This window comes from Hypanus sabinus, chromosome 27 (assembly GCF_030144855.1).
Source record: "Hypanus sabinus isolate sHypSab1 chromosome 27, sHypSab1.hap1, whole genome shotgun sequence".
In the NCBI taxonomy this organism is placed as follows: Eukaryota; Metazoa; Chordata; class Chondrichthyes; order Myliobatiformes; family Dasyatidae; genus Hypanus; species Hypanus sabinus.
Genome location: NC_082732.1, coordinates 18,837,250 through 19,413,965, shown reverse-complemented (window position 1 = coordinate 19,413,965; position 576,716 = coordinate 18,837,250). Strand labels below are relative to the sequence as shown.

The 576,716-nt window shown below is 42.4% G+C and overlaps 2 protein-coding genes and 2 long non-coding RNA genes across 5 annotated transcripts; 3 read left to right on the top strand and 1 right to left on the bottom strand.

Moving 5' to 3' along the window:
* The first annotated feature begins 4,291 nt into the window (after positions 1–4,291).
* On the top strand, positions 4,292–107,952 carry LOC132382033 (uncharacterized). Its single transcript, XM_059951851.1, has 2 exons — positions 4,292–5,079; positions 107,869–107,952. The coding sequence occupies exons 1-2, from the start codon at positions 4,466–4,468 to the stop codon at positions 107,885–107,887; spliced, it is 633 nt and encodes a 210-aa protein (XP_059807834.1). The 5' UTR covers positions 4,292–4,465; the 3' UTR covers positions 107,888–107,952.
* On the top strand, positions 7,680–24,648 carry LOC132382035 (uncharacterized). The gene is made up of 2 exons (XR_009508184.1): positions 7,680–8,346; positions 21,579–24,648. It is a non-coding gene; the product is annotated as an uncharacterized LOC132382035 (long non-coding RNA).
* A 22,084-nt stretch (positions 107,953–130,036) lies between the features above and the next one.
* Positions 130,037–535,410, bottom strand: LOC132382031 (immunoglobulin superfamily member 21-like). 2 transcript variants are annotated; one of them, XM_059951850.1, is made up of 10 exons: positions 534,352–535,410; positions 504,909–505,021; positions 409,338–409,459; positions 350,250–350,368; positions 266,435–266,550; positions 264,907–265,369; positions 151,742–151,788; positions 132,421–132,613; positions 131,462–131,500; positions 130,037–130,302 (listed from the first exon to the last, which is right to left on the bottom strand). In XM_059951850.1, the coding sequence occupies exons 1-10, from the start codon at positions 534,413–534,415 to the stop codon at positions 130,229–130,231; spliced, it is 1,350 nt and encodes a 449-aa protein (XP_059807833.1). In that variant the 5' UTR covers positions 534,416–535,410; the 3' UTR covers positions 130,037–130,228. The 2 variants fall into 2 exon arrangements, with proteins under 2 accessions (XP_059807833.1, XP_059807832.1); XM_059951849.1 differs by having other exon boundaries at positions 130,038–130,302; positions 151,703–151,788; positions 534,352–535,393.
* On the top strand, positions 209,350–230,808 carry LOC132382034 (uncharacterized). Its single transcript, XR_009508183.1, has 3 exons — positions 209,350–209,572; positions 210,626–210,794; positions 230,297–230,808. It is a non-coding gene; the product is annotated as an uncharacterized LOC132382034 (long non-coding RNA).
* Positions 535,411–576,716: the final 41,306 nt, after the last annotated feature.

Genomic DNA, 576,716 nt, shown 5'->3' with positions numbered 1-576,716 from the left:
ACCTGAACTCTATTAATCTTTCTGAAAGTATCTTAAAATTGGATCTCTTTTCCATTGTTTAGTTTAATCAGGTGATCACTAATTCTAGTTATTCATTACACATGCCAAACTTGTAACTTAAAAGCTCTTTCAAGGCACTGTGTTAAGAATAAGGGGCAGGCCATTTAGAACAGAGATGCGGAAAAACTTTTTCACCCAGAGAGCGGTGGATATGTGGAATGCTTTGCCCCAGAAGGCAGTGGAGGCCAAGCCTCTGGATGCATTCAAGAGAGAGTTAGATAGAGCTCTCATAGATAGCGGGGTCAAGGGATATGGGGAGAGGGCAGGAACGGGGTACTGATTGTGTATGATCAGCCATGATCACAGTGAATGGCGGTGCTGGCTAGAAGGGCCGAATGGCCTACTCCTGCACCTACTGTCTATTGTCTATAAATATCCTTTCAAAGGATTTACAATACCTTTGTGAGACGCACCATCCATTGTCTGTGATGCTAGAAAATTGGGAAATGTTTCATGTGTCTCGGATATGATAATAAAAATAAAAATGCCTTCCTCTTGTTCCAGGTGTTCTGTACTCTATTCCCTCCCAGGATCATAACTATGTCAATTGTCCACACACAGGAACATCTCTTCTTGTTTCAAGTGCACAGCAAATAATAAACTTTATACTTTTGAAACTTCCAACATTATCTGCCATCACTCTGCCAAGTGTTTCACTCTCTGTTTCACTCTCTTAAGTAGCAACAGTACAAACTTGCTGAAGGGTTCTTTAGTGTTTCAGTAGAACTATGTACGTTGATGCAGACTTCTTAGGTGACTTTAGATGCTTCACCTCCCTTCTTTGGAATGTTGCAGAGTGCATGGAGGTAAATATGGTGTCTTGGCAAAGTTAAGTCCTCCGCATTGAGAGCAAGGGAGCAACCAGAAAACTGGGCCCAGCTGTGTTGCGAGGGGTGGGAATGGTAGTTGGTTGAGACTGGAGCTCTGTGGTAAGATCCTGAAGATCAGGATGGCCGCCAAGGTGGGTAGTGGCCAGAGAGTAAATGTGGCAAGATAGGCCATGGAATTCGATACGGGCATGTCAGGGTTTTCAGTGAATAGCTATAGCTGGGAGTGTTATGAGTGATGAACAGACCTGATGGACAATGGGGTACAGAGTTAACCATCCCCCTCCTGAGAAACACAAACTATTACTGTTGCTATGTTGACCATGAGAAAGAGAGACAAAAAACAGGCAAGAACATCTGCGACAGATAAGAGAGAGGGGGAAATTGCTGATTAACTGTATTGTGACTCCTTTTTTAATTATTTGCTGTTTCACTGCAAGGGCAATAATTTGCTCAATAACATTCCTCAATGGACTGAAGGAGGGCCTGATTTGATGGACACAGTTATTCAAAATTGATTGATAGCTGAGACCCGGCGAGTGGGGATAAAAGACAGGTCTGGAGAGACACCCTCCAGACACAGCAGTGGACATTGATTGAGTGTTTGGAACCCACAAGAAAGGTGGGGGCTTCGAAGACTGAACCAGGAGATCGGTCATTAAGGCTATCAGTGTAAAAGCAGGGCCAGTGGAGACTTGTGTGTCTGTCCACTCATGCCAGTGATGAGTCCACCACAGAAGAATGGTCTAGCAGAAGGACGGAGAGGTCATAACTAAATGACCACAAAGATATGACGGATTAAGAAAGCAAAGGAAGGTTTGGCTGCTGTAGCTGTTACCTCTCGCTCGCTCTCTCTCTCTCTCCAATGATTGCAATACAACAACCATAACTACATCAGCACTCATGAACTGAACTGAACTTTATACTTTTCTACGACAATTTATTTACCCCTAGACATTGATAGAGCTTGTTTATTATTGATTATTATTATTCCTACACTTTTAGGTTTATTACTGCTAACTTGTTTTATATGCATATTGGCATTATTGGTATGGTTTTGCTTATTTTTATTAATAAACACCTTTAGTTTGGTACCACCAGACTCCAACGGATTCTTCTTTCTCTGCTGGTTAGACATCCAGTTACGGGGTACGTAACAAATTGTGGCCTCGTCCGGGATTTGATTACCAAATTAGGGGGCCGGTGAATCGGGATAAAAGTCCCTTATCTGATCTGGTTGTGAGATTAACCAGAACAGGATGGACATTGTCAAATTTTTAAAAGACCCGACTGCGGGGGCATTAGAGGTTGCCAGGAAAGCTGAATTGGTGAATGTTGCAAAATGATTAGAGCTCCCAGAGGTGAAATCGTCGATGAGAAAGGTGGATCTACAGAGAGAAATAGCTATGCATGATGTATCCAAGGGTGTGTTCACACCAGATGTATCGGACCTGTTCCCTGAGAGAAAACCAGCCGAGGGGGAGGTTCAGCTAGAGATAGAAAAATTAAGGTTGGTTGAGAAGGAGAAGAAGAGGCAGCATGAACTTCAGATGAGGCAACTGGAAGCAGAGAGAGAAGCTGCAGGATGAAGAGAGGATGCTGAAAGGAGGAAAGAGGAAGCTGAAAGGCAGATGGAGGAAAGGGAGAAAGAGAGGCAGCATGCGCTGGAAATAGAGAAGTTAAAGGTACAGCAGGGAAGAGACAGGGCGGCAGACCCAAATGAGGGGTTCAAGATTGGTCGGGAGATCCAGTTGGTACCTCCATTGGAGGCGATGGATGTTGATAAGTTCTTCCTCCATTTTGAGAAAGTGGCTGTGAATCAGAACTGGCCTGAGAGAAAGCGGGCTGTTCTGGTACAGAGCGTACTTAGGGGGAAGGCTCAGTAAGTGTATTCGACATTGTCTATGGATGAGTCTAAGAATTATGAGGAAGTAAAAAGGGCTGTACTGAGGAGTTACGAGTTGGTGCCAGAGGCATACCGGCAGAAGTTCCGGAACTTGAGAAAGCTGTGGAACCACACGTATTTAGAGTTTGCCCATGAGATTCAAATATATTGTGAGCATTGGTGCGCCTCAAAAGGGGTTGATGAAGAGTATGATAACCTGTTACAGTTAATACTGATGGAGCAATTTAAAAGTTGTATCCCTGAGAGTATGACGACGTACTTGGATGAGAAGGAGACAGAGACTCAGTCTGTGACTGCCAAGTTAGCAGACGAATATGCCTTAACCCACAAGTCAAAGTTTTCCTCAAATAAGAGCTACCAGAGAGGCAGTAGGGATGGTAGAGAAAGCCCACTGACTATGGCAGAGAATAAGCCAGGAGCTAATGGAAAAGGTGAGGAGGAGGAAAAGCAGGCTGGCAGGAAGCTTTACCTGTTATAATTGTGGGAAAGCTGGTCATATAGCATCTAAGTGCTTTGTTCCGTAGAAGGAGACAGGAAAAGGGAAAACAGCAATCCCTACAGTTTGCATTGAGTCGGTCAGCAGACCGATGAGGAAGGCAAAGGTAGATAGAGCACAAAAGGGGCGTGAGAAGTTTATCTCGGAAGGGACGGTGTTTGTGAAGGAAGGAGAAACCCCAGTTCTAGTGTTGATCTGGAGAGATACTGGGGCTGGTCAGTCATTGATTTTAAGGAAGGTATTAGATTTTTGGTTCTGAGACCCAGACTGGGGAGGCTGTGTTAAGAGGTATCGGAAAAGGGATAGAGGCCGTACCTTTGCACAGGATGTTTCTGAAATGTGACCTGGTATCTGGACCAGTCGAAATAGGGGTGAGGTTGAAACTACTGATGGACGGCGTGGACATCCTACTTGGTAACGATCTGGCTGGTGGTGACGTGTGTTCAGCAGTGAAGCTGACAAGCAAGCCTGTGAGTGCTGAGCACCAGTCCATAGATTCCAAGATTTATCCCGCATGCGTAATCACTCGCAGCATGTCTAGAAAGGCGGCTGAGAAAGGAACCAGTTTAAATGAGTCCAGTGTTAATTTAGCAGCGACATTTTTGCCGACCTTGTGTGAAAAGGGGTTACTGGATGAGAGGGAAAAGGATAGTAGATCTAAAGAGAGTAAAGGAAAGGAGGTAGATCCACCCTTAGTCAGGAGGGAATTTATAGCGGTACGGAGTAAAGATGAGAAACAGATATGGCAGTTAGAAGGTCCAGGGTTGGACATGGATGATCTGTCTGGCTTGACGGAACTGTTTGCAGTTGAAGAATTTAAATGTGTTCCTGATAATGATGTAAGGGCTGTCCGAGATGAAAAGGATGCCGCTACCTTGGGGGAGTCTGCTGGGTTAGCAGACGAGGTTGTTTTAACCCGCAGGGTTGAGTTTACTCCAGATGTGAGTTGCCCAGAGAGTAACTGGGAGGATCAGGGGAACTTAGAATCTAGAAATTAGAAAGGGGACTGGTATTGAAAGCCTGGAAGAGGTAGATCTCTCGTTTGCGTGTGTTCAGGGTGTTCAGGGTGTGGATGCACAGGGTACTGAACCTAGTATTGAATCTCAGGAAAAGTCTGAGGTATCTGACTTAGTTGAAAAGGAATGCAGTTCTTTTAGGTCAGATGGACTTGGTTCAATGAAGAAAGGGTTAACCTTGGTACCAGTGGAAAGTGAGAATTCTCAGTTGTTTGTGTTAGAAGGTGTGTTAAAAATTAATGATGAGATGAAAGCTGGTGATGTGAATATTATTGAAGGAGAAGGAAAAGGTATTGTTCCTAAATTGAATAAAGAACATTTAAAGTCGAGTGTGGTGTCAGAACTGTTGACCAAAGGGAAGGGACCATTAACTGAACAGTGGTTTGTTAACAAGGTGCCTGTGAATCAATTACAGTTTGTTTGGAAATTTAAAGATAAACGACTTGCTGATGTTATTCAAGTACGTGATTTGGAGAGGCAGAACTTGAAATGTTGTTTTGACCAAGAGGGATCATCTGCTGCTGTTAAACTGAAAACAAATAGAATGAAAGATCCTGAAGATAAAGTTAATGACTTGCTTAAAATTAACGAATTGTGTGGAAGTTCAGCAAATGGGCTTAGTTTGGAAAACATTGGTGATAAGATAGCTCCTGTGAAAGGAGTCTGTGATGGCCTATTCCACACTGGTGAGCAAGCTAACCACGTGAGAGTTAAGTGGAAAAGGGGACAAAGGTTGACCAAATGCCACTTTGAACAACAGGATCTGGTTTTGAGGTAATTTGACAAAGCATGTGAAAGATAAAAAAAAACACCATGAAAGATTGACTGTTTTTTGCACAAATTTCTGTAATGTACTACATTATATCACACATGTATTGGTTCACACTTTGTAATATACACCTAAGCTAAGAACACAGCCCCTTTAGTATTTTTTTGCTAACATGAAAAATAAAAAGTAGGCAGTTATTAAATTGGAGTCTGTTGTTACAGGAATTCGATATAAAAATACAACATGTAAAAGGGAGTGATAATGTTATTGCTGATTGTTTATCTAGATGTTAATTTGAACATGTATCTGTATTATTCTTGACGTTAAGACAACTTCTGTATTTTGTTAAACTCTGTAATTCAGTCATGTGCTTTATTAGTTAATTATCCCCCTGGTGAAAATTCCCAGAAGGATGGGAGTGTTATGAGTGATGAACAGACCTGATGGACAACGGGGTACAGAGTTAACCATCCCCCTCCTGAGAAACACGAACTATTACTGTTGCTATGTTGACCATGAGAAAGAGAGACAAAAAACAGGCAAGAACATCTGCGACACATAAGAGAGAGGGGGAAATTGCTGATTAATGATATTGTGACACCTTTTTGAATTATTTGCTGTTTCGCTGCAAGGACAATAGTTTGCTCAATAACATTCCTCAGTGGACTGAGGAAGGAGTGGCCTGATTTGATGGACACAGTTATTCAAAATTGATTGATAGCTGAGACCCTGTGAGTAGGGATAAAAGACAGGTCTGGAGAGACACCCTCCAGACATGCCAGTGGACACTGATTGAGTGTTTGGAACCCACAAGAAAGGTGGGGGCTTTGAAGACCAAACCAGGAGGTCAGTCATTAAGGCTATCAGTGTAAAAGCAGGGCCGGTGGGCACTTGTGTGTGTGTCCACTCATGCCAGTGACGAGTCCACCACAGAAGAACGGTCTAGCAGCAGGACGGAGAGGTCATAACTGAATGACCACAAAGATATGACGGATTAAGAAAGCAAAGGAAGGTTTGGCTGCTGTAGCTGTTACCTCTCGCTCGCTCTCTCTCTCTCTCCAATGATTGCAATACAACAACCATAACTACATCAGCACTCATGAACTGAACTTTATACTTTTCTATGACAACTTATTTACCCCTAGACGTCGATAGAGCTTGTTTATTATTGATTATTATTATTCCTACACTTTTAGGTTTATTACTGCTAACTTGTTTTATATGCATATTTGCATTATTGGTATGGTTTTGCTTATTTTTATTAATAAACACCTTTAGTTTGGTACCACCAGACTCCAACGGATTCTTCTTTCTCTGCTGGTTAGACATCCAGTTACGGGGTATGTAACAGGAGAGAAACCCCAGAGGAGAAGAGGAAGGTAACTATGGAAATTATCTGAATGAGGCTCTAGCCCTGAGTAGTGCTCTACAAAGCTGAGTTAGGTTTGCCCAGTAACAACCAGAGGTCATGGCTTAATGGTAAAAGATGAGAAGGTTAACAGGAACATGAGGGGAAACTTCTTCACTTAGAGGGTCATGGGAGTGTGGAATGAGCTGCCAGTGCAAGTGGTTCATTTAAGAGAAATTTGGATATGGATATGGAGGGTTATGGTCCTTGTAGGTCAGTATAGGTCATTGGGAGTAGGCAGTTTAAATGCTTTTGGCATGGACTAGATGGGCCAAAGGGCCTGCTTCTGGGTGTTCTTCTCTATGACTCTAACTCTTTCAACAGTTGGTTCCAACTTCTTCAACCAAAGTTGTAGGAAAAAATGCTGTACAAGTTCCCTGGTTAGGTTGTAGTGGGGAAGCAATGAAAATTTCAGTATTAGTTCATGACAGTGGCTGTGAGCAGATGACCTTAATATTTAGCTATTTAGCTCTTCAGCCTGCCTTACCACGTGCATAGTTAAGGTTGATTTGCATCTCAGTTTCCCAGTTCTTGATGCTTCTACCAACTTCAATCTCAAATACTCCAGTTGGTTCTCAAGGACTACCAGGGCTAGAAAAGCATTATAAGGTCACTTGTCTGATTTGCAAAGAACCCGAGTGGGCTGCAAACATCAGAGGTGTTTCGAGATTATGTTGAGGCAGTTTTATGTTATTGTCTGTCTGACTGGGAGGTTGCAGTTTCCATCACATTGTTATTCACCTCGTGTGATGGAGGATTAATTCATTCCACTTGTACACAAGTGATAAGGTACGATATTCTGTAACAGATGTCACAGGCCAAGGGTTGTAGAATCCAATATCTATTTGACGCTGTATGGAGAACTGTCTCAGAGCCACAGTGGAGGAAAGCTGTTCAGTCATTCAATACACTCTGCTTGTACTTTTCTCATCAGGTGTCAGGAAACTTAGGGAGGTCGACAGCAGAATCAGGTTTATTATCACTGGCATGTGTTGTGAAATTTTTTAACTTAGCGGCAGCAGTACAATGCAATACATGATAATATAGAAAGAGAAAAACAAGTAAACCAATTGTAGTAACTATATATATATATATGTGTATATTAAATAGTTACATTAAAAATAGTGCACAACAGAAATAAAATATATTTTAAAAAGTGAGGTGGCATTCATGGGTTCAATGTCCATTTAGGAATCGGATGGCAGAGGGGAAGAAGCTGTTCCTGAATCACTGAGTGTGTGCCTTCAGGCTTCTGTACCTCTTTCCTGATGGTAACAATGAGAAGAGGGCATGTTCTGGGTGATGGGGTCCTTAATAATGGATGGCACCACTGCTTGAAGATGTCTTGGATACCACGGAGGCTAGTACCCGAGATGGAGCTGAATAATTTTACAACTTCCTGAAGCTTCTTTCAATGTTGTGCAGTATTCACCCACCTCCACCTCCCATACCAGAGAGTGATGCAGCCCGTCAGTATTCTCTCCACGGTACATCTATAGAAGTTTTCAAGAGTCTTAGGGACAAACCAAATCTCTTCAAACTCCAAATGAACTATAGCTGCTGTCTTGTCTTCTTCATTGTTGCATTGATATGTTGGGACCAGGTTAGATCCTCAGAGATCTCGACACCCAGGAACATAAAATTTTGCTCACTCTCTCCACTTTTGATCCCTCGATGAGGATTGGTTCGTGTTCCTTCATCTTACTCTTCCTGAATTCCACAATCAGCTCTTTCATCTTACCGGCAATGAGTACAAGGTTGTTCCTGCAACACCACTCAACTAGCTAGTATATCTCGCTCCCTGTATGTCCTCTCATCTCCATCTGAGCTTCGGCCAACACTGGCTGTATCGTCAGAGAGTCAGGTAACTATCAGGAGGTCCAGGTATTTATTAGGAAGCAAGTACAGTGCCTTTGTACTTCCAAAGATGGTTTATCTGGCAACTTTCTGCCCATCTTCCAACATTTGGCTACATGAGGTGGAGTAATTTTTGCAATTTCCCAGCAGGTTATTTACATTTCAGTTAATTGAGTCAGCTTAAATTTATCTGTACTTATGTGTTTATTAGTGTTGTGTGTTAATTTAGTTCATTTAAAGTTATTTGTACTAATACGTTTATTATTGCTGTAAACTTTTACACATCTTTTGAAAAAACATTTTAGGAAGTGTAGTGGTATGATTCATTTTTAATAACGTTTAAATAACTGCAAATGTCAGAGGCACACAAATGTTCAAACTTGCTGAAACTTGGTAAGCAAGCGGTGTGACTTGGACAGCTATTGAAGTCTGACTGTGGGCAGGGCTTTCTGTCCACTAAGGGAACATTCTGTGCTGGCTCTTACCAACCAGACCTGTGATTCCTGTCAGAGATCTGCTCAAATAAGTACAAATTAAACTGCTCAGGGAATGATGTGTATGATAGACAGACAGACACACTTTATTGATCCCCAGGGAAATTGGGTTTCATTACAGCCGCACCACGAATAGTGAAGAAATGTAGCAATATAAAGCCATAAATAATTAAATAATAATGTTAATCATGCCAAGTGGAAATAAGTCCAGGACCAGCCTATTGGCTCAGGTGTCTGACACTCTGAGGGGGGAGTTGTAAAGTTTGATGGCCACAGGTAGGAATGGCTTCCTATGACGCTCAGTGTTACATCTCGGTGGAATGAGTCTCTGGCTGAATGTACTCCTGTGCCTAATCTGTACATTATGGAGTGGATGGGAGACATTGTCCAAGATGACATGCAACTTGGACAGCATCCTCTTTTCAGACGCCACAGTCAGAGAGTCCAGTTCCACCCCCACAACATCACTGGCCTTACGAATGAGTTTGTTGATTCTGTTGGTTTCTGCTACCCTCAGCCTGCTGCCCCAGCACACAACAGCAAACATGATAGCACTGGCCACCATGGACTCGTAGAACCTGAGAGACTGATCATTCCAGGAGGTTTTAATATTGTCCCAGTGGTTTAGCATAACAAAGTAGATTTTATGCAATTGTAAAAGGTAATTAAAAGATAGCCATTGCTGATGGCTTGGAGCAACATAGAGACCAGCCTGCGTAAGTGTAGCAGATTTTTATTCCTTAAATGACAATAACAAACCAGATGGATTTTTACAACAATCTGGTAGTTTCATGGGCATCATTACTGATACCAGAGTTTTAATTCCAGACTTCATAAATTCCCCAGCTGCTTTGGTGGGATTTAAACTCATATATCAGGGTCTTTAGATCAGGCGTCTGGATTGCTAATAGAACAGCTTAAACATTATACAGTCGTTCCCTGCAGACTTCCCTCCTAATTTACTGAAAACTAGCTGAGTTTCAATTAGTGATGGATCAGCTGATGGGTGGGAATCCTTCAAATATAATATGTCCCCCTGACAAACATAAAGAATATATTTGTGAGAGTGCAGTTAAAGAGCAGAGAAAATAACAAACAAGCAATGAAATATTGAAGAAATAAATCTGAAAGTTGAATATAAAAGCTGACCCTGTGGGAAGGCATGGAGGTGAATGAAACATCATCAATAATATAGTGTGCCTTACAATATTCCTGACAAGTTGAATAATCAAATGGCTCAAACTTCAAGTTTATCTCCTTTAATTGTACAATCTCATATCTGCTGGATATGTCAGTTCACATTATTGGGTAATTTTCATTAAACTGAATGATTGTATAGTATTTGGAATCATTTTTATGTTCTCCTGAGGTAAACTAGTCTGTCACAAAATTTGTAGTGATTCCCTTTCACTCTGCAATAGTTTAACTTGACAGAAAAAAATCCTTGTGCTCTTCAGTCTACCATTTATTTATAACTAATCACTCAGTAGGAGACTTCTAGAACTCATTAAATATTCATTTTTCCTTTAAATTTATTCTTCACCCTCTTAAGTTCCCTCATGTTACAGAACGTAAATACGAAAAAGTAGTGATATATATATACGTACTTGGAGTCTTGGGGTCTTGGCTCCCTTTGAGGTGCTATGCCCAGTCTTTGGCTCCTAGTCTAGTCACATGACAACTTACAATGACCAATTAACCTCTTAAACAGTATGTCTTTGGAATGTGGAAGGAAACCAGAGCTCCAGGGTTTTATGATCCTTGGTTCTCTGTTACGAGTGCTATAGTGGCATTGCAGTTAGCATGACATTATTACAGCTTGTGGTGTTCCAGAGTTCAGAGTTCAGAGTTCAACTCCGGCACCATTCCGTAAGGATTCTCTGTATGTCCTCCCCATGGAATGCACGGATTTTTCCCTGGGTGCTCCGGTTTCATTCCACAGTCCAAGCATGTACTGAGTAGGCTAATTGATCACCGTAAATTGTCCGATGATTAGGTTCCGGTTAATCAGCGCTGCGGAGCTGCTGGGGCAGCTTGACTTCAAGGGCCGGAGGGCTGACTCCGCACGGTATCAATAAAGATTTGTTCAATCTGTTTAGTGCCGTTGTGATGTTTACTCGGTGTGACAGTGGTTTCTGTAATAGTATGTGAATTGAGTTAGTTGTTGAAGTCTTATCCCATTGTCATGCTTGTGGAGGATTGTTGTGTTGATGCGTTTTTAGCCATCAGGTTTCTACAGGGCTGCCAATCAGACAACAAAATGTCAAACAGAATCATCTTTTCCTTCCCATGTTATCAAATGCCACTTTGTGAAGCACAAAATCCGGCAATGAGGGATTTTTTTTTTGAAAAATATTATGTTTTCATCTGGGTGAGGGGTGACAAACTAAATGATGGAACATGTCTAACATTTGACCCTTTGATGCTAGAGAGAATACTAGATTCAGAGTAAAACACTTCCATTTCCACTGTGTCTAAGTGAAGGGTCAGCGCCCTTGCCCCTAAACGCACGAGCTTTTCACAACTCCATAGGCCACTTCCATGGAACGCAATTGTCAGGTTACCATTAACATGGATGAGATGGAATCTTCAAAACCCAAAGTAAATTTTATTATCAACACACATATATGTCACGACATACAACTCTGAGATTCATTTTCTTCTGTCAGACTCAAAAAATCTATACAGTAACAACTATAATAGGATCCGAATCAGGTTTATTATCACCGGCATGTGCTGTGAAATTTGTTAACTTAGCAGCAGCAGTTCAATGCAATACATAATCTAGAAGAAAAACAATAAAATAATAATAATAAATAAGTAAATCAATTACAGTATCTGTATGTTGAATAGATTAAAAATCGTGCAAAAACCAGAAATAACTATATTAAAAAAGTGAGGTAGTGCTCACGGGTTCAATGTCCATTTAGGAAACGGATGGCAGAGGGGAAGAAGCTGTTCCTGAATCGCTGAGTGTGCGCCTTCAGGCTTCCGTACCTCCTACCTGATGGTAACAATGAGAAAAGGGTATGCCCTGGGTGCTGGAGGTCCTTAATAATGGACGCTGCCTTTCTGAGACGCTGCTCCTTGAAGGTGTCCTGGGTACTTTGTAGGCTAGTGCCCAAGAAGCAGCCAACTAGATTTACAACCTTCTGCGGCTTCTTTCAGTCCTGTGCAGTAACCCCCTCCCCCTTGCAGCCTGTCAGAATGCTCTCCACGGAATCAATGAATGACCAGAAAACTAGGGTGTCCAACCAGAGGGGAGAAAACAACAAACTCTGGAACGCAAAAAGAAAAAAACCCAGTAATATAAATAAATAAACAATAAATATTGAGAACATGAGATGAAGAGACCTTGATTGTAACTCCATTGGTTGTGGGTACATTTCAATGATGGGGCAAGTGAAGTTACAAGAGCCTGATGGTTGAAGGTTAACAACTGCTTCTAACCTGGTGGTGTGAGTTCTGAGGCTCTTGTACATTCTTCCTGTTGGCTGCAGCAAGAAGAGAGCATGTCCTGGGTGGTGGGTGTCCCTGATGGGTGATGGATGTTGCTTTCCTGCGGCAGCGTTTCATGTAGATGTGCTCAATGACCTGTATTTATGAAGCCTCAAATAACTTGCTCACAGCAGATGATCATTTTGAAGTGCAGCCACAGTGTTCTGCAGGTTCACAGTGTATTGTCTGATATTGTTTACAGTAAGATTCCACAAACTGCAGTTCAGTGTGCAATCAAGTCACTTGATTTGTGCACATGCTTATTGGGGGAGGACGATTGTTCAAAATGCTTAGAAAACTTCACTCTGATCTTTAAATGGAGCCAAGGCTTTTTAATATTTACCCAAAATGACAAACATGATTAGAATGAAGGGGATGCGCTTTCAACAACGTGGCATTCAAGAAAGCAGACTGCAGTGTGAGAATTCTGTGTGGATATTCACGGAGAATTCTGTTTGTTCTTCATATTCACTTTGAGGTGAGGAAACGATTGATACTCCGCCACATTTGCCGGATGACAGAAAAGCTTCTAAGCTAGGTGTGACTGTGCCTAAAATATGTTATAGGACATTTTGTTTTCGTTTTGTTACATTTAGTGCAGCTAACTCATCTTCTAAATGTATTCATTCTGGTGTATTTTACCATTCCTATGGAGCATTCTTTGACAACATAATGAAGCCATTATATCAATAATCTGTTATGCAAATTACTGTTATAAAACAACATCAGAATTGACAACATTGCTTTAAGTGTCTCATCCATCCGTGTGTGTGTGTGTGAGAGCTCTGTGTTAAAGGGGAAATGTGTCTCTCAGAATTCAGGATTTGCTTATTCACAAAACTACACCAGAAGTCCATGACGATTTACAAAACAGTAAATACAAAGCCTTCTCCAAGAGGATCAGAACCTGGTCGTGGTTTGGAGGCTTGCTTGCCTCAGTGACCTGGAGATCTATGCTGGCTGGAGTCAAGGCCAAACAGGTCAAATAGGTTAACTACCAAACAGGTCAAAGGGTAGAACCAGAGTAAGAGTGGTCCAGTGGTCTTCCAGGTTCAAGGGTTCAGCTCAATGCTGACAACCGTGACTGGGAAAACAAAATTGTTATGGAAACAGCAATGAAGAATCCTTCTACATCTGAATGTGACGGTATTCCCGAGTCTCCACCCAGGACCTGTATGACTGAGAAGCTCCAGACACCAAAAAGGAAGTTCTGAACTCTGCCAGAGATGGAGGACCTTCATTGCTGCCCTAAACACCCGTGGTGTAACAGGCAGTAGGTAAGGCTGGACCCCACAAAGGAAGCTTCGTGGTGCTTATTATGACTTTTGGGTAGGTAACTAATGGATTGCAATAATAGGCTGTCCAGTTATTGGATTTCAGACTCTTGCCATGTTTAAAGCAGTGAAAAATAGCTCATTGAATCAAAGTTGCAAAATTAGAAGGCAGAGACCAAAAGGGCAATTGCAGGGTAACTCGCAATTGTGCAGGGTGGTTGTTTTAGAGGAGCAAAGCCACCAACAAAGCTATATGGATAACTTTATACTCTACTTACCATTGACTGGCCTTTTCATCATCTTTGTTTACATACAGTAACACAAATTCCTATAAATGCCAACCTGAAATGGCAAGTGGTGCTCCATTTTACCCCATTGAACACAAACTTCTTGAAAATGCTTTAGATTTTCCCTCCTTCTACCATAAGCACAACTTGGCCACAGTCTGTTCACTCCAGCTAGTTGTCCAGGTTACTCCAACAGGATCTCCTAAAACCTTGACCTTTACTCCAGGAAAGACAAAGGCAAGAGTAGCTAGAGCTCCCCTTTCACTCACACTACCTTAGAATCCTATCATCACCGGGTTTCAATCTGTCCTTCCCACGGTCAGAATCAGGTTTATTATCACCGGCAGGTAACGTGAAATTTGTTAACTTAGCAGCAGCAGTTCAATGCAATGCATAATATAGAAGAAAAACAAACAAACAAACAAACAAACAAACAAACAAATAAATAAATAAATAAATAAATAAATAAATCGATTATAGTATACATATATTGAATAGGTTAAAAATCGTGCAAAAACAGAAATCATATATATTTAAAAAAGTGAGGTAGTGCTCATGGGTTCAATGTTCACTTAGGAATCGGATGGCAGAGGGCAAGAAGCTGTTCCTGAATCACTGAGTGTGTGCCTTCAGGCTTCTGTACCTCCTACCTGATGGTAACAGTGAGAAAAGGGCATGCCCTGGGTGCTGGAGGTCCTTAATAATGGGTGCTGCCTTTCTGAGACACCGCTCTTGAAGATGCCTGGGGTAGGATTTGTAGGCTAGTACCCAAGATGGAGCTAACTAAATTTACGACCCTCTGAAGCTTTTCTCGGTCCTGTGCAGTACCCCCCCCCCCCCCCCCCCAATACCAGACAGTGATGCAGCCTGTCAGAATGCTCTCCTCGGTACATCTATAGAAGTTTTTGAGTGTTTTTGTTGACATACCAAATCCCTTCAAACTCCTAATGAAGGATAATCACTCTCTTGTTTCTTTATAGCTGCATTGATAAATTGGGACCAGATTAGGTCCTCAGAGATCTTGACAGTCAGGAACTTGAAACTGCTCACTCTCTCCACTTCTGATCCCTTATGAGGATTGGTATGTGTTCCTTCGTCTTACCCTTCCTGAAGTCCACAATCAGCTCTTTGGTCTTACTGACATTAAGTACATGGTTGTTGTTGTGACACCACTCGATTTGGCATATTTTGTTCCTGTACGCCCTCTCATCTCCATCTGAGATTCTACCAACAATGGATGTATCATCAGCAAATTTATAGATGGTATTTGAGTTATGCCTAGCTACTCAGTCATGGGTATAGAGAGAGTAGAGCAGTGGGCTAAGCACACACCCCTGAGCTGCACCAGTGTTGATTGTCAGTGAGGAGGAGCTTTTATCATAGTACTCTTCCGGTTAGACAGTCGAGGATCCAATTTCAGAGGGAGGTACAGAGGCCCAAGTTCTGTTCCTTATCTATCAGGATTGTGGGAATGATGATGTTAAATGCTGAGCTGTAGTCGATGAACAGCATCCTGACCTACGTGTTTGTATTGTTCAAGGCTGTGTGAAGAGTCATTGAGATTGTGTCTGCCATTGACCTATTGTGACTATAGGCAAATTGCAATGGGTCCAGGTCTTTGCTGTGGCAGGAGTTCGGTCTAGACATGACCAACCTCTCAAAGCACTTCATCACTGTAGGTGTGAGTGCTGCTGGGCAATAGTCATTGAGGCAACTCACATTGTTCTTCTGAGGCACTGGTATAATTGTTGCCTTTTTGAAGCAAGTGGGAACTTCCATCCATAGCAGTGAGAGGTTGAAAATGTCCTTGAATACTCCTGCCAGTTGGTTGGCACAGGTTTTCAGAGCCTTACCAGGTACTCCATCAGGACCTTCCACCTTGTGAGGGTTCACTCTCTTTAAAGACAGCCTAACATCGGTCTCTGAGACAGAGATCACAGGGTCATTAGGTGTAGTGGGGATCTTCACAGCTACAGTTATATTCTCCCCTTCAGAGTGAGCATAGAAGGTGTTGAGTTCATCCGGTAGTGAAGCATCACTGCCATTCATGCTATTGGGTTTCACTTTGTAGGAAGTAATGTCTTGCAAACTTTGCCAGAGATGTCGTACATCCGATGTTGCCTCCAACCTTATTCAAAATGATCTCTTTGCCCTTGAAGTAGCCCTCCGCAAGTCGTACCTGGTTTTCTGGTGCAGACCTGGGTCACCAGATTTGAATGCCACAGATCTAGCCTCCAGCAGACGACATACCTCCTGATTCATCCACGGCTTTTGATTCGGGAATGTACAGTAAGTCTTTGTAGGCACACATTCATCCACACAGGTTTTAATGAAGCCAGTAGCAACTGCAACGTTCTCATCCAGATTCGAAGATGAATCCCTGAATACAGTCCAGACCACTGATTCAAAGTGGATAGAACGTCAAGAGTTTGGCTCCATCACCGCCATTTCAAGGGAAATCAGAGATGGGCAACGAATACTGGCCTTGCCAGTGAGGTCCATATTTCAATAGATGAAAAGGAAAACAAACGAACACATGGGAGAGTTAGATTCAGATTGGACGTGTCTGTATTAGTGGAGTTAATCAGGCTGTTAGACTGTTGACATTCCTGTCCTCATCCATCAAGCACAGTAAGTGTGTGGGCAGGTGCAACAATTAATTCGGATGGCAAGGGGATGGAGTGTAGAATTAAATAAATTTTGCTATAACTGTGCAGATTGTAGGTGAGAATGCATCTGGAGTACTGATGCATTTTTCACTTTAAGATGTATATTTACATTATATTTGCAATTCAGGTAAGGTTCACTGAGAGGGCATCTCACATGGAAAAGCTCAATAGATTGGATCCATGTTGAAGTCTGGAAGAATGAGAAGTGACCTTATTGAAATGTATAGATTTCTAAGGCACCTTGACAAAGTATTCATATGCCAAAATATTCATATGAACATCTGAATTTCACGCATGGTTGAAATCTGGGTCTAGATGATGTAGTTTCAGAATAAGTGGTTACTTGTTTAATAGATAGATGTGGAAGTTCTTCTTGCAGATGCTTGTGAATGTTTGGAATTCTGAGCATTTGAAAACTATAATGGCTGATGCATCTTCAAAGAGCCAGGCCTCAAAATGACGGCATCCATTATTAAGGACCTCCCATCACCTAGGACTAGTCCTCTTCTGATTGCTGCCAACAGGGAAGAGGTACAGGAGCCTAAAGGTAGGTACTCAATGATTTAGGAATAGCTCGTTCACCTCTGCCATCATATTTCTGAATGGACATTGAACCCATGAATACTATCTCACTACTTCTTTCCCTCTTTTTTGCCTTACTTAATTAGTTTAACTTGATATGTATATATACTGTAATTCATAGATTTTTATTATTATGTATTGCAATGTACTACTGCTACAAAACAACAAATTTCACTACATATGCTGGTGATGTTAATCCTGAGTCTGATTCTGGTGTACAGGACAGTTAAAGGTTCTGAGGAACAGGCAGGAGAAGAACGTTGGGTCTGAAATCAGTTCAACCACAATTTTATTGAAAGGCAAAGCATGCTCCAAGGCCTGCGTGGCCTAACCCTCCTCCCTACATATCAAATTTATTGTCAGAGTACATACGTGTCACCATATACAACCCTGAGGCTACATCCACACTACACCGGATAAATCCGTAACCAAAGCTTTTTCTCTTTGTTTTTACCCTCCGTCCACACTAAAACGGCATTTTTGTCCCCCAAAACCGGAGCTTTTCAGAAACGCTTTCCTAGGTGGATATTTTTGAAAACACTGCTCGGGCAGATCAGTGTGGATGGGGTAACCGGAGACTTCTGAAAACGCTATCAGACAGCAGCGCGCTATTTCATTGTTTTCTTGAACGCAACCTAACAATTTCAGAACAGACAGCAACGAGGCTGAAGCCAGAAGAGTTAGAAATGTACTCACCAAATACTTTGACCCATACTTACTAAATAAATAAGTGTACTGTACTCACTTTGCCCTGTTTTCTGTCCTTGCTTGTATGAAGGTGGTTTACCTATTTATGTAAGTACTTCTCTGACAATAGACGTGTAACAGCCTAATGGAACATTGTATGGAATTACAAGATAACACTGATGCAGACATGTTTTATACATTTAACAAGGGGCTTTATTAATGCAACAGAGTTAGTCAGTTTTTCAATGTTTGTCATCAGCCGGGTCAATCTGTCCGTAAACTCCCTGTCGGTTGCCGCTGTATGCTCCAGTATTTGTTTTTTTTTAGTTTTAAGTTCTCCTGCGTAAGAGCCAACAGCTGTCCGTTGTTTTAAGTGTTTCTAGTCTGAAACTACACAAACGTGCACTTTTACAGCGAGATTTGACACCAAACATGTCACTTGTTTTCGGTAGATGAGTCCTGCGCATGCACAGGAGGAGGAGATTCGCTGAAATCTCCATTTCAGTGTGGATAGAGATATTTTCAAAAATGCATAGTGTGGACGTCTATCGTTTTTACACGAAACTGGAGTTTTCAAAATTATCCAGTCTAGTGTGGATGTAGCCTGAGATTCCTTTTCCGCAGCATACTTAGCAAATCAATAGAACAGTAACTATACACTGTAAACAATCTTTGAAAATGCAGATATAAATAAATAGCAATAAATAACAAGATAAAAAAGTGATTAAATGAGTGAAATCTTATCCCCTTTTGTTCAAGAGCCTGATGGTTTGGGCTAGTAACTCTTCTTGAACCTGGTGGTGCAAGTCTTGAGGCTCTTGTACCTTCTATTGATGACAGCAGTGAGATAAGAGCATGGCCTGGGTGGTGAGGATCTTTGATGATGGATGCTGCTTTTCTACGGTAGATGTGCTCAATGGTTGGGAGGTTTTGACCCGTGATGTACTGGGCTGAATCCACTGCCTGCTGTAGGGTTTTCTGCTCAAAGGCATTGGTGGTCCCATACCAGGCCGTGTCAAGCAGATACAGGCCAAGCCTGTGAAAATCGAATTCAAGGCTCAGTTTTTCTGTTCACTTTGATGGCAAAGATGACAGGTCTTTTCGGAGCAGAGCATGGAGTTCTAGTGATGATCGGGTAGTCATTTCAAATTGCAGCGGACTGCACATGAAGCAAATTGTTCAATTTTCCCTCCCATTTGTTGTTTGTGGAAGGCTGCTCTGTAATGAGTGGCTGCTTTGGTTTAGTAGGAAAGTCACAATTACTTCAAAAGATTACCATGTGAAGGCTGTTGGGACTGCCTTGAGGTGGTGATGAGGTTACATATAAATGCAACCTTTTCTTTACAAGAATTTCCTTCTCTTCTAATTAAGAGACACGAACCATACTTATTCTGTATAAACATGCTTGTCAGTTAGCAGCATAATCAATGTTATCTTCTCCAGAAAAAGTCTGCTACAGTAATGTCACAGATCTCAGTGCCTCTATTCATGAAAGGTTGTGTAGCCCATTACTCAGTGGAATACATTCTAATACTTCAATATAATAAAAGTTATTGCTAATCCTTAATTGGCCAATTAAATACGTTAAGAAAATGAACATTTATTGAGATTGTTCATACACATGACAAGCCACCTTACAGTGCCTAGTTAAGCATGGAAAAATTCTATTCCATACTCATTATTTCAGTTTTCCTCTCTCTATTACATTGGCTGATTCTGGCTAAAGAAAGGTTCTGGAGAGAGCAACATGGCACAGAAGATTTACTCCTGTGATGCAGGGAGAGTCTGGCCCAGAGTCATCCCACAGTGCCCAGAACCTCCAAGCACCAGAAACTCCTACTCCAGACAGAGTAGCAGAACTCTGCTGGGTTCAGTAGACTCCAGCAAGCCATCGGATGAAGTGGCTGCAGTTTGAGACATAGTGCTCACTGTGCAGAACCTATTCCCTCCCTGGCATTACAGGAGCTGCAAAGAAAAGCGCCACTAGGACCGTCGCAGAGGCTTCTGGATGAGCCTCCAGATGGCCATGGATCAAGAGGTATGACCTGTGGACCAAAGCTGCTGGGGCACAAGCCAGGGCCTGATCATCCCTGGCTGGGTTGCCTGGGTGACCATGTCTGATGTTGATAGACACAAAGCACCCAGTGATCCCAGGTTACATCACTGATGATGTGTCCCAGCGCATCCCAAGATGTATCTCAGCATCATAACAGCCGGACAATGCATGTAGGTGTGGGGAACATTGTTTGACAACAACAGTTGTATTTCTATTACACCTAAAACATACTAAAACTTCCCAAAGTGCTTTACTTAAGATTTGACATTAGTTTGACATCAAGCCATAGAAGACAATATTAGGAAGGATAATCAAAAATTTGCTCAGTCATTTCAATGATCATGAAAATAAATTCAAGGAAATCAGATCTTATTGTTATTCGATCTTCATGCGCTGATACAACATTCTTTTATTTACCTCTACCTCTATCTTTAATTGGGAACAGCCCAGGTACTAACAGGAGGGGAACAGGAAACAATATAAATAAAATAAATTTTAAAAAAGCAATGTTGTGGGACAGAAAACATGAACAGAAATTAGTTGAACGTCTGGGTTTTACAGAGGTACTGAGGCTGAATGGAGCAGTAGGAAAAATAGAGGGATTAAAGAAGAAAGGGAAGGCTAGTCCCAGCTAATTAATGAGTTTGGCACTGATGGTGGCAGTTTGTAGGAGGAGAGTGGAAAATCTATTATATTTGGAGGATTGAATGGTGAGGAAAAGATAAAACACTGGGCAGCCTGATAAGTTGTGGCTCGTGTAATGATTTACAGTGCCAGTGACTCGGGTTCAATCCCCACTACTGCTTTCTCTGGGTGCTCCAGTTTCCTTTCACATTCTAAAGACATACTCTCGGTAAGGTGTGGGCAAGTTATGTTGGTAAAAGAAGCACATCCTCAGACTGCAATTGGTTATTGACTCAAACGGCACATTTCACAATATATCTCGATGGACGTGTGACAATTTTAAAAAATGATTTTTATCTTTAAGAATGCTGGAATAAAATGCAGAAGTAGTTTGGGACATGGGATAGGGATAAGAAGCCAAGGATAAAGGTTCAATACAATGGAGAAAGGGATAGTTTTACTGAACAGGAACAATATGGACTGGTAAAAGTTAATTCAGCATAGGGTAATTACAGATTTTGCTCTGGGAAATTATACATCCTTCAGCTCTACCTTTTGGTTTTTTTTTTGTAGAGTATGTTGGGCTTTCTTTGTTAGGGAGTATTCTGGAGCTATGTGAATATAGCAGGTATTAATTCAAACAATAACCAAGCTTTAGTTCTGTAAATGTATATAAGTTCAGGAAGCTTGCAATTAGCTTTCAGTTTTTTTTTATATAAATTGCAGGCAGTAATTTCAAGTTAAAAGCACAGATTGTTCTACAAACGAAGAAAGTGCATACACAAGAGCCAAAAGTTAAAATAATGGAATTGTGTTAATGGGCTTGCATGGCTAAGTTATTTGCACCATTGTGACTTGAGTGCGTGCAAATTACCAGACCAGATGGATGTTGTCACTCAGCATATCAGACATGGTCACAGGAATAGGCAATCAATAGTTTTGTGTTATTATCATATTTGTGTACTCAAAAACAGCCCAGACAACATTACATTTGGGTGTCTGGCTCTCTGTCATTAAAAAGTTTTAGAGTATTTTAGAACACAAATTTAGAATAATTGTGTTAATTAGTTTCTCCCAAAGCTGCTTGGACCTTCAGAGATGTCTTACCAATTACAACACACACTGGAGCCACTCAGCAGGTCAGGCAGCATCTATGGAAATGAATAAACAGTTGACATTTCAAGCCAAGATCTTTCTTCAAGACCGCAGAAGAAGGAGGATGACGCCAGAATAAAAAGGTGGGGTATGAGAAGGATATCGAGAAGGTGATCAGTGAAGCCAGGTGGGTAGAAAAGATAAAGGGCTGGAGAGAAAGCAAGCTGATAGGAGAGGAGAGTGGACCATAGGAGAAAGGGAAGGAGGAGGGGAGCCAGAGGAGGTGAGAGGCAGGTGAGATGAGGTAAGAGGCCAGAGTGAGGAATAGAAGAAGAGTGGAGGAGATATCGATATTCATGCCATTAGTTTGGAGGTGCCCAGAAAGACTATAAAGTGTTGCTCCTCCATCCTGAGGGTGGCCTCATCGGGGCACAAGAAGAGGGGATGGATCAATATGTCATAATGGGAATGGGAATCGACGAAATGGTCCCCCAGTGTACGACAGGTCTCACCAATGCAGGGGAATCTGTATCGGGAGCGCTGTTCAGAAAGGATGGCCCCTGCAGATTCGTAGGTGAAGTGTTGCCTCAGGAGTCCTAAATGGAGTCGAGGAAGGAGGTGATTGGGCGGGGGGAGCACTGGGCTGGTTGCAGGATTAAGTGCCAGGAGGGAGATTAGTGGGGAAGGATGAATAGACAGGGAAGTCATGGAGGAAGAAACAGGAGGTAAAGATGTGTTTGGTGGTAGGATCCTTTTGGAAATAGCAGAAGTTGGGGGCGAGTGATGTGTTGGATGCAGAGGCTCATGGGGTGGTAGGTAAGGACGAGAGGTACTCTATCACTGTTAAGGTGATGGGAAGAAGTACTGAGTGGGGATGTTGGGGAAATGGAAGAGATGCGGGTGAGGCAGCATTAATGGTGGAGGAAGGGAAGCCCCATTTGTTCATGAAGGAGAACATCTGGAAAGGAAAGCTGTATCCTGGGAATAGATGCGGCAGACAAAGGAACTGAGAAAAGGAAATAAATGTATCCAAAGTATTGAGTGAACAATGTTATTGCAACTATTGAAATTGAATTGCCTTTGATCTTAAGAGTATAATTATGGTGTACTTATGGGTTTGTGAGCCTCGACCGAGCGTGTCTCCAGAATGACGCCTGCTTGTTGTGCTGAATAAAGACTTTTATGTCACCAGTTTCAGTGTCTCTCCATCACATTCTGGAAGCTCATCCAGGATCCATTCGTGATCCACTCTCTTAAGGAGACTAAGGGGTGAGTATTTCCAAGTGTAGCACCCATGCTTAGATCTGTTCAGGTCAACGACAATGGGATCACAAAGTATCAGCGAACATGTTGGAGAGCTGAACTGAAGGGTGAAAGAGTAATGCTTGCACATGCGTGTTTGTGTAAGGACTGGCTATCAGACAGTTTTGGGCAGCTTGGTGAAGCACGGCCACCAGTTGTGAAAAGTGATTACTGACCATTTGGGATGCCAGAGGGGTATGTGTAACTATATGTGGGGCATACTTGTTTCAGAGTGGGCTTGGGTGTTTTAAGGATAAGTTTGAAACTTCAGGGTAACAGCCCTTTGTATGGAAAGAAATACAATAGGCACCTTGAGTTCAGTTGCATATAAGCAGCCGATTGCAGAATACATACTCTGTAGTTTTAAGTATGCACTGTTTAATTTTTATCTATCCTTTATATTTTGCTTAGTGTGGAGATATTTGAGGGGGAGGTTATACCCAGGTATCTCTGTTGGGATGGCTCCTATTGAGGTTAGACAATGTCAGGTCGAGAATCTTGATGAACTGAGTCAGGCTTAACTAACATTTACAAGCCCCTCACCCCCAGGGAGAAGCAGAGCATTTTGTCTAAGCTGCCCTCACTTAGGGTTGCTCATGGGACTTCAGAGCTCAAGGAGATGATAAAGTTCACCGAATTGCACATGTGTTGGTTAAAGAAAAACGCCCAAGGAATATGTGGGGTAGGATGGCCCAGGGAGTGCAGAATGGTACCTGGGCAACTAGCGGGAATGCCAGTGAGGAGGAGAGACATTGCTCTGGGAAAGACACACTGAGTAAGGCAGGTGTTCACATAAATTCAGGAAAGGGAAAAATAACACGGACAAGACAAAGACAGTGAACATGTGTGTCCTTCTGGTCAAGATGGTGCCTGTGTATAACACTCCTTCGCTCGAAGTCTTCTGGATAGATCATGAAACCATACCTTTCACTTCTTTAATGCCTTTTTCATTTGTGTTTTGTCTTGGATGTGATTCTGCAACTGTTGGAGCCTGTGATTTGCTGTTTGGAAATCGATCGGGTGTTCCAGCGCCTTGCAGCCTCCGAGAGGATTCCGGGAGACAGAGGCAGTGAGCAGGCTGCAGGAAGGGGCACGAGCTGACGTTCGACTCCATTTTGCCAATTAGAGCTTTCATTGTCTGCTGATTAAAGCACGAGGAAGATTGAAACATCAAGGCGAAAGCGGAAGTTTGGAGATTGTTTGGGCGCTCCAGCGCTCTGCAGACTCTGCAAAGGGAGACAGGCAGTGTCCACGAACCTCGTGGCAACCAGGCTGTGGAACAGGGTGGAAGTCAATGTCCAACATCATTTTACCGCTTGAAGCTCCCATTGTGCGCTGATTAAATCAAGGAGGGAGATTGAATAATCGAGGCAAATGCAGAAGATGAACGCCAGTTGCCTGCTTTTTGTTCGCTCTGCTATTGGAAAGCCTCCACTGTGCCCGGAGAATTTTTACCCAGCTTTTCTGTGTTTTGGATGTGGACTTGGGCTATAGACTTTTCCCAGTCTTATAGTTTTTAATATTCTGTGTTTTTCGTCTGATCTTTTCTTTTTGGTGTGGGGGTGGGGGATTTGGGGATCAAAGTGCCTGTTCTGTTTAGTTCTTTTTTTGTACGGGGAGGGGGATTTGGGAGTCGATGATCGTGCTGCCTTTCTTCCTTTTCTTTCTTGTTTTCATGGCTGCCCGCAGACGAAGAATTTCAGAGTTGTATACTGTGATAATAAATGAATCTTTGAACCTTTGTAACTTTGATCCCCAGAGAAGACAACATGCCTCGCAGAGAGGCGGCAGCCTCAAGCAGGGATAGGAGACAGGCAACGTGTCAGGAGGGTCCCATGGGTAGGGGCTCACCAGAGATAAGGACTGTAAGAAGCATTGCAGCTGCCTGCAGAGGTTAAATTAAATTCCCACCAGAAAGAGAAGAGAAAGGAGGAGACTGGGAGTAAGTGTGCAAATCACAGGGCAACGAGAACAACGGACGAACATAAGACAGCAGAATCTGAGAACTAGCAGGAAGAAACTACTGGAGCCAATTTAGTAAGATGATACAGTGTGGGAGAGTGAAGGGCCATCATAACCAGGGTAACCTACTGTGGGACAGAACAAAACAGCAGCAACCTATTGCTAAGCAACACACACACAAAATGCTGGAGGAACTCAGCAGGTCAGGTAGCATATACAGAAATGAATGAACAGTCGACATTTCGGGCCGAGACCCTTCTTCAGGACTGTAAAGGAAGAGGGAAGACACTAGAATAAAAAGGTGGGGGGAGGGGAGGGGAAAGAGGCCAGCTGTAAGGAGATAGGTGAAATCAGGCATTTCGGAAAGGTAAAGGAGAGTGGAGCACAGGAGAATAGGACGAAGAAACGGACCCAGGGGAAATGAATGGCAGGTGAGAAGAGGTAAAAGACCAGAGAGGGGAATACAAGAAGATGGGAGGCCATGGACCAACTTGTCGGGATGGAAATGGGAAAGGGAATTGAAATGTTTGGCCACTGGGAAGTTCGGCTCTTGGCAGATGGCGCAGAAGTGCTCGACAAAGCGATCCACCAGTTTATGAGGGGTCTTATCGAGAGCACCAGATTCAATAGATGACCCTAGCAGATTCACAGGTGGAAGGACTGTTTGGCGTCCTGAATGGAGGCGAGGGAGGAGGTGAATGGTCCTGAATCGAGGTGAGGGAGACTGATTAGAGAGAAAGAAGGAAGACCTCACGCAGACAGGTGACTAAGTCACGGTAAGGGAGCTCTCTGAGAAGACAGATTTCAATCCCGGGTGGTGCTCTAGGCAAATGACACCTGTGTTGTATACAGACCCGGTGAGGCAGCCACTGGATTTAGATTAAACTGTACGACTCACCTTCTTGTTGCCCTCAGAAACAGAACTAGGGTTCAAGTCAACCCATTAAGTGTCATTACAGTGAATCTAAGTGATGAACACCAGCCTGTTGCATCACATCTGACCATTTCTGATGGACATGGCCCCTCGGATGAAAGAGAACGGAAATGCAAATTCAGAAGACAGCAAACCATGAATAATGTTAAAGTTTAATGGTAACTATGCATTGTATTGAAGGCTGGTTCCTGGAGGTAGATGATTAGTTGCACAGATCAGGATAGAAATATATTGGGGAAAACAGATGGGAGGGGATTGAAGTTGGGGCAGAGACATCAAGTTCCACAACCCTGATAGCAAGGCACACTGCGAAAGAGAGAAGAATTCACACTCAGCGTCCGAAGGCAGCAACACCAACTGAATGGGGAGGGAAGACAAATAAGCAGGGCTCTTTCAGTAGTTGGGCCAGTGATCGCGGGGACAGCATGGGAGAGGGTGCCACTGGGGCAAGGTCCTTGCAGCTATCTGAATAGATACCACCACAAGCCCTCCTGTAGGTCAATCAAAAAGACTAGTTATCAAGATCATTCCAATAATCTTCTGTCATGGCATGGAATGCGAACTATTGCCTGTGGACTTGAAACAAAGTTAGCTTGCTGTGACCCTGCCCAAGGAATAACTACTGACAGCTTTACCTATCAGATTGAAGGGCGAAGAGGATGTGATCAAATTTCTGGAACATTTTATTGCCATCTCTGCATAGTCTTGTAGATAGCTAATTAGGGATATTAGTGCAGATGTAGGTACACACAGGTTAGTAACTGGGGAAGAGATCCAAAGTGAGGAATATTTTCACTGTTCTGCTTAATCGGATCCTCCTTAACATTTGGTAGTCCTGAGATAGATTTCTGTTCAGGGACTGAGAGGAGAGTATGTTAGGGAGTATTCTGGAGATATGTGAATATAGCAGATATTAATTCAACTAGGAACCATGCTTAGATCTGTTCAGGTCCCCTTTCTAGATCTTTCTGTTTCTATCTCTGGAAACAGCCTATCCACCGACGTCTACTACAAACCTACTAACTCCCACAGCTACCTAGACTATTCCTCCTCCCACCCTGTCTCCTGCAAAAATGCTATCCCTTTCTCTCAATTCCTCTGCCTCCGCTGCATCTGCTCTCAGGATGAGGCCTTTCACTCTAGGACAAAGGAGATGTCTTCCTTTTTTAAAGAAAGGGGCTTCCCTTCATCCACTATCAACTCTGCCTTCCATCGCATCTCCCATATTTCACACACCTCTGCCCTCACCCCATCCCCCTGCCAGCTCACCAGGGATAGAGTCCCCCTGGTCCTCACCTATCACCCTACCGGCCTACAGATCCAATGTATAATCTTCCGTAACTTCCGCCACCTCCTACGTGATCCCACCACCAACCACATCTTCCCCTTCCCCCCACTCTCGACTTTCCACAGGGATCGCTCCCTACATGACTCCCTTGTCCATTCATCCCTGCCCCCCCCCAATTCCTCCCTAAGGACCTCCCTCCGGTACTCATCCCTGCAAACGGAAGAAGTTCTATACCTGCCCCCACACTTCTTCCCTCACCACCATCCTAGGCCCCAGACAGTCCTTTCAGGTGAGGCACCACTTCACCTGCGAGTCAACTGGGGTGATATACTGTATCCGGTGCTTCCGATGTGGCCATTTATACATTGGGGAGACCCGCCGCAGACTGGGAGACCGTTTCGCTGAACACTGGCGCTCGGTCCTCCAGCAGTGGCGGGATCTCCCTGTGGCCACACACTTCAATTCCACAGACCACTCCCACTCTGACATGTCTGTCCATGGCCTCCTCTACCGTCAAGATGAGGCCGCATGCAAGTCGATGGAGCAATACCTTATCTCCTGCCTAGGTAGCCTCCTTCCTGCCGGCATGAACATTCAACTCACTGACCTCCGTTGATACCCCTGCCCCTCATCCTTACCCCATCCCTATTTATTATTTTAGTCTGGTTCTCTTTCTCTCTCTTTTTCCCCTCTCACTATAATCTCTCCCTCCAGCCCTACCTGTCTTTCTCTTTTATTTCCCATAATTCTCCACCTCCCCCCCCACCAGCCCATTTCCCTCCAGCCTATCACTTCCCAGCTCTCTACTTTACCCCTCCCCCCACTCCTTATCCCCCCTCGACCATCCCATGTTACTTCACTCCTGATGAAGGGTTTCGGCCCAAAACATTGTTATTACCTCCTCCCATAGATGCTGTCTGGCCTGCTGAGTTCTGCCAGCATTTTGTGTTTTTTATTTATTTCCAGCATCTGCAGATTCACTCGTGTTGCCGTTAAAATAATGAAATTGTGTTAATGGGCTTGCATGGCTAAGTTATTAGCACCATTGTGACTTGAGTGCAAGCTAGCAGACCAGATGGATGTTGTCACTTAGCGTATCAAACGTGGTCACAGGAATAGGGAATCAATAGTTTTTGTGTACTTACCATATTCAGACACAGACCTGACAACATTAATTTTGGGTGTCTGGTTCTGTGTCAACAAAAGGTTTTAGAATACTTGTGTTAATTAGTTTCTCCCAAAGGCACTTGGACCTCCAGAGGTGTCTTATCAATTACAATGTTCATCCACTAGTATCTCAAAGGACCATTTGTCAATCCAAAGTATAAAAGTAAACAATGTCATTGTAACTGTTGAAATTGTATTGAATCATCTATTGTTGCCTTTGATCTTAAGGGTATAATTGTGATGTACCTTTGGGTTTGTGAGCCTCTGCTGAGAGTGTCTCCAGAATGATGCCTGTTTGTTGTGCTGAATAAAGACTTCAATAGCACCGGTGTCTTTCCAATGACTTCAAACACAGTCACATTATTCATTCTGTTTTCTACCGATGCAGAAATGACTGTGTCAGAAAGCTACAGGATTAACTTTGCTTTGAGTTTCCATTCCTTCTTTACCATTACTTGATCCACGTCTGTTTTCCCCATGACTTCCCAAATTTCTCCATTTCTATTACTTGGGATGGGCTGGCCATGGGTATCCATCAGAAATCCATTAATTCATACAAAATTAGATTATTTTATAGACACAATAGGTACTGCAGATGCTGAAAATCGAGAGCAATACACTCATGGGAATAAACAGTCAACGTTTCAAGCTGAGATCCTCCATGAAGACTAGCGAGGAAGGGAGAAGAGGTCAGAATAAGAAGGTTAGGGAAGAGGAGGAAGAAGTACGAGGTGGCAGGTGATAGGCGAAACCAGGAGGTGGGAGGGGGTGAAGGAAAGAGCTGGAAAGTTGATTGGTGGAAAGAGATAAAGGGCTGGAGAAGGGGGAATCTGATAGGAGAGGACAGAAGACCATGGATGAGGAGCACCAGAGGGACGTGATGAGTGGGTAAGGAGATAGATGTGAAAGGGAAACAGGAATGGGGAATGATGAAGTGGGGGGGGGGGGTCGTGGAATTACCAGAAGTTCGAGAAATTGATGTTCATGCCATCAGGTTGAAGGCTATCCAGATGGAATATAAGGTGTTGCTCCTCTAATCCAAGTGTGGCTTCAACGTAGCAGTAGAGGAGGTCATGGATTGACATCTCAGAATGGGAATGGGAAGTACCATTGAAATGGGTGGCCACCAGGAGATCCTACTTTTTGTGGCAGATGAGGATGCTCAGCAAAGTGATCTCCCAATCTACCTCAGGTCTCACTGATATACAGGCCACATAGGATACGGTAGAAAACATCAAAAGGCTCACTGGTCAAGTGTTGCCTCACCCGGAAGGACTATTTGGTAGTGAGGGAGGAGGTGTTGCATTTATTCCACTTGTAAGGATAAGTACCAGGATCGGGACGAGCGGACAAGGGAGTCACATAGGAAGCAATCCCTGCGGAAAGTTGGGGGAGGGCAGTGTTGATTGAGGAGGAAGAGAAGCCCCTTTCTTCGAAGAAGGAGGACATTTCAGTTGTTCTGGAATGAAAAGCATCCTGAGAGCATATGCGGGGGAGATGACGGAACTATGAGAAGTGGATGGCATTTTTACAAGTAACAGGGTGGGAAGAGCTATGATCCAGATAGCTGGAAGAGTCAGTGGATTTATAAAAGATATCATTAGATAGAATGCCTCTTAGAGATGGAGACAGAATGATTGATGAAGTGGGGGAGAGGAGTCAGAAATGGACCAAGTAAATTTGAGGGCAAGGTGAAAGTTAGAGACAAAGTTGATGAAGCAGCACCAATGCAATTGTTGACGTAGCATAGGAAGAATTGGGGAGTGTAGCCAATGAAAAGGCATGTATTGCTGAGACCCATGCGAGTGCCAATGGCTACATCTTTGGTTTGAAGGAAGTGGGAGGAGATGAGGGAGAAATTATCGAGGGTGAGGACCAATTCTGCCAGATGGAGGGGAGTGGTGGTGGAGGGGATCTGGTTGGGTCTGTTGTCTAGAAAGAAGCAGAAAGCTTTAAGGCTTTCCTGATGGAGAGATAGACCCAACCAGTTCCCCTCCACCAAATCTCTACTCTGTCTGGCTGAACTAGTCCTCATCCTCATCAATTTCTCGTTTGGCTCCTCCCACTTCCTTCAAACCCAAGGTGTGACCTTGGGCACTCACATGGGTCTCAGCTGTACCTGTCTTCTCATCGGCTATGTCCATGTTCCAAATCTACACCGATATTGCTCCCCAACTTTTCCTACGCTGCATTGACGACTGCATTGGTGCTGCTTCCTGCACCCATGCTGAGCTCATCAATTTCACCTATCACCTGCCACCCTTTGTCCTCCCACCCTCACCTTCTTATTCTGACTTCTCCCCCTTCCTCTCTAGTCCTGATGAAGGGTCTCAGGCTGAAACATTGACTGCTTGCTCCCATCTGTCGATTGCCTGACCTGTTGATCTCCTCTATCACATTGTGTAGACTAACTTATAGTTGAAAACAACAGGGTGCAATGAATTTAATTTTTTGCATGAAACTCACAGAGTAACTGCTACATAATACAACCACTCTTTGGCTTCTGTGGGCAAGCCAATTCTGGAGCACAAAGCAAAATCCCTTTGGATCCCATGCCTCCTTACTTTCTCAATAAGGGGTACCTTATCAAATGCCTTGCTGAAATCTATATACACTACATCTACTGCTCTTCCTTCATCATTGTGCTTAGTCACATCCTCAAAAAATTCAATCAGGCTCGTAAGACGCGGCCTGCCTTTGACAAAGCCATGCTGACTATTCCTAATCATACTATGACTCTCCTAATGTTCATAAATCCTGCCTCTCAGGATCCTCTTCATCAACTTACCAACCACTGAAGTAAGACTCACTGGTCTATAATTTCCAGGACTATCTCTACTCCCTTTCTTGAAGAAGGGAACATAATCTGTAACCCTCCAATCCTCCAAAACCTCTCCTGTCCTCATTGATGATGCAGATCTCATTGCCAGAATCTCAGCAATCTCTTCCCTCGCCTCCCACAGTAGCCTGGGTACATCTTGTCTGGTCCCAGTGACTTATCCAACTTGATATTTTCCAAAAGCTCCAGCACATCCTCTTTCTTAATGTCTATAGCTTAAGCTTTTCAGTCCACTATTAGTCATCCCTACAATCACCAAGGTCCTTTACTGTAGTGAATACTGAAACAAAGTATTCATTAAGTACCTCCGCTACCTCCTCTAGTTCCGTACACACTTTTCCACTGTCACACTTGGTTGGTCCTATTCTCTCACATCTTATCCTCTTGCTCTTCACATATTTGTAGAATGCTTTGGGATTTTCCTTAATCCTGTCCGCCAAGGCCTTCTCATGGCCCCTTCTGGCTCTCCTGATGTCATTCTTAATCTCCTTCTTGCTAGCCTTATAATTTTCTAGATCTCTATCATTACTCAGATTTTTGAACCTTTTGTTAGCTTTTCTTCTTGACTAGATTTTCAACAGCCTTTGTACAGCACTATTCCTGTAACCTACAATCCTTTCCCTGTCTCATTGGGACGTAACTATGCAGAATGCCATGCAAATATCCCCTGAACATTTGCCACATTTCTTCTGTACATTTCTCTGAGAACATCTGTTCCCAATTTATGCTTCCAAATTCCTGCCTGATAGCTTCATATTTCCGCTTACTCCAATTAAGCATTTTCATAACTTGTCTGCTCCTATCCCTCTCCAATGTTATGGTAAAGGAGATAAAATTGTGATCACAATCTCTAAAATGCTTTCCCACTGAGAGACCTGACACCTGACCAGGTTCATTTCCCAATACCAGATCAAGTACAGCCTCTCCTCTTGTAGGCTTATCTACATATTGTGTCAGGAAACCTTCCTGAACACACATAACAAACTCCACCCCATCTAAATCCCTTGCTCTAGGGAGATGCCAATTAATATTTGGGAAATTAAAATCTCCCACCACAACTCCCCATTATTATTACACCTTTCCAAAATCTGTCTCCCTATCTGCTCCCTGGTGTCCCTGTTACTATTGGGTGGGTATAAAAACACCCAGTAGAGTTATTGACCACCTTTCTGTTTCTAACTGCCACCCACAGAGACTCAGTAGACAATCTCTCCATGACTTCCTCCTTTTCTACAACCGTGACACTATCTCTGATCGGCAGTGCCACGCTCCCACCTCTTTTTCCGAAACACCTAAAGCCTGGCACTGTATGTAGCCATTCCTGCCCATGAACCATCCAAGTCTCTGAAATGGCCACAGCATCGTAGCTCCAAGTATTGATCCATGCTCTAAGCTCATCTGCTTTGTTCATGATACTTCGTGCATTAAAATAAACATATCTCAAACCATCAGTCTGAGTGCATCCCTTCTCTATCACCTGCCTATCCTCCCTCTTGCACTGTCTACAAGCTTTCTTGATTTGTGAACCAACCGCCTCTTCCTCCGTCTCTTCAGTTCAGTTCCCACCCCCCAGCAATTCTAGTTTAAACTCTCCCCAACAGTCTTAGTAAACCTTCCTCCCAAGACATTGGTCCCCCTTGGATTCAAGTGCAACCCATCCTTATTGTATGGGTCACGCATACCCCAAAAGGGGGCCTAGTGATCCAGAAATTTGAATCCCTGCTCCTTGCTCCAATTTCTCAGCCACTCATTTATTCACCACCTCTCTCTATTCCTAAACTGATTGTTGCATGGCACAGTTAGTAATCCCGAGATGACTACCGTTATGGTCCTGCTTCTCAGCTTCTTTCCTAACTCCCTGTAGTCTGTTTTCAGGACCTCCTCCCTTTTCCTACCAATGATATGGGTACCAATATGTGCCACAACCTCTTATCTTTTATTATTAAGATAATTTTGCTCTTCTGCCTGCTGTTGAAGCTTGGATGTCATGGGAGATGTTCAGAGTGAGTACATTGCCCACTGACTTGGTTACTATTCATTGAACCTGGGTATCTCCCTCCTGAGTCTTGGAAAAAGCCACCTTCAACCCTGCCTCTTTATTTCATGAAGGTCTGACTTCTGTGTGCATTTCACACTTCAATTATCACAAAAGCTTCTTCAAAATAATGCCTGATGATCAATTCTGTGATCAAATACCAGAATACAACTTCCAATTAAGTTGTGATCAATATCTTGAGCGGTTCTCAAAGAACTTCACAGATCTCGAACTCTCCCTGTTCCTGACTTATTCAAATTGAAAACACTCTTCTATTCTGCACGTCACCCTTTACTGCTCTATTTCACTTCTCTCTGTAACTTGTTGCTCATTTAAGTTTGGCTACGTTTTCCATTACGATTCACAGAAGTTCAGCTGCTGGGAATGTGACGTTGATCACAGCCTGACACCATAATGGTCACAGAGTTAAAGGAGAGGTGGAACTGTGTGTTACAGGTATAGATCTGACATTATGCCTGCAGGTGATATAACAAGGAAGATGAAAGGGTGGGAGGTCCTGTACAGGTCTTTGATGGAATTTAGAGATGTTAATGCTCAGGCAATGCCCTCCCACCATTGAGCACATCCATAAGCAGTGCTCCCAAATGAAAGCAGCAGCCATCATTAAGGATGATCAACCCCACCATCTCACTTTCAAGGATTCTATGTCTCATGTTCCCAGCATTGAATAGTTATTTACTTATTTGCCTATTTATTTATGTATTTGTTTGTTTGTATTTACAAATCTTTTTCGTTAGTGTTTGTGTGTAGTTTTTCATTGATTGTATTATGTCTCTGTTCTACTGGGAATGCTTGCAAGAAAATGAATCTCTGGTGATACACGCACGCAGTAAGTATTTTGATAAAAATTTACTTCGAATTTTGATATTTGGAAGATCAGCTGATGCTGGAAACGTGTTGGTTCTGGTCAGACTGGCTGGGGTGGAAATATGGAAATGCAGCAGAGAAGGAGGGACAGAGGAAGGTGAGATTATTAAATTGCGAGGGCTGGAGAAAGACAATCCTCAGAAATGTCACGTTTAAGGTCACTGCACTTACTTTCCAGGGAGAGGACTGAGAAACAGAATGATCTTCACTCCCCATTCCTGTGGAGCTGAGATTACCACCTATCCTCCACCTCTGTTGCAACAGGGGGCTAATCCTATGGCTACCCAACTGACCCATCAAGGAAGCTTAACACTTTTGGTAAAGAATTTTTAGCATTTTGTGTCTGTGCTTGCAGCTCCGGTGGAAATAGGGGAAAAAAACGTTATACTCTCGTACATATTTGTTCGATTACGGATTACAGAACCAAATTTCTTACTGAACAATTAATCACTCACGAACTGCACCTGGTAAATTTGCCTACGTTTTATAACTATCAAGAATAGAGAATTTGTTCTGATAAACTTTTCTTGTACATCTTTTAATCCTTTTAAAAATATACTTTGTACTGTTCCATGCATCAACAGTGGTGCACTTGGTAGCCCAGGTGTCCAGCTGTTCAAAGGAGATTCTCAAGCCAAACAATTGTCATATACAGTTCTGTGCAAAAGTCATAGGCACATTTATATAGCTAGAGTGCCTAAGACTTTTGCACAGTAGTGTAATTTCACAGTGTGTTATGCTGCTGCAAAAAACAAATTTCACAATGTATGCGAGTGATGATAAACCTGATTTTGATATGGGTCTCTACTGTGGAATGAGAGTGGGATGTGTTACGAATGTGCCACAACTCTGAGGGGCCGAAGGGTACAAAGTAGCCCCCTCCTTTGTGAGAATCACAAGATCGCTATTAATTCGGGTCTGGGACCCAGGAAATGAGAGAGAGACATGCAGAATCCACAAGGGTTTGGAATGTGTCCTGGCCTCAGCAAGACGGAACCATTGATAACGGCTATTGTCTCTTGGAGACGGAATTGTGTATTGAGTACTGTAGGATGCATCGAAGCCCCCAGGCAATGAACCGAGGGGGAGCTTGGAGGAGGGATTGCATCATCCCAACCTGATTGACATCTGAGACCCTGTGAGTCAGGATAAAAGAGGGTCTGGGGAACAACCCCTTTAGACGCACCAGGAGAAACGCTAGAAATGCCGTGACAGCATTTAATGGCGACAGCCGGTGGGGGGTGTGGTGAACTATATAAAAGCCGATATCTCGCCTACGTCTCAGTGTGAGTTATTGATGGTGCATCAGGGGGCCCACATGCATCCTTTTCCCTTGTATGGGAATTGGCGGGCTCGGAAGAACAGCTTTAGCTAAAGGAGAGGCCACACCAATGGAACTTTTGAAGGATCGAAATCATAAAAAGGAAAAGTGGCAAGTTTCTAAAAATCTCTCTCTTGACTCTAACCAAAGGCTGCAGCCTGAATGAAATGAGTGACTTTTATATTTCCATCGGACAATACATTATCCCCTAGACAATGATAGAGCTTATTCTTATTGATTATTATTATACCCACACTTTTAGAGTTAGTATTGATGATGTATTTTATCTGTATGTTTGCATTGATATTATTTTTGTGTATTTATACCAATAAATACTGTTAAAAATAGTACCATCAGACTTCAACGGACCTCTCTATCTTTGCTGGTAAGTGACCCAGTTATGGGGTTCGTAACAGATGGGGGCCTGAGAGAGGGGAATCTTGGTTGGGAAAAGGGAAAGGGAGAGGGGAGGGAGCAGGAAGCACCAAAGAGGCACATTCTGTAATGAGCAGTAAGCCAATTGTTTGGAATCAAATGGCAGTGCCCGGTGCCTCAGGTCTGGGTGCGTCTGTCACCACGCCACCCCTACCCCTGGCACTCCTTCTCTGCCACCTGTCCCATACCCCTCCCGTGGCACTCCATCCTCGCTATTCCCAGCATCCTTTGCTCCTGCCAGATTTATAAGCTCGCTTTCTGATCCATGTTAACAAGTACAGTACTGTGCACAAGTCTTAGGCTCCCTAGATATATACTGTATATGTGCCTGAGACTTTTGCACAGCTTTGTATAAGATGGGCTGTTTCTCAATCTGTATGACTCACCATACATGAAATAAAAAGAGAAAAACCTCATTTCAGTTTCCTTGTTTTTCAGCTTCCCTCCATGAAAGGCTGCGGCTGTTTGTGAATATCAGTTTGCAATTCAATAAGCAGACACTTTTCTCCACTTCCATCTTTTCAATTATCTCTTTAGTTTCATGTTAATAACATGATAGAAATAAAAGATCCTACTCCATGCCTCTGGGCTAAGGAGATAAAATCAATATGCCACAAAATCGGTCTGCTTTGGTCACCTCATTTCATTTTACTGTATGTCAGAGCGTGAGTCAAGTGGTCCCTGTTCGGTGGGATTACAGTATTTTCCCCTGACCCAGTCACGTTCCCAGAAATGATTTTCGCATAAATTGCTCATCAGGCAGGTTCTCGAGGCTGCCCTAAGATCTAGAATGGTAATCGGAAATTTGTTCGGAGCTTCTATTGACTTACTGTGAATTTTATTGCTTTTGCTGTAGGATAGCATAGAGCAACCATATAAGCCTTCCCAGTAGGCAGTGCTTAAACAAGAGAAATGTAGACCCAGCCCAAGGTATCATCTTGGATGTGCTGCTTCAGAGCAATTGAATTTCAGAGCAGACTTCCTTGTGCTTCTCTTGATTCACTATAAGTTTAGTGTTTACAAGAAATGTCAATTTTCTACCCAGGTGATTTGCATGATTGCCTCTGGGATGCAGTAAGGCCTTGAATAGAATTTAAAATGTGCTTTTTGAACTCATGATCAATTCTGTTTAAGAGTAGTAAGAGAGGTAAATTGGCTGAGTTGTGTGAGCTGTGGCTGGTGTTTAAAACAGAAATGGTGATGTCGAGCAGCTTCTGGTTACGGACAGCCCATCCTGAGTAATGAAGGCGTTCTGCTTCCACAGATGTTCCTTGGTCAATTTTGTCCATAAGTTGGAAAATATACTAAAGTCACTTCATACGGTAACCATGCATCCACATTGTTATAATGAATAGCATCAAAAGCAAATAAAGCTGATTAAAATGAACAATTACAAGTGGGGAAGGAGAGTGAGAGAGTGGAAGCTGGTTCTACCACTTTTGGCAACATGCAACATGTAACAAACTTCTGAATTTAATATCACTATCGATACCATCTGGGTAATAACAGCTTAAATTCCATCTGGGTACACTCCAACCTGATGGCATTAATATTCTTCTGGCAAACAAATTCCTACCCCTGTTCCCCCCCTCCTTTCCCTATTTCCCATTCTTACCTTATACTTCTGCTCACCTGTCTATCTCTTCTCCCCGAGTCCCTTCCTCCTTCCCTTTCTCTTTGCTTCACCCTCCTCTCCTATCAGATTCCTTCTTTTCCAGCCCTTGACCTTTCCCAACCACCTGCCTTCACCTTTCACCTTCCAGCTAGCCTCTTCCTTCCACAGCACCTTTTCATTCTTGTGTCTTCCCCTGTCCTTCTCAGTCCTGAAGAAAGATCTTAGCCTGCAACATTGACCATTTCTTCTTTTCCATAGATGATGACTGGCCTGCAGAGTTCCTCCAGTATTTTGTGTGTGTTGCTGGTGTTATGGGTGTTTGCTTATTATGTAGGGGCGTCCACAGATCAGGGATTCGTAACCTGAATGATCCATTGTATCTGGGGTTTGAGGAATGACATCCTGCCCCCTCATAGGAGCACATGTCTTAAGTGGTGGTGGTGGTGGCATCCATTGGTCTTGAGAGACCATGGATCTGTGCCTGGAGTTTCCAGGGCGCAGGCCTGGGCAGGGTTGTATGGGAGACCGACAGTTGCCCAAGCTGCAGGCCTCCCCCTCTCCACGCCACCGATGTTGTCCAAGGGAAGGGCACTTGGCACCAGTGACGTCGCAGAGCAATGTGTGGTTAAGTGCCTTGCTCAAGGACACAAACACGCTGCCTCAGCTGAGGCTCGAACCAGTGACCTTCAGGTTACTAGTCTGATGCCTTGCCCACTAGGCCACGCGCCAACAAGTATTAAGTATTGTCTTAAGTATTGTGGCACTAGTTGGTCAGGAACATACACAAGGCTTGCATGAATGTGAGGAATGCATCACCTCACAACCTACCTGCCTGCAATGTTTTCAACCAACACCTGCCTCTATGGAAGAGTCTGCAGTTCCCACCAATCACTTCAGAGCACTAAAAAGCAGAGCAGGAGTAAGCCATCCTTGATGCCAGAGCGCCATCAAGGAAGGAGGAGTAGTCCAAGTCCTAGTGATACCCCAGCAGTTCGAAGCAGACAATGCTTCTCTAACCTTTCATAGTTGGGACTGGGATACAATCAGAATTACTACTGATAGGGTACTTCAGACTTGGAAATGGGTTACACGCCATGAAATTTTCTTTGATACATTTAATTGTTTCTCAGTATTTCACTGTGATATTAATTCATTTTAATTGTATTTTTGTAAAAGAATACTTGTTTCCTTTAAGTTACTTTAATTAATGATTTGCCACTCTCAACATCTAATTAATTATTTCCAATCAATTACTCAGCTGAATAACAAAGACATTTAGGTGTAGTTACAAACCCTTGATGGCTTTGACAGGAGGCACAACTCCACCTGGGGTTGCTCAGAGGACATCACTATGTTCCGGGGATGCCCAAGAACTATTTGCGCCTGAAGCCTTGCTACTATATCTTGCTAGTTGGTTCCAGAGAGCCCCCTTGATCACCCATTAGTACTTGGACTAAATAAATTAGGATATATTCTGGAATTAGTGCATGCCACAAGCATAAATTCAGCAACCAACCTTTAGACCTGAGTGTGGATTGTAGATTAAATTTAAAATGCAGCTCTAGACTATAGTTTGCTGGAGCTGTGGACATCAGTTAAGTGGAAACTAGACAATGCTGATTAACACTCATTTTGGGTGCCTGGATTGTGGGTGCAAAGACGGAGGTGTGAAAATTATATGGAATTCAAAGGAAGCATTTTAGGCACATTGTAACCACAGAATTGTCCTTGATCTTTAGCATATAAAGTATCATGTAATATTGGGTCAAAGAGGCCTCTTCCTCCAGAAGGTGTCTCACTTTGGTGAAAAAAAGACTACTTCTATATTTACCAGATGCACCTCTCCAGTGACTTTGTCCGTGTTACAACAGGGGAGAGCCGGATGAGGCTGGTGGGGCGTGGGGTTTCCGTAGTGGAGCTTGATTTCGTCCAGCATGATTTAGGGGTACAGCTTGTTACTGGAAGGAAAACATTGAACGGTTGACAAGCTTCTCCACAGTTGGTGCTTTCTTGATTTCACAGGCGTTTCAGTCCACCTAGAACAGCCCCATCGATTGATGATATCGATGGGTATGAGGTTAGTGCGGCCAAGTGGCACCTGTAAAAAGTTAATTGAACAGCGGAATAAACTTGAGTGATCAAATGGCCTGTCCCTGCTTCCGATTTTTATGATATATTCTAAAAGACACCTGAATTTGTAGGTTCTATAATCTGCGTTGAATTTTTAAACTCTAATTGTACTTCCTACAGATTATCATTTAAGATATGTCATTGCTTATATATTATTGAACAAATGATGGAATCTGCAGTCAAACATCATGATGCATAATTCAGGGCCCTTCCACTCTGATAAAGAGAAAGCTTCTTAATCAAACATGGCAGTGGAAATAGGACGAGCTTCTATTTTTTGTTTGTTCGAGTTATCTGATGGGAAAAAAACTGATTTGCATTTCTCACCATTGTTTAGTTTGACTTCAAAGAAAAAATAACTTGGCATCTTTCTGTACTGCTGATCCTTTGGCGTGCATAGGATCCTGTTTGATCTGACTTTTATAAATAGACTGTTTCTGTCTTTGCCTAATGATTCCTCTTGGCTATCCCATTGAATGGCTGAGTTGTGAAGGCCAAGGGAAGAGTAGGTTCACTTGTTGGCCTTTTTAAATTTGGAATCTCTCGATGATTACAAGTGGTGTCGGAGTGTGCATAAGAAATTAGGGCAAAGAGGGTATATGAGAAGGTTCTGACAGGCAAGCTGAGGTATAATCTCAAGAGATTCTTCAGGTATAGTAAGAATAAAAGGGAGGCGAGAGAGGGAGTAAGTATCTTTAAAGACTAGCATGGCCATCTGCATGTGGAAGCAAAGGAAATGAGTGTCTTTTAATAAATATCTCTCTTCAGTTTTTACTCTGGAGAAAATAGTGAAAGCTACAAAATTGGAGAAATGAGTGGTGTTAAATTGGACCACATAGAAATTAGCAGGGAGGAGGTTTTGGAGATCTTGAAGCGCATTAAGACCATAAGGCATGGGAGTAGAATTAGGCCATTCAGCCCATTGAGTCTGTTCTGCCATTCCATCATGGCTGATCCTGGATACATCAACCTTCTTACCATATCCTTTGAAGCCCTTACTGATGAGGAAACAATTAACCTCTGCCTTAAGTACACTCATGGACCTGACCTCCACCATAGTCTGTGGCAGAGCATTTCACAGATTCACCACTGGCTAAAAAAATCCTCTTTACCTCCATTTTAAAAGGTCTCCTCTCAATTTTGAGGCTGTGTCCTTTGGTTCTGGATACCCCCACCATAGGAAACTACCTCTCCATATCCACCCTATCCTTTCAACATTTGTCAAGTTTCAATGAGATCCCCATACATTCTTATAAATTCCAGTGAGTACAGGCCCAAAGCTGCCAAACGCTCCTCATATGTTAACCCCTGCATTCCCAGAATCATCCTCATGCACCTCCTTGGGACTCTCTCCAATGATAATAGACCTTTTCTGAGATATGGGGCCAAAAACTGTTGACAATACTCCAAGTGCAGCCTGACTAGTGTCTTATAAAGCCTCAACATTGCCTTCCTTTTTTTTGATATTCTATTCCCCTTGAATAAATGCTAACATTGCATTTGCTTTCTTTATCACAGACTCTACTTGTAAATTAACCTTCTGGGAGTCTTGTATGATGATTTCCAAGTCCCTCTGCGCCTCTGATGTTTGAACCTTCTCCCATTTGGATAATAGTCTGCACTATTGTTCCTTTTACTATAATGCATTATCGCACATTTCCCAACTGTATTCCATTTGCCAGCTTTTTGTCCATTCTTCCAATTTGTCTAAGTCCTGGTGCAATAAATCCCCAGGGTCTGACCTAGTGCATTCCTATATCACATGGGTAGCTAAAGAAGAATCTACAGAGTTCCTTGCAGAGAGTTTTGCTTCATCTCTTGCCATAGGTAAGGTTCTGGAGGACTGGATAGTGGCTGATGTGGTACCATTCTTTAAAACGGGTGGAAAAATGAAGCCAGGAAATTACAGGCCAGTGAATTTGATATTGGTGAGTAAACTGCTGGAGGGGTTTCTGAGGGACAGAATCCACCATCATTTAGAGAGAGGCAAGGTCTGACTTGGGACAGTAAGCATGGCATTGTGCATAGAAAGTTGTGTCTGGTTAAATCTCTTGGAGTTCTTTGAGGAGGTAACCAAGATGGTAAATGATGGTAGGTCAGTGGATATTGCTATATGGGTTATAACAGGCCTTTAACAAGGTCCCTCATGGCAGGTTAGATTGCATGGGATCCAGGCAGCAACAGCAGATTTGATGCATAACTGGCTCACCTCACACCTAGAGTTAATCACAGCAGGGTAGAAGCGAAGCGTCTTTCTCAGCCTGCAGATCTGTGTCAGTGGTATGCTTCAGGAGTTGGTGCTGGGACCATCGTTTCTAATTTACATAAATGATTTGGATGCAAGTGTACATGGTTAGTAAATTTGCAGATGATTCTAAGACAGGTGGTTTTGCAGCTGCTGCAGAAGATTACGGAAAGTTACAGGATCAGCTAGGTATGTGGGCTGAGGACTGCCACATGACTTTCAAAGCAGATAAATGTGAGGAATTAGGCTAGGGTTAACCAAACCAGGGTAGAACTAATGTGGTGAATGGTGGGGCCCTGTAGTAAGAATCCTAAAATGTCGCCAAAGAGCACAAAGAACAAATACTGGGGTCAAATATGTGACGTGCGGGGGGAAGGGTGACCAAGGTACTGTCTCTGCAGACCTAAGCCTGTAGTGCCCAAGACAATGGTCATGTGATGGGTTGATTTGGACAAAGGATCGACCCAAGTAGTGTCGAGGCAAGAGACTCAGGGTATAAAAGAATGAGCACACTGGTGGTGAGGTCTCTCAGGTTGGGCTCACCACAGATTAGGTGGCAACTGATGCTGTGGACGGACCGGAATGGGGCACAGCAGTTAAACAGGCTCAGATGTGCTTCCGAGATAAGTCTCACTTGTAACTTAGCATTAATGTTCATTGTGTGCAGCATTGAGTGTGCAAGGCTTATTTCTATCAGATCTGCAAACGGTCCTTAACTATTGGCACAACAGGCCCTGGGGGTGCTGTGGATTGGAGGGACCTAGGTGTGCAGTTTGTTGAAAGCAGATACGATGGTGAAGAAGACATTTGGCACTCTGGCCCTCATCAGTCAGGACATTGTATACAGGAGTGGGGAGTTGTTTTACAGTCATACAAGATGTTGGTAAGGCCACATTCAGAGTAGTGTGTAGAATATTGGTTACCATGTTACAGGAAATTATTTATTGAGATACAATGTGAAAAGGGTCCTCCCTGCCCTTCGAGCCATGCCCCCCAGCAACCCCTGATTTAACCCCAGCCTAATCAATTTACAATCACCAATTAACCTATCAACTGCTAGGTCCTTGGACTGTGGGAGGACCTGGAAGAAACCCACAAGGCCATGGGAAGACCATACAAACTCCTGATGGGCAATGTTGGGAATAAGACAGACAGACAGACAGACAGACATACTTTATTGATCCCGAGGGAAATTGGGTTTCGTTACAGTCGCTCCAACCAAGAATAGTGAAGAAATTTAGCAATATAAAACCCTAAATAATTAAATAGATAAATAGATAGATAGATACTTTATTCATCCCCAAGGGGAAATTCAACATTTTTCCAGTGTCCCATACACTTATTGTAGCAAAACTAATTACATACAGTATTTAACTCAGTATAAAAATGATATGCATCTAAAATCACCCTCCCAAAAAGCATTAATAAATAGCTTTTAAAAAGTTCTTAAATAGTTTACTAAAGTGCATTGAGTGGTAACTTAAGCTCAGTCCTAACCCCGGCACTTTAACATGTCTTGCCCCGGTGGTTGAATTGTAGAGCCGAATGGCGTTGGGGAGTAATGATCTCTTCATCCTGTCTGAGGAGCATTGCATTTGCAGCAACCTGCCGCTGAAGCTGCTTCTCTGTCTCTGGATGGTGCTGTGCAGAGGATGTTCAGGGTTTTCCATGATTGACTGTAGCCTACTCAGCGCCCTCCGCTCTGCCACCGATGTCATACTCTCCAGTTCTGTGCCCACGACAGAGCCCGCCTTCCTTACCAGCTTATTAAGACATGAGGCGTCCCTCTTCTTAATGCTGCCTCCCCAGCACGCCACCACAAAGAAGAGGGCGCTCTCCACAACTGACCGATAGAACATCTTCAGCATCTCACTACAAACATTGAATAATAATAAGTTAATCATGCCCAGTGGAAATAAGTCCAGGACCAGCCTATTGGCTCAGGGTGTCTGACACTCCGAGGGAGGAGTTGTAAAGTTTGATGGCCACAGGCAGGAATGACTTCCTGTGACTCTCAGTGTTACATCTCGGTGGAACGAGTCTCTGGCTGAATGTACTCCTGTGCCTGACCAGTACATCGTGGAGTGGATGGGAGTCATTGTCCAAGATGGCATGCAACTTGGACAGCATCCTCTTTTCAGACACCACCATCAGAAAGTCCAGTTCCACCCCCATAACATCGCTGGCCTTATGAATGAGCTTGTTGATTCTGTCGGTGTCTGCTACCCTCAGCCTGCTGGCCCAGCACACAACAGCAAACATGATAGCACTGGCCACCACGGCCTCGTAGAACATCCTCAGCGTCGTCATGTGCGTCAAGTGAAAGAGTGAAAGGGTGAAAGGAGGTCTTTTTCCCAGGGATAGGTTGCTCAAGTCAGTGGTGAGAGATTTAAAAGGGACATCAGGGGCAATGTTCCCTCTAATTTGTAATGACCAGTGTGCACAAAAATCTTATGCTGTGTAATTTTTTGCCCAGTGACAACAACATGTGCGCACTGGAAGTAAACCTGAAGCAATTCTAACGATAATAAACTACCTAGTACAGTTAGTTGTCCATTGTTTAAAAAAAATAAAATAAATGTGAATAAGAACTTAGATCTTGGCTGGGTTTGGTTGTTTTCATCTGCACAAACCATACATTGCTGGCTTGTAGTGGGTAATGAAGGATTCTCTCACCAGAGCTTTTGCGCACCATCCATATGTGATTTGCTTGCTAAATGATGCTTTAAAAAGTCAAGTTTCCAATTATCACTCCACTTCTTTCACTTGCAAATTCTCCAGCAATTTTTGCATCATGACAGTACGCACAGGTAACACCATTTTCTGTATTGTACACAAAGATTTCTTGCAGCTGCATGTTCCTGAGTAGTTCTTTTGCACTTCATGCCCTTTGCTTCCTTGGAATTTGACATAGTGAATCAATAATTTCTTCAGTAAAAACAGTATAGATAAGCCACACACACACAAAGCTGAAGGAGCGCAGCAGGCCACGCAGCACCTATAGGACGAAGTACAGCTGACTTTTGTCAGGACTAACTGAAAGAAAAGATAGTAAGAGATTTGAAACTGGGAGGTGAGGGGGGAGATCTGAAATGATAGAAGAAGACAGGAGGGGGAGGTACGAAGCCAAGAGCTGGAAAGTTGCACGTACAACACGCTGGAGGAACTCAGCAGGTCGGGCAGCATCCGTGGAAATGAGCAGTCAATGTTTTGGGCCGAGACCCTTCGTCAGGTCTTGGCCCGAAACGTCGACTGCTCACTTCCACGGATGCTATCCAACCTGATGAGTTCCTCCAGTGTGTTGTATGTGTTGCTTTGACCACAGCATCTGCAGTGTATTTTATGCTTAGCTGGAAAGTTGATTGGCAAAAGGGATACACAGCAGGAGAAGGAAGAGGATCAAGGGACGGGAGGCTGAGGGTGAAAGAAAGGGAGAGGGGAGCACCAGAGGAAGATGGAAAGCAGGCAAGGAGTGATTGTGAGAGGGACAGAGAGAGAAAAAAGGGAAAAAAATAAATAAGGGATGGGTTAAGAAGGGGAGGAGGGGCATGAACAGATGTTAGAGAAATCAATGTTCATGCCATCAGGTTGGAGACTACCTGGACGGAACATAAGGTGTTGTTCCTCCAACCTGAGTGTGGCTTCATCTTGACAGTAGAGGAGGCCAAGGCCAAAGATAAGCCAGTTCTAAAAGCTGTAGACAAATCATCGCAAACCCCATGTTGCCAACACCATCTGCATAATTAGCCAAAAAATGAAATGTGATTATGTATGATTGTGAAATATACTTAACATGCCAAAGTCATAGAGAGGGACAAGCTTTTGTGTGAAGTTTAAATTCCTTTGTGCGCTAGTAGCAAAATGATGTGCGTGTATGCAAGTGCACACACCTTAGAGGGAACATTGATCAGGGCAGATTCTTCATATGAAAAGTGTACATATGTGGAATAAGCTGCCAGATATAGTGGATGAGGCAGACACATTACCTTTAAAAACCATCTGAATCAGTGGTTCCCTCATTCTTTTATGCCATGCACTAGTAGCATTAAGGCGGTTTGGGAACACCTGATCTAGATGAATACATGGAAAGGAGAGGTTTAGAGGTCTGTGAGCCAAATGCAGGCAGTGTAGTCAGCATGGACTAGTTGGGCCGAAAGGCCTGTTTTCCATATTGTATGATGCTAAACTAACCAGGCTAAAGGTTGCCTTAGCTGCTTTGGTTACTGTTGCTGAGGATGGATCCAGTAAACTGTGGATATCCATGCTGGACAAGGCAGGAAAACAATGGTCACTTCAGAAGCTCCATGCAACGGAATCGCACCCAAAGACAAAAACAACATGCATTGAAGTAATGGGTTTTAGGAAGTGAAATATTCAGCAGAAAGAGCAACATCTATCGAATTTACTTTGGTTTCTATAGTGGCTCTGCCAAGGATTAAAAACTGAACTTCTATTCCAGGGTAATGACAACAAAGACCTCTGCTGATACATAGTACAGTGCTGATGTCAGATGTGTTCTCCTTTCCATGAGCTGTTAAACTATCATATTGACTTACTACACTCAGGCTTGTAAAGAATGTTTTATAGAACATACCAGTGACTGTCCATGAAGAGACATTGAATAAATCATACTACATTGATATCCACATATCAATAAATAGTGTAATAATCTTGGAGGTTGAGAGCCCAATGAGTGTGCATGTATTACAGCTGGTTAATGTGATATGCACTGTCATTGTACAAACCAGAAAGGCCCTCATTTACACTAATCTTTAACAGATGGGCATGGTGTTCCACTTATTGGCCTCAGTGCCCATGTCTTGAGGAAAAGGGTTGTCAATGCCTGCTATGGAGCTGCAGGCCTGAGTTATTACCTTGCTTTGTGTGCTGAGAACATGGGGCTTGGCACCTGGGGGGTAAAAAGTCTAATGTGCTGAGCAATATACTACGGCCCATCATCCGGGTCGACATGAAGAAGGCATCTGATGAGGTTCGGTGGTCACGTACTGTTAACCTAACAACGTAATTGACCAAAGGGAAAAAGATTTAAGGGGACAAATATCTTTCTTCTGCTCCTAATTCATTGTGAGTTCTCCTTTTGTTAGAGCTCTGCTGGAAAGCTAAAACAAAAGCAGGAAATGTTGAAAACACTCAAGAGCTTAGGCAGCTTCTGTGGAGAGAAAAGTCAACGTTTCAGGTCAACAGTCATTGATCGAAACTGATCTAAAATGCTGACTCAGGTTTTCCCTTGAGGATTGCTACTAGACGTCCCGTATGATTCTGGCATTTTCTGTTGACCACCTTGGATCACAGTCACATTTGGACTTTCCTGCTTATCGCTGACCTAAACTACAGTGTAGTATCAGACGCAGTGATGTATATAGCAGTCTCAACAACGTGGGCAAGTCCAGAGTGTTCTCCAGAATAACTAGCGTCAGCAAAACATCATGAATGGGAACCTTGTTTACACTCGAAGCTCTGGTTGCACTCCTTGCTACAGAAGTTGCTGATCTTTGCATTCTCTCTTGATAGAAGAAGCCACATCGTGCAGAATTCACAGCTTACAGACAATAGGAGAGAAATCCGTCTTTGAATGGCAGCACAAAATATGTGAAAGAATGTCAGCCACTCGTCACACTGAGCTCAGCATTTTCAATTCCACTGAACAAGTTTGCATATTATAAAAAAAATGACTTGAATATTTTGCATTAATGCAGAGCTTAATTGCCTAGAAATTCATTTCCATATGGCACAACTGAATATGTTACATCATAAGTTCAGCGTATTTTACTCTCTGTCTGAAATTCATGTTTCACTTCAATAGAATTAATTTCTGAGGCAGATAACATTATGATACAACTACCTGTGTGTTTTTAGTTCTACCAATTATGAATCAATTTCTAGGTTAGCATAGTATTTTAAGGATAATTTCCATTTAACTGTTAAAATATAACAGAGACTTACAAGGAAATACACAAACTATTAACGGGAAATATACGGTTTTTATAAGTGTCATCTACATGGGAGCAGCAACTGGGAGTTATCACTCCTTCCTACAGTACTTCCATAATGATCATTTAGCAGGCTGTGCGTCAGTCCCTAGTTACTGCTCAGAATTCTCTATGTTTGTAACTAAGAAAAGTGAAAGAAGACAACGGAGACACCAAACCCAGTCTTCTCCTGGAGGTCCATCAAGCCTTTCCAACTTTCTCAAGAGTCCACAGGAAGTTCCCAAGCATGCACACAATTTCCCCTATTTTGGGAGCCACCTCCCTGTGAAGACAGACCGAGATGCTGATGTTCACCATCACTTTCGAGATGCCAGCATAGTCTTTGGTTGATTGAGGAAAAGGGTGCATAAAGATCAAGGCTTTAAATCTGGCGTTAAGCTCACGATTTACTGGGCAACAGTTGTCTTTAACCTCGCACGTGCTTCAAGAGCTCAACAATGGGCACAGCAAGGAACGATACCTCGCAGGGACGAATAAGCAAAACAGTAATGGTGTCCTTTCTCTGGTCAATATTCGAAACACTGAGATGCTGACTAGGCCACGCGATTCATGCGCCCAACACCGGATTCCCAACCAGGCACTACATTTCGAATTTCTGTCACGGGAAGAGTTACCAGACAGACAGATGTTTCAACAAAATGCTCCAAGCTTCCTTGGAAAAAATGCAATTCCCTCACGATCTCCTTGAATTCTCTGGTCTGTGATTTCCCATAGCTGTGCCCTTAGGATAGGATTGAGATCTTTGAGTCTGTGCATTTGGGACACGTAGAAGACCAACATAGGCAACGGTAAGAGATTAACCACCTTACAGACTTTGAACTCTCTGACCCCACTGGCCACTTACTACCCTACCCGCAGAAGTATTTGCATTTCTGTTTTGGCCTCAACAATTATCTGAGAACCCACAAAACAAGAGGGAAAACAAATCGCCCTCAATCACAAGGGTCCACCCGAGAAGTTACTGATCTAGATGGTGGATGCATGACCCATACAAAATGTAAAAGGGGCTTCTCTCTGTGCGAGGAATGTGAGTGGTATAACAGGTGAAGGGCAGTAAGTAGAATTATACAAATGAGTTAAAATAATACAGACAGACAGACATGCTTTATTGATCCCGAGGGAAATTGGGTTTCGTTACAGCCGCACCAACCAAGAATAGTGAAGAAATATAGCAATATAAAACCCTAAATAATTAAATAATAATAAGTATATTATTCCAAGTGGAAATAAGTCCAGGACCAGCCTATTGGCTCAGGGTGTCTGACACTCCTAGGGAGGAGTTGTAAAGTTTGATGGCCACAGGTAAGAATGACTTCCCATGATGCTCAGTGTTACATCTTGGTGGAATGAGTCTCTGGCAAAATGTACTCCTGTGCCTGACCAGTACATTATGGAGTGGATGGGAGTCATTGTCCAAGATGGCATGCAACTTGGACAGCATCCTCTTTTCAGACGCCACAGTCAGAGAGTCCAGTTCCACCCCCACAACATCACTGGCCTTACGAATGAGTTTGTTGATTCTGTTGGTGTCTGCTACCCTCAGCCTGCTGCCCCAGCACACCAGCAAACATGATAGCACTGGCCACCATAGCCTCGTAGAACACCCTTAGCATTGTCTGGCAGATGTTAAGGGATGTTAAATGTCCTTCTTTACTGTCCTTGAATCTTATAATGACCACCTGAGAGAACAGATAGGCCCTATTTTAAATAAAGACATCACCTAGCATTCGTACAATGGCACAGGAGAAAGTAATTCAGCCCACTGAGTCCATGCTGACTCCTAGCAGAGTAATCCAGCCAGTGGAATCCTGAATGTTATACCAGTCTATGAAAATATATTTTTTTTGAGTCTGTACGATGTAGATGTCTGCTCAATCTAAATAAAATTTAAACAAATATAGCCCTAAAATGTGCTGTAAGGTTTTAATAATGTAGTTCAATCATTTTAAAATGTTTAAAAATTTATTTCTCATTCTTTTAAGTGTTCTGCAGGTGACAGGTTGATGGAAAGGTAGAGAGCAGATGCTGCAGGCAGTTTAGTGGTGACTGAGCTGGATACCAGTCAAGCAAGAATAGTATGAAGACCTATTCATGAAACTGCAGACAAAATAGGATTATACATACTTAATAGTAAGGTAAATGGCATTGCAGAGGCATGGAGGGCAGTAGGGGAGGGCTGAGCTAAATTTTGTTGTCTTAAATCCGATTGCCCAGAGAGCATTCTTGGCTGAGTATGTATATTGTGGTGATATAGCAAGGTTTAACAGCTGCAGTGTGTTATAAAAGGAGCATTGCAATGATGGTAAATAAGGGTCAAAACATAGAAAGATCTTGCATTTATGAAGAGCCTCTCTTATCGCCAGAGAAGTATTTTAATATAAAGTCACTGATGTAAAATATAATGTGTGGCAAAATATAGCACACCTTTACGATGTTTAAGGTGATAATGACCATTTAAACTCCTCTACGTAACATTGGGTGGGAAGAAGATACTGGCGATAACAGTAAGTATAATTTTAAACATGAGGAAGTCTGCAGGTGCTGGAAATCCAAAGCAACACATACAGAATGCTGGAGAAAATCAGCAGGTCAGGCCACATCGACGGAAATGAATTCTGTGGAATGCTGCTGTCCTGCCGAAGGGTTTCGGCCGGAGATGTTGACTGTAATTCTTTCCATAGATGCTGCCTGGACTGCTGAGTTCCTCCAGCATTTTGTGTGTGTTGCTATGGAAGTTAATGAACAGTTTTAGGCCGAGATGCTTCTTTAGGACTGAGTAGGGAGGGGGCAAGACGCCAGAATCAAAAGGTGGGGTGGGGGGAAGAAAGCTAACAAGAAGGTGATCAGTGTAGCCAGGCAGGTGGGAAAGGTCAGGGGTTGGAGACGAAGGAATCTGACTAGGGGAGAAAGGGAAAGAGGAGGGTAGCAACGAGCAGGTGAGAAGAGGTACAATGTCAGAGTGGGGAATTGAGGAAAAGGGGAAGAGGGATTATAGAAAGTATAATTTCCTTCCTTTCTGCCCTGGACTTTTTAAAATAGTTAGGACCCCAGTTTAAAAAAAAGACATCATTTAACATAAATACAATGACACAGGAGATAGTCATTCAGCTGATTGAGTCCGTGCTGCTTCCCAGCAGAGCAATCCCATCCTTTAGGTAGCTCCTTACCTTAATCCCTGTAGCCCCAGCAACTATTTCCTGCCACTTGCCCAACAACTTTCCTGGATGATTCTTTCCCCACTTGCATTTACCTGGACTAAGGTGTAATCCCCAGCAGGTCTTTGAGATGTGGCTGGAAGCTAGAGCACATGAGGGGAACCCATTTGGTCATGAGGACAATATCCAAAGTCAGGACCGAATCCAGTTTGTTCCTGGAACTGTGATTCAGCTGTATCAATGGTGCAGTAGTTCTTCAGGGCTACATTGGATCATCAGCTTATGTTACTCAGTGTGCCCTCCTGGCTTCCTCTTCCTGAAAATCACTATCAGTTCCTTGGTCCTACTGACGTTGAATGCAAGTCTGTTGTATCACCACTCGGCCAGCTGATCTGCCTCATTCCTGTACGCCTCCTCACTGCTATCAACAACAACGGAGTCATCTGTGACATTGGAATAGTGCTTATCTACAAGTCATGAGTGTTGCGCTGCGGTTCCCAAACTTTTTTATGCTGTGGACTCCTATCATTAACTGAGGGTCCATGGACTCCAGGTTGGGAAGCCCTGATGTAGCGAGAGTAGAGAAGCGGGCTGAGCTCACTTCCTTAAGATGCGCCTGTGTTGATTGTCAGTCAGGAGGACGAGTTATCACCGGTCCGAAATTGTCCCTCTTTGAAAGAGCCAGTTTCAGACTGCAGTGCTTCAGGAATTTATCCTGAAATCATGCACACTTCTTCAACTTTGGGTGTGGGTGTGTATGAGTGGCTACCATTGTTGAACAAGGTCTCTCGAAAGCATCAAAACGTTCTTTTAGAACTGTTCAGTGCTGGTGAGATCGAGTTCAGAAACGAGTCAGTGGTGCTTTGGAAACGTTGGTCGATGTTTTCTCAGAAGGCGCCCCTTCCATCCTATGAAGTGCTCTGGTAAACGTTTATTGCATCTCATCCTTAACAAGTATGTTGCTCCAGAGAAAGCAAGACCAGTGCTGTGTACAGTACTCCAGGGCTGGTCTCAAAGCCCTGGACAATTGAAATTAAATTTCCTTACTTTGTTATTCCACCTCTAACAGTGAAGGCTCTCCTCTTGCTTTCTTTTCACATTGCTTTGCCTTTTCTGCTTGTTAACCTTCAGTGACTCCAGCACAAGGACATCCAAATCACTCTGAGCACTAAGCACTCAAAATGTTACCATTTAAAAAGAACATTCTCCTTTTACCATTCTGTCTACAAAAAAATGAATAATTTACTGTGTGCAATTATTCCCCCAGTGCCATCATCTTGTTCATTCACTCAACCTGATTGTAAATAGCTGAGACCTCCGCCATCGATCACTTTGAGGTCCACTGTATGTTTGAAGTTCACACTGGAAGACGGGGTTGCTGGGGAAGGCTACAGTATTTATGAAGGTCATGTCTCTTGTGGCCTGGCATTTATAAAATGCAGTTTCCAACATATAATGAATCATATCTGAATCAAAACAGTAGTTCTGCAACTTGTTACAATATTTAATAAGCAAAAGGCTGTCCTCATTTGTTTAATAAATAGACATCTTCTTATCAGTCATTTTTCTGAAATCAACTGACCCCAAAAGATAAATTGTGTTGGCTTCTTAATCCCTTTGTCCCAAACTACCCACTATTGTTCTCTGATTTTATCTGGACAGAAAGCTGACTATTAGGCACTGAGCATCCCACAGCTCTCCGTGTGAAGGGAGTAGCCAGTTGAGTTGTCTATCAGCCAGACTGATGCCACTGGAGGAGTGAGTCATTCACAGTGTGGTGAACTACATATACCTGTCTGGACACGCCCCCTGCTGACTGCTCCTGTGGCTCCTCCCACAGACCCCTGTATAAAGGCGATTGAGGCCTGAGCCCGGCCTCTCAGTCTCCAGGATGTAGTATGGTGGTCACTCACTGCTTGTTCCTTCTTCCAGTCAATAAAAGCCGATATCTCGCCTTACATCTCAGAGTGAGTTATCGATGGTGCATCACACAGACAATTGCATTGTTAGCCCTTCAAGCTACCACACATGAATGATTCTTAAAAGGGTGGATTTTGATAATGAAGCAGCAATTCTAAGAGTAACTAGAGGTGGGGTATAGAGGTTTTGCTGTTGGCTCACTGTGCAGAACCTACTCTAACCTTGGCACCAAGGCAACGTTCTAGAAGATTATCAGTTGAATCCAACTTCTGGCTTCTGCCTTCTTCCTTTCCAGTCCTGACGAAGTCTATGAGGATTTTGTACTGAAACACTGCCTGTTTATTCCTCTCCATAGAAGCTGCCTGGCTTGCTGAGTTTTTCTAGTAATTTGTGTATGTTGCCCAAAATTCCTGCTGAATCTCTTTTTTTAAAATCTTTATTTCTTCCTTGTTCTGATTAAACACAAAATGTGTTTTTCTTTTCTCAGGTGCTGTTTGTCTGCTGAGAGTTCTCAATGTTTTCAGGTTCTGTTTTAGACTTCCAGCTTCCTCAGAATTGCACTTCTGATCGGGGAGCTTGGCTGGCCCAGTTAGGAGCCTAACAGCCTTTCAATCTGACGCTCTAGGGTTCATTTCCATGACTGGGTGCTAGCTTGGGCGCCATGGTAGCACAGCAGTCGTGCAACGCTATTACAGCTCGGGGTGTTACAGAGTTCAGAGTTCAGTTCTGTCGCCATTCTATAAGAAGTCTCTGTGTGTCCTCTCCATGGAATGAAAAAGGTACCTCTGGGTCCTCTGGTCCCTCCCACTGTCCAAAGATGTACTGGGTAGGTTAGTTGGTGATTGTAAATTGTCCTGTGATTAGGTAAGGGGTTAATTAACTTTGTCAAGGGTTGCTGGGGCTGTCTAGCTCAAAGGGCTGGAAAGGCCTACTCTGCACTGTACTGTTAAGTTAAAAAAAAAGTAATTTGCAGCAGTGAGGTCCTTCAACTCCCCCACGCCTCGCTAGCTATCAGCTGTGATTTTGTATGTATTTGTACTAATCCTGTTTTCGAACATTTAGTGGGTAACCTTCTATGCCATGGAATTTCAACCGGTCATTTAAATACTTCATAAATGTTGTGAGAATATCTGCCTCCCTCCCCCCACCAACACCACTTCTTCAGACTCTGGATGAAAAAATACCCCCTCAAATCTCTTCTAACTTCTCCATGCTTTCTCTAAAGTTATTGCCACCTCCTTTGAGAGGAAGTGTTCCTCATGATTTACCTTCATTTTATGCCCCTCATAATTTAATATATATTAGACAGGCCCCAGAATCTGTGGCTGTTTTATTACTCTCTAGCCAACCCACAAAGAAACTTACCGTTCTGTCTGCATGGCTGACTTTCTGTTCCTTTCCATTTAAAATAAAACAGCACTGGACTTTAGAAAATCAACTATTTTCATATCAAAAACATGAGAAAGTCTGCAGATGCTGGAAATCCAAAGCAAGGAACTCAACAGGTCAGGCAGCGTCTATGGAAATAAATAAATAGTTGACGTTTCGGGCCGAGATCCTTCTTCAAGACTGAGAAGGAAGGGGGAAGACGCCAGAATAAATGGTGGGGGGAATGGAAGGATAGCTAGAAGGAGACAGGTGAAGCCAGGTGGGTGGGAAAGGTCAAGGGCTGGAGAAGAAGGAATCTAATCGGAGAGAAGAGTGGACCATAGGAGAAAGGGAAGGAGGAGGGGATCCAAGGAGGGTGATAAGGTGAGAAGATGTAAGAGGCTAGAGTGTGGGACAGAAGATTAGAGAAAGAGGGAATTTTATTTTACTGGGAGGACAAATCGATAGTCATACCATCAGGTTGGAGGCCACCCAGACGGAACATAAGGTGTGCTCCTCCACCCTGAGATTTGCCTCATCTTGGCAAAAGAGGAGGCTATGGGCCAGCACATCAGAGTGGGAATGGGAGTCAGAATTAAAATGATTGGCCCCCAGGAAGTTCAGCTTGCTGGTGTTTTCATATCAAAAACTGATTTATAGCTTATGCCAAAAATCCTTCTGGATAAATAGTTAATGATTATGAGGAACAGCTTTGCATAACTGTCAGAATTTTCTGCAGTTTGAAAACTGCCTTTATGGCTTATGAACACACATGCCCCTTGTCACAGTTGGCCTAGGAGAAATCTTGGATTAGTTGATAGTAAGACGATGCTAGCAATTTAACAGCGGTTTAGGAGATTAAATACACAGAACACACAAACTCTTGGGAAAGTGGATTAAATTCAGAAGAGGTGTTGGGAGAGATGGCTCCCATGTCCTAAGTCTGCCTGAAGAAAAGTGAAATATTTCATTAGCATTCACATAGATTGGATTGTTTTGAACCTACATGTGTGGTGAGAGAGGGGATTTGAGGGTTGACCCGCCAATCACTGGGTGAATCTGGGCTTCTTATTCAGTTGGTGATTTTAGAGCAGATCCCATGCCTTGGATCCAGCTCTCATATCCTTTGATCCGTAATCTATCCATTCCAGTCTTGAACGTACTCAAAGCCTGAACACTGGTAATACCCCTCTATAGTGTTGAAAATGCCAAACATTTATTGACTGTGTTGAAAAAAATTCTTCTGCATCTTGGACCTAAATGACAGGCACCTTATCTCAAGGCTGCACTCCCTTGCTCGAAACACTACAGCTAGAAGAAACAGCCTTTGGGTCAGACCATAAGATCATGAGATAGAGGAGCAGAATTGGGCCATTTGGGATGTCGAGTCTGTTCCGCCATTTCATCATGGATGATCCATTTTCCCTTTCAGCTCCAATCTGCCTTCTCCCTGTACCCGTATCTCTTCATGCCCCAACTAATCAAGAGTGTATCATCCTTTGCTTCAGATACACCCAATAACTTGGGCTCCACATCCACCTGTGGCAGAGAATTCCGGTTTCACCTCTCTGGCTAAAGGAATTCTTTCTCATCTCCGTTCTATAAGGGTTGTCCTCTATTCTGAGGCTGTGTCCTGTGGTCTTAGACTCCCTCACCATAGGAAGCATCCTCTCCACATCCACTCCAACAAATCCTTTCAACATTCGATTCCGGAACCATTTTTGTGAACCTCTTTTGAACCCTCTCCAATGTCAGCGCATCATTTATTGGATAAGGGGCCAACACCTGCTCACAATGCTCTAAGTGACTGAACCTTCTCGACAAGCAGTTGGGGAACGGGTATAGAAGTTGGGCAGATATGCTGCAGACAGGCCACACTTGTAGAATTGTGTGCAATTCTGTTCACCCCATTAATGAAAGATAGGGAGACCTGCGAGAAGGCGCATAAATGGTTCACCAGGATGTTACCTGGACCGGGGTGTTTTAGTCCAAAGGAAAGTTAGGACAAACTTGTTTTCAATGGAATGGTGAAGGCTGACGAATGACATAATAGAATTATATAATAAAATAGAGTAGTATATACATCAATGAGCAGTATGGATATAGTAGATAGTCAAGGTCTATTTGCCAGGGTGGAACCCTCAGTACTAGAGGACATACAGTAGGCAAAGGAGAGTACAGGAGATAAAGGAGAGAGGGGCAAAGTTTAAAGGAGATTTATGAGGCAAAATTGTTTCAACAGAGAATGCTGGCACAACTCTAAGAATCATTCTGATTGCCAATCCTATTATCACCTAATTAGACCACCATACTATTACATCTGCTGGGGGAAGAATCCATTAACTTATTGGATGGATCAAGGCTCTATACTTTACAATATTTCAGTAACATCTGGTAATAGTGATACTTGTTTGATCTATACCTCAGGAATTAGAAACAGAAAGAAAAGCAATAGCAAAACTACAGCCTTCAAAGATACTTCTCCCTCACATACCCCAGTCCAAGAAACAATCATTCACCACAGCTCTTTCTGTCCATTAGCCAGCTTGCAACCTTTGCTGATGTATTCTCTTTAATATTAAGTGCTTTTGCACCAGGGTTTCAATATGGCACTTTATCAAACGCCTTTTAAAAATCCATTTACACAACATGCATTGTATTTTCTATATCAGTACATTTCATTGTTCCCCCTATAAGCTTCTTAAAATAGTCAGACTTGGCTTGTGTAGAAGGAAAAATCTGTTTCAACCATCCTTAACTAACTTTAATAAGAAAGTAGAATACTTTAAAGCAGGGGTTCCCAACTTGAGGTCTATGGACCCCTTGGTAATTGGTAAGGCACCATGGCAAAATGAAAAGTTGAGAACCTCTGCTAAAGCTTGGAAATCAAAATAACAATACTTTTAAACATATTAATACTATGTAGACCATATTAAAGTGTAAGCTAAGAAATAGGAACGTTAATAAACATTATTTATCAGACAAATGCAATTGGTATTCCTAGCAGACTTTGGACGGCTAAGAGCTGAATGGATTGCCATTGTCATGACATGGCACTCCATTGACCAACAGCAAGGGACACGCACGATGTAGTAACAACACTAAACTTTAAACCGGCCAGTTCTGCTGAAGTGTGCCTGAAGGAAACAAAACACTTGTGATAATATGCTTGAAGGAAATGATGAAAGTAGAGTGAAAACAACATGCACAAAATGCTGGAGGAACTCAGCAGGCCAGGCAGCATCTAGGAAACGAGTACAGTTGACGTTTTGGGCCAAAGCCCTTTGGCAGGACTCGGAGTGATAGCTTATTTATATGTGGCAATTTCTACTCCATTTTGTTAGGACATTACCTTGGGAAGTGGCATCTAAAAATGTTGACTCTGAACAGATTTGACTGGCCAAGCATGAGGACTCTGGCAGCTTGAGCTGTCCTTCTTGGTTAATATATGCACTGTATATGTGGTAAAATATTCAGCGCAAGGGTGTGATATTGGACAAGAAGTTGCAACTTGCAGGAAAACGGGCACTGAAATGGTGCTGGGTGGAGGGCTCTTATACATCTGTCAGTTTAACCTGGAGCAACAAATGAGTAATTAATTATAAACACAAGTTGATGTGACTGTGAATGAAGCCACTCAGCTGGTAGATATAAGTCTTTATTTGGCACACACAAGATGACAACCTTTGGAGTCACGAGAGGTAGAAGCTCCCTGACCCAATATTACAACATATTTTTATATGTTAAAGAGCAAAGAGAACAACAGGACAAATTATATAGTTACAATGCATTCATAATGCTTCTTTGGGCTACATATAATTTTTCAGACACCTAAATCTTCACACCAACACAACCCAAATGAGTGCCAATAACTGCTGTCTCTGAGCTGTATTCATGCATATGCAGATATCTCAGTGAAAGGGGTGTTTCCTGGTTTGCAATTGCCCCCTGCCTGCAGCTCCAGGAAGACCATTGTTCTGAGCTGCATTTTAAATTCAATCTGCAATCCACATTCAGATCACAAGAGTGGTTGCTGTGGAAATTAGTACTTTCTATATACCATATCTCCTGAATTTGCTGTGACAAAGTGATTCTGCAGATGCTGGAAATCCAGAGCAATGCACACAAAAAGCTGAAGGAACCTCCGCAAGTCTGACAGCCACAATGCAGGGGAATAGGCAGTCAGTGTTATAGGCCGTGACCCTTCACCAGGACTAGAAAGGAAGGTGGCAGAAGGTAGAGTAGGGAGGTGAGGGAAAGGAAGGAGTATAATCTTGGTGAGTGATAGCAAGAGCAGATAAAGGGAAGGTAATTGGGCAAGTGACAGAGGGGCAATGGAGTGAGAAGCTGGGAGGTGATAGGTGGAAGAGGGAATCTGATAGGAGAGGAGAATAGACCATGGGAGAAAGGGAAGGAGGAAAGTATCAGAAGGGAGGTGATAAGTAGGTGAAGTGAAGAGGAGGGGTATGAGGAGAACCAGAATGGGGAATGCAAGAAGAGTGAAGGGGGAGGGGAGCAGAATTATTGGAAGCTCGAGCTCTTGTCTACAAGATATCTTACTCATATGGATTACAATCCTTGTGCACCTGGTGTGGTGTTGCACAAAAATAAACGGAATTTAACAAGGATCCCAAGGCAAACCATGAACCTACCTGTCCCACAGGAGTTCTTGAAGCTTTGATGGTCAGCTGCAATCGTGGGATTGCTATGGTATAACGATACCAGGATGGATATGGGAATGGGAACCAGGTTATTTTGGCGGCAGATTTGATATTTAGGCAGCAAAGATGCATTACCCAATGTGAGGGGAGGATTAGATAGAGCAGTTGAGAGCTCCCCTTGAAGAAAAGTAGGCCTCACCCGCAAAATGTTGTATGCATCAGCCAAGAACGCATTGTTTTTTTGTCATGCTCTAACCAACACTGGTAAATTTTGTCCCTGAGCCTACCCTCTTCTGTTAAGATCTGCTTTCTGGTTGAGCCCCAGGCTGTTCGACAGTTAGATATTTATGTTCCAGTGTTACAACAGCAAAGTCAGACATGTAGTGAATGCCAACAGATTTTCACTGCTGTGTGTCCAGCTGCCTTTGTGCATAAACCTATTATATGCATGGAAACACACAATTCAGAGTCTCATCATGTGCTGCATCCATTAGGAAATGCCCACTGCCGTTCACTGTGCATTTTCCTTTTTAGCTCTGTTCCACTTGTAGAACATAGGTTACATGATTGAATTTCTAGACCAATACGTTTCTGCTAAAGCTGTTTAAGGTCCAAGAGGACACTTCAATATCCACTGTTGGAGGTACAAATTTATAATTTTCGCATTGCTTTACAAAATACAGTGATTAGCTTTCATTTCAGCAATACTTTTCGAGAGTGATATTAATTGTGTTCCATATTACGACTAAGCACTCTTAAACATGACCAAATTTATGCTGATTATCACCGCATTCTTTTCTTGTAAACTAAACGTAGAACCTGGAAGAGGACAGCTTAGGAACAGGCCATTCAGCCCACAATGTTGTGCCAAACCAGCTGAAAAGCAAATCAAAATCACCCAAACTGAATCAGAATCAGGTTTATTATCACCAGCATGTGTCGTGAAATTTGTTAATACAGCAGCAGCAGTTCAATGCAGTACATGATAAATATAGAAAGGAAAAAATTAATATGCAAATCAATTACTGTAAGTATATATATGTATATTGAATAGATTAACAATAGTGCAAAAACAGAAATAATATATATATTTAAAAAAGAGAGTTAATATTCATGGGTTCAATGTCCATTTAGGAATTGGATAGCAGAGGGACGAAGCTGTTTCTGAATCGCTGAGTGTGTGCCTTCAGGCTTCTGTACCTCCTTTCTGATGGTAACAATGAGAAGAGGACATGCCCTGGGAAATGGGGGTCCTTAGTAATGGTTGTCGCCTTTCTGAGGCACTGCTCCTTGAAGGTGTCTTGGGTACTATGGAGGCTAGTCAGCTGCTGTCTTACCTTCCTTATAGCTGCATCCATATGTTGGGACCAGGTTAGGTCCTCGGAGATCTTGACACCCAGGAGTTTGAAATTGCTCACTCATTCCAATCCACTTCTGATCCCTCTAAGATGATTGGATCATGTTCCTTTGTCATACCCTTCTTGAAGCCCACAGTCAGCTCTTTCAACTTACTAACATCGAGTGCAAGGTTGTTACTGCAACAGCACTCAATTAGCTATCACACCTTGCTCTTGTGCGCTTTCTCATCTTCATCTGAGATTCTGCCAAAGATGGTAGTATCATCAGCAGATTTAAAGATGGCATTTGAGCTATGCCCAGCCGTATAGTCATAAGTATAGAGAGTAGAGCAGTGGGCTCCACACCCTTGAGTGTGGAGTGTTGAACATCAGCAAGGAGATATGTTACACTGGACAACCAATTTTTTCAAAAGTGTTGCTTCCTCAGTATCTTTTTTTGTTTATGATAGACTGCTTGAAGATGAGCACAAATATAATTTCAGAATACTTGTATCACATAGGAATATGGAGAAACAACAAATTAACTTTTATTGAATATAATGTGTTTAATTGCATAATGGTGCTAATGCTTTGCAATAGATCAACTAAGTTAAAAATATTTTGTTAATGATTTTCATTTGTACTCAGTGTCTGAGGCTTCTCGCTTAAGTGTCCAACAATAATTCACCAGCATTGATGGATTCCAATTGCCCTGGTATCTCTTCTCCATGACCGCAATGTCCTGGTGAAACCTTTCACCATGCTCGTCACTAACAGCACCAAGATTTGCAGGGAAGAAGTCTAAATGGGAATGCAGAAAATGTATCTTTAGTGACATGTTGCACTTCATGGTTTTATATGCTTGAAGCATGCTTTCAACCAGCTGCATGTAGTTTGGTGCTCTGTAGAGAAAAAATTCAACAAATTCCTTGAATGCCTTCCATGTGATTTTCTCCGGTCCCACTAGAAATTCTTCAAGTTGCCTGTCATTGATGACCTGTTTATTTGTGGACCAACAAAAATGCTTTCCTTAATCTTGGCATCAGTTATTCTGGGAAGCATCTGTCTCAAATATCAAAAGCCTTCATAGAAATTTTTGTGCCTGGTGATAGCAAATTCCATTCTTACAGTCCTAAACCCAGTAATTATTATTAAAACCTGTCCTGCCATGCAGCAGCCGCGCATGCCTGGACAAGATAGGAAACTTTCCAGCTTACATTGTAGGCAACATTTTAATTGACTTGAATTATGAATAGTAATAATAAATGAGTTTATTAAAAATGGTGCTTGATAGGGAAATTTCACCATGACTTTCATGATCAGTAGCCCAAAATTCATAAGGTACACTTAACGGTATTCAGGAAGCAAAATCCTTGATGTTCAGTGGATCACCAATCCTCACAGATTGAGGTCTTTTAGTTAGGAAGTTGAGGATCAACCAAGCAAAGGGAGGTACAGAGGCAAAGGTTCTGCAACTTCTCAATCAGGATTGTAGGAATGATGGTATTAAATGCTGAGCTATAGTCCATGAACAGCATCCTGACATAGATGTTTGTGTTGTCCAGGAGGTCTAAGGCTGTGCGAAGAGCCATTGAAATTGCACCTGTCATAGACCTATTGTGGCGATAAGCAAAGTGCAGTGGGTCCAGGTCCTTGCTAAGGCAGGAGTTCAGTCTAGTCATGTCCAACCTCTCAAAGCATTTCATCACTGTAGATGTGAGTGCTACTGAACAATAGTCATTAAGGCAGCTCACACTACTCTTCTTAGGCACTGGCATAATTGTTGCTTCTTTAAAGCAGGTGGGATCTTCCAACTGTAGCAGTGAGAGGTAGAAAATATCTTTCAGTACTCCCGCTAGTTGGTTGACACAAATTTCAGTGCCTTACCACATACTCCACCAGGGCCTGCTGCCTAAACCCGACTGATGAAGGGTCTCAGCCCAAAGCATTGAATATGTTTACTCCTTGCCATAAATGCTGCCTGCTGAGCTCTTCCTCCATTTTGTGTGTGTTGCTATATATATGTGCAACTTGGTCTACACTGCATATCTCAAATCTTAGCCAATAACATCAAATCCTGGTCCATCGGGCAATTTTAAGTTGCAAGCCACACACAAGAAATGCTGCAGGAACCCAGCAGGCCAGGCAGTATCGATGGAAAAAAGTACGATCGATGTTTCGGTCTAAAACCACAGATGTTGTCTGGCCTTCTGTGTTCCTCCAGTATTTTGTATGTGTTGCTTGGGCTTCCAACTTACTTTTCTCTCGTTTGTGATTTAAGTTGTAAGTTCTTAATTACAATTATTTTGTTTGACTATTTTATTTTCTTATACTTTGTTTCTGCTTTTGATTGAGGAAATAATAAAACATGTTTGCAGCATTCTTAGCATTCCTTCTTACATAATAAATAACTTTTCCTTTCCTCTTATCAGATCTACCTTTGTTTTAAACACGTGTTAACTAAACCTCTGCTATTTCCTGTTATGTTCCCCCATCTGTCTTTTCTAACATGTCCTCTCCTATCCTTATTTCCCACACTCTCTCTGATGTTAATAGTCCAAGATATGTCATGTGGCTCTTACTCATTTTAATTTCTCTAGCCATCCATGGAGGACCAGTTTTTGCTGCCTCTTTATTTCTTGTGGTAATATGGCTGGTTTGCACAATTTAAATGTGTTAACACACACATTAAATTAATGGAGAGAAAAATTGATATGAATGCATTAAATATTCTCCCTGTAAGTTCTTCACTAATAGAAAAGAGCATGTCAATCATTTTTATTGAACTGTGTAACACAAAACAAACCTTGTCAAAATCTGACGATGAGCCTCCAGAATATTAGATCTGTTGTATCTGATATGATCATAGTGGCAGTGACAATAATCAACATGGCAGTTTTGCAATCCAACCATAAAGAATTCCTTTAAGACTGACCCTTGGCATTCTTTAGCTTTTCATTGTGATTCTTTTAATGAAATAGTTTCATCATCATTAGGAGCCTTGTTAAATTCAGCTAGTAATAAAGACGATAAATTAAAAACCACACTCTCTGCATTCTTCTGCTAGCTGCGAGTTTCTGCACAGGGCTGTATGTGGGAGCTGAATTAACATTAGTAGATTTGTGATTATTAATTCAGAGTGCTTCAGCAAGCTTGCCATTTCTACCATGTCTGTTAATCCAGCTCTGTCACGCTGCTAGCCTCATTAACTGCAATAAGCTTCCTTGAACATAATCACTAGAACTGCCTGCTTAAATAAAGATATTCTTTTACAAAAAAGATAGAAAGCCAAGAATAAAATAATTATTTTTTTTTGCAGGAGCCAAATGAGAGTTTAATATATTATATGACTGACTGACTAACCTATATTTCATTCTTCCAGTTGCAGTGAATTCAATCATTGATTCCAAATTTATTTAGGAAGTAAATCATCTCAACATTTCAAATCTTCAAAACTTCACTGGCTGTTATTTTCTGAAAATAATAAGATTTGAGATTTGGTTAACAAACCAGCCAAATTCAAGGACATAAGGCAACTCGGAGTGCCTTGCAAGTGATTAAGAGCAAATCATAATCGCAAGACATGCTGCAGATGCTGGAAATCCAAAACCACACACAGAAAATGCTGGAGGAATTCAGTATGTCTGGCAAGAAATAAAGAGAGGACTAAATAGTCGATGTTTAGGGCCTAGATCACTCATCAGGTCTGTAAAGGAAGGGGTCAGAAACCAGAATAAGAATTTGGGAGGGTGAGGGGAATGAAAGTTGGCTGCTGATTGGTGAAACCAATTGAGGGAGAAAGTGGATGGGGGGGGAGCAATGAAGTGAGAAGGTGGGAGGTGATAGGTGGAAGGGGGGTGAAGGAGGAATCTGATAGGGGAGTACAGGTGAACAATGGAAGAAAGGGAAAGAGAAGGGACACCGGAGGGAGGTGAGGAATAGGGAAGGAGAGACAGAGGAGCAACAATGGGAAGTGGGAAAAGAGAGAAGGGGAAAGGGGAGAAACTCCTGGAAGCTAGAGAAATTGATGTTCATGCCATCAGGTGGGAGCCATAATAAATGACATAGATACCACATAAACATAAATGCCGTAGCTACAAAAACACATTAAAGGCTATGATACCTGGTGAAAGAAAATGAAGTAAAAGAAGTATGGAAGAACTTAATTATTAAAACAAAAGGACATGAGAAATATAGGCAGCAGTAAGCCAACTGGCCCTTTTTGACCAGTGGTCTTTTATTGTACTATTCAGCTCCTCACCTTTTTAATTCCCATATTATAGAAACACACACACACAATACAGCACAATACAGGCTCGTTGACCCACAATGCTGTGCTGGAACATGTACTTACTTTAAGTAAGTTACCTAGGGTTACCCATTGCCCTCTATTTTTCTAAGCTCCATGTACCTTAAAAATTATCTTTAAAAATCTGACGTTCTCTTTCTTGAAGCTACTCTGACAGAATACCCATGGCCTTCTTGGGTAAAGGCAGGCAAATGTTACTACCTGCTGAATGAAGAAATTCTTCTTATCTCCATCCTGACTTGATGACCTCTTATTTTGAGATGGGATCTCCCATCCTCATTCCTTATCTCAAGGATACTTCAACTGCCAACCTTGTCTAACTTCATAGTGAGAATCAGTGAGGTCACTTTTAATTCTTCTAAACTGTAATGCATTTATTTAATTTAGTGTTTCAGACTATATTTATCAATTAGTCTATTGCACAGCACTTTAATCAATGGTGTTTTTTATTCTTTCTTGTCAATAAAATGGAGTTACCATTTTATTTTCTTATTTGGATAAGAAAGAAACCTATGTCAGACATCTACTTATTTACTAAGTGATGCACCATCAATAACTCTCGGAGATGGGAGGTGAATGATAGGGTTTTATTAGCTGCAAGAGACCACGATTAGCAGCAAGAAACCACCACACAACATCCTGGAGACTGAGGGGGGGAGCAGTGCCTCCAATCGCCTTTATACAGGGATCTGTGGGTGGAGCCACAGGAGCAATCAGCAGATGGGCGTGTCAAGACAGGTATATGTAGTTCACCACACTAAGCTTTGCTTTCAATACCATATTTACAAACAAACTCTTCTCCAAACTCCTAAACCAGGGACTTAGCACATCCCTTTGTAACTATTCTCAACTTCTGGACTAACAGATTGCAGTCAGTAAGAATAGGTAACAACACCTCTTCTATGATTCTCCTTAACATTGATATCCCACAAACTGTGTCCTCAGCAGTTGAGTTAATTTTCTATAAATTCACAAATGTGTTGTCTGAATCTGCTCCAAGAGAAATTGCAAGTTCACTGTAGTGGGCTGGATCTTAAACAATGACAAGGCAGAGAACAGGAAGGAGATAAAGAGACAGTGCTATGGTGTCAGGGCAGGCACCCATCCCTCAATGTCAGCTAGACAAAACGTTTGAGAGCTTTAGGTTCCTAGTTGTATAAGTCAACAATGACTTGTCATATTCCAACCACACAGACTCTGTGGCAATGCCTCTACTTCAGCACGGTGCTATTTCCGGAACAAACTTGAATCACAGAAGGATGTGTGACAGCTGCGGAAGGTCTAAAATGCTATCACCACCTACAAAGTAAAACCAAATGGTATGTGTGACAACAAGGCTTCACTCCCAGATGAACGATTTTATGCTCACTTTGACCGACAGAAGATGGAGGCACCTTCACGAACTCCCACAGCCCCCGACAACCTGTGATTTCATTCTGAAGGGCTGTCGTGACAGTATTGTTCAGGATGGAGGACCCACAGAAAGCATCTGGCTGAGTACTGAAGACCTGTGCAAATCAACTGTCTGGAGTATCTACTGATATCTTTAACTATTCATTACAACAGCCTGAGGTTCAAGCAGGCTTCAATTATACCAGTGACTTGGTAATCTGCCTCAATAACTATTGTAAAGTAGCACGTACGTCCACCATGATGAAATGCTTTGAGACGTAGGACATAAAATGTTGCAATTCCTGCCTGAGGAGTGACTTAGATCTGTTCCAATTTGCCTACTCTGACAACAGTTTAACAGCAGATACCATTACATTGGCTCCTCATTCGGCCCTGGACAGTGAAGGTAAATAGATTAGAATGCACTTGATTGACTACAGCTCAGCATTCAGCACTACCATCCCCTCAAAAATCATCACTAAGCTCCTAGGGCTCAGAATCCCTTCTTGCAACTGGACCCTCGTTTCCTCACTTGCAGACCCCAGTCATTTCCTCCACAATCTCCATCAGGTACACCACAAGGCTGTGAGATTAGCCCTCTGCTGACTCACTTTACACTTACGACAGTGAGGCTAAGTATAGCTCCCATGCCATCTTTAAATTTACTGGCGGCACCACTGTTGTTGGCCAAACCAAGATTGTGGTGAATCGACATCGAGGAGGGAGATTGAGAAGCTGGCTGAGTGATCCACAACAACAACCTCTCACTCAATATCAGCAAAATCGAAGAGCTGATTATTGACCACAGGAGGGGAACATTGAAGCTCCATGAGCAGGTCCAAGGCCCATGTCTTAGGTGATAAACCAAATCTCCTCAAACTCCTAAAGAGATATAGTAGCTGTTTTGCCTTCTTTCTAGCTGCATCAATATGTTGGGACCAGGTTAGATCCTCAGAGAATTTGACACCCAGGAACTTGAAATTGGAGATTGCAGGTGGAGAGGATCTTTAACTTTAAATTTCTTGGTGTTATAATTACGGTGGATTTGTCCTGGGACCAGCACATAAATACTATTGCAAAGAAAGCACGGCAGCACCTTTTACTTTTTTTTAGGAATTTGCACAGCTTCAGCATTCATCTAAAACTCTGACAAGCTTCTATAGATGTGTAGTAGAGATTATATCATGGCCTGGTATGGAAACACCAATGCCCATGAAAGGAAAAGCCTACAAGAAGTGAATGATACTGCCTAGTCCATCATGGGTAAAGCCCTTCCCACCATTGAGCATATCTACAAGGAGCACTGCTACAAGAAAGCAGCATCCAGCATCAATGATCCCCACCATCCAGGCAATGTTCTCTTCTCACTGCTGCCATCAATAAGGTACAGGAGCCTTAGGTCCCATACCACCAGGTTCACGAACAGTTACTATTCTTCAATCATCAGGCTCCTAAAGCAGTATGGATAACTTCACTCACGTCAAAACTGAACTGATTCCACAACCTATTGGGCTCACTTACAAAGACTCTACACCTCATGTTATCAGTATTATTTATTGCTCATTTATGTATTAATTATTATTATTATATGTTTTATTTTATTCTTGCATAGTTTGTCTTTTGTATATTGGTTGTTTACATTTGTTTGTGTGGAGTTTTTTGTTGATTCTGTTGTGTTTCTTTGTATCCTCTGTGAATTTCCACAAGAAAATAAATCTCAGGGGTACATATGGTGACATGTACGCACCTTGATAATAAATTTACTTTGAACTTCATCAGAATGCAAAGGGAATTTGCATGTTCTTTTTGGCCTTCACCTATCTTTATGGATGAACTATTACAACATTCTATCTAGGTCAGGCATGGGCAAACTACGGCCCGTTAAGCTTTTTAATCCGGCCCGCAGAACTTGATGAAATTATATTAATAAACCTTGTTAACGTATTTTCCCCACAATTCTGGTTTTTTCCCAATAGATGACGCACTCTATATACATTTGTGGCGACCAATTTCCTGGCACATCCGAACCAGCTCACAATTAGCCAGCGTTCCGGCTAAGGGAGATAGCCTGCAGGGATTTGCGAGCACAGAGCTTTGGAGCCTCTGCGCCACGGGGGGCAGGTTGAGGGAGGCTTAAAAGTGAGGCTGGGGATTTCGAATAAAGTTTTTTTCTTTGACTGCAGTTACCATCTCCGTGTCGTAATTTTAGCTTAATTTTGTCTTAACTTACAATGTACTTTGTTATGGCTTTTGCACCTTACTGTCTATCTGCACTGCACTTTCTCTGTAACTGTGAAGAGTTTACTATATCCTAAGTTATCAAAATCAGAATCAGGTTTATTATCGCCGGCATATGTCATAAAATTTGTTAACTTAGTGGCAGCAGTACAATGCAATACATGATAATATAGGAAAAATCAGTTAATCAATTACAGTAAGTATATAAGACCATAAGACATAGGAGTAGAATTAGGCCATTTGGACCATCAATCTGCTCCGCTATTCAATCATGGCTGATCTATTTTTTCCTCCTCCTCAACCCCATTTCCTGGCCACCTCCCTGTAACCTCTGATGCCATGTCCAATCAAGAACCTATCAAGCTCTGCCTTAAAAACACCCAATGACCTGGCCTCCACAGCTGCATGTGGCAAGAAATTCCGCAAATTCACCACCCTCTGGCTAAAGAAATTTCTCTGCATCTCTGTTTTGAATGGATGCCCCTCTATCCTGAGGCTCTGCCCTCTTGATCTAGACACTCCCACCATGGGAAACATCCTTTCCACATCTACTCTGTCTAGGCCTTCCAACATTCAGAAAGTTTCAATGAGATTTTCCTCTCATCCTTCTAAATTCCAATGAGTACAGACCCCGAGCCATCAAACGTTCCCCGTATGATAACCCTTTCAGTCCTGGAATCATCTTTGTGAATCTCCTCTGGACCCTCTCCAACGCTAGCACGTTTTTTCTATGATGAGAAGCCCAAAACTGTTCACAATACTCAAGGTGAGGCCTCACCAGTGCCTTATAAAGCCTCAGCATCAAATCCCTGCTCTTGTATTCTAGACCTCTTGAAATGAATGCTAACATTGCATTTGCCTTCCTCACAACTGACACAGCCTGCAAGTTAACTGTTAGGGTGTTCTGCACAAGAACTCCCAAGTCCCTTTGCATCTCAGATTTTTGGTTTCTCTCCCCGTTTTGAAAATAATCCACACATTTATTTCTACTACCAAAGTGCATGACCATGCATTTTCCAACATAATATTTCACTTGCCACTTTATTGCCCATTCTCCTGATCTGTCTAAATCCTTCTGCATCCTACCTGTTTCCTCATCACTACCCGCCCCTCTACCAATCTTTATATCATGTGCAAATAAAACATTTGCATATTAAATAGTTAAATTAACAATAGTGCAAAAACAAATAATAAGAGTGAGGTAGTGTTCAAGAGTTCAATGTCGATTTGGAAATCGGATGGCAGAGGGGAAGAAGCCGTTCTGAATCACTGAGTGTGTGCCTTCAGCCTTCTGTACCTTCTTCTTGATGGTAACAATGAGAAGAAGGCATGTGACAGGGTTCCTTAATAATGGACGCTGCCTTTCCGAGACACCACTCCTTGAAGATGTCTTGGAGACTACAAAGGCTAGTACTCATGATGGAACTAACTAATTTTAAAACTTCCTGTAGCTTCTTTCGTTCCTGAACAGTACCTCTCCCCCAATAACAGACAGTGATGCAGCCAATCAGAATACTCTCCATGGTACATCTGTAGAAGTTTTCGAGTGTTTTAGGTGATAAACCAAATCTCCTCAAACTCCTCATGAAATATAGCCGCTATCTTGCCTTCTTTCCAGCTGCATCAATATGTTGGGACCAGGTTAGATCCTCAGAGAATTTGACACCCAGGAACTTGAAATTGCTCACTCTTTCCACTTCTGATCCCTATATGATTGGTTCATGATCTTGCTTCCTACCCTTCCTGAAGTCTATAATCAGTTCTTTGGTCTTACTGAAGTTGAGTGCAAAGTTGTTGCTGCAACACCACTCAACTAGCTGGTATATCTCGCTCCTGTACACCCTCTCAACTCCATCTGTAATTCTACCAACAATGGTTGTGCCATCAGCAAATTTTTTAGATAGCATTTGAGTTATGCCTAGCCACTCAGTCATGGCTTATTGATTTTCCCTTGTCATACCTCAATGTATTTAGTTTTACAAGTCACCAATATGTTTTTTTTTACAATGTATCTCAATAACAAACCAATTCCAATTCTCAAATTCCATTCTGTTCTCCCCAAAATTTGATGGTCTCCAATTTATCAGCTAGGACTTTGCATGCTAAGATCCTTCTTAACTTTGTTACAACATTGCTCTCTAATAGTAATATATTTAAATGTTGCACAGTTGCTTTGGCAACCAAGAAACTTTAAAGTATAGGGGGAATGGGTGGGATTAAGTATTGTTTTCAATAGCAGAGCAGACCTCAAGGTTGTGTAGCCTGGTATTGCTCCATTTCATATATCTTTGAAATTTAATTCAGCATTACTGTATTTCGTGAGTTTCCCCAAAACTTCATAGGAAAATCCAAAGGTCAAAGTCAATTTATTATCAAAATATGTACATGTCACCATATACTACCTTATGATTGATTTTCTTGCAGGCATACACTGTAGAACAGAGAAATACAAGAGAGTCAATGAAAAATTACACACAAAGAATGACAACCAACTTTTCTACAAAAGAAATCAAGCTGTGCAAATAAATAATCCAGAGTTGTAGAATCCTTGAAAGTGAGTGTGCCTGATGTTCCTGAACCTGGTAGTGTGGAATCTGAGGTACCTGCACCTCCTTCCCAATGGCAGCATCAAGAAGTACCCTGACAGTGGGGGTCCTTGATGTTAGATGCTGCTTTCTTGTGGCAGTGCACCTTACCGATGTGCAGAACATTGGGGAAGGGAATGGGGACAGGAAGGAACTTTGTTTGTAATGGATTAACTATGTCCACCACGTTCTGTAGGCTTTTCTGATCTTGGGCCCTGGTGTTTTCACACCAGGCCATAATGCAACCAGCCAGGTTACTCTGCACTGTGCCTCTTTAGAAGTTTGTCAAAGATTTAGATGACATGCCAAATCTGTAGGAAACCTCTAATAAAGTAGAGGCACTGTCGTGCCTTCTTTTTGTTGGCACTTCCATGCTGGCACAAGGACAATTTCTCTGCTATGATAATATCAAGGAATTTAAAGCTACCGACACTTTCCACCTCCGATTGCTGGTTCATGGCTCATGGACCTCTGGTTTCTTCCTCTTGTATTCAGTATTCGTCCCTTTGGTTTTGTTGACGGTGAATGAGAGGTTGTCGTGGCACCATTCATCAAGGTTTTCAATCTCCTGATGAAGGGTCCCGGCCCAAAATGTTGGCTACTCTTTTCTCATGGATGCTGCCTGACCTGCTAAGTTCTTTCAGTGTTGTGTACGTATTCTTTGATCCACAGCATCTGCAGTTGTATTTTTGTGTTTTCAATCTCCCTCCTCTGTGCCGATTCATCACCGCCTTTGATCTGACCATCAATGCTAGTGTTATCAGCAAAATTGAATATGGCATTGGAGCTATGCTTAGCTGCACTGTCACAAGTATGAAGTGTGTAGAGCAGGGGTCTAGGCACACAACTTTGTGCCACACCAGTGCTGTTGGTGATTGGGAAGGAGGTGTTGCCAATCCATACTGACTGGGGAATGGAATTTGGAACTTTACTTTATTGTCACCAAACAATTGATACCAGAGAGTACAATCATCACAGTGACATTTGTTTCTGCGCTTTGCGCTCCCTGAAGTACAAATCGAAGTAAATATAATAAAAATTTAAATTATAAATCATAATTAGAAAGTAGAAAAGGGAAAGTACAGTAGTGCAAGTCAGGTCCAGATATTTGGAAGTTGCGGCCCAGATCCGGGTCAGGATCTGTTCAGCAGTCTTATCACAGTTGGAAAGAAGCTGTTCCCAAATCTGGCCGTATGAGTCTTCATGCTCATGAACCTTCTCCCAGAGGGAAGTGGGACAAAAGGTGTGTTGGCTGGGTGGGACTTATCCTTGATTATCCTGGCAGCACTGCTCCGACAGCGTGTGGTGTAAAGTGAGTCCAAGGATGGAAGATTGGTTTGTGTGATGTGCTGGGCAATGTTCACAATCTTCTGCAGCTTCTTCCAGTCTTGGACAGGATAACTTCCATACCAGGTTGTGATGCACCCTAGAAGAATGCTTTCTACAGAGCACCTATAAAATTTAGTGAGGGTTTTAGGGGACAGGCCAAATTTCTTCAGAATATCTTCTGCAGAATGATAATGCTGAAAGCTGAGTTGTAGTCAATCAGAGCATCTTGATGTTTGCACCTTTACTGTCCAGATGTCCAGAGATGAGTGAAGAGTCAAATAGATAGCTTCTGCAGTTGACCTGTTGTGAAAGTAGGCAAACTGAAGTAGATCCAAATCACTCCTCAGACAAGAATTGATACGCTTCATGATGAACCTCTCAAAGCACTTCATCACAATGGATGTAAGTGCTGTTGGGCGACAGTCATTGAGGCAAATCATTGTCAAAGTGGTCATTTCCTGGTCCTCATGCCTTTTGCCTAATCTTGTGATTAATTTTCTATTAAACCTTGGCTTGTTCAAATTATTGTCAATCCCTCAACAACACCATCGAACGCTCCCTCTAACTCAGTCATGTCTTACTAGTTTAAAACCTTATGAACTTGCTGTTTATCCTTTCCGTTTGTTCATTGGTTCAATCCCATTGGTGTATCTGTGATCTATCTTAATAATGGTGCCAGTGGGGGTTGTCACGTGATGACGTAGGATCGAGACGCTGGAACCCAGCTCTCCCGTAAAAAATCAGTAAATTAATGTTTAAGTGAAGAAAAGTTAGTCAATACTTCCTAAAAGTTACTCATAAACTACTCTGGATTGTTTCAAGTTATGCCTCACAAACAGAAGATGAAGAAAACTACTACTCTGAAGACAACGCAAGTTGGAACAGAATCAAGGCCCACTTCTGCCAGAGAACCATGGGCTCAGGCACGTTATACCTCCGGCGATACAGAACAGGAAACTGCGACAACATCGACCATTTCTAAAGAAAAAGACCAACGAAAACTGCGCAAACTTGAAGGAAGGAGCATACGCAAACGAGAGCAACCTGAACTACAAATCCCAGTTACGATTGAAACCGAAAGTGAAAGTGAATCTGAGGTAGATTCAGATTCTCTGGAAAAATCAGACGAAGATGGAAGTAAAAGTTTTTCTGGAAATATAGAAAAGACTTTGATGTAAATACTGTGTAAATTAGAAAAATTAAACGCATTAAAAGTAATAAAAAATGATAAATATGGAGATTACGTTTGAGAAAATGACAAAAAGACAGGAAAAAATGGAAAAGAGAATTATAGATTTGGAAACTACAATGGAAGACATGGTTGAAAGAATGAATAAAATGGAAGATGATATTACTGCCTGGACATCAGAAAGAAAACAAGCGTTGGAAAAAATTGATAAGCTTGAAAATTTTATTAGATGAAATAATATTAAAATTGTTGGACTTAAAGAAGATATAGAAGGAGAAGATCGAATAAATTTTTTTCAAAAATGGATTCCCGAAAAATTGGAACTGGAAGGAGAAACTTTAATTGAAATTGAAAGGGCTCATAGAGCTTTAAGGTCAAGACCTCAAGCTGATCAAAATCTATGATCAATTTTGATAAAATGCTTAAGATACCAAGATAAAGAAAAGATCCTGAAGGTGGCTGCCCAATGTGCCAAAAAGAGAAATGGGCCATTGATGATAGCAGGGAAGGCAGTTCTTTTCTATCCTGATATAAGTTATAACCTTTTGAAGAGAAAGAAGGAACTTAACCCAGTGAAAAAAGTTTTATTGGAAAAGGGTTATAAATTTAAAATGCATCACCCGGCGACACTGATAATTTTTTTGGAGGAGGGAAAAAACGATTTTTTATTGATTATCGAGAAGCAGAGGAGTTCGCACAAAAACTTCCAACTACTTACTAATTACACATAGAGATTTCCAAGTGTAATGGATTAAAGATGTCTTCGAGACAGTGAATGGAAGTGATGGACATTTAAGGATGACGGGAGAAAATAAAAATTTCAGAAATATTAATTGAGAATAGTATTTTTTTTCTTCTTATATATATATACTTTTTTATGTTGCAGGGGGGTGGGGAGCTTTGGATCGATTACTGTGGGATTCACGTGTGCAATCATGGCGATTGCCATGACCCATACAACAGAGGGGGCTAATGTTGTGTTTTTTTTCCACAACTTTAGTAGGGGGGTATTTTGTTTTTTTCTTTATACTCTATTTTTCTTCTATCTTTTTGCCTGGATGATTGGTGGGGACACACATAGCAACATGGAGAAATTTAGAAAGATTTCCCAAGATACCATGAAAGTTGAAAGATTAGGTATTATTATAGATTGGAGTAACATAATTGAAAATAATGACTAATTTACTGAATTTTTAATGTTAATGGGCTTAATGGACCGGTGAAAAGAAAAAGAATCTTAACATACATTAAAAAATTGAAAACAGATATAGCTTTTTCACAAGAAACACATTTAACAGAGATAGAACATCAGAAATTAAAAAGAGACTGGGTTGGAAATGTTATTGCAGCTTCATTTAATTCAAAGGCGAGAGGAGTTGCAATTTTATAGACAATAGACAATAGACAACAGGTGCAGAAGTAGACCATTTGGCCCTTCGAGTCTGCACCACCATTTTGAGATCATGGCTGATCAACTATAATCAATACCCGGTTCCTGCCTTGTCCCCATATCCCTTGATACCCCTATCCATAAGATACCTATCTAACTCCTTCTTGAAAGCATCCAGAGAATTGGCCTCCACTACCTTCCGAGGCAGTGCATTCCAGACCCCCACAACTCTCTGGGAGAAGAAGTTTTTCCTTAACTCTGTCCTAAATGACCTCCTCCTTATTCTCAAACCATGCCCTCTGGTACTGGACTCTCCCAGCATCTGGAACATATTTCCTGCCTCTATCTTGTCCAATCCCTTAATAATCTTATATGTTGCAATCAGATCCCCTCTCAATCTCCTTAATTCCAGCGTGTACAAGCCCAGTCTCTCTAATCTCTCTGCGTAAGATAGTCCAGACATCCCAGGAATTAACCTCATGAATCTACGCTGCACTTCCTCTACAACCAGGATGTCCTTCCTTAACCCTGGAGACCAAAACTGTACACAATACTCCAGGTGTGGTCTCACCAGGGCTCTGTACAAATGCAAGAGGATTTCCTTGCTCTTGTACTCAATTCCCTTTGTAATAAAGGCCAACATTCCATTAGCCTTCTTCACTGCCTGCTGCACTTGCTCATTCACCTTCAGTGACTGATGAATAAGGACTCACAGATCTCTTTGTATTTCTCCCTTACCTAACTCTACACCGTTCAGATAATAATCTGCCTTCCTGTTCTTACTCACAAAATGGATAACCTCACAGTTATTCACATTAAACGCCATCTGCCAAGTATCTGCCCACTCACCCAGCCTATCCAAATCACCCTGAATTCTCCTAACATCCTCATCACATGTCACACTGCCACCCAGCTTAGTATCATCAGCAAACTTGCTGATGTTATTTTCTATGCCTTCATCCAAATCGTTAACGTAAATGGTAAACAGCTGTGGTCCCAATACCAAGCCCTGTGGCACTCCACTAGTTACCACCTGCCATTCCGAGAAACACCCATTCACCGCTACCCTTTGCTTTCTATCTGCCAACCAGTTTTCTATCCATGTCAATGTCTTCCTCCCGATGCCCTGAGCTTTGATTTTACCCACCGATCTCCTATGTGGGACCTTATCAAATGCCTTCTGAAAATCGAGGTACACTACATCCACTGGATCTCCCCCATCTAACTTCCTGGTTACGTCCTCGAAAAACTCCAACAGATTAGTCAAGCATGATTTACCCTTGGTAAATCCATGCTGGCTCGGCCCAATCCTATCACTGCTATCTAGGTATGCCACTATTTCATCCTTAATAATGGACTCTAGCATCTTCCCCACCACCGATGTCAGGCTGACAGGTCGATAGTTCTCTGTTTTCTCCTTCCCTCCTTTCTTAACAAGTGGGATAACATTAGCCATTCTCCAATCCTCAGGAACTGATCCTGAATCTAAGGAACATTGGAAAATGATTACCAATGCATCTGCAATTTCCAGGGCCACCTCCTTTAGTACCCTAGGATGCAGACCATCTGGACCTGAGGATTTGTCAGCCTTCAGTCCCATCAGTTTTCTCATCACCGTTTCTTTCCTAATGTCAATCTGTTTCATTTCCTCTGTTACCCTATGTCCTTGGCCCATCCATACATCTGGGAGATTGCTTGTGTCTTCCTTAGTGAAAACAGATCTAAAGTACTCATTAAATTCTTCTGCCATTTCTCTATTTCCTATAACAATTTCACCCAATTCATTCTTCAAGGGCCCAACATTGTTCTTAACTATCTTCTTTCTCTTCACATATCTAAAAAAGCTTTTGCTATCTTCCTTTATATTCCTGGCTAGCTTGCGTTCGTACCTCATTTTTTCTCCCCGTATTGTCTTTTTAGTTAAGTTCTGTTGTTCCTTAAAAACTTCCCAATCATCTGTCCTCCCACTCACCTTAGCTCTGTCATATTTCCTTTTTTTTAATGCTATGCAATCTCTGACTTCCTTTGTCAACCACTGTGGCCCCTTTCCCCCCTTTGAATCCTTCCTTCTTTGGGGGATGAACTGATTTTGCACCATGTGCATTATTCCCAAGAATACCTGCCATTGCTGTTCCACTGTTTTTTCTAATTAATAAAAATAATTAATTTTAATGAATTAATTAATTGGTTAATAAACATTTACCAATTAAAATACAAAACATATTAATTGATTCAGCAGGGAGATATGTAATTGTACATTGTCAATTTTTTTCAGAACTATTGACTTATGAATATTTATGCACCAAATGAAAATGATGTAAAATTTATACAAGAGGTCTTTTTGAATTTGGCTAACACACATGACAAAATATTAATAGGTGGAGATTTTAACTTTTGTCTAGATCCAGTTTTAGATAGATCAACAAAGGTTGTCACAAAATCAAAAGTAGCAAAATTAACTCTATCATTGATGAAAGACTTAAATTTGATTGATATATGGAGAAGAATTAACCTAAAAGAAAGAGATTATTCATTTTATTCAAAAAGACATAAAACATATTCAAGGATAGATTTTTTCCTATTATCAATGAATATGCAAGATAGAATGAAAAATATGGAATATAAAGTGAGAATATTGTCAGATCATTCTCCTTTAATAATGATAATGATAATGATAGATAAAGAGGAATCAATTTATAGATGGAGATTTAATTCAATATTACTAAAGCATCAAGATTTTTGTGATTTTATGAAAAAGCAAATTCAGATTTTTAGATACAAATTCACATTCAGTTGATGATAAATTTATATTGTGGGAAGCAAGGAAGGCATATTTGAGAGGTCAGATAATAAGTTATACTTCTAAGATTAAGGAATATATGATAGAAATAGATCAATTGGAAAGAGAGTTTACAAAATTAGAAAATGAATCTCAAAGATATATGACAGAAGAAAAACGAAGACAACTTATTAATAAGAAGTTACAATACAATACACTTCAGACATATCGAACAGTAAAAGCAATTATGAGAACTAAACAGAGATATTATGAACTAGGTGAAAGATCACATAAGGTCCTTGCATGGCAGTTAAAAACAGACCAGACTTCTAAAACGATAAATGCAATTTGAACAAGAGTAAATAAAACTACTTATAAACCTTTAGAAATTAATGAAACTTTCAAGAATTTTTATTCTGCATTGTATAAATCAGAATCACAAAATGATAATGTCAAGATAGAAAGGTTTTTATCACAAATAACTCTTCCAAAATTAAATATGGAAGAACAGAAGGGATTAGATATGCCTTTTACATTAAAAGAGGTTGAAGAAGCTCTAGGATCATTTCAAAGTAATAAATCTCCAGGAGAAGATGGTTTTCCGCCTGAATTTTATAAAAAGTTTAAAGATTTATTAATTCCTCCTTTTATGGAGTTAATACATCAAGCGGAAAGAACGCATAAACTTCCAGAATCTTCTTCGACAGCTATTTTAATAGTATTGCCAAAAAAAGAGAGAGATCTTTTAAAGCCAACATCATACTTCTTTGTTAAACACTGATTATAAAATAATAGCAAAGATCTTATTTAACAGACTATCTAAATACTTACCAAAATTAATACATATGGATCAAACAGGATTATTAAAAGTAGACAATTGGCAGATAATGTAACTCGGTTATTTAGTATAATTCATTTGGCTCAAAAGAGGGAGGAAATGAGTGTGGCAGTTGCTTTAGATGCAGAAAAAGCATTTGATAGATTGGAATAGGATTTTTTATTTAAGGTATTGGAAAAATATGGATTAGGGGTATCTTTTATAAAATGGATTAAAACCCTAAATATTAATCCCAAAGCTAAAGTAGTGACCAATGGTCAAATTTCAACACCATTTCAGTTAACAAGGTCAACTAGGCAAGGTTGTCCATTATCACCTGCTTTATTTGTGTTGGCGATAGAACCATTAGCTGAATTAATTAGAATGGACCCAGATATTAAGGGTTTCAGAGTTAATCAGGAAGAATACAAGATTAACTTATTTGCTGATGATGTTCTGCTTTATTTAACAAACCGATTGCACTCGTTGCATAAATTATCCTATAGATTAGAGGAATATGGGAAAATATCAGGTTACAAAATAAATTGGGATAAAAGTGAAATTTTACCTCTTACTGAAGGAGATTATAGTCAATGTCGATTAATAACTCAATTTAGATGGCTGGCAAATGGTATAAAATATTTAGGTATAAGAGTTGATAATGATATAAAGAACTTATATAAATTAAATTACTTACCATTATTGAAAAGAATTCAAGAAGATCTTGATAAATGGATGATATTACCAATAACATTAGTAGGTAGAGTAAATACCGTAAAAATGAATATATTCCCTAGACTACAATACTTATTTCAATTACTACCAATACTAGAAGTTTTTTCAAGAGTTAAATAAATATGTGAGGAAGTTTCTTTGGAAAGGTAAAGATGTCAAGAATATTGTTGGAAAAATTGACATGGAAATTTGATCTAGGAGGGTTACAACTTCCAAATTTTAAGAATTATTATAAAGCAAATCAACTTAGATTTATTGCATCTTTTTTTGAGAGATAGACCGGCATGGATTAGAATAGGACTAGATAAAATAGGAAAAAATACACCAGAAGATTTTATATATAAATGGGAATCTAAATGGATACGGGAAAAGAAAGAATCTCCTATATTAAAACATTTGATTGACATGGAATAAGATAAATGTTGATAATGAGACAAAGAAAGCTTTATTAGCAAAGAGATCTTTAATTCAAAATAGACTTACTCCTTTTACAATGGATAATCAACTTTTATATAATTGGTTTCAAAAAAGGGATTGGATATATAGGAGATTGTTTTGAAGGAAGTATATTAATGTCATTTGATCAATTAAAGAATAAATATAAAGTATCAAACAACACTCTTTTTGTTACTTCCAATTAAGGGCTTATTTAAGAGAAAAATTAGGTCAAACAATGTTATTGCCAAAATCTAATGAAATAGAAACTTTAATTCAAAAAGGAAAAACTAAAAAATGTATTTCTTGTATGTATAGCTTGATTCAAAAACAGGCAATTAAACAAGGAGTCCATAAGTCAAGACAAAAATGGGAAAGTGACTTGAATATTAAAATTGAAGAAACAAATTGGTCAAGACTATGTTTTGATAGTATGACAAATACAATAAATGTCCGGTTAAGATTAGTGCAATATAATTTTTCACATCAATTATATAGTACACCACAAAAAATAAATAAATTACATCCAAATGTATCTGATCAGTGTTTCCGATGTAACCAAGAAATCAGTACTTTTTTACATTCTACTTGGTCTTGTTCTAAAATTCAACCCTTTTGGACAAATTTAAGAGTTTTATTGGAACAAATTATTGGAACACAACTTCCACATAATCCAATATTATTTTTATTAGGTGATTTTGAAGGGATAAAATCGAAACCCAAATTGAATAAAAATCAGAAAGAATTCATAAAAATTGCACTGGCAGTAGCCAAAAAGGCTATTGCAGTTACTCGGAAATCGGATGCATACTTAAGTATAGATCGTTGGAAGAATGAAATTTCCAGCTGTATTCCACTTGAAAAAATTACTTATAATTTAAGAGATAAATATGGAACATCTTTGAAAATTTGGCGCCCTTATTTACAAAAGACAGGATTAAATATATAGGTGCTCTGAAGATAAAATAATTGGTTATTTGGGGAAAGCAATAAATATATATACTGAAGTTATTACAAACTCTGTGGAGCATGTGGGGATCTCCCGATATCCAGGCACTTTTTCTTTCTTTCTTTCTTTTTTTTCTATAGGGATGTTAGGGGAGGGGCTAAGGGGAGGGGGGAAGGGTATACTTTTTTCTTCTTTCTGTAATTATTTGAAAACTTAATAAAAAAGTTTAAAAAAAATAATAATGGTGCCAGTGTCCCACGAAAAGGGACTGTTTTTTCGCAGCATGCCAAATGCCCTGGTCATTCTATTTACATAAAAAATGCATAATCTTATACACGCAATCTATTAACTAATGATCAATATTCAAAAGAGTACACCTTTGGAACAACTAGATAATCCTTTGCATTTTGTTAAGAATTATTTTGTTGGAGGAAACCCCCCCCCCTTGTTAATCAAAAAATTAACAGATCAACAATTTCCTCATTCTGTCTAACTTTTAACTTTCTAACTGTCTAAGTACTGAACTGATACATTTTCCTCTTCCTTAAATCTCCGTTGTTGAAATCAAGGCTAGTTACCCCTTATAATTCATTCTTTCTTTCTATTGAAAATTTCTAATTACTTCCTTTCTACTGAAATTTTAAATTTAGCTTTTACAAACCCAAGCTTCGAGTTACCTGGTACTTATTTTTAATCTCAAACATATCCTTGGCTTTGGCCATTCTCCTGGAGGCTTCTCAATCTTATGAAATCCACTCTGTTTTGCATAGTGACATTTCAGTGAAGCAATATCTGATCAGCTTTCAGCTTCACAGCATTTTAATTCCAAATTGCACATGACCCATTCTGCTGAGGTCACTGAGCAAACACACTCTGTCAGAACTATTAGATACGGTTTGTCCTTCTCTTGTTAGCTCCTTATTTACTTTGGTAGAATGAGACAACTAGCATGGGATGCATGCTGCAGATTCACTGCCCCTCAATTTGATTTGTGCCCATGTCCAGCTTATTCCCATACTAAAGATCAACACTACTCATAAGTTTCATGAGATTGTTAAAGAAGTGCAAGAGGTAAATGAGATAACGTTTTCCCACCACTGTTTGTACTTTCTCCCCGTGACTGTGTAGATTTCCTCAGGGTGCTCCAATTTCCTCCAAGGTCACACGGGTTAATCTTTCTGCCTTTCTCCCACACTCAGCTGGTCCCAACACCATCTCTGTCATACAGTTTTTCTTTGCCTTTGATTTATCTCAAATATTCCATTTTACTGCTTAGCTTTTCTGTAACTTGTTTTCAAACACTTTCTAGTTCTTCCAAAATATCGACAAATTCAAATGATAATACTGTTTCCATCACCGCATGTAATCTATTATCTGTTGACTTTTTCTATTATCTTGTATTATTTCGGATTTTGAATACCTGTAGCTTTAAGCGTTTTACCTTTAGAATCTTTCTTCTGCACTGTATATCATCCAGTCTAGCATAGACCAAAGATTAAATCAAAAACATTTCTGAATTTGTGCCTTACTTTCAAAAATAAGACAGCATACTTAAAAGCCACTTTGAATTCCTTGAAGAAATGTGTAATTTTCTCTGTTGTTTCCTTAAAGGAACACTTTCACTGTGGCATACTTCCAACCAACAACTGGCTTGGTAGCATCATTATTAACCAACCTGGCTGGTTATCAATAAATAACGCAGTGCACGCAAAATGCTGGAGGAACTCAGCAGGTCAGACAGCATCTATGGAAATGAATAAACAGTTGACATTTCAGGCTGTGACCCTTTATCTGGACTAAGAAAGAATAGTGGAAGATGCCTGAATAAAAAGTTGGGGGGAGGGGAAAGAGAATAGCAGGAAGGTGAAAGGTGAAGCCAGGAGGATGGGAAAGGTCAAGGGCTGGAGAAGAAAGAATCTAATAGGAGAGGAGAGTGGACAGTAGGAGAAAGGGGAGGAGGAGAGGACCCAAGGGATAGTCATAGGCAGTGAGAAGAGGTTAACAGTCAGTGTGGGGAATGGAGAGGAGGTGAGATTTGTTTACTGGAAGGAGACATTGATATTTGTGCCATCAGGTTGGAGGCTAACCAGACGGACTATAAAGTGTTACCCCTCACCCTGAGGATGGCCTCATCTTGGCGCAAGAGGAAGCCATGGACTGACACATTGGAACGGGAATGGGAACTGGAACTAGAACGTCTGGCCCCTGGGAAGACCTGCTTGTGGTGGATAGTGCAGAAGTGCCGAATCTGAAAATAAGATGCCAAAGATAAAGCAGCAAAACATGCATGATAAACAACAAAATCAGTATGCAGATGAGCTAGCAGACCTCACTGCCAGTATAGCCCTTCCACATTACCTGTGATTGATACAGAAACCAGGGGGCAGAGACATCAAGAACAGCACCGTCCTCAACAAGGAGAGTGCCAAAGGCTGACGGAATTGCAGCCAGCCGGAAGTTTAGAACAGGCACTCGATCTCGGCATCCTCCTGGGGCTCCCACTAGCTAATTCACCTCACTCCAAGTGATGTCAACAAGAAGCAGAGGACAAAACCCAAGGAATTAGGTCACAGCTTGACTATTGTGTTCTGGAGTCTTTCCCTGAGGTGTTCATATCCAAGCTACAGGCTTCGGATAGATGGGTAGCCACCAGGAGTAGTAAGGGGAGTAGGTAGCCAGTGCAGGATCCACTCTTGTCAAACCTCTAAGCAACAAGTATGTCCCTTTGGATACTGCCGGGAGGGGCAGTGGTGGGTGATGGGATGACCTATCTACAGCAGCAGCCAGGCCCAGGCAGAGCATTACCGATAGGAGACTCGTTAGTTAGGGGTCAGACGGGAGATTCTGTTCTTGGGGGGGGAGGCGGCAGGCTATAAAAGAGACACTATCTTGGTGTGTTGTCTCCTAGGTAATGGGCTGAGTATGTCTCAGAGCAGCTGCAGAATACTTTCCAGGGGGAAAGCGAGCAGTTGGAGATATGGTCCACTTTGGTAGTAGAGGTAGAAAGGGGGAATAGGTCCTGCACAGTGAGTATGGAGATTTAAGGAAGATACCAAAAAGCAGGATCCCGAGTTTAGTAACATCTGAATTACTCCTCATACCACGCGCAGGATCAGAAAGATAAAGCAGATAAATGGGTGGCTGAGCAACTCGTTCCTGCATCTTTAGAACTGGGGCAAGGGTGACCTAAACAAGTGGGGTGAGTTGCCCTGTAGCTGCAGTGAACCCGTATCTTGGCCAGGAGGTTGGCTAGTTCTACTTGGCAGACTTTAAGCTAGTTTGGCTGTGGGATGGAAATCAGAACATCAGGTCAGACAATGGAGGGATTAAGTGGAAGGTAAGTGTCATGACAAAGAAGAACAGACAGGTGCAAGCTGATAGACACAATAGGATACATGGGTTGAGGTGTGTCTATTTTAATATTAGGAATATTATGAGTAAAGACTTAGAGCATGGATCAGTACGTGGAACTATGATGTTGTGGTACAGCTAAGTAGCTAATATTGTCCCACTATTCAAGAAGGGAAACAGAGATGATCCTGGAATCTATTTAGCATGGCATGTCTCAAATCAGTGGTAGGGATGTTCCTAGAGAGGAATCTTAGGGATAGGGTTTATGAGAAGCTGGCCTAATTAGGGACAGTCAGCACGGTTTTGTGTACAGGGAGTCATGTCTTATTAACTTGATAAGAGTTTTCAAGGTAGTGACAAATGATATTGATTAGAGTAGAGCTGGGGAGTTTGTCCTAGCAAACATTTGACAAGGTTCCTCATAAGAGGCTCACCCGGAAGATGAAGACCAGGAATCTGCACTGACTTGGCATTGAGATTCAGAACTGGTTTGCCCATCGAAGACAATGGGTAGTGGCTGATGGGGCATATTCTGACTGTGATTAGTGGTGTTTTACAGGGATCCATACAGGGACCTCTGCTGTTTGTGATATGTGTAAATGACCTCGAGGAAAATAGGCGGATTAGTAAATATTCAGACAAATACAAAGATTATTGGCATTGTGGATAATGCAGAAGACTGACAGTTGCTAGTGTGATGGGAGAAATGGCATAGGGAGTTTAACCCAGCCATTATCCTTAACAGTATTGATGTCAAAATGGTTGTTGTGACGCGTCTAGTGTGGAAGTTTACTGGGTGGTGCTTGTTGCTCTCCTTTCAGTTTCCACTGCTGGCTAGCAGTCTTACAAAAAGGAGAGCTGAGTGTGTAAGTCTTTCCTGGCCAGTACATAGCTTATCCAACAGCAAGCCTCGTGTAGTGCCTCCTCGCTGGTGACACACGGAAACTGAACACCTTTCGGACTCAGGCTGAGCTACAGAGGATGGAGAGGAGGTCCGGCCCCTGCACATGTAGCACACAGGCCCACCAGTGTGTGACACTGCCTGGAACCAAATCCCCAGCTGTAGGTAAATAGCCCCACTGCCTTGTGGGCAGCCTTAGGAGAGACAAAGGCTATGGGAGTAAACCAAGACAGCAAATCCAGAGTGAAGTCACTAAGGCGGCTGGACTTCATTGAACATCCTTCCGGCAGCTCCTGCAGCCAAGCTGGTGCCAAGCGTACTGCTTCATAAGCTTTCCTTTGGATTGCACCGGTGAGGGCAAGAGGGGGATCTTGACATCTGGGCATCTCAGGATCTCCATACCTTCTGCCTAGGTCTGTGACGATCATCATCATCACTTATTGATCTTTGAGACGGACGGAAGACAACCACCATTGATGTGTAGAAGGATCTTGTAGTCCAAGTCTATAGCTCCTTGAAAGTGACTATACAGGTTGATAGGGTGGTAAAGAAGGCATATCGCATACTTTCGTTTATTAGTTGAAGGACTGAGGTCAAGAGCCAGTAAATTATGTTGCAGCTTTATAGAGCTCTATTTGAGCCACAGCTGGAGTTTTGCTATCAATTCTGGTCACCCTATTATAGAGAGGATGTGGAAACTAAGGAATAATACAGCAGTGATTTATCAGGGTGCTGCCTGCATTCGAGATCACGTACTGTGTGGAAAGCTTGTTTTCTCTGGAGTAGCAGAAAATGAGGGCATGTCTGAAAAAGCTTCATAAGATTATGAGAGGCATAGATAGAGTAGACATAGTGTCTTTTTCTCAGGGTTGAAATATGTATTTGGTTCAAATGGCTCGGAGATGTATACGATATACAATCTGAAATTCTTACTTTTCACAGACATCCACAAAACAAGAAACCCCATAGAATGGAAGATAGAAATGTAATTATCCCAAAGCCCCCTGCCCCTCCCATTGCACAAGCAACAGTGGGAGCTTCGATCCTTCAGCTCCTCCCCCACTTGCACCAGCAGAAGCACTGACCCCCTACACCCCCACCATGCAAGCAATAGCAAAAGGACCCCCAGAGAGACCTAGACCAGGAGTCCATCAAAAACTATAGTCCATAACCCAGCACTTTGGTATCTCAGACAAGTTCTCTCTCCATCAAGGGAGAGAGAAGTTGCTCCTGCAACGAGAGCGGAGACAAACAACTTGATGTTCCGAGGTTACAATCTTTCTCGTAACTTCTCCAAGCCCCTCATCTTGGGAACTAACAGGCTCTAACTCTCCAAGACAGCACTAGAGGGTATGCATTTAAGGTAGGAAAGTATAAGATCAAAGGAGATGTGCGGGACAGGTTGCTTACACAGCGAAGGGTGGGTGTCTGGAAAGTGCTGCTAGGGGTGGAGTTGGAGGCATGTGATAGAGGTGTTGGAAGGGACTGTTAGATAGGCAAGTGATTGTGCAGTGTGCAGAAAGTGGAAGGATATGGACATGGTGTTGGCTGAAGGACTTGGTTTAGTTTGGTTTTTGTTTACTATTGTAGTTACATCAGCACAACATTGTGAGTTGATGGGCCTATTCCTGTGCTGTAATGTTCAATGTTAACTAACCAACAATGTGGAAAATTACTCAGGTATGCCCTGCTTAAAAAAGCAAGCAACAGTTTTAAACCAATTAATTATTGTCCAATCTTCTCTCAACCATCTGGAAAATAATGGAAGAGATCACCAATTGGAACTTACTCATCAAATATATTACATATATATATATTACTGATACTTCAATGCAGAGTCTAAATCTTGTACTCTCAAGCCCAATGAGATTTTTAGGATACCTTTACCAGCAGTTCAAGAATGTGACGAGCCATTACCTTCTCAGGGGTGATTAAGGATGGACAAAAAGCTAGACTTTCATGCAATCAAATTAACAACTTTAGAGGTTCATTGCAGCTTAGCTCACCTGCAATTAACTTAAAAAATATCTTACACTGTGTACGATGTTTCCAATTCAGAGGCTGAAGAATGCCTTTGACTTGACCCATTGCAAATTATTTCTGTCCTGGCGATCATTCTGTATGAGAACCAGAAGCGTCAGCCATTTTATTCCTTGGTGATAGACGGATAAGACACTTAAATGCACTCTGTTTGAGGAAATCTGATATACACTGATGTGAGATAATTGTTACATCAATTAGCTTCAGCTTAATAAAAATCACCATAAAACGACCATCAAATCATTTTTCAAACAGTAATACTGCCTTTTGAATGTTTATAATTGCATTCAGTTTACCCTCTCTAGTGTTATCAGAGCAATTCTCTGTAACTAGGCAACTGCAGCTTGGATTGCCTCTGCCCACCATAACAGACTGACAAATTTTCTATGGTTGTTCTTTAGGTTGTTCCTAAGGTTTCCAAGATAGCTGACTAGATGTTTTGCAAAGAAAGACAGTGACCAACAACCAAGTGTACAGTAAGTAGGGCTACATGACCATTGAAGGTGTCCCTGGTGGAGCATAAAGTTGGACATTGCCTGCTGAATGGCCCATTTCTATGCAATAACATATCAAGTCAAGGCAAATCACTTTTATTGTCATTTCGACCATAACTGCTGGTAAAAATGAGACAACATTTTTCAGGACCATGGTGTTACATGACACAGTACAGAACTAGACTGAACTACACAAAAAAAAACACAGAGAAAAAAAAACACAATAACTACACCAGATTACAGACCTACCCAGGGCTGCATAAAATGCACAAAACAGTGCAGGCATTACAATAAATAATAAACAGGACAATAGGGCAGTAAGGTGTCAGTCCAGGCTCTGGGTATTGAGGAGTCTGATGGCTTGGGGGAAGAAACTGTTACATAGTCTGGTTGTGAGAGCCTGAATGCTTCGGTGCCTTTTCCCAGATGGCAGGAGGGAGAAGAGTTTGTATGAGGGGTGCGTGGGGTCCTTCATAATGCTGATTCCTTTGTGGATGCAGCGTGTAGTGTAAATGTCCATGATGGCGGGAAGAGAGACCCCAATGATCTTCTCAGCTGACCTCACTATCCGCCTTCAGGGTCTTGCGATCCGAGATGGTGTAATTTCCGAACCAGGCAGTGATGCAGCTGCTCAGGATGCTCTCAATACAACCCCTGTAGAATGTGATGAGGATGGGGGGGTGGGAGATGGACTTTCCTCAGCCTTCACAGAAAGTAGAGATGCTGCTGGGCTTTCTTTGCTATGGAGCTGGTGTTGAGGGACCAGGTGAGATTCTCCGCCAGGTGAACACCAAGAAATTCGGTGCTCTTAATAATCTCTACCGAGGAGCCGTCGATATTCAGTGGGGAGTGGTCGCTCTGTGCCCTCCTGAAGTCAACAACCATCTTCTTTGTTTTGTTCACATTCAGAGACAGGTTTTTGGCTCTGCACCAGTCCGTTAGCCACTGCACCTCCTCTCTGTAAGCTGACTCATCATTCTTGCTGATGAGACCCGCCACGGTCGTGTCATCGGCGAACTTGATGATGTGGTTTGAGCTGTGTGATGCAGGACAGTCGTGGGTCAGCAGAGTGAACAGCAGTGGACTGAGCACACAGCCCTGGGGGGCCCCCGTGCTCAGTGTGATGGTGTTGGAGATGCTGCTCCCAATCTGGACTGACTGAGGTTCAGAATTATCATGGCATTTTCTGTGAACCAACCTCAGTTAAAATCCAGGAGATAAATTACCTTTGATTTCTTAAGGTAATGTCCAATAGTGGCACTATTCCTTCAACCACCAACCTCGCCTTCTGCTGTTCTTACAGTCGTGTTATTCCTGTAATGAAATTAACTAAGAAATTTCAGAGAGCTAATTCTGCCTTTACAAAGAAGACACCAGATATCTCCAAGTCAAGCTAGTATAACACACAGATGGGAAATAGGTGGTCCGGAATGTGCCCTGTGCTTATGTGGTTGTCCAAAAGTCAAAAGTACAGCTCCTTATCAAAGGAGCTCTACTACTGGAGATAGTCTGTGGTAACCAAAGCCAAAGGTCATGCTGTAGACTGGATTAGATCTGTACCTGGTAAAGTGTAAGCCTTGCTTGCTATATATTTACCTGGTGGCAGTGCTTGGCATTCCCATGAACTGGATTACTGAGGGGCTCCATTCGTCAGGGTTGACCATGGATGTTGCGTTCCAGCTGTCAACACGATACGCAAGCCAGGGCAGCAGGGTATGGAGAGCAAGCTGTCACTCGTGTAGCAGGCTCCGCCTCTCCATACGGCTGATGAATCCGAAGGAACGGCAGAGGCCGATATAGTTTGGTACCACAGCGCCAGAGGAGTTGCCAATTAGCTTTAAACTCAATGGAGGACTGCCTTAGGGACTCCTGCCCTGGATTTATCCTCGGGGTTGACTCCCGAAGCCTTTCCCATTAGTGGGTATGGCCACAAGGCAGCGGAGGTTTGAGATCAGAGTTTTCCCTCTCCTAGATGAGCTGCCAGCCATGGCTGACAAGCCCCAGCTGCCCAAAGCGACTGGCTTTAACCCACTTTTTCCCCTTCTCCTGTCAGTAGAAATGGTTCTGTTGGGTTTAGTAGCTAAGCCACATGTAAAGGCCAGGACCTGGACTTGGTAGTCAGAGGCTACTTGAGACATACGCCATTGGGAACATTTAATAGGTAGTGGGAGTTATTCCCATTACCAACCCAGATATAACAACCTCAAGGAACCCCTGGAACGCTATGCACTCAGAATCAAATGTTTTTATCAGAGTTCTTTCAGGGTGAAACATTAGGGTAGGTTAACAGTTTATAGTGGCATAAAGATTTCCACATCAATAGTGGAATGATGTTCGTATCAGGGTAGAACCGTTAAGATATTTGCAATTACTATTCACGATTAACATATCCTTTACAATGTCACATTGATTCAGTATTATTGGATACTTGCAAAATTCAGATTTCATCAGTAATTGTCAGGAACTGATTTACCTAACCCCCATTTTAATTTTTTACAACCACAATTGTGTCCTGCTGGCTTTTTGCTCTCCTGCTTAGGCAGTCCCTCAGCATCGATGATTACTTGGTACTGTTGCTTCCTAAAGTGCAGGTGGGGCAATAGGTGCTTGGTGGGTGATAGTTTGGAAGGGGCGGTCCAGCCAGAAACCGTGGCTTGAAGGGCGAGCAAAGGTACCGATCAGGATGAACCTAGAATGATCTAAAAGAGACGAGAAAGGTTTGTTCGAAGGAGGCATTCCTGCTCCTCCAAGGGGTTCATCTTTCTGAGTTGGATGTTTCCATTTATATTTCTAAGTTTTCTGACCTATTGCCTCGTTACTACTAAATTCTACCTGATGGAAATAGGATAGAGATGTGCCCAACGTATCCAAGATGGTTTGAAGGCTCGTTGTATGCTGCTGGGGTGAAAGTAGTGGCAGATATACTGCATATGAACTATTTAGTTATTTTTATCTATTAACCACAGCTGCCTTGTACTTTGTTCCAAGTATTGAGCGCAGTAGGTACTGTGATTCGATTTTCCAGATTGTTTAATTACATTCCCAGTTCACAAGTGTAAAGCAGAATGAAATTATTGTTACTCCAAATCTGATGCAGCACAAAAACGTACTAAGATAAAGAACACAACAATAAAAAAATACAATAAATGTAGATACATAAGATAGCTTAGAAACGTGGATTGATTGTACGTCTGTAAATTAATGGTAAATGCAGAAGTGACTGACAGGAAATGATAAAGTAGTGGTGGTGGGGTGGGTTTATGGATGGAGTGTTGGTCAGCCTTACTGCTTGGGGAAAATACCTGCTTTTGAATCTTGGGGGTCTGGTGATACTGCATAGCCTCCACCCTGACGGGGGTGGGACATCTCACAGCTGGTGGGCAGGGTGGGCGGGATCCTTCGTGATGTTACTGACCCTTCCTGGCGTCTTTCGGCAGATACGCCCTTGGTGACGGGTAGGCTGGTGCTCAGTTTCGACGAGCCGTTGTAGAGCCTGTCCCTTGCAGTGCGGCTTCCGTACCATCCAGCGATGCAGCACGCTGGGGTGTTCTTTACCACACACCTGTGGAAGGACTTGAGTAACAGACGTGCATAGTCCAGCTCTCTTCAGCCTCCTCAGAAAGTCGAGGCTTGTGGTGAGCTTTCCTGAGCGTGTAGGATGTTTTCTAGGATCATGTCTGGGATGTGTCCTCTTTCCATATTCTAAATCCATACATGAATATCATAGCATATCATAAAGCGAATAAAAGTCAAAGTCGAGTTTATTGACTTACCATTATAAATGTATGACTATACAGTGCAAAACTTATTATGCAGCAGACTGACGGGCTGCTCACGTGGTCTTGAAGCCCTGTTCACAGGTTAGAGCACACTGGAAATTGACACTGTGAAGTAAGTGATGTTACATTATTAATATTGTTATCAATGTCTAGTATCCTTGATGCACCATCAATAACTCTCCGAGATGTGAGGTGAGATATCGGCTTTTATTGACTGGAAGAAAGAACAAGCAGCAGTTGACCACCATGCTACATCCTGGAGACTGAGAGGCAGGGCCCAGGCCTCAATCGCCTTTATACCGGGGTCTGTGGGGGGGGGGGGGGCGTGTCCAGACAGGTGTATGTAGTTCACCACAATCCTTTCCCGTGCATCTATTGCTCATGAGTTTGCATTGGAGCAAGTCTTTGTGGCAATGGTGGGATATGCCTTTGTGATGTATTGGATGCAGTCCACAACTCTGCTGTCTCCTGCATTCCCTCACCTTTGAATTACTGTACTGGAGCATGATGCAACTCATCAGGACACTTTCAATGGTACATCTCACACAATATCGTAGTCTCAACTCTGCCTGCTTTACACCTATGACTGACTAAGCACAGCTCCAACACCATGTACAAGTTTGCTGATGACACGACTGTTGTGGGCCGCATCAAATGGTGTGATGAATCAGCACACAAGAAAGAGACTGAAAATTTGGCTGTGTGGTGTAATAACAGCAACCTCTCATTCAATGTCAGCTAGACCAAGGAACTGATTGTAGACTTCAGGTGAGGGAAACCAGAGGTCCATGAGCCAGTCCTTATTGGAGGATCAGAGGTGAAGAGGGTCAGTAACTTTAAATTCCTGGGTGTCACTATCTCAGAAGACCTGTCCTGGACCCATCATGTAAATGTAATTGCAAAGAAAGCACAGCAGTGCCTCTACTTCTTTTGGAGTCTGCAGAGATTCAGCATAACACCAAAAACTTCTATAGATGTATAAATGAGAGTGTATTGACTGGCTGCATTACAGCCGGGTATGGGAACAGCTATGCCTTTGAGCGTTAAATCCTACAAAAGGTAGTGGATTCGACCCAGTACATCACGGGTAAAACCCTCCCAATGATTGTGCACATCTACATGAAACACTGTTGTAGGAAAGTAGCATCTATCTTCAAAGATCCTCACCACCCAGGCCATGCTCTTTTCTCGAGGCTGCCATCAGGTAGAAGGTACAACAGCCTCTGGACTCACACCTCCTGGTTCAAGAACAATTACTACCCCTCAACCATCAGACTCTTGAACAAAAGAGAATAACTTCACTCATCTATTGAAATGTTCTCACAACCAATGATCTCACTTTAAAGACTCATTATCTTGTTATTTCATGCTCTCATTATTTATTGCTATTTACTTACATTTACTTTTGCACAGTTTGTTGTCTTCTATGCTCTACCTGATCTTTCATTGATCCTATTATAGTTACTGTTCTGTAGATTTGCTGAGTATGGCCCCAGGAAAAGGGATCTCAGAGTTGTATGTGGTGATATGTATGTACTCTGATAATAAAATTTAACCATATAACCATATAACAATACAGCATGGAAACAGGCCATCTCAGCCCTTCTAGTCCATGCTGAATGCTTACTCTCACCTAGTTCCACTGACCTGCACTCAACCCTTTCCTGTCCACATACCTGTCCAACTTTACTTTAACTTTGAATATAAACAGGCTTCATATCATTTTGAGTCTTTGCAGCTGATCACAAAAAGAAACACCATCTAATACCTACTCAAAGAAATCAGTTTCTTTGTAATTTGACACAAATAATACTATTTGGGCAATATATTTTTATAATGCCAACTATCCCGTTTGTTTTATGGTATGGCTTTTGAATGAAAGCGCTTTGCATTGGTTAACAACCAATGGACACCAGAGAAGTGTTACACTGGTGGGTGATGTAACTGGATCATGAGAGGGGAGTAAGTGCATCTGGTAATGGGCAACCTGGAACGAGCAAGTAAGTTTTAACTGTTAATAATTTGGTTGCAATATAGTAGAGAAACTAAAAATTGATGTATTTACCAGATCTTTTAAATTACATCTTTTATGTTTTCATGCATTTTAATGAAAATAGCTGATTGTATCACAGGAAACAGCTAAAGAAATACCTTTGAACTTAACCAACATATTCAGACCCCAAATTTATATTACACCGTTTTAGATGCATTTAAGATTTTCCTGTGTTTCAGTGTACTTAAAAAAATAATGATGATGTTGAATTGCAAGTTCAGAAAAAGCAATATAACTTTCCCCAAGACCTCAGTCTTACACTTGGAAATTGTAAAACTACACTTACATTGGTGACTGGTGGCATGCTCACCTTTACTCAATTATTTATGCTCGCACTGAAGTCTATGAGGAGCAGTGTCCTGTGATTAATTGCCCACAAGAAATTGGCTCCAGATGAAATAGACATGGCATGGTCTATTTCATTTGGAGCCAAAACATGATCATGATAGAAAATATTAGCAGAAGTACAGCTTGCAGCAGAGTGTTTAAATGTCCAAAGCCACCTGTTCAGTTATTGAACTGATCCCTGCTGTTTCCCATACCTGGAACATCACAGCATGCTCACCAAACATTGCAAAGTAGAGAGACATCAGAAGCGGAGAGAGTGAGCAGTTTCAAGTTCCTGGGTGTCAAGATCTCTGAGGATCTAACCTGGTCCCAACACATCGATGTAGTTATAAAGAAGGCAAGAGAGTGGCAATAGGAGTTTGAAGAGATTTAGCATGTCAGCAAATACACTCAAAAACTTCTATAGTTGTAACGTGGAGAGCATTCTGACAGGCTGCATCATTGTCTGGTATGGAGGGGCTACTGCACAAGACCGAAAGAAGCTGCAGAGGGTTGTAAATCTGGTCAGCTCCATCTTGGGTACTAGCTTCCAAAGTACCCAGGACATCTACAAGGAGCCGTGTCTCAGAAAAGCAGCATCCATTATTAAGGACTCCCAGCACCCAGGACATGTCATTTTCTTATTGTTACCATCAAGTAGGAGGTACAGAAGCCTGAAGGCACACACTCAGCCATTCAGGAACAGCTTCTTCCCCTCTGACATTTGATTCCTAAATGGACATTGAACCCTTGGACACTACGTCACTTTTTTAAATAAACGGTATTTTTGTTTTTGCATGTTTTTAAAAATCTGTTCAATATATACATACTGTAATTGATTTACTTTAATTATTATTATCTTTATTTTATTTTTTTCTCTGCTATATTATGTATTGCATTGAACTGCTGCTGCTAAGTTAACAAATTTCACGTAACATGTCGGTGATAATAAACCTCATTCTGACTCTGACAATGTCCTCTTTTGTCAGGTCCTACTACAATTTGGAATTTCTGTAGGATTTCTGCTGACCCGTATTTCAACCTAGATTAGAGACATCATATTAGAACACACCTTTTAAAGAATGCTACATTTAAATTGTAAGTTAAGGATGAGCTTTATTTGTCACATGTACATCTAAAAATACAGTGAAATGTCTCATTTGTGCCAATGACAAGCACTGTCCGAGGACATGCTGGGGCAGCCCACAAGTGCCGCCATTATTCAGGCGCCAACATAACATGTCCGCAGATCACTAACCCGAATCCACACGTCCTTGGAATGTGGGAGGAAACCAGAGCACCCAGAGGAAACCCACGCTGTCACGGGAAGAATGTACAGAGTCCAAAAATACAACTGCAGATGCTGTGGATCGAAGAATACGTACACGACGCTGGAAGAACTCAGCAGGTCAGGCAGCATCCGTGAGAAAAGAGTAGACAACGTTTCGGGCTGAGACCCTTCATCAGACTCCTTACTGACAGTGGCAGGGAGAATAGAATACCAGAATCTGACAACATGTGTTAAGTACAGAACAGAGAAACAGGAGGTTTTTATGAAATGCATTAGGAACTGTTAATTATTTTAGAGCAGCTTGCATCCACCTAAACACTTTGAAGGCAATGTCTATCATTATGTTACACCAGCAATTCTGTGTGCAGAATGACCCCAGTAATGGCTGTGTGAATATTGAACTGTTTGCTGTACTTCAGATGTTAGTTGTGGGTTGATAGAGTCACAGGGAAGTACAGCACAGAAACAGGCCCTTTTGCTCATGTAGTCCATGCCAAAGCTATCTAAGTTGTCTCCTCCCATCGACCTACACCTGGACCATAGCCCCCCCATATACCTACTCTCTATGTACCTATCCAAACTTTTCTTAAACGCTAAAATCAAGCTCATATGCATTGGCAGCTCGTTCCACACTCCCTCGGCCCTCTGAGTAAAGAAGATTCCCCTCATGTTTCCCTTAAACTTCTCACCTTCCATCCTAAGGCCATGACCTCCGGTTGCAGTCTCAGTGGGAAAAGTCTGCTTGCAATTACCCTATCTATACCCCCCATAATTTTGTATAACTCTTATCAAGTCTCCTCTCAATCTTCTACATTCTGATGATTACAATTCTAACCTATTCAATCTTTCCTTATAACTCTGGTACATCAGACCCAGCAACATCCTTGTAAATTTTCTCTGCACCCTTCCAATCTTGTTTACAGCTTTCCTGCAGGTAGGTAAAGAAAACTGCACACAAGTCTCCAAACTAAGCCTCATCAACATCTTACACAACTTCAGCATAACATTCCCAGTTTCTGTACCCAGTACATTGATTTATGAGGGCCAATGTGCCTAAAGCTTTCTTTATGACCTTATCTACTGGTGATGCCATTCTCAACGAATTATGTACCTGTATTCCCAGATCCCTTTGTTTTACCACAATCCTCAGTGCCTTACCATTCACTGTGCAAGACCTGCCCTGGTTGTTTCTGCTGAAGTGCAAAACCTTGCACTTGTCTGCATTAAATTTCGTCTGTCAGTTTTCAGCTCATTTTTCCAGCTGGTACAGATTGGTGCAAGCCTTGATTGCCTTCCTCACTGCCAGTCCCCAGTCTTGGTGTCATCGTGCAAATGTGATGATTCAGTTAAACATATTATCATCCGGATCATTTATATAGATGACAAACCACAAAGGACCTAGCAATGATCCCTGCAGTACACCATTAGACACCAGCTTCCAGTCAGAGAGGCAAACCTGTATTATTACTCTCTGGCTTCTCCCACAAAGCCAATGTCTAATCCAGTTTACTATCTCATCCTGAATGCAGAGCAACTGAACCTTTTTGACCAACCTTCCATGCTCGACCTTGCCAAATGCCTTCCTAAAGTCCATGTAAACAACATCCACCTCCTTGTCTTCATCCACTTTCCTGGTAACTTCCTCAAAAAAACTCTATAAGATTGGTTTGACTTGACCTACCACGCACAAAGCCATGCTGACTATCCTTAATCAGTTCTTGTCCATCCAAATACTTATATATCTGGTCCATTAGAATGCCTTCCAATAACCTTCCCACATATGATATCAGACTTACTGGACTATAATTTTCTGGTTTCTGTTTAGAGTCTTTCTTAAGTATTCACTCGCATTTCTTACGCTCCATAAGCACCTCATTTATTCCTACTTGCCTATACTGGCTGTGCACCTCTTTTTTTCTCTTAAGCAGGGCCTCAATATGTCTTGAAGGCCAAGGTTCCCTGCAGATGTTATCTTTACCCTATATTCTGACAGGCACATTGAAGCTTTGTACTCTCAAATTTTCATTTTTGAAGGCCTGCCACTTCCCATGTACACCTTTGCCAGAAAACACTCTGTCCTAATCCACACTTCACAGATCATTTCTGATCCCACCGAAACTGGCCTTTCTCCAAATTAGCATCTCAGCCCACGGACCAGACCTATTTTTTGCATATTTACTTTGAAACTAATGGCATTGTAGTCATTGGATGCAAAGTGTTCGCATACACAAAACTCTGCCATCTGCTCTGTCTCATTCCCTAACAGTAGGTCCAGTATCTCACGCTCTTTTGTTGGGACTTCTACGTACCGATGAAGGAAACTTACCTGAACGCATTTTACAGACTCTATCCCATCTAGTCCTTTTACAGTATAGGACTCCCAGTCAATATGTGGAAAGTTAAAATCACATACTATAGCAGCCTGGTGTTTGTTATTGGCCAGGGTACTTTGGGAACTTGCTCCTGGAATAGCTCATCGAGTAGTCTGTTGTCTCATCTTGGGTCTCTGGCTGCCGATAATAAAATAACTAAAATAACTCAGCCCAGAACACACGCCTGCTTACGCCTCAAGGAGAACAACATGGGCCTCTGTCACCCACACTGTTCTGAAGTCTGAACGAAAATCTGTTATCCTTGTGCGGAATTGGCTTATCAGTTACAGATATCGATCACTGTAAATTGAATAGGTTTGAATTCTTTTATCGCAAGATCAATCATCATTCACAAGAGAGGTGTTAAAGTCAATCAAGACTTCAAGTGGACAGTCTATGATGTTTTGAAGTTAGTGAAGGCAACAAAATCTAGTCGGTGGTGTAGTGGCATCAGTACTGGACCTTGAGGCAAATGGTCCCAGGTTCGAATCTGGTCAGCTCTTTTCCGTCTGTGTTGGGTTGAGTGTTGAGCAAATGCAACAAGGCACGAAAAGGAACAGCAGCATCAACAAAAGGCTTATTTGTTGGGTATGTTTCATATCCTTCCTTTATTCTTATCTCGCCTGTCTCTGGCACCCACTATATTGTAAAGGGACACTGTGTTTTAGAAAAGACCTTTCTGGAAATGTCTCACGAAAGAGGCCTCACTCATCTGCCGCAGTAACCCCAGCCTAACTCACCTGTAGTAAACAGTGGTGTCTCCGGCAATCTCACTTGTCTACAAGAGCTCTCGGCTCTCCTTTCCTGACGTTATCTTTAACACTTGCCTTCAACAATTTCCACAGGCTCAGATCCAACCTCTAATGCTGTCTGTACCGGCTTTGCCTGTTCTCTCCATGGCAGCCTTGGCTTTCTCTGGGTGCAGCATTTCCTCCCAGAAATGGAGCTGGGTTAATAAATTGACCTCTGTAAATTACCCCTATTGTAGGTGGGTGGTGGGACAATTAGCATGGAGGTTATGGTCATCTTGGACAGGAAATAAACTGAAGAATAGGATTTATGGGATTGCCCTTGGAACCAGCAGAGGCTTGATGTGTCAAATTACCTCCTTTTATGTCATGAGAAAAGGTAAGAGCATTACACCTTTAACCACCTGAAAGGTAATGACTGGCAGAATATTGGGGCTAAAACCAGCAATGGCATTGCAGATCATGTACCAAACTCTCAGTCGAAGTAAGCTGCAGGAACTTGTAAGATTAGTCACCTCCATCATAGGGACTAGACTCCACAGTATCCAGGACATCCTCAAGGAGTGATGCCTCAGGAAAGTGGTGTCCAGCGTTAAAGAACCCCACCACCCAGGACATGTCCTCTTGACATTGTAACTGTCGGGAAGGAGGTACAGGAGCCTGAAGGCACGCATTCAGTGATTCAAGGACAGCTTCTTCCCCTCTGCCATCCAATTCCTAAATGGACATTGAACCCCTAAACCTACTTCACTACTTACTTTCTGGTTTTTTTTGCACGACTTATTTCAACCTAACTATTTAATAAACATATATATACTTTCTGTAACTCAGTTTTTTCTCTGTATTTATTTATCATGCATTCCATTATATTGCTGCCATAAAGTTAACACATTTCATGGCATATGCTGGTGAAATGAAACCTGATTCATTCATGCCTGATTTCTATGTTCAAATTCTGAAAGAGAAAATATGAATCTACATCTTTCTGAAATATACAAGTGCCACTAAATAGTTCAAGTGGACATCTGGAACAGAGATCTAAGCTGTTCACTGACAGGGAGGGAGTTCTCCAGCCTTTTTTGTTCAAATAGTTCCAATGATTGAGCTTTCAATTGAAAGTTTTCTCCTAAATGTTGTCTAGCAGTGCTAGGAAAATCTCACAGAAACCCTCAGAGTTCTGTGAGAGAGTTCAGAGCAGGAGAAATCTATGGCCTGTTAAAGGCACATCACCTTTGAAGTTGAAATTGTCACCCTCTCATGATCAAAGCAATTGCAGCGTTTGATATATGGTGGAGGCTGAGGATTTATTAATATCTTCCCCAAGATTAAAACAAAATATAATGAAAAATGCACCATAAAATGTAAATCGTCTGAAGCCTTTACTTGGCTTTACATAATTCTGACTGCAGTGTAGTACTTGCTGATAAATCCCTTCGCCAGGTTAAGACCCTGAAAGCATCAAATAATTCATTTGCAAATATTTTAAAATGCACAGTCTATTTCAAATGAAACTCAGATGTTTGCCAGCTATTTTTCTAGTTTTTCCCTGCATCTCACACCTGAAGATTAAAGACATTCTCTGCTAGCTGACCAGCGAGAAAATATACAGTATTTGGCATACCAAGTTAATATGATCAGCGGACTGCACCTCCAAATCACTTACCCTAAAATGGTAAGCGTGAATATTGGTCCATAGAACACTTGCAGAAGATTTATTCTATCCATCTTTTTGTTCAGTCCCCGCACATTATGGACTAGTAAGGTATGCTCTGATCAATAAGCGTTCTGCTGCTAACACTTCCTTCCTGGTTCTTACATTGTTTCTTATCAAATTTGGGAGTAAGATTATATTTCTCCTTTGGCTTTGTCTTAACCGTATCTAAACAAGATACCAGAACTTAATAGGAGGAATTTCAATTTAAATGAGTTGAGAAGGAAAGGAACTACTGAATCCTGCTGGAGCTATGCTTATCGAAATTGGATAAAAAAGCAAAAGCTCTGGTTAAAAGTTACATAGGTGCTAGCACAGGCTTGGCGGACCAAAGGGCCTTTTGTTTTGTAATTTGGGTATTCTTGATTTATTGAGGTAGAACGTGGTAAAGGCCCTTTGAGGCACCCAGGACAATTTGCAATGACCAAATAGTAGGTCTTTGGACTGTGGGAGGAAACCAGGGCAAACTGGAGCACATGGAGGAAACCTATGTGACAATAGACAATAGACAATAGGTACAGAAGTAGACCATTCGGCCCTTCGAGCCTGCACTGCCATTCTGAGATCATGGCTGATCATCTACTATCAATACCCGGTTCCTGCCTTGTCCCCATATCCCTTGTTTCCCCTATCCATAAGATACCTATCTAGCTCCTTCTTGAAAGCATCCAGAGAATTGGCCTCCACTGCCTTCCGAGGCAGTGCATTCCAGACCCCCACAACTCTCTGGGAGAAGAAGTTTTTCCTTAACTCTGTCCTAAATGACCTACCCCTTATTCTTAAACCATGCCCTCTGGTACTGGACTCTCCCAGCATCTGGAACATATTTCCTGCCTCTATCTTGTCCAATCCCTTAATAATCTTATATGTTGCAATCAGATCCCCTCTCTATCTCCTTAATTCCAGCGTGTACAAGCCCAGTCTCTCTAACCTCTCTGCATAAGACAGTCTGGACATCCCAGGAATTAACCTTGTGAATCTACGCTGCACTTCCTCTACAGCAAGGATGTCCTTCCTTAACCCTGGAGACCAAAACTGTACACAATACTCCAGATGTGGTCTCACCAGGGCCCTGTACAAATGCAAAAGGATTTCCTTGCTCTTGTACTCAATTCCCTCTGTAATAAAGGCCAACATTCCATTAGCCTTCTTCACTGCCTGCTGCATTTGCTCATTCACCTTCAGTGACTAATGAACAAGGACTCCTCGATCTCTTTGCATTTCTCCCTTACCTAACTCTATACCGTTCAGATAATAATCTGCCTTCCTGTTCTTACTCCCAAAGTGGATAACCTCACACTTATTCACATTAAACGTCATCTGCCCAGTATCTGCCGACTCATCCAGCCTATCCAAATCACCCTGAATTCTCCTAACATCCTCATCACATGTCACACTGCCACCCAGCTTAGAATCATCAGCAAACTTGCTGATGTTATTCTCAATGCCTTCATCTAAATCGTTGATGTAAATCGTAAACAGCTGTGGTCCCAATATCGAGCCCTGTGGCACCCCACTAGTCACCACCTGCCATTCCGAGAAACACCCATTCACCGCTACCCTTTGCTTTCTATCTGCCAACCAGTTTTCTATCCATGTCAATGTCTTCCCCCCAATGCCATGAGCTCTGATTTTACCCACCAATCTCCTATGTGGGACCTTATCAAATGCCTTCTGAAAATCGAGGTACACTACATCCACTGGATCTCCCTTGTCTAACCCTTCCTGGTTATATCCTCAAAAAACTCCAATAGATTAGTCAAGCATGATTTGCCCTTGGTAAATCCATGCTGGCTCGGCCCAATCCTATCACCCATGTGGTCATGGGGAGAACATTCCTCACTGTCAGTGACAGGAATTGAACCCGGGCCTCTGGTATTGTAAACCGTTGTGCCAACCGTTATGCTGCTGTGCCGCCCAGCTTGTGCCGAGCCCTGCTGAGGAAAGTGATCTAGGAGCAGAGTGAAACTGTGCTCCAGTCTTTGTCAGTGCCCTTGGGAAGCAAAAGGAACTTCTACAATTCTACATAACTTCTACAATTTTGGGTATCTGTGCTTCAGCTAAGAGACGTTAATATTTTGAAATAAATCTCAAATGTGTAAAACAAGCTGACATATCCAGTACAGAGCTGGTGTTGTAAGCCACACTCTTGTGATTTCTGTCACAAAGACAGGTTGAGAGGAACTTAAGTTTTCTTATTACAGCAAAGAGGGTTAGAGAAGGACAGGATACAAGCATTTAAATTGGCGAAAGGAATTGATAAGATAGAAATGAATACAGTCATTGTGAATTGGACATGGAGAGAATGAACCACAGAGCTTGACAACAGAATTTGGATGAAAAGGTCAAATAATGGAATTAAGTGTCACTTGTTCTCAGAGGGGAGAGATACACAGAATGTGCTGCTGCCTGAAATGGTTAGTGCAGTTACAAACTCTCTTAAAAGAGAGTTGGACAGATTTTCATTACAAATAGTGTTAATGGACTTCTAGCTACATAGCCTGCTGGGGATGAACTAACAAAAGGAGTGGAGTCCGAAGGAAAGCACACGAGAGTTAATACAGCACAGCTGAAAAGGTGGACACACTTCCACTAAGCAAATTTGCTCCAGCATCTTCCACTCTCTGTCCAGATAGGAAATACCAAAAATCAATGGCTAATACTTTACACTGCTCCTTTGACGCTTAGATGGACACTGGGTCACACCAGCAACTCAGCTCTTTACTTCTCAACTAGCTTTTACTCAGTATATACTGAAACAATGAATGTAACAATAAGAACAGGAGGCAAAATAAAAGATTCCAAGATTCCACTCAAACACACACAAACACACACACACACACACACACCAGGTTTCCTCCAGTGTTCTGGCTTCCTCCCACAGTCCAGCAGATTAGTAGATTAAATGATCATTATAACAATTGTCCCGAGATTAGTCTCTGATTAGATCAGATAATTAGGTCCCGTGGCTATACCTCAATAAATAAATAAATGTGTCACAGAACTCTCATTAAAAACTGAAATACTGAAGCTACTTATATTGTATTGAACAAAGACTGAAGCTGGCTCAAGTATCTGAACATTACACTGGTCAACAATCCCTGAGGTTCAAACGCTTCCCTGATTTGTAATTCTTTAAGAACTTTGACCTGGACACTATGAAAATTCATGCAAGATTTAATCACGTAACAAGTGGAATCTTACATGGCAATTAAGCAACCACTGGATTATTCTGTTATGTAAGCAAATGCAGCAGTCTACTGACACATAGCAAAACTGTACACACTGTAGATGAATTAAGGGATATCCTTTCAATGGTAATGATGAGGAGGCAAATGTTGGTCAGGTTTTCCATTTAGGAGGTAACAGATGGTTTTAGTTTTGTCTATCCTGATATTTCACCTAAAACATACTGAGTTACCCCACCCCACTAAATATTCAGTCATGCTGCCAAAACCATCCCCATTCAGTACAAGGCTGTCCACATCTGAGACCCAGACAAAAGGCTAAACAGATTCTCTGGCTGTAACCCGTTGATAAAATAATCAGGATCTATGAGAATGGGCAACGGAACGGCAAAGAAACACCTTCAAAGAATATTTCCAGCACTTTAATTTTTTTCATTATCTTCCATGCAGCTTTTCTTTGAGTTCGTACATTTATAGAACTCTTAGGGAGAAGTCAATCTATTGTAAGTTGATTCTGTGCAAATCGTCATAAAAACATTATTTAAATAAAACCTAATTTGAAATCTCCTTTCATGCTGTGATTCATCCAAGAATACCAGGTACTCAACAGAACTGATAATCGTTGCAATTCCCAATAAATACCAGTACAAATATGAAACGGGCACCACAGTAGTGTAGCGGTCAGTGGGATATGATTACAGTTTGCGTATGGGAGTTTAGAGTTCAATTCTGATGCAGATTGTAAGGGTTTGTATGTTCTCAATGGTCCTTCACTCGACTCTGGAAAACCTGGACAACAAAGATGCATGTGTTAGGATGCTCTTTGAGTACAGTTCGGCATTAAACATTACCAACCCCTCGAAACTCATCACTAAGCTCTAAGACCTGTGTCTTCATGCCTCCTTGCGCAACTGAATCCTCGATTTACTCTCTGGTAGATTCAATAAATACAGATTAGCAAGAAAACCTCCTTTTCGCTCACTACCAGCACAAGTGCACTGCAGGGGTGTGTGCTTATCCCTTCCTCTACTTGCTTTGTGTCGATGAGTGTTTGAATCTGCACAGTTCGTTGTCTTTCACACATTGTTTGCTTTGTCCATCTTGTTGAGTATGGTCTTTCATTGATTCTATTGTGTTTCTTGGATTTAATGGGTGTGCATGCAAGAAAACGAATCTTAGAGCTATATCTGGTGACAAATATGTACTTTGATAATAAACTTATTTTGAACTTTGATACAGATAATAAATTTACCTTGAGATTTTTTCAAAGGCCATTTGATAGATGAGCTCGTCCTGAGATTTGACACCTCCCTTTGCAAATGGGTTCTTGATTTTCTGACCAAAAGGCCACAATCAGTAAGATAAGCAGCATCATCTCTGCCAGGATTGTTCTCCACATTGGTGTATTCCTATTGTACTCCATATCCACTCACGACTGTGTGGCCAGACTCTGCTCTAATCCATCTACAGGTTTGTAGATAGCACCACCACAGTGGGCAAAATCTTAAATAATGATGGCTTGGAGTATAGGAAGGAGATAGAGAGCCCAGTGACATGGTGCGTTGATGGCTACCTTTTCCTCAATGTCAGTAAAACAAGAGACTTCAGTACAGGGGGGTGGGGATTGTTGGTGTACACACTCCTGTTTGCATCAATGGAGTTGAAGTTGATAGGATTGAAGCTTGAACTTCCTTTCTCATTGAAAAGTTCAGAGGTAATTTTGTTCATGCTTTCCACTTTGAATGATCAGATAAAATATTCATTAGGATTATTTAATATTTTGTGCTCACTTTTCTTTTCACCTTTTATCATTTTCATCTCCAATCCAAATGTCTATTTACATTTGTGGTCCTATTTTCTTTTTCTCTCTCACTCTTTCTTCTCTCTCCATCTATCCATCTCAATCTATCTCTCTATCTCAATCTTTCACTGTTTCTCTATCTCAATTTCTATTTCATTCTATCTATCACTCTATCTCTGTCTATTTTCTATTTTACTCTATCTATCTCTCTATCTCTATCGCTCTCTCCTGTCTTTCCTTTCTACATTGAATGTATTCATTTCCAAAGCTCTTCTTCACTGGACAGTAAAGCCAAATAAGACAAGATTTATCAGGGTTAATAAGTACCAGATTAAAACATGGTTCTGGGGCAGGAGTCAGCTGAGGAGGGGGCTTTCCCTTTGTCATTGTTGGGATATACAATGCTAGGAGGGTGGGAAAGAAGTTTGTCTTCCTCTTTACAAGCCACAATTTTGCATTTGCTCTTTGGTGATGTGGAATAGAAAGAGCATTTGAACTAAAAGAAAAACTGTCTTCAGCTAAAATCAATATGCAAATATATTATAAAGAGTCTGATTCGTATCTTGAATTGGAGTGCGTAGCCAGCTAAGCAGCTGCTATGAAGTTAATGACCTGAATAACCAACGAATCACAAGGGTCTCGGCCCGAAACGCCGACTGCACTTTTTTTCCATAGATGCTGCCTGACCTGCTGAGTTCCTCCAGCATTCAGAATGCAGCTTCGATTTCCAGCATCTGCAGATTTTCTCTTGTTTGTTAATAATTCAATCGTGCCTTTGAAATCTGATAAGAAGCAAGCCTCTCATATGTGGCAAGCTATTGGTTCTCAAGGACAAGTTATTAACACACAGACTAGGTTGCCTAATGAAAGACTGGCGAGAGCAAATGAGTTGGCAATTAAGCAGTTAAGGGGAGGACGGTGCAATAATTCACCCACCAGCATCCTGAACAATAGTAATTCTGATTGAAACTCCTGCCATCTTTGACCTTCTTTGTGGCATATAGATTGAAATCCAAAAGAATTCTATAATATTCTGGAACATTCTTCCTTTCACAAATGCTTGCGTGTTTACACATCATAGTCTTCAATGTTCAAAGTACATTATATTATCAAAGTATGTATGAATTATACAACCTTGAAATTCATTTTGCCTACAGGCAGCCACACAAGAAGAAACCTGAAGGAACCCAATTTTTAAAAAAGGACCAACGCCCCATGCGCAGAGAAAAAAAAACCCAAATCAAATCAAGTCATGCAAACAATAAAGCAAGCATCAGCATTCAAAACGAAATTGAGTCCATAAATCTGAAGCCGGGAGCAACCAAATTAGGCCCATGGTGTCAGTCTCAGTCCATCACACAGAGGCAAATTGCCATGAGGACTCTAAAGCCCGGAGCAGCTGGGGCACAATACTGCCTCAAACTCAGTGTCGAGGAGAGTGGACTAAATCGTGGCGGGGCAGAACCATTAAGACAGGACATGATAAACAATAAGGCATTCAACTCTCTGTCCTTGAACCATTCTTGATATTGTACATTTTTTGCTATCCAGAAGCAAGATACTGCAGAAACTGGAAATCTAAACTAAAAACAGAAACATTCGGTGGGACCTGAAAAGTCATCAATGTGAGACATTAACTCTATCTCTCTCCACAGATGCTGTCTGACCTGCAGAATATTTTCAGCAGTTCCTGCTTTTGTTTAGGGATTCGTTACTGCTCTGCTCAATCTTCTTCAGTGTTACAAAGATTATTTTTTTGTGCTTGTGAAAATCTGCAGATGCTGGAAATCCAAAGCAACCCAAGCAAAATGCTGGAGGAACTCGGCAGGTCAGGCATCATCTGTGGAAAAAGGTAAACAGTCCTAATAAAGGATCTTGGTCTTAAACACATTTTTCATAAATACTGTCTGGCCTCCTGAGTCTCTCTAGTATTTTCAGTGTTGTTTGATTAAGCACTCTTGTTCGTTTCAATAACTCTTTACAGGTTATATGTAGAAATAAGTGAACTGCATACGACATCACGTTACGAAGTGATTGTGCACGCCTCGTTTAAGCACCAAGTTAAACCCGCGTTTCAGATCACCAGCAAAGAAAAGCCCGCAGATGCTGGAAATCCAAGCAACACACACAAAATGCTGGAGGGTCCTGCAGGGTCCAATCCTGCTGAAGGGTCTCGATGGGAAACATCGACTGTACTCTTTTCCACAGATGCTGAGCTCCTCCAGCATTTTGTGTGCATTGCTCACATTTTGGATTGCCATGTCTTCCTTTGAATTCGGTTAATTTCTGGAAGTTACGAAAGCTAACAGTTCGGCCACCTGATGTGGTCTCATTAGAAAGGTCATCACTACAGCTCTCGAGCTGAGGAACAAATTAGTTGATCTGAACTCCATCATTCAACTGGACCATGGTTAAGCATCTACTTCGGTAGTCTGTTACTGCCTTCCACCATATCCTTTGACCCCCTTAGCACCAAGAGGTGTGTTTGACTCCTGCGTGAGTATATTTATAACATGGCCCCCACTGCTTCTGTAGTCGAAAATTCAAAAGGCTCACCACCCTCAGGGTGAAGACATTTTTCCTGATCTAAATCATATTTTATACCCTGCAGGATCACAGTTTAAGTCTAGGTATCTTTATTTCCTTTAACTTTAAACACTCCAGCTTCCATAGTGCGATTTGGACTTGTATCATGGAACGTGGGCCAGGAGCAGGCCCTTCAGCCCACAATGTTGTGCTGAACCAGCTAAACAGTAAATCAAAAGGCACTAAAAGTGACTCCCTTTCTCTTTAACAACGTCCACATCCCTCCATCTTCCTCACTCTCGTGTGCCAATCTAAACGTCTCTTAAAAGCCTCCAATGTATTTGCCTCTATCACCATATCAGACAGTGCATTCCAGGCATCCACCCCTCTCTGGGTAAAAAACTGACCCGTCACGTCCCCCTTTGGTATCAGACATTTCCACCCTGTCCACTCCGTCACTAGATCATTAGTCCCAAAAACTGGCTGCTAGTCCAGCAGCCTGTTGTGCTGCCATGACCCTTTAATTGTGAGTGCGAATACATAGCATTTGGGGAAGGTTCCCTTCTGATTTGTTTGCACTTTGCTACCTGTGCCTTTCTCTTGGTCTCATAAACAGGCAAACGGACAAGCGCTGTGTTAGTTTTTGTAATAGTATTAGATGAAGGTCTGAACAATTCCAGGCGACACCTTAGCTCTTTGTGAACTTTCAGGATGTAAGTTTAGCATTGTAGGTTTGTTAAATGTCTGTTAATAGCAGTTGTATGCTTATGCTCCAGGTTTATTAAGTGTTTGCTAATGCCTCTGAAATTGCTCTTAGTGTCAGGTACTAGGGGCAAAAGACCAATGATTTATCTGTGTCTGTGTGTGTCTCTCGGTACTTGTGGAGTGATGCCCTATTTATTGAGGCACCTCTTGTTCAGTTCTAGAAACTCCACCTAGACCAAGATAGGTACCCAGGACAGACCCAGGATGAGGTAACTTTTGCTTTACAAAAAGACCACTTGACAACTTGATGGCCGAAAGAGCGTCTTTATCTGGGAAGGTAAATGATATCTACATACAGAGGCTTCCAGGTACCTCGTGTGGCATGGGTGGAGGAACTATACACAATGCATACTGGGAGTAAAAGGAGTGGAAGTAAAAACCCCGCTAGCCCCGGATCCCGCCTCTTGCCACCAACAGCTACCCGATTAGTATTAACTTACTTTTAATAATACTCACATTACAACACAGGGTGATTTCACGAGATGCTATTTGGAGCTCCCCTGAAAACAGTGGCAATCAAGCGGCGGCTGGGAATCAAGAGCCCCGAAATCTTTGTAATTTACCACGTGGCATTTAGTGTGATTTATACATGCTTTCTGTTTAATGATAATAAATTAGGCTTAAGTTTCTTAGTGTATTTATAGCCATTCAAATTAGTTTGGGCCTTTCAGGTCTGATCAACCCACCCCATTACACTTTACAAGAGGCGAAAGCTGAGGTAAAGTCCCTCCCTGTATACATTTGTTTTTGCTGTATCTTATTGAGGATGGACATTAACCAGCAGTTAGCACTGGAGCAGATTAAATAAACACCGGGTGGTATTAATGATCTCTTCTCGTAGGCCTTGGAGGCCACACACATGACAGCCATGACTGCTCTCCAGATTTTGCAGAGAGAAGCCTGCGGTGACAGGAGGCAAGAGGAGGATTTGCATAATTCCATGTGTCACGAGAGGCAGTATATGAACCATGACTGGTGCCTGTCAGAGCAAGGAGTTTTAATAACCCAGTTCATCCAAGTTTCTGACATTATAGCAAGGAGCTCCTGTTTAACCGCACTGGCCGTGTTACTCGATTATTTATTTATTCCCAACCACTTCTTGTGAGATATTATACAATGCATCGAAGAAGCTCGTTTTGTTTCCAAAGAGATTGCCGTGCCACGTTTGATTATGTCTTACTTGTATGAATATGGTGACTAGGGATTTAACAATGTGTCAGAACCTGTACACATCCTAAAAAATCAAATCACAGCCACAAATTAGGATTAATTCATTTTTGTTTCTTTCCCCTGAATGCCTTTATTTAAACTATGAGTATTGATGTTGTTAATGGGTAACTGAGCTGAGGAGTTACTGAACATAACAGCTCCATCGATGCATTTAACAGGAAGCTAGAAACGGATATTCAGATGGTGATAGATGAGGTTGCACGGGGAAGAGACTAACGGGGAATATAAAAACCTGTGAGAACCACTTGGACCAAATGGGCAGTATTGCGTTGGAAGAATCTAACTGCTGCAGAGCTCTCTTTAGGAACACATTCCATACTTGAACTGTGGGGAAAGGAGTTTCTCCTGAATTCTTTATTTGATGTTCTTTTTGGCAATTACATTTATGTCTCCCACACCTGTGATATTTTGTTGCTTGACTAACAGTGCTCAGTGTTTAGCTTTTCCCACTGGTCTGTGCACAGGATAGGTAACTGCTTAATGGAAGTGGTTCCTGAGTGTTGGGTTATGTACTTAGGGTGGGCCTAAATTACCAGAGGTTCTAGGCTAGTCACTTGATTGTGTGGGCACATTCTCTACTGAATGGGATGGGAACCACAAGAAGGTGCCTGTGTATAGCTCATCCCTGAAGTTATATTGCTAACGCTGATGTCCCTCCTGGAATGGCAGATTCGTAGGAGAGATTTCACTTCTTTAGCCACATTGCTGGGCAGGACTCAGTAACCAACTGGGCCGGAGCCCTGAATGGTCACCATGGGACTGGGCCCGATCCTGGATAGACAGTGGCCTTATACTCACCTGTACATTTGAGGTGGATCTCAAATTAATTTGGTGTGTAAATTTGCTCATTAAGGTTTACTTAGAAGTGGTGGGAGATAATATTGTGTGCAATTGGGGGCAACCAATGCTCACTCCAGGGGCAAACAATTGAAAAACAAATCCAACCATCTCTGCATCTAAATTCACTTAGAATGTACTTGCAAGTTGGTAACCATGACAACCCCACCAATGATTGCTCAAAATATTAAAAGAAAGATCTAGATGATTATTTAAATGTAAAGCTTCTTTTGTTTGAGGAGATCTAAGGATGACATTACAGGGATTTAGAACTCCCTGGAAGGGAGTCTTCTTGTTGTTTTTCTTCTGTCAATTCTGCAGGTCAGTGCTGTCATTAACAGACAGAGGGATTGAAACTTGGACTGGTGGCAAGTGAGATGGAGGTTGTGTGGAGATTTCTAACAGAAACCAGAAGCAGGATACTTGATTGATTGTACTCAATGCGTTAACATCACCAAAGGTCATTAATCAGCTTTTCTAGGCATGCAGTGGAAGGTGTGGTTGATGAATGTATAAATTTACTGAGACTAAACTGGCTGTTAAAATAGCATTGGACAATTTACCTTGATTCAGTATGAAAGGAAAAATTTGAATTGAATTCACTGTATTTCTTACATCCCTCACCATACATGAGGAGTAAAAATCTTTACGTTACATCTCCGTCTAAACGTGCAATGGGCAATTTGTAATAAATTGTATATACAATAGGACAGTCAATATAGCATAGGAATACAATTGTCTCAGCATGAATTAAGCAGTCTGATGGCCTGGTGGAAGAAGCTGTCCCAGAGCCTGTTGGTCCTGGCTTTTATGCTGCAGTACCGTTTCCCGGATGGTAGTGGCCGGAACAGTTAGTGATTGTGGTGACTTGGGTCTCCAATGATCCTTCAGGCCCTTTTTACAAACCTGTCCTTGTAAATGTCCTGAATAGTGGGAAGTTCACATCTACAGATGCACTGGGCTGTCGGCACCACTCTCTGCAGAGTCCTGCAGTTGAGGGAAGTACAGTTCCCGTACCAGGCAGTGATGCAGCCAGTCGGGATGCTCTCAATTGTGCCCCTGTAGAAAGTTCCTAGGATTTGGGGACTCATCCCAAGCTTCTTCAACTGTCTGAGGTGAAAGAGGTGCTGCTGTACTTTTTTCACCACACAGCTGCTGTGTACAGACCACGTGAGATCCTCGGTGATGTGGATGCCGAGGTACTTAAATCTGTTCACCCTCTCAACCCAGATCCATTAACGTCAAATAGGGGTTAAACTGTCTTCATTCCTCCTGTAGTCCACAACCAGCTCCTTTGTCTTTGCGACATTGAGGAAGAGGTTGTTCTCTTGACACCACTGTGTCAGGGTGATGACTTCTTCTCTGTAGGCTGCCTCATCATTATTTTAAATTAGTCAATCAATGTAGTATCATCAGCAAATGTAATTAGCAGATTGTAGCTGTGGGCGGTGACACAGTCATAGGTATACAGAGTGTCAAAGAGGGGGCTTAGGACACAGCCTTGAGGGGCTCCTGTGTTGAGGGTCAGGGGGCAGAGGTGAGGGAGCCCACTCTTACCACCTGCCAGCGATCTGACAAGAAGTCCAGGATCCAGCTGCACAAAAAAAGACACTGCAGGAATTCAGTGTGTTGGGCAGCATCTCTGGAGGCTTTGGTATTTTGGGTCAAGAGATTTAAGGAGGATTAGCTTTCTTGTCACAATCACATGGAAACCTTCTTATCATGTCCACAGACTGTCTGTAAATGGCCCAGCCAGAACTGGACACATTTTTGCACCTTGTTGAATTCGGCAAGATCTGCACCAGTACAGGGTTCCTCTAGCGATGGGCACTGCAGGAGAAGTTGCAGAGTTTGTGGCTCAGTTCCACATTCACAAGATGTCGGGCTGGTTGTACATCCCCATTTGCTTAGTGACACCTTTGAATGACCTACACCAGTCCTAAGTCTGTTAAGGCACTTCCAGGTCGCCCAGTTGTATTAGCTTCTGGGGGAGGGCTTTCATCCGGTGGAATTTCCATCGTTGGGGGTTGTTTGAGACTGGCGAGCCGGTCTTCCCACAAGGTGATGCGGGCTTCAGATGGGGTTGATTGTAATGGAATAACACTGTACATGAAGCTCTTCCTTGCCTTTGGACGGCTGGGTGTGGGTGTGTGCCCATGTAGAGGGTGCCTCTCATCTGATGGAATCGTTCTTTCTTGCTGGCTACCATTCTTCTTATATTGGGGAGTGATACCCGCCAAGATATATGGGCTGTTGGTTTTGAACAACCTGTGATAAGTCGGCAGCTTGCATTCAGAACGGCATCCACCTTCTTATCATGAGAAGATGTTTCCCATGGAAATGGACAGCGAAGTGCGTTGTTCTACGTCAAATCAAATCAGCAAGTGCCATTATGCATCCAGCACCAACATAGCATGTCCGCAACTCACTAACCCTAACCGTACATCTTTGGAATGTGGGAGGAAACCGGAGCACTGGGAGGAAACCTACGCAGTCACAGGGAGAGTGTCCTGACTCCTTGCAGACAGTAGCGGAATTGGACCCTGATCTTATAGTTGCAAACATCAGGGCCTGCATCGGGACGTTTACTCCATGCCTCTCATGTCTTCGATATGGAAGAGTTTGATTGATGCTGAGTGCAAGTTCATTTGCTTTTCACTCTGTTTGCTGCTGTGAAGGGCAGATGTCAGTCACCCAGACTGTGTGTTGTGGGTGAAGTGACTGGTATGATGGAACATTTATCATCTAAGCTGACGCTCAGTCCAGAAAGGAGGCTTTTATCCAGTCAAGCAGCAAAATACTAATCACAAGTTTGAATGGTATACATTTTAACGTATAATCTGCAGTTCTGCAGAGCATAATACTCAAAGCAATGACTTGCGATAGCCGTGAGGCAGATGGCATGCAGTCTGTGTGTATTCAAAGTATATTGGGGTTTAAGGAGATTGGCTTTACCAGGCTGAGGAATGATATTTGTTTCTTTTTAATTGGTTTCCTGGTTATGATTTCAAATATTTATTGAACTTGTTTTGTACTGAAGCATCTGCAAAGATAGCAGGTGCCATCATTCAGGAAAATGAATCCAAATATTTTTCTTGTAATTAATGCCAACGGTTAATATTGTTTCACAGTATGCACCATATCAAAGTGCTTACAAATTAAGTCACTGTCCCAGAGGGCTGGCCTTTCCATTTAGTTGGCTGTAAAGTAAGTCCTGTAGTAACTGGAATAGTTGGACAACTGAAACAAAAAGAATTAGTGCTGGAAATATTCAAGAGGTATGATTGTGCGAACCAAAACAGAATCAATGTTTAGGCTTAATGATCCTCTGTTAAAAGTGGGAAATGAGAAGACAAGTGTGTTTTAAATTGAAGAAAGAGGAAGATGGAAAGGACAAAGGGAATGTGTATGGAAGAGTTGGGATTATGTTGTCAAGGTAACAATGTAAAACTTGGCACATGGAAACAGAGGAAAATGAAACACATTGGGGAGTTGGGAGTCATTGCACCAATGTAGGAAGAAGAGGAAAGAAAACTCAAAAATGAGGGAAAGAGGGAGGAGTAAGATGGCAAGAAACTGGAAGGTCAATAGAATGTTTCCAGCTGGATGGAAGTGTTCTGCAAAGCGGTCACCCAATGTGCATTTGATTTCTTCCAGTATAAAGGAGACCACATTGTGAGCACTGAACGTGATACAAGTGATTTGCTGCTTCACTTAGATTGCTTTGGAACCCTGGAGAGATGGAATGATACTGCATCTCCAACGTTGCACACAAAAACGCTGTGGGAAGGAGAGTGGGTTGTGGAGAAGGAAGAACAAACCAGAAGTAGTGAAGGGAATGGCCCTTCAGAATCCCGTGGTGAAAATGCTGGGCACCATGCTGGGCATTATGCAGGATGAGCTGTCGCAGGTGGAAGTTGAGTCAGTCAGGAGATCAATTTCCATAATTTCTACTACCTCCAGTAGGATTCCAGCATTAGACATTCTATTCCCCTTTCTCATTCTGATGGGACTGTTCTTTCCACGATCCCCTGGTTGATTTTTCCATCTCCACTAATTGCTTCCCTTCTCGTGGCATTTCCTCATACAACTACAGGAGGCACATAAAGAGAAAAGTGTCTTTCCTTCTCTCTATCCAGGGAGTTCAACAGTCCTTCGAGGCAAAGCAAAGATTCACTTATCATTCTCCCAACTTAGTTAATTACATTTGATGCTCATAATATAGTTTCCATCATGTTAGGGTAATCAAATTCTGATAGGAGACTGGAGTGAATCTGCAGATGCTGGTGTTACGAACCCCGTAACTGGGTCACTTACCAGCAAAGATGGAGACGTCTGTTGATGGTACTATTTTTAACAGTATTTATTAGTAAAAATACACAAAAATAATATCAATGCAAATATACAGATAATATACGTCATCAATACTAAATCTAAAAGTGCGGGTATAATAATAATCAATAAGAAATAAACTCTGTCGTTGTCTAGGGGATAATGAATTGTCCGATGGAAATATAAAGTTCACTGCAGTTCCACAAGCGGCTGTCTTTTGGCTGTCGTTGTGTTGCACTTGGTTGGAGAGAGAGAGAAATAGGAATAGAATGGGAACAGTTATCGCTACGGGTTTTTCCAACCTTTATGATTTCGATCCGTCAGGTGTCTCTTTGTCGTGGCCGTTCAAATGTGACCTCTCCTTTAGCTAAGCTGTTCTTCCGTGGTGAGCCCGCCACCCAGGCAAGGGAGAACGCACATGAGCACCCACCGGCTTTCACTATCAAACGCTGTCACGAGATTTCTAGCATTTCTCCTGGTGCGTCTGAAGGGGTTGTTCCCCAGACCCTCTTTTATCCTTACTCATGGGGTCTCAGATGTCAATCAGGTTGGGATGATGTAATCCCTCAACCAGACCACTCTGGTTGTCCCCTGACGGGTTTCGATGAATAGTACAGTACTCAATACATAATTCCGTCTCCAAGAGACAATGGCTGTTATCAATGGTTCCGTCTTGCTGAGGCCAGGACACATTCCACCTGGTTGTGGATTCTGCATGTCTCTCTCTCATTTCCTGAGGGGGCGACTTTGTACCCTTCGGCCCCTCAGAGTTGCTTCACATTCATAACACTGGAAATAAATTAAAAAAGCACGAAATGCTGGCAGAACTCAGCAGGCCAGACAGCATCAAGGGTGGGGGTATCAATGGAGGTCAGTGAGTTGGATGTTCATGCCGGCAGGAAGGAGGCTACCTAGGCGGGAGATAAGGTATAATATAGTTTCCAAATTCAAATTCTGATAGGAGACTGTTTTGTTGAACACCTCAATTCGTCCACCTAAGCTTCAAGACCCTTGTGTGCTTTCTCCCTATGTCCTCCTGTATCCTTCCATATCCTCAAAATTCTGTGTTAACCCTGCATTCATCCAGTTCTTCCCTTGTATAGAGCCCAATTTCCATTACTAGATGATTGGTGTTTATGCTTTCAGCTGTCTCTGACCCACATTGTTAGAATACAGTCTCTAAACTTTTCCACCTCGCTTTAAGTTGTTGCCTATAACATCCCTTTTCTGACATCTCCTTATGTGGCAAGGCTTTGAATTCTTTGTGGTATTGCTCTGGAAGATGCCTTACTACAAAGGTGGACAGGGTGACCAAGAAGCCATTTGGGATGCTTGCCTTCGTCACTGAGTATAGGAGTAGGGACGCCATGTTACATCAGTACAGATCATTGAGGAGACCATGTTTGGAGTATTGTGTGCAGTTCTGGTCATTCAGCTATAGCAAGGATGTTATTAGCAGGAAAAGGTGCAGACGGAATGAATAAGGGTGCCATCAGGATATTACCGGGATTGAAGATCTTTTGTTACAAGGACAGATTTATTAAGTTGGGACATTTTCCTTCATGTATGGGAAGTCAAGTGCTTTAAAGAGGTCTATAAAATAATTGGGGGGGGGGGGTGGAATAAATGGATGATCACAGTCTTTTCCCCAGAGTACAGGAATCTGAATTTGGAGAGCATAGTAGAGGGGAAAATTTAATCTGGATCTGAAGGACAACTTTTCACACAGTGATGGTTATATGGCATGAGCTACTAGAGGAAGCAATGGAGGTGATTACAATTACTGTCTTTAAAAGACATTTCAATAGGAACATGGATAGACAGGGTTTAGAGGGATATTGACCTAATGCAGGTGAGTGGGACTAGATCAGATAGACATCTTGATTAGCATGGACGAGTTGGGCTAGAGGGCTTGTGTCCTTGCTGTATAACTCTAAGACGCTACATGGACACTTATACAAAAAAAAGCAATTGTTTTTCTGAGTGTAAGACAATGAAATTTTTGTAACATCAACTCAGCTACAAAGTAGCTACAGAGTACAAAGTAAATGGCAGGATATTTGGTACTGTGGAGGAGAGGGATCTCAGATCCCTGAAAGTTGCCTCACAGCCAGATAGGGTAGTTAAGAAAGCTTATGGGGTGTAAGCTTTCATAAGTCGAGGGATAGAGTTTAAGAGAAGCGATATAATGATGCAGCTCTATAAAACTCTAGTTCGGCCATACTTGGAGTACAGTGTCCAGTTCTGGTTGCCTCAGTATAGGAAGGACGTGGAAGCATTGGAAAGGGTACAGAGGAGATTTACCGGGATGCTGCCCAGTTTAGAGAGTATGGATTATGATCAGAGATTAAGGGAGCTAGGGCTTTACTCTTTGGAGAGAAGGAGGATGAGAGGAGACATGATAGAGGTGTACAAGGTATTAAGAGGAATAGACAGAGTGGACACCCAATGCCACTTCCCCAGGGCATCACTGCTCAGTACAAGAGGACATGGCTTTAAGGTAAGGGGAGGGAAGTTCAAGGGGGATATTAGAGGAAGGTTCTCACTCAGAGAGTGGTTGGTGCGTGGAATGCACTGCCTGAGTCAGTGGTGGAGGCAGATACACTAGTAAAGTTTAAGGGACTACTAGCCAGGCATATGGAGGAAGTTAAGGTGGGGGTTTATATGGGAGGCAGGGTTTGAAGGTCGGCACAACATTGTGGGCTGAAAGGCCTGTAATGTGCTGTACTATTCTATGTTCTATGTTCTACGTGGACTCTGGTAGGCAAGGCAAGCCCCAGTGCTTAAAGATGGTGCCCTTCATGTTAACCATATCTTTTTGCATTTCGAGTTTTAAGACAAGGATTGGATTAAGTTCAGTGGCAAAGCCACCCACAACAAAATAACCTGCTAGCAGACCTTATCCATTTGAGATCCTCTGCTGGAAAGGGGCCAGTGCTAACGGAACTGTTGCTAGGAAACGACCTGCATATTCGAGGGAGGAGGGGAGGAAGAGATAAATTGACTGTGCCGGCAGTTAATATTGCTATCTTTATAAAGGTAGCAGCCAGCAGGGTAAAGATTAAAAACAGAAAATCTTTTAACAACAGGAAATACTGTATTATCGATTGTTTGTATTATGTAAAGCAAGAGTCAGAAGAAGGAAGTGGGGCAGGGATGGCAAAACACAGCCACAGCAGTAATTTGAAATATAAACAGATTATTGGAAAATATGCAGACGCATCAGCAACTCTCTAACATATATCATAACTTATTATATTATGAGAAAATACAACCATAGCTGACATCTGAACTTGTTAGGATAATATTTTCCATAAGGCCATAATGCAGAGTTAGGCCATTCTGCCCATTGAGTCTGTTCTGCCACTTAATCATAATTGATTTATTTTCCTTCTCAATCCCACCCTCCTGTCTTCTCTTCATAACCTTTGACACCCTTACTAATCAAAAACTTTCCAATATCTGCTTTAAATACTGTATATCCAAAGACTTGACCTCCACAACCATTTGTTGGAATACATTCTTCCTTTTCACTTTGATAGATCTGTCTTTCCTGCAGTTCCATGCAAAAGACTTAGGTATCCTATCTATACAAATGTGCCTAAGACTTTTGCACAATACTATATGTATTTTAATAGATTTGTAAACCTAGAGGCATTAACATGTTTGGTAATTAACTTTATTATTGTTTCAAAACATTCATCTACAATCTGCATTGAGATAGCACCTAGATCTGAAGGAATCTACTACTTCTTAGGTGGTGCTTTGAGATGGACTGCAACTTGCATTCACTCCAGTTCTATGGGCTCTGACATGGCTGATGAGGCCATTGTGTGACCTATAGACTCTGCCACAAGGGACAGGTGAGTGGATAGTTTCAGAGTTGTTGCACTCCTTCTTCCATTTGTGCTGGATGGAACTTGAAGCCCTCTGTGCAAACCCAGGTTTGCATTTTTGGGCAATTGCGGGCCAGGTGATATTACACTTCTTCAAGGAGGCTATACAAACTGTTGTGACTGTGAGCAAAGTCACCAGAGAAGCATTGAAGCTGGTGATAGAGAAGTCACAAAAATCAGGACTCATAATGGAGACACTCTTGGAAGAGGCTCCCCTGACCTAATGTTACTTCACATTTTTATATGTTAAAGAACAAAGCTAACACCAGGACAATTTCTATAGTTACAATGCATTCCTAATGCTTCCATTGACTTACATATAATTTCCAAATACTTGGTTCTTCACACGCCTAAAATGAGTGTTAATCGCCACTCTCTCTGAGCTACGTTCATGCAGATGCAGACATCTCAGGCAACCTCGTATGTAATTAACTAGAAAATGCAACTCTAGGAAGACCATTGTTCCGAGCTGCATTTTAATTTCAACCTACAACCCATATTCAGATCTATTGAAATTAATGTTTGATATATTCTGTATCTCCAGAATACATCTGAACAGAAACATCCTTGAATCTTTTTCGCTGTTCAGCTCGAAGCCTCCTCCCATGATAGAACTTGATATAGAGTGCCTGTTTCAAGAGTCTGGTATCTGGCATGGGACCCATATGGTCTACCTGTTGTAGCAGACGGTTTGGCATTTGGACTTTGATGCTGAGGATGTTGACCTGAGGGAGCAATTAGATACTGTGTATATGGAGGTTCTTATGTACACAGCATTATTGTGGGCTGCCCAGTGCTTTAAAAAGCTTGCTCAGTGTGAATGGGAGGGCAGTTTTCACCGCTGTTTGATAAACCATGAGCTTTGTCCAGGGTTTGAAGTCTTGATGTTTGTTTTGCTGATGTTAAGTGTTGGCCAATAGTCAGGTTGGACAAGTTGATAATGCGCACATACGTGAAGCTTGGTCAAACAAGTTGGATCAAGTGAAAATCGATAATGTCAACAGTGCACTGATCAAAATCAGGGAGGCCAGAAATGGAGGAATGCAGCTGTTTGAGACTTCAGGACTGTCAATAGTTCCACAGATAAGTAGGGTGAGACATAAAGGGATTTGAAATAAAAGGGCAAATTTAAAACTGAGGTCTTGTTGGACTGAGTACTTTGCAACCGTAGGATGGAATCAGATGTACATCAAAAGCAAAAAGCAAACTAACTGCTGGAGGAACTCAACGGGTCAGGCAGCATCTGTGGAGGCAGTGGAACAGTGGCCATTTTGAATTGAGCCCCTGCACCAGAACTGAGAGTGTACAGGGGAAAGAGCAAACAAAAAGTTTACATTTTCACAGGGATCACTCTCTCCATGTCTCCCTGTTTCACTCACCTTTCCCCAACTACCCTGGTGCCTTCCCCTATCACCAATATTAGCTGCAATACCTGTCCTTATGTCTCCTTCCTCAACACCATCCAGATGAGGCAGAGATTCACCTGCTCATATGTTAAACTTGCATTCAGTGTTCCTGATGTTATCTCCCCAACATCGGGAAGACAAACATTGACTAGGTGATTGCCTATCATATCACCTTTGCTGTATCACAATGAGCTCCTGGTTGTATGACTTTTCAACTCCCTTTCTTGTTCCCACAAGATGTGTCTAACCCCTGTCTACTCCACTGCCAGGATGAGGTCAAACACAAACTAGGAAAACAGAACACTGGATATTCCGATTCCAGATAACCCGCACCACCTATGTTCCTTTTTCTCTCCCTTTCACAATCCCTTTCTTTCCAAATGCTCCACTAACACTACTTTCCCCATTTCGGCTCTGCCAATCACGCACACACTTTCACCCATGGTAGGGTTACAAAAACAAGAGGACATATGTTTAGTGTGTGATGGAAGAGCATTACAGGGGATCTGTGGGGAAAGTTGTTTGATAACTGGAATGTGCTGCCAGAGGAAATGATGGAATCAGATACAACTGAGACATTTAGGTGAGGCCTCTGTCAGTCTGGGTCGACCACGGATGCTGCGTCTTAGCTACTTAGATACGCAAGCCAGGGCAGTATGATATGGAGAGCAAGCTGTTGCCCATGTGGTAAGCTCCCCTCTCCATGCATTTGATGAACCCAATAGAATAACAGACACCTATACAGCTTGGTACCAGCAGTGTCACCGGTGTTGTCAGTCAGCATTGAGCTCCATGTAAGACTACCTTGGGGAGTCCAGCTCAGGACTTTTCGCTGAGGGCTTCCTCATAAGTAGCTATAGCCTCAAGGCCGCGGAGGTTTAAGATCAGAGTTTTCCTTCTCCTAAATGCGCTGCCAAACATGGATGATGAGCCCCATCTGCCCAAAGTGACTGGTTTTAATGTGCCAGTAACCCACCTTTGCCCCTTCTGTCAGTAGAAACAGTTCTGCCGGGCTTAGTAGCCAAGTCACACGTGAAGGCCAGGAGCTGGTCTTGGTTGTCAGGGGCTATTTGAGGTGCACACCATTGGGAACATTTAACAAGCAGTGGGAGCTGGTCCCCATTACTACCCTGGCATTTAAAGAGACAAGGCATTGAAGGATACAATCCTAATGCAAGCCACTGAGGTAGGTATAGATAAGCACAAAGGTCATCATGGGCATCATCAGCATAGGACCAATTTCTTTGATGTAATACCCCATAAATAAATCATTAAATTGTCTTATTATTGTCACAAGTAACAAGGTAGAGTGGAACACTTGCCTTGCACACCATTGATACAGATCAATTCATTATGATGTTGCACTGATGTAGTATTAGGTCAAACAACAACTGACTAAGAACATAATAGGAACAGAAATAGGCCCTTGGCCCATTGAGTTTGCTCTGCCATTTCATCATGCCTAATCCATTTTTCCTCTCAGCCCCAATCTCCTGCCTTTTCCCCATATCCCTTCATGCCCTGACTAATCAAGAATGTATCAATCTCTCCCTTAAGTATACCCAATGACTTGGCCTCCACAACCGCCCAAGACAAAGAAATTTCCCCTGGGTAGTGAAGTTCTTCCTTGTGTCCCCTGGTCTTACTCTCCACATCCAACCTATGGGGGACTTTCAACATTTGATAGGTTTCAATGAGCGCCCCCCCCCATTCTTCTGAATTCCAGTGAGTACAGGCCCAGAGCCACCAAGTATTCCTAATATGATAAGCCTTTTAATCCCAGAATAATTTTCGTGAACCTCCTTTAAACCCTCTCCAACATCAGCAAATCCTTTTTTAGATAAGAGGCACAAAAGTGTTCACAATACTCCAAGTGAGTCTTCACCAGTGCCTTGTAAAATCTGAACATTGCAGGTGGACAGTAAGATGTTAGACCACAATGAGGTCAACAGTTCATCTAATCATATTTGGCAACCATCAATAGCAACTACCAGTGGCAAATTAACTTGCATTTTGGGATGTAGGAGGAAAACCAATAATTTGGCAGAAACACACAGCCACAAAAGGAATGCACAAACTCTACACAGATAGCACCAGAGGTCAAGATTGAACCTGGGTGTCTAGAGTGGTGACACCACCACGTCATCCTACCTAGAACATCCGTATCTAAAATAAAAGCAGAAAATACTGGAAACAGTATGTGTGTGAGAAAAATCTGAGTTAATATTTTAGGTCAAAGACTTTCCAACAGAATTTTTTGATTTCAGTCTTAATTCGAACCTGAATATGTGGATGTGGTGGGAGTTACAAGTGCTGCTTTGCCCTGCTTGCTCATGGTATGTGGTTGTGAAGGAGGTCAATTTTTATTTAAGTGGGTAAGTTCCACCTCAAACAGTGCCACTTTCCTTCACTAGGTGAATTGCTAAGATTAGATTCTTGAACAATTTCCTGGATAACTGCTGGGCATGTGGGAAGGGAATTGTTATTCATCACTTAACTATGGTACATCTTGCATCCATCTCACATGAAATTCAGTCATTGAAGCACGTTTGAAAAGTCACAAAATGCTGGCAGAACTCAGCAGGCCAGACAGCATACGCAGCATCTGGCCTGCTGAGTTCTGCCAGCATTTTGTGTTTTTATTTATTTCCAGCATCTGCAGATTCACTCGTGTTACATTTGAAAAGTGTTTATTGCTGTGTTTCACTCTTTGGAGTTGGACCTGATTTTTTTAGATTTAACATTATATAAACAGCATCCACAACCTCATCTAGTGTCTGATGGATACAATGCAATGAGTAACTGAACGGATGTGATGCTACTGAAAATACAGCTCCCTTGAACCACAACTTCTATTGACTGAGTCTTTATACTCATGATCTTTTGCAATCTTCCTGCTGAAAGAAATCTATTACATTATTTATACTGGTAATTTTTTTTTAAACTTTACACTCTCCTCTACTCTAATTGAGGTCTGCTGATGAAACACTTGTCCTTAATCCAATAACCACTCTTATTAATAGCACGCCACTTATTAATTTCATAGTGCACCTAACATTAAAGTACCTTATGTTATCAGTTTACTGTGATCTGAGAGCAGAGTTTGAAAGAAACCTGTGCAGGCATTCCAAGCGGCATGTAATCAGCAGCGTTAACCTCTCTGCCACTATGCTGCCTAGACTTGCATAAGAGAAGAAACCCAGATTTGATTCTGACTTAATGGATTTTGGAGTTTCTCCCCATGGGCTTTCTTCTGGTGCTCTCATTTCTTCCTTTATCCCAAAGGTGTACCAGTCGACTAATTGGTTACTACTCATTACACCACTGGTGTTTAGGGCAGCAATGAAGGTCTTCCATCTCAGCCTGACGTTAGCCATATACCAGCACATGTAGACATGGAAGGATTTTTCATTGTTTTTGACCAGTTAACCTGGGGGACTAGTGGTCTGGCCTCTAGCCCTTGATCTTACCAAGTGCCAAAGCATAAAGACCTGACTCTGGCCAACTTAGCTCCCCCTGTCATTGAAGCGCCTCAGCCTCAAACCCTACGGCAAGGTTGTGGTCCTCTTGGAGGAGTCGGCTAATTGGCTCAGGTAGTTTGCCCCTCTCAGTGTGATGCACTATCATTAACTCCAAAAGACTGGAAGTAGAGTAAATACTGAAAGGCTTTTATTAGTAGTAAAATGGACCACGTCCATGCTGGATGACTGCCCGGGACTGAGGGAGGAGCAGAGACACAATCGCCTTTATCCAGGGGTCTGTGGGAGGAGCCACAGGAGCAGTCAGCAGAGGGGTGTGTCCAGACAGGTATACATGGTTTATCACACAGTCTACATAAATGGCAAGAGATTCAGAAAGGTAAGTTGGTGTCATGAGATCTTCTTTGCTCCACGTCTCCATGTGAGGGAGAATAAGTTGCAGGGCTAAAGGGAGATAAGAAATTGGACTTCTGGAAGCTGTCATGAATCCAAGGGGTGAAATGGCCTCGCTCTGCAACACAGCAAGTGCATTAATTATTTTGCACAAAGCTGAAAGTTACGGAAACCTATTTTAAACAAAAAAAATACGAGAGATGCTCATTGGTTCAGTTACCGTCTATGAAGACAGAAAACCGGAGATAATGTTTCAGGACAGTCATCTTCCATCAGAACCAGAAAAGTCAGGAAATGAGGTGGAGTAGAAAGAACATAATGGAAGTCTGTGATGGGGGGACACCGTCTGTCCAGGTGACAGAAACGCTGTTACAACTGTCAAAGAGGGTGATTACTTTTTTGTTAATCACTGTTGTCTGCCTTGATGGAGAGGAGGATATAGAAAAGAAAACAAAAGCAGAATCATGAGGTGCAAAACACAATAGTTTGTGGAAATCTGAAATAAGAGAGAATAAACATGGATTGAAAATTGGCTGGCTGACAGGAAACAAAGAGTAGTGATTAACGGGTCCCTTTCGGAATGGCAGGCTGTGACCAGTGGGGTACCACAAGGTTTGGTGCAGTTGTTTACAATATATATTAATGATTTAGATGAAGGGATTAAAAGTAACATTAGCAAATTTGCTGATGACACAAAGCTGGGTGGCAGTGTGAAATGTCAGGAGGATGTTATGAGAATGCAGGCTGACTTGGACAGGTTGGGTGAGTGGGCAAATGTATGGCAGATGCAGTTTAATGTGGATAAATGTGAGGTTATCCACTTTGGTGGCAAGAACAGGAAGGCAGATTACTATCTAAATGGAGTCAAGTTAGGAAAAGGCGTCAGTACGAGATCTAGGTGTCCTTGTACATCAGTCAATGAAAGCAAGCATGCAGGTACAGCAGGCAGTGAAGAAAGCTAATGGCATGCTGGCCTTTAAGAGCAATTAAGTATAGGAGTAAAGAGGTCCTTCTGCAGCTGTACAGGGCCCTGGTGAGACCCCACCTGGAGTATTGTGTGCAGTTTGGGTCTCCAAATTTGAGGAAGGACATTCTTGCTATTGAGGGAGTGCAGCGTAGGTTCACAAGGTTAATTCCCGGAATGGCGGGACTGTCATATGTTGAAAGATTGGAGCAACTGGGCTTGTATACACTGGAATTTAGAAGGATGAGAGGGGATCTGATTGAAACATATAAGATTATTAAGGGATTGGACACACTGGAGGCAGGAACCATGTTCCCGCTGATGGGTAAGTCCAGAACTAGAGGCCACAGTTTAAGAATAAGGGGTAGGCCATTTAGAACAGAGATGCGGAAAAACTTTTTCACCTAGAGAGTGGTGGATATGTGGAATGCTCTGCCCCAGAAGGCAGTGGAGGCCAAGTCTCTGGATGCTTTCAAGAGAGAGTTAGATAGATCTCTTATAGATAGTGGGGTCAAGGGATATGGGGAGAGGGCAAGAACGGGGTACTGATTGTGAATGATCAGCCATGATCACAGTGAATGGAAGTGCTGGTTAGAAGAGCCAAATGGCCTACTCCTGCACCTACTGTCTATTGTCTATTGTTTATTGTCTAAAAATTGGTATGGCTCAGTCCACCTTGGGAGTGTTGTTGCAGGGAAGCAGCATCCATCATCAAGAAACCCCAACACCGAGGGAATGTGCTCCCCTCACTTCCACCATCAGGAAGGTACAAGAGCCTCAGGACCCACACCACCAGGTTCAGGTACAGTTATTTCCCCTCAACCATCAGGCGATATCTTCACTTGCTCTTTCACTGAACTGTTCCCACAAATAATGGAATCATTTTCAAGGACTCTTCATCTCATGTTCTCAATATTTTTGCTTATTTATTTATTATTATTATTGTCTCTCTTTTGTATTCACACAGTTTGTTGTCTATTGCACATCGGTTGCTTGCCTGTCTTTTATCGTCTTTCTTGGAATTACCGTGTATGCCTGTAAGAAAACAAATCTTCAGGTTGTATATAGTGACATATATGTATTTCGATAATAAATTTACTTTAAACTTTGAATGCTATGAATAGTGAACAGATCAACATCAGGAGAGAAAGAAAGTCTCGACCACTGTCATAGGTGAGTGACCAGTGTCATAGGAGAACTGACCAGTTCTGACACAGACAGAAAGGCTAGTTATTTGAAATTGTTGAATTTAATATTGAGTCCTAAGGTTTGAAATGTGCCAAGATGGAAAGGAAGATGTCATTCTCTGAGCTTAGACTTCACTGGAACAGCAGGGAAAGACGGAGGGTAGAGTGGGAGTGGAGTGGATATATAAACTGACAATTAACTTCAAGTTGAAACTTACCCTTATAAGTTGAACAGATTAGCATTCGGTTTTTCCAATGTATATGAGACCATTTTATCATCACATGACGCACTAAGCTAGGAGAACTACAGAGAATTGTGGCTTCACCTTGGGATTGTAAAAGGAAAGCACAGCACTGCTGAATGAGTTGACTTTTAATCAAAAGTTCTTAACCCACTTTCAGGTGGTTGTAAATACCTCATGCAATAACACCTGGAGTTGTTCCCAGTACTTAATCATGAGTTATCCTCAAACAGGAGAAAGTCCGCAAATATTGGCAATCAATGTAAAACACACAAAATACTGCAGGAACTCAGCAGGCCAGGCAGCACCTATGGAAAAGAGATAACAGTCGATGTTTTGCGCTGAAACCCTTGTTTTTGCCCAAAATGTCAACTGTTTACATGATTTATCCTCAATCAATATCATAAAAAAATTGTTTGGTCAGTGATGTACTTCTGTTTCCGAGAGTTTGTTTTTGGGCACAGTGGCTGTTGTGTTTCTTACATTACAATATGATTTCACTTTAGTGCTATTTTGTTAATTCCATGTACCTTGGAACAACCTAAAGCAGATTCATGAAATGGGAAGTGTTCACTTGCCTTGTGTGAACACCTCTCACAAAGCTGAATACATTGAAAAAAATGGTAAGAAGAAACCTAGAGGAAAGTTAAGCACAATTTAGTCTGTAATTGCAATAGCGATGCATGGGAAGTCATCAGTCATATTTTATTAAATTGTGGGATTAATAGATTAAACAAAATTAATACCTAGACTTGAAAACTCTGCATGAGATTATTCTTTCATCTTTGTGAAATAGTAACCATACCTCCGTAAATTGCACAATGTCTTACATGTTGAGTTGCAAACTAATGGTTATGGATGACACAGAATTGTACAAAATTCAAAAAGAAGATCAGCAAGGCCTCAGTGATAGACGTCCACAATATTTCTAATAGCACAAATAGTTGAACTGTATTAAACTCAATAAAAAGCTTCAAAATGTGAAGTGATTAATGATTGATTTTATCACACAGACAAAAAGAGCAATCATTCAAGTATTGTTGATTTAATGGATAGTACCATCATAGGGGTGATATTGAACCAGTTTAACCTACAGACCAAGTCTGATTTGCTTGGTTAACTGATTTTAGTTGGAGTTCTATATTTGGTTTGAGTGCTGCTGATGTAGATTAAAGACAATCAACCCATTATGAGCCAGTGATAGACTCAGACAAGTATGACTCTGTGGTGCAGCCTATCATCAAGTAACTTATTTATTCACTCATTCGTTGACATACAGTGCCGAGTAGGCCCTTTCAGCCATGTCACTCAGTCTAACCCTAGCCTAATCATGAGACAATTTACAATGACCAATTAACCTATCAACTGGTACGTCTTTGCACTGTGGGATGAAACGAGAGCTGCCGAGGGAAGCCCATGTGCTTGCAGGGAGAAGGTACAGACTTCTTACAGGCAGTGGTGGGAATTGAACCTGGCTCACTGGTACTGTAAAGCGTTGTGCTAGCCAGTATGTAACCACGCTACCTTAGGTTATACTTAGGCACCGGCACATTCCCAAAATGTGAAAGGGTGAGGTGCTGCTTCCTGCTGAGGAGGACAGGGGCTAAAGCTGGAACGGAAAAGGAAATTTTTAACAGGAATGTCACAGCCAAAGGGTGATATAACAGGTCATTTGACAAATGAGCCAAGTATCTGCACAACAATGAACATGCATGCTCTAGCTTTACAAAAACTAATCAGTTTTATACCAGTTTACAGGATACAATGAGAACAACCTGGAGCAGGGGTCTCAACCTGGGGCCCATGGACCCCTTGCTTAATGGGGTCCATGGCATAAAAAAGGTTGGGAACCCCTAATCTAGAACTAGACCAGTCCTACTATCCTGCAAACACATCCTTTTAAAGAAAACTATCCATTTCACTCTAAATGAATTTTTGAATTGAGTATAATCAGCATTTTCTATCATGTGGAATTCGATCTTCTAGTCACCTTCCATTTTGTCCATGGCTGGTGCTGATCAATTTCAAATAAAATGTGTTGTGCTACCTTTTGCTCGCGCTCACCACTGGATGGATGTTCAAAATAATCAGAACTACCAAATCCAACAAGAATCTCAAAACACTACACAGGGGATCCTTCATTGAAAGGTCTCGGACTGAAAGGGTCTCCATAGATGCTGACTGATTGGCTGAGTTTCACCAGCATTTTGTGTGTGTTATTCTCATTTTCCATCAGCTGCAGAATCTCTTGTGTTTATTATCACAAAACACTGCTTCCATGGAAACCAGTTTAAATTTCACCATTCAAATGTTACAAACAAAATCTAATATATTTAAAATTAATAGCAGTCACATGCCACATTACCATCTACCCCAATCCCCTGCAAAAAAACAGCTACATGGTTCTGTAATGCCCCATTAATTCAAATCTTTAGCTCAGAGCAAGTTACATTGACTTTTTTTTTAGTCCACTTCCAGGTCTTTAGTTCAAATATTAGGTGGAAATGAAAGTATGTTCTTTACCAGAGTAATTCACAACTTTTAATACCAAACTGGTGAAGGCTTCACAGTTGCCAACCCGCCAGACCTCCCACAAAGTAACTAGTAATCACCTGCGCTCTGTTTCAAATAACTTGGAAAAAAGTGTTTACCTTTTATTTTCTTTTGCAATTTTTAAAAATTAATTTACCTTGGGAAGATTGAATGGATACAGGAGCCGTCAAAGTTGAAGATTTGGGAGTTTATTAGAAATCACAGGTTTCTTTTCTGCTTCAAGAAGAGAGTCTTGAACCCTGCTGCTTTGATCAGTTGTCACGCTATCAATGTATAAAATATTGCACTGGACGAATCTTATATCAACCGTGGCCAGATACATTTCACATGAGTCGCTGTATCTTGGTCATTTCACATCTAATAAACTGTAAAAAAAATCAATAGGAATTTAAACTATAGGAGCTCTTTCCCTGGCCTAAGGAGAAAAGGAACTGCCAAGTGGTGCATTTAACAGTGCAGGTTCAGGCTTGACCCCTGGCACATGTCAAACTGATAAACACAAGAGATCCTGCAGATGCTAGAAGTCCAGAGAAACACACACAAAATGCTGTCTGTCCTGCTGAGTTCTGCCAGCATTTTGTGCATGTCATACTCACCATGACACTGATGGGAACAGCAGGACTAGAAAGCGGTGAAATTAGTTCAGGTTCATACTTCTGATGCCAAATTAAAGAAAGCAATCATGATACTTGAAAACCTTTCTTAATCACTGAGCAAGTTTGCTCTTTGGTAACTCAGAGATGCAATGAAAGAAAAAAAAAACATGTGAATTTTAAGCTTACTGGGTAGTTATTTATCTCCATGTGAATACAAATTCTTTTGCAGATAATAGACATTAACGAGTGCACTACCAGCAATTTTACCACATGCTTTGCATAGTAAAATCAAGATACTTAGTAAATAAGTCACAAGGTATGTTCAGTCATCATTCCTGCACAAAAAGAATGATGTGATGAAATTTAGTGAGGTAGACTCTGTCACTAAAGTGGCCACTTGTCTGGCAATTTTCTGACATTCAAATGTTTTTGTATTTTTGTATTTATTATTTTACTAGAAATTACATCTTAGGGAAGCACTGCACTACAGGTTTGAGATTTCTGAAGTGTTGTTCTCTTCAGTGTCTGTTAAGTTCCTGCACTTCAAGCTTCTCTCTGATTTTAAGCATCTTCCCTAATATATCAGTCTCAAAGATTCAAAGTACATTTATTATCAAAAAACTGTATAAATTATACACCTTGAGATTTGTTTGCTTACAGGCAGCCACATAGAAAGAAACATGAAGAACCCAATTTAAAAAAATAAAAGACCATAACCACTGCTCTGAGAAAGAGGAGAAAAACACACACACATCATATAAAGGTGCCACAAAACTCACAGAGCCAAGCACTTCACTGCCTCGGTGCCACAGAGAGTGGAATGAACATCTCCTCTGTCCATTCTATTACTCATCTGAGGACCTCACTTGGCTACTGTATACTTCTTCTTGCATTGACGTGGTTTGGAGAATTGCCCCAACATTGTTTTAATGGGATCTTGATAAGTACTTAAGAGAATAGGATATTTCTGGTCATGAGGATAAGTTGATAGCTTTCCTTCAAGGTTTGGAGAGGACGTTCAAGAGCTTTCCATGAATCGGCAATGGTTTACCTTACTCCTGATTTTTGGTGGTGGCATGGTAAATGGTGAACCACATTTTTCTTTGTATGGCTTGGTCTTTGCTAACCTTCATTTCGAAAATGTTGATGCTCTACGTTCAACACACAAAAATCTGCATATCACAGCACCCATCCCACAGAAGACAGACAGGATGACTGCTTCTTTTAAACAGACAAAGCTTTATTCAGAAATACATGAAGCAATGGCACATCTTTCAAGTGAGAAAACCCTACAGAAAATGGAACATTCAGAATTTGAAAAAAAGGACATTAAAATAAAAATATCTTATCATACGCAACTGCAGGATGGATAATTTTCCTCTCAAATCCTTGGTAGTCTTTCACGTCAAATCCAATGTAACTGCTAGAATCATCGCTAAGGTTAGCCTGGCACTGTTGTTGCACAAAGATGCACCTGAAATTATAATCAGAATTCATCATCTTGCTTTATTAGATTATTTCTTTCCCAATCGTATTACTTATTCAATATAAGCAAAATAAATACAATTTGAACATGCTATTATCTACACTACATTTAGCAACAGTAGTATCAGAAATTAGATTTAGTATCAGAAATAATATCAGTATATTTCTTTATATTAATGCCTCTGATTTTTCTTCCCCAATCATTGCATTAGTGATGCATTTGAAAGGATGCTCATATGAAGCCCTGTGTCCAGTAACAGTAGGACCCCAGACTCTAGCCTCTCCCAACACAGCCTTTGTGATGGTAACATTAAACTTCAGTGCACCTTTGATTGCTTATGGACATCTCCTAACACATGAAGACAACAAACTTCGGGCAATCCAAACATGGTCAAAGCAAAATATTATTGGTTGACTACAACTTCTCTCTCTGGAAATGTATCATAAAAACACATACCCTTCAGTGAATGAGTCACTAATTGTTATTTCTCACAGAAACTGATTGTTAAAAGTTACTTATCTTAAAAATCTCCTTTTCCATGGGTACATTGCCTGTCTAATCAGATGCTGTTGGAATTTCCAGTTGCTTAATTGAAGATGTTGTTTCCAATGTGAAACGTTGTTGACTTTCAGTTTGCATACCTCCCAAGATGGAGTTACACAGTAAATTCAGGGCATGAGGATAAGTGGCCTCCGTGAGCTGATTCTGTCTGAAAGGGCATTAGCTGACTTTGCAGTTCTTCGTCAAGACCTGTCAATTTGCATGGTCTAACTATGGAAAGATGTTCTAACACCCCCTAACTTATAGCTGATATAATGTTGTTGCAGGTATGGTCGTCAAAGGAGGTGAAAATGGGCTTGAGATAGGAAGGTTGTGTTGAAATTATCCAATGAATTGAGTAGCAAAATCGTCTACATGATATTAGTGATAGGAGTTGTTTTACTAATGAAACATTGACATTATTTCTGTCAATGGCATTCAGCTTTGTAACCAGAGGGTGAAAAGCATCATCCCTTCTGTTCATTGCCCAACATGTCTTGTCTCATTTCTGCTCTCAACTATGACAAGTGCTAGCCAAATCTCACAAATCTGGATCCAGAGCCATTTGCACCCTTCCTATATACTCTAGAATAGAGATGTAGCTCACCGTTTTTATTGTCAGTGCCTTTCGGAATGTTTGGATTTTCTGAAAGACAAAAATACAAGTTCTTCATGAAGTCATGCAGCAGGTAAAGGGCCAAGAAACTAAGCAGAGAATTGTTTCAGAAGTGATTAGATTTTTCCTTCCTTGTTATTTTGAGAGCATGTGTATGTTTCTGCACCTTGGGCCCAGAGGAACACTGTCTCATTTGGCTGCCTCCATGTCTGGTTTGAGTGGCAATTAAACTTGATTTGATTCTATTTGCATATCCTTACTGTTTAAGCAGTGGATGGGTGGGGCCTCTGATAATTCCGCAGGTACGTTAAATGGGCTAGTTAGCTCAAAAGAACCAGTAGTTTCCAGGTCCCAGCCTTGGGGTGAGTTGGACTAATCCATCTAACCTGAGATGCTACTATGGTAGGCAGGGAAAAATAAATTTAACTTTACTGACTACTACAGTAAATTCCACTGAAGATGGTCAATTTGTGCAGAGTGGCTCCAAACAGGGCATTGGAGTAAGGGAGCAGGGAGAGCATTGTGGGCTGAAGGGCCTGTTCCTGTGCTGAACTGTTCTGTGTTCTATGATTAGAGAATATGGATGTGGAAAATGCTCCTTGATGCCATTGGAAGGACTTTCCAATTTGTGTTGTTGCATGAAGGCATTTGAGTGGGTCGCCAGAGAGCTACCAATACCTTCAGAATCATAGTCAGGCAAGAGTTACTGATGCAGAATTTTGTCTTGTGTTATAGGTGGTAAATGTGCAATGTACAGTAGGTACGAATTCTGATAATCATTTCCATTGCTTCAGCTGAACTCAGTTTCAGAGATGAGATTCAATGGGCTTGTTACTATATTGAATACTTAGCCAATCCAATAACAAAGGAAGTATTTCTGACATCAGCGTCTGAATAGACCATATAGTATCATCTCATCACACTGTTGCTGGTAGAAAGTTTGCACTTACCAAAAATGATGAGCCTAGCATGTGTGTCTGTTGACCCCAAGGGGTTTTGGCTAGTACAACGGTACATTGACCCATTCAGCTCGGCCGGTACTCTCTCCAACACCAGCTCTTTACCATCTTGCTCAGTACTTCCATCCAACAGGCGTCCTCCAACTCTGGTCCATGTGAAGAGAGGTTCTGGAAATACTTCATTCTGTTAAGGTAGGAATAACGACAGGCATCAAGCAGTTAATGATTCCCCCAGCGGTGAACACTGTTGGTGCCCATATACAAAAATGGCACCGCCTCCTCACCCAGGTGGTGGCAATGTTACCCATTGATTACACACTCATGAAATGAAGGGATAAGACCTGCGGTCAAATGTCCAGCTTGGCATGGGTGTTATTGCTTTGAGTAATTTCTATCTTCATTTTAAATGCCTGGGAGTCACTCTCTAACCCTGTTGTGTAGGTGAGGAGGGCATGAGTGTGGCTTCGAATACACAAGCTATACCTGGCATCTAAACATCAGCCTAACTGGGAAATCATCAGTAAAGGACTTCCTTGGAAATAATAGTCACTTCTGACAAATGAGGTTAAAAGATTTTGACCGCTATTTTATTAGGCTACTCAATGGCTCAGCCTGCACTAAGTGTAAGCTAAGTAGTAATTAGGTCCAACAAGTTGACAATGGGAATTCCGTGGTATCACAAGCCTGTCCTTTAGACATTTGGTGCTAAAAGCTCCAGAATGTGATTGTGATGCTGTGTCTAACAGTGATCCTGCTGGGATTTGTATAGTCAAGTGATATGTTAATCCATTGAAATGGATCAGATCCTGGGATGAGACAGCTGCCCTATCAAAAGGAGCTCAATAGTTTAGGTCTGTATTCCTAGGAAATTAGAAGAATGAGAGCTGACCTTCTTCAAACATATAAGATCCTAAGGAAGCTTGACAGGGTAGATGCTGTGATAATTTCACTAGCAGATTCACAAACAAGGTATTATGATTACAAAATAATGTGCCAGTCACTTAAAACTAAGGTGTATAGAAATTTCTTCTCTCGGTGGTTATGACTTGAAAATACAGTAGGTTTTAAGGTCGGAAAAACATCATGCATCAAAGGGCCTCTACTGTGCTGTAGTGTTCTATGTTCTATGATTTATCAATCTTTGAAAGTTTTGTCCCTAATTGTGGTGGACGCCAGATTCTGTATATGCTTGAGGTGGGGATGGACAAATATTTGAACGCTTGAAGTTTATGGTGTATTTGCAGAAAAGAGCAGTTGAGGCCAGCATTGATCAGCCAAAGCGGATGATAGAGCAGGCTTAAGATTCCTGCTGGTTGACTCCAACTTTCTTATAGTCTTGTGTAGATTATGTTAGCAATAATGTCCAGGTCAACTAGTAACAGTTGAGAAACTGATTTCAGCATGTATAGGTGTAGTTCACCACAGTGCATTCAATGTTCTTATAGTGCAAGATACAAATATAATGATGGGATCCCATGTCCAGCAGTCATTTTTGCACTTAGTGATTGAAAACAGCCCTCACATCAGTATTTACCAAACATACTCCCTTTCTATCCTTCACCTGTATCTGCACATAATACAAACATCTCCACATTATGTGCATCAAGCAAAATGCTGCACTGTTGAGCCTGTCTTGTGGTGACATGAAATAAATGGCACAAGCTCAGGTCCATTTTGTGGGATGTGCTCTGACAAACCGGAGAGCTCTGTGCCTCCCCATCCTCTCCCCCTGATTTCTCCTCATTTCCATGGTAGCCACCTTGTGCTGCTCTGCTGTGATTACTGCACAGTGTTCTTTATGGAATGGCTTCTTACTCTGTGAGAGCAGAACGACGACTCAACTGCTAGCTCAAGGAATGTGCAGACAATGTCCTTGTGCATCACTCATGCTCCAAAGGATAGTGTTCTTTTTCACCAAATTCTCCATTTTTTGTGGGTCACCCCATTTGTTGCTCCCACTACACAATGCTCCCCTTTAACCATAGAACCATAGAACATTACAGCACAGTACAGGCCCTTCAACCCTCCATGTTGTGCCGACACATATAATCCTTAAAAAAAAGTACTAAACCCACACTACCCCATAACCCTCCATTTTTCTTTCATCCATGTGCCTGTCCAAGAGGATCTTAAATACCCCTAATGTTTTAGCCTCCACCACCATTCCCGGCATTCACAACCCTCTGTGTAAAAAACTTACCCCTGATGTCTCCCTTAAACTTCTCTCCCTTAATTTTGTACATATGCCTTCTGGTGTTTGCTATTGGTGCCCTGGGAAACAGGTACTGACTATCCACCCTATCTATTCCTCTCATAATCTTGTATCAAGTCCCCTCTCATTCTTCTACGCTCCAAGGAGAAAAGTCCCAGCTCTGCTAACCTTGCTTCATATGACTTGTTCTTCAAACCAGGCAACATCCTGGCAAATCTCCTCTGCACCCTCTCCATAGCTTCCACATCCTTCCTATAATGAGGTAACCAGAAATGTGAAAGTGCAAGAAATACAGGAGGATTCCATTTGTCAGTGTAGCTGCCCTCCACTGCTCTCCCATTAACCTCTAACTTTCAGGGGTTGTATGCTTCGCTTTTCATCATTCATTTCTCCAGTTCACACAAGCCCTGTACTCACCTCAGCATCCAAAGACCCCACCACTTCACAGCATAGATTCTAGTTAATCTATGCACTTCCCTTAGTTCCTACTAACAACAGTTCTCCTCTTATGTTGTATCCAGGAGTGAGGAAATACACCAAATACTAATTTGAACATCACCCAGTCTTCAGAGCTGAATATGGACTGCAGCTTGAATTAAAATGCAGCTCAGAACAATGGTGTTCCTGGAGCTGCAAGCTGGGGTTGATTGCAAACCGGGAAACGCCCCATTCACCTGAGATGTCTGCATATGCATGAATGCATCTCGGAGATAGCAGTGATTAACACACATTTTGGTTGTGTTGGTGTGAAGATCTTGGTGTTTGAAGATTATGTGCAACTCAAAGGAAACATTATGAGTATATTGTAACGATAGAAATTGTCCTGTTGTTATCTTTGTTTCTTAACATTTAAAAAAAGTGATATAATATTGGGGTCAGAAAGCCTCTTCCAAGAGTGTGTCCAGTATGAGGCCTCCGGCTGTGCTGAATAAAGATTTCTACGTCACCAGCTTCAGTGTTTCTCCAGTGACTTCATTCACCTTTGCAACACCCATTCAGTGTATGCTGATATGCTCTGTTCCTGTTCCAAGACAGCGCTATTCCCTGCTTTTCTAACTATAGAAAGGAAATCTGATTTGAATTCACCTGAGAACTTTCAATATGGCTGCTGACACTTAGGGCAGCAATGAAGGTCCTCCATCTCTGTCTGTCACTGACCACTCAGATGCAGAGGGATTCTTCATTGCTGTTTCCATTACAATTTTGTTTTATCGGTCAGGGGTGTTAGCCCTGAGCTTTACCCCCGAACCTGGAGGATTGGTAGACCACTCTTTTCCTTGACCTGTTGGGCATGGGTGATCCTACAAAAAGACCAAGTCTCCAAACCATGAAATTAAAGAGGGAATTAAATGCATGCAATGCAGATTTCAAGTGTTTATCATCACTGTGTTAAGAGCTGCCACTATTAGCTCCACTGTGAATGCATAACATCCAGTGTCCCTTTTTGCTTCTAACTCGCCTTACCTCAACGTGGATATTGGGACTCAACCAATCAATATCCATTTTAATAATTTTTCGGCTTCTTCTTTTCAAGTCCTCTGCTGCTTTGCATCAAAGTCAATCTACTTCTTGTGACTTGAGGTGGGGTGGAAATCACTGGGTTTTATAATGGGCTGGATTCAGATTGCCTGATGTCCACATGTAACTAACCGAGGAAGGAACTGCTTTGTGAGGTTGGCTGGCAATCTCTGTCGATAACTGGAGGAAGCCTGTATCAGGCAGCAGCTGGAAGTCTCACAGGAGGTCTGGATGGGAAGGGTTTTCATATAGCCATTGTATTATTGCCAAATAAGTTGTTGAAAAAGGTGAACACCATTACATACTCACTGCAGCCACTCTGTTACTCAAAATGATGGCCAAAGGAGGGGGAAGTCTTTTATATTGCTGCTTTCTATCACTCTGCTGTAAAGATACATGATGCCTGTGAGTTTGTCATGACTGAGTGGAAGCAATTTTTCCCTGGGTGAGAAGATTCTGAGTTTGTATCGCACCAGGGAAGTGCACACAAAAATCGAGGCTAAGTTTCCACTTGTGCACTGACAAAGCGTTTCATTGCTAGACTTCTTATCTTTTGAATCTATGTTAAAACATTGGGCTATCTCCAGAAATAATGCCAAAGATCCCAAGAAAGAAATGAAGGATTTTGCTGATGATACAACCATTGTTGGCAGAATCTTAGTTGGAGATGAGAGGGCGTACAGGAGCAAAATATACCAGCTAGTAGATTGGTGTCGCAGTAACAACCTTGTACTTGACATTAGTAAGACCAAAGAACTGATGGTGGATTTCAGAAATGGTAAGATGAGGGAACATGAACCAATCTTCATAGAGGGATTAGAAGTGGAGAGAGTGAGCAATTCCAAGCTCCTAGATTGCCAATATCTCTGAGGATTTAACATGGTTCCAACATACTGATACAGCTATATAGAAGGGAAGACAGCAGTTATATTTCATTAGGAGTTTGAGGAGATTTGGTTTGTCACCTAACACACTTGAAAACTTCTACAGATGTATTGTGGAGAACAATCAGACAGGCTGCATCACTGCAGCTACTGCACAGGACTGAAAAAAGGTACAAAGAGTTATAAAATTAATCAACTCCATTATGGGTACTAGCCTCCGCAGTATCTAAGACATCTTCAAGGAGCAGTGCCTCAGAAAGGTGATGTCCATTATTAAGGACCCCCATCACCCAGAGCATGCCCTCTTCTCACTGTTACTGTCAGGAAGATGGTCCAGAAGCCCAAAGGCACTCATTCAGTGATTCAGGAACAGCTTCCTTCTCTCTGTCATACAATTCCTAAATGGATATTAAACCCACGAATACTGCCTCACATTTTTATTATTTCTGTTTTTGCACTATTTTTTAAATTTAGTGATTTAATATGCATATATACTTAATGTAATTCATCTATTTATTTATTTTCTGTATTTGTCATGTGTTGCATTACACTGTGGCTGCTAAGTTAACAAATTTCATGACAAACAATACGCTGGTGAAATTAAACCTGATTCTGATTCTGGAAAGAAAACTTTTTTTCCAACAATGTCCTGGTAAAAATTTATCCCCTGGACCAACATCACTAACTGTTGAAAACAATCAGTAGGTCAGCAAACATCTATGGAGAGAGAAATAATCAGCGTTTCTAGTTTAAGACCCTTCATTGGAAGTGGGAAAGTAAAGAAGCAAGTTAGTTTTAAGTCACAGTGAAGGTGGGAAAGATAATAAATGAAAGAAATCATCTACCGTAGCTCATGAAAGTTTGCTGTACCTAATTTGTTGCAGGATTTCGCACATTATGCACCATAATAAATTGCAAATATTCCTATTTGTTGTTAATCCAACCTCCATTTATTTAGATAGTCCTAGGGACGAATATCCAGAAGTCACTCCATTTATATGTAACTACATTTGTATGTCGAAAGTTAAGCAATGGAATAGATGGTGAAGGTATAGGTAGAAAGACTGAGATATTCTTTGTGTGTAATTATTAACACCATGAACATGATATTGTACTCGAGAATCATATCTAGGTAGAACTATAGTGACAGCATTCTTTTCCCTGAAAGCTTTTGCAGATGGTTTTTAGCAAGGTTCAAAAACAATCCGTGTCCTTGTGTCAGAGTGGGTTCCAAAACATTTTTTATGCCATGGACTCCTACCATTAAATGAGGGGTGAATGGAGCCCAGGCTTAACAGAAATCAGTATCTAAAGAGAACATACCCAGAGCACTTGAGCAAAGCAAGAAATGAAGAATAATACATTTGCATTACCTAATGAAGAAAAAGCTGCTTATGATACCCATTCACTTGTAATGATTCAGTAATGGGTTGAGGTCTTTAAGACAGGGAGGATTTACCAACTCATCAACAGAGGCTACTTAAACACAAGAGATTCTGCAGGTACTGAAAATCCAGAGCAATAAATATAAAACGCTGGAGGAACTCAATATGTCAGGAGAGGAATAAGTAGTCCACATTTTGGGCAGAGACCATAAAAGATGAGCAGTCGCCTGAGATGCCCTTCACACTAGTCTTAGTTTAACATTGTAATTAACTTGAAACAACAATAAGAAGTGAAAACGTTGAAAATGTTGATGGTTGTGGCTAAACCTGAGACATCTCATGTTTTACTGCTTCACTGACCATTCCTCCATGAGGTCAATATCATATCTGAAACTCCTTGTTACTGCTTTGCATGAAAGTGCGATCAGAATCGGATTCAGAATTAGCTTTCAAAATTCTGAATTAGAATTCAGAATTTCACTGTCCCAGATGACGTGAAATTTGTTTCATTTTGTGGCCACAGTGCACAGCAACATATACAGTTAATTTAGTACAAAATGAATAAATAGTACAATTAAAAAAGGGAATAATGAGGTAGTGTTCATGGTTTCATGGACTGTTTAGAAATCAGAAGGAAAGAAGCTGCTCTTGAATCATTTAGTGCAGGTCCTCGGGCTCTCGTATTTTCTCCCTGACATGAGTAATGAGAAGAAGGCATCTTCAATTGGTGAGTGTCCTTAGTGATGGATGCTACCTTCTTGAAGCATCGCCTCTTGAAGGTATCATAGATTGTGGGGAGGGTTTGTGCTGGAATACCTATAACCCTCTGCAGCCTCCAGACCAGGCTGTGATGCAACCAGTCAGAATCCTCTACATTGCACAACTATAGAAAATTGTACGAGTCTTTGGTAACATACCAAATCTCCTCAAAGTCCCAATGATGCAGAGCCATTGGAATGCCTTTTTTTTTGTGACTGCATCAATGTGTTGCACCCCAGACAGATCTGTGGAGGTGTTAACATCTAGAAACATAAAACTGCTCATTCTCTCCACTGCTGACACCTCATGAGGACTGGCACATATCTTCCAGACTTTCCCTTCCTGACCTCAGCAATCAACTCCTCGGTCGTGCCGATGTTGAGTTGTTTTTGTTGCGACACCACACAATCACCCAACGTATCTCACTCCTGCGTATCTCCTTATTGACATTTGAGATTTTTATCGACAATAGTGGGGCAGTCTGCAAATTTATAAAAGGAATTTGAGCTATGCGTAGCCACGCTGTCATTAGTGTAGGGAGAATAGAAGGGTGGGATAAGCATGCATCCTTGAGGTGTTGATTGGGATTGTGTTGACTGTGTTGTGAATTCCTTTAAATTCCTGCACAGTACTATCTCAGAGGACCTGTTCTGGACCCATCATGTAAATGTTATTGCGAAGAAAGCACAACAGTGCCTCTACTTCCTCAGGAGTCTGTGGCAGTTCGGCCTGTCATCAAAAATCTTGGCAAACTTCAATAGATATCTAGTGGAAGGTGTTCTGACTGGCTGTGTTACGGCCAGGTATGGGAACACCAATGCCTTTGAGCAGAAAAACCTACAAAAGGTAGTGGATTCGGCCTAGCACATTATGGGTAAAACCCTCCCAACCATTGAGCACATCTACATGAAACGTTGCTGCAGAAAAGCAGCATCCATCATCAAAGATCCTCACCACCCAGGCCATGCTCTTTTCTCACTGCTGCCATCAGGTAGAAGGTACAAGTGCCTCAGGACTCGCAGCACCAAGTTCAAAAACAGTTACTACCCCTCAATCATCAAGCTCTTGAACACTCATTCAAGGACTCTGTTATATTGTTATTTCATGCTCATTATTTATTGCCATTTACTTATATCAACATTTGCACAGTTTGTTTATAGTTAACAGTTCCTGATGCTTACTGTTACTGTTGTATAGATTTGCTGACTATGCCCACAGAAAAAGAATCTCAGGGTTGTATGTGGTGACATGTATGTACGCTGATAATAAATTTTACTTTGAACTTGGAACCAAGAAACTATTTCATTCATTGCAAAACATACAAAATGCTGGAGGAACTCAGCAGGTCAGGCTTCATCTATGGAAATGAATAGATATTTGACATTTTGGGCCAAGAACCTTCTTCAGGACTGGAAAGGAAGGTGGAAGACACCAGAATAAAAAGGAGGGTCATGGGATGGTAGGTAAGGACATGCTATCAGGATGTGGAACTCTATTACCATTAAGTCGTTGGGAAGATGGGATGAGAGCAGATATTCAGGAAATGAGAGTGAGGGAGGCATCAATAGCAGAGGAAGGGAAACCCCATTCTTTGCAAAAGGAGGACATCTTTAATGTCCTGGACAGGAAAGCTGCATCCTGGGAACTGATACAGTGGCGACAAAGGAACTGAGAAAAGGAAATATCATTTTTACAGGAAATGAGGTGGGAAAAAGTATAGCCAAGGTAACCATGGGAACTGGTTGATTTATAGAAGATGTCGATTGACAATTTGTCCCTAGAGATGGATACAGAGAGATGAGGAAAGGGGAGGCAGGTGTCAGAGATGGACCAAGTGAATTTAAGGGCATGGGGGAAGCTGGAGGCAAAGTTGATGAAGTTGTCGAGCTCAGCTTGGGTGTGTGAAGCAGCACCAATGCAGCCATCAATGTAGGGGAGGAAGAGTTGGGGAACATTGACTTGGAATGTGGTTCTACGTAGCCAACGAAAAGGCAGGCACAGCTGGGGCCCTTGTGGTTGGTAAAGGTACCTATTGAATCTGGGGAAAATGGGAGGAGCTGAAGTAAAAAATTGTTGAGGGTAAGGGCCAGTTCTGCCAGATGAAGGAGGGTGATGGTGGAGGTGAACTGGTTGGTTTTTTTATTGACAAAGAAGCAGAGAGCTTAAGGTCTTCTCGATTGGGGATAGAATGATACTGGGACTGGGCATCCATAGTGAAAATGAGATGGTCAGTGGCAGGGAAGTGGAAGTTAATGAGGAGATCAAGAGCACGATAAGAGTCATGGATGTTGGGTGAAAGAGACCGAACCAAGGGGGAATAGAATGGAGTCGAGGTATGAGGACATGAGTTCAGTGGGGCAGGAGCATACAGAGACAATGGGCCTACACGGACAGTCAGGTTTGTTTCCATTCAGTTAGTTTCTGCCTGGGTAGCCTCCAAACTGATAGCATGAATATTGATTTCTCCTTCTGGTAAGAAAAAAGTTCCCTCCTCCTCCCTTCTTCTTCTGTTCTCCACACTTACTCTTACCTCTTCTAACCTGCCTATCACCTCCCCCAGGTGCCCTTTCTATTTCCCTTTCTCCCATGGTCCACTCTCCTCTCCAATCAGATTCCTTCCTCTCCAGCCTTTTACCTTTCCTCCCCACCTAGTTTCACTGATCACCTTCTAGCTCTCCTCCTTCCCCTCCTCCCACCTTTTTATTCTGGCATCTTCCCCCTTCTTTTCCAGTCCTAACGAAGGGGCTTGGCCTGAAATGTCGACCGTTTTTTATTTCCATAGATGCCACCTGACCTTCTGAGCTCCTCTAGCATTTTCTTTTTGTGTTGCTTTTGATTTCCAGCATTTCTCGTGTTCCTGTTTTATTCCGTGACACTTTGAGCAGCCATTGACCTTTGGAACAAGTTGAAATCTTACATAGTTCAAGATGCAACATCCCTGATATGTTCATTCCTTTAAAACAGACCATCCAGACTAGAAGTATGAAATTAAAAATCTACGTGAGCGGATGAAAGGCCAGTCCTGGCCACTGAAAAACACATTTGCCCTGGTATGGCTGGTAGAATATGCTCAGCGGGTTTTATCCCTATTTCTAAAGGTATACGCTTATAAATTCATAAGACATAAAGGCATAGAAGCTCCTGCGAACACTGCTATAATGTCAGAGATGGGGCTAATGTGCAAGTGTATGTCTATCACCCTTCTTCGTTTTGTTGTTCATGACAGGGTCTTTGCCCTTGTTTGTCATCTGTTTCTGCAAACCCCAGGTGAAAGACAAATCTAACAACTAGGCGGAATTATGGCATCCACTGTGTGGTATGCTTCTGAGATAAATATGCATATAGCATCCAAGATAAATTTAAATAATTTTCATTTGGAAACTAATCCTTATCTTTTCATATGAACTGCCGCATATGTTCCTGTCTGCCTGAAGTAGATTAGCTTCCTTTACTTATATTATATATTCAGAGTGAAGACTAGGGACATCTAATAACTTCAGGAGCTAAGGTCTTTGTGATGGACTCTTCCATCAGCTGCTCTTTTTAAAATTTAAACTTAAAAATTGCCACACAGAAAAATAACCTCTACAGGATAAAAATAACACAATCAAGCTGGCATGACAAGTGTTTCAATGTGGTGCGGGAATATAATTTATATTCAAAGTTCCTCCATCCCTTCACCTTTGGTTCTCAAATACTTCCTGACCTCATGGAATGCAAATGCTTTCCCACTGTCTCTTACCCGAGGGAGTAATCATCTGCAGAACTGCAATAATTATACTGCTGGGTGTCAGGATGTTAACTGAACAAAATACGGAAAGAATATTTTCATCTTGTCTGAACCTGGCAGTATATGAACTGATCCATCGGCCTAATTTCTTTTCTCGCTCCTATCACGAAGCCCAGTTCTCATGTGCAGAATGTCCAAACCCTTTCCTTCCTGGCCAACTTATATCCTGCTCTTTGCTGTGGCACAGTTCCATTTCCATTAGCAGCACAAAGCCTGCTCCAGTAAGACACTCAGAAACCTACCTGAACGTATGGCTGTGCCTGAAAGCAGTCCATATGAAGCTCATTGTGGGTGTATCGACCATAGTGATTCATCCATTCAATCATCATAGGGAATGGGCGATGCACAATTTACCTTAATCACTCCAAATTAGCTATTGAATGTAGGAAAGAGTTATACAGTCAGCCTAATACCATCCCCAAATCTCCAAAAATACTTTTTCCATCAGGAATTTCCTAACAATTGGAAGGGGAGCTGCAATTGCATCTTTCCTTCATAAACGAAGGGGACTGAGGCCAACCATAATGTATTCATTATGTAATCCCTGTAAGCGTAAGTGCTACACCTGTCCCTACACCTCCTCTCTTACCACCATTCAGGGCCCTAAACAGTCCTTCCAGGTGAGGCAACACTTCACTTGTGAGTCTATTGGGGTAATCTATTGCATCCGGTGCTCCCGGTGCGGCCTGCTCTACATCGGCAAGACCTGACGCAGATTGGGGGACCACTTCGTTGAGCACCTCTGCTCCATCCGCCACAACAGACAGGATCTCCCAGTTGCCACTCACTTCAACCCTCCTTCACATTCCCATTTGGATATGTCCATACATGGCCTCCTCTACTGCCATGATGAGGCCAAACTTCAGTTGGAGGAACAACATCTCACATACCGTCTGGGTAGTCTCCAGCCCCTTGGCATGAACATCGAATTCTCCAACTTCTGGTAATTCTCTCCCTCTCCCTTCCCCCATCCCACCTTCACTCTGTCTCCTCTTCCAGCTGCCTGTCACCTCTCATGACTCTGCTTTCTTCTACTACCCATAGTGCTTTCCCCTTAGATTCCTTCTTCACCTCTCCTGCCTATCCCCCTCCTTGCTTCCCCTCCCCCACCCCTTGAACTTGCCTCTGACTGGTTTTCCACCCTCCCCCCACCTTCTTTATAGGGCCCCTGCCCCTCCTTCTTCAGTCCTGACGAAGGGTCTCGACCTGAAACGTTGACTGCTCCTTTCAACGGATGCTGCCCGACCTGCACAGTTTTAAGGTGGTTGGAAGTAGGTACAGAGATGTCAGGGGTAAGTTTTTTATGCAAAGAGTGGTGAGTGCATGGAATGGGCTGCCGGTGAAGGTGGTGGAGGCAGATATGATAGGATCTTTTAAGAGACTCCTGGACGGGTACATGGAACTTAGAAAAATAGAGGGCTATGGGTAACCCTAGGTAATTTCTAAGATAAGGACAAGTTCGGTACAGCTTTGTGGGCCGAAGGGCTTGTATTGTGCTGTACATTTTCTATGTTTCTATCTGATTCACGCACCTCTTAAATACACCATGGCTGTGCACTCAGCAAAAGAGAACTGACCAAAAATTAGAAAACTGCTGGAAATCTGAAAGGCAAACAAAAAAAATGCAGGAAATGCTCAGTCTGTCAGACAGCAACAATGGAGAGAGAAACAGCAAGAACGTTTCAGGTCACTTCTGTTGAATTAGGGTATTATTCTCTTCGTGTTTTTCCTGTAGCTTAAGTGTCCTAAGCTTGCTTATAATTTTTATATAACCACCTACATATGTGTAATTGTTCAGTAACTGTTCTGGTAATGTAGCCAATTTTGTATTTTTTGAGAAGCTCTGAGTTTTCTGGAACAGGTGCCATGCCTTTTGAGTCTCGCTGTTTGTAGGGTAATTGTTATCACTAGAATGTTGGTTGTCTCCAGTCTGAATGTGAGATGACCACGATTTATTTTTCTGTCTTCTTTTCTTTGTTCCTTTCTTGTTCTTGTAACACGTAATAAAGAGGTCAGACCACCAAGTTATATACCTCATTCTTGACTTCCGAAGAATCTCTGGATCAATATCACAGATCCAACTCTTCGTCACAACCAAGAAACTGAGAAAGCCTCCACATTTTCTGGTCATCTCACTACAGGAAAGATAAAGAACCCATAGAAAGGGTGCAAAGGAGATTTAAAAGGATGTTGCCTGGATTGGAGAGCATGCCTTATGAGAATAGTTTGGAAATAGTTAGACCAGTTTGGAAAGGGAGGGATGGATGGGATAAAAAAGATTACTTGTGATAGGCTATGTCCAGGTTGCCTAAAGCTTGAAGAGCTGCCTGGTCAATAGATTAATGAGTGAATTAAAAAAGAGCTTTTTAAAATTTGTAAAATGCAGGTCACAGTTCAGAGTAAAATGTACAACCTAAAGGAGGATGGTAGAAATGCCTAGCAGGAATGATGCTTGTACAGAGAGGAGGAAAACTTCATTACTATTCTACAGTACTTGGATAACCTACATCAGAACTTGACCATTCTCAAACTTAAAAAAGTGAGTTAGTTGAAACCATTGATTTCATTTTTGAAGGTTGTAACATGCAAGATGGAAGATGGAGTGTTGTTCCTCAAGCTTAAGCTGAATGCACTTATCAAAGAGAACTGATACTTTTCCTGAATAATTAAATAAGTAATACAATAACCTTGGTATTACTGTAAACTATTGGTGTGATCTCCGCTGAAGGGAAAATGTTAGTGCATACGTTTTTAATGGGATTGTAATGTAGTTAAAACAAGTGGCTCAGAGGCAGTTCTCATCATAAAGTCTAGGGATCAAACAGCACATAATGCAGACTAATACAACAGTGCAGCATTGTTTGATAAGACCATAAGACATAGGAGCAGAATTAGGCTATTTGGTCCATTAAGTCTGCTCCACCATTCAATCATGGCTGATTCTTCGGATGAAATGTTAAATCAAAGCTCTTTAATTCAATCTATTTATGTGATCATATAAGGTCTATTGAAACCATTCAAAGTGTATAGGAAAAGCAAACAGTTCTTCATTCTCACCAAGAAATCAAATAACTAATCATCTTGTGCAGAATGCAAACTGCTCCATTTCTTGTGCTTACAAGAAATGTAGTATCACAGGCTTGTTTGACACCAGTCTGCAATGGTATTGTTTCTACTGTTGGACCCATTGGATAATATCATCGCTGGCATGCCATCACGTACAAATGTAAAATGTAATTTTTTTTGACAGTCAAATTTAAGAAGGATGTTCCACATTCCCTCTTGATGTGACGACACGCCAGCTTCCGGGGGTTCAGAAGCTCCAACTCTCCAGAGTACAGATAGCTGGCACAGCCCCTTTAAAGATTCAGGACCATCCGGCTAATTGGCAATCATGCTTTGGGTGTCGCAAATTGAGTTTTTAATGAGCACCTGAACGTAGTCTCAGTGCTCATTCGTAAGCCCCACTGGTGATATCATCCAGCTCAGTTCTTTATTCAGTCTGATACTGTGTTTCGATCCTTGCTTTGGATACGCCAGCAGTTAGGTACCAACCATCCTCGTCAAGGGCTCTCATCACAGTATGATTGAGCTAGTATGGTTCCAGCAGGGTATCAGAGTCTTTCATCCATTGGGACTGACCAAAGCGAGATTTCCAGACAGAGCCTGGAGATACACAATCTCCAGGTAGCTGGTTGTCAACTTTCGCAATGAGGAGGCCAGAGTCGGTCAGGAGAGCTAGTTGCTTGCTCTGCAGGGTCCGTACATCTTCCAACCCTGGAGAGATCTGACTGTGATCTGGGTTCTTGCCACAGCTTCCTCATCCAATGCACATTAGTGATCTATCTCCAGCCACCCTTGTTCCCTTCCGAACCCCATAAAGTGGCAATCATTATCACTCATCTGACTGGCAGAGCCCTGGCCTGGGCCACTACTCATTGGGAAGGGGGGTTAAAGATTTGGAGGAATTAATAGCCGCTAAGAAGAAGGTGTTTCATCACCCTGATGGAGCCAGGCAAGCCTCGGACCGTCTTATGAAGATTCAAAAGGACAAACAGTCAGTGGACGACTACGCTATCACGTTTTGGGCCTTGGCCCAAGAAAGTGGCTGGAAAATGTTGACCTTGCCCACTCTATACCACCACGGACTCTGAAACAAACTGAAAGATGCCCTCTACAAGGAGAAATGGACTAGGGCAAGGGAGATTTTATTAGCTTCTACCCTGAAGGCTGAAATCAAGGCTAGCCATAAGAGAAGATGGAGACCAGTTTTGCAGCCTGGGTGTCTGGTCTGGTTGTTGACTTCATGTGGAGTTTAAGAAATTGGTGCCCAAGTTCATCGGATCCTACAAGATTCTCAGGAAAGTAAACCTGGTAGTGTACAGCTTGCAGCTTCCCCAAGACCCTCAAGATCAATCCCACTTTCTATATTTCCATATTAAAACCTGTGAACCCTAGCCTTTTGGCCCCAGCACCATCAGTCTTGCTGCCACCCAGGTTTCTCGATGGTGGACAGGACTTCACTGTGAGAAGAATTTTGGATTCACGAACTCTTTGAGCTGTTTGGTAGTTCCTTGTGGATTGGAAAGGGTTTGGACCTGAGGAATGGTGCTGGGTTCCTGAAAGGGACATCTTGGGTCCATCTCTCATCTATCACCATCATTATTGTCTCTCTGAGCAGCCAGGAGTTTGCCATAATGGAGGGAGTCCTGTTACGACACACACCCAACTGTGCCAACTTCAGGGGTTTAGATGCTCTAACTCTCTGGAATATGGATGGGTGGTGCAACACCTTCAAAGATTCAGGAACGTTCTGCTAATTGGCGATCATGTTTCGGGGGCCAAGAATTGAGTATTTAAGGAACACCCGAATGAAGCCTCAGACATAAGTCTAGTGTTTGTTTTGTGCTCAGTTCTCGATCCAGTTTTCAATCCTTGCTTCAGATACTCCAGCATTTGGGTCCAAACCACTCTCGTCAAGGACTCTCATCACACCTGATTGATCAAGTCTAAGGCATTTTTGAGGTTAAAAACAGGCTATGATTATGTTGATGATGGTCCCTGTGAATAACCCGGAGCTAATGTGCAGAGAAATTTCATATTCAGTGTGCCTCACGATGGATGGAATACATGCTGTGATTTGGGCAGCCCCTATTCAATCGCTGGTAAAATATAGAAGAGTGTTTTTTTTTGGTAGCATAGAGACCCATCATTTATGACATTTGCTGATTTTCTATTGTTGTGGCTATTTTCTTATTGCGGCTATTGTTAATAGTATTGAGCAAAGCTGCATCGACAGTTTTCCCAAACTTTCATGCAGCAATGCTGCATCTCCCCTTCAGCAAGCTTCTCACGGGAGGACAGCTAATCTACAGGGCAAACAGGAAACTATCCAATCTATGTCATCTGCACTCCAAAATGAAAGTTATTCCGACCTCAGTCTAGCTGCAGTATATAGATGACACTTGTGTATATGTACATACGCGAGCAAACATTATCAACTCATTCACAGAACCAAACCATTCTCCTACCTGCCTGGATCTTCTGCACATCATTGTCCTACTCCACCATCTCCCTTCCCCATTGTCAATAAAGGTTTACTTTAAGATCTGGGAAACAGGGAACCACTCCTCATACCATGCACATTACCTCTCAATGAAATCAAACATTGATGATGAAGATCACCAACACCTTCCTTTTGCTTCACAGCTCCAAACTCTGTATAAACATCAATATCTACTGGGGAGAAGTGAGAAGTAAGCTTCTGACAACAGATTACCTACAATAGTTACCTCAAAATGTTGGGGAAAAAACTCCAATATTTTCTCTGTAAAATCCACTAGTGAAATAAGCCCTTCAATGTTGCTGCCCTAGTGCAGGCTACTATTCTCTGCAGCAAGTCTCAAAATATATTCAATTGGCTTCAAAGGTTGCAGGCCTCACACTAAACGCCTGAATTCTGTCATGGCGGGGGATTACTAGGACTAAGGAAATAAGTTCACCTTCATTTAAGGGCACACACAGTCCCCCCAGGTAAGGCAACACTTCACCTACAAATTTTCTGGGGTCATCTGTCGTGTCCAGTGTTCTTGATGCGGCCTCCTCATCCAGATGAGACCAGTAGTAAATTGCGGTCCGCTTCGTCGAGCACTTCTGCTGCATCTGCCAAAAGCAGAACTTCCCGGTGGCCAAACGTTTTAATTCCCATTCCCATTCCCATTATGACGTGCCAGTCCATGGCCTCCTCTTGTACCAAAATGAGGTCACTATCAGGGTGGAGGAGCAACACGTTATATTCCATCTGGGTAGCCTCCAAACTGAACATCGATTTCTCCATTGGCTAAAAAAAAAATGCTTCGCTCCCCCTCCCCGCTTCTTCTATTGCCCACTCTGACCTTTTACCTCTTCTCACCGGCTCATCACCTTCCCTTGGGTCCTCCCTCCTGCCCCTTCTCCTGTGGTCCACTCTCCTCTCCTATCAGATTCCTTCTTCTCCAGCCCTTGACCTTTCCCACCCACCTGGCTTCACCTATCACCATCTAGCTATCCTCCTTCCCCCCCCCCCACCTTCTTATTCCACCATCTTCCCTCTTCCTTTTCAATCTTGAAGAAGGGTCTTGATCCAAAATGTTGACTGTTTATTCATGTCTATGGATGCTGCCTGACCTGCTGAGTTCCTCCAGCATTTAGTGTGTGTTGCTAAGGATATTCTTATAGCTTAAAAATGCATCCTTCACATTGACTGATGACTATTTAAAATAGAAATGATGGAATGGTGTGGTGTTGAGAACCTAGAGTCCATTTAGTGGAAAAGCAGTCTAAATGTATGGAGGAGCCCAACACCCCACAATCCACCCATCTGCCCACATCCTGTAGCAGAGCCTACAGGTCTCATATTGTCTGTACGAGCATCTTAGAAAGAACTGAAGTAGAACGATATCATCTTCCTGAAGAAGTGTCTAATAATAACAAAAGTATGCAAAGACCTTTGGTATGAACTGACGGCATTGAAGTGTTAAATAAATAAAGATGCTTTTATAAGGAGTCTCCAGGTTAAAAATGAGTCCTTTGGTGTTCATACATTGAAGTTCATACCTTCTGCCTATTGTCAGTGATTTGAATTGAGGTTTAGTAGACCTTTACAATGAGTGCAGTCTACGGGCCATCAGAGGAAAGAGCATTCCAAAGTGAAGATTTTGTGGCTTATAGACTGTGTTCTGCTATTGTATTCCCTGTTGGTGCAAAAACGGAGTTGGAAGTGATCCAGCAGTAAAATGGGCAGGAAATTTGAGCCCCATTGTGCATGCTGAATGGGTGTGAATACATGATGAACTCTACCATTGAAATCCGTTTGTGTCAAAGGTGAAGGCGTGCATGATGTGTGTACAATAGTTGTGGAAATCAGTGTGTTATAACGTGTAACTTTGTCTCCTGATTATTTGGCAAGATTGTAGAAATTTTACCTTCCTTGGTCTTGTCCTTCCAACTGCAATCTGGGTTTCACACCCTATTCTCTACTTCTATTCTTCTACGAACTTGCCACTGTTCTGTATTATGAATCTCATGAGACGAAGGTGTTTGTCTGTCTGTCTATTCTTAGAAATTCCAAAGGTTTGAGGTCAAAGCGCCAATGATCACAGTTCTACTGACAAAACATTTGAAAAGGTGAAAATTTTTTCAATATTTGTTGTTTATTTGTGCTTTTTTTCCCTGTATTGATTCTATATTGTGCTTCTTTGTGTTTTCTGTAAATGCCCACAACAAAATGAATCTCAAGGTGACATATGGTGTACTTTGAACTCTGGACCTTTACACATTTGTCCTCTTTGTAATGTTGCACTGATGCATTCAAATTTCTGAAGGTTTGGTGTCATTTGACACAACTGGTCTTTCCTCCTCAGGGTACTTCAATTTGCACAAGCACTTCACTTGGTGCAAACCCAGAGGCCGTGTGTAGTTTAGTTAATCTTCCTCCTTTTCTGCCTTTAGTTTAATATAATTAAATATTTTTTTCTCTCTCCCATCTTCTCTTTACATCTTTGACAAATCTGTGAGCAAGATATTAAACTTTTGGCTTATTTCCTCCCCCTGCTGTTCTGTGACCAGACATCTGTCAATGTCTCCGTTTTCCAGACTTCTCCTTTGGAGAATAGTTAGGGCCAATTATATATTCCAAGGCAGTACTGAGATGTATAGCTCACTGGAGCGACAGCAGAGACTTATTAAGGCCTGTTTTATGAGCAGGAAGAGTCTCCAACCTACCATTAGTTTAATATCTTTGTGCGACACTCTCTCCTGGTTTCATGGGCTTTCAAAGGCAAAGGGTATTGTTTATTTAGTGATCATTCACTTTTTCAAATGCTTTATTTGACTGCTCTGTTTAACCTTTTCCCATTAATGAAAGGTGCGCCTTCTTATTCCCATAATAAAATCTTTATTTTCAAGTAGATTTGCTGCTCATTCAGTGACTCCAATTCCTCTAATGGATGATGCAGAAAATGGATGTTTTAATGGACACACACAATTGTTCAACCTGTGCACTGCTACTGTTACAACGGCATCTACTCATTTTCTACGTAGCAAAAACTCCAAATGTCCTTCACGGGAGATGGTCATCTGTGACCTGAAATATTGCAGTCATTATCATATCTCACCACATTTGAGAACAATTCACTTGCCAATCGATTACACTTAAGTTCTTCAGCAATGAAAGAAAAGCATTTACCTGAAATCCCACAACACTAATCTTAACCGTGTCACCAACCTGGACCCGCGTTGGACTCACATCAATCCGTGGACCCCGAGGAGCAGCTGTGTGAACAATGAACAGTACTACCATTAGGTTCCAAATTTTTGTTGTTTCATCTTAACATGCTGGTGGGAAGGCACGCCCATAAATGTGCCAAGGTCAAGAGCATTGCAAGTCCTGTTGTGATTACCTTGTGAAAGTCACCCACACAAGCAAATTGCACACAGTTAACCCAGACTTTGCAGAAGTCAGACATCTGATGTGTTGGCCCACATGTTCCACTTGGCGTACACATTCATTTATTCTCATTTTGCTCCCAGTACAATTGTAAGTGGGAAATGATAGAGATCGAGGTGGAGAATTGGAATCTGACCCTTGGTAAAGAAAAGGGCATAGAATGATTTTCCTTAACCGTTGACACTAAATAGAGGAATAATTATGAAGAAATATAAATTAGAGCCACAACAAACAGAGCAAAATGAAAGTGGGAAAGAAAAGTAAGGAGAAAAAAGGAAAAGCAAGATTAAACTTTTGATCTTTAAATTTGACTTTTTGAGAAAATCTATAAAATAATTAATAACCTGAAGGAATGCAAACCTCACATTTCTGCTTTAGGTTGATTGGTATTCATTTATAATTACCACATTATAAAATAGCTAAGCTATTATTTGTCACAAGTACTTGCATTTATCTATAATCTTCATTGCAGCAATATATGTCAATGAGATTTACAGCAGTGATATCCAACAATAGATAAAATTTCTGGGGAAATTTAATGGACAATTAACATACAGATGTAACAATGTCTGAAATCCACAGAGGAGGTTAAAGTGGCTTATTTTTCCCAAGAAACTAATGGCCCGAATTATCAAGTAAGCTCAGCGCTTCACAATTCACGACAAGTTCCTCCTCACATGTTACTGGCCTATTTGCACATTGGCTATGGCGCGCGTTGTTAGACAGTGTTATTGAGGCAGAATTGAAAGGCTTATGTGTACTTAAAAAAAATGAAGATGCTGGCACACAGAGGGAATGAATAACTTTACAATTACTGTCAATTCTATTTTATGGAGTAGCTATGTTCAAACACATCAGGCTGCAGAGAACCCTGAACAAATCTAGTTAATCAGAAAAGCTCCATCATACCAATACCATTCTCAAGATCGGCCTGTGATCTTGTTGATGGACTGATATTTAATTCCTGCTCTTTTTGTAATTAGTAGACAACACTATCCATTGATTATCTGTCAGTTCTTACAGACAGCGTTGACACAGAAGGTAACAATTTAATAAGTATATATACACAGAATGCATTAGAACCAGCGAAAAATAATACTATCTAAGTAAGAAGTCTCAGCTTATTGCTGAAGACCTGAGTGAATGCAGTCATCACAAGGAAATGCTTCTGAAAGAGAGAGCTACAAATTCAGTCTTCATAGATCCTCATTTATCTCTTAATTTCCTACCTTCTTAATGTCCATATTCCATACAACACAAAAGACCACTTACTCCTGAGTGTATGCAGGCTCTCACAGTCACCCATTTCCACACTTTGACATGCCACAGGCTCTCCCTCTCTCGTGAATAAGGGAGAGAGTGGTATCACTGTAGAAGGAGTGATACCTCTCTCTCCCTCCTTACTGAGAGACAGAGCCTGTGGCATGTTGAAGTACTGGGTTATAGACAGTAGTTTTTGATGGACTATAGATCGTAGTCTTTGGGGGCTTGCTATGCTTGGTGGGTTGTGAGGGGGGGGTAATACTTCCTTCTGGAGCAAGTGGGGGGAGGGGAGGGGGAGGCTTGATGCTTTGCTGCTACTTGTGTGTGGGAGGGGAGGGGGCTTTTGGGTTCTAATGTGATTCTATTTTGGGGTTTTCTTCTGTTTCGTGGATGTCTGTGAAGAGTAAGAATTTCAGGTTGTATATTGTATACATTCTCTGATATTAAATGGAACAATTGAACCATTTTCCTGTAACCTGCTATCTTTCATCTGCCCATGAACTACTCCCACCTCTTCCCCCCACTCCCACCCCTCCATTTTTTGTCCTATTCTATCCATTTGCAGTGGAGATCATTTGGCGCAGCCAGTTGACTCCTAACCATCAAGGTGTTGGGATGTGGAATGAAACCAGAACATTCATGGAAAATCCACGTGGTCATGAGGAAAACGTGCAGACCCCACATAGATGCCACTAGAAGTCAGGATTAAGCCCAGGTCACTGGAGCAGTGAGGCAGTTTCCCTAACGCTGCATCACTGTGTCACCTTTCAACATCTCTGTATCTTTCCCTGATCTGCCTTTCCTGAAGACACACGACTTGAGATGCTCTCTACCACTGTGTTGAATGAGGTAAAGAAGTGGCTTTCTAATTTTAAAGGGACTCTAGGCCACCTTATCCGTAGTTCTCCATAACGTCAACAAAGGGCGGCATGGTAGCACAATGCTTTACAGTACAGGCAATCTGGGTTCAATTCCCACCACTGCCTGTAAGGCGTTTGTACGTTCTCACCATGACCATGTGGATTTCCTCTTGCTGCTGTGGTTTCCTCCCTCAATCCAAAGACGTACCAGTTGGTAGGTTAATTGGTCATTGTAAATTGTCCCGTGATTAGTCTAGAATTAAATCAGGGGATTGCTGGCAGTGTGGCTCGAAGTATTTCATGCTTTATCTAAATAAATAAACTTACTGCGAACACATCATAAAGCTACAAAAAGGTGGGTTTCCAGCTCTCCATCAAAACTGAACGTAAGATTATTATTATGGAAACACAAGGAGCCCTTTGTACAAAATTTAAATCAAGTGATGTTTGGAGACCAGAGTTCTATTAGTCTTAAGTTCAACACGAGCTCTGGTAAATGTACAAAGCACTTCTGAATTTGATAGAGTAAATATAAAATTGCTGGGGGGAAAGAATTGTTTTATCCACAGCCCTGCAGTTTCTTCAGTCACAAGCAAAACAGTTGCCGCACCAATTTGAAGCTGGAGTAGTCAACGCAAACAGAAACCATGTATGGCTTCAGACTGATAATCAAATATTTTACTCCAATTAGTGCAGTGAAAATAATGGACACCCATGAGGAGAACTTTTTGGAGGCCAACAGTTGTGGGAATAAGCAGTTTGTTGCAGAGCTAATTGTGACTGTGATTAGATCCAGCCTAAATTTTGTTTCTACACCAGAGCACCTGGGAGGATGGATGCCTCGATAATGTTGAATGTCACAGGGACTAGTCTACTCCACTGACAGATGGCGATCTTTTTGCAGGTGATTTGGAAATTTCCCCATGGCAAGATACCATTTTAAGACCATCTAGTAGGAACTCTGTTGGGCATACATGTTGGAGGCCCTGGCCAGGATCATCATTTCATGCAGATTTTTACACTTTGCAGGAAGTGTTGCCAAGACATTGAAGTAACCTGAGCCAAACGGAGACTGTTCAAGCTCCTCAGCCAACTTAAGGAGTTTGAACAGCCTGTGCTTGGCTCGGATTAATTCTACAGGGACCTGTGAGCTCACTATTACTCAAGTTATTTGCCAACATTAAAAAACCAGAATCAGAATCAGACTTATTATCACTGACATATGTCATGAAATTTGAAATGTAGCGCAATGCATAAAGTACTGCATATTGTAAATTGCCACAAGAAATATACATAAAATATTAAATAAGTAGTGCAAAAATGAGGGTGTGGGTGCGTGCTCACAAAAAGAGAGTGAAAATAGTGAGGTCGCACATTCATGGACCGTTCAGTAATCTGAATGCAGAGGGGAAGAAACTGTTCCAAAAAGAGTGAGTGTGTTTCTTCAGACCCCTATACCTTCTCCCTTATGGTAGCAATGAGAGGAATGCACATCCTGGGTAGTGGGGCTAAGTATAAAAATAGAGAATTCGCACAGAGTTCTAAGGATGCAAGTAATTCCATTGTGGTTCTCTGCTATTTTTGTAGGTCAGGATATCTTTATCTACTGTATTTGCTTCTCATTCCTCAGAACCAAACATGCGAATTAGGATTAAAAGACAAACATCGAACCTGTGCCATCATTTCGTAAACCCATAACTAACCTGGTTGTAGCCTCAACACTGTAGCTCAGTCTACCCATATAGCCTTTCACCACACCATTCATCAAGAATCTATCTACCTTTATCTTAAAACTATTCAGAGACTCTGGTTCCACAACCTTTTGAGAGCGGCTTAAGAGACTCATGACCCTTTAAGAAAAAGAATTTTCATTTCCTCTTAATCTTAAATAGCCAAACTATTATTTTAAACAGCAGCATAGTCCTAGATCTTCTAGAGTCATAGAGAAGTACAGTACAGAAACAGGCCATTGGGCTTATCTAGTCTGTGTCAAACCATTTAAACTGTCTTTTCATAACAGAAAACTTCTTTTCCACATCCTCAATGCCAATGCCCCTCAGGATCCCATACATTTCAACCAAATTGCTTCTCCCTCCTCTGGATCTGATCAGATTTAACCTCAGCGTGGTTTATTCTCCTTCATAACATAACCTACTCATTATGAGCATTTCTCTAATGAAACCTTCTATGAAATGACTGCAGCCCTTTCTCTCTGTCTACACCTCCTAAAAGATTTATTTTCCATCGATATAACCAACTCCCATTTTAACATTTCAACTGTTAAACATGGCTGTGGTTTTCCAAACTAACTTTCTAGTGGGCAACGTATAAGCGTAGTAATTAACAGCAAGGAAGGAAGTCATATGGCTCATCATGTTCATGAAGACCTAAAGTGAACCTTAGGTTAAACAAACTTTATGTTTAGGTCCATTGCCCTACTTATTATGGCCCTTCAATGGCCCAATGTAGTCCTCACTAAATTTGGCAATGGCTTCTGCCTCTATTACTCTTTCAGGTAACAAGTTCCATATATCTACTACTCTCAGAATGATACAGAGTTTTTACCTCAATTCTCCTGAAATCCTTTTATCTGTGATTGGAAATCTATATCACTCTTTCTCTGTTACATCTGTGGTAAACACAAGGTCACTGAAATCTTCCCGATGACCAGTTTAGTAATATTCAAATTCTCAGCTATAACTTATTTTTGAATGCCCTTCCTCGCCACTGAGGGAGTAAACTCTGCATGTACAAGAAACTGCAAGTGCTGGAACCTGGAGCAAAAAGTGAGTAACTGGAGGAACTCAGCAGTTCAGGCATCAACCGTAGAGAGAAATGAAGAGTCGCCATTTTGGATCGAGACCCTTCATCTGAACTGAAATGGTAGAGGAGAGTTAGCCAGCAGAAATAGCTGAGGGGATGGGGGCAGGACTAGAGCAGCTGAATGATAAGTGGGTCCAAGTGTAACACTCGCTTCGCCTAGCGGCTTAATAGATGGGGTGATAGCCCCCTGCCTGGCCAAACTTAAAAAATCTCGTTTGGGTGGATGCTCCGCGATATGTCCCCTGTTACAAATTGGTACCCCAGAATAACTAACAGAACACAACATGTGATTAAACGATTAAGCTTTATAACTCTTACTTTGATGATATGGTTAGTAAAGAAACAAAATATAAAAGAAAAAGGGCCCAAATCTTAGTAAACAGTCATGTGCACACAAAGTTAGAGCTCACGCAGTTCAGTAGTTCTTCCATCATCGATCTCTGAGCCTCGACGACTTTCAGAACCCCTCTCCGAGTCCACCCTGTCCGGCAGTCTACACTCTTCTCCATTCACATCTTCTCTCTTCATCTCTCTCTCTCCCCGCACACCGGCAAAAGCTTCCAGAATCACAAGACAGGGCAACAAAACCCTGACTGGCTAACAAGCATCCACAGTCCGTTTATCTCCGGTCATAACCCAAACATAGCTGCTCCAGAGAAACCGTTACTTCAGCTGTGAACCTTTACAGCGCATCACACAAGTGAGGAGTGGCTGATAACAGATGGAGTCATGATGGGGAGGGATGCACGGAGATAGTGACAGAGGCCGGGAGTGATTGGTTGAGGCAACAAAGAACTGTAGATGATGGAAGCAGATAGGTAAGGAAGGTGGGGCATAGAAACTATTAAGGAAGGTGGTGTGGACAATGGCCATTGCAAACTGAGGCTTTGTCTGCCTTTTGAGGTAAAGGTATGATTTGGTGGAAAATTTTCGGGGGTAAAAAAGGACCAGGGATTTGCATATAGACAGTCTATTGCTACATGCGACAGGTTGCTTTGCATAAATTAGTGATTCCCACATTATGCAGTGATTATATTTCTTTACCAAATGTAAAACACTGTGAGCCCTCGGGAAGAGGTGCTGCAGTCTTCTTCTCCCTTCTCCTGAGCAGGTCCCTGCTACGCGCTCTGCTGCCCCATGCACTTACAGAGGGATGACAGCCATGTTCAGTCATTCTGATGAGGCAAGCAGTTTGAACAATAATTTATTCATGTAAATGATATCAATTGTTACAAGCAGAGGAAACCTTAGATCAGGATGAAAGGTGTTTCCTATCATGTCTCCGAAATCTGCCAGCCCTGAACTAGCACTGCCACTTTCTTGTCTTAAAATACCTTTTAAGCTGGTGTCTTGTTGGCAGCTGTACATCTCCGAGCGACTATGTATAATTCATAGGGGTTACCAAAGTAGAGCTCTCTGCTCCATTGTACTGGCAATGTGGAGGGTTGAAGAGTTAATGGAACTCTTTCATTTTACTTTCTTTATTTGCATTTTGCCTGACCGGCTCATGCCAGAAGCTGGTGAATTAATAGGATCTTGTTATATTTTCCTTCCCTGCCAAGGCCGGGATGCATTATTTATAAGATACAGAGACCCCATTGTCATGCAACACAGCTGACTAAAACATTTGAAAGTATAAACATGACTGGGTTTTGAAGCAGTGGCTGGCTTGATCTAACCTCCCATCTGCCCCGACCCTCGCCTCAACACCTTCCCTCCCATCTTGCTGACATCATTGAAAGGGAAACATTTTTCCTTTTGATGTCTCCCTGTACCACAGCTACATTTACCCTCCCCATAGTCAGCACACTCAGGGGACGCAGCAGACTTTGTAAGTAACGAAATGTGAGGTTAAAGGTGAAGAACAGTCAGCTGTGTTGTGTAAAATCCTAAACTGTCATTCAAAACTGGCTGTAAGTCTCCACTTGTTCTTAAATTGTCACTTTGATGGTTAAAGGTAACCTGTAAGCTGATACGCCCTTCTCAGAAATCTGGGTAAGCGACTCTGCTGGTCAGAGGCTGTGACCCATTTCATGACGTATGTACTATTTACTGTGCACTGGGTAATTAGAGCAATTCAGGGCAGTTATGTACATAGCATCATCAATTTGTAATGTTAACCAATCCAGGCATGAAGGCCATATAAGCGGGTAAGGGATGCAGGTATTGAGGCATACCCGTATGCTGCTCGGCCCATTAAGCAATGGATTACCAAATTTTTACATGAAATCTTCTATCAAGAAGAATTTAAAATTAGGAAGTGGCTTTAATGTAAAATCAAGATGTGTCAAAGCACTCCATGGACACATAGTCACAGTCAGGCCGAAGAAGGATGTGTTAGTTCTCCAGAATTGTGACATTTTTACAATTTGTTTCAATGACCTACATTGCGCTGAAGGCTTGCTCCGCAATCAATCATTGAATAGAGACACCGCGCCCGAGTTCCTTATTCTTCACACTTCCAAATTTATGGCTGGGATCAGCCGCCAATTTGGAGAGCTGCAACATTTCCAAAGAGAATAGATGATGCCCTTTCTCCCTTCACTCAGCCATTTTCTGGTTGGGCAAGCGATTGAAATAACTCTGACAGCATCTTCCAGGCTGGGACCTGTGCTTGAAAAAAATAGTGTAGGGATGTGAAAAAGTATGTGTCTAATGACCTAGTCCTCATCTCTGACTCCATTTGAACAGGGGCTATTCCTGAGATTTGAGGTTCAATCCCCAGAATTGGATCATATCTTTTCCCGATTTATTTATTTACTGTACTTACTGAGCTACCGTGTGAATAATCCCTTCCGACCCTTCAAACTGTGTGCACAGCAGTCTCTCATTTAAAAACACAAGAAAATCTGCAGATGCTGGAAATTCAAGCAACACACGCAAAATACTGGAGGAACTCAGCAGGCCAGGCAGCAGCCATGGGAGAGAGATCAACATTTTGGGCTGAGACCCTTCATCAGGACTGGAAAGAAAGAGGAGAAGTCAGAGTAAGAAGCAGAAGTCTTTGTTTCCCATTTAACCCCAGTCTAATCATGGGACGATTTACAGTGACCAATTAACCTACTAACCTGTGCGTCTTTGGACTCCGGGAGGAAACCAGAGCACCCGGAGGAAACCAATACGGTCATGAGGAGAGCGTACAAATTATTTGGAGTTGTCTTCAGTACTTCTCAAACAATAACAATTCATGTTTGTTTTCTAGTCACAAATCTCTTTGGTGTTAAACTTGATTGCTAACCAAACTGATTGTGGATTTCAGAAAGGGTAAGACGAGGGAACGTACACCAGTCCTTATAGAGGGATCAGAAATGGAAAGAGTGAGTAATTTCAAATTCCTGGGTGTCAATATCTCCGCGGATATTCGTCTTTAAAGAAAACAAAACTGCAATGTCACCAGGAAAATGCCCTTGTTCTGGTGGCATTTTTGATCTTTGCAGGTAAGTGTCCAGTCCCAAGAGCAGGAAATAGCTGCAGCAGATATTTCATACTGCTTGTGTGTACCGTGTTTGGTCAGATGTGGTTTATTCTGGCTGCAGCTCTGTAGGTGGAATGTTGACATATGTAGAGTGACAAACCTTAAAATAGGTAAGTCCTTGTCCTTTGATTGCTGCATTATTAAAGCACGATGTGTACAGGATGGCGACAACATTTAGAGAGGAACAGCCGCCCACTAACATTCCCACCCCCACAGCCCTTCATGAGATATAAGAGCTATTTTCAAAAGTTTGGCTGCAAAAGGTAAAATTGGAGAGGATAAATTGGATATTCACTTAAGAAGGGTACCATCTGCAATTTTCATAATTAACCAATGACCATTCCCACACTGAGCACTCGTTAACCATCTCAGGGTTGCTCATTACCCCAAAGCCACTTCAGAGGGCTCACTTTCGTGCTGTAGCTAGATTCCGTTGCACACTCCTCTCAAAGGGAAGGTGCACTGTGGCTGCAAGTGTAACAGGCCCGTGGTTTAGAGTGGCACCGTGGGGCTGGCAGCTTCATGTTTTCTTCTGCACAGTGGAGGAGAGGAGGAGCAGGGACACGATGTGAGCACAAGTTAGAGGCCCCTGAAGGGTGAAGTCATCAAGAGTTCTGCTGTAAAGGACCCACAGGGGCTTCAAGGGCGCAGAGTCTAAAGGAGGTTGCAGGAGTGACTCTGAAATGCTCGTTGCATTGATGGTCCCATCAGCCAGTCTGTGTGCAATGTCAAGGAGCATGGAAATATCCAGCAAATTCTGAGTCCATCCTCTGCAGTACAATAATAGGGAGGGCGGGCACTCCCCTCATACACTTCCTGATCCAACCCCAAAAGTGTGCACGACAGCCGACTGCCTCTGCATCGCAAACAGGCGCCACTCAGCGAGAAAGTCTCGATGTGTGGTGACTGAACGGCTGTTGTCGTGTCCCTGGTTCCAGTGGGGCTTGCTGGGTACTTCAGCAGTCTGCCTTTCACCTGATCGCCACAACTGCCACGAGACTGCCCCAGAATTTACATCCACTCGCAGGGCGACAGTGCTCGGGATCCAAGTGTGGTCGGGACGTCTAATTTAGAAGGTGAGAAGGGGGAAAATTCAAAGGGAATATGTAGGGCAAGTTTTCTGCACTGAGAGAGGTTGGTGCCAGGGATGCACTGCCAGGCTTAGTGCTGGAGGCAGGCACGATCGGGGCATTTAAAAGGCTTTTAGATAGGTATATGCATGGGCAGAGACTGGGGGCACATGGATCATGTACAGACATAAAGGATTAGGTGTTACTACAAACAAGGAATCTGCAGATGCCGGAAATCCAAGCAACACACACACAAAATGCTGGAGGAACTCAACACACCAGGCAGCATCGATGCAAAAAAGTACAGTTGATGTTTCAGGCCAAAGCCCTTCAGCAGGGCTGGAGAAAAAAAAAGCTGAGGAACAGATTTGAAAGGTGGGGTGCGGGGGGAAAGAGAACCAGAAGGTGATAGATGAAACCTGGAAGGGGAAGGGTGAAATAAAAGGCTAGAACGTTGATTGGTGAAAGAGACAGAAGACCACGGAAAAAAACAAAAAGTTGGGAGGCAGCACCAGAGGGATGTGATGGACAGGCAAGGAGATAAAGTGAGGGAGAGAAAAGGGGATGGGGAACGGTGAAGAAGGCGGGGGGGGGGGAGTTGGGGGCATTACCAGAAGGTAGAGAAATCAATGCTCATGCCATCAGGTTGGAGGCTATCCAAACAGAATATAAGGTGCTGTTCCTCCAATCTAGGTAAGTGTGGCCTAGGACAGTGGAGGTGCCCACTGATGGACATATCGGAATGGTAATGGGCATGGACATATCGGAATGGGAAGTGGAATTAAAATGGATGGCCACTGGGATATTCCCCCTTATTCTGGCAGATGAAGTATAGATGCTCGGCGAAGTGGTCTCCCAATCTACGTCGGGTCTCACCAATGTACAGGAGGCCACACCGAGTATTAGTAGCTTAATTAGCATGGCACAACATTATGGGCTGCAGGGCCAGTTCCTGTGCTGTACTTTAAAAATCTGTGCGACCACTGCAACTCTGCCGGTGCTCCGCTGCTCCTACTGAGAAGGCACATGTTCGGGCTCAGAGAAGCTTAATGTTGTTTTCCCGGGGCCAGTTGCAGCTTGAGCCGCTGAGAGCTAGTGACTCTCCACCAGGCAGTGCGCTACTGTGAGGCATGAGGACAGGTAAAGGGGGACACCAGGGGAGGGCAGCAGGGTGATTAGTTGATGTTTTCGGCCCAGCTGGAACGCTGCACCATGTTCCGAGGATTATCACAGTACTTTCCACCATGGCCCAGAACCTCCCCTGGCACAAGAGCTCCATGCTTGTTGAGAGCCAGCAGGTTCCACTGCTTGTCTGCTACAACACACACACACTTGCAGTGTAGTACCTATTTATACCGTACAAGCAGTAATCATCTGTGTTCGGCCTGAGGTACATGTTGCATGAATTGTTTATGGAGTGCAGTTTGCTCTTTTGTCTGGATCAGCAATTACTGTTTCCCAAGCAAGTAGGTTGGAGAATGATTAGAATGTAGCGCCTCATTTCCTAGCGTATCCGAACCGACTCACAATTAGATAGCCTACGGGGGTTTGCGAGCACAGAGCTTTGGAGCCTCTTCGCCATGGGGGGCCGGTTGACAGAGGCTTAAAAGTGAGGCTGAAGTTTTCGAATAAAGTTTTTTCCTTCGACTGCAGTTACCGACTCCGTGTCGTAATTTTAGCGCTGCTTGTAGCACACCGCTACAATTGGTGACCCCGACGGTCCAAACGATTTTTGGACCAGAAATGACCGACGCCGCCTCTGTTCATGCGGTTTCGTTGAAACTGCCGGGTTTCTGGACACAGCGCCCGGACCTATGGTTCCAGCAAGCCGAAGCCCAATTCCACGTTCGCCGGATCACCTCAGACGACACCCGCTACTACTACGTGGTGGGCTCCCTCGACCAGGACACAGCTGCCCAGGTCGCGGAGTTCGTACAGTCGCCCCCGGCAGACGGCAAGTACACGGAATTCAAAGCCCTGCTCCTCAGGACTTTCGGACTCTCACGGCGCGAGCGGGCTACCCGTTTACTGCACCTGGATGGCTTGGGCGACAGACCTCCATCGGCTTTAATGAATGAGATGTTGTCTCTGGCCTCATGTTTGAGCAGGCATTCCTGGAGCAGCTGCCCGAGGACATACGCCTGCTGCTGTCCGACGCGGATTTCAGTGACCCCCGGAAGGTGGCAGCCCGGGCGGACTTGCTGTGGAACGCCAAAAAGGTGAGCGGGGCGTCCATCGCACAGATCTCCCAGCCACGCTCCCGGCAGCAAACCAGTCCAGGCCCGGCCGCAGAGCCCACTAACCCCCGGCCCAATGACCACTGGTGCTTCTACCACCAGCGGTGGGGCGCAGAAGCCCGCCGTTGCCGCCCGCCCTGCAAGTTCCCGGGAAACGCCAGGGCCAGCCGCCGCTGATGGCTACGGCGGCTGGCCATCGGGATAGCCTCCTGTATGTGTGGGATAGAAGGTCGGGACACCGGTTTTTGGTCGATACTAGGGCTGAGATCAGCGTTTTACCTCCGACGAGTTACGACACCCGCAGCAGGGCACCGGGTCCCCCCCTGAGGGCCGTGAATGGCAGCACAGTAAGGACCTATGGCACCCGTCAGGTGCAGCTACTGTTCGGCCCCAGCCAGTTCACGTGGGACTTCACACTGGCCGCCGTAGCCCAACCGCTTCTGGGTGCGGATTTTTTGCGAGCTCACAGCCTGCTGGTTGACCTGCCCAGGAAGAGACTGGTACACGCCGAGACCTTTCAGACGTTCTCCCTGGGCGCGGCCCAGGTGAGAGGACCCTACTCTGTGACGTCGCCGCCGGCCAGCCCCGTCCGGTCGTCCCCAAAGCCTGGCGGCGACGTGTTTTCGACTCCATTCATAACTTGGCGCATCCCTCCATCCGGACAACTGTCCGGCTGGTTTCCAGCAGGTTCGTTTGGCACGGTCTCCGCAAACAGGTCAGTGAATGGGCCAGAACGTGCGTGCACTGCCAGACGGCCAAGGTTCAGCGGCACACCAAAGCCCCACTGCAGCAGTTCCATCCCGCCCACCGGCGTTTCGACCACATTCATGTGGATATCGTGGGCCCCCTGCCAGTGTCGCGCGGAGCGCGTTACCTCCTGACTATCGTGGACCGGTTCACAAGATGGCCAGAGGCGGTCCCGCTCACCGACACCACCTCCGAATCTTGCGCCCGAGCCCTGCTCGCCACCTGGATATCCCGCTTTGGTGTACCAGCCCACATTACCTCCGACAGAGGCGCCCAGTTCACCTCCAGCCTGTGGTCAGCTATGGCCAGCCTTTTGGGGACTCAGCTGCACCACACCACTGCCTACCACCCACAGTCGAACGGGCTAGTGGAGCGTTTCCACCGTCACCTGAAGTCGGCCCTCATGGCCCGCCTGCGGGGAGCCAACTGGGCGGACGAGCTTCCCTGGGTCCTTCTCGGCATCCGCACAGCGCCCAAGGACGACCTGCACGCCTCGTCGGCCGAGTTGGTATACGGCGCGCCCCTGGCCGTCCCCGGGGAGTTCCTACCAGCCCCGAGGGGGCAAGAGGAAGAACCCGCTGCAGTCCTGGGCAGACTTCGCGAGAAGCTCGGTAACCTGGCCCCCATTCCCACTTCACAGCATGGGCGGCACCCGACCTGCGTACCCAAAGACCTACGGAACTGTAAGTTTGTGTTTGTACGAAGGGGCGGGCATCGGCCACCGCTGCAGCGGCCATACGAGGGGCCGTTTACGGTGCTCCGGAACAACGGGTCCACGTTCGTGCTGGACGTTGGGGGGAAGGAGGAGGTTTTCACGGTGGACCGCCTCAAGCCGGCCCATGTGGACCTGGCGCAACCGGCCGAGTTTCCGGCGCCTCGGCGCAGAGGCCGACCTCCCAAGCAGGTTCTGGCCCAGGCTGTGGACATTGGGGGGTGTATCGCCGGTTCTGGGGGGGGTTATGTAGCGCCTCATTTCCTAGCGTATCCGAACCGACTCACAATTAGATAGCCTACGGGGGTTTGCGAGCACAGAGCTTTGGAGCCTCTTCGCCATGGGGGGCCGGTTGACAGAGGCTTAAAAGTGAGGCTGAAGTTTTCGAATAACGTTTTTTCCTTCGACTGCAGTTACCGACTCCGTGTCGTAATTTTAGCGCTGCTTGTAGCACACCGCTACAAGAATTCAATTCGCATATTGGGATGTTGCATGAGGAAAATATTATTCACATACTCTGGTTAACGTAGGAACAACAATCTAAGACTGTCAATCCCTTGTCCTTTGGCTAATGATTCATTTAACAACAACTTGACCTAGAAATTGGATGAGATGATATCCATTCATGCTTATTCTTTATGCATAATTTCTGCATAAAATGTAACTTTGGCTCATTTTAAAAAGTTTTGTGTTTCTTACTCTGCTGATGTCCTAGCAGAGCAGAAATTGGAGAATGTACTTCCAAGCACAGATTACTCTGCCCCGAGCACCAGGCATGATGAGTGCCCTGGGTGACATTATCAATGAGTACAACCATCGGCTCTGCTGTTAATAGCATGGGTTGGACTCTAGTGGGCAACTTAGCTCTTTCACTTTTATTTTCCGTTCCAGAAGGAAAATATTGTGTTGAGATGTTCCACGTGTCTACCTGGAGGAAAACATTGGAGGCAGTGACTAACCTGACTAATGTCCTTACAGGTTTTTCCAAGACCATAAAGTATACTGCAGTTTTCAGTAAACACTCTTCACACCACTTAACTGCTTGCATACAGATTCCATGGGGCATTCTTAACGACACCATTGTCAGCCATTTGTCATTGATGGGTTTGTCATAGTAATGGCTAATGAGGTAGAATGGGTCAAGCACATTGTTCAAGACTCTACTCCCACAGACAACCTCTTATTAAACGAACAATAACTTTGCAAGCTCTGCTTTTTCAGGGCTTTCCTCACAATATGAGAATGCAAGAAACAGGAGCAGGAGTAGGCCATCTGGCCCATTGAGCCTGCTCCACCATTCAATACAATCATGGCTGATCTGGCCATGGACTCATCTCCACCTACCTGCTGTTTCCCATAACCCTTAATTCCCCGACTATGCAAAATCTATCCAACCTTGTCTTAAATATATTTACTGAGGTAGCCTCCACTGCTTCACTGGGCAGAGAATTCCACAGATTCATCACTCTCTGGGAAAATCAGTTCCTCCTCACCTCCGTTCTAAATCTACACCCCGAATCATGAGGCTATGCCCCCTAGTTCTAGTCTCACCTACCAGTGGAAATAACTGGTATACATGTTTCTGTAAGATCTCTCATTTTCTGAATTCCAGCGAGTACAGTCCCAGGTGATTCAATCTCTCATCATAGCTGACCCCTTCATCTCTGGAATCAACCTGGTGAACCGTCTCCAAAGCCAGTATATCCTTTCTCAAGTAAGGAGACCAGAACGGCACGTAATACTCCAGCTGTGGCCTCACCAGTACCTTGTACAGTTGCAGGATAACCTCCTTGCTCTTAAATTCAATCCCTCTAGCAAATGAGGGGCAACATTCCATTTGCCTTCTTGACAGCCTGCGGCACTGCAAACCAACCTTTTGCTCATGCATATATGTGGTGCGGTGCAAGAAGGACTCCCTCTCTTGCCTGGACTTCCTTTTCTAACATGGACCTGGTGACCCTCATTAAGTTCCATATTTAAGAACACTTTTAAGTGACACACTACAGATCTCTGCCACATCTTCCTGTCTGTGCTCACTCCTGAATCAATGAGGTAGACGTGCTATTGGAAGAGTTCTGAACTCATCCCTCTGAACTTCAGTGAGGAGCACGGGGTACCCCGAATGTTGGTCTTTGCTAACGTTGCTGGCTTCCCATAAATGCAGGGTGCTGTTAGCTGTATTTGGGCTTGATAACCTTTTCATTAATGGCATGGGTATTCTGTCATGCAGCCAATCTTTGCCTCAGGATGGATGCCATGTTTCCTGTCAGTGACCAAGATGCATTCACCCTCAGGCAGAGCAAAGTGCGGGAAGTTTTCAGAGGCCTTCACCATCCCCAGAAATAGATTCTGAGAAGGTGGCAAGAGCTCACCTTCCCTCCCGCACAAGGGGAGGAGCTTAGGAGGCAATGGCGCCTAATGGCGACTCCTTTGTTTGCATCTTCAGAAACAGCTCTCTTTCTATCTTTAATATCTCTTTTTTTTCCCCTTTCAGGGTTCTTTTGAAGACCCTGACCTGGAGTTACACGTTGACTTCGGTTCTTTGCGGGAATGGGACCCGCTCTCAGGGTCTCACGACTGACCGCTATTCGATACACCAAGGATGGGGCCTAGAAGATTAGCGCACCTTCGGAGTTTCAGGATTTCGGGGCTCTGGAGGTGGATGGACTCGAGGTTGGTGCCTCTGCAGGAAATGAGTATGTCGTAGGAGATGGAAAATCTCTGGCTGTGTGTCCAGAGACCCGAGTTCTTTGGGCTCAGAGCTCGGAAAAAGCGACACAACAGACTTTTAACAACGTAAATCAGCAAGTTGTTTGTAATGTCTCCCCTCTCGCTGTGAAACAGAGACACCTCTTTTTCCCTTATTAGGGAGGGAGAGAGCCTGTGGTATGTCGAATGCTGGGTGAATGGGTAGTCTTTGGGGTACTGCAAGGCTGTGTCTTCATTGATGCTTTGCCGCATGCTTGAGTGCTCGGTGGGGGACGCCGATGCTTTTTTTGCTGGTTGGGGAGGGGGGATTGTTGCTTTGCTGCTGCTTACGCATGGGAGGGGGGAGTTGGGGGGTCTTTGAGGTTCTAACATTTAGCTGTCATTCATTCTTTGGGGCACTCCTCTGCTTTAGTGGATATTTGCGGAGAAAAAAGAATTTCAGGGTGTATATTGTATACAATTCTCTGGCATTAAATGTACTTTTCAAACCCTTCCTTGACTTATTGCACAAATACTGACACCCACTATGATTGTAGTGTGCTGGGGCAGCAGGATGAGGGTAGCAGACACCAACAGAATCAACAAACTCATTCATAAGGCCAGTGATGTTGTGGGAGTGGAACTGGACTCTCTGACGGTGGTGTCTGAAAAGTGGATGCTGTCCAAGTTGCATGCCATCTTGGACAATGACTCCCATCCACTCCATAACGTACTGGTTAGGCACAGGAGTACATTCAGCCAGAGACTCATTCCACTGAGATGCAACACTGAGCGTCATAGGAAGCCATTCCTGCCTGTGGCCATCAAACTTTACAATTCCTCCCTCGGAGTGTAAGACACCCTGTGCCAATAGGCTGGTCCTGGACTTATTTCCACTTGGCATGATTAACCTATTATTTAATTATTTATGGTTTTATATATTGATATACTTCTTCACTATTCTTGGTTGGTGCGGCTGTAACAAAACCCAATTTCCCTCGGGATCGATAAAGTCTGTCTGTCTGTCTGAATCCAGAAGGCTTGAATAGGGAGTCTGATGAGGAAAGCAACTGGGCAAAGCCTCTGTAGCAGAGCCACCATCTTACTTACTAGGGTGGCTCATCAAGGAAACCGAAACTGCAAGGGGAATTTTTTGCAGACCCCCCACCCCTTCCACCCCCGCAATTATTAAGTGAAACCACGTATGCATTTAGCGCATTAAAATGGATGTAATCTAATTTCTGATTTGTAGTGCCTTTAACAACACGGAACTCCTTAAGCACATCCACTACGGGATTACCACTCAGCTGGAGTGATCTTCATGAGGTAATGTTAAAGATGGTGGTTGGGCCTTAGACAAGAGTTAATTTCCCAGTGGAGAACTAAATAAGCTAATTCAAGAGCCTTGTCAGCTAAAGCCAAGAGTCCTGTTGGTGAAGCAATTGAAATAAGGGAGCTCATGAGAATTGAAGGGGGGAAGGTCATGGAAGGGGTTGGAAAGAAAGATGAGCATTTTAATATTGTAGAAATGCTTATGAGCCTATTAAACCAAAAGACATGGGTGTAGAATTGGGTCACTGGGCACATCGAGTCTGCCCTGCTATTCTATCATGGCTGATTTATTTTCCCTCTCAACCCCATTGTTCTGTTTTCGCTCTGCATCCTTTGATGCCCTGACTGATCAAGAGCCTATCAATCTCTGCTCCAAATACATGCAATGACTTGGCATCCACAGCCATCTGTGGCAATGAACTCCACAGATTCACCACCACCTGGCTAAAGAAATTCTTCCTCATTTCCGTTCTAATAGGGCATCCTTCTACTTTGAGGCTGTGGCCTCTGGTCCTAGACTCCCCCGCTATAGTAAACATCCTTTCCATGTCCATATTGAATAGGCCTTGCAATATTCAATAGGTTTCAATGAGATCACTCCCTGCACCCCCCCCCCATGCTTCTAAACTAAAATGAGTGCAGACCCAGAACCAGCAAGTACTCCTCATAGCTAATCCTTTCATTCCAGGGATCATTCTCATGAACCTTATCTGGATTCTCTCCAGTGCCAGCAAAACTTTTCTTAGACAAGGAGACCCACGCTTCCCACAGTACCCCAAGAGCGGTCTGATCGATGAGGACTAGTGCGCACGAAGAAAGCAGATGATGGTACTTGAGAGTTAGGATCGTGGTAGGAGAGTTTAGGATGAGTTCATGTTCAAGGTCAGCAGGAAAGCATCAAGAGATCAGCTCCACACAGCCTTCTCTTGCATCAGGTCTTTACATTACCCCTGCCCCATCTTAAATCTGTTCTCTTTCCATTTTTCAAACATGCATAACTGGTTTTGATTCTTATGGAGATAACCGCCTGCAGCACAAAGCAAGAAGCATAAATACATTTATATTGAACTCATTTTTCAGAGCACCGTGTGGGGTCTGACATTGAGGTGTTCTGAGGTGATGTGTTCAGCAAACATAGCTGGAACCTGTGATTATAAATTGACACGGTTCAGCTCCCACACATGGCAGTGCCTGTGACAGTCTACATTAACTTGTCTGTAAAGGTGTAACTTATTTGTAGGAACCTAAATCAGTGTTTGCTGCAGTCAAGTACATTTCATTTTGGCCATCTTTTACAAAGGAAAATTATATTCGTGGGACTCAGCCAATCTGAGTTGCCAGTTCTTACTAAGCTAAAATAATTTTTGGTGGTTAATGGAAACTTCAGAGATTTACAGTACTATGCAAAAAGTCTTAGACAAATGTATATATCCAGGGTGCCTAAGAATTTTGCACAGCACTGTATTTGTTAACATGGAGCAGAGGGCAAGTTTGTAAATCTGGCGGGAGCAAAGGAGGTTGGGCGTGAGAGGGGCGCAGGACAGATGGCAGAAAAGGAGTGCTGAAGCGCGAAGGATGGTGCGAGGGAGGACACCAGAAAATGTCACTTGATTCCAAATAATCGGTGCATTTATCATTACAGAATGGCTTCCTATGCCCTCCCCTCTCCTTTCCTCTCCTCTTTTCCCAACTGTGATTCCCTTCTCCCTGCCCCTTTCCCACTCTCAGTCTGCAACAGTGACCTCTATCAGAATCAAGTTTATTATCACTCGTGTGTCATGAAATTTCTTTTTGTTTTGTGCAGCACTACAGTGCAATACATAAAATTACTATAGTACTGTGCAGAAGCCTTAGGCGCCCTAGCTATGGTTTGTATTCTGCATGGAGGACAGTGATCAGTGGAGCTCCACAGGGATCTTTTCTGGGACCCCTCCTCTTTGTGATTTTTATAAATGACCTGGATGAGGAAGTAGAAGGGTAGGTTAGTAAGTTTGTTGATGACACAAAAGCTGGGGGATAGTCTGGAGGGTTGTCAGAGGCAGGACATCGATAGGATGCAGAACTGGCAGATGGGCTTCAACACAGTTAAGTGTGAAGTGGTTCATTTCGGTAGGTCAAATTTTAAGACAGAATATATTATTAACGGTAAGACTCTTGGCAGTTGGAGAATCAGCGAGATCTTGGGGTCTGTGTCCACAGAATGCTCAAAGCTGCTGTGCAGGTTGACAGTGTTGTTAAGATGGCGTATGGCGTGATGGCCTTCATCAACTGTGGGATTGAGTTTGTGTTGTGTTGAGTATTGTTGGAACTGCTTTCATGCACACAAGAGTGTTTGGGTATATTTTCGATTTGTGCTTTGAGCATAATGACCTCAAAGTGAGTCACATCTGGAGGTTATCTAACCTCTGACCTGTTTTAACAACAACTGGCTTTCTGAGGTATGTCCAGTTAAGTTTCTGCTAAGTGGTGACCCCTGACCCCCAGGATATCGACGGAGGTGGCACTCAGCTATGTTACTCTCAATCTCTCCTGTTTTAGATTGTTATCATATGCATTTGTGGCTGCAAATCTTACTTGCCACTTACTAGCCCTTGCTTGAATGTTGGCCGGTCCTTGGGTTCTCCACTTTCTGAGGATTTGTGGATGGGATTGAACCACATTGAGTATCCTGGCTGCTGACCTTATGATGGAAGTAAGATTATAGATGAAAGAGTTCGTCCTTGGAAACAACCCAGACAAATTCCTGACTATATTTGTTATAATGTCTGTAATGGATGAATATACCATAATTTCAATGCTGAACAATATGTTAGCCAGTCCTATAGCTCCTCTCAATTCCTCAGAATTTTGCCTTTTAATTTTAGTCAATCCTTCTATCTTTGCACTAATCACAGATCCATCCACGACTTTGGATCTGCTATATTAGCTTATCTTCTCAAACATACTCTTTCCATGATTCTCTCCACACTTTCAAAAGATCTGCAAAACCCATTTCTTGAACCAAGTGTTTGGTTTCAATTCCAATCCCTCCTTTCTTATTCCTCACTTTTCCTCATAGCCTCACTCTTCTCTATTTTTGTTGTCTTCTCCAGAACTACAGTCCTCTGAGATCTCTACAGATCTCCGATTCTGGCCTTTGCATGTCACTGATTTTCAAAGGATTGCTGGCTGGGTAAGCAGAACTTCTTTGGAATTTCTCTCCAATTCCAGTTTCTTATTTTCTTGATGTGGACAAACCTGTACTCGAAGGCCTTCTCTAGTTTCTCAGAGAAAATGGATGCCCCCTTTGATTTGAGCGTATGCAATCCCAGAGGAATTGGTGCTTCCGTAGAGGTAGGAAGGAATAGAGAAAAATTGGAAAATCCGGATGTTAGAAATAATAGAAAATGCTGGAAGCACTCAGCACATAAGACAGAACGTATGTAAAGTGAAACAGAGTTAGTGTATCAGGTTAGAAGCAAGTGAAAACCCAAATCTTTGACATGAAATGCTAGCCCTGTTTCACTTTCTAAAAATGTTGTTGACCTTCTGAGGTAGCATTGTTTATTTGTATATTAGGGAACTAGAAGTATAAAGCCATAGACTCACAGAGGGATACAGCATACAAACAGGCTCCTTAGCCTGGTGAATTCATGCCTCCCATTCTTACCTTAACACATTTTATTGTCTCCACGTTCCTATCAACTCCCCTGAGATTCTGCTTCTTCAGGGCACTCTAGCATCAATTGATCGTGCCCAATTAATCTAACAGATCACAATTCTTTGGGCTGTGGGAGGCAACCAGAGCAATGCTGAGAAAGTCCATGCAGTCCTAGGGAGAACTTCCTGACTGAATCCAGTTCTCTTGTGCTGTGAAGCAGCTGCTTGATCGGTTGGGCACCCGACACTGACCCAGGCACATCCTTTCTCTCCAGGTTAGAGTGGAAAGTCACCTTGAAGGCTATGTGAGGGTGGGACACTAATGCTGTCATTCTCCGTGACTGACGATGCACAGGGAATGCTACAGGTTGTGGTAACCTGCAGTGAAGTGAATTGTGTAACTTTATGGCTGAAGAATTTGATACCTTCTGATTTATTTAAAAAAACTTCAGCAGAGAAGACTGGCTGGACTTGAGAAGAAAGGGAAGTGTATCATTGGAAAGGGGGCGGGCTCTTGGGGTAGGGTAGAAGCTGTCAGTGACAATGTGTCAAGTGAGCTTGCTTCTTAGAGCTAATATAGTTTGTTAGAAGGGAAACTTGTATTGGAGCTGACAGGGAACCAATAAACAAATAAAACCTTTTAAAGAAACTTTATCCTCTGGAGCTTGCTATAGGATTTGAAGCCCGAGCTGGGATTACATATTCATCAGAATCAACCAAAATAACAAGGTAGGCATCAAGGTAAATGCACTCTCTGTAAACACACAGCCCTGCAGCTCTGAACACTTTCAACACTGGCACAATTTTATAAATTCAACAGCTTTTGACAGCACTAAAACAAGATTGGTTTTCGGCACTTTGCTCCTTGTCTATGGGAATATGTATACTTAAGCTGATCATGCACAGTTCCCCTCCTCCCTCCATATATGCTCAACAAACATTTTCTCCTTGCTGACCGAAAACTCTCAATTTTTAAATTCCAGTTTAATATGTATTAGAATCTCTTTTTATCCTCTCCTCTCCCTGTGAGTTCCTCAAATGCTGAAATGCCCCTCTGTTACCCTGACTTTGGTTCTATATCAACCTCCTATCCATTCCGTTTCACCTGCAAAATGGCGCCTCATATGTCAAGACGCTATTCAGTTTGGCATTTAATACAATCAGCCCTCAGAAGTTGTTGGATAAACTGTCCTTGTTGGGTTTCAGCACCTCATTCTGTAACTGGAGCTTGGACTTCTTGATCGAAAGGCCACAGTCAGTCTGCGTTGGCAGAAAAATTTCCAGCTCCATAACGTGCTCAACCCACTGCTACTAATGCTGCAGATGCATGAATGCACTGCTTGATCCAGTTTGAACCGATTCATCGAGTTCACTGATACGACAGTGGTTGGCCTCATCGACAAGGACAATGAGTCAGCATACAGGGAGCAGGTGGAGCAGCTGGTAGAATGGTGGAAGAATAAGAACTTAGTCTCAACGTGGACAAGACCGAAGAGATGATTGTGGACAACATACACAAAATGCTGGTGGAATGCAGCGGGCCAGGTAGCATCTACAGGGAGTAGTACAGCCGACCTTTCCGGCCGAGACCCTTCGTCAAGACTATCGGAAAAAAGAGATAGTAAGAGATTTTAAAGTGGGAGGGGAGGGGGAGATCCGAAATGATAGGAGAAGACAGGAGGGGGAGGGATGAAGCTAGGAGCTGGGAAGTTGATTGGCAAAAGGGATACAAGGCTAGAGAAAGGGGAGTATCATAGGATGGAAGGCTTTGGAAGAAAGAAAGGGGGAAGGGAGCACCAGAGGAAGATGGAGAACAGGCAAGGAGTTATTGTGAGAGGGAAAGAGAGAAAAAAAAGAAAAAAAGGAAAAAAATTATAAACAGATAGATAGATAAATAGATAAATAAATAAATAGGGGTGGTGTAAGAAGGGGAGGAGGGCATTAACGGAAGTTAGAGAAGTCAACGTTTGTGCCATCAGGTTGGAGGCTACCCAGACGGAATATAAGGTGGTGTTCCTCCAACCTGAGTGTGGCTTCATCTCGACAGTACAGGAGGCCATGGATAGACATATCAGAATGGGAATGGGACATGGAATTAAAATGTGTGGCCACTGGGAGATCCTGCTTCCTCTGGCGGACAGAGCGTAGGTGTTCAGTGAAACGGTCTCCCAGTCTGCATCGGGTCTCGCCAATATATAAAAGGACTTTAGGATGGCGCATGCTGACTATATATATCTGGCTTTTCCATGGACAGAGTTAGTTCTGGGAGTGCACATAACAGATGATGACACTTGGTCACTCAATGTCGCCTCTCTGGTCAAGAAAACACAGCAGCATCTTTACTTCCAGCAGAGATGTAAATATGCAAGTGTGCCTCCACCTCTCCCCACTCAATTTTTACAGGAGCACCATTGAGAGTGCACTGTCTGCTGTGGGAATGCCAAGGCAATGGACTGCAAGTCCCTACAAAGGATTATGAGTACTGCCGATAGGATCATCTTCCACCTATTGATCAGGAGCACTGTGCATGTAGGGTCATTAGCACTGTAAATGATCCCTCCCTTCTGTCCAACAATCTCTTTGACCCCCTATCATCAGGCAGGAGGTACCATAGCATTAGAGCAAAAACTGTTATGATGGGAAACAGCTTCATCTCCCGAGCCAAAAAGCGACTGAACTCTCTGTCACTTCTTAAGTCTCATCACATATGTAGCTCCAATAGCATTATGCCATTTACTTTTTAACTTGTCTCATAAATGCATCTTATTATTTGTAAATTTACTAGTAGGAATATTACCTCATGTGTTATATGTCGTGTGTTCTGCACCATGGTCTGGAGGAACATTGTTTCATTTGGTGGTATACATGTGTATGGTTGAATGACGATAAACTGAACTTGAACTTGAATCTCAAAGTGAACTTGAACATAAAGCCTATGCTCCACACTGCCAAATTCCAGAAATCCATCACAATGGAGATGGCACCTTGGCTCAGTCTGTAGAGCCATTCCCTCACTGTTCCAGTGATCTGGGTTCAATCCTGATTCCCCGTGCTCTCTGTCACCACATGGGTTCCCTCCCTCATCCCAAAAATGTGTGGATTAAAAGGTTAATGGTGCATAGTAGATTATTCCAAGTTGATATGAATGTGGGGAGATTTGGTGTAAAAATAAGTACTTGATGGTCATCATGTCCTTCGAAACCTTTCCTATCCATGTACCTGGCTGACCATCTTTTAAAAATTGGTATCATCCAGCCTTGACCATTTCCTCTGTCTGCTTGTTCCACATACTTGTTCCACCCTCTGTGTGGGGAAACAAAAAGGTTTCCCCCTAAATCTCCAAAGCTCAAAGTTCAAGGTGCATTTATTATCGAAGTATATATTATACAACCTTGAGATTTGTTTCCTAACAGGCAGACACAAAATAAAGAAACCCAGAGGAACCCATTAAAAATGAATGTCAAACACTCACCGAACATCCAATGTGCAGAGAGAATAAAAACACAAATTGTGCGAACAATAAAAGTCAGCAAATAGCATTCAGAACAAAAGTGAATCCGCAGATACGAAGCCTGGAGCAGACCGCAGCCTCAGTTCAGCGCAGATCCGAGTAAGCATCAGGGAGCAGCGAGCAGAACTGGTTGGACCCTCGCATCTGGTCCCGATCCCCTGCCTTTTCAATCTTAGCCCAGCATCTAAATCGTCCAAACATCGGATTGTTCCTCGCTCTAGGACCTGGGCCCTGTCGCTTCGCTTTGCTCTGGGCCTGGTCACTGCTCCCACATTTTGATCCGTAGCCAACCTCCCCAAGTCAACATGGTGCTTAGCTTGATGAAAGCTCGTGTCTTTGCTTGCTCTTGGTTTTGCCAGAGGGGCTTCGAATCTGCCTTGCCTCTGCTCTCCTCTCTATTGTTTGAGGTGATTGTTTACCAAAAAATTTTAGCAGAGTAAGTATTATTCGTAAAGTATTTAGCTGTATTCTTTGTTTTGTTTGCCACTGATAAGTAGTCTTGGGGCTTCACCAGCTCTGTCTTAAACAAGAAGATTACACCCTCTAGCTCTTGATTTCCCCAACCCTGGGAAAAGCCAGTGCACTCTGTTATGATAGGGCAACTATGACAATGATAATGTTTGCAACTTATTTAGTATCAGTAAAAGCTTCACAGGGGTATTCATTTAAACAAAAGCAATGTTGGTTTCTTCATTTGGGACTTTCTCACCCTTTCCATGTTTTCTTCGCTTGTTGATTGAAAGGACGGTGCAGGGGAATTACAGTGTAGAGGGCTGATTTAAAAGCAGGGCCCATCTCTGGCCTGCTGCTGATACCACCAGTGTCATCTCCCATTACTCTGCTCGCAGAGCTCATTTCCTTCAATTAGGATTAAACATTGCCACCAGGTGCAGCAGATGGATTCAATCAGACCTTCATTCTATTTTCAACTTGTTTACGGTTCTGGCCACGAAGGACAGGACCTGATATAGAAGTCTGAGTTGGCAACCAAAAATGGAAGAGAAGTATCCTTTTCCCTTTTAGTTTTTCCTTTCCATGTCTGTTATATATTTTCTCTCTTGAGGACACATCAAATTGAAAGTCCAAAACAAGAAAACAGTACAAAACTACATTGGCTTTCCTGTAATAGGCCTTGCAGCCATTCATTCTGACAATGATAGACCTTAAAATCATGCACTGCAGCATACCCTGCTTCTCTAATTGATCTCCTTACACTTGGTAGACAACCTTTCTCATTCATGGTCTGATGTCCGTACTCCTTTCGCCTCACTGCAACACTTTGATAGACTCCACAGCCCTGACTGTGGTATTCCAATAAAAGCCACACCTCACTGTAACATTGGTATACCCAAGCATATCTCTTTAACACTCTGATGTATCACACAGACTAGGTGATAACACTCTGATCGTCTCCACATCTATATACCTCCCTATCCCACTCAGATATAACTTACATCTCCTGCTCTAACGTTCTTTGATATGAAGCCTACACTGTGAGCCCAGTACTGTTCAATATAACATTGATTTGCCTCACACTTCTCAACATAGTAGTGATAAAACTTATTTCTGCCAGCAAAAATGATATCATCCCCACTACCCATTGGAATCATTTCTGATAAATTCCTAACAATTCACTGCCATGATCCCTCACGTATGCCCTGCTATTCTTTGTAACAATCCTCAATACATCCTTCACTATTCAATGCAACAATCTTTATATGTTTGTGGTATGTACATGTATTTGGCATGCCCTGAGTTTGTTACCACTCAGATCTTCCAGCATCCCAAAGCTCTGCAATTTCAAATCAATACAGGTCAAATTGATTGTTATATTCCCAACTATGGAGAGGTACAGAGACAATGAAAACTTGCTTTGCAGCAGCATTGCCAGGTTTAGACAACACCAAGAGTATAAATTACACATAAATGAAATTAGATAGTGAAAGAAGGAAATCTATGGTGAAGGGTCTCAGCCCGAAACATCGACCGTTTATTCTTTTCCAAAGATGGTGCCAGACCTGCTGAGTTCCTTCAGCATTTTTTGTGTGTTGCCCTGGATTTCCAGCATCTGCAGTCTTGCTCGTGTTTTAATTACATAATATGCTTCATTTTTCTACTTCCTTCCTGTGATGGAGAGCACTTGGTAAATACACACACACACACACACACACCCCTCTTAATAAACACCCTTGCGTGAAAGTGCTAAGTGACTGCAGCCATTTTTTAATTCAGTCATAACCCATGGATCTAACACTACCACAATGGCACTTACACATTTTCCCACATCATGTTCCATTTGTCACGTCTGTCTATTTATTGAACCAAACTATATCCTTTTGCAGCCTCTTTATATTCACTTTACAAGTTAATTTTCTGGCTATCTTTATGTCATCAGTAAATGAAGCAATGATACCTTTGGTGTATTTGTCGAAGTCATTCATATGAATTGTAAAAGGTTGAGTCCCCAGTGCTGATCCCTTTGGCACACTGCTCATTACATCTTGAGAACCATAAAGAAATCAGTTTTTATCTGATCTCCATTATCTGTCAGAGAGTTCATCTTCAGCTATGCCAATATGTTAACTGCAAAGACCTTCTGAACATCTTATCAGTCCTCTATTTTTCAATTCTATTCCTTTCCTGTTAGTTATAACCTCAAACAATCTCTGACAGATTTGTCAAACTTTATTTCCATTTCATAAGTTCCTGTTGGTCCTGCTCAATGCCATCATTGTTTTCTCAGTTTCCTGTTCTCACTTCCTTTAAAATTGGATTTTACCCATGACTTACGTTAGAGCAACAGTATCCATTTTCTCTCTCCCTTTGATATAACCCTCACTATTCGCAGAAACTCTGTCGGATTATTTCCATCACCACTTGTAGTAAGACTCTATGATATATTACCCAAGATTTATGGTAATATTTCCCTCAGTTGTAGTCTCTCCCGATGCTCGTTATAGTTGATTATATCCTACTCAGATATACTGTATCTGTTGTTATTCACAATAACTCCAATGTATCCAACATCACACACTCTGTCTCTAATATATCTCACAGTATCCATTACAACTGTCTTGAATACATCACTCATTGTTCATGTAACTTTTTCTGACATATTCCTCACTATTTACTATTCATTATAACACCCCGGTATATGCTCCATTTTTTCATATCACTTCCTATGACATATCCATCACTATTCACAACAATACAACTCTTCATATTTTGAGAAACAAAACTTTGTAGGTTGGCCTGGTTGGAAGTTATGCAGAATATGGAAAGAAACTTCTGTGGCTCATGAAGTCATAGGGAGATACAACACAGAAACATACCCTACAAACCACCAAGACCACACAAACTTTCAACCGTCCATTCACTACTTTTAAAATTCGTTTCCTTATTTTCCACAACTCTCCCCCACCCCACCCTCATACACACTCAGTCTACCATTCACCTGCATGTTATGTTTTGTAACTTCAGAACATTAACCTAATTCAAAAGAAGACACAGGAGTCCAGGAATGCGGGTCTGTCAGGGTTCGGTCCGGAGTCCACATTCCGGGTTTCGATCCGGTCCGAGGGCTCCGGACTCCGGGTCCTGCAGTTGTCCCTCCCATCACCCGTGATCTAGTTTGGACCCTCCTGGCTCAAGGAGGCACACCTGTAACTTATTGAGCTGCAGGTGTTTAGAAAGGGCCTTGGGACTGGGACCAGGTGGGTGGTTGTTTTGTTTCTGGTTTCTCTGCTGGCTCCAAACTCTTCTCTGCACTCTGTTATCCTGCCCGGGCTCAGATCTACTCCTCATCAAGCTTCTCTGCCCTGTACCAGTACTGCCAGTTTGGTCTGCTCCCCCACCTTTCTTCCTGTTCTCTGGTCCTGCTTCTCCACTTGTTTGTTTCGTTTGCGCGGTCGCGCTGTCTGTTGGCTGTTTCTGATTTTCCTGCTATCATGGCAGTTGTGTTGGTCACCCTGGACCTATGCCTGTTTCCTACCCCTTGCCTCCAATGGGCAGGCCTGGCTGGTCTGCTGCTGCCTGGCAGGGGTTCTGCCCCATCCTCCTCTTCCACCCGAACCCTGGGATAGTGCCCCGCACCCGCCTAGGGTTACGCATCGTGCCCAGGCCTCTGATGTTTCCGCCTGGGAGGTGACTCTACCCGGGACATATGCGGCCCACCCAGGGAGGGCTCTCTTCTGCCCCGTCCTCCTCTTCCGCCGGAACTCTGGGATTGTGCCCCGCACCCACCTAGGGGTTCGCGTCATGCCCAAGCCTCCGGTGTTTCCACCTGGGAGGCAGCCCTGCCCGGGACATATGCGGCCCCGGGAGCCTGTCTACCTGTCTGCCTGCCCGAACTCCGGGAGCCCGCTCTGCTCTGCTTGCCTGACACTCTATCTACCTGAACCCCAGCTCTACCCTTAAATTGCATGGCATCCCCATCCTGTCCTCCCCCTAGTACTTCAGTGTCTGCGTCCTGCGTTTGGGTCCATCCGGCCGCGTTCCTGACAGGGTCTAACATTGTGTTTACTTTAAGTGAGGCATGCACGCATTATGTTTGATGATGTACGTAATTCACGTATTTATATGTAACCTGTAAAATAATTATTTGAACAAACAAGAATGCTTAATCAAACTATAAATATAGAAGTAATGTTGTATATGCTATACTAGAGTGTGTGTGTGTGTGTGTATCTACATTGGACAGTGGACAATTAACCTAACACCTTTGGGATGTGGGAAACAAAGAACATGTGGTCACAGGGAGAAAGTGCAAACTCCACACAGATTAGTCAAAATTGATTTCTTTCATAATTTTCTGTTGACTACGCTCAATCCTATTATTCTTTTCTCAGCATCCTGTTACCACATCCTCTATAATTGCTTTTAGATTTTTACCTCTGACTTATGTTAGGCCAATAGTTTCCATTTTTCTCTCTCCATTTGATATATCCCTCAGTATTCACTGTGACACTGATATGTCGATCACCACTTGCAGTAAGTCTCTCTGATATATCTGCAGCACTCCAATATTTCTCTCAGTTACAGCAGTTTAGTTCAGAATTGAATCCATGTCTCTGGCATTGCAAGGCTGCAGCTCTGTGTAGCTGTAATGAATGAGGGACGAAATATTACCCTGAGATAGAACAGGACCAAGGAGAATATCTGGATGTATAATAATGCTGGATGTCTGCTGGTTTACTCAACTTTGTGCATTGACTGCAACTGTGTCTCCAAGCACATTCTCTCATGTCTCTTTAAGGCAGTGAGAGAGTCCGGAAGCTAGGACAGTTGCTATCAGTCTACTTCATAATTACATTTTCAATCGGAAAATGTGATTGTGTTTGAGCAGCTAACACCACAGTGGCGAGATGGACAGGACTGCAAATACATTGCCACGAAGCGTGAGATAGCAAGAAGCAGTGAAATCAAAATTCAATCAGCGATTCAATGCAAAAAATGTAAATATGAAATGGATTAATGCCAGTCATCCCATCCTGAAATAATGTTCCTCGCACAATGCAAAATTAACAATCAGAAGTTGATACTGGAGCAAATTTGAAGCAAAGCTTCATTTTTTATGCTCTCTGAGCTGAAGTAGATTTGGTATTGGAGAGCGAATGTAAAATGTGAATCCCCTTCCCCCACTCATCATCTCCTATCAAAAAAAATCCAAAGCAAATGAATACAGCATCTAAGAATAAAGCCACTGACCCGCAGACTCCACATGGAAACAAGCATAGAATGGGACAGGCTCTTCAGCCCACAATGTCTATGCCAATCATGTTTCCAATCTGAACTGCATTTTTGATCATGAGTTCTTAAGACATTAGAGCAGAATTAATCCATTTGGCTACTGAATCTGCTCCCCGATTCCATCATGGTGGATTTATTATCCCTCTCAACCCCATTCTCCTGCCTCCTCCCTAAATAAAACCTCAAGACATAGGAACAGAATTTGCTTGCTTGTGGTCTCCTTCTCTCCATTCCTAGCCTCTTTTTGCGTGTGTCTCAATGCCCCTTAAGCCTGAGTTGTCTCTATTGCCCTGCTTAAATACTGCAAGTGAACCACATTAGCTAGTCTCCAGTGCTCTGGGGCACTGTCTGTGGCTAAACAGGCTACAAAGACCTGTCTAAGCTCTAGCAAACTCCACCTTTGCTTCTCTCAATAACCTGGGATAGATCCCATCTGTCCCTGTGGACATTCCTCAACACCACCTCTTTCTAGATATCAGCATGCCCAAGAATATCAGCCTACCCCTCCCTGATTTCACTATATGTCCTTCTCCTTGGTGAATACCAATGTAAAATACATCTTTTGCATTTCACTTACTTCCCTAGACTCCAGGCATAAATTCCCTCTCTTCTCCTTGAGTGACCCTGCTCCCTCCCTGGCTACTGCCTTATTGTAATGTATCTATAAAGTGTCTTTAGGATTCTTTTTAGTCCAACACACCAAAAGCATTTCGTAGCTCCTTTAAGCTCTCTTGATTCCCTGTTTAAGTTCTCAGAATCAGAATCAGGTTTATTATCATCAGCATGTGACGTGAAATTTGTTAACCTTGCAGCAGCAGTTTGATGCAATACATAATCTTACAGAGAGAAAATATAAAATAAAATAAAATAATAAATAAATGAGTAGATCAATTACATATATTGAATCGATTAATTTAAAAAGTGCAAAAACACAAATATTGTATGTTTTTTTAAAAAAAAGTGGTGTCCAAAGATTCAATGTCCATTTGGGAATTGGATGGCAGAGGGGAAGAAGCTGTTCCTGAATCACTGAGTGTGTGCCTTCAGGCTTCTGCATCTCCTGGTAACAGTGAGAAAAGGGCATGCCCTAGGTCAGGGGTGGGCAAACTTTTTGACTTGTGGGCCACAAAGGGTTCTAAAATTTGACAGGGGGGCTGGACCAGGAGCAGATGGACGGAGTGTTTTGGTAATACACCTGATAAGAGAAAATAAAATATCATGGGATATGCAGAAAACATGTGCTTTAATTTCAATTGAAAATGAACAAATGCATTACAACAAAATATCTGTCTTTGAAGTCCCATGGTATTTAGTTATTTATTGAAATGACTTTTAAGACACTGAAAATTAAATGAATAAAATACAGCTTTTTTAATAGTAACAGTTATTATTTTAAAACACTGAAAATTCTGTTATCCTTCAAGATATTATCATCATCACTCTCCTCCTGACTGTCTTTATTTCAAAAACGGTAGGAGATGCAGGTCTACTTGTCCTGCTCCTTCTTATTCAATTGTCCCCTGTGCCAAAACTCAACAACGACCAGCACAAGGACAGAACAGTGACAGCGCGCCAGTATGCGGAGCGCGTTATTTGATCTGGAGCGCATTTTTTATTTTGAGAACGTACGTGCACCTGCGCACTACTCATGTCCATCACTTAACAGAAATGACATGTAACATGTAAGGCTTATTGAAAAAAATATTTTCAAATGCATTTTTTACATAACACAACGAAGAAACTTATTTTTAATTTCAGTGGGAACAGAGTTGTTGGTCTCCCCTTTTAGCCAGCGCATCAAAGTCTGGATTTAGTTTTGTTGTGGCGATTCTCAGGATGGATCTGAGGTGTTGGTCAGTTAACTTGGATCTGTGGCTTCCTTTGTTGATGTTCATGACGCTGAACGCCTGTTCACACAAATAGGTCGAGCTGAACAAAGAGTAAAGCGCAAATGTGGAGTAATACGCTGCTCCTCAACAAAGGTCAACGTATATAGAGTGCGTTATCTATTGGGAAAACGCTAGAATTGCGGGGAAAAAACGTTAACAAGGTTTATTAATATAATTTCATCAAGTTCTGCGGGCCGGATTAAAAAGCTTAACGGGCTGGATATGGCCCCCGGGCCGTAGTTTGCCCATGCCTGCCCTAGGTGCTGGAGGTCCTTAATAATGGACGCTGCCTTTCTGAGACATCACTCCCTAAAGATGTCCTGGGTACTTTGTAGGCTAGTACCCAAGATGGAGCTGACTAGATTTATAACCCTCTGCAGTTTCTTTTGGTCCTGTGCAGTAGCCCCTCCATACCAGACAGTGATGCAGCCTGTCAGAATGCTCTCCACGGTACAATATTGAAGTTTTTGAGTGTATCTGTTGATGTGCCAAATCTCTTCAAATTCCCTATAAAGTATAGCTGCTGACTTGCCTTCTTTATAACTACATTGATACTTAGGGACCAGGTTAGTTTGTCAGAGATCTTGATACACAGGAACTTGAAGTTGCTCATCTCTCCTCTTCTGATCCCTCTGAGGATTGGTATGTGTTCCTTTGTCTTACCCTTCCTGAAGTCCACAATCAGCTCTTTCGTCTTACGAGTGCCGGTTGTTGAGTGCCAGGTTGTTGCTGCGGCACCATTCCAGTAGTTGTCATATCTCACTCTTGTACACCCTCTCGTCACCACCTGAGATTCTATCAACAATGGTTGTATCGTCAGCAAATTTATAGATGGCATTTGAGCAATGCCTACCACACAGTCATGTGTATATAGAGAGCAGAGCAGTGGGCTAAGCACACGCCCATGAGGTGCGCCAGTGTTGATCGTCAGTGAGGAGGATATGTTATCACCAATCCGCACAGATTGTGGTCCTCCAGTTAGGAAGTCGAGGATCCAATTGCACAGGGAGGTACAGAGGCCTAGGTTCTGCAGCTTCTCAGTCAGGATTGTGGAAATGATGGTATTAAATGCTGAGCTATAGTCGATGCACAGCATCCTGATGTAGGTGTTTGTGTTGTCCAGGTGGTCTAAAGCCACGTGGAGAACCATTGGGATTTCATCTGCTGTTGACCTATTGTTGCGATAGGCAAATTGTAATGGGTCCAGGTTCTTGCTGAGGCAGGAATTCAGTCTAGTCATGACCAACCTCTCAAAGCATTTCATCACTGTTGATGTGAGGGCTACTGGGCGAGAGTCATTAAGGCAGCCCACATTGTTCTTGGGAACTGTATAATAGATGCCTTTTTGAAGCAAGTGAGAACTTCAGGAATTGCAGTGAGAGGTTGAAAACGTCCATTATATTCCTTAAAGGCACTGTCTTATTTCACCTTCTTAAACCTTACATATGCTTCCTTTTCCTCCTTGGCTAACTTTTCAACATCTAAAACCTTCCCAAACTTGTCCTTCTTCCTTGGGAATGTGGTGGTTCTGAATACTGACCAGCTGGCCTTTAAACAACTCCCACTTTACAGATGTGGTCTTACCCATTAACAGCCATTCCAATCTACTCTCTGCAGTTTCAACCTAATATTTGTGTAATTAGTCTTTCAGCAATTTAGCAGTTTCTCCTGAGATCCAGTCTTATTCTTATCCATAGCTATCTGAAAACCTATGGAGCTCTGATCACTGTTCCCAATATGCTCTCCCATTATGACACTAATCACCTGGCCATGTTCATTTCCCAGTACCTTGTCTTCTATGGTTCCTTTCCTAGTTGTACTTTCTACCTATTGTTTTGAGACTAACTACTCCTGTATTCTCTTGGCATAGTTTGCCTATTATGAGCTTTTGGGAGTAAGGGAATCTCAGTTCAGACTGGGGAAATTAAAATCACCCACTTTGACAATTTTACAGCTGTCCATAATCTGCCTGTAGTGTATTTGTTCCTCTACCTCCTGGTGCTATTAGGAAGACTATAGTTTAATTTCAGACAACATTGGCATTAAAATAGGAGGAAGAACCATCAGTAACTTGAGATGACATAGCTCTGCAGGCCACAACAGACAAAGACCTACAAGCACTACTCAATAATGTTGCAAAAGTTTCTGCTGAATTTGGATTGCTGACAAATGGCAAAAAGACCAAAGTTATGGTGATAAGTGAAACTGCAATTCAGGCTGACATCTACATTGGAAATGATAAGATCGAGCAAGGGTCCTGACGAAGGGTCTCAACCCGAAATGTTGACTGCTTCTTTCAACTGATGCTGCCCAACCCGCTGAGTTCATCTAACTTTTTTGTACGTCTTGATTTGACCACAGCATCTGCAGTGCGCTTTGTGTTTAAGATCGAACAAGTGTCCACCTTTGTACACCTTGGTGCAGAACTAAATGACACAAACAAATGCAGACAGGAAGTAGGCGAAGGCTAGCAATGGCACGCACAAGCACTACCAAACTCTGGAACATCTGGAAAGATAGATCTGTGAGCACTGACACCAAGATACGCCTCCTTAAGAGTCTCGTCTGGCCAGTAACCCTGTATGGCTGTGAAACATGGACTCTAAAAGCAGCTGATGAAAAGAAGTTGACAGCATTTGAGATGTGGACATACAGATGGATCCTCAGGGTGTCATACATTGAAAGGAGATCCAACAATTTCATCCTAGAAAGGATTGGCACAAAACCAATATTTCTGGTAACCATTATCCAAAGAAAACTTTGTTATTTTGGACACATCTCAAGAACTGATGACACACTGGAATGCACTGTTCTTGAGGGCAGAGTAGAAGGAAGCCACTCCTGAGGCAGACAGAGGACAACCTGGAACGACAACGTCAAGAAGTGGACCAGCCTCACCGCCAGAGATGCAAGAGGTCGGACTGCTGACAGATCGCAGTGGAAGAAAGTGGTCGCCGAGGCTCTGGCAGAGTATGGCACATGATGGTGATAGTTTAACCCTGTCATAGTGATTGTTTGAGTGAATTTTGGGTTTAGGTCATTCACACTTAGCAAATGGCTTTCGGCCACCACTCTTCTGTTTTACGATGCATTTCCTAAAAGCTGTGAATACCAGAATACGCTGCTGGTGCCTGGGGCTAGTTTCAAAGACAGCCTTATCTATACTTTGTAAATATGGATTGTCCTTCATGTTAAGCATGTAAAATACCAAATAAACATATTGTGGATTCAGTTTGGAACAATACCAGCCCGATGGCTGCTGGCTCCGGTGGAATGGATTTAATCAAAAAGTATGAAAGCTTCTAAAGAAAGCATTGTCAATACTTGCAAATATGAATTGTCCTTTGTGTTTAGCAAATAAATATCAAGCCCACATTGGGCTAGCAAACCATTCCACCGAAAGCGTCTCTGCCCGTATGATGCCTACTGAACCTGGTTTTGTCAAATAAAGAAGCTGCTTTGTATCTACCGGTAACTCTCTCTCTCCGGTGATTTCATTTACGCTACAACACTTGGTACCAGGAGTGGGGTACGAACCTGCGTGCATTGCACATTTCTTACTCCTGAGCCTTACCCACACTTGCTCACTGGATTTCCCCTTTGGGATGTACTCTCCAAGTGCCATTGTGATATTCGCTCTGATCTTGAGTGTAACACCCCCATCTCTATTGCCCTCCTCTCTAATACACCTGAATCCTGGAACATTGAGCTGCCAGTTCCCTCCTCCTCTCAACCAACTTTCTCTAATATCTACAACACTATAGTCCAGCACTACAAGCACTAGCCCAGACCCTAAATTCGTCTGCTTACTTGCAACATTCTTTGCATCAAATCAATATATCTCAGCACATTAATCTCACCAAGTTCATAAACCTGGCCCAGACTGCCCATTCTCTCAGCCGTACTTGACTTGGCCTCTACCTTCAACTCAATTCCTCCACCTGTTGGCTGGCTGCTCTGTTTCTTTAAGCCCCTGCCACACCATTCTAAACCCTCACCGATAGCACTAGCGAACCTCTCTGCAAGGATACTGATACCCCACCCATTTAGGTGCAGTCCCTACTTTTTTTACAGGTTCCACCAGTCCTGGAAGAGAGGTCCATGATCCAAGTACCTCAAGCCCTCCCTCCTGCATCAGCTCCTTTGTCTGGAATTTAGATATACAATCTTCCTATTTCTTGCTTCACCAGCACTTGGCAAAGGCAGTAATACTCTGGTGGGACAATAGGTCTGGAGATCTAATTCCACCCTCTACATTTATCAAATGTCACTTCACCTTTGGATTAGGTAATTATTATTCTTTTAAGTATAACAATAATTCCTGTTTCTCAAGGCTCAGTATGAGCTGGACACTTGGATCACACTTGGGGATTTTACTTTGAACCTTCAACCTTCAGTTGCTTTTTATTGGTACCAATTAGCAGTGTTGGCTTAATTGATTTGATCTTTATAATTGTCTTTGATAATTCATACATAAGAGGAGCGTTTAAGTGAGTTCACTTGATGAAAGGTCCCTCTCTAGCGAGATGGTTAAAGCAATAAAAAAGTGGTTCATAATGTTAACAATGCCAATTTTAAAGGAATATTTATAGGTCTCTAAGGAAATGTTGAAGATGTCAGAATAAATTATTGTGGTTTCCTGCACTAACTTCAATATATTTGTTGAAGGGTGAAGTTTGCATTCAGTGGATGCCATTGTAAAAAAAGGCTAGGACAGAGTGAGAAAAGGGTTAGAACATTATCCACCAAGCAACCCACACCAAGTCCAGTCATTGGACTTGGCCAATTGACTTCAGACATGGCAAAATCTTCACCTTAACACAGTTATCCTTGATTTCAAAGTTATTCTGTATCTCTCTCCCCTTCTCTAGTCTCCTCCAATTGAAGAACCCATTAAGATCTACCAATTTTGCCATTTGCACTTTCCCAGCTTTCCTCACTCCACTGTTTTCAGCTGCCAAGGCTCCAAGGCTTTGAACTCCAAACCCCATCAAATCCTATTGATAAAACACTTGCCTTTTTGGACAGGATTTTGCTGATATGCCTTAGTATTTAAATGGTTGGCTTGGTGTAAAATCTTGATCCTCAGAAGCAGATGTGGATTTTGAATCAGATAAGGAGTATAAACTTAGTATCATTGCCCAGTAAAGTGTATAGGTCCCAGAGTCAGTTTTACAAAGGAGTACTTACAGAGCAAAGACTGGCTACATGGAAGGATGGGACAGATACTGAGGACAAAAAGAGGCAGACAGTGAGAGAAATTGAGAGGAGAGAAAATAATGTCATGAGGCAAAGATGAAGGAAACAGAGACAAATGTTGAGAGTGAGATAGTGAGACAAAAGACAGAATGAAAAAGACACACACACACACACACACACACACACACACACTTTCTCGAGGCAAACAGTGAGAGAGAGAAAGACAGTGAAAAGGAGCTACACATACAGATTTACTGCCAGTGAGAATGACAGTGACAGACACACATAGTGATTTTAACTGACCCAATCTTTGGGATGTGGGGGGAAAAAACTGATGGACCCGGAGGAGAATGCATGCCATCTCAGGGAAAACATGCAAACTCCACATAGTCAGTAGTGAGGGCTAGGAATGGAGGCAATTTCCAGCACTGTAATGCAGTGCTCTATTGACAGTAAGACTGTGCACTTTTTGTGGACAACTTCCTGAACCTCAAGAGGCCCTCAGCAAAGGCAGCTATCAGTGCTGAAATTCATCATTGCCTTTAGTTTGCCAGCGTAATCTTTGACTCTCTGAGGGAAATGTTAGCTGAAAAACTTGAATTCAAGGTCTTGAGGCTTGGACTCACCTGTAACACACACCTCAAAGCACCGGAGAGATACTAGCAATGTTGAGGCTGCAAAATATTTCAAATCTACCAGCAGGATTTGTGAACCAGCATCCTCAGTTCAGAGGAACTAATTTGTTGGCTCCATATGCAAGCAACTAGTTGTTACCAGAATAAATTATCAGCAGAAAAAGATGCCTTCATATCCTTCCTGGAAAAGGACAACATAGTTATTTACGTGATATGTTGTCTTTTTCCATAAAGGATGTGAAGATTTACTTGGAATCTCTGGTTCATGACCCCTCAAGGTGAAGAAGAAATGTTGAATGGCATTGGGAACCTCAAATCCATTTATTAGAGGCACACAGAAATCCAACGTAGGTGGTAAAAGTGAGTGTTATTTTCGAAAGTCAATGTTCATTAACCCTACCAACTGGAACCAATGGTGATTATCTTTATTTGTTAGAGCATTTTTTTGGGTTAGAACATACAGCAAATAACTTCAGCCACCAGTCTTCAGGTGCGAATATGAACCATGGATTAAATCTAAGATGCAGCTCTGAACAATGGGTTCCTAAAATCTGAAAACCACAGTTAATTGGAAGACTAGACAATGCTGATTAAAATTTATTTAGATGTCTGTGGTGTGGATGAAAAGCTGGAGGTGTGAAGTTTGTGTGTAGGTCAAAGAAAATATTGCATATGCACCGTAAATATGGAATTGTCCTTTGACCTTTAGCACATAAAATGCCATGAAGCTATTTCCTGAGGAGACTGAGGTCCTTTAACATCTGCCGGACAATACTGAGAATGTTCTACGAAGCTGTGGTGGCCAGTGCTATCATGTTTGCTGTTGTGTGCTGGGGCAGCAGGCTGAGGGTAGCAGACACCGACAGAATCAACAAACTCATTCATAAGGCCAGTGATGTTGTGGGGGTGGAACTGGACTCTCTGATGGTGGCGTCTGAAAAGAGGATGCTGTCCAAGTTGCATGCCATCTTGGACAATGACTCCCATCCACTGCATGATGTACTGGTCAGGCACAGGAGTACATTCAGCCAGAGACTCATTCCACTGAGATGTAACACTGAGCGTCACAGGAAGTCATTCCTGCCTGTGGCCATCAAACTTTACAACTCCTCCCTCGGAGTGTCAGGCACCTGAGCCAATAGGCTGGTCCTGGACTTACTTCCACTTGGCATGATTAACTTATTATTATTTAATTATTTATGGTTTTATGTTGCTATATTTCTACACTATTCTTGATTGGTGCAGCTGTAACAAAACCCAGTTTCCCTTGGGATCAATAAAATATGTCTGTGTCTGTCTGTCTGTCTGTCTCTTTGGGTTAGGAAGACCTCTTGCTCTGAAAGGTGCAGAGGGCCTTCAGAGTCCTTGTGCAAGACTCCCAGAAGGTTAATTTACAGGTTGAGTCTGTGGTAAAGAAGGCAAATGCAATGTTGGTGTTTATTTCAAGGGGAATAGAATATAAAAGCAAGGAGATAATGTTGAGCCTTTATAAGACACTAGACAGGCTGCACTTGGAATTTAGAGAACGTGTGGGGATCTCATTGAAACCTACCGAATGTTGAAAGGATGTCAGGAACGCGGCCAGATGGACCCAAACGCAGGACGCAGACACTGAAGTACTAGGGGGAGGACAGGATGGGGATGCCATGGCATTTAAGGGTAGAGCTGGGGTTCAGGTAGATAGAGTGTCAGGCAGGCAGAGCGGAACGGGGCTCCCAGAGTTCAGGCAGGCAGGCAGACAGGCCCCCGGGGTTCAGGCAGGCAGGCAGGTCTAGGTCACTAGATAAGCTGGCAAAGAGCCCTCCCTGGGTGGGCCGCATATATCCCGGGAAGGACCGCCTCCCAGGCAGAATCACCGGAGGCCTGGGCACGACACGGACCCCTAGGCAGGTGCGGGGCACTATCCCAGGGTCCGGGCGGAAGAGGAGGAGGGGGCAGAACCCCTGCCAGGCCACGGCAGGTCAGCTGGATCTGCCCAAGGGGTAGGAACTGGTACAGGTCCAGGGTGACCAACACAACAGCCATGATAGCGGGAAACTCGGGAACGGCCGGCAGGCAGCGCGACCGCGTGAACAAAACAAACGAGCGGAGAAGCGGGACCAGTGCATGGGAAGAAAGGTGGGAGACCGGACCAACCTGGCGGTACTGGTACAGGGCAGAGAAGCATGATGAGGAGTGGATCTGAGCCCGGGCAGGGTAACAGAATGCAGAGACAAGTTCAGAGCCGGCGGAGAAACAGGAAACAGAACAAAACAACCACCCGCCTGGTCCCAGTCCCAAGGCCCCTTATAAACACCTGCAGCTCAATGAGTTACAGGTGTGCCCACTTGAGCCAGGAGGGTCCTAACTGGAGCACGGGTGATGGGAGGGACAACTGTAGGACCTGGAGTCTGGGGCCCTCGGACCGGATTGAGACCCAGAATGCGGATTCCAGACCGGACCGGACCCTGACAAAGGACTAGATAAGGTGAATGTGGAGAGGATGTTTTCTCTGGTGGGGGTATCCAGAACTAGAAGGCACAGCCTCAAAATTGAGGGGGTGACCTTTTAAAACAGAAGTAAGGAGGAATTTTTTTAGCCAAAGAATGGTAATCTGTGGAATGCTGTACCACAGACCGTGGTTGAGGCCAATTCCGTGGGTATATTTAAAGTGGAAGTTGATAGCTTCCTGATTGGTCAGGGTGGGTGTATGGGGTTGAATGGGATCCAGGAGCAGCCATGATGATATGGTAGAGCGGACTCAATGGACTGAATGGCCTAATTCTGTTCCTATGTCTTACAGTCTTATGGGTCTCAATTAAGATGCCTGTTGTGTCTCATTCTGTCAAATAAAGAGACTGCTTGCTATCTACCAGTAATTCTCTCCAGTGTCTTTGTTCAACCCAGTGCATGTGGTGATTGAGTGCACCATTTTCTAAAGTCAATGTTCATTAACCCTACCTATTGGAACCAACAGTGATTTACTTTATTCATTTCTTGGATGTAGGTAAGATCAGTATTTACTGTGTATCCCTTATTAAATTAACTAATCAGGAATCTGTCACATCAATGGATCTGCAGCAACAAATAGGCCAAACCAGATATGGATTAATGACAATTGAGACTTACACTCAGCAGCCACTTCGCTAGGTACCTCCTGTACCTAATAAAGTGGCCACTGAGTGTACGTTCATGGTCTTCTGCTGCGGTAACACATCCACTTCAGGCTGGACATGTTGAGCATTCAAAGTTTAAAGTTCAATGTTCAGAGTACATTTATTATCAAAGTATTTATATATTATACAACCTTGAGATTTGTCTCCTTACAGGCAGCCACAAGGCAAAGAACCCATAAAACAGGACCTCAAACACCCAATGCGCAGAGAGAAAAAAACACAAATTGTGCAAACAATAGAAGTAAGCAAATAGCATTCAGAATAGAAGTGAATCCACAGACACAAAGCCTGGAACAGCCAGAGCAGGCCACATCCTCAGCCTCAGTTTAGTGCAGAGCTGAGTAACCTTTGAGGAGCAGTGAACAGAACCAGCCCAACCCTCACCTCTTGACTTGACACTCAGCCTTTTCAATCTATCTGACGGGGATTTAAATTGTCCAGACAATGGGTCATTCCTGGCATTAGGACCTGGGCTCTGTTGCACTGATATGTTCTGGGCCTGGATCTCACTGCCACATTTTGGCCCATAGCCGAACCATCCAAATCGGCAGTGATCGATCGAACCTCACTCTTGGGTTAGGTGGATGGGCCTCGAATCTGCCTCTTCTCCGCTCTGACTTTGCTACACTCCGCTCACCCCAACCCTGTCTCGCCTCACACTCCTACCCGCGACTCAGCCTTGCCTTCGCTCGCCTCTCTATTGTTTGTGATCACTTACCATAAATTTGATGAGAAAAATTGTTATTGATGAAGTATTTATTTGTATCGTTTGTTTTGTTTTCCACCAGTGAGTAGTTGCTGGCTTAAACTGTAAGTATTCAGAGATGTGTCCTGCACATCACTGTGGTAGTGTATGGTTATTTAAGTTACTGTACCTTCCTGTCAGCTTGAATCTGTCTAGCCACGTTCATTTGATCTCTCTCAATAGCAAAGGGTTTTTGCCCAAAGAATGTCTACTCATTGAATGATTTTTGTTTCTCAAACCATTTTCTGTAAACTCTGGAGACTGCCATGCATGAAAATTCCAGAAGACCGGCACTTTCTGAGATACTCAAACCACCCAGTCTGGCACCAACAGTCAAAGTCACCCTGTTCTGATATTTGGTCTGAACAACAACTGAACCTCTTCACCATATATGTTTTCATGCATTGAATTGCTGCCACATAATTGGCTGACTGGGTACTTCCATTAAAGTGGTCACTGAGTATATTTCACCATTCCAATTCCCTGATTATTTATGTAGAATCTTTGGTCCTCAGTGCATAAGGCTTGGAGATCTGGATATCAGACCAGTTACATTGTCTTTTTGCCTTTCTACCTGGGTACCTTCTCATTCAGCGGAAGCAACCAATACATATCTATTTATGCATAAATGAGTTGATACTCTTCCTTATCCTCTTATAGTAGTTCAGTTAATGGGTAACTGCTAGGCAAATACAAGTATTTAAAACTGAAATGACTGACTGACAAAAGTCGACAAATGCTGGTGTATTTTTCCACCTCCTGAAGATTAAGGGGGATTAAACTTTGAACAACAGGCCTCTAAGCCCTGATGACTAACAGCCTCGCATCACTAAGGCTGTGTTGGGCTACATGAAGGCCTTTTTAAATTGGCATTCTAGCAGATTTTAGTATTGGTTTTTGCCCACAGTTTTCATGTTTCTTTAAGTTGTAGTTAAAAGCAAAATGAAATGTTACAAAAAAAAACAAAACCAGTCAGGAACATGCAGCAAAGGAAAATAAAACAGAACACTTTCAGCGATACTGCGATCCAACAGACAGATTTGCCTGCATATCATTTTCATTTCATCAATAAATTTGCCTTCAGTTTTTTCTCCCCTCTAGCTCAGTTGCATCCACAGTAGATAGATAACATTTAAAATCTGCATGCAAAGTTGTGCATTCACATTAACATTTTTCTAAAATTAAAAGTGGAGAAATACAACATTAACACTTACACATCAGCAGTTGGCTTTATATATCGGGACAAATGGTCTGAAAATATAAACATAATAATGGCAGAAGCGTGCCTAATCTCCATTCTTCACTCAGTTCTATCAAGGAATTTTGAAGGGAAGTGTTAGAGTGTGCAATATCTGGATTTTCATCTGAATTGAAGCCTGCTGAAATAATTTTGGATGTTTTTCATAATCACCTAAGGTTAATGTGTGTATGTGTTTGATAGCAATGCCCATGCCAATACTTCTTTTAGCTTCCTGTCAATATTCTTCCTCACTCATCTATGTCAACTATCTCTATATATTTCCATTCTCAATTACCTTGACTGTGATGGAAAGATTGCACTTGAACCACAAACTTCCTTTGACTTTTGCCACTGCTGAATCATTTCTTGAAAATTTGGCATTAACAGTATTTATCCCAAGTTTTGCACATTTGTAGATTTTGATTTTCTTTCTTTTATCTATGTATCATACTTACCTCTGTTTCCTATTGTCACCTCCTCGCCATCCTTAAGAAATTAACTTGCTTTGTTAACATCCAGATGTGAACAGCTTCTGACAGCATTCTGATGTGTGTACAAATTGGTCAGTCCCAATCTGTTGCAGCTCATTGGAGTTCATTGAATCTATTCACAATCTACGCCTCACCAAACACAGCTCTCATGGAGTTATGGACTTGTACAGCATGGAAATGAGTCTTCAACCCAACACATCTATGCTGACTTTTCCTTCCACCTAGACGAATCCTATTAGGGTGTTATCCTTCAGTGTCTTCCCTATTTAAGTGTCTTTTTAAATATCTCTTAAACATAGTGTTTGTTACTAATTCTTCTGTTGTGACATGAAAATAAGTCACCTGAGAGACTTTGAAGGTAGTGGATATAAAAGTGTTTATTCAACAAAAATGAGCAGCAGGCATCATAATTCAAGACACTCCTGGAAGAAGAGGCCCAGTTGACCCAACATTACATAGCATTTCTATACGTTATAGATCAAAGGTAACAGCAGGACAATTCTATAGTTACAATGTATCTACAATGCTTCCTTTGAATCACATATAGTTTTCAAACACTTGCTTCTTCTCATTAAACACTCCAAAACCCCCAAAATGAATGTTAATCTACACCGACTCTAGGCGACGTTCGTGCACATGCAGGCATCTGAGGTCTAATTGTTCTGAGCTGCATTTTTAGTTCAATCTGCAATCTACATTCAAATCTGAAGATTGGTTGCTGGTGAAGTTAATATTTGCTATACCCTGACTCCAGGAAACACCCTAGAACCTCTATCACATTTAGCAAGCAGCTTATTCTAGGTATCAAGAACACTGTGTATTGGCAGAGAAGCCAGTGTTGAGCATGGAGAGCATTCTTTGATGAAAAATAATGATCTTGACCTATCAAAGTATTCTATTTTCTAAGGCATTAAAGGCCTTAACAAATGATGAAATTCATTGCTTGAGTTATCAATTGTGTGTGAATCAACACATTGGTGATGGAGGTAGACTGTAGTTTGTGACCTCAAATCCCCTTTAAAGGGACATCAGCCTTCACAAAATGAAGGATTGAATACAAGAATTGGGGTGTTTCATTGAAGTTGTATAAGACACTGGTGATGCCTAATTTGAAGTATTGTGTGCAGTTCTGGACACCTGCCGACAGGAAAGCCATCAATAAGGTTAAAAGAGTGCAAGGAAAATTTCCAAGGATGTTGCCAGGACTTGAGGACCCAAGTCATAGGGAGAGATTGATTAGGTTGGGATTCAATAGGTTTATTCCCTAGAGCGTAGGAGAATAAGGGGAGATTTGATAGAGGTATACATAAAATTATAAGAGGTAGAGATAGGGCAAATGCAACCAGGCTTTTTCCACTGAAGTTGGATAAGAGCAGTCATGGGTTAAAGTTAAAAGGTGAAATGTTTAAGGGGAGGATGAGGGGACCTTCTTTACGCAGGGTGTGGCATGAGTGTGGAATGAGGTGCCAGCGAAAGTGGTAGATGTGGGTTCAATTTCAAAATTTAAGTGAAATTTTGATAGGTACGTGAATGGCAGGACGATGGGCATAGACAGAATAATAGTATGGCAAGGAACTAGTTGGGCCTAAAGGCCTGTTTCTATGTTGTGGTGTTCTGTAGCTCTATCTTAAAATGATGCCCTGTCAAAAGCACCTTCAATGCACCAAGCACAATCTACTTCCATCACTAATGTAACTGTTGATTCATACACAAGCAGACAGTCAAACAGAGATGATCATCATTTGCATGGAACCCTTAATGCTCTGTGAAATAAACTACTTTGATAAGGCGAGATCTCTGCTTTCTTTTTTTATCAAAGAATGTATTTCATACTCAATACTGGCTTCCTGCCCAGAAGCACAGCTGTTACAGTGTGAAGGGATAACTCAAACATCGCTGAAACAGCGTGACTTCCATTCAAACATTCCCTCCTTTGCTCTTGCACAGCTTCTTTTTAGCTTGCATCACATCTGCGGTGAGAATTAACCAGCCTCCAGCATTGTTATGCCATACTGCAGTTACTTGCCTTGACTATGCTGGCAATAGCTCCCAACCTACAAGGCTAAGTAGAGTGGGTACAGGTTCTCCTCCAATTTGTTCCTGTTTTGGAAATATTGTTCCTCCATATTGTTGCTGAGACTAAATCAGGAACTTCCTGCCGAACAGTTCTGTGTAAGCATATTCATCTGAAGAACTGCAGTAGTTCTAAACAGGGGCTCATCACCATCTTCTCATTAACTTCCATTTGCTGGTGAGCGAAGGACAGAGTGAGACCAAAGCCAAATCCAACAAGCTGGAAACTTGTGGATGGTGGCTCAGAATCAGCTGGACAAATGAGACCATCAAGGTGAAAGCTTAACGTGGATCACAGTCAACCATAGATTAGAGTGATGATTGTGGCACATCTGTAGGGTCCAAGTGCTTTAGACACTTCTTTTTCTATTCTTTCTTAGGCTCTGGCTATTGCTAACAAGACTCACAAGACAGGAGCAGCATCTCCAACACCATCAAGTTTGCCGATGACATGACCTTGGTGGGTCTCATCAGCAAGAATGAAGAGAAGAGAAGAGGTGCAGTGGCTAACGGACTGGTGCAGAGCCAACGGCCTGTCTTTGAATGTGAACAAAACAAAAGAGATGGTTGTTGACTTCAGGAGGGCATGGAGTGACCACTCTCCTCTGAACATCGACAGCTCCTCGGTAGAGATTGTTAAGAGCACCAAATTTCTTGGTGTTCACCTGGCAGAGGATCTCACCTGGTCCCTCAACACCAGCTCCATAGCAAAGAAAGCCCAGCAGCTTCTCTAATTTCTGCGAAGGCTGAGGAAAGTCCATCTCCCACTCCCCATCCACATCACATTCTACAGGGGATGTATTGAGAGCATCCTGAGCAGCTGCATTACAGCCTGGTTCGGAAATTGCACCATCTCGGATCGCAAGACCCTGCACTGGATAGTGAGGTCAGCTGAGAAGATCATCGGGGTCTCTCTTCCTGCCCTCACAGACATTTACACTACACACTGCATCCACAAAGCAAACAATGTTACGAAGGACCCCTGGCACCCCTCATAAATCTCTTCTCTCTCCTGCCATCTGGGAAAAAGCACAAAAGCATTCGGGCTCTCACAACCAGACTATGTAACAGTTTCTTCCCCCAAGCTATCAGACTCCTCAATACCCAGAGCCTGGACTGACACCTTACTGCCCTATAGTCTTGTTTATTATTTACTGTAATGCCTGCACTGTTTTGTGCACTTTATGCAGTCCTGGGTAGGTCTGTAGTCTAGTTTTTCTCTGTGTTGTTTTTTTACATAGTTCAGTCTAGTTTTTGTACTGCGTCATGTAACACCAGGGTCCTGATAAACATTGTCCCATTTTTACAGTGTACTGTACCAGCAGTTATGGTCAAAACAACAATAAAAAGTGACTTGACTTAGCTTGACTTATGCCCATCCCTAGTTGCAACACTCTGATTAATAAAAAATATATATTACGAAAAGTATTCAGGGCAATTTGACCTTATAGTATCAGATGTGCCAGAATGACTGCGTTAACAAGACTTGCTGCTACACATTGCTTCCCCTTCAGCAGTCCTGTTGCCCCAAGTGTTTCTGAGCTCCCATTCACAAGCTGCCTGCTTGTACGATGCTAACCTTAAGTTAAGATTAAGTGATGCTCCTACTATTTTCTGGTTTCACTAGGGGAGGGAGGCTATGTATAGTTATTAAGGGCCAAGGTTCTCTATGCTGCTGTTCAGCAATCAAAAAGCTACAGACAGAATTCAGATCAATAGTTGTACTCTTGTTCCAGTAGTTCAAAGTCTCTTCTGAGAACCTAACCTTGATAAAAGTATGGCTCTCCAATGCAGTACCAAGGGAATGTTGTACTATTGGAATGGGGCATTAAGCCATGGCCTCAGCTATCCTGTCAAATTTCCTTTGAAGAAGCACAGGAGAGTGCTCAAGGTCTCAGTCATTCCTCAGTGATCATCAAAACACTTGAGATAGCAAAGCAAGCCAATATGGACTGGACCGGCAAGATAGCCATCTTCTACATCAAAGTGAATATTAAAACAAAGACCATGTGTTAACTCGAATCATTTCTTTTGTTGGACCCTGCTGTGTCCAAGCTGACTGCTGCACTTTCCCAATTTGTAAGGATAACCACATTTCAAAAGGCTGTAAAATGCAGTGGGACATCTTGTGAAAGAAACAATACAAATACATTTTCTCCTTTAAACCATCACAGCTTCCAAGTAGAAGGAAGCAATCATGTCTGGACCAGCTCTGCGTTGGTGTAATTCAAAACTAATCCCGCTGACCTGATGTTTTGTGTAGGCTGACAATATTTCATCTCCTTCAAATATTTATCCAATTTTCCCTTAAAAAGTCGAGGTCCTCTGCTCATCAACTCCCAGTGGAACAGCGCTCTGTTCTCTAACAATCTTTAGATTTTTATTATCTTTTCCTTTACTTTCTCTCCTCCTTGGTTGAACCTTTGTCATCTCTGAGCTCTGAGGCAGATCCTTCAATCACTTGCTGCCAGCAGTATACTTGCAAAAGGGCTTGGTTTGCTTATCCTTTTTCTTAAGCCCCTTGAAGGTCTTGAACTGCGGAACCCATGATTTCTGCAATCTCTCTCAGATTTATAGAGCTCTCAATCCCCTCCGGCACCGGCCTCGTCCAAAACATAATCTTCCCTCTGTGAGCCTTTTCCTGTGCCATTTTCTTCCTATTACTACTAATGAAAACTGAAAAAGGTTTTGTGTGGCAACAGTGAGAGGACATTCTTCTCTGGAAACCACGGATCAGGTTGTGCTGAACATGGCTAAAGTAAGAATCCATACCTACAGCTCCAACCACTCTAGAAATATCTGTATAGAACGTGGAAGGTTGAAATCGGTGATCCTCCTTCACTTGGGACTTACCCGATGAGGTATAGCAAGTCATCAGGTAGTGTAAGACCTGAGATCTCACTTCAGAACATCTATCATTGACAAAAACCAAGCCTCTGGGTTGAACCTTTCCTTCTGCCAAAGATATTGTAGATTTTCAGATTGACACTCTCCACGTTTCCATTGTTATGTATTTAATATTTCAGTAATATTTGAGTAAGCATTCTTTATTTAAATAATTCATTACGAGGTATATGTAAAATTATATGAATTGCATATATCGTCACATTACCACGTGATAAGCATGTGTCTTGCTTAAAGTGAAAACTAATTTACACTCCATTCTGGTCTCTCTTCAAAATAGTTTTATATATTGGAGTTGCAGCACCTAAGAGTGGTGATGGGATATTTTAAAAATCAACCTGAGATGATTACCTACCTGTTGAAGTGTAGTGAGATGTTTGGGTTAAAATTAAGTGTGAAGAGAAACAATTGAGTTAAAAAAGCAGCAGAGCACTTGTCTCTTCAGAAGGGAATGAAAGATGGCCAAGTTTTAAAAAAATGGCAGAAAATGGACAAACTCACGGGTCATAAACAGCGAGCACTGGGTAATAATAATTTTAAACAAAAAAAAAGGGCAGAAATGGCTGGGTACATCAGAAAGGGTGACATGTTTGATTACACAACAGATAAATTGTGCAAATTGAACAGCATTTTGCTGAGTTTGCGAAGTCTCTTTGATCCCTTTTCTCTTGAATATGTTTTTTGTTGGATATCTGCAGACTTTGTTTCAGTATCTTGGAAAAAACAGGGAATAGCTGAAACAGCTGAGCCAGCGTCCAATTCCATTTTAATTAATTTGTTGTGCACTTCTGGCATAAGCCATATTGCTTGCCTGTTGATAGTTTTCACATTGTAAACTTAAAGGCTACTCAGATCAGCGGCATTACCAGATTATTCATCAACAGCTTGAAGATTAGTGCTCTTTTTGAATCTGCAACTTCACTTTTTATCTTTTTCTCTTTCCTGCCCAACATGCTCTTTGTATTTGCATTTTCTGCAAATTTCCCCTTTAAGTCTGCACTGGTCTGGCGCATATGAGCCCTTGCCACAATGGTAGTCCAATTCGTTTGGCCAGGCAGGTTTCTGGTTAGATGTTGCAATTCTGTTCATGCTCACTATTATTCCTGACTGCAACTTACTTGCATCTCTGTCTGCTGTTTCCATTGATACAGACTTTTCAACTGCTCTTTTAAATGTAAGTTGTGCTTCAGTATGGAGTATTACTGAATGCTTTCTGGTAAGATGCCAAAAACTAAACACTTGTAACACTGAAATACAACAACCAAAATGCCACATTGGGATTATATGTGGTAAAAACAGTAGGGTCAGCATTGTGGGGCTGTGATTGGCTGAGACAACTGCAACTTGATTGGAGAGTAATCCACCATTTACATGCCCCATCCCATCCCCTGTAACAGAGTAAACCTAAAGTGAATTAAGAAAGGTACTGGATGATGCCAGAGCAGTGTTCAAGGATGGCATTGGAAACTTCAAACATATCAAGGGTAAAATAGTGCTAAACGAAAATGCCACACCCAAGTTTTGTAAAGCTTGTCTTGTTCTTTATACCATTCATGTTGAAGAATCCAGTGAGCTCGAATGCATGGAGCCTGAAGGAATTCTTTTCAAGTTTGAGTTGGGCCCAGGGGCAATGCCAGTGATCCTGGTAGCCAAGAAAAATGGGTCTGTCAGGATCTGTGGTGACTTTTAAGTCACCATTAACTTGGAACTGCAAGTAGATCAATACTCTCTGTCCAGGATAGAGGATATCTTTGCAAACCTTTCTGGAGAGAACCATTTCAGTAAAGTGGACTTAACTGAGGACTATCTGCAGAGTGAGATGGAAGAGCTGTCCAAAGTGATTCTCACCAAAAAAACAACAAGCTTTATTGCAATTATAGCCTTATTTTTGGAGCAGTATCTGCCCCTGTACTCTGGCAGAAAGCTATGGATCAGGTGCTGCAAGGCTGTCCAGGCACTCGTTGTTACTTGGATGATGTCATTGTTACCATTAGGAATGACAAAAAACATTCCAAAATCCCAAAATAGTGTTAAAAAGATTAGAAGATTATAGGCTCAGAGCATGGGACAACAAGTGTGAACTCTGTAAACCAAACACCACTTACTGTGGTCGCACCATTGGTGCACAAAGATTACACAAGTGTGCTGGGAAAATTCAGGCAGTGCTGGATTGCCCCAAGGCCAAAAGACATGTCACAGATGCGGCTGTTTTTAGGACTTGTCAACTACTATAACAGGTTCCTGCCAAAAATAGCCTCTGTGCTTCACACCTTGAACTCATTATTACAGATCAGGAAGAAATGGAAATGGACAAAAAAGTGCGAGGTGGCTTTCCAAAGGGTCAAGGAAATGGTGACATCAGACACTGTGCTCACACGTTATGCTCCACATCATCCAGTGAAGCTTCCACTGTTCATGATGCCAAAACGTCCAGGTGTTCAGAGCTGTCAGGGCCACGTCCTGCAGTCCCAGTGTGAACTCCGACAGCCACCCAGGGGATGCCCCAGAACCTGGGATTGCTTCACAGCCACAAGCAGAGTGATCCAAGCTTGTTAAGAAAGCTGTTATCCCACAAGAGTAAGAAAGCCTCAGCAGTGATTACATTTTTAGGCCCGAATGGGACTATGCTGCAGATGTCTTTGTATAAGTAGTTGTATTATATAGCATGCTGAATCTATAGTTTGAATGCCTTCTCTATTAAATTGGATTTTGGAGCTAAGCAGGGGGAGGAGTGTTGTATATTCAATATTTCAGAAATATTTTAGTAATATTGTAAATACATTGCCTCTGTAAGCATTGTTTATTTGTTCAAAAAATAATTACAGGTTATATGTAAAAATACGTGAACTGCATATGCCATGATGCTACCAGGTGATAAGTGTGTGTCTTGCTTAAAGTACAAATGAGGTTAGATTCATATTCCAGACTCCCTTGCTTTTCTTCCAGTTAGTTTTATGTTTTGGAGTAACAAATCATAACACCCATCAACTTCCACTCACCTATATACTACGCATTCGTTAGTCTCGAGAGACCATGGATTTGCACCTTGGAAAGTTTCCAGGGTGCAAGCCTGTATGGGAGACCGGCAGTTGCCTATGCTGCAAGCATCCCCCCTCCACACCACCGATGTTGTCCAAGGGAAGGGCAAGGGTCGATACAGCTTGGCGTCGCAGAGCAATGTGTGGTTAAGTGCATTGCTCAAGGACACAACACACCGCCTTAGCTGAGGCTCAAACTAGCAACCTTCAGATCACTAGACCAATGCCTTAACCACTTGGCCACGTGCCAATTTAAGGTGGCATATTGAAAAAGAGCCCTCTTGTGGCTGGATTGGACTGGACTGACCTGAACTGAATATGCCTGGCCCCTTTTGCTGACTTTGTGGGTTGGTGTTTCTTGTTCAGTGTTTTTCACCTTTTTTTGCCATTTTTTGCAACTTGTTTATTTTTGTGCAGGGTGTTGGGGGGGGGGGGGCGGTCGGTGCTTTCCTTTGAACGGGTTCCATGGTTCTTTTTGTTTCATGGCTGTCTGTGGGAAGGTAAATCTCAGGGTTGTACACTGCATACACACTTTGATAATAAATGTACTTTGAATCTTTGAAACAGCAGCGCCCATGCAGTCAGAGAGAATAAACAAATACTACTTCAGGTGGTCCTAACCCTTTTTACACCATGGAACCTTACCATTAACCAAGGGTTCTGTAGACCTCGACCATTAATTGAGGGGTCCATAGAGATAGTAATAGAGGTTAGGATTGATCCTGAGCCATAAGAGCTGTGAGGTAGCAGTTGTATCGCTATGCTACCTAGATGTGGAAAAGATGGTTTTCAGTAGAGCTTTATCCTTTGTCCGTGCAGTTTAAAGGCCGAAGAGTGATTGAAAGGTTGGTAAATGGCATGTACTGTGAAATGTAAACATTCAGTGACTGTTTTACCCTTCATTAACCAGTTGAAGTTCATCTTTGACACTAATTGAAGCATTAAGCCGATGCAACTTTCTCAGCATCGCATACAATCACTCAGTTGCCTTGTTAGCATTCTGGATGTTGAGTCACAAACAAATTGTTACATTTCAGTGCTTCAGTCCAGCTCTATTGTCCTTGTTAAAATACAGCCACTCCAGCACTCAAGAGGATGATTAGAATAAGCCATCGACTTTCCTAACATCACTCACAATTTGAAACCATACATCAGCTGTGAAAATATTAATGGACGTATGAAGAGCAGTTTCATGTGGTATTCCTCAGACAGTTATTTTATCACAGGTAAATCATTTATTTTAAAAGGTTACCATAAGGTGACAGGCAGTGAAATATCATTTGATGAGACATTCACAACTCTGGATTTGTCTTCCACTCACCTACAGAGAGGAGGTGCAGCGGCTAATGGACTGGTGTGGAGCCAACAACCTGTCTCTTAGTGTGAACGAAACAAAAGAGATGGTTGTTGACTTCAGGAGGGCACGGAGTGACCACTCTCCACTGAACATCGACAGCTCCTTGGTAGAGATTATTAAGAGCACCAAATTTCTTGGTGTTCACCTGGCGGAGGATCTCACCTGGTCCCTCAACACCAACTCCATAGCAAAGAAAGCCTAGCAGCATCTCTACTTTTTGCAAAGGCTGAGGAAAGTCCATCTCCCACCCCCCCTCCATCCTCATCACATTCTACAGGGGTGGTGTTGAGAGCATCCTGAGCAGCTGCATCTGGTTTGGAAATTGCACCATCTCGGATTGCAAGACCCTGCAGTGGATAGTGAGGTCAGCTGAGAAGATCATCGGGGTCTCTCTTCCCGCCAATACAGCCATTTACACTATATGCTGCATCCGCAAAGCAAACAACATTATGAAGGACCCCATGCACCCCTCATACAAACTCTTCTCCCTCCTGCCATCTGGGAAAAGGCACCGAAGCATTCAGGCTCTCACGACCAGACTATGTTAACAGTTTCTTCCCCCAAGCCATCAGACTCCTCAATACCCAGAGTCTGGACTGACACCAAATTACTGACCTCTACTGTGCCTATTGTCTTGTTTATTATTTATTGTAATGCCTGCACTGTTTTGTGCACTTTATGCTGTCCTGGGTAGGTCTATAGTCTAGTGTAGTTTTTTTCTGTGTTGTTTTTACGTAGTTCAGTGTAGTTTTTGCATTGTTTCATGTAGCACCAAGGTCCTGAAAAAGTCTCGTTTTTACTGAGTACCAGCAGTTATGGTCGAAATGACAATAAAAAGTGACTTGACCTGACTTGACTTGATTCAATGAGACTGGATTCAGCTCCTTTTACCGAGCTGTCAGGTTACTTTTGACACTGACTCTGCCCCATCGCTTCCCTCTGGGTGTTCGACTGCTGTGCACTCCTGCAGCTCAGATCAAATTTAGACCTGCCCCAACTACAACAAAATGGCAGTGGACATCAAATGGAGTAGTGGCAGATGCAAAAATAAGGCAGCAGCATTTGTAGTTATTATCAGCCATGTGGATATTGATCTATCTGACCCAGGCCAAATGTAAATTGATTATCAGTGAGTAGTTTACTGGTGACTAAATACCACTTAGCAACACTGTCAATAACAGCTTCCATCACTTTGTAGATAAATTGAGACTGAACTGACTAGATGGCATTTCCCAGATTTTGTTCACAAATACAACTAGCTCCCGACATGTATTTCTGTTTCCTCTCCATTGGAAGGTCCATCTTGTACAGATCTAAAACTGGCTGTGCATTATGATTATTGCTTTATAACTATCATGCAACAAACTGCTCTCTGGGATGAAACAATAAATTGCAAAAGGTTTCGGAGATATTTTGTGAAGAATCCTTGAGGAAGCACACAGTTTTTTTGAGTTCTTCTTGTCTTGTGCATTAGTCTATATTAGGAATTCACCATAAACACAGAGCATTTCTGACCTTCGTCCTTGAATTAATGGACTACGCCACATTTTTGGAAGGATGTGATTGCGCTGGAGAGAGATCTGAGGAGATTAACCAGGATGTTGCCTGGATTGGAGGGCTGATTTAAGGAGGAATGGCTAGGCTAGGTTTGCTTTCTGAAGAGAGAAGAGAGAAGATTGAGGGATGTAAAATTATGAAAGGCAGAGATAGAGTCAAAATCTTTTTTCAAATGTTTGTGGTATTAAGAACAAGAGTGCAGGGGTTTAAGATGAGAGGAAGGATTTTCAAAGTGGATCTGAGGTTTCTGCACTGAGAGCAGTAAAAACCTCCACACAATGCCAAAAGTAGCGATGGATCCATATACAATTACTGCATTTAGGAGACACTCAGAGTGGCTCGTTTCTTTGCTGTGTGACTCTGTACCTAATCCACGTTGCAGTTATTGGAACAAGTACTGGGTCATCTCTAGTTTATAGGCGTTTCCTCCTTTCTGTAATTTTATTGGGAAACGCTGCATGAGGAAGAACTTGCAATTTGAACTGTGAGTCATTCCCAGGTGAGAAAAAGTTGATCATGGGTGTAAAAAATAGCAAAACAAAAAAGTAAACAATGGAAAGCACGAAGGTGTGTGTGCGCATGCATGTGGGGAGGTCCATACAGGCTTAGTCATTGTAATCATTTCCGAGAGGGAAAAAATTAATACAGGATGCTGTTATTTCCTCAGCAAGGTAAGGGTAATTTCAATATTACAAAATCCTGATCTGAAGAGGAGTAGTCTCTTTCACCATTTCCTTATCCTCAGCTCCTTGTGGAACTACCTTTGATTAAAGCAGTCCCATCAGGAGCACAGGGAATTGTGGCTAAGAAGGTCAGTGCCACTGCAAGATACAACGGTGAGCTTGAGACCTTTTGTCAGTCCTACTAAAAACAATTGCAGGTTCTTTGGAGTTTACCTTTGATGGCACCCAATTTGACCCAGTTATTTAATTATTTTAATTAAATAATCTCAGTAACCAGATGATTGCTCAGCTAAACACTCAAGCAATCAGAACTTAACTAGCTGCATCACATCTTGGGACAGAAACTACACTGTAGTGGCAGGAAAGTCTCTACAATGGGTAGTCATAACTGCACCAGCCTGCTCACAATCAAGGATGTATATACCAGAAAGGTACCAGAAAATGGCCAGAAACAACACGAATGATTCCTGCTCATTGACTGTGTGTCTCACTCCCATCAGGGAGGAGGCTATGTAGTATCCACACTAGGACCATCAGACTCAAAAACAGTTACTTTCTCCAAGCAGTAAGGCCAATCAACATCTCTGTCCATCTACTCCACTACTACTTTAAAATTTTCCATCAGTCTCCTTATGTACAGCCCAGCGTCACTTTATGAATATACAATTGATCTATTCATACAAGCTATCTTATGTATTAATATTTATTGTGTTTTTTATTATTGTGTTCTTCATCCTTCATGGGTTTTTGTTGTGCTGCGTTGGATCCAGAGTAACAATTATTTCATTCTCCTAACCCTTGTATACAGGAAGTAATATTAAACCATCCTGAATCTTGATCTTTACTAATTATTTTATCGTACATGTATGAAGTACCACACATCTGTCAATTGTCAGTTATCAATTGTCGAAGCCTTCACAAACGTTTTCCCACCCACCAGAGTCTGGGTTCTGCCTTTTTCTCAAGCAGCTTTCAACACCAATCTGTGACACTTTAGTGACTCAGAGACAGAGATGGGAGAATTTGTAATGGAGAATAAGATTGTAGAACAATTAAACAAATGCTTTATGCCTGTCTTCACAGAAGAATATACAAAAGCCTTTCCAGAAACGCTGGCAGACCAATGGACCAGTGCAAATGAGGAAATAAAAGCATGATAACATTAGTAAAGAAATACTAGAAGAAGTAATGAACCAATGAGCCAATGAATCCCAAGTAACTGACGTTCAGCATCCCTGAGTTCTGAAAGAGTTGCGAATAGATTTAATGGGTCCGTTGGTTAACGTCTTGCAAAACTCACAGCAGGTTTCTCCCCATGTTACGGCAGGGTTCTGCTCCTGTGAGCTACTTGTAACCTGGACAGTTTGCGAGTTAGAAGTGTAGCTGTGAACTGAGCTCCCAGATGACTGGAGATCCCTGCAACCCGCAAATCCACCTCAATAGTCTCCTAGATCCTTGTCTGCAAATATAGATTCTAAATAAGTTTGGCCTTCATATGCCGAGGAGGACCTGTGGATTCTGGAATGATTCCTGCAGACGGGAAGGTACCCAATAACGACCGACCTGTTAGCCTGTGTTCAGAGGTATTAAAATTGCTGGAGTGTATAATAAAGGCTCAAAATGAACAAAATAATGACATGAATGAGCAGAGTCAACAGGCGTTTAGGAAAGTGAAACCACTTATTACCTAATAAAGTGGCCTTCTGCTTCTGTATCCCATCTACTTCAAGGTTCGACATGTCATGCATTTAGAAACGCTTTTCTGCACACCTTTGTTGTAACGCGTTATGGTTATTTGAGTTACTGTCACCTTCCTGTCAGCTTGAACCAGTCCAGCCATTCATCTCTGACCTCTCTCATTAACAAGGTATTTTCACCCACACCACTGTCATTCACTGGTTGTTTTTTGTTTCTCGCACCATTCTCTGTAAACTCTAGAGACTGTCATGTGTGAAAATCCCGGATCAGCAGTTTCTGATATACTCAAACCACCTGGTCTGCCACCAACAATCATTCTGCTGTCAAAGTAACTTAGATCATATTTCTTCCCCATTCTGATGTTTGACCTGAACAACTGAACCTCTTGACACATTTGCATGCTTTTAGCATTGAGTTGCTGCCATACGATTTGTTGATTGGATATTTGCATTGATGAGCAGGTGGTTGGTGTACAGGTGAATCTAATGAAGTGGCTATTGAATGTATGTCTAAATCCATTGCAGCTCTTTGGCAACATATTTGGTAGAGTAGGTTAACAGAACTACTGACATGTTTTGTTATCTTGTTACTCTTTCACACTTCTCTGCAGTTCACAGATCAAACACCAACTGTGAACAATACAAACATTTGGAAATAATTGAAAGAAATAACTGAAATACTTTCTTATTAAAACAAAGTTTACCTTTTTAAACAGCGGCATTTCAATCTACAGACAATAGTTACCTGATTTTTCAAGAAACCACCCTGTAGTGTTTAGCAAAGATCCTGAACTCTCCTGCGTGCGAGGAATGGCCGTTTTCTGCTAAGATCTCTGGGAAGGTAAGCTATTTAACTTTAGTTGCGGAATTTGATATTTCCCTACCTGCTGTGTGTCACTGATAACCGCCTACGGGATCCGTGGGAGATTGGAAAGGCATTCCTGATTGCTTTAAATTGGGTCATATTAAGTCAATTCATCACGATCTAATTTTGGTTCAGAAATGTCTCTTTGGTTAGCAGAGAAAAATGGGACGGCCGGAATTTACTCCGGGCATGTGTTGTGTGGATTTGCGTCAACAGGTTTTTGTCATCCTGATGGATGGAGATTTACTGATGCACCCAGCCAGGACGTGAGGAGAGGCTTTTTTTTCCTCTCTTTCTTCTGTTTTTGCTGCGCTCATCAAGATGAAGGACGTTAGCATGAAGGACTGAGATATAATCCATTTTGCACCGTGTCAGTTCCAAGCACTATTGGTTCAGGAGTTTGATTATAGTATTCCATGAAGTATTTCTAGGACTTTTAAAACATATTCAGGCACTGTAAGGAGGTGCCTCTGCACTGATTCAGTTATATGTCTCTTTGACATCATTAGTCTATTTTGTAGTCCAGCTTGCAGTTCTTGTCCCAGACTCATAAAGTCACATATGGAAAGAAGCTCCAAGTCAGTGCTTATCATCAGCACCCATTTACATGTTTTGGGCTATAGGTAACCCAAGGTAATTTCTGAAGTAAGTACATTTCCAGCACAGCATGTGTGGGCCGAAGGGCCTGTAATGGTGCTGTAGGTTTTCTATGTTTCTATGTTTTATTAATCCCATATTCCCATCAGCTTACCCAGAGTCCACGAGTTTCCTAATCACAAGGAGTAAATTCAGTCCAGCATCAGAGGTGACCGAGACACTTGACTAAATGTATTCCATCTGTTGTTAAGATGATTCCAACTGTCTCTCAGGGTTTATTTAATATCTTATTTATTGATACAGTGCGGAGAAGGCCTTTCTGGCCTTTTGAGCCACACTTCACAAACCCTGACAAACCCAATTAACCCTAACCTAATAACAGGACAGTTTACAGTGATCATTTAACCAACCAGGTATGTCTTTGGACTGTAGGAGGAGATCGGAGCACTTGGAGAAAACCCACGTGTTCCACAAGGAGGACCCACAGATTCCTCAGAGAACTCGACCTCTGGAACTCCCTGAGCTGAAATACTGTGGTGCTCATTGCCACGATGCCGTGGATCAAGTGAGCTGTGCCAGTTTGGAAGTTCTGCAAACTCAGGTTTTGAGTCTTTATTTGTTGCCCCTTATCAAACAATACCCTTTCTAAACAATAAAATTTAAATATTCCCTTTTGTTAGTGCTATCCATCTGAAGATATCTCAGTATTGTGTAGACTGTTTATGGTGAATATATTTCACTCTTTGTAAATTGTTACGCGTCAACCAATAACTTAGATATTTAATTAAGTATTTGCTGGAACTTAACTACTGAAGCCTGTATTCAAGTCCAGCTTAGATAATCAACTCTTCACCAAGATTGACTTTTATTTACAGCACAAAACGCTTTTCATAATCTCAGGAATCAGTCACCCTTTTCCTAACACCATGGTTATAGTCAATGAAATATCTTTGAAGTGTATTAATTATTGTAATATGAGATATGTCTAATTGCAGGCTCATGTAAACAAATAGGCATCCGTTAGTCTCGAGAGATCATGGATTGGTGCCTTGGAAAGTTTCCAGGGTGCAAGCCTGGGCAGGGTTCTATGGCAGACTGGCAGTTGCCCATGCTGCAAGTCTCCTCTCTCCATGCCACCGATGTTGTCCAAGGGAAGGGCAAGGGCCGGTACAGCTTGGACCGGTGTCGTCACAGAGCAATGTGTAGTTAAGTGCCTTACTCAAGGACACAACACGCTGCCTTAGCTGAAGCTCGAACTAGTGACCTTCAGATCACTAGACCAACGCCTTAACCACTTGGCCATGCTCATGTACATAGCAGTTTCCTAATTAGCAGGCATCTTTTATGATACTTATGGAATGTCCAAGAATATACGATGTACCAGAAAGAGAGGTTAGTTGGCAGACGGGGTGGGGTGGCTCTGTGTATAAGAAATAATAATTAATCATTGGAAAGAGATGACATAGGATTAGAAGGTGTAGAGTCTCTATGGGTAATGTTAAGAAATGGCAAGGATAAAAGGACCCAAATGGCAAGGGTAAAAGGACCCTAATGGCAGTTGTACACAGGCCTCCAAAAGCAGTCAGGATGTGGATTACAAATTACAGCAGCAGATAGAAAAGGCATATCAGAAAGGCATGTCATGATAATCGTTGGGGATTTTAACATGAAAGTGGACTGGGAAAGCCAGGTCAATACTGGACCTCGAGAGAGAGAATTTGTAGAATGTCTAAGGGTTGGCTTTTTAGAACAGCTTGCTGTTGAGCCCACTAGGGGATCGGCTGTGCTGGATTGGCTGTTTTGCAATGATCCGGCAGTGATAATAGGTTAAAGAGCCCTTAGGCGACAGTGATCACAATATGATTGAGTTCACTTTGAAATTTGAGAGGGAAAAAATAAAATCTAACATGTTGGTATTTCAGTGAAATAAAGGGAATTACAATGGCATGCGAGGAGAATTGGCTGAAGTTGTCTGTAAAGGAACATTTGCAGGAAGGACAGCAGAGCAGCAATGTCTGGAGTTCCTGACATGAGGGAAGTACAAGACAGATATATTCCAAATAGGAAGAAATTTTCAAAGGGAAGAAGGACACTACTGAGGCTGACAAGTGAAGTCAGAGCCAAAGTAAAAGCAAAAGAAAGGGCATACAAGGAAGTCAGAGCTAGTAGGAAGATAGAGGATTGGGAAGCTTTTAAAAACGTGCAGAAGGAGACTAAGGTCATTCGGAAGGAAAACATGAGTTATGAGAGGAAGCTGGTGACTAGTATCAAAGAAGATACTAAAAGCTTTTTAAGTATATAAAGGATAAAAGAGAATTGAGGATAGATACAGAACCAATACTAAATGATGCTGGAGATGTTGTAATGAGAGATGCAGAGATGGCAGTGGAACTGAATGCGTATTTTGCATCAGTCTTCACAGTGGAAGACGTCTGCAGTACACCGAACATTCAGGAATGTCAGGGAAGTGAGGTTTGTGCAGTGAAAATTACGACTGAGAAGGTGCTCAGGAAGCTCAATGGTCTGAGGGTGGATAAATCTCCTGGACCTGATGGAATGCACCCTCAGGTTCTGACGGAAATAGCTGGAGAGACTGCGGAGGCATTCACGAAGATCTTTCAAGACTCAATAGATTCTGGCATTGTACCGGATGAATGGAAAATTACAAGTGTTACTCCGCTATTTAAGATGGGTGGGAGGCAGCAGAAAGGAAACTATAGACCTGTTAGCCTGACAGCAGTGGTTGGGAAGTTGTTGGAATCAATTGTTAGGGATGAGATTACAGCGTACCTGGAGGCACATGACAAGACAGGCCAAAGCCAGCATGGTTTCCTGAAAGGAAGATCCTGCCTGACAAACCCACTGCAATTCTTTAAGGAAATTACAAGCAGGGTAGACAAAGGAGATGCAGTAGGTGTGGTATACTTGGATTTTCAGAAGGCCTTTGACAAGGTGATGCACATAATGCTGCTTAGCAAGATAAGAGCCCATGGAATTACAGGGAAATTACAAGCATGGGTGGAGCATTGGCTGGTTGGCAGAAAACAGAGAGTGGGAATAAAGGGATCCTATTCTGGCTGGCTGCCAGTCACCAGTGGAGTTCCACAGGGGTCAGTGTTGGGACCGTTACTTTTTAAAATGTATGTCATTGATTTGGACTTAAGGGATTTGTGGCTAAATTTGTCTATGATACAAAGATAGCTGGAGGAGTGGGTAGTGTTTTGGAAACAGAGAGTCTGCAGAGAGACTTAGATAGTTTACGGGAAAGGGCAAAGAACTGGCAAATGAAATACAATGTTGGAAAGTATATGGTCATGTACTTTGGTGGAAGAAATAAATGGGCAGATTTTTATTTAGATTTCAGATTTTATTTAGATGGGGAGAGAATTCAAAATGCAGAGATGCAAAGAGACTTCGGAGTCCTTGTGCAAGATACCCTAAGGGTTAACCTGCAGGTTGGATCGGTGGTGAAGAAGGCGAATGCAATGTTGGAATTCATCTCTAGAGGTATAGAATATAAGAGCTGGGATGTGATGTTGAGGCTCTATAAGGCACTCGTGAGACCACACGGAGTATTGTGAGCAGTTTTGGGCTCCTTATTTTAGAAAGGATAAGCTGACATTGGAGAGCGTTCAGAGAAGATTCATGAGAATGATTCCAGGAATGCGAGGGTTATCATATGAGGAATGTCTGGCAGCTCACGGGCTGTATTCCCTGGAGTTCAGGAGAATGAGCGGGGATTTCAAAGAAACATTCCAAATGTTAAAAGGCCTGAACAACTTAGATATGGCAAAGTCATTTTCCATGGTAGGGGATTCTAGGACAAGAAAGCATGACTTCAGGATTGAAGGATGACCGTTTAGAACTGAGATGCACAGAAGTTACCTTAGTCAGAGAGTGGTAAATCCGTGAAATTTGTTGCCACAAGCGGCTGTGGAGGCCAAGTCATTGGGTGTACTTAAGGCAGAGATAAATAGGTTCTTGATTAGCCAGGGCATCAAAGGGTATGGGGTGAAAGCAGAAGAGTGGGGATGAATGGATGAAGTGGATCAGCCCATGATTGCATGGCGGAGCAGGCTCCATGGGCCAAATGACTTACTTCTGTTCCTAAATCTTATGGTCTTGTGGTCTTATGAATATTGGCCATTTCAGTGGCAATTGTTTGTGCCCACCTGAGACAGCAAACAATGCCGTTGATTAATGATTCATCCATAAAACATGAGAAACTTAACATTTACTGAGCTTACGTACAAGGTTGTGAAAAGTGGTTCCATTACACTGCTGTAAATATCTTCTGAGGTTGAGGAAGGTAAAAAGAACCTAGCATTGCCTCTGTATTAAATATAATTGTCTGAGGGTTGTTTGATGCTGCCTGGATGAAAAGATAGAAGCATGTTATACTTCAGTGTCATTTCTGCGCCCATTTCTCAGAATCCAGACCCACCAAATGAAAGAGCCTAAAACTCAAAAAAAAAGCAAATAATTAAACAAAAATAAGGAACAATGGTGTCAGATCTGCACAGCCAAACACCTCTTAATCTCCACCCAGCTAACAGGAGTCATCTGCATTCACTTCCAACTCATCACCTGCAGTATATTTGAACCCAGCTCTCATTAACAACCTTCGTTCACTCAGCAACCCAGCCAGCCTGAATCAGTTGCTCCTAGCCTTCGGTTGCCTTGTTGCCTGTGATGTTTAGCATCTGTTCTGCCTCATTTTGTGCCCCCCCCCCCCCATGGCTTGTCATTTTGCAGTTTATTATTAAAGTTATCACTCACTTCTAAACCATCTCTACTACTCTGTTTTTGAGTCAAGCTTCCTTTACATTTCCTGGCACTCTGGAACAGATAAAAATAAACAGAACGTATTTGTTTATTGTTCACAAGCACTGAAAATGCAATCAATATTTTCACGAATTTATAAATTCACTGCACACTACTATGCTTACAACAGTATAATTTCACTTTGAGTTGAACAGCCACAGCGCTTCGTAGGCTTCTCCAACTTCTACCATCATCTCATCCAAAACAACAGGCTAATTGTTGCCCCTCTCATCTGTCTTACCAAGTCATCTCCTTTGTGGCTAACCTGGTATGCTACTGCGAACCATGCTTTTGAAGAGCTCCACCAAACCCTCCTATTCTCTGCCTTTTGAACCCCTCTGGATCTTTGGAGTAGAGATAGACATTACTGATATGGGCGCAGGGGCCATCCTCTCCTTGCGAGGATCAGATGGTAAGACACACACTTCCTGTGTGCCTCCTTCCTGTGCAATTTCAACTCTACATAGTGCAGTTATGGAGTAGAAGTTACTTGCCATCAAGAGGGCCTTGGAGGAATGGAGACATTGGCTAATGGGAAACGTCGAGCCACTTTGGATCTGGGCTGACCACCAGAGCCTTATATCCATACAATAGACCCGCCAACTCAACCCACGTCAGGCTCGCTCGGCTCTTTGCTCTGAGAAATTCAACGTCTCCAGCTCCAAGAACGCTGAGGCAGATGCCCTGTCATGACAGTTCGACCCAGCTGAAATGGAGATCTTCCCTCAGTCTATCATTCCATCCTCCCAGATCCTCGCCATGATTGTTTGGGACCTTGAGAACCAGATCCCCCAGGCCCTACAACACGAGACTGTGAGACTGCTCGGGCTGATGCCCCTAACAACCACAGGGCAGCCATGTGCTCTGAGGCACTCCAGTGGGCCCAATCCTCCTCCCTCTCTGGCCACCTAGGCATGATTCAGTTGGTTAACCAGGACTGCAGATATACATCAGGTCATTACTCCCTGCCCTCAATGTGCCCAGTCCAATTCCTCCAACCAGTGGCCCCAATCAGTCTCTTGAATTCCGTGGTCCTTCATAATTGTGGATTTCCTCATGGGTTTTCTACCATCTGATGGGCCGAGGTGCTCAAGACAGTGGTGGACTGGTTCTCCAAGTCGGTTTACTTTATTGCCCTCCCAAACTTCCATCAGCCAATGAAATGGCAGATCTGGTTCTCCAACATGTAGCTCACCTCCACGGCTTCCGACAGGACATAGTGTCGGACTGGGGCCTCGCTCTTCTGGTGAGTCTTCTGTTCCTTCTTCTGTACTACCTCAGTGAGTTTGTCCCCTGGCTATCATCTGCAGATGAACTGTCAGTCAGAAAGAACAAGTGAAGAAGTTTCTACAAAGCTTCACTGCCTCCATCATTCCACATGGAAGAAGTATCCGCTCTGGGCCAAGCTGTTCCACAATCTACACACCTCCTCTGCCATGGGTATGTCATGACTATCAACCCCTTTATTCCCCATGGAGGAGCTAATAGTGAAGGTCCTGTCCACCAGAGCCCTGATTCGCCACTGTTGGAATGATTGCAAGAGGGCATGGAGGGCTGTCCTCCTTGTCAACTGCACCTACTGCTGGCAGGCCAACTGCCTGTGGTGGCACCCAGCCAGACTACTCTGGTCTGGGGATCATGTATGGCTGCCCATCGCAGATCAGCCCCTGCGCACTGCCTCCCGGAAGCTTTCACACTCGTTCGATGGCTCCTTCAAGATTAGCCATCGCATCAATCCAATCACTTACCAGCTCCAGTTGCCACCATCCCTCAGCATCATACCTACCTTCTACGTGTGCTGCCTTAGCCCATTGTCTACGGACCACTCAACCAATCTGAGACCGCCCCTCCAGAACCTAGGATGGTGGAAGGTGGTTCAGCGCACATGGTTCGCTGATTGATGATAGCACACCATCATAGCAGGGTGTGCAGTCCTTGGTCAATTGGAAAGGGCATGGTCCAGAGGACCTTGTTCACTCAGCAAACCAGCAGCCTCAACCAGTTGCTCTTAGGCTTCAGTTGCCTAGTTGCCTGTGGTGTTTATACCAAAGACATAGGAGCAGAAGCAGGCCATTCGGCCCATCAAGTCTGCTCCGCCATTCAATCAAGGGCTGATCCAATTCTTCCAGTCATCCCCACTCCCCTGCTTTCACCCCCACACCCTTTGATGCTAATCAAGAACCTGTCTATCTCTGCCTTAAGTGTACCCAATGAGTTGGCCTCCACAGCTGCTTGTGGTAACAAATTCCACAGATTTTCCACCCTCTGACTAAAGTAATTTCTCTGCATCTCCATTCTAAATGGACGTCCTTCAATCCTGAAGTTGTGCCTTCTTGTCCTAGAATCCCTTACCATGGGAAATAACTTTGCCATATCTAATCTGTTCAGGCCTTTTAACATTCAGAATGTTTCTATGAGACCCCCCTCATTCTCCTGAACTCCAGTGTGTACAGCCCAAGAGCCGCCAGATGTTCCTCATACGGTAACCCTTTCATCTCTGAATGAAAGTACCCGTTTTCGTACCTGTTCTCTCTTGTTTCATGGACCCTCGTGGCTTATCATTTTACAGTTTATTGTAAAAATCATCTTTCACTACTAACCCATCTCTGCTGCTCTGCTTTTGTGCCAGTCCTCTATATTTCCTGACAATTGGTTTCCTCATGTTTGTTGAATGTAATAAGGTATCCAATAGATCTTACAGGGTATTATACATTGCAGGCATACTGAAGGTCATTGTGTGAACCAGTGAGGTTGATAGTGTTGCTTCACCCATTGGGTGGTTAATGATGATATCCATTACTTTACAGTTGCTACTTATTTTAAATGTAATAAAATGGCTCCTTGGTTAAAAGCAGATGATATGTGGGAAGGATTGGGTTAATCTGGAGGCCTGTACTCACGTATCAAATTACAACAATGGAGCATGGACCTCAGGAAGCAAGGTCTTGCACAAAACAAATGGGGTCTGTGTCTTCAGAGGTAGAGAAAACGACCGCCCTGGAGTTGGACCCATTCCTGCCTCTGTAAGGAGGCTCTCCATGCTGTGTCCACACTGAGCCGTGGTGTTTCAACCATGGGAGACCCGGCCCTCTGCAGGCCTCCAGTGTGAATCATCCATAGCTGCTTAACCTGCTCCACAGCTATTGTGCAGAACAAGGTTGAGAAATAAGGTAAAAAAGTACACATGAACTTAGAGCAATTTTGATAGGCCATAGCAACGCCGCAGCTGGTATGTGACACACATCATGAAGTGGGCAAGATCAAGAACACATGCACGATTAGTTATACCATGTGTTACGGAAGTAGCAGAGTAATGACTTCCTAGTGTGTACTCGGCAGCATCTGTCCTTTGCGCTGTGGTCCTTTACTCACATCATGCAAAGTTTGCTCCAGATGCAAATGACGTCCCTGAATAGGAAACGGATAAAAATCCCTGGCAGGTAAAGCTCCCACGCCCAATGACATGGTGATCAAGGTGCTTGAAAATCTGCCAACATTTATGTTGAAATATTTGATGATATTTATTTATTTGGGAAATAAGACTAACTTTATTTTGTACAAATCAAACCTCGTCACTCAGAAGCTAATTGTTTTCTCCTTTAGTCGCAAAGTACTTCACATGTTGTAATATCCCCCAGCCAACTTTGTAAACCTAAGTACTTTTACGGTCAAAGTTCTTAAATACCTTTTCCTTCTGAGCCTTCCTTTATGCAGATATTTTTTCTCAACGTTACTTTACTTCCCTGCTTCCTCATTGCAGACCTCACCTTCCAGTCCCACATTTTCTTTTCCATTCATTGATATGTTCCTTCTTAATAGTGCTCTTCATCTATGCACATCTCCCAAGATGTTTCATAAATTTTCAACATTTATATATCTAGCTGGTAGATTTAGAAGCATATGCTGTCATATTCCCCTTTTAAATCCCAATTACCTTTCCACTTATATTAATCAGCAGTAACTGGATCCCAGTGACTTCCTTTTTAATGGCTTAGAAAATTTCTAATGTTAAACTGATATGAGAACATTAAAGACATTTTTGTGCAATTATCATTGCTTTTCCTGGGCAGATGGATTAAGATTGCCTTTCTCAATTAGAATAGATAATTCATTCCTCTCAGTTCTAGAATATGGCTTCAAATCCAAACCAAACAGAAAGAATAGAGCAGATTTATATAAAGTGTGTCTAAGATTAAAATGTTGTATTCATACGCACCCACTTGCCACCACGTACAGTGGGTGTGTTTGATCATGGAAGGGCAAGATTAGAGAGGTACATGAACTCATGTTAAGGTCTTTTCTGAGACAAATGCTGTAGCACTAAACTGCCACTGAAATATCAGATTCATAACACTGGGGGTCGGGAAGACTAATCGGTAGCTTTCACTTTCAAACTCACTGCTTCTGATCGGAGGCATCACCATTGAACTGTCATGGGAGCTATAAAATCATTGATGCTCTGTGGTGTTTAGATCTGAATGCCTTCTCCTTGAGTCTGTTAAATATTTGTTTAATATACTTGTTAACTTTCAAACATAAAGAGCATTGAAAAAATATGACAGTACACTAAAGTCTTGTGAAATGGGTGAAATTATTTTGGTACTGACAAGAACCTATCCTCAGAATTACCCATGATCTGGCAAAACACCTCAGTAACACAATGAAGGACTGCAGTGGGTCAAGAGTGGGTATGCGGATGAAGCATTTCTTATTGCTTCTCTGTGGAGCTATATCTGGTTTGGAAATGTTCCGTGATCTGCATTTTCACTGGTGAAAAGAACATCCTTCCTGTAACACACACACTCACACACACACAATGCTAGAGGAACTCAGCAGGTCAGGCAGCATTTATGGAAAAAAAATAAACGGAGACATTTTGGGTGAGACCCTTCTTCTGGATAGAGGAGGAAGGGGGAAGATGCCAGAATAAATGTGGCACATCACTATACCTCCACATAAACGCTTGCACACAAAAATCAAACACCTCTGTATATTCTGCAGCACTGCCTTCTGTTGAACTAACTGTTGCTCTGGGTTTCATACCAAAGCCCTTTAGCCTGGAGAAGCATAAACCAGAGACAATGTGTTTCCTCAGAATCAAGAAGAACAAGAGGGTTGTTTGATTTATCCCTGGTCATCCCTGTGATAAAGAAGATCAATAACTTGTAAAGAAGAGTACTTAGTGATAAAATTGGAACCAGTCAGAGTAGGATTGATTGGGTAATTCCTCTGTCAATCAAGGTCTGCCATTGTGACTGGCTTGATGCACATGATTCATATGTACTTGTACTCCACTTGGCATTTTTTTCTGGAGCAGACACTGTAAGTCCTCTTTCCTCTTTAAACAGATGCTTTTTGAGTAAAATAACTTTGTTTTCCTTGCTATAAATTTTATGTTCTATTCATTGTCTGAATTTATATACTGTCAACATATACAGTGTGAAATTTTTGAGTCAAAATGACAACATAATTTCTTGCAGTCATCTGTCATAGTCCCCACCAATGTGACATCAGTGATTGACTGAAGGGGAGGTCATAATCCTCCAGGATTAGAGAGCAGATCTTTCTTGTGCCTCATGGGCTGTGATAATGGCTCAAAAGTTAGAGGTACTCATTGAGTCTTTTATCAAAGTTAGTTGCATTGCTTAGCTAAGAAAATCAAATATGTAAAATACAACTGAGCTCCAACAAGATGTGTATTCAAGGATTCTTTACAAGCACATTATTGTACTTCAATAAGCAGGTGGTCACATGACACAATCCTTAAAAGGCCTGACAGGCTGAAGTGTTATTTATAACCAATATTTTATTAGATCTCTTGCCCTATTTCCACTTGGAAGTAAAATATAAGCTGATCAAATGTATTTACAAATTTAACATGCTCTTCCATTCTTCTGAACTTTGAAGTAGGAATTTCGCTGAACTTTCGTTGAGCTGTTATTGTTGGAGTATCATCCATCTTTGGCTGATCAAAGTTGGCTTACCTCATTAGAAGTATGAACTATTGTCAAAATCATTTCAGGAACACCTTCATTCTCAAAATCATCCTTGCTGTTCTCCTACGTATTATGCTCTGTTAGCAACTGTCTATATGGACTTTCCTGAGTTTCTCATGAATCATCAGAAAGATAATTCTTGGAAATGTATACCTTTACTATTTTACTGATATCTGAATCACTCATTTCTGATCTTCTGGGAGATCTCAGGACACAAAAAGGATACATCTCTTCTCTATCTGTCTTGTACCATTATGCTAAAGCTGCTTGAACTGTTTTCCCTTTCCACTGCGACAGAATCAAGTCAAGTTTATTGTCATTTCACGATATACATCTATACCATCAAATGAGACAATGTTTTTCTGAACCAGGGTGTAAAGCACAGTAACACACATAGCACATACTAACTTATGAAAGTAAGGATAAAATCTACAGGTGAATTACACCTGGGGTAGGCAACCTTAAGCATAAATGATTTTCTAGCATGTGCTATTCATTAATTTGAGGCAAAACATAACTAGATGTATTTAAATGAATAATTCCCATATTTCAAGTTTTTTATGGCATTTATCTGGCCCACCGTCCACTCATTGATATCCGATCCGGCCCACAGAGGCAGCAAGGTTGCCGACCCCTGAATTGCATATAAGTAAACAAACTGAAGTGCATAATTTAAATATTGGAAGGGACAGAGCAGATTAACCAGTGACACTTCAAATGTGATGTTGCAGGGATTTCAGGAGCCTAATGGCCTGAGGTAAGAAAATGTTTCCCATCCTGGCCACTGTTTTTTATGCATTGGGGTCTCTTGCTTGATGGTAGAAAGTCAAAGAGGATGCTGGATGGGTGGCTGGAATCCTAAGGGCCCTGTGTGCATAACTCACTTGATAAATGTTCCCAGTGGATGGCAGAAAGATCCCTATGATCCTTTCAGTCATTCTCACAGTCCATTGTAGGGTCTTCTGGTACGATGCTTGGCTGCTCCCATACCAGATGAAGATACAACTTGTTAGATCACTCTCAATGGTGCTCCTGTAAAATGTGGCTAAAATGGGGCAGGAAGCTTCACTTGCCTCAATCTCCTTAGGAAGTGGAGGTGCTGTTGTACCTTCTTCTTCAGGGAGGAGATATTGAGGTCATCCATGACATGAACTCCCAGGAACTTGGTGCATTAAATTCTCTACAGAGGAGCCATGTCTTCACAAGTGGGGGGAGGGTGGGGGGGAGTCATCGGCACCCTTCTGAAGTCCACAATGATTTCCTTGGTCTTCTCCATGTTCAGATTTAGGTTGTTCTTCTCACACCAGAGACCCAATTCCATTCAGTCTCCTGTGAGTTACCATTTCTGCATCTGGTGGAGTACAGAATGACTCTGTGGCCCAAGGCCATACATAAATTTGACATGATACTGGATCCTACCAAGAAATATCTGTTGCTTTTTATACTCTGCTTCTGATAACGGTGGGTAAATTTCTCTCCAACTGATGACCAGAACTCAGCCACTCATAAACACAAATTAAATAATTTTCTTCTCCCCAAAGACACATTTGTTTTTTTATAAAGTTTACTAATAAATATCAATGAATCGTTCTGAGTACTTGTCCTACTTTCTGAATATTTTTATTCACCGTAGCAATTAAAATGAGAATGTTATTTTGATTACACAAAGGAAATGCTGAACCCATTGCAGCATCTAATCCATACTGGTCTGGAATTTTATTGGTGCTGATAACATATCAACCAGTAACTTGGTAAACAAGTATAAACTCCAGTAGGTGTTTTAATTGTCATTAAACCATACATGTATACAACCAATCGAGACAGCGTTACCATGGGGTCAAGGTTCAAAGGCACATTACCAACAGTCACACACAATCATGTAATAAGGTTTCTGACGCCCCCCCCCCCCCCCCGCAACGCCGAGGCCTGATGCCCAGTCTCCGCACACACAAGTCAACAAACCCATATAGAATATCAGTAAAAAAAGCTGGATCACTCCAACACTTACACCAGTACCCAATGTTGCTTGATTCTTTTAGCTCTGCTTCTTGCTGAGTGTTCAATGCATATGGTTTAGGTCTGAGTTTGTAATACTTTGGTTTGACACACGTTTGAGTGTATTGTTCCTGAAGCACACCTTCATGTTCTTCCTGAATTTTCTTTAAACATCACCTGGATCTCATGTGAAGTAAGTTACACAGAGCATCGAGCAGTACAGCACAGAAATAGGCCCTTTGGCCCACAAAGTTGGGCTGAAGCAGCTAAAAAGCAAATCATAAAACAATCAAACAGCAATCCCTCCTCCTTGCAACAGAACCAATGTTAATCCAATCCATTCTCAGCTTTTTCAACGACTGAACGTGCACAGAGCTGGTCAGTTCTCATAATGAACAACTCCAACCCTTGCCTTGCCTTTTGTCCATCATGGAGCACTGCTCATTCCTTACATCTCTGAGTATCAAAGAATTGTACAGTATGGAATCAGGCCATTTGGCCCAACTCACCCATGCAAACCACTGTTGCTTCCTTCCATTTTAATTTCAAAGCTCTGTGCCCAGTGCCAACTCCTCCCAATCTAACACCTGTTAAGTAATATGCTGCCTTTCACTCTTTTCCTGACTAAAGTGGAAAACATGACATTTATCTGCATTATAATACATCTGCTAATTTTTTGCTCACTCGCTCAATCTGTCTCTATCGCTTTTTTAGCCTCTTTGCATTTTCCTCACAATTCGCAACTCCCCTCATCCAAGTCGTGGGATCTGTTATGAGTAGCTGGAGCTGAAACATTAATCACTCTGGTAGTCACAGACTGCCATCCTGTAAAAGAGCCATCTACTCCTGCTGGCTGCTTCTAGTCTGCCAACCAAAGTTCAAAGTAAATTTTATTATCAAAGTATGGCATCCGTTAGTCTCGCAAGACCATGGATCTGTGCCCTCTCCAGGGCGCCAGCCTGGGCAAGGTTGTATGGAAGACTGGCAGTTGCCCATGCAGCAAGTCTCCCCTCTCCACGACACCGATGTTGTCCAAGGGAAGGGCAAGGGCCGATACAGCTTGGCACCAGTGTTGTCACAGAAGTTGCCAGAGCGAAGCTGAAGACAACGTCGGACTGCCTTAGGGACTCCAGCTCCGGATTTGTCCTCAGGGTTTACTCCCAAAGCCTTTCCCATGACTGGGTATGGCCACAAGGCAGCAGAGGTTTGAAATCAGAGTCTTCCCTCTCGTAGGTGGACTGTCTTCCCAGGCTGACGAGTTCCATCTACCTGATACACCATACACTAACCTGAGATTCCAATGTTCAGTCCTTACCACTATAACACGATACACTTTAATTTTACACACTAACCTTTTATCTGAGATTTTAAAGACTGACTGAAGATCCAAGTACACCACACCTATTGGTTTTTTTCCTTATTTATTCTCCCAGTCGGTTCCTCAAGGAATTTCAGTGAGTTTATCAAATCTGTTAACTGATATTTCCTAAAAGTATCTGTACAAAATGTCATTGAAAGAGACAAGTTCAGGAAAAGTTATTTCCCCTCAACCATCAGGCTCTTGAACCAGAGGGGATAACTTCACTCACCCCAACACTGAACTGATTCCACATCCTCTGGACTCACATTTCAGGACTCTACAACTCATATTCTTGACATTTATTGCTTACTTATTTATTATTTTGGTTGTTTTTTTCTGTTTTTGTTGTTGCACAATTTGTTGACTTTTGCACTTTGGCTGCTTGTCTGTCCTTGCGTGCAGTTTGTCATGTTTCTTTGTATTTAACTGTGAACGTCCACTAAAAAATGAATCTCAGGGTAGTAAGTCGTAACATACTGTATTCGTACTTTGATAATAAATTTACTTTGAAATTTGAACTTTGAAAGTGCAGGTGGTGGTTAACAAGGCAACTTCTCTGGTAGCTTACAAAGCAAGCAGAGTTGAGAATTGGAACAAGGATGTCTTGCTGTAGTTATGCAGGGCTTTGATGAGTCCACTAGACCATTGTTTACTGCTTTGGTCTTGCCTAAAATGGATATGCTTGCAATACAAGTAATACAACAACCCTGATCCCTGAGATAGTGAGATTGCCACATGAAGAGATATTACATCAACTAAGTCTTTATTCATGCAAAGTTAGAGGAATTCAAGAACTAATTAATGTAAAATTCTGACAGGGCTGAACAGTCCAAAGCTGAGCAGGACCTTTCCCTTTGCTGAGAGGTTGAGAACAACATGTGATGGCCTTGCAGTATGTGTAAATCATTTAGGAGATATTTATTCAGTCAAGATGATCAACCTAGAACTAATTACCACTGAGGGCTATACAGGCCAGGTTAAAGTGGAAAGTTCAAAGTTCAGTGCAAAATGAAATGCAGTGAAACGCTCTCTCACTGCTCCACATCTGTGATCTCTACTCTGCTCCGACTTCTTTTCTCCAGTTCTGCTGAAGGGTTTTGGCCCAAAATGTTGATTATACTCTGCTCCATAGATACTAGCTAGCCTGTTGAATTCCTCCAGCATTTTGGTATGTGTTGCTTGGATTTTGTGCATCTGCAGATCTTTTCTGGTTTGTGATTGGACTATACTGCGAAGTCTCTTCTTCAGGGATGCCTTCGACAGGAGTCCAGTGAAACCCTCTCTCACTGCTCCAACTCTGCGATCTCTGCTGCCCTCCGACCCTAGTAGCAACCTGCTGAGTTCCTCCGGCATTTTGTGTGTGTTGCTTGGATTTCCAGCATCTGCAGATTTTCTCTTGTTTGCTGATCCTCAAGCTTGTGCTTGATCTCACTGTGGTAGTGAAAAAGGCTGAGGACAAATGGTTTGGTATGGGGAGAGGAAAGGCAGTTGGAATGGCATGCATGTGCAAGGAAGGTAGATAAACTTGTAGATGCAGAAGGCATCAAGGGACAGCGGTGACACGGCGAGAGCAGCTGTTGCTTCATAGCTCCAAACACTCTGATTCCGTCTGCACAGTCTGTGTGGGGGTTCAGTATTTACACTGCGATCACGTTTCCTCCGGGTATTTTGGTTTCTTCACATATCATAAGGCCCTACTGGTAGGCTAATTGTTGACTACAAATGCTGGTGGGATGTTAGAATTGAACTGAATGTGGGGAGAATAAGTGGCATTTGTGTAGTATTAATGTAATGGTTGGTACAGACTTGGAGGGTCAAAGACCTTGTTTCTATGTCACGTAATTCCCTGACACTACAGTGTGGGAAAAGAGTGGGAATAAAGCATGGAAATATAGTAGATAATCAGGCTTGATAGTATTGCATGGTAGAATATGCTCAAAGCTCTCTTGTTCCAATTTTACTGCATCTAAGTCTAATCAGAATGCGTTCTTAACTTTAATGTGTTCATTGCCAATGGCACCTTCCTAAACTTCAAGGTCAACGTAACCATTCCCAGAATCAAACAGTCTATTGCCATGTATACGCTCATATTAATGTCTTCATTATTCATCACTAATTTTTAAGTAGTTTTTTTTATCACCATTGATGGCATGCTGACAATTCAAAATGTGCTTCTCTCATTGCCGGTCTTCCTTAATGATCTGTTCAAATTCAAGTTTATTGTCATCTGACTGTACATATATACAACCAAATGAAACAACATTCCTCCTGATCGTTATGCACCCACAAAACATGTTTCACACATGGTACATGAACAAGATAGCACCAGAAATCAGCTAATAAAATATAATTCAAAGTGCATTTAGTGTGCAGCACAGGTAAATAGTAAACAGCTTGGTGTCTTCAGTGGCGGCAGGGTATTCATTAGTCTCACAGCCTGAGGGAAGAAGCTGTTACCCAGTCTGGCAGTCCAAGTCCTGAAGCTCCTGTACCTCCTTCCTGATGGTAATGGGTCATGGAGACTGTGGGATCGGTGGTAGAGGTCCTCAACAATACTTTGTATACAACGCTTCCAGTAAATGCCACAAATAGGGGAAGTGGAGACCTCAGTAATCCTCTTGTCAGTTTTTACTATCCTCTGTAGGTTATGGTGGCTTCCACACCACACAATGATGCAGCCAGACAGGACACTCTCGATGACGCTCCTGTAGAATGTTGTTAGGAGAGGAGACAGGGAGTCTTGCATGCCTCAACCTCGGTTCACCTTTCCTATCCACTCTCCCTCCTGGTTCCATGTGGCCATCATCCACCCGTCATCTGGTTTACCAGCCTCTGTCTCACTTCTACACACTGGCTTATATCCCTCTCTGCTCTGAGTTCTGTTGCGGGGTTTTGACCTGAAATACTGACCATCACTTTGCTTCCGCAGATGCTGTTTGGCTCTCTCAGTTCCTCCAGCAGTTAGGTTGCTTTCTTTTTGCAGCCGACCTGGTATGCTTCGCCACTCATGCTTGATGTTGTCATCAGACAACCAGCACACAAAATTATAAAACAAGATGTAATCCATGAGGTCCTCCAGAATTCTTAAGTCCACAATCTTGCATCTTCTTTCCCATCATATCTCTTGAGCCTTCGTTTCATGCTTGTTACAATCTCCAAAAATGATGGATTGCTTGGTTTTCAAGCTCATGTTCAAGTTTAATTATCATTTGACCATACATGAATACCCATGAATACTGCCAAATGAAACAATGTTCCTCTGGGGCCATGGTTTCAAAACATTTTACCAACAGGCATTCGCAGCACAAGGCACATACTAGGCAGCAAGTAAACATACAGTCACACAAGAAAATATATAACCCAAATCTCTGAGTGACATGTGCTTTAAATTGTTGGTGTATGGGTGTTATTGGCAAGAACAAGCAGATCTTAGCAGTCCACAGACAAATAGACACAGACAATCCAGCTAGTCATTCCACTGATTGAACACTAGAGGGCAGCACCAACAGGTTTTGAAGTTCTGCTTGTCTATGGTGGGGCAAGTTAGTTGGATGGCCCAGGTATCTGGCCCTTTCTCTAATACCAGAATGGCCAGGGTATTTATGTACAGCTCCAAGTTCAAGGATTTCTGACCCCATTCTATATTTCAATGGTGCCGTTAATCCGAAAATCATCTCGGTCTGCTCCACCTATAACCAGTGACACCAGACTGACCAAGCCGCTATCTTGTACCGCTTTCCACTCCAACAGTTTCTCGGCCTGCCTGCTTATTCAAAGTGAATTTTTGCAGAGGCCACCTTTTGTCCTTGTGTTCCGGTCTCACCTCAGACTCCGTGCCATCTATCATCAGCTTCACAGGCTCAGTCCGGTAGTGCAGTCATATGGGTGACGGTGAATTTCTGTCACACTGTCGTCATTATCAGTGTAAATCCTCTGTACTCAGAGAGTCCTTTATCGGTGACGAAGTCCATTGCAAAGTGTACAGACCGATAAAAGTGGGGCGAACAAGTTACGTTTGATTGATTTACCGTGTATGTTTATTGGAACCCAGCGAGTACCTATTCAGGTGGTCCTTAAAGGGAGCAAATTTAAAGCAAGAATCACTGTTTGCAATCAGTGTTTAACACAGGAACAGAATGAGGTCATTTGGCCACCAGGTCTGCAGCGCCATTTGATTGTGGCTGATCTTCCCCCTCCCTCAACTTGATTCTCCTGCCTTCTCCCCGTTACCTTTGACACCCTTACTAATCAACAATGGAGGGTGCGGGCTTTCTCTGTGACCATCCGGGTTTCTGCCAGGTGCTCCGGGCTACCTCCACATCCTAGAGACGTAGGCTGGAAGGTTAGCTGGCTGCTGTGAATTGCCCCTTAGTGTGCAAGTGAATGATGGAATCTGGGAAGCGGATGAGAAAGTGGGAAGAGCAAAAAAATTGAACTAATGTAGGACTAAAACTGTGATTGATAGTGTTGAATTAGAAGTCCTGTTTCTGTGCTGTATCTCTTTATGACTCTATCTTTCCCTGTCAGAGTTAATCAGCAACTTTTTGTTGAGGGCTGCAGTTTCTAGTAATATTTGAATGTCAATGTCATCAAAATCCCAACATGCCGCAGCACAGAAAAATGGGACATGTGCCCACATCTGGTAAATCTCTATTTAATATCCTCCTGATTTCAATAATAATACTCTGTATCACTGCCAGATTAAAGTTAGGTAACTGGCACCAAGATGAAGCAATGACTGAACTTCATTCTGTTAAATAATCTACTTTAATAGAGGTCACTCATTTGCTGCACAGAAAGTGGGAAAGTCTCATCTCCTAACCCAGGGCTGAAGACAGGGAAACAGCTTGGAACCCCAGCTTAGCGAATATCCCACAGTCTGGACAAATTACGGATAAGTGCCAGTTTTCCAGCAGGTGAAGGGCAGATGGACGGCAAATGACTCTGGGGCTGCGCGGCTCTGACCCTTGGCCCAGTGGAGCTGCAGGTCTGTTGGCTCTGAGAAACAAAAACTGCAGATTATTGCTTCACCATACATCATGATTAAAAATTTCTGACAGATGTCGCCTGAATCTGGCTCTAGCGATGTCAATGGAGCTTGGGAACTCTCCACTTATTCTTCATCTCTGTTGGTCAATTATGCTCAATGACACGTTTACACAGAGTTGCTTCAGGTAAGTGCAGCTAAAGAGAGTTATGAGGGTTAAAAGGCCCTCACAATGGGGTGATGTGAAGAGGACTGGGTGAGATTGGAATGGGGCATAAGCAGTCTCATGGACAGATGAGCTATGTAAATAGTTGTTTCTATGCCGCAATTTCCAGAATATCATGAGTTAGCAGGAGCAAGAGAGCTGGTGGTGTAGTGGCATCAGCACTGGACTTCGGGGTGAGAGGTTCCGAGTTCGAATCCGGCCGGCTCTCCATCCGTGCCTGGGTGCTAGCAACTACACCTCGTAAAAAAAACCTGGAGGGGGATGGGCTCCGCCAGGTTTCAGATGCCCAAGACATGCCCGTACGATGAGCAATCACTAAAAAGATCGGTACAAACTGCTTGTCGTGACGGTGCCCCAACAACTCCACCAGGAGTTAAGGGCCCGCGCACACACACACACACACACACACACACACTGGCCTGCTACTGGTTCTGGGAAACATAACTTGCTGTTTTTTGCCACAAACTAGAGAAAATCTGCAGATCTGGAGGATCTCAGCAGGCCCAAAACATGCCTGCCAAATTCCCCCAGCACTTTGTGTGTAGAACTGCTTCTTGTAGCTCATTTCTATCTTGATTCTAAACTTCAGCTGTCTTTGTTAGAGACACATGTTTGGGCATCTTCCTGAGATCACTGACAAAAGTTCACAGTTCAAAGTACATTTATTTTCGAAGTATGTATACATTATACAACCTTGACATTTGTCTCCTTACAGGCAGCCACGAAACAAAGAAACCCAAAAGAACCAATAAAAATAGACCGTTAAACTGCCACTGTGCAGAGACAAAAAGAACAAATCATGCAAACAGTAAATAACATTCTGAACTGATGACTGCAAGGAGAGTCCAAAACCCATAGTTCGGTGCAGAGTCGAGTAAACATCATGGAGCAGTGAGCTGAACCCCAACACGCTGACCTTTTCAATCTGACCCAACAACTAAATCAATGCCCAAACAGTCACCTCGATACACCCTGGGGCCCGGATTCCGCCAACTCGATTCGACCTGTATCCGCCCTTTCTGATTTGGCATGGCACCTAAATCACCGCCTAAGTACCTGGTTCAGTGGTCTTGATATGCACTGGCCCCTGGACCTCACCTCCTCGACTCGGCCCAGTGCTTAAGTCAATTGAACCTCGTGTCTTGCTCGCTCTTGGTGAGGGATTCACCATCTCAGCTTGCCTCGATTCGACCACATCGAATTGTCTCCAAGTCCAAAGGGAAGTCGCAGACTATTACTTGCAATGATCGTTTGCCAGAATAAATGCGGATAAGAAAATATATAGTTGTTTTCCTTTTTCTTGTCAGCCAGCAGCCAGAAGTTGCTGAGATTCACCAGCACCATCTTAAACCGGAAAGTCCTGCGAAGGTGTGTGGCACAGTGGCAGAGCTAACAGAACCACTCTCCCATAGTGCCAGAGACCCAGGTTCAACCTGAACCCAGGTTCAGCTGTTGTCTGTCAGGAGTTTGAATCTCCTCCCACATCCCAAAGCGTGTGGGTTAATGGGCTGCTGTAAGTTGCCCCGAATATGTGGCTGAGTGGTCCAGCCTGGGAGCTGATGAGAGTGTGAGTGAATGAAGAAAGGATTGATGTTGGAATGGTGAAAATGGGTGGTTGATGATTGGTGTAGACCTGATGGTTTGGACTGTCTGTTACCCTGCTGCATCTGACACTGACACTTCACGTGTAAATTCGACACAAAGTACAAAGCAAAACTTATTATCAGAGTACAGACAGGTCACCACATCCAACCCTGAGATTATTTTCCCTGCGGACATACACAACAAATCTATAGAATAGTAACTGCAAACAGGATCAATGGATAACAAACTGTGTAAATGCAAATATGAATAATTAGCAATAAATAACGAGCATGAAATAACAAGATAAAGAGTCCTTAAGGTGAGATCATCGGCTTTGGGAACATCTTAGTAGATGAGTGCAATTATTCTCTTTTGTTCAAGAGTCTGATAGTTGAGGGGTAGTAACTGTTATTGAACCTGATGGTGTGAGTCCTGAAGCTGTTGTACCTTGTACTTGATGGCAACAGTGAGAGAAGAGCATAGCCTGGGTGGTGAGGATATCTGATGATCGGTGCTACTTTTCTATGGCAACATTTCATGTAGATGTGCTCAGTGGTTGAGAGGGTGTTTCCTGTGATGTACTGGGCCGAATCCATTACCTTTTGTAGGATTTTCCGTTCAAAGGCACTGGTGTTCCCATACCAGGCTGTAATGCAGCCAGTCAACACACTCTCCATTATACAACTATAGAAGTTTGTGAATGTTTTTAGTGTTATGCCAAATCTCTGCAGACTCCAAAGGAAGCACAGGTGCTGTCGTGCTTTCTTCACAATAATATTTATTATGATGGGTCCAGGACATGTCCTCTGAGATAATGACACCCAGGAATTTAAACTCACTGACCCTCTCCACCTCTGATCCTCCAATGATTACTGGCTCATGGACCTCTGGTTTCCCTCTCCTGAAGTCTACGATTAGTTCTTTGGTCTTATTGACATTGAGTGAGAAGTTGGTGTTATTATTAGATTATTACACGGCTCAGTCAAGGTTTCAGTCTCCCTCCTATGTGCTGATTCATCATCACCCTCGATACAAGATACTGATACTAAAAGGAATGTCACAAACAGGTGAGAGGATACCTTAGTCTGACTTCTGCACATTATGCCAACAGTCACACAACCAAGACACTTGCTGTCACTAGTGGACTCAAGTGCAGGAATCCCCGAGACTTCGGCAATTCAAACAAAACAAAAGACTTATTACAGAAATTAACCAGTGAAACTAACAAGAACTCTCGCAAACTATACAGAGTTTTGAAGAGCTGGAATGAGTCACGGTACACAGAAGAACTCCGTCAGTGAAAATCCTAAGCCCCCGTGAAATAAACCGTAGAGCATGTAGGAATTCAAGACAATCAGGCAGCTCCAGTGTCCAGACGAACCAATAATCCCCAAAGACAACAACTATAATGCAAGGCATTGAAATTACCATGCTAATTAAATGATCTCAAATTGAATAGAAGTGATAAATACGAAGAGCTTAATAATCCCTGTGATCCCGAACGAAACACTGCAAACCATATAACCATAACCGTATAACAATCACAGCACGGAAACAGGCCATCTCGGCCCTCCTAGTCTGTGCCGAACCCTTAATCTCACCTAGTCCCACCTACCCGCACTCAGCCCATAACCCTCCACTCCTTTCCTGTCCATATACCTATCCAATTTTACCTTAAATGACACAACTGAACTGGCCTCTACAAAACAAAGTGCAAGTCCAAAACTAGTCCAAAGAGAAACAATTAGACATAAAAGCTAAGCAATCCAAGGAGCACTGAATACCCATGAGGTTACACCAAGTAAATACATTTCACATACTAACTGGAAAAAAATCTATATTTAAAAAACAACCCCTGGTTGTGACACACACACTCTCCAGCATCCATCCAAGGTAAGGGAACATGCTCTGCATGGAATAACGTACAACAGAGCAGTGATACAGAAAGAAAGATGGGAGAAACACATACATACAGAGGAGGCAGGTTTCACCACAGAGTGGAGGGGTGTGGGGAGCAAAACACAACCAAACAATTGCAACAGTCAATCTGCTGAGGAAACTGACACATCAGTGTATGGTCACCGGAAGCTTTGTACGTGGCAACTGTTCCAAAAGGAGATATAATGTCGTGATGTACTGTTGTACCTGTGGAAATTTTAACTGATGCCTCATATTGCTTCCTCTTGTACTACCATTGTGTTAAACTGATGCTTAATCTGTTGAAAAGTGCAATTGAGAACAGAGATTTTGAAATTATATTTACGTGTCCTAATCTCTACCAATAAGGATTACTGCACCCTGGCTTCAAAGTTTAAAGTTCTAGGTAAACGTCATCAAGGTACGTATATGTCACTGTAATACTATCTTGAGATTCATTTTCATACAGACATTCACGGAACAGAGAAATATAATAGAATTAAAGAAAAACTACACACGAAGATTGACAAACAAACTGCAGAAGACTGCAAAACTGGGCAAATAAATAAATACAGACATACATAAATAAATGAAATAAATAATACTGAGAACTTAAGTCCTTGAAAGTTAGTCCATAGGCTTGTACAGGAGAGCAGATTTCCTGCCAGAAAACATAATGAGACTGGAGACAAAGAAATCTAGAACAAAGAACAATTTGCTGAGTTGCACCAGTGAGGGGAGAAAAATTGCCACCATTTTGAGTCAAAACGTAATGCAGGGTTTTAACCCAAAACACAGACAATTTCTTTCCTCGTACAGATGCTGCTTAAACAACTGAGTTCCTCTGGCAGATTGTTTCTTGTTTCCTGCTAGAAAGTTGATCAGATTGAATTAGATTCCTTATGGCTGAAGAGACCAGTGAGGCTTATGTTTTGCACGCATACAAACAATATGATGAAGTTTCAGAGGTTACCTGACATCTCCGTAGAGGAGGAGAAAAAATTGGGCATTTTCAAAGGGAAAATGTAATCAATGATGTCACTCTATTGAGCACTCTGTGTTTACATCAGGCTGCTGCTTATTGTTTACAGTTCAGCGTTCAACACAATTTGCTCTAATCAACAAACTCCCAAACTCTAGGTCTCTGTACTTAGCCCACAGCTCTACTCTCTCTCCGTCCATAACTGTGGGGCAAGGCACAGCTCAAATGCTATCTTTAAATCTGCTGATGACAGAACTCTTATTGGCAGCGTTTCAAATGGTGATGAGGAGGCAGACAGTAGCAAGACAGATCAGCTGGTTGAGTGGTGTTGCAGCAACAACCTTGCGATCAGTAAGGCCAAGAAATTGACTGTGGGCTTCAGGATGGGGAAGTCAAGGCAACACACAACCATCCTCATTGAGGAATCAGCAGTAGAAATCTTGAGCGGTTTCTAGTTCCTTGGTGTCAATATTACAGCTGGTCTGCATAGGGTTCAACCCCCTCAGCCAGATCATCTCAAGGAGTGGACATGGGTGCAGGTTCAGGAGTGGAGTGAGCATCAGACACCTCCTGTACATGGACGACATCAAGCTGTATGCCAGAAATGAAAGAGACTTTGACTCACTAATTCACCTGAGAAGGGCGTACAGCAGAGACACCGGGATGTCATTCGGGCTGGAGAAGTGCAGCCAGATGGCACACTCCTCAAGACTGAAGGAGTCAAGTTACCTGAAGGCCACGTATTAGATGTACAGGACAGCTGCAACTAGCTGGGTATCCTGCAGGCACATGGAACCCACAATGAGGAAACAAGAAAGGCCACAATATCCAAGTACCACTAAAGAGTGGGACAGGTCCTAAAAAGCCAACTGAATGGGAAGAACAAGATCAGAGCCATCAATACATTTGCTACCGGTCATCAGAAACCTAGCCGCAATAGTGTGCTGGCCAAGGAGCGAACTGGAAGCCGCTGACGTCAAGACCCGGAAACTACTAACAACGCACGAAGGATTCCACCCAAAGTCCAACATCGAGCGACTGTACACTCACCGGAATAAAGGAGGAAGGGGACTTGGAAGTGTCAAGGCCGCAGTCCTGGAAGAAATGTGAAACAACCATGAGTATGTCAGGAAGATGGCCCCCAAGATGACTGCTAGGAGAATACCTCAGAAAGCAGGCAGGGGACATGGACATGGAAGTAGGTGAAGCAGAACCAGAGGACCAGAAACCATAGCAGGACAAGCCACTGGACAGGATGTAGCATTGCCAGATGTCAGAGGCGGCTGACATAAGAAAGACCAACTAATGAATGGAAATGGTAGGAGTGAGGGTCAGCACCGAGGCACTGCTCATGGCTACATTAGAACAGGCAATGAGCTCAACAGCAATTGAAGCCGTGGTCCATCACACCCAAGATGCAGACTGTGCAAGGGATCCACTGAAACAATCCAGCACGTTGTAGCAGGGTGCAAGATGCAGGCAGGGACAGCGTACACTGAACCTCAGGAATTTCATACAGGAACATCTACATTGAATATGGATTGGACTCTCCCAGGTCCAAATGGGAAACACCTGAGAAGGTAATGGAGAATGACAGAGCTAAGATCCTGTGGGACTTCCAAATACAGACTGATAAGCAGGTACTGGCCAACCAACCAGACATAGTAATATCGGCTAATATAGTTATGGTACAACTGTCGGACATCTCCCCTTACTTACCCTTTGAACAGGATCCCACTAAGGAGCACCAGGCCATTGTCTCCCACACCATCTCTGACCTTATTAGCTCCGGCCATCTCCCATTCACTGTCACCAACCTCATAATCCCCTCACCCTGTACCTCCCGCCTCTACCTCCTACCCAAGATCCACAGACCTGCCTGTCCAGGTAGCTCCATTGTTTCTATTTGTTCCTGCCCCACTGAACTCATATCTGCATACCTCAACTTGGTTTTATCCCCCCCTGATTCGGTCCCTTCCTACCTACATTCATGAAACTTAACACGCCCTTGATGTTTTCAATGATTTCAAGTTCATAGATGTCCAATCCCTATACACCTCCATCCCCCTTCAGGAAGGCCTCAATGCTCTCCATTTCTTTCTGGACACCAGACCCAATCAGTTCCCCTCCACCACCACTCTCCTCCATCTAGCAGAACATCCTCACTCTCAATAATTTCTCCTTTGGCTCCTACCACTTCCTTCAAACAAAAGGTGTAGCCATGGGTACTTGCATGGGTCCAGGTATGTCTGCCTTTTTGTCGACTACATGTTCCAAGCCTACACTGGTGTTACTCCCCACTTTTCCCCTGCTACAGCGACGACTGACATTGGTGCTGCTTCCTGCACCCATGCCACAAGCTAGTCAACTTCATCAACATTGCCTCCAACGTCCACCCTGCCCTCTAATTTAATTGGTCCATTTCTGACACCTCCCTCCCCTTTCTCAATCTCTCTGTCTCTGCCTCTGGAGACAGTTTTTCCACTGATGTCTATTACAAACCCACGGACTCTTACAGCTGCCAGGACCAGACCAGTTCCTACCCTGTTCATTGTAAAATGCCGTTCCCCCCCCCCCTCAATTCCTCTGTCACCACCGCATCTTTCACTCCAGAATGAAGGAGATGTCCCTTCCTCCAGCATCAACGCTGCCCTCAAATGCATCTCTTCCATTTCACACACATCTGCCCTCACCCCATTAGGGATACGGTTCCTCTTGTCCTTACCTACCACCCCACCAGCCTCTGTGGTCAGCCCATAATTCTCCACAACTTCCGCTTCTCCAACAGAATCCCACCACCAGGCACATCTTTCCCTCCCACCCCCCGACTTTCTGCTTTCCACAGATATCACTCCCCAGGAGACTCCCTTGTCTATTTATCCCTCCCCACTGATCTCCCTCCGGGCACTTAGCCTTGCAAGCAGAACAACTGCTATACCAACCCCTACACCTCTTCTCTCACTACTATTCAGGGCCCCAAACAGTCCTTCCAGGCGAGGCGACATCTTCACCTGTGAGTCTGTTGGGGTCATCTATTATATCCGGTGCTCACAGTGTGGCCTCTTGTGTATCAATGAGACCCATCATAGATTGGGAGACTGCTTTGTCGAGCACCTACGCTCTGTCTGCCAGAAAAAGAGCTATCTCCCAGCGGCTGCACATTTTAGTTCCACTTCCCATTCCCGTTCCAACATGTCCATCCATGACCTCCTCTACTGTCGCGATGAGGCCACGTTCAGGTTGCACGAGCAACACCTTATATTCCATCAGGGTAGTCTCCAGCCTGATGGCATCAACATCGATTTCTCGGACTTCCGGTAATGTCACTCCCCCCTTCTCTATTCCCCATTCCTCATTTCTCTCTCTCACTTTATCTCCTTGCCTGCCCATTGCCTCCCCCGGTGCACCTCCCCCTTTTCTTTCTTCCATGGCCTTCTGTCCTCTCCATCAGATTCCTCCTTCTCCAGCCCTGTATCTCTTTCACCAGTCAACTTCCCAGCTCTTTATTTCACATTTCTCCCCCCACCCCGGTTTCATTTACCGTCTTGTGATTCTCCCTCCTCCCCCCCACCCTTTTACTCAGACTCCTCATCTTTTTTTTCCTCCAGTCCTGCGAAGGTTTTCAGCCCAAAATATCGACAGTACTCTTTTCCATAGATACTGTCTGGCCTGCTGAGTACATCTAGCATTTTGTGTGTGTTACTTGGATTTCCAGCATCTGCAGATTTTCTCTTGTTTGTGATAGTCATATTGGGCAAGGAACAGAAGAAAGCAATAGTAATAGATGTGGCAATCCCGAATGACAGTAACATCAGGAAGGATGAGTACGAGAAGCTGGATAAACACCAGGGCTTGGAAGAGCAGATAGAAAGGATGTGGAAAGTCAGAGTAATCACAGTGGTGAAAGGAGGACCTGGAGCTGTGACACCTGGACCCGGAGAGTGGCTCCAACAAATCCTGGGAACAACATCTGAGCTATCAGTCCAGAAGAACACACTACTAGGAACAGCAAGGATACTGTGCTGAACCCTCAAGCTTGCAGGACCTGAGAATGAGGGAAAATTCATATATATGTACTATATATATAACATTTCAAGTCAAGTCAAGTCAAGTCGCTTTTTATTGTCATTTCAACCATAACTGCTGGTACAGTACACAGTAAAAATGAAACAACGTTCCTCCAGAACTATGATGCATGGTGCATAATGCACGGTGCATAGTAATTTATGGTTGCTTGTTTTTAATTATTATGTATTTCAATGTACTGCTGCCACAAAACATCAATTTTCATGACCTACTATATGCCAGTGATATTAATCCTGATTCTGATTCCAAAACATTGAACAGTTGAACACTTTGCTGTTCAAGATGACCATTCTCCTTTGAGTCTGCCTGCTGAAAAATCTGCCTTCTATTGAATTTAGTTCTTTATTGTTACTGACTAATGACAGAATTCTACAATACGTTGGCAAATTTCTGAAAAGAAAAATCCTTGCATTTATATGTTGGTTTAACATCTTATCAAAATGTCCTTAGGCACTGCACACAATGAATTATTTTCTGCATGCAATGAATATTGCTTCTCATCCACTTGCTCTGTGGGCATAATAACTTCCAAAACATAAAGAAAAATCTCCTAGACGTATGTTGTATCCTTGAGACATCCTAGAGTGCTTCACAAATAATTTGAGGCACATTCATTATCAAGCAAACAAACATAGCAATTAGCATACAGCAGAATCCCAGACGAAGGAGTTTTTTTTGTGTGGCAATGATTGACAAAGAATTAATGACTCTCTGCCTCACTTCAAACTGCTCTTTGCAACAGATATACCATATGCATCTAAGAAGGCAGGTCACAGTCCTCCACAGGCTCAGCAAGTACTCAATGCTCTTGTTATACTTTATCCCACATTAGGGGATTAGGTTCTGGAGCAAGCCTCTAATTTAGATAAATTTAAAATAAAAATAAACTGCAGACACTGGAAATCTGAAATAAAAGTAAAAAATACTGGATAAACTTGTCAAGTCAAGCAGTATCTGTGGAGATACAGTAATTTCAGTTCTGGAAACCTTCATATGAAATGAAAAAGAGACGAAGAAAACCATCATTTAACTGCCGTAGGATTTTATCATAACTGAGAAGTTCTTTTGATCCAGCCATGGCCATTCTCCATCTGTTCTTCTAAACAAACTAACTTGTTAGTCTTTTTCCAATTCTGATGAAGGATCCCAGATCTGAAACATTAACTGTTTCACTTTACTGTCTGACTTGCGAAGCTTTACCGGCACTTCCTGTTTTTATTTTAAATTATAACTTTCCCTTAGAATATCAGGTATGCAATCAATCACTTTATAATGATGATTGACACTGATATTGGACACAAATGTATGTAGATAAAAGTCCCCTTTTCAATTTTCTTCAGCAATGATAGTGAACTTGACTTGACTTGTTACCTACACCCCCAACTTCTTAACTTGCAGTTTCCTGCATTGCCATATACAATTTCAACTTTCATTTATTTTCCACATACCATTTCCCAGCTCCTCCCAAACTGTATCTACTTTGGGATTGACCGAACTGACATGTTTCCTCAGCTGTAGCTTCTATCCTATTCTTTAACTATCTTGCTCCATCTTCCACTTAGCCTATCTCTTCTAAAAAATAATGGCTTCTGCAGTATTTAACAACGTTGACTTAGTAGCTGAAACACATTTATGTATTTATATATGTGCCAGTAGTTGGCCTATGCTTGATTTCTGCCTGACTGGCGGTAATTACCCTAGTGTTACCCATGCATTACCACTTCCTGCTGGATTTAGTTATCTTAAACTTTCCAATTTTTCCCTCACTATAATCTGCCTGTGTTGCTGCATGGCCTATTGGGCAAGGCATCAGACTAGTAACCTGAAGGTCACTGGTTTGAGCCTCAGCTGAGGCAGCGTGTTTGTGTCTTTGAGCAAGGCACTGAACAACACATTGCTCTGCGACGTCATGGGTCCCAGTGCCCTTCCCTTGGACAACATCGGTGGTGTGGAGAGGGGAAGGCCTGCAGCTTGGGCAACTGCGAGTCTCCCATACAACCCAGCCCAGGACTGCACCCTGGAAACTCCAGGCACAGATCCATGGTCTCTCAAGACCAACAGATGCCACCACCATAATCTGCCGGTAATCCTGCCTTCACTGTCCTTGAGTTTAACGACTTATCTAGTTCTTTGCTTTGCTTGGACACTATTCCCAGTCTTAATTTAAGGAGGTGAATAGAACAGCCTCCTCCTTCCCAAGTGCCCCATGAATAGGAATCTTTATCACTCTTTGAGCCACATAGTTCTGGTAGCGATCGAGTTTAAAACACTTATGTGCTTCTGCTTTTGGATCCTGAGGCTCCCTCTCTAACAACATTGGGGAGTGCCTTCATGAGAAGGGCTGTAGAAATTCGATGGGCCGTGAATGCTGGTCTTGCCAGTGCTATCCACATCTGGAGAGTAATGACTTTAAAAAAGCAGAGACTCTTTTGCCCTCTCTGTGCCATTGCTTCCCTCATGGATTATGGCAAACGGAGTTTTCTCTTTCTAATGAAAATTCCTCTCCCTGCTTATTGAACCCAGAACAGTACAGCACAGGGAGAGGCCATTCACCCTACAATGTTTTGCTGGACCAATTAAATTAGTAATCAAATGGTCAACTAGACTAATCCTTTCAATTCACTCACATTCATGTACTCATCTAAACACCCCTTAAGTTCCCTAATTTATCAGCTTCTACCACCACCCTAGGCAGTGCATTCCGGTCTCTGTGTAAAATACTTGCCCCTCACTTCTCTTTTGGACTTACTCCCTCTCAACTAAATGCATGTCTTCTGGTATTAGACATTTCAACACTGGGAATAGATTTTCAACCCAAGCACTGAGTCTTCAGGACTGATCTTCATGTACATTTTCTTATCCATTCTTCATCCTCTGCTCTTATCCACATCTGCAAGAACCTCAGACCTCTTGCATAGTCTCCAGCCGATCGGAGCAGGAGACCACAGAAAGTTGGAGGCAGTTCCTTGTGAAGTTTATGCACCAGTTTTAAAGAGTGTGCACAATCTGGCAGGACTTGTCATTGGAGCGGGAGGTTGCTTGGGGCTATTAGTAACTTGGCAAAGGCCAATAAAAAGATGGGTGAGTAGGCCAGAGTTAGAGTGGGAGACTTCAGCGAGAAGAGGCAGAGGCTCTAAGTGAGTTTCTAATAAGTTTTGATTTTCTCTTTCTTCATCTATAAGTACATAGCTAGTGCACTGAGAATGTATCCAGGGTTAGTGGTACATTGTTTGTGTGAGACATGGAATTTCTAAGAGACCTCTGGTCTCCTGAATAACTATATCTACATGAAGTGTATCAGGCTGCAGCTCCTTAGAGACCACTTAAAGGATCTGGAGCTGAAGCTGGATGACCTTCGTCTGGATTTCAGGAGACATCCCCCCGTTATGTCCCCCCTCACAGTCCTCGGCAGCCCTGTGTCCACCGTGGAGAACTTCAGGTTCCTGGGAACCACCACCTCTCAGGATCTGAAGTGGGAGCAGAACATCAGCTCCATCCTGAAGAAGGCCCAGCAGCGGATGTACTTCCTGCGGCTCTTGAGGAAATATGGTCTGCCTCAGGAATTGCTGCTGCAGTTCTACACTGCAGTCATTGAGTCTGTCCTGTGCACCTCCATCACTGTGTGGTTTGGAGCCGCCACCAAGCAGGATAGAACCAGACTACAGCGCACAGTGAGGACTGCCGAGCGCATCATTGGAGCCTCCCTGCCCTCTACTGTGGACCTGTACTCTTCCAGGTTAAAGAAGAGGGCGGGGAACATCATAAAGGACTCCTCCCATCCTGCGCACGGACTGTTTGAACTGCTTCCGTCTGGTAGGCGCTTCAGGTCCCTCCAGACTAAGACTAATAGGCACTGGAGAAGTTTTTTCCCTACTGCGGTCACTTTGCTGAACAGTTAACTGCCGGTTAACTGTCGGCTAACTATTACTTGGGTTGCACTACTTGTATGTATAATCTATATTTTCATTTATATTTATCATCTGTTATGAACAGAGAGACAACATCTGTCGGAAGTTAATTCCTTGTATGTGCACAGGTACTTGGCGATTAAAGTCTGATTCTGATTCTGATATGGGAAAATGAGGGGATGATAGGTAGGAGCTACAGGGAGGTCGTCACCCCTAAGTTGCAGGAGGCAGGTAACTGGTTGACTGTCAGGAAAATGAAAGGGAATTGGCAGCCAGTGCAGAGTACTGACACAGAGAGGGCAAAGGAGTCTCTGCAGAGTACCCCTGTGACAGTACCCATCAATACTAAGAATGCTGCTTTGAATACTGTTGGAGGAGACGACGGATCAGACGGAAGCCGTGGTGACCAGAAGAGATGGGGGAGAAGTGGAGTGCAATAGTGATAGAGGATTCTATAGTTGGAGGAGCAGACAGGGGACTATGTGGATGTGAAAGAGAGACCTGGGTGGTATGTTGAATCCCAGGCACCAGGGGCAGGGATGTCTCTGATCGAGTCCACGGCTCGAAAGGTGAACATCTGGAAGTCATGATACATAATGGTACCAATGACATAGGTACATTAACATTGTGTCCAGTTCTGGTCACCTCATTATAGGAAGGATGTGGAAGCTATGGAGAGGGTTCAGAGGAGATTTACCAGGATGTTGCCTAGTTTGGAGAACGAGTCAATATGAAGCAAGGTTAGCAGAGCTGGAACTTTTCTCTTTGGATCGTAGAAGAATGAGAGGGGACTTGATAGAGGTCTACAAGATTATGAGAGACATAGATAGGGTGGATAGTCAGTACCTGTTTCCCAGGGCACCAGTAGCAAACACTGGAGGGCATATGTACAAAATTAAGGGAGGGAACTTTAGGGGAGACATCAGGGGTAAGTTTTTTACACAGAGGGTTGTGAGTGCCTGGAATGACTTGCCAGGGATAGTGGTGGAGGCTAAAACATTAGGGGTATTTAAGAGCCTCTTGGACAGGCACATGGATGAAAGAAAAATGAGGGTTATGGGGTAGTGTGGGTTTAGTACTTTTTTTTAAGGATTATATGGGTCGGCACAACATGGAGGGCTGAAGGGCCTGTACTGTGCTGTAGTGTTCTATGGTTCTATGGTAGGAAAAAGGATAAGGTCCTGAAGAGAGAATACAGGGAGCTATGTAGAAAACTGAAAAGCAGGACTTCGAGTTAGTAATCTCTGGATTGCTGTCTGTGCCATGCACCAGTGAGGACAAGAATAGAATTTTTTGGCAGCTGAATGCATGACTGAAAAATTAGTGCAGAGGGCAGGGTTCAGGTTTCTGGATCAATGGGATCTCATTTGAGGAAGGTATGATCTGTACATAAAGCACCAATATCCCTGCAGTCAGGTTTGCGAGAGGTGTTGGGGAAGGTTTAAACTAATTTGGCAGGGGATGTGAACTGGAGCGATAGGGCAGCGGATGGGGCTGTTGGTTTACAAGCAGACACGGTGTGTAGTGAGACTGTGAGGAAGGTCAGGCAGACGATAGGGCATGATCGCAGTCAGTGGGATGAGTTGAAGTGTCACATGGGGGCAAAGTCAAAAAGGGTGATGAAAACAGGACTGAAGATATTATATTTGAATGCACACAACATACAGAATGTCAATGATCTTGTAGTGTAGTAAGAGATTGGTGGGCATTACTGAGTCATGACTATAGGAAAATGGAAGCTTAACATCCAAGAATACATGTTGTATCAAAAGGACAAGTAGGGAGGCAGAGGGGGAGGGGTGGCTCTGGTGGTAAAAATTGAAATTAAATCTTAGGAAGTGGTGATATACGATCAGAAGGTGTAGAATTCTCATGGGCAGAGTTAAGAAACTTCAAAGGTAAAAAGTCCCTGATGGGAGTTATATACAGGTTTCAAACAGTGGCCAGGATATGGGGTACAAATTACAACGGGAGATAGAAAAGGCATGTAAAAAGGGCAATGTTATAATAGTCATAGGGGATTCCAATATGCAGGAAGATCTGGAATATCAGATTTGTGCCGAATCTCAAGAGAGGGAATTTGCAGCATGTCTATGAATTTGCAGAATGTCTATGAATGTTCAGCTAGTGGATTGGGTTTTGTGTAATGAACAAGGTTTGAGTAGGGCCCTTAAGGTAAAGGAACCTGTGGCATTCAGCGATCATAATATGATAGAATTCACCCTACGGTTTTGAGGAAGCAGGGAGTCTGCAGAAGTAATTTGACAGATTATGAGAATGGATAAAGAAATGGCAGATGTAATATTGTGTAGGGATTTGTATGGTCAGGCACTTAGATAGAAGGAATAAAGTTGTAGAAGGTGTAGACTATTTTCTAAATGGAGAAAAAAAAAATCAAAAATCGGAGGTGCGAGAAGACTTGAGAGTCCTCGTGCAGGATTCCCTAAAGGTTAGCTTACAGGTTGAATCAGAGCAAGGGGAGGCAAATGCAATGTTAGCATTTGTTTTGAGAGGACAAGAGTATGAAAGCAAGCATGTAATGGAAGGACTCTGCAGAAAGTCAACCCCCATAAGGCAGCCAGCATCCTGGGCCGAGTGCTGCAGGGAGTTTGCTCCACAGCTCACTGACGTTTTCATGGTCATCTTCAACATTTCATTCATCCAGCCTGCTGTCACCACATGCTTCAGATCAGTCACCATTATTCCTTTACCAAAGAGGTAAGTGACCAGCACCCAGTGGCATTGACACCAATCATCATGAAGTGTTTTGAATGGCTGATAATGGACATATCAAAAATTCCATTCCTCCAACATTGGACAGTCACTAATATGCTTATTGACAGGACCACTCTATGACAGATGCCATAGTATCTGTTATACACCTGGCTCTGTCATACTTAGAAACAAGGACCCTTATGTCGGAATGCTGCTTCTGGATTTCAGTTTGGTGTTCAACACTATTGTCCCATAGACCTTGGTGAACAAACTCCGTCTCAGCTTAAAGATAGTACTGTGCAACAGGGTGTTTGGACTTCCTAATGCAGACAATCAGGATATACAACTGCTCCTCCCTCCCCATCATCCTCAACACGGGTACCCCTCAGTGCTGTGTGCTGAGCGCATAGCTGTACAGTCTGCTCACATGTGAATGAATGGCCAAACACATGAGCAACCACATTGTCAAGTTTGCCGATGACACAACGGTGGTGGGCTCGTCACCAACACCGATGAGACGGCCTATAGGAAGGAAGTGGAAGAGCTTGCGGCCTGGTGCCAGGCAAATAAACTCTTCATTTATGTCAACAAGACAAGGGAGATGGTTATCTACTTCAGAACTCACCCCCTTCCCCTTTACATTGGCGGCGCAGCAGTGGAAACTATAGGCAATTCCAAACTCCTGTGAGAGCTCATCTCACACAACGTCTCATGGTGACAGAACACATCCTTCACAGTCAGGAAAGTTCACCAATGCCTCTACATTTTGCAGAGGGTGAAGAGAGCTGGACTCTGCCCATCTACACTCTCTTTGTTCTATAGCTGCACAGATGAAATCATCCTGACAACCTATATCACTACTCGGTATGGAAACTGCACAGCGACAGACGGGGACACTTTACAATGGGTAGTCAAAACTGGCCAGTGCATCACTGGCACCAGTCTACCCACCATCAAGGACATATATACGGAAGGATGCTGGAAAAGGGCCAGTAACATCATAAAGGATCCCACCCATCGTGCTTGTGGAGTGTTCCATTCCCATCAGAAAAGAGGCTACGTAGCATCCATGCCAGAACTACCAGACTCAAAAATAGTTACGGTTCCCCAAACAGTAATGCTGATCAACACCTCCACCATGAACTTCACCAGTATTTTATTATTTCCTGTCAGTCACCTAATGTGCACTATAAGCTTTCAAATATTTATTGTGTTTTTTCTTATTATTGTGTTCCTTACCTTTTATGTTTTTTTGTGCTGCATTGAGTTGGGAGTACTAATTATTTCTTTCTCCTTTACACTTGTGTATAGGAAATGACATTAAGGAAGCTCGAATCTTGTGATACTGAGGCTTTTCAAGGTATTGGTCAGATTGCACTTGGAGTATTGTGAGCAGTTTGGAGCCCCTTATCTAAGAAAAGATGTACTGGTATTGGAGAGGGTCCAATGGAGGTTCACGAGAATGATTCTGAGAATGAATGTTAATGTACAAGGAGTGTTTGATGGTGCTGGGCCTATATTCACTGGGTTTTGAAGAATAAGGGGATATCTTATTGAAATCTATCAGAACTTCAAAGGCCTACATAGAGCGGATATGGAGAGGATGTTTTTTATAGTGGGGGAGTCTAGGACCAGAGGGCAGAGCCTCAAAATAGAGGGGTGTCTATATAGAACAGAGATGAGGAGGAAATTCTTTAGCCAGGAGGTGGTGAGTCTGTGGAATTCATTCCAGGTAGGTTCTTGATTAGTCAGGGCATCAAAGGTTACAGGGAGAAGTCAGGAGGGTGAGAGGGATAATAAGTCAGCCATGATGGAATGGCAGAGTAGACTCAATGGGCCAAATGACCTGATTTGGCTCCTATGTCTTATGGTCTGAGAGTCTTGTAAGTGCAAGGGAGGAGCCTACTGCAGTGGATCTCCATACAATTCTTCACTTGTCATCACATCTGTTTGTTCCTTTTGACTGGACGATTCTATACTGTTTAATATAGGAAGTGTGATTCCCTCCTGATACTAACTATCTAAATAAATTTACCTTTCCCTTCTGTATCAGTACTTAAATTTCAAACTGTCTCATCATGCTAGAATTGATGCAAATATTTTTTGGCATATGTAGTCGGCGTGGCTTCCAGTGGTTTCATACAACTCCCACATACTGTAGATGCAACTCATCACCTGCCCCCCCCTTAATGTTTTAGTTTTTTAATATAATATTATCATTTAAATTTAGCACATTTGCCCTGGTATCTCAGAAATCTACACTCTTGGAGCAGAAAACAATCTGTACCTTTAGCAGGGACCTCAGCAAAACGCATCCAAGTGTAAAAGTGCTTTCTTTGCCAAAGGCACTGCAGGAGAGCAAGGCAATGGTAGAGTGGGACTAAACCATGCCAGTTTGCCTGATACACACATAAAACTCGTGGCCCTTCCTCATTTTCAAAGTTGTCTCAACTGTCTAGAGCTAAGTCCACTGTTTAACTGCATGCATCTTCACGTGGTGCATCAGGTGAGGTCAGCACACGCCAAGGGCTATCGGGAACTGACCGAAGCCATGCACACTCCTCACCAACCTTCAACACACTGCAGGGAACAATGTATTAGGACTTTCAGGCACAGCCCTGGACTCCTCTACGGCCACGGACTGAACTGGCATTGCGGCATAAAGATGGTGGTGCGGCCAAGTGCCTCAGAATGGGGGGATGGCATAGGTTGTCTGGATACATTGTATTAACCATCACAATCTTTAAAATATAGCTTAAGACTGAATATCGTGAGTGTAAAATCCTTTATATTACTGGTTGAAGTAAGGTTCTGCGTAGGATTCCTTGAAGGCAGCCCTACATCATCGGACAGCTCATTATCTCTGCAAAGTCACATGCTTGGAACTCCTATAGAAACAGCGGTGAAGAAAACTAGGGCTTTTTACTTCCTCAGATGTAAGGGTCTGGATTTGCATGGTGGAAGATCTCAGTACAGGATCCTAGCCTCTGTAGATACCAGTCCTGATAGGTGCATTTCAAACCTGTATTTCTTAAATATTCTTGGAGCTGAAGGGCTTCTGTTCAGTGCCCTTCTCTCTCTGCCTCATCTTGCTTAGAGGCCCTAATCTCCTTCCTGTCATGTTGGAGACCCTGCAGAACAGCCAACAGACACCCAACTATGCCAGGATAAGAAATACATTGATTCCAGTATCAGGTAGGGTTGTCTTAGCTTCAGTGAGTGGCCTCCAGTGACTTTGTCTGAAAACCCAACGAAACGACAAATACAACAAGGGTGGGTGGAGTGGCACAGGGTCTACTCAGAGTATGTTTCCTCTTGTGGCCAACACCATGCAATAGATAGATCATCACAGCCAAGTTCTTTTGGGCTTGAGTCAAATTGAGTCCAGATTGCCACCATCACTTGCAGCTTCAACACGCGAAGATGTTATCCAATTTTCTGGGCATTTCAGGCAATTAAAAATGCGATCTCATGAATATCATGTGATGTTGACATCATGACATCAAACAACAATGCTACTCATCCCAATTTCACAGTCAGTGCCTTTGCTATTTTCTATTCTGAATCTGAGGATGCATTCGTCTCCAGCTTATTGCTGTCCCATCTTCAAAGGATCTACATGGGTGCAGACTCTGAGAGGAGGGGGAGATGGTCAAATAAAATTCTTTTTAGTGCCTGTTGGGACCAGTTGACATGGGAAAAAAATCAGGAGCAAATGAATACAGAGATGTTTGCAAACTGTTTTGGAGAGTAAATCCTGACACCTACTGGTTGCATTCCATGTCCCCTTTCTATTATTAGCTCCAATTTCTATGTATAATAACTCAGCCACTTTCACACCAGGAAATCCATTGATCCGCTCACTCACCAGAAAGCTCTGATATGGGCTGCTTAAACATGCAAAATGTAACATGGCTGATAATTAATTTATCCTGCTGCTTTACCAGGATAAGTTTCAGAAGTGTTAAATGCAAGTAGTGTTCATAATTCCTGGGGAGCACTGCAGGGGAAAATATGAGTGATCGAGCTTACTTGGATTATTTACGCTTACTTACCCGCTTACAGCAATGCTGACAGGAGCAGATGCCTGTATGGTACGTTTAAGGTTGTGGGTTTAACACTGAATTCTGAAGGAATGATAAGTACAGCTCCAACACCATTTACCAGTTTGTTGTGGGCCGTATCAAAGGTGGTGATGAATCAGCATACAGGAGGGAGATTGAAAATCTTGCTGAGCGGTGTAATAACAACAACGTCTCACTCAATGTCGATAACACCAAGGGACTGATTGTAGACTTCAGGTGAGGGAAAGCAGAGGTCCATGAGCCAGTAATCATTGGAAGATCAGTGCTGGCTGGGGCTTGTAACCTTAAATTCCTGGCTATCACTATCTCAGAGGGCCTGTACTGGACCCATCATATAAATATAATTGCAAAGAAAGCATGGCAGCGTCTCTACTTCCTCAGGAGTCTGCAGAGATTCGCCATGTCATCAAAAACCTTGGCAAACCTCTATAGACATGTGGTGGAAAGTGTGCTGACTGGCTGCATTATGGCCTGGTATGGGAACACTAATGCCTTTGAGCAGAAAATCCTATGAAAGGTAGCAGATTCTGTCCAGTACATCATGAATCCCAGCCATTCAGCACATCTGCATGAAATGGTGCTTAGGAAAGCAGCATCCTTATGAAAGATCCTCACCACCCAGGCCATGCTCTTTTCTTGCTGCTGGGTGAAAGTTCCAGTGCCTCAAGACTCGAACCCCAAGGTTCAAGAACAGTTACTATCCCCTCAACCACCAAGCTCTTGAAGAAAAGAGGATAACTACACTCAGTTAAGTTCTCTTTGATCTTGTTGCTTCATGTTCATTATTTTTTGCCATTTGTTTATATCTGCATCTGCACAGTTTGTTGTCCATTGATCCTGTTTACAGTCACTGTTCTACAGACTTACTAAGTATGTCCGCAGAAAAAAAATCTCAGGGTTGTATGTGGTGACGTGTAAGTACTCTGATAATAAATTTTACTTAGAACTTTGAGCTTTAAATAGTGATAACTACATAGGTCATGGGGTCTGATGCAGAGCTTGCTATCTCATCTAGTTCCGTGACTCAACGTAGCAGGTCATTATGGTGTTATTCACTTTGATTTTCTTAGTTTCTTCTCTCAGGTTACTTGGAATCATCTCAACAGTCTGACAGGTGTAAAGAACCTTTGTACACATATATAATAGGACAGAAACCAAAGGCTGCGAATCCTTAAGAGGTATATGACAGCATACTAAAAAAAGTCATTAAAATGAGTGAGAGAGGGAAACAGAAAGAAGAAAGAGAGAAAGGGAGAGAGAAAGAGAATGGCTAGGATGACAAATAAAGAGAAATAGAGATGGAGACAGTAAGTGGGAGGAACGCAAAGACAAAAACACAAGAAACAAATTGGAAAATCACAAAGAGAAAGAGAGAAAGGCTGAGAGCTAAATAGATTAATAGGTAGATGGAAAAGAGTGCTAAATATATACTCTCAATTCAGTGAATTATATCACTGTGATGGACAAGCACACCAAGTACAATGAACACCCCCACATCTATTTTCCTGACTAGTCATATATCATCATGACTTGGGAATATATTGTTGATCTTCACTGCTAGGTTGAAATCCTAGAAGTCCCTACACAACAACATCATGGAGCTTCCTTCACCAGAAGGGCTGCAGCTGTCCAACATTGGTGGTTTACCACCCTTTTCTCAAGGGCTATTTACAATGGGTAATATCGGCGTTGTTGGCGACACCTAGCTCTCAAAAGGTGAATAAAAACTATTACAGTGAGAGATGGAGAAGAGCAAAGGAGAAACAGGGAAAACGAAGTGTGGTGAACTACATATACCTGTCTGGACATGCTCCCCCCTGCTGACTGCTCCTGTGGCTCCTCCCACAGACCCCGGTATAAAGGCGATTGGAGACACAGACCCTTCCTCAGTCTCCAGGATGTCGTTTGTGGTCACTTGCTGCTTGTGCTTTCTTCCAGCCAATAAAAGCCTACCTTAACCCACGTCTCAGAGTTATTGATGGTGCATCAGGAAGAAAATCGATAGAAAGATGGACAAAGTGGGATGCAAAGAGAGGCAAATAAACAAAGAATCACACAGAAAGATAATTAGTGAAAATGGCACATTAAACATGGATATAATGGCATCGAGTGAGACAGAACACAATGCTTCCCAGGAACTGAAAGACACACCTTGAGAGAACTAGCATGTTGTGAGTCGGACTGGAAAGTATGCATGGATGTGAAGAAATAAAGAATAGTGAGGGAGATGGAGAGAGAGATAGTTACACGAGAAACAAAAATAGGCAGTCCAGGAAGGAGTGTGACAGAAATAAGATAACAAAGGATGCAAAAGATGTAGGGATAAGGATAGAAGTGGCAGACCAAGATGTGATCATGAAATGAGGAAAAGACATGGGATGAAAAATTATTCTCTCCTCTGTGCTTCCTGCCTCATTTGATGCCATACTTTCACAATGAATTGTTTACTTACTATAATCCAGGAATATGACTCTGAAAGGTTTCATGGTTCATAGACAAGAAGTATTAAATCAGAATCATAAGACATACGCCAGCCAGGACACACTAACAGAGTACCACTACTACTTTAGTGAATGTACCTCTGCCTTGCAGAATGCTAATTACATACCTAGATCATTTGTAGACTCTTATTTAGGCAGCCAATAATTATGCAGGTCCAAAATCCTCTATAGTTTAAATGCATTGGCAATTAAATCATTAGCTTTATATAAAAAAAATTAAAGTGGAAGCATTCAGAAAAGAATGATATCAGAACATGTAAATTTCTGTTGACAAGCAGAGTGTACAGTAGGTACTAAGACAGTGCTGAATTTACACGGCAGCATGATTGGAATAAATATAAGGGAGGTCTGACAGTATGCTCCAAGGAGTCAAGAGCTTAGCTGTCTGCTAGGCTTGAATCCCAGTCTGTGGAACACAGACCTGGTTTTATTTTCCAAGTTGCAGGTAAATGCAGAATTATGGAAATTGTTCCAAAATCCGGAGAACTGGACTGACTAAATCTGATCCCAGTACTGAGTAACAAGGGAAAACTGACCAGCCTGGTGTCAACCTTTGCAAAAGATGTGGACTGATAGGTATCAGTAGGAGGGGGAAGGGAGCTTCAATGTCCTTACGGGGTTAGTTGCTTTGAATTCTAAGGGCTCTTCTGTTAGAATCTGGAATTCAGGACTTGAAAGCTTTCAAGATTAAACAGGAAATTCTGGCACATGTTGTAATTGTAGATGAGGCTGATGATATCAATGAATTTGATTTGCATATTTAAAGAAGTCACTGCATACTTCGTCTTTCAGTCTGAAAACTCGAAAAAACCCAGGATATAAAAGTGTCCATTTGCTCGGAGCACATTAAGTGCTAGACTTCTTATTGGAGACCCTAGTACCATGACGTGAGTGAATGACTGAGAGTGGGGCTACTGAAAAAAACATATTATCAACTCAGCGAACCAAAGATTGTTGGTGTTGACTCGGAGAGGCATAACACCATAAGAAATGGAAGGTGGAGTTGGCCGTTCAGGTTTGTTCCCCCATTCATCCAAATCAGGCTTGCTCTTCAACTTCAAATCAATCCCTATAGCACAACATTCAGATTCAGAATCAGAATCAGGTTTATTATCACCGGCATGTGCCGTGAAATTTGTTCACTTAGCAGCAGCAGTTCAATGCAATACATAATATAGAAGAAGAAGAACAAAAAATAGCAACACACACAAATCTCTTTATTGAAAATGGACACCCCGCTCTGGTCTTCTGCCTGCTCTGCATCTCTTTACTGAAATTTTGTGTGTGTTGCTTGAATTTCCAGCATCTGCAGATTTCCCTGTGTTTGCGTTTTTAAATAGTTAAGTAAATCAATTACAGTATATATATAAAATAGATAATAAATCATGCAAAAATCAGAAATAAAATATATTAAAAATGTGAAGTAGTGTCCAAGGGTTCAATATCCATTTAGGAATCGGATGGCAGAAAGGAAGAAGCTGTTCCTGAATTGCTGAGTGTGTGCCTTTAGGCTTCTGTACCTCCTACCTGATGGAAACAGTGAGAAAAGGGCACGCCCTGGGTGCTGGAGGTCCTTAATAATGGATGCTGCCTTTCTGAGACACTGCTCCCTAAGGATGTCCTGGGTACTTTGGAAGCTGGTACCCAAGATGGAGCTGACCAGATTTACAACCCTCTGCAGCTTCTTTCAGGGATCTGTCCAGCCCCCCTTCCCCCATACCAGACAGTGATGCAGCCAGTCAGACTGCTCTCCATGGTACATCTATAGAAGTTCTTGAGTGTATTTGTTGACATACCAAATCTCCTCAAACTCCTAATGAAGTATAACCACTGTCTTGCCTTCTTTATAACTGCATCGATATGTTGGGACCAGGTTAGATCCTTAGAGATCTTAACACCCAGGAACTTGAAACTACTCACTCTCTCCACTTATAATCCCTCTATGAGGATTAGTATGTGTTCCTTCATCTTACCCTTCCTGAAATCCACAATCAGCTCTTTCATCTTACTGAGTATTCAAAAATCTGTTATTTATTTTATCGAGGTACAGTGTAGAATAGCCCAGCAACTCCACAGTTTAATCCTAGCGTAATCACAGGATAACTTACAATGACCAATTAACCCAACCAACTGGTACGTCTTTGGACTGTGGGAGGAAACTGGAACATACAGAGGAAATCCACGTGGTCAGTGGCAGGAATTGAACTTGAGACGCTGGTACTGCTAACCATTGTGCTCACCACTATGCTACCGTGCTGCCCCAACAATGCTACCGTGCTGCCCCAACAATGCTACCATGCCACTCTTCTTCGAGTGAACTCAATGACTGAGTGCCCTCTGGGGCAGAAAATTCCAGAGCTTCTCCAGTTTCAGAGCGCAAAGTATTCTTCTCAGTTTGACCCTAAATGGCCTGTCCTTTATTGGCCATTAGCCTGGAGAACTCCTGTACCTAATAAAGTGGCCAATGAGTGTATCTGCTGCCATCGTTCATCTACTTGAAGGTTCAACATGTTGTGCCTTTAGAGATGCTTCCCACTGTTGCAACATGTAGTTATCTGAGTTACTTCCTGTCAGCTTGAACCTGTCTGGCGATTCTCCTCTGACCTCTCTCATTAATAAGGTGTTTTCACTTACAGAACTGCTGCTCGGGGGATGTTTTACTGTTTTCTGCACCATTCTTTGTAAATTCTAGAAACTGTTGTGCATGAAAATCTCAGGAGAGTGGCAGCTTCTGAGATACTCAAACCACCTTGTTGGGCACCAACAATCATTCCACAGTCAAATTCACTCAGGTCACATTTTTTCCGCATTCTGAAGTTTGGTCTGAACAAGAACTAAACTTCTTGATCATGTCTGCATGCTTTTATGTATTGAGCTGTTGCCATATCATATTGTTGCCATATGATTGGCTGAATATGAACAATCAACCTACCTACTGGTACGTCTTTGGACTGTGGGAGGAAACCAGAGCACTTGAAGGAAACCCATATGGTCACGGGGAGAACATACAAACTCCTTACAGGCAGCGGTGGGAATTGAACCCAGGTCACTTGTACTCTAAAGCTTTGTTCTAACCACTATGCTACCATACTGTGCCATGATATTCTTCTATTGTAGATAGTAACAGAGACACTGTGCTGTTCTCCTTAGGATACTCTTCTCTTCAGCTGTCTATCAATTTTTGATGATGACTGAGGCCTGGGCAAGGTTTTATGGAAGTTGCCCATGCAAGTCTCCCCTCTCCACACCACTGATGTTGTCCAAGGGAAGGGCATAAGGATCCATACAACTTGGCACCAGTGTCATCACAGAGCAATGTGTGGTTAAGTGCCTTGCGCAAGGACACAACATGTTGCCTCAGCTGAGGCTCAAACTAGCGACCTTCAGAAACTAGACCGATGCTTTGTCCACTTGGCCATGCACCTTTGGATACTATTAGAACTCTGAACCAAATACATGATGCAACAGAAAGGATGGGATTTCCAATAATGCAGTGTTCCCTCAATACTACACAGGGATATTATTTTAGATTATATGCTCACAAGATCTCGAGTCGGCTGTGAGTCTTGGAGTCAGTTAAAAGGGCTACCAACCAAGCAAGGTTAATTCCTGTAGAAGCTATTGCCGAGTGAACACTTGTAAGTGTAAAGGTTAATGGACCTAATTAATAGCCAGCTTTCATAATTCATTGGCACTAGATAGACAGCAGGGGATGGCTAGGACTTTAACATTCTTAGGTAGACTTTTATAGATTTAACATTAGAGAAAATGTCCATTTGCTTAAATTGTTTTCTCTTCATCTTTTATGCTTCACAGGAGCCTTGTTCCATCCTATTCCATCTTACCATTTCAGTATAAGACTTCTTTTTGAACTGTTGCTTTTCTTACTTGCTTTTTCCCTTATTTCTCTGTCTCTACTTCTATCCCTCTCTCTCTATTTTTCTTTCTCTCCCCCTCGATCTCTCTTTCTAATCACAGCAAAACAGCCCAGAGAATTTATGGATGATTTCTTTGAGGAGTTTTAGAGATTCTAATGGAGGCTGAGATTCATTGCTAAGGGCAATGTATCCTATCAAAAAAGTAGTCTCCATGGAATTAAGAAAAGAGTTTCATTATTGCTATGACAGCTGAAATAGCCCCTCATTTATATTGTTTTGGTAATTACTCCATTGTGTATACACATGGGTGACAGTGATCCTGAGGCAGAAAGGGAGCAGATTATTTATATTACAGTGTTCAAACCATAATCATGATCAGCTTGAGAAGTCTGCATTCTATAAGAAGCACTGCAATTTAGCCGAGCCATGTTTGTCCGCATTGCTCAAAACAAGACTTCTTCAGCAGCTTCTCCAATAGCAAGCACAGCACCACTTTGACTTCCATACACCATCTCAACTCAGACATATGTGGCAGATGTCCATCAATGTTGGACCATCTTCTGGAAGTTCAACAATGTGGAAGTAATTTTATCACATGGCCTGCAGAGCTTGAAGACCACATCATCAACTCAGAGAATGGATGAGAAATATGAATTTTAACCATTTCCCAAAAATAACTCTCAAAAGAAGATTATTATTATTATCCATTTGGTTTGCAGATGGCAATTTGGCTTTTAAGAAGATTGTGAATAAAATGCAGGCTGTGGATTGAAGTCTGTGCTCCAGGTTGGCATTTAGCTGGAATGCTGCCTGGTTAGATGACTTGGTGTCTTTGGATGAGTTGCTAGGATGAGACTTCATCTGCATATTCATTTGGAATTAGGTGAAATAATGATGGACGTCAAAGAAATGAAAGGAGCTTTCCTGATATGAAAGCAAATGTTTTCTCCTTAACCGTCAGAGGGAGATGATCTGGTTGCCCATCTGCTGCTATTTGGACTTTATGAGGGATCCAAATTACTGCAGCTGTGACCACTTCCAAATTTATCCACTAGTATTAAAATATTTTAGGACGTCCTCAGGATATAATAAGGCCCCAACACATTTCTTCACAAGATTCTGATCAAATGCAAATTGCCCAGACTATGCCATATTGGGTTAGATGTCAGGTTGATGGGCTCATCTGATTTCTCACTCTCTCCCAGGACCTGGGGTCAAGAATAATGTCCTGACCTGACTGAGCCGCATTTACTCACTCTTTCTAATTTAAAAACAAGGGAAGTTCAGCTTTTGTTAAGATCCATAAGACCGGCCTTTGATACCACAAGCTGGCTGAGCAATGCTGGGTATAGGCATGAAGTTTTCATAGAACAGAAGCCTCAGAATCATTTAGTGCTGGGTGACTTTCAAAGTTACTAGCAGTTAGAACTTGGTCCACCCAAATGTACATGGTCAATGACCTATGAAAGATTCGGCACATCTGTAGAACTAAGCATGGAGTGTTAAGGAGGGGTGGTAATTGCCAGACTGGCGAAGATTACAGAAATAAAAGTTCAAAGTAAATGTTATTATCAAAATATATGTAAGTCACTACATACAACCCTGACGGTCAATTTCTTGAGGGCATCCTCAAAAAATCTATAGAATGATAACCATAACAGAATCAATGAAAGACTGCATTCAACCAGAGTACAAAAGACAACAAACTGTGCAAATACAAAAGGAGGAACTAATAATAATAATAAAAAATAAATAAGCAATAAATATCAAGAACATGAGATGAAGAGTCCCTAAAGGTGAGAGCATTGGTTGTGGGAACATTTCAATGATAGGGCAAGTGAAGTGGAGTAAGGTTATCTTTGGTTCAAGAGCCTGATGGTTGAGGAGTAATAACTGTTCCTGACCAGATGATGTGAGCCCTGAGACTCTTGTACCTTTATCCTGATGGCAGCAGCTAAAAGAGAACATGACCTGGGTGGTGGGGATCCCCGATGATGGACGCCATTTTCCTGTGACAGTGTTTCATGTAGATATGCTCAATGGTTGGGAGGGCTTTACCGTGATGGACTGGGCTGTATCCACTACTTTTTTGTAGGATTTGGAAAGGGATGAAAGAATGCATTGTTCAGTGGGGACTGAAACTATGTTAAATGGCTGACATCACAAATCAGGAATCAAATTAAGTCATGGTTAAATGGGGCTCGATGCACAGAGAGACTATTTGAAACAACTGAGTGCTTTGGCAGACGGCTTCAGAGGAAGTCTACAATGGGCCTTGAATCATATTTCAGCGAGACCAGATGAAAATAGCAAAATTAATTCCTGACAGGGCAATAATGATCTTGTGGTTACATGCTTACTATCTCTTACACCTTTTCCATGAACTAATGTTCCAGTCTGCATCGCTCCAGATCATTAGCCCATGTGAGACCATTCCCTTTGTGAAAGTTAAACAAGAAGATGACCAAGACAGCAGTGGCAGCTGGAATGAGAATGGGCTGCAGGTGCAGAATTCAGTGATGTTCGCATACAGTTGTTGAGTCAGAGAGGATCCATGTTTGCTGTTCAGCTCAGGATTGTACAGAACACTAAGGCTGTAAACAGTCTGACTAAACAATTTGCTGGAAGAACTCAGCATGTTGAGCAGCAGCGGTGGGAGGAAGGGTAATTGTCAAAGATTCGGGTTGAAAACATTGCATCAGGACAGGGTTTTTTATAGATGAGTCCTGATGGACTGTTTTGACATGAAGTATCAACAATTCCTTTCTTGACCCACCGAGTTCCTCCGGCAGATTTTTGCATCAGATTCGAGCATCTGCAGTCTCTTGTGTCTTGGCTAAGACAATGGCTGGAGCAGAGATGAAATCTGTGACTGGCACGCAGATTTTATGGCAGGCATGGACAACAATAACTTCCCTCTCATCAATAGTTGTAGGCGATAATAGCTCATCTCAGACTCCTGACTGACAAGTAGCTCCACAATGCAGAGGTGATAACGGGGCCGAACAAAATGGAGGGAAGATAGAACTGGATTTCAACAGTGATTAATGGATATGCGGAAGCATAGCATAAATATGATAAAGAGAATATCAGATGTTCAGGAAAGGAATAGGCATGGGAGATACAACTATTACTGCCACGAAAATCTATATGTAACTTAGCAAGGGATGTAACTTAGAAAGTAACTTAGTAAGTTAGATATAAGGTGAGGCACTGGAGAAAGAATCCATGATCAACCATCCCAAAGGTGACAGAGTTTAAGGAAGAATAACGCACACTGGTCACGGCCATGGAAATAACCATCCAGGCACTTGACAGACAAGAGACGGACACAGAAATAAAGACAGAAATTGATGGAAATACTCAGCAGGACAGGCAGCATTTATGAGGAGAGTAACAGAGCTAATGTTTCATGTTGAGTCAGGCAAGAAAGGTAAGAGAGTTAGTTAAGATTGGGTGGGAGACGTTTTGGATGTTCACGAAAGACCTCTGATTGATAGAGGCCAGAGATGCCATGGTAATAAGCTGCTAATGGAGCTATGTGGTCTTTAATAAACAGTGATGTAAGTTTAGAAGGGAGCAAGTTAGTGTGAATAGAGGGAACTGAGAAATTGACACTCTAATTGTTGTGTTGACAGTTTATAATGAATAAGTCCAGAGACGATAAGAAAACTAGACCTGAAAGACCGATCAGGTTGATCAGCAATTCTGGAGATGGACCTACAGCACAGAAACAGGCCCTTTGCCCCATGTAATCCAAGTTGAACTATTATTCTCCCAGTCCCATCGACCCGTACCTGGAACATAGTCCCCCATTTCCCCTCCCATCCGTTTACTTATCCAAACCTCTGTTAAATGTTGAAATCAAAGCCGCATCCATAACTTCTGCGGCCAACCTGTTCCACACTCTTACCACTCTCTACATAAAGATGTCCCCCCTCACGTTCCCTTAAACATTTCACCTTAATGCATGACCTCTAGTTCTAGTCTCACCTAACCTCAGTGGGAAAAAGCCTGCTTCCATTTATAACCCTCATAAACTGCCTCTCATTCTCCTACACTCCAAGGAATACAGTCCCAAACTATCTAACCTTTCCCTATAACTGAGGTCCTTGTCCAGCAATACCCTTGTAAATTTTTCCGGTACTCTTTCAATCTTATTGATATCTTTTCTGTACGTAGGTCACCAGAACTGCACACAATACTCCAAATTAGATGTCAGCAACATCCCATTTCCTGTTCTCAATGCTCCAATTTATGAAGGCCAATGTACCAAAAGCTCTCTTTACAACTGTATCTACCTATGACACCACATTCACAGAATTATGGATCTGTACTTCCAGATCCCTCTCTCCTACCACATTTCTTGGTGTCCTACTGGCCACTTTGTAAGTCCTCGCAGAGTGCAACAGCTCATACTTGTCTGCAGTGAAAATTCCTAGCCAAAGAAACAGAGGGGTGGTTCAAAATCTAAGCCGTACTAGGCTCAGAATTCAATAGGAAAGGAATGCAGTTGCTGAAACTGAGGCCTTGGCTGAGGTCGCCACGGCAACCACTAATCTCTCCCCCCCCCCCCCACTCTGTTTCCTATCCTATCTTTCAGCCTCTCTTCAACATTAACTTGTTTCCTCTGTTTCTCAGTTTCAACAAAGGGTGTTTGATCCGACACATTAACTACGTTTCCCCTTCCACAAGCGCTAACTGACCCACTGAGTACTTCCGGCATCTTCTGTTTTTATTTTAGATTTCCAGCATTTGTTGCTTTCTCCTTCTTTTGATTTTCAGAGGCAGGGACAGCACTAGGATGCGGCAACACTTTGGAGAGTTACCCTGCGAGAAAGGGAAAAGAGGGAACCATATCTATCGCCATTCTGTCTGGAGCAGGAAGTGAAGTTCTCCTGGAAAATATTTAACCATTTAGTTTGTTGACTGCATTCTCCACATTAGGTCATTCTTTTACCTCCTTCAAAGAGTTAAATTTCAGATGATTTGGATTTGTAAAATTTTTCAGAAATCAAATGACAATCCTCAGATAATGCAAACATAGTCTGAATTATGTGTCCTTTAGCATACTATAAAGCATTCCATCATCTTTGTCCTACTTTATACGTACAGCATACCCACAATCTTATTTCTGGTTTAAAAAAAAATCCAAATTATTCTGTTGTAAGTATGTTCAGACTGGATGAATGTGCTGTCAGTAAGACTGTTATTGTGGCTGCTGGCACCAACATTCCTGAGGCTGTTTCTCTTCTGATTAAATCATGCTGCTTCAACAAGAATAACATGCAGTTATACGGTACCTTTTATGTGGGAAAATGTCCTGCCACCCTTGACAGAGGAGATAAGGACTGTGTGCCCAAAACTCTGAGAGGATTAGGCAAAGTGATTGAAAACCTGATAAGACATGAGTTCTGAGAAGATTTTTTAAAGAGGTAACACATCAAGGCAGCTTAAAGCTCTGCTCCATAAGAAAATAAATGACATTTGTACGGAGTTTGGTGTAAAGGAAACCAATGGGAAGGAGAGAAATGTTGGAGAGAGAATGCAAAAATGAATTTCAGGATGAGTGAAACCTTGATGAGATTTGACAATAAGGGTAACAATTTTAAATTCCTTCTAGAGGACAGGGTGTCAGTGCAGGTCAGCATGGAAGGGTATGTTGGAAGAATGGGATTTAACTGTATGCAGGCTGCACTCATCAACATTTTGATTTTTTTTCAGCGACTATCATTCATTTTACTTCTTTGAATAGCAAAGAAGTTTCACTCTTTGTTGATCTTTCCAACACATTCACATTGGGAATTTCCTCAGACATCATCTACAATAGTCTCCTGTTTGTTTATCTGTATTTATTTACGGAGATACAATGTGGAATGGGCCCTTCCCGATTTAACCATAGCCTAATCACGGGACAATTTACCATGACCAATTAGCCTACTAACCAGCGTGTCTTTGGACTGTGGGAAGGAACTGGAAGACCTGGAGCAAGCCCATGCATTCCATGAGGAGGACATGCAAACTTCTTTTGGACAGTGGCGGAAATCAAACTCTGAACTCCGGTGCCCTGAGCTGCAATAGCGTTGCACTAACCGCTACGTTACCGTGAATTGAGACAATAGTTGGAGCTTTGGCACCCCTAGGCTTGGGAGATACTGCATCAGCCACAGCTAGCTTTTCCATTTGCTTTCCAATGAATCCTTTCTGGAAATGGAATTAGGAGAATGCCATGATCTCTGCCAGGAGATTCGACATTGATCAAAAACTTGTGGGATCAACCATATAATAAGCTTGGTTCAAAGAATAGGCCAGAGTTTGGGCATTCACAGAAGTTCAAAATAAATTTTATTATCAAAGTACATACATGGCACCAAATGTCCCTGAGATTTATTTTGCTGTGGGCATACTCAGCAAGTAAATAGATTAGTAGCTGTAACAGGATCAATGAAAGACTGCCCAACTAGAGCATTCAACCAGAGTGCAGATGACATTCCACAGGTTGTAGTGACTTCTTTATTTCCCCAATATCGTTCATTGCCTTCCCTGTACAAATATGGAATGTAACGGAATGTAACTGACTTGAATAGTTGCAGCAGCCATTGTTTTCGAGAAGCTTGACACCATCTGGGGAAAGCAGTCAACTAGACTGATAACCCGCTGCCAGTATTCCCGTCCTTACGCCCTGCACACTGGCTCCAGAATGGCTGTTAACAGGATGAATATTTCTGCACTTGCAACTTCTACACATATGACAAGGGGTTTTACTGTATGTCCTTCATTGACCAATAATCTACAGATGATACCTGACAAGCTTGGATCTGCCGTTGGAGCTCACTTCATATCAGCGAGGTAGAGAATACTATGCATGTGGTAATATGATTGAGCCTTGCAGATGGTGGATGAGAACGGGCTAGAGCCGCAAATGATTGAATAAACCAAGGCACAGAAATCTGTCAAGGGCAGGCATAAGTGGATCAGATTTACTGCTTCTCATATATCATAACCAGCTAAATATTATACAATCATAGAATAGTTTTGTATCAACAGAAAGCTATTTGGCCTATTGTGCTGATACAGGCACATAGCAGAAAAATCTAGTCAGTGCATTCTCCCCATTTCCCTGGGAAATTATTGTCACTCAAATGTCTATCCAGCACCTTTTTGAAGGTACAAATTGATTTTGTGCTCTCTGAATTCTGTGTCCTCTTTTCCTCGAACTATCTACACCTGGAAATAGATTTCATCTATTTCACTCATTATGAGCTGTATCATACAACATGGACGATCATGATCTCTCCATGACCATGATTGTTCTCGGCAAATGTTTCTACTGAAGTGGTTTGCCATCACCTTCTTCTGGACAGCATCTTTACAAGATGGATGACCCTGGCCATTCACAATACTTGTCAAAGATTGTCTGCCTCATTTCAGTGTCACATAACCAGGATTTGTGATATGCACCAGCTGCTTATACGACCATCCACCACCTGTTCCCATGACCTTGAACGGGGGGGGGGGGGGTGGTAAGCAGGTGCTGCATCTTGCCCAGGCTAGCAGAGGGAAGCAGAGCTTTACACCAAATTTGGTAGAGACCCATCTACTTACACTATCCAAATGAGCCATTGTCTTCACAACCAGATATATGGAAGGAGTGCTTGATGGTGTGTGAGATTCTGGGATAAAATCTACTTGAAATTGTCTGACAATGCCAGAAGCAAATTCTCACCTCAATCTCTATTTCTCCCACGGAAAATGTCCAAGTGATCTGTCAGCATCTTAGCCTAGTGGTCAGACTGGGAGTCAGCAGGCAGATTTGTGGGAACTGTGGTTATTCAAAATTAAGTTCAAGTTCGTTTAATTGTCATTTAAGCATAGACATGTATATGGCTAAATGAAACAGAGTTCCTATGGGGTCAAAGTGCAAGACACAGTCCATGCAGTCACACACAGCACATACAGTTATGATGGCACAAACAGTCACAGAAAAATAATGTTAGCACATCCCTGAATGGCATGGTTTGTGAACTACTGCTCACTATCTCATGTGACTTTGAACTGGTGATCTTATACAACCTGTGACACCAGCTAGCCCATTATTTCGGAAGCAATTTTATTTCCCATCCTATTTCGATCCATCATAGGAATAATTATTTTCTTCATTGTCCTGCCCTATTTCTTAAAGACATTTGATGTGAAACAGATCATGAAATGAGCATCAATAAATCAGCAGAATCGATTACACTCTACTTTCAACATTTTCCATTCTGTGGAAGGCAGATTGCTCCTTTAGTGTTACCCAAGTCCAATTTCGGCCCCAGTATCTCTTGGGGCTGGGCAGCCCCAAAGCATCCAACCCAGATGCTAAAGCTTCAATACCTGCTATTTTGATGACAGAAATTGAGCAGCCTATGTTTCAAATAAAGAATGCTTTCAGATGGTAGATCTTATGTACAGAACCTCCTACTGTGCATGGTAGCCTTATTAACACAGAAATAGTCAGTTCTAGGGCTTGCAAACTTTAATCACACTTTCTGCTACCATCACTATCAGAACAGATATTCCCAATTCACTTTGGGAAGCCTAGAACACTAGTAGCTTGCCTCCAAGGTAATTGAGCTTATCTCCATGATCATAATCCTCTCCAAATAATCAAGTCTTCACTGATATTACACAAGCTGGAAACATGCAAGGCGCATAGGGAGAAGAGTTTGACCTCTGATTTTGATTATTGTCAGAACATCTTAAGTTATTGCTAATTGGCATAACAAAACCTCCTGTTGATATTGAGGCAAACTGTGCACTCTGCCCAAAACTGGGATGACTTAATTCCAACCAGTACAGAGGTCCCACGATTAATGCTTGGACAGAGGAACAGGGCTATGTTTGAGATAAAAGGCTAAGGGTTTTTATTTCCTGTCTAAAGGGGTTGACCACATAATCTGCTGAGACTGTGCCATATTGTCAAAGATGCCATTATTTGGATAAGGCATTAAATCATCTGTCTCCCCCAGGTCAGCTTCAAAGATCCTCAAGTACAATTTGAAGATCTGGGGCCTTATGTTTCTCCAACCAACGTTTAATGCTTCTGAGAGGCAGATTATTCACTCCATTTCAGAACCAGTGAGTCAAAGCATTGACAGTTCTTCAAAAATATGTCATCAGTTGCAAAGCTATCATCTCAAGATCATAAATTATGCTACGTAACCAGAGGCATTGATAATGTGGATAGCCAAAGGCTTCTTCCCGGGGCTGAAATGGCTAACACGAGGGGGCATGGTTTTGAGATGCTTGGAAGTAGGTACAAAGGGGATGTCAGAGATAAGTTTTTCACACAGAGTGTGGTGGGTCTCTGGAATGCACTGCCAGTGAAGATAGAGGTGGATACAATAGGGTCTTTTAAGGGACTCTTAGATAGGTACCTGGAGCTTAGAAGAGAAATTCTAGGCAGTTTCTGGAGTAGATTACATGGTCGGCACAACATTGTGGGCTGAAAGGCTTGTAAATGTGCTATAGATTTCTATGTCTCTATAAATTCTTCCCAGGCTTCTTAGTCAATCTGCCAAGGAGGAATGCTCCTCTAGACAGTTGGCTGAAATATAGTAAAAACTGTTCAATAACATTGTCCTCTAACCTGTGTTAGAAGCTGAAATAAGAATTTCTTTGACTTACCCAGTATCACCTCAGATTGCATTGGCATCGTCAGAGCTGGATGCTTCACCTCACAGCTGAACAGAGCATTATTGTCCAGGTCAGGGTTCAAAGTCCAGGTGATCATGGCGCGCACTTCAACTGTCCCATCACTGACGGGTATCTGTGTATGTCGGAACAGATATGCCGGATTGCTGGGAAAAATCCATCTCGGGAACTCTCGGCTGATGACCGTCTCTGGAATACTTTCTGCTTCGGTTGTTGCTGAAACAACGCTGTCAGTGACGCTTGAGGAGGGCCTCTCAGTGAAAAGTCTTCCCCTGCTTTCAAAATCCAGCAAGGACAATGACTTCTGTAGCTTAGTGTCATCCATATCCCGACTGATTAGACTCTGAGGCATACGACCCTTTTTCTCATTTGTCTCAGGTGACGTCTGGGACACATGGAGAACTTCGACCAGCTCACCATCTCGCTTGAAGTACACCTAGCAGGAACATAATCAGATATCAAAACCTTCACGGACCAGGGTAGGTCACAACATCTCTTATCAACAGACAATGACTATCCAGCCTCACAAATCAATGCATTTTGTTGATCCACTCTCTCGCCACATTTCTCCAATTCTTCTCAGTGAGGAAGAAAATGTAAATGGGCATGATCTGGCACAACCGGAGATGGGACGAGTCCGCTTGCCCAACTTTAACATCATGAATTTCTACCAAACTGTTAAAATGGGAGAGTGGAGTGAAATTCACAATGAGGGTTAAAAGGAAGCATGCACAGAGGTTTGATTTGTGGAATAGGTTGACACCTCCAGCATAGTAGGTGTTAGTGGAACATTGCAAAGGACCATAATGAATCAAGTGAGCATTCCAAGTCAATTAAACATTATTAGACAGCAACATGTTTCTTTTCTTCTGATGCACTATAAATAGGAAAATATTGAACACTAGGAGTATTGATCAGGCGAGATAGGGATTTTCTGTCAGTCAGATCTTGCGTGCTCTTTGGAAGAAGGGACTGGATAGGAAATTGGAACAGTTTTTATGTTTGGTTTGATGGAAGCACTTCATTCAGCAAACATAACCAACCGTTAAAGCATTAAGCCACCCTTCTGGCAAGTTATCTATTGGAGAGTAGGAATACTTCAAAGGCTTAACAAGGTACAACAGAGCACAAAGATAAACATTCCGAAGCAGTGAAATGTAACTCTATTCTTACAGTCGCTAGTTCCAATGAAAGGTCATCAACCTGAAATGTGAAATCTGTTCTGCTCTTCATGGGTACTACTTGACCTGCTGAGTTTCTGAGTGTTTCCCATCAATCTGAGTTAGAGTTTGTCTGTCTCTTTAGAAAGAAAGAGCAGGCCAAGAACCACTTACTGGTGAGGCAGCTTGTTAGAAGCTGCCCTGGCCTGGGTATCCCTCACTACAGCACAGATACATTGCCATTACCTTGGCTTCACAAAATAGCGAGGACCAAACTCAAAGAGAGAAGGAGCTGAGGGGGAAAAAAAATCACTTTGCCCCTCTCTCATGCTGTAACATACCGTGGGGGCTGGCTTTCCTCCAGACACGATGCAAACCAATGTGAAATTCTGGGCCTCGTACCGACTGAAAGGGGCTGGTGTATCTGCTGCGATGACAGAGATTGATGAAGGGGGTGCTGCAGAATAAAAACATGTGAAATTTCAATACATGTTTTATAGCATTACAGCAGAACCCAGTACATTTCAGCAAAGGGTTGCAAAGGCAAGCAAGTGTAGTCTGTTGTCACTCATAATCAGACAAAAATGCCTTCATTGTTCAGAGGAATTCCACTCCTTTTTACTATGGTGAATCTTACTTGTTCTGATATCTTCTGCCCCAGCTCTGCAATTGTAAAGATGTTAATTTCTTCCTTGCTTTTAAAAAAAGAAGTTAAAATTAGACCTGTAGTGAAGAGAAAAGAAATTTCATGACTCCAGAGAAAGGATAGGGGAGAATGGGACCTGCTTGGTATTGTTATATTACTACAAACACAAGAAAATCTGCAGATGCTGGAGATCCAAGGCAACATACACAAAATGCTGGAGGAACTCAGCAGGCCAGGCAGCATCTGAGGAAAAGAGGAAATAGTCCACGTTTTGGGCCAGAACACTTGCTCAGTCCTGAAGGGTCTCAGCCCAAAACATTGACTGCTTACAATTTTCTATAGATGCTACCTGCCCTGCTGAGCTCCACCCAGCGTTTTGTGCTGTGTTGCTTTGCTTTATTATTGTTACCTGTACCAAGATAAAGTTGTTTGCATGCCATCCAGGCAGATCACTTTATACTACACATCAGTACAATAAAAAGCAAACAAAATGCAGAATGTAGTGTAGCAGCTACAGAAAAAGCAGCATGCTAGTACAGTGGTTAGCACAACGCTTTACAGTGAAGCCGACCTGGGTTCAATTCCCGCCACTCTCTGTAAGGAGTTTGTACGTTCTCCCCATGACTGTGTGGGTTTCCTCAGGATGCCGCAGTTTCTTTCTGCAGTCCAAAAGATGTACTGGTTGGTAGATTAATTGGTCATTTTAAATTGCCCTGTGATTAAGCTAGGGTTAAATTGGGGGATAGATAGATAGATTACAGACAAATAAAGAAGACAGGCAGATCAGGAGATCAAAATTTCATCTTTAACTTATAAGAGGTCCATCCAAGTGTCAGCTGCATAACTATTGGAGAGACAGCACAGAATGGATGTGCTGAATGGCCTCTTGTGCGACGAAATTTTTTTTTACCCAGGGTCACGTCATTAGTGGTCACTAACTTTGAACTCTTATGCACATAAACTTGACTGTTTGCTGCTGGTGAGTTGAACACTCTTGTGGCCAACCTCGTCTCCTGGATGCAGGCCCAATTCTGTGTTGGCACTTTAGTACCGAGCAAGTGCCGTGTAACTAGGATGTAATACTTCAGATGGGATCCTGCCTCTAAAAAGCAAAACACTGCAGATACTGGAAATCCAGCAACAAAAATGCTGGAAACTTTCAGAAGGACAGGCAAATTTGTAGCGAAAGAAACAGAATGTCTATATCAGATTAATGACCTTCCATTAAAACAAGCAGCACATGTGTGTTGATCTGTTGAGTCTTTCCAGATTCTGTTGTTTGTATTCTCGTGGTTTCAGAAGAGCGTTGAAGATCTGATGAATTATTTCAAGGAAAGCTTGCCTTTACCCAATAAATCTCCTTAACAAACTGACAATTCAGCCAGAAAGATATCCTATATTTCATTCAGACTATTTATGTTCCCCATTAATTTTCCACCATTTCCTCTGAAGGCACTGCAGTGTTCTTCTTTTCTCATCTCATTAACCACATTTTGTATTTAAATGGTTAACATCAATTTTTTTCTAGAACCTCATTTCATCTTGGGACGACCTTCACATATCTTGCACTTGCCACCAGGCACCACCAGAAGCAGAAAGCTGGAAACTTGTATGTGAGGTGAGGTTGGTTTGTTTGCACTCAACTTGAGGCAGAGATCGATGAACCAAATCTGCCCGAAGAATTTTTCCTTGATACATACTACAAAATGAATTTGACTGAGGAATTCGACAATCTCTAGGTAACAATCTGCTGGAGGAACTCAACGGGTCATGCAGCATATGTGTGACGAAAGGAATCGTTGATGTTTCAGTTTAAAACCCACATCAGGACCTCCCTTTCCAAATCCTTTCCTCCCACAAATGCTCGATGCAATCATTTCCTACGGCAGATTCCCAAACATGAGAATATCTGCAGATGCTGAAAATCCAAGGCAATACACAAAACCCAAGCCAACACACTCAGAATCCATGGCAACATATACAACTCTCAGTCCAAAACGTCCACTGTTTATTCCTTTCCATACAGCCCATGACCAGAGTGGACATTGGGTCTTCATTGCCCTTCACAGTTCATGCATGTCCAGCTTTACTTGGCTGAGTAATAGGAAGGGGAGCCTACACCCCTGTCACACTCAACAGAGAGTGCAGGGAAGTGGAATATGGAAACATCCTCCCAAGAGGTTAACCCGAATTTTAGTCTTTAGAACCATAGAACCATTGAACACTATAGCACAGTAAACAGTCCATTTGGCCCTTCTAGTCTGTGCTGAAACTTTATTCCACTAGTCCCATTGGCCTGCACCTAGTCCATAACCGTTCAGACCTCTCCCATCCATGTATCTATCCAATTTATTCTTAAAACTTAAGAGTGAGATGGCAGCTCATTCCACACTCCCACCAATCTCTGAGTGAAGAAGTTCTCCCTAATGTTCCCCCTAAACCTTTCCTCTTTCACCCTAAAGCCATGCTCTCTTATTTATCTCTCCTAATCTTAGTGGAAAAAGCCTACATGCATTTACTCTGTCAATACCCCTCAACTTTGTAAACCTCTATCAAATCTCCCCTAATTCTTCTACGCTCCAAGGAATAAAGTCCTAACCTTTTCAATCTTTCCCTGTAACTCAACTCCTGAACATCCGGCAACATCCTAGTAAATCTTCTCTGCACTCTTTCAATCTTACTGATATCCTTCCTATAATTAGGTGACCAGAAATGCACGCAATTGACCAGAACTGCACACAATGTAAGCAAACTCCTTTGTTAAAAAGATTGGAATAACTAAACTATCAGATTACAGTTTCTTGTAATTGTACAGGAGAAATAAAAGATAAAAAGAGGGCAATGTGTACCTCACTTAATTACAGCTTGCCACCTTGACCTTCATTAATATTCTCCGTCTAGGTTAGACTCCGTGTACTAATGAATGCCCCACAGTGCAACAATAATTTGTTAGGACACTGATACAAACATAGTCCTCTTGTGATCTTGTAATCAAACAGATTTTCTGATGTTGTATTAATTTGTTGTCATTCATGACATTAATCAGTGGCTCCAGTTGTCATTAAGATAACCATGGAGTACTGTGATAGTGTGTATGAAGCTGGATGCTGAATGCCGGAATAAAAACAGAAAATATTGCAAACACTCAAAAGAAAAGGCAACTTCTGTAGAAAGAGAAACAGAGTTAATGTTATGGCTCAAAGGTGTTTGATCAGAAGTGAGGAGAGAAAGTAAGTTAGTTTTAATTGCAAAGAAGCTGGGCAGGAAATAGCAAGAGTTGGAGCCTGAGGAATTGGTAAGAGAAAGGGGATATCTCTGATTCTTGAGTTGCCGTAAGGATGAAGTACAATGTATTGCAAATTGCAGGTCAGTGTTCAAATGGAGAGGGGAAAAGAAACAGGTCTAACATCAGAAAAATAACTTGCAGCAAAAATGGCCAGAACTGTTATAAATAGAGGGAGAAAAAGTTATTGGAAGTTGGAGCTTATCACCATGACAACCCAAAACTAAACTGCCACCTAGCTACACTTGAACTGGAAACTTGTGCTCTCCAGTGGCTATGGAAAATTTATTTCCTATTTTCCAGACAAACTGAAGGACAGTGTCACAAAATCCAAGCTCATAAAAGAGCCAATTCTTCGTCTACAGTCATTACTACCAAGGTTTTGGATAATCTCTCAACAAGTTACTAAATTTGATCCTCTGGTAAAATCCACACTGGTTTAGATGATTGAAGTGAATTTTCGCCATTATGCAATGTGAAAAACTGTTCTTTGAAGATCTTCTTTTCTCCTGACAATTGGACAAAGTAGTTTTCTTTAATCGACACTTCATATACAAATTGTGAAGGGATTTCCAATTTAATAGATATTATTAATTACTTCTACAAATTCTGTGCATCATGAGTGTTCACTTGGAAACTTTGAAAGGCATCAACCCCAATACCATTTAAAATGGATGAGAAGCAAAGAAACAAATGCATGTTCACTCAGGCTTGAAGCTGTTTCATGACATGTGTCAAGGGTCTTTGTTCATTAGTGAGTTGCCTGTGGTGTAGATGGTCAATGGTTCTGATTCAATCTGTTTCAAAGAAGAAAGAGTGTACAGAGATTTGTTCGGCTTTTCAAAAATCGTGGAAGTAGAACTTATTACAAAGTCACATCTTCAATGTTTCTGTTCTGCCTGGGTAAGTTTATGGAAGCAAAGAATGCAGAAGCTGCTCAGCTTGACCAGGTGCAAGATGGCAAACTGAAGTGATGTGCACTTTCATCGGTCAGTTGTAAAATGTTTTTTCATGAGAAAATTAATGTATGAGTTTGCTGCTAATACCCTGTTTATTAACATTAATGTTCTAGTTTGTTAATCAAATTCATCTCCAAAGAGACAAACATTTCATCATTGTACTGTACCTTATTGCTAGCACTGAAAGTTTAGCCAATCCTAATTTCACTCTGCTAATTGAGGATGGATAATTGAAATATGCTGGAGAAAAATTGCAAGTTTATAGAGAAAGGGCAGATGGATGGAATTAGAGAGTTGTTCTGGCAGAGAGCAGGCAAGGGCATAATGAGATAAATAGCCTCCTTCTGGGCTATAACCATTTTATGACCCCAACGATATCTCTTCATTTTGCTAGTAGTTTAAATCCAAAACGTCCTTATAGTATAATGTTGCCTCTGAAAGCATTAGCAGTGCCAGAGAGCAACATTTATTGTAACTGACCAAAGATTTCTGATATTCTTCATGATTTTTTTGCATGAAGGTATTTCTTATTCATCTCTAATTGTCCCTAAGAATGTGCTGGTAAGCTACATTCTGGAAACACTGAAGTCCTTTGGGTGAAGGGGATCACACAACATTGTTGAGCCGGATTCCACCTTTGAGACCTATGACCATGAAGGAACAGCCAATATAATTCCAACCCAGCAGGGCGCACCTGACTTGGAAGGAATTTCAGGTGGTAGCTTCCCCATCTATCTACAGCTTTTATGCTTCTTGGTGAGGGAACATGCATGTCCGGGAGGTACAGTTGCACTGACCTAGGTGAATAAGGTCAGTGCATTTTTTTTTGAAAGGCACACACACAGCATCCAGAGTGAATTGGTGATGAAGGCAATGAATGGATGTTCAGGATGCTAGAGAAGGTGTCGCTCAAGTGGGCTGCTTCCCCCTCAATAGCATTGAGCTTCTTCAGAGCTGTTAGAGCTGCCGATAAATAAAACTGAGCCTGCCTAAGGTGGGCTGGATGTAATGTATATCGGCTGATATGAATGTGTGAGACCTCAGATTAATGTGTTACAAGACTGTAAGGTGTACAGACACTAATCTTTTGAGAAGTTCATTTTGATGATTTACATGAGTACAAGTTTATTGGGAAAGAAACGAAAAAGGCACTAACTTGAAACTGGGAAGGGGCTTTGTATTGGGAGGAAATAGATACAGCATGCATAATTTGTAAATGTATCTTGCTAGCTCATTAATAAAGGTCTCCAACCTGAAATGTTAACTCTGTTTCTCTTTCATTACCCACTGAGACTCGACAGTATTTTATGCATTAATTTCAGTCTTCCAATATTTGCAGTTTTTTTTATTATGACTTTCTGATTTTTAATCAACTGGTATGATACAATATCCTAAAGTTCAATCTTTAGTTATTGCACAAATAAACTTCCATATCCTGGTTCTGCATTATTGTTACCCTTGGTTAAAGAAGCACTGTGGTATTAATCAAAATTCTGAAAGAAGAGCTTAAGACAACACTTGGATTTCGGGCCCCTAGAACTTCCTGGAGAAGTGTCTACCTTCTTCTATGTTGCATGAAAGGACTACAATATATCTACTTTTAAAATTCCCAGAGAGAAATTGTGAAGGAGAAGTAAATTCTGATATGTAGTTTTCTCAGTGAAGACCTTCATTTGCTGAGAATGTATCACACTTTTGAGAACAGGAATGGTGTGACCTGATTAGCCATGCATATGGTCTTACAGAAGGTAGCCCATATTGCGCCTGTCTTTAGAACTCCTGATGCACAGTCTCGCTGTCTGAGTTTCTGCAGTGGGACCTTTAAATATTACTGACCTCCCAGCTGCTTCAAGGACTGTTTACACAGATGGCTGGTTGAGAAATCTAGGGCCTCCCTGGGGAGCAGAATGAGAAGCAGGGAAAATCTGCTCCTTACAGAAATTTTAGGCAGGTTGGTAGAGCTCTTGCAGTAAAAGTCAAGTCAAGTCAAGCCAAGTTAATTATCATGTATGCAAGTACAGTATTATACATAAATTATACAAGGCAGTGAAAAGTGAGAGAGAAAAGACTATGCAAAAACAAGACCTCAGTGCAAGAAACGCTATTAGAGACAAATCCATAGTGTAAGTGGACATTACTGAGAAGCCTTCAGAGATACCAAACATCAGCTCATCAACTGTAAACCCTTTCCAGACATATGATCATGTAGCAAAGAATGAGGTCATTCAGCCTACAGGGCATATGCTGACATTTTACAGAGAGAGAGATCCAATTAGTCGCACACCCATTGCCCTTTCGTTATAACTTCGCAATGCTTTCACCTCAAGTGTTTGGCCAATTTCTCTCTGAGAATTAATATTAGGTCTGCTTCCAAGTGGTCTGGCATTCAAAGCAGTTGAAGTGATATGGCTGACAATCAAAGGAAATGTCTTCATCCTGAGGTCTACAGGTACAGCTGGCATAGCACATGCTACAGTAGCCACAGTAAGACCAGCAGGAGACCGTGTGCATTACACATCAAAGCTCACACTGTAGCCTACAGGGAGCTTTGGATGACAAGCACAAGAAGCTGCAAAGGATTTTATAGAATCATTAGGATGATGAGACCGTAGCTTCACATTAACTTCTCTCATTAGCAGCGAGAATGCAAACTACTGGAGGGGCCGTGGTACCACATACTGTGTTTCAATAACCTGTGGATTCTGTATAAATGTACCCTTTAATTTGATGTGAACTCGTGTGTTTGGTTTGATGGCCAGTTATCTACAGGAGGCCATACTCCTCACACCATTTCCTGTTTGCAGTTAATAGGGTATTCTGATCTTCGGCTTTGTTAAAGTAGGGAAGACATCTCAGGAATGTTTGAGATTTCTTGGATTGCAAAGCAACATATTTCCTTGGTTATAGAGAGGAGACATTTAGAACCACCAGTCCTTTCTATCTGCTCTTCCATCATCTTCCTTCAATGGAACTACAGCTTGAGGGACTCCAGGGTAGTAAACAGGCCAGAACAGTGTATAAGTACTTGTTCAATTCATTGTACCTATTCAATTGCTCATCTTGGGTAGACATTGCTTCTCTGTGTCATTGCTAATCATCACCGAATTTGGTATCTCAAATAATGTGAATCTTATAAAACTTTCACACAATAGACACAAAGTCAGTGCAGACTCTGTTACCTGGCCTAAGCATGGTCCTCTTGGAACCATGCTTTCAGTTGACCTGTGTTTTACCCAAACTATCATGTATGGCATCCGTTAGTCTCGCGAGACCATGGATCTGTGCCTAGAAAATCTTCTCCAGGGCGCAGGCCTGGTCAAGGTTGTATGGAAGACCGGCAGTTGCCCAAGCAGCAAGTTTCCCCTCTCCACGACACCGATGTTGTCCAAGGGAAGGGCAAAGGCCGATACAGCTTGGGACTGGTGTTGTGGCAGGAGTTGCCAGAACGAGGTTGAAGACAATGTCAGACTGCCTTAGGGACTCCAGCTCCGGATTTGTCCTCAGGGTTTACTCCCGAAGCCTTTCCCATGAGTGGGTATGGCCGCAAGGCAGCGGAGGTTTGAAATCAGAGTTTTCTGTCTCTTAGATGGACTGCCTTCCCAGGCTGACGAGTTCCATCTACCCGGGGGCCATGGGTAAACCTAGGTAATTTCTCAGGTAAGGATATATTCAGCACAGCTTTGTGTGCCGAAGGGCCTGTATTGTGCTGTAGGTTTTCTTTGTTTCTATCGTTCTAATACCACAGAACAACCCGGCATAGAGCTGGGATGCCATTTGTTCAAATGAGTCAATCTGGATTATGGTTCCTTTATGAATTCATGCTGGTAACTCTTGTGTGAATGATCCTCAGTTTTACACCACATAGCCAGTTGTATTCTTTGCTGTGGAATGGAAAACCAATATATTCTTTTAAAATTCAGAGAGGTTCGTGGCCTTTTATTAGCTCAAAAAGATAAAGATCCTAGAAGAAGGAATAATGATTTAAAAACTTAAGAAGCCAGATTTTAATTCCAATGCTACCAAGAGGTTCATGACCAGGAAGAGTGTGTTTAAGTGGATATAAGAGGGGCATTACCTAGGGAATTAATGGGAAGGATGTCCCATAAATATAGAAACACTGGAGATTTTTAAAAATCTCATTTTGTTGTTCCCAACAAGAAAGGGTAGACATTTATAATGATTGTAGATTTATACATAGTAGATTTTGTCCTAATTTAGACCAAGCAGATGATGTTGGTTTAATGCATGATGCAATAGGAGGCAATGAAAACAAGTTCAAGGAGCACTGACAGATTTAACGAAGGTACTGTGGCTGGCCCGGGCAGGCTGGGTCTGTCCGAGATTCATGCGCTGGATACCAACATTTTAGCCAGCATTTCCCTCTTTGATAAAGCTGGGTGAAATACTTCCTGAATGAAGAACAGTTGGATGGCCCTTATACCTAATCTTGATGAGGAAACTGTAAGATCAATAGACAATTAGTGCCCCATATTATTAACTCAATTTAATTGAGATTATAAGACCATAATACATTGAGACATTGGAATAGAATTCGACCAATCGGCCCGAGTCTGCTCCGCCATTTGATCATGGCTAATCCTTTTCTCTCTCAACCCCAACTCCCTTTAATCTACCATGCCCTGACTAACCAAGAATCCATCAATCCCTGCTTTAAATATAATCAATGACCTAGCCTTTACAGCAACCTGTGGCAATGAATTCAATAGAATCACCACTCTTTGGCTAAAGAAATTCCTCCTCACCTCTGTTCTAATTGGACATTCCTCTGTTCTGAAGTTTTGCCCTCTGGTCCTAGTCTCCCCCACTGTGGGAAATATCCTGTCCATATCCACTTTATCTAGGCCTTTCAACATTCAATAGGTTTCAATGAGATTTCCCCCCACATTCTTCTAAATTCCAGTGAGTACAGGCCCAGAATCATCAAACACTCTTCGTACAAGTCTTTCAAACCCAGAATTATTTTAATGAATCTACCTCTCCAATGTCAGCACATCCTTTCTTAGGTACAGGGCCCAAAACTGCTCACAATCCTCCAAGTGAGGCCTCACCAGTGCCTTATAAAGCCTTAGCATTACATCCTTGTTTTATACTCTAGTCCTCTTGAAAAGAATGCTAACATTGCATTTGCCTTCCTGACACACCGCTCAAGCTGCAGGTTAACCTTTAGGGAATCCTACCCAAGGACTCGTAAGTCCTTTTGCACCTCAGATTTTTGAATATTCTCCCTGCTTAGAAAATAGTTTATTCTTTTATTTCTTCTACCAAGGTGCATAACCGTACACTTACCAACACTGTGCTCCATCTGCCACTTCATTCTCCATTCTTCTAATCCATACAAGTCCTTCAGCAGCCTCTCTGCTTTTTCAACATTACCTGCCCCTCCACTTGTCTTCATATCATCTGCAAACTTGGCCACAAGTCCATCAATTCCATCATCCAAATCGGTGATATACAATTTAAAAAGAAGCAGTCCCAATACTAACCCTGCAGAACACCACTAGTCATCAACTCTAGAGTGGCACATCTGAAAATCCAAGAACACAATATCAACCAATACTCCTTTGTCTATCCTGCATGTAATTTTTTCAACAGATTTTTCTGGCAAGATTTTTCCTTGAGGAAACTATGCTGGCCACGGCCTATTTTATCATGTGCCTCCAAATACCCCGAAACCACATCCTTAACAATTGACTCCAATACCTTCCCAATTGCTGAAGTCAGGTTAACTGGACTACAATTTCACTTCTTCTGCCTCCCTCCTTTCTTAAAGAATGGAGCGACAGTTGCAGTTTTCCAGTCCTCCGAAACCATGCCAGAATATAATGATTCTTGAAAGATCATTACTAATACCACCACAATCACCTCAATTACCTCTTTCAAAACCCTCAGGTCCAGGTGACTTATCTATCGTCAAACCTTTCATCTTCCCAAGCAGCTTCTTCCTAGTAATAGCAACTGCATTCTCTTCTTCTCCCTCACACTCTAGAACATCTGGCATACTGCTAATGTCTTTCACAGTAAAAACTAATTCAAAATACTTATTCTGTTTGTCTGCCATTTCCATGTCCCCCATTACTACCTCTCCAGCAGTCCAATATCTACTCTTGCTCCTCTTTTGCTCCTTATATCTCTGAAAAAACTTTGGTATCCTCTTTTATATTACTAGCTAGCTTACCATTATATTTCATTTTTTTTATTCTCTCTGGCTTTTTTTAGTTGCCTTCTGTTGGTCTTTAAAAGCTTCCCAATAATTTTTGCTCTATTATATGCCCTCTCTTTTGCTTTTATGTTGGTTTTGACTTCCCTTGTCAGCCACAGTTGTGCTGACCTGCTTTTAGAATGCTTCCTCTTTGGAGTGCATCTATCCTACCCATTCTGAATTTTTCCTAGAAACTCCAGCCATTCTGCCATCATTCCTACTAGTGTCCCCTTCCAATCAATTTTGGTTAGCTCCTCTCCCATGTAGTTCCATTTACTCCACTGTAATACCTGATATGTTTGACTTTAGCTTCTCCCTCTCAAATTAGAGGGTGAATTATATCATGTTATCTTCACTGTCTCCTAAGGGATCTGTTACCCTAAGCTCCCTAATCAAAAATTTTGCCTAATAGATTAATAGAAGAAGTTGTGCTTAATTGCCATGATGAAGGATTTGTCAGAGAAACCCCTGGCTGTAATGGAAATATTGCCAATGGAAACATCTGCTACCTTACTGAGCCAAACATGTTGTGTGATCAGGAATGATCTAGGCTAAGAATCCAGAGAACATTCATTCTTATCCCAGCATTGGCTTTGAGAATTCAAAGCCGGTTCTTGAACAATGTCAGATGAAGTGTGTTTTAATTAAAAACAACCACAAAGCTTTAAAAATCTCATTTAACAGAAAACAAGTCTGTACAAGTCCTTTGGGGAAGGAGAGCAAATAATGGAATCGTACATTTAAAAGTTGGTGTTCAACTATCTCTGCATTCTTTAAAGATAAAAGATTATTTTCCCATTTCTATGCTTTAAGAAATTGACTACAGGCAGGCAGTAAAGACATAAGTGCATTGTAGGTGTGCTTACAGGCAGCTGGAGTTCTCTTTAGGTCAGCTAATTGAACAATGATGACTTACATTGCCTCCAGCTGATACAGGGCAAGGGAATAGGGTATATTGAAACTTTGTTCAGAGTGGCATAAATAATAGAGGTTTGCCTTGCAGTTCCAATAACTGAGCACCCAACAGTGAATGCTTTTCACTCTGCCCTGGCTGTGTTTATGGTAGATGTTCTCAATGGTGGGCAACTGGGTGCCAATAATCTGCTGGGCAGTTTTCACTACATGCTGGAGTGCTTTGCAGTTCGATATGGGACAATTGCCATACCACACTGAGATGCAGCTGGTGAGTATGCTCTCAAAAGTACAGCGGTAAAAGTCCGTCAGTATCCTGGGACAGAGGTGAGCTTTCTTGATGCTCCGCAGAAATAATGCTGTTGCGCCTTTTTGATCAGGATGGAGGAGTTCAGGGACCAGGTGAGATCCTCGGAAATGTGGACACTAAGGAACTTGAAGCTTGATACACGCTCCACTACAGCTCCATTGATGTAGATGGGGATGTGAGTGTGGCTTCTAGCATGCCTGAAGTCCACAATGATCTCCTTGGTCTTCTGAATGTTAAGGGCCAGATTGTTGTCAGCACACCACGCGGCCAGGTGCTGGACCTTGTCCCTGTAGGCCATCTCATCATCCCCTCTGATCAGGCCAACCACCATGGTATCATCTGCAAACTTCATTATGGAGTTAGAATCATGTACAGGTGAAAAGGGAGTACAGAAGAGGGCTCAGCACACAGCCTTGAGGCACACTGGTGCTCAGGGTGAGAGTGGAGGAGGAGAGGTTGTCTAACTTAACAGATTGGGGTCTGTTAGTCAGAAAGTCCAAGGTCCAATTGCAGAGGGATGAGCTGACACCAAGCTGGCGAACTTTGGCGATCAGCTTGGAGGGGGGTCACAATATTGAATGCCGAACTAAAGTCAATGAACAGCATTCTGACATAAGAGTTGGGGCTGGGCAGAGTGAAGTGCCGTGGAGATGGCATCCTCTGTTGACCTGCTGTTGCGATAAGCAAATTGATGGGGGTCCAGGGTAGGGGGCAGACAGGATTTCAGATGTGATAGAGCCAGTTGAGAAGAGAATAAAAATAGGATTAATGTGGGGTAAGTGTACACAGGTACTTGATGACAGGTGCAGACTCAATGGAGCAAAGGGATTGCTTCCTTGCTATATGACTCTGTATCACTATGACCGGCAGCCAAAGTGCTCATGGATATCACTGACTCAGCATAGAGTATTTAATGGTTATAGGAAGATAAAGGAGAGATCTCTCACTCACCTTATAGCCTACACATCTACATTCACTCAATGACGCACACACATACACACTTCTGGAAAAGCCTATGTTGCAAAAACTGCCAAGACCAAGGTTAAAATATAACACAGAGAAATCTGCAGATGCAGGAAATCCAAGCAATACACACAAAATGCTGGTGGATCTCGGCAGGCCAGGCAGCATCTATGGAAAAGAGTAAACAGTCAACGTTGTGGGCCAAGCCCTTTATCAGGAAATCCAATTAGCTGAAGTTTGAGAAAATGTTCAAATTCCGACGTCTTTGGAACCTGCATTGATGACGGTGGAGTTATTGAACTTCCAATGAGTGACCCCTCCCCCCTCACTTTTTCTTTGCCATTTCTCTCTCTCAGCTTATCTCCTTACTTGCCTTTCACCTCTCCCTGGTGCTCCTCCCTCTTCCCTTTCTTCCATAGTCTTCTACCCTCTCCTATCAGATTCCCCCTTTTCCAGTCCTTTATCTCTCCCGCCAATCAACTTCTCAGATTTTTACTTCACCATTCCCCCTTTCCTGGTTTCTATCTTACACTTCTTCCTCGCCTCCCCCACCTTCTTACTCTGACTTCTCATCTTTTTCCTCCAGTGCTGATGGAGGGTCTCAGCCCGAAATGTTGGTTGTTTATTCTTTTCCACAGATGCTGTCTCGCCTGCTGAGTCCCTCCAGCATTTTGTGTGTGTAGTTTGAAATATACCAATTAGCTGATTGCCTCAGAATGGCAAAAGGATAGTCTCCCGACTTTTTAGCCACGAAGATCGAGAGGGGTACAAATTCAGGGGGCATCAGTGAAATCATTGCACAAGCAAACACGTGGGATGCAAGAGACTTCCTAGAAGCGTGGTTTTCCGCAAATAATTCTGTACACAGACAGGAAGACCGTCCTTCTTATAAGCCAATGCGGGCAAAATTTCAGACCACAATTTACAGAGTTTGCCACGCAACCAATCAGCATGAGACCTCCCTATCTATGTCACAATTGAGTTTCTGTAATGATGATAATCGGCTGATTGACAAGCATAAAAAGGCCAGGCATTCGGGGGAGACCACAAATGAACAACAGTGCACTGACGATATCTCCTCATATGGTGACAGAACGTTTGCGAATGGATTGCCAAGATTGGGGAACAACTCAACCCAATCAAAAGGATGGTTTACAGAATGGACTATTGTATAATAAGACAGCCTATCTATTGCTGGTTTATACAAAAAGATGTTCTGTGGCAATCAAGACACCCTCAGATCTAAAGCCATATGAAGTTGATGATAATTTCATGACAATTGAAGAAATGTTTGGTCATTTAGACACACTTCCAACCCAAATTTTTGAAAGAGAGTCATATATCACATTCAGTGAAAAAAATCAAAGTGCAAATATACAGTATTTCAAAGAGCAATGTGTATCGTATTCCACCTCCAAATTTTCTTTCCTTTGTCTTAAAATATCCTTTTTGCAAAATAATTAACCTTTAAGAATGACTTAAAAGGAGATCTTCAAAAGAGCTGAATAAATGTACACGCTTACTACCCTGAGACGGTAGACTGTCAACTGAGATGTCCTGGGTTAATCAGCATGTCTCTTTTGATGTTAAACTTGTTCTGTCTGGCTCAGTAACTTGTTCTCAACTCGCATTCCTGACAATACCAATTCATTTGTTAAATTTCATAATGAGGTGCATTCTGTTTTCAGCTCTGAGGGGAAAGCTATTTTCCAATTAACCTTGTAAATTAAATTTAATTGGCATGCTTCATCAGTTAGTTATATCCTTAAGCCTTGCCTTCAGATTTCTTATTGAAAAAAAAATTATATTATTATAAGCAAAAATTTGGCTTAGCCTGGAGGAGAAAATCGGACACAATCCCACGGGCAAATTTAAATAAATGGCCCTATAACTATCATAGATAGCATGATTATTTTTAGTATCTGTCTAAAGACAATGGATTTGATTTTGTGACTATTTCACAAAATATGCACAACACACAGTGGTTTAGAGTGGCGTTACAGAACCTGAGACCTATTTTGAAAGGATTAAACAGTTCTCCTAGTTGATGCACCTCTTTTTATGAGCAAGCTGAATCTCTTACAGAGATCTTGCTATGCACAGCTGGGCAGGGATTTATGGTATGGGGAGTAATGGAAGCTCTAAACATGTGGGAGAAACAATGTTTCCCATGTTTCCTTTCCTCTTACAATATTCTGGTATTCTGGTTAGAGAGTTCATAGAGCGAATATGAGGGCTGTGAGACTGTCGTTAATCTACTACGATCTTCCAGGGAAGGGTTGCCCCACATTTGATACTAGTTCTACAGGATATGATTTACTCTTGGTGCTCTCGGTGCAAAGGGCCAACAAAAACTCCCTACTGGTGCCTTCAACATCCTAAGAAAGAATTAAATATTAAAATATGGAGAAAATATGGATGAGTTTTAGAATGTTTGTTTTACAAGGACTAGGTACATGAAGCTTATCTGCTGCTGCAAAACTTTACTAGATTCATATTTGTGTTGCACGTATCTTGCACTACAAATCTCTGACTAGAGATTGCTGTGGGTGAATTCTGGTAGAGACCTGCGTCATCAGTATAATCAGCTATACTAGCTGATGTGGCCTTTGAAGAAGTTCTGATGTTGTAGGTTCTTCAGCATTCAGCAAACGCCATTTTGCAATTCGCAGCGCACTAAAGATCTACACAGAGATGTGCTATATAGGAAAGGATCCCTGGGGGCCCATCAGAGAAGGCACGGATAAAGCAATGCATACAAAATGCTGGTGGAATGCAGCAGGCCAGGCAGCATCTATAGGGAGAAGCGCTGTCGACGTTTCAGGCCGAGACCCTTCGTCAGGCCCAGATAAATGTTGGTTTTGTGTTACTTTTTGCTTCTGCTGATTTGCTGCTGAATGGCAGTTGGCAGTGGTTTTGAAGAATCTTTCTCACACCAGTCTATCCCTGCTGGTACCTTCTGTCACACACTAAGCTTGCTTATTTTGTGGGATGTGGGATGTGGGATGTGGGATACTAGCTCTAGGCAGTAACACAACATTCCCATGTTCCAAGTCCAAAGTCAGATCTAGTACTGTCTGGTTCCTCGGTGACCTGCCTCAACACTCCTCCTGCACCAATTTATCTTCACCTGCTCTGGTCAGTAATGCAGACCTAGTCAGACCTATTTAATGCTAACCTGCATAAGAGTAGTCCAGTAGAATGATGTCCTATGTCAGGGCTACACAGATGAACTGCATTTGCTCCATTCTCTCAAAGAGATCTTTCAGCCAGACAGACATACTTTATTGATCCCAAGGGAAATTGGGTTTCGTTACAATCGCACCAACCAAGAATAGTTTAGAGATATAGCAATATTAAACCATAAATAATTAAGTAATAATAATGATAAGAAGAAGAAGTAAATTATGCCAAGTGGAAATAAGTCCAGGACCAGCCTATTGGCTCAGGCTGTCTGACACTCCGAGGGAGGAGTTGTAAAGTTTGATGGCCACAGGCGGGAATTACTTCCTATGACGCTCAGTGTTGCATCTCGGTGGAATGAGTCTCTGGCTGAATGTACTCCTGTGCCTAACCAGCCCAGCATGGCTTTAAACCCAGTTACTGGAAGTGAGGGCAAAAGTGGAGATCGAAGACTTGTGAAATTGCTCTTTTTGCAGGCATTTACAGGAAAATAAAAGTACAATAGAAATTGTGCAAAACTATACATAGAGAAAAGATGGACAAACAACAAGAAAAACAAATTGTGCAAAAATAAATAAATAAAACTAAGAACATGAATTGCAGAGTCCTTGAAAGTGTGTCAGTAGGTTATGTAATCAGTTCAGAGCTGAGGTGAGTGATTCCCAATTGTTATTCTTTATAAAGTAGCTGCTATTATTGCTTACTTTATGACAATCATGATGCAGGATATAAGCTGTAGTCAAGTCCAAAGCCAGATATAGTACTGCCTGATTAAGTTTATATTCCTCAGTAACCTACCTCAAGACTCTTCCTGCACCAATTTATATTTATCTCCACTGGTCAGCACTGAAGCTCGAGTCATGAAGTACAGATTCACATAATTTCTAATCCAATAAATCGAAGAGTGCCTGAAAACATGATTTAATTTTTAGCTGTCACTTCAATTCCCTTGCAGGAAACAGTTAATGCTTTCAATTACCTTTCTCAGAAAATATGCCACTTATTAAATGGTTGATGGAGTGAAAGGGATCTTTGGACAATTAACTATTGTGGTCCTGGTTGAAGCAAGGACCATGTTAAACATAAGAATATAGAAATTAGGAGCAGGACTGAGTCATGCAGCTATTCAAGCTTGTCCTGACAGTCCTCAGTATTATTCCTGATTTTCCTACTGTCACTAACTTCCTACTTTATCTCCATATCCTTTGACTCACTTCATAAATCAGATTTGGGTGAACTCAGTGAATAAGCTTCCACAATCGTTAATGGAAAAAAATCAGAAAGTCACCACTCCTGAGTAAAAAAAAAATTCTTCTCATCTCAGTCCTCAATGACCTATCCCTTATTCTGACACTGTAATTCTTGATCCTACAGTTCTTGTCCTCACTGCACCAGACCTGATGAACCTTTGAAGATGGAAACAAAACGTTACAAACAAGTGAAAATCTGCAGATGCTGGAAAACCGAGCAGCGCACACAAAATGCTGGAGGAACTGAGCAGACCAGGCAGCACCTATGGAAACGAGTAAACATTTGACATTTCGGGCCAAGGCCATTCGGTTCAGGAGGCGATGTTTCATGCCGAGGCCATTCAGGACTTATGAAGTTCTCATCATGAGTCCGAATGAAGTGTCTCGGCTTGAAACACTGACTGGAAACAAGATGATTCTGCCCATGGAACTGCTGCTCACTGGACAATTTTTGCTTTTCACACCATTCCCTGTAAACTCTAGAGACTGTTGTGCATGAAAATTCCAGGAGATCAGCAGTTTCTGAAATACTCAAGCCACCCTGTCTCGCATCACCAATCATTCCAACAGTCAAAGTCACTTGATCACATTTCTTCTCCATTCTGATGTTTGGTCTGAACAACAACTGACCAACTAAACCTCTTGACTGTGTCTGCATGCTTTTATGCATTGAGTTGCTGCCACTTGATTGGCTGATTAGATATTTGCATTAATGAGCCGGTATACAGATGTACCTAATAAAGTGGCCACTTGAGTGTATATCCTGTTTTAAGTAAGGAGACGGGAATTATGCACAAAGCTTCAGGCAGCACATGGGAATTTGGTGAAATGCTACCTGCTGTTTTGTGCACAATTCTGGTGTTCTTACTTAAAACAACATATATTTACCACAGCTAGAATGCTGGATGAAGATAGATTAACCTGACTAGGCCTGTTTTCTTTCCATCCACCATTTGTTCTTCAGTCCACAAGATTTTCTGGACCTTAACCTTCAGATGTTAGTAGATTGGCTGGGTAAGAGACAGGAATAGACAACATGGGTTACAGGCTGTGTGCGCGATTTGCTTCCATGATTTCAGCACTTGCTTTACAACTTGAAGGAATATTTAATTTAACAGATTATTTTTGTACTGAAACCACATTGAAAGGCAAAGTTCTCTACCAAAAACTGCAATTTGGGGCTTAACTGAGAGCATCAAGAGGATTTAGAGAAGATAAGGAGTGGGCAGGAACATGGCAGATGTGGGAAAAGTGAGGTCATCCTCTTTGGCTTACAAAACAGAAGATTATTTCTAAAATGATGATAGATTGGAAATGTTGCTATATAAAAGGGATTTGGGTGACCTAGTGCAGAAATCACTGAAAGCCAACCTGTAGATACAGCATGAAGAACTGTACCTAATGTTGGATGTAAGAGATCTTGCAGATGCTGGAAATCCTGAGCAATGCACACAAAATGCATCAAGGAACTCATCAAGTCAGGTAGTATCCATAAACAGTCAATGTTTCAGCTGAGATACCTCATCAGAAGGTGCTTCAGGAGTCTCAGGATCCACACCAGCACATTCAGGAACAATTATTACCCCTCAACCATCAGGCTCTTGGACTCAACTTCACTTGCCCCATCACCACTGTTTTTGCAACCTATGGAGTTGCTTTTAAGGGCTCTTCATCTCTTGTTCTCGATATTCATTGCTTATTTATTTGTTATTAATATTATTATTACCTTTCTTCTTTCCTTTTGGTATTTGCATAGTTTGTTGTCTTTTGTATATTGGTTATTGTGCATCCTATTGAGGACAGTCTTTCCTTGATTCTATAGCATTTCTTGTATTTACTGTGAATGCCCACCAGAAAATGAATCTAAGGGTTGTATATGGAGACCTATATGTACTTCAATAATAAATTTACTCTGAACTTTACTCTGATCCAACCAATTCAAAACATCTGAAGGCCAAAGCCCATAAAATCTTGTGGACTAAAGAGCAGTGGTAGGAGTCTTGGAGGACCAGCAACTCACTGACCAGAACACATGTGGCTGATTCAGTGCTAATGCGAACACCTATGGCCCAGGAAACCAAGGATTCAGTCCATTGAGTGAACACATGGACACAAAAAAGTCAGAGCAGGCATGGATCACCAGTCCCTTCAAACCTGCACTAGCATTCAATATGATTATAGTTGTTCTACCATCTGCTGCTATCAGGCAGGAGGTACAGGAAGCTGAAGTCCTACATCAGCAGGTTCAAGATTAGCTCCTTCTCTTCAACCGTTCAGTTCTTGAACCAACCTGTGCAACCCAAATCATTCCCTCTGTACAGCCACGCTATGGCCACTTTGAACTACAATGGACATTTTCTTTGTTCTATTTTGCGTTCTTTCTTGCATAACTATGCGTAATTTATGCAGTTACTTTAAGCTTTTCATGTAAATCCTGTTTATACGATGCTTTGTGCCTGTGATGCTGCTGGAAGTAAGATTTTCATTACACCCGTGCATACATGTACTTGGGTATGTAACGATAAGCTCCACTCTGAGTTTAGTCAGACCCAAGCTATTCTGTGTTTCTTGACAGGACAGCACTCTCATCTCAAGAATCAGCCTGGCGAATCTCTTTTGGGCTGCCTGCAATGTTACTACATCATTTCCTTTAGGTAAGGGGAACAAAACTGTCTGCAGTATTCCATTTGAAGCCTTGCTAACTCATTGCATAATTTCAATAAAATCTCGCTATTTTTAAACTCCAGCCCTTTTTCAAACATCAATGACTTGTGGTCTAACCCTTTTGCAATTAAACTGATCAGGGCCAGAGCAGCTAGCAACATGTGCTGGGAGGAGTAGTTCAAACTGAGATTCTGTCCTGGTCAACGGTGTCTTTGGGTCCTTTACACAGCATACACAGCTATAATATCAGTCCAACCTAGCGTGTGTCTGAAAAGTCTGTCTGACGGTTGGAGAACATCAAGGCTTCAGCAGCAGACAAAGTCCCTATTGAAGTGTTCAAACATGACAGATTCATGACCTCGTCTCCTCAGTCTGGGAACAGGAAAACATGCCATGTGATCTCAGAAGTATACCTGTGACCAATTTCAAAATGAAAGACGAGACCAAACAACAGTAACTACAGAGAGGCCTCCCTGCTGTTTCCACAGGGAAAGTCATTGTAAGGTTCTCCTTCAGTTGTTACCAGAACTGAAGCATGGACAGCTTTCATCATTTGGCACAGTGATTAATTTGAGAAAAATGTAAAGAGTAGTACCATCGCCATTTTCATCAACCTCTTCAAATAAGAAAGATTATGGTGAATTCTTTACAAATCTGGCTATCCTCAAAAATTTGCAATGATATCTACCAGACAGTGACATGTAAACTGTGATCCAAACCAATGGATCCAGTGTCGGCCCATTCCCAGCACAAGCAGGTCAAACAAAGCTGTGAATCTTCCTCATCACAGTACTTCATACTGCCTCCAACTTGGAGCAATGCTAATCTAAGGAAAAAATAGGAAACTGTTCAACCTTTGTCTGGAAACATGATTATCTCAATCCCATTCATAGATTCAGAATTCACATAAATGCATGTTTCGAGGCCATGCTGCAAGCCATCATTAACTCCTTTACTGAAGTGTATCAGAGTATTGGCCTTACATTAAACATCTGGGAAATAAAGTCCACTTCAAACTTGCTCCTGGTACATAACACTGCTGCCTGACAATCAAAGTCCATGGCACTTTCCTTACTTCAGGAGTTATCGCTCATCGAAGCTTCTTCAATGATGAAATTCACCACCGTCTTCTGTGTGTTAGCACAGACTTTAGTGACTGGCGAGAGAAGTGTTAGAAGATCTCAACATAGTCCCAGAAACGGTTTCATGATCTATTAACAGCAACAATCACCATCTTCCTATACACCTTGGAGACAGACAATCTACATTTGGCACCTTTACTTGCGAAGTAATGTTGGTGCTCTCTCAGTAAATCCATTGGTTGGATTGTCAAATCAATATTGTAGTGTTCTTACACAAACAAGAGAAAATCTGCAGATGCTAGAAATCCAAAAAAACATACACAAAATGCTGGAGGAACTGAGCAGGCCAGGCAGCATCTTTGGAAAAGAGAACAGTCGATGTTTCGGGCCAAGACCCTTCATCAGAACATCCAAAGTGTCGACTGTATTCTTTTCCATAGATGCTACCCAGTCTGCTGAGTTCCTCCAGCATTTTGTACATGTTGCTTGTAGTGTTCCTCCCTGTATTCCCAGTATTCAGGTTCTGAAGACACTCAACCAACCCACTGAGCAGACCACATTGTCCTTATGCCTGATGCCAGAGGAGAAGTCAGCTCCATTTTCTATTTGGCCAGAAGATTTACATGAGAGCAGAGAAAATGCTTCCAGAACTTAACAGAATCATAGAGCCACAAGGCGCAGAAACAGGTCCTTCAGCCCATTGGGTCTGTCCTAATCACCAAGCACCCGTGCACACCGATCCCATTTTAAATGTTCCCACATCCTCACCTGCTCTCCCCGGATTCTACCTACAATTGACCTACAGAACGTTGAGATGCGGGAAGAAACCAGACAACCTGAAGTTAACCCAAATGGTCACAGGAAGAATGTGTAAACTCCACGTAGACAGGACCAGAGGTCAAAATTGAATCTGGGTTGCTTGTGCACCACTGCCTAACTGTCTCAAAGACTTCTTGACAAAAATGCTACAGCCTCATCAGCTCACCGGAATGCCTGACTACTTCAGCTTTAAAATGCAGAAGGGGTACCAGGGAAGGCACCAAGCATGCAGATGCCAAGGGCAATCAGCAAAAAGGAACAATCCATGCACGCTCCCCATCCGAACATCAGCCTGACCTGTGACAGTGTAACCAGATCCTACAAAGGGCTCTCGGCCACTTCAGAACCCACATAATTTGAGTGGAGGCAAAACATCCCCAACACGAGGCACTGAGTAAAAAAGAAATATCTATCTTTCTAACTCCTTTCCCAATACCTCCATGCACAATTTCTCTAAGTATTATCTTAATGTAACAGCCTATTTGGAGAATTTCAGTATTTTTATGTAATTCTGAACATAAAGTGTGGAGTGGGCAAAACATTGCAAGTTAATTTAGGGTGTTTGTTAAGAGTTTTGGGTTTGTTGTTTCCTGTGAAGACTATTTCTAGTGTCATCTTATACCAACTCCTAAAGTTGAAAGAGTACAGAGAAAATTTACAAGGATGTTGCCAGGTCTGGAGGACCTGAGTTATAAGGAAAGATTGAAAAGGTTAGGACTGTACTCTTTTGAAAGTGGAAGATTGAGGGGAGATTTGATAGAGGTATGCAAAATTATAAGGGGTATAGATAGGGTAAATGCAAGCAGGCTTTTTCCACTGAGGTTGGGTGGGACCACAACCAGAGCTTATGGGTTAAGAGTGAAAGGTGAGAAGTTTAAGGGGAACATGAAGGGAAACTTCTTCACTCAGAGGGTCGTGGGAGTGTGGAATGAGCTGCCCGCAGAAGTGGTCCATGTGAGCTTGATTTTACCTTCTAAGAGATAGGTACATGGATAGTAGAGGTATTTCCAGAATTTTCTGTTTTTAACTCTAAAGCCAGTCCTGTAAATGTTTGCATCCTTTTACTGACTTTGCTGAAAACGATATGAGGAGTGATTGAGGAGTTCATGGCCTAGGGTAGGAGGAGACCACACCTGGAGTATTGTGTTCAGTTTTGGTCTCTAAATTTGAGGGAGGACATTCTTGCTATTGAGGGAATGCAACAGCGTCGGGTCACGAGGTTAATTCCCAGGATAGCAGGACTGTCATATGCTTAAAGGTTGGAGCGACTGGGCTTGTATACACTGGAATTTAGATGGATGAGAGGGGATCTGATTGAAACATATAAGGTTATAGAACATAGAATAGTACAGCACATTACAGGCCCTTCAGCCCATAATGTTGTGCCGACCCTCAAACCCTGCCTTCCATATAACCCCCCCCACCTTAAATTCCTCCGTTACTATTAATTAAGGGATTGGACATGCTAGAGGCAGGAAACATGTTCCTGATGTTGGGGGAGTCCAGAACCAGAGGCCACCATTTAAGAATAAGGGGTAGGCCATTTAGAACGGAGTTCAGGAAAAACTTTTTCACCCAGAGAGTTTTGGATCTATGGAATGCTCTAGCTCAGAAGGCAGTGGAGGCCAATTCTCTGGATGCTTTCAAGAAAAAGTTAGGTAGAGCTCTTAAAGAGCTCTATTGTCTATATTTGAGTCAATTTTAGAAAACCTAGCACATTTATTTTTCAACATGGTCCCCTCCTACATTTACACACTTAGTCCAGCGTTCGTGGAGCATACGGATCTTGGACCTCCAGAAAGTGTCCACAGCAGGGATGATTGATAAGTTTGTGGCCTAAGGTAGAAGGAGATGAGTTATTAACTTCAAACTTTCTGCATTACTTACTCAAAGAGTTGAACTGCACGTGTATATAACGAGAGCTGTATTACTCATCTTCTTCTACCTTAGGCCACAAATTTATCAATTATCCCTGCTGTGGACACTTTCTGAATGTCCAAAATCCGTATGCTCCACGACTGCTGGACTAAGTGTGTAAATGTAGGAGGGGACCACGTTGAAAAATAAATGTGCTAGGTTTTCTAAAATTGACTCCTCCTACCATAGGCCACGAACATATCAATCACCCCTCTTAAGTTCCCTTACCATAAACTTTTTGGTTAGTGACCCCCCCCCCCCCATAGCCTTCTTCAGCTATAGCTTGTAATCCCCTTGAGTCCCTTACTGTAGGAATTTATTGTCATCCTGCCCCACACTATCTTTGCTTAAATGCCTTTCACTCATCATTCTGTGCATTCTCTTACTAGCTTCCGAAGTTTAACTTGGAGGAGCTAAAGATGGCACCAGAGGTTTTTACTGACCCAGGCGACTTCTTCCCGTTCACTCACTCTACAGCTTATTCTTCTCTCCTCATGACTTGTTTTTTATTTTCAAGATGGTTGAGGTCCTATCGGAGTCTGTGATCTACGGCTGCAGCTCAAACTACGGTTCTTCACGGGTGGTGGGTTCATGAGGGGCCTGGCATTTGGATACCTACAGGTGAAGCCTGGGAGACTTGCGTCTTCAGGGTGCGGTCCCGTGGATGACCTCATTCCTCGCTGACGTCACTGACTGAAGCGTCACGGGATATTGGAACATTGAGACAGCAGGCAGTGTGAGCAGCTGTCAAAAGAAGGCCCCAGCACTCGAGCAATCTCTCTCTCTCTCCCTCCCTCTTTAGTTGGTGCGTGAGAGTCTGGTTCTCAAGTTGGGGGACTCGGACAAGTAATGCAGCATCCTGTAACAACAAAACTGCAAGCTGTTGGTCTCCCATCTTCTTGTTGAAGGAGAGCTATCTGTCTCTCGCTCACTATCTCTCTCATTGAGATGGACAGTAGCTTTTGATGGACTCTAGATCATAGTCTCTGGAAGGCTTTGCTATTGCTTGCATGGTGGGTGGTGGGGGGATGGAGTGTGATGCCTTTGCTGGGGCAAGTAGGGGGAGGGTTTATACTTTTGCTGCAGCTTGTACGTGTGAGGGAAGAGGGGGGCTGTGTGGTTCTAACATCATCTGTCATTCATTGTTTCTTTTTCTGTTTCAGAGATGTCTGCGGAGAGTAAGAGTTCCACATGGCACACTATACATATTCTCTAATATTAAAGGCGGAGGTGGATGATGGTGCTAATCCGCGATTCCTTTGCTTGCATCTTGGGAAACAGCTCTATTTCCATCTTTAATATCCCTATTTTTACCTTTCAGGGTTCTTTTGAAGACTCTGACCTGGAGTTGCACGCTGACTACGGTTGTTTGTGTGAATGGGATCCGCTCTCAGGGTTTCATAACTGGCTGCTGTTCGGCACACCAAGGGCTCGGCCTAAGAGTCCAGCTCGGCTTTGGAGGCCTAGGATATCGGGGCTCTGGAGAAGGGCAGATTGAAGGTCGGTGTCACGGCATGAGACCCGTGTGTCATCGGGGGAGTCAGAATATCTACGGCTGTGTGGCCAGAGACTTGAGATCTTTGGGCACAGAGCTCGGAAAAAGTGATGTAATGGACTTTTAACATCATAAACCGGCGAGTTGTTTGAAAATGAAGACACCTCTTTCTCTCTTATTAGGGAGAAAGAGAGCCTGTGCTATGTCGAATGCCGGGTGAACAATGTGGGCTTTGGAGTACTGCAAGTCTGTGTCTTTACTGTTGCTTTGCTGCACACTTGAGTGCTCGGTGGCGGGTGCCGATTGTTGCTTGCTGCCGCTTACGCGCAGGAGGGAGGGGAGCTGGGGGGGACTTTGGGGTTCTTACGTTTAACTGTCGTTCATCCTTTGGGGCGCTCCTCTGTTTTCGTGGATAGATGCGACGAAAAAGCATTTCAGGATGTATATTGTATACATTTCCCTGTATACAATTGAACCATTAAATCATTGAACATATGAGTGAACTGTCTTCAAAATATACCTCTCCAACTATGCCTTTAGTCACCTCTCAACCTCTGCTTCATTCTCTCCTTCCATTATAAAGCAGACTTTTGATAGATTATATATTACTAGGAAGAAACATTTTCTGTTCACAAAGACATCAGTAAATAGGGCATAGACCTAATTATTATACTACCAGAAGAAAGTTTAAAAAATGCTTTTGTTACTTAATGAGTTGTTTTGGATCTGGTAACTGTATGTTCTCCCTGTGAACGGCTGGTGGCGTAGTGGCATCAGCGCTGGACTTCGGGTTTCAGTGTTCGAATCCGGCCGGCTCCCTTACACACTCTCTGTCCATGTCTGGGTTGAGTGTCGAGCTAGCAACTCGACCTCGTAATGAAAAACCTGGAGAGGGCTCCACCAGGTTTCAAGACACGCTGGATGATGAGCAATCACCAAAAAGCTTGGTGCCCCGACCACTGGGTGATCTGCTTTCTTCCCAGATTCCAAAGTTAATTGGTCAATGTAAATTGATCTGACATTAAATCGGTGGGTTGCCGGGTGATGCTTGGGCTGGAAGGGCCTGTTCTGCACAGTAAAAAGTTAAGATCTCTTAGAGTGAAGTAAAATGGCTTCTGTGCTGTAAGAGTCCTTGTAGTTAGTTGTTAGTAGATCTTTACGTTATTTCAGCTCCCATTACAGTTTACAGCACAATCCATTTCCTTAATATCTATTCTTTGATTGATAGCATACATAACACCACCAAGCTTTGTTTCAATGCAACAGTACATTTCCCAAATGTAATCATTTTTATGCAAAATCCTAGTCATTATTATCTGTTACTTTGGGCCTGACTGAGCCTATGAATGCAATATTAACTTGTTTGTGGTAAAGAAAATTTGCAAATTTTCATATTTAATTTCAGGCTCTACAGGAAATATTGTCCAAGATTATTAGTGCTTGGCATTCTCATTATGAATGGTTACCGAGTATGGGTATTGAACCATACAGTCCAGAAAAGCTCCAAGTTCTATGTCTGTATTACTGATCTAACATGAAGCTGTAGTAGGGACTCTTTTCCATAGGCAATTATTTGGGTTCAAGGTGGCAGGCTACAGGTACTGAGGCTCTTAAATCAGGTAGAAGTTAGAGGTACCTCAGGACTCACACCATCAGGTTCAAGAACAGTTACTACCCATCGACCATCATGCTCTTGAACAAAAGGGGATAACTCCACTCTCTTGCCCATCCATTGAAATGCTCCCTCAACCAATGATCTCACTTTAGGGACTCCTTATCTCATTAATTCATGTTCTCATTATTTATTGCTATTTATTTATATTTGCATTTGCACAGTTTGTTGTCTTTTGCACTCCGGCTGATCTTTTGTTGATTCTGTTGTAGTTACTATTCTATCGATTTGCTGAGTATGCCCACAGAAAAGTGAATCTCAGAGTTGTATGTGGTGACATATACTGTATGTACTTTGATAATAAAACTTACTTTGAACTTTTAGACTTTGAAGTGGAGTATATGGTTTGGGATAATGTGGATAATCATTTCAATTTTGACTATTTTCACACTGTTGTCCCAAGTTGAAATGACTCCCCAATACTTAGGTCAAGTCAGTTGCCCATCCCATCTATCCTTGCTTGCATTGGCCACATTGTCTTTTCTTTGGTTCATTTCTCTGTTTGTCTTTTACACATAATTGGTCTTCTTTTCTCTTTTCCCCCGATTGCCTTATTTCTTAAAACACAATTAAGTTTGGAAATGTAGCCTGAAACATGATCAGTTTTATAAAGAGCAGTGCATTTAGCAACTGAACCTTTTAGAGGTAATATTCTCTCAATCAAAGCTGAAAGTGAACGGTACATTATCCAGCTTGAGAACTATATTAGCAATAAAATTACTCCCTTATGAAACAAAGCAGTGCGATGGCTCAGCATTGCAACCGTCTATTTCTCAACGTACCAAAGAGGTGAGGAGAATGTGCAAGTTTGAATCCCAGTTAATTAACCTTTCACACACAAACGTTTAGTGTACCATAATCCCTTATTTGAACAACTCAGAATATATTGGAAGATCAGTCAACTTCAAATATGCATGCTTTTTTTGATCCTCAGACATCTCATTTTAATAATCTGTTAAAATACTGCAACATGGAACATGTCTAAAATTAGAAGGTAAAATATGCACATCATTTAATGGTCTTCTTGCAGTAGCCTTGGGGATTTGGGCAAGGGCTGGTCAGAGAGAGTTGATTTTGACAAAAGGCTGGTTACTGGAAAATGACAAATACGCTGGGAGAGAAAGTGCTGGTTTAACAGAGATAAGCGGGTCCTATGATTACGTGGATGTTTTCAGCACTGCACACTTAGTGTTGAAATGACAGCATCACTTAGGGATTAAATGGCATCAAGAGTCTGAACGGAGAGATACCTCTCTTTAGATTGTAGCCTTGCCTATGTGACCTTACTGTCACTTTCGTAATAAGATATCGTTCAGTATCCAACAGTAAGGCACAATGCTCTTGTCTCACTACTTTGTAATTATTCAGTGAGCAAATTTATATCCTCTTCATTTGCGTAAATGATCATTTGTATTTATAATTTTTAATAAAATCAAATTTACTTTTTAGGAAAATTGGAGCCATCTCACGTATCCTCATTTTAATTAGGATTCTTTTCTAAACTCATGAGATTCGTCAGAAGCTAGAAATCTAGAGCCACACACACACACACACACACACACACACACACACACACACACACACGCACACACACGCACACACACCACACACAAAATGCTGGAGGGACTCAGCAGGTCAGGCCGCTTCTATGGAAATGAATGAACAGTTGACGTTTCTGGCTGAGACCCATCTTTAGGAATGGAAAGGAAGGGAGAAGATGGAAATGTTGACTGGTTATTCAGTTCCAGATTCAGAATCAGTATCAGGTTTACTATCACAGGGATGTGTTGCGAAATTCGTTAATTTGGATGCTGCCGTAGATACTGCCTGACCTGCTGAGTTCATCCAGCATTTTGGGTATTTTTTTCCTCTCTGATTTAATGCATGAACAGATCACATTTCACATGGATCTGTTGATGGATTATACGTGACTAACAATGGCAGACCATACTTGCATTCAACCACAGAAGCCAAATGAAACCCTGGATCCTTGACTGGGACTTCAAACCGGGTGACTAATGAGCCACCATTGCAGTTTATTCTTTGCAATAATAGCTGTGCAGATCTCAACACTTTCTTCGGTATTAATTCCCTTCTCTCCGCACTGAATTCTGCTGAAGAAACTTCTCACGTGTGAACCCTGCAAGGTGTTTCTGAGGAACACAGCGGAGCCTTGCCTGTTCCTTATTCACGGACATACATATAAAGTAGGAAACCTGCTCTGCCATTCACTAAACTCTGGTTATTAGGCACCATGGTAGCGTAGTGGTTAGCGCGATGCTATTACAGCTTTTGGGCGTCAGAGTTCAGAGTTCAATCCCCGCACCCTCTGCAAGGAGTTTGCACGCAGTCCCTGCAGAATGCATGGATTTTCTCTGGGTGCTCTGGTTTCCTCTCACAGTCCAAAGACCTGCGGGTTAGAAGGTAAATCGTTTATTGTAAATTGTCCTGTGATTACGGTTAAATCAGGGGTTGTCGGGTGGCAAGGCTCAAAGGGCCAGAGGAGTTGATTCCTCACTGTATCGCTAAATAAATAAATAAATAAATAACCTCAACTATGCATTTCTAGCTACTCATGGTAAACTTATTTCAATCCCCTACTTATCAGGTATCTGTCTACTTTTGCCTTAGAAATATTGTTTCTGCCTCCACCAACTTCTGAGAAAGAGATTCCAAAGTCTCACAGGCCTGTGAGAGAGAAAAAAAGGTGATCTGGTAAAGTCCCCTTAAGACTTTTAATATTTCACTCAAGCTGCTTCACTCAAACTCCTTATACTGTCCAAGGACACACATTGTATCGAAAGGATAGGCAAGCGGGCAAAGGGGCTGGTGTTGCCCTGTGCAAATCATTAGAAACATAGGGTTGCAAGGTGTTGAATCATTGTGGATAGAGCTAAGGAACTGCAAGTGTAAAAAGACCCTAATGGGAGTTGAATACAAACCCCCAGACAGTAGCAAGGATGTGGCCTACAAGTTGAATGTCAAAAGGGTAATGTTACAATAGTCATGGGGGACTTCAATATGCAGGTAAATCAGGTTAGTGCTGGATTCCAGGAGGGGGAGTTTCTAGAATGCTTTCGAGATGGCTTTTTAGAGCTGCTTGTGGTTGTACCCACGAGAGAATCAGCTATTCTGGATTGAGTGTTGTGCAATGAACCAGAATTGATTAGAAAATGTAAGATAAAAGAACCCTTAAGGGGAAAGAGATCATAATATGATCAAATTCACTCTGAAATTTGAGAAGAAGCTAAAGCATGCACATGCCCAGCGAATCCACAGCCACTTCCAGGACAGCGGAGACACGCGGCACATGTGGAAGGGCATCCAGGACATCACCAATTACAGGACAATATCACCTGACTGTGTGGGTGATGCCTCCCTCTCAGATGTGTTAAATAACTTCCACACCCGTTTTGAGGCAGAAAATGACGTGGTGGCGAGGAAGTCCACCCCTCCTACAAATGACCAGGTGCTGTGTCTCACCGTGGCCGATGTGAGAAGAACCCCGTGCCAAAGAAGTCTTCAGTGTCCTGCCTAAATGACTACCATCTCGTAGCACTCACATCCATCATCATGAAGTGTGTTGAGAGGCTCGTCTTGAGAGGCATATCAAGACCCTGCTGCCCCCCTCACTGGACCCCCTGTAGTTTGTGTACCATCCCAACCGCTCAACAGATGATGCCATTGGCATCACCCTCCACCTGGCCCTAACCCACCTGTCCACCTGGACAAAAAAGACACATACGCACGGATGCTGTTCATAGACTTCAGTTCAGCATTCAACACAATCATCCCTCAGAAACTGAATGGAAAGCTGAGCCTACTGGGCTTAAACACCTCCCTCTGCAACTGGATCCTAGACTTCCTGACTGGGAGACCTCAGTCAGTCCAGTTCGGGAGCAGCATCTCCAACACCATCACACTGAGCACGGGGGCCCCCCAGCGCTGTGTGCTCAGCCCACTGTTGTTCACTCTGCTGACCCACGACTGTCCTGCATCACACAGCTCGAACCACATCATCAAGTTCGCTGATGACACGACCGTGGTGGGTCTCATCAGCAAGAATGACAAGGCAGCTTACAGAGAGGAGGTGCAGCGGCTAACAGACTGGTGCAGAGCCAACAACCTGTCTCTAAATATGAACAAAACAAAAGAGATGGTTGTTGACTTCAGGAGGACATGGAGCGACCACTCCCCACTGAACATCGACTTCTCCTCTGTAGAGATCGTTAAGAGCACCAAATTTCTTGGTGTTCACCTGGCGGAGAATCTCACCTGGTCCCTCAACACCAGCTCCATAGCAAAGAAAGCCCAGCAGCGTCTCTACATTCTGCGAAGGCTGAGGAAAGTCCATCTCCCACCCCCCATCCTCATCTCATTCTACAGGGGTTGTATTGAGAGCATTCTGAGCAGCTGCATCACTGCCTGGTTTGGAAATTGCACCATCTCGGATCGCAAGACCCTGCAGCGGATAATGAGGTCAGCTGAGAAGATCATCAGGGTCTCTCTTCCCGCCATCACGGACATTTACACTACACACTGCATCCGCAAAGGAAACAGCATTATGAAGGACCCCACGCACCCCTCATACAAACTCTTCTCCGTCCTGCCGTCTGGGAAAAAGCACCGAAGCATTCGGGCTCTCACGACCAGACTATGTAACAGTTTCTTCCCCCAAGCTATCAGACTCCTCAATACCCAGAGCCTGGACCGACACCTGTCCTGTTTATTATTTATTGTAATGCCTGCACTGTTTTGTGCATTTTATGCAGTCCTGGGTAGGTCTGTAGTCTAGTGTAGTTTTTTTCTGTGTTGTTTTTTACGTAGTTCAGTCTAGGTTTTGTACTCTGTCATGTAACACCATGGTTCTGAAAAATGTTGTCTCATTTTTACTATGTACTGTACATAGCAGTTATGATGGAAATGACAATAAAAGTGACTTGACTTGATTTAAAGTCAGATGTGTAAGTTTCATTGTGGAGTAAAGGGAATGACAGAGCCATGACAGGGGAGTTGGCCAGAATTGATTGTAAAAGAACACTGGCAGAAATATCAGCGGAAAATCAATGACAGGAATTTCTGGAAGCAATTCGGAAGGCACAGGGTATATAGATCCCAAAGAGGAAGGAGTATTCTAAAGGAAAGTTGACACAACCGTGGCTAACAAGAGAAGTCAAAACCAACATAAATGCCAAAGAGAGGGTATATAATAGAGCAAAAATTAGTGGGAAGTTGGAGGATTAGGAAGATTTTAAAAACCAACAGAAGGCAAATAAAAAGATCAAAAAACTTTGGAATACAAAAGTAAGCTAGCCAATAATATTAAAGAGGATACCAAAAGTTTCTTCACATACATAAAGTGTAAAAGAGTGGTGAGAATAGATATTGAACCACTGGAAAACGATACTGGATAGGTATTAATGGGGGAACAACAAAATGGCGGATGAACTGAATAAGTATTTTGCATCTGTCTTCATTGTGGAAGACAACAGCAGTATGGTGGACGTTCCAGGTGTTTGGAGCAGGTGGTGCGTGAAGTTGCCATCACTCAAGAGATGATTCTTGGGAACCTGCAAGGTCTGAAGGTAGATTAGTTACCTGGCCCAGATGGTGTATACCTCAGAGTTCTGAAAGAGGTGTCTGAAGAGGTCGTGGAGGTATTAGTAATGATCTTTTAAGAAAAACTAGATTCTAGAATGGTTCCAGAAGAATGTAACATTGCTAATGTCACTCCACTCTTCAAGAAGAGAGAATGGCAGAAGAAAGGAAACTTAATGGCAGTTAGTCTGACCTCAGTAGTTGGGACAACGCTGGAGTCGATTAGTGAGGATGAGGTCTCAGGGTACTTGGAGGCACATAATAAAACAGGCTGCACTCAGCACAGTTTCCTCAAGGGAAAATCTTGCCTGGAATTCTTTGAAGAAGTAACAAGCAGGATCTACAAAGGAGAATTGGTTGATATTGTGTACTTGGATTTTCAGAAGGCCTTTGTTAAGGTTCCAGACATGAGGCTGCTAAACAATCTATGAGCCCATATTATTGCAGGAAAGATTCTAGCATGTATAAAGCTGGCCGATGAGTGGGAGGCAAAGAGTGGGAATAAAAGGAGCCCTTTTTGACTAACTGCTGGTGTCTACCAATGTTCCACAGGAATCCTATTGGGACTGATTTCTTTGATTTGATTGACAGAATTGATGGCTTTGTTGCAAAGTTTGCAGACGATTTGAAAATAGGAGGAGGAGCAGGTAGATGAGGTAGAGAGTAGAGAGACTACAGAGGACATACACAGATGAGGAGAAAAGGACAAATAAGTGGCAGATGGAATACAGTGTCAGGAAGTATATGGTCATGCACTTTGGTAGAAGAAATGAAAGGGTAGACTATTTTCTAAATGGAGAGAAAATACAAAAAAAATACTGAGGTGCAAAGGGACTTGGGAGTCCTTGTGCAGGATTCCCTAAAGGTTATTTTGTAGGTTGAGTCTGTGGTGAGGAAGGCAAATGCAGTTGTTAGCATTACTTCAAGAGGACTAGAATATTAAAGCAAAGATGTATATTGAAACTTAATAAGGCACTGATGAGCCTCACTTGGAGTATTGTGAGCCATTTGGGCTCGTTAACTTAGAATGGATGTGCTGAAACTGGAGAGGATTTAAAGGAGGTTCAGGAAAATGATTCCAGGATTGGACGGCTCGTCATATGAAGAGTGGTTGCTGGCTCTGGGCCTGTATTCACTAGAATTCAGAAGAATGAGGAGTGACCTCACTGAAACCTAGGGAATGGTGAAAGGCCTTGATAGAGCGGATGTGGAGAAAACATATCCTATGCTGGGAGAGTCTAAGACCAGAGGACACAGCCTTTCACCTAGAAAGGTGTTCTTTTAGAATAGAGATGAGAAGGAGCTTCCTTAGACAGAGTGTCGTGGATCTGTAGAATTCTTTGCCACTGAGAGCTATAGAGGCCAAGTCTTTATGTAAGTTTAAAGCAGAGGTTGATAGATTCTTGATTGGTCAGGGCATGAAGGGATACGTGGAGAAGGCAGGAGACTGGGCAGAGATGTGGAGCAGACTCAATGGGCCAAATGGCTCCTATATCTTATGGTCTTATAAAACTGAACCACAACCTCCCCACTTTTGTGTTCATTTCCCCAACAATTGATGATGATAACCTGCTACTTTTCTTACGTGCTTGCTGACCTGAGTATTGGAGCTTTTTGAATCCTGTGCCTCAGTGGGCTCTGGCTTTCACGATTGAGACAATACATATCTTGTCAAATGGAAATTGCATTTTTTCCCTTGTTGTGTTACAGTAAGACAGCATGGAAGTGGTCCTGTCAGCCCAACTTATCCATACCAACCAAGATGTCTAGCTATGCTAGTCTCAATTACTTGAGTTTTGCCCACGTTCCTCTAAACCAGGTGTTCCCAACTCTGGGTCCACAAACCACTTTATTAATGGTATTGATCCATGGCATAAAAATGGTTGGGAACCCCTGCTTTAAATATTTCCTGTTCATATACCTGTCCAAATATCTTTTAAATGCTGTCATTGTACCTGCGTCAACTGCTTTATGTGGTAGCTAACTCTATATATGTACCACCCTTTGTATTAAGCAGTTGTTCTTCAAGTCCTAGAAACATAGAAAACCTACAGCACAATACAGGCCCTTCGGCCCACAAAGTTGTGCTGAACATGTCCCTACCTTAGAAATTACTAGGCTTACCTATAGCCTTCTATTTTTCTAAGCTCCATGTACCTATCCAAAAGTCTCTTAAAAGACCTCATTGTACCCGCCTCCACCATCGTTGCCGGCAGCCCATTCCACGCACTCACCGCTCTCTGAGTAAAAAACTTACTCCTGACATCTCCTCTGTACCTACTCACCAGCACCTTAAACCTGTGTCCTCTTGTGGCAACCATTTCAGCCCTGGGAAAAACCTCTGACTATCCACACGATCATGCCTCTCATCCTCTTCAATTCCTTCCCCTATCACCCTAAACCTGTGATGGATATTCACTTTCCAGGTCCCAAGAGGCTTCTTACTAACCTCAGCTTTCTAGCATAGCAGCACGACCTTTGCAAAAGGGTCAGTATTGTTTGCGGCTAAGTTAAACCCTGGACAAATATTCTTTGCTCATCTTTTTGTTGTAAACAAGAATCAGTCTTCAGTTCTAAATGTAAATTGCAAGCAGCAATCGGTTTGAAGTTAAAAGCACAGCTTTGAAAAAGGCATTGTTTGCAGACCACAGGCGATGACTGCTCAAGTGATACGGTTTGGAAAGTGAAGTAACTATGAAACTTCTTGACTGCACCAGCTAAACACAAGGCAATGAGGTTGTGTCACTTAGCACATCGAACATGGTCACAAATATCAACAATCAACAGATAGTATATTTGTGTACTCAGGGAGTCATCCCTCACAACATTAATTTTAGGCGTCTGAGATCTCTATCTCCAGTAGTTTTTAGACTATCTGTGTGAATTAATTTGTCAGAGCAAACACATCTGAGAAACGTCACATTTTAATAATGTCAACAAGCAGCAATGCAATATAAATATTGTAAAGCATTAGAAATAGTTAAAAATGACAAGGAGAATGACAGGAAGATGAGCTAACAGAAAAAAGAGCAAGAATCCTTTTCTTAACATTTGGTTTCTATGATGGATGACTCGTTCATCTGTGACTCAAATGGTATGTGTTTAGTTATTCAGAATTATATATGTATGTGGAAACCCGTTGTAGTTTATAAATCTTTTGGAATTTGAAAACCTATTATAAATCAGAAGTACTCTGTGAGTGTCAAATGTGTGTTAATTATTTGTCTAAACTTAAACATGTATCATTAAAAATAAATCAAACTGTATTTAAAATACCTTGTTCGGTATCTCTTCATTGGTAGGGAGGGGGGACCCACCACTTAAGCAATAAGTATTGGCAGTTAAAAACCTTGCCACAGAGACTAGACAAAGATGTAAGTTAGTCCTTGAAAAGTAGGTGGATGCAGTATAACGTCCCTTTAGTGAGGGTACTCATAGATAACCAATATCGCATAGGGCTTAAAGTTTTCTTTCGAGTTCATGGCTTTGTGGACAGTGAACTCAATACCAACACAATTGGTTGATTGCCTTTCCCTTGGATAAAGACTATGTGTATTTACCTTTATCTATGCCCTCATGATTTTATACACCTCCAGAATGTCACCAATCTGTCGCCCACGCTCTGAAGAATAAAGTCTTAGCTTACTCAACCTCTCCCTTCTTCAAGTCTTGACAATATTCTCATAATTTTTTTATTTATAAAAATGCCATCCCCTTCTCTCAGTTCCTCCATCTCCTCTGAATCTACTCTCAGGATGAGGCTTTTCACTCCAAAACTAATGAGATGTCCTCCTTCTTCTAAAAAAGGGGCTTCTTCCTTTCCTTCAGCATTAACACTGCCCTCACCCGCATCTCTTCCATTTTGCACATGTCTGCCCTCACCCCATTCACCTACCACCCCACCAGGGATAGTGTTCCTCTTGTCCTCATCCACCACCCCACCTGCCTCCGCACCCAACAAATAATTCTCTCTAACTTCTGCCATCTCCAACGGGATTCAACCACCAAACACATCTTTCCCTCACCCCCACTTTCCACTTCTTGCAAGGATTGCTCCCTATGCAACTTCCTTGTTGATTCATCTCACTGATCTCCCTCCAGGCACTTATCCTTGCAAGTGGAACAAGTGCCACACCTGCTATTCATGTGCTAGTCGCCTCACTACTATTCAGGGCCCTAAACAGTCCTTCCAGGTGAGGAGACACTTCACCTGTGAGTCTGTTGGGGTCATATACTGAGTCCAGTGCTCCTGGTGTGGCCTCCTGTAAATCGGTGAGATCCGGCGTAGATTGGGAGAACACTTCACCGATCACCTATGACCCCTCTGCCAGAAAAAGTGGGATCTCCCGGTGGCCACCCATTTTAATTCTACTTCCCATTCCCATTCTGGCATGTCAGTCCATGGCCTCCTCTACTGCCACAATGAGGCCATGCTCAGGGTGGAGGACCAACACGTATTCCATCCTGGTAGCCTCCAACCCAGTGGCATGAACATCAAATTCTCGAACGTCTGGTAATTCCGCCCCCCTCTTCAGTAGTCCATATTCCCATTTCCCTCTCTCACCGTATCTCCAAACCCGCCCATCACCTCCTTCAAGTGCTTCTTCCTTTTTCCTTTTTTCTATTCCTTCTGTCCTCTCCCATCAGATTCCCCCTTCTCCAGCCCTTTATCTCTTTCAACAATTGGCTTCCCAGCTCTTTACATTACACTTCCCCTTCTCCTGGTTTCATCTATCACCTACCACCTTGTACTTCTTCTCCCCCCTTCCACCTTCTTACTCTGACTTCTCATCTTTTTTCTCCAGTCCCGATGAAGGGTCTGTGCCCAAAATGGCGATTGTTTACTCTTTTCCATAGATGCTGCCATGCCTGCTGAGTTCCTCTTGCATTTTGAGTATGTTGCTTGGATTTCCAGCATCTGCAGATTTTCCCTTGTTTGTTCTCATAAATCTTCTGTTCACCCTTTTCAGCTTATTGTCATCGTCCCTATGACAGGGTAATCAAAACCATGTATAATTTTCTATGTGATACCTTGCTAGCATCTTGTATAACTGCATCATAACATTATATTGCAATTGCCAGATCTTTGCCCACTCACTATAATATCCCTCTGTAGCTTCCATATATCTTCCTTACAAATTACTTTCCCATCTATCTTTGTCTTCTCGGCAATTTTTGGAAACAATTCCTTCAGTAACTTAATTCCATTCACGGATATAAAATACACACAATTGAGGCTTCAGTGTATCATTCTCGAAGACTGACTGATATTTGATCCAGATGCACTATGGATATTTTCCCCACCCCTTCTTTAGCACAGGGAGCCTTCCACTGAAGTATTATGGCTGTTTCCCAGAACTTAATGTTTATGTATTTGACAAGCATCAAAAACAAGATGGCATACTTTTAAGCTGAGAGAAAGGAGACTTATTGGGGATCTCAGGAGTAAGTTGTTGATATCTGAAATACACTGCCAGAGGAAGTGGTGGAATCTGTTACATTTACTATATTTACCTCTCCTTGGAGCGATGGAGGATGAGAGGTGACCTGATAGAGGTTTATAAGATGATGAGAGGCATTGATCGTGTGTATGGTCAGAGGTTTTTCCCAGGGCTGAAATGGTTGCCACAACAGGACACACATTTAAGGTGCTGGGGAGTAGGTACAGAGGAGATGTCAGGGGTAAGTTTTTTACTCAGAGAGTGGTGAGTGTGTGGAATGGGCTGCCAGCAACGGTGGTGGAAGCGGGTACGATAGGGTCTTTTAAGAGACTTTTGGATAGGTACTTGGAGCCTAGTAAAATAGAGGGCTATGGGTAAGCCTAGTAATTTCTAAGGTAGGGACATGTTCAGCACAACTTTGTGGGCCGAAAGGCTTGTATTGTGCTGTAAGTTTTCTATGTTTCTATGTTTAAGAGGCATTTGGACAGAAACTTTAAAAGGTAATATGTAGAAGAATATAGTTTAGTGCAGGCAAATGGAAATAGTGTATATTGATAGACAGACAGACAGATTGACATACTTTATTATTTATTATTTGGCATGAATTTGGTGGGTGAAAGGGCCATTTTCAGTACAATAATACTTTTCACAAAACTATCTGTCTTTGTTTACCTCTGTGGTACTCCAATTTCTGAGGCAGGGATTTAATCTAGTCACAGTTAAATGTTGTACCAAGGGGGTGCTGTTTTGTCAAAGATGCCCTAATTCATGTAAGCCTGAGTTTTCACAGTCCTTTCACACTGAAAGTAAAGATCACACTGCACAATGTGAGGATCTCTTGGCCAAGTTTAACCTTTGAACCAACCACCAACAGAGCAGATTAATTGCAGATTAATTGTGATACTATGCATTTCCACTGAGAGATTTTGTAGAGTAACATTCATTTTGTTGCAGAACAACTGTGGAATTCTGTGAGACGTTCCAAGGGTGCGAAAAGCACTAAATGACTGTAGATTCTTTTCTCATTGTCCACATTTCTCTGTTGTTGGAACTATATTGGCTTATATATAGGACCTAAATACAATAAGCAGATAATTCATGGCACTGCACAGAAACGACCTGCACTAATTCAGCTCGTTCATTTGGAACAGAATTTAGTATCTCAGTCATGTTTGCTGTGCTATGGGTAATGGATCTTTTCCACTTGAAGGAATTGGTGCAATAACTTCACTGTTTAAAAACTAACTCTGCAAAACACTATTCCATCAACTTGTATAATTCCGAACATAAAATGGAGATAGACTGCTCTGCAGCTCCAGAAATATTCATTAGCCACTGAACACTAAAGGAATAGTCTCCACAGAAACATTAAAGAGCTGATTCAATTAGAGCACTCGCATTTTACTCAGGGGAGAAGGGTTCAATTCATCTTCGATGGCTAGATTGAAAATTCCCTCCTCTTACTAGTTGTAAGATTGTTCTGTGAATCGATCTGGGGCAAAAGCTGCAATCACTGACCTTTTAATGAGACTACACTCCTTGAAGCCCATTCGTTCTGGAGCTTGTTGCTGTATTGAACCTGCAATAGTTTTAAAATTTGTCGTGGGGAATAGGGTGCTGGTACAGTTAAAGAAGTGTTTACACATTACTGTTACATCTAGTTGAAGTTTTATGTGAAGGCAGTTTAAATTTAGTGTTAAGGCTTGATTTGACAGGCAACAAGAAAGAATGTGACTCCCTGAGGAAAAGGTGATTCACTGCCTTCTTTTGGAGTAAAATTAACCCAAAACTCTAATTAATAATGTAATTAGTGTTGGTGTGAAGTAATTTGATTTTATATTTGCATGTTGGGAGCGTGAAGCCAACATCTGATCCTGGGTTATCAGCATACCATAAGGGGCAACAACTGAGGCGTGGATCAGCTCAAAATAAAAAGTTGATCAGTAATTGCCCTGCCATGTTCTGGAGTGAATAGAGAGGCAACTTGATTTGGATAATCAGCCTATCTGGAGTCAGTGACAAAATACATTGTAAATACTTGAATTCACAACATACACGAGACCTCAGCAAATTACCTAGATGCTGTGTCTACTGGGCCCATGGAAGTACGCTGGAGGGATTCCCGATAAACCTTTTGACTGATCCCTTCCTAAAACTCCCTATTCACTGCTGAAAAAGGCAGAAGAACCCCACCTCTGCTGACTTCAGATTTCTACTTTAACCCTCGAGAAGGAAGAAACTCAGTGGGGTCCAGTCTTCACCTCAAGATACAATCCCACTCTTCCCTATCTTTTCTCACCCTCCATCTTGTAAAATAGTTGGAGAGGATGTTTCCATTAGTACATTAATGACTCTTACCATCTGAGACATACCCTCTTCTCATGACCATAATCAGGGAGGAGGTAGAGGACCCTGAAGACCCACACTCAATAATTGTTTCTTCCCCTTTGCCACTAGATTTCTGAGTGTCCATGATCAATCCCTCATTATTCCTTTCTTCTGCACTACCTATTCATTTTATAATTTACAGTAATTTTATGTCTTCGCACTGTACTGCTGCAAAATGACAAATCCATGTCATTTAGCACAGTATTTGTGGAATTCTCTGCCCAATGAAGCAGTGGAGGCTACATCAGTAAATATATTTAAAGCAAGGTTGGATAGATTTTTGCATAGTAGGGGAATTAAGGGTTGAAGAGGGAAAGGCAGGTAGGTGGAGATGAGTCCATGGCCAGATCAGCCATGATCATATTGAATGGTGAAGCAGGCTTAATGGGCCAGATGGCCGACTCCTGCTCCTGTTTCTTGTGTTCTTATGTAATAATAAACCTGATGACCATTCTGTTTCTGAGGAAAGTCTTGGATCTGAGAACACAGCCTCAGAAGAAAGGGGCATCCCTTTAAAAGTGAGTGCGGGGCAATTTCTTCAGCCAGAGTGTGGTGGATCTTTGGAACTCATTGCCGCAGTGGGCTATGACGGCAAAATCATTCGGTGTACTTAATACAGAGATTGACAGAGTCTTGATTGGTAAGGGTTGTTTAAGGGTTATGGGGAGAAGGCGAGAGAATGGAGCTGAAAAAACATCAACCAGGAATGAATGACAGAGCTGTCTCGATGGACCAAATGTCCTAACTATGCCTTCATATCTTATGGTAGTGGTCATGATCTCAAGTCGTCAAGTTTATTGTCATTTAACGATATACATATATATCACCAAACAAGACAACAGTTTTCCGGACCAGTGCTCAAAGCACATAACACATATATAACACAAAATGACTTAGGGAAGTAAAAATTAAATCCACAAATGAATTACGCACAGATAAACAAAGTAAAGTGCATAAATTAAATGTTGTACGGTGCAGTTGTCACTTTGAAGGCAATGCAGCAGGGAGTTCTGAACTCTAATGGCCGGAGGGAAGAAACTGCTCCCCATCCCGACTGTTCTTGTCTTTATCCATTGGAGTCTCCTGCCTGATGGTAGAATGTCGAAAAAGATGTTGGGTGGATGGGTGGGGTCCTTGAAAATACTGAGGGTCCTGCATAAGAGGTGCTGCTGATAAATGTCCCTGATGGATGATAGAGAGTCCACAATGATTATCTCAGCTGTTCTCACAGTCCTATGTAGGGACTTACAGTCCGATGCTCTGCTGCTCCCATACCAGATGGAGATGCAACTTGTCAAGATGCTCTTAATAATGCTCCTGTAAAACTCAGTTAAGATTGGGTGGGGGGGGGGGTCTTGCTTGCCTCAATCTCCTTAAGAAGTGGAGCCACTGCTCTGCAATTCAGCAATGAGTAAATGCAAATTTAACACAGGTTTCTTTAATCTATAATTGTTTAGGGTTTAGGGTTGACACACTTTGATTACTAACCTTGCAATCCCTGCCTGTGGTTATGTCTCACCTGTCTTCATTTTGTCTCTTTACTCTCAATGGGTTCTTCCAAAGACATTGCCTGATTTCTGTTTCACTGATCCGCTGAAGACACCTACCGATATTGTCGTTTCAGATGCCAACAGATTTGATGTTGATTTAGTCCAGTCTGTTTTTTTTTTAAATACTGAGTCATCCCAGGGTTACACCATAGTCTGGCTCTGCCCTTACACATGCTACAACAATGCATGCTTGGCAGGGTAACTGTGTGTATAAGCGCTACGCCAAGGGACTAACAACTGCTGGTGACGAATCACAGAACCTTGCAGCACAGGAGCCATCTGGGCATCCCGGCCTCATCATGTCATGCTTTGCTGATATTGTCATGTTTACTCATTTGGATACAAAGCTTGCATAATGGCTTGCAAAAGCATGTTTTAAGAGAGAGGGAGTTTCTTTTCTTAGACATGCTGCCTGAGCCTACACTTTGCAGTACTCCGAGGGAAATAATAGATGGTTCTGATCTGTGCTGAGATATGACAGGACAGATACTTCCTTTTTTATGTAGTCCTTTCTCTTGCTTTACTGGAGTTTAGATAATTCTGCCTCCCCATAGCACTCCCTTACATGGAGAGAAGAAATAGAAGCAAGAACAGCCCCCCATGAGCATGCTCAGCTATTCAACAAGATATTGGTTTGTCATTTTCCAGCATATCCCATATTCCCGATTCCCTTAAATGTCCTGAAATCCAGCAATCACAGTTTTGATAGAACTCAATGAATTAGCCTTAGAGGTAGACGATTCCAAAGGCTTAACACCCTCTGAGTCAAGAATTTTCTCTTCACTTCAGTCCTAAATGGCCTACTCCCTGTACTGAGGATGTGACTCCCTGGCTCAAGACTTTTTAGGCAGGGAAAATATCTTCCCTGTTTCTAGCCTGTCAAGGCATTTAAGGATTGTTTATGTTTCAGTGAGGTTCAAAGTTCAAAGTAAATTTTATTATCAAAGTACATATATGTCTCCATACGTCATATATTCTAAATATAATCCTGAGATTCAATTTCCTGTGGACATACTCAGCAGACCTGTAGAATAGTAACTGTAATAGAATCAATGAAAGGTCAACCAGAGTTCAGAAGACAACAAATTGTGCAAATGCAAGTATAAATTAATAGTAATAAATAATAATGAGAACATAACATAATGAGATAGAGTCCTTAAAGTGAGATCATTGGTTGTGGGAGCATCTCAATGATGGGGCAAGTTATCCCTTTTTATTCAAGAGTCTTCTAAACTCTGTAGAATACTGTCCCTATTGACTCAATCTCTCTTCTTGCAGCAAACCTGTCATCCCTGGAACCAGTCTAGTGAATCTTTACTGCACTCCCTCAACAACGATATGCCCTTTCTCATGTAAGGAGAACAAAACTAAACATCACACTCCAGGTACAAAGCAATTATATTAAGATGTCCTTATTCTTGTACTCAAGTCTTCTTGTGGTTCACTCTCTTAATTGCTTGCTGCACGTGCTCATTGGCCTAAAGGGACGTGTGTACAAGCAAACCTGTGTACCTTTGAACGGCAACACTAGGCTCTTCGCATTTAATCAATATTCCAGTTTTCTATTACGCTACCAAAGTGGATCATCACACAGTTTACCACATTACAAGCCGCATTCTTGCCCACCACTCATTAGGCAGGCTAACTTATTCACGATCTCTAAAATCACTCTTTCAAGTTTGAGGTGTAAATCATGCAATTTCCAATTTTCAGCGCCACCGCTTCTTCACTTTGTTTGACTACTTTTGGTGGGCAGTGGCGGAAAGGAGTGGTCAGAGCAGGGACTTAGCCAGGCAAATTCTCAGAACCACACAGACCATGTACAGACCTCAAAGGCTCACAGGGCATCATGTATCCTGGGCCCACAGTGGAAGGGCAGTTAGCAGTGATAAGGCAGGTCACCCTTTTGGTGGAATACTGTGAACTTTGAACTGTTGGATAATTCAGGGATGTCAATAATGTGGAAGCATCATACAAAATGAGAGATTAATTTTCATCATAGGAAGGAAATCATTCTTCTGCTTCCTCGAATATGATTTGGTTGAAGTATCTTGAGAAGGTCATCTTTTGCTATTTTGGCTGATAAACAAGGAGGAAACGCTCACTTGACTTTATTGAAAACAATCCCTGACTCACAAAACTCAGCGGGAAATTAACTACTAAACTCAGCTGAGTTCCCCATTAGCATTCCCACAGCTCCCATGTAAAAGAAATGAAACTTCAAATTCTGTAAAGTAAAGATACCCACTATTAACAATGGTAACTGGCTCAAACATGTTCTTGCACTCTACACCTCAAAGTTCATACAGAGATACAGAATGGAAAGAGGTTTTTCACCCCACTGAGTCCGTGCAGGCAAACAAGCACCCATGCTTATATTATTCCTGCCCAACCCATTTATTCTCCCCATACTCCCATCAACACGCCCCCCCCCGAAATTCTACCACTCCCGTACACACTCCTACCTAGCTTGTTGACTTCCTTTGCCCATTCTTTAGGGCAGCATGGTAGCATAGTGGTTAGCATAATGCCTTACAGTTCCAGCAACCCGGGTTCAATTCCCACTACTGCCTGTAAGGAGTTTGTATGTTCTTCCCGTGACCGCGTGGGTTTCCTCCGGGTACTCCAGTTTCCGCCCACAGTCCAAAGACAGTTGGTAGGTTAGTTGGTCATTGTAACGTGTCCTGTGATTTGGCTAGGATTAAATCCGGGGATTTCTGGGCAGCGCGGTTTGAAAAACCGGAGGGGCCTATTCTACACTTTATGTCAATTAAATAAATTTGGGGCAATTCACAAATAACTGAGCAGCCTGCAACGTCTTTGGAATGGGAGAGAATACTGAGCATCCAGAGGAAATCCGCACAATCACAGGGACACAGACAGCAGAGTAGGTCAGGATTAAAATCAAGTCACCAGTGCACAGGGGCAAATGCTCTGCAGTTATGACACTGGGTTGGGTTATGCCTGCTGTCATCTATAGAGTCCATCAGGAAACTAGAGCAAATAAAGCACTTGCAGTGTCTTGTGTCTGCATCAGGGAATTGTCCTGAGCGCTTCCATCTGCGAATCACCTAAGCCCCATATCAGTTGATGTCGATGGTGTCAGTTGCAGCACACCTTAGTGATGCCATCAAGTGACATCTGGCAGCCAACATCATCAGCCTTCAAGTTCACTGAATTCTCCGGTCAGTCTCCGAAATTCCCAGTGAAACATGTCACTTCTTTTGATGGTCAGCGAAGGAATAGGGAAATCAGTGGAGGATTTTAGTCGGTTAACATCACAGAAACAAATACAGACTCCAGCGACCTATTTGGTATAAACAGTACTTTAACGTGTTACCTACCACTTTAGTTTAGCATTCACAAAAAGACAAAGCACCCCCCACCCCCCACTGCCCTCCACATCAGTCTGATAAAGGGATGAAAATTCAAGGATCCCTGGTGTGATATTGATGTCTGAATCACAGCCTCTGCCAGACTCATTTTTCACTGCTTGGCATACAGGCGGAAGCAACAATGCGTGCGACCTTGATAATTTCAGCACTTCTTTGTCACACGTATCACACTGAAAGGTGCTGCAATGTCTGCCAGATTGTTGGCCTGGATGTGGCAATCACGTGGAGCCACTTGAAGTATGGGATTTAGTCAGAATATTAGACTGTGTCAGTGTTGAAATTCTCTCTTCCCCTTCCCCAAGATTTGTCCTTACATGTCTGGCAGCCTTTACTACTACCGATCTTTGGCTCTCATTGACAGAGGTCCTCCAAGAACTAGTTGCCATCCCATTGCTCAGCACTGCATTGATGTCCCAATTGTGAACAGTGAGAAGTGCATAGAGAAATCTGGTTGTCAACCATCTTAATAATTTACTTAATGCTTTACTGCCCATATGCTTTTTTTTTTAGCAAGCTGACTGATGAGCATTAGCCCTTGTTTAATGTACCCCATAACAGTAACATTTAATCGCTAGGCAACCTGAGTCTGACCAAGTAAGTTTCTTTCAGATGAAGAATCTCCCTGGTGGGATCATTTTAAAAGAAAAGTCTACTCAAACAGAAATTATAACAAGATTTCAGTAGTCCTGGAAATTCCCAGTGAAGCATATTACTCCCTGCATTAAAAGTCAAATGTAGGCATATTCTGTAAGAGCAAACATCTATAGACAAAGCTTTTAACATTTACTTAAATGTTTAGCAGTATTAGGGACCTATCAATCACTGAATTGGAAACCGCACACGGTTTATCTTCATAACAAGTGACTTGGTGCCAGTTGCTCTCTCACACTCTGGGCTGAAGTTTTCACTGAAAGATTTATCCCATTATTGCAGCCAAAAGAGACTGAGCTTAGTTGTCAAAAATTATTCCCGGGGATCATTTTTGACATCCAGCCTGCACTTCAAAGACTAGGCAGTGTCCACCCATCTCACATCCTGATGCCAAGGAATATATTTCTCTTGCTACAGTAGGTGCTTTAAAGAGAGAGACTTGGAGTTCTGTCTGGTTGCCCCATATGGTGTTTTGCTGCTTTGCTCTTCATCGTCGGTGTTGTTTCTGTCAATCTGTGGCTTACACAGCAGATGAGTTGTCTGTACTGCTTTAGACAATGGTGCTGACATATAATAACATCTGGTGCAAGGTAGATTCAAAGTACATTTATTATCAAAGTATGTGTGCAGTGTACAATCCTGGGACTCATCTTCCCTACAGACAGCCATGAAACAATGAACACCAGGGAACCCATCCAAAGAAAAACATCAAAACCACGTGTAAAAAAAATTGTGCAAATGGCAACAAAAAAAGAGTGAAAATGCAAATTATAAATAACAACATTGAAAGGATCCAGGCATATTCAGTTTAGCTTAGTTCAGTTCAATCTAGCCACAATCAAAACTGCCTAAAATAGCAACTAAGAAAGTCGTGACAAGAAACCAGAAATGCATCATATTGTGAACTATAGAGATCAATTCACAAACCCCACTCAAGACCCAGAACTCCAGCACCATCGAGCAAAAGAGGGACCATTCGAACACAGGGACCTTCCTTCAGGAGAAGTGAGTGACAGCGACGCAGAGAGCATCATATGCAGCCACCTTCCTCTGGCAGCGAGTGTGAGAGGCTGGTAGACAGTGCTCGCCTCAATCTTCCTTGCTGCTTTAATTGATGAGAAATGGGGTCGATCATGGGTTTGCCCCCCCCCCAAGGCTGCACACTTCATTTGAAGCGTCATGCCATACTCTTGGAGACAGCAATAATACAGATCGCTCAAGTGGCCCCAAAACACACCACCAAAATGGAGTTCACAGGTCCGACAGTAGCAGAACCATGTTTGAAACATAAAGAAGACATAAAAGAAGTGAAAGAGGTAGTTTCATGAACCATCTCATTCAAACAGGAGGATGAAGAGATTGGCAGGGAGACTGAAGAAAATAATCAAGGATATGCCCAAAGCCTCCTTGAAGAAATGTAATTTCCCCACTCACACTTTGGAATCTTTGGCCCCATGACTGCTTAAGGTGGAGGGGCACCAACTAAGACAGCGTTGAGTAACCTGAAGCCACACATTAGGAGCACAGAGAGTAGTGGAAGGGGCAGCGCACCTTATACAAGCACACCCACCTGTTCATCAGACACCTCCTGCCCAGGTTATAAAACATAAAGCATTACAACACAGTACAGGTCCTTTGTCCCTCAATGTTGTGCTGAACTTTGAACCTACTCTAAGATCACCTAACCATTCCCTACTACACAGCCCTCCATCTCTCGATCATGTATGTGTCTACCAAAGCGATTCTGATATATCCTTAGTGTATCTGTATCTAACACAATCCCGGATGGTGCTTTCCATGCATGCACCACAGCCTGTATAACAAAACCTACCTCAAACAACACCTTAAAATTCCTCCAACCACCTTAAAATTAGGCCCTCTCTATCAGCCATTTCTCCAATGGGAGAAAGGTGCTGGCTTTCCACTCTATCAATGCTTTATCATTTTATACACTTCTGTCAAGTTACCTCTCATTCCCTTTTGCTCCAAAGAAAAAAGACTTAATCGCTCACATTTTCTTCATAAATAATGCTGCATAATCCAGGCAGCACTCTGGTAAATCTTTTCTGGACCTTCTCTAAAGCTTCCACATCCTTCCTATTTGGGGAACACACATTACTATGGGAAACAGAAAAAGCGTATCAAACAGGCAATGTTATGATCACCATGGGATATTTCAATATGCAGCTCAATTGGGAAAATCAAGTTGGTAATGGATCTCAAGGTAGTGGGTTTGTGGATGGCTTTTTAGACAAGTTTGTCGTTGAGCCTGCTAGGGGATCAGCTATACTGGATTGGATATTATGTAATGAACTGGAGGTGATTGGGAAGCCTAAGGTAAAAGAAGCCTTAGGAAGCAGTGATCACAATATGATTGAGTTCAACTTGAAATTTGCTAGGGGGAAGGTAAAGTCTGACATAGCAGGATTTCAGTGGAGTAAAGGAAATTACAGGGGTATGAGCCAGAAGTTGGCCAAAGTAAATTGGAAGGAGATGCTGGCAGGGATGACAGAAGAGCAGCAATTGTGTGAGTTTTTGGGAAAAATGGAAGAATGTGCAGGATAGATGTATTCCAAAAAGAAAGAAATGCTCAAATGGCAAAATAGTACAACTGTGGCTGACAAGGGAAGTCAACACTAATGTAAAAGCAAAAGAGAGGGCATACAACAACACAAAAGTTAATGGTAAGACAGAGGATCGAGAAGCTTTTAAAAACCTACAGAGAGCAACTAAAAGAATCATTAGGAGGGAAAAGACGAAATATGAAAGCAAGCTAGCAAATAATATTAAAGATAGTATAAGCTTTTTCAAATATGTAAAAAAAAACAACAGATGAGAGTGAATATAGGACTGCTAAGAAATGAGGCTGGAGAAAGAGTAACGGTGGACGAGGAGATGGCAGATGAACTAAACGAGTACTTTACATCAGTCTTCACTGTAGAAGTCACTAACAGTGTGCCACATGTTGAAGGGTGTGAGGGAAGAGAAGTGAGTGCAGTTACAATTACAAGGGAGAAGGTGCTCAAAAAGCTGAAAAACATAAGGGTATATAAGTCACCCGGACCAGATGATATGCACTCTAAGGTTCTCAAAGAGGTAGCAGTAGAGATTGTGGAGGGCATTAATAAAGATCTTTCTAAAGTCTTTGGATTCTGGCATAGTGCCAGAGGACTGGAAAATTGCAAATTGCACTTTGGTAGCAGACTATTTTCTAAGTGGGGAGAAAATCCAAAAATCTGGAGGGTAAAAGGGAGTCCTTGTGCAGAACACCCTAAAGGTTAACTTTCAGGTAGAGTTGGTGGTGAGAAAGGCATATGCAATGTTAGCATTCATTTCAAAAGGTCTATAATATAAGAGCAGGAATGTGATGCTGAGGATTTATCAGGCACTAGTGAGGGCTCACCTTGAACGTTGTGAACATTTCTAGGCTCCTTATCTAGGAAGAGATGTGCTGGCATTGGAGAGGGTCCAGAGGAGGTTCACAAGGATGATTCCAGGAATGAAAGGGACGTCTGATGGCTCTGGACCTGTACTCACTGAAATTTAGAAGGATGAGCGGGGGGGATCTCATTGAACCCTTTTGAATGTTGAAAGGGCTTAGACAGAGTAGATGTGGAAAGAATGTTTCTTATGGTGGGGAGGCTAGGACAAGAGGGCACAGCCTCAGGATAGAGGGACGTCCGTTTAAAACAGAGATGTGGAAACATTGCTTTAGGGTGGTGAATTTGTGGAATTTATTACCACAGGCAGCTGTGGAGGCCAGGTCATTGGGTGTATTTCTGACAGAACTTGATAGGTTCTTGATTGGACATGGCATCAAAGGCTATGGGGAGAATGCCGAGGAGTGGGGCTGAGGAGGGGAAAAAAGGATCAGCAATGATTGAATGGTGGAGCAGACTCAATGGACCAAATAGCCTAACTCTACGCCTATGTATTATGTCTTATGTCTTATAAAGTGACAACCAGAACTGAACACAACATTCCAAGTGTTGTCTAACCAAGGTTTTATAGAACAGCAACATTGCCTCATGGCTCTTGAACTCAATCCCCTTACAAATGAAGGCCAACACACTATGCTAACAACATGTGTAGCAACTTTAATGGATCTACTGATGTAGGCCCCAAGATCCCTCTGTTCCTCCACACAGCAGTGTGCCATTAACTCTGTATCCTGCTTTTAAATTTGACCTTCCAAAGTGTATAATTTCACACATTACCAAATTGAACTCCATCTGCCACTTCTCAGCCCAGCTCTGCATTATATCAGTGTCCCATTTTAACCCATGGCAACCTTCTACACTATGCACAATACCACTAACCTTCATGCCATCTGCAAACTTACTAACCCACTTTTCCACATCCAGTTGTGGAAGATCGTGTGGTTCCCACATCAGTCTCCTCAGAATCAACAAAAGAACAGTGGAGGCAAACCTCTGTCAGATGTTAGGAATTGCTGAAGAAAAGAGGACAGTATGGATGGAAGGATGCCTGAAGCCCTCTTCCAGATTATTAAAATAAGAATACAGAGAGGCACGGAGAAAGCAAATGTCATTCACTGATCTCCTCTCACCAAATATCTGTGCTATTGGCAAAGGAGCTTACTAAACATCTGAAAATATCAAACTTTCTCTTTCTGACATGGCTGCAGCCAGAGAGAATATTTTCAAATGCACCTCTCTGGATCCAACAAAGAAAGAAGAAGAAGAAAGAAGGGAACATGAAGACAACAAAGCTAAGGTTATTTGAGTGTGTCTTCAAATTTCTAAGCTGGTGTCACCCTTCACCAACTTCATAAGTTCGACTGAAATCTCTATTTTGTTATTCTAGTAATACTTCCTTTTCAGTCTCTCCTCTTCTTTGTAATTAAAATGTTGGCAGTATTTTCATTCAACAACCAGCAAAGTGTGTCATGGAGCCTATCATACATAGATAAGCAGATAGGACTTTGGTTCAACTCATTATCTGAAAGCCCTATCAGCTCCCTAATGCTGTATTAATGGGACTATGACATCCCAACTGTACAGCACTGGAGAACCCAACTGTCTTATGTTGACCCAAGAAAGACTGCAGATGCTGAAAATCTGGAGCAACACTCAACCTGCTGGAGGAACTCAGTAGGTCAAGCAGCATCTATGAAGGGAAATGTTCACTCAATGTTTCAGATCGAGACCCTTCATCAGGAGGAATGTCAACTGGTCTATTTATCTCCTTAACTATTGCCTGCCCTGCAGAGTTCCTTCAACATTTTGTGTGTTGCTTCATTTTTATGCTGGGTGTATAACTGAGCCATTTTCAAACCTCATCATTTGTTCAAGGACATCTTCAAACTCTCCCTGTTGCAGCTGGAGTTTCCTACCTGCTTCAAAAAGGCAACAATCATACTGAGGCCCAAAAGGGCGCCACTGTGGCATAGCCGTTAGCACAATGCTATTGCAACTCGGGGTACTGGAGTTCGGAGTTTAATTCCGGTACCGTCTGTAAGGAGTCTGTACATTCTCCCCTTGACTGCATGGGTTTCCTTTGCATACTACAGCAGTCCAAAGACATACTGGTTAGTAGGCTAATTGGTCATTGCAAATTGTTCTGAGATTAGACTACTGTTAAATAGGTGGGCTGCTGAGCTGCATGGCTCATTGAGCCGGAAGAGCCTGTTCCACACTGCATCACTAAAAACAAAACTAAAAGATCAGGGTGAGCTGCCTCAACCACTATCACCCAGTTGCACTCGCGTCTACAGTGATGAACTGCTTTGAGAGTTTGACCATAGCCAGAATCAATTCCTACCTAAGCAAGGACTGACACCCAGTGCAGGTTGCCGGTCACCACGATAGGTTTATAGCGGATATGGTCTCATTGGCTCACCACTTGGCCTTAGACCATCTGGGTATACGGTATCAATATCTACATCAGGCTGCTTATTGATTAGAGCTCAGTGTTCAATACCATCGTACCCTCAGTACTAATGAACAAACTACAAAACGTGGGCCTCTGTACCTCCCTCTGTAACTTGATTCTTGGCTTCCTCGTTGGGAGACCACTGTCAGTGTGGATTGGAAATAACATCTTCTCTTCACTAACGATCGATGCTACAGTAGATAGGAGTTAGCATGATGCTACTCCAGCTCGAGGCATTAGAGTTTGGAGTTCAACCCCAGTGCCCTCTGTAAAGAGCATGTACGTCCTCCTTGTGGAATGCGTGGGGTCTCTCTGGATGCTCTGGTTTGCTCCCACGGTCCAAAGACCAGTCAATTAGTAGCTTAATTGGAAATTGTCCAATATTTCTTTTTTCTCCCTTTCAAGGTTCTTTTGAAGACCCTGACCTGAAGTTACACACTGATTTCAATTCTTTGCGGAAATGGGACCCGCTCTCAGAGCCTCACTACCGGCCACTTTTCGATATGCCAAGGACGCGGTCTGGGAGACCAGTGTGCCCTCAAGGTGCTGGACTTCCATGGCTCTGGAGACGGGCTGATTCGAGGGAGTACATGGAAGATCGGAAGCAGTGGGCTGGCTGCTGGCTGTGTGCCCAGAGACTAGAGTTCTTTGATCACGGAACTTGGAAAGAGCAACGCAACTGACTTTTAGCACCATAAACCAGCAAGTGGTTCTGTTATGTCTCCCCTCTCGCCGTGAAACGGGGATACCTCTTTTCCCTAAATAGGAAGAGAGAAAGCCTGTGGTATGTTGAATTACTGGGTGAATGAGTAGTCTTCGGGGCACTGCAAGTCGGTGTCTTTATTAATGTTTTCCTGCACGCTTGAGTGCTCGGTGGGGGAAACCGATGCTTTTTTGCTGGTGGGGGAAGGGGTCATTGCTTTGCTGCTGCTTACATGTGGGAGGGGGAGTTAGGAGGGGGCTTTGGGGTTCTAACATTTAACTGTCATTCATTCTCTGGGGCATTCCTCTGTTTTCGTGGATGTTTGCGAAGAAAAAGAATTTCAGGATGTATATTGTATACATTTCTCTGACATTAAATGTACCTAATGAATTTGGGCTAGCAAAGCAGCTAGAAGGGCCAAAGGGGCCTATTCTGCACTGTATCATGAAATGAATGAATGAACAAACAAACAAACAAATAAACAAATAAATAGATAAATAGATAGATAACCCTGGTTCACATCAAGGATGTGTGCTCAGCCCACTGCTCTACTCTTCTCTACACCTGCAACTGCGTGGTTATGCACAGCTCAAATGCCATCTATAAATTTGCCAATGACACAACTGTTGTGGGCAGAATTTCAGGTGGTGATGAGGAGGCATTGAGGAGCGAGATAGTTCAGCTGGTGAGTGGTGTCACAACAACAACCTTGCACCCAGTGTCCAAAAGACACAGAATTGATTGTGGACTTCAGAAAGGGGAGCTTGAAGGTACACACACCAGTTCCCATCGAGAGATCAGCAGTGGAAAAAGTGAAGGATTTCAAATTCCTGTGTATCAACATCGCTGAAGATCTATCCTGGGCCCAACATATTGAATCAATTGCAAAGAAGGCATGACAACAGCTATATTTTATTAGAAGTTTGAAATGTTTTATTGTCACCAAAGTCTTTAACAAATCCTTACAGATTTTTTTGTGGAGAACATTCTAACGGGTTAGAGTATTACCGTCTGGTATGGGTAGGGAGGGGGCACTGCACAGGATCAGAAAAAGCAGCAGAATGTTGCCATCTCAGCCAGCTCCATCATGACCACTAGCCTTCTCAGCACTGAGGACACCTCCAAAAGTTGATTCCTTAAAAGTTATGCCTTAAAGATCATGAAGGACAAGCCCTTTTTTCATTGCTACCATTAAGGAGAAGGTACAGGAGGCTGAAGATAAACACTCAACATTTCAGTAACAGTTGCTTCCCCTTTGCCGTCAGACTTCTAAAAGGACAATGAACCCATCTACACCACCTCTATTATTTGCTCTCTTTTCTCTCTGCTTATTTAACTTAATGTAAGTACAAGGGGTGATTGATATGTTTGTGGCCTAAGGTAGGAGTCAATTTTAGAAAACCTGGCACATTTATTTTCAACATAGTCCCCTCCTACATTTACATACTTAGTCCAGCGGTCATGGAGCATATGGATCTTGGACCTCCAGAAAGTGTCCACAGCAGGGATGATTGATAAGTTTGTGGTCTAAGGTAGAAGGAGATGAGTTATACAGCTCTCATTACATGCACATGCAGTTCAACTCTTTGAGTGATTATGCAGAAAGTTTGAAGTTAATAACTCATCTCCTTCTACCTTAGGCCACAAAGTTATCAATCACTGTGTGTGTGTGTGTTTGTGTTTTTAACAATTGTAATTAATTAATTCATTAATTAGTTAATTAAGAAACAGCATGGAATAAACCCTTCCGGCTATTTGAGACACATTGACCAGCAATCCCTCAATCTAACCCTGGTCTAATCACAGGACAATTTACAATGACTAATTAACTTACCAACCGGTATGTCTTTGGACTGTGGGAGGAAACCGGAGCACCCAGAGGAAATCCATGTGGACATGAGGAGAACGTACAAAAACTCTTTACAGGCAGTAGCGGGAATTGAACCTGGGTCACTGGTACTGTAAAGCGTTGTGCTAACCACTACACTACTGTGCCACCACATTTATAGTTATTTTTAAATATGTATTGTACAGCACTATTGCTGCATAACACAAAAATTACCAACATACGTCAATGATGTTGAGCATGATTCTGATTCTGATGACCCCCAAAATGAATTTCAGCCCCCTTTTTCTAATCCCTTAGTATTGTGCGTCAACTTTTAGTCCCAGCAAATTTTCCATCGCTCAGCATGCATTCAGCCACCTGTTGTGAAATTCCAGTTATCTTAACAATCACAAAGGTGATAATGACTAATTACATTGATTTGCAAGTAATAACAGCTTGAAAAACTCTGCACTTCAGATAATTTTCTATTTCAAGTAAATGCCAACACGCTATAGTACAACAAAAAATTACTAATGTCACTGAAGTTTCCTCATAAACAAACCTTGTGGTTAGGAGGTTGTTCAACAACAACAACTTGTATTTATATAACAGGTTTACATTGCAAAACATCCCAAGGTACTCCACAGGAGTCCTATTAAACAAATTTGACACCGAGTCAATTGGAGATAACAAGGCAAGTGAACAAAAAGCTTAGTTAAAAATGTGGGTTTTGAAGGAACTGCACAGACTTTAGTCATGTTGAGGCATAGAAACTTGCACTTTGGCCCACTTAATCTACAAACACCCATTATATGCCAGCTCCTGCCTCACCCTTCTCTCTCTTTTAACTAGCTATCTTCCCTTACACTCTTAGTCCTACTGAAAGGTCTTGACCTAAAATATCAAACATCCCTTTGCTGCCTGACCTGATGAGTTCCTCTGACAATGTGTTTTCTTTGCTTCAGGTTATGATACCCGCGGAGTGTCCTGTCTCCATTTTACCAATGACGTTGTATTTTTTTCTCCCCACCAATTCCACACACCACCCTTCACCTGGTTCTGCCACTCACCTAAGGGCAATTTGCAGTGTTCCAATTAACCCTGCGACCATCTCATCTTCATGATACAGGAGAAAATCAAAGCATCTGGGAAACACGCGCAGTCATGGGGTGAAAAGTGCAGAGTCCACGCAGCCAACGCTGGAGGTCTGTGCTGAAGCCAGATCAGTGGAGATATGAGGCAGCAGATCTACTACCTGTACTGCTGTGCTTCCACTTCAGGAAGGAATTCCAGAGCTCCAGGTAATTTGCAGCCTGGAATAAGGAATCTGAGTCCAGCATTGTTATTGAAGAGAACGTTTCAACGACAGGAAAGGAAAAGAAGAGCATTGTACCAAGATGAGGCCACTCTCAGGGTGGAGAAGCAGCACTTCATATTCCATCTGGATAGCATCCAACCTGATGGCATGAACATTGATTTCCCCTTTCAATAAACCTAATTTTCCTTACCCCTTCCCTCTTCTATTCCTCACTCTGATCTGATCTCTACTCACCTGTCTATCACCTCCCCCGATGCCCTTCTTTTTACCCATTTCAACATGGTCCACTGTTCTCTCCTGTCAGATTCCTTCCTTTCCAGTCTTTACCTTTCCCACCCAACTGGCTTCATCTATCACCTTTGCTGGCATCTTCCTTCTCAGTCCTGAAGAAGGGGCTCGGCCCAAAATGTCAATTTTTTATTCATTTCCATGAATGCTGCCTGACCCGCTGAGTTGCTCCAGCATTTTGTCCGTGTTGCTTTGGATCTCCAGCATCTTGTGTTAACAGAATCTCTCGGGCTGTGCGATCTCCATCAACAAATTATCACCAGAGCAACCAAAGAGGTAATTTGTGTTTGTGACCGGGGATCAAATATTTGTGGGTGAGACAGTATGATAAATAGCCCTATCAGTGAATGGTTGGGTGTCTAGGGGCCATTTTGCCAAGTTGATTAGAGGGTCAGGCTGGACTGAGCTTGGTTTGGAGCAGTGAGATCAGTAATCACAGACATAGCCCCAATAAAAGAGGCAAGAAGCAGGATTGCACCTGAGTTGGCTCCAAGCTGGAATTATTAGTTAAGAGTTTGGCTATCCTTGGAATGGAAAGTGATGGGTTCTTCCAGGAAAATAAGTTTTTTTAAAACAAATCCACTAACATGAAGCAGAGCACAGAAAATCAGTGCAGAAATTTGTCAGAGGTGCAAGGGTCTGAAGTGAAATTGTTCCACATGGAAATGATGTCAATGTATTGCACTTCGGATAAGAACTGAATTCATCATATGAACGCATGTTGGGAAGAATTAACAGTGAGGGAAAAGTGCAATACACGTGGGATCAATTTTGGTTGTATGTTAATTTAAACTTAAATTAGAACTTTTTTCTGTTTCTAAGTCTTATTTGTTTTCCTGTCATGGGATGGCTGTGTAAATATGCTGTACTGTATCTGCTCTATGATATGCTGTGCTGCTTTGTAAAATAAGAATAAATAATAATAAAAATTTGAATTACAAAAAAAGAACTGAATTTCAGATGCATTCTGCTGAAAAAGCAGCACCGTACAGCTGAATTTCTAGGCCACTGTTTCTCAGATGCAATGGCATGCTGGGGTTTAAGATCCATTACTGTATAATCTGTACAAAACAATCATATTGGCGTTAATAAACTTGTGGGCAAATGATGCAAGTGTAACCTGCTTTATGCTGTGCACAGTGTTGGTGAAAACAATGTCAAATCTTCAGAAGCCTCTCATTAAATATGAGATTAAACAACTTTGTTCGCAGCAGCAGATGTGGAGAAAGCTCAGTCAGAGCAGTTAAAACATCTTAAAATTGGAGGCAATATATACCTGGTTGGAATGTGTTGCAATTATTGGGAATTAAATTGGCTAATCCCTGAAAATGAACACGTGAATGGCTGTACATAATTACAGCCAATCACTGTGATGCATACAATCACGTAAGGTTCATATAACTGCTGTGCATTCAGCATTAAACTACTGGTTATTACCTACTTACATCAGCAACAGGCCTGATATTGTAGCTCATTACATTCAAAGGTGACCTCTTAACTGTGTCCTACAGGAGTACCATTGAGAGCGTCCTGCCAAGTTGCATCTGGTATGGGAGCAGCTGAGCATCGTACCAGAAGTCCCTACAAAGGACTGTGAGAGCCCCTAAGAGGATCGCAGGGGTCTCCCTACCATCGATCAGGAGCGCTGCGTACGCGGACCCTTAGCATTATGAAGGGTCCCACCCATTCATCCAGCAGCCTCTTTGACTTTCTACCGTCAGGCAGGAGAGTCCGATGCATAAAGACAAGAACGGTCAGGATGAGAAACAGTTTCTTCCCCCTGGCCATTAGGCTTCTGAACTTCCGGCTGCATCGTATTTGAAGTGTCACTGGTTAATCTGTTCCGTACCTACAATATTTAGTATGAATGCATAAATATTTGTTATTTATGTGTGATTCATCTGTAGATTTTATCCTTACCTTCGTAAGTTACTGTGTGTTATGTGTACCACCGTGCTTTACACCCTGGTTTGGAGAAACATTGTTTCATTTTTATATACATTATATGGTTATATACGCTATATAGTTAAATGACAATAAACTTGACTTGACTTAAGGGCAACTGCATTGTGACTGTAAAGACCAGTAAAACATAAAAAAAACTGGAGCCAATATATATTGGTTGAACTGAGCCAGAGGAGGATGCTGCATGTGGCCAGGCACCAAGCACAAAGGCTCAGAAACTAAAGAGGGTTTTGAGGATTGTGAAGAGAAGGATATGGTAGTGGAGAAGACAATGCTCTCCAGGGAACAGAATGGGTAAATCAGATGGGGCGAGTAAAATATTGAGTCAAAGCTGAACCATAGGAATGCATAAGTGAAAGAACATTATGAATATTGTTTTATGAATACTGATCTTGGGTGATCAGTGAACGTTAATGAGTAATTTATCCTGGATTAGTGATAGCGGTAGGAACTGGATTAATGAACTGAAATCCATGTGGCTAGATTACTGTTGGTTAAAAGAAAAGCTTCAGCTTTTATAGGCTAAGCATCTTTTCTTATCCTGTTGCATAAGTCTTTGAGGATCAGCCCCTCAATGGTAAAAGCTGCATTTCTTGACTGTCCTTGCTGAATTTTCCATAGCAATGAACTTGACATTCAAGTTAATGGCATAGATCCATCCAACAAATGACATGGAAAGTTGATGCTAACTTTATGTTCAGCTGGAAGAGACTGACATTTGTCAGAACTAATCTACAATAATCATTGCAAATGTGCTTTGTGAATAGCTGCAGCAAAATAAGCAAGTTTTCAGGAAGAATTCTGTGCCAAATATGTATTCAGCATTAAAATCACCCAGCAACATCCTGCTTCTTTCTGTTTTACAGTTTGATCGATGCTTGGGATAACTCAACAGGAAAGGTAATCTGGAAGACATAGCATATCTACTTTGTGAATAATTAATCAATCTGTGCAACCATACATCCGCAGCAGTAAGGTATTGTTGCAAGTAAAGCACTGTCATTCCCTCATAAACTATGAAATCTTGAGAACACTGTAGACAACCAGCAGTAAATTTGAACTTGGGACCCCAGAGATGTTAACTAGTCAGTTCTAACATATTGTTTAGAAAATTTCCCTAGGAAGGAAGAGGGTGAGAAACAGATGAACAATGAAAGGATAAACAGAAGAGATTGTGGAGATGCTGGAATCCAGAACAACACTCAAAATGCTGGGGGAACCCAGCAGGTTAAGCAGCAACAATGGAGGGGAATAAAGAATAAACTTAGCTTTATCTATCACCTTCCAGCTTGTACTCCTTCCCTCCCTCCACCTTCTTATTCTGGCTTCTTCCCCCTTCCTTTCCAGTCCTGATGAAAGGTCTCAGCCTGAAACCTCCACTGTATATTCCCTTCCATAGATGCTGCCTGACGTGCTGACTTCCCCAAACATTTTGAATATTGCTCTGGACAATGAAGGAAGTCAGTTAACCACGTCACCAGTGTTACACTGGGATGAAAAGACTTTGCCGGCTAGTGCGTAACAACCAACATTCACCATTAGTAGAACCATGTAATCACTGTTATTCCATAGCAGCAAGGCCCAGGGTGGCAACAGCAATGCTGAATTAACTTTTCTTTGTTCCAGTCAGTCTTTTCCTACCTATACTTCAAATATTCAAATTCAGAATCAGGATTAATATCTCTGGCATATGTCATGAAATTTATTGTTATCTGGCAGCAGTACAATGCATTATATAATAATAAAAACTGTAACTTCAAGGAAGAAGTGTATATATATTAAAATATACCCAAACCCTTTGCAAAATCTTGGTGCTCTCATAGTGTGGGGAAATTTGGGGAAAAATAATTGCACAGGAATGTTTATAACCTTAGTGAGATTGTGACCAAGTAATCTGTTTTAGTGGAATTACTTGAGGGGTTAGTTGTCTAGGGAGGAAAGGAATGGAACTTTTGAAGCATAAATATAATTAAAGCATAGAATAAAATTAACAGTCATTAGGATGGGAGTAAACTGAATTGAAGATGGGCGATGTGGCTGAGATGGAAAGTATGTGATCCCTGCAAATAATTGATTGCAAAGATGAAATTCAGCTCAGTTTCAAATGAAGTTAAAGGAGTTGACTGTGAAGTTCAGCAAATGCTGACATCAAATTAAAAGTAATTATACATTTCATATTTTCCAAGTGGGCCCTTTCACATAGTGCAAGTCTCTACTGAGTGAGAAAGAGAAACAGGACACCAGGAGAATCCACTGCACAAGAGAGATTCTACAAACTAGGAGTCAAGAGTAACATGCACACAACGCTGGAGGAACTCAGCAAGTCAGGAAGCATTTACAAAGGGGAATAAACAGTCAATGTTTTGGCCCGAGACCCTTCATCAAGGCAGGAAAAGAAGAGGCAGAAGTGAGAATAATGTGGGGGGAGGGGAAAGAGTACAACTGGCAGATGGTATATGAGACCAGATGAGGAGGAAGTTAGGTGGAAGGGTAAGATGCTGGGAAGGGATTGAAGGAAGAGGTAAAAGGCTGAAGTAGAAGGAACCTTTTCAGAGAGAGCAGTGGACCATGGAAGAAATGCAAGGAGGAGGGGAGCCAGAGGGAGCTGTGCAGAAGAGGAGGGGTGGGAGGGTACCCAGAATAGGAAATGAAAATGAGAGAAGGGGAAGGAAGGAGTAGTTATTGGAAGTAAAAGAAATTGATATTCATGTCATCAAATTGGAAGTATTGCTCCTCCAACCCAAATTTGACCTCATCCTGGCAGTAGAAGAGGATGTGGACTGCTGTGTCAGAATGGGAATAGGAAGTCAAATTCAATTGGGTGGCCATTGGGACATACTGCCTCTTGTGGTGGATAGACGCAAGTTCCTCGACAAAGCAGTCCCTCAATCTATGTTGGGTCTCACTAGTGTTGAGGAGGTTGCACCAGATACAGTATATAGGGTGTTACCTCACCTCAGAGGACTGATTGGGGCCCTAAACTGTTGTAAGTGTAGGGGCAGGTGTAGCACTTGTCATGGGGCTCCTTTTCGATGAGTACATTGGGTTCTTTTACATGAGCAGAGACGTGAGAGCCTTTGTTTCATGTCAGAGTGAACAGCTGGGACATATGACAATGCAGTGCATGCTTGCTGGATGAATCAGCATAGCAGCTGTTATAAGGACTGGATCAAGTGTTCAATATACATCCTTGTATATTACACTTGAATATTCTTTTCTTATTCTGCTCTCAGGTAGGAAGTTCAGGAGTCTGCATACTACACTGCAAAGGTTCAACAGCAGCTTTGCTCCCACTGCCATTACATTCTTGAACCAACCTGAATTTTTTTAATTCTACCTTGGGCTATATTTCCTTGAAATTGTGCTAGACTCTAGTATTTATTGTATTTATTATATTTATTGTGTCGTTTAAGTTAAGTATAATTTAAGGGTATGTAATTTATGGTTGTCATGTTTGTAATGTATTGTGCTGTTGCTATCAGCTAATTTCAAGGTATTTATACCCTGTGTATGTATGCTTGAACTTGATCAGTTTGGCATAGATTTATTTAGGACATAAGTGGTTAAAAAAGAGTAACACAGTGATTGTAGATTGAACCTGTGGCATCAAGCCATACAGTCAGTAGCCACTTTATTAAGTACACCTATACACCTGCTCATTAATGCAAATGTCAAATCAGCCAATCATGTGATGGCAACTCAATGCATAAACGTATGCAGACATGATCAAGAGGTTCAGCTATTTTTCAGATCAAATTTCAGTATGAGGAAGAAATGTGATCTAAGTGACTCCGACTAAGGAATGATTGTTGGTGCCAGATGGGGTGGTTTGAGTATCTCAGAAACTGCTGAACTCCTGGGATTTTCATTCACAACAATTTCTGGGGTTAACAGAGAATGGTGCAAAAAAAAACATCCAAGGAGCATCAGTACTCTGAGCAAAAATGGCTTGGTAATGAGAGATATCAGAGGAGAATGGCCAGACAAGTTCAAGCTGACAGGAAGGCAACAGTAACTCAGATAACCACCTATTGCAACAGTGGCGTGCAGGAGAGCATCTCTGAATGCACAGTACATCAGACCTTGAAATGGATGGGTTCGAGCAGATGACCACAAACTTACAGAACCATACATACAGGAGGTGTGTAGTAAAGTGGTGACCGAGAGTATTTTGCTTTGCAAAAGAATAGGGTGGACTAGACACAAATTCATTCCAGTTAAAATACACCTTCAGGACTGATGGAAAGATGTTCTTGTTCATGAAGTTGTCAATTCCGCAAGGTTAAGGAAATAAAGCAGAAACTCAAAATCCACTCAGGAGAGCAGTGGAATTGGCCATTTCTTTGGAGGGACAAGAGATATAAATCAAATAACCTCATCATCCGTATTTACTTTTGTGTTCAGCTCAGCTCAGGCAAACCTGCAATTGCCCCACAGTGTGTTTGACTCAAATTGCAAAGTAAAATACAAAGAGGACGGCTGTTTGATTGATGCGTGCTCTGCATTACACAAAAATCAGACTGATCAGTGATGCAGGCTGCCTCTGCTGGGAGGCACTCTGGCACAATGAACAGGTTACTCAGTGATTGAGGTCATCAGCAACGCTACACAATTAAAAGTTTTTTTTAATTGATTGCCCATTTGATGGATAAACTACTTCCCATAATGCCTGATTCTGCTCTCGTAAGTTCTGTGGAGCTGTGAGAATCATTAGCCCGTGTTTTTCCCTGTATTCCCTCCTGTCTTCCTTCACTCTCAAAGGCAGATAATTTGATAAAGGAACTAGGCCCTTGGGCAAAAAAAAACAGCCAAGGTTGGGCAGAGCAGAGAAGAAAATGAACTGAACCAAGAAATTGACAATGGCAAGCATCATCCATAAGAGCAAAGCAGACTTGAATAACAGGGCTGAGGGAGATGACAAGGATGCATGAGCTGTGATTCAGATAGCTGCAGTATCTCCTCAAGGTCAGAACACTGTGTGTTAATACGTGGCACAGGGGTGCACCTGGTAGAGTTGCTGCCCCACAGCTCTGCCAATTTGGGTTCAATCCTGACCTACAGTGCTGAAGCTGTGGAATTTGCACACTGTCCCTTATCACCGTATTGATTTCCCATGGTTACTCCAGTTGCCCCACATCAAGAAGACATGTAAGTTGCTAGGTCAGTTTGCCACCATTAATTGCCCCTAGTGTAGGGGTGAGGGTTCAAACCTAGAAGGAGTTGATAGAAACATCAGGAGCATGATACGAATATAGGGATTAACGTAAGTGGGTTCCCAATGACTGGCCTGAATATGGTAGGGAAAAGGGTTAGTCAACACAATGACTTTAAATCCTTTGAAGCAAGCCCCACTGAAGAGTGTTGAACACCACTAGCATTGAAGAAATGCTGCACTAAGGGTGGTGACAACTTCCAATGTTAAGCCAAATCCCCATCTGCAGTTTCAGTTCAAAGAAAAAGATAGCTTGCCACAATATCGAAGATAAGGGGAGTTATTCCAGGTGTCCTGGTCAACGATTATCTCTCAAGGAACATTACCAAAGCTGAACACCTGGTATCTGTGAGCTTGTTCTGCATAACTTCAGTCTTAAACTTTGTATCAAAAACTACTTCATTGGCTTTAAATACTTTAGGGTGTCCCAAGGTTCATAAAGTTGAAATATAAATGGAAATCTCCAGGTGTTCAGGCATTTATTTTGAAATAAAGCCCTGCCAAATTTTATTTTGATAACACTGCTGACTTTAATTTTATTAGTGCTGTTGACATTAATGCTGAAGTTCAGTTGGACCACATCAGGGGATAGCAGCCATTCTGTCTTTAGTAGAGTTTTTTTGGTCATACTGAAGTAGATATATGCAACCTTATGTTGTTTTTCCTTCGCTTACACCAGCAAAGTCATCATTTCTAAAATCTTACTCAATTGTACATGTGAGTGCTGCCCAAATGAAGAACCCTGTATCCTGACTCCCATGTTCAGATAAGTGGAGTTTGGTTTACTTCCTACTTTGTGTACACTTCGTGTTCTTCCCACTCCACACACAGGAGGGCAGTACAGTAAAAAGACATGGGCACAGCTGGCCAACCAGCGTCAAAGAAGTGAATAACAAGCATTACGGATTAGAGGTATGCAAGACACACACCACCAGAAAGTCAAAGCTCATTAGACGGAGTATCCAAAAACAGTCCTCATTGCAATTCATTGTGATGGTGCAGATCATCAGTCGGTGCTGCATCAGCTCAAGCCGGAGCAACAGCAGAGGCTGCATGGGCACGTGCTACAATTGCAGAGAGGGAGATTGCCATTAAAACAGACAAAGCTTGGCCACAGGCTAATTTGGAAGCCCCGTATCTTGAAGAAGAGGCTGCAGCTGCTATTGCCCGGGCCGAGGTACTGTAGGCAGCAGCAGAGCAAGAGGACAAGGAACTTTACAGTAGAGAAAAGCCACCCATCAATAATACAGGGCACATAGGAGTGTGTGAGTGATCATGTCAGGGACCAAGCTAAATATGTTAGCCAGCAGTCTGAGACTGTCTGTAACACAACACAGGATCAAAAATCACAACATTCCTTTCAATTTACCTCTCTTACTTTGGAAAAAGATAGCTATCAGCACACTACAGCCAGTGGTCACCTCCCTGTAAGCAGCATGCAGCAAAGCTCAGAAATACTTAATCCTTCACATACGTTCTCACAAATCCTACCCACCTGTCCAGCACCAAATGAGAAATCACCAAATGCGAAAACAGAAGAGATAATGCCAAGATATGACAGTAATGATTCACATGGACGGCCAAGATTTAAAGCGTCTCAGTACACAAGCAGTCTACCGGAGGCCATCCAGGGACTTCAGTCATTTTGGATCAAAGTAGCTGGCATGCAATGAACTTGTGAGCATCAGCCTATTACACTTTGATGACAGTCCAGAAAGTTCTAGAGCGTGGACGTCAAATTTTATTAATACAATCAGAGACCTGGATCTTACTTCTGGTGAGGAATCGGACTTGCTGTCAACTTGGCTTAGTGAGGAATCCTCAGTCTAAGTTTGGTGCTTTAGAAATATAAACAGCCCAGCTGCACCTTTAAGAATGGACTGGGACAGACTCAACGAATGTTGCTGTTTGCCGGTGATAATAGAAAGCACGCTTTTTAAGAAGGCAGACAGTTTTCCAAAGATTGCTAATAAGAATAACTGTAAGTTAAGAGAACTTGGGGATCAGTTAATGGAGCTGCTTTCATCAAAGAAAGATGATTGAGCTTATTTTGATAGTGCCTGCGGCATTAGTCATATTATCCAAAAGCTTCCATATTCTTTGTGTAACGTACTGTAAGGATTCACTGCTAATGTAATGGCGTCTTTGTAATGTTCACTGCTGAGGTAATAGTTTCTCTGTAGCAGCAATGTTTCAGTAACGGCTGAAGATAACAGAAGGCTGGAGATAACATGTGGTATTCATGTTAGCCAATCAGAGATTGCTGCTCCATCTTGTGAATCTGGAAGGCTGTTTTCCCCTAGATGTACACGAGCTGGGCAAGCCTGAGGGTTACAATTGTGGGGGCTTGTCCAGGATTGATTCCATTGAATGCTGTGTGATTGCCCTGTTTAAATCTGTGCTGGTATGGATGCTGCTGGGCTGGAGCAGTGGTGTGCCTCCGTGGGGTTGCTGGTAATTTATGTGTGCGTGTTGAGTCGTGTGAACATTCACACCCCGGATGAACTGTTAATTTGATTTTTGAGTATGGTTAAAGCTGTTGGCAAGGTTAAAATCACAATGCGAAAGTTTGACAAAATGGCGGGCTCAGACCTTGTTTTAGTTCAGACTAGCGCTTATGTAATGGTGGTGGGATTGCCAGCATCTATCTGTGACCCAGGTGAGGTTGGGCCATGGACTGTCCATACTGTCAGGTTGGAGGAGAAGGGAGCCCAGCAGGCTGGGTCACAATCTGAGTTGCCCGTAGTTGGGGGCGGAGATTTCAGAGACAGGGTTCGAGGTGTGAGGGGAAAAGTGGTCAGATTTGGAACGTTTAATTAGTCCCTGTCCCCCAGTGAAGAGTGAGGGTTCTGAGTTGGCATCAGCCCTTACCTCTCTGGCGAATTTTGTGGCCCAGTGCAGTCAGAGGGTCCCTGCTGGAAGCTAAGAATATTCTCTGGAATAACACCCACCCCCGAGGGGGAAGAGGAGCTTGAGATGTGGGTGGAGCAGGCCTCTCAGTCGTTAGATGAGTGGCAGTGCTCTGATGACGAAAGTGACAGAGATTGGTTGAAAGTTTGAAGGGGTTGACTGAGAGCTGTGAAAGCTAACCAACCTTCTGCTACCCTTGCTGAGTATCTAGATGCCTTAGAGAGCGCTTTTGGTATGACAGGGAGCCCACTGGAGCTCATCGGGGTTTTCAAAACATGCGGCAGGAGAAGAGGGAGAAAGGACAGGAGGGCGGAGAATATCTTAACCCGTCGGAGCCCTTTAGACAGAGGTGGGATGTAAAATGTGAGAAGGCTTTTCAGTCATGAAGGAGCTGCTGACCCAGGCTCTGGTGCTGGCTTTTGTGGATCCCCAATTGCCATATGTACTGCACACAGATGCCAGCTGGGAGGATTTAGGGGGTGTCACCCTCTGAGAGAAACTATCCCACGCACAAGTTGGAATTCTTGGTGTTGAAATGGGCGGTGGTAGATAAGCTGAGTGACTACCTCTATAGGGCCAAGTTTGAGGTGAGGATGGATAACAACCCCCTAATTTATATCCTGACCACGGCAAAACTGGATCCCACAGGTGGTTGGCAGCATTGTCTATGATTTCAGCCTGAAGTACTGGCCGGGGAGCCGGAACATTGATGTGGATGCTTTGTCCCGACGGGTGCATGAGGGACTGGACATGGACGAGGAGTGGGAGAATGTTCCTGCCCTTGGGGTGAAGACCATGTGTCAGTTTGCCATCACTGTGAAGACAGAGAGAAAGGAGGGGCAGGATCGAGCGAATCTGATGACACCATTCCCCAAGTTTACTGTAACCTGACTGCTCTGGAGACAAGTCAGCTGCCGGAATGGAGTTCTGGGGAAGTGGCAGCTGCTCAGCGAGATGATCCGGGCATTGGCACTATTTGGTCAGCAGTCAAAAAGGGAGACATGGCTCAGGAGGAGAAGATGACACATGCGTTGGTGTCCCCATTACTCATTGTTGTTGAAGAACCAGATCTTATAGTGGGTCACGTCACCCCCGGAGCGACCTCGGCGTTGCCAGCTGGTTCTGCCCGAGAAGTATCAGAGGATTGCATTGAAGTCAGTTCATGATGATTCTGGACATTTGGGGGTGGAAAAGATTGCTCAGAGACTGGTTTTACTGGCCCCGAATGAAATCGGAGGTTGAAGAATACTGCAAGTCATGCATTCGCTGCATATGGCGGAAGACACTGCCTATTTGGGCAGCTCTTTTGTCCCATTTGCAGAGCCCAGGGCCCCTGGACCTGGTGTGTATGGATTTCCAATGGCATCAACATGGCGAATGTCTTTCTTAGTCATCACGGACTACTACACCAGATATGCTCGGGCTTTTCCTACCAAGGACCAGAGGGCGACTATGGTGTCAAAAGTGTATTGAGAGAAGTATTGTGTTTATTATGGCCTTCCCAGGTATGTAGTGACCAGGGACGGGACTTCAAGAGCTGACTCATCTATGAGTTATTGGGCATGCTTGGAGTCGAGAAGTTGAGGACCATGCCCTATCACCTGCAGGTCATCCCCAGCCTGAGAGGTTTAATCGGACCTTGCTAGACATGCTCAAGATCCTGGAGATCAGCAAGAAGAGCAGGTGGAGTCAATATATTGGGCATCTGGTTCACTGTTACAACTGTACATGAAATGAAGCTTCTGGGTACTCGCCATATTATCTGATGTTTGGGTGCGAGGCGAGGTTGCCCGTTGACCTTTGTCTTGGGACTGATGAGGTTGACTTACTAACGAAACCTTATCTGAAGCATGTGTCTGATATGATTACAAGATTATGAGAGGCATAGATAGGGTGGATAGTCAGTACCTGTTCCCCAGGGCACCAGTAGCAAACAATGGAGGGCATATGTACAAAATTAAGGGAGGGAACTTTAGGGGAGACATAAGGGGGAGAGTTTTTTACACTGAGGGTTGTGAGTGCCTGGAATGACTTGCCAGGGATGGTGGTGGAGGCTAAAACATTAGGGGTATTTAAGATCCTCTTGGACAGGCACATGGATGAAAGAAAAATGGTGTTATGGGGTAGTGTGGGTTTAGTACTTTTTTATTAAGGATTATATGGGTCGGCACAACATGGAGGGCTGAAGGGCCTGTACTGTGCTGTAGTGTTCTATGGTTCTATGAGAAGAGACCTGAAAAGGGCTTATGAATTGCCTTGGTCGCGGCTGCCAAGCAGAATCAAGGAAACAAGAGGAGGTATGATTAAAAATTGAGGTTCTCCCAACTCCTGCCGGTAGGCCGAGTCCTCATGAGCAATTTGGGGCCTCCTGGGAAGCACAAGTTGGCTGACCACTGGGTGGCCACACCCTATGTGATGGAGAGTCAGATACCAAACCTACGTTTACCCCAGGTGAAACCAGAGGAGGGGAATTAGCCTGTAAAGATTCTCCCATCAGAACCACCTGTTGCCCCTGGGACAAGAGGTGCAGGTAGACCCAGAGCCTGACTTGGAGCCTACGCCTAGTAAGAGGACTCTGCAAGAACGTGGGGTGACTGCAGGGCCCACAGCAGGAGAGGTTGGACCAGGCCCTGCCCATGAGAGGGATTGATTGGGGGATGATGATCTGGATGTATGGTACATGCTGCCATTCGTTAACTGAGTCAGGTGAGGTGGGGGGGGGGCTATCTGTGGGCAGCCTGGGTTACAGCAAGACTCTGAAGGAGAGGAAGCAGGGCCTGGACATTGGCAGAGGGCTCTGAGTTGCAGGGGGGCATGAGAGATAAATCAGGGGAGGACTCGCCAAGTAGACCTGAAGTATCCCCAGTAGCGTCTGAGCCTGAAGAGTTAGGTGAGGAAGTATGGAGATCTCAGAGAATTAGGAGACCACCAGATAGGTTGGCCTATGTAGCACCTGGGGAACAGGGCGTGATCTCTACTGCATTGGGGAGCTATGTCACTGCCTTTTACACCTGGATTGGACTTTGTGTTTTGCAGGAAGGGTTGGCGAATTATCTCAATGTCATGAGGACATGAGTAAATTTGGTGGAGGGGGGAGAGTGTAATGGCTTCTTTGTGATATTCACTGCTGAGGTAATGGTTTCTCTGTAGCAGCGATGTTTGGGTTATGGTTGGAGATAACAGAATTGTGGTATGCATGTTAGCCAATCAGAGATTGTTGCTCTGTTTTGTGAATCTGGGAGGATTTTTTTTTTGCGGTCTTTTGTCGAGGAGAGATGAAGAGGGAAGACACATGTGGAGAGAGCTGGTCAACCACCGAACAGAGTGGACTGGGATCTGAAGGTTTGAAGGTTGGCGACACTCGGAGGAGACTGATGGTGAAAGAATGATGACTGAGAGAGCTCCAACGTGAACTTTTGACTTTTCCTTGAATTGGGCCCTTTTTAAATTTTCATTACCTACCCTATATTCAGATTAAGATTCATAAAGTTCAATCATTTAATTGCATATGGTGTACTGTCTGATATTTTGCGTTGTGGGTGGTACATTACACAGCATTGACACAAATGTGATTTCTCAGTTTGGCGGGGCCAAAGGCTGTTTTCCCCTAGACAAACACAAGCTGGGCAAGCCTGAGGGTTGCATTTGCTAGAGAAATAGATTTTCAGTGTTCGACGTATAAAGAGTATGGAGTCACACATCCTTCCCTTTCTTCAGGTACCTCATCAGCCATTAAGCTAAATTAAGAAATAACCCCACTCTTTCCAGCCACAGCTCATCTTGGAATGAGAAGTCTCCTTTAGAGCACACAATCTGCAGCTTAGAGCGAAGCCTTACTTAAAGGTGACAGAGCAAGACATTACCCCATCCATAGTAAACCTCAACCGTTGTGAAAGTGCAGTGGCTTTAGGTTAAAATCCACTGAGGAATAAAAGGCTTACCTGAAGGAGCTAGGGATTTGATTCGGATGCTGTTCCTCATCAACACATCTCGCACTTAACTGTAAGACCATACTAAAGTGTGGTGTGTGCAATGACAACAGCCCTGTGTCCTGGTCCTGGTCCTCCTCCATGGGCACTCAAGCTTTCAGGTCGCACTTCAGAGCGTGGCGGGGAGGAAAAGGAAGAAACGTTGCCACCTGTGAACTCCATATGCAGATGTCTGCAAAAGCAGTCTTGCCACAAACTCCTGTTCTGAGATATGCTTAGTTAAAGTGTATTCTAGAGGGCAATGAGAGAATGCTTTCAAAATGTACACTACGCTCAAGCATAAGACCCTTCGCCGGTCAGAGATCAATGATCTGCTTGGCATCGATGGCTGTTCTTCATCCTCCATTTTGAAGACCTGTGCTGGTGTAATGGAAGGTGAGGTAGAAGAGCGACAGGTTATCAGATTGAAGTATTGTATAGAGGCTTTGCTCTTGTGCTTCCAACACTAATTGAGTTTAATAACATTCCAGACAGTCACGAAGAAATAGCGACTCCTGAGACCGCTCACTATCTGACCCAACTCACGAGTCCTGCTGAACAAATCCCATCTCTAGATGATGGAGCCCAAATCCTACTTCCGCTTGGGAGAGATATCCTCATGGTACATAAAGTCGGGAAGGTTCTCAGTGCTCTTGGTGATGCATCCTTCACACAGAAGCGGGACCTAGAATGGGTCCTTCTTGGTGATATGTGTTTAGGGAATGTCCTGCACAACTTTAAGGCAAACATCTCTTCTCTTCCTGAAAGGCTCAATGTCTTTTATGCTCAGTTTGATGCACAGAACGAAGTGCTGGCAAGGAAAGGCCCCCTTCCCTTGGGAGAAGCAGGCACTCTGCCTGGCAGCAGCTGATGTGAGGAAGACCCTAGCCAAAGTCATCTCGTGTAAAGGTGTGGGGCTTGATAACATATCTGGTTGGGTGATTAGGAATGTGCAGCTCAGTTAACTAACAGATATCTTCAACATCTCCCTAAAACAGTCCACTGTCCCCTTAGGCTTCAAGGCAGTCACCAGCATCGTGGCGCCCAAGAGAGTAACAGTGCCCTGCCTCAATGACTACTGTGCAGTGGGACTGACCTCAACAATAATGAAGTGCTTTAAGCGACAAGTTACCGACGGCATTAAATCCCATCTTCCCTCTATATTGGACACTTTTCAGTTTGCTTATCAAATCAATCCACTCCATTCTGTCCTGTCCCACCTGGAAAATGGTACCTCGTATGCCAGGATGCCGTTTCTTTCCTTCAGCTCGGCATTCAATATGATCATCCCTCAGATGCTGGTGGGTAAACTGTCCTCACCGAATCAATCAACTCCACCACTTTGGTCATGAAAGCATAGTAGCATCTCCACTTCCTGAGGAGATTGAGGCTGGTGAGGCTCCCCTTCCCAACAATTTCTACAAGAGCACCGTTGAGAGTTTCCTGACCAGCTGTATCACCATCTTGTATGGGATTTGCAAGGCATCAAACTGCAAGTCCTTACGAAAGATTGCAAGGACTGCTGAGTGGATCATCGGGGTCGCTCTTCCAACTGTCTGAGATATTTATCAAGAGTGTTGTGTATGCAGGGCCCTTGGCATTGTCAGTGATCCTTCCCATTCACCCAACAATCTCTTTGACCTTCTATCATCAGGCTGGAGACACCATAGCAATAGGACAAGAACTGTAAGGTGGGAAACAACTTCATCCCCCAGGCCAAAAGACGACGTAACTCCCTGTCACCACCCACATCTCATCATATATGAAATGTCAGTAGCATTATACTGTTTATTTTTTAACTTGCATCGTATAAACACCTTATTATTTGTTAATTTATTTGTGATAATATTATTTTATGTGTAACGAGTGTGAATTATGTAGACTGTGTCGTGAACCTTGGTCCAGAAGAATGTTCTCCTGTTTGGCGGCATGACAATAAACATGACAGTTGAATGGCCATAAACTTGAACTTGAGAATGAGAGGCCTTCATTGTTTAGCCCTTGAACAAGCCATATTAACCTTAAAGGAAAGATAACAGCCCTAACATTTACAGCCCTAACATAAAAATGTTGGAGAGAAAAACAGAATGGCGGACAAAATCTCATTTTCTGGAAACTGGAGCACAGAAGACCAGCCACCCAAAGGGAATGATCAATGGATATGCCACCATAGAAAAGGAGACCTCCTTAACAGAATAAACCTCCATGATTCGGACGGCTCAGACAAGAAGGGGATGCAGACACCGATGTAAACAGTGATGTATCTGTACATGTAAACAATTACATAACCAGCGTGACAACAAGAACAGGTCCTCAGGAAATGGTTTCCATTGTTGTTGGAAATAAGTCACCAGATCTATCCAATTAAAATTCTTCAGACCGAGCAATTCAGGAGTGGGAAACAGCTTCTGAAAGTAGCGACTTAACTGAGAGATGAAATAGAGAGAACTCAGGAAATCCTCCCTCCTGAAGTGGATGTGGCAGAGATTGGACTTGGGTAGAGAAAAGAATTAGCTAAATGCAGTTTCTCCAGCCAACACCCAATTGCTAGGCAAAACCAAATCTAGGGTACGGTGGAAAATCTCCATTGTCTAATGGAACTGGTCCCAGAATCAAAAAGATTTCTTGCAGCCAGCAAAAAGCAAAAGATAGGTAGAACAACTATGTGATCAGATAGCAGTGAATGGAGGGTGTGCCAACACAGTGTATTGTGTTGAGTTTCTGGCTTCCAATGATCCAGCAGCTGCACAAAATGCAGTGAAGGATGTTATCAAATAAAAAGAAGGAAGCAAACGGAAAATCTGGTGTGCACAAACCTAAAGAGAAAATTGATGCTTTGGTCCAGTTTTTTAAAAAATTATGCAAGTGATGTCATTATTGATGATCACCCAGCTGTAGCTGTGGAGGAGCAACACTCTGTGTCTACTGTGAATGGTTGTTTTACTGAAGTTATCTCAAAAAATGTAATTTGCTTGAAGAAGAGCGGAAGAAGAAAGAGCAAACTTTTCAGGCACCTGGGAAAGTTCGGAATGAGACGCCTTCATCCAAAGTTCCTCCTTGTTTTGTTAAAAAGCACACAGATCTGAGCAGTCAGAGAGGATCCCCATGACTTTGCTTGGCAAGCATCAAGACTCCATGTTGCTCATATACCATCATCATGAGCATCAATGCGTATATTTACATTAGAGCTACTGGTGTTTGGCTTATTGGTAGTAAGAGACACATAGGTAGCATTTTAGATCACTGTGTCACTTGTCAGAAGCTACAGGGTAAAATGGAAAGGCAAATGATGTCAAACTTGCCAGAGAAGTGACTGTGCACCACTCCACCATTCACTTACAGTGGTCTGGATGTCCTTGATCCTCGGACTGTGGTTAGTACACATACACAAGAAGGGATAGCTTACAACAGTTGATGGGTGGTGCTCTTTACTTGCCTGAGCACTCAGGCTGGTCACACAGAACTGACGGAGTTCATGAATAAACCTGGTTGCATTAATACACTGGGATGGTTGTTTGCCATCTGTGGCCCATCCAGAAGACTATGTTCTAATTGTGGTATAAGTTTAGTTGGTGATTACCATGGACTTGGGTCCCAGAAAGTGATGAAGGTTCCTAAGGTGCTGAGCCAAGACTGTACTTGATACTTTATCCACCAGATTCCTATGGACAATTCATGGGAGCACGTGACTGGAGTGTTCAGGAGAACCTTGTATTCTATTGCTGAGGCGTGCAGGATTTTCCAGCTTGTGTCATGAGGTTGTGTGCGCTCTCATGGCAGAAGTAAAGGCAATCTTCAGTTTGAGGCCATTGGTTCCGGTCTCTACGGATTCACCTTTGATTCTTACTCCTGCAATGCTTCTCACACAGGAACACAGTGCTCTGCTCCCGGCTGGAAACATTACAGAAAAGGACCTCAGATGCCAAGCAGGGAGTGTTCAGGGTCTTAATTTGAAATATGGCCCTGCTAACTTCTACTTTGATAGTGCTGCCGACTGATTCTGAAATCCAGTTGGACCACATCAAGGGGAAAGCCATTTTGTCTTTAGTGGAGTTCTACAGTCAGATTGAGGTATATATATATTTATGAAATTCTATGTTATCCTTGCTTTATTTGTGCTGTCAAAATCATCAGTTTTTTTCTTACTCAATTGTACGCGTGAGCGCACGATATCCTGACACCCATTTTCAGTTGAGTGAAGTGTGGCTTGCTGCTGAATTGTGTATTTCCTACCACACACAAGGAGAGCAGTGCACTGGGAGCAGGAATAGATGAATAATCCAGGTGCTAATGAGTTGGTGAAAGTGGCGTCTTCAACCTGACATGAGTTTAGCCTACATCTGGTAAATGATGCCACCTTAACAGAGGAGTTGAAGCCTAGGCTGGGATGGATATGTGCAGGTTTACTAAGCATCCGAATGGAAATTTAGCTCCTTGAGGAATGTGAAATGTGAAAAATTTTCTTGGCTAATATCATCATATCAATCTCTCTGAAGTCCAAACAGCTGAACAGGAGTGATAAGTTCATGCAGAGTATTTTGAATGATGCCAAACCCCATTCAATGTTCACTTGCTGGCTGAAATTGAGCATATTTCATTTGAAGAAAGGTTCTAAACATATCAAAAGTGTATTTGATGCTTTGTTAAGACTTCACCAGCCCTCTACTGATCTTTCCCTCCCTGAATATTCCCTTTGTACTTCAGCCAGAGAGTGAATGCTGTGCTTTCTCTGCCTTACTGAATACCTGACAGGAGTTCCCAGCATAAAGAAAGTTGGCTGATCCTGGTCACTTTGCTAGTGGAAGTCACAGTCTAGGAATGCAGCCTAGGAACAGGCCATTCAGCCCAATGAATTCATGCTGATCAACCACCCATTTACACTAAATTAATTCAATTTTTATTCTCCCCACATTCCCATTAACTTTCTCAGATTCTATCACTCACCTGCACATGAGGGGCACTCTACAGAAGCCAATAAACCTATCAACCTTCATGTCTTTGTTATGTGGAGGAAACCCACATGGTCATAGGGAGAATGTACCAGCTTCACATGGGCAGCACCCAAGGTCAAAATGGAATCCGGTTTGTTGCTGTGAGACAGCCATTTTCACAACTGTGCTACTGGACCTCCATATCCCTCTCCTGCAAGAGTACATGGGGAAGGCAGATGAACATATGAATTAGAATCTATACCACCTATACAAGATCATAGTTGGTCTGATGTAGTCTCAACTCTGCACTCTAGACTGCCAAACCCTCCCCCATAACATTTGCTTTATTAAGATTCTGTCCGTCTGTTTTACATTCAAAAAATTTTCTTTGGGGAAGAAATTTCAAAAGATTTATAACTCTGTATATGGGAAAAATCTGTCTCTTAAATGTGTGATCTGTTGTTCTAGATGTTACTCTTCTCCACTCTCAACTTCTCAAGACTCGTCGGGATTATCACATAAAACGTAAGGACATGGGAACAGGGGCAGTATAGTCTACTTGGTCTTTTCAAGCCTGTTCTGCCATTCATCCAGACCATGGCTGGTCTTCTACCTCAACTACATTTTCTGTCCAATCCCCATATTCCTGAATTCACTTTATATCCAGAAATGTAGTGAACTCCGCTTTAAAAAAAACTCAACAACAGAGACTCTAAGCCCTCCCCAATACGTTATTTCAAAGATTCACTACCATATATATGAAGAAATTTCTCTTCATGTTTGTCTTAGGTGGATCGTGCATTATTGTAAGTCAGTGACCCCCTATTCCAGACTCTTCACCCAGGGAAATCTTCCTGCCTGCACCTATCCTGCCAAACCCTATGCTAACTCCTATGAGAATTTTATAAAATTTCAGTATGATAGCCTTTCATTTCTCTAACTCTAGTTTACTCAATCTCTTATCACTGCAAACCTACAATCACAGGAAGCAGTCTGTTTAATCTTCATTTGCACTTTCTCTCATTCTTTTACTCTTTTCATTTGTTTATCTTTTTATTTTTTAGTTAAGGAGAATGAAACTGTAAACAATACTTCAGCAGAGGTCTCACAAAGGCCCTAAATTTATAGTAAATTTATATTTGTGTCTCTAGATCCTCTTGTAATAAAAGCTAATGTACCATTTGCCTAAAAGTAAGAGATTCTGCAGATGCTGGAAATCCAGAGCAACATACACAAAACATTGGAGGAACTCAGCAGGTCAGGCAGTGTCTATGGAGAGGAATAAATGGTTTATTTCTCAGGCCGAGACCCTTTGTCAGGACCCTTTGCCACCCATTGGCTTGCTGTACCTGTACGTTCACCTCAGTGGCTTTCAGTCCTGACAGCTTCAGGATAAGAATCAGGTTTATTATCACAGGCATGTGTCATGAAATTTGTTAACTTAGCAGCAGCAGCCTCTCAAGCACTTTGCTTTTTTATCACCACTGTTTCTCGTTTTCTCTACACTCTTGATTCTCTGACGTTTCTGACGGAATTTTTATAACCTCCTTCCATGGAGGCACCTTAAATCCTTTTTTTACTCTTCTGAACTCCAGCAGACACGTGCCTAGCCCAGTTCAAACTTTCCTCATAAAACCACCTACCCATTCCAAGTAGTATCCATTAGTAATCTTCTCCAGATGCAGTCCATCTACTATGGCGGGTGGTTATCCATCCAGGAATATCCTTTTCTTATTGGTTCATTTTCCAGGTTCTGGATGTCACTGACAGGACCACCATGTGTTGTCCATTTCTTATTGCCTTAAACCAAGTTGCTTGCCAGGCTGTTTCAGAGTCAACCATATTGCAGGGTCTGGCATCACCAATAGGCTATTCAGGGTAAGGGCATTAGTGATGCATTTTTGCAACAATCAACTAGTGTGTGATCATTGTTACTGAGACCAACAGTTTCATTGTAAAGATTTTTGACTAAATTTAAATTCGACTGTAAGCATTTCATTGCATTTCATTGTCCAGTTATGTAGCTGTTGCACCATTAGAGCAGTGCTCCTGCAGATGTGAAACCTCGTTCATGCAGAGTTCTCTGATCTCCTGAAGTGTGAGCACTGCTGTGCTGACAAGATTCCAGCAGCAGTTAACATTTACACAACAGTAGCCAGGATGTGGCATATAAACTTCAAGGAAAAACGTTAAAAGCATGTCATAATGGCAATGTTACGCTAATCACGCTAATTTCAATATGCAGGTAGATTGGGAAAATTAGGTTGGTGCTGGATCCCAAGAGAGGGAATTTGTAGAACGCCTATGAGATATTTTCTTGGAGCAGCTTCTGGTGGAGCCCACTGGGGAAAAGGCAATTCTGGTTGGGCACTGTGGAATGAATCAGATTTGACTGGGTAATTTAATGTAAAGGAACCCCTGGGAGGCAGTGATCATAATATGATAGAATTCACCCTGTGATTTGAGAGGGAGAAGATGAAGTCAGATGTATCAGTATTGCAGTGGAGTAAAGGGAATTTAAATCGGCATGAGAGAGGAGCTGGCCAAAGTTGACTGGAAGGGGTCTCTAACAGGGATGTTAGCAGAACATCAATGGCTGGAGTTTCAGGGGGCAATTCAGAAGGTGCAGGATAGATACATCCCAAAAATGAACAAGTATTCCAAAGGGAAGATGAAGCAACTACGGGTGACAAGAGAAGTCAAACACAGCATAAAAGGAAAAGAAAGGTGATATAATATAGCAAAACATAGTGAAAGTTAAAGGATTCAGAAGGTTTTAAAAACCAACAGAAGGAAACTAAAAAAAACATAAGGAGAAAAAAAAGATGAAATATGAAGGTAAGCTAGTCAAAAATATCAAAGAGATACCAAAAGTGTTTTCAGATATAGAAAGAGTAAAAGAGAAGTGAGAGTGGATACTAGGTCACTAGAAAACAATACTGGAGTGGCAGTAATAGGAGAGAAAGGAATGGTGGACTGAAGTATTTTGCATCAGTCTTCACTCTGGAAGACAGTAGCTGTATGTGAGTATCCAGGGGGCAAAACTGCTGTTACTATGGAGAAGATGCGTGGGAAGCTGAAAAGTTTGAAGATAAATAAATCACCTAGACCAGATGGACTACACCCCAGGATTCTGAAAGAGGCAGCCGCAGAGATTGTGGAGGCATTAGTAATGATATTTCGAAAATCACTGGATTCTGGAATAGTTCTGGAGGACTGGAAAACTGTAAATGTCACTTCACTTTTTAAGAAGGGAGGGAGGCAGAAGGAAAGAAATTAGGGATCAGTTAGTCTGACTTCAGTGGTTGCAAAGATGTTGGAGTCCATTATTAAGGATAGGTTTCGGGGTACTTGGAGGGTCATGATGAAATAGGCCAAAATCAACAGGGTTTCCTTCAGGGGAAATCTTAACTGACAAATTTGTTAGAATTCTTTGCGGAAATAACAACAAAGATAGACAAAGGGGAGTCAGTGGATGTTGAGTACTTGGATTTTCAGAAGGCCTTTGACAAGGTGCTGCACATGAGGCTGCTTAATGAGATAACAGCTCCTGGTATTACAGGAAAGAAGCTAGCATGGATAGAAGATTGGCTGATAAGCAGGAGGCAAAAAGTTGGAATAAAGGGGGCTTATTCTGGTTGGCTGCCTGTGAGAAATGGCGTTCCATAGGGGTCAGTACTGGGACTGCTTCTTTTTGTGTCATTTGTCAGCAATTTGGATGTCAGAATTAATAGCCTTGTGACCAAGTTTGTAGAAGACACAAAAATAGTTGGACAGGCAGATAGCGTTGAGGAAGCAGGGAATCTGCAAAATGAATTGGATGGATTAGAAGAATAGGCAAAAAAGTGGCAGATGGTATATAGTGTAGGATAATGTATGGTCATGCACATTTAGATTATTTTCTAAATGGATAGAAATTCAAAAATCAGATATGCAGAAGACTTGAGAGTCCTTGTTGCAGGATTCCCTGAAGGTTAACTTGCAGGTTGAGACAGTGGAAGGCAAATGCAATGTCAGCATTCTTTTCAAGAGGAGTAGAATATGAGAATAAGGAAGTAGTGCTAAGGCTTTATAAGGCATTGATGAGGCCCCATGGAGTACTGTGAGCAGTTTTGAGCCACTTATCAAAGAAAAGATGTGCCAGTATTAGAGAGGGACCGGCGGAGGCTCAGAACAGTGATTCCAAGAAGGAAAGGGTTAACATTTGAAGAGTGTTTGATAGTTCTGGGCCTGTACTCACTGGAGTTTAGACAAATTGGGGGGAGGGGGAGGAATCTCATTATCAAACATTGAAAGGTCTAGACAGAGTGGATGTGGAGATGACATTTCCAATAGTGGGTGACTCTAGGACCAGAGGACACAGCCTCAGAATAGAGAAACATCCATTTAGAATAGAAATGAGAAGGCACTTCTTTAGCCAGAGATGGGCAGTCTGTGGAATTCATTTCCATGGACAGCTGTGAAGGCCAAGTCATTAAATGTATTAAAAGCAGAGATTGATCAGATCTTGGTTAGTCAGAGTGTCAAAGGTTACAGGGGGAAGGCAGGAGAATGGGGTTGACAGCATTAATAAATCAGCTGTGTTGGAGTGGATGCAATGGGCTGACGGGCCTAATCCTGCCCCTGTGATGTGGTCTTATGGTGGTTACTTTGCTGTAATGGCTGCACCACTGGTTTTCAAATGTTTTTCCAGTGACTCACTTCACCCAAATAGCTTTTCACATGGCCCAATAACACTAACTAGGTAACTATAAATCAAATTGTCGGCATAATCCAACTACTTTGGTCATATTCTTCAGGAAAACGTAGCAAGAATATGATATTCCAGTTCTGTTTGATTATCACACACAGCTAGCTGTTTTAGAGCGGGAGAAGAATATAGAGCTTTCTAGACTGCTGATCGTCCTCAAGCTCGCTGTGCTCTCCCCCCACCCCCAAACTCCCCAGGCCTCTCTTCTACCTGTTACCTACATTCCGCGAACCCTGCACTGCTGATCCCTGCAGTATCAGCTTTGCCATCCTTAACATCACTTAACATCCTGTCGCCGACCCAAGAGCTTTGACCCCCACTTTGAAAACCATCAGCTTAGGTAGACTGTTGCTCGAGACTCTAGTCAGATATCAAAAGGTCCTGTGAGTGCAGATGTGAGCTGGGTCTCTGTGACTCTCGGTGCTCTCAGGATAACTGTATAACATTATCAATTAACAAAGAATACAACAGGCACAGAGCATTAGGATTTGACAGGAATGCAGAATTCCTTATGGTCTAAGGAGCAATTTTTCTACGTTCCATGTCCAGTTAAATTTAAACATTAAAAAAAACTGTAGTCTTCCATTTTACAGTATCAGTGTCTACTGGTAACATACCCTACATAGAACACCTGGTGATCATGATACGGTCTGTAAATTGTGCACTACATGTAGACTTTCAGTGATCTTCCTCTTTAGCAGAGAATGTGGATTTGATATTGGAGACACAAGAGAATGCAGATGCTGGAATCTGGAGCAACAAAGAAATTGCCGGAAGAACTGAGGAGAACCGGCAGCATCCATGGGAGGAAAGGGATTGTCGATACTTTAAATCAAAGCACTGCACTGGTCGTGATGGAGGATTTTGACCCAAAACATTGACCATTCCTTTCCTTGCACAGATGAGCGTGTAGGCCTTTGCAAAATAAAACAGCATAAGGCGTTTTATGTTTAAGAAAAACCACAATAGCTCATTCAGTGACCAAACACTGAAGACGAAGCGCAGTAAAAAAATACTTCAAGTAAATACACCACCACGTCAGACCAGACCCTTAAAATGAACTCCAACTCAATGTCAGTGGTTGTGAATTATGTACCTTTCCACCAATCCCATTAACCTACGCTTGGCTCGCTGAGTTCCTCCAACAGTTTATATGTTGCTTGGAATAGAAGTTGGTTTATTGCTGTCATGTGTACGGAGATACAATATAAAGGCTGATTTATACTTGTGTGTTGCACCTACACTGTACCCTACACCATAGGGTGACGTGCACCTCCCCAAAACAGTAACTCGTGGCGACACAGACAGCGACAACAGTGATTGGTCCACTTGGTAGCAACGCATTTCCTCTTACACATTTCCGGTTGCTTTTCCGGTTGCCATGTCTGTACACCGATGCAAAACAGATGAACCAAATAGTCAAATCTACCTGCCGACATGCGAAAGTGTTTGAAATGCATTTCCTCGCCCATGTCTCTCACAAAGAAACTCAACACAGTGGCATAGAAACCCCACCGCCAACTAACGTTCTAGTGCATGCCAACGCATGCCCGCTACAGCATAGCCCGTACGCACAAGTATAAATCAGCCTTAAAGCTTCTAGTTGCATAGCATTGTAAGATCATGCCATACATATACACATTGAGACAATACAAGGAAAGCAGAATATAGAGTAGCAGCTACAGAGAAAGTGGAGTGCAGCTGAACAAAATGCCAGAACCACGTCAATGTAGATTTAATATTTTGACTAAAATAACCACCTTTTACATAAATGTAACTCTTTCTATTCATTCTTTTCAAGTTAAGTACCTGAAGGCTTGGGAAATACCAGCATGAGAGGGAAACACACAGCAGGTCAGCAGTGGGTTTCTTGGCATGTTCCACCCTGGCTCAGCAAGATGCCTCTGGGTCAGTTTCACTTAAGTCCTGGTGATATATCTTTCTGGACCAAGCAGCCTGGCACTGGGAGGAGGAAGAGGAGGAAAACTATAAATGCTGCTATGCCTTGGGCACCTGGAGTGATTGTTGTTGGCAGCTGCAGAAGCTTGGCACAATAGTCGAGCAGATCTCAGCCTGTGGGCCGCTTAAAGCTTTCTTCCTCTCCTAAGTGGTGGTAGGCTTCAGGAACACTGCGGCGTTCCTTTGACACAGTACCAAAAAAATACTTCAGATGAAGGGCTTGCAATTATGGATAAATTATTTTCACCAGCAGGAGCTATGAAACTAGTGGACACAGAGGTTACATAATTGGCTAAGGAACAGAAGGTGGGAGTTGGAAGCGATGCTGGTGGAAGTTGACAATTATTCTTTTGTGCTGTTTTGTTGAACTGAAATAGCAGCAAGGAATAGGCCACTCTGCCCCTCAAGCCTGCCCCACCATTAAACATGATCCCGGTTGATCTGCCCCAAGCCTCAATTCCTCTTCTGTGCCAGTTGTCTTTTGCGCTCAATTACTAAAACTTACAAAATAAAATCTATCTCCTCGAGTTGGAAAGTATCACCTGGAAGACTGATGGAAACAAGCAAATAACTTACAGAAGGGAAAAGGGTAAATACTTGAGGAAAGGTATTTCTAGGACTATAAGAAAGAGACAAGAGGCTAGATGGATAGCTCAATAGAGACCATGTACGGGTCCAATAGACCAAGTACCATTTTCTTGCCATAATGTTCGATGATTCTGTGATTTAATCAGAAGTATTGTTTGAATTTGACTGTCCCTAGTGAATGCTCATTACCAGTGTGAGTTAGGGAGTAATTAGGATGGTTCAGACCAACTGCCTACCTGTCGATGCTCAGTAAGGATCTTTTAGAAAATTTCAGCCAATGAGTTGGAGCCAACATGGAAGAGTCTGGCTCCAGAGAGGTGGAAGAGTATTCAAGGGATGGGTTAAGGATTTGGGGAAACAAGAGGGGATGGTTTTAATTTTGTCTGCGGCTGGATTTAATTTTAGTTTGAAGAAGGAACGTGGCAAGGGCGCTTGTTTCTAGCTATTCGTAATCACCCTCACCAAGGTGGTGATGAGTCTCTTTCTTGAATAACTGCAGACTGCAGCATGAAGGAATTCCCAGAGAAGTTATAAAAGTTAACTCACTGGTGAAGAAGGAGGAAAGGCCAAGAGAATGAATGAACAAGATCTTGGAAGCTAGTTTCAAGGGAAAGATTAACAGGAAAGAATGTTTTTTCTAGCTTATTAGGAGCAGGAGTGAGTGAGTGAGAGAGGAAAATGAGATGTAGAAACTGTTGTATAATACAAACTCTGATCCATTTTTTTCAATAAACCAACTATTATTTTGTCATTAATGAAAAACCAGGATCTGGAGGTCATGGATTCTCCATAAATAACAACATTGCTGGATGAAATAAGAATTCTGAGACTGTGATCGTATAAACAGTCCTTGAATTATAGAGATGAATTACCTTTTGCTCAGTTAATAGAAAAATGTCACTCACAAAGAACCCAAGCCAAAAAAGAAACCAGGTTAGTAACTTCACAAATCTAGTAATCCTGCCAGCCTTCTAGGCAGATTGGCTGCAAACTTGCTTGCATAACTTGCGTTTTCTTACACTGTGGTATCCGTGGGAAAAGGCATGCATAGATATGTGCATCTGTATATACTGAAAATCTTCCAAGATGTGAGCTTTCTCAAACTCTCTTCCCATGCATTACATTCCCACACCACAGTTGCATACTGGGTGGCATGATGTTATTACAGTTCGGGCATCAGAATTCAGAGTTCAAACCCGGCATCCTCTCTAAGGAGTTTGTACATCATCCTAGCGGAATGTGTGCATTTTCTCTGTGTGTTCCTGTTTCCTCCCACAGTCCAAAGATGTACTGGCTATTGGTCATTATAAGTTGTCTCATGATTAAGCTAGGGCTAAATCGGGAGTTGTTGGGCGGCACAGCTCAAAGGGCAAGAAAGGCCTTTTCAACGCTATGTCTCTAAATAAATAAAATGGAAGGTTACCTCTGTGCTTGTTAACTTACCCATAACATTGAGAAAGGCACGGCCATATGCTTCCAGAAACTTCTTGCGGTTTGTTCTATCATAGATGCCAACATGACACTCGAAAGGCCCATTATCCAAAATCCGGACTTCAGGGATACTGTTTTAGACAAAAAAAGAAGAAAAATATTAATCATGATTCACCAGATTAAAACACAGCTCACTCCTAAGTCAAATAGAGACAAGTTTCTGACCCAGCGGAGAATTTTACCTGTCTTTCCCCCCCACCCACCCCAACTCCACAAAGACATACAGTACTTTGGTTAAGATATTTTAGCACAAATTATCACTGTGTTTCTGTGAGTGTAGCACTCTCTCTGGGAATGCTGGCTATGGAATTCTCCTATGTATAGATTGTGTGTGGATCTGTGTAATAATTCGGTTTCCACATGGTGTGATCTAAAAAGATGATATGCAGATGTTGGATAAATGAGATGTTTTGGAGTTATTCCGGATCACATCATCATGCAATTCTATTTGTTTGCTATTTTGATAAGATTCAATGGATCAGCATTCTTCTTGTGACCCATGAGAGCTCCCTGCTCTGCAGACTCAGGTCTGGCCAATACCAGGGCTAACTTAACACCTGGGAGTTGCTACATCTGGAAGCAAATTGTCCAGGCAGAAGTCCTACATCGCATTCCATAGACTAAAGAAAAGAGGAAATTTTGTCATGATCAAAATGAGAGAAAGCATTTGATGGGAATATGCAACCATTTTAATCATAGAAGATATAATCGAAGATTAGATTATCTCCAATAATGTCCCTCAGGTACAAATTCCCCATACTGCACCAGTGGGATATAGTCATACTTCCAATGCCTAATAACCTTTCTGAATAAAAATGATAGTTTTGTGATGATTATCGGTTGGATGGAAAGAACCTCAGTAATTTTATATCATCATATAAAGCGGGCAGTATTCATTTTCACCAAAGGACCTAATTACGACTGGCAAAGGTCAACCCTTCACTCCACCGTACAGAAATCTTATGATCTTCAAGCAAAATGACTAGGAACTTAATATTTACATGGATGATCTTGCTCTGCTAAGACACATCCTAGAATGTGGTGGGACACATCATGAGTGATGTAACCTGGAGTCATCATGTGCTTCCGGTCTTCCAACATCAGTCTCACTCATGTGACCCAGCCAAGGCTGATCAGGCCCTGGCTTGTGTCTCAGCAGCTTTGGTCCATAGATCATCCATAGCCATCTGGAGACTCGTTCAGCAGGCTCTCTGATCATCCAGATGGCTCTTCTCTTTGCAGCTCCCATAAAGCTAAGGAGAGAATAGGTTCTGCATAGCGAACACCCAGTAAAACCTTGACATCCTTCCTCTATGGGTTAGCATTGTGCCCTCCACTTCTGTCTCTAGTACTGCTCTACCAGCTCTTGGCATTTGGCTTTCTTATGCTCAAACACATCCTCATCTGATCTTCTAAATAGAATGGGTCTGTCATTGCAAGGTACAATGTTTGTACCTTTGTACCATACAGATAATTTCCATCAAATCAGTGCATCGAGGTAGAGCAAGGGAAAAGCCATATCAAGATGTAAAGTACAATGTTACAGTTACAGGGAAGGGGAAGTGCAAGTGGACAATAAGGTGCAAGGCCATGACAAGGTAGACTCTGACGTTACGAGTCAGTCTTATTGTAGAAGAGGCCCATTCAATAAAGCAACAGGATGGAACCATTCTTGAGCCTCCAGCATTCAGGCTTTGACTATTTTTGCTTTAAATGTACATCTCATGTTTCAAATTTAAAACCAATCACGACGGAAATAAAATTTCTAAATGGTAAATTAAAAAGGAGTGCCCTGAGCATCGAACCCCATTTGGTGGAACAGCAGGATGCACAATCAAGACTAAAATCAGCGTGACCTATTCGCAGTATCCTAATTGTATGGTTACTATTACGTTTTGTTAGAAAATTGGAATCACTATGGATTAAGCTGGTTATTGCTTCATCTGATCGCCTCTCCTGCATGATAGGGTGCTAACTGTGGCTCCAGGTGGAGAACTTCAACATCACATTGGTCATGACGTCAAATCCAGCCTTGACCAGCCACATTAAGGGAAGTCAATCCGAATGTAAAAACCAAAGAAAGGGCATACAACAAAGCAAAAACTAGCAGGAAGTTAGAAGATTGGGAAGCTTTTAAAAACCTACAGAGAGCAACTAAAGGAATCATTAGTTAGAAAGGAAAAGACAAAATATGAAAGAAAGCTAGCAAACAATATCAAAGTGGATAGTAAGAGCTTTTTCAAGTATGTAAAAAATAAAAGAGAGATGAGAGTGGATATAGGACCACTAGAAAATGAGGCAGAAGAAATAATAATGGGGGGCAAGGAGATGGCAGATGAACTAAATGAATATTTTGCACCAGTCTTAACTGTGGAAGACACTAGCAGTGTGCTGGATGTTAAAGGGTGTGAGAGAAGTGGGTGTAGTTGCTATTACAAGGGAGAAGATGCTCAAAAAGCTGAAAGACCTAAGGATATGTAAGTCACCCCAACCAGATGAACTGCACCCTAGGGTTCTGAAAGAGGCAGCATTAGAGATTGTGGAGGAATTAGCAATGAACTTCCAAAATTCATTGGACTCTGGTATGGTGTCAGAGGACTGGAAAATTGCAAACGTCTCTTCACTCTTTGAGAAAGGAGGAAAGCAGCAGAAAGGAAATTATAGACCAGTTAGCCTGATCTCAGTGGTTGGGAAGATGTTGGAGTCAATTGTTAAGGATGAGGTTATGGATTACTAGGTGACATGGGACAAGATAGTACAAAGTCAGCATTATTCCCTTAAGAGAAAATCTTGCTTGATGAACCTGTTGGGAGTCTTTGAGGAGATTACAAGTAGGATAGATAAAAGGGATGCAGTGGATGTATATTTGGACTTTCAGAAGGCCTTTCACAAGATAACACACATGAGGCTGCTTACCTAGTTAAGAGCCCATGGTATTACAGGAAAATTACTAACATGGTTAGAGCATTGGCTGATTGATAGGAGGCAGCAAGTGGGAATAAAAGGATCCCTGTCTGGTTGGCTGCTAGTGACCAGTAGTGTTCCTCAGGGGTTGGTTTTGAGAACTCTTCTTTTTACACTGTATATCAGTGATTTAGCTGTTGGAATAGATGGCCTTGTTGCCAAGTTTGCAGATGATATGAAGATTGGTGGAGGAGCAGGCAGTGTTGAGGAAACAGGTAGGCTGCAGAAAGACTTAGACAGTTTAGGAGAACGGGCAAGAAAGGGCAAATTAAATACAATGTTGGAAAATGCGTGGCATGCACATTGGTAATAGAATTAAGTGTACAGACTATTTTCTAGACGAGGAGAAAATCCAAAAATCTGAGAAGCAAAGGGACTTGGGAATCCTTGTGCAGCACACCCTAAAGGTTAACTTGCAGGTAGAGTCAGTGGTGAGGAAGGCAAATGTAATGTTAGCATTCATTTCAAGAGGACTAGAGTATGAAAACAAGGATGCAATGCTAAAGCTTTATAAGGCATTGGTGAGGCTGCACTTCGAGTATTGTGAACAGTTTTGGGCTCCTCATCTAAGAAAAGGTGTCCTGGCAGTGGAGAGGGTCCAGTGGCGGTTCATATAGATGATTCCAGAATTGAAAGAGATGTTTGATGGTTCTGGATCTGTACTCACCTGGAATTTAGAAGGATGAGGGGGATCTCATTGAAACCTTCCGAATGTTGAAAGGCCTAGACAGAGTAGATGTGGAAAGGATGTTTCCCATGGTGGGGGAGGCTAGGACAAGAGAGCACAGTCTCAGGATAGAGGGGTGTCTATTTAAAAAAGAGATGCAGAGAAATTTCTTTTGCCAGAGCGTGGTGAATTTGTGGAGTATGTTACCACAGGCAGCTGTGGAGGCCAGGTTGTTGGGTATATTTAAGGCAGAGATTAATAGGTTCTTGATTGGACATGGTATCAAAGGTTATGGGGAGAAGGCCAGGGAATGCGGTTGAGGAGGGGCAAAAAGGATCAACCATGATTGAGTAGCCTAATTCTGCACCTACGTCTATGTCTTTTTACTATGCCCACAAGAAGTTAAGCTTTTGTAAGCATAATACATACACTGTTAGGATTTATTCTAAATGTAGGCACTAATTAGGAGCTTCACGTTGTTGATGTTTTCTAAGCCTGGCACTAGTCTTGCTTGGCATTGTGAGAAGAGAAAATTACTGCAGATGGTTGAAATGTGAAATAAAAACAGGAAGTACAGGAAACATTCAGCAGGTGTCAGGACATAAGACAAGAACAGTAAATGGACATTTAAGAGTGAATCTATTTGCTTGCTTCGGGACATTATCAGCAGCATGGATGTAAACCAAGAGACTCTGAATCTTACATGGCCTTTGGAGGACAGATAAATATTTTATTGAGAACAGAGTTGTTTTCTCTTAGAGATTCTATTGGAAGACACCGCTATCTTCAGACTGGCCTCTCAGCTGCATTATTATACTGAGGTTGCATCTTTCTAAGTTCTCAACCAGAATACTGTAGTCATATTGGGAATTCTTCAGAGAACCTCCAAAAACCATTTCCTCCTCACTGTTTCTAATCACATGAAAGAAATGCCAACCCCATGGCAGTCATCAAAAACAAAATATCCTGGGAAAAGACGACATGGTGGAAGCCTGAAATGGGAAAGCAAAGAAACCAGAAGACTGGACAAAGCCAGCAATGGGGATGGAACTGTGCAAGAGCAAGAATTACACAGGAGTTGGGATGAATTTGAACAGGAGTTGGGGGGGATCAGGTTGTAGAAGAACAGATTCAGAGGTATGCCAGAGAGAAGCGGTAGGGGCAAGGATGGAGATGCCCAGTTCAATTACTTAATTCAGATTGTAGATCAACAAAAGTGTACTGGATTAATATATTTGTACTGTAGAGCATTGTAAACAAACATCAGTATTAATGTACAAGGAAATGCAATGAAAACACTAACCTCTCCAAAGGTATTTAAGGAATTAATCTAAATACACATTACCAGTCAGCCTAAACAAACAACGCGAACTAATCGAAACACACTTTACAAACACATTTGTGCTCAAGATGGGTGTCGCTCAGACCGGCTGCAAGGTAGTTAAATGGATGGATGCATTTTACTTGGCTTGCAAGACGCTGAAAAAGATGCCAGGAGTGCAGCACAGAAACTACTGTTTGTAGACATAGAGGGAGTTAGGATACAGTAAGTGCTCCCAGCCCTAAAAGCTCAAACATTGGAGTTGATAATTAAAGGGAACACACACATGCAACTGCCTCTGCCTGCAATTTCTCCATCGTCCTGCAGCCCAGCAGCGTTAGCTGCGGAATTACAATGACTACTGTGTATCATCCCATGAGGGACTCACCTGCTGTCATTTTCCAAACCGCTACATCTACAAGGCACAGTTCAGGGCAGTAGAGGAATACTCTCTGCATGCTTGCATGAATGCAGCTCCGGCAATACCAAAGATGCTCTATCAGTGTTCAGGACAAAGTAGTTCTCTTAAATGGCACACCTCATCCACCACGTTGCATATTAACTCCCACCATCGCTGGTGCACAGTGGCTGCAGTGTGAACCGTATACAAAAAAGTACAACAGTTACTTAACTGCAGTGCTCCAGCAGTTTCTCCCTAACTGGAACCTGGAGGTAGTGGCGCACTGGAATATCTCAACCTCCAGGCTCCGCTTCCATGCCATTCTGACTTGAAATATGTCACTGATTATTCATTGTTATTGCACATGAACCCAGAAACTGCCCTGCCAATAGCACTGAGGGGGCGGTTGGCGTCTGTCTGTCTCAAAGGACAATGGGTGATGATGATCATCATCAGTAGCCTGGGTGGAAGGTATGGAGATCCTGAGATGCCCAGTCGTTAAGACGGCCCTCTCTGCCTCACCAGTGTAGTGAGGTTATGAAGCAATATCTTTGGCACCAGCTTGGCTGCAGGAGGAGCTGGATGGATGTTCAATGACATCCAGCTGCCTTCGGGACCCCACTCCGGCTTTGCCGATGCTATCTAAAACTGTTTGCTCGAAGAACTGTGTTTTGGTTTAAAGCCACACAAACACATGCCACTGACAATACTTGAAAATGAAGATACTCCGGGCTATTTTATCAGTTAGTACTTGTTCTTTAAAAGTAGTCCCAAATAAATGATTACCCAATTAACTAAGGGCCTAATTAACCTGAATCCACTATGCATAGATGGTTCCTGAAGGTTGTCATAGCTGGGGGAGGTAGTGGGGGATAAGCTCACACTATCCATTAAGGGCTGCTAAAGCACTCATCTCAAATAGCCTCTGACAACCAGGTTCAGCTCCTGGCCTTCACGTGTGTTGTAGCTTCTGTTTCCACTGACAGGAGAAGGACAGAGGTGGGTTACAGGCGCCTTCAAATCAGTCACTTTGGGCAGATGGGGCCTGTCAGCCATGGTTAGCAGCTCATCTAGGGAAAAGAAATTCTGATCTGAATCATCCGCTGCATCACAGCTCCATCCACTCATGGTGAAGGCTTTGTGCGTAACCCCGAGAAAATATCCAGAGCTGGATTCCCTACGGCAGTCCAATGTTGAGGCCCATACAGACCAGCTGCTCCTGCGACTCCACTGGTGTTGAACTGGATTGGTCTCTGCTGCTCCTTTGGATTCATCAGCTGCGTAGAGAGGGGGAGCCTGCCTGCTGTCCATATTGTGCTGCCCTGGCTTGCATATCAAAGGGACAATGAAAACACACTATCCATGGTTGGCCCTAACCAACAGAGGTCCTCTACCTAAATGCCGCTGGCATTCCCTCTTTGTAACTGCGTCAGTATGTTGAGCCCAGGATGGACCTTCAGAGACGTTGACACCCAGGAGCTTGAAACTCCTCACCCTTTCCACTGCTGACCCCTCGGTGAGGCATGTAGTCCCACAACTTCCCCTCCTGAAGCCCACTATCAACCTCACTCCTGTACGCCTCCTTGTTGCCCTCTGATTCTGCTGAAAACCGTTGTGACAGCAGTGGTGCTTGCACTGTGCCTAGTCATGGGTGCAGAGGGATTAAAGCAGCAGTTTAAGCACGCGTCCTTGAGGTGCACCTCTGCTAATTGTCAGTGAGATGGAGATGTTATTTCCAATTCACACTGACTGCAATTTCTCAGTGAGGAAGGATCTACTTGCAGAGGGATGTACAGAAGCCCAGGTTTTAAAGCTTATTGATTAGTGCTGAGGGGGCGATGCTGCTGAATGCTGTACCGCAGTCAATAAACAGCAGACTGACATCGACATTGCCATTGTCCAGGTGGTCCAAGGCCGAGTGGAGAGCCAGTGAGATTGCACCCATTATGGCTGCAGGCAAATTTCAGCAGACCCAGGTCCGTGCTTAGGCAGGAGCTAATTTTAACCATGATGAGCCTCTCAAAGCATTTCATCACAGTACCCTTCTGTAGCTCAGCACGGCCGAGGTCAAGTTCAACGCTCATCTCAGCTGAGTCCAATCATCGGAGCATAAATTTGTCGTTGAACCTAGTACATTAGAAGATGAAGACTAGAAGCAGGAGAAGGTTATTCAGCTCTTCCTGCTACTTTACCATTCATTGAGATCATAGCTGATCCTTAACCTCTGCATCACTCTTGTACTGTAACCCATTACCTCTTTCTTTCCTTAATATCTAAAAATATTAGATGCCTGTCTTGAATACGCTCACTAACTGAGCCTACATAACATTCATGGGCAGAATTTCTAAAGATACATTGCTCTCTGAGTGAATAAATTTCTTCTCGTAATCAAGAGAAAATCTAGGGTCTTGGCTCGAATCGTTGACTGTACTCTTTTCCATAGAAGCTACCTGGCCTTGAGTTTCTTCGGGGGTGCGGTGTGTGTGTGTGTGTGTGTGTGTGTGTGTGTGTGTGTGTGCGTGTGTGCGTGTGTGCGTGTGTGCGTGCGTGCGTGTGTGTATGTATGTGTGTTACTTAAATTGCTTCTTGTGGCTGCTCTGACTGACCCCTTATTTTGAGGCTGTGACTCATGGGTCTCGACGTTCCGGCATGGTAAACATCAATCTTGTAACTTCTAGTGAAATCCCACTGGTTTTTCCGTAGTTCTTGCAACTTGATGGCACACTGTGCTCTTGTTCCGTTGAGCAATCAGGGGATATTCCAGTTCCACCCTGGCCTTTTGCCAATCAATAGATTTAAAAGGATCTCATACTCACCAAGATTAAGGAGGACGTCAAAGCACTTAAGCCATTCATCTTTAATACTTTGCATAATCCCACTGAACTCCAACTGTGATGTTCATGAAGATGTGCTTAGTTACTGTCAGTAACTGTGCAGTGGCATAGTTTGTTGCAGTAATCCTGTTGTACAATCCTATGCAGTAATCACAAAACAATGGGCATTATCCTAAAGGGTCAATGCTTCTGGTGTTAAACGCACAAACCCACTTTGGAAGTAAGTAGTGGGAAAACAAATACAGGCCAATAAAGCTGAGACAATGAGCTCCAAGTCCAATATCTGCTACTCCTGGTCATTCAGCAGTAGAATCACCCTGCAGGAAACTGCATGCCACAGCTTCAGATTTGAATGGAATTGCGTACACAGCCTTTCACCCTTCCCCTGCCTTTGCTACCAAGGCTGAATAGGCAGTTGCTGTCTAAGCATGAAAGTGGACATGTGGAGCAATAAGCACCTTTGGGATGTTTTCCCAATAACTCCGAGAAGGGTGGGGGGGGGGGAGCACGTGAATATAATTTCATTGAAGTGTTTTTATTGTCGTCATTTATTTCACTGTTTTCATTGCTTTGTTTTAAATTTAAAAGCTCATGTGTAGAAAATGTCTATTTATTAAGTAATCATAGTCCCTGCAGCATCTGAGAAATATTAATTCAATATATTTTTCCATGTGAGTGCCAGCTATTACTTTTTGACGCTTATTAAATGTATGTTACTGAAGGCCTTATTGAAATTTAAACTTCTGCTACACTGTGGGAGAAAATCCTCTTTACAAAGTCCCAGAGTCACAGAGTGAGAGTCAGAGTGTTATATAATGCACAAATGAGCCCTTCAGCCCCACTTGTCCAAACCAACCAACGTGCCTTTCTGAGCTGGTTTCATTTGCCTATATTCCTCTAAGACCACTCTATCCATATGCCTATCCAAATGTTTTTTAAACATTGCAGTTGTACCCTCCTCTACTACTTCCATTCACCTGCCATCACTAAACAGTTCAGGCAAGTTAAAACAGCCCTCATACTTGTCTGAACAGATGCAGGTTTTTTTCTCCCTGAGGCTGGGTGACAGCAGAACTAGAGATCATAGGCTTAGGGTGAAAGCTGAAAGATTTAAGGGGAATCTGAGGAGAAACATCTTCATTCAGAGGGAGGTGCGGAATGTGGAAGAAGAGGCCAGTGGAAGTTGGGGGGGGGGGGGGCGGTGCAGTGTTGTGGCGTAAATGAAGTTAATGGAGAAAGGTACTATTAGATATAAAACAGCTTCTTTATTTGACAAAACAATGTACAGCAGGCATTATATAGAGATGCTTTTGGTCAAAAGGTCTAGCTGGTCCAACGTGGGGTCGATATTTGATGTACCACACAGCAAAAGACAATTACATATTGACAATGTACGGACAATGCTTCCTTTGAAACTACACACCTTCACACGTCCTGATATGCATCCATACCACAGACATCCAAATGAATTTTAATCAGCACTGTCTGGTTGGGATTCACAGCTTTTAGGAACCGATTGTTCAGAGCTGCACGTATTCAGATGTGAACACTGGTAGCCAAAGTCAATTACAAAATGTGTATGTCCTAAACTCAAAAATCACTCTTAAAATGTTGGTTCAATTGTAACGTTTAAGGGAAGTTTGAATAGGTACACGGATGGTAGGGGTTCAGAGGTAGCTCGGTTCCGAGTGCAGGCAGACCTAGAACAAGACTATGTCAGCGTGTACTAGATTGGCTGAAGGGCTGGTTCCTATTCTGTAGTACCCTATGATACTGCTTCATAATATCAAGCAGTAATTGAGTCAAGACTGTCCAATTTTTTGTTCAGCTTGGCTCTCCCTGCAGTTAATAGAGCAAAGGTCGCCAGATGATTAGTCCAGGATGTAGGATAGATTCTTATGACAGTGGATGCTGTCAGTTCTATGTGGCAACACACACAAAATGCTGGAGGAACTCAACAGGCTAAGCAGCACCTATGGAAAAAAGTACAGTTGACGTTTCGGACTGAGACCCCACTGCCCACATCCTCATCGCTCCCACACCCTGCACCTCCTAGCCAAGTTCCACAAACTCACTTGTCCAGTTAGACCCATTGTTTCAGCACGTTCCTGCCCCACTGAACTCATACCTGCATACTTCCACTATGTTTTATCCCCCTGAGTTCAGACCCTTCCTACCTACATCCGTGACACTTCACACACTCTGCATCTTCTCAATGATTTCAGGTTCCCTGGCCCCCATCATCTTATTTTTACTACGGATGGCTATGTCCCTATACACATCCATCCCCCACCAGAAGGCCTCAAGGCTCACTGTTTCTTTCTGGATACCAAACCCAGCCAGATCCCCTCCACCATCACTCTCCTCCGTCTGCTGGAACTTGTCCTCACTCTTCATAACTACTCCTTTGGCTCCTCCCACTTCCTTCAGACAAAAGGTGTAGCCATGGGCACTTGCATGGGTCCCAACCGTGCCTGCTTTTTTGTCGGCTACGTGGAACAGTCTATGTTCCAAGCCTACACTGGTGGCTGTCCCCCACTTTTCCTACGCTACATCAATGACTGTATTAGTGCTGTTTTCTGCACCCTTGCAGAGCTCATCGATTTTATCACCTTTGCCTCCAACTTCCACCCTGCCCTCAAATTCGAGTCCAGCACATAATTCTCCAGAATGTCCACCATCTCAAATAGGATCTCACCACCAAGTACACCCTTCACTCCCCCCCCCACACTTTCTGCTTTCCACAGGGATCACTCCCTACACATCTCCCTATCTATTCGTCCCTACCCACCGATCCCCCTCCTGGCACTTATCCTTGCAAGCGGAGTAAGTGCTACACCTGCCCCTACACCACCTCCCTCACTACCATTCAGGGCCCTAAACAGTCCTTCCAGGTGAGGCGACCTGTGGCTCTATTGGGGTCATATACTGTGTTTGTTGCTCCCAGTGTAGCTTCCTGTATACCCATGAGACCTGACGCAGATTGGGAGACTGCTTCGCCGAGCACCTACGTTCCATCCATCAGAAGAAGCGGGATCTCCCAGTAGCCACCCATTTAAATTCCATTTCCCATTCCCATTCCGATATGTCAATCCATGGCCTCTTCTACTGTTGTGATGGGGCCACACTCAGGTTGGAGAAACAACAAATTATATTCCGTCTGGATTGCCTCCAAGCTGATGGCATGAACACAAATTTCTCGAACTTCCAATAATGGCCTCAACCTTCACCATTCCCCATCCCCTTTTTCCTCTCTCACCTTATCTCCTTGCCTGCCCATTGCCTCCCTCTGATGCTACTCTTCCCCTTTTCATTCTTCCAAGGCTTTCTATTCTCTCCTATCAGATTCCCCCTTCTCCAGCCCTGTATCGCTTTCACTAATCAACTTTCCAGCTCTTTACTTCATCCCTCCCCCTCCCGGTTTCACCTACTACCTTGTGTTTTTCTCTCTCTCCCACCTTTTACATCTACTCCTCATCTTTCCTCTCCAGTCCTGCCAAAGCGTCTCGGCCCAAAATGTCAACTGTCCTTTTTGCAATAGATGCTGCCTGGCCTACTGATTTCTTCCAGCATTTTGCATGAGTTGCTTGGATTTCCAGCATCTGCAGATGTTCTCTTTGTTTGTAATTCTATGTGGCTCTCAGAGCAGTCCCAGAAGTCCCATTCCTCTACTTGTTCCCCGATAGCCTGTTCTCTCTCACATGTCCATCAGCTCCACTGTGGATCTTCTGCCAGACACATACATGAGCTGTAACTTACCGAGTTAATGCCTTCACCAGCACATCTTTGGGATGTGGAAAGAAGCTGTGAATGGAGGGAAATGTGCAAGATCTACACGAACAGCAGGTAGTGTGGATCGAACCAGGGTCACTGGCGGTGTGAAGCAGCAGCACTGTGTTGTCTTGGAGTTTCAAGTCAAAGACCTTCTGTCCAAATGGGTAAATGTTAGGAAAGTTGTAGAGATGCTGGAGATATGGAGGGTACAAAGGAAATGAACCTACTTGCAGTTTGGTGGGCTAAAGGAGACAATGACACAAAAGGTGATGAGTGAGAGTGGAGGTCTGTTCACCACAGAAAGGCTGTCAGAGGATGATGTAGGCAGAAGGGGATAGATTTAAAAAAACAGGGAGGAAGGAAAACAGTGCTGGACCTGTGTGACAGAAAACATTAAAGAAGGAAAACAGTGCTGATGCTAGGAATCTGAATCTGAGAGAATGCTGGAATAATCAGCAGGTTGGTGGCATTTATAGAAAGAGAAAGAAAATGAAACTAGCATTAGCTAGTTAATGCCAGTTATATGGCTGGCCTGCCATTTTGGACAGCAAAGAAGGTCCTCCATCTCTGTCTGTCTTTGCTGTGCCCCAGGTGTGGTTCAGGATCTCCATTTCTGCCTTTACAGTACGGCACCAAGTTGCCTTTGGTCTTCCATGTTTCCTCGGCCCTTCAGGGGTCCAAAGAACCCTCACTTCTCATTACATGCTGATGCACCATCAATAACTCACTCTGAGACATAAAGGCGAGATATCGGCTTTTATTGACTGGAAGAAGGAACAAGCAGTGAGTGAGCACCATACTACATCCTGGAGACTGAGAGGCCAGGCTCAGGCCTCAATCGCCTTTATACCGGGGTCTGTGGGAGGAGCCACAGGAGCAGTCAGCAAGGGGCGTGTCCAGACAGGTATATGTAGTTCACCACACATGCCCAATCATCCGCCACCATTTTCTCACGATGATTGTGGCCATGTTCTCTTCATGACACTGAAGGAGTAGGTCATGGTTGGAGATCTTTCCTGGCCAGAAAATATGGAGGATCTTCCAGTGACTTATGGTGTGAAATGATGACAGCTTTGCGAGGTCATTCTCTGTCACGTGCCAGCATTCTGACCCATGCAAGAAAATGGCTTTGCAGTCAGAAAATCAATCCAGACACAACATTGAAAGGCTCGTGATCTGACATTCAGTGCTGGGTCCTTTGTTGTTTTCATATATATGAGTGATTTGGACAAGAATGTAGGTGACACGATTGATAAATCCACAGATGACAGTGGACAGTGAAGGAAGTTGTCTGTGTTTGCAACAGAATAGAGATCAATTGGGAAAGTGGACAAGGGAAGGGCAGATGGAATTTAACCTAGACAAGTGATTTATAAAGTTAAACCAGGTCAGGACATAAACAATGCATGGCAGAGCCCTGGAGAGTGTAGTTGAACAATGTGAAATTGGGGTACAAGTTGGGTCTGCCTGCTCTGTGAATCAGTTGAGATGCCTAAAGGCCTAATGGCCGCACACCTGAAACTGAGTCCAAATCCGGGAGTGTTTGAGGCTGGAGATGGAAGAATACAGACTATTTTGGGGTTAGAGGGCTGTGTATGTATGTGGATGTAAGGGAGGAATGGGGGGCTTTGTCACTTCCTTGTGTTCTGTGTTGTTCCGCCTAGCATCGTTGGCGCCACAATGTGTGGCAACACTTACAGCCTACTCCCAGCAAATCCTTGGATGTGTTGGTTGTTAACTCAATTGATGCATTTCACTGTATGTTTCGATGTACACATGATAAATAGACTTGAATCTTGAAATATGGTTGTGTGTACACAGGGTTCCACTCACTGCGAATGGGGTAGAAGTAAAGTGGAGGCTCTAGGAGAGTAGACTATTACATTATGGTTACTATAATCTATATTTTTGACTATCCATAATGCTTTGAATTCACAATACATTAAATAAGCTCCAAGTGCCCAGGCTGTCTGGCCAAAGCCTTTGGAAATACTAATAGTCTGAAAGCTTTTGAATTAGAAACTATTCCAAGAGCACTTCATCTATCCAAACAAACAAAGAACTAGTACAATTAGAATTCTGCTGTGTGTCAAGAAGCAGTCTGTTTATTGTGGCATTTTGTGTCAATATGCAGTAAACTCATTTCAACAATGGAACACAGATGTAGGAAAACCTTGCAGTTTATTTTTCTCAACTTAAATGTTAATTCTGTAAATGAATTCTTCTGTTAAAATCGGCTTCTCAACTGAAACCCCCTTTGTTAGCATTGTAGCTACTGAAATTGCTCGACTGCCTGGAATGTAAGTGAAAATTGTGACTTTATAATGTATTAAAATTGTATCAAAGAGCTAACATTGATATGAATGTAGAGGGATGGAAGAGCTGAAGTTCTGCTGGTTCATGTCCAAGTGGAGTGGAGTGCAAAATATGGGATTAAATCAAAGGGAAATCCACAAATACAGCTATTAATAGTTATGGAGGTTTTATCTCAGATGTATGATCTCTCGGCTGCAAGGGCATTCAACAGTCATGGAAGGATGACCTAGCCAGTCATAAGCAGATACTGGTAGAGGGACCAGTAGGTTTGAGGCTGCAGTCAGGGAAGAATCAATTGCTCAGTTACTAAGTCACGCTTCATTGGATCACTCGACAAGGAGTACGAAGCCAAACACCTCACATTGTCTCGTGTTTGACAGAAAGAGAAGCCTTTCAAAGTGTCATCTGCCACATTACGATTCCTGCAAACTCTCAACCTCAGGAAAGATGTATCACCATTCTAGTAATTTATTAAACCTGCTAAATCCAGACCTGCCGAAGGGTTTCGGCTCGAAACGTCGACTGTACTTTTTTTCCATAGATGCTGCCTGGCCTGCTGAGTACCTCCATCATTTTGTGTGTGTTGCTCGGAATTCCAGCATCTGCAGATTTTCTCTTGTTTGTGATTCACTAAACCTTGGTTTGGGATGTTTGGACAACCTACACCAATTCAATTATCAGCTTTTGTACGTTGGGAAGGAATTACAGAAGCCTAAAAGCAGACACTCAGTAATTCAGGAACAACTTCTTCCCCACTGCCATCCGATTTCTATATGGACACTACCTCATTACTTTATATTTCTGCTTTTTTTCCACTACTTATTTTAACTATTTTATAGAAACATACTTACCGTAATTCAATTGTTTTCTTTATGTAAAGGGGGTTTCTTCTTTTTCTTTGCTACTGCGTATGTTAATCAAAATGGCTTCTTTGGTTTGTTAAAAGTAGGAATGCTTCTTTGTTATGAGAGAGTGCTGGAAGCTTGTTTGGGTTAAAATTTACTGACAACAGGAATTGTATTCCTTTGTTAACCAATTGGGATTAATGTTGTTCTTTCTTCTGAGTCTGTAAGCTAGTGTTGGCGGGCATTTTGGGTGAGTCAGGTGAGGGGTTGAGAGAGAGAGGATGTGATGCTGTAAGCTGGGCAAGGAATGGACCCCAAGCGGGGGTCCAAGGCCAGGAGGTACCACGAGGAGAAGAGATGAGGATAGATGTGCTTGGTTGATCACTTCGGGTGGTCCTGAGCTGCGAGTCGAGGAGTTTGGAGGGGATCGAATGGTGGCCAGAAGACTTCGGTAATTGAGCTTCAACGACTGTGCACGAAGTGGTTTGGACTTTGATAAGTTTTGGCGCCTTTTCTTTACTTTCGTTTCCTTCATATATATTGTATCATTATTAATCACTTAGTTATAGTAATCTTTATTAATTGTAATCATTTAATCGCATATGGTGTCCTGTTTGTTTTTTTTTGTCAAGGCGGGGACATCACACAGCATCCACACAAGCTGATCACCCAGTTTGGCGGGGCCAAAGGCAGCTCCCCCTAGACGAGAACGATCTGAGCGAGCCTGAGGCGACCCAGGGGGTTACATTTATATTTATCATGTATTGCATTGTACTGCTGCCATAAAGTAGCAAACTTCACGACATATGTGAGTGATATTAAACCAAATTCTGACTCTGATTCTGACATATGTAGGCAAGGGAAGTCACCTGTCTTACAAGAAGTATTTCTGAGCTAAAAAAAGGACAAAACTATGAATAGAATCATTTAGTTTTTGACCATGTATTCCCCTTCATGAAATCCAGCATCTGCAGTGTTAGAGGTAGAATGGCCCTGAATGGCAATTTCTAGTATTCCAAACTAATATCATCTTATAGTATTGAGATTAGAAATGATTTTGAGAAATAAAATAAGTTAGTTTATTCTGTTAAAAGATAGCATCAGAAGTGAAATAACATTTCCTATAAATGGCTATTGATAATGTTGGCAGAACAAGGGTTTAATGATCTTTTGGTATTTCTTTCTCCACGTGTTTACAGTCACTAATCCCTTTTACTGGAAAGCGACAGACAAAGGAACCTCACTCCAACACATTAATCTTTCTTAAATATATTTCAGCAAAAGTCACTCTAAATTTTTATAATGCAACAAAGAGTTCATATTATAAAAACAATGTCTATATTATTTATATATTGTTGCCTTCATTTCATACATTATACATCACATAATTTTTTAAAAGATGAATAAGGACAAAATAAATTAGATATATCAAAGAGCTTCAGCTGCTTGTTACATTTCAAATGTTGCTTTTAGATGTTAAAGCATGGCAGTAGTTTTATTACTGTACTATTAGTTTATTTGCTTCACTGTCACAGTGAGAGCCAAAATCTTTTGAAAAAGGAGCTGACCCAGGGAGGCAGTAATCCCCTGGTTCTGTCAATGGCTTGATGAACTAAATATATCTTTTTCAGAGTTGTACCTGTTCTGCTTGCTGCTTATCTCAGTGCTCACAATATCGTGCTGGGAATGAGATGAAATCTGAATGCAAGATTCAAATGAATGTTTTGAGAGATTATTCAGTGATGCCACTGTTTTCTCTCCTGCTGTTCTGTCTCCTTGACTAGACAATAACTGCAGGCAAGAATGTGGGAGCCACAGTTTCAAGAAATGCCAGTTGTGAAGCCAACCATTGCAGGTGCTAGCCCATGATGCAGTTGACATCACTTTTGGTTCTGATGAGAGATTCTGGGTTCCATATGGTTTCCATCCAGAAACGTATCGTAAAAATCTGGGCGGTCAATAATTTACAGTGTGCAGTGACATTGTTTCAATGCAACATTAAACTGAGAACCATTCTGCTCTCTAAGTGCAAACAATATATCATATCACACAACTTCAAAGAACTTAGAACATAGTACAGGACAGCAAAGGCCCTTTGTGTGTCAACCTTTCTCTCCTACAGTGTCCCAATCAGGGATCGTTTTTTAAAGAAAAGTTTTCGTTTGTCAGTTTGTGCGTGGACTGGATCTTTCTCAATGCCACCTGATGGGTATACGTTGTCCTTGGATTGTCTACCATTTCTTTCTAATTGTTTGTCGTTGCACAAGCGCTGGTTTTTCACGTTGTTTTGCAGTTGTCTTGTCTGGGATCATGGGAATTGTTAAACTCTTTGTTTTTATAACTTTTCTTCAATTTGGGATCATTCAATTAGCATGGCATTGACAATGTTCGGAATTCCTACGTGCTCCAGGGTGTATTTCCGAGGGGCGTGCCAATCCTCTTTGCTGGGTCATTGTGGTTCCTTGTTGGGCGAAACCTGGACTGTGTATCATCAGTAATTTCTGTTTGTCTAGATTTAGTATCGTTTGCCTGGGCTCTTGTGAGTTCCCCTAGTTAATTTTTGTAATAAATCTTTAATTTTATCTGAATTGCTGAAGTCTCCTTGATTCACTCACTTGAGCTCGCTAGTGATCCTCACATACAGATTCCATAACCCTTTATTTTTTCTTTCATCCATGTTTCTATCTTGGAGTCTCCTAAATGTCCCATATGTACTGTATTTGTCAGACCTGCACAAGCAGGCTTCTCCCAGCCTCCAGCCAGCTAACAGGAGTCACCTGCAGCCTATTTAAACCCAGTTCTCATCCACAATCCTTGTTCACTCAGCAAACCAGTCAGCCCCATCCAGTCGCTCCTAGCCTTCAGTTACCTTGTTGCCTTATCATGTTCAGTATCTGTTCTCTCTTGTTCAGTGGCCCCTCATGACCTGTTATTTTGCAGTTTGATATTAAAGTTGTCACTCATCACTAAATCGTCTCCACTGCTCTGTATTTAGTTCAGACCTCCTCTAATTTTCCTGACAGGACGAGTGAACCAGTGATCGACCCAGCAGTTTACTTGCCTAAAGGAAGTCATCAATCGACAAGAATGCACGATTCAGAAGCAGCAAGACATTATAGATAATTTCCTTGTCACTCTCAACCCACTATCTGTCTCGAATCAGCAACCCCAGTCCAACCCCTCTCCCTCCGTGACCCTGATTCCAGCGTTCGAACACTTTGATGGATCTGCATTCTGACAGCACAACTTCCTGCCCCAGAGCATCTTATACTTCAAGCTCCAAGTATGCCACAGACCGAGACAATATTGCCTTCATCATTTCTCTCTTGACAGAGAAAGCTCTGATCTGGGCTGCTCCGAAACGGGACAATAACCATCCCCCCCCACCCCCCCCACCACATTACAACCAAAATGAGGAACGCTCTGCTGAGTAACAGGAGATTTTGACCATCTGGGAAGTGGCTTGGAAACTTGGCCTGTGTCAAGGATCACACTCAGTGTGAGCTAGATTACACCGTGAAATAAAAGCTTGAAAGATGAGCTGTCACCTTGGGAGATGCCCACTAACCTCAAAAGCCTCATCACTCTGGCACTCCGAACTGACAAGTGTCTAAAGGAATAACCCTCCAGGTCGTCAATCAGAATCCCAGTTCCTGGAAACATTTCAGGCTGCAGGACCTTCATCATCAATGCCTCCAGAAGCCAGGCGGTTAGGGAGAGCTCCCTTAATCCCCCCCCCCAAGATCGTGAGCAGTGGTAGAGGAACAAGTTGTGCACTTACAGTGCGGCTGCTGATCACCCACGCATCAAATGCCTACTGGGTCCAGGAAGTGGCATCACCAGGTAGAGATGACAGTTCTTCTATCTAGTAAACTCCTCCTGACCTCTTGTTCCAGCACCAGAGACAGACTCACCAGCGCTTCTAGGGCTTCTACCGCCGTTTCATCGGGAGCTACAGCCAGATTGCTGCTCCTCTCTTCCCTCCTTCATCAGATCACCTAACTCACGGATAACCTGGTCTGCTGCCGTGGACCACAGTTTTGAGGTGCTCAAGAGATGTTCACACTCTCCATCACCTGAACCCCTCTGGACCTTCGGTGCCCTGTTGTACCTTATATGACTTCTACACCATCCACTGCACGAGCAACCTTCGTGTCACAATGGAATTGTCCCCAGTATCCTGGTCAACGTTCAGCATCTCCGGTCAATAACCTGACCTCACCTCATCCTCAGCCTTCCCGTCAATTCTTGAACGTGGCCACCTCCCACCTGTTCCTACAGTCCAGATTAAGGGATTTGACACAAAATGTCAGCTATTCATTCTCCCTCTACAAATGTCATCTGATCCATTGGATTCTTTGCTTTTTGTTCAGTGATCTGATTATTAGGCCACTATAACATTGCTGTTTATATCAATTTGTTTTGCACAATTTGTAACATTTCCAAAAGATGTTGACAAGATGGTTGTGGAAGATATTTCCTCTTGAGGGAGAATCTAGAACCAGGGCTCATTGTTTTAAAGTAAGTGGTTCCTCTTTCAAAGAACATTGAGAAAGTATATTTTCCTCTCAGATGATCATTAGATGTTTCAAAGGGGTGTGGAAGCAGAATCTTTGAACATTCTTCTTTCATTTCTTTTAAGTCCTTTCTTTCAAATGTGGTTCTGCTCTTGCTGGAGCCTGTGATCCACAGTCTGGTGGTGTGTTTTCAGGCCGATTGAGTGATCTAGCGCTTTGCTATCTCCAACAGGGCTCCATGATGCTTCGAGCAAAGCACGTGGCCTTGAGACCAAGAAGCCTGAAGATCATGATCGACTGATCTCACCAATTAAAGTTGAGGACGACTGAAATCATCGAGGTGAGTGCGGAGGGTGGGCGGGTGTTCAGCGCTGTCTACGTGTCTCTCATTTGCTTCTGTGGGAGGAAGGTATCTATGTGTGATGGTCTCTTTCTCTCCTTCTTGCTCACTGCTCCCAAAGGAAAGTCCTTGCATTTAAGTGGCTTCTCACTCCCTGATACTGTTGGAGGATGGTGCCTGAGTCCTGGACTGAATACGATGGACTCTTTTTATATTCTGTGTATTTTGCTCATTTTTTTTCGGTTGCAGTTTGTGCAATTTCTTTTGGCATGTGTGAGGACGTTTGATGTTCTTCTTTGAACAGGTTCCACGATTTCCTTAGTTCCATGGCTGTTTGTGGGGAAGACGAATCTCAGGGCTGTACACTGCATACGTACTTTGAATCTTGAAGTGATTGATAGATTCTTGAAACATAAGAGGATGAGTAATTACTGGGATTCTTGGGAATGTGTTAGGCTCATTACAATGACTAGTCATGAAACGCTGGAGCAAGTGGAGGGTGGAACAATCTACTCCTAATGTATATGCTTATATGTCTGTAAGTTGTCACCTCATTCCTTCCATATTGTTAGTGTTCTTGCTTAAAAAGTATTCATTGGTTATCTACGCAAACATAAGGCATTCACAGATGCTGGAAATCCAGAGTTACAAACACAAAATGCTGGAGGAACTCAGCAGGTCTGGCAGCATCTATGGAGAGGAATAAAAAAGTCAATATTTTGGGGCAAAGCTCTTCATCAGGACTGGAAAGGAAGCTCGAAGAAGCCAGAATAAGAAGGTGGAGGGAGGGGAAGGAGTGCAAGCCGGCAGGTAAATTAGTGAGACTAAACGAGGGGGGAGGTGAATGTTTGGGAGAAAGAGCTTGAAGCAAGAAGTTGGGAGGTAATACGTGGAAGAGGTAAAGGGATACTAGCTGACAGGTGACAGGTGGAACCAGATGAGGGGAAAGCTGGTTGGACTGTATAATGCTTTGGGACATCCTCAGATTGTGGATACTATATGAATGTGTAACCCAGGTTAATTAAGCCCAAAGATATAATGTTAGAAATCTATGGAGGGAGGAAGACGCAGTTTACCAATTTTTTTAAAAAAAGAGAGATCTTGGGGAAAAAGTGCGACAATGAGGCATGGCTGATGCAGGCACAGACAAGCGAGAGCAATGGAGCAAACTATTAGAAACTGAAGATATAAACTGTTAAAAATTGAATTAGTAGTGAGTACCTCTACCCTATTTACTTGAAAACCTGAAGGTGAAACCCTTGGAGGAGAGACAATATGGATAAAAGATATATTGAAGCTACGGCTATAGCAAGCATCAGCTGTAATGAGACATTATCAGCAGAGATCAGTGTCAAAGATCTCTACTGTGTAACTGGGAATTAGTTCTGTTAAACCATACCAAGGGATCTGATGGGTTAAAACTTTTACTGTTCCGAGTGTATAATTTGTCTGTGAAATACATTGAGTAGTATTGTAACAGAGAAGTGTTTGGAATTGACAGTGTGATATTGAGTTACTTGGAAATCGAAAATAGAATGTGTGTAAAAACTTTCGGATTGTAGTCCTGTTATATACAGGTCAGGTTTTTGTTTGTATAAGTGTGTGAATCGACTTTCCGTGGATGATCAACTATTTCATCCAATGAAACAAGAAACAAAATGGCAAGCCATCCAAGATTGAAGAATCGGTGCAGGAACAAAACGTTTCATGATGTAAAGGGTTTACTATAGTTGGATGTAAAAGTTTATTTTCATTTGAAGGATCTGAATTTGATTTTCTACAAGGACTGATTATGTTTGCAAAGACTTTGACAAGTTACTGAACAAGATTTACTTTGTTTAAAAGTTGTGATGTTGGAGAATTGTTGTAAAAGGAGTTAAGCTGCATATATATTATTTTTTAATTTGAATTTGTAGAGATAATGAGCTGGAACTGAAAATGAAGTTAACCATAATACTTAAGAATAGGAATTCAATTAGTTTCCTAATTAACGAGGGATAAGTAAAAAGGAAAGGTTAGTCTGTAAATCTTTAAATAAGGAGTAACACTAGCTCTAATTCGTTAGAAAACTTGGAGTAAAAAGGATTATTCTAATGAATTTCAATGATTCTAACTAAAAAGGAATTTGGTTTTCAGTTGATATCTGAAATTTAGAATTTTGGAATGATGGAATTTTAAATTGCTCTTACTCATGTAAATATTTTGTATATATTTTTATAAACAAATATTTACCTTCAGAAGTGTGTGTGTTTTCTTTTCACTGCCTCCTTCAGACACCTAGAGCTTCTGCTGGCCTACTAGCACCTAGTATAGTACTATGTATTTTGATTTTCTCATAATGAGTGCAGTGACCAGTCACACGAGATAAGAAAACTGCTACCCAGCATTGCCTGTCTTTTTTCCCAGGAGTGAGGAAAATTTACCACACTGATTTTCTGATGTAACAGTGTGCTGGGTAAACACACACACACAAACATTGCCTCGTCCTTCTCAAACAAGGGGAAAATTTACAGATGATGGAAATCAAAGTAATGCACGCAAAATGCTGGAGCAACTCTGCCGGTCAGGCAGCATCTATGGAAAAAAGCAAACAGTCAACGTTTTGGGCCAAGACCCTTCATCAGGACCTGACTGTGTACTCCTTTCCATAGATGCTGCCTGGTCTGCTGAGTTTCTCCAATATTTTGTGTGTGTTGCCTTGCTGTTCTGCTACCATTGCACTGAGTGTATTCACTTCAATGTCTTCCTCCAGTACATTCTAATAACGTGTCCAACGGTTGGCTTTATTGTGCCTTCCTCACCTTTTAGTAAAGGGGATGTGTAAATGTGTATATGTTGTGTGTACACTGTATTTAAGGTAGATACTTTTGTTTATATTGTAACTACATTGTGGGATACATCCTATTCTGATTTATGCGTAGTTGTAGGTTAACTTTGTGGATGATTAATCATGGCATGTCCTGGCACCTAATAAATGGGATCGTTGCTCTCAGTGGCAGAGAGAGATTGGAGTCCGCACTGGACAAATAGGTATGGAGCTATTGTTTATGTTTTGTTTATGTATTGTTTATTGCTTATTGTTTGTGGCATGCAACTTGGATGCTGTCCAAGTTGCATGCCATCTTGAACAATGACTCCCATCCACTCCATGATGTACTGGTTAGGCACAGGAGTACATTCAGCCAGAGACTCATTCCACCGAGATGTAACTCTGAGCGTCATAGGAATTCATTCCTGCCTGTGGCCATCAAACTTTACAACTCCTTCCTCGGAGTGTCAGACACCCTGAGCCAATAGGCTGGTCCTGGACTTGGCATGATTTACTTACTATTACTTAATTATTTATGGTTTTATATTGCTATATTTCTACACTATCCTTGGTTGGTGCGACTGTAACAAAACCCAGTTTACCTCAGGATCAATAAGGTATGTCTGTCTATCTGTCTTTTTTTGGTAGATACCTTTCGGTAAATATTGACAGTTTTAATTTCACTAATTTTGTAAGTTTGTTTTTGACGCACATAATAAACAGCTTTGCAGTAAAGTGCTAAGCGACTCCAGCCATTTTTCCCTTTGGTCAAAACCCATCTATGTAACATCAATTTTTTTATTTTTTATATCCATGATGATAGAGCTGCCCTTGCTTATCTACAGAGACAAAGAACAAGGCAAACTTGTGGGATGGGCACTGTGGCAAAATAACAAAACTGCCCTCACTTACATGCCAAGCCGATTAGATTCCACCAATGCAAGCTCATGCTGTTATCCTACAAGTCTGTAATCCTCTGAAAAGGTTAAAGCCTCTCGCAGAAGCAGTTGAACACATGCAGGAGCCATTTGGCAAATATTGTGTTAATTATTCATCTACTGATACACATAGAAGCTGAAGTAGAATGATGAAGATGAGGACACCCTATTAAATAAGGATGAGTTTCTTCTTTTTTCCCAAAGTGCACACTTTCAAATGTAAATGGCATCCCTGATACCCATTGGGTGGTACAATGACCAGAATTTACACCGAGACACAGGTAATCCATGTGAGAACTGGTCATTTTCCTTTATCTACTGTGTGCTGCCTATATATACAAGTTAATTCTGATGCTTTTACAAGGCTTTGAGGACAAGATGAAAGTGAATTATCTGTCTTTATTTTATGTGTGCTGCAGACGCACAGAAGCCAAAAGTACCAGATGTGATGGGCAATTGCTAGACTTTACTCTGTGAAGTATTAATATATAGCAGTTAACGCTGAGAAATACTTAAGCTGTACAATATCAGACAGCTGGAAATTATTAGTTTTTTACCATGGATTCAATGAGGGCTAATTTTAGCAAGGTTTAAAAGGCATTTTAAACACTAACTGGTTGCTGTAAACTGAAATTCAACAGTAATCCACAGGAGACTGATAGCACCACTCTGTAAATGCCTCATCATAATTGCATATAAAATAATGGATAGCTGTGAGTTACTGCACAGTAGGATTCTAATCAAAGGTTCAGTGGAGGTCCTGGACCCTCGGAATGATCCATAACCATTGTAAGAATAGAAAGAATAGATTACAGCCTTGAACTCATTCCCGGTAATCTCTTACTGTTTGAAGCATTTTTTATTCTGCTCATTTTTTGGTTGGACATTTATTGTATTTTTGTCAGTCCAAGGGTTGGGAATAACTATTCCCATGAGAGTGGGATTAGATCACTTGTGTGAGAGGAACTCACTAGAGTTGAACTGTTGGTACAATAGTGGACCCCATACTCTAATAATACACTGTCTGAAAGAGGGGATCTTTCACTTTGGGAAAGGACCACCCACGTTATATGCATGTGTTAGTGTAACACTCTTCCAACTGGCTCAAAAGTTTGAGAATTAAATCCTGCTTCAGAGCATTTTATTCAATATTCTTTTAATACTTTTGATATTATGATACTTGATCAAGGAGCAGGGCCCCGAAGAGTCGGTGTCCATCATTAAGGACCCCCTCCACCCAGGACATGCCCTGTTCTCTTTGCTATAGAAGCCTGAAGACACACATTCGACAATTCAGGAACAGCTTCTTCCCTTGCCATCCGATTTCTGAATGGACATTGAACCCCATGAATATTACCTCACTACATTTTATTTCTGTTTTTACACTACTTAACTATTTGATATACAAACGTTTGTACAAAAAGATACTTACTGAAATGTACCTTTTTTATATATTATATTGTTATCATTGTACTGTTGCCACAACATTAACAAATTTCAGGACATATGCTGGTGATATTAAACGATTCTGATTTTTGGTTTTGACTTTATTAATAATAAATACAATCAGTTCATACTTTTTGTTATGTTCAGTATACCACCAAATCAATACCTTGGAATGTGATATCCATTGTCAGTGACCCTCACTACCTGGGCCATGCTAACTTCTCAATGCTGACATCAGGCAGGAACTGCAGGAGCCAGAAGGCCCACACTCCAAGACTCAATGATAGCTTCTTCCCCACTGCCCTCAGGTTCCTGAACTGATCTGAAAAGACTGAACACTATCTCTGACCATATTTCTTCTCTCTCTCTCTCAATCTTGCACTAGTATCATTATCTTTGATTTGTTTACTCACTTGTAAATCATATATAATTTGTGTTCATTTAAGTTTATCTTAACCAATGTTAGTTCTTCTATAGTACTGTGCTGCTGCAAAAAAACCTAATTTCCGAAGTATTTATACTGCTGGTATGTATGCTTATGTCACAAGTAAACCTGAACTTGAACTAACAGTTTAATCAGGCATTCCAGTGCAGTACTGGGGAACGTTGTCCACTGGGTGACTCTAAGGACATATCTACTCATTTCACTCTAAATAAAGAAACATTAAAGGGGTCAAGTGAATGTCTTGCAAAAGCGGTTTTCCATGTCCTTGCATAAGAATTGATGAGGCTTCATACTCCAGCACATCATGAGGAACCAAGGGTTCTTTCTATTAACTTTTAAAATGGGCTATGAGCTGATGGGGATGCTGAAGGATATGCTTCTGTATTTTAGCTGTCAAAAGGACTTATAGATCCACAGAAGAGTAGCAATTTCAGCTCTGTTGCATTTGGATTTATCACCAAATACTGAAATCATTGCTGCAGTCCTTCAAAACACTGATCTGCCTGAAAGTCCTCCCGTCAAAACACTTCCGTCTGATAATAGTCTTACACCAAATTGATTGAATGTTCCTTAATGGCAGCCGACTGGTTCACTAAATTGACCAACTGACTTACCACAAACAAACAAGAAAAAGGTATTATAATCAAATTGTGGAGGAGTGCCCCAGGAAATAATGAAATTGGTTGTGTGCTCATCATCCAATGCATTTATCATTTTAAATATACCTTAGTTATAGACCTATGATCGATTGAATTGCACTAAGACAAAAGTGTGGCTGGCACATAGACAAGAAAACTTAGTTAGGCTCAGTGCCTGTGTATTTGTCAGGTAGTTCAGAGACATAGTGAGCAAGATTTGTTGCCTATGGATGAGGTCATGTAAGTGAAAGTGAAGAACAAAGAAGAGCTGCAGAGACAGCGGCTTCCTCAGATCTCAGGCAGTATTTTGAAAAGCACGTGGACTAGCCAATATCTGTTCCTCACCAAAACTATCTGATCATTATCACTTATGGGACCTTGCTGTATGTAAGTTGACTGACACATTACCCACATCACAATGACCCTACACTTTGTTAGGACTTTAGTGGCTGGGCTTAATGTGAAAATACAATTTTTGGGGGAGATTGGAATGTTCATATCAATGTTTTGAATTTCAAAGTAAATTTGTTATCAAAGTATGTATGTGTGTGTGTGAGAGAGAGAGAGAGAGAGAGAGATAGACAGAGAGAGAGAGAGAGAGAGAGAGAGAGGGAGAGAGAGAGAGAGAGAGAGAGAGAGAGAGAGAGAGAGAGAGAGAGAGAGAGAGAGAGAGAGACTATATACTACCTTGAGATTCATTTTTATATGGGCATTCCCAGTAAATACAAAGAAACACAAAATCAATGAAAAATGAGACACAAACAAGGACGGACAACCAATGTGCAAAAAGCAACAAATTAGGCAAATATTAAAAGAAAATCTAAATAACAATATAGATAAATAAGTAATAAATAATATTGAGAACATGAGTTGTAGAGTCCTTGAAAGTGAGTCCATGTTGTGGAATCAGATCAGTGTGGGGTGAATGAAGTTATCAATTCCAGTTCAGGATCCTGATAGCTGAGGGGTAATAACTATTTCTGAACCTGAAAGATTCAATCAAGTTGAGTATTATCACATGGTGAGGCACAAACATAATGAAAACTTTGAAGAACAACCACAAAATGCTGGAGGAACTCAGCAGGTCAGGCTGCATCAATGGAGGGGAACGGACAGTCTATGTATTGGGTAGGGACTCTTCATCATGTCTGGAAAGATGGGGGAGAAAGTGAAAATAAGAATATCGGGGGTGGTTGAAGGAGTGCAAGCTGGAAAGTGATAGGCGAAACAAGTTGAAGGAGAGGAGTAAGGGAGAAGGGTGAAATGAGAAGCAAGGAGGTGGTAGAGGGAAGAGGTAAAGGGTTGAAGAAGGAGGAATCTGATCGGAGAGTTGACCAAGGGAGAAAGGAAAGGAGGAGGGGCACCAGAAGGAAGTGATGGATAGGTTAGGAGAAGAGATGGCATAAGAGGAAAGCCAGAATGGGGAATGGAGGAAGAGAGAAGAGGGGGGGGGAGGTAAAACTACCTCAAGTTAGAGAAATCAATGTGCATACTGTTAGGTTGGAATGTACCCAGACCAAATATGAGGTGTTGCTCCTCCATCCCAAGAATGGCCTCATTGTGGCAGTAAAAGGAGCCAAGAACCAACATGTCCGAATGGGAACGGGAAGTGGAATTTCCACGGTGGAAAATTGGTGAAAAATGGGTGGCTGCTGGGAAAGCTGACCTGGATGAGTGAAAGTGCTCAAAGAAATGATCCCCCAATCTACGCCATGCCTCACCAATGTAGGGGAGGCCACATCAAGAGCACCAGATAAAGCAGCGGACAATGAAAACCTTGGCTGCAGCTTCATAGATACAGACAACACACAGAAGATAAATTATACCAGACAATGAGGAAAACAAGTATGCAAATAAAAGACCACATGCAAAGAAAGACAAGAGACAATTCTTTGGTAGTGTAAGGGGTGGTCTGTAGGATTCCATTGCTGAGGTCTGTGAGGTATCAGGGAAAGTTTCACTGTCTAATTGGACTTCATGAATGATGTGCTGCCTAGACTGTTGGATTGCCTGTAGAGAGAGACCCTTCACTGTAAGATCAGTTATAGGTTTGTCTGTATGAGAGAAAGACACTACATTGTGTGGCTGGCCTGTCTATGTGATCAGTCTGCCTGCCTGATCACCCGATCTCTATGACAAGCTCTCACTGCAGTAATGGACTATCTGTGCGAAAGGAGTTTTTCAACCTGTGATCATACCACCTCTTTGGGCCAGAGTTTCCTATGTGAGAGCTGGGACTGTCAATAAGGAAGGGATTATCAATGTGTGATCAGAGCACATATAAGATCTGGATTTTGGTTTGAAATTCAGCTACCAGTGGAGAACAGAAGGGTTAGAGTGACAGGGGATTCTTACTGAAGAATATGAGAGGAAAATCACTGCCAAAGCAGATCTTTCCTGTCAGGGTCTGGTTCATTGTTTGAAGCCCTTATATTTTATCATGCTTTGAGACACATCACTAGACACACATCATTGGGAAACTGAATTGTCTGATAGGTGATAGATGAGGGGCAATGTCTGGGTAGAGTCATGCATAATTTGTGCAGTGATTCTCTTCTGTGACTGCATGCTATGAAATGGGACTACCAATGTGAGAAAGACTTGCCAATTTCATAATGATGATCTCTAAAATAAAATCACACAGATATGCAGGTGCGGTTGCTCTTATAGGTCTTATTGGTCTTCAGTGTAGGGTTGGATAATTGTAGGTAAGGAAGCTTGCACATCCCTTGTGCAAAGGGCTGATATGACCGGCCAGGTTCTCTGAGGGACTCATGAGATAACAGAAGCTGGAATCTGGAGCAACACACAAAATGCTGGAGGAACTCAGCAGGTCAGGCAGTATCTGTGAGGAGAAACTAATGGTCAATGTTTCAAGTCCAACACTCCACTTGTCCATTTCTCTGTACATTTGTGCCTGACCTATTGAATTCTTCAAGCCTTTTTGTGTATTGTTCTCTGTTTGAGAGTGTGAGATCAGACTATCTGTATGAGACGGAGGCCTCAGTTCTGGACTTTTGATGATCAGCAGGAAGAACAGACGCACTAACAGCAATGTACTGGAGGAGATCAAATAGAACAGTATTTCCACCACAATAAAGCAACACCAACTCCAAAGGATATGTCATGACATTTAGATGCCTAACTCACATCTCCCCAAAGAGATCCGTTACTCCCAGTTGAAGAAAGGTCAGCAAGACCCTGGTGGGCAAAGGAAATGCTTCAAAGATGACATCAAAATTAGCCTGAAGAAATTCAACAGTGCATCTAAAAGCTGGGAAGATGTTGCACCCAATAGATAAACCTGGAGGGAATCTGTCCTCTGTGCAGTAGAGAAAAAGCGGCAGCAGCTAAAGGACAGAATGTACGGCCAAAGGACCCAACCACTCTCCACAGCTACTCCCTGCTCTTGCCCACACTGTGGATCCCAGATTGGCCTCCACAGCCACTTGGAAGACCCACCAATAGTCAACCACTTAGGAGAACAACTCCAGTGATCGCTCTACTAATTGGACTGATCGTATGAGAGAGAACCCTCTGTCACCCAGGGATGAATGTTTGCAAGAGATGAAAGGCAGTATTAGACTGTCAATTGGGGACCTTCAATGTAGTATTGGACTATTGGTGTGAGAGAGGACTGTTATTGTAGAATGGAACTGTCTGTATGAGAAGGGACTCTGTCACTTTGAGACTGGTGTCTATATGAAGAGTGAGTTGTCACGCTATTATCATAAACAGTATCAGAATCAGGTTTATTATCACCGACATGTGACATGAAAGTTGTTAACTTAGCAGCAGCAGTTCAATGCAATGCATAATCTAGAAAAGAAAAAATAAATAAATAAAAATATAATAATAAATAAAGAAGTAAATCAATTACAGTATACATCTCTTGAATAGATTAAAAAATACATGCAAAAAAAAGAAATACTGTATATTAAAAAAAAATGAGATAGTGTCCAAGGGTTCAATGTCCATTTAGGAATCGGATGGCAGAGGGAAAGAAGCTGTTCCTGAATCGCTGAGTGTGTGTCTTCAGGCTTCTGTACCCTCTACTTGATGTTAACAGTGAGAAAAGGGCATGCCCTGGGTGCTGGAGGTTCTCAATAATGGACACTGCCTTTCTGAGACACCGCTCCCTAAATATGTCCTGGGTACTTTGTAGGGTAGTACCCAAGATGGAGCTGACTAGATTTATAACCCTGTGCAGCTTCTTTCAGTCCTGTGCAGTATCCCACCCCCCCCCCCCATACCACACAGCGATGCAGCCTGTCAGAACGCTCTCCACAACTATAGAAGTTTTTGAGTGTTTTTGCTGACGTGCCAAATCTTTTCAAACTCCTGATGAAGTATAGCTGCTGCCTTGCCTTCTTTACAATGACATCAATATATTGGGACCAGGTTAGATCCTCAGAGATCTTGACATCAAAGAACTTGAAACTTCTCACTCTCTCCACTTCTGATCCTTCTATAAGGATCGTCATGTGCTCCTTTGTCTTACCTTTCCTGAAGTTCACAATCAGCACTTTCATCTTACTGATGTTGAGTGCCAAGTTCTTGCTGCAGCACCACTCCACCAGTTGACATTTCTCACTCCTGTGCGGCCTCTCGTCACCAGCTGAGAGTATTGGACATGCAGCATATGAGGATGTAGATTTGGGCTTTGGGCATTCTAGGAGGGAATTCTCATTGTCGGATTGCAACATTTTTATGAGAATGTCTTTCAATTATGTTAGATTCTCTCTATAACAGAGGACTCTCACTGAGGGAATGAAATGTACATAGGGTGAAGACCTTCACTGTGGTAGAGTCTATGCAGGGGTTCAATGCAAAATTTGACTACTTCTCTCTGATTGTGGGATAGGACTGAATGACGTTGGAGCATCCATATGAGAGAGATTCCTCATTGGCTACTGTATGAGGAGATCCTTTCTGTGGGATCATAACGTTTGACGTAATCAATCATTTTGAGAAGAATTGTTCAGTATAGAATAGGCAATACTAAAGTAACACACATTGCTGCTGGAGGAACTCAGCAAGCCAGACAGCATCTATGGAAAAGAGTAGACAGTTGACATTTCGAGCCAAGACCCTTCACCGGGACTGAGAAAATGCCAGAGCAAGAAGGTGGGGGGAGGGGAGGAAGAAGTACAATCTGCTAGGTGATAGGTGACACTGGGAGAGGGAGAGGGATGAAGTAAAGAGCTGGGAAATTAATTGGTGAAAAAGATAATAGGGCTGGAGAAGGGGGAATCTGGTAGGAGAGGATAGAAGGCCATGTTAAATGTGACTTGTCAACCATTGAGAGGGATAACTTTCAGAGGGGGAAGCAGGTGGGGCATCAGGATGGGATTGGAAGAGTTAAAATGCTGCTGCTTAGTACACTATTGGGTACTGAGGTAATCCAACTCAGAACAGTTTATTGTTAAACTGGAACAAACTGATTGCACAGAGCTGAAGAGGCAGTGGGTAAAAATGCAACCTACAATGAATATTGTTTAATGTAATAGGCTGCTACGTTGCTTATTGTGATAATGGCATCTAATTATATGGATGCAATTTTAATTAGTGGCTTTACTAACGCCAGCATCTGTGTACGTGTTCTCAGCAGAAAAGCAGCATTCAGCGTGGATTGTTTTTACATAACAAAGGAACACAGCAGCGGTCATATTGTCTCCGATGTTTTTCCTTTCATGTATTTCCCCCAGTTTACAGTCCAGGTTTATTCTGGTTCATTTTGTTCATTTTTTTTTGTTGCCCTTGCAGCACAATAAACCTGCACCACCCCAGTCACACCCATGTGACCAATTAGCCCACTAACCCCGAACATCTTTGGAGCGTGGGAGGAAACTGGAGCACCCACAGGAACCCCGCGTGGTGACGGGCAGAATGTAGAAACTCCTTACTGACGGCGGTGGAATTGAACCCACGTGGCTGGCGCTGTAACAGCGTTAAGCTAACTGCCACGCTACTGTGCCATCTTCACTGTGTGACTGCTTCAAGTTAAATGCAGGCAGCAGCATCAGCATTTTACGTGACCTTCTTCAACCTCACGAAATCATTTGAATTTGTCAATTGCAGGGGACTGTGGAACATCGGCCTCATATAGAGCTGTCTACAGAAATTCATCTTTGCTGGTAAATCAGACCACTGAAGGGTCGTACTGAATTTTAAGACTGCAAATGGTGACAATGCTGTTCCCAGAGCAACACACACACACAAAATGCAGGATGAACTCAGCAGGTCAGGCAGCATCTACGGAAATGAGTTAACAGTTGACGTTTTCAGTGAGGACAGAAAAAGGAGGGGGAAGATGCCAGAATAAGAAGGTGGGGGGGGGGGAAGGGAAGGAGAACAAACTAGAAAGTAACACACACAAAATGCCGAAGGAGCTCAACAGCTCAGGCAGCATTGATGGAAATGAATTTTTAAAAATCACCATTCCTGGCCTTTCTTCAGGACTGGAAAGGAAGGCGAAGATGCCAGAATAAAAAAGTGTGGGGGGTGGGGGGCGAGAGGAAGAAGGATACCTAGAAGGTGATAGGTGAAGACAGGAAAGGAAGAGGGTTGGAGAGGAAGGAATCTGATAGGAGAGGAGAGTTGACTGTAGGATAGAGACCCAAGTGGCAGGTGAGAAGATGTAAGAAGCTTGAGAGGGAATAGAAAAACAGGAAAGGGCATTTTTTTACTGAAAGGAGAAATGAATATTCATGCCATCAGGTTGGAGGCTACCCAGATGGAATATGAGGTGCTACCCCTTCACCCTGAGGGTGGTCTCAACTTGGCACAAGAGGAAGCCATGGACTGATATACCATATCAGGAATGGGAACAGGAACTAAAATGTTCGGCTACAAGAAGTTCCTATTTTGGCAGATGGAGCGGAGGTGCTCAAGAAAGCCCTCCCCCAATTTACAACGGGTCTCACCAATGTGGAGGAGACCATATCAAGAGCATCAGACACAAAAGACAACCCTAGCAGAAGTGTTACCTCACCTGGAAGGACTGTTTGTGGCCCTGAATGGAGGTGGGGGAGGAGGCAAATGGCCAGGTGTAACACTTTGGCCGCTTGCAGGGATAAGTGCCTGGAGGAAGATCAGTGAGGAGGGACGAATGGACAAGGGAGTTACAGAGGGAGTGATACCTGTGGAAAGCGGGGGGGGGGGGGGTGGGTATGTAAAGATATATTTGGTGGTAGGATCACTTTGGAGCTGGCAGAAGTTGTAAAGGATGATATGTTGAATGCAGAGGCATATGAAGTGGTAAGTAAGGACAAGAGTCTATCACTGTTAAAGTGGCTGGAAGAGGGGGGTGGGTGCTGAGGTTTCAGAAATGGAGGAGATGGCTACATCTACGGTGGAGGAAGGGAATCCCTGTTCTTTAACATAGGAGCACATCTCTGATATTCTAGTAAGGAAAGCTGCATCCTGGGAACAGATGCAGTGGAGATGAAGGAACTGTGAAAAGGGAATAGCGTTTTTACAGGAGGGAGGGTAGGAAGAGGCATAATGATGATAACCATGGGAATTGGCAGGTTTATAAAAGCTGGTGGTTGATCATTTGTCTCTAGAGATGGAGACAGAGAGTTCAAGAATGAGGAGGGAGGTGTCAGAAATGGACCAAGTGAATTTAAAGACAGAATGAAGTTAGAGCCAAATTTGATTCAATTTTGCTTCCCATGGCTTCCTAAGTCTGGAGAAAGTGTGAGGAGCCGAAGGAAAATTTGTTGAGGGTAAGGACCAGTTCTGCCAGGTGAAGGAGGGTGGTGGTGGAACTAGTTGGTTCTTTTATTGAGAAGCGGCAGAGAGCCTGAAGGCCTTCTTGATTGGGAATAGAAGTGTATAGGGACTTGACATCCATGGTGAAAATGAGGTGGTCAGGGCCAGGGAATTGAAAGCTAGTGAGGAGATTTAGAGCATGAGAAGTGTCATGGATGTAGGTAAGAAGGGACTGAACCAAGTGGGATAGAACGGAGTCGAGGTATGAGAACACAAAATTCAGTTGGGCAGGAGCAGGCAGAGACAGTAGGCCTACAGGGACAGCCAGGTTTGTGGATTTGGGTAGGAGGTAGAAGCAAGCAGTGCAGGGTGTGAGAACTATGAGCTTGGTGGCAGTGGATCGAAGTTCTCTAGAGTTGATGAAGTCAGTGATGGTGTTGGAGTCAATTTTCTGAAGCTCCAGAGTAAGAACCACCAGAAAGTGATAGGTGAAGCCAGGTGGGTGGGAGAAAGAGAATGAAGTAAAGATGCTGGGCGGTGATCAGTGGAAAAGGCAAAGAGCTGGAGAAGAAGGAATCTGATGGGAGAGGAGAGTGGATTCCCAGACAGACTACTCCCAGACCAGAGAAGGGATGACTGGATAACTTCACCTGTGATTAGTGCCTATGAAGAGTCCCCTGGCCCCTCGATCAAAAAGCACCAAGGTTGGTTTGATGAGGAAGATCCGGAGATTTAGGAATTAATTAACTACAAATGCAAGCTCCAACAACCGTAAAGTAAAAATAAAATCTGCACTCTTAGCATCAAAGTCTGAGACCCAACAAAGACAGCAGGAGGTCAAGCATTTTACTAGTAAACACAAATTGCATGCATTTTTCAGCACTATCAAGTCCGTCAATCGTCCAAGCACCTAGAGACCCAGCCTACTAAAAATAAAGAAAAGAATAAGAATATCAAGGACGGTGACACAGCTAATAACTCCTGGATGGAGCAATCCCAGGATTCCCCGATCTCAACTCTGTCCTTGACATGAGTGCCCTTGATTCTGTTTCACGGGTAACTATCTTGGCCAGACTCGCTTGGCATGAAATGGAACCGCATTTGCCAACTGAAAAACAACAAGGCATTTGAAGCAGATGGTGGCCCTGTTGAAATTGGCAGAAGGGAACTTCAGTCACAAATTCGCAGCCTCGGTGCAGTGTCTGGGAAGAAGAGGACAGTCCCAAGAATGTCAGAGATTCCAGATCGTGACCATCCTTAAGAAAGGAAGCAAGTCCTATAGCAATTACAGGAGGATCTCCCCACTAACTACAGAGGGAAAGTTATCATCAGGGTGCTCCTCAACCACGTTCTCCAAATTACCAAAGAGCTGCTTCCCAAATCACAGTGTGGATTCTATTTAGGTAAGGCAACTATGAACCTGATATTCATTGAGTGACAACTCCATGGCAAATGCAGGGAGAAAGGGCAGACATCACCCCCAACTCAAGGAAATCTCTGGCCCATTGTTGCTTAAAATTGAATAAGAAGATTTCGGATGCCACTGAGAATCTTGAGTTCTTGAATGGGGAACGCACAGAAGCCCACAGTAAATGGCATAAGGGTTTCGCCCCTTCTTAAACCTCCTGCCCAAACCTCCAGATTTACTTTTGGCAGTATCTATGTTGAGCTCATCATCCACATTAGAACTCATGGAACAGGAGAGGAGTAAGGCATGGACTCCCTCCGAAGAAGATTATGTAACTGTCCTCTACCTACTGTGTTATTCCAGCAAAATTTGCTTGTTTATGTTAAGAGAAGCTTCTGTCAGTTTGTCCTTAAACTCTTTTCACACTCTTCTTAAATAGATCCTGTTTTTTAGTTAATTGAGTCTGTTTGCTGCACAATGCCGCTGTGAGCCCAAATGTATGTCCTACTTTGCTCCTAACTCATTGCATGTGCCAATGTTCTTTTATATAAAGTTCCACATATACTGTTTGTGTACTTGGGCCATATGCTGCTTGAGGAAAGGGGAATTGATTCATTAGGTTTATGATCAATGCTGCAGCTACACTGGACAATGTCTCTTAAGTAGTTAGATCAAATTGGCCATGGTCTTTGGGATCTAGCCGGATTAATGAAAATTCTGAAAGAAGTGCAGAATGATTCTGGAGCAATGCTCCATCCCTTGTCTGATTACACATTCCTGCATTTCCCCAAACGTTTATTGAAATGTTCAGCATCTAATCCAAAAGCTACACCTTCTTCTGACTGCTCTGACTCCTTATGCTCCTGCAGCCAGCTCATTGCTCCCAACTTTCTCATTGTACATTTAAAATCTTCTCGGGCCAGATACTTTCATTTCTTCCCCTCTACCACTTGTGCACCGAGTTACTTTTTTTCTTCAGCTGCTTTAGACCCCAATTTCAATTCATCCACTTCCAATTTCCACTCCTGTCTGTGGGCACTTTACTGATATTAATGTCCCCATCCATTTTCAATGACAACATGGCCTTCACATGCACCGTATGATTACTCCATCCATCCCAGAATTCTGCACTCACCATTTGCATGCCCCAGATCTCCGTAAGTCCTCCCAACATCCTGTTTGTCATTGACTGACCACAAGAAACAATTAGAGGGGCTTGCCCTACTCTAGCAGAACAGTTCACTCCTCTGAGATGGTCCAGAGTTACAAAGAAAGTCCTGGTTTCATTTCTCTCTTCCTGAAACGATGAATGCAGATTTCCAGATGGCATTGATGAGGTACCACGTGAAACATGGTTGCACAAATTAGAATCTCATCATATACCAAGAAACAAATTGGCATGGTGGAAGATCAGATGGACAACTTGAAAAAGAATCTTCCCATTATCACCTTCCTTACTGATGAGATTCCCACCTTGCTTATCACTCACCTACCTACCTTGATATTTATTCTCCGCTTCCCTTTCCTGGCTCCATCAGCCCTTTTCTTGCTTACTTCCATCCACTTGCCTTTGTCTCCCAACTCCACACTGCTCTCTCTGCTACCTGACTCAAATCTGCACATCATTGTTCATTCCTCCCCAATCCACCAATCACCTACTGGCCCCTCTCCGCTCTCCACTTCATGGGGACTATTTTCTCTCTTCACCTGCAGTCCTGAAGCAGGGTTTTAACCCAAAATGACAGCAATTCTTCCCTCTCCACGGATGGTGCTCAGCCCACAGACTTCCTGCAGCAGATATTTGTTGCTTCAGATTTCAGTGTCTGCAGCCTCTTTGTGTCAGTACCTTCCTTCTAGTTTACACCTCCATTACAATAGAGAATTCCCAGGGAGACAGTAGTGTTCCTAATGGAAGGTAGATTGATTTTCCAGTAGTTGTGGTTACAAGGAGGCAGTTTGTTAGAGTTAATTAAGTTTAATTTAATTTCACAAACCCCCTTCTATGGAAATCCCAGGGTAATGAGACCCCAATTAAGGGCTGGAAGAATAGGGAAAACATATTTAGACAAGAAAAGAATGGAAATGAGGAAAGGCAAAAGAAGAACAGTGAAAAGGTTATTAATTTGGAACAGTCTCCAGTTTTAGTAAGTGATTCAGTCATACGAAAATGTGCATAGTCTTTATCTTCTTCTGCCCTCCAGGTTTTTAATTTAACTGAAGGATGCATGAGATAGTGCTTGGATGGGGATTCATAGTCAGTGGGTGGATTGTACCCTGGGGCTAGTAAATTTTTTCTCATTCCGTGGCCACTTTCGTGCCAGATTTCCTTATACTTCCTTTTCAGTCTTCCACATTTTTGCTGGTTCCATTTTTGCCTTTCTCATCCCATTATCTTTCTTCCTGCCCTGCTCCCATTTTTACATCTTGCAACATCTGCTTCATCACTAATCACTCCTCTCACCCATTTATAAGCATTTATCTATTTCACATGAATTAGGATCCCAGTGTCGAAGGAAGAATATGCACATTTAGGACTTGAGTCTTGTTGAGAATTTGAATGGACAAGGCTACAAAAAGTGATGGAAACAGCCCGGACCATCACACAGAAAGGCCCCCCCCCCCCACTGCTGAGCACATCTACAAGGAGGGCTACCACAAGAAGGCAGCATCTATCATCAAGGGCCCCACCATCCAGACCATGCTCGCTTCTCATTGCTGCCATTGGGAAGGAGATACAGAAGCCTGAAATCCAACACCACCAGGTTCAGAAACAGTTATTACCCTACAACCATTATGCTCTGGAAACAGCATGGATAACCTTACTCAACTCAACGCTGAACTGATTCCACAATCCTTGGACTCACTTTCAAGAATTCTCAGTATTTACATGCTTACATTGTTTACATGTTCTCAGTATTATTTGTTTACTATTTATTTGTTACTATTATTTGCTTGTTTGTACTTGCAGATTGTCTCTTTAGCCCACCGGTTGTTTGTCATTCTTTGTGTGAAGTTTTTAATTTGATGCTATTTATTTCTTTGTTCATCTGTGAATACTCATGATAAAATGAATCTCAGGGTAGTATATGGTGACATATGTACTTTGATAATAAATTACTTCATCCTTGGAGTTGTGAATCTTGGGAATCCTGTGGTAGCTGTGTCATTAAGTATATTTGACTGAGATCATTTGAAGAGGTAATTGACTTTAAGGGATCAAGGGTACTGAGAGACAGGAAAGAAAATAAGGCTGATACCATAGTCAAACCACCCTTGATCTTACTGAATGGTAGTGCAAGCTTGAGGGGGTCACTTGGTCTATTCCTGCTCCTATTTTAGTGTTCTTTTGCTCTTATGAGGAACTAGAATTTTGCTCCATCTATGACTATCAACCATAGTGAAGCCAGAACAGATTAAAAAACTGCACTTGGAGAAGTGGGGAACAATGAAAGAGAGCCAGTGTGTTTTTGTTATGGGGAGATCCTGTCTGAAAGATTCAACTGAATTCTCTGAAGAGATAGCAAGATTTAATGATGAGGCCAGTGCAATTCTTATAGTCTACATAGACTTCAATAAGGCCTCTGACAATGTACCACTTAGGAGCCTGGTCCAGAAGGTTATAGCCAATGCGATCTGCAGCAAATTGACAAATTGGATCAAAAACTGGATTAGTAATAGGAGGAAGGCAAGATGCTGGAACACTATTTTTGAGATTAAAAGTCTGTGACCAGTGGCATACTACACAGGAATCAATGCTGAGACCATGAGAATCTGTTACGCACATTAATGATTTGCATACCAATGCAGGAGTAATGTTTAATAACTTTGAAGCAGACACAAAGAGCTGCAGTGCTGTGGACAATCAGAAAGGTAGTCATAGCTTGCAGGATAGACCATAAGACCATCAGCACATAAGACATAAGAGCAGAGTTAGAGCAGTCTGTTCCAACATTTGATTATGGCTGATTTATTTTCCCTCTCAACCTCATTTTCCTGCCTTCTCCCTAAAATACCCTAATGAATCAGGAACCTAAGAATCTTTCCTATAATACAGTATATCCAATGATTTGGCTTCCAGAGCCATCTGTGGCAATGAGTTATCCCTTTTGCTTATGAGATCATTCTGGACGCTCTGGACCCTCTCCAATGCTTTCAGATCCTTTCTTAGATATGGGGCCCACAACTGCTCACAATAAATGGGATGATATTGATCAGCTGGCAAAAAGGACAGAACATTGGCAAATGGCGTTTAATTCTGGTAATTGGGAGGTGATGCACATGGGTGGAAAAATAAGGCAGGCATAAGCAATGAATTGGAGTGGACTGAGGAAGCAGGAGACCACAGCTAATAACTCGAAAGATCCCTGAGTGTGACAGGACAAGTGGATAAGGTGATGAAGACAGCTTACAGGATACTTGCCTTTATGAGATGAGGCATGCTAAGTAAAACTGTCGAAGTTATGATACAACTTTATAAAAACATTGGTTAGGCCACAGCTGGAATATTGCATGTAGTTCTGGTCTTCACACTTAGGGAAGGACATGATCGCACTGCAGAGGGTGCACAGGAGATTCTTCAGGATGTTCCCTGGAATCACATGAGACTTGGATAGCTAGGTTTAATTTCACTGGAATGGAATAGGCTGTTGGGTAATCTGACCAAGGTATGCACAACTATGAAGGATATACATAGTGTAAATAAAAGGAAATCATTCTCCAAAGCATGGTAGCGTAGCAGTTAGCATTAACACTATCACAAAGCCAGTGACCTGGGTTCAAACCCTGCAGCTCTCTGTAAGGAGTTTGGACATTCTCACTGCGACTGCACGAGTTCCCTCTGGGTGCTCCGATTGTACTGTTATGTAGGCTAATTGGTCATTGTAAATTATCATGTAATTAGGCTAGGGTTAAAATGGAAGGTTGCTGGGCAGTGCATCTTGTTGGGCCAGAAGGGCCTTTTAACATGCTGTATCTCTAAATAAAATAAAGTATTTAAGACAAAAGGGTAAATGGCAAGAGATTAGGGGAGAGCTGTGGGTGAATTTTTTTTTCACCGGAAGTTCAAAGTTCAACTTTAATTTATTATCAAGGTACATACGTGTTACCATATACAACCCTGAAATTCATTTCTTGTAGTCATAGACAGTAAATCCAAGAAACATAATAAAATGAATGAAAGGCTACCATCAACAGGATGGACAAACAACCAAGGTGCAAAAGACAACAAACTTTGCAAACGCAAAAGAAGAAAAGAAGAAATATTAGTACAAATAAATAAGCAATGAATATCGAGAACAATAGATGAAGAGTCCTTGAAAATGAGCCCCATAGATAGTGAGAACAATTCAGTGATGGAGGAAGGAAAGTTGAGTGAAATTAACTCCACTGTTTCAAGAGCCTGATGGTTGAGGGGTGATATCTGTTCCGTGAATCTGGTGGTGTGAGTCCTGAGCTTCTTGTGCTTTCTTCCTGATGGCTACAACAAAAAGAGTGCATAGCCTGGGTAATGGGGATCCTTACGATGGATGTCACTTAACTCTGAGAGTGCTCCATGTAGATGTGCTCAGTGGTGGGGAGGGCTTTACCCATGATGGACTGGGCCATATCCACAAACACTGTAGAGTTTTCAGTTTCAGGGCATTGCTGTTTCCATCACAGGCCTTGGTGCAACCAGTCAATATACACTTCACTATATATCTGTAGAAGTTTGCCACAAGATTTTAGATGTCATGCTGAATCTTTGCAAACTTCTAAGGAAGTAGAGGTGCTGTCATGCTTTCTTCATAATTATACTGGAATGCTGTGACCAGGAGAAGTCCCCCGAAATGATAACACTGAAGAATTTAAAGTTGCTGACTTTCTCTGCCTCTGATGAGGACTGGCTCATGGACTTTCAGTTTCCTTTTCCTGAAGTCAATATTCAGCTCCTTAGTCTTGCAGACATTGAGTGACAAGTTGTTGTAACAACTCTCAACCAGATTTTTAATCTCCCATATGTACGCTGATTCGTCACCATGTTTGGCTTGCCAATGACAGTGGCAATGACAAATTTAAGTATGGCATTGGAGCTGTACTTAGTCCCACTGTCATAAGTATAAAGCAGGTGGAACAGGAGCTAAGCACATACTGTAGCTTTGTGGTGCATCTGTGCTGATGGACATTATGGAGAAGACATTGTTGCTAATCTGAACTGACTGGGGTCTTCAAGTGAGGAAATCGAATATCCAATTACACAAGGAGGTACTGAGGCCTCTCAAGGACTTGGATCTATGTTTTGAGGGAATTATGGTATTGAATGAGAAAGAGTTTGCTGATATTTGCATCTTTGTTGTCCAGATATTCCTGTGTTGAGTGAAGAGCCAATTAAACGGCATCTGCTGTGGACCTGTTGCTCTGGTATGCAAACTGGAGGTGATCCAATTTGCTTCTTAGACAGGAGTAGATATGCTTCATCACCAACCCCTCAAAGGACTTCTTCACAGTGGATGTAAGTGCTATTGGACAATAGCCAGTGAGGTAGGTTACCACATCTTTTTAGGCACCAGTAAAAGTGAAGCTTGATTGAAGCAGGTGGTTACCTCAGACTGCTGAAGAGAGAGGTTGAAGATAGCAGTGAACATGCCAGCCAGTAGATCCGTGCAGTTCTTTAGTATTCAGCCAGGTACCTGTCTTGCTAGATGCTTCCCATGGGTTCATCATCCTGAAAGATGCTCTCATGTTGGCCTCAGTGACTAAGATCACAGGGTCATTGGGGGCTGTGGGAGTTTGTGATAGTTCCTCCATGTTTTGATGGTCAAAATGAGCATAGGTGGCATTGACCTTATCTGGGAGTGAAGCCTTTTTTGTCACCTATGTCGTTTAGTTTCATTTCATAAGAGGTAATAGCATTCAAACCCTCTGCAGCTGTCAAGCATACTTCAGAGATTCAAGTTTGGTCTGGAATTCCCAATTCATGTATGAGATGGCTCTCCGGAGGTTCAAAAGTGCTTGGAATCTGGAATGCATTGCTGGGTGGGTGGCAGGTTCCCCCACATCATTTAGGTAGTACCTAGGTGAGCACTGTACCTTATCCACAGGCAGAAGGATACAGACCAAAGGCTGATAAATTTGATAGAGATATACAAAATCTCTGAGATTTCCACTGAGACTACAACTAGAGGTCATGGGTTAAGGGTGAAAGTTGAAAATTTTAAGAGGACCATGAGGGGGAACTTCTTCACTAAGAGGGTGGTGAGAACGTGGAATGAGCTTGCAGCTCGAGTGGTGGGTGTGGTGTTGATTTCAACACTTAAGAGAAATTTGGGTAGATAACATGGATGGGAGGGTTAGGACAATTAATAGCTCAGCATGGACTAGGTGGACCATAAAGTCTGTTACTGTGCTGTATGACTTCATGACTCTAATTATGCTTGAGTTTTGGAAAAATGACAAACTTGTGAGTTAGACATACTGCAGTGAATGTACAACAGAAGTGATGCCCAACAGTTTCTGATTCTGATTACGACGGGGATGTGGTATGTGAGGAATTGTGATATAGCATTTGCTGGTTTGTTGAATTCATTGTTTTATTCAGCTACTTTGATGCAAGAGATTCTGCAGATGCTAGAAATCGAGAGGTGAGGTGAGTGAGGCCTCCATCAGTCAAAGTTGACGATGGATATTGCATCCTCACTGTCTAGATATGCAAGCCTGGGCACTACGATATGGAGAGCATGCTGCGGCCCATGTAGCAAGCTCCCCGTCTCCATGCATCTGCTGAACCCAAAGGGACGGCAGAGGCCAATACAGTTTGGTACCAGCAGCATCGCAGGAGTTGCCATTCATCAGTGAACGCAATGTAGGATTGTATCAGGGAATCCAGGTCCAGATTTTTCCCCTCAGGGTTTAATCCCAAAGTTTTCCCCATGAGTGGATATAGCCACAAGGCAGCGGAGGTTTGAGATCAGAGTTTTCCTTCTCCTAGATGAGCAGCCAACTATGGCTGAAGAGCCCCATCTGCCCAAAGCAACTAGTTCTAAGGCACCAGTAACCCGCCTTTGCCTCTTCTCCTGTCAGTGGAAACAGTCCTGCTGGGCTTAGTAGCTAAGCCACACATGAAGGCCAGGAGCTGGACTTAGTTGTCAGAGGCTTTTTGAGGCGCACACCATTGAGAGCATTTAATAGCTATGGGAGCTTGTCAACACACATGAATGCACGAGAAAGTTAGCAAGTCTGGCAGCATCTATGGAAAGGGAAATACAGTCGACGTTTCCAGGTGAGACCTTTTACGTTTGCGGTACCTGGTGCAACCTCGCTGGCACCATCAGTTCGGCAGCCTCCTACCTCCTGGTAGTTATGCCCCAAAGAGATTCTTGGGCCTCCAAGCACGTGTGAGCTCTCTCCCACTCTCTACCTCTTCAATTCTAGAGGTCTAGGTATGTATATAAATTCCAAGACATGTTTCAGCAGCAGTATAAAAGCACTGGATACTTAATCCTTAAGAACTACAGCCATAACTTCAGTGCCAGCTAGTGTGTAGGGCTCCTGAGGTTCCTTCTCTGACTTGCCTGCTGATGCACAATCGAGCATGGCTGCTTCAGGTTAGCGACCACAATAATTTCACAAGGTGTGCACATTAAATTTTCCCTGGGTGTGGGTCTAGTTTAAACTGGATTGGATCTCTCACACATCAATACACAATGCACATTTTGCCATGAAATCAAATTTCTAGGCCAATGAGTTTAAATGATAAATGCATATAGATTCTTTACTCCCCTTGTTCACCTAAAATCGATACATATTTGCAGGGTTTGATCGTCAGCTTCTTAGATTTTGGGTTTAAATGGCAGAAACTGAGCCATATAATTCAAACAGTGAAGCAGTGAAGTGTGATTGATACACTTACTTCAATGACTGATGGCTCTTTTTTAAATGGATCTCTTAGTTATTTAAGTTCTGGCAACTGCTTCAAGTGAATGGAATTATCAAAGCAAGGAATAAAATAGTATTTGAAACTTTGTCTCTATTATTGGGCCAGATTTGAAACAAAATCAAGACCCTGGGAATTGGATGAAAACAGGCAAGAGGTAGAAGTGATGGACTGAAGCATTTTGTACGAGAAGCCTGTCTGAATTTAGCCGGGAGAGTTCGCTGACCAGCATCCAAGTGACTTTAAAAACTGAGGGTGGAACATGTTCCAGGAGTTTTTCTGAATAACGAACTGTGGCTCGTCACAACATGAGTCTTCCAGGATGTGGTTTGTTTTCTGAGATGGTGAACAAGCAAACTGGCTGTTCCAAGCAGGTTGGTTAAAGTTTGCTGTGGAACCTCCTTCTTGGTCACCTCTACCAGAGGAAGAAATACAGCAATTACTGTCTGCCTCACTCTTCTTCCCCAATCCAGATCCTTTGATTCAGGACTGAAGTTAAGTAAGCAACAGTAATTTACTACTGTCACAAACGTGAGAAAATCTTCAGATGCTGGAGATTGAAAGCAAAACACACAAAATACTGGAGGAACTCAGCAGGCCAGGCAGCATCTATCGAAAAGAGCAAACAGTCGACATTTCCGGCTGAGATCCTTCATCAGGACTGGAAAGCAAGAGGAGAAGTCAGAGTATGAAGGTGGGGGAAGGGAGAAAAAAGTACAAGATGGCGGGTGATAGGTGAAACCGGGAGAGGGGGAGGGGATGAAGTGAAGAGTCGATTGGTGAAAAAGATAAAAGCCTGGAGGAGGAGGAATCTGATAGGAAAGGATAGAAGACTATGGAAGGAAGGGAAGGAGGAGAAACAGGGAGGCAATGGGCAGGTAAGGAGATAAGGTGAGAGAAGGAAACAGGAATAGGGAATGGTGAAGGGGGGGGCAGTTACTGGAAGTTAAAGAAATTGATGTTCGTACCATCAGGTTAGAGACAACGCAGATGGAACTACCATGACTGCCAGTCTAATGCAAGGAACTAAAGCAAATTTTTTACCCTTTATGCAGAATATGGAGCTTAAGAGAAGCAAAATTACTCTTCCCAGAGCCATTTAAAACCAAAGGCCTCACTCACTTTCATTGCTTTTGTTCTCTGCATTCTGCTCTGTATGGTCAAATGTCACAGTTTCAGTCACTGCATAAACAGTCATTTGCTTTATCAAATAGCTAGAGATGACAAATGATCTACAAATGAGTTGAAATGCCCCACTCCTCTCATTTTGTCACTTACATTGCACTCACAATAATGTTAATGCAATTTCCAGGCCACATTGTGTTTATGAAAGATTAACTCAGAACCATACTTATTTACAGATTGTAGAAGATTGCTACTTTACTATTGAGGAAATAATGTATACGCTAAATATATATGTGCATTGTATCATTGTCAAATCTTGCTTGTTCATATATTATTCAAGAGTTATTACATTAATGTGAGGTCAAAAGTGATGAATTTTGATGATAGGAAAATTACTGTAGAGCTCCGAGAGTGACTAAAGTAATTAATGGGAAAGTTTTCTGTTTACTGTCCTAATCACATCAACAGAAACCACTCAGGAGTTGTACAGATACTATTTTTAACCACAAAGATCTAAGTTGCAATAATGAGAAGAACACACTACCCAAAGTATCTAAAATACGGAGTGACAGAGACAGTCAAAAGTGTGCTCAGAACATCCTATCCTATCATTTCAAAAGTTGCTTGAATGATATTCATCGCTCCCAGTTGGAAAGGACGAATCCAACAAAGCAACTGGAGGGTATTAGTCTGTTTGCCTTGTTATTAAACATGGAGGGTGAAGAGGATTGAGGCCTGATTCTGCCGCTGGCAATTTTGGGTTGAAAATTATTCACTTACTTGATCCAATTGTAATTTCCCTGCAGCTTGTACGATCTCCTGATGGCTGCTGCTGACATGAAAGACACTGACAGTTTGATTGATATCTCAATCCTATGAAGATATAGTTATTCACGCCACCTGTTCAAAGCTGACTGAATTCATTTCAGCAGTGATCCAGAGGCTGGCTCAAGTCCGAAGCTTGCTTCAATGTCTTCTGGTCTATGGACCCATTAACTGGGTTCTGACAGGCACTCACTCCTTTATGAATGATGAGGTTCACAGTACATTCATCCACTCATTTTGTTACTGTAGATGTTAATTCAGTCTCAACTGATCTTACAGAATGATTGAACTAAGGTGAATTAAGCTTTACAACAGGAAAATGCAGCCCATAATCTCATGATAGAAGGGGGTGGTGGGTAGCATTTAACTTCAAAGGTGGATGTGATGACATGGGGAAGGCATCAATCAGTGGATAATTTAATCTGAAATGCAACTGTATTGAACTTCAATGAGTGTTGCAGAACTGCATACATATTCTGAAAGAGCAATAACGAAAGTATTAATTTATTACTATCAACTCTCCAACAGAACTTAAATTTCCTGCTTCTTTGCCCTTGCCTATTGTTTCTTTCACATTGGAAATTTCAAGAAGATAAAGTATGTTGAAATTTGGATGAATTTCCCTCTGTGAATAACATTTGAGAATACAATAAATGATATTGTGATAGAAGTAATGCTGAAACCAATCTCACATAATGTTATCAGGAATTTAACTATGCCTTCTGGAATCTGAGACTGGCAGTTAAAGTGGGCTTTGCCTCATCTGCATCTTGCCAGAATCAAACTGGACTCTGTCCATGGTCCTGAAGAGGCTGTGCTGACCTCGCAATATTGTCCAGTAACACAAAACCTTGCTACAATTTGGAAAAACATCATCCTGTCTGTTGTATCTCATATTTTTTGTGTTTTGTACTGTAAGTAATGCAAAAAAAAGAATGGTTTCTCTTAACAAAAAAGAAGTTTGTTCTTATCTGTTCACAAACTGCAGGGAGATATTTTGAAACGTACAGTCCCATCAGCTCACTGGGGACTACTTTCTCCATCAGAACTATTTTTATCGAGATTTTTGATTTCTGTAATACACATAACTGCCAAGCTTGTCTACATAGAAACAACTAATACATTTCAAAGTCAATTATTTGTTTCTGAAATGTCATCGGATGTCTTGGGAAATCCAATATTAATGCAAAACTTGTTTTTTTTCTTCTTAGATATGAAAAGACTTGGCTGCATTGGTAGCCTTTTTTAACTACTAACACAGTGTTTCAACTGGATAGCAAATTCCAGGCTCACAATGTTTATTTATCTCTGGTGGCCTTGCTCTAAGAATATCCATTCCTCCTTCAACCATCCCATTTATCTCCCTGACATTATCGATGCATGGAGCTTTACTGTTGATTTTGTAAGGCAATAAATGGGCAATGGGGTGGGCAATAAATGCTGGCTTAGCTGGCAACACCCGTATCCCATAAATGAATAAATTTTTTTAAACCATATTATAAAGATTTTAAAAATATGAATATGGCTGAGAGATATGGCCACACAAATCTCAGAGTTGCATACTGCAAATGTACCTTGAATCTTGAACAAGCATGAAGCTAGTTGATGGATTCAAGCTATTATTTTAGTTCCTCCATGACTTGCATCTTTACCGATGCCTCAGATTATGAACGTTCTTCATGTTTTTAGATTAAACTTCATTATTCTTTACACAGATTAGAATATGGCAGCACAGTAGCAAAGCTAGTAGAGCTGCAGCCTCACAATGCAGTGACCCAAATTCAACACTGATCCCGGATACTGTCTGTGTGGTACTTGCATGTTACCCCTCTGAATGTGTGGGTGTCCGTCAAATGCTCCAGTTTCCTTCCACATCCCAAGAGGGTGAGGTTCAGTAGATTAATTGGCTGATGTAAATGCCTTCTACTGCTAATGTAAGTAAGGAAAATCTGGGAGGAATTCATGAGAACGTGGTGAGGTTAAATAATTTGATTAACATAAGATTAGTATAAATGGGTGATGGGTGATTGGTGTGGTGTTAACGGACTGAAGGGACTGTTTGTGTATTGTAGTTCTCTGTAATCTTTGAGTTTGACAGTCCAAGCAGAGCATTATTTGAACCTACATTTAATCTACCTTTCTTTCTTTCTATTTTTTTATGGTCTAAGCCCATCACTAAGCCCTTAATTTGTTTTTAACAAGATCATCCTGGTTTCTACATCAAGGAGAAATTCTTTTCTTTAAAGTAGAATCACCTTTTTGTACTGTCATTAATCTCAAAAACTGCCTCAAGGCATTTTACAGAAATGTAATCAGACAAAATGGACACAGCAGTAACTGCAGACTCATGCAACAAAGATTAACTACACCAATCTGTGTAAGGTTTCTATTGGTTAACACAAGGCAGTTTCAAATAGGGGGAAAATCAAGAAAAAAATGCAGATGCTTTAAATTAAAAATTAACATAGAAAATGCTATGAATAATCAGTAGCTCAGGAAGTATCTGTAGAGGGAGAAAAGGAGCTTTAATATTTTAGGTTAATGAGAGATCATCCAATCTGAAGTTTTAACTCTATTTCTCACTTCACAGTTTTCTTTGTGGAGTGCTCCAATCACTTTATATAAGATCAATGCATAACTAATTTCATTTTGAATTTTTCAGCTCAGTCCAATACTTTTAAAATTCTGGATAGAATGCGGATTGAGATGACTTGTAAACGCATTTAGTGATACAATCAACACTAAATCGCCGGAACACTTTCAAATAAAGGATCCTTTACTCAGAAGTGATTACAATTATATAGTGCTCTATAGATGCTAGAATTAAATTTCACACTGGATTATCTGCACTCAGTTGAGCGATGTGAGCTACAATTGGGTTACACTGGTGTATGCCACCGAATCTGGCATTGAACCATTTTCTAGCAAATGAAATGAACTGGAAGGAGCTCAGTTGATTGGAATTATGCCCAAGGGATGTGGCACAGCCCACTGATGTTATACCTAATGCCATGCACTGGATGGGGGATTTCTTCTATGATTCTGTGACTCAATTAGCTCTTCATTTTCTCATGTTATCTGTGCTGTGTTGCAGGTTGTCTGAGGTATTGTGTCCGCCTGAGTACAATTGAGGATTTCTAACCCAAGAGAAAAATGTAATTTAGAGATCATAGAACCATATCCTGCAATTAATTTTACTCCTTGGCAATCTCACAATCTACATGAATAGAAAATAAGCAGCTCCCTGTTTTAGCATGCATCTGAGCTCAATTACTTAGGGCTGCTGAGTCACTCCAGTATAAAGGCATTGAGGCTCAGATGGTTGCAATATCTACCATTACCTGCAGAGGACCAGGGTAAAAGGACACATAAAGTTGCACACAAGAAAGCAATGGGCTAAGAAACTTGTTGGAATCATACAGCACGGAAGGCAGCCCTTTCTCCCACACTGACCATCTAATTACACTAATCCCACCTTAACCTATTTTGTTCTCGTCATATTCCCATTAACTCCCCTCTTCCCCTCCGCAACCCCATATTCTACTGTTGATCTAAACACTGCAGGCTATTTACAGTAGCCTGGTAAAACCAGCAACCCTCACACTGTTGGGTTGGGAGAGGAAGTCAGAACATCCGGAGAAAAACAGGGTTTTCACGAGGAGAGCATGAAGCTCCACTCAGATAGCACAGGAGGCCAGAACTGAAAGCAGCTCACAGGAGCTATGAGAAAGCCATTCTGCTTGCATCAATGCGCCATCCCCAAAAATGATTCTAGCAGACTGTGCTCTGCTGGTGAAAATTGAGCTAAACTGAGTCAATGGAATTTTAACAGATACTTGTGCCCCTTCGCACCTATTGGGAAACCTCCCTCTCTGCTTTTGATAGTATTTTCACTCCCCCTCCAAAAGCTCCTCAAAGTGACATTAAATGAACTGCAATATGCAAAATTCATCAGTTCTGTAATTTCCAACTTCAAGGGTGAAGTTCTTGTCTATTTACAGAAGAACCACATTACTATTGTAGTAATTCCAGAAATGCTCTTGTGTCGTGGATAGGGAAGAAGATCATCGATTCTAAAGCAGGATATAGATCAGACGGAACATTAGGCAGAGTGTTGGCAAGGGAACTTAATGCTATCAACTGTGAGACGTTGTACTTTTGGATGTCAGATAGCGGCATTGCATATACAGTTATTGGTAGGGCCCCAAGGAAAGTCGATAAACAGAGGCACCTTGGAATTCAAGTCAACAGCAACCTGAAAGTAGCAACAGAGATTGATATGAAGGTGAAGAAGGCAATGATATGTTTGTCTTCATAGCGGGGTGGGGAGGGAATAGAAAATAAAATTTTATGTGAGACAGTCCAAGGTTACAAAGTGTTAATTGAACTAAACCTGTGCAGATCTGGTCACCACACTATAGGAAGGGTGTGATTGTGGAGAGAGAGTTCAGAGAAGGTTCACCAGGAAGTTACTTCAGTTGTGTGGAAAGCCTGGGCTTGTTTTCCCTGGAGAGGAGGAAACTGAGGGGTGAGCTGAAAGAGATATATAAAATTGTAACAGATATAGATATTGTAAATAACCTTTCACCCGTGGTATGGGTATCGAAAACAAGAGGGTTTAGGATTATGGTGAAGGGAAAATGTGCTCAGGGGACTGGAGGGGAATTTCTTTTATCGTGAGTGGCTAAGATCCAGAACTCATTGCCAGAGGAGGTGGCAGAATTAGATACAATTACTGCATTTATCAGACATTTACAGAACCCTCTGAATAGGCAAGGCATTGAAGGATTTCCGTGCAGGGAAAATAGATTAGATGCTAAAATATTGGTATGGACATGGTGAGATAAATGTATAAAGGTCTGCACATTTATTGACCCTTTGACACTCAAACTGTATTCTTTGTCCTTACTGATATTTGCTGTTAAGTTCTGTAACTCCAAAAACTGATCGAAGGAAAAACACGTGAGCCAGTTCAATGTGTGTACTCAGTTTCTTTTCTTTAGTGAGGTGCACCCATACGACATACGGCATACATGTCCTTTTACATGTAACACGTAATAAATTATGTAAACAAAGAAAGTATGCTTAATCAAGCAATATAGTTACAGTATTACTTAAATAGTACTGAAGTAATAAATACACAACACTGTGTCCTCCAAGACTTTAAATACAGTCACGTGTGTGTCAAAACCTCTTTGCCCCCTGAGCTTACACTAACAGTTAATTCAGTTTCCTAGCTTCAGGATCGTTCCAGGCTGCTGCTGGTTGCTGCCACATTTCACAGTGCACTGTTCACTCCTGCATTTGAGACATCACCAAACTCTGTCCATTATTCTTTCAGAAGCAAGCAAAGTCTTCCCCAAACTTGGGAATTCAGCATGCCTCGTCTATTTGAGTATCTCTCTTGTGGACTTCCAAAAAGATAAGATGAAGGAACACACACATCAATCCTCATCGAGGGATCAGAAGGGGAATGAGTGAGCTATATCAAGTTCCTGGAAGTCAACTTCTTTGAGGATCTATCCTGGTTCCAATATATCAATTCAGCTATCATGAAGGCATGACAGTGGCTATATTTCATTAGGAGTTTGAAGAGACTTGGTCTGTCACCAACGACACTCGCCAATTTCTACAAATGTACTGTAGAGAATATTCTAACTGACTAAATCACCATCTGGTATGGGGGGAGGGGGGTGGGGCGAGGGGGGCACTGCACAGGATCGAAATAAGCTGCAGAAAGTTGTGAATACAGTCAGCTCCGTCATGGGCACTCGCCTCCCCAGTATTCAGAACATCTTCAAGGAGCGATGCCTCAAAAAGGCGGCATCCATCATAAAGGATCCCCATCACCAAGGACATGCCCTCTTCTCATTGCTACCATCAAGGAGGAGGTACAGGAGCCTGAAGACACACACTCAATGATTCAGGAACAGCTTCTTCTCCTCTGCTCTACGATTTCTGAATGGACATTGAACCCATGAACATTACTTCGTTATATTTTCCGCTACTTAGTTAAGTTAACTTTTATATATACTCACAGTTTTTATCATTATGTATTGCAATGCAGTGATAGCATCTGATTCCACCACCACCCCGGGCAGAAGTTAAAGATATCAGCCACTGTCGGAAAAAAAATACTTCCCCCTCTAATCCTCTTTAAACCACTTTCTCCACACAGAAAGAGCACTCTGGTCCAATTATTATGAGGAAAATTTTTCGCAGAGAAGTATAATATTGCCTGCAGTATTTTTAAGTTATATTGAGAGGAAAGAGTGAAGTGTTTAAAACTCAAGAGGCAGAACAGCACCTGAAACAAAAATCTAAATGCAGAGAATTCCAGTAAGTTCACAGTCCACTGTTTGTCTTGATGCTGATTTGCTGATGGGAATCTGTCATCTAACGTACAATGCTGATGTTCAGATATGAAAGTCCCATTTACCAGCTAGTGGTCTTTGAACTTTGGTAGAAACAACAGAAATAACTGGGATAGATCCCAATTTTTCAGTGCTGCTAAGAAACGATTTGAAGGAGTACATTGGTGCAGCTCGTAGAATTGGTCCCGTGACTTCGGTTCAGTCCTGACACCAGGGGCTGTCTGAGGGAGTTTGCATGTTTTCCCAGAGATTGTATGAGATTCTCCCGGATGCTCCAGTTGCATCCTCATCTCATGGAGGCTCTATTTGTAAGTTAACTGGCCACTGTAAATTGCCCTTTGTGCAGGTGGTGGAAAAATTGATGGTAATGTGGAGATAATACACGGAAATTCAGCTGCAAGGTTGGTGCAGGGGGTAGATGGGGAGTGGAGGGGCACGATAATGGGATTACTCTGTGAGCTGGCAAAATGGGTTCCTTCTATTTCCACGTGAAAATACGGCACTGAACTCTTTGGGGTAGAGCAAGGGAATAAACAGTAAAATTGTATCAATGAAGTAATAAAATATCAGGAAAAATATTGAACCACAAATGAAACGGAGATGATACAATTGAAAAACAGTTCTTTTTTGTACACCAAACCAAGGTATAGGAGAAGTGAGTAATGAGCCTCCTCAGATAAAGGAATAATAGGAATACTATTTCAGTATCGGAAAATCTTGAAATCATAAGTACTGTAGTAAAAGGCTTTAGTTTAAGAACAAGCTGGTAAGTAGGACTTCTGTCCATGCATATCTGAACACAGGCGTCCTACATGACATGATTTTGCCAGCAAATCAAATCTAGTAGCAGAATTACAGAAATATCCTACACTAATAGTGGGGAATCTGCTTATGAATCCTGCATGTGTTTAGATCTGGTGTAGAATTTGTGTGTGCCTGCACTTGAATGAGATTTTACAGCTGTGAAGATTAAAATTGTTTTTTTTAATCTTTTATCTTCACAATCACATTTTTAATTTAAACATTTTTTCAAGCATTATTAAGCAATTTAATATTTTAAACATTTTGATAACTTCCAGTTTGTTTTAAATGATTTTGAAGGAAGATGGTTGCCTTGACAGATGGCACAGCTGGGGGTGTAACTTTGCTGTCTGTTGAAGGATTTTCTGGCTATTGTGTAAGTTGGGCTTCTGGCCCAAGCATGGCCCAGCAGTTACAATGCAAAGCTCGGCACGCACCTTCCAAGAAGAATTAGCCATCCAGATATGAGCCGAATATGTGCATGACTAATATTCACAGTGCCAAGCAAAATCTGGGCCATTCGGTGTAAAAGACACCTTTGGAACAAGAAAGGAAACTGAATGGAGAGCATTTTACATGCCTTGGCTTTCAAATTTCAAAGTTCATTTATTATCAATGTATGTGTGCAGTATCCTTTGATAATAACAGCCATGAAACGAAAAACATCAACCCACCCCCCACCATGCACAAAAAACCCCCCAATAAATTGCGCAAATGGCAACAAGAAACATCAACACCCCGGCGGGCAGAAAACAAATTGCTTATACGGCAACAAGGAAATCTGGAAGATGTTGCCCAAAGTTGTTCACTGGCACCATATTAACATATTATACTCCTTTTTCTTGGAAAGATGTTGGACTCCCACTTTCAAAGGCAGGGCAACAGTTCAAAGGCACAACCAGAATCTGGAACACTAAGGCAACATACAAAGTGCGGGTGGAACTCAGCCAGTCAGGCAACATCTATGGAGGGAAATGGGCAGTAGACATTTCCGGTTGAGATCTTTCATCTGGACTGCTGGAAGGTCTTGAACTTGAAAGCTCGGCTGACCATTTCCCTCCGCAGATGCTGTCTGACCCACTGAGCACTTCCGACACTTTGTGTGTTGCTCCATTTGCAGCATCTGCAATCTCTTATGTCTCTGAAAACTTTCCCTTAGCCTTAATTAAATCATTTAAATTTATGTGAGTCATGAATATAAAACTTACTGTGCTTAGCACAGAGACAAAGATTGTATCAGTAGAAGGATTATTAATGGACACAGACACTTTGAGCTGAATGGCCTCTTTCTGTGCCATAAGTTTTCTTCCATCCTATAATTGTTTTTCAAGTGTGAACATCTTCAATAAGGATCAGTGAACCATTCACCTAGGGAAGGCATGACAATTCTGTCTCCATTTGATAAATGATGATTTTGGAGAAAGATCTCAGCGACTAGCACCAGCAGAGGTGGAAGATGTTTGGCTGAAACTGAAGGAAGCTGGGATTATCACTGAGTCACGGAGTCGCTATGTGTCACCCACAGTGGCAGTGATGAAGAAGAATGGGAAGGTACAAATGAATGTTGACCATCAAACACAGAACCAAAATACAGTCCCTGACCAGTATACTGTTCTGTGGATCGAGAATGCACTGACCTGCTTGAGTGGAGTGAAATGTATCAGTGTGCTGGACCTAAGGAGTGCATATTATCAGATCTTCCTGAGTGAAGCTGACTAAGAAAAGACGGCATCCATATGTCCCCTTAGATTCTTTCAATTTGAAAGAATGCCCCAGGAGCACCAACTACTTTTCAGTGTTTCATGGAGAAGACTGTTGGGGACATGAACTTGCTTGAGGTAATGATGTACCTGGATGATCTCATAGTGTTCAGGTCCACCCTGGAAGAAGTGGAAACCAGAAGACAGGTATGAGCCTGGCAAAGTTCTCAGCTGGAACCATCTTTCACCTTCAGGTCAGAAGGTGCGTGTTGACCCAGAGCCTAAGATGGATCCTACAGCTAGTAGGAGGACTCTGTGTTGAAGTGGGAGAACAGAAAGACGATCAGTGGAGAGACAGGAAGGCATGAGTAGTAGACAGGGGAAGGCCTCTCCATGTAGACAAAAGGATTTCAAGGAGTGTCTAAGACTTAAGAAGCGGAATATGGGATAAGGAGGTCTCAAAGAGTCATGAAACCCCCAGATAGGCTAGCCTCTAATGCAATGGGAAAACAGAGTGTTGAATCTATCCCCCTAGTGAGATATGTCACAAATGGATTGGAGGTCATGACACAAAATTCCTTTGAAAACTGGGTTATTAATGCTGGGTTGGCAAATTTTAAAGTCTTGAGGACATGACTATTTTTGCTGAGGTAGAGTGCAACCCCCTGTTTAAGATTTTACTGCTAATGGTGTAGGGTATTTTATTAAATGGCTTTCTGTGGAAGCAGTGTGTTCTGCTGGTCATGTTTAGGTTACCTTTAAAGATAAGGGGTTGTGATGCTCATGCTTAGGAATGCCGTGTCATCTAATCAGGATGGTGAAATTGGGAGAAGTTTCTAGAGAACACTGGGTGGAGGCCTTCTCAGCAGGAGATGAAGAGAGAAGTTCGAGAGAACCGGCTGAGGGATTTGATCCGGGGACAATGCACAAGTCAGTGGAGTCCAAGAGGAGAAGTCGTACCAGTGATTGGTGAATAGGAGTTGGTGCTGTGAGTACACTGGACACATCAGCTTTTGGAAGATTTGAGCTCCAACTTGTGCACATATGGCTGCTTTAATTATTTTGGGCCTTATTGTTTTTCCTTTTTTCCCTTTCTTCTTTAATAACAGTTTGGTTAAGTTAACATTCATAAATATACTTTCTTTATAATTGTATGCAGTGTATGATCTGTTAGTTGGCGCTTGGCCAAGCGGTTAAGGAATTGTTCTGGTGATCTGAGGGTTGCTAATTCAAGCCTCAGCTAAGGCAGCGTGTTGTGTCCTTGAGCAAGGCACTTAACCACATATTGCTCTGCGACGACATCGGTGCCAAGCGGTATTGGTCCTTGCCCATCCCTTGGACAATGTTGGTGGCATGGAGAGGGGAGACTTGCAACGTGGGCAACTGCTGGTCTCCCATACAACCTTGCCTAGGCCTGCGCCCTGGAAACTTTCAAAGGTGCAAATCCATGGTCTCTCGAGACTAATGGATGTCTATAATGATCTGTTATTTCTTGCTGATTGGTAATTGCATGGGGGGCAGTAGTTAGATAGTATTCACACAGATCCGGGTTTGGGTGGGTGAGACATCCCAGCTTCCCAGTTTTAGTGGGACCCAAGTCCTATCAACCCTAAACGGACGGAGTCTGAGAAAGTTGGTCTTCTCTCTGCTGACTTTGGTGGTGGTTAGTGAGGGACTAACGAGCCACAACTTTGGAGATGCCCAGTAAAAAAGGGGTTTCATAAGAAGATATAACAATATGGCATAGAGTATTTCTACACAGACATTCTTTGTAATGATGAAGTTTGTGGGGGCTGATATTTTTGAAGCAAGAGAAAAAATACAGAGAAATAACACGAGAGCATGGAAAAAAAATAAGAGATTGGTAATAAGAAAGATTACCTATGGCAATTAACAGCTACTATCGAGAAGTTAGCAATTCCAGTACAAGCTCCATCTTATTAGGAATGTCAAGAGTTAATTAGTGTTGAAATTTGACTTCTTGAGTTAATATCCTAATTAGATTTCAAAAGTAGCTTTGCTTAAAGAGATTCTGATGAACTGATCATTTCTCGGTTGATCACTGTTGACCCCTAACATAATCGGGACTTCGTCGTGCATATTTTTGTCCAGACTGTCAGAAATTACTGTAGAAAGATAACATAATCAGACGAGGATGAAACTCAACAGCGCACTTTGGAAAATTATCAAAATCCATCACACAGAGGAGATCAAGTGCCAGCAAAAGTATTTCAGACATCTTTCTGCGAAGTAAAAATTGGATTTTGCTGAAAATTTAATCAGTTCATCACCACTCCAATATCAAATAATCCTTACAATCAAATTTGTCAAGCTGTGAGGCGAGAAGTGTTTAATCAATAATGACGGGGATTGTTTTGGACTCTCTCCATCTTTCACAAAGTTTGGAGGCAAAGAGCAGCGGTGGTGAGGGGGTGGTGCCAACAGATAGCCAGGCCAGTCACTCACGTCTGATATGGTGTGGGTTGTTTCTTCCTGTGGCAGCTATGCTGAATTGCAATTAGGTATGCATCGTGTTGGATCAAAACGGGCAATTCAAAAGAGCAACTCGGCATCTACAAGACTTGTTCCAAAGTTCCAGTCACGTGGTTGGCAGAGAGGCATATTTATGAATATGCTAATTTGGTCATGGCCTGCTATGATTTGAGTCCAGAACGGGCTCTTCACCCATCCAAGATAGGAGAGTATGAAAGGCTTGGTTTAGTGAGCAACATTGGAATTGGGGATGGGAAACCGGCACAAAGAAAGAACTCTATATTTAATTCATGTCTTGTACTTCCTTTCCTTTCCCCATCTTATCTGTGTCAAGAAGCCCCGTTCCCGTAACCTACCCAGCAATCATTTTAAAGGGAATCTCACAGAGAGTGGAATCACAGTATAAAACAGCATTACTCACTGACTGAGCTGAAAGCCACAATTCCCAGTGAACATCTATATGGAGAGGTGAAGCCGGCCACAAGCTGACCACAATGTGACAGGATAAGGTTCTGTGCAATGTGTTCCCTGTGCTGAGAGAGCTCCTGATTACAATAACATGCTGCCAAGTGCAACCCTGGCTTTATACCCAAAGGAGATAAGCTTAAATCAAGTCATAGTGAGAAGCCATTCAGCCCATTGTATTTATTCTGCCATTCAAATATCTTTATCCAACAAAAATATATGCTTTACATTGAAAATGACCTAATTCTGTTTTAAAATCTATTCCCTTTTGTTGTGAATTTCCTGAACAGTGTTCTGGATTTCCCTAACAAACATTTCTCTGTAATTTTTTTTTGCAAATGCCTTTATCATTTTAAACACCCCAATTAAATTGCTTCTTAACTTTGAAACTTTCGGAAAAACAGACCTGTTCTCATTATGTATCCAGGATCATTCTGGTGATCCTGTTTCACATGGTTAACAAATGTTTCTTTGGGTTCTGATGATGAAAGTAGTCTTCCAGTTGAAGACTCATCAGCTGAAGCATTAATTCCTCACTTGAATAATCAACCTTTGTTGAAATAAAGACCAGCAAATACTGGATCGTACATGCCCACCAAATGAATTCTTCTTATGTGAATCCTGGATGTGACAAGTGTTCTCTGTGAGGCTCCATGGACGTTGACATAGAATCACTTTATAACAGCAGCTGCTATCTGCTTCCTTATGAAAAAGAGGAGAAAGAACTTTCACACAAATCGAGCAATGTTCCCCTAGGTTTGGAGGTGGAATGAGGAACCAATTTTATTAGAGAGATCTGAAAGCCTATTTTTATTTGTTGAATGGCCCTCCAAAACATCAATGATCACACTGTGACAGGTGCCTTTACCTGAAAATAACATGATAGTTTCTCACCTATTCTATCAGCAGTGATTTGCTCTGTGTAAATTAGGCAGTGCCATCATTATTGAGAACCGGTGAAACTGACTTACCGCACGGTGGACTGGTAGACCAAGTCTTCCCTCTTCTGGTATTCATCAATGTGAGTGTAATTTGTAGAGAACAGGGCATCATATGTGAATATTTTCTGTTTGATAGTTCCTCCATCCGTCACCTGGTATCAAGGAATAATACATCAGAGTTAACAAAGAGTGAGTGAAAATTAGAAAGTCTTTTTTTTCAGCATCACAAGGCACCTAAGGCATTTTTACATTCCCCGGTGAAAATGACAAAGCAAAAGAATAGTCAGAATATTAGAGCTGACACATGAGAGGATCTCTGTTTCTAAGCAACTCTGCCATTACATTTGGAACGTGAAGGCAGGAAGAAAGTGCTTTCCATTGAGAAATTCTAATTCTACTGAGCGTCTTCTTTGCCAAAAGATTCACTATCAAATAATTTCCAGAAATTACTGAGACACTGAAAGTCGGAGTGAGAGAAAGAACAAAGGGAGGTATTCATTGAAGAGGAGGAGAGCACAAAGAGGGTATCAGTTAGAGAGAGAAGGGTGTATTAGTTGAAGGGGAGACCGGACCGATTTCACTTTGGACCAATGGCATGGGATCATGCTAGTATAATCAAGAACCTCTTCCACTCCGGTCATTCTCTCTCCTCCTGTAACCCAAGATACAACAGTTTGTGAGCATATAGCTATCCTGCCCCAATCAAACATCTCATATGTTAGAAGATAAACTGTTGAATCTCTTGATTTCCAGTCTACTTAATTGTGGTCCTTGGACCTTATTTAGCTTCTTTCACAGCATTCTGCCTGAAATGATATGCTATATTCTGCTTTCTATTTTCTTTTTAATACTTCAGTAGAATTATCAGTGACTTGATCTGTTTAGATAAACTGCAAAACAGAAATGGCTTTCACCATATTTTTGTACATGTTGTAATAACACTGGACAACACATTTTTTCACAAGGATTGCTTCCTCAGAATTTTTTTTGTTTATGACAGACCACTGAAGCTGAATGCAAATATAATTTCAGACTACTTGTATCACATAAAAATTTAGAGAAGCAAGAAATTAACTTTTGTTGAATATAATGTTTAATTGCATAATGGAGTTGATGCTTTGCAATAGTTCAACCAAGCGAAAAGTGCTTTGTTCATGCTTTTCAGTGTCTGAGACTTCTCCTTTCAGCCAACATTGATGGATTCCAGTTGCCCTGATTACTGTATCTCCATGACCACAACGTCCTGGTGAAATCATTCACCATGCTCATCACTGCCAGTGCCGAGATTTTCAAGGAAGAACTAAATGGCAATGCAGAATATGGATCTTCAGTGACATGTTGCTTTTCATGGTTTTGAATGCTTGAAGCATGTTGTCAACCAGCTGCATGCAGTTTGGTGCTCTGTAGTTGCCAAGAAAATTTTGAATAACATCCTTATTTGCCCCCATGCAATTTTCTCTAATCCGACTAGAAGTTGTTCAAATTGACTGTAATTTAAGACCCTCTTGATCTGTGGACCAACAAAGATGCTTTTGTTAATTTTGGCATTAGTTAATCTGACTTAAATTATGAATTGTAATAAGAAATGTAGGCTATCTCAAAGAAGTGTCGCACCAGTTCCTGTTAATGAGCCGGGTGATGTCCTCAGGTTTTCCAGGGATTGCCAACAGGGATCAGGCAGCGAGCACGTCAAGGATGTTCTTTTATTGATTGATTTACTTACTGAGATACAGCGCAGGATAGGCCCTTCCTGCCCTTCGAGCCAAACAGTCCAGCAATCCCCCGATTTCATCCAAGCCTAATCACAGGACAATTTACCATGACCAATTAACCCACCAACCTGTGCTGTGAGGGGAAAATGGAACACCTGGAGGAAACCCACACGGTCATGGGGAGAATGTACAAAATCCTTACAGGCAGCTGCAGGAATTGAATGGGGGGGGGGGGGTCACCTGTACTGTAAAGCATTGTGCTAACCACTATGCTACAGTGCCACCCCCACGGAACTAAAATAAAATTTTATTTTAGTAAACTTTGCGTACAAGTTACTTCAGTGCTATTGAAGCCTCTTAACCCTTTGGTCATTGTTCCTAATGCTTTCCTTGAGGGATTGAGCTGGGAACCACTGGGGTATTATGAAATTCACTCTTTCATAGGGTGTGAAGTTTAAAACCATTGTAAGAGAATAGAATTGTGCAACTTATGGTCTCTCACAAATTGGCAAATTGATGCAGGTATCAAGAATTTAAAACTGGTAGCATCTGTGGAGGGAAATGGACAGTCAGCATTTTGGATCATCTGAGCTTAATCCGCTTCCCTCCACAGATGCTGCCTAATCTACTGATTTCTTCTGGCATTTTGCTCCAGATTCCAGCATCTGCAGTCTCTTGTGTCTCCTGAACAGAAGGAAGCTGGACCATTGGATGCGATGTCCAATCCTCACTCTCCTTTTATCACTTTTCTCTGTAACAGCAATATCAGTACTGACTAGATGTGTTTGTAATCACCAGGTTGTGTTCAGCACATTTGGTGAGGAGGAGTGTTCCATTGGCGTTGACCTTGCCAACTCCTTCCTTGCTTACTATTCCATTCCAGAGCCTATGATCTTTCCCGACTCTGGCATTGAATTCTCCCAAGTGAATGATATTGTCATTGTTGGGAACAGAGGAAACGACATCGTCAAGTCGGGCGTAGAATTTCATCTTTACTTCATCTTCAGCGTTCAGAGTTGGAGCATAGATGATGGTGGCGTGTTGGTCCTTGACGAGCTGGATTCGTAGAGTCATGAGGCATTCATTGATTCCCAGCGGTTGCTCTGTCAGCTTCTGAAGTAGGCTGTTTCAGATGGCAAAACCTGCTCCATGGATCCTCGGTTGTTCAGGATCAAGTCCTTTCCAGAAAGGTGTATTGACCTTGCTCTTCCTTTAGTTGCCCTTCTCCAGCTCTGCGGGCCTCACTCAGAGCAACAATGCCAAAGTTGAATTTTTGCAGTTCTTGGGCAACGAAGGCAGTTCCCCTCTCTGGTCGGTCTGAGTTTGGGTTATCCATCAGAGTTCATATATTCCAGGTTCCAAATTTCACAGTTTCACTTCTCGATGTTTTTCGACCGCATGACGGTGATGCCTCTGGAAGTGGCATGATGGTGATGACGCTGGTCACGGCTTTCCAGACAGGATGGGATGAAGTGGACTATTTTAAATGCACCTTTTCTAGTCCCCTCCCAGTTCAGGGTGAGCAGAGTGGATCCTAAGAAGGGCTGCTCAGACATGAACACTGCTTCTGTCCAAAAGTTGAGTGAATGAATCAAGTATTCACCGCTTTCGTGCCAGTTCTTGACTAGGAGCTTCCAGCCATCACGGCCTGCTCCCGTCACCCTCCCCCAATCGCCGAAAGACTTGAAGATGTGGCCAACAGAGCGAAGATGCTTGTGCGTGTATTTGTTTGACGTGTACTTGATGTTGGACTCCAAGAAGCACATGATACTTCACAAATCAACCAAATGATTCCAATGGCATGGAAACCACGACGAAAGGAGCTGATGGATTTGTTGCAGCCTTCATCCGCTTTCACAGCCATTGGGTTTGAAGTAACTTCATCCAACTGTTCCACCATTGGGGTCTTGGTTGGATTGTTCTTTGTCAGGGACCTCACCCTCGACCTTACCGCCATGACACATAGCTCCAGACAGCATCGCTCCCGGGATCTCAGGATCACACAAGCTTCTCCACCACGACAAGGTGACAATCCACAGTGAATGCGGAAGAACTTTCAAAGCCAAGATCGGACTCACAAGCCACTTGAGAGCTTATAAATAGATCAACAGAATGAAGACTATCATCCTCGACCTCGAGGGATAGCCACAACGATGACTGACTAGATGGTGAGCAGAAAAGGGACAGGGAGTTTCACATCGGTGTAGTAGGCCAACTTTATGACTGAATAGGGCAGATCAGACTCCTCAAACTCTCTCACTTGTACTTTCTCTACCGAATGTGACTGAGAGAAAAATACGATTGGGTTGTAAACTACATCCGAGCAAGATAGAGTTGTCCCTAAGGCAAAGAAGCTGTCAGTTCAGGAGACTTAAGACATAGGCTGTAGGAACTATCGTGCTGGTAAATTCAAAGTCAAGGTTCAAAGTAAATTTATCATCAAAGCACATATATGTCACCATATGCAACTATGAGATTGATTTTCTTGCAGGCATACTCAATAAATCCACAGAATAATAACATAGCAGAATCAATGAAAGACCACAACAACCTGGGTGTGTAACCAGCCTGTAAAATGCTGGAGGAACTGTACAAATACAAAAAGAAATCAATAATAATAATAAACAAGTAAGCAATAAATATTGAGACCATGAAATGAAGAGCCATTGAAAGTGAGTCCACTGGATGTGAGAACATTTCAATGATGGGGCAAGTGAAGTTGAGTGAAGTTATCCCCTTTGAGTCAAAAGCCTGACGGGTGAGAAGCAGTGACTGTTGCTGAGCCTAGTGGTGTGAGTCCTGAGGCTTCTGAATATTCTTCCTGATGGCAGCAGTGAAAAAAGAGCATGTCCAAGGTGGTGAATTCTGCTTTCCTGCTAAAGTGCTTCATTTAGGTACAGATTTTAACAATACGTTATGGTTGAAGTGAAGGATAGCTGAGACATCTTTCCCTAATTCCTAATTCAGCGGAACGATGAACAGCTGAGGAGAACTGCTATGCTAAACAAGTCAGGTCCAAAGTCTGCCTACATTGAATTCTATCTGCTGTGGTTGTTTCACTTGTGGGTGGCACGATAATGTAGTGTTTAGCTTTTAGAGTAAAGACGATACTGGTTCAATGTCCGCCACTGACTGTAAGGAGGTTGCACGTTCTCTCCATGACTGTGTGTGTGTTTCCTCCCGGTGCTCTGGTTTCCTCCCACAGTCCAAACACACGGATCAGTAGGTTAATTGGTCATTGTAAATTGTCCCATGATTAGGCTTAGATTAAATCGGGGGGCTGCTGGGCGGCATGGCTTGAAGGAATGGAAGGGCCTGTTCCACATTGCATCTCAATAAATAATCAAATATAGTCTGTGAAGGTTTCTTGGTAAATTAATGCTTCCATCTACAATGTTAACTCTGCCATGTATTTTAATATTATCAGCAAATCTGGCCACCTGATTTTGCATCTCTTCATTAAGATAATAAATGATGTTGCTTCAATTAGTTGTGGAACGGGGCAGGGAAACAGACACGAGTTGGAGGATCAGCTATGTTGCCACAATTGATCAACTCTCCATATAGTCTACCCCTTGTTCCCACTTCCATTATAAAATCTAGAATGAAAATTAATTGTAGTATCAAGCTGGAGGAATACTGACAGAAGTGCTACCTTACAGGTGGGATGTTAGTCTGAAGCTTGGCTAATCAGGTGAAGTTGGGTGTGGAGTTCATCATAGCCGCTCCACTTTTACTGTTCATTGTGAGATTCACATTATATCATATAAGATTTTGCTGGGAGCGCTATATAAAAAATCTATAATTCACAGTATCACAACAACATTGCAGATTCATTTTGAACTGCAGCACCTACACCCCCCTCCATATAGGTTGCCATTACCGCAAATTGTTTCCTGTAATAGTTTCTCCAATTAGCTACACCCCCATTCAGGATGCTTATATTGTGACAGATCTTTAGTTCTTCCACCTCATACTCCCTCCATCCACTAAGGGCAGGCTATAATTATGTTGAATGTCTCCACAACAGTGACTTCCAATATTTCTTGATAAAATTCTCTGTTTTAATCTCCTTTAATAATTTTTCTGCTCCAGGGATCTGCCATCTCTTTTGAAATGTTAGAAGTCACATTGCTGCTATTTAGGGTGACAATTAAACTCCATTTGAAATGACAATGAATAGCCCTCTTCACCTAATCATGGGAAAGAGATTATAGCCCTTACTGAGAGAAAATAACAGTACCAGTTTGTGTTTATATAACAACACCTTTGGCTTGAGCCCTGTATGTAGAAAATGCTCAAAGGTGCAATGTGGGAGGGGATGGAAGAAAAATAGATTCAAGCAATTAGGTTTACAATATTTGACTAAGTGTGCTTTTTACAGAGGGAGGTTTTCTAAAGATGGATGGAGAAGGGGCAGTAGAGTAGAGACATTTAAGGTAGGAAGTGAGAGTAAATAGGAGCTCCATAAGAAGCAGGGAATAAAATACTCTGCAAGATTGCAGGGATGGATCCATGGGCTGACTTGAAGATGAACGATTTTAAATTTGATGCAACACACACAAAATGCTGGAGTATCTCAGCCGGCCAGCCCACAGCCATGGAAAAGAGTGCAGCCGATGTTTCAGGCCGAGACCCTTCATCAGGACGGTTGGGCGAAAAGGGAGGTACTGAACCTTTGCTGGGCGTGGCGAAGGATAGGTTCAAGGTGGTCAAATGCTGCACAGACTTAAGGATGGCGGGCAGATAGAGGAATTAAAGCCAGATGTCAAAGGCATGGATAAGCAATAGCAGTGAAGGGCTGGGGAGTAGATGAGCTCTGTGCAACTGGAGGAAGCTGAGATCCTCACACTGTCTAAATTACACAAAACCTAGGGTTCCCAACCTGTGGTCCAGGGAGCCCTCGGTTAATGCGAGGGGTCCATTGCATCAAAAAGGTTGGGAACCACGGACTAAGCTTATGAGAGAAATCAGAGTCAAGAAAATAGCTTTTGAAGGTGATTAAGCGTAAGAGTCAGAGAGTGGTGGTAGTGGACTGTTTCTCAGATTTGCAGGCCTGTGACCGATGGTGTACTGCAGGGATCGGTGCTGGGAAAACTGTTGTTCATCACTGGTATTAGCAATCTGCACGAGAATGTTGGTAACATAGTTAGTAATTTGTGGCTGACACTAAAATTGGTACAGTGGACAGTGAAGAAGGTTATCTAAGATTACAAAATGATTGAGGAGTGGCAGATGGAGTTTAATTCAGATAAGTGCGAGGAATTGCATTTTGGTAAAGTAAACCAGAACAGGGCCCAACCCATCAGTTGTTCATTTCCCACCACAGATGCTGCCTAACTTGCTGAGAACCTCACAAAATTCACTCAGATATTTTCACTACAGAAGTGGCTTTGTACAGAGGAACACCAGGGTCTAGTAACATCAATAGACATGGGATGGGAAACTGAAAGGACATTTTAACTAGAAGGCTGGGGAATAAATTGCTAGGGCTAGGAAGCGGGGTGGAGATTGAAGCTGACAGGATAAATAGGTTAGGGATGCAAATAGATATTTTTTTCTGGAGGGAGAAAGGATTAAGGGATATGATTAAAGTGGGATTAATTTATTAAAAAGGGACAGGCTGTTTGCCCAGCCAAATGCCTTTAAAAATGCTTGTGATATAATTGCTCTGCTCTAAAGACGGGCTTAAATGTTGATTTTAGATTGGGTGTGTGTGTGTGTGTGTGTGTGTGTGTGTGTGTGTGTGTGTGTGTGTGTGTGTGTGTGTGTGTGTGTGTGCGCGCACGCGTGCTACCTTCATCACCAGGGCTTCATTGTGCATTTCCATCAAGCTGTGCGGTCTCCCTCAGCAGCAGGGAATTTGCGCTGACACCACCAGGTATGATGAGTGGGTAAAAATGCAACAGTTCATTCATCTTCTGACAAGCCATTACAAATTAACTACTGAGGCACTTCACAATGGAGCTGAGAGTTTGCAGGCTTGTGACCTACAGGGGAGAGCAGCATGAATGAGAACAAGCAAAATAGTGAGGCAAGTGATAGAGATGGGGCAGCACCACTACAGAAACAACATGGGCAATAGAGAAAGAAAGAACATGGATGACAGAGAGAGAGAGAGAGATAGAGAGAGAGAGAGAGAGACAGACAGACAGACATACTTTATCGATCCCAAGGGAAGCTGGGTTTCGTTACAGTCGCACCAACCAAGAATAGTGTAGAAATATAGCAATATAAAATCATAAATAATTAAATAATAATAAGTTAATTATGCCAAGTGGAAATAAGTCCAGGACCAGCCTATTGGCTCAGGGTGTCTGACACTCTGAGGGAGGAGTTGTAAAGTTTGATGGCCACAGGCAGGAACGACTTCCTATGGTGCTCAGTGTTACATCTCGGTGGAATAAGGGTGGTGGTTGGATCATGAGAAAGAATGGGCATGAATAATAGTGAGAGAGCAGGAATGGTAGATAGACAGTGAGGGAATGAACATAAGAGAGAAAAGGCTTGAACAATAATGGGGGAGAATGAGCAAGAGACAGAAGTAGAGGGAAAAAGAAGAAGCAAACATCTTTATCAATAGTCCTTGGCTACATTCATCTGCAGTTGTTCTTTTCTGTGCCTTGTGCCGCATTGTGCAGCAACCTTGTTTAGTATTTCTTCAGTATTTTTTAGTTTTTTTAGTATTTTTGACTGCATTTTACGAAGCCAAGTTGCTAGCTTGATGTTCAGCCCAACACAGATGGAAAGTGTACAAGGAGCCTGCCAGATTTGAACCCGGGACAACTCGCCTCCAAGTCTGGTGCAGATACACAACCTCTCCATCTCCTCCTCTGAGGGAGGTTTCAGATGTCTTAGAGATGAACTTTATTCACTTAGCTGTCATTTAAAGCAGGCTAGTTTGGAGATTTTATGAAATAACAGCACCGATTTACTATAATGTGATAAAAATGAGGAAACCCACGATCGGCTTTTAAATAAAATGTCACAGAGTTCTCTCACTGGACAAGCTATCCAATGGCACCCTGAGTAAACTATGTTTGTTAGTGTCTCATCTCTCCTGAATAATGGATCTTAATGAAATGGCATTCCTCTTGCTAATCATTCTGGAAATCTCTGCGTCAACCACCAGTGGTACCAATTCAATTTTGAATTTTAATTTAGATTTCTGCCACTAATGCTCTGGATTTCACCTCGTAGCTTCCGCAGTGTGTTCTGCTACATTGAGAAGATTGATCGCCAACCTTCACTGAGACCTTTGGCAAAGGAGATTCATGCACTGGGCTAAAGGAATGTGGAGGAATGATCCTTGCTCTGATGGTGAGCGAGGAAAAGAGTCGTAAATATGAAAAGGGGCATAAATAAGAGGGTTAAGAGTGAGAGAGGGGTGTGCAAGTGAAATAGAAAACCAGGAGAGGGGGATGGCTTAGATAGGGTGTGGCAAGGCAGGAAAATTAGTAGAAAGGGAGAGAGGAAAGTTATCAAAATAAAGAATGAGAAGGGTCATGAGCAACAGCAAGTCAATCAAAGAATAATTATAGAAGAGTTTCAGATGAGGTTGATGTTATGTTTTGTAACTTCAAAACATTGAACAAATTCAAGGGAAAACACGGGAGCCTAAAATGCAGGTCTAACTTCGAGTTTCCTTTAAGCAAGGCGTGCACGTATCATGTAGTAGTGTGATGGCTTATGCAAGTAACATATTTTTACACATAACCCATAATTAATTACTTAAACAAACAAGAATGCTTAATGAACCTATATATATACATACACACACACTTACTCAAATATTATTTAAAAATTAAATACGTAATATTTGATTCTTCATCTAGTCCTGACTATGGTAATAAAAGAACGTTTTCAAGTATAAGATTGACCCTTATGTTGTCAGGGAGCTTTGTACTCTTTTATGTTTTCAGTGATTTAAATGTAGAAGTTATTCTGAAGTACCACTGCAGACAGCTCCTGAAGATGAACTCTGCCCAAAGGCACAAACATGAATCCGGTAGTGGTAAAACCACATTATCTGGTCAGGCTATAGGCAGCCATAAAAATCACTGCTGAACTCTACTCAGATGGTCAAGTAACCTCATCTAACCATATCTGCTCATTCCAATACATCTGAGTTTGAGACACTATTTTGCTGGGTGACAGACCAGGCTTATGAGGCTGTTTAGCCCATTCCTGATCCATTTATTCTCTTCTTGTACGTGTTAGGCTTTATGTTGGAATTTGGATCATAATGATATATTACTGTAGATCAAAGTGCTGACTATTGAATGATGCTACCAATAATGGTGCTATCGATTTCTTCATAAGGCTTCATGTCATCTAAGTGAATGACGGACAATGCAATTTGGCACTTAACTACAGAGACCATGAAAGGCTCTGATTCCGGTCCATGTTTGGTTTTCTGATCTCAGTTCCTTTGGATTTATGGATATCACAGTATCCCTGTTCAAAGGAGGAGTGGGTTGGAATATCAGTACCATTCCTGCTTCTGTTCATAATGCTAGAAAGTTGAGAATGGGATTACATTTGACTCTGAAGCTACCACGATGGAATGGAGTGCCAATACTCCAAAGTACGAGGTGGTAAATGAAAAAAGAGCACAGCTTTCAAGGACCCCAGGATGCTATATTGTAGCTTTGCAAACAACAAGGAAAAAAATGGAATAAAATAATGCAGCAGATTTACGCCCTGAGCTGTCACATAAACAAATATAAAATATTAATTGTTCAACTAACAGAGTCAGTCATTTTAATGCCTCATTAATCTCCACTGTCCAAATAATTTAAATGTAATATTCGGCTGCTTAATATGGAGCTGCTTCAAACTGTTCAATTATTGTGAATGTAAAGGAGCATTTGTCTAAATAAATTATTATTATGCATCCAATTAAATATCAATGTCAGATTCCCCTCTGTGACTTTTGTTGTAAATCTATTTCCTGTAGAACTACTGAGCCACACAAGGCAGGGACTCCATATGGATCTTGAGCTCATTTCTACCTTGTCAGGCCGACTGTTCGTCTTCGAACTATGAATGAATCCTAACAATCTCCAAAAGATCACATAGATAAAACCCTATTCAAAATGTCCAGTGCCATCTGTTATAACCATAACTATTACACACATGTCGTCGACGGACATCCTTCTCTGAATCTAAGTGCACTATTTTCCTTCAGCTCCTCTCTTCCAGTGTCTGGTTTGATGAGATTGAAATCCTCCTGTACGTTATCCTTGGATCTTTCTTCTTCATCCACAAGGCTACATATATGGTTATATTACCCCACTTCCCTTCCCATGCCTTTATTAAGTATGTACTTATTATTCTACCTTTTCACCCTTGTACCTTTTGGTGAATTCTAGCTTTCTCCACTTAAACATGAAGAGAACCAAAATATCATGTCTGCTCCCTGTTACAACTCTTGTTCTCTCCTCACAGATTCCACCCCCTTTGTGCTCAGCATTTTTTGGTTATAGCAGATAGTTTGCAACCTTACTATCATACCTATCAATGAATTACTGACCCCATCATACTTCAACAAGCACATCGTCATCCACCACTAACCACTTACTGCTGTAACTCTGGAGCTTACTTTAACACCACTAGGCTATTTCAATACTCTTGCTGAGGCTCTTCTTCTCCACTTTCTGGAACACTAATACATGTTCCACTGCCAGTGCTGACTATACTGATCATTATTGACCTACTTTGTCTTAAGATGAACCAATATTTCCAATTGAAAACAGATTGCTCTGTTTAAATCCTTCTATGTTTTTATAACTCTAGCCATGTAACCTCCCCAGAGCTCAACGTTTCCCCAGATGACAATTTGCGTGCCACTATACACTATGAACATCCACATCATCAACCACTTAGACTGGAATTGCCTTCTTGTACCTCTGCACATTATCATCTTGCTAATGGACCCTCCTAAAACCTATTGCTAACTAATGATTTTATCCCTCTCTTACCATCTCCTTTGGCTCAATATTTTCCAATTTTGCTCTTATAAACTGATTTGATTACATTAAAAATAGTAAGTTTTACATCAAATTAATGGCACAGTAACGGCCTCCTTAACATAACGGGCCTATTCTGAAGTTTGTGATCTATATGCATTGTCTCCCACCCCTCCAGTGGTACAACTTTTAATTCAGTTCCTTTCCTCCTCCTATTTGTGACAATTACTTCTGCTGGAGAATCCATGTTTTAACTATTTGTTGTGTAAATTGAATGGTCTTGAATTCCATATTTATTAGTAACTAGATGACATTTACGGCCCCTAGATTTGAAATACCCTTGCAAATGGAAACAGCCTCTCTACATCAATCAAAATGTTTGTTATTTTGAAGCTCTCCTTCAGCTTTTTCTGGACTAGATCCAGCCACTCTTAACATTTCTGAAGGGCCTTTAGCCTGAGACATTAAACACAGATGCTGCCTGACCTGCTGAGTTATTCCAGCATCTTCCATCTTTATACGAGTCTGTGTCATTGGTTTCACAGAGGGAAGACAACTAAAGTTTCTTTCCTCTTCTTTACTAACGAATACACTGTAGAAGCTCACCAACCTAAAGAGGTCTTCCGTTAACCATCAACCTACAACTCTGCCATAGCAACAGTTGCTACTGTCATACCTGATCCCACCCCTTATCCAACAGCTAATAATCCACATACAAAATAACAACCCCAGTTAGAACCGTATAACCATATAACAATTACAGCACAGAAATACCACTAGCCACTGGCCTCCAACCTGACAAACAGTTATCCACCACTACTCTCTGGCAACTCCCATCCAGCCATTGTTAAATCCATTTTACTACTTCAATATTAATACCTAATGATTGAACCTTCCTAACTAACCTTCCGTGCGGAATCTTGTCAAAGGCCTTACTGAAGTCCATATAGACAACATCCACTGTTTTACCCTCGTCAACTTTCCTCGTAACCTCTTCAAAAAATTCAATAAGATTTGTCAAACATGACCTTCCATGCACAAATCCATGTTGACTGTTCCTAATCAGACCCTGTCTATCCAGATAATTATATATACCATCTGTAAGAATACTTTCCATTAATTTACACACCACTGACGTCAAACTGACAGGCTTATAATTGCTAGGTTTACTCTTAGAACCATTTTTAAACAATGGAACCACATGAGCAATACGCCAATACTCCGGCACTAACCCTGTTTCTAATGACATTTGAAATATTTCTGTCAGAGCCCCTGCTATTTCTACATGAACCTCCCTCAAGGTCCTAGGGAATATCCTGTCAGGCCCCAGAGGTTTATCCACTTTTATATTCCTTAAAATATAAAAATATACTTTTTCCTCTTTAATTGTCATAGTTTCCATAACTTCCCTACTTGTTTCCCTTAACTTACACAATTCAATATCCTTCATCTTAGTGAATACCAAAGAAAAGAAATTGTTCAAAATTTCCCCTATCTCTTTCGGCTCCACACATAGCTGTCCACTCTGATTCTCTAAGGGACTAATTTTATCCCTCATTCAGACAGTCCAGCATGCTGTTGCCTTTGAAAACCAGATCACAGGGCTCAGTAGAATAGAAACTGAGAACTTCCTGATGCTCAGATGTATGGAATTTGACAAGTCTGGCTGAATGGGACTGCTTCTGCTCCTAAAAGAGCCATTGTTTCCTTTACCCTGAATCTATTAGGCCATAAAACCATAAGACCAGGAGCAGAATTAGGCCATGTGGCCCATCAAGTCTGCACCACCATTTCATCATGGCTGATTTATTTTCCCTTTCAATCCCATTCTTCTGCCTTCTCCCCATGACCTTTGTTGCCATTACTAATCAAGAACCTATCAGTATCCCCAAACCAATGACTTGGGCTCCACAGCTGTCTGTGGCAATGAATTCCGCAGATTCACCACCTCTGGCTGAAGAAATTCCTCCTCATCTCTGTTGTTAAAGGACGTCCTATTCTGGTGCTGAGCTCTCTGGTCCAAGACTCCACCAGAATAGGAAACATCCTCTCCACATCCACTCTATCTAGGCCTTTCAATGATTGATAGGTTTCAGTGAGAGTCCCCTCTCATTCTTCTGAACTCTTTTTTAGTTGGGCTGGAAAACAAAATCATTACTGTGGCTGTAGAGGCTGCTATATGATGCATGACCATATGAGTATGTGCCTATAACACCTTCGTAGCTGTAATTCAAAAGCCTCTCAATCATGAGTGATCGACAAGGCCTGTTGTACACCTGTAAACTAGTGTTTTACAACACCAGGTAATTGTTCCTGTGATATGCTTATGATTACTTCTACACTAATAGCCACGGTTAATTTATGCAATAATAACATGGCTAAACAAATAATGGTAATTGACAACACACTGCTTAAAATGATAATTAGCCAAGTTGTTTAACAAATGAACAACAATCAGGTGAAACTTTGGATAGTTAAAATATTTGCAGTCAGTGGATACAGCCCATCATTAAGACTAATTCCACCACTTCAACTTAACTGATCTTTATTCTTTCTCAACCCCAAATTTTCCAAAAGAACATGACAAAAAGGCCAAGTGTGCCTACCTCCCTCCCATCATGGTAACTTGGTACTGAAGCCAACTGTCAGATTTCTCTGTGATATATTCACTGTCCAGGACCTGGAGGGTGGGGGGTTGCATTTTGGAAAGCTCAGCTTCTTATCATAGAAGTTGACTCTTCCAGAGGTCAAAGAGTTTTGTTTTGAGTAAGTTAAACTCCCAATCACTATTCTTTGCTCAGCTTCTTGTCATAAACAAGAACCTGCCTTAAGTTCTGAATGTAAATTGCAAGCAATAATCAGTCTGAAGTTAAAATGACAGTTTTGCAAACAAACAGCACTATCTCTAGAGAGTGCAGACTGTTGGCCCACAGTATGAGGCTAATTGCTCAAGAGGAACATAGAAACATAGAAAATAGGTGCAGGAGTAGGCCATTTGGCCCTTTGAGTCTGCACTGCCATTCAGTATGATCATGGCTGATCATCCAACTCAGAACCCTGTACCTGCTTTCTCTCCATACCCCCTGATCCCTTTAGCCACAAGGGCCATATCTAACTTCCTCTTAAGTATAGCCAATGAACCGGCCTCAACTGGTTCCTGTGGCAGAGAATACCACAGATTCCCCACTCTCTGTGTGAAGAAGTTTTTCCTCATCTCGGTCCTAAAAATCTTTCCCTTTATCCTTAAACTGTGACCCCTCATTCTGGACTTCCCCAACATCAGAAACAATCTTCCTGCATCTAGCCTGTCCAATCCCTTTAGAATTTTATAGGTTTCAATAAGATACCCCCTCAATCTTCTAAATTCCAGTGAATATAAGCCTAGTCAATCCAGTCTTTCTTCATATGAAAGTCCTGCTATCCCAGGAATCAATCTGGTGAACACAGTACACAGAGGCAGTATAAGTCAAAATGGTTGAGTTAATTAGGCTTGCATTAAACCAAGCAACGCTGGCTAAGTTATTTATTTCAAGGAAGCTTGCAGACCAGACTGATACTTTCACTTAGTACATCAAATAGTCTATCTACCCATAGTTGGGAGACTGGGTACTCAGAGAGTCAGCCCTCACAGCATTAACTTTAGGTGCCTGGGATCTGAAACTTTTAGACACTTTGTGTGAATTTCTCAGCAAAAGTATCTGAAAAATATTACATGTGTGTCAAGTCACCAAGTAGCGAAAAAAAAAAGTGTAAATGGTAATCAGTAGTCAGGCTTGTTAGGAATGGTCAAGGAACCACAAGAAGAATGACAGAAACTTTGGTGACTAGAATCCATTCCTCAGCCTCTGATTTCTGTGTTGGGTGACTCACTGGAATGTCTTTTAGCTTATAAGAATTGTACTTGTGCTTTGGAAATTCTTTGTGTTTTAGAAATTGCTTGTAATTTGAAAACCTTTTATAAGATAGAAATGCCTTGTGCACATTAAATGTGTTTTAAGAACTTTATCTAAATTTAAATGTGTGCCATTAAAAAATAATTTAACTTTGTTTAAATTACTTTGCTAGCAGGAAGCATCTCTTCCTTGATAGGGGCAGGAGTATCTACCCTCAAATAGGGGGTATTGGCAACTAAACTCATCATGGAGGACAGACAGGGAATTGATCTAGCCTCTGAAAAGTAGGTGGCTACAGTATAATCTCCCTTTAGTCAGGGTACCGGGAGAGATCTATATTGAATGGGACTTAAGATGTTAGTTTGAGCTCAGAACTTCATGGTCAGCAAACCCAATATAATCACACCTCCTGTAAGATCTTCTGGATTAATTTAACTCAGCATTATACAAAGCCCTTCCTGACATAGTGAATAACACATCTTGGTGACGCCATTATAGACCTTTAATCATCCTCCAGTTCACCATTTTTCCAAATCATTATCTCAATTTTCTCCCCATCCCTATAAGAACGCATGTATATTCCTTAAAGCAGTTCAAATATTTCTGTGTGCTGTCCATTCTCCCACCAGCAAGCCAAGATTCCTATTAATCATCACCATCTCAAAGAACATGGGTCTGTGTGTCCAGAAGTTGGAGGCCTGATGCATACAAGTCTGTGAGCCTGCACCAAGGACTAAAGTTTAGAGCCCTGTTTGAGTGTATACGCTTTTGGGAGGATGAGGGGAAGTAAAGGGGCTTGCTTTGCTGCCATTGGTTTATTGCTAATGTTGTTTCTTCTTGTGTTCTTCAGCTGAACATGGTGAGCATGCTATATTAGTGCCGGAATGCATGGCAAAACTTACAGGCTGCCCCCAGCATATGCTTGGGTTGTGTTGGTTGTTAATGCAAACAACACATTTCACTGTACATTTTGATGTACATGTGATAAATCAATGAACCTGAAATCTGAAGACTGGTCTTCAGGATTGTCAACAAGGAAGGTGGTATGGTGGAAATATTACAATGAAAAAATACTGAAGATGTACACTTTATTTTCAGAAGTGAAGACTTTGAAATTACATAATATGATGTTTTAAAATTACACTGTGCGATCACACCTGGAGAGTTCACCTGTCACCTCGTGCTACTTCCTCGCCTCCCCCCCCCCCCACCTTCTAACTGACTCCTCGTCTTTTTTCTCTTCTGCCTCGATGAAGGTCTCAGCCTGAAACATTGACGAAACTCTTTTCCATCGATGCCGCCTGGCCTGCTGAGTTTCTTCAACATTTTGTAGGCGCAGTTTGGTAATTGTTTTACTGCTACAATACTCAGTGTACAAAGCAAAATCTGAGCAACAGAGAGCGGCGAGAGACCGCCGCCCAAAGACATCTTCTCCAGCAGCAGCAAGTGAGATGCTGGGAGACGGTGCTGAACATTCAATATTGAGGGAATGAAACGATATTGGGATAGTGCAGGAAAAAGAGTGAAGTCAGAAGATCAGCCATAACCTCGGCAAGTGGCAAAGCGGGCTCAAGTTGCTAAGTAGCCTACTCCTGCTCCTGTCGTTTTTGTTGTCAGAAATTTTCACTCCTGCTTCTTTCTGAAGGCAAATAGACACTTATGCATTTACCCTTCTGGGTAATTCAGGATCTCTGAACTGTCATGGGGCCATTTCGCACAAACGCTGCACTCTCCTCAGTTGCCGAACAACCTGCAGAACATTTATTGCACCGGTGAGTCGTTAGCACTTTGAGAAATGTTGAAGGATCATTATTGTCAATGCATTGTGGCTTTTGTTCCCCCAGGCACAATGACATTCACAGGAAGTTCACATTTCAAACTCTTATTGTGGGATCTCAGTAGCTGGTCAAATTTAAGAAAGAAAAATGTAATGTCTTCAGAATGCATTGAGACACAGCAGATATATATCCAGAGAGGCAGCTTTATTTACAAGACTCAACATGACTTACACTTTGAGACCTTCATTTGGCCGTTAGTATCTGTGAAATTGGAATAATGTTTGAGAAGTAAGGACACCACATGACTCCGCTGTCAGTTAGAGTCACAATGCAAACACACACAAAGAAACAGAGAAAAACACCTTCCATCCTAAAAGATACATTACAAAACACTTGTTTCATCCTTTCATTTCTATGTGAGGCAGAGAAGCGTAGAGCTTGAGAGTGTCCGAATTATAGAAAGAAATCAGAAAAGATGAGATTTGATCTACTTGAAATGCAACAGAAATTGAGGTAAAGTCAATCAAGGTGAACAGAGCAAGTTGGTTCAAGAGGGGCAGATAATACATTCCTGGCAACTGAAAGGTCTGAGAAGTATTCCAGTCAAATGGTCTTTGAAAATAGTTTGGGCCTATTGATCTGGATAGGTCTTACAAGCCTAAGAAAGAATTATATGAGTCAGGAAGGAGCAATCTGAACTACCAGGGAAAAACATGAACAGAAAAATCACACTATGGGATTGTGCAGCCTGATACACAAATGCCATGTGCGATTGAGGTGCTTAAAGGGAGCCTTTTTGGATTAAGAAATTGCCTGTAATCATTTTTTTTTTGTGGCACAAAAATACAATAGTGGTGCGACCATAATAATTCCTATAAGGAGAGGCTGATACTGGGAGGAATTTGACTGGGTTAAATTTTCTATTTTCTCTTCATAGCAATTCTCTCTTTTGAGCATCGCATGATGTAATCTTTATTTTTAGATCAGAACAATACACAGTTCTGAAGACATCATACTTAACAATTTATGATTTGCATTCTGTTGTATAACATTACCATCTTCTTAAACCTTTGGAAGAGCATTTTTCAAGTTGTAAAACGTTCAATAATACTATGAGCAAATCCATGCCTACATATTCCACGTGCTAATATTCAGCAAGAGTGGAAGACAAGGCTTTCCTGAGTTTCTGCCGGTCATCTCCACGACCACTGAGTAACAATCTTACAGTCCATTACCTCGCTTAAAGACTTTGGTCATAGATGATTGAGTTTGAAAGAAGAAGTCATTCACAGAGCAGGGGTAATTGAGTTCAAAAACTCAAAAGCATTTTAGTATTTTTTGCTACTTGATATTCATGGCCTAGAAGCCATTTCGATTGAGGTACAGAATGTATTATGGACAGGTGCCCATATGTCAAGACATGTGGAGTTGATTGCAATCAGCCCCCTGAGCAATCCGACAGTGTCTCCAATTATTTGTATTGTGCTTGGGAAAGTGCAGCTTCAACAACAGTTCCAAAAGTAATTCATTGTGTATAGCACTTGAAACAAGTTGATAGTGTAGTAAGGAGTGATATAAATATTGCAATATTTACAAAGAACCCTTGAAGAAAACCTTTGGCGACCTTCATAAGCGCACATCAACATGGTCAACTGATTTCTGCATCAGACATGTAGGAACAACAATCACGATAGTCAGTGGCTGCTGAAATCTTCCTGGCTCTTGGTAAGGTAGTGGCAATTACTGATGGAGTGCCTAAATGAACCTGCAATTGCTGGCATGGATAAGTGACAATCTGCATGTTGAGCACAAGTCTCTGAGGCACCACATTTGAGAAAGTGCCTGGTGACTTGTGATCGGTACATTCTGTACAGTGAATAATGGCTCAGCACCCTCCTGTCCTTTCCCACTTTGCAGCCAAAGCAAACAGTGCTCATCCCAAACACTGACAGCGCCCATTATGTCTGTGACAAAAGCAGAAAATGCTGGAAAGAGCCAGAGCCAGCAGGTCAGACCTTGTTTGTGGGAAGAGAAACAGAATCGACATTGGAGGCACCTGATCGGAACTGCAAAGGAAACAGGTAAAGATCCAAGGAGGAGCTGGGAGCAGATGTCTGTGACAGAGTAAAAATGGGATGAACATGGGGATAAGTTGTACTGGCTACTTGATGAATGAATGAATGCAGTTAGAAGGGAAAACTGTAGGAAGGACCTAGGTAAATGAATGTGTGTGTGTGTGGGGGGGGTGGGGAACAAAACGCAGACCAGCAGGCCAAGTTCAGCAGGTGAGCAGAGGGAAAAGCAAAAGCAAGCTGAGCTAATATTACAGGTGGATGACTAACGCAAACCAAGAAATCAAGTTTCCTGTAGTTGAAGAGTTGAATATTGAGCCTAGAAGGCTGCAGTGTGCCAAGATAGAAGCCGAGACCTCTACAGCCTCACATTAGCCGCAGAGGAGGTTACAGACCGATATTCAGATTGGGACTGGGGATTAATGAAGGGGGAAAAAGGAAGTTCAGGGGGCAACAGAATGCCCTTGGAAAGACAGTTCAGTTCTCTGGGTGGTGGCAAGGGAGGAGGTGACAGAACAAGTTTTGCACTGCCTAAAGTTGCAAAGATAAGTGTTGTAAGAAGGCTGTGGAAGGAAATTGCAATCAATCCATGCAAAATGCTGAAAGGGGGAGCAGAAGGATACAAATCATGATAAATAAACATTACCTGGTGGCTGAATCTCTTTGAACATGGTAGAAATTGTAGAGAATGATGTGTTGAATACAGGGGTTTGTGGAGTGTAAGGACCAGGGGAAACTCTATTTTGTTCTGTCCCAGAGAAGACAGGGTGAGAGCAGAGAAGGAAAAAATATATACATAAGATGTGGTCCAAGGGTTATGTTAACAATCGTAGAGGCAAAATCATAATTCAGAAGGAAAGATGACATTTCAGAGGCGTCCATACAGGAAGTCTCATCATTACAGCAAATAAAATGGTACCGGAGCAGATTCCTTACAGGAGGCAAAATGAGAGAAGGTGTCACTGAGATTGCTGGTAGTTGTGAGATCCCCTGGTCCACTCTTCCTTTACCCCCAGGCACCCCACTTTCTCAGGGGACTTCCTTGCAACTATGGTGATGCAACACCTGTCCTTACACCTCTTCACAGAGCCAACAACCTGTCTCTGAATGTGAACAAAACAAAAGAGATGGTTGTTGACTTCGGCAGAGCACAGAGTGACCACTCCCCGCTGTACACTGATGGCTCCTCGGTAGAGATCGTTATGTGTACCAAATTTCTTGGTGTTCACGTGGCGGAGAATCTCACCTGGTCCCTCAACACCAGCTCCATAGCAAAGAAAGCCCAGCAGTGTCTCTACTGTCTGCACAGGCTAAGTAAAGTCCATCTCCCACCCCACTTCATCATCACATTCTACAGAGATTGTATTGAGATCATCCTGAGCAGCTGCATCACTGACTGGTTTGGAAATTGCACCGTCTTGGATCGCAAGACTCTGCAGTGGATAATGAGGTCAGCTGAGAAGATCATCGGGGTCTCTCTTCCTGCCCTCACAGACATTTACACTACACGCTGCATCCGCAAAGCAAACAGCATTATGAAGGACCCCACACACCCCTCATACAAACTCTTCTCCCTCCTGCCATCTGGGAAAAGGAACCGAAGCATTCAGGCTCTCACGACCAGACTGTGTAACAGTTTCTTCCCCCAAGCTATCAGACTCCTCAATATCCAGAGCCTGGACTGACATCAACTTACTGCCCTCTACTGTGCCTATTGTCTTGTTTATTATTTATTGTAATGCTTGCACTGTTTCGTGCCCTTTATGCAGTCCTGGGTAGGTCCGTAGTTCAGTGTAGTTTTTTTTTTCTGTGTTGTTTTTACATGGTTCAGTGTAGTTTTTGTACTCTTTCATGTAGCACCATGGTCCTGAAAAACGTTGTCTCGTTTTTACTGTGTACTGTACCAGCAGTTATGGTCAAAATGACAATAAAAAGTGACTTGACTTGACTTGACATCCCACCATCGAGGTACCCAAACAGTTTTTCCAAATAAACCAGCAATTTACTTCCACTCCCTTTACCAAACTCGGGTTAGATTATTGTTTTGCAGAATGCCTGTACTCAGTCCACAGGGCAACCTTGACCTTCCGATTGTCTGCCACATTAAGGCTCCATTTCACTTGCACTCTGACCCACTAGTCTGTACCATCATAGTGAGTCCCAATGAAAACTTGAGGATCATTATCTCATTTTCTATCTAGGCACATTGCAGTCTTCTGAACTCAATATAGATTTCTATAACCTTGGTTAACTTGATTTCTCTATCTGATTCCGCTGTCCATCAATGAGATTAGCCCAGCTTGTTTATTTTCGTCCTGAAAGTGCAGGGCATGTTCAGCCTGACCTGCTGAGGAGGTCTTCCTTCTATGCACTGTGCAGCTCCTACATTCTATCGGCATTGGTTTATTGAACACGGTGTACACTGCAGATGCTGTGGTCAAAGCAACACGCACAACATGCTGGAGGAAATCAGCAGGTCAGGCAGCATCCGTGGAAACGAACAGTCAATGTTTCAGGCCGGGACCCTCCGTCAGGACTGAAGAAGGAGGGGGCAGGGGCCCTATAAAGAAGGTGGGGGGGTGGGGGAGGGTGGGAAGGTGCCAGGTGAAAAACCAATCAGAGGAAAGATCAAGGGGTGGGGGAGGGGAAGCAGGGAGGGGATAGGCAGGAGAGGTGAAGAAGGAATGTACGGTGAAAGCACTGTGTAGTAGAAGAAGGCAGAATCACAAGAGAGGTAATAGGCAGCTGGAAGAGGAGGCAGAGTGAAAGTGGGATGGGGGAAGGCAGAGGGAGGGAATTACCAGAAGTTGGAGAATTTAATGTTCATGTCAGTTTCACTCTGCCTCCTGTTCTGACTGCCTATCACCTCTCTCATGATTCTGCCTTCTTCTACTAGATTTAGTGCTTTCCCCTTACATTCCTTCTTCACCTCTCCTGCCTATCCCCTCCCTGCTTCCCCTCCCCCACCCCTTGATCTTTCCCTTTACTGGTTTTTAACCTGACACCCACCAGCCTTCTCCTTCCCACCCTCCCCCCACCTTCTTTATAGGGCCTCTGCCCCCCTCCCTCTTCAGTCCTAACAAAGGGTCCCAGCCCGAAACATCGGCTGCTCATTTCCTCGGATGCTGCCCGACCTGTTGAGTTCCTCCAGTGTGTTGTGCGTATTGGTTTATTATTATCATATACAACAATATACAGTGAAAAGCTTATCTTGTAACTGCAGTACATTGTGATAGAATAAGACAAAACAACAACAATGCAGAACAAAATGTGAAAGCTACCAAAAAAAAGTGCAGTGCAAGTAAACAACAAAAGGCAAGATCATAATGAGGCAGATAGAGGACAAGAGTCCACCTTATCATACCAGAAGTTCAGTCAAAAGTGGGATAGACGCCGTCCTTGAGCATGGTGGTACGTGCTTTCAGGCTTTTGTATTTTCTGCCTGACGGGAGAGGGGAGGAGAGAGAATGACCAAGGTGGGAGAATTCTTTGATGATGCTGGCTGCTTTACTGACTCCACAGCAAGGAGGCTGGCTTCTGTCACATGCTGAAGTGTGTCCATAACTCTCTGAGGTTACTTGTGGTCACATTCTGTCGACATTCCCATTCTTTAGCTGATCCTATTCACTCACTGACTTTGTTTACAACTTATGTCCATGGTATCCCCAGCCTTATCCTTCAGCGCCCCCCACTATTTTTGGAAGGTTTTCAGTTCTGATGAAGGATCTCAACATGAAACATCAAATGCTTCTCTTCCTACAAATGCAGCCTGACTTCCTGAGTATTTATATCATTTACTGCTTTTGTTTTAGATTTCTAACATCTCCTTTGTTGATTTTCACATTCTGTCTTGCTGGCCATTTGGAAAGATAATCCCAAATTAACTTGCTTTCATATAAATCTGCAGGTTACAATGAGAAACAAGGCTAGAGCTTCCCTGTTGTTCAGACAGTAACACTAATCACTGCCAAATATACAGATAGAGAAAAAAAACCTGGTTCTGTGATGGATCCAGAGGTTTATTACCAATCTCAGCTTTCTACCACAGCAGCATGACATTAGCAAAAAGGTCAAAGTCGTTTATGACAAAGTTGAGTTTCTAACAAATATTCCTTGCTCAGCTGCTTGTTATAAACAAGAACCAGCCTTCAATTATTAATGTAAATTGCAAGCAGCAATCGTTTGAAGTTGAAAGCACAGCTTTGCAAACAGCATTGTTTGCAGATCACAGGCTGCTGACCCACAGTAGGGGCTGACTGCTAAAGCAATATGGTTTGCAAAGTGAAGTAACCATGTGAGTTCTTGTCTGCATTAGCCAAATGCAAGACAAAGGGTTTATGTCACTTACTACATCAAATCACAGCTAATTGGGATATTTGTAATCTCAGATAGTCAGCCCTCACCATATTGATTTTAGGTGTCTGGGATCTCTGTCTCCAGAACCTTTTAGACTATCTGTATGAATTACTTTGTCCAAGCAAATGTATTTGAGAAACATCACATGCAAATAATGTCAACGAGCAGCAAAACTGTATAAATTATGTAAGTAAATTATATATATAAATTATTAAAACTATATATGCATTAGGGATTGTTAGGAATGATGAGGAGAATGACAGAAAGGCGGGGTGACAGAAAGAAGAACTAGAATTTATTCCTAAATCCTTAGTCTCTATGATAGATAACTCATTCATCTGCAACTCGTTGGTAGGTTCTTTACATTTGTAAGAATGGTATTTGGAAATCCTTTGTCGTTTATAAATCTTTTGTAATTCAGAAGTATTTTACAAATCGAAAGTACTCTGAGAATGATAAATGTGTTTAAGAACTATTTAATCAAATTTAAACATGTACATTAAAAAATAAAATAAACTGTGCTTTAAACTTATCCATTTGCTAGAAGTATCTCCTCTTTGGGGGGTGGGGGGTGGGATCCAATACACAGGCAGTGGGTATTGGCATCTAGACCTCGCCACAGAGACTGGACAGGAAAGTAAGCTGGTCCTTGAAGTGTAGCTGAATACAGTATAACCTCCTCATCATCACGGCGTCCATAGACACCTATATGGGATAGGACTTAAAATCGTCTTTTGAGTTTTGCAAATTCTGGAATCAAATGCCATCACCGTTTCATCCCTGCTCTGCGCTGAAGTAAATGATCTGAGGTGACAGTGCAGGGGCTCCAACTGTGCTCAGTATTGAAGCAGGGATATTAAACTTTTACTGCTCTTCAGCAAGGACAGAATCAAACTCAAATCTCATGCCCTCCACCACTAAGTGAACCATCAAGCCACAGGTTTTGATCTCACACGCAGGTAGATTGTGGGAAGTTACCAACCAGAATGTTATTTGGTAATTTCCTGAAATAGGTAGGAGTATCTTTGGATTTTAATGAAAATAAAAGCACGTTGGGAGAGATCTTAGTCATATGGTATAATTATTGTCACCCACTTTATACTGACACGCAGTTGAAACTGGTAGCATTATGACTAAAAAGGTCATAGATAGTTACTGAACAAATTCACAGTAAAGGTCGTAGGTAGTTACTGAACAAATTCACAAAGCAGGGGCAGAGATGCACTGACTGTATTCAGCAAGGGTCAACGTTGCCAGGGAAGGAAGAGCAGAAGCAAAGCAGCTTAAATAAGTCTTTCCATATTCTGCTCTGCAAATCAGAATTTACCATGAGAAATTGTAACTGGGCAATCTTCAAAGGATCCCACCTCTTAATTATGGGTTACACTGTTGTTTGAATGCTTCAGCAATCACCATTGTGGGTCATAATTAGTTTACAGTGCAGAATGCAAACAACATGTAAATCTGCCTTATAATTGACCGTTTCCATTTAGCTCCTTGGCCGCTGCAGACCAACGCTTCATTAGTATTGATTTTGCAAATCGTGCCTCAACTTTCACAGTTTAAGTAAAAGGATCCACCCCTATTAAAATTGATCAGAGCAAAACTAACAAAGCTTGAAGTGTACTCATTGTTCTGGTGGGTTACTTAATTTTAGTCAGCAACACCTGAGAGTTTAAAATTTAACGCCAAATGATCCCAGCAATAGAAACAAAAAGAAGCTTCCCCAGTGATATCTGTATGCAGAACGAAGGTACTGCAACCTAACCTGCTGAACGACTTTTGGTGAGGACCCTAATGCCTGAGATTAGCAGCTGTCCACTACTAGATTATTTCACTTCAATCCCCCTTGCTGGCCCATCCGTTCAAAATTTTCAGTGCTCATTCACACAAACCAGGAAGGACAACATCTTTCTGAGTGTTATTTTTGAAAGAACAGACAGTGATGTCCAACATTTCTTCCTTTACAGATCACTAATAATATTCTGGAGAAAAGGAGCAGATCCCTTTGGGAAGGCAGAGTTTGTTCCGCAGCCATTACGTAGCCATTGAAGTCAACAGTATCTTGCTGCCTTGCTCAGTCTGTACATCCAAGAGGATCTTTCAATAATTGTACTAAAATATTCAGCAACTTGATTAAAGAACCCAGGCCCTCACATATACAAGGCATACACTCTACCACAGAGTGCATTCTCTACTGAAGAGTGATTTGATCATTAGTGGCACGTGAGACTGGGAAGCAGCTGGTTATCTGGAAGACACATGGAAGAAGATAGTTTCCTTTAATATAGTCCAGATCAGATGATCAACTCGCAGCAGCAAAACAAACAGACGGAGTTATAATGGGGAGGGGAATACTTCGATACGGGAGAATGGCTGGCGTTCTCTGTTTGATGCCTTCAGAGAAGAGGGAGAGCAGGATAAAGTGAAATGGAGTGCCCAAAGTGAGTTAGATAAAGAGCTCATACAAATGTGTTCTGTACATGAAATAATGAGATTGGTTCTTATAAGAGTGGAAGGACAGGCGTCTTAGATTCAAAGTCTGCAGGGTATATACAAAACGTTTGCAGCCATCCTGGCTTTGATAATTAAGACTGCAGATAGTCAAAGGCTGAATGCATTTTATTTTCTCCAAAATAATCAAGAAATGCTGGCAGAGAGAAGTCAGGGACATGAAGTGTCATTTACTTACTGAAGCATTCTGACTGCATTAACATGGAAATTGTAACCAGAAGAAAAGTTTCAATTACATAGGAAAACAATCCATTTTTACTTTGCTGTCTTGTCTCTCGGTGACACAAGCTCTCCACCACGCCACGCTGGTAATCTATTGCTGGTGACTGACCCAAATAGTTTGTAATTACAGGCCAGCTCTTGGGAATGGAGCCAAAGCCCTTGGGAATTCAAAATGAATAAAGGCAGCAGCTGATAACACCTTGATGGCCGGTCTTGTTATTAACAACCTGCTTTCCTTAAATTCTGAGATGCCATTTGTTTCTCAGTTGAAATGTTCCAAACTACCAGTGAAAAAATAAGTCTTGTCAATAGAGTGCATCAAATGGTTAAAAGTAAAACCAGAACAGATTCAGGGTGAATATCGAAACACTGTAGTCCCACAGTATGTTATGAGAGGCAGTGGATTGCCACAACCCACGTCCAACACCTCACATCCTACCAACTCAACAGACCAATACTGATTCTGACATCTCTTCAATTTTAGGTCTCCACTGTCTTCAAAGATTGAAAATATTTTATTCTCCCACGTTTCCTTCTCAACTGTTTACCACCTCTTTCCCAAGCGCGTCAACTTAAAGATGTTCAAGGGAAGAAACAAGCCTTGATGACTATCAAGTCTACTGATATTCTTCTCACCATCCACAGGCACAGAATATACCTTTGCTCAGTCACAAAGATGTTTTAATATTTCTCTTTCTTTGAACATAGAACAGTGCAACACCAGAAAAGGCCATTCGGCCCACAACGTTGTGGCAAACCAGCAAAAAAGCAGATCAAACATACCCAAACACTAATCCCTCCTACCTACACAATCTCCGTATTCCTCCATCTTCCTTGCATCCATGTGTCTATCCAAACGTCTCTTAAAAGCCTCTAATGTATTTGCCTCTACCAGCATACCAGGCTGCGCATTCCAGACATCCACCCCTCTCTGAGTAAAAAACTTACACTCACATTCCCCTCACCTTCAATACATGCTCTCTGGTATTAGAATCTCAACCCTGCGAAATGGATAATCCCTGTCTATACTATCTATGTCTGTTGTAATCTTATGAAACTCAGTCAGATCTCCCCTCTTCTGCTCCAGATAAAACAACTCAAATTTATCCAGCCTCTCATAATAGCACATTCCCTCTAAACCAGGGAGCATCCCGGTAAACCTCTTCTGCACCCTCTCCAAAGCCTCAACATCCCTTCTATAGTGGGGTGACCAGAATTGAATGCAATACTCCAGATGTGGCCTAACCAGAGTTTTATAAAGTTGCAACATAACCTCCTGACTTTTGAACTCAATGCCTCGACTAATAAAAGCCAACATTCCGTAAGCCTTCCTAACCACCTTATCAAACTGTGTAGCCATTTCAAGAAGCTATGAACTTGGATCCCAATCTCTCTGCTCAGCAACACTGTTAAAGATCTTGCCCTTTACTGTGCACTGTCTCCTTGCATTTGCCCTACAAAGATGCAACATGTACACTCATCTGTGTTAAACTCAATCTGTCAGTTCTCTGCCCATATCTGCAACTGATCTATATCACGCTGTATTCTTTGTCAGTCTTCTACACTATCCACAGCTCCACCAATCTTGGTATCATCTTTCAACCATTACCTTCTGTCTTCCCTGCGCAAGTCAGTTTTGAATCTGAACAGTCGATTCGCTGTGGATCCTATGCATCTTAATCTTCTTGACTAGCCTCCCATGGGGGACTTGGTCAAATGACTTACTAAAATCCATGTAGACAACATTCTCTACCCTACCCTCATTAATCTTCCTTGTCACCTTGTCAAAAAACTCAATCAAGTTGGTAAGACATGACCTGCCCCTCACAAAGCCATGCCGGACATGGGTTTCCTAATGCTCATAAATCCTATTCCTAAGAACTTCCTCAAGAAAATTTTCTTACAACTGACATGAGACTCAATGGTCTATAGTTCCCAGGATATTCCCTTGTTCTTTCTGAAATAGAGGTACAGCATTTGCCACGCACCAGTCCTCTGGGACCTTACCCAGAGATGGCATGAGATGACATGAAGATACTGGTTAAGGCCCCAGTAATCTCCTCTCTGACTTCTTCAATAACCTGAGGTTAATCCCATCAGGTCCTGGTGACTTATCCACTTTAATATTTATTAGAAGGTCCAATACTTACTCCTCCTTGACCTCTAAATGTCCTAATGTATTTATATACTCACCACTGATCTCCTGATCATCCATGTCCTTTTCCTTAATAAATACTGAAGCAAAGTACTTATTAAATACCTTATTCACATTCTCCACATCCAAGAAAATGTTCCCCCCTTTATCCTTGAGTGGTCCCATCCTCTCCTGGGATTTCCTTGTGTTCTTTATGTATGCATTGAATAACTTGGGATTCACTCTGATCCTGCTTGACAAGACTTTTCATGCCCCACCTGGCTTTCCTAATTCCCTTCTTTTGTTCTTTTCTGGCTTTTTTATACTTCTCACATGCTTCATTTGATCTACCCTCTGAAACTTCACCCCACTCCCTCTGGTCTTCTCCTATCATTTCACATTTCCCCCTCCCCTTCCTACTTTCAAATCTCTTACTATCTCTCCTTTCAGTTAGTCCTGATGAAGGGTCTTGGCCCGAAACGTCAACAGTGCTTCTTCCTATAGATGCTGCCTGGCCTGTTGCGCTCTACCAGCATTTTCTGTGTTGCTTGTTCTCTGAAGCTTTGCATACTTTTCCTTCTTAACATAATTTATCACCTCCATGGACATCCAAGGTTCTCTTATCTTTCCAGCCTTGCCTTTCCTTCTAACAGAACTACCTTTCCTGAACTCTGTGCAACTGATTTTTAAACAACTTCTACATGTCTGGACTTCCCAATTAACTCTACTTAATTCCTGCTTAATGCCCCTCATAATTTGCTCTACTCCAATTTAAAACTCTCCTGCAAGGACCATAGCTACCCTAGTCTATAGCTATCCTGAAAGTTAAGGAATTGCAGTCACTGTTCCTAACTGCTCACCCACTGAAAGCTCAGTCACCTGGCCAGGCTCATTATCCAACTCTATGTCCAGTACGGCCCCTCTTTTTGTTAGGCTGTCCACATATTGATCTAAGAAACCTTCCTGGATACGTAACAAATTCTGCCCCATCTAAAACCCTTGCACTAAGAAGGTCCCAGTTCATATCAGGGAAATTGAAATCCCCATGACAATATTTCTTTAAGCTGATTACATATCTGTTTCTCAATGCCCTGGTGGCTGTTGGAGGGGGTCTGTGGTACAATCCCTCAGTGTGATTGCACTCCTCCTATTCCTCTTAGTGCCTCATTTGAAAGAATATTGTGGTTTGCTTTAAAACTGAGATTAAGGACATTTTCTGATGTCTCATCTCCTCATTATTCATTTGAATTATTATATACACACACACACACACACACACACACACACACACACACACACACACACACCACACACACACACACACACACACACACAAACACACACACACAGACACACACACACAAACACACACACACACACACACACACACACACACAAACACACACACACACACACACACACACACACACACACACACACACACACACACACACACATATATATATATCCCGGAATACATTAATAAATCCCAGCCTTTTTTCAATTGAAAGAAGCACTCCTTCACCCTCACCTCCAACGTCGGATGTGAGAACCTCTTGTATTCAGATTAGCATTATCCAAACCACTGTCTCTGATGTTTCCCTAAACCCACTTGGACAAATTTTCCTTGACCTCTCCAGCATTGACCCTGGGTCTCTTTCATTCTTTTCCCACCACTAGTCGCTTACTCCACGCTCACACTTTCCATCTTACTATCCTCCTTCTCCCTTGAAACTCTTCACTAGGAGTTGTGGAACCATAAAGTGTATAAAAGTACAGCACAGAAACAGGCCTTTTGGCCCATCTAGTCTCTGCCAACCCAATTAAACCTCCTAGTCCAATCAACCATACCTCTCCATATACCAATATCAACATACCTATCCAAACTTCTCTTTAATAATTAAATCAAACTCACATGCACCACTTGTGCTGGTTCCACACTCTCACAACCCTCTAAATGAAGAAGTTTCCCCTCATGTTCCCCTTCAACTTTTCACCTTTCACTCTTAACCCATGACCTCTAGTTGTAGTCCCAGTGGAACCTCAGTGGAAAAAGCCTGCTTGCATTTACCCTATCTATACCCTAATAAGTTTGTATACCTTTATAAAATCCCTCCTCAATCTTCTATGCTGTAAGGAAAAAAAAGTCCCAAACTATTCAATCTTTCCTTATAATTCAGGTCCTCCTGACCTGGTAATAACATCCTTGTAAATTTTCTCTGTACTCTTTCAGGCTTATGTGCATCCTTCCTGTAGGTAGATGGCCAAACTGCACACAATACTCCAAATTAGGGCTCACCACGTCCAAAACAAGTTCAACAGGGCAGCAGAGTGTCACCGCTCACAGCAGCGGACGATGAATCAGAATCAGGTTTAATATCACTGGCATGTGTCATGAAATTTGTTAACTTTATGGTAGCAGTACAATGAAACACGTAAATAAATACAGAGAAAAAACTGAGTTACATTTTATGTATAAAAACACAAAATGCTGGCACAACTCAGCAGGCCAGACAACATCTATGGGAAGAGGTAGTGACGACGTTTCGGGCCCTCCTGATGAAGGGCTTCAGCCCGAAACGTCGTCACTACCTCCTCCCATAGATGCTGTCTGGCCTGCTGAGTTCTGCCAGCACTTTGTGTTTTTATTTACTTCCAGCATCTGCAGATTCACTCCTATTACATTGTATATATGTCTATTAAGTAGTTAAGTTAAATAACCAGTGCAAATAAAAACAGAAGTAAACAAAACGTAGTGAGGTCGTGTACATGGGTTCAATGTCAATTTAGAAATCAGATGGCAGAGGGGAAGAAGCTTTTCCTGAATTGCTGAGTGTGTGCCTTCAGGCTACTGTACCTCTTTCCCAAAGGTAGCAAAGGGAAGAGGGCATGTCTTTGGTGATGGGGATCCTTAATGATGGATATCGTCTCCCTAAGGCACTGCTTCTTGAAAGTGTCTTGGATACTACGGAGCTGACTATTTTCACAAGCTTCTGCAACTTACTTCGATCTTGTACAGTAGCCCACACCCCAATAGCAGACGGTGATGCAGCCACTCAGAATGCTGCCTGCAGTACATTTGTAGAAGTTTTTGAATGTTTTAATTGACAAAACAAATTTCCTCAAACTCCTAATGAGATATAGCCACTATCTTGCCTTCTCTATAGCTGCATCGATATGTGGCAACCATGTTAGTTCCTCAGAGATATTGACACCCAGGAACTTGAAATTGCTCAATCTCTATTTCTAATCCGTCTATGAGGATTAGTTTCAGTTCCCTCATCTTACAATTTCTGAAGTCCACAATCAGCTCCATGGTCTTGCTGACATTGAGTACAAGGTCGTTGCTGCGACACCCCTCAACTAACTGGTATACCTCGCTCTTGTACGCCCTTCATCACCATCTGAAATTCTGCCAACTGTGGTTGCATCATCAGCAAATTTATAGATGGCATTTGAGCTAATCCTAGCTACACAGTCATGGGTGTAGAGAGAACAGAGCAGTGGGCTAAGCACTCATCCCTGTAGTGCATCAGTGTTGACTGTCAGTGAATTATTCCCAATCCACACAGATTGTGGTCTTCTGGTTAGGATCCAGTTGCAGAGGGAAGTACAGAAGCCTAGGTTCTGTAGCTTTTCAACAGGACTGTAGGAATGATGGTGTTAAATGTTGAGCTTTAGTCAAGAAAAAGCATCCTGACATAGGTATTTGTATTGTCCAGGTGGTCCAAGGCCGCATGGAGAGCCATTGAGATTGTGTCTGCTGGTGAAAGACACATTGCAGTGGATCTGGGTCCTTCCTGAGACAGGTATTAATTCTAGCCATGACCAACCTCTCAAAGCATTTCATCACTGTAGATGTGAGTGCCACTCTACGATAGTCATTAAGGCAGCTCACACAGCTCTACTTGAGCACCGGTATAATTGATGTCCTTTTGAAGCAGGTGGGAGCTTCCGACCATAATGAGATTAAAGATATCTTTGAACACTCCTGCCAATTGGTTAGTAAAGGTTTTCAGAGCCTTACCAGATACTCCACCAGGCCCTGCCACCTTGCGAGGGTTCACCCTCTTGAAAGACAGCCTGACGTCATCCTCCAAGACAGAGATCACTGATTGCTTTGGATGTTCTCATTGCTGTGGTCTTATGCTCCCTTTCAAAGCCAGAATAAAAGGCATCGGGCTCATCTGATAGCGAAGCGTCACAGCTATTCATGATGTCAGGTTTTGCTTTGCAGAAACTAATGTCCTCCAAACCCTGCCAGAGTTGTTGTGTATCCGATGTTGCCTCCAGCCTCCCTTGGAATTGTTTTTTGGCTCTTGAAATAGCCCTTTGCAAGTCTTAGGGTGGTTGTCTTATACAGGCCTGTGCCACCAGACCTAACTGCCGGAGATCTAGACCTCAGCAGACAACAAACCTCCTGGTTCATCCAGGTCTTTTGGTTTGGGAATGTACAGCAAGTTTTTGCAGGCACACACTCATCACACAGGTTTTAATGAAGTCGGTAACAACTGTGGCATACTCATCCAGACTTGAAGATGACTCTCTGAATACAGTCCAGTCCACCGATTCAAAGCTGTCCTGAAAGCATACCTGTGCCTGCCTGGTCCATACCTTGGTCCTCACTACTGGTGCTGCAGTCTTCAGTCTCTGCCTACACTCAGCCAGGTGATCAGACTTTCCTAAGTGTGGGTGTAGGATAGCACTGTAAGTGCTCTTGAACTTAGTGTAACTATGGTCCAGTGTGTTATTTCCTCTTGAAGGGAGAGGAGCTTAGTCATGATGGCACTAAATTGCAACTCCTTTGCTCGCATCTTTGGAAACAGCTCTATTTCCATCTTTAATATCTCCGTTTTTCCCTTTCAAGGTCCTTTTGAAGACCCTGACCTGGAGTTACAGGCTGACTTCGGTTCTTTGCGGGAATGGGACCTGCTCTCGGGACTGGCTGTTATTCGACATGCTAAGAGCTTTGGTCACCTTTGGAGGACTGAGATTTCATGGCCCAGGAGACGGGGGGGGGGGGGGGATTGGAGGTCAGTGTCCGAGCAGAAGATCGGTGTGTCAGGGGAGACGGAAGATCTAAGTCTGTGTGCCCAAAGACCCTCCCTTCTTGCTGAGAGAGAGAGCGCACCTGTGGTATGTCGAATACTGGGTGAACAAAAAGTTTTGGGGTACTGCAAGTCTGTGTCTTTGCTGTTGCTTTGTTGCACACTTGAGTGCTCGGTGGTGGGTGCCCAGGCACTTTTTTTGCTGGTGGGGGGAGGGGGTGTCTTTGCTTGCTGCCACCTATGCGTAGGAGGGAGAAGAGCTGGGGGGGGGGTGCTTTGGGGTTCTAACATTTAACTGTCATTCATTCTTTGGGGCACTCCTCTGTTTTCGTGTACTGTTGCAAAGAAAAAGCATTTCAGGATGTATATTGTATACATTTCTCTGATATTAAATGTACCTTTGATACTATAGGTGATTTGTTGCTAATACTTATTTTAGTGACTTTATCAAGCTCGAGTGTGGAGTAAAATCAAGATGGCACTAAACGGCGACTCCTTTGCTTGCATCTTCAGAAGCAGCTCTATTTCTATCTTTGATATCTAGATTTTTCCTTTTCAAGGTTCTTTTGAAGACCCTGACCTGGAGTTACTCTCTGACTTTGGGACCCGCTTTCAGAGCCTCACAGCCAGCCACTTTTTGATATCCCAAGGACGCAGCCTAGAAGACTAGCGCGCCTTCAGGGTGCCAGATTTTCGTGGCTCTGGGCACGGGCTGATTCCAGGCCGGTGCCCCTGGCTGAGGTGTCGCGGGAGAACACAGAACATCGGGAGCAGCGGTTTGGCTACTGACTGTGTATCCATAGACCTGAGCACTCTGGGTACAGAGCTCAGAAAAAGCAACGTAGCAGACTTTTAACACCATAAATCAGCGAGCTCTTTGTCATGCCTCCCCTCTCGCTGTGAAACAGGGATACCTCCTTTTCCCTTATTAGGGAGAGAGAGAGAGAGAGAGCCTGTGGTATGTCAAATTACAGAGTGAACAAGTTGTCTTTGGGGTACTGCAAGTCTGGGTCTTTATTGATGCTTGCTGCACGCTTGAATGCTTGGTGGAGAGCACCGATGCTCTTTTCCGGGTGGGGGTAGGGGGGTTGTGCTTTGCTGCTGTGTGTGCTTGGGAGGGGAGAACTGGGGGGGGCTTTGGGGTTCTAGTGTTTAACTGTCATTCATTCTTTGAGGCACTCCCTTGTTTCCGTGGATGCTTGCGAAGAAAAAGAATTTCAGGATATATATTGTATACATTTCTCTGACATTAAATGTACCTATTGAACCAATAACTACTAGTATGCTGCTACACACCTGATCATCTTCAATAACAGCAGAATATCCGCAGTCATAACTGCACAGACAATTGCCCTGATCACATCTGAGTTCAGAGAATCCCTCACACTGTAAGTGATAAACACAAGAGATTCTACAGATGCTGGAATCCAGGGGAACACATCCAAAAATGCTGGAGGAAGTTAGCAGGTCAGACAGCATCTATGGAGGGGGATAAACAGTCAACATTGTTGGGTTTTTAATACCTTAGTAATATTTGAGTAATATTGTAAATATGCTGTTGATTAAGCATTCTTGTTTACAAATCAGTCTGACTCGAATATGAATGGTGTAATGTTGAAACTTTATAAAGCACTGACGAGGCCTCACTTGGAGTATTGTCAGCAGTTTTGGGCCCCTTATCTTAGAAAGGATGTGCTGAAACTGGAGAGTGTTCAAAGAAGGCTCACGAAAATGATTCCAAGATTGAAAGGCTTGTCATATGAAGAGCATTTGATGACTCTGGGCCTGTATTCACTGGAATTCATAAGAATGAGGGGTGACCTCATTGAAACCTATCAAAAGGTGAAAGGCCTTAATAAAATGGATTTGGAGAGGATGGTTCCTATGGTGGGAGAATCTATAACCAGAGGACACAGCCTCAGAATAGAGGGAAGTCCATTTAAAATGGAGATGAAGAGAAATTTCTTCAGCCAGAGAGTGCTGAATCTGTGGAATTCTTTGCCACAGGCAACTGTGGAAGGCCAAGTCTTTATGTATATTTAAGGCAGAAGTTGATAGATTCTTGATTGGTCAGGGCATGAAGGGATATGGGGAGAAGGCTGGAGATTGGGGCTGTGAGGAAAATTGGATCAGCCATGATGAAATGGCAGAGGAGACTTGATGGGCCAACTATCCTAATTCTGTTCCTATATCTTATGGTCTTATGGAATGATGCAGAGTGTTGATGGACATCAGAGAGCCCCAGATCACAGACCCTGGACAGCAGTGACCCTGTCAGGAAACAGCGAACCCTAGTATGCCTCTGGGGACTATCACATAACAGCACGATGTCAACAATGTACAGCAGAGCAGTCCCTTTCATTAGCAGTGAACAGCACACAAACCTTGCTCAGCAACTACAAACACAAAACTATACCTGGTCAGCACCATGAACGACAAAGTGCCCTTGAACAGAGTCAATAGGTAGTACATTATCCCGGATCATTGACAATGAACCGTGGTGAATACAGAGGAGTTACCCCTCATGGTCAGTTTAGAGTAAAGTATCTCTGATCAGTAACAGTAAAGAATAAATAATTTACTGTCACTAGAAAATCACAGAGTCCCTGATTAGTATCAGTGAAGCTCGGTGCCCTTCGACACTTTATACTCCATAAAGTGAAATTCTGCAGTTTCTTCCTTTATGACAGTAGTTTTGCTTTTTTGGAATATCTCTTGACTGATGGCTGACAGCATCAGTTTACACAATTAAATGGAACATTAAAAGCTCAGAGCTACTGTGCTGTTAATCAGCAAAGCTGAAATTATTTCCACTAATTAACTTTTCTTTTGAATGAAGCTTCAAAATCTCAGCCTACAATTATTTGCTGATATGAAAAGGTGGCAGCCCTCCAGGGATGGTGTAAAGACTGAGCTCAGAGTGTTGAGCCTGTTAAAGGAATATGGATAGGAACAAAAAATGGAAATTGGAAAGGTTTCAAGTTTAATTATAGGTACACTTCTATTCTCGTATCCTTGCTCATACACCATCACTCACATGTTGTCTCTCTGCTCAACTTCCCATCTCACTACCTGAATTATCTGTCTTACTATCTCACTCTGTTTTCCTCTCAGCTTCCCTCACATTCTCAGTTCATCAGCATTCTCTCTCCTCCCAAATGCCCACATATTCCCTTTGTTACATTCGCCTTCTCCTTCCTATACATACCCAGCATTTTTCCTTTACTCTCTACCCTTGTTATTCTGCTTTGCTCCTCTCCCCTCAGCAGCATTCTGTCTCTCTCTTTTGCCCACATTTCATTCTCACAGAATCACATGCATTCTCTCTCTCTTATTCACACAAGTTCTTTTACATGCACAACTGCATGCTCTCTTTGCCCACACCATTTCTCTCTCTCATCCTTTCTCAACCACAAATGCCTCATTATTAATCATCTGCATATCCCTGTGTTGTTCTACATTCTCACACACTCTCTCTGTTCTCTCATTTGCCCCCACCCAGCAGCAACAGCATTCTCTCCAACTTGCATTGTCTCTCTTTTCCCGTCATTCTCTGCACATCACACATGCTCATTCTGACCTGATCTCACATGCAACCCCTCTCTGTCCCTCACCAACATTCCTTCTCAGTCACCCATGGTGTCTCTCTCTCTGATACTCACACTTGCTCACATGCGTGTTCTCTTAATTCTCTCTCCCTCGTCCACTTCCTCAGTACCATTCATATGCTTTCTTGTGCTCTATCTCTTGCATGAATTCTCTATTTCTTTGTCTCCCACCCAGTTTTTTTCCTCTCCCTGACATGTATTTGCATCTTGTTCTTTCTCCCTTACCTGCATTTTCTGTGTCTATGTTGTTCATCGCACTATATTAATCACATTCTCTCACTTTGTCTGCCATCCAGTCTCTCTCTCTCACACAGATATGCCCGTAGAAATATACATTTGTACATTAATATGGAAATAATCTGTCCTATACACATGCACATATAGACACCCATAAGTGTTCACACAGAGGAATACACTCACATTATACACCCAGAGGTATGCAGATATACATTCTGGCACAAAAATAAAGCATACGCATGCAATCACACACACACACAAATTGTTTGGGATCAGCTGCTTGCAAGTGCAGTTACGACCAATAGGAGTCATTCAAAAATACAAAACTAGGAGTTCAGGGCCAACATGCTCCCATAATGGTGAATGGTTTGGCCAAGATGTACAAGGGGCCCTTGAAGATTGAGGGTTGATTACGGTAAAAAGGTAACTTGTGGTAGTTATAAAGAAATGGTAAAAGGAGAAGACCTACAGAGCTATAGAACGTCTACAGAATTGTAATAAAGTAACTGGGACGATTAAGATAGGACATGAAATATCGTTAGTGGGTAAAATTGAGGAAAATCCCAAAGATGTTAAATACATTAAAGGCAATAGGGTAACCAGGCAAAGAGTAGGGCCTTTTGTGTAGCATGATTAAATGGAAATGAATTTTTGTGGGCAGCCATATTTGAGGTGGATGTTCAACATTCTCTCCCAAACAGATTTAATGAGGTTAAAGAAGGCCATGTATAATGGCTGGTGCTGCTCTCTGCATTTTTCTTGAAGCAGTCACACAATGAAGATCAAGTCAAGTATGTCTCTAAACGGACAGGATCCAGACTGCGTGTCAGTGAGCAGTGAAGAGCTGAAGGAGGTAGCTGAGGAAGACCCTGGTGATAACTTCCCCTGTGAGAGATAGCAGGGAAACCGTTTCATGGTTACCACATCAGACCTGATTCCTTTCTTGAAAATGCCACTTTAGAGCCCAGTGGAAAATATCCCTCTTTCCACATGTGACCGATATTTCTGTGAATACTTGACTGAAGGTTTTCTGAGAAGCTGAGTTGAGAAATGGAACTTCCAATTTCTTGTCGGCCAGGACCGATGGCAAGAGTGGCCTATGTAGGATGGAGTTGAGAATTCCCTTAGTTACTCATGCAAGGACGGATGGACGGACGGGTACATACACACACACACAAACCCTGAATGAACTATGATTTCCACAATCTGCTGAGAGGCCAGATTCAAGTCTGGTGACCAAGTAAGATACAGAAGGTCCAGGTACGGTCTCAGCATACAGGAGGAAGACTGAAAATTTGGCTGAGTGGTGTCACAACAACAACCTCTCACTCAGTGTCAGCAAGACCAAGGAACTGATTGTCAGCTTCAAGAGAGGGAAACCAGAGGTCCGTGAGCCAGTACACATTGGAGGAGCAGAGGTGGAAAGGGTCAGTGACTTTAAATTCCTGGGTGTCAGAGGACCTGTCCTGGACGCAATATAAATGTAATTGCAAAGAAAGCATGACATCACCTCTACTTCCTCAGGAGTCTGCAGAGATTTGGCATGTCATCAAAAACCTCGGCAAACGTCTTTTGATGTGTGGTGAGAAGTGTGCTGCCTGGCTGCTTTATGGCCTGTATGGGAACACCAAAGCCTTTGAGTGGAAAATCTTACAAAAGTTAGTCGATTCAGTCCAGTACATCACCAGTAAAGCCCTCCCAACAATCGAGAACATCTACATGAAACGCTGCAGAAAAGTAGCATCCATCATCAAAGATCCTCACCACCCAGGCCATGCTCTTTTCTCACTGCTGCCATTAGGTAGAAGATACAAGTGCCTCTGGACTTACACCACTACCCCTCAACCATGAGGCTCTTGAACAAAAGGGGACAGCTACACTCATTCTATTTCTATTTTCACAACAGATGATCTCACTTTAAGGACTCTTTTATCTTGTTATTTGATGCTCTCATTATTTATTCCCATTTATTTATATTTGCATCTGCGCAGTTTGTTGTTCATTGATCTGTTTACAGTTACTGCTCTATATTTTTTGAGTACGCTGCAAGAAAAAGAATCTCAGGGTTGTACGCAGTGACATGTAGGTACTCTGATACTCTTTGAACTGTATAGGGAAGAAATGTGATCTAAGTGACTTTGACCATGAAATGATTGTTGGTGCCAGATGGGGTGGCTTGAGTATCTCAGAAACTACTGATCTCCTGGGGTTTTCACGCACAACCGTCTCCAGAGATTACAGAGAATGGTATGAAAATCAAAAACAAATCAGTAAGTGGCAGTTCTATAGGGAAAAATATCTTTTTAATAAGAGAGGTCTGAGGGGAATGGCCAGTCTGGTTCAAGCTGATAGAAAGGCGACAGTAACTCAGATAACCACACATTACATCAGTGGTGTGCAGAAGAGCATCTCTGAATGCAACACGTGTCAAACCTTGAAGTTGATAGGTTACAGCAGCAGAAGAGCATGAGCATACACTCTGTGGCCACTTTATTAGGTACATGAGCTACCTGATAAATTGAACACTGAGTGTATGTATACACGTAAGCACACACAAGCATACACGCATACACATAAATGCGTGTGCACACATATGTATGTATACATAAAGAAATGTGCACAGCCTCACATACATGCTCAGCCATGCACACATACAAACGCGCACAAGCCGACACATAAGCACTCAAATAGACAAATATAGACGCATTCATAGGTAAACACATAATCCCCTGGCTACTGAAGCTGGAACAATTCTGTCTTCCCCCTCAGCCATGCTATCTCACCTTGCTGTAGTTACTCAGGCTGCAGTATTATAAACAAGACAGCCAGATTTGTCTCATTGGCGGCGATTATCCCAAATGCAAATTGTAGATTGCAGCATAAAGCACCTGGCATGGTCCAGTTCGAATTTCACCCTCCACTTCCCCAAGACAGGCTAAGGATCACCCTGCGCAGCTCAGAAGCAAGCTGTGATGGAAGCCAATAGCTTTGCCTGATTGAAACAAATCCTTCTTTGAAAACAGCAAATAAGTTTAACTTATTCATTGGGCTTGAGACAAAGTCAAGAACACCACTGCCTGAAGCTCATATTCCACAAGGCCCTTCAGTGGACAAATCACCCCTGTAGGACACTGAATGCCACACTTTTCCAGATATGTCAGCCTCCACGTGATAGATGGTCAAAGCCAAGAATGAACAGATCCTCAGGTGCTCCTGAATCACAGTAATTGCATTGTTAGATCCATAAAAGTTAATTAGTTGTGTAACAGCAGGCAAGCATATCTGATATAAGGGCACCTCGGCTCTCATCTCTTTGTTCTCTCGCTGTTGCTGAGTTTATTTTACAGGGCCCCTATTAAAGGAAGAATGAAGCAAGCATTCTATCTGAAATTTGAACACAGCATCCCTGAGGAATCATGTTAGTCATTCAAAGCAATGGCTGGCCTCAAAGCAGACGGGCCTTGTGAGAGGTAAACCAGACATCATAACTGTGCACCCGTGTACCTAACTATTTGTCAGTCACACTGCGGAAGAAGCAACACAGTGGTGCAACTAATAGAGCCTCTGCTTCACTGTGACAGCGACCTTCATTCAATCCTGTCCTTGTGGAGTTTGCAAGTTCGCCCTGTTGGTCTCCCCTGGCTACTCTAGTTTCCTCCCTTATTCCAAAAGAAACACGGGGTTGGTAGATTAATTGGCCACTGGAAATTGCCCCGCATGTGGGTAGATGGTAGGTGAATCTTCAGGGAATTGATAGGATTTGATGGCGCTAAATGGCAACTCTTTTGCTTGCATCTTCAGAAACAGCTCTACTTCCACCTTTAATATCTCTATTTTCCCCTTTCAGGGTCCTTTTGAAGACCCTGTTCTGGAGTTACATGCTGACTTTGGTTCTTTGCGGGGATGGGGCCCACTCTCAGAGATTCATGACTGGCCGTTGTTCAACATGCAAAGGTGCGGCCTAAAAGCTTAGCCCACCTTCGGTGGTCTGATATCTCGTAGTTCTGGAGACGGGCGGGTCGAAAGTTGGTGTCCGGCAGGAGATCAGTGTGTCATGGGAGTCTGAAGATCTTTGGCTGTGTGCCCAGAGACCTGAGATCTTTGGGCACAGAGCTCGGAAAAAGTGACGTAACAGACTTTTAACATCATAAACCAGCGAGTTGTTAAACCCCTCACTGTGAAATGGAGACATCTCTTTCTCAACTATTAGAGAGAGCCTGTCGAATACTGGGTGCGCGAGTAATCTTTGGGGTACTGCAAATCTGTGTCTTTGCTGCACGTTTGAGTGCTCGCTGGTGGGCACTGATGCTTTTTTTTTGCTGATGGGGGAAGGGGGATTTTGCTTTGCTGCTGCTTACACGTGGGAGGGAGGGGAGCTGGGTGGGGTACTTTGGGGGTTTTAACATTTAACTGTCATTCAGCCTTTGGGGGAATTCCTCTGTTTTCGTGTATGATTGCGAAGAAAAAGCACTTCAGGCTGTGTATTGTATACATTTCTCTGAAATTAAATGCACCTTTCAAACCTTTGGATAGGAGGAGATTAAAATGTAAATGGGAGCTTGACAGCTGGCACAAACTTTGGGCCTGTTTCTGTCCTGTACAAATCTACAACAAGGTCTGACTGAATGGACCTCTTAGGATGTTCATTTATTGATATGCATTACATATTTCTCTTGAGGGTAGAGGTATGGTTTCTATTCCAGAATTGTAAAGGAATCCAGAACTTTGAGAGGTGCTGCCTTTCAGAAGAGGTACCAATGCAAGGTCTTGCCTGCTCTCTCAGAGAACTGCAAAAGATCAAATAGCAGGAGAGTTCTGCCCAATTTGGTTCTTTCAATCTATATACTTTACATAAGACTGCCTATACTCTCTCACATTGTTGTTTGTGTGGTCCTGCTCTGCACAAATTGGATGTCATGTTCCCTACATTACAGCAATGAGTACTCGTCATTTATTATAAATGATGGAACTCCTGAGGTTGTGAAAGAAACTATTTAAGTAGAAGATTGCCCTTTTAACTCCCCCAGCAGTAAATGTCTCCTTTCTGCTTTCAATCTCTGTTTTCATATGCTGCTCAGACTTCCTCATCAGCCTTATTTTGGGTTCATTAATTTTTAAAATGAGAAGATTTTTATGGTTTACACACACTCTTGTAAAAGGCATCTTGCTGTTGCACTGGAAGTGTGTCACGGAGGTTCACATATGCATCATTCATCAAACTGGCTGATTAGCAGTGAAGTTCTGCCCTGCCATGTGATGGAAGTCTGCGTTTGATAATTGTTGCTAGGGCATTTGGTGATAGCTGACATCTGGAGCTGTATAGAGCTGCTACTCATCTTTAAATATATTTCTCTAAAAGCTTAGCTACCAAATTACCTAGAGCCAGATGCCACAGTTAGTGTGCGAAATACTCCACTGCAGTGAGATGACCTTACCATTGCAATGGAGAACTGAGGCATTCAGCCCATGTGAACTGTATCCATGGTTGTGCTCCACACAAACCTCTTCTCACCCCTCTCTACCTACAATTTTTTTATTGTTCCCTTCCCCTCACACCTTAATCTAAGCTTAATTGAAGATGAACAGAAACAAATGCTTGAAATCTGAAATGTAATGAAGAATGTCAGGTATACTCAGTAGATCAGAAGGCAACTGTTGAAGTGAAACAGAGCTAACGTTTCCGATCAAAGACTCTTCATCAGAAACATGAGGAGAGAAAATAAGTTAGTTTTAAAATACCATGAAGGTGGTGGATGGATGAGTAACAAGAGATATCTTCTTTACTCTACTCATGCATCCCCAACCTTCTCAGTCTCATAAAATCAACTTGTTCACTCTCTTTCCCAATTCTGATGAAGGATCCTGGACCTGAATTGTGAGTTTTTCTCTTCCCACTGATGCTGCCTGACCTGCTGAGTATTTCTGACATTTTCTGGTTTTGTTTCAATTAAAGACATTTGTTCTATTCACGTTTCACCCTCCATGTCTTAGCAAGTTCCCCATTCTATGGTCTGCTAGATGAAGAAGTTTCTCCTGAATCCTTCACTGGATTTATTTGTCACTATCTTAAATATATAGTCCTTATATTTGGACCTATCTTCCCTATCCTTACCATAATCTTGCATGGTTGATTCTCACCTCTATTGGCAAGAAGTCTTCTCAGCATGTTTAATCTTTCAGGTATCTTATCCCTGAAATCCTTTCTGCATTCTCTCTAAAGTGTCTCTACGTTTCTTATCACATTGATTTCAAAGTTATGCATATCTTTGCATGATAGATTCTATGTGCATTTAACGTGTTTTCAATTCTATTTTTCTGGAAAAGAACCTTTGTGCTTTGTTTCCATTTTATGGCATAATAAATTTGCTTTGCTACTTCTAATGAATTGATTTGTGAATATACAGCTCCAGGTGCCTCTACTCCATTTAGAATCTCATTATCCAAGCAGTATGTGGCTTCTTTATATTGCTTACCAAAATGTACTACTCTGCACCTATCTATACTACAGCTCATTTGCTTTCCTGTTCTGACTGTTTATGAATGTGTTTGTGTATTTTTTCACAGACTTCCATTGTATTAATTACACCACTCAATTTGTCACTTTCCATAAATTTTCTAATTGTTTTTCCAATTTCCATTTGTATAAATAGCAAATAATAGTGGCCATGCACCAGTTCTTTCGGAACCCCATTTGTTACTTTCTGCCAGTCCCAGCAAACAATTAAAACCATCCTTGATCTGGATGAGGCTTTTCTTTCCAGGATGAAGGAGATGTCTTCCTTTTTTAAACAAAGGGGCTTCCCTTCGTCCACCATCAACTCTGCTCTCAAACACATCTCTCCCATTTCCCACACATCTGCCCTCACCCCATCCGCCCGCCACCCTACTCAGGATAGGGATCCCCTTGTCCTTACCTACCACCCCACCAGCCTCCAGGTCTAACATATAAATCTCTGTAACTTGCGCCACTTCCAACGGGATCCCACTACCAAACACATTTTTCCCTCCCCCCCTTCTGCTTTTCACAGGTATCGCTCCCTACACGACTCCCTTGTCCACTCGTCCCCCCCCATCCCTTCCCGCCAATCTCCCTCCTGGCACTTATCCTTGTAAACAGAACAAGTGCTACACCTGCCCTTACACTTCCTCCCTCACCACTATTCAGGGCCCCAGACAGTCCTTTCAGGTGAGGCGACACTTCACCTGTGAGTCGACTGGTGCGGTATACTGTGTCCAGTGCTCCTGGTGTGGCCTTTTATATATTGGTGAGACCCAACGCAGACTGGGAGACCATTTCGCTGAACACCTATGCTCAGTCCGCCAGAAAAAGCAGGATCTCCCAGTGGCCACACATTTTAATTCCACGTCCCATTCCCATTATGATATGTCTATCCATGGCCTCCTTTATTGTCAAAATGAATCCAAACTCAGATTGGAGGAACAACTCCTTGTATACTGGCTGGGTAGCCTCCAACCTGATGGCATGAACATTGATTTCTCTAATTTCCGTTAATGCCCCTCCTCCCCTTCTTTCCCCATCCCTGACATTTTTAGTTGTTTGCCTCATCTCCATTTCCCTCTGGTGCTCCCCCCCTTTCTTTCTCCCGAGGCCTCCTGTCCCATGATCCTTTCCCTTCTCCAGCTCTGTATCACTTTCGCCAATCACCTTTCCAGCTCTTAGCTTCATCCTACCCCCTCCGGTCTTCTCCTATCATTTCGCATTTCCCCCTCACCCCACTACTTTCAAATCTCTTACTATCTTTCCTTTCAGTCAGTCCTGATGAAGTGACTCGGCCTGAACCATCGACAGCGCTTCTCCCTATAGATGCTGCCTGGCCTGCTGCGTTCTACCAGCATTTTGTGTGTGTTGACAGCGCTTCTCCCTATAGATGCTGCCTAGCCTGCTGCGTTCTACCAGCATTTTGTGTGTGTTGTTGTTTGAATTTCCAGCATCTGCAGATTTCCTCGTGTTTGCTCTTGATCTGCTCCTTCTTTTACTGCTATCTTTCTGTACACTTGGTCAATTATTTTCCCACCCTAACTCCACAAAGTCCTGCTTGGTGGCACAATAATATCAGTGCCAGACTCCGGATCGAAGGTTCCCGAGTTCAAATCCAAGTCGGGTTGAGCGTCGAGCTAGCAACTCGGCCTCGTAAAAACAAGAGTAGCTTGCTACGGATACACCATCATGATGGTGCCCCGATAACTCCACTACTGAGTTAAGGGCTATTCTTCTTCTTCTTCTAACTCCACAAGTTCTGACCTTGGCCTTCAGTATACTATGCGGTAGCTTATCAAAGACCTTTTCAAACTCAAAGAGCTACATCATCCTTGTCAAATCTATGTTGCTTCTTCAAAGAGTTGAAAGGGACTGTTGAAGCATGACCTTCCCATGTGAAATCCATGCTATCTTTTAATATCCATCTGATTTCCAGCTGTGATTCCATTATACCTTTGAGTAAAGGTTCCATTGTGCTTTCTATCATTGACACTAAGCGAACTTGTTTATAGGTTTCTTGACATGTTCCTCCTCTCTTTATATCTTGGAACAGCATCAGCTACACTCAAATGCTTAGATACAATGTCATTCCCTAAAGAATTGGGATGGGCATAGTCTGTTGCCTCCTCCTTTAGTTGGTATTGATGCAATCTCTCAGAACTGAAGAATCTTTACTCTTCGAGCTTATTTATTTATCAACTGTCTGTCATTCTATTGTAAGTGTCTTGATATGTTTTTTGCTCTTTTTGATTTCACTTTGCAATTGTCCTGCACTGAGCATTCCAATGAGAAATGGCAACATATTTCTTTTTGCATTGCCACAGCTGACCCGAGACTATGCAAGGTATTGAAATATGATCAGAAATTTAGGGCCACAGAAATTATGAAACAACTCGCATAAATCTTTTGGCCAACAATTTGTCACACTGCCACCCAGGCCATGCTCTCTTCTCACTGCTGCCTTCAGGAAGGAAGTAGAGGAGCCTTCCTTCACAGTAACTGCTCGCAATACTCAAAATGAGGTCTGACCAATGCCTTATAAAGCCTCAGCATTACATCCTTCTTTTTATTTTGCAGTCCTTTCGAAAAGAATGCTAATATTGCATTAGCTTTCCTTACTAATGACTCAACCCACAAGTTAACCTTTTGCAGGGATTCCCAACCTTGTGTCCATGGACCCCTTGCTTAATAATATTAGTCCATAGCATAAAAAAGTTTGGGGAACCCTGCTATAGGGAATCCTGTGCAAGCACTCCCAAATCCCTTTGTACCCCTGATTTCTGAACGCGCTCCTCATTTAGAAAATAAACTACACCTTTATTCCTTCTACCAAAGTACATGGCCACACACTTCTGTATACTACATTCCATCTGCTACTTCTTTGCCCATTCTTCTCATCTGTCTAAGTCCCTCTGCTTCCTCAACATTACCTGATCCTCTACATATCATTGCATTCACAGATTAGGCTGTAAAGCCATCAATCCTTTATCCAGGTTATTAACATATTGCAAAGAGGTCTTGAAAAGAAAATTTAGAGAGCTGGGCAGAAAGCTGAGAAGCAGGAAGGACCTGCAGGGTAATAATTTCTGTACTGCTGCCTGGCCATGTGCCAGTAAGGGTAGAAACAGGATGGTATGGCACATTAATGTCTAGCTGAGAAGTTGATGCAGGGGGCAGGGCTTCAGGTTCTTGGATCATTGAGCTCTCATCTGGGGGAGGTATAACCTGTACAAAAGCAACGGGTTGCACCTGAACCCAACAGTGACCGATATTCTCACAGGCAGATTTGTTAGAGCTGTTTTGGGGGTGGGGGGGAGGGTTTAAACTAATTTGGCAGGACCCGAGAGAGGGGACTCAGGACAGGACAGATGGTAAAAAAAAGCAAAGAGAGCATGCAGTCAGATTGTCGGGAAGTGCAGGCAGGTGACAGGACAAAATTGCAGCCAGCGGGATATCAGTGCATTGGGGATGCAGAATTAAAAAAGGGTAGCAAATACTCAAAGTGTTACATCTCAATGCATGAAGTATAAGAAATAAGGTGGATGATCTTGTTGCATTATTACAGATTGTCAGGTGTGATATTGTAGCTGTAACTGCATCATGGTTGAAGGATGGTTGTCGTTGTGAGTTGAATGTCCAAGGTTACATGTTGTATCTGAGGGATAGGAAGGTAGGCGGAGGGGGTGCCATGGCTCTGCTGGTAAAGAACGGCATCAAGTCAGTAGAAAGATGTGACAGAGGACTGAAAGATGTTGAATCCTTGAGTTAAAAAACTGCAAGGGTAAAAGGAGCCTGATGGCATTTATATACAGGCCTCCCAATAGTAGCTGGGACGTGAACTACAGATTACACTGGGAAATGGAAAAGGCATGTCATGAGGGCAATGTTATGATAATCATGGGAGACTTCACACATCAATTGGGAAAATCAGGTTGGTTAAGAATTGCAAGAGGGTGAGTTTGTTGAATTGCTATGAGATGGCTTTTTAGAGCAGATTGTCATTGAGTCTGCTAGGGGATCAGCTATAATGGATTAGGTGTTATGTGATGAACTGGAGGTGATTAGGGAGCTTAAGGTAAAAGAATCCTAAGGAGGCAGTGGTCACAATATGATTGAGTTAAACTTGGAATTTGATAGGGAGAAATGTAGCAATCTGATGTAGCAGTATTTCAGTGGAGTAAAGGAAATTACAATGACATGTGAGAGGAGTTGGCCAAAGTAAATTAAAAGGAGATGCTGGCAGGAATGACAGCAGAGCAGCAATGGTGTGCGTTTGTGAGAAAAATAAGTAAGGTGCAGGATAGATGTATTCCAAAAACAAAGAAATACTCAAATGGCAAAATAGTACAACCATGTCTGACAAGTGATGTCAAAGCTAATGTAAAAGCAACAGAGGGGGCATACAACAAAGCAAAAATTTGCGGGAAGACAGAAGATTGGGAAGCTTTTAACATCAAAGCAAACAACATCAAAGTGGATAGTAAAAGCTTTTAAAAGTATGGAAGAAAAGAGAGATGAGGGTGGATATAGAGGTGCTAGAAAATGAAGCAGGAGATAAAATAATGAAGGACAAGGATATGGCAAATAAATATGGCAAAGAAAGCCCAGCAGCATTTCTACTTTCTGCGAAGGCTGAGGAAAGTCTCCCCCACCCCCATCTTCATCACATTCTACAGAGGTTGTATTGAGAGGATCCTGAGCAGCTGCATCACTGCCTGGTTCGGAAATTGCACCATCTAGGATCGCAAGACCCTGCAGTGGATAGTGAGGTCAGCTGAGAAGATCATCGGGGTCTCTCTTCCCGCCATCATGGACATTTACACTACACGCTGCATCCGCAAATGAAACAGCATTATGAAGGACCCCATGCACCTCTCATACAATCTTTTCTCCCTCCTGCTGTCTGGGAAAAGGCTCCAAAGCATTTGGGCTCTCAGGACCAGACTAGGTAACAGTTTCTTCCCGCAAGCTATCAGACTCCTCTATACCCAAAGCCTGGACTGACACCTTGCCCTACTGTCCTGCTTATTATTTATTGTAATGCCTGCACTGTTTTTGTGCACTTTATGCAATCCTGTGTAAGTCTGTAGTCCAGTGTAGCTTTCTCTGTGTTGTTTTTTTTTATTACGCAGTTCAGTCTAGTTTTTTGTACTGTGTCGTGTAACACCATGGTCCTGTAAAATGTTGTCTCATTTTTACTATGTACTGTACCAGCAGTTATGGTCGAAATGACCATAAAAGTGACTTGACGACTTAAATGGGTATTTTGCATCAGTCTTCACGGTGGAAGACAATAACAGTGTGCCTAATGTTGTAGTGTGTAAGGAAAGAGAAGTGAGTGCAGTTATTATTACAAGGGAGAAAGTGCTCAAGATGCTGAAAGACCTAAGGATACGTAAATCACCCGGACCAGATAAACTGCACCCTAGGGTTCAGAAAGAGGCAGCGGTAGAGATTGTGGAGACATTAGTAATGATCTTTCAAAAATCATTGGACTCTGGCATGGTGCCAGAGGATTGAAAGATTGCAAATGTCACTCCACTCTTTAAGAAGGAGGAAGCCAGCAGAAAGGAAATTATAGACGAGTATTGTCAGCAATATTAGTATTCATTTCAAGAGGCCTTGAATACAAGAGCAGGGAAGTGATGCTGAGGCTTTATAAGGCACTGGTGAGACCTCACCTTGAGTACTGGGAACAGTTTTGGGCTCCTCATTTAAGAAAAGATGTGCTGGCATTGGAGAGGGGAGACTGGCAGCTTGGGCAACTACTGGTCTTCCATTAAAAAAACCTTGCCCAGTCTTGCACCCTGGAAACTTTCCAAGGCACAAATCCACGGTCTATTGAGACTAACGGGAGGCCTACTACTATAGTTAAATGACAGCGAACTTGACTGGATGAATGGCAGAGCAGGCTTGAAGGACCAGTTGGTTTACCTTCTCATTAGTCACCACAGCTCAACTACCTAATTGCCCATGAAACACCTTTGATGTATTTCAGAACATTGTTGAAAATATCATGTAAATCAGCAAAACTACGAGGTAAAGACATTCAAAGTTATCTTGCTCTCCCTCAGTTTAGACAGGTAGACAGAGAGATAGATGGATACTTTATTGATCCCAAAGGAAATTACAGTACCACAGTGGCATTACAAGTGTACAGATATACAAATATTAGAAGAGAAGTAAGAAAGAATAAAAAATAATTTCCCTCAAGCAGTCTAACAGGAGGGGAATCATCACTTCCCCGGCTATAGGTTGACTCATTACAGAGCCTTATGGCCGAGGGTGTTAGAATGACATCATATAGTGCTCTTTAGAGCTGTGCAGTTGTCTTAGTCTATTACTGAAAGTGTTCCTCTGTTCAGCCAAGGTGGCATGCAGAGTGTGAGAAACATTGTCCAGAACTGCCAAGATTTTTCGTAGGGACCTTTGTTCTATCACAGCCTCCAGTGTGCCCAGTTTGATTCCTATAACAGAGCCAGCCTTTCTAATCAGTTGACTGAGCCTGTTAGGATTACATATGTTGATGTCATTGCCCCAGAACACCACCATATAGAGGATTGTACTGGCAACAGCAGAATGGTAGAGCCTTTGAAGGAGAGGCCTGCATACTCCTAAGGACCTCAGTCTCTTCAGGAATTAGAGGCAACTCTGGCCTTTCTTGTGCAGCCTCTGTGTTGGTGCCCAACTCAACTCATCCAGGTCCACCCCCAGGTACTTCTAGGTCCTCACCATACAGAGAGTAGCCTTCCTAAAGTCCATCACCGTCTCCTTTGTCTGCTGATGTTGATCTGCAGATGATTAAGCTTGCACCATTTGACATAGTCCTCCATCAGGGCTCTGTATTCATCCTCCTGTCCTCCCTTTACACACCCAACTATTGCTGAGTCATCAGATAATTTCTGCAGATGACATGTCTCAGTGCTATATCTAAAGTCTATGGTGGCAGATGAGTGTTCTTTTGCACAAGGTGTACTATTCATCGTTGATTAAAGCTAAGGAGCAAAGTTCCCAGTGTTAAAGGGAAGAAAATTAATCCTCTAACATACATTTATTTTAGTAGACTGTTCCTCTTTATTTCTATTTTTGGGTGTATTTTTTTCCAAGTAAACCACTTGTACATTTGCCTCAATGGTGTGGGTTTATCCAAGTAACTACATCAGTTACAAGGTCTGCAGATTCAGGTTCATCATTAGAGGGCATAAAAAAGTGCTAACAGATTTTGTAGTGATGGGACATCACCTAAATTCTGAGAGCTCTACTTAAAAGGAAGATGGAGACAGAAATTCTCTTTACATCTTGAAAGCATCTGGGTGGGCCTTCATTGCCATGGGCAGCTGTGGAGGCCTAGTCATTGTGTATATTTAAGGCAGAGGTTGATAGATCCTTGATTGGTCATGGCATGAAGGAATACGGGGAGAACGCAAGAGAGGAAAAATGGATCAGCCATAATGAAATGGTGGAGCAGGCTAATAGCCTAATTCTGCTCCTATGTTTTATGGTCTTATGAAGTATTGTGGAGCACAAAGCCTGGACCAGTAGAATCAGACTGTGTATGCACCTCTCAATCAGCACAGACATTATATCAAATGGCCTCTTTCAATACTGTTTGGTATTGGTTTATAATTGTCATGTGTATCAAGATACAGCCAAAAGCTTGTCTAGTATCCTGTTCATACAGATCAAATCATTACACAGTGCATTGAGCTAAAATAATGTAAAACAATAACAATGCAAAAAAAGTGTAAAGGCTACTGAAAAGTGCAGTGTAGGTGAATGATAAAATGTAAGATCATAATGAGACGATTGTGAGGCCAACAATCTATCTTCTCATATAAGAGGTCTGTTCAAAAGTTTGATAATGGAGGGACAGAAGAAACCTTTGAGCCTGGCTGTACGTGCTTTCAAGCTTTTGTAATCTGGTCAATGGGAGAGGACAGAAGAGATAATGTCATGAGCGGGTCTTTGATTATACTGGCTGCTTTACCGAGGGGAGGCTGATGTGCCGATCTGTGTCTACGACCCTCTGGAGTAGTTGGTGGTCGCTAGCAGAGCAGTTGGCATAACAAGTTATTCTGTACGCAGGCAGAATACTTTCTATGGTGCATCAATCAAAATTGGTTAAGAGTCAGAAGGGTGCAGCATGGAGGCCAGGAAGCCTGAAGACCATGAAGCAAGCCCATGATTGACTCCATTGCTTCTCTCCGATTGAGGTGTCAAGGGCACGGGCCCATGATTGACTCCATTGCTTCTCTCCAATTGAGGCGTCAGGGCACGGGCCAGTGATTGACTCCATTGCTTCTCTCCAATTGAGGCGTCAGGGCACGGGCCAATGATTGACTCCATTGCTTCTCTCCGATTGAGGTGTCAAGGGCACGGGCCAATGATTGACTCCATTGCTTCTCTTCGATTGAGGCGTCAAGGGCACGGGCCCATGATTGACTCCATTGCTTCTCTCCAATTGAGGCGTCAGGGCACGGGCCAATGATTGACTCCATTGCTTCTCTCCGATTGAGGTGTCAGGGGCAAGGGCCAATGATTGACTCCATTGCTTCTCTCCAATTGAGGCGTCAGGGCACGGGCCAATGATTGACTCCATTGCTTCTCTCCGATTGAGGTGTCAAGGGCACGGGCCCATGATTGACTCCATTGCTTCTCTCCGATTGAGGTGTCAAGGGCACGGGCCCATGATTGACTCCATTGCTTCTCTTCAATTGAGGTGTCAAGGGCACGGGCCAATGATTGACTCCATTGCTTCTCTTCGATTGAGGCGTCAGGGGCATGGGCCAGTGATTGACTCCATTGCTTCTCTCCAATTGAGGTGTCAAGGGCACGGGCCCATGATTGACTCCGTTGCTTCTCTCCAATTGAGGCGTCAGGGCACGGGCCCATGATTGACTCCATTGCTTCTCTCCGATTGAGGTGTCAAGGGCACGGGCCAATGATTGACTCCATTGCTTCTCTTCGATTGAGGCGTCAAGGGCACGGGCCCATGATTGACTCCATTGCTTCTCTCTGATTGAGGCGTCAGGGCACGGGCCAATGATTGACTCCATTGCTTCTCTCCGATTGAGGCGTCAAGGGCATGGGCCAATGATTGACTCCATTGCTTCTCTCCAACTGAGGAGTTGAGGGCACGGGCCAGTGATTGACTCCATTGCTTCTCTCCAACTGAGGCGTTGAGGGCACGGGCCAGTGATTGACTCCATTGCTTCTCTCCGATTGAGGCGTCAAGGGCATGGGCCAATGAGTGACTCCATTGCTTCTCTCCAACTGAGGAGTTGAGGGCACGGGCCAATGATTGACTCCATTGCTTCTCTCCAACTGAGGAGTTGAGGGCACGGGCCAGTGATTGACTCCATTGCTTCTCTCCAACTGAGGCGTCAAGGGCACGGGCCAATGATTGACTCCATTGCTTCTCTCCAACTGAGGTGTTGAGGGCACGGGCCTATGATTGACTCCATTACTTCTCTTCGTTTGAGGCTTCAGGGGCACGGGCCAGTGATTGACTCCATTGCTTCTCTCCAACTGAGGCGTCAAGGGCACGGGCCAGTGATTGACTCCATTGCTTCTCTCCGATTGAGATGTCAAGCAAGGTTGAGGTTGACAAAGATGAGAATGGAGGACAGGCAGATGTTCAATACCATCTGCCTGCATTTGGCCGATCTGCCTCTCCCTCTCACTTGTGAGCTGCTGTCAGAGGAAAGTGCTGAAGTCTTGGCATCCATGTTGCCAGGATTGATCGCTGAGGTCGTGGACTGATTTTGGGAGACTGTGAGAGGTTCATGTTGCATGTGTTCCTGGATTATAGTTACGTTTTTTCTGTTGTTTTTGGGTAGTTTGATTGGTGCAATCAATGCAGACTGGGACACTGATGCACCTTCAATAACTCTCGGAGACGTGAGTCGAGATAGGCTTTTATTAGCTGGAAGAAAGCACCGTCAGCAGCGTCAGCAGCAAGAGCCCACCTCACAGCATCCTGGAGACTGAGGGAGGAGCAGTGCCTCCAATCGCCTTTATCCAGGGGTCCGTGGGAGGAGCCACAGGAGCAGTCAGTGGGGGGGGGGGGGGGGGATGTGTCCAGACAGGTATATGTAGATCACCACAGACACTTTAGCCAAGAATGCAGTGCAGCCTGCATTGGCTAGTTGCAGGGTGCTGAACTAAACTAGAGTAGCACTAGACTCCTGGTTTGATGTTTAATATTCTATTTGTTGTTCGCTCGCTTTTTTGCCATTTGTGCAATTGTTTCCTTTCGTGTGTTGTGTGTTTGATGTTCTTTTGAACGGGTTCCATGGAGCTTCTTTGTTTCACGGCTGCCTTCAGGAGGACAAATCTCAGAGTTGTATTCTGTATACATTCTTTGATAACAAATGTACTTTGAATCTTTTTCACAATCTTTCTTCACACTAACTACTCTGTGTATTTTGTTGCTTTTCATAAATTTTCTAATACTGCTTCCAATTTCAATTTGTATAAATAATGAATAGTGGTGCTGCACCAGTTCCTGAGGAACACAAATCTTACCTTCTGGCATTCTAAGCAAACAATTTTACCATCTATGCTGTACTATCTGCTTTGTTGCCTGCTATCCATCCATCTAGTTAATTACCCCCCCACCCTGATGCAATGCACTCTGATCATGGAATGTTTCACACCTGAGAAGGCACTATTGCCCTGAAGTATCAACATCAATTTTGTGTTTAAGTCTCCAGAGCGGAACCCGAGCCCACGATCTTATGGAAATGAAGAATGAGTGTTATTGTTGAAGCATGTCTTCCACAAGAGACTCTGAGTGTTGCTTCGAGGGTTTCTTGTTAACTGTTTCCAGGCATTAATTAGACCAGGCTAATCCTTACAAAAGAGAGTCCACTTCCTAATTTGAGTCAGAATAGTTTCACTGGGAAACTAATCACCTCAAAAGGTAAACTCAACTCACTTGGTCTCAGGTTTATGTGAGGTAAAATGCCCCATGACTGCTCCACCACACAGAAGTGGAATAACCTGGGTCTGGGCCACTAGGGTTCCCTAAGTCATCTGAATCACAGTCTCAAAATGTAAGTGACCATCTCACAAACTTGGGATCTCCAGCCTAATGGCCTGCACCCATTTAATGAACGAGCCATACCTGGAGTGAAGATGGGCTGCTGGCAACAGCAGTGGAGGCAGATATGATAAGGTCATTTAAGAGACTTTTGGATAGGTACGTGGAGTTAAGAATAATAGAGCGCTATGGGTAAGCCTAGTAATTTCTAAGATAGAGGCATGTTCGGCACAACTTTGTGGGCCGAAGGGCCTGTATTGTGCTGTAGGTTTTCTATATTTCTATGTTCTATATTTCTAAACTAGAGGTAGATAAGGCCATATATGGAGGCCAGTTGTGTGTGTGAGAAATGTAGTCTCCACATACTTCCCTGTACACTTTTGGACTCACCTATTGCAATTCTACATTAGAGAACTAGTAGTTTCCTACCTGCTTTTCTCCTTTCAAATCCCTTTTTTCTACATAATGTTAAAGATCAGCATCATTTATGAAGGTAATCCAGTTCTCATGGAGATTTGATAGAAGTATACAATAATATAAATACAAGCAGGCTTTTTCCATTGAGAATGGGTGGGACTACAACTAGAGCTCATGGATTATGGGTGAAAAGTGAAAAGTTTAAGGGGAACATGAAGGGAAACGTTCACTCAGAGGGTTGTGAGGGTGTGGAATGAGCTGTCAGTGCAAGTGGTGCATGAGAGCTTTTTTCCAACATTTAAAAGAAGTTTGGATGGGTACATAGATGGTTGGGGTATGGAGGACTTAGGCCGATGGGAGTAGGCAATTTAAATGGCTCGGCATGGATAAGATGGATTAGAGGGACTGTTTCTGTTCTGTACTTTTCTATGACTTTAGTGCCCCAGGGATCTGCCTTCACATAAACGGTCTCTCTTAGGTCAGCCTCCACTTGCACACCAGTTGCAAGGGAGAATTTATTTGCATTGTTGGCCAGAAAGAATGACAATCTTCAAGTCAGTGAATTCAAATGAATCAAGGACAGTGGAAGCGGTCTTTGTTCTTGCCGTCTGCTTTGGGGATGGAGGCTGCCATTTTGTGAAGACACTCTATTCTACATTTGTGAGCTTGACGTGCTGGGCTTGATTAGTGTTTTAAAGAAGGCACAAAGACTCTTCAGATAATCTGCTGGACTGGAGGTCATTTCCAAATAAGGAATGATTGTTGAGGTGTTCTTCAGTTGGCTATAACATGCAGGATTGTGAATGCCTGAGGTGATTCAAGCTTATTGCTGACTGAGAGCCATGAAAGAGCCATGAGTCAGCAACTGTCCCTTGATGGAAAGAGGACAATAGATGGATGCTGGCTTGGACCAGAGCCAATGACCAGGTATTAAAGGCCAGACACATGACCTGCGGCCAATGACACGGGAATGTGACATTTGAATTGATAGAAAATGGATATACAAGTATACAGCTTTGTGGGTGCTGGTGGCGGTAACTTTGAAGAATAACCATCGCAGATACAAGCGAGAAGAACCCTGCGTGCAGCACGTGGAGAGTGAATCGGGACCACGAGGAACAAGGATCGCCTGGCCAGCGTAAATTCCTCCGCCCGGGTAATACCTTTGCTATTCTTTGACTATCCAGGAGAGTCAGGGATACTTAGCAGGTGTGCGCACAAGGTATTTAGTGTATGAATTCGCATACTTGTTAGTTTGAACAATAAAGTTAATTGTCAGTAAATACAGATCTCTCTGTTGCTCACTCAGAATCGTTGGAAGAGGTAGAAGCAGTAGCTCTCTCTCTCTCTTTTTCCTTTCCCAGCAGCATTTACCATTAATACTATGCTTCTACCCCAAGGCTGCTAGTAGTAAATGTAGTAGTAGTAGAGAATCAGGTTGGTGCTGGACCCCAGGATAGGGAGTTTGTAGAGTGCCTAAGAGATGCATTCTTGGAACAGCTTGTACGAGAGCCGACCAGGGACAAGTCTATTCTGGATTTAGAGTTGCGTAATCAACAGGATTTGATAAGCGATCTTGAAGTAAAGGAGCCATTAGAAGGTAGTGATCATAATATGATAAGTTTTTATCTGCAATTTGAGAAGGATAAGGGCAGCTCGGAGCTGTCAGTGTTGCAGTTGAACAAAGGAGACTATGGAGCCATGAGGGAGGAGCTGGCCAAAGTTAACTGTACGGATATCCTAGCAAAAAAGACAGTGGAACAGCAATGGCAGGTATTCTTGGGAATAATGCACAAGGTGCAAAATCAGTTCATCCCCCAGAGAAGGAAGGATTCAAAGGGGGGAAAGGGGCCACAGTGGTTGACAAAGGAAGTAAGAGATTGCATAGCATTAAAAAAAAGGAAGTATGACAGAGCTAAGGTGAGTGGGAGGACAGATGATTGGGAAAATTTTTAAGGAACATCAGAACTTAACTAAAAAGGCAATACGGGGAGAAAAAATTAGGTACAAACGCAAGCTAGCCAGGAATATAAAGGAGGATAGCAAAAGTTTTTTTTAGGTATGTGAAGAGAAAGAAGATAGTTAAGAACAATGTTGGGCCCTTGAAGAATGAATTGGGTGAAATTGTTATGGGAAACAGAGAAATGGCAGAAGAATTTAATAAGTACTTTAGATCTGTCTTCACAAAGGAAGTCACAAACAATCTCCCAGATGTATGGCTGGGCCAAGGACATAGGGTAACAGAGGAAATGAAACAGATTGACATTAGGAAGGAAACGGTGATGGGACTGAAGGCTGACAAATCCCCAGGTCCAGATGGTCTGCATCCTAGGGTACTAAAGGAGGTGCCCCTGGAAATTGCGGATGCATTGGTAATCATTTTCCAATGTTCCTTAGATTCAGGATCAGTTCCTGAGGATTGGAGAATGGCTAATGTTATTCCACTTTTTAAGAAAGAAAACAGAGAACTATCGACCTGTCACCCTAACATCAGTAGTGGGGAAGATGCTAGAGTCCATGATTAAAAATGAAATAGTGGCATATCTAGATAGCAGTGATAGGATTGGGCCAAGCCAGCATGATTTACCAAGAGTAAATCATGCTTGACTAATCTATTGGAGTTTTTTGAGAATGTAACCAGGAAGTTAGACAAAGGAGATCCAGTGGATGTAGTGTACCTCGATTTTCAGCAGGCATTTGATAAGGTCCCACATAGGAAATTGGTGGGTAAAATCAAAGCGCATGGCATTGGGGGGAAGACATTGACATGGAGAGAAAACTGGTTGGCAGATAGAAAGCAAAGGGTAGCGGTGAATGGGTGTTTCTCAGAATGGCAGGTAGTAACTAGTGGGGTGCGACAGGGCTCGGTATTGGGATCACAGCTGTTTATGATTTACGTCAACGATTTAGATGGAAGTATTGAGAATAACATCAGCAAGTTTGCTGATTATACTAAGCTGGGTGGCAGTGTGACATGTGATGAGGATGTTAGAAGAATTCAGGGTGACTTGGATAGGCTGGGTGAGTGGGCAGATACTTGGCAGATGACGTTTAATGTGAATTAGTGTGAGGCTATCCACTTTGGGAATAAGAACAGGAAGGCAGACTATTATCTGAATGGTGTAAAGTTAGTTAAGGGAGAAATACAAAGAGATCGAGGAGTCCTTGTTCATCAGTCACTGAAGGTGAATGAGCAAGTGCAGCAGGCAGTGAAGAAGGCTAATGGAATGTTGGCCTTTATTACAAAGGGAATTGAATACAAGAGCAAAGAAATCCTCTTGCATTTGTACAGGGCCCTGGTGAGACCACACCTGGAGTATTGTGTACAGTTTTGGTCTCCAGGGTTAAGGAAGGACATCCTGGCTGTAGAGGAAGTGCAGAGTAGATTCACAAGGTTAATTCCTGGGATGTTTGGACTGTGTTACGCAGAGAGGTTAGAGAGACTGGGCTTGTACACGCTGGAATTAAGGAGATTTAGAGGGGATCTGATTGTAACATATAAGATTATTAAAGGATTGGACAAGATAGAGGCAGGAAATATATTCCAGATGCTGGGAGAGTCCAGTACCAGAGGGCATGGTTTAAGAATAAGGGGTAGGTCATTTAGGACAGAGTTAAGGAAAAACTTCTTCTCCCAAAGAGTTGTGGGGGTCTGGAATGCACTGCCTCGGAAGGTAGTGGAGGCCAATTCTCTGGATGCTTTCAAGAAGGAGCTAGATAGGTAGCTTATGGATAGGGGAATCAAGGGATTTGGGGACAAGGCAGGAACCGGGTATTGATAGTAGATGATCAGCCATGATCTCAAAATGGTGGTGCAGGCTCGAAGGGCCGAATGGTCTACCTCTGCACCTATTGTCTATTTTAAATATTCACCAAGATATACTAAACCACAGCCCTATATGGCTGATATCATTGAATTGGAAAAGGACTGGTGGTTATCACCAAGTGGGGTATCTGATTGATGGAGGACAATTTTCAATGATGTTTATCAAAGAAAAGATGTTGGAACCAGCAAGTAAACTGCTCATGCAGGGCTCACTGAAAATCACCCTCAAAATAGTGTAAGCTTTTGCTCTTACTGCAATTTGCAGCGATTTGAATGAACACGACACACGGGATATGAGACAGAACAAGAATGGAATTGAGTCTGTGACACAAAAGAGACTAAAAGAAAAAAGTGAAATAAGATTACTAATTAAAAAAAGCAATTAAATTCTAAAGGAACTGGACTCCACACTTACTAGATTCTGCCATTTCCTAAATAATTAACTTCTACTTGCAAAATAGAACTGTGAAGCTCCCACTTTAATATCTCGGTCCCAGGTGGAGCTGAGCTATATTGATCAGAAAGGTGTTGGAGTGGATCGTCTGTCTTTGTTAAGCCTTCCAGCTCACGCAAGCAAATGAAATATCCAGCCTCTATCACCCAATGACTGGAAATTGATTTTCCTTCAGGTAGAAAATTAAAACACATGCCCAATTTTATCCCACCTGAACTTGAGCGGTCGTAATTTTTTTTCCCTATGCCAATCTCCACTTTTTAAGGCATTTGCAAATAAGTGGGAAAAGGTCTTGCTATTCATTACAAAGTTTGGTATTGTTTGAAAAAGCAGTGGAACATGTTATGCAAATCATCCTGACCTGGATTAAGTATTGAGCTAAGATGGCATTGCACATTATGACATGACGATGAAAGCTTTAGGAGATTGTACTCATGATGTAAGCCAGACTTAGCAGACAGCTAGACTCTCTATCGGTAGCTAGACTCTAGCTGAAATCACACCTAAGTGGATGTAGGTGAGGGTAGGTTAACGGTTTGTGGTTGAATAGTTTGCTGCCATTAGGAGGGAGAGACTTTCCTTCATTGGCTAGCAAGAAACAGATATGAGAGTATTGGCTGTAGTCTGTAGGAGATTAGTGGGTGAAGAGTGAGTTTGACAGATGACCGATATTTTTGCATTTGTAGAATGTCAGTGAAGATATCACTGAGGTTCACTCATGAGAAATGATGGCTTGGATGAAATTCTTCCCTCTTCATCCGTCAATAGGCCAGAAATGACATTGTTGCCACGACATGCAAGTCCTCGATCCCAGTGGAACAGTGGAGGAGATGGTGCTGAGGAGATAAACAATGACGGGAGAGGGTTTGGGTGGAGAGAACCCAAAGAAAACCTGGAAGATAATGGACACCCTGGCATTGCCAGTTATGGCCAGGTTTCCTTTAATCAAAGCAGTAGCAGCTATCAGCTCTTCAAGGTACAAGTCAGCTCGTGTTGTTAAAGGATATAGTGCATAGCACATTTCCAACAGCTTCACAGTCACCTGCAAGAAAACATTTTTCCCTCCTTACTCACACAATAAAACACACTGCACACTGGAATCTCCAGAGTATTTACAGCACAGAAACAAGCCATTTGCCCTAACCAGCCTGTGCTGCTGTTTGTGCAACACTTCAGCTTCCTCCCATTTCTCCTCCATTTGTCAGAGTGACTCTTTATTTCTTTCTCCTTCTTTTCAAGTAGGTTGATTGGCGACTATAACTTCCTCTTGGTGACTCAAGGAGGAGTTAATGGGAGTGTGAGGCGAAAGGAAGTAGTTGTGGAATGGTAATTATGGCAGGCTCTGAGTTCTGGTATTAATGTGGCTGTACCAAAATGCCTTCCTTACATGTCGAAAGACAATTTTAGAAAACATATGAAAATGCTCATTAAAAGTATCTATACTTTTCCTCTCCACGTTGCCACTGCTTTTTGATTGAAAGAGTTTCTTCTGGATTCCCTGTTGGATTTCTTGGTGATCATCTTATGCTGAAGGCTTCTAGTTCCGCTTTTCCCCGTGTCCTCTCACTATCCAGTCCTTCAAAGCGTCCCATCATTTTACCAACAATATTAGGTCATCCCTCAGTCTTCTTTTCTAAAGTTAACTGCTCTGCTCATCTTTTCTTGATATGAACACCCTTGCATTTCTGATATCTTTCATAGAATATAGAGCAAAGAACATGATGACTTGTTGACATTTTAACTGACTCCAAGATCAAACCAACCCTTCCCTCCTATGTAGCTGTCCATATTTCTTTTATCCATGTGCCAATCTAAGCATCTCTTAAACATCCCTAATGCATCTGGCACCACCACCACCTCTGGCAATACAGTCCAGACACTGCTGGAGGTGGTGGTAGAGCCAGCTCTGTGTAAAAAAAAACTACCTCTGACATCCCGCTTATACTTTCCTCCAAATCACTTTAAAAGTAAGTCCTCTCATTTTAGCCATTGCCACCCTGAGGAAAAGGCACTGACACCTCAATCACTTCTCATCCTCATTTGCTCTAAAGAGAAATTCCCTAGCTTCGTCAATCTTTCCTCATAAGACGTGTCTTTACTTGGTGCTGCCTCTTGGTAAACTTCCTGTGCACCCTCTCTAAAGCTTCTTCATTTCTATAATGAGGTGAACAGAACTGAATACAATACTCCAAGTGTTGGCTAACCAGTTATTTATGGAACTGCAACTTTATTACTCTCTTGTAAATTTTCTCTGCACCCTCTCCAGCATCTCAACACCTTATGGTCATGCGATGACTCGAAATACATGCAATGTTCCAAATGATTCAATGTAATTTTTAAATAATTTCCCAGTTCCCCAATTCTATCCAACTAGAAATAAACCCAATGGCCTTGGTAACTTGTGCTCTACTTTCAGTGACAGTTGCTCCTTTACTCAGTTTTCTTCCTCTGAGGTTGGGTGGGACTACAACTTGAGGTCATGGGTTAAAGGTGAAAGGTTAAAAATTTAAGGGAAACATGAGGGGGAAACTCGGAGGGCTGTGAGTGTGTGGGATGAGCTGCCAGCGCAAGTGGTAGAGCGAACTTGATTTCAATGTTTAAACGAAGTTTGGATGGATACGTGGAGAGTAGAGGTTTGGGGTGCTATGGTCCTGGTGCAGGTTGAGAGGATTAGACAGTTTAAATGGTTCAGCATAGATTGGATGGGCCAAAGGTCCTTTTCACGAGCTGTATTTTTCTATGACTCTACACATGGACACACACCTTTCGAAGTAATACAATTGCCAATTATTCTGACCAAAATGTATGATCTTTCATTTATTTAGGCCAGCTCTTAAGGACAGAAAGGAAAAGGGATGACAATTGATGCTGGACATGAGAACAAAGGTGAAGCTTATATTTGTAAAGCAACTACAATGACTTCAACACATCCAATGATGTTCATAGCCAAGGAATTACCCTTTAAGTAGAGCAACTATAGTTGCTAAAGCAAATACAATGCAACATGTGTCCACAAATATAAATTATTTCTTTTTTTGCCTGTCTTAACTGAGAGAAGAATGTTGAGCAGAACTGTATGAAATTTTTCTTAAAATAGCAAATAGAACTTAAATAACCAACTAAATTGGCAGATTAGACACATGGACTCAACAGCATCATTCAGATGGAGTAACCGGCCATTCCTATTTACTGGCCAGGTCAGTCCTGTCCTACCTGGATCCCGCAGTTAATGGTAACAGGATGATAACGATCTCCAAGTCCCCCAAGCCCTGACTGATGTTACCTTGCCAGTGGGAATGACAGTGAGCCAGAGGCAGAAACAGGTGGCAAAGGGAGCCCAGAGAAGGTGGGAGCGGTGGGGATGGGGTGATAACTGCAGCAGATGGGATGGTAGTGAGATGGGGGTCATCAAAAATGATGGGTATGAGTCCTCAAGACATCTGTAGTAGGTTTATGGAATAAAAGAAAGGCATTTCTAAAAGTGGGTAGGAAATAGTAAAGTTACGAGAGGAGTCTCGTCAGAATAGCTGTTAAATTGTGCTATTTTTCAGTCTCACTCCAACTATAAAATAATCTGGCTGTGACTGAGGTTGTAAAAATACTCCCAGCAATTGTTGGTCAGTTGGGTAATGAGCCTGCCAGGTGACTGACCTTTCAGTGGGAGAACAGTCACAGAACACTGATCACAACTCCTCAGGTTTTAAGATAGCTATAGATAAAAGTTAGTATGGGAGAGTTTTAAACTGGAGCAGAGCAAATTACACGAGCATTAGGCAGGAATTAGGGAGAATTAATTGTGAACAGCTGTTTTTGGGCAAGTCCATATTTGACATGTAGAAGGTGTTTATTTAGAATTATTTTATTTATTTAGAGATGCAGCACAAAACAGGCCCTTCCAGCCCAGCAATCCACCTATTTAACATTAGCCTAATCACAGGACCATTTACAATGATCAATTAACCTCCCAACTGGTATGTCTTTGGACTGTGGGAGGAAATCAGAGCACCCAGAGGTAACAAGGAGAATGCACAAGTTCATCACAGACGGTACCAGAATTGAAATCTAAATGCCCCAACTTGCAATACCATCATGGTAACCATTTAGCTAACATAGTACCCCAACTCCACAGAGTATTGAATTGAACTGAATTGACTTTATTACTTACATTCTTCACATACATGAGGAATAAAAATCTTTCTATTACGTCTCTGTCTAAATGTGCAATGTGCAATTTATAGTCATTTGTAACAAATAGTGTGTACACCAGGACAGTCAATATAGCATAGAAATATACAAAGGTATGTTCCACTAAGAAGGAAGGCGAGACTGGGGAGCTTTGGAGTTCAAGATAGATGGTGAATTTAGTCAAGATGAAAAAGGAAAACATAAGAATGGTTTGGGAAGCCAGGATCAAACAGAGACCTTACGGATTATAACGAAGCCAGAAGTGTACTCAGAAAGAGAATTTGCAAACCCAGGAGGGGCTATGAAAAGTTCTTGGCAAGTAGGGTTAATGAAAATTCCAAGGTATCCTAAACACACATCAAGAGCAAAAGGATAACTATGGAGAGGATTGGAGCATTCAAGGGTAAAGGAGGGATGATGTGCTTGGAGGAAAAGAATGGTAAAGTCTTGTGACCACTTTGAAATAGTATTTACCAAGGAGAAGGATGCGTATGATAGGGAGATCAGTGTAGAGCATACTCATTTGCTAGGACACTTCAAGAAAAAGGAGGTAGTGTGGGTCTCTGAAAGAACATTAAGATGGCCAAATGGATCAGCAAATTTGCAGATTACACCAATATTGGGGGTATAGTGGGACAGCAAGGAAGTCTTTAAAAGCTTGCAATGGGATCTAGACCAGCTGGCAAAATGGGCTGAAAAATACAACTGAAATTTAATGCAGATAAGTGCAAGGTGTTCACTTTGGAAGAACAAACCAAGGTAAGTGAGCAGTGGGGCACTGAGGAGTGAGTAGAACTGAGGGATCTGGGAATACAGATTCATAACTTCTTGAAAGTGGCATCACAGATCAATAGTTTCATAAAGAAAGCTTCTGGTATATTGGCCTTCACAAATCAGAGCATTGAGTGCAGGAGATGGGATGTTATGTTGAAGTTGTATAAGGCATCATGAGGCCTAACTTGGAGTGCTGTGTGCAGTTTTGGTCACCTTCCTACAGAAAAGATGTCAATAAGATTGAAAGTGCAGAGAAGACTTACAAGAATGTTGCCAATACATTCTTGATGTTGGTGGATGTGGGTTCAATTTCAATTTTTAAGAGAAAAGCACAGAGGAAGAGTATAGAGGGCTATGGTCCATATGCCGGTCAATGGGACTAGGCAGATTAATAGTTCAGCATAGATTAGATGGGCCAAAGGACAAGTTTCTGTGCTGTAGTGTTCTATGCCTCTATTATTCTACAGGTTCCCAAAGCCTGATGGAAGAAATATATCTGAGGTTATGAAGAGAGGCAAGACAATAGATTGCAGGGGTCTTGACTAAGATCTTCATGTCCTCTCTAATCACAGAGGATTGGAGAGTAGTTAATTTTCTTCCATTATTCAAGAAGGAAACAGGGATAATTCTGGAAACTTATGAACAGTAAGTCACATGTCAGTCATATGGATGTTACTTGTCAGATAGGATTTATGAGCAATTGGGAAACAACGTCCTAACTATGGACAGGCAGCATGCCTTTGTGTGGGGAAAGTTGACTTTTACTAACTTGATTGAGTTTTTTGAGGAGGTGACAAAGGTGCCGCTGCCCGTAAGGCGTTTGTACATTCTCCCCGGTTTCCTCCTGGTGCTCTGGCTTCCAAAGATGTACCAGATGGCAGGTTAATTGTAAATTGTCCTGTGATTTGGCTAGGGTTAAATCAGGAGTGGCTGGGGAGTACAGCTCGAAGGGCCAGAAGGGCCCACTCCACGCTGTATATCAATAAATAAATCAATAAAAGGTGATTCATGAAGGTAGACTGTGAATGTTATCTACGTAGAGTTTGGTATTGCATTTGACAAGGTTCCTCATGGGAGACTCATCCAGAAGATTATGATGTATATATAAGGATCATTGTCTGTTAGGATTCAGAATTGGTTTGCCCATAAAAGACAGGGAGTAATAACTGATAGGATATATTCTGGCTGGAAGTGTTCAGTAGTGGGACCTCTGCTGCATTTATAAAATCAAAATGAAAATGTATATACAGAAAAACATAGAAAAACTACAGAACAATACAGGCCCTTCGGTGCACAAAGTTGTGCTGAACATGTCCCTACTTTAGAAATTACTAGGCTTACCTAGAGCCCTCTATTTTACTAAGCTCCATATACCTATCTAAAAGCTTCTTAGAAAACTCTATCGTATCCACCTCACCACCATTGCCAGCAACCTATTCCGTGCACTCACCACTCTCTGAGTAAAAAACTTACCCCTGACATCTCATCTGTACCTACTTCTCAGCACCTTAAACCTGTGTCCTCTGTGGCAACCATTTCAGCCCTGGGAAAAAGCCTCTGACTATCCACATGACCAATGCGCCAGGAGGTGGCAGATGGAGTTTAACCCAGTAAGTGTGTGGTGTTGGAGATCAAACGTCAAGAGACAGTATTCTTTTAATGTCAAGACCCTTTAACAGTATTGATGAGCAGAGGGACCTTGTGATCCAAGTCCGTAGCTCCCTGGAAGTAGCTGCACTGGTTTATAGAGTGGTAAAGAAGGCATATGGTAACTCTGAAATGGAAGCATGGGTATTGTGCAGGATAAGAAGCAGTGCTCTAAGGGCAGCTGTGCAAGGAATGGAAATAAAGAGGGTTGTTCCAGGAGCGTGGTAGGGGTAAAGGGAAGAAACCCTAGAGTTGTCTGCAGTGGGTGTGAGGTACTGGAAGAACCTGCTCCCAGAAGCAGGTTCTGGGAGCAGGAGCATAAGATAAACTGCTGGACGAACTCGGGGTGGAACAGCATCTATGGAGAGAAAGTCTCAGCATGAAACGTTGACCATCTCTTTGCCTCCAGAGGAGCTGCTCGACCCTTTCCCTTCTTCCACCAGGTTAGTCTTCTGCACCAGATTCCAGTGCCAACAGTCACTTGGGTCTCCATTCTCTGAGCAGGTCTCAAGAGCAAAAGTGAAATTCTTGGAGCATCGAAAGAGAAAGGGGAGTGATGGAAGTGGGGTTTCAGAGTGGGAACTGGAAGAAAGGGATCCCAGAGGCTTCAGCACTAGGAGCAAAATCCCAGAGGAAGAAGTGGGGTCACATAATATTTACATTGCTGAAAGTGGTGAGGGTAGAGCTTCTACAATGAATTGAGATGAGTACTCCTCATTCAGACAGATTTCTTGCATTCTCTTCCCAAGCTGCAAATGTTCTCTCCAAGTACAATTTGTCATATATCCTGGCTGAAACATCAGTTACACCAGCTTTTAATTCAGAAGAGTGAATCTCTGATTCTTTGGAAATAAAGAAATACATTTCAAAATCAGAAAGAGGAAGGGGCAGAGGTTGCAGCTGGGACATAGGAAGCAGCCACAGAACAGCTGAAGGCGTAGGATCTCCTCAGCCCAGCCCTCAAGCAGAGCTCGTTTCCCTGTTTGAAAGGCAGGGGTGCAGCATTTGATTCATGCAGTTGTGCCACCCGAATGGGTACAGCTGTACCTGTACCCAGTGCTGGCACAATCTTCCCTGCTCTCTGCCATGCACGAGCCTGGTCATTGCCGGCATCTGGAACTTGATCCCTAAATCCCCTCTGTCACTCATGGAGCTTTAATATTATCACCAGTGGAATTTGAGAATAAATCATATACAGTATATGCAGAAGAAATGTGTTATTATTCACATTCAGTTGACTGCTTCTCCCAACATGTTCTATGTGCCATGCTTACTTGCAAGTGGAACAAGTGCTACACCTGTCCCTACACCTCCTCCCTCACTAACATTCAGGGCCCCAAAGAGTTCTTCCAGGTGAGGCAAAACTTCACTTGTGAGTCCGTTGGGATCACGTACTGTGTCCGGTGCTCCTGGTGTGGCCTCCTGTATATCGGTGACACCTGATGTAGACTCGGAGACTGCTTCACCGAGCACCTACACTCTGTCCGCTGGAAAAAGCGGGATCACCCAGTGACCACCCAATTTAACTCCACTTCCCATTCCCATACGTTAAACCATGGCCTCCTCTACATTGCAATGAGGCCACACTCAGTTTGGAGGAATAACACCCTATATTCCTTCTGGGTAGCCTCCAACCTGATGACATGAACACCAGTTTCTCGAACTTCAAGTAATGCCACCCCTCTGTCCACCATTTCCCATCCCCCTTTCTCTCTCTCACCTTATCTCCTTGCCTGCCCATCACCTCCCTTTGGTGTTCCTCCTCCCTTTTCTTTCTTCCATGGCCTTCTGTCCTCTCCTATTAGATTCCCCCTTCTCCAGCCTGCATCTCTTGCACCAATCAACTTCCCAGCTCTTCACTTCACTCGTCCCCCTCCCGGTTTCACCTATCACCTTGTGTTTCTCCCTCTCCTCCCCCCACCTTTCAACTCTACCCCTCATCTTTTTTTTTCACCAGACTTGCCGAAAGGTCTCGGTCCGAAACGTCGATTGTTTACCCTTTTCCATAGGTGCTGCCTGGCCTGCTGAGTCCCTCCAGCATTTTGTGTGTGTGTATTGCTTGGATTTCTAGCATCAGCAGATTTTCTCTTGTCTGTGTCATTACTAGAACTCACTACTGAGGGTCTGTGGGATACCTCACAATATGATCCAAAGCTTTGTTGGCCACAAAACCCTCACATCAGCAGGGTCAAAATGAACCCTGCTTTCAACATGGGCTAGACTATGCCCATACTTGTTTTAAACTCAAGAGTTATACAGCATAGAAACAGGCCCTTCTGCCTGCTAAGTCCAGGCCAGTCACTAAGTAACCATTTACACTAACCCTGCAGTAATATATTTTTTAATTCTTCTCACATTCAAGGGGCACATTACACCTTTTCATTCTGAAAAGAGGTTCTTTCTTCCCTGACATAGTACCATCTCAGTATTCTGTGTTCAAGCATTATACACACAGCCAAATCCTGTGATTTGGGTGAGGGTACTTCCACGTGAACTAAGGAGTCACAAGTCCCAGCTGTGAGTTTTGCTAAACTCAGGAAAAATTGTTTGAAGCAATTGCACAGAGAGGGATTTAGCTCAACTTCACTGTCAAAGCCGTTCAGTTTTCTTACTGCCTGTCAACATGGTGATACAGCTGCATTAAGGTGTTTTTACAAGGATACAGTAGCTAAATCCACTTCTACAAAGAGTGCCCTGAGGGACTCCAGTACCTTGGGCTAGACACACAGCTCTTTGTTTGAGCACATTGATTTTGTTTTCTTCCCGCTAGAGAGCTGAGGATCTGAAGAGCTTAGGCTTTTCCTTTTAATTCCATATACTTACCCAGCAAAGCACAGGCAATACACCACAGGCACTGATGAGATGTCAGAAGACAGGACCGATCAATCTGCCAAAACTCCCAAGAATTCAGCCTTATGCTTTTGACAGAGCAGAGTGGTTATTAATTAGTTCAATTAATCCAGTTCCTGTTCACACCACAGGATTTTTCAGTAACTGTCTCTCTCAGTCAAAGCCAAGAATAGGCATAAATTTGTTAAAAATGTAAAGAAGGACAATCTGGGCCACTCCCTCAATGGAAAACAAGGCAATAGAAAGAGGATGCAAGTACAAAGCAGGAAAAAGTTAAGTTCAGGACTGAGTATGGGAAGTTTTCCACACCAGGAATAAACGTGCCTAACCTTTCCTCATAAAGCAACTCCTTCATCCCGGGAATCAACTACTTACCTGAACTGGCTCCAAAATAAGTTTTTGGCCTACTGGCATTCATCGGTCAGGGCACTGAGCTGGGATGCTATGCTGCAATTGTGTAAAGTGTTGGTGAGACTGTACTTGGAATACTGTGTACAGTTTTCATCTCCTTGTTATAGGAAAGACATTATTAAACTGGAAAGAGTGCAGAGAAGATTTAAGAAAATGCTGTTAGGACACAAGGGTCTGAATTATAGGGAGAGGCTGAGCAGGCTGGGAGTTTATTCCTTGGAATGTAGAATGTTGAGGCGTGACCTTGCAGAGCTGTATAAAATCATGGGGGTGATGGGGGTGGGGGGGGGTGTACAGATAGAGTGAACACACACAAGTCTTTTTCCCATTGGAAGGAAACAAAAAAGTAGAGGGCATAGGTTTAGGGTGGAAGGGGAAAGATATAACAGGGATCTGAGGGGCAACTTCTTCACCCAGAGAGCAGCGAGCCAATAGAAATTAGTTGAGGCAGGTTAAATAACAACATTTGAAAAAAAAAACATTTGGATGACCATATGTATAGAAAAGGTTGAGGGGGCTGTGGGCCCAATGCATGCAAATGCAACTAGCTTGGTGGGTAGCCTGGTCAGCTAAAGTTACTGTTTCCATGCTGAATGACCATGACTCTTTGACAAGAAATGAAGTGCCAAACCCTTCCTCATAAGAGAACCCCTTCATCCCAGGAATCAACACGTTCTTTGAAATGGCTCCAATGCAAGGGTTAAACAAAGGCACCAAACAAAATGGGGCACAGCTAGCCTGATTTCTCCAATAACCTGCAACCATTGTAGCAAGACCTCCCCACTTATTTCACTCACTGCCTAATTATTTTCTGTAAGTTTCTTTTTAAGGTACTCGAACACCTAGTTTCTCTGTCATTGAGTCAAAAGTGGCATGGGAACAACTGATCAATGCTGGCTGCAGCATCCTTCCTGCTAGTCACGACTGCCTGCATCCAGCCCATGACCCTCCATGTACCTAACCAAATATCACTTAAATATTGGAGTTGTACCTGCTTCCAGCAGTTCCTCTGGCAGCTCATTCCCTTGGTGAAACTGCTTTTAATTCTGTCCCCTCTTAACTTGTTTCTGTGCCCTCTACCCTCTATGACTGTCCACTTGATCCATTACCCTCATAATGTTATAAACTTCTGCGAGGTCACCTCTCATACCCCAGCGCTCCAGAGAAAGAGGATATCCAGTGGAGCTAAGCCTCTCCCTATAACTCAGACACTTCAGTCTGGGCAGCATCCTTGTAAATCTCTTCTACACCCTCTTCAACTTGACAATATATTTCCCGTAAAAAGATGACTAAAACAATACACAATACTCCAAGTGCAGCCCCACCAATGACTTACACTCAGTGGTCACTTTATTAGTTATCTCCTGCAGCTAATAATGTGGACACTGAGAATACGTTCATAGTCTAATGCTACTGCAGCCCATCCACTTTAAGGTTTGATGTGTTGTGCCTTCAGAGACACTCTTCTGCTCTTTTGTTATAAAGTGAGGTTATTTGAGTTACTGCTGCCTTCCTGTCAGCTTGAACTAGTTTGGTCATTCTCCTCTGACCTCTCTCATTAGCAAGCCATTTTTGCCCATGAAACTGCTGCTCGCAGGATGTATTTTTGTTCATTTTTCGCACCTTTCTCTGTAAAGTCTAGAGACTGTGGGCGTGAAAATCCCACGAGATCAGAGATACTCAAATCTGGCACCAACAATCATTCCACAGTCAACACCGTTTAGATCACATTTCTCCTCCATTCTGATGTTTAGTCTGAATAACAACTGAACCTCTTGACCATGTATGCAGCTTTTATACAATTAAATGCTGCCTCATGATTTGCTGATATTTGCATTGACGAGCAAGTATACCTTATAAAATTATCACTGAGTGAATTATAACTGCAATATAATGTCCCTACTCCTAAATTCTGACTGATGAAGACGACCATGCTGAATGTCTTCTTCACCACTCTGTCTACTTTCAGTGAACTGGCCCGGTGTGCACTGACATACGGCTAAACATGGGTGCAGAGAAATGACAGACTCTCATGTAGAAATAGAAACATAAGTTAAATCCAGGAATTCCAAAAGAACATCAATGACTCAACTGAACGACATCACGAGGTGAATCATTCTTGAAACACACAAGGACCCCATGATCAGCAGTCATTGGAAGTCCACTTTAAGTAATCACAGTAGACTGAAATCCCTTGCAGCTCAATATAAACTCAGCTAGATTAAACAGAAAGCACAAGGGCTTAACGACTCTCAATACGACACAGGTGCACAGGCCCATAAGGCTCCCAAGACTGTGAACTGTGCACTGTACTTGCAGGTCCCTCTGTTCCACAACACTTATCAGTGCCCTACCATTCACTGTATAAGTCCTATCCTGGTTTGTCTGTCAAAAAATATATCATCTCATTTCTATTTGCTATTTGCTATTTCTCAATCCCTCCTCGTAACTGATCAAGATAACTCCCTAACTGTGCCACAGAATTCTATAGCCTGAGCATATTTAAGCAATATTTTTCTATTCTTCCCTCCAAAGTGCATAACCTCATATTTCATACATCGTACCCAGTTCCCTGAACCTGTCTCATTCCATTGCAGGTGCTGTATCTTCTCACAACTTACTTGCTCGCCTACCTTTCTATCATCAGCAAATGTTGCAGAGTTCATATACCTACATGTTAATTAGGGGAGTAAATAATTGAAGCCAACATTGATCACTATGGCACCCTGTCTTAGAAACCTGCAAATGACCCATCTACAGTATCTCACCACCTCTGTTTTCCTTTAGCTAGCCAATCCTTGGTCAACATTAATGTATTCCCCACAATGCTATAAGACCATAAGATCTCGGAGCAAAATTAGGCAATTTGGCCATTGAGTCTGCCATCATTCGATCATGGGTGATTTTCCCCCCTCTCAACCCCATTCTCCTGCCTTCTCCCCAAATCCATATCCATGGCAATCCTTTCTCATCACTCCAGAGGCAATATTCCTTATTTTCTTACAAAGTAGAAAGCGGTCAATTGGCTCATCATGTCTGTAATTTATTCTCTATCTTCTTATCAACACTCCTCAGATTCTGCCACTCAGCTGCACTCCAGAGGCAACTTACAATCGTCAGTTAACCTACCCACTTGCATGTCTTTGGACCATGGGAGAAAACCGGCGTTCCGGGAGAAAACTCACACAGTCACACGGAGAGTGTGGAAACTCTATACAGGCAGCACTGGAGACCACAATTGAACCCTGAGCACAGGTGCTGTGCGGCGGTATACTAGCTGCAGTACTGTGCTGCCCAATATAATGCACACTCATGAAAGAGTAATGGGCTTCAACCTGCTTTTGGATCCAGATTTAGGGATGTGCCAGAACACTGCCACAGAGGCAAGGGCTCAAGCTTCACTCAAACTGGACCAGGTAGGTCTGCCAGTGAGGCAGAGGGAGAAAAGACGAATGGTGGGATTGGGGTGGGAGGGGAGGCAGCATTTCTGTGATACAATCCAAGGCTGGTGTTGACTTCAAAGCCTCTGTGAACAGTTGTGGAAGGATCCATAAGACTAGTGTCATGCCCCTCTATGGTACACATAGTAGAAGTAAGTCCATTGTAGTCATTATCGAAAAATTACCCAAAGCTGGCTTTGAATGTACTTTGGATCTCCTCAGGGCAGTGCAAATACCCCAATGAAATTAATCATCTGTACCTGAATTTCTTGCTGGAAAATAGATGCAGCGTGGATAACTTTCTAACTCAGACATGCTTTTCTGATGTTTTCCCCCTCCCCCTTTGAAGTACAAGGCCGAATGGTCAAAGAACAAAGTAGTTAAATGGAGCGTAAAAATCAAATAGCATCTAATGAGTTATTTGTGCTAATTACAAGCATAAAAGGAACTAACAGCAATGCCCATGATTGGAGATTCATCTTTAATGAAGAGTCATTTGGAAAGGTTACGTGCTTTCACAAGCCATTAAATAACATAAAAAATCATAACATCAGAAGATCATCAGGAAGCTGGCAATCTACGTAACCTGGTACCTGAATGCAAATGACCATGGAAGCTGTGTGACTGATCCAAGAAATTTAGCCTTATTGTTACAGTAAAGCTCAGCAACATCTCCAGACAAATTGATCACTTTAGAGATGATCAAATGTGTGTAGTCCATCGTGGCAGCAATTGAAGGGGGAAAGTGTAAATAGCAGTAGTATAAATGGCTTATTTGCTCATTCTTCCACTGTGGGATGTTTTATATTCATCTGAACACATAGCTCACTCCTTATTCGAAAGTGCAAGCTCTCTCAGTAAGTGAAAGCAGAGAAAAATTGCAGATGATAGAGTTTGGAACAAAAACAGAAAACACTGGACTAAGCAGGTCAGATGGCCCCCATAGTACTGCTCTGGAGCATCACCCTAGATTGTATATAGAGCAGGAATGGTCCTACAACCTACCGACCAAACGTTAGAAACACTACCAACAAAACCATTCATTTTTCTGCTGTAATTATTGATGATAAAAACATTGGAAACAGTTTTAGTCCCAGAGCTGAAAGGAGGTGATCTGAGCACCTGCCAGTCTTACTGCTCTACCTTCTGACTTGGATTGCATGGATCTGTAGCAATTCTGGTTTGGGAAAGAAAGGGCATATTCTCAAAGGTGCCGTCCTGCTTCATCCAATCTTCCTTCCTGAAATGCACTGCTATATACAACACACCATCCTTTCTGTGCTGAACCCCAACCTTTTTACCATGATTCTACCTTTTAGAAGGATCCAGTTGTTTTTCACAACCTTCACTAACACTCCAGCAAATTTCTCATCCTTTGGGCCCCACTACTAATACTCCATTGTACCTAATATCCTCACTGGGATACTCCAAAAGAGCACTGTAACATTCCGCTAAGTCAAACGCTCTTTACTGTAAAACTCAGCTACTTAACTGGCCCTGTGTGGTGAACTATGTGCCTGTCGGGACACGCCCCTGCTGACTGCTCCTGTGGCTCCTCCCACAGGCCCCTGTATAAAGGAGACCTGCGGCCTGAAGATCGGCCTCAGTCTCCAGGACCTTGTATGATAGACACTCACTCCTGGTTCCTTCTTCCAGTCAATAAAAGCCGATATCTCGCCTACGTCTCAGTGTGAGTTATTGATGGTGCATCACCCTGTAAATGATAATATGAAATATATGAGCAGGTGCAGAATGGGTGATATTTAAAAATATGAATAAGTTCTGGAGAAGGATGCAAAAAATGAATTAAACACAAGTGGATGATAAAGAATGCATCATCTCTCTCCTGGAAGGATTTGTGCATGGTATATAGGGCTTATGAAACTAGGGTTTGGCTGTCAGACAGCAACAATAACAGATTATAATTGAGAACTGCTGTGTACAGCAATACAACACATAAATACATTCTCACAGCACAATAACTACATGATTTCATAATACCTTTCCACTGAGCAAACCCAGGTTTGGGTGCCAGACTCTGTTATGAATACAAATGCCTTGGTTTGACTGATTACCAGTTCCCCACATTTCCCATCCCTAATCAGGGACAATAATGTAAAATTGATTAGATTTAGCCATTTTGCACTTTTATAAAAGTCTATTTGAAATATGAATTGAGCAATTATGCATGAAAACAGATTTAAGGTTGGATTCTATGGCACATGCTATTAAAGCATAGAGCTTGACAGACCCGTAATATCAGCCATCATGCAAGAAGCAGATTGGTTTTGATTTATCAGACCCTGACAGGCTATATACTTCATGAAGGAACGAAGTTAGCTCAACCTCCCATTTTTCCTGGCAGGTGCTTCTGCCTGGTGGATTAAATAGGAATTCCTCAGACAGTTCATATTGAGGTCTTCATGCTGTGGGATATCTCATGCACCTGGATACTTAACCTCAGTTTAATGGACATCTGTCCACTTACCATCTATCTTTTCTTGATTAAAATAACTATCAGTAGATGAGCAAAGGAAGACTTACACTAATATGGCACTTTTTCAGTGTCCCAAAGCACTTTATAGCAATAAAGAAACAGCGAAAATATTAGAAATGTGGCAGTCAATTACTCTCAGCAGGATTCCACAAATAAGTAGTATTATAAAGACCAATCTCTTTCTGCAGTTTTGATTGAGGGGTGAAATTTAGTTTCACAAAATGAGGAATTCCAGGTTAATCCAGCTCCAGGGTGCCAATCCTGACCTCCATTGCTGTATATATATGGAATCAGAATCAGGTTTAACATCAACCGCACATGCCGTGAAATTTGTTGTTTTGCGGCAGCAGTATAATGCAATACACAGTCATAAAATACTATAAATGACAATAAGTATGTATAAAAATATATCAAAAGGCAGTGCAAAAAGAAAGGAGAAAATACAGAGGAAGTGTTCAAGGGTTCATTGTCCATTCAAAAATCTGATGGCAAAGGGGAAGAAGCTGTTCCTGAACTTGAAATGCTCACCCTTTCCACTTCTGGTCCCTTGATGAGGACTGGTGTGTTTCCCCTCAGTTTACCTTTCCTGAAATCGACAATTGATTCCTTAGTCTTACCGACGCTGAGTGCAAGGCTCTTGCTGCAGCATCATTCAACCAGCAGATCCATCTCGATCCTGTGTGCCTCCTCGTCACCGTCTGAAATTCTGCCAGCAACAGTTGAGTTCATCAGCAAACTTATATGTGGCATTTGAGCTGTGCCCAGCCACAGTCATGGGCGTGGAAAGAGTACAGCCGTGAACTAAGCACATACCTTTGAGGTGTGCTAGAGCTAGTTGTCAGCAAGAAGGAGATGTTAGTTCTAATCTGCACAGGCTGTGGTCTCCCGACGAGGAAGACCAAGATCCAGTTGCAGAGGGAGGTACAGAGGACCAGGTTTTGGAGGTTCTTGATTAGAACAGAGGGTGTGATTGTGTTCAATGCTGAGCTGTAGCCTAAGCAGTATTAGTATTGTCCAGGAGATCCAAGTCCATGTGAGGAGCCAATGAGATCCCATCAGCTGTAGACCTATTGTGGTGATAGACAAATTGCAGCCGATCCAGTTCCTTGCTTAGGCAGAAGTTGATTCTGGCCATGACCATTCTCTGAAAGCATTTCTTCACAGTAGATGTGAGTGCCACTGGGCAATATATGTTGAAGCACCTCAACTGCTCTTCTTAGACACTGGTATCATTGTCACCCTTCTGAAGCAGGTGGCACCTCCAGCTGCAGCAGTGAGAGATTGAAGATATCCTTGAACACTCCCGCCAGTTGGTAGGCAGGTTTACAGAGATCCACCAGCCACACCGTCAGGGCCTGATGCCTGCAAGAGTTCACCCTTTTGAAAGGTGATCTGACATCGGTCTCTGAGGCAGAGATCACAGGGATGCTGTAGGGATTCACATAGATGCAGTTTTGTTCTCCCTTCCAACGCACATAAAAGGCATTGAATTTATCTGGGAGTGAAGCATCAGGGCCATTCACAATATTAGGTTTCACTTTGTAGGAGGCAATGGCCTGCAAACCCTGATAGAGGTGATGTTCATCCAGTTCCATCTCTGATCTTGATTTTGCATGCTCACCTTGTGACTGACTTTCTTCTGGCTGCTCCAGTTTTGTCCAACGTCCTAAATACATGTGGAAAGTTTTAACAGGCTACCATACATTGCCCTTTAGTGGGGGCAAATAATCATGGAATCAGCAAAGGAGTGGTTGAGAATGTAAAAGAGGCTCACGTGTTGTGGTGCAGGGAAAATAAGGCAAGGGTCAATTAGACTGATGGTGCTGCTGTGATATGATTCAGAGTTTTTCATCAATATTAAGATTCTCACTTGCACTTGTTTGCTGATTTAAGTGAAATGCTTATATAATATTTAACTTTGCACATTCTGTAGTGATTTGCAATATTTTATATCCAAAGTTTTTGTCTTGAACTATCAACTCCATGTCTATGATTCCTTATACTTGTAACGACCTGGAAAAGGTTTCCCTGCTAATGCAATGGTTTCTCTGGAGCGCACTGTTTAGGTTATGAATAGAGATAAAGGGGGCTTTGGAATGTACACTGGCCAATGAGGGGAGGTGTTTTTCTTTCTCGAGTGCACGAGCAAAGGTTTTGCAGTCTTCTGTTCAGCGGAAGATGGAGAGAGGAGAAGCTAGAATAGGGAAGTCACAGATTGCAGGATAGAGTGGACTTAGAATGGGATTGGGAGTCAACGCCCGGTGGGGGGGAATCGATGGAGAATGAACTGATGGGAAAATAGTGAGCTCCAAAGTGCACGTTAGACTGTTTCATGAGAATGGGCCCTTTTCCTTTTCTTTTTGTTTTCTTTACTAACCCTATAGTCAAATTAAAAATTATAAAGCTCAATCATTTAATTGCATATTGTGTATACTGTTTGTTATTTCGTAGTACTGATTTGTAACAGGGGACACATCACACAACGTCCACACAAATGAGCTTTCTTAAGTTTGGCTGGGCTGGAGGCTGTCTTCCCCTAGATTAAGCCGCTAGCCGAACCTAGGGTTATGTACACATTAGCTCGACCAGTTAAACTGTGCATTCCGCTTTCATGCTTGAAAACCTCACCCCTTGATTAGTTGCTAAAGAACTACTGACTTTGCCACAGTTCACAGAGTGCATATAAGGGTTCACTACAGCTCTCTACTACCATTATCACTTGAGCTTTCAGTTCCTGTCTACACTTAGCAGCCTGCTTTTAACCCTCCCCTTGACTGTATTGTAATAGGAGAGGAATGGTGCTACAACTAGCGCCAGCACAGTGCTGCATTTAGTACATTTACTTTCTCCCAGCACCAGAGACCCAGATTCAACCTTGACCTCTGTTCACAGATTTTCTACGTAGATGTAGGGGGGGCACTGGTTCCTCCCACATTTAAATTTGTGTGGGTTAATAGATTAATTGGACACTGCTAATTTTCCCTAGTGTGAGGGGTATGGTGGGATTGGAGACATGCCCTCTTTTCATTGTTACTGTCAGGAAGGAGGTACAGAAGCCTGAAGGCACACACTCGGTGATTCAGGAACAGCTTCTTCCCCTCTGCCGTTCAATTCCTAAATGGATATTGAACTACCTCACTCTGTTTTTATCATTTCTGTTTCTGCACTATTTAATTTCATTATTTAATATACATATATACTTACCGTATTTCATTTATTTTTTCTATATTTATCATGTATTGCATTGTATTGCTGCTGCTAAGTTAACAAATTTCATGGCATATGTCAATGATATTAAACCTGAATGTAAGAAGAATAAAAATGGGATGTAGTAATAGTTTAAATAGGCGGCTGATAGTCGGAATGGACTCAATGGGTTGAAGGGCCTGTTTCTATGCCTCTCTTCGACTCTAAGACAATTAGTTGCACTGTTTCAGGATTGTAAAGCACTGGCAATTGCAGAATCAAAAGGCAAGAAAAGGAAAAGTACCATTAAAACTATTAAATGTTAAACCAGAAAAAGCAAACAAGTAGTTAGGTCTACCCTTGAGAACTGAGAGCTGTCAATGTGCACATTATTCGATACACAGAGAGAGGTCAGTGCACTGAGCAATATCCAAGTAATCAACGCGGCTGATACTGCGTAATGAGGCACAATAATTCAATTAAAAACACAGCAGATTCCTTGCCTCCTCCATATGTACTTTGCTTTGAATCATAAAATGCCTTGTGAAGGATGGCAACAGCATTTAGTTGGACTCACGAGAGCCACTATCATACAGAACATTGACTCCAGCACATTGGGTAGGCCTTTGGCTCTTCTGGCTATTAGTGCACTGATCAAAGAGATTGAGTCTAACATGTCATGTTAATTACTGCAATAGAAACAACTGCAACAATCTAATCAACCTCCCACGTTGCATTTTCCAACTGGGATTTATACTAGAAAACTATAAAATTAAAATAAGCATGCTGGTAAAGGACTGAAACAAGGCTGATTCAATCAAACGTATCCCTCAAACTAAGTAGGCTACCAAGTTTATTGATTAAAATGTCAGCAGAGTGGACTTATTGGATCTGTTTGAAGATAAGAATAGCATGTGCAGTACCAAAGTTAAAAGCAAAAAGGAAATGATATATTTATGATTTTATCATACACATACCATGTTCTGAAAAAAACCTTGAATTGTTGGTAGCTGGGTCAGCGCTATTCGGACCAGGCATGGTGGTCACTCTTCACGGAAGGACTGAATTTGTGCGGCCGCTCTCCTCAAATGCTGACAGGAGGATGTTTTCAATACTCTGAGATTTATGTGATTATTGGACTGTACTTTATATTTGTCTCCTTCGGCTTTTCTTTCTTTCGGTGTTTTCTTTCTTGTTGCCAATTGCTGCTTTTTGTGAGAGGAAGGAGTTGGGAATTTGGGGGTCTGATGTTCTTGTTAGTGTTTTTCTGTGTGGGCGATCTGTTAGCTTTGGTGTGTGACAGAGGCTATGGGGGATTATGATTCCTTTGTCACTGTTTTGTTTGTGAGGAAGGAGGCTGGGGATTTGATGTTATCATCGCTGCTTTTTTCTGCAAGAGGGAGATTGAGGTTTGTTTTTTTTTGCTTTTTTTGTGAAGGAGGGGGTTAGGGGTTTAATGTTATTGTCGCTGTTTTTTACAAGGGAGGGGTATGAGGATTTGATTTTATCATTGCTGTTTTTTTTACGAGGGAGGGGGTTGGGGGTTTGGGGTATTTGATGTTCCCACTGCTGTTTTCCATGTTGGCGAATTGTTAGTTTTTTGTGCAAGGGAGGGAGTGGGGGTTTGCAAATTCTGTTTCTTTTTATTTTCCATGCCGGGGGTGGGGGGGAAGAGTTGATGATATCTTTTCAACAGTTCCTATGGTTTTTCTGTATTACATTGCTATCTAGAGAAGGCGAGTGTCAGAGTTGTATTGTACATGCATGCTTTGACAATAACATGAACCTTCGAACCTTTTGCCATCTATTACTCTGTACACTCTGCACAGAGACAGGAATACTGTTCTGGTGACTAGGGTAGAATGTGATAGAACTGAATCTATTCAGATAAGGAAGCAGTTGAAGATCGTGATAGTAGTGTGAGTCACTATGACTTAGACATGTACACTGGGAGCAAAGGGACTCCAGTTCAGATTAAAACACAAAAGAAATGATTCCTGGGGAATGCTAGAAGAAGGGTTGCAACTGCTAAAATAGGTACATGAGGGTAGTTCCAACTCAATCCAACTCCTATAGATGCCTTGACATGCATAATTGAAAAGAACATGCCCGTCAGTTCTTCTGCAAAACAGATTGAGATGCTCTTCAGGGCACACTACATGGTTGAAATTGATGATGAGGGAGAAATTGTGGTTGTTCAAACTGAAGCCACAACAGAATACTAATAAAGCTTGCTTGGATGTATAATCCACCATGTAATGTGTTTAAAGAAAGACAACACCATATAACAATCAACGCCCACTGGGGGATTTATATGTATAAACGTGCTACTTTATGGTGTAAATCTATCATCAGATTATTCCAAGCCACCATGAACAAGATGCTATATGAAGTCCACCGACAAAATGCTTCAATAGAAGGAACCACAGAGTGGGAAAATCTCTGAATACTGAAAGAGATATTCAGGAGATTTCATGAGGATAACGTTAAGCTCCAGGGAAGCAAATGAGTGTTCATGCAGAAAGAAGTGGTTTATTTGTGCCTGAGGGTTGATGCAAACCAGTCAAGGGGAAAAAAAATGTTGAGGCTATTGTTCAGGAAAAAAAAACTTGAGAATGTCATTGAACTTTAGTCTCTCTCAGGCACAGTGCTGTGTTACGTTAGACTTCTGCTGAGTCCTGCAATATAATTAAAGTTGTTGCATCAAGAAAGATGCGCCAGGACATGCGGAAAGGAACTGCAGCAGGTGCAGAGCATCTGTAAGAGAAGTCGTGGTTATGGTTGCCCCTGATAATGCACAACATTACTCGTGCACTGAAGCTCGCCTTTGATGTCTCTAAATTACACAGAGTGAAAAGCCAGATTATATACAATAACCTGGTTGTATCCATTGTATTTGTTTTACATACTTAACTAGAGAAGGAGACAGTGGAAACTGTACTTGGAATTTTAGGGTTCCACCAGGTCTTGCTAGGCATGTCATTCACCAATCACAAACCTTTGTTAGTCATTCTTGGAGCCAACTCCCACTATGGAGGCTTTGAAAATTCAGCTGTAGGCCATACTCTTATGAGAAACCTATAGTAGAATGCTATAGCAGACTTATTATCAAGACCTCCTTACTAAAATGGCGTAAGATATAGGAGCTGAATTAGGGCCATTTGGCTCATGGAGTCTGCTCTACCATTTTATCATGGCTGATCTAGTTCTCTCTCATCCCCAATCTCCTGCCTTCTTCTTATATGCCTACATTCCCTGACCAATCAAGAATCTACTAATCTCTTTCTTAAATGTACCCAATAACTTTGCTTCCACAACCACCTGTGGCAATGAATTTCCACAGATTCACCACTCTCTGGCTAAAAAAATTCCTCTTCATCTCCATTCTAAACGAACATCCCTATTTTCTGAGATTGTGCCCTCTGGTCCTGGTCTCCACCAACAAAGGAAACATTTTCTCCACATCCACTCTATTTAGGCCTTTCAACATTTGACAGGTTTCAATGAGATTCCCCCCCCCATTCTTATAAATTCCAGTGAGTACAGACCAAGAGCCATCAATCACTCCTCATACGATAAGCCTTTCAGTCCATAAATCATTTTTGTGAACTTCCTTTGAACCCTCTCCAATGTCAGCAAATCCTTCTTTAGATAAGTGCCCAAAACTGCTCACAATACTCCAAGTGAGGTCTCACCAGTGTCTTATAAAGCCTCAACATTACATCCTTGCTTTTATATTCTAGTACTCTCAAAATGAACGCTAACATTGCATTTGCCTTCCTCACTATTGACTTAATCTACAAACTAACCTTTAGGGAATCCTGCATGAGGACTCCTAAATCCCTTTGCACCTCAGATTTTTGAATTTTGTCTCCATTTAGAAAACACTCTACATTTCCATTTCTTCTACCAAAGTGCATGACCATACACTTCCCAACACTGTATTCTATCTGCCACTTCTTTATCCATTCTCCTAACATGTCAGAGTCCTTCTTTAGCCTCTGTGCTTCCTCAACACCACCTACCTCTCCACCTATCTTCGTATTCTCTGAAAATTTGGCCACAAAGCCATCAATTCCATCATTCAAATCATGGACATATAACATAAAAAGAAACAGTCCGAACACAGACCCCTGTGACACACCACTAGTCACCTGCAGCCAACCAGAAGAGGTTCCTTTTATTCCCACTCCTCCCTTCCTGCTAACCAATCAATGCTCTATCCATGCTAGTATCTTTCCTGTACAACCATTGGCTCTTAACTTGTTAAGCAGCCTCATGTGTGGCACCTTGTCAAAGGCCTACAGTAAATTCAAGTACACAACATCCAACAATTCTTTGTCTATCCAGCTTTTTATTTCTTCAAAAGAATTCCAACAGACCTGTCAGGCAAGATTTCCCCTTAAGGAAATCATGTTTCCCTTAGGGAAATGTCAATGTAAATGTTGTATATAATATAAAGCCTACAGAGAACCAAGGTTGATTTTCCTGTATCAGCAAAAAAGGATGCAAGATTAACACTGAAGGAGACAGAAGAGATGACCGATACTGAGCAACAGACAAAATGCTGGAGGAACTCAACAGCTCAGGTAGCTTGTATGGAGAGAAATGGACATTTAGTGTTGGAAGTTTGTCTCATCTTGTCTGCAAATGCCAGAATATAGAGCTGAATGCAAACTACTGAAGAGCTCAATGGGTCAAACATGGGGCTGAGAGGGAAAATAAATCAGCTATGATGGAATGGTGGCACAGATTTGATGGGCCAAATGGACTAATTCTGTTACTACATTTTTTGGTAATATAGAACAGATTCTGAGGAAGCAAAGGGATACTTAGGACTGAGGCAGAGACCCATACCAAAATGCTGACTGTCTCTTTGCCTCTACAGATACCGCTCAATTCACAGAACTCCTCCAGAATTTTTTTTTGTCACGGAAGGATCCAGTTTGAAGATATAATTGACTATAGTTGGAATGGTTGAACTGACTTGGATGAGAATATAAAACCCTTCGAATATACACATTATGAGCTGTCCTCAAACCACGGCTGCTTCAAATTCATCACAGAGCAGTAAAACCCAAAGGAGAACAAAGCTGAATAATGGAGGAACTACAATGAGTGTTTGGACATTGGTAACATGAAAAATGTTGTTTGTGGCTTTGTCTATTGGCCTTTAGAGACTGAATCTTAAAGATCAAACTAGCAAGACTGGAGTCTGTCAAGTGAGCAAATCATAGCCCATGTGGGCAGCCCTTCAAGGTATCAAAATTGCCCGTGAGTTCATTTCAGTCGTTCTAGATAGACAAGCACATGAAAGATCTGGGCAATTGCTGGTGTTGACGGACAGTCATTCAAAGTGGATTGAAGGAGAAGGCAGAAAATAGATGAAACAGTCATCATAACACGTCCTGGGAGAAGTTCTGACTGTGTGATGGGAGTTTCTGGGCTGACAGCGCCAGATGGGTTGATGATGAGGAAACAAGGATAGATGTGAATTCCCACAGGGTCACATTGATGAATTGATGTGTCAGAAACCCAAGAGGACAGCATTTGTAAATAAGTGTGATGACACTGCATTAATATTTTAATATGTGTGTGTTGCTGTGCATTTGTGCAGTCTCTCCAGAACTTCACATAAACCAAATACACTTTCAACAGCTTTACTTCTCACATCCTGCCCTACAAATTCTACCTCTTGTTTCTCTTTAGAGCAGAAGCCCACAGAGGCATACATATTATCCTTATATCTAAATGAAAGAACATTGGATAGTAATCTGCAATAAGAGTCTACAATTATTAATGTACAGTTTAACCAAAGTACAATTGTGTTTCATATAAACCAGTTAATGCTATGATTACAGGCCTGGAAAAGGAATGTTATATAAAAACATAAATGTATGCAGAGTGCTGAGTTTGTGGAACAGGCTGCTGGCGACGGTGGTGGAGACGGATACAATAGCGTCTTTTAAGAGACTCCTGGACAAGTATATGGAACTCGGAAAAATAGGGGGCTATCGGTAACCCTAGGTAATTTCTCGGGTAGGGACATATTCAGCTCAGCTTTCTGGGCCAAAGGGTCTGTATTGTTTTGTAGGTTTTCTATGTTTCTATATATTGTTACTAGTTTCTTCTACAAGCATGTCAACACAGTGTTAAAAATAAAAGTAGGTTGTTTCATTTGAAAACTCTTCATTATTGGATTTCTTCCCTCTAGAATTGCTCATTTGATGTCATGAAGATGGCGAAGAGCATCTCTATCCAAGATCCAGATTTATTTATCACATGTACATGGAAACGTATAGAGGAAAGTGCCATTTGTGTAACACCAACACGCCTAAGGACATACTGGGGGTATCAACATAGCATCTGCTCAATGCTCAGCAGAACAATACAGGAGACAAGAAAACAAAACTCAACTAGCACTGAAACAACATCAGCAAAACAAACACATTTTGTCCCTTCCATCTTCCCTCCACACACACGGACTGTTCTCCAACTCCAGGACAGTCTTCCAGTCTTCGGCCAACAGGCTTCGACTTCTGGACTTCCAATCAATCTTTGGCATTGAACTCTTTGACAGGACCCCGAACTCCAGGCTTGCTGACCAACCAGCCATCATACCTCCTGCTTCACAGAAATCCAATCCTGGGATCCACCAATCTGGGACAGCTCAGCATCCAAGGAGGTCCTTCTTCACCCGTCCAAGTTACTGGGATTCATACATGGAGTAAAGGCCTGACTTCTAACTCCTCCACATCCCTGTCCCTAAACCCTTATTTGACCCTGAACTCCCTTCTCTGTCCTCAAGACCATCCCTACAAACTTTAAAAAAAACAACTAAGTGTGAGCCATGATCTTGATGGACACCACAGCTCAGCACCATCTTGTAGCTTGAGCCAAAAAAACTTCAGCTAATGATGCACCTTCTGTGAGCCAAGTCCTAAAGCAAAGCAGCATCCTGGCCATTAACCCTCAACGAGAACCAGTTAGGTAACTGCCTCCTTCACAAGTGACATGTTGTAAACCCATCCACATTTGGTGTTTCCAGACTGGTTTGCAGGCACAATCTAAAGCCGTGGATCCAGGCTCAGTTGCGATTATGTCTCCTAAAAATTGTAAGGAATTTGTTTTGAATTCTAGCAATACTTTGAAGATGAGTCCTTTGCTCTATGATGTACCGTTTTAATGACTGGGAGCAGAATCCAGTGTGGACACCATGCAATAAATTACGGATTAAAAGTTGCCATTTTACACCAAGAGGAGCAATTCTTCATTTCCTTAGTGAAGCTGCAGGGGGTGGAAATGAATACGTCAATACTGTCTAATTGTTCTAAATACAAAATTATGTATAGATACCCAAAATGAGCACAGAGCCAGTCCTGGTAGGGGCAAACTATAATGGCATAAACGCTAGCTGTGACGGCACCCTGCCAGTGAGAACATCTGTTTAAAAAGAGCATTGGTAGAGACAGTAATTTATTCTCTAACCAGTCAAAACAATATGATAATAAGAATGGAGGGCACAGTTCAGCCTTCTGACACAAGGTGGCAGGTGGTGTAGGTTGAAAACCTGGCACTGACTAATACCATTGCTTCCTTGTGGCAGCTTTGAAGTTTTTCATTCGAATTTTCCTTTTCTTTCCTATCCAAACATCTCCCCTCCCCCTTTTAATCTGAGTGTTATTCTCAGATCTTCCTGCATGCTAATGTTAGGCACGCATGTAGACTAATGCAAAGCTACATCTCTTACAACCTTCTTCAACGACAATTCATATCTTCCCACACCAGGTACATTTTTTATCATTATCCCTGCCCAAACGATACTGGCATTTGCTCCAGTAAGAAAAAAATATATATATATATGGAGTTAAGACAGTTTTACTGTAAGTGGGTGCTTGAAGGTTGGCATGGACTCAGTGAGCAAAAGGGCCTGTTTTTGTGCTTGGTTCCAATATGTAAAGATGTAGCATTGATTTTTCAGAATGGAAAGTAATTTTGAGTTAGGGGGGTGCAATGAATTGTTTTCTATGGCTCTAACACCTGTTGGACATTCATTTCATGATGTTATCAATTCAGTACAGCTTGTAGCAACCTTGTTCAGAGACTCATCCCAAGATCATGTATTACACATCAGCTTCCCCTTATTACATGAAGTAAATATACCTGCAAGGAACAGGTGATGCTGTGTGAGCAGTGAACACCGGAAATTTGAACATGAGTGAATCTATCCTGGATATAACTGCATCAGTAAATATCAGTAGTTACGACAGCAGAGATCAAAGTAAAATGTATTTTTCAGAATACATACAAGTCACTAAATACAACCCTGAGAATTCTTTTTTTTTTGTCCTGCGGGCATACTCAACAAATCTATAGAACATGGGATCAACGAACAACAAACTGCGCAAGTGCAAATAGAAATAAATACCAAGAGCATGAAACAACAAGACAAGAAGCCCTTAAAGTGAGATAATTGGCTGTGGGAACACCAGAGATCAAATGACTGTTTTGTTCAAGTGCCTGATAGTTGAAGGGTAGTAACTGTTGTTGCACCTGGTGGTGAGAGTCCTGATATTCTTGCATCTTGTATCTGATGTGCATATGCATCAAAACCCTTTTCATAAATCCAAGTAGAATTCCATCCATTTTGCTTCTTTTACACCCTGAGAGCGCTGAGTATTTTTGAGATTCAAGGTCCAACTCCAGTCTGTCACGTTCTCCAAAAGACATGGTTTTTTACCGTGGCTAAATTACAAATAAGGCTACATATGGTGACAATGTTTGACCTAGCCAAGCTGCAGATGATTGGGTAATTTTGTTGCCTATCAAGGCTGGCAACTGCACTGCTGCAAGTGATGAAGATTATGCACATGGTAGGAGCATATGTCTCTTTGAACCTGCTCACTTGATTAAAGACAACCATATCTGTGTTGCTGGAGATGACAGTGCATAAATCCAAATATTCTTCCTTTGTAAATTTAAACTCTGAAGTGCAACAGATTATTCATTCAAGAGAATCATCACAACTGTTTTAGCCCCTTCTCCCCGTGACACCCTGTTACAGTTACTTAACAGTAGATGTGGGAGAATTGATTTAATGTTCAATACAAAACCATAATCCAAACAATAATGTCCATTTACTGTTTCACAGCACCAGATCAGGAATGAGCAGTGTGAAATCCAGCACTGCAAGCTAACCGCCTCCAAGATCTATTATTTTGCTTTATTAGAAAAGGCTGTTTCTTGTTGCTATTGTTCAAGCTACACCAATACGCGTGGGTACTTCTTTACTATTATCTGTCACTAACTTTCAGATTGCAAGTTCATTAATAATACAGACCACTTCCTAACTGAGTTGATTTCTTTAGCACTATGACCCCACCACATTTTTCTCAGATCCTGCAACATTTTGGAATAAAACTGAATAGATGTGACATCGGAGCAGAGGAGATTATTGGGTCCTACTGCTTCTTCAGTCATTCCTCCCTTTGGTTGTCTCTCATTTGATTCCAGAGAAGCTTCATTCACAATGCTACTGAAAGACCATTTCATGTCAGAATCTTTTTATGATAAGAATGAGCTTTCCTGTCCCAGCTTGTACCTTACTGTGTCACAGGAGCAACTTAAGATCTTGCTCAGGATTATTGTAAGCATGTTGAGTGCTCAGCATCTCATTTTATGCCTTTCAACATTCAATAATATGTTTTCTTCTAACATTCTCAGGCTCTGGGGTTGGCAATTCAGCCTTTTTTCACTTCAAAGTTTTATATTAAAGTTCAAGACAAGGCTGGGCCAGAATGTCAGAAAAGACAATTAATATTGGAAGTATCTGCAACGTACGGCAGGTTGGCCTGAATCTCTTTTTGCTGAGGAGAATCCCTTTTCTTGGGGGACGCACTGAAATCATGTGTAGTGATACAAAGCCACACTTAAAACCTAACACAAACACGAGGAAATCTGCAGATGATAGAAATTCAAGCAACACACACAAAATGCGGGTGGAACGCAACAGGCCAGGCAGCATCTATAGGAAGGAGTAAAGTTGAATTTTCGGGCCTTCGTCTTGACGAAGGGTCTCGGCCTGAGACGAAGACTGCACTTCTCCCTATAGATGCTGCCTGGCCTGCTGCGTTCCAACAGCATTTTGTGTGTGTTGCTTAAAAGCTAACAATTGTGTTTACCAGGATTATTTGATAATGGCACAAGGTTTAGAAGCCTTAAGTCCCACACCACCAGGTTCAAAAACAACTACTTCAACTATCCAGCTCTGGAACCAACCCACACAACTCTATGCTCCCTCAGCATATCAACACTATGACTATTTTGTACTACAATGGACTTCGTCTTTTTTTGTTCTAATTATGTTCTTTCTTGTAATTTTCTTATTTATCGACATACAGCATGGAACAGGCCCTTGTGGCGCTGCGAGCCACAGCACCCAGTAATCCCCCGATTTAACCCTACTTAACCACAAGATAATTTACAATGACCAATTAACCTACCAACCAGTACATCTTTGTACCATGGGAGGAAACTGGAATGCCCAGAGGAAACCCACTGGGTCACGAGGAGAAAGTACAAACTCCTCATAGTCAACAGGAGGATTTGAACCTGGGTCACTGGTACTGTAAAGCGTTGAGCAAACCGCTCTACCACCGAGACTCTCTAAGACGTTGCATAATTTAATTTTCTTTCGAATGTTGTAAATCTGATGCTGTGTGTCTGTGATGCTGCTGCACAAGCAAGGTTTTTCAATGTGTATGTATACTGGCAGATATGCCAATAAACTTCATGTTGAGAACACAACCATAAAAGTAATACACCGTTGCTCTTCATGCGTAGGTTGAAGGTCCGTGGAGAGAAAGCATGCAGAACCCACAATGGAGATGACCTCTGAAGGCATGAGCCAACATTATTTCACAAACTAGTAGTTTGCGTATGTAGGGATTTGTGCACAGTATTAACTGCACAAATCTGAGGCAGCAATGATTAGGACAGGCAGTTAATGTTTCCTGGCAGTTCTGGCAAGAGTAACAATATTACTGGGACTACCTGACCAACCTAACTGAGATCAGTTCTCATGTAGCTGAAGTACCGGAAACGGCAGACAGAATAGACGTGACGATAATATAAGCACAGCATGAGAGCATGGAGGAACGTGGCTGGTCGAGGACAGTAGAACCACCACACTTCTTAAGGGGTGGATAATAACAGTTTCCCTGGCTGAGATTACCCTCATCCAGTGAATGAGTAGGAAAAATAGTCTTCTATAAATCATTTCACCATGCTTCAGTTTATCCTTCTCATTCTCAGTCCTGTTCCTTTTTGGACTAATAAACTCAAGAAGCCCATTCATCCCTGCATTGGCAGATAACCTGTCCATCAATTACTGTTTAAATACATTACGTTAATATTGCAGCTCTCCATATGTTCAGTAGATGACAGAAATCCCTGGTAATGACGGTAAATTGGTTATGAAACTGATCGCATTAAACCAACCTACAAATTACATTACCTTCCCCATGACCCCAATTAAAGATTCTTCCAATAATTACCTGATTCTGGTCTCCAAGTAGTACTGCTATTTTTCACTGCCTTTTTACAGTACTGATCTTAACAACAGCTGAAATATTCCCACAGCACATAGCTTCGAAGGCTTTGAAGCTGATCGTCTATTGCCTCAACTGAAATTTTGCTTTAACAACACCTGAAAACTGTGGTGTATGTAACTTCCCATCCTCCTGCAAGCACTTAAAATCTCATCTTTAAATTTAGCCACTGCTTCCTCATTTCAAAAGCAGCTAACTGACATTAACTGACCCCAGCATTAGCTACAAGAGAGGGGAAGAGCCAGAAAATAAAAAGAAGATATGGCAAGATGGGATAAAAGAATAGATTTGATTTTACCTCAGGGATGACTAAAAGAGAAGAGCATCCAAATCACTAGGCAGGTCATTTGACTCCCTCAGGAGAGCTTCTTTATTTAACAATGCATAATATGTATCAATAGGGTTGACTGAATTCCTTAACATCTATAAATATAAGATATCAGTTCACTCTTTAAGCCTAAATTTCAGTCCTTTCAAACCTACCTCAAGTGATTTTCAAACCATAACCTAATTGGCAAGCATTAAGGCAATAGGATCTTTTGGAAGACTTTTATAATGTGGGGCATGAGAAAACAAAATAATATTTAGTGCTCTGGGATTATTCTTTCTCGGGAACTGGAATATAACACACGGGTATTTCAACAGCATTTGATACCCAGCAACGGGCAATCTAGGAGATGAGTTATAATCAACATTGGAAACAGCACGGGGTGAAAATAAACAGGCCTAGAGATTAACGTGTACCTGAGCCCCCAGGTTTCAATGCGTTGTATTGGCACAATGGTAATACACAGCATGAGTTAGTGCCGAAGTTCATGGGTTGGATTTCAGGGCTCAGAAGTGAAATCAATGGGCCTCAGGGGCTATCTTTGGGAGGGGTGGAGGGGTGTTTGAGTTAGCAAGTGCTGATGGAAATCAAATGGGTTAGGCAGCATCTGTGGAAGGAAATGGACAGAAAATACTTCAGGTCGAAACACTTGACCTGAATTGGAAGATAGAAGGAGACAGTCAGTATAAAGAGGTGAAGGGAAGAGCTGGAGCTAAAGCTGGTGAACAATAGATGGATTCAGGTGAGGATGGACTATAGGCAGATGAGGGAGGGAAGAATGGAAATAGTAACAAAGCCTGAGAAGTGATAGGTGGAGGTGACAAAGGGCTGCAAAAGATGGAATATTATAGGAAAGGAAGGTGGAGCAAGGAATCTAAAAGGAGAAGTAGGGTAGACAGATAGGAAGAGTAGCAGAAGGGCACCCAGTTGGATAACTGTGTGGGTGATGGGCAGATGGAGTGGGTGTAGCAGTAAGTGGTGGATCAGGTGGTGAGAGAAATGGGACAGACAGCAAGCAGTTGAATGTTTATGCCAACAGACTGTAGCCTTCCCTGTCAGAATATGAGGTGCTTTTCCTGGAGTTTACACTTAGCCTCTCTCCGGCAATAGAAAAGGCCAAAGTCAGGCAGGTTGGTAGACGTATAGGTGATAAAGGGAGAAAAGATTGCAAGCCTAAGAGTATTTTATGGGAGATGACAGGAGAATCATAAACATTGGGACTAGGATTGGTTGGGGGAAGAGTGCTGGTAGATGAGTGGAGGTTTGGGAATATGGTCATCAGAAAAAGGGGTCTGGACATGAGAACACAAAATGCTGGTGGAACACAGCAGGCCAGGCAGCATCTATAAGGAGAAGCACTGTCGACATTTTGGGCCGAGACCCTTCGTTGGCATGACCTGATGGCATGAACATTGACTTCTCTAACTTCCGTTAATGCCCCTCCTCCCCTTCTTACCCCATCCCTGACATATTTAGTTGTTTGCCTGTTCTCCATCTCCCTCTGGTGCTTCCCCACCACCCTTCCTTCTCCCGAGGTTTCCCGTCCCATGATCTTCTCCCTTCTCCAGCTCTGTATCACTTTCGCTAATCACCTTTCCAGCTCTTAGCTTCATCCCACCCCCTCCGGTCTTCTCCTATCATTTTGCATTTCCCCCCCACTACTTTCAAATCTCTTACTATCTCTCCTTTCAGTTAGTCCTGACGAAGGGTCTCGGCCCGAAACATCGACAGTGCTTCTCCTTATAGATGCTGCCTGGCCTGCTGTGTTCCACCAGCATTTTGTGTGTGTTGTTTGAATTTCCAGCATCTGCAGATTTCCTCATGTTTGCTCTTGACATGAGAACTGAGAACAAGACTAGAAATCTCAGGATTAGAACCCAAACCAAATGAATGAGGGTGTCTTTTGTCTTTCTGGAGACTACCAGTAAAGAGATTGACTGGCAACAATTCACATTTCCAAATATCTATTGATTCTGCTTTCAAAACTAGGTCCTTATACTGTGAAATACGAAATGTAGAGCTATCCTTTAAAAGGTTTTGTACATCACTGTGTCACGTGGAAATTTCTAGATGTTTTAATGCAAGTATCGGTTCATCCAGTCCAATGTTGAGAATTGTTGCAGTGATCAGAAGCAGGAATTAGGCTTCCTATTTACACATACAGCTGGACTACTGTCTGCTTCATACCTGAGGAATGTACAAAGACACCTCCTAATCATCCTTTGCCAACACAACATCACTTTGATCATAAATTTTGATCAAAGGTAATGATGAATCAGCATACAGAAAGGAGATTAAACATTTGGCTGAGTGGTGTCGTAACAGCAACCTCCCACTCAATGTCAGCAAGACCAAGGAACTGATTCTAGAATCAGGAGAGGGAAACCAAAGGTCCACGACCCATTCCCTGTCAGAGGTGGAGAGGGGCAGTAACTTTAAATTCCTGGGTGACACTATCTCAGAGGATCTACCATATAAATGTAATTGCAAAGAAAAAATGGCAGCACCTCTACTTCCTTAGGAGTCTGCAGAGATTCAGCATGTCATCAAAAACCTTGATAAACTTCTATAGATGTGTAGTGGAGAGTGTATTGACTGGCTGCATTACGGCCTGGTATGGGAACACCAGTGCCATTGAGCGTAAAATTGAGCTGTGGATATAGCTCAGTACATCACTGGCAAAATCCTCCCAATGACTGAGCACATACTTGAAACACTATCGTATGAAAGTAGCATCCATTATGAAAGATCCTCACCACCCACACCATGCTCTTTTCTCGCTGCTCCCATCAGGTAGAAGGTACAAGAACCTTAGGACTCGCAACACCAGGTTCAAGAGAAGTGACTACACCTCAACCATCAGGCTCTTGAATAAAAGAGGATAACTACACTCATCAATTGAGATGTTCCCACAACCAATGATCTCACTTTAAGGATTTTTTCTCTTGTTATTTCATGTTCTCCTTATTTATTACTATTTATTTATATTTGCATTTGCACAATTTGTTGTCAGGATTGTATGTGGTGACATGTGTGTTCTCTGATAATAAATTTACTTTGCATTTTTGAGCATTGAAAAGAGCACTAAATGCAGGCACTATTTATCTTAAGATGGGTGTATTGTTTTGAATAGTTTACGTCAGAGTCCCTTTTATTACTTAACTTGTTGTCTGTCTTCTCCTCCTTTCATATATCTCGTTTTATACTTCTTCCTTTACAAGACTGACTCCTTTGAACCAGATAGCTGGGCATCTAAAGAATTTGTACCACAATAAAGGTTACACTCAAAGGGTTGTAAAAACAATCTTTAGACATGATAGTTAACATTTTTGGTGTCTTCTAATATAGAGTATCTCATGGTTCAGAAACCTGACGAGTCTCTGTCAACCAAAGTCAAGCAATGAGCTAATTACTGATCTCATCCCTACTGAGTGAGATGGTTAAGTGATGGGTGGCCAATCTAATCTCTCAACCAGACCAAAAGTCCAAGGACTTCAAAGAGTTTTTGAAAGTCAGTCCATAGGCTGTAGGAGCAATTCAGTGAACTCATCACAGAAAGAATATTTGTTTGCTATATTGGTACCTCTGGACACTGGCGTCCCCCATCACTGGCTGCATTCTATTTAGTGAGCGAACCAGGGTTTGAGTGCAACCAAGTCATAAATACTACATTCATCCTGCCTGCTTGGCTACAGTTAATGCAGAGGAGCAATATAAAGCATGTTTCTGTGTTGTGATGTATAATTCAAAAATAAATTTATTATTAAAGTATGTATATGTCTCCATACACAACTCTGAGATTCATTTTGTTGGGGACATTCACAGTGAATACAAGACCACAATGGAGTCAATAAAAGACCACATGAAACAGGGTGGACAAACAACCAGTGCAAATACAAAGATAAATAATTAATAAATATTGAGACCAGGAGTTGAAGTGTCCTTGAAAGTCAGTCCATAGATTATAGGAGCAGCTCAGTGACTATTCACCGAAAGTTGCATCAGACTTTGTTGAACATCTGAAAGATGTATTGTTCTTAATGCAATTATCAATTAATCACTGTAAAGGTTTAAAGAATGATGAGGCCTCTTTTCCTTTTAACTAAGAGTGAATTTTTTAACTGCCTGTAATCAAAGCTTAGATTTGTGGACTCAGTTTTTGGTTCAGATCATTGTTTTTCACTCCAATTGTTTGCATGATTCATTTTACCCCTTTCTCTTGCATATTGGGTGTTGGTCTTTTATTTTTAATGTTTTATTCTTTTCTTCTTTAATTTGTGTTCTGGTGGGTTTCTTGCCTTGTGGCTACCTGTGAGCAAACAAATAGGTTGTATAATTGATACATTCTTTGTTAATAAATGTACTCTGAATCTTTGGAAAGCTTAGAGAAGTGCAGAGCGTCATAGCTCTGAAGTTCTGAAGAATGAGTAAGAGTAGGCAAAATATCAATGAGCTGGATTTCAGCACGAAGTGGAAGAATTTGAATCAAAAGAATAAAATACTATTCTGCAGGAGGAAAGAACACAGCTGTAGTGAAGAAAGAGACTAGAATATTTGTTGAGGTTCAGAACAGGACTAGTTGATGAGTCCATGTATGAGTACCAGAGAGGTTCCAACAATCATATTTCAGAACTGTTTGATCCAGTCACACTGAAACTAGTTTCCAAAACTCAATATGAAGCGGGTGGGAGGTGGGGAGGGGGCAGGTGGCAGAGCAGAAGGAGATTGTAGAGTAATAGCCAACAATATCATAACATTGAGTACACTTCATTAAAAGGTTTGGACATCCGCAAAAATATTTAAGTAGTCTAAAAATTATTTTCCATCTGTTTTCTGCTAATGATTTTCAGTAATAGGAGGCCCTGGTTGCAGAGGCAGTCAGTGCTTACCTTGTACCACACAATCTCACGCAGCCTCCCATCTGTTTTGAAGTTACATTTTAAAGTGACAGCATCGCCCGCTACTACAGGAGAGATTGGTTCAATGTTCACCGTCAAATATCCTGCAGCACCAACAAACAAGAAGAACAATGTTACTTCAGAGTGAAAAGAAAATCTGCAACACCAACAGAGGCAGTCAATTAATTTTCACGCCAATAACATGTTGTTATTTAATTATCTGTGTTAATTTAGGTTCTTAGTTATTGGGCAAAATTTTACTTAACAAATACATCCAGCCAAAGGGCTAGGAACTCAGCACAGGATTGGAAAAATAAAAACAATGGAGTAAAATCAGACAGAATCCATAGAAATAGGTGTCACAAAACAAAATGCTGTTAAAATTGTCCATAGGACTCTTCCTCACCTCTTTCAATTTTTCTAACTGTACATCTATTTAATTTTTCCTTAAGTGTTTATCTGCTATCACCTTAAATACCTCTATATCAATTCCATTTTTACCAGCTATTCCGTGTGGTAGAAATTTCACATTCATACATTATAGAGGTAACAAGGTCCTTTAATTTGCTCATTTGATTTATTCGTGACCATTTTACAGTTATTGCCCCTCAAGTTGAGACATGTACTCAATGTCTAACTTAATTAGTACATCCATAATTTTAAACAGCTTCGTCAGGTTAGTTCTTTCTATTAAAAACTTGTACAGATTAGTCTTTGCTAAGAAGTTATAGCTTCAAAATTGCAGTATCATCCAACTCATTTATATGACTTCCCCAGAGCCTCTATTATCTTTCTGTAATATTTAGAACAGAACCATGCATGGAAACCATCAAGAGTGTGATAACAAGGGCAGCATCCTGAGGCCACCCTCAGATTGGAGAAGCAAAACCTTAAATTCCGTCTGGGTACCCTGCAACCTGATGGCATGAATATCGATTTCTCCTTCCGGTAAACAAATTTCACCTCCCCCCCAACCCCTTCCTCTTCCTCACTCTGACCGTTTACTTCTTCTCACCTGCCTATCACTTACACAGGGTCACCTCCTTCTTCCCTTTCACCTTTGGCCCACTCTCCTCTCCTATCAGATTCTTTCTTCTCCAGTCTTTGACCTTTTCCAAACACCCGGCTTCACCCATCACCTTCCAGCTAGCCACTTTCCCCTCCCCCTACCATTTTATTCCGGCATCTTCCCCCTTCCCTTTCAGTCCTGAAGAAGGGTCTCAGCTCAAAACATCGACTGTTTATTCTTTTAAAATTTTATTCTTTTATAAACTGTTTATTCTGTTTATTCTTTTCCATAGATGCTGCCTAAGCTGCTGAGTTCCTCCAGCTTTTTGTGCATTGGCAATACTCTTTAATGTGATGATCAATCGATCATTGTGAGTGATTAAGTAGTGAGGTGATACCCTTGTCACACCCTCCCCAACTTTTTTCCTTTTACTACTAATTCATTGACAATACATCAGGAAGGAGGTATGAGAGCCTGAAGTCCCACACCACCACGTTCAACAACAGTTATTACCCTTCAACCGTCAGGCTCCAGAACTAGTGTGGATAAATTCACTCACCTCACCCCTAAATTGATTCCATACCTATGGGCTATCTTTCAAGACACTACAATTCATGTTCTCAGTATTATTATTTATTATTACTGTTATGTTTATTTGCACAATTTGTCTTCTTTTCCACAGTGATTGCCTGTCATTCATTGGTGTCATTTTCCCATTTATTCTACAGATTTCTCTATTTTAATCTGAATGCCTGCAGTGAGAGGCATACTAGTAGGCTAGTGGTTAGCGCAACACCTCATAGTACCAGCCATCTGGGTTCAATTCCTGCCACTGCCTGTAAGGAGTTTGTACGTTCTCCCTGTGCCTGTGTGGATTTCTTCCAGGTGCTCCAGTTCCCTCACACATTCCTACATACTTCAATAATAAATACACTTTGAATTTTAAAATTATAAATCTCTCCCCATTTTCAAAGTAAATTAAGACTTTGATGGGTGAAGAAGTTCAGCGCTCTGAAGTTCTGGAGAAGCATGAGAGTAAGGAAAGGCTCAGTAAGCTAAATTTCAACACCAAGAGGAGGAACCTGAAGCAAAAGAAGGGCAAGAAAACATTTCACAGGAGCAAAGCACACAAGAAGTATGGTCAAAGCGAGAATGGGGAGCAGCTGCATTGGCTAGGATTTCTTTTCCATCTCCTCCAACCCACATATTCTGGAACAGTGTGTAGTTGAGTGACAACTGGAGCCAACAACTATGATTAGAAGTGGTGTTCGACTGCCTCTGGTTTGAGCATTGTGATATCCCTAATGCCACATGGCATCACTGTGGTGAACTACATATACCTGTCTGGACATGCCCCCCCCCCCCCCGCTGACTGTCCCTGTAGCTCCTCCCACAGACCCCTGTATAAAGGTGATTGGAGGCACTGCTCCTCCCTCAGTCTCCAGGATGTCGTATGGTGCTCTCTTGCTGCTGACTGCTCTCTTCCTGCGAATAAAAGCCTATATCTCGCCTCAGGTCTCCGAGCGTTATTGATGGTGCATCAATCACTACTCGTGTGCATATTTTCACCAGCAGTACTTAGTCCCCAAAGGCTAGAGAACACAGCCATCTTTCAGCCACGTGTTGTCTCCATCCATACACATCTTCTTCACTGTTTTATCCCTGTCTCAATTAAATTTGCCTTCATCAATTTTGATTAGCCACCCTCACCTCCTGTGGAGGAGACTGACCCTTGCCGACATGCTCAGGAAGTGCAATGGCATCACTGCTTCAGAATCAGGGAAAAATATTTTTAAAGCACAAGTCAACCTGATTTCTCATTCCAAAACACGATTAAATAATCTTGGTGAGGAAGATTAATTGAGAGACACAACAAGATGGAAAAACCTGTTAACCCTCAGGGTCTGATATCTGCCCTGTTCAAATGCATTGGGAGATTGAAATAATAATGCATGCATTTTGTACTCTGCCTCTGAAATTCAGTCCCATCTGCTTTGTAGAACGGTACACTGAAACTCCGAGGCTTATACATGAACAGCAGCCACTTGTTTGAGGTACAAGGTGTTACCATTACCAATGGAATCATTTTACCTCAAGAGAAGAGTACAGGAAGACATTAAAAAAAGTAATTGGGTAGTGTCTGGCTGGTCAGCAAAAGCTTATTTTTATCTATATTTCTGTGCAAGATTTCCCTTATATCCAACAGTTATATTTATTTCTAATTTTAAAATTTATAAGATGTGGAGAGCAGTTTCAGCATATCCTTTCAGGAGCTGGAAACCAATCTTCTTCATTTCTGCATCTGCCATTTAAAAAAATTGTTGCTCTGCACTTTCATTAGTCTTCACTGTAAATCAATCCAAAATGATCTGAAAAGAAGTCAGGCTTTATTATTGATTACACAGGCAGTATATGCAAGACAATTTGTCCCATGGAAAGAGAGAAATGGTGACAGAACATTTAAAAAATCTTTGCATTAAATTTTAATCTGAAGTCTGTCTATCCTCTTAAGTGACGAACTGGAAGACATGATATTATGTGAGCCAAATGTAGGGAGTACTCCCCCTAGCAAAAATCTATCCCTTAATATATTCCAAAAGCAGAAAGGCTGCTCATGGGACATAGGTAAATGGGAACATAAGGAGAGATGTGGACCAGTCAGCCCTCTGATCCTTATTTTCTATTCAGTAAGATCATGGCAAATCTGTGACATCAGCCCCTTAATTTTTAATGGCTTTGCTTAACAAAATCTCACAATTTCAAATCTAATATTAATAATTGACTAAGATTCAATAGTTCTTTGTGGAGTAGCAATCCAAATCTTGAGAGGGAAGTGTTTACTATAGAACAGGGATTCCCAGCCTTTTTAATGCCGTGGACCAATACATTAAACAAGGGGTCTGTGAACCCCAGTTGGGAACCCCAGCTCTGGAAAGACCTGCTCTAAATTTTAAGGTTTGTTCCCTATTCTACCCAGAGTAGACATGATTTCTCTCTCTGTTTACACTAATGTAACCTGAAAACTTCAATAAATTCACTCTGAGAGAGAATATAATTTCCTTGTAATTTTAACCTGGGCATTCTATACTCCACTCCCACAAGGTCAGTATCTTTCCTGAGGCACAGTGGGAGAACTACTCCACTTCTCCAGGTGTGATCAATTTACAGTGTACTGCTGTATCATGACCTTTGTCGTAAACAAAGGCCAACAAAGATTCGGCCTATTTTAATATTTACTAAGCCTATTCACGACAAATTAATGTTCTATGTACATGGACCCTCAAGGTCACATTAAATCTCTGCTGCTTCTACCTTTCTGCCATTTACTAAATTCTGTTTTATATTTCCACAGCCTGAAGTGGGTGACAATGTTGCCGATATGGATTCTATTTGTCATAATTTTGTTCACATGATTAATCTATTTATCTCCTTTTGCAACATAGCAATTGGATCCATTCTACTTGTAGGGCTTTCTATCGCTGTGTCATTGGGTAACTTAGACATATTGCATTCTACCACATCATTTGAGACACTTACAAATGTGATGGATAGTTATGGTCCAGCTCTATTCTATCTGGACCTGTCATATCCTGTCAATCTGAGCACCTGCCCATTATCCCTACTCTATTTTCTCTGTTTCCAGTTTATTTCCTATTCACAAAAAGAATTTGCTTTCAATTCCATGAGCTTTGACTGCAGCAACAGTCTTGTATGATTTTACCAAATTCCTCCTGATAATATGAAACATCCGTAGGCATTCTCCTCTCAATCGCTTTAACTCAACTCTTCAAAAATTTAAACTAGGTCAATTTGACATGCCCAATCAACAATAAACATTACTGTTTATCATCAATAAGCTGATGGCTTCAGGCTGTGCTTTTTTTTTATTGCACATCTAGGGTCAAACATCCAAGGACAACCCTCCAAGCTTATTAAGACAAACAGAAAGCTGGAGAAACTCAGAAGACAAGGCAGCATCTATGGAAAAGAATGTTTACTCTTTACCATAAGATGCCTGACCTGTTGAGTTCCTCCAGCATTTTGTGTGTGTTGCATTGGATTTCCAGTATCTGCAGATTTTCTTGTGTTGGTGGTACAAGTTTATCAAGGTCAGAGAAGCCGACAACACCTATTTCTCACCTAGTCCTCTGTCTATGACCCATTTGTATTTGATTCTGCCCCATGGCACATTATCTGCTATAATCGTGTCCGTAACCTGGCCTGGCAGGCTGCTTGAAGAGTCGAAATCCCTGCTAAAATACTAAATATGGTGAGGAAGTGCTTTTGGTGTGAATTTACACCCTCTTTGGAGGAGAGATCATACCAAGGGATATCAGACATTCTGTAATCATTGACCATCTTCAAAAAGATAAGGTTGTGGCAATTAGAGAATGATCCCTCTTCTGCCTCTCATAGGGCAATTTATTACAAGGAATCTCCCCAGTTGCCTCCTCCCAGTCACAACAAAGCCATCCTCAGAGTCAATCTATCAAGATTAACATAGAAGGAGCATTTAATGGCTCTGGGCCTGTACTCAACGGAGATCAGAAAGATGAAGGGGTAACTCATTGAAACCTACCAAATACTGAAAAGCCCAGACAGAATTGATAAGCAGAGGGTGTTTCCATTAGCAGATGATTCTAGAATTCAATGGTACAGCCATAGAATAAAGGATATCCCTTTAAAACTGAGAAAACGAGGAATTTCTTCAACAATGTGGTTGTGGAGGCCAAGCCATTGGGTGTTTTTAAGTCAGAGATTGAAAGGTTCCTTTTTGATAAAGGTGTTCAGGATTATGGGGAGAAGGCAGGAAAACAGGGTTGGGAAGAAAAATCACCCATGGCCGAATGGTTACAGATTCAATGAGCTGAAAGGCCGAATTCTTTTATGGTCCAACAATCTATAGGTATATTGAACATGATTTTCGCCATTCAACAATTCCAAGTAAATGCAGAAGGCAGCAATGGCCATTGTCATTAGCCATTTTCTCCCTCCTATGTTTATCAACCAAGAGAAATTGTGGAAAGCCTCACTCAGATTTGGTTGTCCTCACTGAAATTTTTTACCATTCTCTATCTGCTACGACATGATATACATGCCATGGTCTTAAATGATGTGTCCACCATAGGGCCAATCCCAATGCAGACTAGACTCAGCCAGCTGAAGGGGCATCTCTCTGACAAGTGGAAGATCATGATCACCCATGTCATATGGCACGGCACGTAATGATAATGCTGATTTTGAAATGGGAAAATACAAGTGCTTCTGAGTCAAAGTTGGTGGAGTTAATGGACTGGTAGTCCAGCATGGCAAGAAAGCACAGAAAGTCCTTGCTTTCCTTAATCATACATTTGTCTCAATGGCCTGAAGATAAAGCTGCCAGTAAGCAAAATAATAAAATCCCAGTACAGAAAACGAAAAAAGACAGCAGATGCTGAACTTATGAGCCACAAACAAATAAAAAATGCTGTAAGTGTGTAGCAGGTCAGGTAACAACTATGGAAAGAGAATAAGAGTGAATCTTTATCATTTCCTTGGTACCCGTGAAAGATATGGTCAAAAAATGAAAGAGTATAGCATAACTTGAATGTCAGAGATTTCGAATGCTAACAACCAGCACGTGCTTTCTAATGAGAAGAGACAGGAAGCTTAGAGGTGGGAGTGAACTGGATGAAGTATACAAATGGACAAATTAATGAGGCATGCAGGCAAGTGTAGAGTACCAGACAAAGAAAGATAAAATGAATAACATTCATATTCTGTCAACAATTTTGAAGTCAATAAGTTTCAGGCTGAACATGATGCAGCTGGTATGTAATTGAGGTATTTTTGTGGACAATGCAAACTGTTTTCACCTAATGCAAAATAACAATTGTCTGAAATACAGTGTAACTACATAATGATGTTATGAGTAAATAAATCAGAGAACGAAAGTGACCTGGGCAAGCGATTCTTTGAATTTTGCATGCAGTTTTCACAACCAAGAAAGAAATATTTGCAAAAATAGTTGTAACATACTTGGATTTTTTGGAGAATTTAGACAAACTGCTGCCAATTGGATTCACAAGCAAGGATATAGAGCATGTGAAGCACAAGAGACTCCAGATGCTGGGGCCTGGTGCAGAAAGAAAACTGCTGGAGGGACTTAGAAGATCAATTAGCATATTTGGAGGAAAATGGATCGTTGATATTTTGGAGTGAAATCTTGACCGTATATAGCAGTGTGGAGGATGAGCAGATGGAGGTTGGTTGGTGGCAGATGGAACCAGCTGAGGATGGGGGGGGGGGGGGGTGGGGTTATATATGTCCTCTATCTTTTCTAACCCTCCCCTCCCCAGAAAGAACAGAGATAGAATTCCCCTGGTGCAAACTTCTCACCCCTGGTATCAACATTCAGCATGCTATTCTTTGTCACTTCCACCTTCTCCAAAGGGATCCTACAACCAGAAACATCTTCCACTCTCCTCCCCCTTTCTGCTCTCTGTATGAATCTCACTCTCCATGAATTCTCGGTCCACTCGTACCTTCCCATCTATAGCTCCCCATCTGCTGGCACTTTCCTCTGCAACTGTAGGAGATGCCATACTCATTCCTACCACACCACTATCCAGCAACTAAAACAGATCTCCTAGTTGAGATTGAGATTCATATGCACTTCTTCCACCAGGGCCTAGTGCATTTGGTGCTTGCAGTGTGGTCTCCTCTACATCAATGAGTTTAAGGTGGTTTTTTCAAAGCACCTGCACCCTATCTATAATGACCATCTTGAGCTTCCAGTTGTGTGTCATCTCCATTCCTCTACCTACTCCCACACCATCCTGATGATCCACTGCCATGGTGAAGCTAAACACAAACTAGAAGAACACCTCCTCATATTCTGTTTGGTGACTTACATCCATTATGGTCACTGAAATTTCCAATTTTAGATTACCTAGTAATCCCCCCCCCCACCATTTCTTCCCAGTCCCAGTCCCATCCAGGTCCTGACTCCCTTTGCTGTCTCTTCCATCTATTCACCCTGCCCATAGCAAAAACTGTTCTTACCTACTCACCACCTTCATCCACTTGGTTCCATCTGTCCATCATCCTCCCCTTACCTGGTTTTACCCATCATGTATCAGTCACTGTCTCAGCACAGAAACTCCCTCTCCCCACCTGCTCTTCCTGCACATCAATCCCTCCCTCATCTGGTTCCGGCTATCTCTTACCAGCCTCTTCCCCGCTCTTCCCTCTGGCTCCTTCACACTGCCTATCTTCCCTCTACACTCTCAGTCCTGATGCAGAATCTGGATCCTAAATGTCAAACATCCCTTGCATCCACAGTCGCTGCTCAACCCCCTGATTTCTTGTGGCAGTTGATTTTATAATCTGTGGAGTCAGGAAGCAAGCAATAGAATGGAGGGTAAACTAACGGAAAAACAAAGTCTGGGGTTCAGGTTCATCCACGTACACCAGCTGAGGTGGGAATCAGAATCGGATTTAATATCACCAGCATATGTTGTGGAATTTGTTAAAAGCAGCAGTATAATTCAACACAGGATAATATAGGAAAAAAACTGTGTATTACAGTAAAAATATATATTAATTAGTTAAATTAAATAAATAGTGCAAAAACAGAGATTTTAAAAAGTAGTGAGGTACAGTTCATGGGTTCGATGTCCATTCAGTAATCGGATGGCAGGGAGGAAGAAGTTGTTCCAGAATTGCTAAGTGTATGCCTTCCAGGCTTCTGTCCCTCCTCCCTGGTGGGCCGGGAACGTGCATCTAACTTAGTGTTTACTTTAAGCAAGGCATGCATGTATCATGTGGTAGCATGATGACTTACTTATTTATTCATGTATTTATACATATAACCCGTACTGGGTATTTAAATGAACAAGATTACTCAAATATTACTGAAATATTAAATACACAACACTCCTCCCTGTGTAGCTATAAACTGCAACTCAATATAACATGCATCTCAACTACACATACAATATATTATATAATACAACAACTATATACAGCCATCCCCAGCATAGTAAATTTTAAATTGCCCTATTCAGGCCTGAAGATATAATTATTGTGGAGGATTTCTTACTCTTGTGGAATGACAACTTTCCTCTATTTGGCAGGTGAAACTTGTGGCCATGAAACAATCTCTGGTATTGGGGCCTCCTTTGTGGTGGTTGTAGGAGTTGACTGTAAGACTGCAGGATGTGGTTCTGCAGTGGTAGCTAACTTTCTTCTCCAACGATTGACTCCGCTCTCCTCAAATGACCAATGCGATGTCTCCAGATGATGTGAGACATAATCTCCACACTGTGCAGGAGAGAGTGGTCCAGTTCTGTCCTTAATCTTTCTTGGTACCACTTCTAAAGCAGCTGAAAATTTGCTAACACCGAACTATGGTTGTGGTGTAAACAGAGAGTGTGGCAGCTTCTAAATTATGCATTGGATGTGGACATCATTAGCAATTCTGGCACATACTAAGGATTCCAAATTTCCACTGAACCGAGGAGGCAGTTAAGAGTCAACCTCATTAGTGATGCTGTATCAGAAAAAGGCCAAAATTGGTAAGGATGGCAGAGTTTCTTCACTGTGGGAGATTAGTGGACCAGAGAGTTCATTACGGCAATCTTGTAACTTCCTGGCTACTATTACTGTTTTTTTATTGAATTCCAGATTTAATTATGCATTTGAATTTAAATTTTACAGCTGTCATGGGGGGGGGGGGGATTGAACTCATGCCTTGTGATCAATGGTCCAGAAGACAACCAGTTAGACTAGACAACCACACTGCCACTGTACAAATGAAATTATGAGGATTTTTAACGGCAAATGAATATTAATGTATATGGACATGTGGGCAATTAAATGAGCAGAGATTAAGGGATACACATTTACATGTTACCAGAGGTGGTGGTTAGTTGAAAAAGCCATATAAATCAAATCTAGTATTGGTGTTTATTACTGGAGGGATAAATTAAAACATTTCTAAAATTTGTACTAACACTTAAAGTATACAGCTTCTGTATAAATCTATTATAGAAAGGAGGCAAAGGTATTGGAGAAGACGCAGAACACGTCCACAAGATGATAAGCATAGGTCCTTGGGAAGGATGTAAGAATCAGTTGAGCAAAACACAATTGATTATATTTCATAAAAGTGGATATAGTCAAGAGGGAGACAGGAACAAAAGAATACATTGATGGAATGAAAGGAGGTGTAAAGTGGCGGAACGGGCTTGCATGGTGCATAAATGTCAATTGAGAACAGCTGGGCCAAACAGCCTGCCTCTATGTTGTAGACTCACTATAATTGACACATGAGCTGGATGCAATGCACATAAGAGTTGCAGCCCAATTCATGTCAGGAGGCTGATATATTGAGAAGCTTGGGTTTTAGAGCCTAAAAACTCTGCATTGTGAAACTTGACCTTTAGTAGAGATATATCGAGTTGCTAAATCTGTAGAAAACATCATCCCTGAATAGCACTTCAGATTAAACTTTAAAACGTAAAAAATCAAGGAGCCGATGTTAGAACCAGTAAGGGGCAACCTTAAGCATTAGAATAGAAAATTCTTCTTGATACAAAAACTCTCTTGGAATTATTAAAAAGTAATTTGCTACTGTGGAGTGAGAGTTACGATCTCTTTAAAGGGAAGAATTTAAAGCGATTGTGATCTTGTGATGTAATTTCTCATTAATATCCATCAGGAACTATTTTATTTATTTTTATTTTTCCACTGAGATTCACAAATGACAATAATTATCTCCCAAGGCACTTAGCATAATCCCACTAAATTCTTATAACCTATGCCTCCTAATTTTTGTCTCACTCTGTAATTATTTTCACTTAATTGCTGAAATAACAGTCGACATAGCTATATGCATTTGAATAAAGTTAATAAAGGCTTGCATTTTTATTCTGCCTCCAGAATATCACCCTAATGCGACAAAAAATAACATTGATCCAATGTCAGAGGAAACAATAGGAGGCCCTATTAGCACTTGAATAAGAGAATAATTTTTTTTTGTGGAGGGTCTGCAAGGAAGAAAAGGAGATGGTAACCTGCAGGGATTTATATTGGGAATGATGGAGCACGTGAGCTGGACAACTGGCAGCACTATGATCGTTAGTGGGTGAAAGGGACTGACTCAAAGGTGCAAAGAGAGTCGCGGTACCTGGGAACCTGATGCAATTAAAGACTGCTTTGTTTGTCACATGGACGTCGAACAGTAGAATGCGTTATATGCGTCAATGACCAACACCATCTGAGGATGTGCTGAGCAAGCGTTGCCATAGTTCCGGCGCTACTTACTAACCCGTACTCCTTTGCAGAATTAACTCAGTTAATAGGGCGAAATACGAGGGTTTGGGAGAGTACTAGAAGCCAGAGTATGTGATATTATTACTTGTTAAGGATTGGGTATTTTTAATCATTTTAATGAGAAGAGTATGAGGAGTCAGGGGCGTAACAGATGAAGATGATAAAGACGTGCATGACAACCTCAGCAGTAGGTATCAGTAAGAGTCAGAGACATGACACTTCTCAAAGATGGAGGGACATAAGCTTAGGATCCAATAGAGCATGGCTTTAAGACTGTTAGACATTGGAGCAGAATTAGGACATTTGGCCATCGAATCTTCCCTGCCATTCGATCAAGGCTGATTTATTTTCTCTTTCAACTCCATATTCCTGCCTTCTCCCCATAACCTGTGACACCCTTATTAATCAAAAAACTATCAACCTCTGCCTTCAACATACCCAGTGACTTGGCCTCCACAGCCATCTGCGGCAATGAATTCCACACATTCACCACCCTCTGGCTAAAGAGAGCAAGGAATTATTTAGTCTGACAACAGCGACCAGGAAGCAAGCAGTAATGGCTATGGAAGTGTGTCTGGGGCGCTGTTCCACTGGAGAGAATTGTGGCTCAGCCGAGACTGGGAGTCAGAGAAGACTTCTGACACCTCAGACACAATAGAGCTGTGAAAAGGGATAATTGGAGAAGTTCTGCCAAGCTACAGATGGAAGCACGTCAGGCACATTAAAATTCTTCCATCAAAAGCTTATGAAAGAGGAAAGGGAAAGAAGTGTTCATTAGGGGACTCTAGAGGAAACACTTCACAGCCAAGACAACAAGATATTTTGATTATTCTTTGCTTGTCAACTGCAGCCAAGCTGAGGTAGGACATCAAGTTCAACTGGGGGGAGGAGTGGAAGGTACTGAGCTTAGTCATGCCAAAAGCAGTCACAAATGTGAGAAGAAATGTACAATGTTCACAGTTGCAGACAAAACCCCTCCATGCTACTGCAGAGATAGCAATGTTAACAATCAGTGAGTAATAATGAAAAATATTTGCAAATTCAGGAGATACCAATATGGTACAGGACTTCAGTCCTGAAATTGTAGTCAGCAAGGATATATCTTCTATCCGTGCCAACTTTCAGCAAACTTTTGCCTTCATTATAATTTTGGAAATCTTGGCATCGACAATGGAAATTGTCTATGTAAACCTGTCACTGCAATTACAGCATGACAAGTTTACATAGGCAGTTTTCATTATCATTTGCAGACATGGAACCTTATAATGGAAAAGTGATTTGGCACAAAATTTAATACATTATACATTAATATAAATGTTAATAAGTTACAGCATTATTTTCTTTTATTTCAATTTACATTTGGATAGAGTCACCTTATGGAGAAATTGAGAGCACTGATTAATTCATTCTGCCATAATAACATTGCGCAGAAGCTAAGGAGAATAGAGTCAATGGCCCAGTGATACTTTCAATGCACCATGGATGGGATAATATTGACAAAGCATGATGCCATTCAGATTAGTAAGGAGAGCAGTTGTCATTAGACACAACAGTCCAGATTTTGATTAGAGTGCTGCTCCTGCCATTTTTTTTGGTATTTCCATGAATTTGAATAAATTCTACCCATAACGCTGGATTAAAGACCAATCTTTCTATTCCTGATTACCACCCAGCACTTGGTTTCAGTACTTCTCAATGTTTATTGCTTATATTATTATTATTATTATTTCATTTTGCATTTGCACAGTTTGCTGTCTTTTGCACACTGTTTGAATGCCCAAGTTGGCGTGATCTTTCATTGATTATATTTTGGTTATGATGCTATTTAGGATTTATTGAGTATGCCTGCAAGAAAGTGAATCTTTGGTTTATATAAGGGGACATATTTATACTTTGATAATAAATTTACTTTGAACTTTGACTGTGTGTAGACGTCATCACAAAATGGGGTCAGGCTTGGTTAACATCCCCATCAACATTCGCCATTTCAACTTCAATCAAATGTAGACACTTGAACAGGGTAGAGGAAGACTTCTGGCATTTTGACAAGAACGCTGAGAAAGGAATAGTGACGGCAGGAAGACAAACCATATTCTCAACCTTATAACAGTGTGATTTTGCATTGGCAAATGTGATGAAGGACCCAAGGCTAAAATGCAAATGTTGTAAAGCACTTGGGGAAAGCAACATTAGCGGCTCATAAACACAAGAGATGCTGCCGATTCTGGAAATCCATAGTAACACATACAAGAATTCTGGAGGAACTCAGCAGATCAGGCAGCATCTATGGAAAGGAATAAACAGTCAATGTTTTGGGCCAAGACCTGGTCAGGTTGGGTCAGTCCTGATGAAGTATCCCAACCTGAAACAGCAACTACTTATTCCTTTCCATAGCTGTTGTCTGACCGTCTGAGTTTTTCCAGCAGTTCGGATGTGTTAGTTAAAGCTACTACTTGCTTAGGACATTTAATGCAGTAAAATATTGCAGAGAACCTTATAAAATAGAATTTAATACAAAAGCCTTTGGGTAGATAACCAAAAGAGTAGTTTAAAAGTTAGTTTTAAATAGTCTTATGAACAGGAAAAAGAGGAAGAAGGCAGTGTAGGAAGGGAATGTCAGAGCCTGGGTATCTGAAGGCAGTGACATCAATGGAAGAAGGATTAACATCAAGGATGATAAAGAGACCAGAACTGGAGAAGCTTGGGTACTTTGAGGGCAGGCGGAAGGCGTTTTTTAGACATAGGGAAAATTGATGTGGGTTTTTAAAGTAACAGTTATAAATCAAAGTTCTGCTATACTGGCAACTTGTGTGTGGGTTAGGAGTTGGGCAGCAGAGGCTTGGAGTTTCCATGTTTATAGAGGGTGGAGTGAGTGAGCAGACTAGTATTCAGAGCATTGGAATAGCTAAGTCTACAGAGGTAATAACAGAACAGTGAAAATATTCACACCTGATGAGCTGAGACAAATGTGGACTTTGCCCTATGTGCAGCCCCAGATGGTTTTAGCAATGATGTGCCATGTTCTAAACATTACCTGAAGAAGCAGTGCTTAAGGGGTGATTGGATCTGAGAGAAGGTATAAGGAACAGTGACAATCATGCTAAAAGCTCAAAGTTCAAAGCACATTTGTTGTCAAGGTATATATACTATATACAACCTGGAGATTCATCTCCTTACCAGCAGCCACAGAACAAAGAAAACCAATAAAATCCATTAAAAAATACAGCCGAACACCCAATGTACAGAAAAAAACACGCTGTGTAAACAATAAAAGTATGCAAATAACTTTCAGAACTGAAGTTTAAAGAATTGAGACCACAACCACAAAGCCAGTCATAGCCAATCCAGGAGTCCATTCGTTGCAGACCACAGCCTCAGTTCAGCACAGAGTCGAGTAAATCTTGCGGAACAGTGAACTGACTACCGGCATGACCCTGACCTCCAGCTCGGGCACCCCAACCTTTTCAACTTCGCTCCGTGCTTAAATTGGCCAAACAGCAGATAATTCCTTGCTCTCAGACCCAGGCCTTGCCACTCCAATATGCCCTTGGGGCTGGGCACCCTGCCCCCCCCCCAACCTCACCTCTGCCTCGGCTCGGTTCTGCCACTTTGAACCAGCTCCAACACTCCTGCCAAACGTTGGTTCGCTCCTCACTCTCAGCCGCCTCGATTTCAACAGTACACACCATGCTGCAACCATCCTGCACTTCACACCGTAAAAATACCGGGTCGTACAGGCAGTTCAAGACAGGAGTTACAGGCTATTGATCGCAGCAATCATTTTTGAGAAAAAGTGAGAGTCATTAAATAATTAATAATTTAGTCTGCTGCCAGCAGGTCATCACTGTGCTTCACCAGCGCCATCTTAAACCAGAAGCATAGCTGAACTATAAAGTGAGAACCGATATGATCAACCTTGAACTAACGCAGTGGGAATCCAGGAAGCCAGAACAGCAGGTCACTTGGGACATCCAGAGTGCAGTGCACCAGTCTTATAACAATGGCACATTATCCTGAAACCAGAACTCAATCAAGGAGCTTGTTTGTGTTAAATGAAATTAAAATACAATGCAATCACACCAGACAAGAGCACTACAGTAGAATGACAGTTAATTAATGAGGCCATGGACTAATTAGAACAAATTCAAATACACTTCTAGTTATTGGCATCAGGAAGGAAAATTCATTTGGTATTTTTTCAATTATAAAAAAATATCATGAGCCAGATTACATTACACATATTGACAATATCATAGAAAATAATATTGAGTGATGTGAGCTGTTTAATATGTATGAATTATCACCTTCACCTGACCCAGAAGTTTGTATAGGGGTCTGGTAAGAGCCAACTCTGACTGTCACGTTGTTCAAATAAACTGGATATTGGAAGGTCACAGAGTTCCATAAAACAGCTGCTGGACAGAGAGCTGGGGCTTCCTTGTAATCTGTGAATTATCTATAAAATCATCTTCAGTGTCTTGTAAATGAATACAATTCATTTAAAATTCAGTACAGAGTATCGGCAGAGAAAAGATTTGTTTGTGTTGCCATTCCTTCTGATTTTTCTTTATGGGCAAAAGTTTGTGCCTGAGAAGTTGAAGTCAGTGAAATAAGGCAGAAACTCACCAAGCTGAGCTTCCATTCTATTTATGTTGTCTGAGGACATCTGGGGCTCCCCAGTATATATAAAGATGGCCCATCAGTGCTTTGCCTGGGACATCATGCCACATCAAAGCAGAAATTAGCCTTTGGTCAGTGGTAAAGAACAAATCTAAGTACCAGTCATTAAGTAAAATTTGGGAGTAAAATCTGTAAAACTTAGCTAAGTGATTCCTTTTCCTGAACGTCTTCCCATTGGCAGCATACACTCAGCGGCCACTTCATGAGGTGCACCTGTACACTCACGTGTTATTGCAAATATTAATCAGCAACTCAATGCATAAAACCATGCAGACATGGTCAAGAGGTTCAGTTGTTTTTCACTTACTGTTTTCAAAATGAAGATCAATTGATGTTTGGAACAGGAGGAATCAAAGGGATGGGATAAGAGCAGGAGAACAGTGCTGAGAATGAAGGCATTGTAAAACACTGAAGCCAGCTAGAGGGCACGAATGACCTCATCTTGTTTTTCTGGGACGGAGGGGCAAAAGTGGAGGATAAGTGAGGTAGAACTGCTGAATGAATATGTATTGTTTTGTGTGCACTCTTTCAATCCGTAAAGGTTGGTCCACTTCTTTCTTAGCTGAGGTAACCCCAACTCAGCTAGGGGCACTTTCCTGATCAGTGTGTCTGAAATGTAAATGCTATGCAATGCATTCATGAATCATGGGAGCTATGGATGATCAGATTTAAAGGGATGCCATGTACAAAGATATATGGCAAGTTACATCTGTGAAGATGAAAGAGACGTTGATCCTTATGTTGGTGTGTTGTAGGATATCCATGTATTTTGATGTGAAGGGCAATATTAAACCCCTTGCATAATATCAGCCACAACTCACTGGCAGCATTGTTTTCTCTCAGTCACAAGTTTGGAGGTTCAATTTTCACCCCAGGGACTACACAAAATCTATTTGTGCAAAATTGAAGGAGCATGGTTATATTTTTGGATGAGACAAAGGAAGACCTGGTTTATTACTTCCCATGGTCAGGCCAATACTTGTCAATGTTTGCCCATAACTAACGTAAAGTGAACAGTTTACTCCATCATTAGCTGATCTTGCAATCCACTACCAGTTGTATTGGCAATGGAAGAAGGGGAATATGAGAACAGACTGGTGGGGAGGTGGGGGGGGGGGGAGTGCCAGATGTGAGATGAGGATGCCCAAAGTTATTGGCAGTGATTCACGAACAAAGTAAAATAAGGCAGAAGCTATGTCAAGATGGATCTATGGTAATATGGAAATGTCTTAGGCTCATCTGTATATCTAGGGTGCCTAAGACATTTGCACAGTTCTATATTTATCAACATGGAGCAGAGAGTGAGTTCGTAAATCTGGTGAAAGCAAAGGGTGTTGGGAATGGCGAGGGTGGAGTGCTGTGGGGGGAGTGTGGACAGGTGGCACAGGAGGAATGCTAGGGGCAGAGCAGGGGATGGGTGTTGTGGCACACGTGCAGACACACCCAGCCCTGAGATACAAGGCAAGGTCATTTGATTTCAATCAAATGGTTTATTGATCATTACAGAATGTCTTTCTGGTGCCTTCTGCTCCTTTGCCTCTCACTTCCTGTTTTCACCACCACAATTCCCCTCTCCCTGACCCCTTCCCACTCTCACGTCCATAACAGAGACCCATATCAGAATCAGGTTTATCATCAGTCACATGTGTCATGAAATTTGTTTTTATTTGTGTGGCAGCTGTACAGTGCAATACATAAAATTACTAAAATACTGTGCAAAAATCTTAGGCACCCTAGCTATATTTCGACTTTTGCACAGCACTGTACCTGTACTGATGGTTTCAAATATCTGTAAAACAGGTCAGCATGATCTCCTCGCTAAGACTGAAGTCAGCCTCACTATACCAGTTGATTCGCTTTAACTGTCCAATGACATTCAAGGGATTGTTCAATCACTCTGCTGACCCACAACTGTGCAGCAACACACAGCTCGAACCACATCATCAAGTTCGCCGATGACACGACTGTGGTGGGTCTCATCAGCAAGAACGACGAGGCAGCTTACAGAGAGGAGGTGCAGCAGCTAACGGACTGGTGCAGAGCCAACAACCTGTCTCTGAATGTGAACAAAACAAAAGAGATGGTTGTTGACTTCAGGAGGGCACAGAGCGACCACTCCCCACTGAACATCAACGGCTCCTCGGTAGAGATCGTTAAGAGCACCAAATTTCTTGGTATTCACCTGGCAGAGAATCTCACCTGGTCCCTCAACACCAGCTCCATAACAAAGAAAGCCCAGCAGCATCTCTACTTTCTGTGAAGGCTGAGGAAAGTCTCCCCCACCCCCATCCTCATCACATTCTACAGGGGTTGTATTGAGAGCATCCTGAGCAGCTGCATCACTGCCTGGTTTGGAAATTGCACCATCTCGGATCGCAAGACCCTGCAGCAGATAGTGAGGTCAGCTGAGAAGATCATTGGGTTCTCTCTTCCCGCCATTACACACTACATCCGCAAAGCAAACAGCATTATGAAGGACCCCACACACCCCTCATACAAACTCTTCTCCCTCCTGCCATCTGGAAAAAGGCACCGAAGCATTCGGGGCTCTCACGACCAGCTCTCATGTAACAGTTTCTTCCCCCAGACTATCAGACACCTCAATACCCAGAGCCTGGACTGACACCAACTTACTTCCCTCTACAGTGCCTATTGTCTTGTTTATTATTTATTGTAACGCCTGCACTGTTTTGTGCACTTTATGCAGTCCCAGGTAGGTCTGTAGTCTAGTGTAGTTTTTTTTTTCGGTGTTGTTTCTATGTAGTTCAGTGTAGTTTTTGTATTGTTTCATGTAGCACCATGGTCTCAAAAAACATCTTGTTTTTACTGTGTACTGTACCAGCAGTTTTGGTCAAAATTACGATAAAAAGTGACTTGACTTGACTTGAAATGACACAACAACATGATTTTACTCGGTTGACATTACTGTGAATGCCCTGCCCTCAACGTACGCAGTCATGGAGGGTTTTTACAGATTCTTTTAGGCACAGTAAGTCTCAATTGTGTTTTGTAATTGGGTTTCAAGTAAATTAATTAGCAGAGATGATCTAGGTTAAGAACAGTGTAATATTAAAGAGATGCATCATTGTCAAAGGTGCAGTTCTTCCGATGAGGAGCTATACTGGGGCCCCAGCAAATTTTCATTTATGTTAAAAATCCCATGGCACTGTTTGCAGACAATCAAATGCATTAGGCAGTTTTACTCCCTCAATTCTTACTCCAAATATTGCTTTAATGCCTCACTGTCATTAATGCATTCCTATTGGTTGCCATAATTGCTTTCAAAAAGGAAACCATCATATCATTAGAAGACATTTAATAGAACCCTCTATAAATTTCAGTGTGTTTTGCTAAATAATTTGTCTTTTGACTGATAGAATCTGTTAATTCCAAATATTTGGAAAAATGTGCTTGTTGATAGTGTTTGATAGAAATTAAATTGTGTTTGATAGAAATTACATTACATTTAGGTTTTCTGCATGAAAGGGCAGTGTAAGCAGAGACTGCTCTGACTCTGTATCCAAACAGTGCCTTTTAATCTCTGTAAACTCTCTTTAAACCTGTCCTATGCAAGTGAAGCTCTAGAAATGGTGGGAGGGAGGCTGGTGGGGATAGTTCTGTTTTTATTTTTTTTACCTCTGGAGTTTGCTTTATTGAGACATGTATGACTGAAAACATCTTGCTGTGTGTTTCTATTGTGTTCAAACATAATCTTTCGTCCTTGGGACCAGAGTTCAGGATCAATCGAAGAGGCCAATAAGTCTGCTTCTGATGGGGACTGACAGCCTATGTGAATTAAAAGTTAATGGTTATCGTTCTACTCAATGTAGTTGCATTTAAAATGGTGCCTAGACCAATCTTACTTGTGATGAGAATGGACTAGTGCAGGATCTTATTTTATTTCTGACAAGCGGATTGAAGCCCAAACTGAATGGATTATTGACTACCCAATGTGGTGAAGTTTAAACCCTGCCTATTCAACAGCAGACTCTGATCTCAAACCCACCAAATGAAGAAAATGAAAATGCTGTTTATTTGTGTGTGCTGCACACTGATAGAAATCTCAGGGTCTATCTCTAGTGCCTGGGATTGAATACAACACACTCAGAATGAAAACAAGTTGAATGTCAGAGGTGGGGTAAATGCTTCTTCCACTACCACAGCATTCAACCTTCCCATAATTCTTATGCCAGGCATAAGATATATGGAAAATCAGAGTTTCTTCTCAGAGCTCCTAAAAGGACTCAGAGGAGGATACAAGAGACTGTAATTGCTGGAATCTGGAGCAATGAACAAGATGTTGGAGGATCTCAGATGCTAGAGGCAGCATTGGTGGAGGGAAATGGACAATTGACGTTTCAGGTTGAGATCCTTCTTCTAGATTTGGACTGAGAGTCTACATAAAGGACTGTTGACCCAAAATTTCTGCTATTTCCCACCACAGATGCTGCTTGACCTGGGGAGTTCTTCCAGCAACTTGTCTGGTGTTCCTAAATGGAGAGCAGTGCTTCAAAGGAACCAAATCTCTCTTTAAACACAGGTATCAATTTAGGATAAACATTTACACAGCTATTCATAAAAAATGGATGAATGATCTAAGGAAATAAGCTTCCAAACAAGTCAAAAATGTGGAGTCTGATGCACCTGCAGGGAAGGAATAAGAAAACAATAGAGGAGCTTAAACAAAAATAGCAGGCCTGCCATTTATTGCCTCCGTCAAACCGCGTGAATGGGGAATGGTGGGCTTCTTGCTGTGTTGCTGCTGTGTTATAAAGAGTCATGCCCTCACTGCAGTGCTGTGTTACATAGAACAGGCACATCCTTACTGCTGTTTGATAGACCTGTGCAGTTTATCGTTCAGTTAAGAGTCAAATGTATTTCTATAGTTGGCTAAAGGTCCCAGATTTCCTCTCCAGAAGGATGTCAATGAACTAGTTGGGATTTTTATTTTACAAATCATGCCAATAGCAATATTTAATACTCAGCATTTTTAAAATTCCCAGACCGCCATGGTAAGAGATGAGCTCATGTTCTGTGAAATATTGATGTGCTTTATTAGCAGCTGCTATGGCGTACATATTACTGCACGTGTTCGGTAATGTGAAGGACTCTAAGAAATGGTGAAAACATGGAATGAAATTTGCCAAGCTGACAGAGCTCTCCATCTTTCTCACTTATTTGAATGAAAACACCCTTTACTGGCAATGAATCACGCCAAACAACCAGTGGTGATTTGCAACTTTTGCTTTGTTGAGATCAGCTTGGTGTGGAGTTGTGCAAGAGCGAGGAGTTGCCATAGATTTCTGCCTGCAACCGCATTGTTAAAGACTTCCCATGACACATGACTTCCCAGGACCTTCCGGCCTGTTGAGAACCTATTGGCTCACACTAATCCTATTCCCTTGCAACCCATTCTGTCTCCCATTACCCACTGGGGGTGATTAACAGCAGCCAATTAGCCTTCCAACGAGCACAAAGTTTGGGATGTGGGAACAAACTGGTGCATTAGGGAAGACTTACAGGGTCACAGAGAGAACAGATAGACTGCATACACGCAGCATCAGAGGTCAAGATTAAGCCTGGTTTCTTGGAGCTCTGAGGCAGTAAGTAAGCATAGTGCCCAACTACACTCTGTGGCCACTTTATTGGGTACCTCCTGAGTGCATGTTCATGGTCTTCTGCTGCTGGAGCGCATGACTTCAAGGATCGACACGCTGTGCATTCAGAAATCCTCTTCTGCACACCACTGTTGTAATGTGTGGTTGTTTGAGTTACTGTCACTTTCCTGTTGGCTTGAACTAGTCTACCATTCTCCTCTGACCTCTCTCATTTACAAGGCATTTTTTGCCCACAGAACCCCCTGCTCACTGGATTTTTTTTTTGCGCCATTCTCTGTAAGCAGTTTCTGCGATACTCAAACCACCTTGTCTGGTCATTCCACGGCCAAAGTCACTTTGATCTGAACAACAACTGAACCTCATGGCCAAGTAAGCATGCTTTTATTTATTGAGTTGCTGCCACATGATCGGCTGAGTAGATATTTGCATTAATGAGCAGGGATACAAGTGTATCTATTAAAGTGGCGATTGAGTACATATTGGGCATAACACACCAGGAATACAGGTTCTCACCTAGTCCTGTGGTAGGGAGGCACCTTCATTCTCAAAGTCTTACAATTAAAGTTTCAAATGCTGGAATGCCAAGTTACTAATTTCTACAACTCCCTCAATTCAAACATGAAGGAGTTGTGGTACCCACTGGTTTTCCCTTTTAGGCAAGGGTCCAGGAACCACCACTGCTACTGCCCCTATAAGCGGGCAATGAAGTTCAAAACTTCTAAGTAAATTTATTATCAAAGTAGCTATATGGCTCCATATATACACCATCAAGAGTAAATGTGAGAAAGTCCTTTATTTCCTCCTCTGTTACAAGTACAAAATATTTTGGCAACAAAGAGAAAGATCACAGCTTTAGCCACTTACTGCACTGAGGTATAAATATTATAAAGATTTGTTGCTACTCTTTCTGTTCTAAACTGGCTTCATGCCCTGACAAACCATATCTATTCACTGTTCACTGAGATGTTTTAATAGAAGCTAATCCTTCACTGCCTGAAAGCAAAGAGGAAAAGACAGGAATATCAGCAGTTGAAATCCTCCTTTAAAGAAAAAATCTCTCTCCAGGCGCAGGACCAAAGAAGGTGATAGGGGTTGCCGGTGGGAACATCTGCTCACTAAGTTAGTGATTAAAACTGCAAACAGCATTTCTGGTCAGTAGAAGTTCCCAAATGGAAAGCGACAAGTTTAACCTGACTCTTTGCCTTCAAATTAGTCTCCTTCTCTGCTGGCAGAGATTTGACACTTCTGTAGCCAAGAAGGTGAAGATGCAGACTGCTGTCCACGTTTAGACTGGCACAGTGGCATAACCGCTTGAACTACCTCACAACTCCAGCGGCTGGGGTTCGATCTCCACCTCAGGTGATGTTGGTGTGGAGATTGCATGTTATCCCTGTTACTCTGTGGGCTTTCTGCTGTGCTTTGCTTTCCGTCCACACTCTGAGCGATGTGCTAGTTCATAGTCTAACTGCCTGCTATGAGTTACCCTTAGTGCAGGCGAAGAGTAAGATGGAGCACGCAGCATTAAAAAAATGGGTTTGACTGGGATTAGTCTAAATGGGTGTTTGATAGTCAGCGCAGAGCTGATGGGCTGAAAGGCCCATTTCCAAGTTGCATCTCCCTAGGAAGATTTAATTGGTCCGCTTCCAAGGAGAGACTGGAACATACCAAGTTCACCGATCCTGTAGCACTATGAGTTAATGCATTAAAAATTTGCCCTTCAGCACAAATCTGTTTTATGAACAGTAAGAATCACTTTCCTTTTCTGTGGTCCAGCACCATTCCCTATACCAGAAGTGTCCTGTACACTGCACTCCTGCAGAAGAGAAAGGGGGACTCACCATCTTGCCCTCAAGATTCAGTCCTGACTTGGTTGCCATCAGTAAGGAGTGTGCATATTCTCTCGGTGTGGGTTTCCTCCAGGAGCTCTGGTCTCCGCCCACATCCCAAACCTATAGGTTGTTTGGCCCCTACATTGTCCCGGAATGTGGGTTAATGGGGATAAAAGAAACAGAGATGAACTGGTGTGTATGTGTGAGAGAGGACATGTTGCAGGAATACGGGATAAAAAGGGAGAGGAGTATGGGAGTAACGGGACTGTTCTCCGGAACTCAGCAATCCATATTTTCCTATTTCTGAACCCAAGTATCCTTGTTAGGAGACACATCGTGAGCAAGATCCAATTAACAACTGTCACAGGCAGCTACAAAAACTATAATAATACCACTCATGTATTTTCCCTTAAAACAAAAGGGATGCAGAGTGGTTGGTGTAACACTGTTAATGCACTGACAACCTGAGCTCGATTCTGCCATGGTCTGTAAGGAGTTTGTGTATTCTCCCCAGGACTACATGGGTTCCCCCGAGTGCTCTGGTTTTCTCCCCAATCCAAAGCTGCACAAGTTACTTGGTTAGTTGGTCACATGGGTTTAATTGGGCAGCACAGGCTCATTGGGCCAAAGGGCCTGCTACCATGCTGTATCTCTAAATAATAAAATTTAAATTAAAGTTAAAAGGCCACACAAGTTGACAATCCTCTTGGATGCAGCCTGTGACACAAGTTCCTCCCTTAAAAAGAGATCATGTTACTGAGAGTTCGGGAGAGCAAAACGTAATCTGCACTCGAGACACAGAAGAAAAACAGCCTATCAAAAGGAAAGTTATTTAAAGCAGAAGGAATAGATAAGGCGAAGCACTACTGTAGTTTAAGATGTGATTTTCATTCATTGTTTGTTCCCATATCTAGTTGGTGACATTATAAAAATATTACTGCTTCTGAAATGCTGAATTGCTCTTATACTCCCTGCTAACATCACTAAAATAGGAATTCTTCATTTCACAGAACTATCAGAATTGTTTCAACAGGCAATGTATCTGAAGTTCTATATTGGAGACAATTGGCAAGTACCTGATTCTGACTGAGATAGCAGGGCACCCTCTCCCACAAGTAGTTTATGGCACTATGATCTTTGGTTAGTCAGAGGCTTCAGAGGGTTCCACTGGGGCAGATCAACTCAGAATGGGTGCAAGTTGAGCAAATCTACCTGGTGCAGAAATGGCACTGCTTCACCAGAACAGGAGAGGGTGCTCTTCTTGAAACAACAGCAGCTATGTGCAATTATATAGCACCTTCAACATGGTAAACTGTACCATGCATTTTATAGGAGTGTTATTAAGTGAATGTCAATGCCAAGCCATGTAAAGAAATTATTGTAGCTCACCAGAAGATTATTTCAAGAAGGATGAAAGAGAAACAATGAGGTGAAGAGGTTTGGGAAAGGAATTCAAGAACCCCTGCAGGCCCGGGAGTTGACAGTACAGTGAGTTAAACTGAGGATATACAAGAGATCAGCACAGGAGGAACAGATCGTCTCAGAGGGTTAGGGGCTGTGTGTGATTGCAAAGACAGGTAGGATCAAAAACATGGAAGGATTTGACGCTCAGAATGTAAAAAGCAACACACGGCCTAATGATTAACAGGACAGATCAGTAAGACTGGTGAGATAGGACACATGCAGCAGGCTTTGAATAGAGAGATGTCTGCTCATGAATAGATTCAAAACCTGACCACAGGCAAGAGAAACTCAGTCCAAGCACTATAAAATTTCACGTATTCGACCCAACCCAAAGATGCGTGCAGAGAAAGCTCAAGTCTTGCTGTGCTAATCAGACATTGCTATTGATCAAAAGCAGAGGACACACAGCACAACAGAAATCACAACATCCTGAACTATGCTAAACGCACAGGAATGACCTGGTCAAAACCTAAGGTTCTATCGCAATATCAAGGGCAGCAGGAGCATGAGGATAGCCAGGAAAAGAGCAGCTGTATGTGGAGCTTGGCTACATGGATGAGTTTGTAAGCACTTCTTACCTGTCCTCACCAAGGAAAAGGACATGGTTGATACTGAGTTCAGCAGGGTTAGGGTGGGAGAGAGTTTCATGAATAATCTGGAGCAGGTCAGTATTAAGAAGGAAGAGTCAAATCTCATGGACTAATAAACCTTAGAAAATGGCTAGGCCCAGCTAAGGTCTGTCCCATGTTGCCACTGAAAACGAGGAAGAAGATCACTCTGGCCCTGACAGATTTTGGCATTGGCGACAGTCCAGAGGAGGTTCACAACAATGATCCCAGGAATGAAACGGTTAACGTATGAAGACTGTTTAATGTATAAGGCTCTGGGCCTGTGCTCGCTGGAGTTTAGAATGAAGAGGGATCTCATTGAAATCTGTCAAATATTGTAGGGCCTAGACAGAGAGATGTGGAGAGGATGTTTCCCATAGCGAGGGAGTACAGCCTCAAGAATAGAAAGACTTCACTTCAGATGGCTATGCAGGCCAAATCATTGGCTATATTTAAAGTGGACGTTGATAGCTTCTTGAATAATAAAGGTGTGAAAGGTTATGGGGCGAAGGCATGCAAATGGAGTTGAGAGGGGTAATAATTGGGCCATGCTTGAATGGTGGAGCAGATTCAATGGGCCAAATAGCCTAATTCTGCTCCAATGTCTTATGTTCTTATTTTTACACCATTGGTGGCTACAGATGAGGTACGAGAAAACAGGAGGACAGTTGATGGTTTTTTTTAATTTAAGAAGGGCAGCAGAATTAAGCCAGGTAACTGCAGGCCAGTGAGTTTTACATCAGGGACGTATACCAAAGCATAGGATTTATGTACATTTGGGAAGGCAATGACTAATCAGAGTTAGAATGGCTTTGTGCAAGGGAAATCCTGTCTTACTAATTCCATTGAATTGATTGAAGAGATTAACGAGGAAGATCAATGAAGGCAGGATGGTCAACATTGGTTAAATGGACTTTAATATGGCATTTAACAAAGTCTCACATGGTAGGCTGGTCGAGGACATTAAGGAATATGAATGCAAAGTAAACAGGCAATCTGGATCCAAAATTGTTTTGTTGATTAGTATGCAGAGGCCAGTAGTAGAAGGACACTTTTCTGACCGGATATTTGTGACCAGTGATGTACTGCAGGGACACTTGTACTTTGTGACAAATATTAATGAGCAGGAGGCATGATTAATAAGTTTGCAGATGATCCAAAGTTTGTAACAATGTGGATAACGAAGAAAGTTGTCTAAGGTGATAGCAGGATATAAATCAGATGGAAAATTGAGCCGAGTGTTGTCAGATGGAGTTTTATCCCAACTAGTACAAGGTGATGTATTCTGGGAAGTCAAACAGGAGAAGGACAAATATTGTAAATAGTAATGTTAGAGTGCTAAGGAATGGTGATGAACAGAACAGTGGGGTTCATTGAACATGCTACGGATAGATCAGGAGGTAAAGAAGAATAATAAAATTAGGATGTTATGTTGCAACTTTACAAAACTCTGATGAGACTGCACTTGGAGTATCGTGTGCAGTTCCAGTCACTACTCTAAAGGATGTAATTGCACTGGGAAAAGTACAGAGGAAGTTCAGCAGGACATTACTTGGATTGGAGGACTTTAGTTATAGGAGAGATTGAGTAGGCTGTGCTCGTTTTCCCTGGAGCAACTGAGGCTGAAGGGTGACCTGACAGAGGTATTTAAATTTTATATGCAGAGCGGATGATCAGAATCATTTTCCCATGATATGAATGTCAAAAACAAGAGGACAAAAGTTAAAGAGGAAGGAGTTTTCAAGGGGATTTGAGGGGAAAGCTATTTTATTACACAGAGATTGGCTGACGCTTGTACAATGCTTCCTGAGAATGTGATGGAATCAAATACAATCACTACATTTAAAAGACTTTTCAGGCACTTAAGCAAGCAAAGCATTGAATGATACTGACCTAATGTAGGCAAATGGGATTAGTGTAGATGGGCAAAATGTTTGGCATGGGCATGATGGGCTGAATGGCCTGTGTCTGCACTGTCCAACTCTATGAATGTACGACTCTAACAGACGCCCAGACTGACATATTTGGTACACGTTCTGATTGAACACATCATTCAGGCTCACTGGGCACAGGTTAGCTGAACGAGTTCTAAACCTTCGAGGTTATGGAGAGTACAGAGAAAGCTTTAGTAAACTACTTTTGAACTACTGACCCTTATTCTAAGCTGGAGAGAAACAGCAAGATCCCACAAAGAAGTACGGGTTAATAAAACAAAGCTTCAGTGTAAAATATCATCTGAATGACAGGATATATAATAACAGAGCACTTCCATAATATTGCACTGTAATGTATGTGTAATTTATGAGTTCACATAATTGGAATGGTACCCACTGAGCCAATACTGACAGTATAATTGTGATAAACATACTAGTACAATGGAACCATGTTAACTGGAGTTTGCAATATGCCTCAGATAGTGAACTTGGTGTTTTCACCAGGCTGCTAGACACCAAACAGTGGTTTGGTGCTTCTCCTCAGTGTAAATCAAATGATGACTCAGAGTGGCTTGTAGGTGCTTCGAGGAGGAAAAGTTATGACTGTGCTATCACTTCCAACAAATGCAGCAAAACCCATGATACCCATTTCCCCATCCTGAGCACTGAAGTGGGTGGAGACAACGTTAGAGTGGGGTGGGAACATTACTGATACCTGTAAAAACTCAGGCCACTAATCCCTCTCATCTTCCTCAGTAGCGGAGAACTCACATTCAAGGACAGGCTGTTTCCTTGATGTAATGCATAAAGAAATGGAGATTTGCATTTATTTGGCATCTTCCATGACCTCTGGATGACTTATTCCATTTCCTGTGAGGCAGGGACTGCTGGTATTTTTAATGCTAAAATATATTTGATTGACTGAAATAAATCACCTCAACATTTTCATGATAAGTCATGCTGTTCCAATTACTTATCACACTATCAGTTGTCACTTAGTTGCTGCTGTGAGGTAGGCAAAGTAACTGCACAGCAAGCTCCCACAAATATCAATTTAATAAAGAGTTGACAATCTGCTCTTTGGGTACAGCGACCTGTTGGTGATGGTACCCACTGGTATGGACTCTGATAAATAACTTCTTTGCTTTTGGAAAATTTTATGAAAGAGTAGATGGGTGCACCCTTCTCCAACCTTTCCCCCTCAAGAAACCCTGCCACAACATTGCTTCAGGGACTGCTAGCCTGGATGTTAGTGCTTAAATCCTTCCATTTGAGACCAGCATTTTACAACTCGTGAATACCGCCAGCCCGGCCATTCGGCCCCTTGTGAACCGGGCAACTCGCTCAACAGCCAGCTCTGGCACTCGGCGCGATCCGGATCAGCAGAAGCAAAGTAAAGTTCAAATACAAAGAATGCACCCCAAGTGTAGTTAGCGAATCAGCAGAACGGTCACGGGGCTGAGCGACATTATTAACCCCAGGAGACTTGGAATCTGTGGAAAGTTGAAGACTGTCCCATGTTATAAAGAACCACCGTCACGAAAAACTCGCATTTTCCCAAATTTTCATGGACCGGGATCGCGCCTTTTTAAAGCCACCCCATTTTATTTCAAATTTTGATGACGAGTCAGATGAAACGCGTGTTTTTTTAAAACACAAAATATCTGAGGACTTTAAAAAGACGCCGTTGCATAATAATTTGCGTCTAAAATGTGTGAAAAGCCTTATTGATCAATTGAATCTATCAAGCAGATAATACGGGATCCAAGGAACCTTCTCACCGTACAGATGAATGAGGCATGAGATGAACAGCAAATAGGTGGGAGTTAGTTTGTCCATATAAATTGATAATGTATATCTATAAAGATCTTGATGTTAAAACGGTCATTCTTTCAGCAGATACCACTGTTTCGCTGGTAAAACACTTTACCCCTTCTGCCTTAATAGTACAGGAATTTTCATCCCTCCGACTTACCGAGAGCAAGGTCCGCCAGATAGAACATGAGGAAAAGGCGCTGGTAGAGGTTTTTCCTGCTCATTTTTGGTCACTTTCAAAGTCAGGCTTCAGAAGGCGCCGGGTGTCGAGCTCCATCCAGCAAACAGCGCCGGGTGATCCTCATTCTCCAGCGAGCCAACACCGACACACTGACCCCAAAATTTACCCTGACTCAAACATTCAGATCCAGCCAAGTTGACAGAGTTTCAGAGATTGTTTTCCTTTTTCTTTAAAAATATTAATAATTTGGCTCAAATACACTTCGCCGGGATGCCCAAGATGAGAATTCTATTCCGTTCGCCCAGCTCGACGGGGGTAGGACTGACAGGGATTTTGATGAAACCTCTCCCACTCAGCCCTTCCCCTCTCTGACTCGATTTCCAACACTGTAGATGTGTTTAAATCCTTTCTTCGGATCCCGTATAGCAACGGTTCACTATTTCTGGCTTTTAAGCCGATTTACCAGGGCTGGAGATTTCTCTCCCTCCGTCTCTGACACGCACACACTGTCTTCTCCTGGGAAGGTTAACTCTTACTCCGCCACTCGTGGTATCAAACGATAATTCTTCAATCTCGTCAACATCACCCTTTGAGAAATTGTAAACTTTCAACGTTCGTTTTAACCTTGCTGGGCTAATTAAGCAAAATCTAATCGCCAAATGAAGGATTCCACCTATCCAGAACCTCCAATGTTTTTAAAACAGAAAGTAGATAAAAATGTTGCAGAAATTCAAATGGTTTTGAGACTGATTAAAACCACAGAATTAGCATTTCGTGACATTACGGTCTCCGTTTTCATTCTGTTTTTAAGGCGATTTCCTACACGGAAAACAGTTGCCTGTTCCCTCCTGTATAACTTCTCAAGTCTTTATTCCCGAGCTTCGGTAGGCTATTCAACTGTGAGTGCCATCGCCGCCAACCCCAAACCGCGTTAATGGTGAGGTGCCGGTTGAGCTTCTTCCTCCCACTTCCATACCCTGCCAAGAACGCCTTTAAGGCGGGTAACTTCCTGCTGTTGCTGGTGGCCAAGCGGTCCCTCTTCAACTCATTAAAAATGGAAGCACAGCGGGATTCCCCATTTGTACCCGGGAGAGTCTGCGAGGTGCCGTAACCAACCAGGGCATGGACCAAGAGCAGGGAAGAGGGGTGAGACCGGCCGGCCCTCAACAACAAACTAGGAGGGGAGGAGGGGGAGAGGCGGGTTGTGAAGAAAGGGTGTAGGGGGAGAGGAGGGTGAAAGGGAGCGGTGGGGAACGGAGGAGAGGAGTAGATGGATGAGGGGAGATGTGGGACGAGCCCGCCTCCACCAAACTATGGAAACCATTTTCGGCTCTGGAGCCAAGCACTGTACATCTTGAGCTGGGCCGAATTGGAGTAACACCTGGTGCCTCGGGTGTAACAATTCTCCGGACACACACCACGATTCCAAGCGCATCCAACTTGCGACACGATTGGGACGGAATGGCGGTGTGGATAGAAGAAAGAACCGAAAACCCTTTTATCTCGCTTCTACTTCACGTGACAACGAGCGCGGGAAAGAAGGAAAATGGAGGTAATTCTTTTCCCTCCCCACGGGACTGCTGCTATGAAACATTCAACGCTCCATCCCGCTAATTTCTGGGAATGAATGTTGGGGGCCGGGCTCTATTTCAAATTATTACCTGGTGAAATGTATTTATTTTGATAGCTGGCGCTGCCTATGTGGGCCAGAACGCTTGTCTGCAGGCAAAACGTCTCTATGACTTTAATAAATTGTGAGGAAAAGAGGGGGAAACGTTTAAAGCTCATCAAGTTTGTATAACTAAATGACCTCTGGAGTAGTCACTGTAAATTTTACCTGACATCTTCAGTAGGACATATGTTAAAATACTAAAGAAATGGCTGCAGGTACTTTGAAGGTAATAGTAGGACTGGGTGTAGTCTATGTGGATTTATGCAGGTGAATTAGTGCTTGGCAAATCTGCAAGGACAAGATTCTGCAGATGCTTGGAAAATATGGAAAACGTTGAAGGAACTCAGCAGGTCAGGTAGCATCTATAGAGAGGAATAAACAGTGGACATTTCAGACTTTGACACTTCGTGGAGACTAGAAAGGAAGGAGGGAAAACAGCATCTCTGTGGTTTTTGAGGTTATGATTGTCAAGATAAATAAGGTTGGGAGAGCGAATGAGCAATAGTTGGCAGGTGAGGTGCAATGTGAAACTATTGTAATACTATCCACTTATATAGAAAAAAAACAACACAAATACTGATTACTTTTTAAAATAGTGTGAATTTGGAAAGTATTGCTGATGAAGAAACCCAGACCAACATGGGAGAAGTCACTGTAAGTTGAACAACACAGTCTACTGGAGGAACTCAGCAGCATCACTGGGAGGAGCAGACCATTTCAAGTCCTGAAATGAAAAAGACTTTCATTTCAAGTCAAAACCCTGTTTCAGAACGGAGAGTGCCAAGACCAGATGACCAGTGTAGAGGAGAGGGTGTGTAACTTCCATTCACTTCTCTGTCCTGGGCGTCTCACCTCTCCAACCTCAGCCTTGATAGAGGGTTTCAAACCAAAACTTCAACAGTTTCTTTCCTGCCAGAGATGACGCCCGGCCTGGTGAATTCCTTCAGCGGATTGTGCGTTGCTCCAGATTCCAGATCTACAGTCTTCATGTGGCTTAGGCAATTAGGAAGGCAGAAGGTCTGTTGGTCGTTACTGCAGCTCGATCAGTGTGCATGGATGGCATCACACAATGTTATCTGACCTCACATATAAAGTAATGTCTACAGTTTTGGTCTCTCTTCCTAAAGAAGGATATACCTTTTTCTCAGTTCTATCATCTCTGCTGCACCCGTTCCCAGGATGAGGCTTTCCATTCCAGAACATCGGAGGTTTCTTCCTTCTTCAAGGGATGGGGTGTCCCTACCTCCACCATTGATGCTGCCCTCTTTTGTACCTCCTATAATTTCTGGACATCTGCTCTCACCCCATCTTCCCACCACTTTAACCAGGATAGAGCTCCTAATGATCTAATCTACCACCCCATGAGCCTTAGCGTCCAACACACCATACTCCACAACCTCCACCATGTTAAATGGGACCCTACCAGCAAGCACATCTGTACCTCAACAGACCCCCCCCCCACTCTATGCTTTCTGCAGGGATTGCTCCCTTTGTGATTCCATTGTCCATTCGTCACTCCCTACTAATCTTCCTCCTGCCATCTATCCCTGCCAGTGGCAGAAATCCTATACCTACCCATTCACCCCCACCTCCGTTCAAGGCCCCAAACAGTCCTTCCAGGTGAGGTGACACTTCACCTGCAAATTGCTTGGGGTCGTATCTGGTGATCTGGATGTGGGCTTCTCTACATTGGTGATACCCAGCAATGTTTGGGTGACTGCTTTGTCAAATACCTCTGCTAGTGTTGGCATGTGGCCAAGTGGTGAAGGTGTTTGTCCAGTGATCTGAGCTGTGGCTGAGGTTCAAGGTTCGAGCCGAGGCTGTGTGTCCTTGAACAAGGCACTTAACCACACATTGCTCTGCAACGACACTGGAGCTAGGCTGTATTGGTCCTAATGCCCTTCCCTTGGACAACATTGGTGGCGCGGAGAGGGGAGACTTGCAGCTTGGGCAACAAAAAACCTTGCCCAGACTTGCACCCTGGAAACTTTCCAAGGTGCAAATCCATGGTCTATTGAGACTAACAGAGGCCTAACCTACCTCTGCTCCACTTGCAGGAAATGAAATTTCCTGGAGACCGACCATTTTAATTCCTATCTCCATTCCTATTCCAGCATGTCGGTCCGTATCTTCATGATGAGAGTACTCTCAGGTTGGGGGAAGCCGCACCTCATATTCTGTCTTGGTAGCCCCCAACCTGATGGCATGGATATTGATTTCTCCAACTTCCAGTAATATTTTTCTCCTCCCTCTTACCTCTGAATTCCCTCTGAACTCTTACCTCTTTTCCTATCACCTCCCCCTGGTGCCCGTCCTCCTTCCCTTTCTCCCATGATCCACTCTCCTTTCCTATCAGATTCCTTCTTCTCCAGCCCTTTTCCTTTCCCACCTATCACCTCCAGTCCTTACTACATCCTCCTTCCCCCACCCACCTGGCATCACCTATCATCTCCTAGCTTGTCCTCCTTCCCCATCCATGCCCCCCCCCCCGACCTTATTCTGGCATCTTCCCCTTTCGTTTCCTGTCCTCATGAAACTGAAACATCAACTGTTTGATTTATTTCCATAGATGCCACCTGATCGACAAGGTTCCACCAGCATTTTGTATGTATACACTAAGTGGCTACTTCCTATTCTCTAGTGGCAAGAAGAGGGAACAGTGATGGCTTTGAAGCAGGCAAATCTCTTAGAGGGTTCAATAGGGAAGATGAGAAAAGAATGTTTTGCTCACTAAGGCATTAAAAAATAGTGGTCATAGTCACAAGTTGCAGGGTTGACTATTTTGAACTTAAATAGGTGTACTTTCTTCCAAAATGGGTCGGAGAATCTTCGCAGTTTTCCGTCCAAGAGTGCTATAGTGGCTCGCTGCCTGCACTGAAAATTGAGATTGATAGATCAAAGTAGTTCAAAGTTCAAAGTAAAGTTTATTATCAAAGTTCATACGGGTCTCTGCATACAACCCTGAGATTCTTTCTCCTGTAGGCATACTCAGCAAATCCATAGAAAGTATGTATAACAGGATCGATGAAAGATTAAATAGAGCATAGAAGACCACAAACTGTGCAAATGCAAATACAAATAAATAGCAGTAAAAAATGAGAATATGAAATAAACAAGATAAAAGAGTCCTTAAAGTGAGACTGGTTCTGTGAATATCTCAATGGATGAGCAGGTGAGTGTGGTTATCCCTTTTTTTCCCAAGACTCTGATGGTTGAGGGGTACCTCCTGAACCAGGTGGTGTCAGTCCAGATGCTCTAGTACCTTCTATCCAATGGCAGCAGATTGCTAGTTATTAGGGAATCGAGGGATGTGAGAAATGTGTCACAGACATGGTGCTGAGACTTATGACAGTCCGTGACTTTTTGAATGGTGAAGCAGTCTCGAGGAGCTGAATGGGCAACTCCTGCTCATAATCATTATGTATTTGAAATTTCAGAAAACCATTGACAAAACGCTATGTAACAAAATATAAAGAAGTGTGTACAGTGCAGAGGTAATGAAATGGCATAGATTGGGGCTTGATTATTGAACAGAAAATAAAAGAAATAGTTGAAAAAGGATTGACCGTCACCAGAGGAAGAACACAGTGATTGGCTCTGGGAGACCAGCTGTACAAAATCCGTATCAATGGTTTACATGGGGGTTGGGGGGGAATCACATATATTATATCTAATTTTACTGATAAAGCAGAACCAAGTGGCAGTGGGGACAATGAGGAGGATGCCAGAGGAGAGGTTTCCAAATATAAATGGGAGATGGAATAGAAAATTTGGTCACCCATTTTGTGAAAAAAAAGAAAAGCATAGTATTTTGTATATGTTGCAAGATTCAAAGAAGTTGGTATTCCAAAGACCTCTGGGTAGAAGAAGCAATTAGGATGGCAAATGGTATGATAATGGTATTATGACAAGAAGATTGGGTAGAGGAGTAAAGGCAAGTTTCTGTGATTTCATAGAATCCAAATGGTTCTGAATCTGGAATATTGTGTAAAGGTCTAATCTCTGTAGCTGAGTTAAGGATATATTTATGACAGAGTTCTCCTTTCCGTACTTAATCTTCTTGCAATAAAGACCAGCATTCCATTTGCCTCCGTAATTGCTTGCTGTACCTGCAGGTTAACTTTCAGTGATTTATGTACAAGGACACCAAGGTTCCCTGAACACCAACAATTTTCAATCTCTCTCACAATAAAAGGTGCTCTGATCATTGGGAATGCAAACCAGGGGAACAGTGCCTTTCAATTCCTAGGATATTCCCAAAGACAATTCATACTTCTGTTTCAAGTGAAGTCCTGGTTTAAGGGCAGCAGCCAATTTGCACTTTGAAAAGATCCCACAAACACCAGTGTGATGTCAACTGGTAGGTACTTATATATTGCTAATTCAAAGGCTGAGAAATAATTTGAGAAGTAATTTGAAATGAAAGTGAATTTGAGGAGATTCATGAGCAAGCAAATCACTAGCAATAGATACAGATTAACTTTATTCATGAATTGAGAAAATCATTGTCAGGATCAGTATAATCTTCCCATTCCCATTTGCTCTGAGAATGGGGCCATGAGCTGCCCTCTTGAATCATTGTGGTCTGCATGTTGAAAGTTAATGGTGTGCATTAACTCCGGTCTCCCATGCAACGTCAACCCACTGCAATGCACCTACTGCCAAAACGGGTCTGTGATGAATACCATCTGTCTGGCCCTGCACTCATCGTTGTAGCATCAGGAGAGGAAGGACACCCACATTAGACTTTGTTTATTGACAGTATAGTGTTATCAACTTCAATACCATAATTTGGAGCAAGAAGGCTGCTAGTGAACAGCTAATTTCTGGAGCAAAGGTAGTTTTACTACTCAGGGTAAAAGAGAGGCAAGAATGCGCAGGCGCGGGATGTCAGCCAGTGGTGCGCGAAAGGTTTAAAAAGAAGACCGCCATATCCAGCGTGCAGCAGAGTGGTAGGGCTTTGGCCCAATGAGCTTAGGCGGTAACGGGACAAGGTAGGTCTACCTGTGCTAATTGTGGAAAGCAAGTAGTATGTGTGTGAGGCCGGTGTTCTGTGCTAGGTGTCAGATGTGGGAGGTCCTGGAGTCTCCCAGCCTCCTGGATGGCCATATCTGCACCAGGTGTGTCGAGCTGCAGCTCCTAAGGGACCGAGTTAGGGAACTGGCGATGCAGCTCGATGACCTTTGCCTGGTCAGGGAGACCGAGGAGGTGATAGAGAGGAGTTATAGGCAGGTGGTAACACCAGGGCCACGGGAGACAGACAAGTGGGTCATAGTCAGGAGGGGGAAGGGGAGGAGTCAGGTACTAGAAAGAAGCCCTGTGGCTATTGTGGTTTGAGTAATGTTGGGGGGGGGGGGAACAGCCTACCTGGGGGAAGTGACAGTGGCCGTGCCTCTGGCACAGAGTCTGGCCCTGTGGCTCAGAAGGGTAGGGAAAGGAAGAGGAAGGCAGTAGAGATAGGGTATTCTATAGTTAGGGGTCAGATAGGCGATTCTGTGGACGCAGGAAAGAAACTCGGATGGTAGTTTGCCTCCCAGATGCGAGAGTCCAGGATGTTTTGGATCGCGTCCAAGATATCCTGCAGTGGGAGGGAGAACAGCCAGAGGTCGTGCTACATATTGGTACCAATGACATCAGTCGGAAAAGGGAAGAGGTCCTGAAAAAAGATGACAGAGAGTTAGGAAGGAAGCTGAGAAGCAGGACTGCAAAGATAGTAATCTTGGGATTACTGCCTGTGCCACGCGACAGTGAGAATAGGAATAGAATAAGGTGGAGGATAAATGCATGGCTTGAGAGTTTGGAGCAGGGGGCAGGGATTCAGATTTCTGGATCATTGGGACATCTTTTGGGGCAGGAGTGACCTGTACCAAAAGGATGGGTTGCACTTGAATCCCAGGGGGACCAATACCCTGGAAGGGAGGTTTCCTAAGGCTACTGGGGAAAGTTTGAACTAGAATTGTTGGGGGGTGGGAACAAAACTGAAGAGACTGGGGAAAAGGAGGTTGGCTCACAAATAAAGAAAGCTTGTAGACAGTGTGAGAGGGAGGATAGGCCAGAGACAGAGAAGGGACGTGCTGAGACCAAAGGTTTGAGATGTGTCTATTTTAATGCAAGGAGTGTTGTGAACAAAGCAGATGAGCTCAGAGTGTGGATCAGCACTTAGAGCTATGATGTGGTGGCCATTACGGAGACTTGGATGGCTCAGGGGCAGGAATGGTTACTTCAAGTGCCAGGTTTTAAATGTTTCAGAAAGGACAGGGAGGGAGGCAAAAGAGGTGAGGCGTGGCACGATTGATCAGAGATAGTGTCACGGCTGCAGAAAAAGTGAACACCATGGAGGAATTATCTAAGGCATCTCTATGGGTGGAGGTTAGGAACAGGAAGGGGTCAATAACTTTACTGGGTGCTTTTTAATAGGCCGCCCAATAGTAACAGGGATATCAAGGAGCAGATAGGGAAACAGATCCTGGAAAGGTGTAATAATAGCAGAGTTGTCATGATGGAAGATTTTAATTTCCCAAATATTGATTGGCATCTCCCTTGAAGAAAGGGTTTAGATGGGGTGGAGTTTGTCAGGTGTGTGTAGAAAGGTTTCTTGACACAATATATAGATAAACCTACAAGAGGAGAGGCTGTACTTGATTTGGTATTGGGACATGAACCTGTTCAGGTCTCGGATCTCTCAGTGGGAAAGCATTTTGGAGATAGTGATGATAATTCTCTCTCACTTACATTAGCATTGGAGAGAGATGGGAACAGACAAGTTAGAAAAGTGTTTAATTGGGGTAATGGGATCTATGAGGCTATCAGGCAAGAAATTGGAAGATTAAATTGGAAACAGATGTTCTCAGAGAAAAGTACGGAAGAAATGTGGCAAATGTTCAGGAGATATTTGTGTGGAGTTCTGCATAGGTATGTTCCAATGAGACAGGGAAGTTATGGTAGGGTACAGGAACCGTGGTGTACAAAGGCTGTAATAAATCTAGTTAAGAAGAAAAGGAAAGCTTACAAAAGGTTCAGAGAGCTAGGTAAATGTTAGAGATCTAGAAGATTATAAGGCTAATAGGAAGGAGCTTAAGAAGGAAATTAGGAGAGCCAGAAGGGGCCATGAGAAGGCCTTGGCGGGCAGAATCAAGGGAAGCTCCAAGGCGTTCTACAAGTATGTGAAGAGCAGGAGGATAAGACGTGAAAGAATAGGAGCTATCCAGTGTGACAGTGGGAAAGTGTGTATGGAACCGGAGGAAATAGCAGAGGTACTTAATGAATACTTTACTACTTCAGTATTCACTATGGAAAAGGATCTTGGTGATTGTAGTCTGACTTGCAGCAGACTGAAAAGCTTGAGCATGTAGATATTAAGAAAGAGGTTGTGCTGGGGCTTTTGGAAAGCATCAAGTTGGATAAGTCGCCGGGACCGGATGAGATGTACCCCAGGCGAGGAAGGAGATTGCTGAGCCTCTGGCAATGATCTTTGCATCATCAATGGGGACGGGAGGGGTTCCAGAGGATTGGAGGGTTGTGGATGTTGTTCCTTTATTCAAGAAAGGGAGTAGAGATAGCCGAGGAAATTATAGACCACTGAGTCTTACCTTAGTGGTTGGTAGTTGATGGAGAAGATCCTGAGAGGCAGGATTTATGAACATTTGGAGAGATATAATATGATTAGGAATAGTTAGCATGGTTTTGTCAAGGGCAGGTCGTGCCTTACGAGCCAGATTAAATTTCCTGAGGGTGTGACTAAACCATTGATGAAGGAAGAGCAGTAGATGTAGTGTATGTGGATTTCAGCAAGGCATTTGATAAGGTACCCCATGCAAGGCTTATTGAGAAAGTAAGGAGGCATGGGATCCAAGGGGACATTGCTTTGTGGATCCAGAACTGGCTTGCCCACAGAAGGCAAAGAGTGGTTGTAGATGGGTCATATTCTGCATGGAGGTCGGTCACCAGTGGAGTGCTTCAGGGATCTGTTCTGGGACCCTTATTCTTTGTGATTTTTATAAATGACCTGGATAAGGAAGTGGAGGGATGGGTTAGTAAGTTTGCTAATGACACAAAGGTTAGAGGTGTTGTGGATAGTGTGGAGGGTTGTCAGAGGTTACTGCGGGACATTGATATGATGCAAAACTGGGCTGAGAAGTGGCAGATTAAGTTCAACCTAGATTAGTGTAAAGTGGTTCAGTTGGTAGCTCCACACTGCCAAGACTCTTACCATTAATACTACATTCTGCCATTATATTTGACCTTATGAGAATAGGTTGAGTGAACTCGGCCTTTTCTCCTTGGAACGACGGAGGATGAGAGGTGACCTGATAGAGGTGTATAAGATGATGAGAGGCATTGATTGTGTGGATAGTCAGAGGCTTTTTCCCAGGGCTGAAATGGTTGCCATAAGAAGACACAGGTTTAAGGTGCTGGGACATGGGTATAGAGGAAATGACAGGGGTAAGTTTTTTACTCAGAGAGTGGTGAATGTGTGGAATGGGTTGCTGGCAGCGGTGGTGGAGGTGGATACGATAAGGTCTTTTAAGGGACTTTTGGATAGGTAAATAGAAAAATAGAAGGCTATGGGTAAGCCTAGTAATTTCTAAGGTAGGGACATGTTCAGCACAACTTTATGGGCTGAAGGGCCTGTATTGTGCTGTAGGTTTTCTATGTTTCTATGTTCACCTGGCAGAGAATCTCAATTGGTCCCTCAACTCCAGCTCCATAGCCAAGAAAGCCCAGCAGTGTCTCTACTTTCTGCAAAGGCTGAGAAAAGTCCATCTCCCACCACCCCACCACCCTTCCATCCTCGCCAAATTCTACAGAGGATGTATCGAGCACATCCTGAGCAGCTGCATCACTGCCTGGTTTGGGAATTGCACCGTCTCGAATCGCAAGACTCTGCAGAGGATAGTGAGGCCAGCTGAGAAGATTATCGGGGTCTCTCTTCTCGTCATCACGGATATTATACCACACGCTGCACCCGCAAAGTTAACAGCATTGTGAAGGACCCCACGCACCCCCTCATACAAACTCTTCTCCCTCCTGCCGTCTGGCAAAAGGTACCGAAGCATTCGGGCTCTCATGACCAGACTGTGCAACAGTTTCTTCCCCTTAGCCATTAGACTTCTGAATTCCCAGAGTCTAGACTGACATCTACATCATTTATTATTATATTGAAATTTGTCCTCTACTCTGCCTATTGTCTTGTTTATGAATTATTTATTTATTAATTAATTATTGTACTGCCCTGCACTATTTTGTGCACTTTAGTCCTGTAGTCTAGTGTAGTTTTTGTGTTGTTTCTACATAGTCTTGTGTAGCCCTAAGCTGTCTCACATTGTCTAGTGTAGTTTTGTGTTGTTTCATGTAGCACCAGGGTCCTGGAGGAACATTGTTTCATTTTTACTGTGTACTGTACCAGCAGCTTATGGTCGAAATGACAATAAAAAGCGACTTGATTTGACTTGTCTGAACTTGACTTCTAAGCAATAGGATTCCTGACTTCCGGGATAACAGATCACAATCAGTAAGGAGAGGCAGCACCACCTCCATCATGATTAATCTCAGCACTGGAGATCCTCAAAGCTCCATCCTCAGCCCTCCGCCGCCTCCCCCCATACTCTACCCCCTGTACACTCGTGGCTGATTGGCCAGACTTCATCTACACATTTGCAGGTGATACCAGTATAAATGGGTGTATCTCAAATAACAATGATTCAGAGTACAGGAAGGAAATAGAGACCCCATGACAACAATCCTTCCCTCATTGTCAGCAAAACAAAAGGACTTTTCTTTGTCTCCAGAAAGGGGAGCGGAGCACATACTCCAGTAAGGAGGTAGACAGCTTAGTAACATGATGTCATGACAATAACCTTTCCCTCAGTGTCAGCAAAACAACAGAACTTCAGGAAGGGCTGTAATGCACATACTCCTATCTATATCAATGGTCTCGAGGTCAAAAGAATTAAAAGCTTCAAGCTCGTAGGAGTGAAGACCACCTTCAGCCTGTCCTTGTCCAATTACCTAGACGCCATAGCTAAGAAAGCTCACCAACACCTCTACTTAGGAGTCTAAAGAAATTTAGTATGCCCTTATCAAACTTTATCAATTTTTATCTGCACCTATCTGGATGCATGACTGCTTGGTATAGCAACTGTTCTGCCAGTAATTGCAAGGAACTGCGGGGAGTTGTGGACACATCTTAGCACACCGTGTAAACCAGCCTCCTCTCCATGGACTCTGTCTATACATCTCACTGCCTCAGTAAAGCAGCCAGCCTCATCAAAGACCCCATCCACCCCAGATGTGTTTCTCTCCTCTCCTTTCTCCCATCAGGCAGAAGATACAAAAGCCACCAGCTTCAAGGACAGCTTCTACCCTGATGTTATGAAACTATTGAATAGTTCCCTTGAGGGGGGTCCTCAGAGAGGGAGGTGAAGGAGTTTAGAGAGGGAAATGCATGTTTTGGGAACAACTGGCGGAATAAGCCTCCTCAAGTATAGGATTTGATTCTTACAAATTACAAAATTTGGGAGATTACAAAAAATAGTTTGGACTGGCCCTTCTTTTCTCCCCATGGGTGTTGTTTGACTCTTGAGCTCACAGTCTACCTCATTACGATCTTGCACCTTATTGTTTCCCTGCACTGTATATTTTCTGTGGCTGTTACACATTATTCTGCATTCTGTTATACTTTGTACAACTTTAATGCACTGTATAATGAATTGTTCTGTAAAAACACTATGCGAGACAAGTTTTTCAGGGTACTTCAGTACATATGACAAGAATAATTTTGTTTATTTATTTGTTATTGAGGTACTGCACAGAATAGGCCCTTCCAGCCTTTCAAGCTGCTCTGCCCAGCAACCCCCAACTTCGCCCAAGCGTAATCACGGGACAATTTACAATGAGCAGTTAACCTACCAACCAGTCTTTGGGCTGTAGGAGGAAACCAGAGCACCAGGAGGAAACCCACATGATCACGGGGAGGATGTACAAACTCCTTACAGACAGCGGCAGGAATTGAACCCGGGTTGCTAGTACTGTAAAGCATCATGCTAACCAGTATGTTACCATATTGAAGATTAATAATAAAGCAGTAAGTAATCTCACAATTGTAGGGGAGAGGGACATGGAATTATGCCCAACAACAATGATGAACTACAAAAAATTTCCATGTGAAGATGGTGTTTGACCTAGGGAGGACCTTAGAGGTTGGAGTGTGCCTACTGTCCTTTCTAAGTAATAGATGTATGGATTTGTTGAAGCCATCTTGGCGGGGGCAGTCAATTCAGTGACGATCAAGTGAGCTGCTGGGAGACACCTGTGTGGTATTATGCTTCCTAACCATGAGAGCAATTATGAACAGGACAAGCAGAGAGCAGTCTACTAGACTTGACAAAGAGTTGACTCTGAGAAAGATTTGCACCTTGTTAATGATGAAAAGGAAGGAGGAGAGTCATTTTCTGTGATAGAATACCTGTCCTCTGATCTATTTCTGTAATCACTATACTTTTGTGACTTCTCCATTTAAGTGTATTGCTGAGCTATCAAATACAACTTCCCATAAGATACAAACAAGAGAAAATCTTCAGATGCTGAAAGTCCAAGCAACACACACAAAATGCTGGAGGGATTCAGCAGGCCAGGCAACATCTATGGAAAAGAGTACAGTCGACATTTTGGGCCGAGACCCTTCAGCAGGAGAGTAAAAGCCGAGGAGTATAATTAAAATGTGGGGTTGGGGGGGGGGGGATATCTAGTTTCCTTAGATGCCGCCTGACTTACTGAGTTCCTCCAGCACTTTGTGTGTGTGTGTGTTGCTCCCATAAGATACAGTAGTTCTTCAAACAATTTGAGCTGATATGGTACACAAACCATTCTGAAGAACAAATAGTGAGATGAAGGACATCTCAAACAGAAACGTGACTTGTTAGCAATCTGCAGAAGCTCATCTGCAGGTGCCAGTAGCTGATTACCAGCAGCTAACCTGGAGGCAGTGTGCAGGCAGGAAATTCCAGCCAGTCCACTGCATCTGCAGCTGAGCAAGGTAGGGAAGGATGGCATTAACTGTCTTGCGTTGCTGGAGAGGTTGAAGTGAAAACCAGAACAGACCGCATTGCTGTCAAAACCCAAAGTGTGAGTGGGCCAATTGTATCGGAAATGGGGAGGGAGTTAAAAAGAGGAATAGGAATTTTTTACAGGTACATGGAAAACTTGAATAACAATTCATTTCAGGATATATAAAAAAAAGTCTTGCAGCTGTTTGGATTTAAGGGGAAGGTCCTAGTAGAGGGAGATAACACAGCTTAGGAAGGGAAATGCAGGTTTTGGGAGCAGCTGGCTGAATATGCCACCTCTAGGACAGGTATAAACGTGAATCTTTCTCCTGTCTCTGTAGGCAGCTGTGTTATCTTGTCTAGTATCCATGTCTAAAAGCAAAGTCAAGGTCAGGAACTCAACAGAAGAAAGTCCTGATGCAAAGTCTCAGCCCGAATGTCAACAGAGTTAACTGAAGTGTGATTGGGTGGCATATATACAACGGTGTGGAGGTGCTGCATAGTGCCTCCTGTTTCTGAACTATAGATTTTTAAAAGTATTATTCAACAAGATTTTTCCTGAGCTCCACCTCGAAAGGCGAGGTAAGCACTGTAAACTAATGTTTGAGTCCTAACATAATGAGTTGGTCAGGGAACTAAGAGTTAAAGCAGGAAGGGGAGAAATTAGCCCTAAGGACGACATGTTACATAGAAGCTGTTTTAGCTGTGAAGAGGATGTGGGAGTTCTACTTGTGACTGGATATACAGAATCCAAATTGGAACTCAATTATAATGTATCATCTCCAACCCCAAAACCTAGAGAACTATAGATGTGACAACACAACAATTTGTTATGTGAACATTAACACACAGTAAACAATCTAAGAGCATCCAGAAAAAATATAGACCAAAAAAAATTTTTGATTCTGTTATGAAAAACAAGTCATGCTTAACAAATATATTGAAATTGGTTGAGGTTATCACTCTGTTAATAGATTGTGGTAATAAAATTTCATGTTAATGTTCCAGAAGCACATTATAAGGTCATTTGCAGATCATCTTACCACTGGGTCAGCCCCCTTGCAAAAGAATCATATAAAAGAAGGAGTTGCCATGTAGATGTCATTAGAATCCAAGATAAATAGCCATTTGATAATTAAAACAAACCCACAGATGCTGGAAATCTGAAATAAAAGAAACTGCTGGAAAAATTCAGCAGGTTAGACAGCACCCCTAGAAAGAGAAAGAATGAACATTTCATATCCAGGGTCCTTCGTCAGAAGTAAAGGAAGAAGCAAGTCTGTCTGGGTGGAGAAACAGGAGGTTAAAGGTGATGGAATCTGCAGTGAAGAAATAAACTGCTGGAGAAACTCACCAGTTCAGGCAGCATCTGTGAACTTGAAGTGATGGTCAGTGTTTTGGGTCAAGACCCTTTATCAGTAGGTGTATGGAACAAAAGGAATTTTTCTGCTAAGTTTCTAGGATAGGACTTCTCCTTCAGCCTGTCCTGTTCCAACACGTAGACGCTATGGTCAATGCTGCTAATTCCTCAGGAAGCTGAAGAAATTTGCATGACACTGCCGATCCTTATCAATTTTTATCATCCGTATGAGGAACGTCTGGCAGCTCTTGGGCTGTATTCCCTGGAGTTCAGGAGAATGAGGGAGGGAATCTCATAGAAACATTTCAAATGTTAAAAGGCCTGAACAGATTAGATATGGCAAAGTTATTTCCCATGGTAGGGGATTCTAGGACAAGAAGGCACAACTTCAGGATTGAAGGACGTCCATTTAGAATGGAGATGTAGAGAAATTACTTTAGTCAGAGGGTGGAAAATCTGTGGAATTTGTTGCCACGAGCAGCTGTGGAGGCCAAGTCATTGGGTGCATTTAATGCACAGATAGATAGGTTCTTGATTAGCCAGGGCATCAAAGGGTATGGGGAGAAAGCAGGGGAGTGGGGATGACTGGAAGAATTGGATCAGCCCATGATTGAATGGCAGAGCAGACTTGATGGGCCAGATAGCCTACTTCTGCTCCTATATCGTATGGTCTAAAAAGTATCCTGTCTGGATACATAATGTCTTGCTATGACAACTACTTTCCAGGTGATCCGGTTTAAGATGGCACTGGTGATGCTCAGCGACTACTTATTAGTGGCAACGAACAAAATAAAGAAACTATTAAATACCTTATTAATAACACTTTATTATTAATGATCAATGCTAACAATGGAGAGGTGGCAGAGGCAGACAGAGGTGAGAAATGGTCAAGGGAAGTGGAGACGAGTGGTGGCAGTGGGGAGGCGCAGAGGAGGCATGGTCGAGACAAGCAAAAGTGGAAGCAGAGTCACGGTATCCCCGAGAGCCAGGAAAGTCCCGATGTCAGATCAATTTAAGCGCCAGGTCAAATTGAGTGGCAGGGTTCAGGCCCCAGCACAGTTTGAGAGCGAGCAGCAACTTGATGTTTGGACAAGTTTAAGCACTGGGCCAGAATGAAAAGGTCAGAGTGTCCAGCTAAAGGCCATTTCCGCCTAGTTCTACTCACAGCTCAGCAACACTTACCCAGCTCTGTGCTGAACTGAGGCAGTGGCCTGCTCCAACTGCAGTAATGCCGGGTTTTGTGTAAAACTTCAGCTCTGAATGCCATTTGCTTACTTTTATTGTTTGCATGATTTGTTTATTTGTTTTTCTCTCTCTGCTCATTGGGTGTTTTATAGTCTGCTTTTTTTTAATAGGCTCTTTAAAAATTTCTTTGTTTTGTGGCAGCGTGTAAGGAGATGAATCTCAAAGGTGCATAATGTAGAAATACTTTCATAATAAATGTACTTTGAACTTTTGAATGTTGACTACAAGAAACTGAAAAGAGTTGTGAACACAACTTAGCACATTACTGAACCCAGACTCCCCTCTGTGGACTCTGACTGAATATACTTACTTCTTCACCCTGGACATTCGCTTTTCTCCCTTTTTCCATGGGGCAGGAGATACAAAAGTTTGAAAGCATGTACCATCAGGCTCAGGGACAGCTTCTACCCCACTATTATAAAACTACTGAATAGTTCCCTGGTATAATAAGATGGACACTTGACCCCACAGTTTACCTCATTATGATCTTGCACTTTATTGTTCACTAGCACTGCACTTTCTCTGTAGCTGTTGGAATTTATTCTGTGTTATTGTTTTACCTGCTTCTACTTCAATGCACTGTGTAATGTTCTGATCTGTATGAACAGTTTGCCAGACAAGCTTTTCACTGTATCTCAGTACATGTGACAACAATATACCAATTCCGTTTCCAATTAGACTTAAGATTAGATTAAGTTTTTTTTTGTCTGTGTAACGCTGTGCATTAGGATAGTCAGGTTGAACATTTATGAATTAAACATGCACTTCCTTGATTTGACTTCTATCGGTAGACATTAGGATCTGGGGATGACTGCTGATCCATTTCATGGACTCCTTTATACTTACTACCTTCTTTCAGTGTTCTGAATTTTTCCCGCTGATTCTGCAATCTCTTGCTTTCTTCACTGACAAATCTCTCTCTCTCTCTCTCTCTCTCTCTCAAAATAATTTATTAGAGTTCTTTTGAAGGAGTAACATATGCTGTAGATAGAGGAGTATCAGTGGATGTAGTATATTCAGCTTTCAAAAAGTTGTCTGATAAGGTACTGAAAAATAAATGTTCACAGAATAGGAACAAAGACTGGAGTGGAACAAAGATTGGTTAGCTAACAGGAAACAGTAGGTACAGATCGATCATTTTCTGATTGGCAAGGTAGAATGGGTGGAATACCACAGGGATCAGTGCTGCTGTCTCAACTTTTTATACTTTATGTATGGGATTTGAATAGGGGTACCACAGGTATCCTCATCCATATCATGCATACAAAATGCTAAATTTGCTGATGACATAAAGATGGCTAGGAAAGCAAGTTGTTAACATAAAGTTCAAAGTAAATATATGTCACTATATACAACCCTGAGATTCATTTTCCTGTGGGCATACTCAGCAAATCTATAGAATAGTAACAATAACAGGATCAATGAACGATCAGCAGAAGACAACAAACTGTGTAAATGCAAATATAAATCGGTAGCAATAAATAACAAGAACAAGAGATAAAGCGTTCTTGAAAGTGAGGTCATTGATTGTTGGAATATTTCAATGATAGGGCAAGTGAAGTTGAATGTAGTTACCCCCACAATGTTCAAGAGCCTGATGGTTGAGGGGGAGTAACTGTTCTTGAACCTGGTGGTGCAAGTCCTGGGGGTCTTGTACATTCTACCTGATGGCAGCAGCAAGAAAGAGCATGGACTGATAACCCCTGATGATGGATGCTACTTTCCTACAGCAGTATTTCACAAAGATGGGCTCAATGGTTGGGAGAGCTTTACCTTTGATGTACTGGGCCGTATCCATTACCTTTCATCGGATTTTCTGCTCAAAGGAGGTCACAAAGGACATAAATGGTTATGTTTGAGAGTAAAGATCCAGCAACTAGAGCAACTAATAAATGTGTGGAAATTTTGACTAGGAAAGTTTTAAAAACAGGAAGCATTGTATTATCTAAATGGCAAGAGATTGCAGAGCTCTGAGATGCACCAGATACCTAGTGCATGAATTGCAAACACATGGCATGCAGATTCTGTGAGAATTTAGGAAAGCTAACAGAATATTATCATTAAATGCTAGAGGAATTGAATACAAAAGTATGAAGATTCTGCTTCAGATATATTGGTTACTGGTGCAATGCCATTTGAAGTAATAGAAATAGTATGAGTCTCCTTATTGAAGAAAGGATGCTAATGCATTGGAGCAGTTCTGAGAAAATATCGTAGATTAGTACTTGGAAAGTTTGGGTTGTCTAATGAAGAAAGATTGGATGGGCTAGGCTTTCATCAGTTGGAGGTTAGAGGAGTGAGGGGGTTTGATCGAAACATAATACAAACATATATACTCTTGACAAAGTTAAAATAGAGAACAAGGTCTCTGTTTAAAGATAAAGTGACAGTGAAAAAGCAAAGGGTTTTCTCTATGATGGCTGTGAGCATTTGGAACTCTCCTGCTCAAGAAATAGTGCCTTGAAAATTGGTCCTTGAAGGTGGATAAATTCTTTACAGGTAATGAATTCATTTCAGGGCAGCACGGTAGCGTAGCGATTAGTGCGGCACTATTACAGCTCAGGGCATTGGAGTTCAGAACTCAGTTCACTGTAAGAAAATTTATACAATCTTCCTGTGAGTGCGTGGGTTACCTCCAGGTGCTCTGGTTGCCTCCCACAGTCCAGAGTAATACTAGATAGTAGGTTAATTGGTCACTGTAACTTGTCCTGTGATTAGGCTAGGGTTAAACAGATTGGTTGCTGGGCGCTGCAGCTCATTGGGTTGGAAGAGCCTGTGTCTCTAAATAAAAATATGTAAAGTGGTAATTATCACGGGGTCTAAATCACAGTTAGATCAGCTAGGAAGTTCTTAAATGGTGAAACAGACCTGAGGAGCAGAGTTCTCCTACAGATCCGTATGTCAGTACACTCAGTGGGCACTTTAACAGTGTAAAACCCAGTGTGGTATTCTGCTGCTGTAGCCCATCCATATCAAGGTTCGACGTGGTGTGCATTCAGAGATGCTCTTCTGCGCACCATTGCTGTAACACGTGATTTTCTGAGTTACTGTCGCCTTCCTATCAGCTTGAACCAGTCTAACCATTCTCCTCTGACCCCCTCATTAACAAGGCATTTTCATCCACAGAACTGCCGCTCCCTGGATATTTTGTTTTGTTTCTCGCACCATTCCCTATAGACCCTAGAGACTGTTGTGCATGAAAATCCCAGGAGATCAGCCGTTTCTGAGAAACACAGACCACCATTCTGGCATCAACAATCATTCCACGGTCAAAATCACTTGAATTACATCTCTTTCCCACTCTGATGTTTGGTTAGAACATGTCTGCATGCTTTTATGCATTGAATTGCTGCCACATGATTGGATGATTTGATATATGCATAAACGCACAGGTGTATAGGTGTAAAGTGGCCCCTGACTGCATATGCCAATGTAAGGAATTAGCCATTTAGGGCCGATATGAGAACAAGTTTCTTTACCCTCAAGATATGATTCAATGGATTCTCCGCCCGTGAGTGATGTGGAGGCTCAGTTGCTGAATATATTCAAGAGAATGACATACTTTTGGGAATTGAGTGTTATAAATATGGGAACATAAGCCTGAGTAGAAGATCAGCCATGAATGTCACAGTAGAAGTGAGGGGCTGAATGGCCAGTTACCAAATCTAAGTAGACTCATAGCAGAACATAGAAACAGGCCCTTCAGCTCAATTAGAGTAGTCTATGCCGGTCAGCTTTCCAACTTGAGCTAATTCCCATTTAACTGCATTTGGCCCATTTCTTGTGTTCTTATATGAGAACTACTCTATGGATTTCTGCAGTATCTTTTACAGAGTCTGAGTATTCATAGCAATGTAGTACTACAAGGTGCAACCATTTATAGAGATGAATACAAATTATTGAAGAATATTAGAGCAAGGGAGAAAGTATGTACATAAACTGCATTCAGCACCACCTTGATAATGAGCGACAATTGTTATCACGTTGCATTAAGATGTTTATTATTATTCGGCATGTGAGATAACAATTCACATCAATGACAAGAGATACAGTGGTTGTGGTGCACTTCCAGCACAATATCACAGCAAGATTATCACCAAAACACAATAAAACCACTCCTGGCGCACCAAGTCTTTGTCTCACTCATAAATATTGAAGGAAACAAATGTCATTCCAGGCCAGTAATCACAGCATGCAGTTGAAATGATAGTCGTAATTGACTTAATGATATTTTAATATGGTAGTCTTCAGTGTCATGACTGGCTTGTAATCACTCCAACCTATCTATTATTTTCCAAGAAACTTATTTTTTCTCTCTTTTTCTGTCTCCTCAGTGGCTATTTATTATTTTTTTCTCTATTTCAATCTCTTTATCAGCTCCATACCCTGAGCAATGTGTTACTTTCTTAAACTGGAAATAAATAAACATTAGTAACTACTGGGGAGAATCTACACACTTTCCCCATTCACCTTGCCACATGTCCTTACCCCAGCTTCAACACCAAGCCTCTTGACACTGAAGTTAATATTGCATCAAAGAGAAAATGGAAACTTGGACGACAACTGCCCAAATAGTCAAAATTTATCAGTATTCAATGCATGCAAAGGTGTTATCCACAGAATATTCAAATTTATATAAACCTTCAAAGCAAATCTTCCTACAAAGAAATATGCTCACCTATGGGACAGGATGCCATCATTGATGTTTAAGCAATAATTCTGCATGATTTGAATGAGTCTTATTTTGCTGTAGCATTAATCTAGCTCTCTTAAGGCACATAGGAAAGGTGAGGGAAAAAAACACAGAGGAATTGAGAGGAATCAAATCGTTTTTAGGGAAAGAATGTCCAGAGGGAGAATTTCTTTTGTTCAAAACCACTTTTAAAATACCAATGAATCTTATTGATATCTATGGCTAAGTATTTATCATTGGTACTCAGTGATTCAGAGTTCTGAATCCCGGGAGGAGTGTACCGGGGATTTGAATATGTGATCCCAAAAACAGCGATGAGATAGATGATCAGAGAATTGAATTTTGATTGTATGCAGTTTCTGAAGCACAGCGATGAGTTCCTACATGTGTCAACCTCCCAGATGACCAAAAAATGAAACTTCAAAGGTCTGGTTTTACTTCATACAGACAACTCCAAGATAATGAGAATCCACAAATTTTCTTTCCCTAAAGCTGGTTTATTTCCACTCTCAAATGCAAATGCACTCCAATCAGAATCAGATTTAATATCATGGTATATGCCATGAAATTTGTTGTTTTGAGGCAGCAGTACATTGCAATCCATAACAATTTTAAAACTATAAATTACCAAAAAAACATTAATTATTTAAATAAGTAGTGCAAAAACGGGGCGAAAAAGAAAGAAAAAGTATTTAGGCAGTGTACATGGGTTCATTGTCCATTCAGAAATCTGATAGCAGAGGGAAAGGGGCTGTTCCTAAAACGCTGTGTCCTCCTCCTTGATGGAAGTAGATGGTGATGCAACCAGTTAGAATGCTCTCCTCAGTACATCTGTAGATATTTGCAGGTGCCTTTGGAGACATAGCAAGCTTCCTCGAACTCCTAGTGAAGTATAGCCGCTGCCATACCTTCTTTGTAATTGCCTCTTTGTTGTGCCCGAGATAGATCTTCACAGATGCTAACACCCAGGGGCTTGGAAATGCTCACCCTTTCCCCAATGAGGACTGCTGTGCCCTCTCCCAATTTCCCCCTTTCTGAAGTCCACAATCAATTCCTTGGTCTTACTGAAATTGAGTGCAAGATTATCGTTGCGTCACTACTCGACCAGCTGATCCATCTCTCTCCTGTGTGCCACCGAAAGTCGTGTCATTGGCAAATTTATAGGTGGCGTTTGAACTGCGCCTCGCCACACAGTAATGGATGTAGAGAGAGGAGAGCAGTGAGCTAAGTACACTTACATCACCCTTGCCTATTCTGTAATGTCACAAAATATTTATCACCGTTCAAAAGAGACTTTATGTGCATAGCCCTACTCCAAGATTCCATCATGGTACAGAGTTGTGTGTGTGTGTGTATCCGTCAAATGTGGATAGCTGGCGAGAACAGAAACTACCGAATAAGCTAATAAGACATGACTTTTTTACACTTAATTCCAACCAATGCCTTGCCTAAACCTCACAAAGCTGAACAGGTCATTAAACTGAAAGGAGAATAACACCAGCCCTTGTTGAAGGGATTATGACATACTTACAGGTTTGTTGCTAGAGTATTTCCTCTTACCCCTTGTTCAACTGTACACTTCTCGCTTTGCAGAGTTCCTAAACCTGGGTGAACCTACAGTGTCATGTTTATCTTAGCTGGTGGCTGCAGGTATAAGTTGATTAGCTGAGGCACTCCTGGAGCTCTGCTCTGTGCTGAGATGAATAACTATTAAGACTCCAGCCAGTGAGGAGCTTTTGCCTGATCTTCATTGAGTTTTGATTTGGGCTCCTCAATGCCAGACTTGATTTAATGCAATTTTAATCTGGAGCTGAGCTTGTGTGACCATGATTATATCTAGCCAGTAATGAGTAATAAGTGAGTACTCCTGGCAGAACCCAAACTGGTTATTAGTGCTTAGGTTAATTATCCACCATCATGTTATTACTTGATGTGCCAGGTATGCAGAGTACTAACCTGATCCAAATCTTGCCTTTGTCTGTAGCTGTCCTCCAACCATCCCATGATGCTGAGATACATGTTAGGATGTGCTGGGATGCGATGTAGCCCAGGGTTATCGGGGTTTCAGTTCTTTCAGCACCAGACGCTCACGCCCAGGTGACCCAGCCGGGCTTGATCGGGCCCCACCCAGCTTGTGTCCCAGCAGCACAGGTCCATGGTCACACCTCTCGATCCATAGCCATCTGGAGGCTTGCTCAGCAGTCTCTATGATGGTCCTGCTGGCTCTTTCTTTGCAGCCCCTGCCCCCCCCCCCATAATGCCAAGGAGCGAGTAGGTTCTGCACAGCGAGCGACCGGCAAAGCCTGCACACCTCAGCTCTATAGGCTCACATTGTGCCTTCCACCCTGTTCTACCAGCTCCTGGTATCTGGCTTTCTTATGTTCAAATGCCTCCCCAATCCAGTCTTCCCAAGGAAATGTCAGTTCTATTGTGGTCACCTGCTGTGGGGTTTCTGACTGAATGATAATTTCCGGCCGTAGGGATTGTGACGCAATGAAGTCGGGGAACTTTGCCCAGATCAACTTCCAGTTGCCTGTTAGGTGCTGTAGCAAACAATCCCACTGGTGATCTGGGCTGAGGCTGTGGCTGGTCTTCAGCTTTGATAAAGGCTATGGGCTTTCCAGGTTAGTGGAGATGCCTACTTTTGTTAATGCCTGAGGAGGTACTTTGTGACACCACCTGGTCATGGCACCAGCGGTAGCGGCCCTCTCCCGGAGCTTTCGGGCAACTGCTGAGGATATTACGTGGTAATTAACACAGAGGGCTGAACAGCATCTGTGGAGGCACTGAGATAGCAGATGCTTCAGATCATGAAGTTATACCAGGACAGAGAGTGTCGAAGGAGAGGTGAGTGTGGCTGGTAAATGATATGTCCAGTGAGATGGAGCTGGTAGGTTTTAAATTTTAATTCCTCTAATTTTTTACTGTTGTTTTCTGTCTTTCACTATCCCCCTCTCCCTCCCTCACCCATCTAGCTCCATCAACTCCTCCTCACTTGGTTCCACCTATGACACACCTGCCCCCATCTCACCCAGCATTTTGTGTTTGTTGCTGCTGATTATCTTCTGCTCACACCCTCAGACTTGATTCGGGGTCACAGTTGACTGTCGACCAACTCTCTGCCTCCACGGATGCTACTCGACCCACTCAATTCCTCCAGCAGTTAGTTTTTTTTCTTCAGTCTCTAGTGTCTCCGTGCATGCAAATATCAGCTGATCTCAATGATTAAGTGTTTGTCCTTAAGACCAAATAGATTACTTAATGCTATTGTGATTTTAAAACTCAAAAATTGAGGGAATGAGTTGCCCTGTCAAGATTTGCTCCAGTCCCACTCTCTAATGGTTGGACCATCTGCCAAAACAAATCTAACTGCTTGGAGCTACTGCAGCTCTCTCATGAGGAGAGACGTTGGCAAGTGGACCTCATGACCTGAAGATAGCCAGACTGTCAATGTCTAAGAAACACATCTTCCTTGAGAGCACACCTGGCCTCTTGTGCCACAAGTTCCTTGCTTTCCCTCAGCAACCTTCCTGAAACCAAAGAGAGTCAAAATAAATTCAGGGAAGACCAGTGATAGGCCTGTAGTGCAGCCGGTAGAGCTGATATCTCACCTTCCCAGTGAGCCAGGTTCAATCCTGATCTTAGGTGCTTTCCAGTTTGAGTGTGAACGTTCTTGCTGTGTGACTAAGTGGGGTTCCTCTTGATGCTCTGGTTTGCTCCTATGTCACAAACACCTGCAGGCTGGTAGGTTAATTTTCTGCTGTAAATTGCATCCAGTGAGTAGATGAGTGATAGAATATAGGCAGAGTGGAGGAGAAGTAATAATAGAATCGGTCTGAGGTAAGTGTGAATGAGTGCCGCTGACCCAGAGAACTGAAGTGCCTTTTCGGTGACTCTAGGAATGCTGATGCCATTTGGCATCAGTATTCCTTTGCGTCTTCCACTTCAGAAGGTGAGCAGACTGAGAGGTAGCAGGGGAATTGTTGGGGTTGGTGTGCCAATGGATCTGAGTGAGCTGTTAGGTTCCTGATGCCTACTCACTATATCTCAAACCTGTTTCATTCCTGTTCCACATTACAAGCAGATCTCAATTGCCTTAGGAAGATATGTAATCTATGGGATATAGATTTAAAATAGTCGAGAAGTGATTAGAGGGAGATAAGTAAAGGTTTGTTTTATGGTCGGAGTCATTGTCTGAAATATTGTGATGTGGGGAGGTGGTGGAGAGTAGAGGCAGAAAGCCTCAGCTCATCTGAATGAGGTCATAGATAAATAGAGCACGGAAACGGCTGAAATCCAGCCGAACTTGTCCATGCCAACCCATGATGCCCATCAAGCCTGTCCCATTTGTCCATGTTTGGACCATATCTCTCTAAACCCCTCTTAACCATGTATATTACTCAAATGTATATTAAATGTTATTATTGTATCAACCTCAGTCACTTGCACTGTCAGTTCATTCCACATACGCACCACCTTCTAAGTGAAGAAGCTGCCATTCTGTTCCCTTTTAAATCTTTCACCTCTCACCTTAAACTAGTGCCCTGTTGATTTTAGAACTCCATTCCTGGGAAAGCAATTACATGAATTCACCCTATCGATACCCTTTATGATTTTATACACCTCTATAAGGTCACCCCTCAATCTCCTACATTTGAATGGAAGTGTCCGATAGCCTGTTCCAGCTTATTAACTGATGGTAAGAATTTATTAAGTGTTTGCCTTTTACTGACTTGGTAACTTTTAAAAGACTGGTGGTGAATCTACTCAGCTAGGAAGCAGTAGGCATGAGGGAAAATTGTGGTGAAAACCTCGCTGTGGTAATGAATAAATAACTCCTCTGCTAAGGAGAGGATGTAGAATCTGTTTGGAAACAAGCAAGCTGAAGAAATTCAGCTGTGGCTGAGGTAGACACAAACCCTTCTCAGTGGGAAGCAACATCTTCATCTGAACTGACATTCAAAGTACATTTATTATCAAAGTGTGTATGAATTATACAATCTTGAGATTCATCTGCTTACAGGCAGCCACAAAGCAGGAAACCCAGAAGAACACAATTTTTAAAAAAAAGACCTACACCAAATTCGTAGAGAAAGAGAATAAAAACACAAATCACTCCAACAGTAAAGCAAAAGCGTTCGGAACCAAATTGAGTCCATAGACCTGGAGCTCAGAGCAGCCAGAGTAGGCCAAAAGCCTTAGTCTCACTTCATCACACAGCGTGGCAAATCACCACGAAGCTTGCAGACATAAAGCGTGGAGCAGCTGGAGCAGTCTCACAGCCTCAACACCTTAGGGAGAGAAGTAAACATTGTGGAGAGAGTGAATGGAATTGGCCCCATCCTTGCCTCCGCTCCCGGCACCCTGTCTTTTTAGTCTATCTGGGCTGGCGTTTGAGTTACAAACAAGGGAAAGTCTGCCGATGCTGGAAATCCAAGCACAAAATGCTGGAGTAACTCAGCAGGCCAGGCAGCATCTATGGAAAACAGTACAGTTGACGTTTCGGGCTGGGAAATTGATTGGAGAATGTGACAGAGGGCTGGAGAATGGGGAATCTAATAGGAAAAAACAGAAGGCCATGGCAGAAAGAAAGGGGAGGGGGGGGGGGGGAGAGAGGAGCACCAGAGGGCAACGATCTGATCAATCAACTTTCCACCTCTTTACTTCATCCTTTCCCCTCCTGGTTTCACCTATCACCTTGTGTTTCTCTCTTCCCCCTCCCCACCTTTTAAATCTACTCCTCATCTTTTATTCTCCAGTCCTGCCGATGGGTTTCAGCCCAAGACATCGACTATACTTTTTTTCCATAGATGCTGCCTGGCTTACTGAGTTCCTCCAGCATTTTATGAGTTCCTCCAGCATTTTATGCACTAGAATCCTGGTCGTACCACAGCTCCAGGTCTAGACCAGGAAACTGACTTCACAGTTTAAAAAAAAACAGTTGACTTAACTCGATCAAAATTAAATAGAAATGATATTTTTTAAGCAATCATCCTCTGCCTCCCCATTCCTTTCACATTCATATCACTCACTCATCCCGACTACTGATTCTTTTCCACTTTCTATCCATTCCCTTCCACTTCCTTCCCTCACCCCACCACAAGCCCAGCTCTTCAAAAAAAAAATCCACAACACTGTAGTCTTGAAATACCACTTGATATGTTTTGTAACTCCAAAACCAAAAAAACTAGTTGAAAGAAAAGCACGGAGCTGGGGTAACGTGTCTGCTTCGGGTCTACTTTATTTAGTGAGGCACGCGCATGTGACCTGGTGGCATGAACCTGTAATGAACTATGTAAACAAAGTTTAATCAATAAATTATTTCCAGTATTACTCTAATGTTACTGAAATATTAAATATACAACACTGCTGACCTTTGAACCACTGGCTTTCCAACCAAAAAGATCTCTTTAGTGTGACTGTAAGAGTGCTTTCGGTGATACAAATCAATCCCTAGACCTCAACTTTAGTCTCCTAAGTATATGGAATTAGCTGATCAGAGTTGGAATGATACATTTTATTTCGATCTTTTTGAGCTTAGCAAAAAGAAACATCATTCTTGATCACTGATCCTGATTATTATCCAGTCACCTCAAGGAAAATTGCCTGCCTCTCTATTATCTGTGCCTGTGCTTATGTGGGTCAATGTCTGATTTTGTAGAAAAATATGCATTTAAAATATGAGGGGTGATTGATAAGTTCGTGGTCTAAGGTAGAAGGAGTCAATTTTAGGAAAACTAGCACATTTATTTTTCAACATTGTCCCCTCCTGCATTTACACACTTAGTCCAGAGGTCATGGAGCATACGGATCTTGGACCTCCAGAAAGTGTCCACGGCAAGGGTGAATAATAAGATTGTGGCCTAAGGTAAAGGGAGATGTTATTAACAACTTTCTGCATAATCACTCAGAGTTGAACTGCATGTGCATGTAAAGAGAGCTGTATAACTCATCTCCTTCTAGGTGCTAGGTTCTAAAATTGTCTCCTTTCTACCTTAGGCCACAAACTTATCAATCACCCCCTGTAGGTTGTGTTTGTATCTGAAGCATGATTTATTTGCATGGTAGAGTTTCCTATAGAGTGTGCATCAAGTGCACTCCTGTCCATATCACACTAGTATGACATTTTATTTTCTTAGCTTGAGTGACCTTCTGGTCTATCATTGATGGTCAGTTTGGAGCCAATTAGTTGTTAGCCGTGGTATACAATGTGTGCATTTGCACCCACTGAAGCCAAAGCTATACCTGCTGCAGATTAATTTTACTTAGCACCCTTACAAATAGTAACTGCATATGCATGAGTGTGGGCAGGAGTCAAACCCCCGGACTGATGGACATGTTATGACAGGCCATGTCCCACACAAGCACTTAACATCTTCCTGAGTGAGAGTTCATTTAATAAATCAATTTCTAATTGATTTTGTCATGATCCATGGATACGTTAATCCCTTCTTATGCTGATCTCTGTCCCGCTTGGTGGCGCAATAATACCGACACCAGACTCCGGATCGAAGGTTCCCGAGTTCAAATCCAAGTCAGGTTGAGCGTCGAGCTAGCAACTTGGCCTCGTAAAAACAAGAACAGCTTGCTACGGAAATACCGTCGAAAGACAGTGCCCCGATAACTCCACTGCAGAGTTGAGGGCTATTCTTTACGCTGATCTCTAATTACACCAAGGATACAAAAGGAAGAGGTTTGGGCATGGAGCTAGCAACCCCATCCCATAAAGACCCAGTGTTACAGAAACACCAACAGGATCTCTTAAGTCCTCATCCTGGGAGAGGAAGGAGAAGATGAGCTGCACCTGGAATAACTTGAAAGACTGGTCCAGGACAGAGGACTCGGGCAAGCTGCTGTTGGTGCCCTCTGCCCCAGTAGTGGTCAGGGGCTTAAGTAAGTCAGTAAGTTTTCTGATCGTTACTCTTGTGTCTAACAATATTAACCTCCGACAGTTCCCACTTCCCTAAATTGTATTCTTCAGGTTGACTAAGCTTTTCTCATTCCCTCATTCACAGGGTGTGTGTGTGACTGACTTCTCGCCAAGGGCCAGCAAGGCTCAAGACACAGGCAAGGTTAAAATAAACCACAGCATTGTGTCTCTGGAATCACTTATGAGCCAAATTTCCTTCCCCGAAGGGCACTAGGAAGCTAGACAGACTTTTACGACAACGTGATAGATTTATGGTCGTGATTACTGATCATTACTTTTTATTGTAGATTTATTTAATTAACTGAATTTAAATTCCTCAGCTGCCAAGGGATTTAAAGTCACTCTCCGCATCATTGGTTTCAGTGTCTGGGTTACCAGTTCAGTAACATATCTGCTTTGATTCACAGAAATCATAGGGAAATTACATTGCAGGAGCTAGTTGCTCAGCTTCTTGTGATGGTGCTGGTCAAATACACAGGCCAGTCTCTCTTGACCTTTGGTTCAGGGTTTTTCAAGTTATAAGAAATACATCTCTGAACTAAAAAGACTGCAGAGATTTACAAGGGGACTTCCAGGACTCAAGGGCTTGAGATAGAGAAGGTTACGCAGGCTGAGAATTAATTCAGAACAGACTTCATATCCTATGACAGGAAATGCTGGAAATATTCAGCAGGTCAGTCAGCATTTGAGGAGGAGGAAATAGGTTGTGTTTAAAGTTAATAACCTTTCGCGAAAACTTCTCTTCAAAGGTCATTGGATTGAAACATTAACTCAACTTTTTTTTGCTCTTCAGTCATTGAGCATTTCTTGCATTTTCTGCTTTTGTTTCAGTAAACCAGCATCTGCTGATTTTTTTTTTGTTCTTCAACATGTTTTTGCTGTAACTGGGTGAGTGGCAGGGGTCAAATCACTGAAAAAATCATCTCTGTTGTCATGTTGCATTTAGTGGCTGCCCCATTGTAATCAATTAAGCCTCATAATTTAATACTCAGAATCATACGATTATTATGGCACAGAGAAAAGCTGTTGACTACCAAGTGTTTGCAATCAGCAATCCTGGAAATCCTATCGTCCCATTTCCTTCTCCACAGTCTGCAGTTATTCTTCTACAAGCATCTAATCAATTCCCCTTAGAAGGTAAAGATAGACTCTCTAACCACCAGGCTGACTGACAGTGAATTCCACATCAGAGCTCCTCTCTAAGAAGAGTTCTCCTCAAATCTTCATTAACCTTTGTCCAAAATTTTATAACTGTATCTCCTTCTTCTTCAGCCTCTTCACTTAGATTGCCCTCTTGTTAGTCAGTTACTGCCTCACCTACTTCTATCAATTCTCTTTCAATCTTCATAGTTCCAAGGACAACAAGCCAACCTTCACAAGTTGAAAATGCTCTGTTTGTTTGTGACCTGAATCATTCAAAATTTAAAGTAAATGTATTATTGAAGTATATATATGTCACCATATACAACCCTGACATTAATTTTCCAGTGGGAATTCACAGTAAATACAATAGACATATTAGAATCAATAACAGATTGCACCCAGCAGAATAAATAACCAATGTGCAAAATACAACAAACTGTGCAAATACAAATAAAAAGAAAAAAGGAAGTGATATTAATAATAAATAAGCAATAATTGTTAAGAACATGAGATGGAGAGTTCTTGAATGTGACCCATAGGTTGTGGGAACAGTTCAATGACGGGGCGAGTGAAGTTGGGAGAAGTTATTTCCTCTGGTTCAAGACCCTGAAGGTTGAGGGGTAATAGCTGTTCCTGAACCTGGTGGTGTGGATCTTGAGGCTCCTGTACCTTCTTCCTGATGGCAGCAGCAAGAAGAAAGTGTGGTCTGGATGATAAAGGGCCTTGATGATGGATGCTGCTTTTCTGCACAGCGCACTATGTAGATGTGCTGATTGGTGGCTTTACCCATTATGGACTGGGTGGTATCCAATACTTTTTGTAGGCTTTTCCTTTCAAGGGCATTGCTTTTTCCAAACTAGGCCATGATATAACCAATCAATATACTCTCCACTGCACACCTATAAAAGGTTATCAAAGTTTTAGATGACACACTGCATGTTCACAAACTTCTACGAAATCAGAAACACTACCATGCTTTTCTCATAATGCACTTAGGTGCTGGACCCAGGACAGATCCTCTGAAATAATAACACCAAGGAATTTAAATTTATTGACCCTCTCCACTTCTGATCCCATAATGAGGAACCACCAGTAACATTGATTTTCTTTTACAGATGCTGTTTGAACTGCTGAGTTAACTGAATCTTGCATTATTAGGGGCTGCTCTTTCCTTTCAAAGTATATTAAGAAGGCATACAGTGCATTAGCCTTCATCAACTGTGGGATTGAGTTTAAGAGCCGAGAGGTAATGTTGCAATATATAGGACCCTGGTCAGACCCCACTTGGAGTACTGTGCTCAATTCTGGTCGCCTCACTACAGGAAGAATGTGGAAAGCATAGAAAGGGTGCAGAGGAGATTTACAAGGATGTTGCCTGGATTGGGGAGCATGCCTTACCAGAACAGATTGAGTGAACTTGGCCTTTTCTCCTTGGAGTGATGAGGATGAGAGGTGACCTGATAGAGGTGTGCAAGGTGATGAGAGGCATTGATCATGTGGATAATCAGAGGTTTTTTTCCCAGGACTGAAATGGTCAGCACAAGAGGGCATTGAGGTGCTTGCATGTAGATACAGATGAGATGTCAGGGGTAATTTTTTTATGCAGAGAGTGGCAAGTGCATGGAATGGGCTGCCTGCGGCGGTGGTGGAGGCACAAATGATAGGGTCTTTTAAGAGGCACCTGGATAGGTACATGGGGCTTAGTAAAATAGAGGGCTGTGGATAAGCCTAGGTAGTTCTAAGGTAAGAACATGTTTGGCACACCCAAGGGCCTGTATTGTGCTGCAGGTTTTCTATGTTTCTATATTGTGTGTGTACATATGCAGAGTTTTGACTACAGGCATTTGACTCTCTCTCCATTTGGAAAATGCATTCGTCCTTAACTGCTTTAAAATTAAGAGAATTTCATCTCAGTCACACCACACTTGGGATTCTTGACGGCGTAGTTAGAGTGGGATACACAATGCCCTGCAAGACATCTTTAAATGTGAAATACCCTTAGAAAGCAAGACTGTATATTTTGGATATATACCTCAAGAATGGTTGAAAAGTGATAAATATTTAATGAATATACTGTTGGTGGCTGGTAAAAAGACTTTTACCAGGAAATGGCTATCACAGGAGAGCCCAACTTTAAAACATGGATGGAAATTACAATGGACTTTTACAAAATGGAGAAGATAACAGCATTTGTTGATCATAAATTGGAACAATTTGATTCATACCGGAAAAATGGTTTAATTACATAGTATCTCATAGGCCTGATTTTATTCTCACAAATCAATGAATATGTTGTAAAAAAGTAACTCCCTACTTGTACATAGTTATCTCCTTTTGCTTGTTCTTTCTTTCCTCTCTTCTATAAGTGTATACCTCGGATAAATATTATGTGGAGATTTGTGGCAAATATGGCTATGTGATATATATGTTCAGTATCTGAAATACATCTTATGGAAATGTTTGTTTGATGATGAACTTCAATAAAAATAAATTACGAGAAAAAAGAAAGTGGAAGATATTTGGAGTTCATAATTCGGAATCTTGCCGAGACCATAGACCGGATTTTCCTGTATTCTTGCTCCTTATCACCCCCTGCCGGCCTCGTTAGGAAGTGCTTTTTGGGGTGGGATGGGGAGGGAGTTTAATTGAGGAACGTGCCGCGGTTTATTTCGGCCAAAGCTCTTTGTGATGAAGTGTGCTCGTGAAAAAATACTTACATAAAAGAAACCACGATAGATTCGTCAATGTCCTTTTTTTTAAATAAATAGTACGTAAGTAGGAGAATGTATGGGTGAAAATAACGATGTGTAACAGTTACATATTGGCTTACGAACCTACCCACTCGGAAAAAAAAATGCCAAACTTAGCAAGCCTTGATTTATAAATAGCTCTAAATGTATAATCCTCATGCTTTCTGAAATCGAACGACAGAACGGTTCATACTAAACTCACTGCGAAAGGCTGCAATCTCATTCGACGATTCCTGTCATTGTCTGCTGTTGCACTCTGTGTTTTCCAATTAAACTCAACCTAATTCTTATTTATGGCACGCATTCGACCCAGATCGGGCTTAAATACTACGAACCAAAAAAAAATAGAGGGATAAAAATGCCCCGGAGTTTGCCGCGCGGAAGGATTTTGCCATCTGTCCATCTAGAAATTGAGAAATTACACTGGCTCTGGGCTGCTTTCAAATAAAGAGAAATGTTTCTCAATCGCAATGGTCTTAAAATATACAGTAGTGTTCACTTTTTTTGCGGCAGAATTGTTCGCGGTGTGGCAAGAATGAAAACTAAATTAACCCGAAGATTGCCTTGTATTATTAAACAGTAGGGCGGGTGTCTGGGGTGAAAGATGCCTAGTTATGTCTTAGGTTTTTCAAAAAAAAAACACACGTTTAAAGAGCCAGTTTACTTTGGATCAGAGTGGAGGAGGCTTGGGGTTGTTATATAGAAACTAATATTCTTGAAATGCTGCTCAAGGTAACAATTTCTGTCTTTTAACCGCAAGCATTACTGTATGTTTTTAAAAGCAAGCCAGGGCGAGTGGGAACGGTCCGCAGGAAGGCGGAAATCGATGTCTTCACGCCTGTTCCCGTTCTTCAGTAAGCGGCTATTTTAGCACCCGGAGTGGAGCGTGGGATGACATTTAATGTGGTTTAGCGAGCGCGGTGCTGGTTTGTTAATTGGGAGTAGGATTATTTGGAGAACTGATAACTTTCTTGCATTAACCGGCCTACATTGGGCACCGATTGAATGGGGGGGGGGGGGGGGGAGGAGGGGAGAGCTCTGTAAATGGTAACATTGCACTTTGAAATAAATTGAACTGAGTGGAAGGTGGCAGGGGCATGTAGATGTCCAGCCGCAGGGAGGTACAAGGATTGGGCTAGAGACCCCGGCTGAGGGTCCAATCCCCTTTCAGAATACCCCCCCCCCTCCTGGAAGTACCTCTACTCCTTGGATCCCTCTGCTCAGCCACCACCCACCTTCTCCCCATCCCTCCTCTCCATTCATCCACCCCCTTGTTCCCCATCCCTCACTGTTCATCTACCCAACCCTCCCTTCTTTGTATTCTTCCCTCATATTCCTCTGCCTTCTACCCTTCCCCTCTCCCTACCCTTCTCTTCCTTCATTTTGTCCCCATATCCCCACCTTCCCCTCCCCTTCACACATCCCTCTCTCCGCCCATTCCCAAACTCCCCTCAGTCTATCCTCTCCTTATCCCACCCAACCCCCTCTCATCGTCACACCCTCCCCCTTCTCATCCCTCACTCTCTCATCCCATTTCCCAATCGTTCCATCTCCCATACACCCCAACCCACCCCAGAACCATCTCTCTATCCCTCATCTCCTCACATTCCTCCCAGATACTCTTTGGATCACTCTATCTCCTTCCCCCTACCCCCACCCTTCCCCCAGTTCCTCTTCTGGGACCCTCCCTCTTTCTAAACCCTTGGATTCCCTGCAGATGAAGCAAGGCTGATGACTCAAATAACCAAGGGGAAACTGGAAAACGGGTCAAGCAAAAAGCAGACATGAATTTAAGAAAATAGGAAAATAAAATACCGTCACTTCAAAAGGAGAGATCAGGCAAGAAAAAACGGTTGGTGAATAAATGGTGGAATTGTGCTCCTGTTTGCTAAAAGAACACAGTAAACATTTTAGTCACAAAAAGTGGCAGATGTCAACTGATTGTTTCATGATCAAAAGAGCAAGACAAAATTATTATTGCTTTGAATTGCTGATATGCATGGAGACTGTCCTCCATTCTCAGTAAGCAGCTGGGCTCTTTCTAAGGAAAGGAAACCTTCCCAAAGTTGCCAACAGAATTGGGTGAGCCGTGTGAAGCAAATTAAGTCCAGTTTTTTGTCTGTTTCTAAATCAATGAGTAAATCCTGTCTCTTGTGGATTTATCAGTGCGTACACTGGCCAGTATGGTATAGAACAACCTCACTTCAGTTCCTAGTCTGGGCACATGAGCGAGCAAAGGCCATAATTAGACTGGATTCCGTACCTTCATAATTATTGATTGACCAGTCAAGTGAAAATGGACATTTGTAAACTTCAAATGAAACATCTCGTTTTGAATAGTTGACCAGCTAGATCATCAGTACAGCATGTTCCCAATTTGTGGCTCACCATTTCCATAGAGAGGTATTGAGCACATGCTTCATGTCCGGGGAAGAAGAACAATCCAAAGCACGGTGTGCCATTTTCCTCAGAATACCACATTGCAGCCGCAACACGTTTACAAATCCCAGAGCCACCAAAGAGTTGATGGAAGGTTTGCAGAGTCCTTTAGGAAATATTTCGATACACAGCAATAGTGGCTTTAAAACAGGCATGTACAAGCAGTATATTAGCATGGAACATAACAGTTGAACAGAAGTTTGCTGCTATGGTTTTTTTGATGAATTGTGTAATTAGAATGCTCTGAATTAGGCCAGTATATACAAAACTACATGTTGAAGAGCTTGCATTTATATAGCACCTTTCACAACCACAGGATCTCCGAAGTACTTTGCAACCAGTGAAGTGTTTTTGGCATGTTATCTGCGTTGTAATGCGTCAAAATAGTTGTTGTGATGCCTCTAGAGCAGGTGTGTAGTGGTCAGTGCTTGTCACTCTCACTTTCAGCTTCTATCGCTGGCTAGTGAAAAGGAGAGCGGAATGTGTAAATCTCTCCCTGCTAGTACATTGCCTCTCCAACAGCAAGCCTTGCGTTCGCAGCAAATGGAAACTGAACTCCTTTCGGACTCGGTCTGAACTACGGAGGGCGGGGAGGAGGTCTGGCTATTTACACATGTAGCACGCAGGCCCAGGCCCCGGTGCTCATGAACCGGATCCCCAGCTATGGGTAAATAGCCCAGCTCCCTTGCTGGCAGCCTCGGGAGAGACAAAGGCTATGAGAGTAAACCCAGACTGCAAATCCGGAGTGGAGCCCCTAAGGTGACTGGACATCATTGAGCATCCTTCCGGCAGCCAAGCTGTTGCCAAACATATTCATAAGCTTTCCTTTGGACTACACTGGTGAGGCAGAGAAGGGGGATCTTGACGACTGGGTATCTCAGGATCTCCATATCTTCTACCCTGGCTTGTAATGATCATCTTCATCACCCATTATCCTCCAAGAGAGATGGATACCAGCCACCAATCACGAAGTAGGAACAGAGTGGGCAATATGTGCTTCAAGATGTCCCACATATAGACACATGAAAATCATCATATAATTTATTGTAGTGATATAGATTGTGGAATTATGATGTTTCTCTTATTCTTTTCTAAAACAATTCCTTTTCATGTAAAGGCAGATAAGGTGTTGCTTTAGTGTCTCATTGAAAGGTAGAACCTCTTTCGATTGACCACTCATTCAGTACTGCATTGGAATGTCACCTCGTTTTTGTCTTGCTGCTGACCTCTAGGTCACCAGGGTTAGAGGTCCGCTTGAGTTCTGAAGTTGAAGTCCGTGGGAGTCTGGAAATAGAGTCCCAAAAGTCAAACCTGGCAAATGCCAAAGAATGAAGCCAAAGTTTGTAACGTAAAGGTCAAAGACAAAAGGTAGAGACCTGAAGGGGTTACAAGGGTCTGAAGGAGACACAAAGGCCTGGGTCAGCATGATTGGAGGTTTGTCTGAGTCAAGAAGTCATGGCCCGGAGATCAAACCCATGATTGATGTCTGGGGGTGCAATCAGAAGTTTGAAGCCTGATGTCTGCGAGCTGAGAATCTGGGGTCAAGGACTGAAGCCCCGGAGGTGACCTGTCCTAGGGTTGGAGACTTGTTTGGATGTGGATGGGCGACTAGATGGTTGGGTGGGAGGGATGGAAAACCGGTTTGTTTTGTTATATCGTTGTTGCTGTTGATCTGTAGAACCTTGTACGCATGTTATTTTGGCACCGGAATGTGTGGTTACACTTGCGGGATGCCCCCAGCACATCCTCCAGTGTGTTGGTTGTTAACACAAATGATGCATTTCACTGCATGTTTCAGTGCACATGTGATAAGTAAATCTGAATGTTCTGATGTATCAGGACTTATTCAACTGGAGTTCTGCAAAAGGGATAGATTTCCTCCAACAAGCATTTTATGAGGGTCTATTTGAGATTTGTCCGCATTTCTTCGGAAAATAGGGAGTGATAGAAGTAACTGGAAAAACCTCGTGGAACTTTATATGGATTATCGAGAGCTAAGGTGTACAGCATTTCCCGTGGAATAGTAAACAACTGGGGTATACAAAAAGCACAAAAGAAGATGATCCATAGTGACTGAGTGATATCAAACTTGCATTGAAATGCTTGGAGACTACACAAGTTAGTTAGAACATGATGAACTATGAGGATCTCCCTTCAGAAATTAAAGCCTGTAGTTAATTGAATAATTGGCATGAGAACTGATTATATCAGGAATGGATTCCCTAGCCATTTGCAGTTGGAATAAGGAGACTGTCCAAGCTTTGAACTAGAGGTCAGAATGCTGTCGCACCTTCCAATAACATCCATGTGCATGTTTTTGGTTGAGAGCAGCGTTAAACTTGGATGTCAATCGTGATGAAATAGTCATCTGACATTCAGTGAGCTGACTCATTCGTGAAGATTGCCCGCTTGAATGAGGGTCTGGGAAATTGCTGAGGCTGGATGATATACAACCAGGCAAGGTTCAATTTGTTCAGGAGAGAAGGGCAGGCAAGGTTTGAAAGCAAAAACTGTTGGAAGCGTTCAGCAGCCTGAGCAGCTTCTGTGGAAAGACTAACAAAGTTCATGCCTCTGCTTGATGATGACAGATGCTGCCTTAAATGAAGTGTTTACAGCATTTTTATGAACACAAGAAAGTCTGCAGATGCTGGAAATCCAATGCAAGACACACAAAATGGGGCGGCATGGTAGCATAGTTGTTGGCACAATGCTTTACAGTACTAGCGACCCGGGTTCAATTCCCGCTGCTGCCTGTAAGGAGCTTGTACGTTATCCCCGTGTGTTTCCTCAGGGTGTTCCAGTTTCCTCTCTCAGTCCAAAGGCCTACTAGTTAATTAGTCATTGTAAGCTGTCGTGTGATTAGGCTAGATTTTAAATTGGAAGATTGCTGGGCGACGTGGCTTGAAGGACTGGGAGGATCTATTCACATTGTATCTCAATAAATAAGTCACAAATAAAAAAAAGTGCTGGAGGACCTCAGCAGGCCAGACGGCATCTATCCGTATCCCTCCATAGATGATAATCAAGAGACTTGGTCTGGCAGGAACAGGCAAGATTTTAAAATTCAAATTTAGTACATTTAACATCTCTATCTCTTTAGATGTGGGCCTTGATAAAGGATAAATGTTAATTAAAAGGAATTTGCAATAACCATAATAACATTACACTGTTGATGCACAAATTACATGTACCACCAAATGTTACTTGTAGGTAATTTTCTCAGTAGAAACAGGTGTCTTTGAGCAAGCAAACTGTGTCAGCATGTGCTTGTGTGTGCAATAGATGCTACAGCTCTCTGTTATTTGTTAAGAGTATCGAGGCATCAGCCCGGGATCAGGTGTGAGTGGATAATAATCATAGTTAATTAAGCTGAAGTTTAGCTACCCACTTTCTTCACAAGCAGTCAAAAATTGATTCTTTGGGTGCAGCTCTGAGAACGATCTGAGATTCTGCCAAAATTATGCCTTTTAGGAAAAATGTTGGCACCTTAATGTCCAGTGGGTCTTTATAAAGTATTCACACATGTTTATTCCTGCATCTAGGGCAGGCTTTTTGAATACTTTGATACTTGCAGGATGCTTTAAGGATTAATTCATTACCTCACCACGTTCCCACCTCATCAAGAGCTCTGTAATGATCCCCGTGCAGCGCTCCTTAAGATTAGTGAGAATTTATAAGATTTACATACATAACATTCCTTTCAAAGGATTAATGGATGATCTCTATGTATTTAAAGAACATCTTTTTTACAAGGGAGCAGGTTCAATTCAGTAACCGCTCAAGGGGTTACCATGGCAACACTCATTGCTTCTTGGGTCCCAATTCACAACATGCTGGTTACTTACTTTTCAAATAACGGCTTGCTATTTGCTGTGATTAAGGATTGTTGAGGCAGCAGCATCGAAAACAGAGGAAACAATTTGATTCAATTATTATCCAAGATTCACCAAACTTAGACTAAAGGATTTTGAGATAATACTGTCACTTTATGCAATAATTATTATATTTGCATACATAAACAGTACATCATTAGTATTGTTTGCTCTAAGTTTATGCATGCATTGAGATTTGTAAAATTAAGACTTTGTTGCAGTCAATGGCCTACTTTTTAATTGGATGTACATAGAAATTGCTTCTGAAAGGTTTAATTCATTACTTCATCCACAGTAGTTCAAGTTATACTGACCAAGAATTTTTAAATACAAGTCATAGGAATTATTAATAATGCTAATGTAAATTAACATAAAATTTGCTTTTGGTTGTTGAGAAACCAGATGAGATGTCTAGAGGGCAAAGCAGTGGTAAGCAGGACCAATGAGAAGAAGTCAAAAGTCACTGGACTGAGGATTCGATGAGCACTCGTGTCTGTGGGTTTCGGGAGTGGCATGGTTTCACTCGGAAAGAGTGGAGACTGACAAAAGAAATCTGGCATCACACGTCCAAGTGTTTAGACTGATGTTGTTACATGAACACCTTACACAGTTTCTTTCACAATTTAAGTGTATGCCTGGAAATTGCACCCATTACTGCCCATTTTTTATGTTCAAATCATGCATTAAAACTGATTAGCACATGTTTTAGCATCATAGGATATTCCAGGTGGATGTCCTATGAGTTAGGAAATATTTTTTTTTTTTGCGATTTGCTCCAATGTACCTACCTGCCGGTGTCACCTGCCAATTGAGTGATGGCATCAATGTGGGCAACACCCACCCTGGTCCTAGGACCAGAAGTTGGAACAATAATATACAACCCTGTCTTTTTGTTTCTCAGTCAATTTGACAGTGAGGCACCCCACCAGCTGATGAAAGGGTTCCAGTCTAGGACGTGGATGCTGTGACACAGATTCTACCCCAATCATTTTTATATGCTGCTGCATTTTTGTACACGATCACCTCTGACTTCACATTGCAGCTTTTCTACATTGCTCACCTCAGTACAAGATGCAATAATTACTTAGATTGTTTCCTATAACTCAATGGCTCAGGGCCACCCATGACGCAGTAGCCATCTGAAAGCCTGTTGCCATACATCTTACAGAGCAGTCTCACCCTTCCCCACACCTAAACCTCACATCCTTAGCAGCCATTTTGTACTTCCATGGAAAATGCCATGCAGAATATATGTTATCAGTTTAATTCACATCCTAGTAGGTCTCAATTCTTAAGTCAAACTGCCTTAGAATTGTTCATTTTCACCAATATTGCAATTTCTCTTTGCAGTTCACACAACCAGGCAAAAAGTACTAATAATACTAAACATGTTATGTGGCATAACATTGTAATTTACTTTAAATTATTGAGAGCTAGCCCATTTATTGCACCAATTTCTAGGCCATAAATATTTGAAGTGATGTCACTGTTATATTGTGGGAAATAAATGGCAATTAAATTAATTACTCAATATTTAAAGACTATACGTTGGCATGGAGGGGAAAGCTGTGTGTGAAATGTTAGCTGAACTGTGGCTTTCAGTGGCTTTAGCCATTGCTGCACTGTTAAAATATAAAGGCAGATGAAGAAGATTACAATACTTTGAAATAATTGATGACATCAAAGGTTTATGGACTCGGGTACTGTTCTGCTTGAGATGTGATTCGCAGCCCCCAGGCCAACAATTAACATTTGGTTGAAGGATAATAGTTGGGCAGGAGATAAAGGAAAATGCCTCTCACACATGAAGAAGAGTGCCTTTGGTGATAGAGGCATAGAGTTGAACAGCACAGAAACAGACTCCTGATCCCACTAGCTCCATGCTGACCTCTTTGCCCATCTACATTAATCCCATTTGCCTACATATCCTTCTTTGCTGATTTCTGAATGTTCCTTAGGCATATTGATTGCATCTCACTTTCATCGCCTCCTCTGACAGTGCTTTTCAGGTACCAATCATTTTCGGTTTACACTCCCCTCAAATCCTCCCTAAAACTTCTTCCTCTCACCTTAAACCTATGTCCTCCTCTTGATTTTATGCCCTTAACATTGGAAAAAAATTCTGACTACCTGCTCTATCTGAACCTTTTATAGCATTGTATGCTCCTACCAGGTCATCTCAACCTCTTAAACTCAAGGGAGAGCAATCCAAGTCTACTCTATAGCTTTCTATAATCCATGCAACATAGCAGTGGATCTTCTCTGCACTCTCTCCAGTGCAACTATGCCCTTCCAACAGTGTGGTGACCAGGCTCTACATAATATCCCACTGCAGTCTAACTAGATTTAGTAAAATTGCAAAATCATGTCCCAACTTTTATATTCTACACCTGAGCCTATGAAAGCAAGCATGCCAGGTGCCTCTTTCATAACCATATCTATGTTGCCACTTTCAAGAAACAATAAATTTGAACACCACACACAAAATGCTGGTGGAACACAGCAGGCCAGGCAGCATCTATAGGAAGAAGCACTGTTGACGTTTTGGGCCGAGACCCTTCGTGTTTGCTTTTCAAATAAATTTGAACCCTCGAAGTCCCCATGTTTATCAACTTTCCCTGGCAACCTATAATTTACTGAAAATACTCTAACCCTATCATGGCTTGGCTTCGCAAGCAAAGCCAAAGTGACTCCCCAAAATGCACCATCTCATACTTACTGAATCAGAATCAAGTTCAACACCACTGATGTAGGTCGTGAAATATGTTAACGTTGTGGCAGCCGTATAATGCAATACGTGATAATACAGAGAAAAAACTGTGAACAGTAAAAACCGTAATAAATAGTTAAATAAGTAGTGCAAAAAAGTAAAAAGTAGTGAGGTAGTGTTCATGGGTTCAGTGTCCATTCAGAAATCAGATGGCAGAGGGGAAGAAGCTGTTCCTGAACTGTTGAGTGTGTGTCTTCAAGCTTTTGTACCTCCTTCCTGATGGTAACAATGAGAAGAGGGCATGTAATGGGTGGTGGGGGTCCTTATTGATGGGCGCTGCGCTTTTTGAGGCACCACTCCTTGAAGATGTCCTGGATACCTCAGAGGTTAGTGCCCATGATGGAGCTGACTAATTGTGGATGGAATTTCTTATGAAAATGCTCTGCTGGACTCTTCCATTTGATCTATATCCTGCTATAGCCTTAG

What these genes read in the sequence shown, in the direction of transcription:
- LOC132382033 (XM_059951851.1), top strand. Translation starts at nt 4,466, where the DNA reads ATGAAGAAAGGGTTAACCTTGGTACCAGTGGAAAGTGAGAATTCTCAG.
- LOC132382031 (XM_059951849.1), bottom strand. Translation starts at nt 534,415, where the DNA reads ATGAGCAGGAAAAACCTCTACCAGCGCCTTTTCCTCATGTTCTATCTG. An exon ending in GAGGAAAGCCAGCCCCCACG is followed by an intron (nt 265,370 to 266,434) that starts GTATGTTACAGC and finishes TGTTCCTGCTAG; the next exon opens with GTGTACTTCAAGCGAGATGG. An exon ending in TTAGTGTTGTGGGATTTCAG is followed by an intron (nt 132,614 to 151,702) that starts GTAAATGCTTTT and finishes CTACCTTAACAG; the next exon opens with AATGAAGTATTTCCAGAACC.